The 493,790-nt window shown below is 40.1% G+C and overlaps 3 protein-coding genes and 1 pseudogene across 3 annotated transcripts; all 4 read left to right on the top strand.

Annotated features, from left to right (window-relative positions):
- Positions 1-23,372: 23,372 nt before the first annotated feature.
- LOC124596611 (piggyBac transposable element-derived protein 4-like) lies at positions 23,373-23,858 on the top strand. Its single transcript, XM_047135836.1, has one exon. It carries the CDS (start codon positions 23,373-23,375, stop codon positions 23,856-23,858), a length of 486 nt encoding a protein of 161 aa, XP_046991792.1.
- Positions 23,859-75,240: 51,382 nt separating this feature from the next.
- On the top strand, positions 75,241-206,657 carry LOC124596606 (ankyrin repeat domain-containing protein 7-like). Its single transcript, XM_047135825.1, has 6 exons — positions 75,241-75,274; positions 102,944-103,233; positions 163,281-163,334; positions 189,579-189,887; positions 206,215-206,316; positions 206,490-206,657. Exons 2-6 carry the CDS (start codon positions 102,985-102,987, stop codon positions 206,655-206,657), a joined length of 882 nt encoding a protein of 293 aa, XP_046991781.1. The 5' UTR covers positions 75,241-75,274; positions 102,944-102,984.
- A 2,441-nt stretch (positions 206,658-209,098) lies between these two features.
- Positions 209,099-437,823, top strand: LOC124596603 (putative ankyrin repeat protein RF_0381). Its single transcript, XM_047135813.1, has 13 exons — positions 209,099-209,190; positions 215,854-215,952; positions 216,031-216,123; positions 228,772-228,870; positions 276,682-276,774; positions 299,532-299,651; positions 308,294-308,389; positions 315,849-316,268; positions 344,366-344,671; positions 348,891-348,992; positions 366,335-366,451; positions 415,478-415,531; positions 437,635-437,823. The coding sequence occupies exons 1-13, from the start codon at positions 209,113-209,115 to the stop codon at positions 437,821-437,823; spliced, it is 1,866 nt and encodes a 621-aa protein (XP_046991769.1). The 5' UTR covers positions 209,099-209,112.
- Positions 380,392-380,512, top strand: LOC124555463 (annotated as a pseudogene).
- Positions 437,824-493,790: the final 55,967 nt, after the last annotated feature.

The following is a 493,790-nucleotide window of genomic DNA, read 5'->3' as shown; positions in this document are numbered from 1 at the left end:
AAAACATAAAGACATAGTTATACAAAATGTAAACACAGCATATAGCAATACAGTAAACTATAGGAAAATTTGCTAAATACTAATATCCTCTTCAGGCATCTCAAGGAATTCTTGAATATTATAAAATAGGTGATCTGATAGCCAGCTGTACCACTCAATTTTAAAAATTTTTAGATCCTTAGACCAAACATAGACTGGTAATTTGTTGAAAATTTTGATAGGGTTTTTCACAAACGTGGTTGATATTTTCTTCCCATTGGAGTTTGGAGTCAATGTAGATGCTGAAAAGTTTTCATGAATTATTTTCTACTTTATCTGACATTTTCATTAGGAGTAGTTGGGCTTTATTGGGATTACACAGGAGTTTATTAGTTGCAAACCAGTCCAAGGCGGTATCAAGAGTTTGTTTTTTAGTTCTGTTCAGATCTGAAATTCTCTGATGTATGGTAAGTGGTGTTTTATTGTCAGTGAGCTGGGTTATTAGGTAACTCATTGAGTGCTGTAATGAAGAATCAGGGACTGAGAAGACATCCTTGTGCAACACTTGTACTTATTTTCATTAAAGAGGAATTTACATTTCTTACTGAGACAAATTGTTTTATGTTGCCTAAATATGAACACATCACAGCTAATGTGCTCCCATGCACCGTATAAAACTCCAGCTTCCTTAGTAGCATGTCAACTCCTCCTCCATCTGTATTTTCTCTACAGAACTAGGCTGCCAATGTATAGACCTCTGTGTTTAATATATGGATTCCTGTATTTACAAGGTTGTTGGACATTATACATCAACTTACACTTAGCAATCTAGATTCTAGAAAGAGATAAAATGTTCCTGAACCCTGTATGTAAGTTCGCTAACATTCTGATACATAGATAAGTTTCTTTTGTGTGTAACACTTCATTTATCTGCACCTCCTTTAAAGCAGTCTGTCTGAATGAGGTGTTTAAGCTAAAGGAGTATTACCTCTCAAACCTGTAAGAATGGGAATTCTACTATTGGAGACAGTGCCCTCCACACATCTTCCTCCTCTCCACCTGCCTGCCTTATGTTTACAGCTATTAATTCAGCTAAACCCATCTAATATATCTATGTGCAGGCTGTGAAGTGTAAAAGCTCAAACCTGTAGACCTGTGAAGGCTTTTTCATTACATCGATAACAGTTGATCTCATTTTGCTAACAGTTTGGCTTTTGTAAGAGATACTCCACAGAGAGAGCTATGTTTAGCCTAACAGATGAAACTCTAGGTGAATTAAATCTCAGAAGGTATCCAGTGGGGATCTTTTGTGATCTTGCTTAAAGCTTTCAACTGTGTAGATCATAACACACTCCTAAAAAAGCTTCCACCCTATGGCATCAAAGACAAAGCTCTGATGTGGCTAGAATCTTATCTACACAACAGGAAGCAAAGATTTATCATAGAGGAGGCAGGTGTAACAGTAAACTCAGACTGCAGAAATGTAAAATACAGTCTCCCAGGCTTGATCCTTGGACCATTGATTTTCTTTTTCTGATCTACATTAATGATCTACCAGTTACAATCAATGACAGAGCAAAAATAGTCAGGTTTGTGGATGATACAAGCATTCTGATAAAGGCTTCCAACTCCATAATGCAGGATACAGCCCTGACAGTCAAAAACCAAGTATCCAAATGGTTCACAGCAAATAGCCTAACCGTAAATTTAGCAAAAACTAACATTATACAGTTTCAGTCAGTAAATGAAAAGACTTCAAGTTCCTGAAGGGGAGATTAACAACCAAAAAATTTATGAAACCACATATACAAAATTCCTGGGCCCCCAGATAGACAGCCAGCTGAGATGGAAAGAGTAAATTGATCAACTGGTTAAGAAATTGGCACAGTGTGTTTTGCCCTAAGAGACTTCTCTCGTTGAAGAGAAATATTGATTTTGTCGTATTTTGCGTATTTCTTATGATATTATCTCCTGCGGAAATGTTACAGGAGTTGAAAAAGTTTTCAAACTACAAAAATGAGCAGTGAAGTTAATATGTGAGATCTCTAACAGAACATCCTGCAGAGCTCTCTTTAAGACTCAGAATATTCACTGTTACAAATCAATACATATACTCACTGATGATGTTTGTAGCCAGCAACAGGAAATTATTCCAGAAAAATTGTGACATTCACAAGCATAACAACTGACAGAGAAAAATCTTCCACCAAGGCTCTGCACCTCTCACAGAAGTCTGTAGGGAAGTAACAACCAGGAATAAAAGTACACAACAAGCTTCCCATCAATATGAAAAAGGAAATTAATAAAATACAGGTATTCAAAAAGAAACTAAAAACATTCCTCAGATAACATACTTTTTATATGCTGAGAGACTTCCTGGAGTAATAAAGCATCTTTTTGAATAAAAATGGAGGAAACCACTTCAATTTAAAAAAAAAGAACCATTCTTAAAATAAAATTTTTACTTATGTCATGAAGACAAAACTGTGTATTCTTAACATAAATTATAATGATAAAATGTTAATTTATTTACATGATAGGTTAAAATATGTGCTACCATTTGTTCCACTCTATTAAGTATTTACCTGAACTTACTTATGCGATGATGATAAAAATTTTGTATTTTAATTTAAATCATAATGATAGAAAGTAAATTTATTTATTTGTGGCACTGGGATTCTATTTATTCTGCTATTTTAAGCATTATGCTCACATAATTTTGTATTGTTTTACTTGACTTGTCCTATATTATTAGTACGCCATTTGTATAACATGTAACCAACAGGACCAAATAAAAAACCAAATCAAATCAGATCAAATGTTGTTCACATATACTATCAAGATGACATCTGATAAAGAAGAACTCTAAGACTCTGAAACCATAGAAACAAATTTTTTTAGCAGAATCCTATGGCTCCTGTAATGATTCATGTTGAATGTTAGTTAACTTAAGTTTCTTCTGCCTGGTCCATTGATGAATGAATGCAAAATTTTCATGCTTAACAAAATTTATTCACATTAATTGACATTGGAACTGCACACTTGTCATGTAGACAAAACAAGGACAGACTTCACTGATCTCTTTGACTTCCAAAAGTAACGTCAAAACTGACTAACAACTCAACAACTAACTCGCAGCCTCGCTGCATCGACTTATATAGAATTTTAACATTAGCTTCCAAAATATTCCATTATTAAATTTGTACAATTTTAATGTTACAATTAGAATCTTCAAAATGTAAAGAAACTGATGTTACAGCCGAATATGGTATAAAATACAATATTTGAATAACAATCTTTTCTATTAATATCTTTAGTTTTCCACAAGAAAATCATTCTGAACTTTAATTACAATAATGCCTCTCATGTTATTTTAGTTATGTAACTAATTACAGTTTGGATTAGGTTCCCAACATTCGATAACATTATATATCTTGTGCTTTATCCGACTGCTTACGAGAAAGTTACAAATAAGGCCTCAAATTCTGCAACTGGAAAACTGTGAGATGTAAAAAATTGGAGAGTTAATTAGAAATGTAATTACAAAGGATGTTAATTACAGAGGAGGACATAAAAAGAGACAACAAATCAAAATACATCACTTAGTAATAACCTTTAAGCTGTTTCTTAAGGTAAAGATGTTCTTTGTGTTAACTCGTTACTCAATTGTAGTTATGGTAATTATAGGCACCGGCCATCTTAGCCAACACTTCCACAGCATTTTAATATTTTCTGCCAAATATTTATCCTTTCAATTTCTTTACTATACATTCAGTCCAGCATTTGTATGTAATTTTGTTAATGACGACATTCTCTTGATAATGATGACAATATACGTTCCTCCAAAAACATTTTACAAGTCTTCACAAAATATTCAGCTTTGTAGTATTTTGAGTCAAATGACACTTGTATGTGTAGCTCTATAACATCATAGGAAGCACCAAATCGTCCAACAATCACCCGGATGCATACAAAAACGGTGCTATCAGACATTTCCTGTGACTTTTAGGGAAGGCTGTTTCATTATGCTCTTAGAGTCAAATAAAGTGATGAAATCTGTAAGCATAGCATTGTCCAATATTTTGGATTTAAATTAAGATAGAACTGAACCGAACTTTAATTCCTTCTCCAAAATTTTCTTTGGTTCCCGTTACTACTTGTTCTATATACAGATTGCATTACATCATTGATAGCCTACAATATTGTCTCACTCCCTTCTTGGCTAGAGCTCCCCTTTCATGCCCTCTCTTTTAAATAGTGTCTAGTTACTGTACAAGTTGTATATAATCTCTTGCTTCATTTTAACCCTGCTACCTTCAGATTTCAAAGACTGTATTCCAGTCAAGACTGTCAAAACTTTTCTCAATATTACAAATGTAGGTTTGTCTTCCTTTAACTTATCTTCTAAGAGAAGTTATAGGGTCAGTATCACCCTTATTTGCCCTCATTTCTCCAGAAAGCAAATTGATCTTCTCTGAGGTCAGCTTCTATCAGTTTTCCATTCTTCTGTAAATAATTCATGTTAGTATTTTGCAAACTATGAATTATTATTATACACACCTGTCAGCTTCTGCTCCCTTTTGAGCTGGAATTATTGCATTTTTCTTGAAGTCTGAGAGTATTTTGCCTGTCTCAAATATCTTGTACATCAGGTGACATAGTTTTGTCGTGGCTGGCTCTCCCCAGGATATCAGTAGTCATGATGGAATGTTGTCTACCCCAGGAGCCTTGTTTTGACTTAGGTCTTTATGCTCTGTCAATTCTTCTTCCAGTGTGATATCTCCTGCCTCATCTTCATCTACTTCCTCTATAATGTTACCTTCAAGTTCAAGTTTGTTTCCCTTGTCTGGTCCTCCTATATATTTCTCCACCTTTCAGCTTTCTCTTCTTTGCAATGTACTGCTTACACTCTGGACTCTAGATATTCAAGCAGTTGATTCTCTTGTTTTACAGGCCTCTTTAATTTTGCTACAAGTAATATCTACCCTTCCCCTGATTATACAGTCTTCTATTGACATGCATTTGTCCTCTAGCCATTCCTGTTGGCCATTTTGTACTTCCTGTCAAACTCATTTTTAGATGTTTGTATTCCCTTTTGCCAGCTTCATTTGCTGCATTTTTATATTTCCTCCTTTCACAAATTAAATTCAGTTTCTGCTGTGATATCCAGTGATTTCTACTAGGCCTTGACTTTTTACCTATTTGGTCTTCTTCTACCTTCATTATTTCATCTCTCAAAGCTACCCATTTGTTTCTACTATTTCCTTTCTCCTGTTTCAGATACTTATTGTTGCCAAATTCTCTGTTTGGAACTCTCTGCAATATCCAGCTCTTTCAACTCATCCGGGTCCAATCTCCTTAATTTCCTACTTTTTTTTAAATTTCTTCCGTTTTAAGCTAGAGTTTATAAATTTTGGTCAGATTCAATGTCTGCATCTGGAAATGTTTAACACTTTAAAAGCTGCTTCCAAAATCCTTATCTTACCATTACATAATCAATCTGAAACCTTTGAGTGTCTCCAGGTCTCTTCAACATATACAACCTTCTTTCATTATCTCAAACAAGGGTTAGGGTTGATTAAATTATGCTCTGTGCAAAATTCTACAAGGTGGCTTTTTTTTCTCTTTCATTCCTTTCCACCTGTCCATATTCTCCTACTATTTTTCTTTCTCTTCCTTTTGCTACTATTAAATTCTAGTCTCCCATCACAATTAAATTTTCTTCTCAAAATTATCTTAATTATTTCTCTTATCTCATCATATGTTCTTCATTGACTTCACATCTATCTTAGCTATGATAATGAATTCACTATACTGCACAGTGTAGTGTACCCACATTCCGATTTTCATTCGTTATTAGACCTACTCCAGCAGTACTTCTACTTGATGTTTTATTTGTAACTTTGTACTTACCTGACCATAAGTCCTTTTCGCCCTACACCAAGTTTCACTAATTCCCACTATATCTCAGTTCAGCCTATCAATTTCCTTTTCTAAATTTTCTTATCTGCCTATTCCACACTCTGACTCATAAAATGTCAGTTGCTCCCCCCTCCCTGATGATGACATACTCCTGTGTAGTCCCCACACAGATATTTGACTAGTTATCTTCAGAATATGTTACTGGAGACATACCATCATGATTTAACCACACAGTAAATCTTCATGCTCTCAGGAAATGTAATGGCTGTAGTCACCGATTGCTTTCAGCTGTTTGTAGCACCAGCTCAGCAAGGCCAGATCAGTCAATCATCCAGAACGTCGCCATGTAATTACTAAACATGCTGCTGCCAATCTTCAGGGAGCATATGTATGTCTGTCCTTTCCACAGATTCCCCTCTATTGTGGTTGTACCTGCAACACATCTGTATTGTTGAGGCACACAAACCACACCACCTTGGCAAGATCCTTAGTTTATGGAGAGGCGGCTGCGGAGTTGCCCCTTATTTAATTTCAGTTCTTCTTAACTGAGTAAGAACGTTTCTATAGAAAATATACTTTACATTTTTCCTGGAGGAATTCATTCAAGATGATCCATAATTACTTTAGATAATGTGTTTTACAGCCCAAATCCCTGGTCTCCTACTTAATTTTTGATTTATAGTTCATGTTTTTTTTCATAGGTACAGGCAGTCACTGGTTCTTGTGATGCTGGTTTTGTTTATTGATGTTTCTTTGTATTTAACTATTCTAGTGTGTTACTCCATTTGAAGGTGTATTATGCCAATATGTCAAAGCATAGATATTTTAAATACCCAGAAAAAAGTATCATAAAGAATAGTAATAATATGTAAATACTTCTGGATTAAAGGAGATGACCAACCAAGAAAACCAGTGTCGAGTTGGTGTCAGAAACCCACAAAAATCAAGAAAACTTGTTACCTTTTGGAGTAATCCTTTTACAAGCTAGAGTAAAACATTCACACACACATATATACATGCGTGTGTGTGCTCCAATGCTCCTACATGGTGCTGGCTCGGCTCCAGCTTGAGTCCAGCATCACTTTATTCACCTGTGTTAATATCCTTCAGGCATGATCTCATTTTAGTAATAGTCTTCTACCCTAGAGTATCTAAATTTTGACAACATGAAGAAGAAATAGCTGAAACAATTGTACTTAGCTTTATGATGTTGAAGTTTTGATGATAATCTCCAAGGTTGCTTCTTCTTCTTGTGCAAGCTTATAAAAGTAGGTTCTGGTAGCAGGTTTATATTTGATGTTTGCTTGTAAATAAATACTTGTGGCCATGACGTTAATTTCAGATTTTGATACACTTTGGCAAATGAAAAGAACATTCAGTTATATTAATAGTCATGTAATAGTGTACAGAGCAATCCTTAACACACATCAGCTTCCTAGCATCCCTGACAATCAAGTACTTCATCTGCACTGATATGTCAATATTATGTGGAAGCATATGAGTGTATGTTACTTTTATTTGTTTTAAGTTTAATAAGAATCTATCTACTTCACTGAACATTACGTTTATTTCATATTGTGCAGCCACACAAAGACACACATTGTCAAAGACCTAGTTTCTTGTACTTGTCTCTCCAAAGACTCTAGAGCAGAATTGCTGCCAACTTTTGTCTGCCACTTAATTAAATACAAACACATATAACTGCATCACTTTCCCTTATTTAATTAAGAAAAAAAGGGAACACATCAACATGAAAGGCCCATCTTATGACATAAATCGAACAGTCTTGGTTTTGCCAGCGGCTTCGTCAGTATATCTTCTAACTGGTCCTCAGTTGAAATATGTTGAATGCCTAAGTCTCCTTCCAACACCTTTTCTCGGGTGAAGAAATACTTTATTTTTATATGCATAGTGCGATGATGGAACTTGGGGTTTTGTGCGAGTTTCACTGTTGCCTGATTGTCAATCATAAGGACTGGAACTTCACTCAGCTTTCTCATTCCTCTAAAAATTCTACACTGATAGCTTATCTCCTTCACAGCTTCTGTTGCAGCTACCAGCTCTGGTTCTGTTGTAGATGTTGCAGTCACTGTCTGTCTTTGGCTGAGCCAGGACATAGCTCCACCTGCATGTGTAATAAGTACAACAGATGTTGATCGTCCAGTTTTGTTGCACCCTACAAAGTCTGCATCACTGTAGCAATCTAATATGCCACTGCACAAATTTGGACGATAGATTATGCCTAGGTCATATGTACCTGCTACATACCGGAGTACTCACTTTAGTCGCACTACATCTTCTGTTGATGCTGTGTCAAGAGTTTGAGACAGGAAGCTCACACTATAAGCTAGGTCAGATCTCGTTCTAAGCATCAGGTACATTAGTGCTCCAACTGCTTGCCAATAGGGAAAGTTACACTTCTCTGCGTTCTTTCCTTCTACCTGTAAAGGAAATACGATGCTGGTTTCACAGTGATCTTAAATTCAGCCTTCAACAAATTTTCTGGCATCCAGCTGATCACTTGCCATAACTAACCCCTCGTCTACATAAAGAGCAACTAACAGTTTCTTGCCACCTTCTTCTCTGATATGTACACAAGGATCTGCATCACTTCCTTTGAAACCTGCTGACATGAGAAATGCTCCAGACCATTTACTCCAACATCTTGGGGCTTGCTTAAGTCCATACAAACTTCATCTTAATTTGCAAACTCCCTTTGTGCCATCATTATACCCTTCTGGCTGTTGCATGAATATTATTTCTTCTAGTTCTCCATACAAAAGGAAATTAAAATAATTTCTTAATGGCAACTCCTTCTACTCATTAGATGAATTTTTGGATATGGTAAGTGGGTAATTTAAAAATATTAAGTGTCATGTAATATTTTGAGTAATGTAATATCTTGTATAGACACTTTTTATTAACCTGACACGTTCCACATCATTACGAAGTGTCGTATTCATGATCTATGGAACAAGTACTAATCTAATCTAAACAAGAATGCTGTAGACACATCCAACTGTATTAGATGCATCTTTTCAGCTCAGCAACACTTAACATTGAATGAATTGTGCTCAACTTAGCTACTGGACTGAAGGTCTCACTGTAGTCTACACCGTAGCATTGATTAAATCCCTTGATGACAAGTCTTGCTTTATACTTCTCAATACTTCCATCAGGATTAATCTTTACACGAAAAACCTACTTATATGATATAACTCTTGCTCCTTTTGGTAGAATAGTCAGTTCCCATGTCTTATTCTCTTCAGCTCCATACTTTCCCTGATTGTTGTTGTTGTGGTCTTCAGTCCTGAGACTGGTTTGATGCAGCTCTCCATGCTACTCTATCCTGTGCAAGCTTCTTCATCTCCCAATACCTACTGCAGCCTACATCCTTCTGAATCTGCTTAGTGTATTCATCTCTTGGTCTCCCTCTACGATTTTTACCCTCCACACTGCCCTCCAATACTAAATTGGTGATCCCTCGATGTCTCAGAACATGTCCTACCAACCGATCCCTTCTGCTAGTCAAGTTGTGCCACAAGCTCCTCCCCAATTCTATTCAAAACCTCCTCATTAGTTATGTGATCTACCCATCCAATCTTCAGCACTCTTCTGTAGCACCACATTTCGAAAGCTTCTATTTTCTTCTTGTCTAAACTATTTATTGTCCACGTTTCACTTCCATACATGGCTACACTCCATACAAATACTTTCAGAAACGACTTCCTGACATTTAAATCTATACTCGATGTTAAAAAATTTTTCTTCTTCAGAAACGCTTTCCTTGCCATTGCCAGTCTACATTTCATATCCTCTCTACTTTGACCATCGTAAGTTATTTTACTCCCCAAATAGCAAAACTCCTTTACTACTTTAAGTGTTTCATTTCCTAATCTAATTCCCTCAGCATCACCCGACTTAATTCGACTACATTCCATTATCCTTGTTTTGCTTTTGTTGGTGTTCATCTTATACCTTCCTTTCAAGACACTGTCCATTCTGTTCAGCTGCTCTTCCAAGTCCTTTGCTGTCTCTGACAGAATTACAATGTCATCAGTGAACCTCAAAGTTTTTATTCCTTCTCCATGGATTTTAATACCTGCTCCAAACTTTTCTTTTGTTTCCTTTATTGCTTGCTCAATATACAGATTGAATAACATCGGGGAGAGGCTACAACCCTGTCTCACTCCCTTCCCAAGTACTGCTTCCCTTTCATACCACTCGACTCTTATAACTGCCATCTGCTTTCTGTACAAATGGTAAATAGCCTTTTGCTCGGTGTATTTTAACCCTGCCACCTTCAGAATTTGAAAGAGAGTATTCGAGTCAACATTGTCAAAAGCTGTCTCCAAGTCTACAAATGCTAGAAACGTAGGTTTGCCTTTCCTTAATCTTTCTTCTAAGATAAGTCGTAGGGTCAGTATTGCCTCACGTGTTCCAACATTTCTACAGAATCCAAACTGATCTTCCCCAAGGTCGGCTTCTACCAGTGTCTGCTTGTGTCTGTATGTGTGGATGGATATGTGCGTGTGTGCGAGTGTATACCTGTCCTTTCTTCCCCCTAAGGTAAGTCTTTCCGCTCCCGGGATTGGAATGACTCCTTACCCTCTCCCTTAAAACCCACTTCCTTTCGTCTTCCCCTCTCCTTCCCTCTTTCCTGATGAGGCAACAGTTTGTTGCGAAAGCTTGAATTTTGTGTGTATGTTTGTGTTTGATTGTGTGTCTATCGACCTGCCAGCGCTTTTGTTCGGTAAGTCACCTCATCTTTGTTTTTTTTATATATGATAGTTAGGTAATTTTCACAACTGTCAACACCTGCTTTCTTTGGGATTGTAATTATTATATTCTTGTTGAAGTCTGAGGGTATTTCGCCTGTCTGATACATCTTGCTCACCAGATGGTAGAGTTTTGTCAGGACTGGCTCTCCCAAGGCTGTCAGTAGTTCTGATGGAATGTTGTCTACTCTGGAGGCCTTGCTTCGACTCAGGTCTTTCAGTGCTCTGTCAAACTCTTTACGCAGTATCATATCTTCAATTTCATCTTCATCTACATCCTCTTCCATTTCCATAATGTACGTCGCCCTTGTATAGACCCTCTATATACTCCTTCCTCCTTTCTGCTTTCCCTTTTTTGCTTAGAACTGGGTTTCCATCAAAGCTTTTGATATTCATGCAAGTGGTTCTCCTTTCTCCAAACGTCTCTTTAATTTTCCTGTAAGCAGTATCTATCTTACCCCTAGTGAGATAACCCTCTACATCCTTACATTTGTCCTCTAGCCATCCCTGCTTAGCCGTTTTGCACTTCCTGTCGATCTCATTTTTGAGACGTTTGTATTCCTTTTTGCCTGCTTCATTTACTGCATTTTAATATTTTCTCCTTTCATCAATTTAATTCAGTATTTCTTCTGTTACCCAAGGGTTTCTACTGGCCCTCGTCTTTTTACCTATTTGATCATCTGCTGCCTTCACTATTTCATCCCTCAAAGCTACCCATTCTTCTTCTACTGTATTTCTTTCCCCGATTCCTGTCAATTGTTCCCTTATGCTCTCCCTGAAACTCTGTACAACCTCTGGTTCTTTCAGTTTATCCAGGTCCCGTCTCCTTAAATTCCCACCTTTTTGCAGTTTCTTCAGTTTTAATCTACAATTCATAACCAATATATTGTGGTCAGAGTCCACATCTACCCCTGGAAATGTGTAACAATTTAAAACCTGATTCCTAAATCTCTGTCTTACCATTATATAATCTATTTGATACCTTTTAGTATCTCCAGGGTTCCTCCATGTATACAACCTTCTTTCATGGTTCTCGAACCAAGTGTTAGCTATGATTAAGTTATGCTCTGCGCAAAATTCTACCAGGCAGCACCCTCTTTCATTTCTTAGCCCCAATACATATTCACCTACTATGTTTCCTTCTCTCCCTTTTCCTACTCTCGAATTCCAGTCACCCATGACTATTAAATTTTCGTCTCCCTTCACTACCTGAATAATTTCTTTTATCTCATCATACATTTCTTCAATTTCTTCGTCATCTGCAGAGCTAGTTGTCATATAAACTTGTACTACTGTAGTAGGTGTGGGCTTCGTGTCTATCTTGACCACAATAATGCGTTCACTATGCTGTTGGTAGTAGCTTACCCGTACTCCTATTTTTTTATTCATTATTAAACCTACTCCTGCATTACCCCTATTTGATTTTGTATTTATAACCCTGTATTCAACTGACCAAAAGTCTTGTTCCTCCTGCCACCGAACTTCACTAATTCCCACTATATCTAACTTTAACCTATCCATTTCCCTTTTTAAGTTTTTTAACCTACCTGCCCGATTAAGGGATCTGACATTCCACACTCCAATCCGTAGAACGCCAGTTTTCTTTCTTCTGATAACCACGTCCTCTTGAGTAGTCCCCGCCCGGAGATCCGAATGGGGGACTATTTTATCTCCGGAATATTTTACCCAAGAGGACGCCATCATCATTTAATCATACAGTAAAGCTGCATGCCCTCAGGAAAAATTACGGCTGTAGTTTCCCCTTGCTTTCAGCCATTCGCAGTACCAGAACAGCAAGGCCATTTTGGTTAGTGTTACAAGGCCAGATCAGTCAATCATCCAGACTGTTGCCCCAGCAACTACTGAAAAGGCCCCTCTTCAGGAACCACACATTTGTCTGGCCTCTCAACAGATACCCCACCGTTGTGGTTGCACCTACGGTATGGCTATCCATATTGTTGAGGCACGCAAGCCTCCCCACCAACGGCAAGGTCCATGGTTCATGGGGGGGAGTACTTTCTCTGATTACTTTGCTCAAAATCCTGCAATGGTAATTTGACTTGCTATTCACAACTTGCAGGCTTTTCATGGAAGATTACATCTCTGCTGAGAATGACTTTGTTTTCTTATTTCACCCAAATTCTGTAATGCTCATCTCCATCATACCCAACGAAATAAACCTTGACAGCTTTCTTATCCATTTTCAATCTTCTTTGAACTGGAATGTGGGCATAGCATGTAGAGCCTATTATACGTAAATGTTTTATTCTTGGTTTCTTCCAAACCACAGCTCAAATGGACTAATTCCTTCCACAGATGATTTCGCAGTTTGATTCAAAATGTACACTGCTGCTCCGACCAATTCTGCCCTACGGCTGCTGGGAAATTAGCTTCTTTATTTGAATACTTAAAGGTTCTTGCCATTTCAACTCCAGTTCGCATGTCCTGCTCACTTCCACCATTGTGTTGCGGTGTGTACGGTGCTATCAGCCCCTGAGTAACGCCTTCTGTTTGCAGTATGTCCTTAACTTCCTTACTGTCGAATTCTCCACCGCTGTCACTCAGCAGCTGTTTGACTGTATGACCCAGCATATTTGAATGTTGAAGAACATATTTCAATGCATCTTTAACTTTAGACTTTTGCCTTACAAGGAAGCAACACCGAAATTTTGTGTAGCTGTCTTTGAACACAACCATATATCTCTTCTTCTGAAAAGATTCATTGAAAGGTCCACTGACATCAGCTGACATTAGGTCACCTGGGCAGGTTGACTTCTCTCTGTGACCAAGTGGTAAGTGATGTGTTTTGCCATAAATGCATGGCTCACAAAGTGACTTCTCCAAGGGACCATTATGCCTAACTCCCTTTCTAACATTCCTCTGACATGGTGTTTATCCTGATGTCCCCATTTCTCATGATACAGCTGCAATAATTAAGTTTCTTCAATGGCATTTACTTCAGCGATTGCTTTGGGGGAATTTGGTTGAATGTCTACCAACACTCTCTTGTTGATGACTTAAATTCACTATTAGAATTCCGGTCCTGTGCAGCTAACACTGAAAACAAATTTCTAGATAATTGTGGAACATACCACACATCCAACAACATAGCATCTTGCCCATGTCAGAGATGATAACTGAATATTGTCTTTTCCCACTGCCATTAGAGTTTCTTCTCTGGCTGCCTTTACACCACATGGAGTGTCAAATTTTAGAAAGTCTGTAAAATACTGTGAACAGTTTGTTACATGACTTGTAGCTACATTATCAACCCATCACGATGCTGAATCTGCCTCAACTGTATAGGCCGCCTCTCCACAGACAGACATTAGCACAGCACTAGCAGCAGCACAACTTTCTTGACTTCTGTTTCGATTTTTATTTGGTCTTCCAGCAGAAATCCACTTTTTGCAGTCTTTTACCCAGTGGCCCTTACGCTTACAATAATTGCAAATGTCACCTTTTCTTGGGTCATTCTTGATGAACTTGCCTTTCCCATCTGGTTTTTGTTTACTTACATTCACCATTAATGCTTCCTTTGGTGTTTTGTCGATGTTTGGATTCTTCAAGAAATTCCTTTCAAACATACATAACTGCACTGTTAACTCATCACATGTTCTTTTTTCGTCCTGTGTTAACAACATCTAGCTTGATAGAAAAGTTTCAAATTCACTTGGCAGAATATGCAACGTTTTGCACACTAACATAAGGTCTGGTAAAACACTTTCGTTTTTAGCTTTGAGTCCACTGTTTAACTGATTCCACAAACTCTTCAATTTTGCTATGTTGGTAGCAACATTATCACCTGGTATCCAGCAGAAGGAGAAAAATTCTGTGCAGATTTTGAACAACTGATCCTTGGATGAAGCTTCAAACTGCTGCTTTAAGGCAGCCCACATATCGCTAGCTGTTTCCTTGTCCATTACCTTTTGATATACTTCATCACTGATGGCACTAGTTATCATACACTTTGCATAACTATTTGCCTTTCGATACAAATCGAACTGTTCCTTGTGTTTCTTTGCTTGTGCATCTGCTGTGCCGTCTTCCAGTGGCTTGGGCTTAACTAACCTCTTGTCAATAACATCCAACACACCTTCGTGGTAATCCAGCAAGTCTCTTATTTTTCATTTCCAAACTGGCCAGTCCATTTGTCCGTTAAGTGGTTTTATATTTTTTGGCATATTCATTTCTGCTGAATCTTTGCTTCAAAATACAATATATGACCGAAAGTTACTTACTGAAAACAAATCTTAAAACCTAAAACTCATATGTCGATGTTTCTGACCTCAAATCTCAACTGGCTGTACTCCACTCAAAATTCAGTTGACGACAATTTAACCTCAAATTCTGACTACTGTATTTTCTACTGGGCGTAAAAACTCTCGTTTATGGCGCTTACTTGCACTAACACAGTTCAGCAAAAGGTTTTACAACAACGGTTTTCACTCTCAAGCACACGTAATCGTATTTTGTTAACTTTTCGTCACTGTTTCGAGTCTTTAATTCAGTGAATGGTATGACGCCATTAATAAATATAGACCTTAATCAGAAGCATATAGCTAAGGTAGAATATTCCAAATTTTTAGGTATGTCCATTGATGAGAGATTAAATTGGAAGAAACACATTGATGATCTGCTGAAACGTTTGAGTTCAGCTACTCATGCAATAAGGGTCATTGCAAATTTTGGTGATAAACATCTTAGTAAATTAGCTTACTACGCCTATTTTCACTCATTGCTTTCATATGGCATCATATTTTGGGGTAATTCATCACTGAAGAATAAAGTATTTATTGCACAAAAGCGTGTAATCAGAATAATAGCTGGAGTCCACCCAAGATCATCCTGCAGACATTTATTTAAGGATCTAGGGATATTCACAGTAGCTTCTCAGTATATATACTCTCTTATGAAATTTGTTATTAACAACCAAACCCAATTCAAAAGTAATAGCAGTGTGCATAACTACAATACTAGGAGAAAGGACGATCTTCACTATTCAAGATTAAATCTAACTTTGGCACAGAAAGGGGTGAATTATACTGGCACTAAAGTCTTTGGTCACTTACCAAATAGTATCAAAAGTCTGACAGATAACCAACAAGTATTTAAGAAGAAATTAAAAGAATTTCTGAATGACAACTCCTTCTACTCCATAGAGGAATTTTTAGATATAAATTAAGAAAAAAAATAAAAAAAATAAAAAACAGAGAAAAACAAAAAAACACAAAAAAATAAAGTTGTTATATTAACTTAAGTATGTTGTTAAATTAACCTAATTATGTCATGTATTGGAAAATTCGACTCGTTCCACATCATTACGAAATATCGTATTCATGATCCATGGAACTAGTATTAATCTAATCTAATCTCACTTACGACACTTAAGCGAAACTTGGTCCATGGACGTCCATGGCGTCTGGTGTAGTAGGACTAATGAATCGCTCCATGAAAATTAATTACGTAGTGTCTATAAAGTGTGTATTATGTAGTGAAATAGTACGTAAAGGAATAAAAATTTGTTCTACATTGCAAAAATGGTACCACACAGAATGTTTTGGTGTTACTAACTTTAATAATCCAAGCTGTGAGTGCGGGGTAACAACGTGTAACGGCCGACAGACTGCAGCCAAAATGTTTGCCGATGGACAAGACGAAAGTGTATTATGTTCTCTACAGCGTGATGTGGAAATGTGCGAACAGTATACAAATCTACTTAAGAAAATGATGAGAAGCCTTCTTAGCAACTCGGATAGTATTAACGACGATAACAGTGTATATGTTACACCTAATCCAGTGCATCGTAAACAGTGTGAAAACATGCTTCACTCAGCAATAAACGTACGTATCAGTGCACCTGAGGCAGGTGTGAATACAGGTAAAACCACGTACGGGGAAGAATATGTTATGTCTAGTGCAGTGCGTCGTAAACATTGTAAAAATATGTTTCATACAGTTGTAAACACAGTGATAAATACGCAGAGTGAAATAACAACATGTAGGCCTACCGGTACTGTAAACCACACAAAGGAACATGCGCAAATTAATACAGTGTTACATGCGCAAATTTCTGAATCAAATGTGTGTATATATTCTGACAGCCACGGACGTGGTCTTGCTGAAATCTTACGTGATAATTATCGTGTAAATGCAACCGCCATTGTAAAACCGAGGGCACCCATGTCTGAAATCACAACGAACATAAAAGTCGGAAATCGCCCCAGCTCCACTCAGTGTACAATTATAATAGGTGGAGCTAATGATGTCTACAGGAATGAACTTTACAAATCCACTAACAATTTGAAAGAAATTTTGAGCTTTGCTAGAACACCTGTAATTGTCGTTGGTATTCCCCATAGACACGATCTTATGACTACTTCAATTGTAAATAAAGAAATTATTAAGGCTAACAGACAGTTCAAGAAGATATGCAAAGCATTTCAGAACTCACATTTCATTAGTGTAGATTCACTGGAGAGAGAACATTATACCCAACATGGCCTGCATTTAAACAACAGGGGAAAGATTGTATTAGGACAAAAAATCCGAGACTTCCTTTGTTCACTAGGCAGATGCAAGAAAAGTGAGCACATTATTCTTCCACCTCCAGTAACCCACTCTACAGCATCGTGTGTAGGACAACAATCACCATCTTCAACAGAAGCAGATCAACCTACACTGCTGGCAGCTTCAACAACAGTACCTACTAAGGAAAGTGAGCCCACTATTCTTCTGCCTCCAGTAGCCCAGTCTACAGCATCTTCTCCAGTACTACAATCACCATCTTCAGTAGAAGCAGATCAACTTACATCACTAACAGGTTCAACAACAGTACCAACTACCCGAGCAGAAGCAATGAAAACCACCCGCTCCTTAAGCAAAAGAAAAGTGTCACCACCAGGCCATCTCAAAGATTTTTTATTGGAGGCAGGCACCAATCAGCCAATGCGGTGAGCACTGCAACAGATGCCAATCATAAAAAATTAGTAGTTTTGTATCAAAATGTACAGGGTATAATTAGTAAGATTCCAGAATTAGAAGTACTATTGCTTGATGAACTAAAGGATGTTTCAGTTTTGTGTGTATGTGAACATTGGTTAAAAGAAAATCAAGCTTTTGCTGCCAGAATAACAGGATATGAAATGGTTAGTAGCTTCAGTAGAGAAACTTTTAAAGGGGGAGGAACATGCATTTATGTCAGACAAGGAATTGAATATAAAGAAATCAAGTTTAGTAAGATAAAAAACATAGAAAAAGTATTTGAATATTGCGTTTGCAAACTAACAGACCTTAAAATAATTATTGTGTGTGTATACCGTTCCCCATCAGGTAATTTTATGGAATTTTTGGACAGTGTTGAAAGTCTTTTTAGTGAGTTAAGACATTCTACAGAAAGCATTATTGTACTTGGAGATTTCAATGTCAACTTCAAAATCAACTGTTTAAATGTTACAAAATTGAGCAATGTCTTTTGTTCGCATAATTTAGCACCAACTATCTTTGAATACACTAGACATGGAAAGAACTCTGAAACAATAATAGACCAAATATTTCTTGACTTACATAAACTAGACAATGTTGTAGAAGTGATTGACACTGGATTCTCTGATCATAAAGCACTAAAACTTAGTATAAATAATGTACTCTGTAAAAACTCTAGGCCAAGTGAGAAACACATCCACAGGAGATGTATTAATGAGGACAACATTAGGATTTTTAATTCCTTGTTAATAAATACAAGTTGGGATCTAGATAAACATGATAGTATAGACATGAAGTTTGAGTCATTTCTAGCTGATTACAAACATAACTTTGAAATTGCTTTTCCCCTTAAGAAAATGAAAGTAAAAGGCAAAATTAACACATGGATAACACAGGGCATAAGAAAATCTGGAGAGCAACTCAGAATGTTAAGTAAATCAGCAAGGCAAAATCCTGCTTTGAAACAACGTGTTAAGTGTTATAGGAAATTATACAAGAAAGTAATCACTGCAGCAAAAAAGTTAAATAATGATTCATGTATCAGTAGAAATAATGGCAACAAAAAAATGAAATCAGTTTGGAAAGTGATCAATAGTAGCTTAGGAAGAAGCAAAGTAAGAAACAACATTGTTATTAAAACTGAGGACAAAACTATAAATGATCCATTACAAATTGCCAATATATTCAACTGCCATTTTACAAGTGTAGTTCAAAACCTCATACAAACCCAAAGTAGTACAGACATCAGTCATAACATCACATTGAATTCCGAAACTATGTTTTTGTATCCAGTAACAGTACATGAGGTAGAGAATGCCATCAGCAAACTAAAAAATAAATTATCCTGTGGCACCGATGGCATTCCAGACAAAATCATTAAACACAGCAGATATATTTCTCCTCTTCTTGTAGATATAATTAATGCATCTTTCAGTACTGGCACTTTCCCTAGAAAGCTGAAACAATCAATTATAAAACCATTATACAAAAATGGGGATCATTATGATGTAAAAAACTACAGGCCTTTATCAATGTTATCTTGTTTTTCAAAAATTATACAAAGAGTAATGTATGGAAGACTCTCTACTTTCCTAAAAAAAAGTGGAATATTGGTCGATGAACAAAATGGCTTTCGAAAGAATAGATCAACTGAAACAGCTATATACAACTTTCTAAAACTTGTCCTAAATTCCATTGATAATTATGAAGTAAATTGTGGGGTCTTTTTAGATTTATCAAAGGCTTTTGACGTTATTGATCATAAACTACTGCTCGAAAAACTTAGTTGCTATGGACTCCGTGGTAATGCTCATGCATGGTTTAAGTCATATTTATCTGGCAGATCCCAGAAAGTAGAAATAGTTCATGATGGAAAGTCATACTTTTCTGGTTATAAGGAAGTTAGTTATGGGGTGCCCCAAGGATCGGTGTTGGGACCCCTGTGGTTCTTGATCGTTATAAATGACTTGCCAAACTATTTAACACAAGCTGATTGTGTACTTTTTGCTGATGATACAAGTCTCTTTATTAAAGCTCAGAATGAGACTGACCTTAACAGCAAAATTGAAACAACGGCAGTTGAAGCAAGTAAATGGTTCAGGGACAACAGTTTATTTGTGAATGAGGGGAAAACATTATGGATGAATTACAGACATGTTTCAAATAATATGAAGCCCAATATAACTGTGAAGCTAGGCCAACAGAATATACTACAAACGCCAAATACAAAATTCTTAGGAATTTGGTTAGATGAGCATCTAAAATGGGACAAGCATATAGATGTGCTCAATAAAAAGTTAAGTAAATGTTGCTATGTATTTAGAATGCTCAAAAATTGCTGCAGTGATCAAACAGTATTGTGTACATATTATGCATTTATGCATAGTCTTTTGCGATATGGTGTCATATTTTGGGGCAATTCAAGTCAGGCAAAACGCTCCTTTATTATTCAAAAACGAGCGATAAGAATCATAAAAGGAGCTGCACCTAGAGATCCATGTAGGGAAATTTTCAAGGAATATAAAATCATGACTCTTCCATCCATTTACATCTATGAAAGTATATGCTTTCTGAAGTCTCACCCCCAGTTTTCTTCTTTAAACAGTGAGTTCCATGACTATACAACAAGACAGAGTAATGAATTTCACAGAGAAGTGCATAAGAAAGCCCAATACAACAAGAGTGCAATATACCACCCAAACATTCTCTATAGTGCTCTTCCCTTAAAAATAAAAAGGATTCAGCAGCTGAGCAGTTTTAAAAGTGAACTCAAAAGAATGTTAATCAGTAATAGTTTTTACAGTGTTAGTGAATATATGAATTCTTCAGAAAGATAGCGTGCCTTCACCTATCTTATAAGTTACTCATATACAAACTTGTGTTGTGGGGTAGACTCTTTTATGTACACACAAAAATTAATTAATCTGTCAATATAGAGTGTTATAATCATTGTTTCTTGTTGCTGTCCATTATACACAGAATATATGTAACTTATTTGTGTCCTATATTGTTACAAATTTATATCATGTAAGCTATAATTGTTTTGCCCATATATTTAATTCAGATTATTCACTGATAGTTTTTACATAATATGTTGTTATTCATATTTTTTCTGTATGTAACATATGACAAATCCCATATCATTGTACATGATAAAACGGGTGCTCAATGAACTAAACTAAACTAAACTAAACCTGTTACTTTTACTTGTTTTAGGTTTAAAAAGGATCTGTCTACTTCACTGAACATTAAGTTTATTTCACATTGTATAGCCACACAAAGACACACATCGTCAAAGACCGAGTTTCTAGCACAGAACAAGAAAAAAGAGAAGCGCAACTCCCGTGTTAACACTTTCAAGACGAGCGTCGTAGCTCCTACGTCGGCCGATTATCAGCGATGTTAACGACTCCCAGCGCATGGCTTTCATATTCACTTGCGTCTAGGGGGCGCCAGGGAATTGGCTTTGCTGATTGGCCACGTCGTGCCATGACGTCGTCTCCCACACCAGCCAATCCAGATACTTCTGAAACGCACTGTTCTTTAAACGAGGCCATTCGTCTGTCGATAGTCGATACATTGTGTGACTAACTCGTTCTAGTACTTCACTGCTGTGTGTTCTAGGCCTATGTTTATAATGGCAGATTCCAACACGTGTTTTGTGTGCGATAAAGCATTTCAGCTTCGGTAAAATTTATACGCGCACATCAGGAAAACGCATGATGTAGAGCCAAATACAGAAGGTAAGATTAAGTGCCCACAAGACGACTGCAGCTATTCCTTCAATACATTGGCTAATTTGAGAGCACATGTGGAGAAAAAGCACATGGTTAGAACTGTGGATGAAAAGATTGTATTCCAGTCAATGGACAGTAAGAAACACCGCATAATAATAAGTTTTTACTATTCGATAGTATAAATGTTTCTGGTAAAACTATAGAATTTCGTTCTTTGTGCACTTAGTAATCTGGTGCAATGTTTTACTGAAAAGTTTCTTTCAGTTCACATGAAAGGATTATTTGTATTAACGGCCTAGTCTTAGAAGACATTAAAGTCACAATCAGTGTAATCCACAATGGGTAATTAATCAACTTTATTTTTACTGTCCATAAATTGTGTAGAAACGGTTTTTTTTTTCGTTTCGCTAAACGCATGGAACCCAGATTGGAATCCAGTTTCGTGTGTAACATATTTCTCTTAGCGAAAGAAACAATTTAGACATACCGGGAGATAGTGAGCAAATTCTGAAGCTGTGGGAAGAAATTGATGTCACTTGTTAACTCTCACTCCAAGAAAGAAGGTCAACACTGTGCCAGCAATGAGAAGGTGTCAGTTCAACGAACATCTAAGAAACAGAACTTCAGTCCAAAAAATGTCTTTGCTAAATCAACTCTGGCTGAAAAGTCAAAAGTTGCTAATGCTTTGGTGCAACCTCGCAGTGAAGTGTTGTGTGTACATATTCGCTTTGATCACACATACTCTAAGAATTAAATTTATCTGTCCTACAGCTGAGTGTGCATGTTTGTGTATCATGGTTTATAAGCCTACTGGGGAAACTCGCCATGTAAAAAAATGAGTAACGCGTCATACTCGGTACCTCAGGGTGATGTGGAAATCCGAGTGTACTTAATAAAGAAAATGTCACTGTTTGTGTGTTTATTTTGACTCATTTATCCTGTTGCATATAGTTAACAAAATGTAACTGAAATATTTACTAAACTATAACATTAATTGGACTATGTACATAGTCATTTCAAAGTACTCTCTGGTTATCCTAGTACCAAGAAAAAATTATAGATGGCAGCATATGTTACTGTTGGTGGTGGTACATGAGTATATTTTGAGTCATTTGCTTTGCCGCGCTCACGCTCGACTTACAACAGGCGCGCGGCAGTTCGAAACTTTAGTTTGTTGTCGGCTGATAGCTTTGCGCTTTATATTCGTCATGGCCTTGCGAGATGAAGAAATAGAGTTTTTATTGAACAATAGTGGTTCAGAATTAGATGAAGAAATTGCAGATTTTGACATTAGTGATGGTAAGCCAGTTTTTGTCCGAATTTTCCGTAATTCTGTGGTTTGATTCCTGGTCAGAAAAATGATAATTTTTACGAATTTTCTTATAGATGAAAACGATCCCTCGGACGGTGAACCGTCAGGAAGTCCTGAAGATGAGGCTGTTGACATCGTTGTCACAACAAACACAACTGGTCATTGCAATTTACCATATTCTTCTGGCCAGTGGACAGATGACGATAGACTCACTCCCCAGCTTCCCGTTTTTTCTGAATCCTGTGGAATTCAAGATGGGATTTAGCAACATTCTTCAGTGTTTGATTGTTTCACATACTTTTTCGATGAAGAACTGGTGAGACTGATCAAACGAGAGACAAACCGCTACGCTAGAATGACAATAGGGGCACTAAGTGCTACAGGAAAACTGAAGCCTCGGTCAGTGCGGCGTAAGTGGACAACAGTGAAACTCAGAGAACTGTATAACTTTTTTGGTATTATTTTGCATATGTGCCTAGTCAAGAAACCAAAACTGTCTGACTACTGGTCAACAGATCCCGTGTTGCAGTCCTCATTAGCGTCAAAGTGTCTGCCAAGAGATAGATTTTTGTCAATTCTACGAATGTTACATCTCGTAAATAACGCAACATATATTCCTAAAAACCAGGTAGGTCACGACGTATTCATAAGGTAAGACCTATGTTCGACAGATGCGTCACCCAAATTGGAAAGGCTTACAAGCCAGGCGAAAATATTACTATAGATGAAGGAATTTGCCCTTTTCGTGGTAGACTAAGTTTTAGAGTGTGTATGAAAAATAAGCCTAATAAATATGGCGTAAAATATTTTATGCTATGTGAAAGTGGGTACGTCCTGAACTGTGAAATTTATTCTGGGAAACAGTCTAATGCCGATAACAACATTTTACACATTGTAGACAGATTGTGTCATTCTTTTCATAATAAAGGTCTTACATTATACATGGACCGATTTTACACCAGCCCTGATTTACTTGATTATTTGTGGGAGAAAAGAACTAAGGCAGTTGGTACAGTGCAGAAAAATAGAAAAGGACTACTAAGGGATCTTATTGGCCAGAAATGGAAAATAAATGAACTTTCGTTTTGCAGACGAGATCACTTACTGTTTGTAAAATGGAAGGAAAACAGGGACATTTTTCTTTAGAAAACAAAGCATAAAATGACGGCAACAAATGTCAGTGTAAAAACTAAATTTGGAATGGTGGAAAAAATGAATCCAGACTGTGTTTTGGACTACAATAGTAAAAAAGCTAATGGCGTGCTATCATTTTGAACGAAAACAAATAAAGTGGTGGAAAAAGTTTTCTTTCACATTTTCATGCTCATGACTATAAATTTATACGTTTTGTACAAAACGTCGCGAAATACAAGCAAACATCTGGTTGAATACATTACAGAGTTAGCAGAGAACTTGGTTCACAAAGCTGGCCTCTTAGACTCATTCACTTCTCAGAATAGTTCACAAATCAACAGACTAAGCGGAAGACATTTTCGAAAATTAATTCACCCACGAAATTGTCTAAGTGGCCTCAGAGAAGGTGCAAAGTATGCGCAGAAACAAGCAAGGCCAGATTTGGTAAGGTTTCAAGGAAAGACACGTGATATTATTGTGAAACCTGTGACGTAGGTCCGGCCGAAGTGGCCGTGCGGTTAAAGGCGCTGCAGTCTGGAACCGCAAGACCGCTACGGTCGCAGGTTCGAATCTTGCCTCGGGCATGGATGTTTGTGATGTCCTTAGGTTAGTTAGGTTTAACTAGTTCTAAGTTCTAGGGGACTAATGACCTCAGCAGTTGAGTCCCATAGTGCTCAGAGCCATTTGAACTTTTTTTGTGACGTAGGGCTTTGTTTTCCAAAATGTTTCGAAATATTTCATACAAAAGCCAATGTAACTGCGTGATTATTAATAAAATAAAAGTTTATATTTCAACAGTTATTCATTTAAACCTAACAACTTCAATCCTATGTCCCTTAGAGGTCTTAAAACCTAAAAAATTTTTTTTTTTCACTGTGAAAACAACATACTCTCAAATTAATATACAACCCTTGTCACTAACGTAAATGTTTATTTCTTTGCAGTACTCTGAAGAGAATGGACATAGTTTTTAAAATGAAAAAGAGCAATCTATTTTCTCTGGTATAGAATCTGCTGTAGAAAATTCAGAAAAACTGTGAAATCGCTCAGTACCAGCCGGTTGAGCGTCCACACTCGCGCCCAGTTGGTTGGTTGTTTTGGGGAAGGAGACCAGACAGCGAGGTCATCAGTCTCATCGGATTAGGGAAGTACGGGGAAGGAAGTCGGCTGTGCGCTTTGAAAGGAACCACTCTGGTATTTGCCTGGAGCGATTTAGAGAAATCACGAAAAACCTAAATCAGGATGGCTGGACGCAGGGTTGAACTGTCGTCCTCCCAAATGAGAGTCCAGTGTCTAACCATCGCGCTCAACCTCAAAGTGTTAAATGTGGGAAACACAGACCGACAGCAGCGCATCAAGTGGTATGGAGATGAACTAAAATATGAAAACATTGCGGGTTGCATCCCTCCCAAGTTTACTTACATTGTAGGTTTTTATTTTAATTCTATTACCATATTTTTCTGGGCGTGTTATTTAATTATTTTGGCTGGCATCATAATAAAATAATTGAAACACAGCTATAGCACACTATACTACAGCAGAGAGAAACTTATTCAGTAATATTTTCAGTCTATTTTTGACGTTTGCGCCTTACAGACAAGGAAACATGATAGGAGCAGCGACTGTCAGGCGCAAACGTCAAAAATATACTTTTAAATTTGACATGCTTATATTGTTATCTATCAACATGTAAGAGCTCCAGCATGTTTTATGGCTCATAAGAACTAGATGCAACACTTGAAACTGAGAGTAAGTCGAAACAAGCTTGTAGTGTAAATAATTAAACCAAAAGACAAATAACATTGTAGCAGCTAAACTGGACTACAAATATTACTGAATAATGTCACAATTGCCGGCCGTGGTGGTCTAGCGGTTCTAGGCGCTCAGTCAGGAACTGTGCGACTGCTACGGTCGCAGGTTCGAATCCTGCCTCGGGCATGGATGTGTGTGATGTCCTTAGGTTAGTTAGGTTTAAGTAGTTCTAAGTTCTAGGGGACTTATGACCACAGATGTTGAGTCCCATAGTGCTCAGAGCCATTTGAACCATTTTGTCACAATTTTTACGTCACAAAAGCTGCTGGATCAATGGAGAAAAAAAGCCTATTATTAAGAGAATAAGCAGCAGTTAAAGAGGTTCAATTAAGAAATATTTATCACAGTATTAATTAATGAAGAATTCTAAAATTTGTTACAACTATGTTTCAGGACTATAAGTTCTGAGTAACTGCCCAGCAAGCTTGCACTACTGACCATTAATTTCTTAAATAGGTTCCTACATCTTATAACTGTAAATGCGTCAACACAAAAAAGAAAACATCAATACTAAGTACCAAAAGCAGGAAAGATAGATAAAAACAGTGAAATGAAAACAAAACTTACTTTTTATTTCTCAAGCACACAAGAAAAATTTTCTCTTAACTGTTATATAGCTTTAAACTGTTTACTGAATTTGTATTTAACAATATCAAGTCTTTTATTAGTGATGGTGTGTTTCCAATCTTTCACATACTTGTAAATCAATAGAGGTACACATTGTCTTAAAACATACTGCTCAGAAAAATGGGCCTTGCAAAATGATATTTCCTCTGGAAACTTAATTAGTGAATAGAATGTAGTCTCCAATTGTTCCTGGTGTCCACATTTATCTAAGAATACCGGCCAAAGTGGCCGTGCGGTTAAAGGCGCTGCAGTCTGGAACCGCAAGACCGCTACGGTCGCAGGTTCGAATCCTGCCCCGGGCATGGATGTTTGTGATGTCTTTAGGTTAGTTAGGTTTAACTAGTTCTAAGTTCTAGGGGACTAATGACCTCAGCAGTTGAGTCCCATAGTGCTCAGAGCCATTTGAACCATTTTATCTAAGAATGCATACAACTGACTTTGAACATTTGCTACAAAGGACATTAAGCTGTCACTAGCATACAATAGTTTTGGGTTTAAAGCATCATATTCTTTGAAACTTGTAAATAAATGATGCTCTCTGGGTGTTGGTGAGAACAGAGTTGTTTTAGTCACTACAGTTGGTTTCAGGCGTTACACCCATCTTTCGTAGAATGTAACCAGCTACATATGCTAGTGCTTGTCTGTCATTTCTTACATTAGCCCCACCACTACCAGCAGCAGCTTCATTATCAGCAAGGGCACAATATAAAGCACTTTGATCTATAATGGAATGGTCTGTTGTGGAGTCAAGAAAGTTGCCATCACTAGCTTCCAAAAATTGCCTTAAATTGCTTAATGGCATGCATCTATCATCCTCACAATTATCTAGCGACTTTGTAGGTAAGGACATGTTATTGACTGTAACTTTTTTCAATGCTGCTTTGAACTGAAAGCAAGTTGGGTTGGTGTTTACAACACCATGTTGCCTTACACAACAAAATACATTCTCCACTGGATATTTATTGAAAGCCCTCATGCTTAAAAAATTAAAGCCATTTTTTTAATCTGTTACAAATGAACATCAGTGATCTTATTGTAACTCTTCAGGCTTTCCCGGCGATCTAATGACATCTTGGGTTGTCGGGTGTTCTGCCGGATATCAGCGTCGTACTTGCACGATATTTCGGTCACGTGGCTCGAGACCTTCATCAGGTGCGACCTGAGACTGCTCCTCGAGTGGACCTGGTCCAGTATTTATGCCTATGGCCTTCCCCCTCCACCAACGGCTGCAGGCGCTTCCTCTGTGGTCCGCGCCCATTCCCTGTGACCTGCTGGAGCGTTGCTGCTCCGTTTTCCGTCCGCTGATGTTCTAGGTGTTCCCTCTGCGGTCCGCGCCCACCAAACCCGCTCCTGGGGGTTTCATCTACGGTCTGGGGTACCAGGCGTTCCCCCTGCGGTCCGCGCCCGCTCACCACGACCTGTTGGAGCGTTGCCGCTCCGTTTTTCGTCTGCTGCGGCTCTGGATGTTCCCTCTGCGGTCCGCGCCCACCAGTCCCACTTCTGGGTGTTCCATCTTCGGTCTGGTGCTCCTGGCAGTCCGTCAGGGGCTCGTTTACCATCTCCATGTCTCTGGTTCTTCTGTTTGTGTAGTGTTGCAGCTGGCCCCGTTGCTCCTTTAACAATTCCAGAGCCGGATCCCAGGCTCTGCTTAGCTGGTACCCTGTGTCATGATTCATAAGATCGTCAGCCATTTTAATCTCAATCGATTCTCTTATAACACTGTCCCAAAATCTGGGGGTTTGTATTAGAATCTTGGTATCCTCATACTTCATGGCATGATCTAGTTCTAGACAGTGTTCAGCAATGGCTGACTTAGTCACCTGTCGTAATTTAGTGTGCCTCTGATGTTCTTTGCACCTGATCTCCACAGTTCTTGTCGTCTGGCCAATGTAGGACATGCCACATTGACAAGGTATATTGTAAATCCCTGGTTTTCGTAACCCCAGGTCGTCTTTGACACTCCCCAGCAGTCCCCCGATCTCGTTGGATGGACAGAAAACACACTTGATATTGTGTTTACGCAGGATCCTACTGATTCTGGCAGAAATAGAACCAGCATAGGGCAGATATGCCACCTTCCTTGCTTCATCTTCGTCTTCTTCAGGAACCTGTGGTATAGTGGCTGGTCGGAGTGCCCTCTCAATTTGTCTGTCCATGTATCCATTCTCAGAGAAAACTGTTTTGAGACGTTCTATCTCTATGGGTAGATTCTCTTGGTCTGATAGGGCACGTGCTCTGTGGACCAAAGTCTTCAGAACCCCATTCTTCTGTGCAGGGTGGTGACAACTGCTGGCCTGCAGATATAAATCAGTGTGTGTAGGTTTTCGGTACACACTGTGGCCAATTGATCCATCTGCTTTCCTCTGGACTAGTACATCCAGAAATGACAGCTGGCCATTCTTCTCCAGTTCCATGGTGAACTTGATATTAGGGTGGCATGAGTTAAGATGTTCAAGAAACTCATTGAGCCTGTCCATCCCATGTGGCCAGATCACGAAGGTGTCATCCACATACCTAAAGAAGCATGTGGGTTTAAATGTGGCTGTCTCCAATGCCCTCTCCTCAAAACTCTCCATAAACATTTTGGCAACCACAGGGGACAGTGGGCTGCCCATAGCTACACCTTCAGTTTGCTCGTAATATTGGTTTCTGTACAGGAAATACGTGGATGTCAGTGTATGACTGAACGGGTCCAACAGAGCACCATCAAATTTCTCTGCAATCAGTTCTAGTGAGTCCTTCAATGGGATCCTGGTGAACAGCGATACCACATCAAAACTAACCATGATGTCCGAATCTGTGATGTGCAGTTGCTTGAGGCGTTGCAGGAAATCTTCTGAGTTGCGGATGTGGTGAATACATTTCCCCACATATGGAGCCAGGAGACCTTTCAAGTACTTGGCTGTTGTGTACGTAGGTGCCCCAATGTTACTGACAATAGGACGTAGGGGCACACCCTCCTTGTGTATTCTAGGCAGACCATACAGTCTAGGTGGCACTGGCGCTTTTTCCCGTAGTTGTCTGATGATCTTATCGGGCATCCCTGTTTCCTTCAAGAGAGCACTAGTCTTCTTGGCCACCTTGTCCGTGGGGTCACACTCCAGAATTCTGTATGCAGGGTCCTCCAGAAGTTGGCGTACTTTCTCATCGTAATCCACTCGCTGCAAGAGATATGCGCCACAGGTTAGATGTTGTGGCCAGGGAGCTGTTACACATTCATCTGTACATGGCAGCCTCCTTAACAAGAGAAGATTGGGATTGGGTAGACCGTGCCTCCTGGTCTTTAGCTGAGTGTGCTAGAAGGAATGCCTCATCTTGCCAATCTGCAAAGTTTGACCGCATGACCAAGAAAGCACAGCAGATGGAAGAGACACGCACGGTGACGAATCTGAGTGGCATACACTTCGATGATACAACCTTAAAGGTACTCAGCAGGGGTCTCAACTTTGCTACGACCCCTAGAAACGTACCCATTTCAGGTTTCGTCAGTGCAGTGGAGCAAGTTGCAGCCACACTTCCACCTAATGTGGCAGAGGAAGTCCGCCGAGAGACCTGCAGGGCCCTCACCAAGGCCAGGCCGCCGAAATCGAACATCACAACCGAGGAGAGGCTTGCACTCAAGAAACTACGGGAAGACAACAGCATTGTGGTACTGCCAGCAGACAAAGGGAACTCCACTGTCATCTTGCAGCGAGTGGATTATGATGAGAAAGTACGCCAACTTCTGGAGGACCCTGCATACAGAATTCTGGAGTGTGACCCCACGGACAAGGTGGCCAAGAAGACTAGTGCTCTCTTGAAGGAAACAGGGATGCCCGATAAGATCATCAGACAACTACGGGAAAAAGCGCCAGTGCCACCTAGACTGTATGGTCTGCCTAGAATACACAAGGAAGGTGTGCCCCTACGTCCTATTGTCAGTAACATTGGGGCACCTACGTACACAACAGCCAAGTACTTGAAAGGTCTCCTGGCTCCATATGTGGGGAAATGTATTCACCACATCCGCAACTCAGAAGATTTCCTGCAACGCCTCAAGCAACTGCACATCACAGATTCGGACATCATGGTTAGTTTTGATGTGGTATCGCTGTTCACCAGGGTCCCATTGAAGGACTCACTAGAACTGATTGCAGAGAAATTTGATGGTGCTCTGTTGGACCCGTTCAGTCATACACTGACATCCACGTATTTCCTGTACAGAAACCAATATTACGAGCAAACTGAAGGTGTAGCTATGGGCAGCCCACTGTCCCCTGTGGTTGCCAAAATGTTTATGGAGAGTTTTGAGGAGAGGGCATTGGAGACAGCCACATTTAAACCCACATGCTTCTTTAGGTATGTGGATGACACCTTCGTGATCTGGCCACATGGGATGGACAGGCTCAATGAGTTTCTTGAACATCTTAACTCATGCCACCCTAATATCAAGTTCACCATGGAACTGGAGAAGAATGGCCAGCTGTCATTTCTGGATGTACTAGTCCAGAGGAAAGCAGATGGATCAATTGGCCATAGTGTGTACCGAAAACCTACACACACTGATTTATATCTGCAGGCCAGCAGTTGTCACCACCCTGCACAGAAGAATGGGGTTCTGAAGACTTTGGTCCACAGAGCACGTGCCCTATCAGACCAAGAGAATCTACCCATAGAGATAGAACGTCTCAAAACAGTTTTCTCTGAGAATGGATACATGGACAGACAAATTGAGAGGGCACTCCGACCAGCCACTATACCACAGGTTCCTGAAGAAGACGAAGATGAAGCAAGGAAGGTGGCATATCTGCCCTATGCTGGTTCTATTTCTGCCAGAATCAGTAGGATCCTGCGTAAACACAATATCAAGTGTGTTTTCTGTCCATCCAACGAGATCGGGGGACTGCTGGGGAGTGTCAAAGACGACCTGGGGTTACGAAAACCAGGGATTTACAATATACCTTGTCAATGTGGCATGTCCTACATTGGCCAGACGACAAGAACTGTGGAGATCAGGTGCAAAGGACATCAGAGGCACACCAGATTACGACAGGTGACTAAGTCAGCCATTGCTGAACACTGTCTAGAACTAGATTATGCCATGAAGTATGAGGATACCAAGATTCTAGCACAAACACCCAGATTTTGGGACAGTGTTATAAGAGAATCGATTGAGATTAAAATGGCTGACGATCTTATGAATCGTGACACAGGGTACCAGCTAAGCAGAGCCTGGGATCCGGCTCTGGAATTGTTAAAGGAGCAACGGGGCCAGCTGCAACACTACACAAACAGAAGAACCAGAGACATGGAGATGGTAAACGAGCCCCTGACGGACTGCCAGGAGCACCAGACCGAAGATGGAACACCCAGAAGTGGGACTGGTGGGCGCGGACCGCAGAGGGAACATCCAGAGCCGCAGCAGACGAAAAACGGAGCGGCAACGCTCCAACAGGTCGCGGTGAGCGGGCGCGGACCGCAGGGGGAACGCCTGGTACCCCAGACCATAGATGAAACCCCCAGGAGCGGGTTTGGTGGGCGCGGACCGCAGAGGGAACACCTAGAACCGCAGCGGACGGAAAACGGAGCAGCAACGCTCCAGCAGGTCACAGGGAATGGGCGCGGACCACAGAGGAAGCGCCTGCAGCCGTTGGTGGAGGGGGAAGGCCATAGGCATAAATACTGGACCAGGTCCACTCGAGGAGCAGTCTCAGGTCGCACCTGATGAAGGTCTCGAGCTACGTGACCGAAATATCGTGCAAGTACGGCGCTGATATCCGGCAGAACACCCGACAACCCAAGATGTGATCTTATTGTAGTTTGCCATCCACTTATGAGACTGAACATATTTGTGTTATCTCTCCCTGTGCCTAGCTCCAACACTTTCCAATTTCCCATTTCCTTTAAAAGACTGTACCACATTTCAATATGTGGGGACTCTGCAGAGGGGACACACTTATAAGACTTACCATCTTGTGGATAACAATAGGAACTGTTCAGTGAGTCAAATATACAATCCATCTTTTCAACAAATTCTGCAGTGTATATTGCCTCAGCAGGTAAGATATTAAATGCCCCATAAGTTTCAATAACTGCAGCAACTGTATGACTAAGCTGGGCTGCAGCTACCTTTGCTTTCTTTTTATTAAAAGAATCCTTTAATTCAAAATGATTCCTATGTAGTTTTACAATGTCTTAAACATCTTCTGCTGATCCAGAAGAAAAGCTATGTGAATATATTCAAAACTGGCCTCTTTTTTAAACACAAACTGTATTTTATTTCCTAGCAGAGCATTTGTAGTATTTGTAATAGATGTGGGACATCATAAATGACTGCAATAGGTTCATCTCTGACTACAAAATGAAATGGACTGGACTCAGCAGATTTCCCACAGCAGAGTTCCTTCAGTGCTCTCTGGTTGGTTGCACCCTGGTCACAAACTGTACAAACTACCTTTAGCCCTATTTCTTGCAATTGCCTTATGACATAGGTAATAAGACTTTTTAAAGTGATACTTGAAACTGAGTTGTGAGTGAAATATTAAGCAACAACGTACTTCCAGCTTTTATGTATGCCTCTAACCATGAAAACTAATGCATGATTTGCATGAACGTTTGACCTCCCTAAATGCCCTAAATCTTGAAACCCTGAAATTTCTTGTTCGCTTGCATTATAATACAACCCACTTTCTAAGGACATTTCATCAAACAACAAAGCACAATATTTGTCACTGTTGTTCATTACTTCAACTTCTGCTTTCATTACACTCATGACTGAAGTATTCAATCCTGGTTCAAAAGGTATAGAAGACAAGACATTTCATATACCTCACAGAAGGAAGATAAAACTGAACTGACAAATATTTGTATAGGCGGGGACTTCGATTGTATAAGGATAAAGCAAATACTTTGTCCTTGGGTGTCCATCGCCTTGCATTTGCTGATTGATAAACATTTCGTAATTGGCTGTTTATGAAATCTTTTGCAACAGAGTTTAAATTAGATTCTATGACAGAGAAAGTATTGCTGTCATATAAACCTTTAAGTGCTTCCTGTTCTGATTTTTCATGATGTAGCTTTGCTTCCAGTTTTGATAGCCATGTTAGAGTATTCCTATGAATCTTGTACATTATTGATTTTGTTGGAGTTTAGTCTGCTTTTGAAACCCCTATACCTAAAACCCCACTTTCCTCATTCCAAAATGTTTCAGATAAGAATGTGTACTCACTATCTGCAGATTCATTTTGAGGGGAGATAAAAAACTTAAGAGGTGCATCACTCATTGAATTACTCTGCTCAGCACAACTAGTGCTAGGTAATTCTCTAACACTGTTAACAACAGTGTCACCTGATTCACTACCGATTTTGGCAATTTCACATTGAACACCTGTCACATGTTTTGGAAACGCACCCCTGTTTAGCCTATGCCTACTTTTATTCATAAAATCTTCTTCGAAAAAATGATCTTCACAAACAAAATAAGAAGCACAGTTCACATTCGGTGACAGTTTACAAACACTCTTCCACTTTAGAAGCAACTCTTGAGGTTGTTTTGGAAACCTGTAGAAATGCTTGATGCAAATTTTCTCCGTTGAACCCATGTAATAGCCAGATGCACAGCCGGGGAACTTGTAGGAGTATTTCAACGTCAATATGTTGTGTTGAATATTCTGAAAAAAAACATAAACGTCTTCATTCAATAAAATTACTACAGACATATCAAAGTTATTTAAATAAACAAATGGAAACCACACTGCTTAATTCACAATAGAAGAGAGTACATTTCATTTATAAGCTACGAGAGTATTTAATGAAAAATTAAATGTCTTACCTTACAATTAATTGTGGACATTTTTCAGCAGGAAATTTCTTCAATTCCACAGTGAGCTTTATTAATTTAAAGTAAAAAATATGTTAACAATGAAGGTGAGTAGTATGCAAATATGAAACAAATACAAAGACAACTGTAACCGAGGACCACAGACTTCAGTGTGGAGCAAGACAATAGAATATTTCAAAACAACCACCATTGGAGTTTAGACAGCTCTCATTGGTCAATTCCAGCTTCGTTTGACCCCTAGCGCCTCTAGTGGTCTGGAATGGAACTAAATGGCTCGTTGCCTCTTCGCCCATATAGCTTTCACCCCCGTGGTTTCTAGTACTTGTCTTTCCAAAGACTCTAGAGCAGGAGTGCTGCCAACTTTTGTCTGCCACTTAATTAAATACAAACACATACAGCTGTAACAGTGTAGTCGTTCTCACATCACTCCATTTGTGAGTGACATAGGAAAGGGAATGACTATAAATGATACAAGCTACACTCCGCAATGCGCTCTTACGAAGGCTTGTAGATTCAATTTTGAAACAGAAACTTGCAGTGACACTATGGCGAACGCACCTGAGACCACTTTGATGCTCACAAGGCCATACAGTGTTAATAAAATGCATGGTTAGCACAACAAATAGCAAGGTCGAAAGATTCGGGTTGAAGGTAAACAACCATCAGGATGGAGATCAACAGAAACAAAGAGAGACAATTATCCAAAACAACAAAATAGGAAATCAACATAGACACTAATGTGCATACATACAGTAAATGTTTCGTCGAAGTCAGCTAATTTCATGTAAAAATCAGTTGGGCCTAACATAAAACATTCGAAGACAGAAGTTTTCGCAGACGTTTTTTCGTGAAACATTATTGTGAAAGCTGTAGGTAGACTTTTGCTGTGAATGAAATGAGGTGATAGATACGTGACGGTTTGGTACAACATCTACACGCAGTCAAGATTGAAGTGCACACTCCTAGCGTATCAGTGGAGATTAATAACGTGATTCAAATGGTTCAAATGGCTCTGAGCACTATGGGACTTAACCTCTTAGGTCATCAGTCCCCTAGAACTTAGAACTAGTTAAACCTAACTAACCTAAGGACATCACACACATCCATGCCCGAGGCAAGATTCGAACCTGCGACCGTAGCAGTCCCGCGGTTCCGGACTGCAGCGCCTAGAACCGCACGGCCACGACGGCCGGCTAATAACGTGTTGATATACCTTTTACATTTCACGAAGCGATGATTCAGCGTCTCAAAAGCCTTGGTAGGTTTCGGAAAGTATCAAACGTTCACGAAATCCTTGTCAGATTCTGGTCTGCCAATTATGACTTTCAATCATTCAGAGACAATGCGCAGTAACCTTGAAAAGTCGGATGATGGATATTAGTGAAATGTATTTCGCGGAGAGCAACAGATACTAGAACAGGAGGAAATTAATAGGTGTAGTTCTGACAGCAGGCAATACAATCTACGGTACTGAATTATCAAGTTACGGGTGTCCCCATTTCTGCCACAGACTCAAATCCGCCCCCACTAGAAAGTTGGAAGTGTGGCGTGTATTTCTGAGGAACACTGTAGTTAGCTACTTTGATCTGCTGGATACACATGTTTAAGTACGGTATAAGCATCTCATTTTCCAAGGATTCCTAAATGATTTCCGATGAATGCTACAGTGGCTCCTTCAACAAATCGCTTGTGTAAGAATTGTTTTGTTGATCAAGGTTGCGAACGCTCGCTTTAGTGAAGATCTGCTGTTACCTTTACACTGCACTCCATATGATAGTTTAGGACTATCGGCAAATCAAATGTGCTACAATAGATTCTTCTGGGTCACCAGAGTTAACTGGTACCACAGATATACAGACAAACTGCGGATGTAGAGCTGACATCCAGCAGTATCTGTGATGCATTCAAATCAGACAAATTTGATGGCTAAGGCATCAATGTGACTGCTTCTCATACCAGTGTAGCATGAGTTAAGCCTTATGCCACCATCAATTATAAGGGTGTTTGTGCATTAAAGTGTGTTATAACAGTTCTTTAGAGAAGTGTGGTCAGTGTTGCGCATTTGATAGCGTCTAGTGGTTGTTGTTGTTGTGGTACATTTGTTTCATCGATTAACAGTATGTACCATGACAAATTCTGTCAGGTAGTGGTAGCAGATTCAAACTAAAGATTCGAATTTGTTCCCAGATAGCTGTAGTAGTAATTGATTCACAACCACAGATTCTCAACTAGCTGTATGACGGCCACCACACGCCCTTTGATGTGTGGCAATATTATTCTTCAACTATCACTGATTCTCTTTGTAGGTATGATGGAAATCTGGCACCGATATAGACAAAACGTTATGCTCCGGCCATCCTTCCTATAAACAGAAAGCGATCTAAAGCCTAAGTTAGCATTACATTTTTAACCGATTTTTTAAGCGATTCTCCACATAAACTAGAAGTGTTTTACATTATACATCAGACATCTAACATTTCCAGTGGCTTTCTAAATGGTGACAGATAAAGACTCTGAAGATGTGAGAAAATTGTGAAACATATTGATAATTGATTGGCGGGGTAGTAGGACTTCTATCAGGAAGTTTAAGAGCTTTCCCAAGATTTCTAAATATTTTTTCTTGTGTATCCTAGTGGTATATTTCTCAAATTCCGTGCATATTTTTCTGTTTAAATGGTTTAATCTCGTGTTTGTAACCGTTAATGTAAATTCATTCAGTCAAAAGCACAGTAGTTCTTCTTCTTGAAGGTAAGTGTCGGTTTGTTTAGGAAGCCAGTCAGTCAGGCTATCGGCTGTCACCCATTCACTTCTCCACAGTGGTAAGTTAATCATTTAGCTTTTTTGGGTTTTCCTAGCAGTATATTTCTTAAATTTTATGCATGTTTTTCAAGTTAAGAGGTTTAATCTTGTGTTTTTAGTTTTCAGTGTAAATTCAGGCAGTCTGTGGTGCAGTTTCCATTTCCTCTGAACAGCAAGCAACACAACTCATTAATAAATCAGCGTCCATTGATGACACTTCAGGAGGGTAGCAAGTTACTATAATGGTTTCTGTCTGCTTTTATAGTTTACTTCTTTGGTTAATCTTGCTAGGATGGCTAGGGTATGTGCACGATGTGTCCAGATGCTGAAGGGGCCGGATGCAGTTCATGAACAGCTGAATGTGCTTTTGGCTATAGTTAGCTGTCTTGTTGCTTGTTTCGGTCGTGAGCCTCTGTTGCCAAGACACCTCCCAGTGTACCTGATGTGGTGGATCCACCCTCACAGCAGGGTGAGTATTGGGTGTTACGATTGTGTCAATTGAGATGGAGGGTCAGTGTGGAGGCTGGCAGTCTGGCCACGCCTATTTGCACTGTGAGTGAAAAGGTGTCCATTCCGTTCAAGCAAGCACATGTGGGCAGCAGGTTGCCAGTTATAGGGCGCTCCAATGTTAGGTGTGTTATGGAGCCACTTAGGAAGATAGCGACCAGGGCCAGAAAGAAAGCCAATGTACATTCAGTATGCCTGCTGCAGGCCTCATCCGGGATGTGGAGGGACCCTTGCTGTGGCTGTAGAGCGTGAAGGATGCAGTTGTCTGCAAGTTGTGGCTGACTTAGTCATCAACAAGACTGGTCGTGTGGTTTCTGAGGTCATACTCAGTTCATATAGGCGGCTGGTGGGGGAGGTAAAGACTGCAGGTCTTGTGCATGATGTGCAAGCAGAACTCAATATTTGTAGCAATGTTCCCAGAGTTGATTGGGCTCGTTTGGTTTGGAGCAGAGTGGGAAGTCTCAACCAAAGGATTTGGAGACTCTGTGACGGACATGGCTGAAGATTCTGGAAACGAATTATTGGGTGCAGACTTGTATGACTCCCGCTGTTGGGTCAGGGGTGCACTACACAAAGGAAGCAGTTACTGGGGAAGCAGAGTAGTTGTGGAGTGCAGATGGTCTTTTTTTAGACTATGTGGTAGTTTGTGGCAATCTGATGAACACCCATCAGTAGATACTCAGATAGTGAAATCAGACCATCTTCAGAAATAAAGACACTTTAAGTGTAAAAATTTTGAGATGCCATTGCAGCTCATATTAACTTGTTAGTAACATTGAAATATCTGGTAACTGGAGTCACTGTAATATATGTACACTCCTGGAAATGGTAAAAAGAACGCATTGACACCGGTGTGTCAGACCCACCATACTTGCTCCGGACACTGCGAGAGGGCTGTACAAGCAATGATCACACGCACGGCACAGCGGACACACCAGGAACCGCGGTGTTGGCCGTCGAATGGCGCTAGCTGCGCAGCATTTGTGCACCGCCGCCGTCAGTGTCAGCCAGTTTGCCGTGGCATACGGAGCTCCATCGCAGTCTTTAACACTGGTAGCATGGCGCGACAGCGTGGACGTGAACCATATGTGCAGTTGACGGACTTTGAGTGAGGGCGTATAGTGGGCATGCGGGAGGCCGGGTGGACGTACCGCCGAATTGCTCAACACGTGGGGCGTGAGGTCTCCACAGTACATCGATGTTGTCGCCAGTGGTCGGCGGAAGGTGCACGTGCCTGTCGACCTGGGACCGGACCACAGCGACGCACGGATGCACGCCAAGACCGTAGGATCCTACGCAGTGCCGTAGGGGACCGCACCGCCACTTCCCAGCAAATTAGGGACACTGTTGTTCCTGGGGTATCGGCGAGGACCATTCGCAACCGTCTCCATGAAGCTGGGCTACGGTCCCGCACACCGTTAGGCCGTCTTCCGCTCACGCCCCAACATCGTGCAGCCCGCCTCCAGTGGTGTCGCGACAGGCGTGAATGGAGGGACGAATGGAGACGTGTCGTCTTCAGCGATGAGAGTCGCTTCTGCCTTGGTGCCAATGATGGTCGTATGCGTGTTTGGCGCCGTGCAGGTGAGCGCCACAATCAGGACTGCATACGACCGAGGCACACAGGGCCAACACCCGGCATCATGGTGTGGGGAGCGATCTCCTACACTGGCCGTACACCACTGGTGATCGTCGAGGGGACACTGAATAGTGCACGGTACATCCAAACCGTCACCGAACCCATTGTTCTACCATTCCTAGACCGGCAAGGGAACTTGCTGTTCCAACAGGACAATGCACGTCCGCATGTATCCCGTGCCACCCAACGTGCTCTAGAAGGTGTACGTCAACTACCCTGGCCAGCAAGATCTCCGGATCTGTCCCCCATTGAGCATGTTTGGGACTGGATGAAGCGTCGTCTCATGCGGTCTGCACGTCCAGCACGAACGCTGGTCCAACTGAGGCGCCAGGTGGAAATGGCATGGCAAGCCGTTCCACAGGACTACATCCAGCATCTCTACGATCGTCTCCATGGGAGAATAGCAGCCTGCATTGCTGCGAAAGGTGGATATACACTGTACTAGTGCCGACATTGTGCATGCTCTGTTGCCTGTGTCTATGTGCCTGTGGTTCTGTCAGTGTGATCATGTGATGTATCTGACCCCAGGAATGTGTCAATAAAGTTTCCCCTTCCTGGGACAATGAATTCACGGTGTTCTTATTTCAATTTCCAGGAGTGTATTTCTTTTAAAAGAGCATTATTTATAAATTGTTATGTTATCTACAATACACTGAAGGTTCATCGGAAAGTAAGGTTTTTGTCTCAACAGTCCAACTTTGTTTCTTTTTTTTTTTTTTTTTTTCAGAGCTAGTCAAAGTTCTGATATGTCACAGATGCTGGAACTACACGTTTGTTTTACCGTTCTGGTATTAATTTTGTAACTAAACTACTGTGCAGAACAGTCATTACTCAATGGTAGTGTCAATATGAACACTGTTATATTTATTAGGGATAGAGTATCTTTAAATCCCTTAAGCCACAATTAAATTTCCATCTTACAGAAATTTTTAAACTGAAAAACTGAAGAAAAAGTTATCATTATTATACTGAAATAAAAAATACCATTACAGTATTGGCTGTTCTGGAATAATATGAACCTTAGCAAGTTCATACACTCAGTTTCAATACTTTTTAATCAATTTCGTAACTCCACACGACGTGTGTTGCTCTCTTACAAATAAGTTCTTGTAAAGAATTGCTGAATGCTAGAATGACACTCCTACCACACTATGTAAGAACATTTTGCCACTTTAGAGAATATTCATTTACTTAGCTGAAGACTGAGACCATTATTTTGGTATGATACTATCATTTCATGTACATAAACAAACAATTCTAGATCTGTGCTGTTGAACAGACCAGAGCAGAACGAGTGTAGGGATCTCCAGCGACAGTTGTTGGAGCTTGTAGGCGATGGGGCGGGACGCGACGCAAAAAAAAGTAAAACACCTTTCAACTTTCGTGACTTATGCGTAAGTTGGCATGACAGTGTGCAAGTAGGGTGTTTCCACATGTAAGCTGACTTATGCGAGTATGATAATGATGTCGTGTGACGAGGGCATCCCGTCAGGTAGACCACTCGCCCGGTACAAGTCTTTCGATTTGACGCCACTTCGGCGGCTTGCTCGTCAATGGGGATGAAATGATAATGATTAGGACAACACAACACCCAGTCCCTGAGTAGAGAAAATCCCCGACCCAGCCGGGAATCGAACCCGGGCCCTTAGGATTAACAGTCTGTCGCTCTGACCACTGCTACCGGGGGCGGACACTTATGCGAGTAGTGGTAGGGGGATGCACATGTAAGATTTCATCCATGTGGAAATGTAGGTTTTACGCATTCTACCTTACCTTCGACTCTCGAACGCTGGGAGAAAGCATATCAATTCACACTGAACTGCAGCATGTAGTTCATGGTCATCTAGATGTATGTAAACGTTCCCAAACCAACATGGCTTTTCTGCGTTCATTACTGTGTATCATACCAATCGAATATTCGTTCTGTTCCATATCTAATTACAGATAGGGGAAGGGGGAAAGATGACGAACTTAAAGCTGTAGATTCATTCCCACGATTTTAAAACCTGAAAATTAAAGGGACACTTATTTTAATCTTTTATGTTCAATAAAAAAATTTAAACATTGTTATCGCCTCTTGAATTGTGAAACACACATTATAAAAAAAGAGTAATTTTCATCCTCCACCTGGGTAAGATGACGAAGGGGAATAGAAAAGACGACAAATATAGAGGGACAGTCCATGATGATATGGGTATCTTTTCTAATGAAATAGTGCTAATAGCTTTTAAGGTATGTATTTTACAACGCATGTTTACTAGCCATCTTCTTCTTGTTTTGGTCCGCGCTATCACGCCTTAATAGTTGCCTAGCCTAAAATCTTAGCAACAACAGCACCGGTACATGTATTCCACTGTCAGAGGTATCGGAATGGTTTTCACATATAACTTTCGACTCTGTCATTTCTGGACCAGGGTCCCTTACCTCAAAGTGATGTATTTACCCTTCTCCACCATCACTGAAAGTTTGTAAGTTTACCAAGGAATCGCCCTGTAAAGCGATTGCATTAAAGGACAAAATTTTTATTTTAAAAATGTAGAGCCATAATTTGACTTACTAGGCTGTGGCTTGAGGTAGAAAAGTAAAAAATAAAACACGAACATATAGTAACAGATTGCTCATATTGAAACTAAATTATGAAATATTAGTCACAACAAAAAATTACTAGAAAATTTGCAAGTCGTTGCTTGCTTTAATCATAAATATATGTCTAAGTGAAGCTAAATGTTACTATCTTTACATAACGCAATATATTACCTTAGCAGTAACCTTCAAATCGTTTTCTACTCACATGCAGCTTCTAAGCGAATTAGTGAATTTACTCATGGCAATTTTGTTGCCTTTTACGTGTAATTGTTTTCAGAAGTCAAATTTATAATCAAATTAACTAATTTAATAATATTGAACCTTCAACTGCAGGTGTATCGATGTATCTCCATAATAAGAAAAAAGGAGTTAATAGAAGAGGGAGTATGAATGAGAACAATGACATATTTAAATTTACAAAATAGTGAAAAGTTTTATTAAGCATTTAGAAACTACAACTTTGTGCCAAAACAGCTGATAAATCTTACACAAAAATGACAAACACAAATCAGTTAAGGAATGGTGTTTGATAGTCAAAGCATACATTGGGGTGGAAGCTATACAAATTCTCCCTTGAATTATTCCCTTTTGCGGTGCAATCAGACTGTTTACGTGAATCCACCGTAGGGCCCAGCTCTATTAAAATAGAATCAATTACGACCGTCTATACCACAAACTATGGTTCACCTGAGAACAGGAAGCTATGAATAACATTTAACAACCCTACACCAGTGTAGCTGTACATTACTCTTTCACCTTGATTCAGGCAACAACAGAAAACAGCGCACTGTGGGTGAGGAGCGGTGTGCTCTGGCAGCTCTAATGTCCTGACATTTATACAATAATATGCAAACTAATTGGTCTGGCGTTCTGATTAGCAGAACGCGGGAAACTTCCCGATCAAAGGCCTGAAATCCTGCCAGATTTCAGTGTGGGGTGCACCCATTTGCTGGTCTGGTCAAACCAATTTGACTCACAAGCTCTACGGTAAGTGCAAGAATTGTCATGACGTCAGAGGGGCAACTCAAGATGAATAAGTTCACCCTCATGACACACGATATGTTCGAGATGATACCCAGTTCCACTGTTTGTACAGTTGGAAACTGCCACAGTCTCATAGTCCACCACAAGATACAGACCACAAGACTCACCCACTAAGGGAGACCTGAAGTTCTCCACCAGAGGAGGACCAGAAGACGAGCTACTCTGAATCCTCACAACCACTTTCCTCCAAGCCTCGGTACAGGAACCAGATTAGCAAAACAAAGCTGTCACCACATTGCACAAACCAACTGAACTATGCTCCGCTCATTGAATCTCCCCTTAGCCTGGTAGCCAATCCAGACACAGTATCCGGGTTCCCACACAGGGAAGCAAGCCTCTACTGCCACCGTATCTCTCTTGTATGAGAAAAGAAGGTTGTGAACCCAAGACCACCAGACTCAAAGCTGCAAGCCACAGAAGAAATAAAAGAAATCATAAACGACCTTCAAAATAATAAAGCACCTGGAGAGGATAATATAGTTGCTGAACTATGGTAGTACTCTAGTGACTAGCTTACAACCAGAATGGGCATCCATTACATAAAAAAGGGAAGTAAACAGACCCTAGCAATTATAGGGGAATCTCCCTCGTAACAGTGATCTATAAGGTCTTGTCTAAGGTGCTTTTAGAAAGAGCAGAAGAAATATTTGACAAACACCTAGAAGAGTATCAGGATGGATTTAGGAAGGGAAGGTCATGCGCAGATCAAATATTAAACTTAAAGAACATAATAGAAATGAGGCAAATCAGCAACTTAAAATATGTAATTACTTTTGTGGACTTTAAAGAAGCCTACGATTCAATTGACAGAAATACACTGCTTGATATCTTACAAGAATTGGGACTCGATATTAAAACAACAGGAATAATTAAAGCAACTTTGACAAATACGAAATAGAAAGTAAAATTTAGGGGAGAGCTCTCAAGATCGGTTGAAATGAAGTCAGGTGTCGAACAGGGAGATGGTTTGTCACCTCTGCTTTTCAATTGTGTGTTAGAGAAGGTAGTTCGAGAATGGAGTAAGACCATCAATACTAAAGGGATTCAACTAGGAAGGAATCCAAAGAAGATCACTGTCGACTGTTTAGCCTTAGCAGATGACATGGCATTGATTACAGATTCACTAGATAATGCCCAAGACCAAATAAGAGAACTGCAAAAACAAACAGCCAAAGTAGCACTACAAATATTCTTTGAAAAACAAAATTCATGACAAAAATTTGTGATGCTCCTCAAAATATTGCAGTTGACAACAATACCATACAAAAAACAGACTTCTTTAAATAACTACAGTAGGTGAGTGGATTACATACGATGCAAAAGAAAAGACAGCTATAGAAACAAGAGTGCACAAAATGGAAAGTGTGTTTCATATGACCAAAAACGTTTATAACAAAACGTCCTTGTCCTGCAATACGAAATTAAGACACTACCAAACAGTGGCCAGACCTGAAGCTCCGTATGCAGCAGAAACACTTAATCTAACAAGAAATGGAGATCTTGAGAAACTACAGAACTCGAAAGAAGAATTTTAAGGAAAATAGTGGAATCTAAAAGAAACGATAATGTTGAATACAAAATTTCCTGGCAGATTAAAACTGTGTGCCGGACCGAGACTCGAACTCGGGACCTTTGTCTTTTGCGGGCAAGTGCTCTACCATTAAAGCTCTGAGGACGGGTCGTGAGTTGTGCTTGGGTAGCTCATTTGATAGAGCACTTGCCCGTGAAAGGCAAAGGTCTCGAGCTCGAGTCTTAGTTCGGCACACAGTTTTAATCTGCCAGGAAGTTTCATATCAGTGCACACTCCACTGCAGAGTGAAAAATCTCATTGTGGATGCTGAATACAGGTTAAGACCAAAGAGAGGGGTATACTTAAAAACTGAAAAACTAACTGATGTAATGAGGAAGAGAAGACTACAGTTTTTTGGGAATATATTCAGAATGGAAAACAACAGACTAACCAAGTGGATATTCACTTTACTACAAATCCAAGCACAAATGGTTCATAGAGACTGAAGAGGACATGGAAAACACTGGAATTACAATAGACACAACAGAAAACAGAACACATTTCAGAAACGCAGTTCAAAAGGCAGAATTTCAGGAGAGAAAGAAAACATCTAGACGAAAGTGGACTCAAGAAGAAAGGGAACAACACTCTAAAATTGGAAACTAAAGAAATCTAATACAATGAAGAGTAGCCAAAGTTGATTCATCGTACCCTCCAAATGGGCTATTCGAAAGATGAAGTAGACTAGGGAAGTGTAAGCATGTCCATGGTTTGGCAAAGAACAGCTACCTAGATGGGACCACAACTGCCATTTATGGAGTGATCTAATCTTTCCAGGCCGACCATTTCCAGTTTCTGGAAGAAGGCTGTTAATCTTCCCAGTCAGTCATGCCCATGAAATATATGCTTTTGCCGCTCACTCAAAGAACCTGACGACTTCCTAGTATCAGAGGGAGTTACAGCCCTATCTCCAGTAGATGTTATGCCAGCCACTCTGAGTTTTATGACCTCCCCACAGTTTGCACAAAAGCTCAGTTTACAGCAGTCTGTCTTAAATGACTTTCTCCACTCACTTTCAGCCATCTGGCCATCTTCCATGAGGAACTAGCACCTGACCCAGGTAAAATGTTTTGTGAACCAAAGCGCTTCTGTCCAAGCCTAAGCAAAAGGAGGAGAGAACTTCGGCCAGAAGTCCCTCTGCAGGTAGGAACTACTGAATATTGTTTCCCAGAATCACTCACGCAGCTAGGTCGCTGCACTCAGCATTTATGACAAACGATTCATCTCGCTCCCTGTTCTTCATCGGTTCTGTTTGACCGCCTGGGTACAAGCTCTTTACAGGTTACACATGCAGTTACGAGAACATTCTGCTCGCAATTTTCTCATGTACAGAAAGTCTTTAACCGCAAATAGCAAATGTAGTATTGGGCAACACCGATGTCACAACATGAAATATGGATGTTAATCTGACTGACAATGTGGTTAAAGTGAGAGAGTGGCATGCCACGTTACACTGCCTCCTCGTTATCCAGTAATTTCTGCATGGGAAGTGTCACACTTCAAAGAAGAGGTTATGTGACATGGAGCAGTGGAAATTATGACACTTTAACTGGTCATCGAGAATGATATACTGGACCATGACATTTTTGCCAAACAAAAACATGATTGGTTTCCCTAAAAACAACATAGAATCATTAAACATTCTCTGTCTCATAGATTTTGTTGCACCTGTCCAACTAACTAACGAATGAAGTAACTAACATTAACAGTGATTCAATCCTCCATAAAGACAAATAACGTGACAAATTCTATCCAAGCATTCAGGAAACCTAATCATGTCAAGTGTGTGTTCTTGTGACATGTGTCCTGTGTTAAGGTTATTTCATAGTAAGAGGTCCTTCTGATCTTTTAGTACAACAGTGTAAATCGTGTTAGCACGAAGAAACAACATTTAAATGAGATGTGAAACATAGTGATACTTTACACAAATGACAAAGACAAAATAAAAACATGAGTCAGTTTCAAAAAGTGGTTTGAATATTAGTGTATCTGTTGTGTGTGATCTTTTGTCAATCTGAACTTGACATTGATCTTGTCAACCATTACACATCTGAAAATGGCATTGTACCTCATAACAAACGTAGAAGGAAAGAAAAGTGAAAAGTTACATTTAACCTGATGAAATAAATACAGCAAGGCACACAAAAATATTTGAAGTCTCCTACTGCTCCCTTCTCAAGGGTCTTTAGGGAGTCCAAAAATTAACTTTACATTATTCACATGAATAAACACAGAACTACACTCATGAGATGTGTAACAGGTTGAACATGGCAACTATGTGGGATGTACTGGTGCTAAGGGAGGGGTTACCCCTTTACTTAATACCATTAGTAGTGACAGTGGCGTCTGTTGCAGGGTGAGTCTCCTGTCTGTGGCAGCAACAGATAGGCATCTGGACTATTGACAGTGAAGAGATGGGGCAGCTGTTGAGAGACTGTTGCTCTTTTTGTGGACAGTCCTCCAGCAGTTGTCAGTGTTGTAGCAAGAGTCTGGAAACATCAATCGCTTGGTTCTAGTCCCGCCTTTCTTGTTGGCAGTGGCATTATATTCAGGTCTTGTCCATCAAGACTTTTGTGTAGAACAGCGGTCACCCTAGGTGCTCGTGTGATGTCAGGGGCAAGAGTCCGTTGCCTGCTGATGCTTTCAGCCACAGTACTGTGAATTCCTTTCCACCTCTGTTGGCACTTGTGAAAGGGACGAGCAGGACTCAATGTGCGCCTGTGAGCCACCCCAATGTCGTCACTTTGGCTGGTTGCCTACCCTGTCACCTCAGGGGTGGGGTGATGAGTCGCCTGTAACTGACAGATGTCGGTGTGCCATGTGGTGACGTCACATCAGCTGGGCGCCCACCTCAGGTGGCAGCGATACAGTGACATCATCCCGACAGCTGCTTGTGCCGTAGCTCGCCATCAGGCAAGGTCACACTACATCATGCCAACAGCGCCATGTTTTCCTCAATGAATTCATACAAAAATACTACATACATAGAAAATCATACGAAAAATATGACCTGTCGGTAGTTGAAATTTTACAGTATGATTAATGCAAAGAATTGACATACCTTACTGCATCCTTTTATTTAAACAATGCTACTACTAACGTTTCTTAAAAATGTTGCAATCCTTTTCAGAATTTTTTGATTTTAATAAACTTCAATAATTAATCACTTATCTAAAAAAATAAATTTATTATTTTCTAATGGTGGAACTGAGTTGCTGTAGAGTATGTCAGTGTTTTGTTGGTTTCCCAACACCACTCGGTCATCCCAATGGACTAAGCAAGCACAGCATCCACATTCATACTTCAAGCACTCTCACATTATGCAGCACTTAATTCTAATTATATCCTACCCATTACCAAGTCTAGCTACCTCTAACCCTTTCAACTAATCAGGACTTGAAGATTCTCCTTATGTCATCTTATTGGATGATGACGCTGATGCGGCTATCTGGCGTAGAATCTGGATTGAATATCGCTCACTGCCATATGTACACTCCTTACCACGCTGTCAGGATAGATCAGACTGTGACATGAACTCACCTTTCCCTCTGAAACTGACCTACAACTTTCAAAAATCGACGTACAGATATTATCAAATTAGAGTTGCTACAAAGACATAAAATACCAGTTTTTATAATTTGTAGTGCAAAAGGATTTGTGATTATCTTCCGTGTTTATCTGGTTCCATTCATTATTTCCTTCCTATTCATCTAAAACAGCACTACCGTGACTAGTACTCCATGTGGTTACGCCACTTGATACAAATACACGCTTTTGTAGTTAGCGATCTGCAACTGAAAAACCACAAGGCGAACATCATCGCACTACTGGTGATAACCCATCAGTAAGAACCACAGACGAAAAAGTACCACCAGCAGAAAATAACGCACCATAGGCGATTGTCCATAAGTGTGACCACACTCAAAAACCACCAACGAGAACACATCGCTCCACTGGTGATAGCGAAAAAAACATACTTGAACCGCAACGCGCCTCTGGCGTGGGCAACAGATATCCACCGCACAAGATACAACCCTCGGTATCGGTGGCCCGATCAAAATCACTCTAAAATCCACTAGCGGATCGCAAAATAACTTCTGTAGCACTACTACTGCCTCCTCGCTACGAATTGGGGAACAGGCCGTGCATTCGCCCCACTGGCAAAGTGCACAATATCAATGGAAGAAACCAATCCAGTACTACATCCCAAGATGAATTCTGAGAAGAATTTTGTCATCAATACTTGTACAAATATTTCTGATTCAAAAATGAAATTTTCAAGTTGTACCAACACATACCTTTGTTATGACACGACAAGCTATTAATATAGCAATGCTCAAATGTTAAATGGACCAGTTTTATCATAAACCCAAGAAGTTTCCACTAAGAAAGGGGCACGTTCCTGTCCACGAAATAATTTTTATGTGTGAAACGTCGAAGATACCAGCACGTCTCCAATTTGTGGTAAATTATCAAAGTGCAAATGCTGTAGAGACAACTGCAAACTCATTGATCAGATGCCACGGGAGAAAATCTTATCCGCAAATTACAATATTAGATCATCCAAAAAGCGTAAGTGCAAACAAATAAAGAACAATGCATTGAATGACTACCTAAATACACAGAAAAAAATGATTCTTAACACTAACTTAATGACCGGTATTAAGTGCGGCTTCGTTTTGGGCTGAGGCCGCAGTGGCCAACTGTCAGTTCCTACACGGACTACTGCTGCGGTTTATGTTTGAGGGGTTAGGTGGTCTGATTTCTACTACATTATTCTGGCGCTCACGCCGCGGACTTCGCCTGTAGTCCCTCCATTATTCCTTGTTTGCCCTGAGTTCCAGACCGGCTGCATGAATTGGTTAGAATCTTGCTTTCCCTCCTGTTGCTATTTCTGTTTTCTTGGAAGTTACCACAATATGTCCTCCGTCTGCATCTGTCATTCCACTGAAGCTCATTATTAAACACTTGGCCTTGATAATGGTTTCTTGTCGCCCTGTTTCCATAAGCGTTTTGCCTGTCATTATTTCCATCAGATGCACCTTGTGAATTTTGTTCATTATGTCTCCTTCGGTCCCTCGCGTTTTGTGCCTCCTTCACAATGTCTAACTCTCTTAAGATATTTCCACACGATTCCTTTTCCGTCGTGCGCAATCGCAGATGCACTCGTATGAAAGGGCATGCACAAAAATTGTCGAGTAAATTCATGTAGACATGGGCGATCTCATGTCCACACGTTGCCACATTGCACAATCACATTGCTGTGAATCCCTTTCTCTGCTTGGAAGCCGTTAGTGTGGCTCCAATTACTACCACAGGAAGTGCAAGTACATGAGAGTGTCTCCCATAGCGTAATACTGCTCCCATCAGCCTGGGTCCGTGGCGCGCTGAACATTTCGAGTCACCATTCACCCGATGACGGTGTTTGTGCAAACGACCGGCGACCTAGTGCAGCAAAAACAGGTGTATACGCATACAAGCAAACAAAATTGCCGGATTTTTCCCGGATTTTCCAGCTAAAAATACACTTTCTACCGGGCGAAAACACACTTTTTCCATAGGTGACAGTATATTTTCCCCCGGGACTGCAAAACTTATCAATCCTTTGAATAGTTATGGTTTTATACACGGGTGTAGAATTTCTCAGCTCTTTAGTAAACGAAACTTAGGGAAAAAGACACGTTTTGGAAATATCTTTGATGTGCAGCAAAATGCACGCTGCGTATTTTCGTATTACGAAAGTATACATTGGAATTCCACCAAACACAGCATGTTACTTTCCGAATCATTGAAATCGAAATTGTGATGCGCGTTTGTAAGCTAGTCGTAGCTCATGTCACGTGATCTCGCCAGCTGATGACAGCGTATATTTAGAGCATAGGACAAGTGATGTAGTCAGCTAACAGCAACATCACTGTTAAGTAGCACGAACACACAAACTGGGAAAGTCAATGGTTTAAATTAATATACATAGTGTTGTTACAAGAAAAGCAAAGCTTCCACTTATAAAACTGGTCTGTAAGGTTAATAAGCTGCAAGAGAAGCTAAGCTTTCGCATATAATGTTGATCTTTTTTGGGGGTATTACACTTCAAGGTATATCACACAAATGTGCCAGTAAAATTTTTAATAATGACATAAATATCTGATCTTCAGGGTTCGAAATTTTTCTGAATAGCTCGTCATCAAAGAGTTGATTTTTTTGATTTAAGAAATTCATGGTACGTTCTCGCACATAGTTCTACTTACGTAACAGGATATTTACTTTGTAAGTAATGCTTTTCAAACCACCATCCGTAATACTCTCCCACGACCTGTTAGAAATAGGTTCGTTTCAGCAGTTGCCAGAGAGCGCAAATAATAGGTGACACCGCGCCTGCGCAGCTACCTTGACGTAGGAAGCCCATGTGTACGTACTTGTAAAACGTTGAAAGATCATACAGTATGTTATAAAAGAAACAAGACATCAGAGGACACTGCAAGAGCAACGGAATTTCGTAAACCTTGCTAAAATGTGCACATTCATATGTCCAGATTCCCAATGAAGTAGATCTCGACCTGATATTAAGTTTTCAGTGTGGTTTTCAGGATGTAAATTTTCTTGGAGCACCAGTACTGTATTATATCATGTTTGTTTCTTTATTGTGGCATAATGGCATACATGCTACAAGATGAAAAAGTGCACTTGAAATGCAGCAAACAATTGAAACTAGCTAGTACTGTGGAATTAAACGTTTCGTTTCAAATACATTGACTGCCTCTGTGGAAAAGGTTAATAAAAGTCAAATTTCTTTAGCGAACAAACAAAAATAACTTCATTGTTCTGCAAGGCTGTTAATGTTTGACTGTCAGAAAGCTGGAAATAAAATAAAATCTGGAACTAACATATTTTAGCCTTCTGTAATTATGTGAATGTATTTTAATTCACTTGATAGCTCCCAGCCACAGATATCCATCTTGTTTTCATTTTAATTGAGAGTAAACGAAGGGGAAACAGCAAAATTACGAAATTTAATCACTGGTCTTGTGGAGACTACCCTCTAGGAACTCAGACTGCTCTGCACATCAGCCCCAGATCTACGATAATTGCGAACCAGTTCAATACTAAAAAAAAGGAATTTTCAAAAATATGTTCATCTTGTAGTCTGAAACATTAAACATACGCGTTCGAGAAAATGTAAGACATGTTATTTAGTCTTAAGTGTGTCAAAGTGCAGTGCTACGCCTCTTCATATATCATTCTTCTATAGCACATCACTGTATTTCGCTCTGTGGAATTGAAACGTTTATATTTTGTCATGGAGTCCATCAAACATACACAGGACAGTGGAAATTGAGATGTCCAGTGGTGCCTCTCCTGCTCCCAGTTGGCCCGTTTGACAGCCTGCCCCTCTTTTTTTTTTTTTTTTAAAAAAAAAAAGCTCTCGCAGTTAATAGCAAATGGGTTTATTTGTAATCGGGAGAAGCAAGAAAGTACACATTTCTTGAATCCTTAGCTCCCACCATTTTTTTCTCTCTAATCTTTCTATAGCTTTATATAGCAGGTTTTCCTTACTGCGAAAGAATCTATTACCTCATCAAAGTTTGTCAAACATTTTGCTACATGAAAAATCGAAATGTCGTCATCTAATACTGAAAAAGCTGTTAATACAAATAATATCCAAGACTGGTGTGCTTTTCGATCTGATTATGGTTATTTTGTCACTGTCTGCTAGATAAAGCAAAATAGGCCTTCCCAATATTGCAGCAATTTTGTAACAAATAAATGAGAATGTTTTGGCACAAATAGCCATTTTTATAACACGACAGAATATAATTCACGAAGTACCAATATCAAATGCCTATACGGCCTACTACAAGCAAAACGCCTTATGTTAGGAAATAGTTTCACAATTAATTCATACGCATCAGTTTCTCAAGCACGAAATCGAAAAGCAGTATTACGAAATTTTTATATAAATTTGTAATCGTCGTATTCTTCCATAATTTCTGTGATGTCCCCGTTTCTTCTCCTTCCTCGTTCTAACAACCTTTTCATCAAGAATTCTGTACCTATTCCTGCCATTGTCAAAATTTGTTCGTCGATTAGATTCACAAACCCTGCCAGAATCACAAGTTTAGTTATCCAGCGATTATTCTCCGGTTAGGCGTTGCTACACATTCGTACCAAACATTTTCCGTGTTACTTTCAGAATAGAACTTAAATGGCTGATGGCTGTGGACTGTACAACTGGTCCTCACTAGGGTAGCGATCTGACCAAAAATTTGTCAAAAATTTCATTTTCTTGGATACACCGAGAAGATAATACATAATCTTTCTCACCTGTTATTACTGTTAGTCGTTTATTTCCACTCTGGTAGTCTGCATCTATGAATTTCGCTAGTAGTTATAACAACGCTGAACATTTGCAAACCCAATCAAACACATAATCAGACAGTGATTGGCGTTCATCCGATCAGCTTTACTCTGCTCAGCTCGTATGGCCCCACCCCCTTTTGCATGTGGAAAGTTTGTGTCTAGATGCGACAAGGAGTTTCCTGACAGAGACATCACGTACACTATGCACACATTCAAAAATCAACTTATGATTCATTCAGAAATCAACTTAAAATGTGTTCAAAAACATACAGGGATGCGTTTCAAAATCATATGAATAATCGGTAGACCAACCTGCGCTGGGTGCTAGGCACTTTGTGAAACAAGTTTTTTTCCCCCACAAGAATACGAATTTGGCGCCCTCTTTTCCCGGCAGCATCTAGCTGCTTGCTGCGACTGGTTGCCATTTGTTGTTATGAAGCATTGCATAGTCTTCCTAAAGCCATAGACATATTTTGCTGTTGGAAGACGCTTGCTTGAGCACTGTGTGTCGTCGTATATTGCGCATTTCCTTTGTAATTTAATTAATTTCCTTTTTTTCTCTCATTTATGTTTTATTTTTGAAGTATTATTCTGCAGTACAGGGATACAGTAATATCCTTTGGTAGAGTACCAGTTCTTACGAGTCAAAATTACAAAAATGTAACTGAAAACTAAAACAGTGAAAAATTCCCGGAATTCTAAAAAATTCCTGGGTTTTTTCCCAGATCTCCTGGTTGTCCCAGTCGCATACACACTGAAAAATGTTTTTCACCCAAGGAGCCGATATGTTTCCACTGATCGACGGTCAGATCCTGATGATCCCGTGCCCTCAGCACTATGTCGTCGGATCAATGTGTGTATGCACAGGAGTGATCTGCTGTGGAGCTCCATGTTCAACTATGTATGATTAACGGTGTGCTCTGAAAGACTTGTGCACACACTACCACAGTGCTTTTTTGGAAGAGATGCCACACAGATCACCATCTATCCTACGTTACAGAGCAGACAAGCTTCTGACCCCCAGGTGCTGTGAAGAGTCGTGGACGTCCAACTAGTTAGCACCTAGTGGTAGTTTCACTGTCTACCGCTTTCCATAAATGCTAACGACAGTTGCACATACCAACTTTGCCGTGTTCAAGGTACTCGTTCACGGGCTCTACTTAATAATATTCTACCATTTGTGAAACTCGCTTATCTCAATGGATTTCCCCATTTGCAGCCCGTACCTTCGGTAGGGTGATACCCGATCTGTGACAGTTCCACTTACATACTTTTTTTTACCATGTCACGAGCCCGCAACGCCACCAGGTGGCATCCAATGTCGCGGTGGGCAGTGGTCATAATTTATTGGTTTATCAATGTATCTCTTACTTTAACAACGGCTGCATTCATTGTCTCTTTATCCCCTGCTCCCATGTCACATTTTCTGTTATGAGTGATGGACGGATGAATGTGAGAATGCAGTCGAGACCAGGAGGAAAGCATGGATGAAATGGTTGTTGTTGTTGTGGTCTTCAGTCCTGAGACTGGTGTGATGCAGCTCTCCATGCTACTCTGTCCTGTGCAAGTTTCTTCATCTCCCAGTACCTACTGCAACCTACATCCTTCTGAATCTGCTTAGTGTATTCATCTCTTGGTCTACCTCTACGATTTTTACCCTCCATGCTGCCCTCCAATGCTAAATTGGTGATCCCTTGATGCCTCAAAATATGTCCTACCAACCGATCCCTTCTTCTAGTCAAGTTGTGCCACAAACTTCTCTTCTCCCCAATCCTATTCAATACCTCCTCATTAGTTACGTGATCTACCCACCTTATCTTCAGCATTCTTCAGTAGCACCACATTTCGAAAGCTTCTATTCTCTTCTTGTCCAAACTAGTTATCGTCCATGTTTCACTTCCATACATGGCTACACTCCATACAAATACTTTCAAAAACGACTTCCTGACACTTAAATCTATACTCAATGTTAACAAATTTCTCTTCTTCAGAAACGCTTTCCTTGCCATTGCCAGTCTACATTTTATATCCTCTCTACTTCGACCATCATCAGTTATTTTACTCCCTAAATAGCAAAACTCCTTTACTACTTTAAGTGTCTCATTTCCTAACCTAATTCCCTCGGCATCACCCGATTTATTTTGACTACATTCCATTATCCTCGTTTTGCTTTTGTTGGTGTTCATCTTATATCCTCCTTTCAAGACACTGTCCATTCCGTTCAACTGCTCTTCCAAGTCCTTAGCTGTCTCTGACAGAATTACAGTGTCATCGGCGAACCTCAAGGTTTTTACTTCTTCTCCATGAATTTTAATACCTACTCCGAATTTTTCTTTTGTTTCCTTTACTGCTTGCTCAATATACAGATTGAATAACATCGGGGAGAGGCTACAACCCTGTCTCACTCCTTTCCCAACCACTGCTTCCCTTTCATGCCCCTCGACTCTTATAACTGCCAACTGATTTCTGTACAAATTGTAAATAGCCTTTTGCTCCCTGTATTTTATACCTGCCACCTTCAGAATTTGAAAGAGAGTATTCCAGATAACATTGTCAAAAGCTTTCTCTAAGTCTACAAATGCTAGAAACGTAGGTTTGCTTATTCTTAATCTTTCTTCTAAGATAAGTCGTAAGGTTAGTATTGCCTCACGTGTTCCAACATCCAAACTGATCTTCCCCGAGGTCCGCTTCTACCAGTTTTTCCATTCGTCTGCAAAGAATTCGCGTTAGCATTTGGCAGCTGTGACTTATTAAACTGATAGTTCGGTAATTTTCACATCTGTCAACACCTGATTTCTTTGGGATTGGAATTATTATATTCTTCTTGAAGTCTGAGGGTATTTCGCCCGTCTCATACATCTTGCTCACCAGATGGTAGAGTTTTGTCATGACTGGCTCTCCCAAGGCCATCAGTAGTTCTAATGGAATGTTGTCTACTCCCGGGGTCCTTGTTTCGACTCAGGTCTTTCAGTGCTCTGTCAAACTCTTCACGCAGTATCTTATCTCCCATTTCGTCTTCATCTACATCCTCTTCCATTTCCATAATATTGTCCTCAAGTACATCGCCCTTGTATAAACCCTCTATATACTTCTTCCACCTTTCTGCCTTCCCTTCTTTGCTTAGAACTGGGTTGCCATCTGAGCTCTTGATATTCATACAAGTGGTTCTCTTTTCTCCAAAGGTCTCTTTAATTTTCCTGTGAGACAAGCCTCTACATTTTTACATTTGTCCTCTAGCCATCCCTGCTTAGCCATTTTGCACTTCCTGTCGATCTCATTTTTGAGACATTTGTATTCCTTTTTGCCTGCTTCATTTACTGCACCTTTATATTTTCTCCTTTCATCAATTAAATTCAATATTTCTTCTGTTACCCAAGGATTTCTATTAGCCCTCGCCTTTTTACCTGCTTGATCGTCTGCTGCCTTGACTACTACATCTCTCAGAGCTACCCATTCTTCTTCTACTGTATTTCTTTCCCCCATTCCTGTCAATTGTTCCCTTATGCCCTCCCTAAAACTCTCTACAACCTCTGGTTCTTTCAGTTTATCCAGATCCCATCTCCTTAGATTTCCACGTTTTTGCAGTTTCTTCAGTTTCAATCTGCAGTTCATAACCAATAGATTGTAGTCAGAATCCATATCTGCCCCTGGAAATGTGTTACAATTTAATACCTGGTTCCTAATTCTCTGTCTTAGCATTATATAATCTATCTGGTACCTTTTAGTATCTCCAGGATTCTTCCAGGTATACAACCTTCTTTCATGATTCTTGAACCAAGTGTTAGCTATGATTAAGTTATGCTCTGTGCAAAATTCTACAAGGCGGCTTCCTCTTTCATTTCTTGCCCCCAATCCATATTCACCTACTATGTTTCCTTCTCTCCCTTTTCCTACTGACGAATTCCAGTCACCCATGACTATTAAATTTTCGTCTCCCTTCACTACCTGAATAATTTCTTTTATCTCGTCATACATTTCATCTATTTCTTCATCATCTGCAGAGCTAGTTGGCACATAAACTTGTACTACTGTAGTAGGCATGGGCTTTGTGTCTATCTTGGCCACAATAATGCGTTCACTATGCTGTTTGTAGTAGCTAACCCGCACTCCTATTTTTTTATTCATTATTAAACCTACTCCTGCATTACCCCTATTTGATTTTGTATTTATAACCCTGTACTCACCTGACCAAAAGTCTTGTTCCTCTTGCCACCAAACTTCACTAATTCCCACTATATCTAACTTTAACCTATCCATTTCCTTTTTTAAATTTTCTAACCTACCTGCCCGATTAAGGGATCTGACATTCCACGCTCCGATTCGTAGAACGCCAGTTTTCATTCTCCTGATAACGAAGTCCTCTTGAGTAGTCCCCGCCCGGAGATCCGAATGGGGGACTATTTTACCTCCGGAATATTTTACCCAAGAGGATGCCATCATCATTTAATCATACAGTAAAGCTGCATGCCATCGGGAAAAATTGCGGCTGTAGTTTCCCCTTGCTTTCAGCCGTTCGCAGTACCAGCACAGCAAGGCCGTTTTGGTTAATGGTACAATGCCAGATCAGTCAATCATCCAGACTGGTGCCCCTGCAACTACTGAAAAGGCTGCTGCCCCTCTTCAGGAACCACATGTTTGTCTGGCCTCTCAACAGATACCCCTCCGTTGTGGTTGCACCTATGGTACGGCCATCTGTATCGCTGAGGCACGCAAGCCTCCCCACCAACGGCAAGGTCCATGTTTCATGGGGGGGGGGGGGGATGAAATGGTAATCCTGTAAAAAGCAAGAAGACTGTCGAAATTCCAGAATGCGACAAAAATTGCTAGCAAAACGATCATAAATGCCAAGAGAAGTAGATGGAATGGGAAACTTGAAGAAGCAAACACAGTCTTCAAGAAACACAAATCACGCATCTTTTTCAGAGAAATGAAGAGCGGAATTAAAGGCTTCGAGGCAATAGAACCCTTTGTAATAGGGCAAGATAGCGCAATAAAAATTGGCGAGAAAGAGGTGTGCGAGGAAATGGCTAGGTATTTTAGGGATTTGCTGAACGCAGAAGCACAGACAGTGAAGTGGACACACTTATGCCCTAGGGACGAAAGCCAGGATAGTCTAGACAATGAACCCACCAGGGCAGAAGTAACAGAGGCAATTAAAACCCTCAAAAACAACAAAGCATCAGGCAATGATAGTATCTGCGCTGAAGAGATAAAGTGAGATGGGCCTGAAATAGAAAGAAGAATGTACAATATAATAATGGATATCTGGAGAAATAAGAAGATACCCATAGACTCTAAAGAAGCCTTTATAATACCACTACACAAGAAAGGGGACAAGGAGGTACTGAATAACCAGAGGGGCATCTCTCTCTTAAACGTAGGGTACAAGGTTTTGTCGAGAATCTTGCTGAACAGAGTTGAACAACTGGGGTCGACAATAGGAAAGTACCAGTGTGGCTTTAAAAAAGGGAGGAACTGTAAAGAACAGATATTTGGAATATTGAACACAGACACAGGAAAGGAAAAAAGACAATAGTGACGTTTGTAGACTTTCAAAAGGCCTACTATTCAGCTGACAGAAGTACTCTGCTTGATGTCTTAGAAGATAGAGAACTGAATGCTACAATACACGCAATAATAAAGGAAACGTTAAGCAACACTACTGCCAGGACCAGGCATCACAGTACGCTGTCAGACAGCTTCGGAATAAAAACGGGAGTCCGCCGAGGGGACGGACTGTCACCAATTTTATTTAATCTGGTTTTTGACGAAGTAGTGAGACAGTGGAAACAACTGAATAGCAACATCAAGATCAAAGGTGTGCAAATACGGTACAAGGTCAAACATAATGCAACAGTGGACTGCCTGCATTCGCAAATGCCATGGTACTATTAAATGAGACAGAAGAAGAGGCAAAGACAGCACTACAAAATCTAGCTGAAACTGCAGAAAATGCCGGACTGAAGATTGCATATAAGAAGACCAAGACACTGAAAACTGAGTCTGACTGGAAGATAGATGGCCAAGTGGTTGAGCAAGTCAACAGTTTTTGCTATTTGGGGAAAAAGATAACTGGTCGCATACAGAGCAACAGTAGCGCAATAGACAGGGCACAGCTTCTACAGAAGCTTTGGTATGCGGTGAAAACAACAAATGGCAAGAAAACTGTCACAGAATGCCAAATTTACACAGCAACTGTAAGAAATGCTGCTCAGTGTGCATCAGAAATGATCAAACTCGGCAAGAGAGCTTGTATACAGCTGGAGAAGGAGGAGCGGAAAGTTCTGAGAGACATATGGGGTACCAAAAGACATGGGGATATCTGCATACACAGAACACGACAGGAATAGTTTGAAAATATTTAACCCATATCGAGCGAGATATAGAGGAGGAGGTTACGATTTGTTGGGCACATCATGAGGATGCACGAGGAGAGATTGACTAAGAAGGTATGGAATGTAACATGTCATACGGAAAACAACTGGGTGAAGGAAGTCAGAGATGACTGGAAGGCTGTAGGAATAAAAGAAAGGAAGTGTCGGTGGATGGTCACAGGTGGCTGGACACGAAAATCAAAGTTGTCATAACAGAAGAAGAAACAAACAGAAGAAGCAAAAGAACGAAGAGGTATTGAGAAGAAAGAAGATGTACAAAACAAGCCACACGTGATCCTGAAGGGTCCTAACAAAGCAGAAGAAGAAGAAGAAACCTAAAACATTAATAGAGGAACAATAATAACTGCAACTAAAATTCAGTTTGAAAACCAATTCTTAAATAATAGCAAAAGATATCAAGAAAAAATGGCTACTACAAAATAATTCGGATAAGATGACGAACTAAAAAGCTTCTTGTCACCTTACACACCCTGCCATTCGTCGTCTTACCCCACCATTTTGGGTTTCAAATGTTAATTTTTACCCTAGTTTATCGTCAACAACCTACACCATACGTTGTTCTTTAAGTTACGAGTTGTATTTTGAGAATAGTTTATGGATGAGGAGAAACAGATTACCAAAGTTGAGAAATTGCTTATGTTGCGAAGTCCAAAAATTACAAACGCATGTAAACAAGACACACCTTAGTTGCTGCTGCCTGCAGAATGGTCTGTCCCAACATGCTTTTCAGCTAGGGTTGCCATAATCCAAGGACGAAAATCAAGGACAAAATTTGGTGATTATAAAGATGTGTTGAAACACGGACTGATATGTTGTGCAAGTGACCATTGGTTTGCATTTCTGCTGAATCTTCATAATTACTCTACAATGGTAATTATGAAGATGTGGTTGGAACTGGGAATCACACAATGACTTTTCACCTTTCTGCACATCAGCCAAATCTTCATAATTACCATAATTCAGACAGTAATTCTGTCATCAAAGAAGTTGTAATTAACAAGGAAAATTAATCCAAGCATTAATGGTGTCTATAAAGGAGTGGTCAACAATGAAGAAAATTAATTGCAATTGACGTTAAATAACTTTTTAATTAAAGCTCTGAACACAAATTATTACCATGTACACAATCATGCTGTTACAATCGATATATATCTTTCACTTTATGCTTTAAACCAGTCATATTTCTCTGAGCCCTGAACAGAAGAAAGAAACTCGCTCCGATTCTGAATCGGTCTATAAAAATCTGTGCGTTTTGTGTTTCTCATGTTATATTGGATTTGGAGCATTGCATTGACTGATGTTAAAGCTAGCCTATTTCTTTCTTCTGTTCATTGTGCATTCACTAGGGAAGACACTCTCACCACATCGACATTATGCCCTGGAATTGAGAAATAGCACTGCACAATAGCAAGCAGTTCTGAATACTGCTCTTTAGAAACAATCCTCAAAAAATTTAACCCGCTTTTTATGAGGCATCATCTCCAAATTCTGGTTATCTTCCTTTGTAAGAAAACATTTCAGTTTCACTATCTGGTCATCGACTTTGCAAGTTGAGTTTTCTTGCATCCACTTCAGTGTACATTCAACTCTTTCCCAATCAGGTAAAGCCTTCAACAGTATCCAGTCAAAATGTTCAGGTTCGGATAAAGGCTTGCTCCACTTTATCAGATAATCTGTAACTCTCTGATAAAATGCCATGACATCATCTTGAAATTTTGACTGCTGATACTGGGAGAGATCTGACATTAACTCTTTTACTTTCGTAGCCATGAATTTACATATCTTTCATTCCTCTAAAACATGCACGAAGTTTTTAAGTTCTAACCTAACCTCATTCACAGAGATGTCCTCTTTTTCAGTGTTGGCGATAGCCTTTTTAAATGGACTCATCTAAGAAAGCAGAAAGTGTAAATACATCTCTCCACAAGCATCAGAAAAAAGATTTGCACACTTATTGAGACACAGGAAGTATGATTTGAGAGCTTGAAACATGTATATGGATCTTTCAATTGCAGGAAATAAGCTCATCCACATAGTTTTGACATGCCTAAGTAAATGCTGCTACACAAACAGTATAAATTGAAAAGTGGTTATAGACCCTAATAATTATACATTGCATGTCCTGTGAAAGTATGTCAGAGCAGCCTACCCCAACTATGGACCCTGTTTAGTTTGTTTTCAAGTTTCTTGAATACACTGTTTTCCCCTTTCCTTTCAACACCTCCAAAGTTAGTGTTTGTATTTTCCCCAGCAAAAGCACAAACGTTGTCACTAAGTTTGAATTCTAAAATTATTTTATACACACACTCACTCTATTGGAGGTTTCATTGTCGCACTCATTTAAATGTAATAGATGCTTATGATTACTAGCATCTGTTAACTTTTGATAGACTATTTTTAACATTGTCTTTTATGAAAGGTGCTATAGCATTGTTAACAATTGCTTCAGTTTTAGTTTTTGCACTTGAGAACTGAACTGCTACCTTTGAATCACTAAAAATTTCACTAATGATTTTTGATGTACAAGATGAACAATTGTATGAATGGTGGTGTTTCACAGCATGAAACGCGAATGTTACTTCTGCTGCAGCAACCTTTTTAGATTGTCTGATTAGCACTAAAAAAAAAAAACTGGTCAACTGTTTGGAAGTTGAAGCAGAATTCACAGCTCTTCTGTCTTTCTTGGTCATTGAGAGCTCGTTTCCCTCGATTGGCGATTGAAATGTAGCAACTGTAATGAAATAATTTAGGATTAGTTGCCATTTAACGAAACGCACGTCAATTAACATGTTAAAATATGTACGGTATTGCATAAACATGCACAATCTATTGCGCTATGTTTAGAAATGTCACAACTACTAAATTTTTACAACTCAAAACACACGTTTTTGACAGTTTTTTCATTCTATGGTCACACTGAAAACTATCGCCAGAAAATAAAACTGCAGGAGACTTGGTTTTTAAACATGTACAGTTGAGTAATCTGATCTATTATAATACTCATTTGTATGCTTTCTACAAATGATAGGCATTGTTTACTGTTACGTACCTACAATGCATTATACTTACCCACACACATTGCAAATAGCCTCATGTTCGTTTTTTCCATGTTTAATATTTATTTATTTATTATCGTCCAAATGATCACATTTCTGATATAGGATTTGTCAGGATACATTTCAACAACTATATATAATCGTTACAAAAATATTTCTATGCTGAATTCATATGAATCTATCTTATGTTTAATACAATATACAATGAATAAGTGTTCTTATAACATAATTTCTTATGTTTTTGACAGACCTATTCCTTGATGTTGTGATTTCATTTGTCACATTTATGATATCATATATTTTTATACAGTTGATCAGAGCTATTCACTTATACTGTAGTGACATTTGTTAAGCATGTGGTTCTTAATCTTCTTATGTGCTTGATAGACATATTCATTGATGTAATTTCATTTGTCACATTAACTCAAACATATATTCTTATACAGTTTCGCAGAGATATTCACTTATGCTGTAATAACATTTGTCAAGCATGTGGCTCTTTATATTCTAGTACAGTTGTGCATAGAAATTCACTTACTCTGTAATAACATTTGTCAAGCATGTGATTCTTTATAACAGTCTTAAATTTATCCTCATTTTCCAGCTCTTTGATATGTTTTGGTAGTGCATTAAAAAGTTTGTTGGCTTGATTACATACATGTTTCTGACTTCGGGTACTTGTTACAGCTTGTAAGTGGAGACCTTTACATTGCCGTGTGTTGTAATTATGGTAGTCTGTATTGGTTTTCATTTTGTTCTGATTTATTTTGATCACCAACAGACATTTCAGAACGCATAATGATGGAATTGTTAAAATTTTCAATACTACTGATGTGTTTCAGGTGGACTCTGGGTCATTATCCGAATAGCGCGTTTTCGTAATTTGAAAATCTCATTTAGATGACAATTTGTTTTTCCCCAGAATACTATACCATAGGATGCAATGGACTAAAAAATCCAAAATATACTAATCTGGTACAGTCATTACTACATACTCTTCATATTATTCTAAGTACAAAACATGCTGAATTTAGTTTTACTGCTAAGCTCACCACATGGTCCTTCCAGTTTATCTTCTCATCAATGTGATACCCAGGACTTTTGCACACTGTACTCTTTCAAGTTGTTTGCCCTCCATGGTGGGATTTAGATAGTCATGTTCACTTATTTTTCCATATTACGCATAATTAGTTTTTTTTGCATTCAGTGTTAGCTTGTTTACACTAAACCTTTTTTGTATATCTTGTAGGACATGGTACACAGTACTGTGCAATGACTGCTTCATATCACTAACTATTAAACTAGTATCATCAGCAAATAACAGATTCTAGCTTTTCTCTCCGACACTTGAATATCATTAATGTAAATGAGGAATAGCAATAGGCCTAATACACTTCCATGGAGTACTCCTACTGTGACCTCCCTTGGATCTGATCTTAGTTTAATTTTTTTGTTAATATTTGGTGCTTTAATTTCAACCACCTGCATCCTCTTTTTCAGATACGACTCAGACCACTTTTATACTGGTCCTCTGATACCTATAGCTTCAAGCTTTTCCAAAAGTATGCTATGGTCAACAGTGTCAAAGGCTTTTGACAAATCTATACTTTTTCCCTCTTCCAATTTACTGATTATTTCTTTTGTGTATTCCAATACAGCTGTTTCGGTACTTCTCCCAGCCTGAAATCCATGCTGATTATTGTTTATCAGTTGTGGATATTAAGATAATGTATGACTCTATATTTCATTAGTATTTCTAAAACCTTAGAGAAAGTTGGGAGAAGTGAGACAGGTCTGTAGTTTCCTATTTTAGACTTATCACCCTTTTTCAACAGGGGAGCGACTTTAGAAACTTTCAATTTCTGTGGAAACATGACGTCAGCCATTGACAAGTTTGCTATGTGCACGAATGGTTTCACTATTTGATTTGCTTTTTTCCTTACTAGTATTATTGGCACCTCATCTACTCCAGCTGACATCTTGGACTTCAGGCTTTTAATCACTTTTAAAACTTCCTTTTCGTTTGTTGGGACTGCCATCATACTGCTGGCTGCCTTGAGTGCTGCCATCTTAATCTGCTTCCCAAAATTCCTGCTTAATGTCTGGGGTACATTTAAAAAGTAATTATTTATATAATTAGGCATGGTATATTTATCTAACATTTTATTCTCCTCATCTTTTAGAATAATTTCCTTATCTTTGATAGGTACTCTGGTTTCTTTTCTCGCAATTTCCCATGCAATTTTAGTTTTATTTCTGGACTGTTTTATTTCCGTATCATTAATTAGTATCTTTGCATTTGCAATTACTCTGGGGTATATTTTCCTATACCTTTTTACATATTCTATAAAATCAGTATCTGCACACTTCCTCAACTCTGAATTCAGTTTTTCATGTTTTCACATGATTTCTTGATGCCAATAGACATCCAAGAACTTGACTTTATGTGTCCAATAGTTCATCATATAAATCGATGCAAATACACTATATGCCTCATCTGTACTTGTTTGTTTTATAACATCTAACCAATTTTCATTTTCTAAGATACTTATAAACTGATGACAGCTGTCCACAGAGAAGTTTCTTTTAAACGTATTATTTACACATTTATCTTCCTTTGACCTTAAAGGGATTTCAATGGTGAGAGCATTGTGCTCAGACAATCATAAATCTACGTTTGTTACCTCTGTGTCAGTTATTGACATATTTGAGAAAATGTTAACTATGAGGCTATTGGAGGTGTTTGTTATTCTAGTTGAATTGTTTATGTGTGGTGACATGTTGAAACCCTTTAATATGTCCAAAAATTGCCTTTTCTGTTGACTTTCAACTAGAAGATTAATACTGAAATCACCACAAAGAATAATCACAGTTTCTTTTTTTGTAGAATGTATTTAGCAACAATTCTAATTTATCAAGAAAAACTTCTATGTTTCCATATGGTCTATGTTTCCATATGGTGACCTATACACTGTTATGACTTTTTCATCAGGCCATATAGCTGGACAGCACCTGCGCCAAAAAACTTTTCAATACTTAAGTTCCCTGCTGCACATCTCGTTTTAATTTCTAACTCTTGTCTAAGGTAAATATCGACTCCACCATCTTTTGCAATTTTCGTACTATAATGATTTGCCGGTTTAAATGGATTAATATGAATACTACTAATTTCATGGTCCTTACACTAGTGTTCAGTAATACACAAGACATCAGGTTGGGTGTTACTTACTGCTATTTTGAGTTCACAATATTTGTTCTTGAGGCACTGCACATTTAGAGTCATATTCTTTAGAACAGGGGAGTGAGCACCGATGGTATTTCTCCTTTTGTTTAACACTGTTAACTTGGAGTTTTCATTAAGGCCGGATACCAAAAATCCTGTTGTACCACAGGTTTCTTGTTTCTCTTGCTTTTCCTACTTGAAATGGATGATGCTGATTGATTGTGTATACTCGTTGTGGCAGCTGATGACATTTTAATATTAACTGTAGCAGATGTTGATGTTTTTAATGCTTCAGCAAATGTTGCTCTTGTTAAGGTTTTCATTTCGTCTGCTTCTGCCCTCATTTGGAGTAGTATTTTAGGGAACTTTTCTATTGATATACGGCTTATTTCTTCTAATATCTTTTCGCTCATCATCTTTTTTCCACAATAATTCCTATGCTGTCCATGCCTCATGAAATGATTTCTCTCTGAGCTGTTTGTAACCACAAAACCTATTTTTGGGAAGTGCCAGAATGCCTTCTCTGCCTTAAGCTTCCGAGCATTCTTCATCATTCTTTCGGACAGGCCGAACTGAGCTGCTGATTGTCTGACTGACCATCTTACAGGTGCCAAGGTTAAAATTTGCATCTGCTCTTTATGAATTGCGTTCTGCAACTTGGCTTTCAGTTCAGTCAGAAAATGTGCATAGTCGGCACAGTTTCCACATTCCTTACTTGACTAGCATCTTCAGTTTGTCGGTTTACTCCCATTGCATTTAGAATTCTGTTTTTAATCACATTTTGAATTTTCTTCTTCACATATTGGGACTTATCTCTGTAGCTTACTGTTCTCTTCAGGGGTGAAATACCGATAGACAATAAGCTACTATTTAATTCTTCTTTTGGTGTAAAGTCCTCATCAGAATGTAATGATGAGGCTGGTAAAGCTTCATCCAAGTGTTTATTTAAGGTAGTACTGCAAGCCGGAGAAATTTTCTGACCTGGCTTTATGTTATTAACAAGCTGCTTCTTCAAAATATCAGAATCCTTATTAGCTGTTTCAGCATCAAGAGTGTGAATTCCTGACTTAACATTATGATTCACTTTCCCAAAGGGATTGAAGCATTTTGTTTTTGTAACCTCTCATATTGTGTCAATAACAGGGCTTCATGGTGTAGGCAAACTTGAGAAGTATTGTCCAGCTTTGCTTCAGAGCGCCGGACCAACAACTCTTTTTCCTCATCACTAAAATCCGCAAACCATTTTAAAGTAGCTTTTTTGGCAAAGAAAGTGACATGACACTTTGTTCCACTATCTCCTTGCCCAATTGAGCAGAAACGTATGCTGTTCCCTTATGCATCAATCTCTAATCAGTAACTAAATAATGTATTTGGCCTGTAAGTGCAAATTATAATCTCCTTAAATTTCAGACAAATTGCTATTGAATGAAATTATACACAATGTATAATACTAATGAAAAAATCTAATAAGAGATATATGCTATAAAAGACACAATCAAAACAATTTTTCGTAAATTAGATTACAAACTTTGATGGTGTTACGAATCACTTAACAAGCCACATTCAGTCAAGAGAACCCAGTCACTATGCTGCAAACACACCACTGAAATACTGATCGTTCAAACATGGCTCACAATAATGAAACAATCTGAGTGTTAAAGTAATTGTTGCCATTATATTTTCTATAAACAGTAAATCTTGTAAATTTTCTCTGTGAAACTAGTGGTTAGGAATTTACCAAGGTAGTAGGCTACATTTAAGTGTGATTAAATACAAAATTAAAACTCTTAGGTGTTCAACCAACCAATTTCACTTGTTTTCCTACTAACTTTAAGACAAAAATTCACAGGTTATAACACCTAGGTATTAAAACCTCTGCAATACTGATTGGAAAATTTACATCACTTGATGCATGATTCAAGCAAACCGATTCTTTTTTGGAAAAATGTTTTATACAACTGAATCCAAAAATTAGGTCTTCATTTTCCACTTATAAATATTTAAAATTTTGAGAAGTACAAAAAATATGAAGCTATTATTCATTGAATTCTTTATGATCTCTCTCTCTCTCTTTTTTTTACAAATAAGAAGAGTTTTATGCAGATGAACACTTACGACAAAAGCAGAAGGGGTACTTCTCATAGTTTTCAAGTTTTTCTGACAGTCTCATTGCCTATTTACCAGATCTTTTTATTTCAATTATTCAAGGCACCAATAAACATTTATTAGGCATAATAAAAGGTTTCAGGTATAATTTGAGTGCCAGAAAAATGTGTTCAAACTTCCAGTGCGCCTCTTTGATGATGCTACTTTTTAGGGCCTTATATGCTTGCATTGCAAAACCAAATCCACTTTTCTCGATAGTTTAGAATATGCTCTTTCTAATGACCATAGTTTAGAAGAGCTTGGAGAAAACACATTTTTGAAAAATTTGACTAAAAATAACCATTTTTAGCACTTTTTGAAAAATCATCAACTTCACTCTAGATTTGTGAAATAATGGAAAGCAATAGGGAATGAAATTTTATATTCTAAGACGTTGTGTTGGTGAGTTATGGTGTGCAAAGTTTCATTTACATCCCACAATTACTTTTGGAGATATAAAAAACTAAATTTCGCATTTTTTTAAACAGCTATTTTTTCACCCAACTTTGCTTCAAATTACTGTAAAGAGCTCTAAAAGTTGTGTAAGATGGCCAAGTTTTGTTTCTTTAATGCAGATATTTACAGAGATATCTCAAAGTTGCTGAAAATTCAAGAATGCACTATTGGAAGCTGTGCTATGGTTTCAAACAAGTGACTATATCTCCGAAAGTATTGAATTTCTGAAACTGAAGCTGTACCAGTGTTCATTGAGAACATGTGTGAATGTTCATACAAAATTACATCAAAATCCATGATGGTCATGTGGGAACATTTCTCGATATTTGACCACTTTGCACGGAATGGCCCAGTAACACTTTCTTCTATGCAGTTATCATATCTTGACAAAGCTACCGTTAATAGATCATAGCATTCCATGCCACAGTCACATTTCGCGTCCCATTCTTCAGTTCCCGGGAAACACTTTGCATGAATCCATTTTTGCGACACTGCACATAACCTGATACTTTCGCGATGTAGTTTTTGCACTTTATGCAATTAATAATCCATATGTAGCCGTGTTCCGTGGAACTATTTATACACACTTTTGTAGGCGACGCCATCTTATCAAATACTTGGAAACACATCAATATATTCTTCTCGAAAACATACTTTCCGTGTCGACATTTTAAATTTCAAATTCTGTGCAATAACAACACCAGAAGTACACTTCGCACAGCTGAACGTTAACTTTACGTGACCAAAGAATACGGACACCGACAGTAGAGACGTTGTAAACCAACAGCGGAAAAGTGAAACAATCGCAAAGAATCGATTATTGCACTGCTTCCACAGTGTGTTCTGAAAATAGCTGAGCGATTCTGCAGTGACACGGAATATCAGCACAGGTTTCAACGGCTATCGTCAAGTTTGCAGGGGTTATGAAACACTTGATCGGTGGCCAGTGGCAAAACTTGCGTAAATTTTTTTTTACTTACTAGCCACTTTTTTCCCAGACATTTTCCTCTTCGTCCAGGAAACCCGTCTTCGAACATAAAATCGCGGACTGTCCGCGAAGTCCATGACATATGGCAACCCTACTTTCTGCGAACTTCGTTACTCATCGCCTGAGTCTGAGAAACTGCTTCGACAGGTGCTTCTATGAAAGTGTTGAAGAAATATCGCGTTCATCTTACCCGCTTCGTCACCATAGCTCCCCACATATCTCAGGCATAAATAACCAGTCGATTTGACTTATTTTCTAAAACGTATACACATACTATTTGGAGCAGTATTTCCCCACACTGGCTAAGAGGAGCTACAAATTTCTCTATGCTGAATAATTTTTTCATGGTTTTTATGGGCAATTCCTAACTTAAATTTTTCTTGCGTATATTACCAACTGGTATTCCTCGTGTTTAACAGCCAGCTTTTCAAGACTTGACTGGAAAGTTCGCTGCAATAGACTGCTGCTCACATCGAGCAATAAATGATGATGTAGGAACTTCAGAAAATAGATTACACATGTCCCATGCTAAGACCGTTGCACAACAATAATGGCGACACATTGTCAGAAGAAAGTTCATGTTCCCAGTTTCCTGCAGGGACAGTTGTGCTACGGTGCGGGTATTGGGTACCAGCTCCGTGACGAAACTTGCTAAATTCTATGGTACAAGTTGCAAAAACTTTGTTTTCTCGTTGTTTCATTCCTGAGGGATGCTGGCGGGCAACTAGAGTGTTTACGGACTGGGCCTGAATCTTACTCATGCATTCGGGCATTTTATCGCTAAAATAACGTGTAAACTAAGTGAGTATCTTATTATCAAAGATGGACATCTGGCGTTTTCAAAGAATTGAGATATATGTCATTTTTTACTACGAAATGTGGAATTGATGTATTTCCATGCTGCTTGGTGCATAATTAACTTTAATACTGCAGAAATCATTCTCTAATTAGATTAACCAGTTAAAATTAAAAATACAGACGTCCATATTTGAAAGAAAAAATATGTAGATGTCCACTTTTGATGTGAACATGCCTGCAGGTGTCTGTTTCTGATGCTCAGGAAATCGCTTCATAATGCTGTGAATCTTTTACAAGGGTATCTGCTGTGAAATTGTAGGAATTTGGGCATAATGAGAAAGAAATTAAGTTTTAAACCATACTATTTGAATGAATAAAATAAAACAAAATTACAATAATTGTAATAATCTTTCGAGTGTTACACACAAAATAAGATGTAGCTTTTAGTGATGTTTTACATGTTACCCTCATTTACAGGATTTTGAGTAGTAATGAAACGTGTTTTAATTGCAAGTTCTTACATTAAGAGGAACCTGCCACAGAAAGTTAAGATTTTAATTTATATTTAGAAATATAATTCTAAATAGACTCAAATCTGATCTCAAATAGCCATTAAAACGAGGTCATTGCCAAAATCGTTCTAATGTATTTCACATTCACATTGATCATCAGATAAATCTGAGTCATGGGATGGTCTCTGTAGCACATTTTTGTACCACTCAAGAGGGGTAAGATTCTTCCAGTTTTCTCCAGAATGTTTCACTAGCAACCTGTTAACATCTCGAAGTTTTTCATCCTTGATTGGTACACCTATTGGAATGTTCTGAGTGTTTATATCTTCTGGTTTGCTGTACAATTTACAGATAAATCTCTCTGTTCCCATGTGTGTGTTGTAAGCAAGTTCCCCTTTAACCACAACTTTGCATTACTTTGTTTTCCAGAAAATTATGCGCTTGCATGCTGACAGCTTGAAGTGGAGCTGACCTGCTGACTTCATATGATGCTTGGCTTGTTTTTTCCAATCTTGGGGTACCCAATCTAAGACAATCACCTTCAGAGTTCCATACATCCCAAAAACTTTGTGATATTCATGTTCATTGATGATGGTATATTTTTTCCTTATATCCCTTTCTATTGGGCCAAACACTCTATCTGAAGGTAGGAGTGAGTGGCCAATAACTGGGAAGCAATTTTCATTATGTTTGCTGGTGCACAGCTAGCCAGGAACTTGTTCAACATTGTTAACATATTGATGTTCTTGATTTCCCTGCCCACCCATCCGCCACCAGGCGAATTGTGATGTAGCCTGAGAGATCAACAGCTTTCTACTCACTGAAAACGATGGAAGCCACTTTATTCGACGATTTCTTGACTTCATCTTCTGTCCAGCTGTGTATTGACACATTAGCAGGATTTAGACAATCAGTTGACAATCCTTTAACAACTGAAAGGTTGTAGCAATAAAACTGTCTGGAGTAGTAGGCAATTTGGTCTGTTACCTTAGGTAGAACAAGGTTTTTTTGACAGTCAAAGCTCAAGAGAAAACAGCCTGTTGGTTTTATACGCAAGTACTGGAAAAACGCTTGTGCTTGTTTCTTGTGAAGCTCCAATTTCATTGTCAGTCCACCCTTCATAGTCTCATTTTGTTCCATTGAGATTTTATTTCCCAGCTCAATACACGTGCTACACTCATATAAACCTCTGTGCAGAAGACTTTTCTGAAAAATGATTGAGTAACTTTCTGTTGATCATCTCTTTCTGCACTGAACATTCTCCATAGTTTACTGATGTTGAGATCTGTTGGTAGATATGCACGGGATGATTTTTCTCTTGAATAATGCAATTCACAAGCAAATGAAGGCTTCAGCGCTTCTCTAAGTGGGCCAAATTTGATATCCTTGCGATTTCCACCTCGGGTTTTCACTGGGACATGGGAGTTACCTTTCTTGAAGTTTTTGGAGACCCCTATGATCCTGTGCTTCGTAATTGGTGTCAACACCTTGAGGAATGTTTCACAACAGACTTGCTGATTGTTACTGCATTGCCGGCCGAAGTGGCCGAGCGGTTCTAGGCACTTCAGTCTGGAACCGCGCGACCGCTATGGTCGCAGGTTCGAATCCTGCCTCGGGCATGGATGTGTGTGATGTCCTTATGTTAGTTAGGTTTAAGTAGTTCTAAGTTCTAGGGGACTGATGACCTAAGATGTTAAGTCCCATAGTGCTCAGAGCCATTTGTTACTGCATTGACTTCCAATACTGTATTTGAATGTAGTGGATTTTCCTTTAACCACATCTTTCTTCTTCTTCCTCTTAGGGTTGGGTATTTCAGCATGACGATATTTGAGAGTGAATGCATCTTGCTTACTCTTTTCAGGGATGGAGTACAATGTGTCGTGGATTTCCTTGATGTGAGACATCGTTAGTAATGCACACTGATAACCAATTCTGTGGTTACATGAAGGAAACTCAGGGAGGCCTTTAGCGGAATACCTGGGTACACAAAACAATGAGAACATTATAACAATTGTATATTGTCATATAAGAATAATAGACACTTTTAACAGCTCAATAAATTATACAAAAAGAGAGACAGGACCATATACAAAATATCAGTAAATATCTACGCTACTCCATTAATATACTGATTATAAGGTTATATTAATGCTACTGCATTTGAAAACACATTTACTTTGTTGCTTCATGTATTGCACTTAACTATTTGTTTTTATTGTATTTTAGTGCGTATTTTTAACATGTAATCTTTCTCCTCTCCCCTAGCCCGCTTTACCGAACGCACACAGATTTTATCATCAGAATAACGATTACGGATTTTCCCTTCTCTCAGTCAATAAAGTGATCTATTTCTACTTTTTATGGCCCAGATTCTCGGAAATTTGTAGCATAAGGCCAGTTAAAACTCTCATCAGATTTTTCCTTTATATCCTCACATTATTTATGACATCAAAATACACTCCAACAATTGGTAATTACAAGCAACACGCACAAAACTGGAATAGTGTAGATTACAAGCTATCCTAACTGTTGTCTCTTTTCAATGCTTCTTTTCCACTTCTCAGGTTGCCGAATTCTCTTCCTGGTTTTCCCTCCTGTGGCTGGTGAAACACTTTGTTCCATTTCACTCACTTAAAAGTTAAATATTGGCAGTAAAACTGTAAAAAATGCTTCAAAACATGAAGTACAGGTTAGCACGTCTTACTGTCTGTCACAGACTGTCGCCATGTCTGAGTTTGGCAGTCACATGATCATATACAGTATTACCACTGATTCAAATCGGCTTATTCATCAAATGTCCGTATTTGATACCAAGGCCTTGTGTAGGTGTCCACGTTTGAAGTGAACAGTGAACTTCAACGAGTAATTTATCACATTTACGTCCATTTTTGAAACAATTGGACTTCACCAATGAAAAGAGCGGAAAATTTCCAATCGGAATCGACTGCTAACTCAATTTCGACCAGGAGGTCAGATGTCCGGGTTTTTTCTGGCTGATGTGTATACTGGATCTCAAGCACGAATATTTGAACTTAATGGTAATGCACTCCAAACCATTCTCTCATTCTGTGCAACAATTAATCATGTTTGACTTTGTTTGGGGCCTTAGAAAGTTTATAATCAAAACTTCACCCCCGGTGTCAACTAGCTACGCCACAGCTGGAAAGGTACTACAAAGTTGAAGTATGCGGGTAACTACGAGTCTTGTGGGCAAAAAATTTAAATTGAACATCTATTCAGCGTGAAATCTGGCGATATATGGACCAAAATGCAACGTCGCGTCCATACATAGTGAAATTGTGATAACTATTTGACTGAGGCCGCACAAAGATGTGATGCTGATCGGGAAGCCCAGATTTTGCGCTATGAAATTTCTATCTTTACGGCAAGCTGCAAGGAAATCTGTGGAGAAAGACATTTTTTAACGATGAGGATGTTCACACAGCAGTTCTCGAATGAATGGCTCCATGACGAAGGAGCGGATTTCTTTCGTTAAGTTATTGAACGATTGGTAGAACGTTCCGTGCGTTGCTTACAGATATTCAGTGACTACGTTGAAAAATTGTGCCATGGATCTGTGTCACTATGACCTGTAGGGCAGCACTCGTTAAAAGTTACTTGGACTGCCATAATAATGTGCAACTTACTTTTTGCAGTCCGCTCCTACATATAGAAGGCTGAGTATGTTTGTGTATGTGTGTGTGTGTGTGTGTGAGAGAGAGAGAGTAGAAAGATATATATATATATCACTATTATTATACTTTTTACTTCGAAATATTCTTTGTTATACTACATTCATTAACCCTGAAACGTAGCATAAGTATAGAACAAATATTTGTCACAAATTTCTGAAGCAAGAACGAATAGCCAACAGATTTCAGTATCTTCAAGAAACGCGTTCTTCTGTTGCAAAAAGTTTTTCGGCTGCAGCTCGAAGCCACGTGGTCGGGAGAGGATGCCGTGGACTTGCATTTGGGAGTAGCGAGGTTCATTTCCTCGTCCGGACAATGTGATATAGTTTTTGATAAATCGCGTAAGACGAATGGAGGGATGGTTGTTACTTCAACAATGGCTTCAACACTGCGACATCTGGTTCCATCTCTCATTCGCTTCTAATGCTAATAAAGAGTATGCTTGAGCAGCTACTTCCCATTCCCGCAACAATCACAGGAATTATGACAACTACGTTAATTTTTATACAATAGAACTTTCTGCTTCATAGTATTTCCGGAAGTGTTGCACGTGATAGAGTTTTCACAATCAACGGGTATTCGTATCCAGTGCTTTCGGCGATGTATCTGAAGATAAGACAAGTCTGTATCGACGTACCGCGTGGATTACAGCAACGCTTGCAACACAAATTACAACACGTGAAGTAACGGAATAACTCCTACATAAAAACGATTCTCACGTTGTGAAGGTCTGTTTACTATTTCCTTCGCACACCGCTGGCGCTACAGGACAGACAACGACATCTGGTGAGTGCTGTGGCAGGTTTACGATGATTACTAGTTACTAGTTCTCCGACACTCCGACAGAAGTTCACTTTGCTAGCTGCCGAACTTGGGAGCATGTTGTACTGTATAAAATTGTCGAAAGCAGAACGAAAGTTTTTCGTTTTAAGGCAAACCTGAAACGTTTTAAGGCAAACCTGAAAATTTCGTAATGTTATGAAACTACGGTATATTAATTCATATGTACTATGTAATATCTATATTTGTGGGAATGATGGGTCTTGGGTCTTCAGCATAGAGCATAAAATATACGCTGTAGTCTTCAGTGACGAACACAACTGTTCTTTTCTTTTTAAAAGAATCCACGCATTACAAATAAACGAGAGGCCAAAGTGTTCACAGTTCCAGAATTAGTTCCATGTAATAAGTAAAATTACGCAATAACAAAAAGCCCTGAACTTTTCTGGAGGACCAAGCCAGTTTGCTTTTCCACGCCTTTGAACAACAAAGCCGTCAGAGAGAGAATAAGCTACATTAACAGATTGATCTCTTGCTTTTTAAAGAGCCATTCTGGCATTCGCATTTAGTGGGAGGTAAACCACAGAGAACCTGCGGCATATTCATTACTTAAGAAGCGTTGCCGGTAATGTACTCGTTATTTTTCTCATACCTTCGAGATCGACACGCAGCGAGAGTAATAGGGGAAGGAATAAGATCGAAAAACTATGCCGTCACACTTTGAGGAATTACAGAAATCTTGACGCTTCTGTTAGCGACAGCGTCAACGAAACGTTGAGTTCCTATAAAAAGAAAAGAGCTATTTTGGCTGTTATCCATTATTCCATGCAGTGAACTACGAATTCCAACCACCTTTGAAATTATTAGTGTACGTGTGCACTAAGAAAATCTTGTACACCACCAGCAACAATCTAAAATTTTCTGAACTGTTAGGTGGCTTCCTTCTTTAAATATTCTCCTCTTAATAAAAATCGTCTCTATTGCTGGGATATTCTTCATAACTACCTATCACTATATTATGTTCAAAATAACCTTAGATTTGACAGTAAATACCGGGATGCAGTTCTCATGGAAGGTACTGCACGCATTCAACCAATACTACATACAAACAGTGGGGAATGTTGAGGGGAGGGGGAGCAGCTATGGGACTGCAGCTATCCTCCTTCCTCCCCCCCCCCCCCAGAATTACAAATGTCTTTGCTTACTCCAGAGAATTTGGAGAAACCACAATGATACAAAATTTCTTAGTTCAACCCCCCCCCCCCCCCTCCCTACAAGATTTGACTGTAACAACGAGACCTCCAACTGTAGCTGCCAAGCCTTCACTGCAACTAAACTGTCACCTAACACATGCACAGTTTGCAGGGAGTTGTATGAGATCCATTCAGAGAAATGTTTGTCCCTAGTTTGACAAAAGGAAGTTAATGCTGGGGAATTTCCTCTGTTAACAAAGTAATATAAAGAATTATTGCATGCTTAGTTTGGTTTATTTTTGTTTGCAGGTAGATCATGTTTTACTTTAATATTAGACATGCTCAACTGCAAATTTTATACAGGATAAACAAAATTGCTTACAAATTTACCTTTTATAAGGAACAACGATTTTTTTAAAGTACTAATAGTGATAGTGGATAATCAGCAGTTACTAGATATTGTAGATGTAGCAAAAACACTGTTGAAACAAATTTTCTTACTAACACATAGTAATAACAGACACTAATAGTCTACGTTAATTTACCCATGAGATTGCAGGCTTAATGAAAAATAGATGAAGTTATGCATGTATAAAATTCTGCTGAAAACTACTAGGACATTTATATTCAATTGGAAAAACTATTTTTTTTATAATATTTGCACTAATACACAGCATCAGAAACATAGTTTCCCACTTGGTCTTTACGTTATCTTCTGTATTTTCAGCATGCACTTGGTCTTTCATTTTTCTCTCCTCAGTAAGTTGGTTTCCACATCAAGAAGAAATGTTTTACACCATTTCCAATTTTAAATTTATCTTTATTCTGTGAATTCACTTGCAAGTATTACTTCACCTTACAGCAACCCCTAGAGATAAGACGTGCCTTCAAAGTACTCATTTCCTTTATGCTATGTGACAGTCTGTCATAAAATACGCTTCTTGTATTTCTGGGGTCACTATCTTGTCATTTTCAACCTTTTGCTGCACATATGGAATTTTGTCTAGTTCTTGTGTCGTGGTTATGAAAACTGCAGGATTCCTATTGTGGTAGTTTCATTGTGCAATTGATGACATTCTTTTGAATGTTTGAAATTCTCTGTATATGTACTTCTGCTGCTCTTCCCCACAGCGCAATGTGTGTGGAAATAAGACCATAGGACATTTTAACTGAGATTTGTCTATCCACTATATACAATATTTGCTTCATTAATAATATATTTATACTTATCTATGAACAGATTTTATCAGTGTGGTTTCCACTGCCAGAGACTTGCCCACCTCTACTCCCAGAAACTTGTTACAGTTAACTTCTAGATGTGCATACCAAATGTCCAGAATAAAAAAATCCTGTGAGCTGACAGTTCCATACGTTACAAATTTTGTACATTTTGTTTTCTTCCTGTTGATGAACAGATTATTTTCTCTAAGCAATTTTTGTATTATCTGCATATTCTCACTAGCTCTCCTTTCCAAATTCATTTACCGCTGTTGGCAAGCCAGTTATATAGAAGATATAGAGCAGAAGTCCTAGTGCTTAAACCTGAGCTACTGTATATTTGTCCTACAGAAAATCAGAGCAGACATTTTTTCTCAGTGTTTCCAGATTAATGTTTTATTTCAACATACAGCTCTCTGTTTTCAACAAAGATTTTTACATAATATCCTTAGTTTATTCTCTTATGCCATAGCAGTCCTGTTTCTCTCATTAATCACGGTTTCTACTCCATATTATACAGAACAGTTGTGATAGTTAAGGGCCTATTGTTTCCTGGATCTCATCTGTCCTCTCCTTTAAATATTGGCACTACTTTGATCCTTTCCAAATATTTTAGGAACACTTTTTCTTTCATTTGCCAAATTTATCTAGAATGTTAGAAGCTGTGCAGGATATATATCACATTGTTTTACTGTTGCTATTGATATGTCATCCAAATCCTCTCTATTTTTATTTTTAGTTATTCAATTATTTTGATACATCCAGTTCATCTGTAAGGGATAGGTATATATTACATGCCACCCACTTGGGGTTTTCTGTGCTCATTGGTACTGCTATGTTTTGTTTTGGAAGTGGCTCAATTGTAACTTTATGATGCTGACTGAGCTACACTCTAAGAGAAAAAAGATGATGCATCACAGAGAAATTATCCAAATGGGACAGACATTGATAGATGTGATTTACATGTACAGACAGTCAAATGATTCTAGTTTCAGAAAAATTAGACGATTTATTCAAGAGAAGGAGCTTCACAAACTGAGCAAATCACTAATGTGTTGGTGCACCTCTGACCCTGATGCAGGCAGTTATTCAGTCTCTGGCCCATATGCAAGCACTGATTGACAGAGTTGTTGAATGTCCTCATGAGGGATATTGTGCCAAAGTCTGTCCAATTGATGTGTTAGATAATTAAAATTCTGAGCTGGTTGGAGAGCCCTGCCCACAGTGCTCCAAACATTCTAGCCAAGTAATAGAAACACTCGCTGTGTGCGGGTGGGCATTATCTTGCTGAAGTGTAAGTCCAGGACGGCTTGCCATGATGGGCAACAAAAAGGGGCATAGAATATTGTCAACATACCACTGTGATGTAAGGGTGCTGCAGATGATGACTAAAGGGGGCGTGGTATGAAAAAAAAAATGGCACCCCAGATCATCGCTTCTGGTTGTTGGGCCATATGGCAAACAACAGTCAAGTTGGTATCCCACCAGTGTCCACAGTGTCTCCAGACATGTCTTCAGCCTGTAATCTCATTGACTGGAGTAGTCCTTTGAATTGAGCTCCGATGACAGGAAAGGCATGTGAGGCGAACAGCAGTGGGACACCATACCGTCCAACAACCAGGAGTAATGGTCTGGCGTGCAGAACCTCTTTGGTTGTCATCTACGGCACCCTTGCAGCACAGTGGCACGTTGATGGCAGTCTGAGACATCCTGAGCTCACATTTCAGCAAGATAATGCCCACCTGTAGAAAGCGATAGTTCCTATTGCTTGGCTTCATGTTTGCCAAACCCTACCTTGGCCAACAAGGTCCCTAGATCTGTCACCAATCGAGAATGTTTGGAGCATTATGGGGAGATCTCCAAGCAGCTCAGGATTTTGGTGATCTAAGATGCCAGTTGGATGGAATTTGGCACACTGTCCCTCAGGATGTCATCCACCAACTCTGTTAATCAATGTAAAACTGAATAACTGCTTGCGTAAGGGCCAGAAGTGCAGAAACACATTATTTATTTGCTCAGTTTGTGGAGCCCCTTCTCTTGAATAAATTGTCCACTTTTTCTGAACTTGTAAATTATTATTATTATTATTTTTTGTAAGTGTATATCTCATCTACCAATTTTCACCCCATTTGGATAATTTCTTTGTAGTGTGTATGTATGATTTTTTTTGTCATAGAGCGTATCACACACCTGTTATGGAGCTGTCACTTCTTGTCCATTGCTTGTTAACATCATATTTGTATCTTTTAAAACATATGGCTCTTTTCTGTTCTCGATTTACATAATTCCAGACTGTTTTAGATAAGTTAGAAGGAGTTAGTATTTTTAGTTTTTGGTGGCTAGTCTTTGCTTCTCTTATAATCCTAGTTCATGCTTTCTTCTAGCACCTGTACACCTCATGATTTGCGTGTTCGTTACCTATCTGGTAAATGTCGTAAAGCACAATCAGTTCGTCTCTTGCTTTTCATTTTGATAGTCATAAATTTCTTGTTTGGTTTATCACCAGTAGTTCTGTGTACTTCCGGACAAGTTACATTTATGAGGCATCTTAATATGTCACAGAAAGTTTCCCAGGTGTGTCACAGAAAGTTTCCCAGCTCTTTTTTACACTGTCCTCTATAGAAGTGTCATCCCATTTTTATGGTTTTAGCAAAATTTTCAGCCTTTTCTGATGTAAACGAAAATTCTGATTGAAAATTCACAAGAAGGTATGTGTGAAAGAAGAGGAAGCTGGAAAGTAAGGGAAAACAATGTATGGGTAAGGGGATCATCATGATAGATTCAATTGCTGAGTTTCCGGTACATCATCATGTTTATGACTACTATTGCAAAAAGGACCATCCAATATTTAGCAAATAGGCTAACTAGGTAGAATAGGAAGCAGATTTGTTTCTAGGTAGTTGCACATTGATATTTACAGCTGTGCATAACCTGGATTTTCACTACGTTTCGGTGGTTGTAAGCTGTTGTTGGAAAGAGAAACTGTAGCTGAATGGGTATGCCAATTTGTGAAGCAGATGTGAATGTTTATGAAGGAGTGTGACTATGAAACGTGGGACAGTTCTAGCCATATTCTAAAGACGAAATGGACAGATGGCGCAACTAGAGGAACATGACAGTATTTTCTGTCAAGGCAAGCAGACTTATCTTTTGCAGTCAGAGACCTCACAAGTTTTCTCTAAAAGTGTCACACACAAGAGTCATACAGAGGTGAAGAACATGAGCGAGCTGTGTAGGTGGCAGCTGAATGAACTGAACCCACTGTTGCCGTGTAAACCATGTTAACAATAAGCATATGTTCATTTATGATGGTTGGTCACGGGTTGAAGACAGGAGAAAGAGGGGTAGGTGAAACTATGTACCTCTCCTGGTTAATTCTTAAATCATCTTTCTTGTTTGTTTTTACAATCAGTTTTTCACCACTCTCTGTGCCTGCATTCTTGCTGGAGGCCCATCTTGTTGGCTCTTGGAAAGATGCTGCTGTTCCTGCTTTTTAAATAAGAAAAGACAGGAGATTATCATGAACAATCACGATATGATTATTATGAGGTTCTTATACACATTAATACCAAATATATGAGCTCTGTCAATGATTATTGATGGTGCTCCTAACCATTCTGATGACAGGCCACCTCCCATGGTAAAGTGCTAGGGGAGGTGACTGATTTGCTTCAGATTCACAAGGTTGAACTATGTGACAATCTTAGAAAGGTGAAGCTTTTTGAATTAATACCTCTCCATAAACCATGGTTCTGCAGATAGATTCTATTAACTGGCAAAAACATATGTGCATTTGAAAGCTCCTCAGTTGAATTAAGAGAACAAAATATTGTCATTATATCAATGTACAGAATTCCAGGTGTAGCAGTAACAAATTTATTTTTACCAAAGTTAATGGGTCTTTTACAGAAAGTCAGTAGTGACAAAAAGAAAAGGGTTTTAATAGCCGCTGATTTCAATATAAATTTATCAAATGAAACCAGTGACTCAATACAGTTCATGGACCTAATCCAAAAATTTGGGTTCAAGGCAAACTTCATGGAATTCACAAGAAAAAATGACAATACAGAAACCTGTATTGATAATATTCTAACAAATTATAAATTCGATGATGCAAGGAAGCTATATGTAGATTTAGGATTTTCAGACCATTGTGCTTTGTTTACTGAAATGACTAATACAAATGAACAAAGTACTAGAAAAACTTGCAACAAAAGACATTTTACTGTTAAAAATGTAAAATTGTTCTTCTCTAAATTAGAAGAGATGGAGTGGCAAGTCGAGGATGAGATTCCAATCTCTGTACATTTCAACATATTTTTTGAAAAATTTTTTACTTTTATTTAGTGAAATATTTCCACTTAGAGTGTTCCAGACAAAAGTGTCTAATAAGCTAAATTGATTCACTGCTGGAATAAAAATATCCAGTGAAAATAAGACAACTGCACAAGAAACTAAAATATAACAAAGACTCTGTTTTCATTAACTATGTTAAACAGTATAAAAATATATTTAAAAGGGTAGTGAAAGCAGCAAAATAAATTGTTAACGTCTCTGCTCATGGAAACAAATGAAAGGCAGCATGGTCCATCATAAAATAAGATATGGGCATTAGAACTGACAGCAGAGATATTTCCAGAATTAAAGTGGGGAGTAAAATTGTAACAAACCTGAGTTAGATGTCAGAGTCATTCAAAATTTTTTTATAAATGCATCTAAATCAGATGTAAATGTACAAGCTTATGCAGAAAAAGTAAATTTAAGACACAAGGCAGAAGAATACTTTAACAAATTTGAGAAAACTTCAGTTAAAGATGTAGAGAAATCTATATTACAGCTAAAGAGCAAAAATTCTGATGGGTGGGATGGCATACCTACCAAAGTAATTAAAGCAGCTACCAGGACAATAGCTCACCCTCTTTGTTCAATAAGTAATAAATCACTTGAAGAATGCCACTTTCTGGATGTCCTAAAGTATGTGGAGGCAAAACCTTTGTTTCAAAAATGCTCAAGAGAAGGTATGGGGAACTACTGCCCAATCTTTGTTCTCCCGATTTTTTTCAAAAATGTTTGAAAAAGTGGTGGTAACACAAATTAAAAAATTTATTGAGAAATCAAACAGAATTTCAGATAATCAATATGGCTTCCAAAAGACAAGAGTACAATAGAGGCCATTAATGAGTTGGTGAAAAAAATCAGTTCCGCCTTAAACAAGTTGAGAAAAGTTGCAGGATTATTCTGTGACCTCACAAACACATTTGATTGTGTAAACCATCACTTGCTCCTGTATAAAATGGAAAGACACAGAAATGGGGGTTGTGTTTTAAAGTGGTTTAGGTCATACCCCACGAACAGAAAACAAAGGTTAGTTATATTGTCAAGTAAGGGAAATTCCTTACCTGAGTTGATTATTATTTCACAAGACATTCCACAAGGCTCAATTCTGGGGCCAATTTTGATTTTAATTTGTGTAAATGATGTATCCCTGAACATAAATTCACACTCAGTTTCATTTGCTGATGATACTTCTGCCCTTGTTGAAAGCAATGAATCCGAACAAATTCCTTCAGCTGTCACAAAACTATTAGACTGTTTGGAAAACTGGGTCCAACTAAATGAGCTAAAACTGTATATTGGGAAAACACATTTGCTACAGTTTAAAACTAAAAACTCTAAGGTAAAAGAATCCCACATTAGTCGTAGAAACCAAGAACTGAAAGAAGCAGACTGTGTTAAATTTTTAGCCCCGCATTTGGACCAAAATCTATCCTGCTCTTCACACATAAAGTATTTAGCAAGCAAATTTAACAGTCTGACATTTGAAATGAAGATTCTGTCATATTCAACTGGCAGGGAGATAAGAAAAATAGTTTACCACAGCTACTCTGAATCAGTTATAAAGTATGGCATTATTTTTTAGGGAGGCACAAGCAAAATGAATAGAATCTTAAAATTACAAAAATCAACCGTTAGAAATATGCCTAATACAAAACCATAATTGTCCTTTCTCCCACCATTAAGAAATTTAAAAATATTAAGTGCTCCATGTTTGTACATTTATAAACTGATTATTTTTGTATACAGTAACTCCAAGTTATTCATAGACAATAATTTTTATACATGAATACAGTACTAGGAGCAGTGGGAATTTCATGCTTCCTACTCATAGATTGAAGCTGTTTGTACTAACCGTAGAATACATGAGCGATGGAGGAACGAGGGCTGCGTAATGCTGGAATGTGAACAGAGAAGGGGTTGCACATGAAAAGATCTTGATAAGATTTTAAAGTGGTGCAAAGATTGGCAGCTTCTGTTAAGTATTCAGAGATATAAGACTGATATATCAAAATTGGCTTCTACAGCTCATACAAATACCCGAGTGTAATCATTTGTGGGGATATGAAATGACATTATTGTATGGCCTCAATAGCAAGTTAAGTAGATGGCAGACTTTCATTCACTGCAGGATACCAGCAAAATGCAGTCAGTCTACACACTGATGTTGTACACAAAACACTTACGCGTTTCATCCTAGAATATTGCTCCGGCATGTCAGGTTCATACCAGATAACACTGACAGATAATACTGATTGTACACAGTGAAGGACAACAAGAATACCACAGGTTTGTTTGTATCATGGAAGAGCAATCCAGAAATTCTGTAAAACTGGAACTAACATATGCTTGAAGGCAGTTGACAACTATCTCATGAAGACCTACTTACAAAGTTTCAAATACTAGTATGAAGTGAAGAATGTAGGAATGTACTGCAACCTTTTGTGTATATTGCCACTGTGGAGACTACAAAGGAAATGTCAGACCGATTACAGTGTGTACAGAAGAATTTAAACAATCATTCTTCCTGTGCTCCATACACAAACAGAAGTGGAAAATATATATAATTTGTGAATGTTTTCTTCATAATAGGATCTACAGAACACAATAAATTAATGGACAAATAAATAAATGATCAGCAGTGTTGATTGTGGTCAGATCATTGGACCCAGATGCATGAAGCACTCCCTCACCTAAGTTCTTCTTGCGCTTGAATTTCAGCAAGCCATTGTGATGAGTCTCTACTTTACCATAACTATCTAATTAAACACCCAGCTGCTGAGGTTTATAAAATATTAACCTTTTGGACAAAGTCTTTTACACACACACACACACACACACACACACACACACACACACACACACACACACCTCACATACACATGGCCAGTGTCTTCCAGCACTACAGTCCAATTATGACTGCATGTGATATGAGCAGCAATCTGCTGTGGTCAGTGGTGGTGGGTAAGGAGGAGTCATTGGGGGAGGAGGGGGGGGGGGGGTAGAGCAAGGTAGGGATTGGGGAAGATGCTGCAATACCTGTGCGAGCCTGCAGCAACATGGTGAGGACAGGATAGGGGCTGCTAAGTGAAGTGACAGGAGGCTGTTCTTGGGGAGGGAGGGAGGGGGAGGTAGAGAAGAGGGAGGGGGAGAGGAGAGAAGTAGAGAAAAGAGCAGAAGGAGTATTGGTGGAACAGAAGACATGTGTAGTGCTGAAGTGGAAGCAGGGAAGGGGATTAGTGAAGGGTGAGACCAGGGGTTAAGGGAATGAAGGATATGTTGTAGAGAGGGTTCCTGCTGTACAGTTCAGAAAATCAGGTGTTGGTAGGAAGAATCCAGTTGGTGCAGGCCATGAAGCAGTCTTTAAAGTGAAGCACCTTGTTTTGGGCAGCATTTTCAGTAACTGGATGGTCCAGCTGCCTCTTGATTACAATTTGGTAGTGGCCATTTATGCAGACAGACAGCGTACTATCTGTCATACCCAAGCTGAGAGAGTGCAGTAGTTGCAGCTTAGTTTGTATATCACACAGGGATAGGACATGCTTGTGGCAGGAATGGATAGGTGGTAGTTGGAGAATGTATGGGACAGGTTTTGCCTCTAGGTCTGTTGTAGGATATGAACCACGAGGCAAGGGGGTTGGGAGCAGTGTTGGAATGGGGGTTGATAAGGATACTGCATTGGTGAAGTTCTCCTTGGACAGACAGTGGGTGTTTTGGAGGTGGTGTGTGACTGGAGAGGCAAGGCACAGGAGATATGTTTTTGACAAGGTTGAGAAGGTATTTTGGTCTGTGAAGGCCTGGATGAGACCCTTGGGATATTTGGAGAGGGACTACTCATCATTATAGATGTGATGACCACAGGTGATGAGATTATATGGAAGGCACTCCTTGGTGTGGAATGGATGGCAGCTGTTGAAATGGAGGTTTTTTGGTGGTTGGTAGGTTTGAAATGGGTGGAGATACTGATGTAGCCCTCCTTGAGGTAGAGGTCAACATTGGGGAAGGTCGCTTGTTGGGTTGAGGAGGACCCGGCTTGGCAAATAGGGAAGAAGTTGTTGAGGTTCTGAAGGAATGTGGATAGTGTCTTCTCACTCTCATTCCAGATCATGTAGATTTCATCAGTGAACCTGAAACACATGAGGATTTTGGGAGTCTGGGTTGTTAGTAAGGGTTCCCCTAGAGGGCATGTGAATCAATTGGCCTAGAATGGTGCCATGTTGGTGCCCATTGCTGTAGCACAGCAGTTTATAAATAACACAGGTTTGTTTGAAGGTGATGCATGCAAGGGGACTTAGTATGTGGATGTGGACTTAGTTGGTCATGATGAGCATGAATTGTGTCCAGTTACCTCAAGGTTGGGTACATCATTTCCTTTCTTCACAACAAATCTACCCATCACCAATATTGCCCCCACTTCAATTGCTTCCACCCATTCTATAGCAAGAAGTCCCTTCCATACAGCCTAGCCACCTATGGTCATGGCATTTGTAGTGATGAGCAGTCTCTCTTCAAATATGCCAAGAGTCTCACTCAGCCTCCACAGACTGAAATTATGCTCTCAACTTTGTTTGGAAACAGTTAACCCACACCTTGTCTCTCCAGTCACCTACCGCCTCCAAATACCCGTTGTCCAGACACAAAAGAGCACTCCTTTCTTGATAAAGTACCACCAGGACTGCAGCAATGGAATCACATTGTCCACCAGGGTTTTCAGCTACCACTTGGCATTCCCTGCAATGCAGAATAGCCTTCCCACTATCCTCCCCACCCTCCCACAGTAGTATGCCTGCCTAACCCAATGCAATATCCTTGTTCATTCCTACTCCACCCTTTCTCCCACTCCCTTGCCTCATGGCTCATATTCCTGCAAGAGACCTAGATGAAAAATCTGGCCCTACACCCTCACACTACCACCTACTCCAGTCCCATCACAGACATCTCTTACCCAGCAGTGGCAGGGCTATCTGTGTAAGCAGCTATTTGATCTGCAGACTAAGCTGCAACCACTTGCCCTTTCTATGTGGGCATGATTACTAACAAGCTGTCTGCCCACTTGAATAGCCCCCACCAAACTCTGGTCAAGAAACAGCTGGACCACCCAGTTGCTGAACACTATGCCCAATATGGTGTGCTTCACTTTAATGACTGTTTCACAGACTATGCCACATGGATTCTTCCTACCAACACCTGGTTTTTAACTGCGGAAGTGGGAACTCCCCCTACATCATATCTTTTTTTCTCATAGCACTCCTGGCCTCAACCTTCACTAGTCCCTGCCCTCCTTCCCTGCTCCCACCCAGCATCACACACACCTTCCACACCACCAATGCTCTAGTCAGTCTTTTCTTTGTCTCCTGCTTCTCTCCCCCCCCCCCCCCCCCCCCCCCCCCCCAACAGTCATCACAGCCTTCTGTCAATGTCAATGTATCTAGCAGCCCTTTCATGTCCCCACCATGTCCCTGCATCCCCACACAGGCACCAGAGTATCTTCCCCCACCTCTACCCTGCTATCCCTTCACCTCCTTACCCCATGCCTCCTCCTTACTCCTACTGCCCTCCCTAGCAGATAGCTTTTCACATCAGACTTGTTTGTACGAGGATTCCAATGCTTGGAGAGTGTCATCATGTGTGTATGAGTTCTGCTTGTGTGAATGTGTGTGTGTTTTCTATTTTGGAAGAAGGACTTTGTGTGTAAGCTTTATATTTTTGCAGTCTTTTCCTTTGTATCTGTCTGCAATTCAACACTTCTGCCATGTGTTGAGAAGCGATCTACCCTTTACATAATGTTGTCATTCCGTTCAGGACTTTCTGTTGTTTGATGTTCAAGTTTATTTTTTTTTTTTTAATCCTCACAGTAATCTTAGCGCCTGGAAGAGAAGGTCATAGTGCAGCAGGAGTTGATAATTTATTTCTTAATCCAAATTTAATGAAGTAGATGTGATCCCCATAATAAATAGTTCTTTTGACCACAGTAGTCAAGCAGTAGCAATAAAATATGCATGTCAAACAGCTTTAACTGGGAAGGGAACAATTTAATTAGATAGAATAAAAAATGCTGGATCTTTTACTCTATCCAGAGTGAATTTACAGTATGAACAATGAGAAGATTTACCAGAACACAACAATAGAGCAGAAATTTATTTCCAAAAATATGTTTGCAACCTTATGGACCCAGTTTTTCCTTGCAACATATTTGAGACAATTACAATAGAAGCCAAGTGCTGCTTTAGAATTACATAAATTACTTATCCAGGACAATGGGAAGCACTTCAGAATGTATGATGTTTGATGATAGACATGTGTAAGTCTCCTAATAAATGGCCCAAACACATCCATATCATACACAGCCAGGAGAATAATAGAGAAGGTGTACAGCTGGTTCACTGCAAACTCAGATTAACACTTAATCTTATCGATACTCATATTACACAGTTTCATGCAACCAAAGACTAATTACAAACACCAGAAGTAGAGATCAATGGGCACATACAAGGTAAAACACCATGTATGAAATTCCTGGGCATTCAAGTGGATAATAAACTGAAGTGGCACCAGCGCATCACTAATGTAACAAAATTCTGCTAGCTTTGCACTTAAAAACATCTCTGATTTTGTTAATCAGCAAACAATATTGTTAGAATTTTGTAAATTCAACTTTATCCTATGCTATAACCTTTAGGGGCAGTGCAACTTAGGTCAATAAATATTTACTGGAGGGGATGTGCAGTAAGTATATTTTGTGAAGAAGGCAAACAAACACCCGAAGTGCAGTGTGAAGTGAAGAGTAGTGCTATGCATGCAAGTGATCACTCCATGCAGTAATTACCTTTGACATAGTCTCTCATTGATTTATGTTTGCTCTCTATTTTGCAATCGTTCTGTTGTTTGATTCTGTGTCTAAAAAAACTGTGAATGACTTAATAAGCCTGCAACAGTTGGTGACCCAACGTGATATTTGACTGTCACTGACACCTCACAGCATGCTGTGTCAAGCTAAGTAAGGAACATCCACATCAGCCTTATTGTGAATCTTTCACATTCTTGTCAACATCACTACATGATGTCAGATCCCCTACCAACTGCAGACATGCCTACAGATGCAGTAATCAAACAGGTGACAGTAAAACTGCCATCTTATTGGCAATAGAATCCTGTGTTTTGGCTTGTGCAGTTAGAAAGCCAATTTGTGTTAGCGCACATAACCACGGATGACACAAAGTTGCAGCACTCAAAAAGGTAGGGCTGTGGAGCTGGAAAACATTCTGACTAACCACCAAGCACTCATTGCTACACAACTATCAACAACAACCAGATTGCCACACCCTCACAATCTGAGATGAAGGGATTGGAGAAGCTACTCTGCACTGAAGAGCCACAGGATTGCACTCATCACAGCTACTGTGCCACCTGCACACCTGCATACATTAGTGGGAAATGCTATTAACAAAGACATCCTGCAGAAGATCTGTTTATTGAGGCTGCCACCTGACATGTGGAAGATGTCAGGTGGCACTGGCTATCTTGGTGTGCTTACACAATATGTGGATTGCGCAGCAGACAGCTATCCATCCTTGTGTGTTGCCATAGTTTTCCTATAGCCTTACGCAAATAACGCCCTCACCGCAATACAAGCACAGATTGTTAAGCTTCATGCACAAGTTTCTGCCTTAGGAATTAGAGTACCAATCACCAGTCCCATCAGCAACACACTCCAGGAAAGTGCAGCCAGGCACCCTTGTCAGCAAGAGCCTGCTGGTACCACTTACGTTTTGGTTCCAGGGTGTGGAAGTGCAATCCACTGTGCAAGTACTTAACAAGAAGTTAGTGATGGTGGCCACTCTCTCTCCAGATGGTAACCATCAACTCTTTGTAACTGAGCATAATACAAAGGTACACTTTCTGGTAGACTTGGGTGCTGACATGTCAGTTTATCCATTTGCAAAGCTGCAACTGTGATGACTGCCACTTTTTTGCTGCCATTGGTTCCACAATCTCAACATATGTTGAGTCAAGTTAATTTTTAACATAGACCTGTGATGCAAATTCAAGTGACAATTCTTCTTAGCAGACATAATGCACCTCATACTCAGAGCAACCTTCCTATTGTTCTATGGGCTCCTACCTACCTCTTTCACTGATGCCTCCTTGATACCACTACCAATCTGGTAAGCCAAGGGTGAGTATGTCACTTGGATGACACTGCAGTGTGGATGATAATCAGTGACTCTCTCTTAATAGAGATCTTAAAGCAGATCCTGGAGATCACACAGCAGACGCCCATGTTAGCACCTGTGTAGCACTCAACTGTACACTATGTATTAATCACACCAGACCACCATTTCATGTTTGATCATTCCACCTGACACTAGAGAAACTGAAGGTAGCAATGCAGGAATTCTCGTTTGTGCCCGCACAGGGAATATGGTGCCCTTTGAGCAGTAGTTGGGCATCTCCAGTGCATGTGGTAACAAGAAGAATAATGGGTGCTGCCCATGTGGAGATTACAGACAGCTCAAAGTCAGAACCATCCCTGACTGTTATCCTGTCTTAGTGGCCCCTTATCAGTTATTGGGCCCACACAGCAGACAAACAAGGGGGGGGGGGGGGGGGCTGCTGACCTCCCTTCAAGAGCTCAGATCGAAACATCGCCAGTGGATGTAAACAGTAACAGACTTTCCGCATGAACATGGAACTACTTGGTGAAAAGCCATGTGACAGAGATCCACCAATTGGAACTAATGTGACTAGTGTAGCACTCGGCCAAATTGGTGTTATAAACACGCCAGCAGAGTCAGAATGGCAGTGTGTACCAGCAGCTAGGACAGTTCCGGCAAATACAGGGTTATTACAAATGATTGAAGCGATTTCACAGCTCTACAATAACTTTATTATTTGAGATATTTTCACAATGCTTTGCACACAGATACAAAAACTCAAAAAGTTTTTTTAGGCATTCACAAATGTTCGATATGTGCCCCTTTAGTGATTCGGCAGACATCAAGCCGATAATCAAGTTCCTCCCACACTCGGCGCAGCATGTCCCCATCAATGAGTTCGAAAGCATCGTTGATGCGAGCTCACAGTTCTGGCACATTTCTTGGTAGAGGAGGTTTAAACACTGAATCTTTCACATAACCCCACAGAAAGAAATCACATGGGGTTAAGTAGGGAGAGCGTGGAGGCCATGACATGAATTGCTGATTGTGATCTCCACCACGACCGATCCATCGGTTTTCCAATCTCCTGTTTAAGAAATGCCGAACATCATGATGGAAGTGCGGTGGGGCACCATCCTGTTGAAAGATGAAGCCGGCGCAGTCGGTCTCCAGTTGTGGCTTGAGCCAATTTTCCAGCATGTCCAGATACACGTGTCCTGTAATGTTTTTTTCGCAGAAGAAAAAGGGGCCGTAAACTTTAAACCGTGAAATTGCACAAAACATGTTAACTTTTGTTGAATTGCGAATTTTTTGCACGAATGCATGAGGATTCTCTCCCGCCCAGATTCGCACATTGTGTCTGTTCATTTCACCATTAAGAAAAAATGTTGCTTCATCGCTGAAAACAAGTTTCGCACTGAATGCATCCTCTTCCATGAGCTGTTGCAACCACGCCGAAAATTCAAAGCGTTTGACTTTGTCATCAGGTGTCAGGGCTTGTAGCAATTGTAAACGGTAAGGCTTCTGCTTTAGCCTTTTCCGTAAGATTTTCCAAACCGTCGGCTGTGGTACGTTTAGCTCCCTGCTTGCTTTATTCGTCGACTTCCGTGGGCTACGCGTGAAACTTGCCCGCACGCGTTCAACCGTTTCTTCGCTCACTGCAGGCTGACCCATTGATTTCCCCTTACAGAGGCATCCAGAAGCTTTAAACTGCGCATACCATCGCCAAATGGAGTTAGCAGTTGATGGATCTTTGTTGAACTTCGTCCTGAAGTGTCGTTGCACTGTTATGACTGATTGATGTGAGTGCATTTCAAGCACGACATACGCTTTCTCGGCTCCTGTCGCCATTTTGTCTCACTGCGCTCTCGAACACTCTGGCGGCAGAAACCTGAAGTGCGGCTTCACCCGAACAAAACTTTGTGAGTTTTTCTACGTATCTGTAGTGTGTCGTGACCATATGTCAATGAATGGAGCTACAGTGAATTTATGAAATCGCTTCTATCATTTGTAATAGCCCTGTACCTACGCTGGCTCTAGCATAGTAGACACTTTCTGTAGCCTTCAGCAGAAAGCTGCATCTCTGTAATTGTGTAGAGTAGTGTTTTGGTTATTATTTTCTTTTCATTGTCTTGTACTCTTATCTGGTTTTGTCACCACAAGAATTGTTGTTCTTCTTGTTGTTCTTGCATTTGGAAATTAGTGCATGCCAAGAAGGCATTTTAGTTATAATAAGGTGTGTTCAGACTTGATCGTCAGCTCTTTCCTGCTGACCACAGGACACTACATATCCAATATTGCAGATGTAAGATGTTGCATTCAACGTCCATGCTAAGTGCATTCTGACTATCCTGGTTTTGCTATGTGGATTTTACGAAGTACTTGTGGAAACAGACAACATTGCTAAGAGTGCTGTCTGCACACCATTTGGATTGTTTGAATTCACTTGAATGCCTTTTGAGCTTTGGAATGCTGCCCAGATGTTTCAACAATTCATGATTGACATTACACATAACCTAGATTTTTTTTTTATGTGTATATCGACTATGTTTTCACTATCTCAGGCTCTAAGGCAGAGCACCTGTCACACTTGTGGCAAATTTTCACTCCTCTTCATGCACATAGTCTGCTTATCAACCCGTCAAAGTGCATTTTTGGAGCAGCAGAGGTTCAATTCCTAGGCTACACTATCAATCCTCAAGGCCACAGCAGAAAGGCAAAGCTATAGTTAATTTTGCCCATCCTAAGACAGTTAGAGAACTATGACAATTTCTTTACATCACCAGTTTCTGTCGTTGTTGGTTTACAACTATGTCCTACCCACTGCACCATTGAATGAATTCTTGCATGGCACACAGAGGCCAAAGGGCAAACTGCCATGGAATAATGAGGCCAAGCTGGCATTTATAATGTGAAGACTGCCATCACAGAAGCTACTCTATTAGCACACCCAGTTCCACAGGCATCTCTCAGCCTAATGGTTGATATATCTGCCACTGCTATCAGTGCTCTGCAACAGCAAGTAGGGGGACACTGGCAGTCCTTGTCCTTTCTCAATCAAAATTTATCACCATCACAGCATAATTGGGTCCACATATCATTGTGAACTGTACACAGCTTGTGCATCCGGTAAGGATATTTGCCATTATGTTAGAGGGATGGCAATTCATCCTTGTCACAGATCACAAGCCTCTGACATACACTTTCTGCCAGCGTCCAGAGAAAGCATCACAATATGAGCTGCACCATCTAGACAATATCAGGCAGTTTGCCAACCTCATAGTCCTTGTTGATGGAGACCTGACCTGAATGTGCCAGAAGACACTCTCTGTCAGATCAAAGTGATCACTGATGCAGTTGATTTTGAAGCTCTTGCTGCAGTGCAACAAGCACTCAGTGAGCCGCAAGACTTTTGGATACAACCATCAGGCCTACTGTTCCACCATTCTACAGTAACTTTGTCAAACATGCTGCTGTATTGTGACATTGCAATTACCATACCATGACCATTTGTGACTGTTGATTTTCGGCAGCAGGCAATCACCTCCTTACATGACCTGTAGCATCCTGGAGTATGGGGCACTATGAACATGGTGAAGTGAGCTTCTGTTTGGCCAAACATGCACAAAGAGTATAAGGAATATGTGCACCAATGTATGGCCTGTAAGTGGAAAAAGTTAGGCGACATGATAGGGTACCTCTTGGCACGTTCATTCTACTGAACTAAAGATTTAAACATGTGCATCTGGACATTGCTGGACTGCTCCCACCATCAGAAGGGTATACCTGCTGCCTTACAGCCATTGATCATTTCAAATGCTGGGTGGAGGTGTTGCCTATGGCTGAGATTACCAACAAAACCATCATGATCACATTCTTCTGGTGATGAACTGCCCATTTTGGTATACCACTAAAAGTTACAGCGGACCAAGGAAGACAATTCAAATCATATCTGTTCAAAGCACTCACCATTCTACTGGATATGAAGTGTATTGGAACCACAGCTTACCCCCTGGCACTGAATGACATAACTGAGTGAATGCACCAGAAATTGAAAGTGTCTCTTTGGTATCATGAATTGCAATGGTTGACAGAGAGATTGCCCATTGTCCTCATGGACCTCTGTGTGTCACTGAAAGAAGATCTGAAAGCCATGAGTGAGGGACTTGTATATGGACACCCTATAGAAGTGCCCAATGTGTTCTTCAAAACATGTCAAACAGTCACACTGAACTGTCAGACTTCGTACACATGCCATGTGCACAAATCCAGCAGATATGTCCCATTGCTCTGGAAGACAGCAGTCCTATGACCCCTTTGTTTCTGGTGAGCTGCTGAGATGTGATTTAGTTTTTTTATGGCATGACGCAGTGCACAAGCCACTGCGGCCATCTTGCAATGGACCGTATCATATACACATCAAAAAAAGTTTTGCATCACCTCGGTTCTGAGAGTTCTGGAACCTGTACAGAAAATTGGAATAGAGATCAACATAAACATCATTTTTGCCCTTTTTATTGCCCATGAAAACCACACATTGCATGTTGTACCACCATACAGCAAGACCTTCAGAGGTGGTGGTACAGATTGCTGTACACACGGGTACCTCTAATACCCAGTAGCACATCCTCTTGCATTGATGCATGCCTGTATTCATTGTGGCATACTGTCCACAAGTTCATCAAGGCACTGTTGGTCCAGATTGTCCCACTCCTCAACGACGATTCGGCATAGATCCCTCAGAGTGGTTGGTGGGTCACATCATCCATAAACAGCCCTTTTCAATCAATCCCATGCATGTTTGATAGGGTTCATGTCTGGATAACATGCTGGCCACTCTAGTCGAGCGATAACGTTATCCTGAAGGAAGTCATTCACGAGATGTGCGTGATGGGGGTGTGAATTGCCATCCATGAAGACAAATGCCTCGCCAATATGCTGCCGATATAGTTTCGTTATCAGTCAGAGGATGGCCTTCATGTATCGTGCAGCTGTTATTGTGCCTTCCATGATCACTAGTGGCATATTTCAGCCCCACATAATGCCATCCCAAAACAGTACGGAACCTCCACCTTGCTGCACTCACTGAACAGTGTGCCTAAGGCGTTCAGCCTGACTGGGTTGTCTCCAAACACGTCTCCGACAGTTGTCTGGTTGAAGGCATATGCGACACTCATTGGTGAAGAGAATCTGATCACAATGCTGAGCAGTCCATTCAGCATGTTGTTGGGCCCATCAGTACCATGCTGCATGGTGTCGTGGTTGCAAAGATGGACCTCGCCATGTATGTCGGGAGTGAAGTTGTGCATTATGCAGCCTATTGCACACAATTTGAGTCGTAACTCGCTGCCCTGTGGCTGCACGAAAAGCATTATTCATCATGGTAGCATTGCTGTCAGGATTTCCCCGAGCCATAATCCATAGGTAGCGGTCATCTCCTGCAGTAGTAGCCCTTGGGCAGCCTGAGCGAGGCATGTCGTTGACAGTTCCTGTCTCTCTGTATCTCCTCCATGTCTGAACAACATCACTTGGATTCACTCCAAGACACCTGGACACTTCCCTTGTTGAGAGGCTTTCCTGGCACAAAGTATCAATGCAGACACAATTGAACCGTGGTATTGAAAGTCTAAGCATGGTTGAGCTACAGACAATATGAACCGTGTACCTCTTTCCTGGTGGAATGACTGGAAACTGATCGGCTGCTGGACCCCCTCTGTCTAATAGGTGCTGCTCCTGCATGGTTGATTGAATCTTTCGGCGGGCTTAGTGACATCTCTGAACAGTCAAAGGGACTGTGTCTGTGATACAATATCCACAGTCAACATCTATCTTCAAGAGTTCTGGGAACCTGGGTGATGCAAAACTTTTTTTGATGGGTGTATTATCAGTAGGGAGAAAAATGTTTTCGAGGTCAACATGATGGGTACACCAACCACAATCACCATCAACAGGCTCAACCCAGCTTTCAGCACTCCCTACACTGGTAGAGAGTCATCCACAGTCACACCCACCATGGACTCTACAAACACACCAGCTGCTCTGCCGCTCACCATGGATAAGCTGCAGTGGATGTTGGAGGCTACCTTTGATGACTCAGCAACAGCCTGCACAAGACATGTTGTGAACTGATCCAGATGAAATGTGTGATTCAAAAGGAAATATTGTCGATATTAAAGGGTCAGAGGTGAAGTGCAATGTTAAGTGAAGTGTAATGTTACACACGCAAGTGATTACCTTTTCAGTGATTATCTTCGACACAATCTCTCTTTGATTTATGCTTGTTCTCATCTTATAATCATTCTGTTGTTTGAGTGTCCATCTAAAAAAAAACGTCAAATGAGCTATGGGATGGTTTCAATTGTTGCAATAAAGTGAATTTATTAACCCCACAACACATCTTACAGTAAGATCTTCAGCACTCTAGGGTTCTTACAGTTACTCTGACAATACTCTGTAATGGTATCTATGTCTACACTTTGCAACCACTATGGATTAGATTTGTAGTTAATGATAAGAGTGAATAAATTATGAACTGTGTAATTGAAAACCAAAATGCTAGACGGAAAAAAAAAAACTTCCATGTAGACCACACTTTACTGTGTAGGGTTAGAAAGGAATTTTATATTTTGTTGCTATAGTCTTTAATAGGTTACCAGCAGACATCAGGCAGGAAATTGTAAATCCCCGCTCCTAAAATTTATCAGATGATTTGGACTCAGGAAAATAAATGTCACATGACTTTAATGTTTACATTAAACATGCGTGTATTCTGCCAGTATACAAACATCTGATTACGTTCTTTGCAAACTTAGCTAAATGCTATGTTCCAAGTATAATATAAAAACAGCTGCTGAGTAAAGTCAGTTCAGCAGTGTCTTTTTTCAGTCTTGCTGTTTTTATCCTAATATGCATAGAAATGAAGAAAGTTATTTAGAGGTAGTTATAAGAGTTGGCAGTGCAAGTAGGTCAGTAGTGTTAATAATTTGTTGTTTGTATACTTTAAAGTTATGGTCTGCAGTGGTTGCTTCTGTCTGTTAATGTATAATTAGATTTCTTACTCATCCCTGAAGATTCTTAACATCACAGTGGTATTTACAGAACATAATTTGTGAATGAATGCATGAATGAATTTTCTTCCTTTTTTATTCAACATCTGAGCTCACATAGTTTTTATGGTGAAGTAACATGGTGCAAAGGTGGCAAAAATATGGGCGGGTATGGCCTTGGCATATGGATCAGTCTTCATTCCATTTCGACAACACTGGAAACTATGAACAACAATTCATTCTTTAACAGAAATGGCCATCCATTTGTACATATTTTGTTAACATTACCATTTATTGCAGCAATTTTTTGAGAGAAGGTATTTTCCTGAAACTGAATGTGGCTGTGGACCCAAGCTTGAAAAATGCAATTATTACAGCAATACTGATGGCAGCTTTACTGAAATTACAAATCTCTAGAATATGGCACATATTAATTCACATTTAGAGACAGAGCACAATCTTGCATTGGTCAAGATTGTGGAAGTGAATAAGCCATATATCATTTCAGAGTAAACTGGCTGGGATGATAGCAAAATCTTTAAGAGGGGGGGGGGGGGGGGGGGCACTGAAACTCATTGGACTACCTCTTTTTTAGGCTATGATCAGTCTCCAATGATTCAACATCGAATGAAATTAAGCTTAATTAGAAGCATAGACAGGAAGGTTCTAGAGATGTTAAAATATCACAAGATTCTCATAAAAGCACAGTGAAAAATAATGTTAGTACATTGCATTAGAAAATCAGGCGATTAAAAAAAGTAGATGAGCTTCTTATTTGCTTAGAAGATTTAGAAACTAAGGATGGAATGGATGTACTATGCCTGTCTAAAAAAATATAGTCACAGATGTGGAAAAGGTAAATGTATGTGGATATAGGCCTTCAACACATGTAACTAGAGACACTATGGAGAGAGGAGGAGTTGCCATATATGTTAAAATTTATCATAGTGTGAAAATTTAGAAACTAAACAAAATTGAGTAGGGCAACATAGAGAAGCATATGCATGTGATCTTGAACTAAATAATGGTACTTTTATAATTGTAGCTGTGTATAGGTCCCCCATTAGGAAATTTTCAGCTATTTTTGAAAAACTTGCATTTTTTGTTGTGATATCTGTCTGAGGGAGGGGAGCAAATTATTGTTTGTGGGGATTTAAATGGAGATTTTCTGAAAGATTCTGATGGAAACCTTGACCTTGAAGAATTACTTGGTTTTTTTCAATTTGACATCAATTTGGTTTTCCAACTCAGGCAGTACAGAAAAGCAACACACTGATAAATAATATTTTTATCGACAAAGATAAATGTAATCAAACAAAAACTTTTCCTGTTAAGATTAGTCTGTCTGATCATGATGCACAGCTAGTTACAGTATATGAAATAGTTCCATACAGCAATGTGAAGCAGTTCTTCAAAATAGTGCATTCAATTAATGATTTAACAACTGCAAATTTTAGAGAAAGCTTGCAACAGTTAGACTGGGATGAGGTTATAACACTGGCAATGCACCAATTTGCTATTGCAGCATGTAGATAATATCCAAGTTTGGTATTTGAGTACAGTATAATGTTACCCTCTGGGAGGATTTTTACAAATTTAACCGTGAAATGCCTAAAGGATTTTTGCTTATCAGACTTGAAATTAAAGTTACGTAAAAACACAGGAAGTATCAGATCCAATTTAGATAATGTTTTTAACTAATCAAATTTATTCAAATGAAAAGGAATATGGTCATCAGCCTAATTAGGCATAGAAATGCGAAACATTTCTTTGAAAAGAAAGTAAATAGTTTTGGTGGAAAAACACCACCTATACTCCTTTCTTACGAAAGTGTAATGAACTCTGTCACAAGCAGAAAAATGTTATAGTGGATAAAAGCAGTTATTGTGAGATATTCAAGTTGTCACAGAGACAAATGACACCTTAACACTCATCAACAGTAAATACTTTGCTAAACCTGAATTACTTCATCCTCGCAGCTATTGCAATTCATTACCAAACCAGAAATGGCCATGCACCTAGACTTATTTCATCAGATATTTTCTACACAGCACAAATTTAATTAAAATTCACTTGCATTAAGATTCACACATTCCTTAGTAAGCAATGTTGTAACTGTTTTAGTGAGCAAGGACACTCATAGTAGATTTACCTTCAGATTACCAGTAAGTAGGGGGCTCCCAATCTGATATTGCACTTTTAATCACACAATATGCACAAAACTCAACATAAACTTTAAAAGCACTTGCTATATTCATTAATCAAGTAACTTTATGCATTTTGAACAACTTACAATGTGGGAGGCCCTTAATCTTGACTGCTATTATAAAGCTGAGTGGACACACTTTCTGAAGCAAATTAAAATCAGTAAACTCTGGTAACACTTTTTCATAAATTTGACTCACCTTATATGCCTTTTCAACAGTTAATGCAGCAGATATTTTTAACATATATTGAATTTCAAATCTACCTTTGAAAACATTTACTTTAACTAACTGCAGCATAACTTGTTAACTGTTTGTCATCAGCACAGTCATTGATAGCCAGAATTTAAGCAAATAATCATTAAAACCACAAAAACTTTAAAACAAAGCAGTTCAATTACTAGGGAGGCTTTCATAAAAGCTACACTCACTTCCTCCCTCAACTTCAACAAAATGTGCAGTAATTTAAGGCAAATTTTTGCACTCAGTTTCAAGCAAAAGTAATCAAACACTTGTTTTTTATTATCAGTTCTCATACTCAGAGCACTTGGAAATCATTGTCCAAAAGGAGAGGATCCTAACAGGTATCATGATAGGAAACAATTCAAGGTAGGTACACGAATTTAACATGAGTTATCTTATATTTGCACATACTAAATGTGCTGATCCAACACTTTACAAAAGGTCTGACTTCTCCTCTCTGCTGAAGTGATTGCGCAAGGTTGGTGGTGAGTACATAACAACAGGTGGGCTTTCCATTGGAAGTGATATGCTCTGTTATTTTCTTCTTGATGATGATCATCAGCCTTTATGGTATTTTCCAGCATCAGAGCAATGTACTAGAGCCATTCATCCACCTGAGGCTTTTCCATAATATTTCCAAACACTGAAAGCCTCACTCAGCACCTTTACAATGCACCTTCCAATTACTAGCTGCCGACTGTACAGTTGCTAGTCTCCGACTGCATTGTTCCATCTTTTCCTTTGCACCAACCACATTTTGCGTCCACTAACTCACTTTCGTTTCAAAGGGGAAGCACACAAAGTTTTCATTTATACAGTTCAAAAGTCCTAAGTGTGAATCAGCATATACATAGTTGTATATTCATATCTTTTACAAAATCCTTTCATTTGCACATATTAGTAAATCAACAGAAAAATACATATAATCAAAGTCTTCTGCCTCCAAATGATGCAAAGTATTCTAAAGGTGAAGAGAAAACATAGTGCATATCTTTCTACATCTTTACAGCATATCAAAGATTACGTACCGAAGAAAACATACTTTATGTAAAGCATAATTAATCAGAAAAAATATTTAGGATCTTAACAATGGCATTACAAGGTGTATGGGGAAATTGATGCTAATTTAAAATTTAACATATTTTGTGATACCTTTGTGAGTACACCTGAAAACAGTTTCTCTAAGAAAAACATAATTATAAGAAACCATCTAAAAAACCATGGCTTAATAAAGGGATACAAATATAAATAGAAAATGGAAATGTATCTTATAGCTATAAAGAATAATGATCCAGAAACAGTCAAACACTAAAAAACTACTGCACTGTTTTAAGAAAAGTTATTAAAAAGTCCAGAAGTATGTGCATTATGTCTGAGATGAGCACCTCTGATAACAAAATTAAAACAATTTGGAATGTTGTTATAAGGGAAACAGGGCCACCGAGAGCACACAATGACTGTATTTCTGTCAAACTCAGTGAAAACTTTGTTAACAAAAAGCAGCAATAGAAAATAGTTTTAATAATCCTTTATTAAGTGCTGTAGAGAAACCAGGATCCAGCTATTCACTAGAAAATGCAAGACTGTGTATGGAAGAGGTAATACCTACGTTTGATAAAAGTTGAAATTCAACCCACTTCTCCTACTGAAATTAGGAAAATAATAAATTCACTCAGGGGTCACATGGAATTCCTAACAGAGTACTAAAAGCTTGTTCCCAACAGATAAGTAGGACTCTCAGCCATATATCTAGTAGCTCACTGAAAAAGGGCACTTTTCCAGATAGACTGAACATGCTATTGTTAAATCACTGCATAGAAAAGGGGATAGGTCCGACAGCTTTATCCAAAATTCTTGAGAAACTAAGGCTGTTCACTGGAAAATGCTATGTAAGCTTTCTCTTATCAAATATTAAATGCTCTGAGTAACTGAACATAACCCATTGGGATATTTTGTGATCTCCCAAAGGCTTCTGACTGTGTGATTCTTGAAATTCTTCTAGATAAACATAAGTATTGTGGTATGAGTGGAACAGTGCACATGTGGTTAATTCGTACTTAAAAGGAAGAATGCATTTGCCTAAAGCAATTTAGGGAAATCATGGAAAACCTATATCAGGATGGCCGGACATTGGTTTGAACCGCTGTCCCCCCAAGTTCAAGTCCAGTGTGCTAATTACTGTGCCACTTCACTTGCTCTTAATATGTATCAATTACTTTACACTTTATATTCATGAAGTTGCAAAGCTAGGTATTTTGCTGATGATACGAGTACTGTAATCACACACACAAAAACAAAAACAAAAAAAAATCAAGAATTAGCTGAGGAAATTGTAAATAATGTGTTTCAGAAAATTATTAAATGGTTCTCTGCAAATGGACTCTCACTAAATTTTGAGAAAACACAGTATATAAAGTTCTGTGCAGCCAGTGACATGACACCATTGATAAATAAAGAGCCTGAAAAGAAGTCTGTTGCTAAGGCAGAATATTCAAAATTTCTGGGTGTGTGCACTGATGAGAAATTGAATTGGAAGAAACACATTGATGATCTCCTAAAACGGTTTGGTTCAGCTACTTATTCTACTAGGGTTATTGCGAATTTTGATGATAAACATATCAGTAAATTAGCCTACTATGCCTGTTTTCATTCACTGCTTTCATATGGCATCACGTTTTGGAGTAATTCATCATTAAGAGAAAAAGTATTCATTGCACAAAAGTGTGTAGTCAGAATAATAGTTGCAGCCCACCCAAGATCACCTTGCAGACATTTATTTAAGGCACTAGGGATATTCACAATACCTTTGGAATACATATATTCACTTGCGAAATTTGTTATTAAAAACCACCCCAGTTCAAAAATAATAGCAAAGTGCATAGCTACAACACTAGAAGAAAGGATGATCTCACTATTCAGAAAGGGTTGAATTATGCTGGCACAAAAATCTTTGTACATTTAGCAAATAGCATTAGAAGTCTGACAGATAGCCAACCAGCATTTAAAAACAAATTGAATGTCAACTTCTTCTACTCAATAGATGACTTTTTAGATATGAAGTAAAAACTGAAAAATGATAATAATAATAAGTAGTAATAATGACAATGATAATAATTAAATCATGTAAAGAAAACATATGGTGTGTTAAACTCACACATCCCAAATCATTATGAAATGTCGTATTCGTGATCTATGGAACAAATATTAATGTAATGTAATGTAATGAGTAATCGTCATGCAGTTCTTATTAATCACTTTAGAGGAAACATAAATCTGCATTACTGGGTGGGGATTTGAACCCTACTCCTCCCTGATGTGCATCTAAAGTGTTAATTATTGCACCACCTCAATTTGTATTTGTTCTAACAGTGGTCAAATGTTTGTTCTGTAATATTATACTAGGTTAGCCTGAGTTAAAAAAGAAAATCTAACATGTAACAGAAACGTAAATAAATGCCCACCCATTTTTCTGGAATATGCAGTATCTTATAATATCTCATTCCAGATTGAATCCTCGAATTAAATTACCATGGTCTTATAATTTATGTGAATCTATTAACCAATTTATTCTGTTCATTAGTAATTTTCTATTATTGTAAAATATATTGCACAGAGAGACTAACTTATATTGCACAGAGAGACTAACTTAAAATATTATGTGAAAATCTTTTTAATAGTATCCTCCTATTTTCAGTTTATTGGTTGATTGCTACTATCCCTCTTGACATATTATGTTATGATTCAAACAGTCACCTTAGGTTTAATTCAATTAGAAATATTATTGGACAACTTAACAAAAATTTCGTCCAGAATCTTATAGTTTCTTTGTGCTATAGTTATTTTTTAGATAAATGTATCATGTGACCTGTACCTAATTCATAAGTACTTTTTGCATATAGGTTTTACAGTACCTGGAGCTGATCTCCAGGCTAGAAATTTAATGGGTGAGGCGGCACTGCACATTGATTCTCGCTCTCATTCCCTGGAAACTTTTAAGTTTCTGCAGCAGTCAAGTATTCCAACTGACTCTCAGGACCTCCAAGGAAAAACTGTTCTTCATCGTGCTGCTGAACGTGGGGATGCTGAAATGGTGAAATATCTACTAGATCAGAAATGTCTCCCTGTTGACTGCAGAGACAAGTATGGTCAAACTCCATTAATGTTAACAGCAGAATTTCCAAGAAGTGAGGTGTGTATGTTGATGATACTATTATTGCTGAAGATCACTTCTTATAGAGAATAAACAATATATATTAACAGCTGCTTTGTATTTGCTAACTTGTGGTACTAACTACAGCATGCTTCAGTGACTTTTTGTCGTTTCCATGGGCTGAGGCTTTAGATTTTCATATTAAGTTTCGGTGATGCAAGGTTCTGCATTTTTAACAAAATGTTTATTTCCCTGAAAAGTGAAGAAACAGCTAAGTAGGCCCACATTGTTCAATAATAAGTAAGTTGAAGTAATAACAATGACAATATATATTTACAACACATGTGCTAGAACTCGCTCATTGACACCACTGTTATACAAACTCATATTGCAGAAACTTGTGAGTTGATTAAGGTAACATGTATATACACACAGTTTTGCTATAATAATATGATTGTGAATTGCACCTGTAAAAAAGTTTATTACTCAAAACATTTAAAATATTGCTGGCTTGCGCAGTTACCATATTAAATGTATTGAAAACATTCATTGATTCACTATCCAATTTATAATAGCATACACTGCTTCTTATTTAAGCTATTCCTATATCTTTAAATCTTCCAGCAAATTTAGTCAGTGGGATTTGTTTAAATGATGGAAGAACTTAAGCAAATATTTGATGTGAAGGAGATATCATGGTGGTAAGGTAATGACCACGGTTCTCTCTTCTAATCATCAATACTTTTATTACACGACAAACATACAGGTTGAAGACTAGGTGGGAACTGAGGTCCCGGAAGTATACGAAACAAAGATCAACTTGAAGACATAATACGCATATGGTGTTCTGGCCTATCGATCTGTGGATCTGTGCCACAAACTCCCCCCTGCAGTATGGAGTACGCACCAAAAGGTAGGGGGAGTGGGAGGGTTGGCGAGAGTTTTAAGTGGCTTACAGTGAGTTCCTCCACATCTAACAGCACAGGCCGTGTTGGAGGAGAGTGTGGAGCAAATCATGGAACGCTGATGCTGAAGTCTTGAAGTGACGTCGGCAATCGTAGTCGTCGGCCGGTGCGGGAGTGCTGGTGTGGAAGGGTGTTGTCGGTAGGGAACCTAATGATCACCTTTCCACTTGGCCTAACATAAGCATGTAAGTTGTCACACATAGCACTTCGAGAGATTTTGAAACGATTCACTACACGTTGTGACACACCACCTAACGAGTCACACGAATCGTCACACGCAAGCAACACTAATGCGGTATCACCACTAACGATGACAGATAAACCACAAATGTCATTAGGATGAATGTGGGTGTTGTTGTTGTTGTTGTGGTCTTCAGTCCTGAGACTGGTTTGATGCAGCTCTCCATGCTACTCTATCCTGTGCAAGCTTTTTCATCTCCCAGTACCTACTGCAACCTACATCCTTCTGAATCTGCTTAGTGTATTCCTCTCTTGGTCTCCCCCTACGATTTTTACCCTCCACGCTGCCCTCCAATACTAAATTGGTGATCCCTTGATGCCTCAGAACATGTCGTACCAACCGATCCCTTCTTCTGGTCAAGTTGTGCCACAAACTCCTCTTCTCCCCAATCCTATTCAATACTTCCTCATTAGTTATGTGATCTACCCATCTAATCTTCAGCATTCTTCTGTAGCACCACATTTCGAAAGCTTCTATTCTCTTCTTGTCCAAACTATTTATTATCCATGTTTTACTTCCATACATGGCTACACTCCATACGAATACTTTCAGAAATGACTTCCTGACACTTAAATCAATACTGGATGTTAACAAATTTCTCTTCTTCAGAAACGCCTTCCTTGCCATTGCCAGCCTACATTTTATATCCTCTCTACTTCGACCATCATCAGTTATTTTGCTCCCCAAATAGCAAAACTCCTTTACTACTTTAAGTGCCTCATTTCCTAATCTAATTCCCTCAGCATCACCCGACTTAACTAGACTACATTCCATTATCCTTGTTTTGCTTTTGTTGATGTTCATCTTATATCCTCCTTTCAAGACACTGTCCATTCCATTCAACTGCTCTTCCAAGTCCTTTGCTGTCTCTGACAGAATTACAATGTCATCGGTGAACCTCAAAGTTTTTATTTCTTCTCCATGAATTTTAATACCTACTCCGAATTTTTCTTTTGTTTCCCTTACTGCTTGCTCAATATACAGATTGAACAACATCGGGGATAGGCTACAACCCTGTCTTACTTCCTTCCCAACCACTGCTTCCCTTTCATGTCCCTTGACTCTTATAACTGCCATCTGGTTTCTGTACAAATTGTAAATAGCTTTTCGCTCCCTGTATTTTACCCCTGCCACCTTTAGAATTTGAAAGAGAGTATTCCAGTCAACATTGTCAAAAGCTTTCTCTAAGTCTACAAATGCTAGAAACGTAGGTTTGCCTTTCCTTAATCTTTCTTCTAAGATAAGTTGTAAGGTCAGTATTGCCTCACGTGTTCCAGTGTTTCTACGGAATCCAAACTGATCTTCCCCGAGGTTGGCTTCTACTAGTTTTTCCATTCGTCCGTAAAGAATTCGTGTTAGTATTTTGCAGCTGTGACTTATTAAGCTGATAGTTCGGTAATTTTCACATCTGTCAACACCTGCTTTCTTTGGGATTGGAATTATTATATTCTTCTTGAAGTCTGAGGGTATTTCGCCTGTGTCATACATCTTGCTCACCAGATGGTAGAGTTTTGTCAGGACTGTGTCTCCCACGGCCATCAGTAGTTCCAATGGAATATTGTCTACTCTGGGGGCCTTGTTTCGACTCAGGTCTTTCAGTGCTCTGTCAAACTCTTCACGCAGTATCGTATCTCCCATTTCATCTTCATCTACATCCTCTTCCATTTCCATAATATTGTCCTCAAGTACATCGCCTTTGTATAGACCCTCTATATACTCCTTCCACCTTTCTGCTTTCCCTTCTTTGCTTAGAACTGGGTTTCCATCTGAGCTCTTGATATTCATACAAGTCGTTCTCTTATCTCCAAAGGTCTCTTTAATTTTACCGTAGGCGGTATCTATCTTACCCCTAGTGAGATAGGCCTCTACATCCTTACATTTGTCCTCTAGCCATTCCTGCTTAGCCATTTTGCACTTCCTGTCGATCTCATTTTTGAGACGTTTGTATTCCTTTTTGCCTGTTTCACTTACTGCATTTTTATATTTTCTCCTTTCATCAATTAAATTCAATATTTCTTCTGTTACCCAAGGATTTCTACGAGCCCTCGTCTTTTTACCTACTTGATCCTCTGCTGCCTTCACTACTTCATCCCTCAAAGCTACCCATTCTTCTTCTACTGTATTTATTTCCCCCATTCCTGTCAATTGCTCCCTTATGCTCTCCCTGAATCTCTGTACAACCTCTGGTTTAGTCAGTTTATCCAGGTCCCATCTCCTTAAATTCCCACTTTTTTGCAGTTTCTTCAGTTTTAATCTACAGGTCATAACCAATAGATTGTGGTCAGAGTCCACATCTGCCCCTGGAAACGTCTTACAATTTAAAACCTGGTTCCTAAATCTCTGTCTTACCATTATATAATCTATCTGATACCTTTTAGTATCTCCAGGGTTCTTCCATGTATACAACCTTCTTTCATGATTCTTAAACCAAGTATTAGTTATGATTATGTTGTGCTCTGTGCAAAATTCTACCAGGCGGTTTCCTCTTTCATTTCTGTCCCCCAATCCATATTCACCTACTATGTTTTCTTCTCTCCCTTTTCCTACACTCGAATTCCAGTCACCCATGACTATTAAATTTTCGTCTCCCTTCACAATCTGAATAATTTCTTTTATTTCATCATACATTTCTTCAATTTCTTCATCATCTGCAGAGCTAGTTGGCATATAAACTTGTACTACTGTAGTAGGTGTGGGCTTCGTATCTATCTTGGCCACAATAATGCGTTCACTATGCTGTTTGTAGTAGCTTACCCGCATTCCTATTTTCCTATTCATTATTAAACCTACTCCTGCATTACCCCTATTTGATTTTGTGTTTATAACCCTGTAGTCACCTGACCAGAAGTCTTGTTCCTCCTGCCACCGAACTTCACTAATTCCCACTATATCTAACTTCAACCTATCCATTTCCCTTTTTAAATTTTCTAACCTACCTGCCCGATTAAGGGATCTGACATTCCACACTCCGATCCGTAGAATGCCAGTTTTCTTTCTCCTGATAACGACATCCTCTTGAGTAGTCCCCGCCCGGAGATCCGAATGGGGGACTATTTTACCTCCGGAATATTTTACCCAAGAGGACGCCATCATCATGTAATCATACAGTAAAGCTGCATGCCCTCGGGAAAAATTACGGCTGTAGTTTCCCCTTGCTTTCAGCCATTCGCAGTACCAGCACAGCAAGGCCGTTTTGGTTATTGTTACAAGGCCAGATCAGTCAATCATCCAGACTGTTGCCCTTGCAACTACTGAAAAGGCTGCTGCCCCTCTTCAGGAACCATGCGTTTGTCTGGCCTCTCAACAGATACCCCTCCGTTGTGGTTGCACCTACGGTACGGCTATCTGTATCGCTGAGGCACGCAAGCCTCCCCACCAACGGCAAGGTCCATGGTTCATGGGGGGGGGGTAGAGAGGGGGGGTAGAGAGCTCATAAGTGGCGCGTGGTAATGGAGAGGTATGCTGAGCCGGTGGGATGGGGAAACCGTAGCACGGTGAGGGCGGTGTGCTGCGAGTAGATGGGTGATTGTCAGACGGTGAGGTCTGAGTTGGTATGGCAGGAACCTGCGGGCTACACCGGTTAGAAGAGCAGCATGGTGTGCTGTTGCATGAAGATGGAACTGTTATATTAGAGCCCTGGGAGCTGGGGCCTCTCCTATGGGAGCCTGGAGGCGGGAAACCCTGGAATGAGTGTGGGCTCGTTGATGGGGCCGGTGTAGGTGTGAGTTTACTTGAATCATGAGCAGATGAAGAAGGCCGAGGGTGGCATGTGAGTGTAGTCTCTTCAATGGTGGGTGAGTTAGGGGAAAATTCGACGTGAGCAGGTTTAACCCTGTTGAGGGAGACAGTAGTTACTGAGCCCTTAATTACGATGTCCATTGTGTTACTGGTTCGTTTGACAACTCTGTACGGGCTTGTGTAAGGGGGCTGTAATGGGGCTTTTACAGTGTCATCGTGAAGGAACACAAATTCGCAAGAGTCGAGCGCTTTGGGAACATATGTGTGCGGCAGAGTGTGGCTGGAAGGGGGCGGGGGTTGAAGCTTGTTCCAGTGTAACCTCACCCGTTCTACCAAGGACGGCAGTTCGGATGCTTTGGTGACTGGAGTAGGAGCAACAAGTTCACCTGGCAGTGTAAGGGACTGGCCGTAGATGAACTCGGCCACTTAGCCTTTAAGGTCTTCCTTGAAAGTGGTCTGCAAACCGAGTAAGACGAATGGCAGGGCTTCCGTCCAAAGAAGGCTATGGCAATGTAGGGCCGTCTTAAGCGTCCTATGCCAATGTTCCATGAGGCCGTTGCTTTGGGGGTGGTATGCCGTTGAATGAATTTTCTCGATGCTGCACAGCCTACATAGTTCAGAAAACAAGGCAGACTCAAATTCTCGGCCTTGGTTGGTCGTCAAGTAAACAGGGCAGCCAAAGCATGAAATCCAAGTGTCTATGAAAGATTGTGCCACTGATTTGGATGTAATATTGGGTAGCGGGGAAGCTTCCACCCAATGAGAGGTTCTGTCTATAATAGATAGCACGTGTCTGTAACCCGCGGAGGCGTGAGGGGGCCCACCAAGTCGATGTGAACATGCTGGAAGTGACTGGGAGGAGCGGTAAAGCTGCATAGTGGGGGTGATGTGTGCCACGAAACTTTATTTTGTTGGCATGGAATGCAGGCATGGGCCCAGGCTTGGCAGTCGCGATGCATGTCACGCCAGATGAAGTGCTCTGAAATAAGTCTGATAGAGGCTCTCAAACCTGGATGAGCTAGGTTGTGTAATTTGTCGAACACTTGTCTCTGTAGAGGTTTGGGTATGAAGGGACCCAGCGTACCAGTTGATTCGTCACATCAAACCTTGCCTATGACACCGGGAAAGGTGGATCGCACAGGTTTGAGTGACAGGCTGTGATTGGAAATAAGGTCCATAGTGTCCATGTCGGCAGACTGCAGCTGAGGCAAGTTAGAGAGGTCTATCAGAGTTGTGAGAGCACCAACATTAGACAAAAAATCTGTGACCACATTATCTGCACCCTTGATGTATCATATGTCAGAGGTAAATAGCAATATAAAGTCCAAATGACAGAAGCATCTAGGTGGAGGGTCAATCGGGGGGTTCTTTACAGCAGCAACCAAAGGTTTATGGTCGTTTAACATGTAGAAGTCCCTACCCTGAACCTCGGTGCGAAAGTGTTTCACAGCCTCGTAAACTGCCAAGAGCTCCCTGTCAAAGGCTGAGTACTATTTTTGAGCACCATTGTGCTTCTTAGAAAAGAACTGCAAAGGAGAGGTAGTATCTCCGATGGTTTGGCTGAGGACAGCACCTACTGCGGTATGACTGGCATCCGCGGTAATAAAAAATGTAGCGTCCGGATGCAAGTGGGCAACAGTCACTGCATTTGCTAGTAGATGCTTATGTTTGTCAAAAGCTTGTTCCATGGCAGGGGTCCAGGGGACCGGGCGAATACCAGTCGTATTTTTGCCAGCAAGATTGTCTGTTAGGGGAGCCTGAACCTCGGTTGCTGCAGGCAAGTGCTTCCTATAATAGTTAACTGTTCCTATGAACCTACGCAGCTCCTTAAACAAGTGAGGGCATGGCAAATCAAAAACAGGTTTGATTTTATCCTCGGGAGGAGTGAGGCCCTTAGCTGACACGATGTAGCCTAAGAATCTTACTGAAGTGTGGTGCAACTGGAGCTTCTTATTATTCGTTCAACACCGTCAGTGGTAGGAGTGTCTTTAACAATCTGCAAATGTTCCTTGTTCTTTTGCAAAGTAGGACTGAAAATAAGAATGTCGTCCAAGTAAACGAAACAAAAATCCAGATGAAACAACACCTTGTTTCGGAATCTCTGCCAAGTTTGTGCAGTGTTGTGGAGGCCAAAGGGCATGAACTGATACTGGAAAAGGCCGAAAGATGTTGTAACAGCTGTCTTTTCAGTATCCTCTGGTGCCATCGGAATTTGATTATAGGCCCTCCTACAGTCCACTACCGAGAAATATTTGGCGCCCGCAAGAGCATGGTTAAAATCCACGATGTTAGGAACCGGGTACTTGTCTATGATAGTATGAGAGTTCAACTTAGTATAGGCGCCAACCATATGCCAGGTGCCGTCATTTTTTGTGATGAAGTGGATAGGCGAGGCCTAACATCTGACAGATGGTTTGATGACGCTGGCTGTTAAGAGATCGTCTATTTGTTTGCAAGCCACTTTCATGAGTTCTGGCTTGAGACGGCGTGGTTCGCAAGAGATAGGCGGTCCGTCTTGCAAGTGAAGTTTGTGGGCAGTGCCGTCTGTAACCACGGAAAAGCACGACGCGGCACACAAGCTGACTGTCTGTGGTATAGTGTGCGCAGCCACTAGGCTGGGTTGCGGTGTGGACGGCGAAAGTTTGCATGAGTGCCAACTGTTGGGTGGCTGGGAGTGACAAACAAGTGAGCTACACAAAACAAAGTTGGTACACTGTTTATTAGTAATCGAAGGTGCCGCTGTCGAGCTTGGTGGCAGCAGCGGGCGCGAATGAACAGCTGATGGCAGTAAATCAAAAACATTAACCTGTGCCTGGGAAGTTAGCTGCCCAAGTGAGGAGGGGGATGAATGTGCGCTCAAATTAACAGAGTTAGAGCTGGCAGGAGTGCGGACACTGTAAGTTTATGTGGCACACGGTCACAAATGCACTCGGGCGCGAGAACACTGTAGTGGCACCAACTAACCTTGTGTGTTGCCGAGGCATCGTCTGCTGCAAGCTGTTGCCGTGCCGAAGATAACTTGTTACTTAAGTCATTGAGGTGACAGTGTAGCTCAAGTTGTTCCAAGCGCAGGCATGTAGACTCGACACACTCTGTGAGCCACTTATTGGTCCGTGACAAGAGCTCGGAGGAGGGGTTATTACACTTCCTAGCCAGGTGGACCTGTTTAGCAGTGCTATTGACACTTGACGAAGCACACGGGCTGTGTTCCTGCATAGGGTGGTAGTACACTGTATTCTTGACAAGGTCAGGCCACAGTTTGTGGTGTCGTAGAAAGTCGATGCCCAAAATGGGATTGTCGATGTCAGCCACCAGGAAGGATCACTTCAGGTGGCACTCGGGTGAGAGGGACACTGCATATGAAGTAGAACCTAAGCACGACAAACTAGATGAGTTTACAGCACATAGGACAGTTTTGTGTAGTCGGATCTTTTCGGTAGCAAGGCAAGATGGAAGTAGGGAAACATCTGCGCCCGTGTTGATGAGAAAGTTTGTGCCAGAGTTCAAGTCGCGGACATAGACTTGTCCATTCAAAGCATTAGTGTTGGACACAGAATGGAGCGTGGGACTGCACCTGTTGTTTACGTCGCAGGAGGTGGCGCCGCTGCCTACCTGCGGATGAAGTTTGGGTAGGAGCACAGCAGTTTACAATTGCGTGCTTGTTCCCCGAATTTTGCATGGAAGAAACAGTATTTATGGGTGGACGTCTGCTCCTGCAAGTGGTCAGACGGCAGCAGCCCAGAATCTTCCACCGAGTCAGATGTGCTGTTGTTGTGCGGATGTGAACATGCCGGTAGTGTGGCAAGCTTGACAGACTTAGGTTTAGTGGGGCGTCCACATTGGGGCCCCGGTTGTGGTTGGAAACTGGCATAGCTGTCGGACTGCTGTGCACAGCGTTCACGTAGTAGAGCGGATTAAGCTCGGTCGGCAGCGCGCAAGCTTCACTATTTGGTCTATCTTCGTAGGCGGAGATGGCCATTTGGACAGACAGAGGCAGCTTTCCCGTCCAAATCTTGGTGAGCGTGGCGTCTGGCATGTCGCATTCACCGATGAGAAGTTGAAGGCATTGCCAACGCTGGGACAGAGATCTGTCGCCGAGGCGTTCTTCATAGACAAGCCGTCGAATGTTTCGTCGAATGTTTTCTCTTCTTGTCTTGGAGACACGTTCCAGTATTGCTTGTTTAGCTGTAGTGTACTTCTCGTTCAGAGGAGGTGACTTAACCAGGTCATAAATTAAGTCTTCCTGGTCATGGAGGTGGTTCATGAGGCATGTGAAACGGGCGTTGTCATCAAGTGCACAGACACTGAAAGTTTACTCAACCAGGTTGAACCAGAATTCCGGGTGGGCAGGTTTGAATGCCGGAAGTTTCGGTATATTCGACGAACTGGTGGTCGAAGAATGTGGGCAGCCGCTCGTGGACGCAGGGGTAGGCAAGTCAAAGTTAACTCTGCATTGTGACGGCGGTAGAGAGGAAGCAGATGTGCCAGCTGTGTTCATAGTAGCTGGAGGGGAAGCGAAATCCGTTAGCAGGAAGGCCGGCATGGAGCGAAGCCTGACTGGTTGTTGCGGCGGAAGATCAAAGTGGTCACGGCAGTTGCTTGACTGGTTATTATGCAATTGGTCCTCTACATCTGCAGCGAAATTGTCCATCACAGAGTCACTGATGAGCTTGGTGGAACCTGACATGCTCAAATTACTGCACTGATGAACACTCGGAATAACAGGCTGGCGAATGTCATTCACATAGTGTGCAACCAGTGTGGAGTGATACACACGTGGAGCTTGCACATTCAAAAAGGCGCCCTGTTGTCGCACATTATGAAAACTATGCTCCCCACTATTTACAGTACTTGCGTTAAAGTTCGGTATCAGTGTGTAGTGGTTTCTTGTCTGCTGTGCGGCGAAAACTGAAGCAGTTCGGGGCTAACAAAGCCAGAGTCGGAGATCGCTGACGTCATGTTCAAAACCACTGCACCTGACGATGTCCCTGGGTTCTCGAGGCTATAGGACTGCGCAAATTCACGTCGGGCACCAACTACAGCTGGCGTGCTTGAATTTAGTTGCTGTTGCTGGTGAAAGCTGGGTGGTGGCGGCGTGTTGTAGAAGGCCATTGTGTAGCGGACAAAGGTCAACGAAGAACGCGGAAGCCGGCACGGTAGTCACTTTGTACTCGGTTCAACGGATTATTCGAACTTTGGAGTCACCACTGAAGGAGATATCAAGATGGGAAGGTAATGACCATGGTTCTCTCTTATAATCGTCAATACTTTTATTACACAACAATCGTACAGGTCGAAGACTAGGGGGGAACTGAGGTCCCGGAAGTATACAAAACAAAGATCAACTCGAAGACATAACACACATATGATGTTCTGGCCTATCGATCCGTGGATCGACGCCGACGCCACAGATGAATGTGAATGAATCATTTATATTGTGTATATTATATGAAACTAGTGTGGATTTTTGATGCCTTGTTTGATACATGCATCTATGTTTTCCATTGTGTTTGATTTGAAAGTCTTTGGTAGTTGGCTCTTCCTATGAAGGGAACATAGCTTGTATGTTGTTTTATAAATACACACACCAAAAAAAGTTTTGCATCACCTTGATTCTGAGAGTTCCAGAACCTGTACAGAAAATTGGAATTGAGATCAACATAAACATCATTTCCACGCTTTTTATTGCTCATGTAAACCACACATTGCATGTTCTACCACCATGTAGCAAGACCTTCAGAGGTTGTGGTCCAGATTGCTATACACACCGGTACCTCTAATACCCAGTAGCATGTCTTCTTCCATTGATGCATGCCTGTGTTCATCGTGGCATACTATCCACAAGTTCATCAAGGCGATGTTAGTCCAGATTGTCCCACTCCTCAATGGCAGTTCAGCATAGATCCTTTAGAGTGGTTGGTGGGTCACGTCATCAACAAACAGCCCTTTTCAATTCATCGCAGGCATGTTCAGTAGGGTTCATGTCTGGAGAACATGCTGGCCACTCTAGTCGAGCTATGTCATTATCCTGAAGGAAGTCATTCAAAAGATGTGCATGATGGGGGCATGAATTGTTGTCCATGAAAATGAATGCCTTGCCCATATGCTGCTGATATGGTTGCACTATAGGTCGGAGGATGGCTTTCGCATATGCTACAATGATTACAGCACCTTCCATGACCATCAGTGGTGTACATTGGCCTTACATAATGCCACCCCAAAAGAGCAGGGAACCTCCACCTTGCTGCACTCACTGGACAGTGTGTCTAAGGCATTCATTCTGACTGGGTTGCCTCCAAACATGTCTCCGACGATTCTCTGCTTGAAGGCATATGCGAAACTCATCAGTGAAGAGAACGTGATGCCAATCCTGAGCGGTCCATTTGGCATGTTGTTGGGCCCATCTGTAGCATGCTGCATGGTGTCATGGTTGCAGAGATGGCCCTCACCATGGACGCCAGCAGTGAAGTTGCGCATCATGCTGACTATTGTGCACATTTTGAGTCATAATGTGACTTCTTGTGGCTGCACAAAAAGCATTATTCAACATGGTGGCATTGCTGTCAGGGTTCCTCCAAACCATAATCCATAGGTAGTGATCATCCACTGCAGTAGTAGCCCTTGGGCAGCCTGAGTGAAGCATGTCATCAACAGTTTCTGTCTCTCTGTATCTCCTCCATGTCCGAACAACATCGCTTTGGTTCACTCTGAGACACCTGGACACTTCCCTTGTTGAGAGCCCTTCCTGGCATGAAGTAACAACGCAGACACAATCAAACTGTGGCATTGACTGTCTAGGCTTGATTGAACTACAGACAACATGAGCTGTATACCCCCTTCCTGGTGAAATAACTGGATCTGATTGGCTGTCGGACCCCCTCCATCTAATAGGCGCTGCTCATGCATGGCTGTTTACATCTTTGGGCGGGTTTAGTGACGTCTCTGAACAGTCAAAGGGACTGTGTCTGTGATGTAATATCCACAGTCGATGTCTATCTTCAGGAGTTCTGGGAACATGGGTGATGCAAAACTTTTTTGATGTGTGTATCTGCTTCTCCATATAGATTTTGTTTGAATATTTTCCCTGAAAATTGCCCTCCCAATGATGCAAGTGTTTTAAACTTGTTTTGTAACAACAGTAGTCATCATCTTATAAGGTGTTTCAAGGAAGGAGGGAACAGCGGGGAAAAGTTTTCATGTTCATTAAAATGGAAATAAAATATCTTATTTGTATAAAAAGAAAAAAATTCCTCGAGGAGACAGTACTTACCTTCCAGAAGCTAAATTATAATTACTATTGGTAAACACAAATAAAAGTAGAAAATTATTTTAAACAGTTTTTTTTCCTTCCAGAGAGAGGAAAGAGGGATAAGTTGGTCCCTCAGACACCAGTTTGGGAGGGACTTCCCTTTGTTGTATCAAAGGAAGACAAGGATGAAGAAGGAGGAGGCATCAGAGAGAGAAAGCAGTCAAAAATGTACACTGTACAATGAGATGTTCTCTGCCAACTCCAATCCAGAGATAACAGAAGTACAATATAGAGACTGGGAAACATGAAGATAAAACACATAAAATATTACAAAAGTAGAGCTGAGTAACTAAATAACGAAATACTGCAAAAACACTATAAATGTACATAATTATATACTAAACAAGTGCTACAAAGAAAACTGGGGAATACATTAATGAGACTGAGTACGAGTAGGTGGCAGAATGTAAGGATATGTTGGAGGAAAAATTTTTCAGTACTGGATTTCAGGGAAACTGGTACCAGGTAGGAGGTTCCCTTTCTCATGTCTAATCACTGTGCTCTTTGGTCTGTGCTACCCGAGGTGGTTCTTTGTAAATACTTTAGGAGTAAAAGAGACCATTCATAAAAAAGGCAGAAGCATTGAGTCATTGACAGGTGCACAAAAGAAAAGGAGAATACTTGCTAGCTTTCAGAGTAATCCTTTTTTGGGCTAGAAAACCAACAGGCACAGAAAACACAGAAACAAACACATTCCTGTGCCTGTACATGGCACTGGTTGGATGCACAATGACAGTGCTGCATTTTGGCAGGTGGACTAGATTGGTATGACGGATGTGTTTGGTGGGGCTTCCAGCCAGCACCATGTAGGGACATAGGGTGTGTGTGTGTTCCTACAAAATTGTATCAAGATGATTATTTGTTGATCTGTGTGCAGCATATGCATCCTTTTTTTTAATCATTTCTACATCCTGAGTGTTGCTGTTTAATTCCAACATTTTTACATCTTCCTCATTTCTTTATTAATCTCACTAACTGATCTCTTATTCATACCTATTTATGTTGTACGTTTTTCAATCCTAGTCCTTCTACTGCTTTTGTTGCACCTGTTTTAAGGTAATTTCATTAGTTCCCCACTCCTTCATGACTCATAGTTCATTTTGTTTTCATATGGTTTTCCATGGCAGTCTTGAGATTTTGGTCCATTTAACTTGTCTAGTTTCAGACGTTTCAACTACATACTTCTTAACTTTTGAATTCTATCTGGCATTTCACTGCTACTAGGTTATGGTTACTATCAGAATCATAACTGGATAATTCTTGCATTCACTGACTGTTTTCCTGAAACTAGTGTTTTAACAAAATTGAAGAAATGTATGATGAAATAAAAGAAATTATTCAGATAGTGAAGGGAGACGAAAATTTAATAGTCATGGGTGACTGGAATTCGAGTGTAGGAAAAGGGAGAGAAGGAAACGTAGTAGGTGAATATGGATTGGGGCTAAGAAATGAAAGAGGAAGCCGCCTGATAGAATTTTGCACAGAGCACAACTTAATCATAGCTAACACTTGGTTTAAGAATCATGATAGAAGGTTGTATACATGGAAGAACCCTGGAGATACTAAAAGGTATCAGATAGATTATATAATGGTAAGACAGAGATTTAGGAACCAGGTTTTAAATTGTAAGACGTTTCCAGGGGCAGATGTGGACTCTGACCACAATCTATTGGTTATGACCTGTAGATTAAAACTGAAGAAACTGCAAAAAGGTGGGAATTTAAGGAGATGGGACCTGGATAAACTGAAAGAACCAGAGGTTGTACAGAGTTTCAGGGAGAGCATAAGGGAACAATTGATAGGAATGGGGGAAAGAAATACAGTAGAAGAAGAATGGGTAGCTCTGAGGGATGAAGTAGTGAAGGCAGCAGACGATCAAGTAGGTAAAAAGAAAAGGGTTAGTAGAAATCCTTGGGTAACAGAAGAAATATTGAATTTAATTGATGAAAGGAGAAAATATAAAAATGCAGTAAATGAAGCAGGCAAAAAGGAATACAAACGTCTCAAAAATGAGATCGACAGGAAGTGCAAAATGGCTAAGCAGGGATGGCTAGAGGACAAATGTAAGGATGTAGAGGCTTACCTCACTAGGGGTAAGATAGATACTGCCTACAGGAAAATAAAAGAGACCTTTGGAGATAAGAGAACCACATGTATGAACATCAAGAGCTCAGATGGAAACCCAGTTCTAAGCAAAGAAGGGAAAGCAGAAAGGTGGAAGGAGTATATAGAGGGTCTATACAAGGGCGATGCACTTGAGGACAATATTATGGAAATGGAAGAGGATGTGGATGAAGATGAAATGGGAGATACGATACTGCGTGAAGAGTTTGACAGAGCACTGAAGGACCTGAGTCGAAACAAGGCCCCCGGAGTAGACAACATTCCATTGGAACTACTGACGGCCTTGGGAGAGCCAGTCCTGACAAAACTCTACCATCTGGTGAGCAAGATGTATGAAACAGGCGAAATACCCTCAGACTTCAAGAAGAATATAATAATTCCAATCCCAAAGAAAGCAGGTGTTGACAGATGTGAAAATTACCGAACAATCAGTTTAATAAGCCACAGCTGCAAAGTACTAACACGAATTCTTTACAGACGAATGGAGAAACTAGTAGAAGCCGACCTCGGGGAAGATCAGTTTGGATTCCGTAGAAATACTGGAACACGTGAGGCAATACTGACCTTACAACTTACCTTAGAAGAAAGATTAAGGAAAGGCAAACCTACGTTTCTAGCATTTGTAGACTAAGAGAAAGCTTTTGACAATGTTGACTGGAATACTCTCTTTCAAATTCTAAAGGTGGCAGGGGTAAAATACAGGGAGCGAAAGGCTATTTACAACTTGTACAGAAACCAGATGGCAGTTATAAGAGTTGAGGGACATGAAAGGGAAGCAGTGGTTGGGAAGGGAGTAAGACAGGGTTGTAGCCTCTCCCCGATGTTATTCAATCTCTATATTGAGCGAGCAGTAAAGGAAACAAAAGAAAAATTTGGAGTAGGTATTAAAATCCATGGAGAAGAAATAAAAACTTTGAGGTTCGCCGATGACATTGTAATTCTGGCAGAGACAGCATAGGACTTGGAAGAGCAGTTGAACGGAATGGATGGTGTCTTGAAGGGAGGATATAAGATGAACATCAACAAAAGCAAAACGAGGATAATGGATTGTAGTCGAATTAAGTCGGGTGATGCTGAGGGTATTAGATTAGGAAATGAGACACTTAAAGTAGTAAAGGAGTTTTGCTATTTGGGGAGCAAAATAACTGATGATGGACGAAGTAGAGAGGATATAAAATGTAGACTGGCAATGGCAAGGAAAGCGTTTCTGAAGAAGAGAAATTTGTTAACATCGAGTATAGATTTAAGTGTCAGGAAGTTATTTCTGAAAGTATTTGTATGGAGTGTAGCCATGTATGGAAGTGAAACATGGACGGTAAGTAGTTTGGACAAGAAGAGAATAGAAGCTTTTGAAATGTGGTGCTACAGAAGAATGCTGAAGATTAGATGGGTAGATCACATAACTAATGAGGAAGTATTGAATAGGATTGGGGAGAAGAGAAGTTTGTGGCACAAGTTGACCAGAAGAAGGGATCGGTTGGTAGGACATGTTCTGAGGCATCAAGGGATCACCAATTTAGTATTGGAGGGCAGCGTGGAGGGTAAAAATCATAGGGGGAGGCCAAGAGATGAATACACTAAGCAGATTCAGAAGGATGTAGGTTGCAGTAGGTACTGGGAGATGAAGAAGCTTGCACAGGATAGAGTAGCATGGAGAGCTGCATCAAACCAGTCTCAGGACTGAAGACCACAACAACAACAGTCTATTTCATATCTTCCATTATTACATTTCATAAGTCATGATGATTTCTTACACAGTGTGTTCTTGAAATGTGTATTGAGAATGATGGACATTTGTGCAGCACTTAATTCATTTAATCTTACTATTCTCTTATTTTACTCATAGAGGGCAAGTTTTCTGTTTGTTTTCTGTTTCCTTCTTTCAATAATGGCTGCAATCTTAGCTTCTGTTGTGACTAAATTTTCATCACCACTGAAATATTTTGTGAGCTCATTAATGCAGTAATAGGATTCTTCAGTTTCACTATCATCCAAATCTTTAGTATTCAAATATGCTTGTATATTTACAATGTCTGTTGGATACTCGTTCAATTTTACCATCAGTGCTCTGTCATTTTTCCGCAGATAATCCTTTAACCTACTCCTTCTTGTTGCTACTCCTTTCCAGAATGAATGTTTACTCTGCTGTGGAGTGTGAGTTGAGCTGAAACTTACTGATAGATTAAAAATGTGTGCTGTATCAGGATTCAAACCTGGAAGCTTTGCCTTTCTTGGGAAAATGGTTTACCAACTGAGCTATCCAGGGAAAATTCACAACTGTCCCCCATTCCCCCTCACAGGTTAACTTCCACCACTTCCTCTCTTCGATTTCCCAAAGTTCACAGATGTTCTCCTGTATACCTTGCAGAATTTGAACTACTGGAGGAGAGCTCATTGTGGAGAAATGGCTTGGGGGTTGGTAGAAGGATTTTAATTCTACTGTTGAATGTGTGTTGATTTGAAACTTACTGGCATATTAAAAAGTGTGCTGCTTTGTGAACAAACCCAGAACCTTTGCCTTTTGTGGGAAAACACTCTATCAACTGAGTTATTCAAACTGTATCATTATGTGACCCAGTAGGAACAATCCACTGATCTCCACTCCCAGAACTTCCTTTTTGTACCTATTTTGTGTCACTGGTTCATAAAATATCAGGCTTTATCCTTTTAATTTATACTTTAAGATTTTATAATTTCCTTTATTAACTTAGCATTCTAATATTTCGTGGGCTCATTCTAATAAGGTTTGTCTTTTCTGCCGGTGGTACCTAATGTGCAGTCCTCATTCAGAGATCCAAACAGGCAACTATTTTACCTCTAGGATATTTTATCCAGAGGAAACTGCAATAACATTGTTAGTTGTGACCTGCATATAATGGAGCAAGGTGAGCTGGTTGCCTCCTGTTGCCTCAGCCTAAAAAAGTACAAGGTGCTGATTGGAAAGGTAACTCCAAACCTCGGTGAGGGGAGAGAACACCATACGGGAACCATATGGAAACAAAAATTGGTAAGTCACTTGGAGCTAATGTTCAGTACTAAAAATCAAATGGGGCAAGGAATTTATGAAAGATTAGAAATAAAACTTCCAAAGAAATTGTACACTGTAGGTGGGATCATAAGACATCATCATCATCTTTTAAAGGCTATGCCTTGCCACTGAAATCATATTTGTTACTTTTCTGTTGAGTGTTTCAGTTCAGCACACAGTTTGAGTTTAAGTTCATCCATCACAGAATCTACATGATTCATCCACTGTCTTCCTTTTCCTTTCTTACCTAAAACCTTTGGTGGCCAAGAACGCATTGTGACATATCATGCCACCAGTGAATTTTGTTTTCCTCTTTTCTATGGTACTGATCCGTATCACTGTTGTATCTGTTTCCTTGAGGACTTCTCATCTCACTTTCTCTCTCTAGCTTATTTTCATCATCCTTCTCCAGTTCCGCATTTCCACTGTATTCAGGCTCTAAATACACTCTTTCATTAGAAACCATGTGGCACCGCAGTATTTCAAAACACTTTAGACAAATGATTTTATAAATTCTTTCACAGTCTTAATATTTATCTGCCTACTGGGATGAAGCCGTTTCTTGTTGCTGAAAGCTGTTTACTGAGGGCATTTCGCCTTTTGATTTACATGGTGCAACAATTGTCTTGACTGACAATGCTTCCTAAGTAGCACAACTGACTGCATTATTATATGTTTTCAGCATTTATTTGGATATTTATTTGTTTCTCTTGGATTTTTTGACAGTTATTACTTTGGTTTTTGAAGTGTTGACTTCCAGTTATACTTTCTTTAGTGCTGATAAAAAAAGTCACAGAATTTTGTTTTAGTTTGAAATATGGCATTCCGGCTAAGACACAAGTTGAAAATATGGTCACTATTTTTTATTTACTTAAATTTGCCATATTTCTTGACAGTACCTTTTCCGTTAGACGTTTGCAAGGCGATATTAGTCTTGGCTTCAGTTGTCTAAGTATGATTCCACAATGCATCTTTGTCGGCTGCAGAAAAGACGTGGTTCAACGTGTTTGCCTCATTTTGGTGTTTCAAATACCATTTCTTCAAATGTAGTTTCTTTTTTATAGTTAATACAAAAAAATAGTAACATAATTGAAAATTATTTATGACGGCGACCTTCACATTCTTCTTCCGTCAACACACACCAAGAGTTAACAGCCGACTGACTATAGTCAAAGACGACTCCAACGTCAAAGATATTTTACACAACACACAAGCTTCCACTTGTAATCAGTCTCTTTGCTATTCTTCGATACATTTACTAATAGTAATCAATATGCTTTCACTCTCAAAAGCAGAAGTAAATTAACATATAATAAGACAAATTATAATAAATTCTGACAAAAAATATAAGAAAACATTTACAATTCGGTATCGACAAATACGGTAAAAAAATAACATCTCCCAGATCCATTACAACTGCTCCCCAGGGCTTTTGTTGCTATGGACATATGCAACAAAATCCTGACCACACTCAGTGATGGATCTGTATTACACAATTAGTACATTAATGATGCAGTCTGATAACCTCTTCCAAATTTGGACTCTTTGAATCTGTGGACTTGTTACTGGCTGTTGTTGCAATGATACTTTCCCATCAATCCCATACACAAAAAATTCAAGTAAAGAAATTATTTGACATGACAAATATATATGGTATAAAACATACATGAGAAATATTCTAACATACAGCAAACAGACTGAAAATAATAGAGAGGTAAAACTCATTTCCTAGAATAAGATTTAAATTTTTTTTTTATATTACTGATAATTTCATTATGCTTACATATTGTACAGTAAAAATGATACTGGACATATATAGTGTAGTTTTTTTATATATTTGCCTTATATATATATATATATATATATATATATATATATATATATATATATATATATATATATATATATATATACTTTGATTAAAAAAAATTTTTTTTTGCTCATGGTTTTTTTTGTATTTTTTTTTTTGCTTATGATTTTCTTAATTTAGTACAGCTAAAGATACATCAGTATTATCTAAAATTTTTTTTGCAATTATTTATGTACACTTGCCTCTCTACTACAGTATTGCTACAAGTCACATTCTTGTGAAGAGTACTTTTGCTCCCTACAACATCAGTATAAACAGCAACAAATTGCTCATATATCATGAGGCTTTATCTACAATTGGTTTTGAAACTTATACCTTTGCATGCATGTCCTCACATGCATGCTTTCACTCACAGCGAAGACTTAGCTTCCAAAAATTAGAAAAATTCAGAAATGCTCACTATGGAGACCTTTTTTTTGTAAAAAAGTAAAAATATATCTTTCTCTCATTCTTTGTTACAACAGTGTTTTTTCATCAGTTTCAATTAACATGTGACTTCAAATTTTTAATTTATACATGCAAATATACATACTTGGTTGTACAGGTAGTTTTGTTCTAACAAACATATTCCAGTGGAGGACTTTTGTTTTAGATGATAATAGGTTATTTAAATTTTGAAATTATGATTTCTGTTTATATACTTTTACTCCACCATCTTTTTTCGAAACCACTACTAGAGGACTATTATATGCACTGATACTCCTTTCTATTATATTACATCCTTCCATCTTTTTCAGCTCTTTCTCAACAGCAGGTCTTTTTGATATTGCAATACTGTATGGTTTTATGAAAAATGGTTCATGAGGTTTTACCTGAAGCTCACACTGATAACCCTTTACCCTACTAGGTATGTCACTGAAAACATCACTGTATTCCCACAGCAGATTTTCTAACTGTTGTTTTTGCTCCCCAGATAAATTTTGTGTTTCTGAAATTTTCAAATTTACTAAATTCCCAAATTCAACTTCATCAGTATCAAATCTATGAGTTTCAATATTCTCCAATCTATTTTCTTTTAGTTAATTGATACTGTCAAAATTTCCATTACTCTGATCACTAAGTGTGTTCACAAAATATGTCTGAATGTATTCCCTTTCACTAGTTTCTATCAAAAGTTTTCTTCCAACCCAATCAAATGCTGTATTTACTTTTACTATCCAATTCATACCCAAAAGAAAATCTTCATTAAATTCCTGAATTACAAAACATCCATGTGTGAACAACTTGCGTTCAATTAAAAATGTCACTAAAGCCTGGCTTTTTACCAATTTACTGCTTCCCCTTCCAAGAATTTTTTCACGAATTTAATTTTCATATCATCTGGTGAGTGAGGTAAAAAACAATCCTTACAATACTGTATAAAATCAACGGGATGTAAGGGTCCATCTACCGAAAAGTGCTTCACTGGAATATTAGATACAAGATTGCATGTGTTGACATTGTGATTTTTGCTTTGAGATTCAATGTCAAAACTTTCAAGTTTTTTGCTAAGTTCTCTGACAGATTTTTTGTTTTCTAAATCATTGCACTCAACTTTTTTTTCTAAAGTAACCAAACGATTGTCAGTTTTTTGTTCTACATTTTTTACTAAAGCTTTTGTGTTCTCATCCAAATTTTTAATTTCCCCTTTTATCTCATTAAAATCAATTAAATTTCTTTCCCTATCTACCAGTAACTCATTTTTTACAGTATTAATTTCACCACTCAATTTAGCATCAATTTCATTTACTTTTGCTTCCACAGATTCAATTTTTTCCTCAACACTGCCAACTCTGTTCGAAAGATCACCCACTTGGGTATTGACTGCTTGGACTTGCAACAAAATGTTATCAATTTTTTCATCCCAGTAAGTCTTATTGTCATCAACTGATTGTTTAATTTCTTTAGTGAAATTTACAAGAAAACTTTTTAAATCAAATTGATCGGTTCTTTCTGTTTCATTTGACCTGTCCTGATGTTCCAAGTCTATTAAATTACTACTTTCTACTTTAGGCACAATACTCTCGAAAATCTCATAAGTCATTGTAAAGGACAAAAATTTATACACAACAATACAAAACAAGATAAAAATATTGTTTTAACAAAATACGAGGGTTTCGTGACTTATCTGGAACACTCTTCTACTGTTGCAAAATCACGTTTTCCATCCATGTGATTGTTGAACAAAATTCTTGAAGTATTTTCTTCTGTCGAAAATTATATTTTTTCCCGAAACATTTCTTCTCCAAAACTTTTACTTCCCGATGAACAAAAATACTGTAACACACATTCTGAAGAAACTGGTATTAACACACAAAAATTTTCTTCCTCGTAGCACTGTTGAAGATCTCGTGAACACAATATCCCGGCTACAGTCCCCAGTTGAAATATGGCATCCCGGCTAAGACAAAAGTTGAAAATATGGTCACTATTTTTTGTTTACTTAAATTTGCCATATTTCTTGACAGTACCTTTTCCGTTAGACGTTTGCAAGGCGATATTAGTCTTGGCTTCAGTTTTCTAAGTATGATTCCACAATGCATCTTTGTCGGCTGCAGAAAAGACGTGGTTCAACGTGTTTGCCTCATTTTGGTGTTTCAAATACCATTTCTTCAAACACAAAACACAAAAAAATAGTAACATAATTGAAAATTATTTATGACGGCGACCTTCACATTCTTCTTCCATCAACACACACCAAGAGTTAACAGCCGACTGACTATAGTCAAAGATGACTCCAACGTCGAAGATATTTTACACAACACACAAGCTTCCACTTGTAATCAGTCTCTTTGCTATTCTTCGATACATTTACTAATTGTAATCAATATGCTTTCACTCTCAAAAGCAGAAGTAAATTAACATATAATAAGACAAATTATAATAAATTCTGACAAAAAATATAAGAAAACATTTACAATTCGGTATCGACAAATACGGTAAAAAAATAACATCTCCCAGATCCATTACAAGTTCCATCTCCAAATCCACAGTTAATGCTGTGTCATCTGCAAACCTTTATGGTGGATGACTTGTCTGTTATTTGATAATGCTGATCTTTTGCTTAAATTTGCATATGGCCTTGACAGTGAACATATTGAGTAAATATGCAGGTAGTGTGCAACCTTGTCTCATTCCCTGCTAAGGAATGGTTAACACACACTTTATAAAAACATGTCTTTTCTAAAGAAGAGCAGATATGAAACAATAATGAGTAACAAGCAAACTCAGATGAGTACACTTTGGAGGGGGGGAAAGAAAAAAGAAAGAAAGAAAAGGAAGGAAATGCCTAGATGAAAGTGAGAAGAAGCTGCTGCTTCTGCTGCTGTTACTTATAATCAAGTGAATTGAGCCAGAAGCATTTACCGTTTGAGAGTGAACCCAAATGGCCGGAGTTGTAAGTTTGTTATCCATAGTGTTGGTTTTGTGTTATAAAACATGTCCAATCACTTGGTATTGTTAGTTTCTAACACAAAAAGTTTGTGAAAATTATGTTCTCCTTGATAGTTTCTAGCTCACCCCTTAATCTGTTAGCTACAGTAATAATAGTGAATACTGGTGTAAAAGGTGGGCAGACAAATAATGGAAACTGATTAATGATTGCTGCTTGAATAATTAAACAATTTAATTGCAAAGAATAACTGAAAGAAAGTGGAAGGTACCCATATCCTAGGTAAACTTTAACTGGTACTAATATCAACAAACCTTCGATGTCAATACATTTAAGATCACTATTCATCATTTAAGTTATGTACTTATTCACATTAATTCCATTGCGTGTAGTCCTGATTATAACGATTCAGGATTGCTCCTCTGCTGCTTGTGCAAATTCCTCATGTCTGCTCTGAGCCTCCTGATGCAGGTTACTCGGCACAGGCAAAATGAGGAACAGACAGGTGCGGTCGAAGTGAATGTATGAATAAAACTTTGCTTTCCTAATAACTTTTTCTAACACTTTTAATGCACACTGGAAATACATATTTTTATAATAGTAATAAAGAAATTTTGCAAAATTCACAAACTACTGATGTTGCACTCATTTGTTCAATAAATACATATTGGTATGAGCAAGAGCAGCTAGAATAGTCAAAGTTTATTATTTCTGCTTAACTTTGTGCCCATTGATGTTGAAATTGTTGTTTGGCCATTTTTCTAGTTGATAGATTCTCTGACCTCCTAAACATAGTTGGGAGGTAACTTGAAGTGATATTATGATGCATGTTACTTTCTTCACATCAACTCTGTAATAAATGTCAAATTTGTTTTAACACTAGGTCACACACAATGTAGCTTTACAACATTTTCAGTCCATGAACTAAATGAGCAATTATCAGAGACAGGCAACAACTTCTCCATCAGTGCATGACAAACTGACTCTTATTACTTGTTGACAATTACAAAAGTATAAGGAGTTTACTTACATAAATGTACCCATAAAGTTGATAAAAATCAATGTTTCTTAATCAGAGAGATAACAGTCAGTTCATAAGGAAATGCATTTTTTATCAGTTTAATCTTTTTGAATAATTATGGAGAGCAATGAGTATGATTATAATACTAAATTTGAATATTCATAACTTTAAGCTATAGTGTATTGACTACTTCAATACTTCACGGAAAAAAAGTGTGTTGAGCAGTTCCATTACAGTAGCCCACCCAGAATTTTGTAAGCAATCACATATGAACTATATTACGACACAAAAATAATGGAACTGCTGAAGGCTATTTTAGCAAATATGAGAGAGACAATTGACTTTTTTTAAAGCAGAAATGTGTGTAGTATGTATAGAGTTTAATGTGATTAATTATTATTTTAAACACAGTTACATAAAACAGACATTTGCCAGTAGCATAAGAAAATTAATTAGTTAAAACAGTTCTTGACATAAATACATTTAACATTGATGCTTGATGTAAAAAATGTTCTTTGTATTTGGCATACGTGCCTCATTGCATATATGTACGATTTATCATTGTTTCTGACAGCAGAGCACAACATGTACATAGTTTTCACTTTATAAAAAAATGGTATAAACACCAAACCTTTCTTCACTTCCCTTTTCTTTTCCATGTCCTTGATTTCCTCGTCTCATTACATGTAATGTATCAGTCCTTTTCACATGTCAGCGTGGTAGAATGTCCTTTACATGAGTGTGAACCCTTGTGACATCTCAGCTTAATAGAATTTCCTTTCAATGAATGTGAACTCTTCTCACATCTTGGCTTAAGAGAATGTCCATTACATCATTGTAATGTCAGCTGCAAAAAACATCATTAATTAGTTTCTGGTGACATTAGCAGCTATACGTAGGTTAATGGGAATAAGATTTAAGTGCCTGCCATTGACTTAATTTCAGGGAGAAACAGACTAACATGAACTTTTTCTCAGAGTAAGATATATTGGTAGAAATAATAGCTGAAAGTTGAAATTGAAGATAATATAAATATTTATACAAATCTTTATATGATTCAGCAATTGAAACAATTTAACCATGTTTAAAAAACAATATTAATATTTGAGATATAAAATTAATGTTGTCATCATCATATTACACAAAATTGTCCCTTAGGTTAATTTGTTGCATAAATTACCTTCTCAAAATGCTACATGATTCATTTTCAGATATTGTTAATAGTAAGTGTCTTATGGTCAGAGTTGTTTTAACTTTTAGATGTTATCAAATGATCAGCAACATTCTGATACTACAAATATTCCTTTGTATTCAATCCTTCTACTACTACTTCCATCATTTTTTTATTGCCCAAAGTTCCTCTTTCATTACAAGAATTATTCAGTGTTGTTTTAAGTTTTTGTAATTAGTTCCCTAACTCTGACATCAACTTTTTCATCAACATAATCAGTCTTTCCTTAACATTATTGGTATCTCTTAAATATATCACAAAGACTACTTTGATATACACTGAAGCACTGAAGAAACTGGTATAGGCATGCATATTCGATTACAAAAATATGTAAAAAGGCAGAACACAGTGCTGCAGTCGGCAATGCCTGTATAATGCAACAAGTGTCTGGTGCAGTTGTTAGATTGGCTACTGCTGCTACAAAGGCAGGTTATCAAGATTTAAGTGAGTCTGAATGTGGCGTTATAGTCAGCACATGAGTGATGGGACACAGCACATCCAAGGTAACGATAAAGTGGAGATTTTTCCATACGACCATTTCATGAGTGTACTGTGAATATCAGGAATCTGCTAAAACATCAAACTTCTGGCATCACTGCGGCCAAAAACAGATCCTGTGAGAATGGGACCAACGATGACTGAAGAGAATTGTTCAACACGACAGAAGTGCAACCATTCCGAAAATTGCTGCAGATTTCAATGGTGGTGCATCAACAAGTGTTAGCGCGAAAACCGTTCAATGAAACATCATCGATATTGGCTTTTGGAGCTGAAGGCCCACTCATGTCCCCTTGATGATGGCATGCCAAAGCTTCGCTGCTGACCTGGACCTGTCAACACTGACATTGGACTGTTGATGACTGGGAACATATTGCCTGGTCAGATGAGTCTCATTTCAAATTTTATCGAGCAGATGGATGTGTACGGGTATGGAGGCAACCTCATGAGTCCAGGGACCCTGCATGTCAGCCGGGGACTGTTCAAGCTGGTGGAGGCTCTGTAATGGTGTGGGGCATGTGCCGTTGGAGTGATATGGGACCTCTGAGATGTCCAGATAAGAATCTCACAGGTGACACTTATGGAAGCATCCTGTCTCATCACCTGCATTCAGTCTTGTCCATTGTGCATTCCAACAGACTTGGGCAGTTCCAGCAGGACACTGTGACACCCAATGTGAGTTCAAAGACTTCCACTGACCACCAAACTCCCCAGACATGAACATTGTTGAACATATCCGGGATGCCTTGCAATGTGCTGTTCAGAAGAAATCTCCATTCCCTTGTATTCTCACAGATTTATGGAGAGCCCTGAGGGATTCATGGTGTCAGTTCCCTTCAGCACTATTTCAGAGATTAATTGAGTCCATGACACATCATGTTGTGGTACTTCTGCTTTTTTTTTTTTTTTTTTTTTTTTTTTTTTTTTTTTTTTTTTTTTTTTTTTTTTTTTTTTTTGGGGGGGGGGGGGGGGGGATGCACAATATTAGACAGCTGTATATCATCTCAACATACTCTTAAACCAGTGAACATCATATAATACTTAATCTTCTCAATGTGTATTAATAGTTAAACTAGAATCAGCTTCAGTGCATACAGACTCCAACTATTACTGTCGTTCGTGTCTTCTGAAAATCGGTTTCCTTGCTTATATAACTCTTATTACATAACACCATTAGGACAATAATTTTAAAGTAGCTATCATACACTAAATTTCATCTCAAAAGCTTTAGTTTATAATGAGATTTTAGTTCTTCTACCGTAATAAAAGTGCTCACTATGTGTCGACAATGCACCAAGTCTGACTGACCCACCTTCAAGATGACAAAATAAGTTTCCTATAACAGCAAACATAAATGTTAGTATTCAGATATTTTTTAACTAATTAGTATCAAAAATATTTATCAAATGTATGTTGTTAAATGGTAAAAATTTTGATATCAGTCATAAAATATTAATTTAGCTTTCAAAGAGAAGATCATTTAAATGTGTGTGCCTGCCTGCGTAATTGACTGGTCAGCAAGGCTGAATGCCATGTGAAGGGCCTGATTTTGATTCTTGGCTGGGTCAGAGACTTTCTCCACCCGTAGACTGGGTGTTGTGTTGTCCTTGTCATTTCATAATCATTGATATGGAATGATCAAAGTGGTGTCGAATAAAGAGTCACACAATGGGTCCGAAGTCTCCAAAAGGAGACTCCCGGCCAAAATACACCATACATATGTTTCATTTCACTCTAAGTAATCACATAAGTTTACAGTGGATTGTTTACAGAAGAAACATCATTTGGGAGAGAGATAGTATGGGTAGAAAGAGATAACATTAATAGATTTAAAGATAGAGAAAGAAGATGTAGCTCAGAAAATAAGAAGGAAATATTGCTACAGCAGCTTGAGGCCCTGTGCTCTCCAAGCATATCAGATACAAATGAGCTGCACGTTGCTTTCATTGATCAAATATTAAACGCTCTGAATAACCAAACACCACCTATTGGGATATTTTGTGATCTCTCAAAGGCTTTTGACTGTGTCAAAGATGAAATTCTTCTAGATAAGCTTAAGTATTGTGGTATGAGTGGGACAGTGCATGAATGGTTTAATTCATATTTAACTGGAGGAATGCAGAAGTACATATAGCCTGCAAAAATCAGCAGAGGCCTGTACCTGGGGAGGTATCAAGAGTGGTGTCACACAGGGTTCAGTTTTCAGTCTCTTGTTGTTCTTAATATATATTAATGACTTGCCACTCTATATTCATGAAGATGTGAAGCTATTTCTTTTTGCTGGTGATACAAGTATTGTAATCACATCTGAAAAACAAGAATTAGCTGAGTAAATTGTAAATAATGTCTTTCAGAAAATTGCTGAGTTAGTCTCTGCAAGTAGACTGTCCCTAAATTTTGAGAAAAAACAGTATATACAATTCTGTACAGCAAACGGCGTAACACTATTGATAAGTATGGTCTTTAAACAGTAGTGTATTGTTAAGACAGAATTGTCAAAGTTTATGGGTGGGTGCATTGATGAGATATTGCACTGGAAGAAGCACATTTATGATCTGCCAAAATGGTTAGGTTCAGCTAGTTATGCCATCAGGGTTATTACAAATTTTGGTGATAAACATATCAGTAAATTAGCCTACTATACCTATTTTAATTCACTGCTTTTGTATGGCATCATGTTTTTGGGTAATTCACCATTAAGAGAAAAAGTATTCATTGCAAAAAAGCATGTGATCAGAATAGTAGCTGGAACCCACCTAAGATCACTTTGCAGATATTTATTTAAGGAACTCAGGTTGTTCACAGTACCTTTGGAATACATATCTTCACTTATGAAATTTGTTATTAATAACCCATTCCAGTACACAAATAATAGCAAAGTGCATAGCTACAACACTAGAAGAAAGGATGATCTTCACCTTTCTGGGTTAAATCTGACTTTGGCACAGAAAGGGTGGAATATGTTGCTACAAAAGTCTTCGGTCATTTACCAAATAGCATTAAAAGTCTGACAGATAGCCAACCAACATTCAAAAATAAGTTTAAAGAATTTTTGAATGACAACTAATTCTACTCACTAGATGAATTTTTAGATATGAAGTGATAACTGTAAAATAGTGATAATTATTATTATTATATTGTGAAATGAAAACTTATGTTAAACTGACACATTCCACATCACTATGAAATGTTGTATTCACAATCTATGGAACAAGTATTAATGTAATGTAATGTATATTCCTCTAGTGGGGTCATTTCTATCATAATACAAAGTTGACACATTGCAAACAAATTAATCAAAATAATAGTAATTGCATATATGTATATAAATCTGACAATTTGTAAATGCATCTTTCAATATTTGACAAATACAATAAAATATTCAATTCTTTTTCTAATGAAAAACCTTTTTCTTCCATCTCCAAATTCTTAATGATCCATCTCTATCTTTTTTCCTTTCTAAATAATCAGACTTGTCTTACCAAACAGGTGGTCTATGTATGTGTTAGCATACTTCACTCTGTTAAAGTTATTTTCCATGATTTCAGTATTTTTTACGATCCCATTACACATTTTTACTTTCATAATCATTTAATGCCATTAGTAATTTTCTCTATGTTCTCAGGTCCACAGTAAGTATGTATTAAACTTTGAGTTCATCCCTTGATGCAAACACTTACTTCATATTTACAACTGACAATAGTACAGCATAAATCAGAATATAGTTCCCTAACTTAAACTTCAACATTTTCCCTCAACATATATTTACTATCAACTTCCAATATATCATCATCTCAGCATCACTTTAATCACTTCATTTCTCAGAATACGTAGACATGTTCCAACAGCAATCTCCTCCACATTGCAAAATAAACAAAAATATTCTGACCATCCCACATGACATTATTCAAATTAGAATCATTCAGTATCTGTTCGTAGTGTTCCTCACTTCCATATTATGGCATAGTTTTCAAATTACACTTATACGGTCTAAAAATCAATCCTCTCTTTCTAAAACCAAAATTTTCCTCAAAAAGATGATTACTATGAGGTAACAAGTTATTTAACATAACTTCAGGTTAATTTAGTGCATGTTTAATGCAAAAGGGTCTCTGTTGATTCAGTTTTTCATAACAATTCAGTTCAGGTGCTGACTGTAAATAATAATTCATGTTCAACATCAAATTTTTTTAAAAATGTATCCATAATATGCGTATACAATTTAAAGAAACCAAACAGAAAAGAAATCCAAAAGACAGTAAATAATATTATTTTTCCCAAAGTATTTTCAACATAAATACTGTAATAATGCTCCAATATTCCTAGATTTCATCTACCATTATTCTTCTACTACACAAAACAAGGTACATGTTAATGCACATCTAATGAAAAGTTCTTCAGTACTGTTTCCCATCAAAAATAGTAAATTATGTATTCCATTTCAGAATCAAGTTACTGTTGTTTTGAATAATGGCGGAAGTTTATCTCACAACTCAGACAGAATAAAGAGACATACCACAACATAACTAATTACTTTATGCAAATTACTAAAAATCATAGTAAGTTTCATTTTGTAGTACTATTCATCCTACAACATACTTATCACAAACAATAAGCTTAATAAAGACAAAAAGCATCAGATAATTACTGTACAATATCAATTTTACCATCATGTAGGTTCAAATATTAAGCGCTCTTTGTATACCATTAGTTTATTCACAAAGTATAGCTCAATAGGTCAAGAAAAGATTCATTACCAAAAACATAAATAAAGTCTTTTGCTTTGTCTGTATGAGACAAACATTTTTTAAATAGCACTGTTGCTTCTCTGAAGCTTGACTGTTAGGGGGCTTTTAATCAACACAAACTGTGGCACTTTAATTGTGTGCTCTACTACTAACCTTTTGTAGATATTAATTCTTACACATTATGGTACATAACTTTTGGTAATAAATAGGATAGATTTACTGTTACAACTTACAGTTTTTCTAATTTGGGTCAGAATCAATTAAGTGCATATAAGATGGCGGGCACTGAGTGACGCGCGTTTCTTTGGCTCGCGAGTTTTTCCGCTCATTGAAGGTGTTACAGAGAAGTGCGGCAGTCCACAATGTGTGCATCCGACTAAACAAGTGTTACTTGCCGTGGTGTGTTGTTCTCCGTTGATTACCACAAGTGATAAGTGACAAGTGAGTGAAAAATGGGAAGAGCACGAGTAAGCGGCAGCAGGCGAGGCTACAGGGACGCAGGCAGCGCAGCGCCCGGTCTCTGGCGGCAGGTGAGGCCTCGCTTCCCAACATCGGGGAGCTCGTCCGGTCCCAGGTGAGTGCAGCCCTGCACAGTAAAGACATGCTAGACGTAATAGTGCAGTCCATCACGGACTCTGTGACGGCTGCGGTCATGGACAAACTGCAAGAGTCTGTCGGGTGCAACAGCACCGAAATCCAGTCTCTTAAAAAGTCCCTGGCCGCACAAGAGAAAAAAGCCGCCGACCTAGAAGCTAAACTGTCTGCGGCCACCGATGAAATTGAGCAGTATCAGCGAAGGAACAGCTTGCGCTTGTTCGGGGTAGCTGAAAACGATCGTGAAAACACCGACGACCTGGCCATTGGCCTCGTGCGTGAGAAACTTGGCGTGCAGATCGACGTGGCCGATATTGACAGAAGCCACCATGTTGGGCGCAGGATACCAAGTGCGATGAAACCCAGGCCCATAATAATTAAATTTGTGTCATACCGGAAAAGAGCTGAAGTGTTTGCTCAGAAAAGAAAACTCGCCAAGAGTGGGGTTACCCTGAGGGAAGATCTGACGCGCAAAAGACTAAAAGTTTTGAACACTGCGATCACACAGTTCGGCCTTCAAAATGTATGGACCCAGGATGGCAGGATCGTAGTCAAGACGGAAGGAGGGAGGAAAATGGTGACGAACATGACCGAACTGAAAGACTGAGCGAAATCTCGCGAGACACAAAGTCTCATATTGTACTCTGTCTAATATAAGTTAATTTTTATTCTTTCTTTTCATCTTTTTACGTAAATATTGCTTCGTTATTTCTATAAGTACCATAAGTACTCTATTTAAAATCAGTCAATTGTTTCACATAAATATTGCTTCTTTATTTGTCTACCATAAGTGCTCATGTATATTCATATTGTCAGTCAAACGGGAATTAACATTCTCCATTTACAGGAATCTCCTTAAAACCGCCTTTCTATATCTGTTATTTTCATCCTCGCCACTACCACTACTACTACTATTATCTTTTTCGTAACCACTACTGCCACTTTCCATCTTTCTTTTCGCTCCCTTCTCCGATACCTCCAGCTTGTCTTTCACCTTTAGCCCACAGACGCTTGAGTCAGTCACGACCTTGGACACACCTGTAAATATGTCTTCCCCCGCGAAATCCAGCTTTTGTCCCTCTTCCGGCCAGCAGGTAGACGGAGCGCGCTCGGTCCTACAGGCGGCCACAATAGGACGGACCGGTTCCGGCGGCAGGCTCTTTGTGGCCCACGTGAACGCTCAGTCGCTAACGGCTCACTTCGACGAGTTCTGTGACCTGTTCTGCCAATCGCTGTTCCATATTATCCTCGTCTCTGAAACTTGGTTGAAACCAAACATTTCTTCCAACGCTATCCGAATCACTGGTTACTCTCACCTAAGGGCAGATCGTGAAACACAATGCGGGGGTGGTGTGGGTGCCTATGTTCGCTCTGATCTGAGACCTACCATACTATGCACATCGGATGCAAAGGGCGAAGGAGAAGCAGAGTTCTTGTTTTTCGAAATAAATACATCAAATCAGAAACTGCTAATTGGAGTAATCTATAAACCTCCAAATGTAGGTGCTATGTCCTCCTTTCAGTCTGCCCTGTCCTCGCTCGTGACACTGTATGAACACATAATCATTATGGGCAACACAAACATCGACTTACAGTTAAAATCTCCCTCTGCAGAAAAACTAAGGAGACTGTTCCCCTCCAATGATATGAGTTTAACACCGCTGGACCCAACTCATCACACGCCACACAGCCATACACTCATAGATATAATAGCAACTAAGCGACCAGATAAAATAATTTGCGCCAATCAGACATCTGCTCCAGGACTCTCTGCTCATGACGTGATATTCTTAAATTACTCAGTACATACTACCAAAGAAAAATCTCACCTGGTAACCTACAGAAACCTAAAAAATGTTAACCATGACGCTCTTCAAAAGGATTGCTCAGACATCCCTTGGCATGATATAAGCAATGAACCGACTTTAGACGGAAAAATTCGGGAATTATGTCGCAAAATTATTGCACTGTATGATAAACATGCTCCTCAACGCACTGTCAAGGTAAAGAGAGCTCCCGCTCCGTGGCTCACCACTGCATTATGCCAGTTAATGAATAAAGGTGATGCTGCACATAGGGCCTTCAAGCGGAACCCAACTCCCGAGGCTTACGAAGCTTATAGGAAACTCCGAAGTAGAACCAAGCAAAGCGTGAGGAATGCCAAGATCAGACATGCCTGCTCTGTCATATGCGGCATATCAAACCCTGCTGCACTGTGGAGAAAGCTGCGCAGTTTCGGTATAGGGAAGCGAAGATCTGACGCTGTTTATCAAGCGTCTGCAGAAGAATTAAACGATTTCTTCTCAACAGCTGTAAACTGCCACGCAGCGACAAATTACCAGCCCCAAGATATCAATCTCTTGAGAGACAAGTTTTTCCTAAAACATGTCACTACCGGCACAGTACACAAGGCAATTATGAGAATCTCTTCTGAGGCAGTATGAAACGATGGAGTGAGCATTGGCACTCCAGTTATCACAGACATCTTCAACCTGTCTCTTGTCAGTAGTACATATCCTACTGAGTGGAAGCAAAGTTTAATTCAACCTATACCCAAGACTGACAACCCTAAGTCGCCAGGTGACTACAGGCCGATCAGCATACTACCTGCAATACCTAAAGCCCTAGAATACATCGTCCATGAATAGCTGACGGATTACCTCAAAACTCATTACATCCACGACAAATATCAGTCAGACTTTCGAAAGCACCATAGTACAGCAACTGCATTAATCAAAGTAACTGATGACATTAAACATGCTATGGACAGACGTGAAGCTACCATCCTAACACTGCCTGACTTTAGCAAGGCTTTTGATACAGTTGACTTTGATATATTACTAATTAAAATGAAGCAGCTGAATATCTCAAACAGTGCAATACACTGTTTCGACAGCTACCTCAGAAACAGAAGTCAACAAGTCATCTGTGGGTCGGAAAAGTCATCATGGAAAAACGTGCGCTCTGGAGTTCCCCAAGGCTCCGTCCTTGGTCCATTACTCTTCTCACTGTACATTAATGATATTTCTTTAGTGATTCACTCCTGCAACTACCATCTATATGCCGACGAGATCCAACTGTACATAAGTGCAAGCCCCAAGAACATTGCTGACTAAGTAGCGAGTATGAACGCAGATCTTTGCTCTGTTTCTCGATGGGCACAGAACCTAGGTCTGAAACTAAACCCCAAGAAATCCCAGGTCATACTTATATCTCATCCAAAGTTAATCAGTCGGTACTTTCGCGAAACAGTCCCTCAAATACTCCTCAATGGTACCCAACTACCATACCAAAAAACAGTAAAAGACCTTCGAATTATCTTGGATGAACACCTAAACTGGGAAGAACAAACAGTCACAGCTTGCCGGAAATCGCTCTCCTCCCTACATGCGATTCAAAAATTTAGAAAAATATTTCCAACCCATGTTAAACAAAAATTAGTCCAAATACTAGTCTTGCCTAATCTTTACTACTGTGATGTAGTTCAACACGGCACAAATAGTGAAAATTCCAGATGCCTCGAGCTAGTGATGAATGCTTGATTTAGATACGTATGAAATATACGGTTGTATGATCATATCAGTCCTTCATACTCCCAGCTAGGTTGGATACACCCACATAAGGCACGCGATCTCCACACGATGTGCTTACTTCATCGATTTCTTAGCCACTGGTGCCCCCAATACTTATCTTCTCACATTAAACACCTATCATCATTCCACAACCGCAATACCAGATCGGATACATCTAGCATATTGGCTGTACCTTTACATAACACAAAATCTTTCTCCGTGTCATTCTCCATCTCAGCCATACGACTATGGAACGCGCTCCCCTGTGATCTGCGTCTTATCCAGAACCACTCAACATTCAAGAGGGAACTCAAGACTTACATATTAGGGACGGTATAGCCACCATTGTTGTGCCCCTCTCATCTTTTTCTTTCTCCTCTCCATCATAGCTTCGAATTTTACCATTCTATTTCTCTTCCTCTAACCTATCTACCTCTTCTACATCTCTTTCACCCCACTCTATCGTTTTATGTCTCTGCTTGATGAGAATAACTTACAAGCTGCAAGAATATAACAAGAAAATTCCCGACTAGCAATAGGACTGACATTCATAAAAGAAAAATATGTTTACTTTCATATACATAGTCATTATTATTATTATTATTCTTGATTGTTATAATTATTTTTTGATTGTTATAATTATCATTGTACTACTTTTATAATCTCTATTTTTTCTTTAACATTAATACTGTATAACATGTTATATGTCCTTAATGTTCTGTAGAAACTGAAATTTGTTGAATCTGAGTATGCCTGGTTAGGTGTAAGAGAGGGCCTGAAGGCCCTAATCTTGCCAGGTAAAATAAATACATAAATAAATAAATAAATTAATTAACTTGCACAGTAATATTACTACAGTGTTGCTTGGAATTGTCCCTGCTTAATTTTTGACCAGACACTGAAATTTGTGTGTTTAAATTATAAATTTTCATGTATACCTGAGCATTGTAAATATTACTTTCACTACCAAAAGTTTGCAGACTGCATTTCAACAACAAAACTAATAACAAAACTGGTTTTGATTAATTGTCCACCAATTAAGCTGTCACAGACTGCAAAAATTTAATAGCCTTTCAGAAAAAGATGTGTTTTTGAAAATTTCACACATTTCTGCTGACACAGCTTGTTTCCTAGGTAGTCCAAACAGTCCTGAGATATTAATGTAAATGTAGGCTTCTGCAGCCGTTGTCACAGTCAATAAAATTCTTCTGGGTTCAAGGGCACATTGTCAACTATAAAATTCCAAAGTTTTGGTGACTGTTGCAAGACGCCTTCCTCAGGGTGTATTGATCTGAAATAGGCCATGAGGAAGGCATCTTGCAATAGTCGCCGAGACTTCAGAATTTTATAGTAGACAATGTGGCCTCAAATCCAGAAGAATTTTATTGACTCTGAGATATTAAGTTTGAAACCACTTCATTGCAAAGTTAAGATAATGTCATGCTGCAATGGGCATGGATTTTATTTCATCGTCAGTGCAATCAACTGCAATTAAACTCTTTTCTCTCTCTCTGATTATTAAGTTATCTTTCAAAACACAAAAAGAGTTATGTTCTTCATTATCATTTATTATTATATTCAAGTCATTTATTCAAGTCATAAACATTTTCTGCTTCATTTAATGAATTAGTTGCTTATTTAATCTCCACATCCTGTTGTTTAGGAAAGTTATCTATCTCGGCACCAGCATCAGCAAATGCTATATTTTCAGATGCTCATTACTATTGTTGTTGTTGTCCTCTTCAGTCTAGAGACTGGTTTGATGCAGCTCTCCATGCTATTCTATCCTGTGCAAGCTTCTTTATCTACCAGTAGCTACTGCAACCTACATCCTTCTGAATCTGTTTAGTGCATTCATCTCTTGGTCTCCCTCTACGATTTTTACCCTCTGCACTGCCCTCCAATAGTAAATTGGTGATCCCTTGATGCCTCAGAATATGTCCTATCAACCGATCCCTTCTTCTAGTCAAGTTGGGCCACAAATTTCTCTTCTCCCCAATTGTATTCAGTGCCTCCTCATTAGTTATGTGATCTACCCATCTAACCATCAACATTCTTCTATAGCACCACATTTTGAAAGCTTCTATTTTCCTTTTGTCTAAACTATTTATCATCCACATTTCACTTCCATACATGGCTACACTCCACATAAATACTTTCAGAAACAACTTCCTGACACTTAAATCTATACTCGGTGTTAATAAATTTCTCTTCTTCAGAAACACTTTCCTTGCCCTTGCCAGTCTATGTTTTATATCCTCTCTACTTCAACCATCATCAGTTATTTTGCTCCCCAAATAGCAAAACTCCTTTACTACTTCAAGTGTCTCATTTCCTAATCTAATTCCCTCAGCATCACCCGACTTAATTCGACTACATTCCACTATCCTCATTTTGCTTTTGTTGATGTTCATCTTATATCCTCCTTTCGAGACACTGTCCATTCCGTTCAACTGCTCTTCGAGGTCCTTTGCTGTCTCTGACAGAATTAAAATGTCATCGGTGAACCTCAAAGTTTTTATTTCTTCTCCATGGATTTTAACACCTACTCCGAATTTTTCTTTTGTTTCCTTTACTGCTTGCTCAATATACAGATTGAATAACACCGGGGAGAGGCTACAACCCTGTTTCACTCCCTTCCCTACCACTGCTTCCCTTTCATGTCCCTCGGCTCTTGTAACTGCCGTCTGGTTTCTGTACAAATTGTAAATAACCTTTCGCTCCCTGTATTTTACCCCTGCCACCTTCAGAATTTGAAAGAGAGTATTCCAGTCAACATTGTCAAAAGCTTCCTCTAAGTCTACAAATGCTAGGAACATAGGTGTGCCTTTTCTTAATCTATTTTCTAAGATAAGTCATAGGGTCAGTATTACCTCCCGTGTTCCAACATTTCTACGGAATCCAAACTGATTTTCCCCAAGGTCAGATTCTACCAGTTTTTCCATTCGTTTGTACAGAATTCGCATTAGTATTTTGCTGCTGTGACTTATTAAACTGATAGTTCGGTAATTTTCACATCTATCAACACCTGCTTTCCTTGGGATTGGAATTATTATATTCTTCTTGAAGTCTGAGGGCATTTCGTCTGACTCATACATCTTGCTCACCAGATGGTAGAGTTTTGTCAGGGCTGGCTCTCCCAAAGCTGTCAGTAGTTCTAATGGAATGCTGTCTACGTCCGGGGCCTTCTTTCGACTTGGGTCTTTCCGTGCTCTGTCAAACTCTTCACACAGTATCATATCTCCCATTTCATCTTCATCTACATCCTCTTCCATTTTAATAATATTGTCCTCAAGTAAATATGGACCCTCTATATACTCCTTCCCCCTTTCTGCTTTCCCTTCTTTGCTTAGAACTGGGTTTCCATCTGAGCTCTTGATATTCATGCGAATGGTTCTCTCTTCTCCAAAGGTCTCTTTAATTTTCCTGTAGGCAGTATCCATCATACCCTTAGTGATGTACGCCTCTACATCCTTAAATTTGTCCCCTAGCCATCCCTGCTTAGCCATTTTGCACTTACTGTCCATCTCATTTTTACGACATTTATATTTCTTTTGGTGTGCTTCATTTACTGCATTTTTCTATTTTCTTCTTTCATCAGTTAAATTCAGTATCTCTTCTGTTACCCAAGGTTTTCTATTAGCCCTTCTCTTTTTACCTACTTGATCCTCTGCTGCTTTCACTATTTCATCTCTCAAAGCTACCCCTTCTTCTTCTACTGTATTTCTTTCCCCCATACTTGTCAATCATTCCCTAATGCTCTCCCTGAAACTCTCTACAACCTCTGGTTCTGTCAGTTTATCCAGGTCCCATCTCCTTAAATTCACACCTTTTTGCAGTTTCTTTAGTTTTAATCTACAGTTCATAACCAACAGATTGTGGTCAGAGTCCACATCTGCCCCTGGAAATGTCTGACAATTTGAAACCTGATTCCTAAATCTCTGTCTGACCATTACATAATCTGTCTGAAACTTGTCAGTATCTCCAGGCTTCTTCCATGTATACAACCTTCTTTTACGATTCTTGAACCAAGTGTTAGCTATGATTATGTTATGCTCTGTGCAAAATTCTACCAGGCAGCTTCCTCTTTCATTCCTCACCCCCATTCCATATTCACCTACTATGTTTCCTTCTCTTCCTTTTCCTACTATCAAATTCCAGTCACCCATGACTATTAAATTTTCGTCTCCCTTCACCACCTGAATAATTTCTTTTATATCATCATACATTTCATCAATCTCTTCGTCATCTGTGGAGCTAATTGGCATATAAACTTGTACTACTGTAGTAGGCGTGGGATGCATGTCTATCTTGGCCACAATAATGCGTTCACTATACTGTTTGTAGTAGCTTACCCACATTCCTATTTTTTATTCATTATTAAACCTACTCCTGCATTACCCCTATTTGATTTTGTATTTATAACCCTGTATTCACCTGACCAGATGTCTTGTTCCTCCTGCCACCGAACTTCACTAATTCCCACTATATCTAACTTTAACCTATCTATTTCCCTTTTTAATATTTTGAACCTACCTGCCTGATTAAGTGATCTGACATTCATTACTATATTTTTCAGCAAATTTGGCTACCAAAAGCTTGAAGGATTTATTAGACTGTTGTTCCATAGTACCAGTAAACTTTCACAAAATTCTGCCATTAATTGTTCAAATGATTTTTCCTCCTCCTTAATTTTTATGTTTGAGTCCCATGTCTTTGTACTTCTTCACTATTTCCTACTAGTTCAGTAATGTGTATGACTTCAGAAACTCTCATTTTTGCTAATTATTCTTCACATGCACGCAAGGTAAAAAATTACAAAGAAACTGAAAATCACTACTTAACTACACATCTCCATCTGTCTTGCTGTTGTTGGTGAGGACAGTACCTTAATTGTCCGTCATAATTATCAACCTTTCTCTTGAAAAAAATTCTTTTTACTTCAGTTAACAAAATTTCATTTTCCTTAATTGCCTGCAACAGACGTATCATTTCAGTACATGTCTATGTTTATTTTTATGCCTGATATTAAGACCCCAATTTCTAACTTGCCCTTGCTCTGTTAACTGCAGTACTTATAGTAATAAATAAATTAGCAAGCTTCACAAACGACTTACGTTGCATGCACTTGCACAGTAAATACGTACTGGTATGAACAAATGCAGATAGAATAAATTGAAGTTTATGGTTTTTATTTAACTTTGGGCTTGTTGAAGTAGACAGTGCTGTTTAGCTGTTTGTGTAGGTTGTAGATTCTTCTTTCTGTGAAAGAATTTGAAAATATGTGTATTGAAATAACATTACGATGCAGGTTACTTTCTTCAAATCAACTCTGTAATAAATGTCAAACTTGTTTTAACACTATGTAACACGCAGTAGCTTTACAACTTATTCAGTTTACAGACTAAACATTCTAGCTCCACAGGCCAATCATGACAGATGACAACAACTTACACCATTACTATATAACAGATTGATTCCTGCTGCTTGTTGACAATTACAAAGACATATAAAGTTTACTTACAAAGATATACATGTAAAGTTGATATAATTGAAGTTTCGTAACCAAAGAGATACAGTCAATTAATATTTTGTACACAGAAACATTTTTTATCAATTTTATCTTTTTGAATAATTATGGAAGGTAATGAGCATAATTATAATAGTAAATTTAAATATTACAACTTGACAGTACCTATGCAAATAAAAAAAAAAGAGAGTACACTCTTTAAATTGACAGATAGCTCTCATGCATGCTCTCAGAGGTTTCTTTGCTTTCAGTTAGGTCAGTTTGTTTGTGTATGGCTACAGTATTTGATTCTAGGCTATTGTACTGGGGAGATTTTAAAGCTGAGACACCTGAATGGAGATGATATGTGCCCCACTGATTTTCAGTAATCCATATCTGGTATCTGCATGCTAATAATTGTCTGACACACTGAAAATGATCAGGTGTTTTACAAACAATTACTCCAGATTTAGCCCAATGGGCAATCAGCTCTTATGGAGTGTCAGTCAGTGTCTTGTACATCACATGCTTTGTATCCCATCACAAAAAGAAATCCATAGGAGTGGAATCCGGAGAAATGGTGGCCACAGCATAGGCCTATCCTCAGGACTCAACAACTGGGAAAAACATTGTCTAAATCAGTAATTTCCTCCACCAAGTGTGTTAGGCAGTTGATAAGGCCCAATCAGATGGTTGTGAATTATACCAGCCCACACATTTGTGGTAAATCTCTGTTGATGGTGGAAGATATAAGTGGCCTTACTATTTTTCAACTTGCAGACATAACCATTGTGACTGTTGACTATTCCTTTTCCTGTGAAGGCACCCTCACCAGTAAACAAAACACACATCTGGACATCAGGGATCTTTGCAGTTTGGTGCTGAAACCATTAGAGGAATTCTATGTACAAGAGAAATTCACCAGTTTATAGTTATGGTAGATTCTGATAATTGAATGGGTGTATGCACATCTCATGCAGGATATTCTACACATTGCTGTTGGGGTATTTACTTCCCTGGCTATGGTTTGTGTGCTAGGTGTTGGGGTTGTTGTCAATGTGCTGTGACACAGCTATCCCAAATTGAGCAGTTTGCACACTGCAAGGTCTACCAGTCTCTGCTCAGAATGGTCTAAGGCAGTCAAAAAAAGCCAAATGTCAACAGTATAATGATTGAAATTTCTTTTGAGAAACAATTTTTTAAAATTCAAACTATATAGATAGGTACACTGTTATTAACATACAAACTACAAAGCAGGCCTTTGATAAAAACATCCTCAACGTGATTGATGTTTGTTCACTGAGGTTCACCATTCCCAACTCTCCCATCTACTCTATTCTTTTATTCTTGTTTTGTCTATCTCCTTTCATTCATCCTCTCTATACATGATGTCCAAACCATCTCAACATACCTTTCCTAACACTTGGCACTAAATCTTCTTCCATGCCACAATGTTACCTAAAATTAACTTAATAAACTTTACTTAAGGTTTTAAGTCTTTGTTACAATATTGGTGCATTGTTTAAAATTTTATATCATAATAAACAATAAAAAGTGTTTTTCATCTGATTCTATGAGTCAGGAATAGTAGTTCAGGCGTTAAAAATCAATATATCTTACTTCTCTGGTCTTTCAAATGGCTACTTGTGCTGTTAAATATGTTGAAATTTGTTTTTCTCCAGTAATTCTATATCAGCACAAAGATGTTCAAATTTTGGGCTCCAGAATTCTTTGTTTTTAAATCCAGGAATTGCATTTCATAGTTGCCAGTGTCAGTCAGCATCAAAGGAAGAAAAATTTAATTCTGTTATGGTAACATTAAGAGCTTTTTTTTTATCAAATACTTATGTTACTTTTCATTTTCTGAAGTTATGAAACCATGTTGTTGTTGTCGTGGTCTTCAGTCCTGAGACTGGTTTGATGCAGCTCTCCATGCTAATCTATCCTGAGCAAGCTCCTTCATCTCCCAGTACCTACTGCAACCTACATCCTTCTGAATCTGCTTAGTGTATTCATCTCTTGGTCTCCCTCCATGGTTTTTACCCTCCACACTGCCCTCGAATGAGACTGGTTTGATGCAGCTCTCCATGCTAATCTATCCTGTGCAAGCTCCTTCATCTCCCAGTACCTACTGCAACCTACATCCTTCTGAATCTGCTTAGTGTATTCATCTCTTGGTCTCCCTCTACGATTTTTACCCTCTACACTGCCCTCCAATGCTAAATTTGTGATCCCTTGATGCCTCAGGACATGTCCTACCAACCAATCCCTTCTTCTAGTCAAGTTGTTTCACAAACTTCTCTTCTCCCCAATACTATTCAATACCTCCTCATTAGTTACGTGATCTACCCACCTAATCTTCAACATTCTTCTGTAGCACCACATTTCAAAAGCTTCTATTCTCTTCTTGTCCAAACTACTTATTGCCCATGTTTCACTTTCATACATGGCTACACTCCATACAAATACTTTCAGAAACGACTTCCTGACTCTTAAATCTATATTCGATGTTAACAAATTTCTCTTCTTCAGAAACACTTTCCTTGCCCTTGCCAGTCTGCATTTTATATCTTCTCTACTTCGACCATCATCAGTTATTTTGCTCCCCAAATAGCAAAACTCCTTTACTACTTCAAGTGTCTCATTTCCTAATCTAATTCCCTCAGCATCACCCGACTTAATTCGACTACATTCCACTATCCTCATTTTGCTTTTGTTGATGTTCATCTTATATCCTCCTTTCGAGACACTGTCCATTCCGTTCAACTGCTCTTCCAAGTCCATGTATGTATGAAACCACTGGGAGAAAATTTTCCCTTATATTTGAAACTGTTGTTCTGAAATACCAAATCTCAATATCAGAATTACATTGATGGCAATGTTTCAACAAACTTGGAAATTGCAGCAATGTTTTCTTTCAAAAGCTTGAGCAAAAAGAACTTATTTGTTTTCAGATGAGAAAATTGTGTTTTACTTTACCTGTAGTATACAATTAACCTGATTTAGATGAAATACAGTGTCTACAATGAAATAAAATTTTTGATTCCCCTTATTGTTTGTTAGTTCTGGATAATGAAGACACTTTTCAAGGAGAAATACTACAATGGGACCACAGAATTGTTCCATTCAAAAGCAGTCACCACATACATTAAGACATTAATTCACTGAGAGATGAGACGATCAATTACAGTTGCACAGAACACAGTTGGCCACTATAGGATCCACGACCACACCTACTCTTGCACATCCTCATCAAACAGAAACCGACGTTCACAAATGTCTTTCTTCAGGATGCCAAAGGTGTGAAACTCACATTGTGAAAGATTCAGTCTGCATGGAGGATGTTGCAGTGTTTCTTTACCATATTGCTGAAGCATAGCCTTCAGCTGATTGGCAGTGTGGGTGTGGGCATTATTGTGCAACAGGATGATTCTGTCCAGCAGAATTCTGACAATCTGAGGGCAAACAGCAATTTGATCAGAGGAAACATCCCACATCTCCCCCAGCAAAGAAATCCAAAGCTGATCTACAAGCTCCAGCAAGGTCATCCTGTTGCACAATAACACCTGCGCTGACGCTGCCCACCCTGTAAAGGCTACGCTTCAGCAATTTGCTTGGGAAGCATTGCAACATCCTTTGTACAACCCGAATCTTTGCCTGTGTGCTTTTTGCATCTGTGGCAACCTGAGGAAAGGCCTGCATGGACTTCGGTTTCAGTTGTATGAGGAAATGCAAGAGTGGGGTGATTGTCGATCCATCAGACGGCAACTGCATTCTGTGTAACAGGTACTGATTGTCTCGTCTCCCAGTATATAAATGTCTAACACATGTGGTGACTGCTTTTGAATGGAACCATTCCATTGTCCTACTGTGGTGGGTGTTCAGTTTTCATTTGATGCTCCTTATATCAATGAGGAATTAAAACATTTAAAATAATTCTCCTGATAACCAACCTACCTTATTATATAGGCAAAGACCTGCATACTCATTTTCCATTTTAACAATTTTTTTTAAATTTTCAATTATTAAGAGCTTTAGCTATAATGGGGCAGAAAACTAAATCTGTAATTTCATAACTTTAAAAATTTCTTCTGGAAATATCTGCACACAAAGTTGTTCTTTATGAATCATACGATGGTAAGTAAATATATAGTAATTAATTTTTTCTTTCAAAATTGTAACATACCTATTTCTTGAATTGATCATACTATTTGTCTCATCTGTGGAAACTGACAGCAAGACAGTTTCATAGACTGGAATACGATCTTTTTAAATGCACTCAATTACAGCATTTCCTGCTTCCTCTCCACATGTTTGACTTTTGAGTGACAATAACCCTCTAAGTTGTTCAACACCTGCAGGTGAAATAAACTGTACAAAAAGTGTAATTTGCACTGCATCATTTATGTCACAAGAGCTGTCAACTGGGTGAAGTGAAACCAATTTAAGATATTCAACTTGTTGGTTGATTATATTCAAAGACATTTTGACTGTTATATCTGTCACTGTTTTAGCAAACAATGGTAACTCTTTAACTTTCTTTAGAATATCTGATTTGTTCTTAAAATCCTCAAATTGCTCGGTTTTCTGTTTTAGAAATCTCTTGACTATCCTTAAAACTTGCAATATTAATACTGTTGGAAGACTGTAGTAATTAAATATTGGATGATTGTAGTAATTGAATACTGAAATCGATTTTTCAACTCTTCTGAAGTTCCTCACCAGCTCTTTTCCTTGCGTCACTAACAGGATATGTAGTACTAAGTGACACACTTTTGGTTGCAATCTGATGCACCAAATCTGATTTCTAGTTATGTGCAAGTTTTTCTTGACAAATAAGACAGGTGGGAAGGCCATTTAAGTTTTAAATTAACTCAGAAGTCTTGGTTCATTCTGCTTTAAATTCAAAGTTCTCATCTTCCAGTTTTGTTTACTTCTCTTTTGTAGCCATGTCTAGTAGGTCCCCTAAAAATGTTTCATTTTATAGTAAAAAAGCCACCAACACAAAATAATTAGAAATTGATGTCAAAAATACCTGTAGGATGCGCTGCTGGTTGGACAAATATAGGTAACTTCATGCTTCAAGTAGGTACATTCGTCACCTGAGCAGAATTTGGGGGAGGGGGGGTTGACTGTTAGCACTAATCAGTGCACAGTGAGACTCCTGACTGACTGACTGGTTCACTCAATTCATGTGTGAATCATGTGCACCTCTCCCACATACTAAGGCAAACTGAAATTTTGTGCACTCTAAATGTGCAGGACAGCAACAACTGGAGGGGAAAGTGATTCTGGTGGGGGAGCTTTGGAGAGGAGATAATTTGCTTCAGACAGAGGGGCTGAAATTTGCAGTCATGGGTATTCAGATTTTAAAATAGAATTCCAGTGTTTCAACATGGGCAATGAAGTTTCAGTGACGCAGTACATGCACGCGCGCACATGGTATTTTGCGGAAGAGCCACACTCTAGGGGTCAAAGAGCTGCATGTGGCTCATGAGCCATGGTTTTCCAACCACTTTTTCATAAAGGCAACCATCAACTATTTACATCTGCTATGATTTAGTAAACTCCTCTCTGGAAATCATTCTGCATACAGGTGCCATGCTGCTCAACTGTTGCATCATGCCTAGCCATAAATGAGATACTGTCAGCTACCTTAGTTAGAGTATAATCAGTTGTCAAGCACCTGTAAAGATCAGTAGATACTTTAAACTAAACACAACATAACATAAACAATAACAATGTAATTGTTTATCCTGAGATGTGGACTTTGCTAACAGTAATGAAAACTTACCTTTCCTAGCAGCAAAATGTAAGTGTGTTGCAAAATAGATTCCAAATGTTTTACTCTTGACTTTTTGATTTATTGCAATGTTTTCTTGCATGACCATATTGACAGATCAGGTTTGGAGTCCCCAAGAGAAGTCCATATATATTGTACTTCAATATAGACTCAGTCTTACAATAGTTACATAAAGCAGCAGACATAACTCTTTCTACAATATGGCTGACTCAGGACAGAATATCCACCACACTTGACCAAAGATATTAATACAGCAAAGAAGCATTGCAAAGCATTTACAAAGATTTAAATATAAGCTGTGACATGTAGTGCATGCAATAGAAAATAAGAATTTATGCGTTAATGTGAAATAATATTTGCATAACTTTCATAATTATGTTTTCATTTGTTTTTGCTAAAATTGAACATAAAAGTATCAGGATGACTAACTGTCCAGAGTTTTCATATTCTTGCATTCTGAGCATATAAAACCAAAATATCAAGCCCTCTTACAAAAACTGAGTATTGCACAAATTTGACGAAAAGTGGCATCACATTTTTCATAGGAAAAGATGATATTGAAAGATTCAGTTTACTCTCTTGAGTATATTTTGTAGAATTGTACAAGTTTGACAGTGTGCAACTCCATTATGAAAGATGTCCTTTATGACTTCATTTTCCTTTTGTCTGTGGAACCTCCATTACTTCATTACTGTTTATTGCATCTCCACAGACCATCTTTTATCTGCTGATATGATAATGGATTCTAACATTTTTACTCATAATTCTCTATTTCTCTTGTACCCTTGATTCCCTTTTTTATTTCTTCTTAACTCTTCAAATATCCTTTTCCTACTTCTGTTCTCTTTCTCCCTTATTTAGCCATAAACCTCTTTATTACATATTTGATTATTTCCCAGAAAATCCTTCTGTTCATCTTAATTTTAGCATTACATTTACATCTACATAGCCACTCTGCAAATCACACTTAAGTGCCTGGCAGGGCCTTCATCGAACCATCTTTTGATTTTTCGTGGCTTTTCCTGTCTGGTTTGAGTACATCAAAGAACAAGCAAATAATAATAATTAATGATAATAGTATGTGATCAGTTTATACAAACTTTGCATGCTTGACAATGGCTTTTTGCGTAAGGTCCATTCATTGTAAATTGACCGTGATTTTTCTGAAAATAACAGACTTCGTAATTTGAATAATTCCAAAGCTTTGGTTTGTACCGGACCTTGATATAATTTGTAAGAAGGAACCTTTAGCCTTGCCAAGATGTCGTTTAACTGGAACAATAGCTTGCAACATACATGAAACACAAGATTAATTAATATCAATGTAATCACAAAATATTATGCAAAACTAAACCATATAGACACTTACATTAATTCTGTTGCTGTGTGCAACTATGAGTGTGCCTAGTGAGACCGCATCTCCTAGAATGATGGCGGTGTGCAAATAATTATCTGCAGCAATGGCAGAAAGGCATCTGGTCAGGATGGCTTCCAGAACAAAAAAAGGTGCCATCTTCTCAGCAAGTCAACTGCACTGCATAATTACTCTGATGTTTCAGTAGTTGCATGCCACAATTGATACAACTGCTTATACTAATTAGTATCTTACGTAATTCTATTTTTATGTAAATGATCACTTAAATCTTTCTGTGAGAACTCTGATTCCCTTATTTTATTTTGATGATTGTTCCTCTCTATGTAGGTTGGCATCAACAAAATATTTTCGCATTTGAAGGAGAAAGTTGGTGGGTGCCGTTTCATAAGGAGAGGATGGACAAGTGTAGTGTTGGCAATCTCTTTAGTAGCTCTATTGCATTTTCTAAGTGTTCAGCCAATAAAATGCAGTCTTTGTTTAGCCTTCCGCACAACATTTACTATATGTTCTTCCCAATTTAAGTTGTTCATAAATGAAATTACTACGTTTTTAGTTGAATTTGTGGCCTTTAGATTTGATTGATTTATCATGTAACCAAAATTTAATGAATTCCTTTTAGCACTTGTGTGGATGACCTCACACTTTCCATTATTTAGTATCAATTGCAAATTTTTGCACCATACATATATCTTATCTAAATCTTTTTGCAATCAGTTTTGATCTTCTGATGACCTTACTAGACTATAAATGATAGTCATCATCTGCAGACAACCTAATATGGCTGCTCAGATTGTTTGCTAAATCGTTTATATAGAAATAAAGAACAGAGGGCCCATAACTCGACATTGAGGAATGCCAGAAATTGCTTCTAATATAACAATGAAAACAATCAATTTTTGACAAAATAATTTAATTGTATAGATAAAAAATCTACTTGACAAGCAGTGGCAGACCACTCACATAAAAGAAGGTTGTAATTAGGAAGCTTTCAGAGCTAGTGGCTCCTTCTTGAAGTAGAAGGATTGAAGGGGATGGAGGAGTGGTGAAGGAAAACCACTGCAAAGGTCTGGGAAAAAGGGGTAGATTTTGGGAAATTCACCAAGAACCCCAGGTCAGTGGAGACTTACCTCACTGGATGAGAAGGAAAGACTGACTGTTAGGGACTGCACTGGACGGGATTTGAAAACCTGAGAGCTGAAAGGTGGAAGGCAAGGTAATATGCAAGACAGAGATTACTGCTTAAACATCATGCATGAGTTAATAAGAGTGAAAAGCTAAAGGCATTGTATGCACAGAGGTGGGCATTGCAGAAGATAATTGTCTTACCCATCTATTTTTCACTTCCCCCTTCCCACCTTTGTTATGCACAATGCACTTAGCTTTTCACTCTTATTAAATCATGCATGATGTTTAAGCAGTAATCTCTGTCTTGCATATTACCCTACCTTCCATCTTTAAGCTCTCAGTTTTCAGATCTCGTCCGATGCAATCCCCAACAATCAGTCTTTCCTTCTCATCCTGTGCGGTGACTGGTAGTTCTGGGCGACTTTACCAAAATCTTCCCCTTTTCCTAGATCTCTCCAGTCCTTTTCCTTCACCCCTCTTCCTTCTCCTTCAACCCTTCTGCCTGAAGAAGGAGCCACTGGCTCAGAAAGCTTGCCTAATTACAACCTTCATTTAAGTGTGTTTTCTGCTGCTGCTTAGTGAGTAGATTTTTTATCCATACAGAAATCATTTCTGTTTTACTTGACGACATTCCATTAGTTACTACGAACTGTGACCTCTCTGACAGAAATTCATGAATCCAGTCACATATCTGAGGTGATATTTGATAAGCACACAATTTGATTATAAGCCACTTTTGAGGTGTGGTGTCAAAAGCTTCCTAGAAAACTAAAAATATGGAATCAATTTGAAATCCTTTGTCGATGGCCATCAAGACTTCATGTGAGAAAAGAGTTAATTGTGTTTCATAAGAACAGTGCTTTCTAAATCACAACAACTTTACTTAATATTTATTGCATCATCTGGAACCACAATGTTAAAAAAATTTCAGCCTCAAGAATCTAACCCTACAGGTGACGAACTGCAGCCAATTACAAAAAAATGAAGATAAGAAAAAAAGTTACTTATTTATTTGTCGAAGCATCATTTTAGTACCATTGACTGGGGCTACTTTGGGCCAGTTTTTCATGTTTTCACTTGCATACTGATTAATTAAAAAAAATATAATAACTGGATTTTCAATGTCAAAATTGAGTTTTAACCAATTAGCAAAGTATAAAGAAGTAACTGTATTAACTTTTTTGAAGAAATTATCTTTTTTTATTTTTATAGAAAAAAACCTTACATATTTAAATGCCTATAAAGAAAACAAATATTAGATTTGATGTGAAAAACATGAATGTTCTATAGACTTTTTTAATGCTGATTTCTTATACCAACTCAAAATCAGCCATCTCGGGAATATTAAAGTGTCCTTGTTTCATGAGCATGTCAGTCCACTCATAAACAAGAATATCCTTTTCTTCAGGCCACTTCCAGGACTTTTTAGTCTTGCTCATACAGTCTACTGTAGGGCCTAACTCCCCCATCAGGCAGTTTTGTTATCAAACCTAGATAGTGCTTTCCTTCCTACATGACAATAACAAAGTCACATTCTTTCAAGTTACTTTTGAAACACTCTAGGTCCAGTGCCGGTGGTGCTTCCTTGATAGGCTTGATGGTACGAAATTCTTCATAAAAATCTTCAGGTTCACTTTCAGTTAAAGAAAGGTGGGTGCCATTACCAGAACCACTGCAACCATGAAGACTGTAAGAACTAAAGTTATCTGATTCACTTGCTTGTTCTTGCTTTCTTTGATGGGCCCCTTTTTTCGGCTTAGGTGTCCATTTCATTTTCGCTCGACTCATCAAACAACTTTGAACAAAAACTTTTTCCAGTTGGAACATCCAACTTCTTATGTTTCTGAGTTGGCCTAGTACATTTTGTCATATCCTTCCTTTTTCTGCAAGATGTTGCATGAAACTTGCTCCAATTACACTTTTCATAGGGCTGTTTACCATGTTGATGCAAGCACCCCTGCACTTTAGTTCTGTCAAAAGGCATGATACCTGTTTTTTTAAATCCAGATATCATATTTACATACAAACAATCAACCAGCTGTTTTAGCAGTTTAGGAAACTGATCCTTGGGCAAGCCTGTCATTGTCTTTTTCTTTTCTTTTTTTTTTTTTTGTCCCCCCTCCCCCCGCCCCCTCCCCCCTATCACAAAGTCAATATCTTATGCCGCTCCTTTCCCAAAACACAACCTTGACACCAGGCAGCTTTTTCAACCAAGGAAGTAAGGAGGTCATAAACCAATCTTTGAATGTCCTCAAATCAAATGACCTACTTTTTTCTCTGTTGTACCTGCATCCCGCAGAACCACCTTTGGTCCATGTAGACCATAAGCACTTGGAAAATGGCTCTGAGCACTATGGGACCTAACTTCTGAGGCCATCAGTCCCCATAAGTGCTTGGACTTATACACATCATAGGGTGGTAACATCTCTCCACAGCCACTTCCACAAAACATTAAAGAAATACAAGGCTTTGTTGATTACATTTTCCGTTCAACATACTTCTGCCCTATTTTACAAATGATCTTGTTTGCTCCAGAGTCATCTTGCAGGTTCATCTCGTCATAATTCCATATATTCTCATCTGGAATGTTACTGAGAATAGTTTGTATACTGTCAAAATAAAAACATTGACTACCATTTCATCAATAGCAGTCCTTACTCATTTAATGTTGCTTGCTGTACACATCGTTAACTCAGGGTGACATTTTCTAAATGATGCTGCCCAATGGGGACCTGGAAAGTTGTTTTTAAAACTCTTTACTATACACCCTTTCTGCCAAGATAGTATTTTATGGAGTATCTTAAACCAAGAGCAGTGATAGGAAATCCAAATGTAGCTAACTTATCAATATGAGCCTCAAAGGCTTGTTCTTCCTCTTGATTGAAGACTGTAGGATGGCCATGTTTTTTTGCAGGTAGGCCTACCAATACCAGTAATGTATAGGTTTTAAGCTTATTTATTATTGTGCTTCTAGGTACATTGTAATACTGACTTGCACTTTGTTGTGTTCTTACTCCACTTTGTATGCCCTTCAAACAAGCTTCCAAGGTCTCAGCATTATAATCAGAGTACTTTCAGGAACCTGGCTTTCTCTTGTAGGTTCTCGTCATTCTGTGATCAGCAACCGGAACAAAAACAACCAAAATAATATTGCACAACAATAACGTAACAACAATGTTAGTAAAAATATTTTTGTTTTTAATTTGGAAGTAAAAATCGTATTTGTAAATTTATGGGGCTACTTTAGTCCAAATTAGGCCTGGTACAAAGTAGCCCTGAAAAACTAGTTTTTAGATGAAGTTTACAAAAAGTTAAACATGTACTGTTTAAAAAGGAATAAAGAAAAATGATTATCTCACATTGGTAACAGATTATGAAAGATGATATTTTGACACTTCCCTTATTTTTATCTTGTTACTGAATTCATCCACAACGAAAAGTTTGGAGGTAAACAGATCACACATCAAAACAAAGGTTTACAAAAACTCCAGTGTTGCCAGGGGTAAAAATTTTAAATTATCCAAAACTATTAAAATACCCTCAAGTAGGGTATAAAATATATTTTAAACCCAAAAATACCAATATATCTTGTTCTGTTTGTACAGCACAAAAATTTAAAACCTTTTTTTGATGTTGGACCAAAGTAAACCCACAAGGACCAAAGTAAACCCGGTCGATGGTACATTGTCTGTGCATGTGATATAGGACAGTGGTAAACCTAGTTTATTTACAGTACAGTGGTCATTTTGACTACATTGTTAACATACTCAAAATGCATAATAATGTAGTTGGTGTACTAAATTGCTTCTACATGTGATAATAGCAGTTATTAAGTGAGATGACATGATAAGAACAACATAAACTATATTATGAATTGACAGTTAGTAAAATGTGGTAAATGTGGTTTATTTATTATGATGTTCCCTAAATTCAGACAAAGAATAGAAGCAGTGGGCAAGCAAGAACTATTTTAACTTTATTTTAAATGCATTCAATGTTGGTATCCATTTTAGGTAAGAAGGCAAATGGTTATATAACATAGCTCCAGTATGATACACTCCTCTTTTGCATAAGTTCGTATTTACTGTGTTCATGTGTAGGTTCATCTTCTGCCTAGTTTCATATGTGTGTGTGTATATCATAGTTGCGACTGAAGAGACTTTCCTTTTTGAAGATGCTCCCTTTTGTGAAAATCAGTATTTTGTATATATATAAGCAAGGCAGTGGCAGTATTTTGAGTTTTAACAAGAGAATTCCTCTAAATCCTTGCATTTAGATTTTTTGTCACCCTGATAATTTTTTTCTGTATTTTAAAAGTTTTTGTAGAATTTGTGGAACTCCCCTGAAAAGTTATTTTGTACATAAGTAGCGACTGTACCCTAAAATGGTACATTGACAGCAGTAATGAGCAGCTTGTATTCTGGGTGAGGAACCTATCAGCATGTGCTAGTGAATTCAGTCTCTTATTTAAATTGTTTAGGTGCACCTCCCCCTTCAGATCTGCCTGAATATGAATGACTAGAAATTTTTTATGACTGACCTTCAACACATTCTTTCCCTATCCCCCCCGCCCCCTCCCGCCCCCTATGGTACACCCCATGATCCATGGACATTGCCGTTGGTGGGGAGACTTGTATGCTTCAGTGATGCAGATAGCCGTACTGTAGGTGCAACCACAAAGGAGGGGTATCCGTTAAGAGGCCAGACCAATGTGTGGTTGCTGAAGAGGGGCAGCAGCCTTTTCAGTACTTGCAGGGGCAACAGTCTGGATGATTGACTGATCTGACCTTGTAACACTAATCAAAATGGCCTTGCTGTGCTAGTACTGGGAATGGCTGAAAGCAAGGGGAAACTACAGGTGTAATTTTTCCCGTGGGCATGCAGCTTTACTGTATGGTTAAATGATGATGGCGTCCTCTTGGGTAAAATATTCCGGAAGTAAAATAGTCCCCCATTTGGATCTTCGGGTGGGAACTAGTCAGGAGGACGTCGTTATCAGGAGAAGGAAAACTGGCGTTCTATAGATTGGAGCATGGAATGTCTGATCCCTCAATTGGGTAGGTAGGTTAAAAAATTTAAAAAGGGAAATGGATAGGTTAAAGTTAGATATAGTGGGAATTATTGCAGTTTGGTGGCAGGAGGAACAATATCTCTGGTCAGGTGAATACAGGGTTACGAATACAAAATCAAATGGGGATAATGCAGGAGTAGGTTTAATAAAGAATAAAAGAATATGAGTGTGGGTAAGCTACTACAAACAGCATAGTGAATGCATTATTGTGTCCAAGATAGAAATGAAGCCCACACCTACCACAGTAGTACAAGTTTATATGCCAACTAGCTCCACAGATGACGAAGAGATTGATGAAATGTATGATGATATAAAAGAAATTATTCAGGTGGTGAAGGGAGATGAAAATTTAATAGTCATGGGTGACTAGAATTTGATAGTAGGACAAGGAAGAGAAGGAAATGTATTAGGTGAATATGGAATGGGGGTAAGAAATGAAAGAGGAAGCCACCTGGTAGAATTTTGCACAGAGCGTAAGTTAATCATAGCTAACACTTGGTTCAAGAATCATGAAAGAATGATGTGTACATGGAAGAGGCTTGAAGACACTGGAAGGTTTCAGATAGATTGTATAATGGTAAGACAGAGATTTAGGAACCAGGTTTTAAATTGTAAGACATTTCCAGGGGCAGATGTGGACTCTGACCACAATCTATTGGTTATGAACTGTAGATTAAAACTGAAGAAACTGCAAAAAGGTGTGAATTTAAGGAGATGGGGCCTGGATAAACTGACAGAACCAGAGGTTAGAGGTTGTAGAGAGTTTCAGGGAGAGCATAAGGGAACAATTGACAGGAATGGGGGAAAGAGATACAGTTGAAGAAGAATGGGTAGCTTTGCGCAATGAAACAGTGAAGGCAGCAGAGGATAAAGTAGGTAAAACGTCCTTGGGTAGCAGAACAAATATTAAATTTAATTGATGAGAGGAGAAAATGTAAATATGCAGTAAATGAAGCAGACAAAAAGCAATACATACAAATGTCTCAAAAATGAGATCAACAGGGAGTACAAAATGGCTAAGCAGGGATGGCTAGAGGACAAATGTAGAGGCTTATCTCACTAGGGTTAAGATGGGTACTGCCTACAGGAAAATTAAAGAGACCTTTGGAGAAGGGAGAACCATTCGCATGAATATCAAGAGCTCAGATGGAAACCCAGTTCTAAGCAAAGAAGGGAAAGCAGAAAGATGGAAGGAGTATATAGAGGGTCTATATTTATTGAGGACAATATTATGGAAATGGAAGAGGATGTAGATGAAGATGAAATGGGAGATATGATACTGCGTGAAGAGTTTGACAGAGCACTGAAAGACCGAAGTCGAAAAAGGCCCCGGGAGTAGACAGCATTCCATTAGAACTACTGAAAGCCTCAGGAAAGCAAGCCCTGACAAAACTCTACCATCTGGTGAGCAAGATGTATGAGACAGGCAAAATACTCTCAGACTTCAAGAAGAATATAATAATTCCAATCCCAAAGAAAGCAGGTGTTGACAGATGTGAAAATTACCGAACTATCAGTTTCATAAGTCGCAGCTGCAAAATACTAACACAAATTCTTTACAGATGAATGGAAAAACTGATAGAAGCTGCCCTCAGGGAAAATCAGTTTGGATTCCATAGAAATGTTGGAACACATGAGGCAATACTGACCCTACGACTTATCTTACAAGACAGGTTAAGGAAAGGCAAACCTACGTTTCTAGCATTTGTAGACATAGGGAAAGCTTTTGACAATGTTGACTGGAATACTCTCTTTCAAATTCTGAAGGTGGCAGGGGTAAAATACAGGGAGCGTAAGGCTATTGACAATTTGTACAGAAACCAGATGGCAGTTACAAAGGTCGAGAGACATGGTAGGGAAGCAGTGGTTGGGAAGGGAGTGAAACAGGGTTGTAGCCTATCCCTGATGTTATTCTATCTGTATATTGAGCAAGCAGTAAAGGAAATAAAAGAAAAATTGAGAGTAGGAATTTAAAATCCATGAAGAAGAAATAAAAACTTTGGGGTTCACTGATGACATTGTAATTCTGTCAAAGACAGCAAAGGACTTGGAAGAACAGTTGAAAATGGAAGGGACACTGTCTTGAAAGGAGGATATAAGATGAACATCAACAAAAGCAAAATGAGGATAATGGAATGTAGTTGAATTAAGACAGGTGATGCTGAGGGAATTAGATTAGGAAATGAGACACTTAAAGTAGTAAATGAGTTTTGCAATTTGGGGAGCAAAATAACTGATGATGGTCGAAGTAGAGAGGATGTAAAAAGTAGACACAATGTCAAGAAAACCGTTTCTGAAGAAGAGAAATTTGTTAACATCAAGTATAGAATTAAATGTCAGGAAGTTGTTTCTGAAAGTATGGAGTGTAGCCATGTATGGAAGTGACACATGGATGATAAATAGTTTGGACATGAAGATAATAGAAGCTTCCAAAATGTGGTGCTACAGAAGAATGCTGAAGTTTAGATGGGTAGATCACATAACTAATGGGGAGGTATTGCATAGAATTGTGGAGAAGAGAAATTTGTGGCACAACTTGACTAGAAGAAGGGATCGGTTGGTAGGACATGTTCTGAGGTATCAAGGGATCACCAATTTAGTAGTGGAGAGCACCATGGTGGGTAAAAATCACAGAGGGAGACCAAGAGATGAATATACTAAGCAGATTCAGAAGGATGTAGGTTGCAGTAGGTACTGGGAAATGAAGAAGCTTGCACAGGATAGAGTAGCATCGAGAGCTGCATCCAACCAGTCTCTGGACTGAAGACCACAATAACAACAACAACCTTTGACTCATCCTTTCTTTTGATAGTGAAAACAGGGTTTGCAGGATGGAGGTTGTATGTGGTGTGGAAGTTAACTGCCACAGTTTTTTCAGAATTTATGATAAGCCTATTGTTCCTGAACCAGTGCATTAAGGTATGCATAACTGATATTGCAGCCTCCTGCAGAGTTTCCTCATTCTGTCATTTAATTAGAATATTAGTGTCATCTTCAAAGAGTACAGTGGATTCATCACGTATTTCACTAGCCAAGTCATTTATATTCCACAGAAATAGGACCAGTTCCAGAACTGACTCTTGTGAGACTTCATACTTGATTTTCTCCTCATCACTGTAAAAACTAGGAATTTTTTGTGTTTCACTATCTTTGTGTTTTATTTCTTTAATCTGCTGATGATCACTGAGGTATGACTGGAGCCACCTTTCAGATTGTCCTCTAATTCCATTATTACTTATTTATGCAAGAGAATGCCATGATCAATAACATTGAAGGCTTTACTTAGATCCAGAAATATCCAAGATACATGTTGCTTATCATCCACTGCTTTTAATATTTCATTTAAGAAGGCAAGATTAGCTGTCCGAGTTGCTTTCCAGCTATGAACCCATGTTGGGAGTCACTTATCAACCTCTCTTTACTTAAGAAAACTTTTAATCTTCTAAGGAACACTTTTTCCATAATTTTTCTGAAGGCTGACAATACTGAAACTGGCCTACAATTAGCAATATCATTTTTTTGCACCTTTCTTATGCAAAGGTGTTACTTTTGCAGTTTTTAGATTATTTGGAAACACACCACTCTCAAAAGATGAATTTACTATGTCTATTAGTGGTTCCACAATAAATGTTGTGCTAAATTTGATAATAGCACCTGGTATCTCATCAACACACACTGAATATTTATTAGGTATTCTTTTAGCATTTTTGACAGCTCCTCAGGTGTTGCTGGATACATGAATAATGTGTTTGAATGAATTTTTTGATCTGAGTGACTGGCCGGCTGTTTTTCAAGGTGTGTATTTATTAACTGCTGTGCTGTATTAGAAAAGTAATTTTTGAAAACTTCTTACATGTCTCGAAGTTTTTGAAACGAATTATTCTTTATGAAGAGACTGAAAATTTATTGGTGATATGTGGGTCGGTAAGATTAACGAGCCATGCAGCTTTCAACACAGAACGACAACAGTGGATCCAGTCTTTATTATGAGACAATTGATGGAAAGATATTCAGAGCAGGGGAAAGATCTTGTGATGATATTTCTTGACTTTCAAGGGGACAGTACAAACTTCCCTCTCTGATCTGATTCATTTGATAGGGTGTGAAGGGATGACTAGGACTTTAACATATGTAAACATGAAGAAGCAACTTTCAATTGTTTTTGAGGAAATCAAGTTTGAAAATTATAGACATGCTTATGCTGTAAGCTTTGTTCATGGAATCCGCAGCGAAGTGAGTAGGCACTTCATATGGCGCGTCATACGGGCCAGGTCTCTGGATCAAATCTCACTGCTGGTAGTTCATATCCACATAATATACTAACAACAGATTTGTTATGACTGTGAAAAGTATTGATATCTAGTCATTCATCTACTATTTTCGTAATCTTTAATACGAAAAAAGAGAAAAAGTTTTACCTTTAGGAGATTGGAAATGAAAAAAGGGTATATGATAACTTACGACTAAATTAGTGTAGTCATTTTATTTGTATAATTGTATCTACATTTATGACATATATAATGAGTAACCTATGCAGCACTGCATGAATCAGGATGATAATGGTTGTAGGAATATGGTAAACAATAATTATGGTGACATACAGCAGATGGAGGAAACACCAAATTTTTGCATGTCCATGGTTTTATTCAGTATGTCTATTGCAAAACAAACTTGTTTTACATTGATAAACTGTTCTTGGATGTCACACATATTGAATTATTCATGCAGATGCAGATAACTCACCAAAAAAAGTAGTACCAGCAGCAAGATTCAATCCAGAAATCTCATACTTATGAAACTAAGCACTTACTCACTCATCTGTGGACACATTGTGTACGGGTGACCGTACAAAATATGTAAGTACACCTAAAATTTTCAAACTCTGTTTTCTCAAAAATGGCTGAGAGTTGTTGGGTCCTGGTCATGCCTTACATACCCTGTCAATACGAATCAAATCAGTGAGAGAAATTTTTTATGGTCTCCTTGTTAGTGAAGATATACCAATAGTTTTCCCAGAGAAAATGTGCAGGGAACTTCAGAAAGAAAGTGAGATGTAAAACATACTATAAAATATTAAAGGCAATGTATGACAAAAGCTTCAGCTGTGTCCGTATTCAAGTTGGAAGAACTGATTAGTTTAACAATGTTACAGGTTTGAGACCATAAAAAAGTGGTGTCACCATTATTATTTACAGTGGTTATGGATAAAATTGTGAAAGAGACATAAGAAACTCATGGAGAAAGGGAGATGGAGTTAGTGTTATTTGCTGATGATATTGTGTGGCAGGGAACCAACAGTAAGGACATACAAGAACAATTAGATATTTTAAATGAAAAAAATTGAGAAATATGGCATGAAATGCAGTGTGTAGAAAAGTAAGAGAGTGGTCAACATCTACATCTATGTTCTGCAAACCATGTGAAGTGCGTAGCAAAAGGTATCTTTCATTGTACCATTTATTAGGCTTTCTAACAGTTCCGTTCACATATGGAATGTGGTAACAATGATTGTCGAATGCCTCTGTGTGTGCTATAATTATTCTAGTCTTGTCCTCATGATCCCCATGTGAGTGATTTGTAGGGGACTGTAGTATATTCCTAGAGCCATCATGGAAGAATGATAATACAGAATGTGAGGTAGAAGGCAGAAATTAGTAAAAGGGTACAACAGAGAAATGCATTTTACCATGGTGTAAGGTGCTTAGCATGGGGAATGGAGGTGTCAGTGAAGTGCAGGATGTGCTGTACAAGACTTACTCTACATCTATATTGACATATGCATCAAAGATCTGGACAATAACAAGAAGACAAGTTCCTAAGAAGTATGAGTATGTTAGGGAAAATTAGGAAACACAGAGTGATGAATGAAGATGTTAGGAAGAAAAGTGGAATGAGAGAAATGAAAAGAATAGATTAAAATTGTTAGGATGTTTACAGAGAATGGGAGGTGGACGGGTATGAAAATAAATTATGGAGGCCTACCTTGAGGACAAGAGGAAGACCCACACAAGAGAGACCGACTTCATTAAGACCAGTTTAAGAAGAAGAAACTTGGACTCAAACAAAACAGTTATAGAAGATAGAATAAGAAAGGTGAAAAATTGGGGAAAGTAGAGAAGTATCATAAATGTCCCAAGCTGACCTGAAGCTGGATGATGGGGATAACTATCATCATTAGTAAGTGAAAGTAATTTTGTGATCTTACCCCAAATGCTCTGTTGTGAATTATTTTGTTTTCAGTTTTTAGCTTAAAAGTTCTTCCAAGCTTTTCTGCATAATCTATCCTCATTTCCCAATGCATTTCTTCCTCCATTTATCTGAAAGAATTGTCCACTTGTAATGCATGGAAATGGATCTTGTAAGCTGCAACTATTATTCAGTTATTATTTTCCCTCCATCCCTTCTCTTCTTGCTCTTGTCTTCTTCTTCATTTTCTTCTTTTCATTCTAAGAATTCATTCTCAAACTTAACAATTATCATGCACGTTAGCTAACACCCTTTCAAGATGGGTTTGCTCTGAGTGACTCTCTTTTTTGTCCTTGCTTGTCATGACTTTTTCTCTAATGCCTTTTTTCACGTAGATTACCAATTAATATTGAATCACACAAATAGCTCCTCCACTTCCCATCTTGCAACTGATTTGTTTCAATTCTAGATTTTGATACTGATCTGTACCTCCATCAAAACACTTTACAGTCTCATTCAGTCCTGTTTGAAATTATTCTACAGAAAAAATAAAGAGTAGTAACTTCCTGAAACATAATATTTGTTTTCTGCTTAATTTGTTTTAGTTTTATGTTGTTTTCTGTTTCACTTATCGGTTCAGTTATCAAGTAAAACTTGGTTATAATGTGAATTCTAGTATGTGTAATCTCACATTTCTTTTTATTCCAGCAAGATCCTGTAAAACATTGGGAATGGATTGACCATACAGATTATGTCAGTAAGGTTAGTATGAAAATATTAGAAACAGCAGTAAGTCATTTAGACATTACACAAATGATGTTAATAATGAAAAGTCTATTTCAAATATCTGTATAAATGTTTCTCAGTCAAGGGAGAGGAAAAATATAATGCATAGGGGCAGAGACAGGTGCCATTATCATTATCTGAAATTATAAATTAATTCTCATTTAGTTCTATAAAATAGAGTGGCCACATTTTAGAAAGAACAGTATGTCTTGTCGATCTGAAGATGGCGGGCAGTGACCAAAACTAGTAATTACTCCTTGAAACTGTCTGTGGTTGTGCAAGATGAGAAAAGTTCTCAGAAAATAAAGACGTATGTTTATTAGAGATGAAATTAACAACTTGGACAATAAAATCAAAACAATATGGAATATTTGTAGAAAGGAGACAGGAAAAGTAACTACTGGGGTAGATAGTATTACAATTAAAGAGAATGATGCCATTTTAACCAACAGTACACAAGTAGCTAGTATATTTAACAACCATTTCTTAAGTGTAGGTAAAAAAATTGGTGAGAATAGTTCAAAAGAAAAAGCCAAGCAGTACATGAAAGTGTCAATTTTGAGAAATCTTAAAATTCAAATGGCTCTAAGCACTATGGGACTTAACATCTAAGGTCATTAGTCCCCTAGACTTAGAACTACTTAAACCTGACTAACCTAAGGACATCACACACATCCATGTCCGAGGCAGGATTCGAACCTGTGACCATAGCAGCAGCGCGGTTCCAGACTGAAGCACCTAAAAACACTCGGCCACAGCGGCCGGCGAGAAATCTTAGTCAGATTAATTTTCACCTAACAACCTCTTGTGAAATAAGGAAAATCATTAAATCTTTGAAAAAGAAATGTTCTGTTTGAATGGATGACATCTCTAACAAGATATTAAAACAATGTGAAGCAGTTACAGCTGTTGCTCTGTCATGTATCTAATGGATCACTAACTCAAGGTATTTTCCCAGACAGTTTCAAATATGCCACTTTCAAGTCTCCCTGTAGAAAAGGGGACATCACAGATGTCAATAATTACTGGTCAGTATCCTTGCTTACAGCATTTTCAAAAATCATTGAGAAAGTAATGTACTCAAGAGTGGTTAGCCATCTCAACAGTAAAGGGATACTTAGTAAATCACAGTTTGGATTTCAAAAATGCTGTGCCACTGAGACAGCAATATGCAATTTCACTGCCCATATAATAGAGTCTTTAAATAGTAAAATGTCACCAATAGGAATTTTTTGTGACTTATCCAAAGCATTTGGTTGTATGAACCATGACATTATGTTACAGAAATTACAATTCTATGGTAGAAATGACACAGCATATGAGTAGTTGAAGTCATGTCTACAGAACAAGGAGCAAAAAGTTTCTTTATATGGTTTAAGTGATTTAACGAAGTTTTCCACTTCATCTAACTGGGGTGAAATTACATTAGGTGCTCCACAAGGTTTGATCATAGGTGCCCTTCTGTTCTTGATATAAGTGAATGACCTTCCTTATTATCTGAAACAAGAAGCTAAACTGATACTGTTTGCTTATGATACAACCATCATTATTAATCCAGTAAAGGAACTCGAATAGAAAATGAAACGAATAATGTCTTTGGAAAAGTTATTAATTGGTTTTCTGTGAATGGGCTTGCTCTGGAGTTTGAAAAAACACAGTACATCCAGTTTTCTACTGCAAGGAGTATATCAGTGGAAGTCAGTAGCCAGGGTAGAGCATACTAAGTTTTTGGGTGTATATATAGATGAGAGTCTCAATTGGGAAATTCATATTTTTGATCTCCTAAAGCGACTTGGTTCAACAACAATCTAGCCTACTTTGCATACTTTCACTCTCTGATGTCACAAAGAATAATATTTTGGGGTAACTCAACACTTAGGCAAAAAGTATTCACTGCTCAAAAGAAAATGTTTAGAATAATGTTTGGAGCTCATAGCTGTACACCTTGTAGGCATCTGTTTAAAAGATTAGGAATTCTTACAACAGTCCCATAGTACATTTACCCAGTAATGAAATTTGTTCTCAACAACATGGACCAGTTTAAAAATAGCAGTGACATTCATGATTATTATACCAGATGAAAGAAAGACCTACACTATTCTCTACTTAACCTATCTTTGGCACAGAAAGGTGTAAAATATGCTGCTGTAAAGCTTATCAATAAATTACCAGATGAAATAAAATGTCTGACAGACAATAGTAATAATTTCAAAAATAAATTGAAATCGTATCTCCTTGACAACTCCTTCTACAACACAGATGAATTCGTGAATAGGAATAAATAATTCCATAGGTATAATATATGCATTTTATGCCATGTAAGGGAATGTGGTAGGTAATAATAATAATAATAATAATAATAATAATAATAATAATAATAAAAGCTTTATTTATGTGTGCATCTATTATGCACTTCACATGTTCCACATCATATGAGACTGATTAGTGGAACAAGTAACTAGCTAACCAACAAGAAGAAATTGTTTTCAAAACAAGAGAAAATGGTTCAAATGGCTCTGAGCACTATGGGACTTAACTTCTGTGGTCATCAGTCCCCTAGAACTTAGAACTACTTAAACCTAACTAACCTAAGGGCATCACACACATCCATGCCCGAGGCAGAGTTCGAACCTGCGACCGTAGCAGTCCCGCGGTTCCGGACTGCGCGCTTAGAACCACTAGACCACCGTGGCCGGCCTCAAAACAAGAGACAGTACATGTTTGTCAGTAGAGCTCTAAACTTCGTTTCATTATGTAATGCTCCTATGGTCTCTGGAAGGGTGATTAAAACAGTTCACTGTGTTGTATGCCTTCCATGGAAATGTTTATGGCTTCGTGTGATGACGGTGCATTGTGAGTATAGTCTCTCCAAATTCCAGCTATACCTGGCAACAAAGACAGATGAAGTTTCATGAGCATGTGCTGTACTAAATTCTTCTGCTGAGGATGGTGATGGTATCAAGGAAATTTTGTGACAAGTAATTAAAAGCTTTTTTCATTCATTAGGAACCCACCATCATAGCCTGGGACAAATAGTGTCTGCAACACTTGGATTTGCTGTTCAGCAGTTTCTCTCTCACAGCTACATGTCATTGAGTCAGCAACACTGCACATCATTGTTCACACTTTGTAAAATCTGCTCTATTACTTACTTTGTACATTAATAGTATAAAGAGCTTAGATTGCTGCTCTCCGTATAGGCATAGCAGATGGGCACAACAACAAGACTGCTACACATCTGAGCTTTCAGCCAAAAGGCTCTCTTCAAAAGTAGAAATACACACACAGATTCACACAATTACAGCTCATACACACATGACCACTGTCTCTGATTGCTGAGGCTGAAATGCCTACAGCAACTGTGCCTGATGGAGAAGCAATATGTGCATGTGAGGGTAAGGAGGAAGGGGGGGGGGCAGAAGAGGAGGGAGAGATAGAAGGTTAGGGATGGGGGAAGGCATAGTGCTGCTTGTGGAAGTGTGCATAGACTTAATGGAGACAGGGTAGGGCTGATAGTGCAGTTGAGTGGTTTGAGGGGGGAGAAGGGGTGGGAGGTGGGGGAATGGAAAGGGAGAGAAGTTGAGGAGAAAAGACTTCTGGGTGCATTGGTGGAATAGGAGACTGTGTAATGGTGGCGTGGGAATGGGGAAGGAGATAGGTAGGTGAAGGACAGGGACTAGTGGAGGTTGAGGCCAAGGGGGGTTATGGGAATGTAGGAAATACTGCAAGGTGAATTTCCACCTGTGCGATTCACAAAAGCTGTATTGACTGGACGGATCCTGATGGCATATGCTGTAAAGCAGTTATCAAAACACATTGTGCTGTGCAGCATGTTCTCAATTGAATGATCCAGCTGTTTCTCTGTGACAGTTTGTCAGGGGCCATCCACATGGACAAACAGCTTATTGTTTGTTATGTCCACATAGAAAGCAGCACATTGGTTGCAGCTTGTTTTGGAGATTACATGACTACTTTTACAGGTAGACGTGTCTTTGATGGGATGAGAGATGCTTGTGGTTGGACTGGAAAAGGTAGTGTTGGGAGGATATATGGAACAGGTCTTGCATCTAGATCTGTTCCAGGGATGTGAGGCATGAGACAAGGATTTGGGAGTAGGGGTGGAATAGTGATGGATAAGGATGCTGTGTAGTTTTGGTAGGCAATAGACTACCACAGTGGGAGGGATGGGAAGGTTAGTGGATTGGTTATTCCTTGTTTCAGGGCATGGCAGGAGGTAGTTGAAACCCTGATGGAGAATATTATTCAGTCAGACAGGAATCAACATTGGCTTTGGGTTGCATGTGATTTGTGGGATTGGTGGCAAAAAAGTGTTTTTCCTGGTGCCTGCAGTGGTATTTCCCCCCCCCTACTAAGCTTACCAATCAGTCTCAACTCAAAAATGATGTTGAGCCCTGCCTGACACAATTCACTCCTCCATCCAACTGTGATCCATCGCCATAGCTCCAAAATTACCCCCTGTTGACATTCCAGAATTTATTAACAGCAAACCTTGCCTCACCATCATTCCTAAAATCTCTCTAACTAATGTTACATTTGCAGAAAGAACTGCAATCTACCCAACCCAGACCTTATATTCCTACCTGCTGATGAAGTATCCACCACTATGGTGGAGGGACTCTACTGGCTGTCAGATTCATCCAACTACAAACACAGCCACCCCATTCCAGAAGTCCAGTAGGATCTCCAGTCTCTCCTCGGATCCTTAGGCCTATCCTATAACTTCTCCCCTGAGTCTTTCTCTCTCCTCCTCACCACTACCACTGCCCACACTCTTATCCTCTACATGCTTCTTAAAGTACATAAACCCAACCATGCAGGACACTCCATTGTGGCTGGCTACTGTGCCCCCACTGAGAGAATCTCTACTCTCGTTGACCAACACCTTCATCTTATAGCCCATAAGTTCTTATATAAAAAACACCAACAATTTCTTCCACCGACTCTCCACAGTTCCTTTACCTCACAGCACCCAGCTTTTCACCTTGCTCTACATTAACTTCCATTATGGCCATGGCCTTGCTGCCATTAAACACTACATTTCCCAGTGCCTGACTGACTCCAAACCTACAACTTAACTTCCTTCATGGTCACTATGAGCAACAACATCTTCACCCTCAATTACTTTTCCTGTGAAGGCATTACCTATAAATAAATCTGTGGTACAGCAGTAGGCACAAGCATCCTATGCCAAACTATTTCTGGGGATCAAGAGGAATCCTTCCTGACCAACCTTGTTCAGAAACAGATCTCTCATGCCTTGTCTTCCTAGTCACCTAACACCTCCCACATGGTCACTGTATCACCACAAAGGAGTACTCCCCTTATGACTCAGTAGCATCCAAGACTGGAGTACTCTGTCAGGGTTTCAGTTACCTCTCGTGCCCTGAAATGAGAAATATCCTACCCACTACCCTTCTCAACCCTCCCACAGTGTATTCTGCCACCCACCAAACTTGCTCAGTAGCCTTGTCCATCCCAACACCAACTCTGCTTTTAACCCCATGCCTCATGGCTCACATCCCTGCAGCAGACCTAGATGCAAATCCCATCCCATACACCCTCCCACCACTACCTACTCCAGTTCGGTCACAAGCATCTCCTATCCCATCAAAAGCACTCACAGCCGGCCGAAGTGGCCGTGCGGTTAAAGGCGCTGCAGTCTGGAACCGCAAGACCGCTACGGTCGCAGGTTCGAATCCTGCCTCGGGCATGGATGTTTGTGATATCCTTAGGTTAGTTAGGTTTAACTAGTTCTAAGTTCTAGGGGACTAATGACCTCAGCAGTTGAGTCCCATAGTGCTCAGAGCCATTTGAACCAAAAGCACTCACATGATCTGCAAACTAAGCTGCAATCATTGTGCTGCTTGAGTCACAAGCATTTTCTGTCCAATATTAACTGGAAAATAGGCTGCAAGCACCGTGCTGCTTTCCATGTGGGCATGACGAGCAACAAGCTGTCTGTCCACATGAGTGTCCACCGACAAACTGTAACCAACAGACAGCTGGACCACCCAGTTGCTGAATGTGCAGCCCAACACAATATGCTTCACTTCAATGACTTCTTCACAACTTATGCTGTCTGGATTCTTCCAATCAACACCAGCTTTTCCATACTGCTCAGGAGGAAACACTCCCTGCATATATCCTATGTTCCTACAACCCCCTTAGCCTCAACTTTCAATATTCCCTGTCCTTCACCTACTATCCCTTCCGTGTACCCACTCCAGCACTACACAGCCTTATATTCTACCAATGCACCCACTAGTCTTCCATTCCTTTACTTCTCTCCTTTTCTGTTCCCCTTCCCCTTTCTCCTATCCGCAAACATTCCCAAATGCACTTAGCAACCCTACTGTACTCACACAAGCATCCCTAGACCTTCTCCCACCTCTACCCTGCTATCCTTCCCCGGCATCCTCTTCACACCCACCACCCACAGAGTGCTTCTCCCATCAGGTACAGCTGCAGTAAAGAGTTCGACCTCAGTGGCCAAAGACAATGGCCCTGAGTGTGTGAGTTGTGCATGTTTGAATGTGTGTTTGTTTTCTACTTTAGAAGAAGACCTTTTGGCCAAAAGGTATGGTAGTCATATTGTTGTGCTTGTCTGGGACTAAACATCTCTACTATATGATGAGTAGCAATCTGTCCTTTTCATAAAATTGTTATTTCTCCACCCTGGATTTTCCATTGTTTAGTCTGTACATTCATATACTACCCACCTGTGTATATCATAAATGGCTGCTGCTTGATATTTTGTTTGTCAAACTGGTGCACTGGGCAAGAATATACAGTACTGTAAAAGGAAGTTAGATTTCAGTTTGCATACTACGATAATGTACCTACCAATGTTTGCTCAGTGATTCAAATTAAAACATTCATTACGCATTTAAATGTTGCTTACACCATAAAATAATTTTCAAAGCTGTAATACTAAAACGACATTACATTTTTCTTTCCTGCAGTTTATATGTCTTTATTTTGTGAGACGCCAAGGACAGTAAGTAAATAAGTTGATGCACAGGTTACAATGGAAGAACACTTTTATTCGTAACAACAAAAATAAATAATTCACAGGTCTGATATTAAAGCAGAAAAGTAAAACCACTTCTGCTAAAATAGGAGATTTGTCACGATAGTCCAAACCGGTATCCAAGATGAGTGTTGGTCGATATCTGGTTGAGTTTCTGGTTGGTGATCTGGCCAGTGTCCTGGTTGGTGTCTGGCTCGGTCAGAAGCAGGTATGTAAATGTGTTGGTTGATGTTGTGGACCATACACAGCCAGTGTCCAGCTAAAGATTGCCACCAATAGAAAAGCTGCAGGAGCAGCCAGTATTGAGCCTGGAGGGAGACTGAATGCCTAGCTGTGATGATTTGCAGTGTCACAGACGGCTGCATGCTCTGCTGATGGGTGATGGTATAGGAATTTTTATATCATTGTCCTCTCATTTGTACACAGTGAGAAATGTTCCTGTTATAGTCTAGCATGTACACAGTGTAGTGTGTACAGCCAAAGTTGGGACTGCTGCATGTCTCTGGCTTCAGTAGAGGAGGCCTAAGGATATGGCAACCAATCAGACACAGATGTGTTCTGTGGTGGTATGTGGCCAGACTCTGCAGCAGTTCAGTGTTTATATATTCTTTATTTGTTTAGAGAAACTTTTCAAGTCCATCTCATAAGTTATGGCCAAACACTCATAAAAGTCTCATGAAAGATCATTTCACGTCATCCTGCAATTCATTATAGTCACTTACATATGTTCTTAAAAGTCTTTTACTCTCTGCAGTTATTTCAAAGATTCTGCCACTAACATTTAATGTCTGGGGATCTTAATAGTGCACTGGCATCCTGTATATTCATTATTCACTTCCACGGTAGAATGAAGAGGGACAATATTTTTTTTGGAATAGTTACATTTATTAGGGCAAAGTATGGTCTGACAGTGGTACATACAATACAGGTATTGATCAATATCGATGAGCTTCTTGTTGAAATCGTTACAAAGTGTACCATCTGGTGACCAGTTTTGTTTTATGTCGAGAAGTGACTGCAAGCTGTTCATTGAGATACTTGTGTAGTTTTAGGAAGTGATAGAAACGATAACACTTCAGTGCAGCAGGGCAAAGTGAAAAAAGGTTTTTTAAAAACATTGCTGCATGAGACTACATATGTCAGGGCAACCTGTGCCCATACAGTGTTCACTGTCTTCTTTATTGGCTCATTTGTGAATATCAATGTCACTGACCATAAGGTCTGTGGTCAATATGGATTGCCACTTTAAAAGTGTACTTGAAGTCAGTTGGATGCTTTAATCATGATCACATGTTGTCCATCAAACTCCACAACTTCAGTTTTCATCAGAAAACTGAAAGACCCAAATCATAGTTCAGTCTGTTGTAAATGATGACTAGATTTCCCTAGAGCAGGCTCAGAGACCCCCATTGTAGACATCTGGATGGGAGAGCCAACTTCTCTTTGCATCCTGAAAGAAGACGTCACTAAATTGGAGAAAGTTTGCCTCTTGTTGGATCTAGAAAGTCTGGCAATGAATTGTGGGTATTCTTATCTAAGCTTAGCTGTCAAAACCAAATATCTCCAAGGAAGAATAATGAGCCATTGCAGAACTGAGGAACAATACAAAATAGTTGTCATTCAAACAGACAAGGGACTACTGTACAGTTTTATACATGATGGACTTTGACATCTAGATACAAGAGTACTCCACTGGAACCTAATGGAGATCCTACAGATATGAGTAGCATTATGATAAATACATTGTTTCAAAAAATTGGAACAGATTTTGATGTGGCCCCGAGAGCGAGTTCCAACTGTGTCCCTAATACACTGTGTGATGAAAATTACGTGGACATCTATTAGTGGACAATAATGTGGGTTATATCCACCCTTTGTCTTCCTGGTCGCTTGAACTCTGGTTGGGACACTTTCACGAAGGTGTCTGAATATTTGTGGAGGTATGGGATCCATTCTTTAACATGAGCTGAAACCATGGTAGGTGGGCAGTGGGAACTGGAGCAAACTCGATGCTCTGACTCATCCCAAAGGTGTTCCATGGGTTCAAGTTGAGACTCTGGGCAGGCCAGTCTATTTTAAGAATGTTATTGTCCATAAACCATTGCTTCACAGGTGCTGTTTTATGACAGGGTACATTGTCAAGCTTTATAACAGTGTCCATCATATCCTAACTATTCCTCTACCGTACACTTTATACAGTGCTGTAAAATGTTTTCATAACCTTCTTCATTTAGCATTTGCTTTACCACAATAAAGGGACCAAACCCTAATTGAGAAAAATGTCCACATATTGTAACCTGACCTCCTCTGTAGCTCACTGTTGATACTACACATGGCAGCGGGTAACATTTTCCAGCCATTCACCAAACCCAAACACTACCATCAGATTGCCACACTATTTTGAATGACTCATCACAGCAAATCACTTGTTTCCAATCATCCACTATCCAGTGGCATCACTCTTTACGCCACCTTGTGAGTCACTAAGTACTGATTGCAGAAATGTGTGGGTTGTGAAGAGATGCTCAACAATTGTAGCCTACTATATTTTTTGTAACTCAATAAGCACAGTCATCATGCTAGGTGGCCTGCTGTTAGCACTTTGGAACACACAGTTTCTTACAATTGCCTTCTACTGTGCTTGACTGTCCTTGTCTGTCAGTACGTGAGATCTGCCAGGTCTTGATTTAGCTGTTGTTGTTCCTCAACAGTTCCACTTGTCATTGTACAACTAGAATAGAAATGAAGTCCTGAACAGAGAGTACAGCTATTTGTAAAACACTGAATATACCTAAATGTTGGTATTTATACCAACATTGAATGTTCCAGAATATACTAACACTACAAACAAAAATTGTGTCAAGAATGTTCCAGGAATGATAAATACTGAGTAATAAATAATAGCTGCGGGTCAGTGTGAAGCCTATAGTGTCTTGCTTTACTGTGTTCTACATGAATGTCATGATGGGAATTATTGTATCCCAGTTTCTCTGTCCACTATCAGTGTATAAGAGGCAGTCAAATGAAAATAAGACAGATGAAAAAAAGTAAGTAAAATGTTTATTGTTTCAAAAGTAATTACCATAACTGTTAATAATTTATCCCAATGTGAGACAAGACGGGCAGTGCCATCATGGAATTATGTTTGTTGTTGCCTCTTGAACCATGATTGTACCTAGGCATGCACCTTTTCATCCAAAGGAAATAGATGGCCATCAAATGTCTTCAGGGTTAAAAAAATATGGAAATCACATGGGGAGAGATTGGGCCTGTATGGAGGATGTGTAAGCCCTCACATTGAGAGCATCTCTGTCAATGTCTTATTAAGGTGTTCCATTAGGCCATTTGTCTGTGGATGTTAGGCTGTTGTCACCCCTGTTGGTAATGTTGCAATGTAAAATTACCTCTGACACTATTTTCAACTGGAAAACTTATCCACAATCAGAGATCATCACACAGGGTTTTCTGTGCTTCAAAATGATGTCTTCTGTACGATGAACTTTACAATTTCTGGAACTTAGGTGATCACCACAGCTTTAGCAACAACATAGTGCGTGAGGTAGCCAGTGCAGACTATTATCCATTGCTTCCTGTTTGTCAACTTCAGAGACCTCCATAAGAGGCGGATTCCAATTTGGTGGAATGCTGCCTCTGCATTTGAGATTAGTACCAGATGTTCCGGAGGTAACTGCAGCACATACTTTCACCATTGGCATTCTTTACATGGGCCCACATAGTGTTTAAAATATCAATAGAAATGTGGCCAGTGATACCTGCATCTGATTTAGTCTAGGGTTTGCAGAAAATTCAGGTGAGCAACATTTGGAGCATCATGGAAATACTTCAGAATAGACAGCAGTCCCCTTGGATCATAGTTCCTCTTACACACTATCTTCTTAATTAAGTAGTATTCAATTATTGGTATTCTCCTTTGGTTGGTTTCCCCTTTTTCAAGGATTCTATTGTTTTCAGCAGTGCTGGATCTTCCATTGGTTCAGCAGAAATGTCATTTAATGACTGAGCTTCATCCATGATGCTGTATTTCATCAAAGGGTTCCTTGAAATGTAATCAGCACTCTGTATTTGAATTTTCTTTTGTATACCACTGTGACATCTTACCTCTGAACAGGAGCACCGACTTGTAAAAATGTATTTGGGGGGGGGGAGGGGTCTTGCCCCAGGAAATTTTCTAAATTTCATTAAATTTTAGATGAAAAATAGTGAGTTTTAAAGTTTTTTAAGCATTTTAGAGTCATACAAGCAACATTAGAACCCAGAAAACTGAACTCTCAGTAACTCGGTACTCTGGGAAACTCTACAAGCCTGACACATTTTTTGGCTTTAGAAAAAAGAAACAAAGTATAAACACACATGGTATTTTCATAAAAAGCTAATTTAATGTACAGTAATAATCATGCTTATAGACTATTACAGAGCAGTGAATATATAGCTATGGAAAGACAGGAATTATATTTAAATAAATCCTAAACTATCATTAAAAGAATAAAACATAAAATATTGCTCTCGCATAGTAATAGCACTTTGATTAATAAGTGAAATAGCTAATTTAAGCTTACTTTGAATAAGGCTCAGAGTTCATTATATAAAAACAATATCTCAAAGTTAATGCTTTAATATGGTTAATAAAATTAATACAATATGCCTAATACTTTCAGTCAAAAAGTATGTATATAGCAGGTTTTAATTGGGTCTTACATCCTAAAAATATTTAAGTATTTGAAAATAACTAATACAGTACTAAACTGGTACTAATATTTTGAAACTGAATATATATATATATATATATATATATATATATATATATATATATATATATATATATATATATATATATAAAAAAAATTGGTGTTTTGCTCTTAAAGAGCACATTGGACTAAACTACATGGCCTGTTCCTTTTGCTGCCTTCCTTGCTGCCCAAACTTCCCTCATTCGCTCGCTGTGTTTCTGTTTCCGGTCCTCTGTCCATACTTTTTGTCGGCTTTGTGTCTTCGGCTTCATCTTGATTGCCTTTTTGGTTGCCCATATTTCTTTCATCTTCTGGCTGTGATCTTGCTTGCGTTCTTCGGTCCATTGTATGCCTGTTCGTTTGTCACATTGTATCTCATGTAATTTACTTTTCTTAATGATGTTTCTGAATTTTATTCTGTCGTTTATTGTGTCTGCTGTTATGTTGAGTTGGTTCAGGTCGTTTTCTACCTCTGCCACCCATTTGTTGTTTCTAGTGGTTACCCAGTCAAACATCTGTTTGGTCAGCCTGTGTGATGGCATTCTGTATAGGTGTCCATAGAATTGTAGTCTGCGTTTTCTAATCTTTTCTGTGATTGTCTCCGTATGTTTGTACAGTTCCTCTGTAGGTTTCTTGATCCATATTCCATTGTTGTTAGTTGCGCCAAATATTTTCCTAAGTATTTTCCGTTCTACTTTTTCTAATTGTCTGATACGTGTATGCCCTAGGATTAGTGTGGTCTCTGCTGCATATAGTGCCTCGGGGAGCACCACCATGTCGTAATGGTGTCATTTGGCTTTGTGTGAGATAGACTTCTTGTTGTAATGATTCCACACTGTTTTGTATGCCTTGTCCAGTTTAGTCTTTCTTTCTTCGTTTGAGTCTCTGTTATGTCCACTCATTTGTAGTGTTTCACCGAGGTATTTGAAGTTTGCCGTTTTGTAAATCGTGCCATACTTTGTGTTCAGAGATGAGAGTTTCTTTGTGCTCATAAACTGTGTCTTTTCGTAACAGATCTGTAGTCCAGTTTTGGAAGCGATTTCGTGCAGTTTTTCAATAGCATCTTTTGTTTCCTTTATACCTTTCGTGACAATCGCCAAATCGTCTGAAAAGCCAGGCATTTAATCTGTAGGTTTCCTAAGGTTATCTCCTCTTGTGATGTTTCCCATTCTTTTATGACCTTATCTAACACCAGATTGAAAAGGAGAGGTGAGAGGCCATCGCCTTGTCAGACACCTGTGCGAATTTCAAAGGGCTCTGATAGTTCCCCACAGAACTTTACTTTGGAGGTCGTGTTGGTTAAAGTTTGCTCTATGATAGCCCGTGTTCTGTTGTCTACTTTGTATTCTGCTAGAATTTTGAAGAGAGTTTTCCAGTCGATAGAGTCGAATGCCTTTTTGAAGCCAACAAAGGTAATGATCAGGTTCTGTTTGTGTTGTAAAATCATTTTCAGGTTCCAAATTTGTTCCGCACAAGACCGACCTTTACTGAAGCCTGCTTGGTATTCCCCAATCAAGTGGTCAATCTGGTATTCTAGTCTGTTCAGTAAAGCTTTAGAGAGGATCTTGTATGTGACCGGTAGTAGGGATATTCCTCTGTAGTTGTTTGGGTCAGTCTTGTCACCTTTTTTGTGTAGTGGGTGTATCAGGGCGGTTTTCCAGTCGTCAGGAATTTTCACGGTTTTCCAGATGTCTTCCAAGATCCTGTGAATGTCTTTGGTGAGTTCTGGGTCTTGTAACTTCCAGATTTCCGCAATGATGCCATCTTCTCCTGGTGCTCTACGATTCTTGAGTGACTTGATTATTTCTTTAACTTCTTCTATAGTTGGAGGTTCACTATCTGGATTGTATGTGCTCGTTTCTGTCATCATTTCTTCCATAGGGGAGTCCGTTTGAGCAGTTTTTCAAAGTACTTTGCCAGAATGTCACAATTGTTTTTGGTATTGGTTTCTAGGGTTCCATCCGGTCTTCTGAAGCACAAGTTGGGTGGTTGATATCCAGTCATATTTTCTCTGAACGTTCTGTAGAAGTTTCTTGTATTGTTCTTCATGAAGTCCGATTCGATCTCTGTCAGTCGCCGTTTGTCGTACTGTCGTTTTTCACTGCGAATGATTTTGCTTGATTACTTCTGTGTTTTCAAGAAGTTCATCCAATTCTCTTGGGATTTATGGCTACTAAATTTTTTCCATGCACTGATTCGTTGGTCAATAGCTTGGTCACATGTGTGGTTCCACCAGCGGTGTTTCCGTGTGTGTGGTGCTTTTGCTAGTTTCATGGCCTCTCGGATTCTTCGTGAAAGTTGTGTCCAGTCTGTCGTTTTCTCCATTTTAATTTTGTGTAATATTTGTGTCTGGTTTAAAGTAACGTATTCTGGATCTGGTCTAACAATTTTGTTCTTCTGGAGCTTTTTCTTGGGCAAAAGACGAATCCCGATCTGTAGTAGGTGGTGGTCTGAGTCAAAGTAGACTTTACGGGTGTCTATGTTCAAAATTTCTTTTTGTGAGTCTTTCTGGACTATTACGTGGTCGATTTGTAGTTCTTGCTTTCCGCTGGGGAATTTCCATGTGGTAAGTTTTCGTGTTGGTTTCTTGAATTTTGTTGACATAATGGCGAGGTTGTGGCTTTTACAAAAGTCTATCAGATGTTTTCCGTTTTTGTTGGTGTCCTTGTGTGGAGTATGTTTTCCTATGATATGTCGGTATATCTTTTCTTTTCCGAGTTTAGCGTTGAAGTCTCCCAGTATTATTTTGACTCTATGTGCAGGAATTTTTCTGATAGTTTCTTCCATTGTCGTCCAGAAGTCATCAATTTCATCTGGGTTTTTCCTGTTGTAGTCATTTGTCGGTGCATGTGCGTTGATTATTGTGTAGGATACGAAAGTGCTGGCAGGTCGATAGAAACACAAACAAACACATACATACACACAAAATTCTAGCTTTTGCAACCAATGGTTGCTTCGTCAGGAAAGAGGGAAGGAGAGGGAAAGACGAAAGGATGTGGGTTTTAAGGGAGAGGGTAAGGAGCCATTCCAATCCCGGGAGCGGAAAGACTTACCTTAGGCGGAAAAAAGGACGGGTATACACTCGCACACACACACATATCCATCCACGCATATACAGATACAAGCAGACATATTTAAAGTCAAGGAGTTTGGGCAGAGATGTCAGTCGAGGCGGAAGTGCAGAGGCAAAGATGTTGTTGAATGACAAGTGAGGTATGAGTGGCAGCAACTTGAAATTAGCGGAGATTGAGGCCTGGTGGGTAATGGGAAGAGAGGATATATTGAAGAGCAAGTTCCCATCTCCGGAGTTCGAATAGGTTGGTGTTGGTGGGAAGTATCCAGATAACCTGGATGGTGTAACACTGTGCCAAGATGTGCTGGCCGTGCACCAAGGCATGTTTAGCCACAGGGTGATCCTCATTACCAACAAACACTGTCTGCCTGTGTCCATTCATGCGAATGGACAGTTTGTTGCTGTTCATTCCCACATAGAATGCATCACAGTGTAGGCATGTCAGTTGGTAAATCACGTGGGTGCTTTCACACGTGGCTCTGCCTTTGATCGTGTACACCTTCCGGGTTACAGGACTGGAGTAGGTGGTGGTGGGAGGGTGCATGGGACAGGTTTTACACCAGGGGCGGTTACAAGGATAGGAGCCAGAGGGTAGGAAAGGTGGTTTGGGGATTTCATAGGGATGAACTAACAGGTTACGAAGGTTAGGTGGACGGCGGAAAGACACTCTTGGTGGAGTGGGGAGGATTTCATGAAGGATGGATCTCATTTCAGGGCAGGATTTGAGGAAGTCGTATCCCTGCTGGAGAGCCACATTCAGAGTCTGGTCCAGTCCCGGAAAGTATCCTGTCACAAGTGGGGCACTTTTGTGGCTCTTCTGTGGGAGGTTCTGGGTTTGAGGGGATGAGGAAGTGGCTCTGCTTATTTGCTTCTGTACCAGGTCGGGAGGGTAGTTGCGGGATAAGAAACCTGTTGTCAGGTTGTTGGTGTAATGGTTCAGGGATTCCGGACTGGAGCAGATTCGTTTGCCACGAAGACCTAGGGTGTAGGGAAGGGACCGTTTGATGTGGAATGGGTGGCAGCTGTCATAATGGAGGTACTGTTGTTTGTTGGTGGGTTTGATGTGGACAGACGTGTGAAGCTGGCCATTGGACAGATGGAGGTCAACGTCAAGGAAAGTGGCGTGGGATTTGGAGTAGGACCAGGTGAATCTGATGAAACCAAAGGAGTTGAGGTTGGAGAGGAAATTCTGGAGTTCTTCTTCACTGTGAGTCCAGATCATGAAGATGTCATCAATAAATCTGTACCAAACTTTGGGTTGTCAGGCCTAGGTAACCAAGAAGGCTTCCTCTAGGCGACCCATGAATAGGTTGGCATACGAGGGGGCCATCCTGGTACCCATGGCTGTTCGCTTTAATAGTTGGTATGTCTGGCCTTCAAAAGTGAAGAAGTTGTGGGTCAGGATGAAGCTGGCTAAGGTAATGAGGAAAGAGGTTTTAGGTCGGGTGGCAGGTGATCGGCGTGAAAGGAAATGCTCCATCGCAGCGAGGCCCTGGACGTTCGGAATATTTGCGTATAAGGAAGTGGCATCAATGGTTACAAGGATGGTTTCCGGGGGTAACAGATTGGGTAAGGATTCCAGGCGTTCGAGAAAGTGGTTGGTGTCTTTGATGAAGGATGGGAGACTGCATGTAATGGGTTGAAGGTGTTGATCTACGTAGGCAGAGATATGTTCTGTGGAAGGTTGGTAACCAGCTACACTGGGGCGGCCGGGATGATTGGGTTTGTGAATTTTAGGAAGAAGGTAGAAGGTAGGGGTGCGGGGTGTCGGTGGGGTCAGGAGGTTGATGGAGTCAGGTGAAAGGTTTTGCAGGGGGCCTAAGGTTCTGAGGATTCCTTGAAGCTCCGCCTGGCCATCGGGAATGGGATTACCTTGGCAAACTTTGTATGTGGTGTTGTCTGAAAGCTGACGCAGTCCCTCAGCCACGTACTCCCGACGATCAAGTACCACGGTCGTGGAACCCTTGTCCGCCGGAAGAATGACGATGGATCGATCAGCCTTCAGGTCACGGATGCCTGGGCTTCAGCAGTGGTGATGTTGGGAGTAGGATTAAGGTTTTTTAAGAAGGATTGAGATGCAAGGCTGGAAGTCAGAAATTCCTGGAAGGTTTGGAGAGGGTGATTTTGAGGAAGAGGAGGTGGGTCCCGCTGTGACGGAGGATGGAACTGTTCCAGGCAGGGTTCAATTTGGATAGTGTCCTGGGGAGTTGGATCATTGGGAGTAGGATTAGGATCATTTTTCTTTTTTCTTCTTCTATATATATATATATATATCATTATAATAGAAGGGTCTTTAAATATGTCTGCTTGTGTCTGTATGTGTGGATGGATATGTGCGTGTGTGCGAGTGTATACCTGTCCTTTTTTCCCCCTAAGGTAAGTCTTTCTGCTCCCGGGATTGGAATGACTCCTTACCCTCTCCCTTAAAACCCACTTCCTTTCGTCTTCCCCTCTCCTTCCCTCTTTCCTGATGAGGCAACAGTTTGTTGCGAAAGCTTGAATTTTGTGTGTATGTTTGTGTTTGTTTGTGTGTCTATCGACCTGCCAGCGCTTTCGTTCGGTAAGTCACCTCATCTTTGTTTTTATATATATATATATATATATATATATATATATATATATATATATATATATATAAAAAATAAAGATTTTTTAATATTGCTCTAAATGCCGTTATTAGGGCTAGAGTGTCTTTAGAAAGGTGCAAATGTTGACTATCTGACTGGATTAATGGATGTGAAGTTGATGACTGGTTGGATATTCAATTCATCAAAAACATCTCAGTGGGCATAAGAACAGCCAAGTTGTTCAATTGTTTCTGGCCCATTGTTGATCGGAGATATGACTTCAGATGTCTAAGGGTGTTAAATGAGCATTCTGCTATTGCTGTTGTGATTGGAACTGCTTGGAGAAGCTTAATGCACTTCACTACTTCACATAACATTTCTCCAACTGCAGGCTCTTGTGTAATGTACTTTCTTACATCAGGCATGTTTTTTAAGACCAGTTGTTTTTTTTATTAGTGATATCAGCTAACATATTCAAGTGTAAGCACAGTCTTTCAATGTGTAGGTCATTTTTGAAAAAGTCAGTTGATTTTTCCAAATTTGTTGTTCCTCTGTTTACTAAAACCAACTACTCTTGTTCAACTGCAAAGACTGTGTGAGTCCAGTTGAAGCAAACCGCTCAGTAATGCAAGATTGCACCGTTTCACAAACTTCAATGTAAATAGCTTTGTAGTATTCCTTTGGGGTTTTGAAAGTGCACGGTGAGCTGGCTTTGTTGTTTTCATTTAGTATACTTTTCATTTAGTATACTTCAATTCGGAGGAAATGAAGGATCATCCCTTGTGAAGGTTTTTCTTTTAAGTGTGATCCTCAAAGTGTTCGAAACTATCATGCCATCCATTCAATATACAAATCAAACCCTCATTTATTTTTCCCAGATCAGCAACACTTAGATGAGGGCATTGAATTGTTTCATTGACATTCTCTACTGGGTTCATTGCTTGGCAATAAAGACTTAAAAAGAAGTTAGTTTTGAATTGGAACATTGACTCAAGGTAGCCTGCACATTTGTAACCTGCTTCTGTTTTGTCCTCTGCAGAAAATGTTTCAAAAAACTCTAGCAGTTCTTTAAAGTTTTTTAATATTCTCAAGATACTAGAAGCTCACATAGTCCATTGAGCTGCGCAAAGGGGTCATAGACTAGTTTGGTCGTTGGCACTCTCACAGCGTATGCTTCTGAAAAGTCCCATCCTTTTGTTGGATTCCCTTACGGTGTTTATTAAGTCCTTGGCTAAAGCATTAATATCCCTCATAGACGTAAGATGGTGGAGACTGTCTACAACTGCCAAGTCTAAACTGTGAGCAGTGCAGTACACATAACGTGCGTTTGGTTGTATATCTAAAACTAACTTTTTTAGTCCTTTGAACTTACCTCTCATATTCGGGGCACCATCGTAGCACTGTCCTTTTAGGTTATCCATTGACAAATCAAGATGAGCAAAAACGTCTTTTAAAATACTAAACAGAATTTGTGATTCAGTGTTGGGGGTCTCGCATAAGCCAATAAAGTCTTTGTTGATCATCAAGGAATCATTAACAGTACGAATACAAAATAACACTTGTTCATGAATTGAAGAATCACTTGTTTCATCAATCATAATAGAGAAATATTCAGTCTTCTTGATTGAAGCCAATACTTCTCTCGACACAGACTTCCCTAGTAGATCAATGATATCGTTTTGAATATCTAGGACATCCACTTATACCCTGAATTCCCTAACCAGTCTTTAAACTCAGGTATGTCATTCTTTCGGAGTTCCTACAATTGAAAAAAATTTGAGTTGACATCTTTGTGCCCTGTAATTGCTAGTCCTTGTCGGCATAGAAATTGCACGATAGTAAAAATTGTCTCAAGAGCTAAACGGCCTTTCTTCACATCACTATCTAACTGTTCATTCAATTGGGAGGCCACACTTTGGTTAGTGATAGAATTTAGTTTCAGAACACCTTCTTTACACATAAACGTATTTTCATGAAGACGGAATTTTTCCAAAGCCTTTTTCCACTTAGAAAACCCTATGGAAGTAAATGCATCTTCTTTTTTTGAAGAAAATTGTAATAGATTTTTAGCATCTGCCTCTTTGCAGGTTTTCCAAAAAACTTTTTCTGTAGATGCTTCATATTCTAGCCATGTATATTTGATCAACCAAGACTTCTGAAATGATCTTCCCTTACTGGATTGTCCAGGTTTTGGCCATGAATGGTTCTTGCCTGAAGACGACAAAGCAATTGACAAAACAATAATTGTTGGAGGGTGACTTTCAGTATCATCAACTTCCAAGTGTGCCTTTTTGGTAACAGGTTTATCCATTGCAAACTTAATTCACAATACAGTAAGAGACTAACGTAAATGAATAAAATATTGTCATATAAAATAATCCACTAGACACTAAAGTCAGAACACAAAACACATCTGCAGCATGCACTGAACGAAACTATCCATGCTGAATGACTGCGAGACCAGGGTGGGCCTTATATAGCCAAGGCGTTGTAATGTCTCGAAGTGTCAAGGTGACGCAAGGCTGAGGGTCCCAGATGCATCTGCCCCAGTCCTTTTAATGTCGCTGCAGCCACAGCACTGGCCTGCCAGTGTCAGACTTTACCCAAAGGTTCATGCAGCGTGACAAATTCTAAGTGTGCCCGCAGTACCATAACACTGTTATGATTCACATCACTCGTTTTCAGTTAACTTGCTTACTACTATATGAATTATTTGTTTTCACACTCAGTACTGAATGTATTTTAAAAGGAAAATAAAAAATTTCAGCATAATTTTGCGATTTTACAAAGCATAATATAATGAATAATTTTCTTAAATTTATTGGGGGGAGGGGGGGGCTCTGCCCCCCCCCCCCCCCCCCAAACGAATTTTTGATGGGGCTTGGACCCCCTCAGGCCCCATGGAGTTGGCGCCTGTGCCCCTGAAGCCTCAGTGCCCGTCTCACAGTTGACTTCACAAATTATTCTGATTAGTCAGCCAACATAGAGAGTGGTGATCCATTACAGCAGTGAATGGTTTGCCAAATAAATACAGCTGGAAACTGTTGATGGCTCAAACAACTGCAATGCACTCTTTCTCAGCTGTAGAAGAATTCATCTCAGACTTGGAGAGTACTCCGAAAGCATAGGCTCATTCCTTCATTTGTGCTAGAAGTGCCCATATTCCAAAATGGCTGACATTGTGCTGAGGGTCTGTCTCAACACTCTCATCATTCAATGCTAAAGGCGAAAAATATGTTAGCACCTTCTTGTGGAAAAGGAAAGATCTTTCTTGTGCCTTGTTCCAGGAAAATTTGTTGGCTCCTTGCAGTAATTCTTGCAAGGGTGTGCCTTGATACAGAAATCCTTCTTGAATTGCTGGTAGGTAAAGCACATTCTGAGAAAATTTCTCTCGTTATGAATGCGAGAGTTGTAAAATCTGCAATGAATTGCAAAATCTGTAACTATTCTTATTTTCTCTAGATCAGGATTGACTCCATCACCATTTACTAGGTGTCTAAGATTTTTTATTTCCTGTGTGATGAAAAGCACTTTTTTGGATTCAGATGGGGACCTTCAGTGTAAACACATTTCGCCATGACTGTTAGGTGGCTTAAATGTTCTTCAAATGTCGTAAAGAAAATGACAGTATCATTCAGATAGCAAAGATACATTATCCATTTAACATGTTTAAAGTAGATTAGCCATCATAAGTTTGCAGCATTACACAGTCCAAATGGAATAATTTGAACTCATAGAGGTCATCAGGAGTTATGATGGCAGGCTTTTTCCAGTAAGCCTTGTCAGCCACTCAGCCTCATCAACCTATGTTTGCCAGTAGCTTTTTTGCATGTCTATAGGTGAGAAATAGTTTGCTTCTTTCATGCAGTCTAGGGTGTCATCAATGCACAGCAATGGGTAGGCATCGTTCTTCATGATTTTGTTCAGCCATTAGCAGTCAACACAGACATGCCATTGCCTCACAAGGCCACAGGAGAGTACGAAGAACTCTCCGAAGATTCCTTGATGTCATGTTGCAGCATCTTCTCCCCTGTCTCCTACATTAACCATTGTTCAGATGGCGACACTTTACATGAATGCAGGCTAATTGGCGGATGATCTCCAGTGGTGAAATGATGCCTTACCATGGACTGCTTGGTCTGTCTTTTCTGTCCCTCCGTGAGACCAGATCCTACTGGGAGCTGAGTAGTAGCTTCCTCCCATGGGTATTCTGTAGTAGCTGTGGGGCACAATTCTTCATCAGTGACACTAAACAGCCTTTCTTGAACTGGTTTTGCTGTTGTTACACACATTCCTTTAGGGATGAGTTGTGGCTGCTCATTACAATAATTGAGCCAAAGTTTTCCTTGACCACCTACAATGTTTATCATTGTTTCTGGCATGTAGATTTCTTTTGTGAGCCTGAGTAGCTTTTTGGAGTCGACAAAAGCTCATGATTTAACTCAAAACTGGAACACCTCTCATTGATGATGGTGGAATAACAATGTCTTGAATATAAAAAAAACTGTCCATAATATTTTTTACTATGTTGTAGTTGAGCTTACTCAAACTCATGTGTTAATGCGTGAGGAGATGACATTGATGCATGATCAGTAATTGATGATGATGCCTGCACCTTTCAGATGACATATGTGTGTCGAGAACTGAACAATGTAATCAATGTGCTGGAAATGTCTTGGTGGCCCCCATATGGTCCATGTAGATGATAAACGATTGTCCTCCAGCACCATCTTTAATGAGGCAGATTGCCTGATACGCTCCAAGGATTCATGATTGTAGACTGACCATTTGTGCTGTGAGGCAGTGAGCTTCCAAAAAAAGGAATCTGAAAAGTCGTTGCATGCCTATCACTTCTTATTGGAGGACAGTGTCAACTGAAAAGTCACTCACATCATGGTTGTTGATAATTGTGCATAGGAATCAGGTGTGCCAGAGTTTTCACCTGAGTAAGGTAATAATTTTTTTTTTTTTTTTTTTTTTTTTTAAAAAGAAAGGCTGTCTGCATATCAGTATTCCTCCATATCTTTCATCTGCCATTGGTGTTTTGGTATAGTAGGGTTCCATCAGAGAGGCCTGAAAGGTGGCTGCTTGCAGCAGGTGCCTAGGAAACAGCATAATTCATGGTAGTCTTGGGGAGGGGGTAGTTGACGGATGAGTTCCATTCATTGTGGCAGTGGGCAGATGCCAGAGGTGAAAACTGTATGACCCAGAAAAGTAACTGCAGTTTGTCATAGCTGACATTTTTGTCCTTGATAATGACACCTTTCAGAGAACGGACATTGAGAACTTGTACGAGATGAGGTTTGTAGGTGTAGTTTTTCTTGCAAGAAAATGAGAATGTCATCCAAATGTAACAGAAGGGCAGTTCAAAAAAGATGCTATCCAAGAATCATCACCATTATGGGCTGCATTTTTAGGCTGCACAGCATAAAGAAATATTCAAACAGGCAAAACAGTGTAATGACAGCCATCTTCTGAATATGCTCTGCATGCATGAGTATTTGGTAATAAGCCTGTTTACAGTCTAAGATACTAAAGACAAATGTGCCAGTGATATAGTGGGTAATGTCCTGTATGTTGAGTATTGGGTAACTGTCAATGATAATACATGCGTTAAGGAATCTATAATTGACATATAGGAGCATAGTATCATCATTTTGTGTGCTAGCTTCATGAGTGAAGCCCATGGGCTGTCTGAGGATCAAACTATTCCAGCTTCTAAAAGTTCCTTGACTGTTGTTTTTGCCATGCAAAGTTTATTAGATGGTGGCTGTTGTGGTCTGTGCTGAGCTGGGACCCTGGTATGGTAAGCATTTGATGCACTGTACCATTTGTGATTGCACATAGGGAGAAAGTCGCACATACAGGGGCTTTGAGAGGTTGCAGATGCAGAGTGGGTATGGGAGAAATGGACTGCACATGCACAAGAATAACGTTACTGGCTTTGTTGGTATGTGAAGGTAGTATAAGCAGTGGTGCTTGCTGCAAGGTGGGCAGAGGTGTGGCCAGGCTGTGTGATGCCTGCATAGTGCTGTCGTCATCGATGGCCGGAGTTTGTCGCAGGTTGTAAAGACAAAGACGTGTTGCAGCGAGCTCAATGGATGTCATTCTTATCTCCTGTTGAAACATGTTGTAGTCTGTCTGCAGGTGGAGTGATTCTAAGCATTCTTCAACATAACAAAATTGCTTTCGTGGAATTTGTTTAAGTGTGGTGACACAGTGGTGGAGATAGCAGTAATGTTTATCAGTATTGATACTGTGTCATTCATTGCTAGAGATGTTCAGGCATGTGCTGATACGGAGGGAGATCGTGTCTGATGACACCAGAGACTACATGACCAGTATCATATTAGATGCACATGCCTTTGGCTCAATCAGGTAGGAGCTTGTAATGACAGAAAATCTGCTCTGAGAATGGGTTCAGTAACTTCTGAAATTTGAAAATTCCTTTGAGGCCGTTTTGAATACAAGGTTCAAGGTGCATGTTTTGAAGCCATAAACGGTATTGGTCAAATTGTTCATTGCATGAAGTTGAATGGCTGTTGATCCATAGGCTGCGGTGTTGCCAGTCAGGAGTGCCACACTAATGTCTGAGCCAGAGTTGGTCAAATAGTATTGCTGTTGAATTAGGTTGAGGATGTAGAGTCTGTTGGTATTCCTTGTAGGCAGAGCTTGTGCTGAATCCTCAATGCACAAAATGAGGTGACTTGTGTGAGTGTCGCAGCTCAGTGCGCCTGTGCTTGCCATGTGAACCTTTTGGGTGGTCGCAGGACAGACAACAGTTAAGTACAGCATCACTGAATTGTGTGTGCAGTGCAGTACCCAGCAGAGCATCATTGCCAGCTGTTTGTTGTGTTGTCTCGACTGGATAGAGCTCACCGTTGTGGGCAGAGGCTGTGACATTGCAGTTGGCAGCCGTCTAGTGAAGTTGGATCAGCTCAGTGAGGGCAGAAAGTGGCATGCGGCAAGGCTGGTGCTGGTGGCTGTGCATGGTGGCATTGTTACTAGCTGAATTCATGCATGCCTGTGTTGCATAACAGCAAAAATTCTGTCTGCCATTCATTGCTGATTGTGGCAACTTGAACGTGGGGTAGGAGCTTTGCTACCTACAGCAGCCAGAATGTACAATCAGGCATTAAGTTCGAAGTTGCCACCATAACTGAGACAGCCTGTTGTTCATTAAATATTCATTGTATATTACATGTTGTAATTATTCTTCCAGTGTCCTGGAAAGATATTGTAGCAGTTTTGATTGTCCGGTTGAATATTTCTTTTTTTTTTGCCATTGGCACAAAGCTGATTTTGCTAATCATGTCATCGAGTTCTTACAGGTTGGTAGAAGAGTTAGGAATTTAGTTGTGTGTTCATGATGTTATAGTTGGCAAGGATATTGTCCACTTACGCAAACCATATGAAAGGCTGATCCGAAGGAAATTGTAGAAGCTTTGGTTGAAAACGCAATTATGAAAGGTTGAAATATTGGTTGGGTGTACCTGTTGCCATGGGGGCATGTGTGGCAGTAATGCAGTTGAATGTCCCATTGCCGCATCCAAGGCAATTGGTAGGACAAGCAAACCATGTGAATGCTTGGGCAGCTATGGCAGCACTGATTCAAAATTTGGCTCACATGGAATGCTAGAATCATTGGTGACAGGAGGTGCTTGTGAATATGAAAGATTGTGAGGTAATTGGTCGGTATGTGCCACATGTGAAGGGATGATGGTGGCAAGGTTGTACAATAAGAATATGGTAGGGCACCATTCAACATTGATGTTGTTTGTTGATTTGTTGCACAGGCGAGTGTCACCATCACTTTTTACTAGAACCATTTAATTAAACGGTTGGATGCAGAGCACTGGATGATGTAGCATTGCACACATGGATGAACATCGTGAATTGTGACACACAGTGGTTGCATGTTGGCTGCATTGCTGTTGTGCAATATCCAGTTGAGGACATATCTGCCACAATTTATGGTCATTGTGGGTCACCAATGCAGTCCCATACAATACAGGGAACAGTATGATAGGGACACAATAGTGTGTGATGGAGTAACAACACTTTATTTTCCCCAGTTGATGCACAGTGGCAAGACATGTCCATGTTACAACAAGGCATAGACCATAATGTCTCCCTGCAAGACAGGGTCAAAAACTATACACTGCGAAGTGGGCTCACTTATCACCTGTTATTTTGCATGGAGTTCCCACAAACTTCACAAACTGTTCTTCATCTCAGTCACAGCATAACTGACACATTTGGCATCAAGAAAGAGTAATATATACCATGCGTATTGTTCCAGGAGCATCCAAGTACCTAGGGCACTTCCATTTTCAAGTTTTACCATCATTTCAGTTTAATACATATATTTTAAGGTGTAAATTCTTTCCCATTGCTGTACATGATATGGCTGGTAGTATGAGCAACCCATATTATGAAAATGACAGTATTATAAAAGTAGTTTTACATCCAAATTCATGAATTCAATATTGTAAAAATGAAAATAAGTTCAAACACGGCCAAAAATCAGATGGTGTCATAGGTTTCTGAAGTTGAGAGACATTCCATCAGCTATGATTTATTACAAACTTTCAGACTAAACAAATGAAATGATATAAAATATCAACCTTTGCCCCCAGAATTTGTTCAGGCCAGAAAATGCTAATAAAAGTGAATCAGCATTCTGATTTTGGATTTTTGTAAATAGTCTGAATATTTCTCTTAAAATAATTTGTAAGATCATGTTGCATGATATCTAATGGTGCATTCTCACTTTTTCAGGCTCTCAAGCTTATTGTAGGTGCTGGGGCAGACCCTACAGCAAAAGATGTTGTTGGTAGAACAGCACTCCACAGAGCGCTTGGATGTAAGCAGAATTTCCAGTACCTTCAGAAAATACATCCCAATTTCAAGGATGGTCTTGATAAAAAGGGGCAACCAGCCATAATGAGAGCCATTTCTGCATTTCAACACCACTATGATATGCCCCAGGTGATAAAACTTATAGTGCAGGGAGGTGCAGATGTCAATTTACGTGACCGAGATGGAAAGACAGCTTTGTGCCTGGCAATAGAGAAAGGTGCTTTCTGGGTGAGACCATATTTTTAAAGCACCAGTTATCACTAATTATGTCATTTAGTAAGACATCCACAGGAAGAGATGAAAAGCTGTGACCGATCTCTAAAATGGAGCTTGTTTTGTTACTCTGATGTTGTCGATAGCATTTACCATAAATCATTATATAAATGTGATAAGTAAATACATGTTATAATAAAATAGGTATTTGTCAAGTAAAGTATGTGGAATTGTTGTTGTTGGTTCTTTTCTCACCCTTTTTGCCTGTTGTAAAAGTATACATTCTTCTCTTGCTTGTTTAAGCATTTTTGAGCTCCAGAATCTCCACAACTTTTATGAGTGTATGTCATAAGTTTGTCAATATACTGTTTTGGTCAACACAGTCTCCAATGCTCTGAGTCAAAATTTGTTCTTCTAAATGGAATTCACTAGTATATTTCGAGTCAAAACAAGGCCCTGGGAGTAGACAACATTCCATTAGAACTACTGATGACCTTGGGAGAGCCAGTCATGACAAAACTCTACCATCTGGTGAGCAAGATTTATGAGACAGGCGAAATACCCTCAGACTTCAAGAAGAATATAATAATTCCAATCCCAATGAAAGCAGGTGTTGCCAGATGTGAAATTACCAAACTATCAGTTTAATAAGTCACAGCTGCAAAATACTAACGTGAATTCTTTACGGATGAATGGAAAAACTGGTAGAAGCCAACCTCGGGGAAGATCAGTTTGGATTCCATAGAAATGTTGGAACATGTGACGCAATACTGACAGTATGACTTATCTTAGAAGAAAGATTAAGGAAAGGCAAACCTACGTTTCTAGCATATGTAGACTTAGAGAAAGCTTTTGACAATGTTGACTGGAATACTCTCTTTCAAATTCTAAAGGTGGCAGGGGTAAAATACAGGGAGCAAAAGACTATTTACAATTTGTACAGAAACCAGATGGCAGTTGTAAGAATCGAGGGGCATGAAAGGAAAGCAGTGGTTGTGAAGGGAGTGAGACAGGGTTGTAGCCTCTCCCCAATGTTATTCAATCTGTATATTTAGCAAGCAGTAAAAGAAACAAAAGAAAAATTCAGAGTAGGTATTAAAATCCATGGAGAAGAAATAAAAACTTTGAGGTTAACCGATGATGTTGTAATTCTATCAGAGACAGCAAAGGACTTGGAAGAGCAGTTGAATGGAATGGACAGTGTCTTGAAAGGAAGATAAAATGAACATCAACAAAACCAAAACGAGGATAATGGAATGTAGTCAAGTTAAGTCGGGTGATGCTGAGGGAATTAGATTAGGAAGTGAGACACTTAAAGCAGTAAATGAGTTTTGCTATTTGGGGAGCAAAATAACTGCTGATGGTTGAAGCAGAAAGGATGTAAAATGTAGACTGGCAATGGCAAGGAAAGCGTTTCTGAAGAAGAGAAATTTGTTAATATCGAGTATAGTTTTAAGTGTAAGTGTCAGGAAGTCATTTCTGACAGTATTTGTATGGAGTGTAGCCATGTATGGAAGTGAAACATGGACGATAGATAGTTCGGATAGGAAAAGAATAGAAGCTTTCAAAATGTGGTGCTACAGAAGAATGCTGAAGATTGGATGGGTAGATCACATAACTAATGAGGAGGTATTGAATAGAATTGGGGAGAAGAGGAGTTTGTGGCACAACTTGACAAGAAGAAGGGATCGGTTGGTAGAACATGTTCTGAGGCATCAAGGGATCACAAATTCAGCATTCGAGGGCAGTGTGGAGGGTAAAAATTGCAGAGGGAGACCAAGAGATGACTACACTAATTAGATTCAGAAGGATGTAGGTTCCAGTAAGTACTGGGAGATGAAGAAGCTTGCACAGGATAGAGTAGCATGGAGAGCTGCATCAAACCAGTCTCAGGACTGAATACCACAACAACAACAACAACAACAGTATATTTTGTAACATTGGTTAACTTTCTCATAACTCTTTTTCCACTTTTCACAAGTTTCCCCCATAATTCTCGTTTCTGCAAATGTAATTACAGATGTTCTGAATTACTTTCTCATATTTAATCCCTTTCAAATATACAATCCTGTACTCTTTGTCTTTCTCTTCCTCACCTTAGTTTCATATGCTCCTATTGGCACTAAGACAATGTATCTGCAATTAGATTTTCAGATCCCATTACATAATTTCATAGTAAGTAGTTCTAGGAACTTGGCTGATCTTGTTAATGTGCTGTGATACAATTTGCACTCCTTATGGCCTTGCAGTCTGAAGACACTATAGTTATATGCCTTGACAAGTAGTTTCTAAATTTAGTAGTGCCAAGTGTACAGCTAAGAGATCTTTCTTGGCTACAATGTAGATTCTTGCATGTTTTTGGAGTGTCCTACTCATAAAAGCAATTGTCTAGTATTTATCTTCCCCATTCCATAATCACTAGCGTCATATGATACACAAAAAGGTAAGGGTAACTCTGCCGTCTACAATATGTTGCAGTTACACAGAGCACATGTTATTGCATCAAAAGATTCCTGACATTCTTTGTCCCATGAACAAATTAAATTATTTTTATTTATCTATTTATTTATTTTTATAAATTATGCAGACATGGTGCATTTACACTCTGAAACTAAAGTACTTCCTATAATATCCACATATTCCAAATACTGATTTCAATTCTTTCTTATTTTTGGTCTCTGGAAACTGAGCACTGACTTTAACCGTATCAAAATCCAGAAGTTTACCTCTCTTGGCAACACAACATCCCAAAAAATTCAGGTCATAAATGACAAATTTACATTTTTCTGATTTTAATGTCATCCCTCCTGATCTCAATTTGTCAAGCACTCCTTTTAGTAACAAACAATGTTCATCACACTTCTGACTGCAAAGCAAAATGTCATCAACAGAAACTTAATTTAGAAGACAGTTCCTAACCTAAACATGATACAAAGCTCTGATAAATTTAGCTACAGAAACATTTAAACCAAATGGTAAATGCAATACTTGTAACATTTACCACTGTATAAAAACATTGTGTATTTCTGAGATTCTGGAGCAAGTGGAACCTGATGGAGGTCCAGACATTTTATCAATCTAATACACTGTAACTTATGTGATAACTCATATGCGTCCTGAGGATGGTCAATTTCTCAAATTTGTTCAGATGTCTGGAGTCTAAAACAAATCTAGCACCTCCAGCACATTTTGCCACTACTACTAGAAGGTTATTATAATTGTTGCTGTTTCTCTCAAATATACCATAAATTTCTATCTTTTGCAACTCATTTTCAGCAACTGTTCTTCTTGCTTTTGGTACATTATATGCTGTTATAAAAAATTGCTCGTAAGGTTTAAGTTGTAGTACACATTCAAAATTCTTTAAACTTCCTGCTGTATTGCTGAACACATCCCCATACTTCCATCACAAACCCTTTAACTCATTCTTTTGTTCATCATTCAGACCCACATTTTTCATTAACTCCTTTTCTTCATCTTCCAGTTTCTTGACTGTCCTCTACTAAATAACATTCCTCTCTCACAAATGACAAATTGTTCATGCTTTCACAAGCATCTTTCTTTCCCTTCTCTAGAATTTCATTTGGATTACGTTTTCTTTCTTGTTTGTGACATATAACTATTTTTCTCTTTCAGTTCAAGAACTGTACTAATCTGTCTCCAAAATAAAATCTTCTCTGTTTCTGGAAATATCCCACCTTACTTTGTATACAGCTACATCTATATTTACATCACTACTCTGCAATTCACATTCAAGTATCTGGCAGACGGTCAATCAACTAATTTTCAAACTATTTCTGTACTGTTCCATTCTCAAAGAGGACATAGGGAAAATACACTCTAAAATCTTTTTATGTGCACACTTATTTGCATTATTTTATTATGATGGTCATTTTCCTCTAATTGGTGGATCTCAACAAAATATTTTTGAATTTGGAGGAGAAGGTTGGAGATTGAAATTTCATGAAAAGATGTCACCACAACAAAAAAGTCTTCATTTTAATGACATCCACCACAGCTCTTGTATCACATCCTTGACACTCTCTCCCCTTCTTTGAATCTTTTTAATGTCTTCCGTCAATCCTATCTGGTAAGAATTACGTACCACAGAGAGATACTCTTGCAAAGAACAGACAAGCATAGAGTAGACAATCACTTTATTGTATTTTGTATTTTGTTATAGTTTATTGATCCAAGAAATCGCAATATTATACAATTTGTACAATGATATTGCATAGGTCATGTATAAATTTTTACAATGTAACTGGATAGATGAAAAATCTATTCACCAAATAGCAGCAGAAGAACATACATATAAAGATATTGAAAGGTATAAATATAAACTATGTTACATTATATTTTAAATAATTGATTATTTTTGTAGATACACATTTTTACAATTTTAATTTGTTATATGAAAGTCTGTTCATTATTACAAGAAGGTAACAGACATCACATAGTACTTTCACTTGGTAGGTGGGTTGTAAATTCTTTTAAGAATATGATGAAATCCAATGGAACACGGTGGAAGAAAAATAGGAATAAATACAGACCACTGCTTTACATACTTTAAGGAAGCATGTATATCCACCTGATCGAATGATGTCTCTGTGAAGTGACTGACCAGTACAGTCTCCTCTTTATACTGTTGATCATACAAATGTGCATTTCTTAATGGGTTGCTGTCATGTGTGCTTACTGATGATAGTTCATGCACAGCACATTTCACCACTGCTATCTCCAGTTGCAGGTCTTTGACCCGAGTACATATTTGCTCACATCACTGCAGGATGTCATGCTTTAACTCAATATTAATCTGCATCAAATCATTTTTCACTAAAACATGCGAGGCACTGTACTCACCCATCCTCCTTGACTCACACTTTGTGCAACAGGATATACTTCAGTGTTGAGCAATTCATTAATTTGTAGCTCTTGTGTCCTCAACCAGGACAAAAAGTCGTTCACAGATTCATTGCACTGTTCAATAAAATTACATCTGAGCTTATCCTCTAGCTCCACAACTAAATTCTAACATCAAATTGTGAGCTGTTGAACTAATGTTTCCATTGTGGTTTTCACCATTTTTAGTGAGCTCACATCACTTGATAATTGTTGTATCATGTCTGGTACAACTTTATACGTATCTTTTAATGCTGTAATTTCAGAACATATTGCCAAGAAATTGATGGAGATCTGATTGGAATGTTCTTTCACAACCTGACCAAGCACTGATTCGATTTGATCCAATTGTTCTTTTGAAACTTTATGAAAATTCTCTTCCACCCATGTCTGTAATTCATGTGCTGAATGGTCACTCTTCATCATAGCTTCTAACTTCAGATATAGCATTGTGAACGGATCTGCTATTGTAAATGTTTGCAGAACTGTTTTGATAGTGGGTGGATGTACTTGCACATCTGTCTCAATGGTGGACATGTCTTCATTTTCCATGGTTGACTCTCCCACATGGCCATTTTCAACATTTTCCTGATTTTGTATTTCATCTGCGTTATCCATATTTCGTACTCAGCCAGTTTTTGTCCTAATGCAGTTAGTAATTTTGAGAAATAATATTATTCACTTCACTTACATTTGCATACATATAAGTAATGTGGTTAGCAACGCCGAAATTCTTCCTGAACTATCAAGAAGAGGCATGCAACATTACTAGTCAAGACAACATTACATCAAAACTTTAACATAGCATGTTACTGTAGTGGCTATCGTAATGCCGCAATCCCTGAAAACCTAACAGTTACCATAATTAAAATTCTTAGAATTGCCAGTTTAAAAAATTAATGATTTAAATGATACATATACCATGCTGAACTGCAAGATCCATGACATCTGCTGGCAAGTGATAAAACAAGGACATACTTACTGTGTATTTTTGCTCTGATGGCCAGAGTAATTTAGTAGTAATGTAACATAATTTTCCATTTCTTTCAGTAAATGTAAATAAATATTCTTATAATAGAAGGAAACATTCCACGTGGGAAAAATTATATATAAAAACAAAGATGAGGTGACTTACCGAACGAAAGCGCTGGCAGGTCGATAGACACACAAACAAACACAAACATACACACAAAATTCAAGCTTTCGCAACAAACTGTTGCCTCATCAGGAAAGAGGGAAGGAGAGGGGAAGACGAAAGGAAGTGGGTTTTAAGGGAGAGGGTAAGGAGTCATTCCAATCCCGGGAGCGGAAAGACTTACCTTAGGGGGAAAAAAGGACAGGTATACAGTCGCACACACGCACATATCCATCCACACATACAGACACAAGCAGACATATTTAAAGACAAAGAGTTTGGGCAGAGATGTCAGTCGAGGCAGAAGTGTAGAGGCAAAGAAGTTGTTGAAAGACAGGTGAGGTATGAGTGGCGGCAACTTGAAATTAGCGGAGATTGAGGCCTGGCGGATGACGAGAAGAGAGGATATACTGAAGGGCAAGTTCCCATCTCCGGAGTTCGGATAGGTTGGTGTTGGTGGGAAGTATCCAGATAACCCGGACGGTGTAACACTGTGCCAAGATGTGCTGGCTGTGCACCAAGGCATGTTTAGCCACAGGGTGATCCTCATTACCAACAAACACTGTCTGCCTGTGTCCATTCATGCGAATGGACAGTTTGTTGCTGGTCATTCCCACATAGAATGCATCACAGTGTAGGCAGGTCAGTTGGTAAATCACGTGGGTGCTTTCACACGTGGCTCTGCCTTTGATCGTGTACACCTTCCGGGTTACAGGACTGGAGTAGGTGGTGGTGGGAGGGTGCATGGGACAGGTTTTGCATCGGGGGCGGTTACAAGGAAAGGAGCCAGAGGGTAGGAAAGGTGGTTTGGGGATTTCATAGGGATGAACTAACAGGTTACGAAGGTTAGGTGGACGGCGGAAAGACACTCTTGGCGGAGTGGGGAGGATTTCATGAAGGATGGATCTCATTTCAGGGCAGGATTTGAGGAAGTCGTATCCCTGCTGGAGAGCCACATTCAGAGTCTGGTCCAGTCCCGGAAAGTATCCTGTCACAAGTGGGGCACTTTTGTGGTTCTTCTGTGGGGGATTCTGGGTTTGAGGGGACGAGGAAGTGGCTCTGGTTATTTGCTTCTGTACCAGGTCAGGAGGGTAGTTGTGGGATGCGAAAGCTGTTTTCAGGTTGTTGGTGTAATGATTCAGGGATTCCGGACTGGAGCAGATTCGTTTGCCACGAAGACCTAGGCTGTAGGGAAGGGACCGTTTGATGTGGAGTGGGTGGCAGCTGTCATAATGGAGGTACTGTTGCTTGTTGGTGGGTTTGATGTGGACGGACGTGTGAAGTTGGCCATTGGACAGGTGGAGGTCAACGTCAAGGAAAGTGGCATGGGATTTTGAGTAGGACCAGGTGAATCTGATGGAACCAAAGGAGTTGAGGTTGGAGAGGAAATTCTGGAGTTCTTCTTCACTGTGAGTCCAGATCATGAAGATGTCATCAATAAATCTGTACCAAACTTTGGGTTGGCAGACTTGGGTAACCAAGAAGGCTTCCTCTAAGCGACCCATGAATAGGTTGGCGTACGAGGGGGCCATCCTGGTACCCATCTACATAGGCAGAGATACCTTCAACCCATTACATGCAGTCTCCCATCCTTCATCAAAGACACCAACCACTTCCTTGAACGCCTGGAATCCTTACCCAATCTGTTACCCCCGGAAACCATCCTTGTAACCATTGATACCACGTCCTTATACACAAATATTCCGCACGTCCAGGGCCTCGCTGCGATGGAGCATTTCCTTTCACGCCGATCACCTGCCACCCTACCTAAAACCTCTTTCCTCATTACCTTAGCCAGCTTCATCCTGACCCACAACTTCTTCACTTTTGAAGGCCAGACATACCAACAATTAAAGGGAACAGCCATGGGTACCAGGATGGCCCCCTCGTACGCCAACCTATTCATGGGTCGCTTAGAGGAAGCCTTCTTGGTTACCCAAGTCTGCCAACCCAAAGTTTGGTACAGATTTATTGATGACATCTTCATGATCTGGACTCACAGTGAAGAAGAACTCCAGAATTTCCTCTCCAACCTCAACTCCTTTGGTTCCATCAGATTCACCTGGTCCTACTCAAAATCCCATGCCACTTTCCTTGACGTTGACCTCCACCTGTCCAATGGCCAACTTCACACGTCCGCCCACATCAAACCCACCAACAAGCAACAGTACCTCCATTATGACAGCTGCCACCCATTCCACATCAAAAGGTCGCTTCCCTACAGCCTAGGTCTTCGTGGCAAACGAATCTGCTCCAGTCCGGAATCCCTGAACCATTACACCAACAACCTGACAACAGGTTTCTTATCCCGCAACTACCCTCCCGACCTGGTACAGAAGCAAATAACCAGAGCCACTTCCTCGTCCCCTCAAACCCAGAATCCCCCACAGAAGAACCACAAAAGTGCCCCACTTGTGACAGGATACTTTCCGGGACTGGACCAGACTCTGAATGTGGCTGTCCAGCAGGGATACGACTTCCTCAAATCCTGCCCTGAAATGAGATCCATCCTTCATGAAATCCTCGCCACTCCGCCAAGAGTGTCTTTCTGCCGTCCACCTAACCTTCGTAACCTGTTAGTTCATCCCTATGAAATCTACAAACCACCTTCCCTACCCTCTGGCTCCTTTCCTTGTAACCGCCCCCGATGCAAAACCTGTCCCATGCACCCTCCCACCACCACCTACTCCAGTCCTGTAACCCGGAAGGTGTACACGATCAAAGGCAGAGCCACGTGTGAAAGCACCCACGTGATTTACCAACTGACCTGCCTACACTGTGACGCATTCTATGTGGGAATGACCAGCAACAAACTGTCCATTCGCATGAATGGACACAGGCAGACAGTGTTTGTTGGTAATGAGGATCACCCTGTGGCTAAACATGCCTTGGTGCACAGCCAGCACATCTTGGCACAGTGTTACACCGTCCGGGTTATCTGGATACTTCCCACCAACACCAACCTATCCGAACTCCGGAGATGGGAACTTGCCCTTCAGTATATCCTCTCTTCTCGTCATCCGCCAGGCCTCAATCTCCGCTAATTTCAAGTTGCCGCCACTCATAACTCACCTGTCTTTCAACAACTTCTTTGCCTCTACACTTCTGCCTCGACTGACATCTCTGCCCAAACTCTTTGTCTTTAAATATGTCTGCTTGTGTCTGTATGTGTGGATGGATATGTGCGTGTGTGCGACTGTATACCTGTCCTTTTTTCCCCCTAAGGTAAGTCTTTCTGCTCCCGGGATTGGAATGACTCCTTACCCTCTCCCTTAAAACCCACTTCCTTTCGTCTTCCCCTCTCCTTCCCTCTTTCCTGATGAGGCAACAGTTTGTTGCGAAAGCTTGAATTTTGTGTGTATGTTTGTGTTTGTTTGTGTGTCTATCGACCTGCCAGCGCTTTCGTTCGGTAAGTCACCTCATCTTTGTTTTTATATATAAATAAATATTCTTGATTTTGTTCCTTCCTTCTCACTGTGGTTTATATCTTTTCATGGGAATAGGTAAAAGAGAGAGAAATATTTAATTTAAGAAATAATATGCTTTGCATGAATAAGAGTTACAAATGCAATGGTACTATGTGGTTAACAATTTAACACAGATCAGTATATGTATGCAGTCTTTTTGGACTACTCAGTCACTATTGTTTTAGATTTTTGTTCTATTGATGATTATACTTCTTCAACAAATCAGGCTCTGGTAGCTCTTGAGCATTGTCTTTGTTTGAAGTCTCATTGAGTGTAAAATACTACTGTGACTTCGATGTGAAAGATAGTAATGAATATTCAACCAAGCTTTGTGAAAATAGATCTGTTGGTCCAACACATTAGCAATAAAATATTTAAATGACATGACATGATAAACATTTAGTTGCTTTGCCTTCAAACAATTTGAGCACAATTTCCTGTTATATCCATCTCTAACGAATAAATTCATCAACCAGTTCAGTACTGTGATATCAAAGGGTTAGCTACCATAACCGGCAGACACCATTACTTGAGAATGAAAGAATTATTATTTCATAAAAGTGAAAAACACAGGATTTGGCAGCATTACCTCTTTCTACATTAACAGCAAAAACAGAAATAAGTTACAGGAGGAGGAAGTGTCTGCTTCCTTAAAAAATCAGTTGTTTCTTTATGAAAAATTAATGTAGCTTTTCCATAGACATCAGTTCTACCTTTCATGTACATAGTCTCTGAATTTTCATTAATACTTGTTAATTAAACATTTACATTATATACTAGGTGTAATTCACTCATGCTCATAAATTAAGGATAATCACAGAACGTGGTGCCACACAATGTGGCACTACTCAAAACTGGCACTAATAGTATAGGCACATAGGGAACACACATGGCCGGCCGGGATGGCTGAGTGGTTCTAGGTGCTACAGTCTGGAAACATGTGACCGCTACAGTTGCAGGTTCAAATCCTGCGTCAGGCATGGATGTGTGTGATGTCCTTAGGTTAGTTAGGTTTAAGTAGTTCTAAGTTCTAGCGAACTGATGACCTTAGAAGTTACATCCCGTAGTGCTCAGAGCCATTTGGAACACACATTACACAGATCTGTGAGTCCACGGTATTGGTGATAAGTTGAGAAAACCATCCCAAAGCACACATGCTACAAAACGCCACTGTCGCCTGCACATGTACCCCGACATCAATATGGGATATGATCACCATGCACACGTACACAGGCCGCACAACGGGTTGGCATACTCTAGGTCAAGTGGTCGAGCAGCTGCTGGGGTATAGTCTCCAATTCTTGCATCAGTGCCTGTCAGAGCCCTTGAAGTGTCTTAGGGGTTTGAAGACGTGCAGCGATACGTCGACCCAGAGCATCCCAGATGTGCTCAATGCGTTTTAGGTCTGGAGAACAGGCAGGCCACTCCATTCGCCTGATACCTTCTGTTTCAAGTTACTCCTCCACAATGGCAGCTCGGTGGGGCCATGCATTATCATCCATCAGGAGGAAGGTGGGACCCACTGCACCCCTGAAAAGGCAGACATACTGGTGCAAAATGATGTTCCGATACACCTGACCTGTTACAGTTCCTCAGTCATAGACATGCAGGGGTGTACGTGTACCAATCATAATCCCACCCCACACTGTCAAACCACAACCTCCATACAGGTCCCATTCAAGGACATTAAGGGGTTGGTATCTGGTTCCTGATTCACACCAGATGAAAACCCAGTGAGAATCACTGTACAGACTATACCTGGACTTGTCCGTGAACATAACCTGGGACCACTGTTCCAATGACCATTTTCTTGACACCAGACTTTACACGCTCTCCTGTGACCGGGGGCCAGTGGGATGCACCTTGCAGGTCTCCAGGTGAATAAGCGAATAAATCATGTCTGTTCAATCATCTGTAGACTGTGTGTCTGGAGACAACTAACTGTTCCAGTGGCTGCGGTAAGGTTCTGAGCAAGGCTACCTGCAGTTATCCATGGACATCTGTGGGCACTGATGGTGTGATATTGGTCTTCTTGTGGTGTTGTACACTGTGGACATCCTGTACTGTAGCGCCTGGACACATTTCCTGTCTGCTGGAATCGTTGCCATAATCTTGAGATCACACATTGTGGCACACGGAGGGCCCATGCTACGACATGCTGTGTTTGACCAGCCTCCAGTTGCCCTAGTATTCTACCCCTCATAACATGATCAATATGTGTTCTTTAAGCCATTTTCAACATACAGTCACTATTAGCATGTCTGAAAACGTCTGAACACTTACTTACTGCACCTTTCTCTGAGATGCACCAACACACCTCTGCGTATGTGGACTGCTGCCAGCACCACAGTGCGATGACTGCAGGATAAATGCACCGCATGGTCATATCCTGAGGTGATTTAAACCCACAAACTGCCCACCAGAGAATTATTTCACAATGTATCAGCATTATACTCAATTTATGAGCATGAGTGTATAACAATTGTTAATAGGTTGATAATTCTTCACCTTTTTCAGGTACATTGTAGATTCCTAATATTGAAATGTATTACTTTGGGTTTGACTGCATTACATTATTACAATGCCCCCCCCCCCCCCCTCCTGCAGAATTCCTCACTTAAATTTATAGTTAGGAAAGTGATTGTCTCAAGAATATAAATACACAGAGCAAGTAAAATATTTAATGCCTTGAAAATTGGTATGGTAACTGTGTGAAGTGTTACCTTTCCCATTATCTTTAAGGTTCTTTTCTGTATCAATAAAGTATTTGTGTTTGACTAGCTGCAGAAAGGTGTGTTACAAAATGTAACTGGATGCACTATAGCAAATTAAACTGATATGCAGTAATTAAGTCACAGCGATGATGGAGTACTCATAAGGCATAACAAAAGCCACACTTTCTTTAAGTAGGTTATCTTTGCCCAAAATCCATAGTACTGAGCTGTCTATCCACAGTCTAAGAAATTTTATTTCATGTACCTATTCTTTTACTTCATTATGAAGAGATATTGGCTCTGTGTGGCTTCCATTGTTCCATGAGGGCTGCTTTACTCTTGATGGGCAGTAGTTTAATGTTATATAGCAAGTACACTGCTGTCACTTATGTCACTTCTGATAAGCTCCAGTGAGGTGTTCTGGAAGAACAGATTTGTATCATCAGAAAACAAGACAGGAACTGTGGATGGTAAGTTTTTGGGTAGTTCATTGATGTATAGGAAAAAAGATGAGAGGCTCTAGGGCCCTGTCAGATAGTGCGTGTTACTAATGCTTCCTCTGAACAAATTTACCTTACTTCTTTTGTCGTGAGTTCAACCAGCTGCTTCCTGTTGGAGAGATATGAGCAGAACCACTCATGCAGACACCTTCTGGCTTATGTAACAGCAATGAGTGATCTACAAATGAAATGCTTTTATGAGATGTATAATGAACCAAGAGGAATAGTGTTTCTCATTATACAAACTTAAATTATAGTATGCAAAAGTGAAAGCCACTTCACTTATTGATTTGTTTCTCCTAAAGCCAAATGGATTTTCAGGTAATAAGTAGTTGCTTTCAAGAAATGTGATTGAATGTATGTAGATGACTTTTTCAAGTATTTTAGAGCAGCTTTATATGACGGTAATATGCAGATAATCGTTAATGTCATGGGCACTATCTTGGCCATCTTGAAAGCTTTAGGGGAAATGCCATCTATAGATGAAGTTGTTGATAATGTCACATAGTGATTCAGAAATTTAGAGGTCAACCGTTTTTATTATGAAGATGAATAATCCATCTGTGCCGAAAGCATAGAACTCTTTCATTAGCCTGATAATTTTCAGAACCTCATGTTTGGATACAGGTAAAAAAAAAATGATTTTGTGAATGCTGTGCCTTTTATACTCAATGTTTTAGAAGGGAATGGGCACCCAGATGATAGGCTGTTAGCAAAGCTCATGAATTGTAGAGTAATGTATTCCATATTTCTGTTGTATCTACAGCAGGATTACCACGATAGCATATGTATTCCTGTTGTGTCTGATTGGTACTCCTTTTCAGTGTTTCAATGTTCCACATGACCTTATATTGATTGGTGTATTCACTTATGTACTTGTTACTGTGCAGTTGAATAACCCTATAAATTACTTTTCTTAGGATTGTCTGTTACAGCTTAAAGCAGTTGTGGAAATTTGAAATGATAATTCTTTGCTCATATGGTACCCTCTTAGTATTACATGACATTCTTATGCCTTTTGTTACCCACCCATGTTTTAATCTTCCACTTTGGTATTTTAAACAATGGAAAATTCAGGATGAAATTGTGACAGTATTATGAAAAAGATACTTTGCTGCTTGCCTTATAGTGGGGATGTTGAGATGCAGACAGACACAACAAAAAAGACTGCTAAAGAAGTGAGCTATCAGCCAAAATGCCTTCCTCTAAATAGACAACACAAGCACACATTCACACAAGTGTGACTCACACACACATGATGACTGTCTGGCCGCACACACATGATGACTGTTTCTGGCTGCTGAGGCTGGAGTGCAGGCAACTGCGCTGCATATGATGGGAGAAGCTATCTGGAGCAGGGAAGGGGAGGAATAGCAGATTAGGAGCGGCAAATGGTAAAGTGTTGTTTGTGGGAGTATACAGGGATGTGGTGGAGACAGGGTGTGGCAGCTAGGTATGACCAGGAGGTTACACAAGGTGGTGTGGTAGGGCAGGAAGAAGAGAATAAAATAACTGTGAGTGTGATGGGGAAATAGAAAGCTGTGTAGTGCTGGAGTGGGAGGAGGGAACAGGAAAGGTAGGTGAAGGACAGTGACTAATGAAGGTTGAGGCCAGGGGGGTTACAAGAACATAGGATATATTGCAGGGAGAGTTCCCACCTGTGCAGTTCAGAAAATCTGGTGTTGATAGGAAGGATCCAGATGGTGCAGGCTGTGAAGCAGTCACTGAATTGATGAACATTGTGTTGGGCAGCATGCTCAGCAGCTGGGTGATCCAGCTGTCCTTGGCCACAGTTTGCCAGTGGTCACTCACATGAACAGACAGCTTTTTGGCCAAGGTGTCCATGTAGAATGCAGCACAGTGGTTGCTGCTTAGCTTGTTGGCCACATGAGAGGTTTCACAGGTAACCCTGCCTTCAATGGGATGGAAGATGCTTGCACTGGACTGGAGTAGGTGGTGGTGGGAGGGTAAGTGGGATAGACCTGCATGACCTTCATGCAAGACCTGTCCCATACATCCTCTGACCACATTTTGCAGAAGCCTCTCCAGGGACCTAAAGATTGTTACACTTGCAAGCCAATACATATCCTCACTGGCTGTGTTTGTGGTTAGTAAAACAAGAGAATTTAGGAACTGTAGAATTCACAAATACAACACTACAAGTAAAAACTAATGTCCAAGTATTCCATATAGACTATGCCTACATATACTGGATTCACAATGGAGTTTTATAATCTGGTGCAGCAGTCTATAACAGTTTGCCAAGATATGTCAGACTGAAACCTGAAAATCAACATAGTAGATGAATCAGTACATTTATTTTCCATTGACAGCAGAATAGACATTGCCTTTTATATGTAATTACACACATATAGAATTACAGATGTACTGTACTTAATTAAAAACATACAGTATTATAGATATGTAATCATACAATACACATTGAAAAACAGAGTATCAACATAAATTACAAGCCCCTCCTTGTACAATGTATCATTACATTTGGATTCAGTTATGTAAATTTTACTTTATTCTAATGTTAGTATTGTATGGGTTTTGCAAGCTTACAGACATGTAATAGCATTCTGTGTTAAGTTACTTAAAGTATTTTTTTAATATCAGACAAAATAAGCATCTGTATAGGTTAAAAGGAGGAGCACTGGCTTTTTTAATGTAACTGTTTTTGTCCTAATATACAAATGAACATGTTAAGTACTGTAAGTGTAATTCCTTAACTGTCAGTGTGAGTCAATTTACACTCATCATGTGAGGGTCACTCCAAAAGAAATGCAAAATATTTTTTTAAACATCCAATTTATTTTCCATGTCTTTGATATTTTTAACATTCTGGAACTAAGGGTTATATACTGGCATGGTAGAAGTAAGGAGCAGCACATTTGAGTTACTATTTAGCAGCCTTCACAGCATCTTTGAATCTTGTCCTGCTTCTCCTAGTCCCACTCAGGTTGCCAGTTCAGTCACTATTATGCATTTGTCAGCCAAAATTATATTGTGAACATGCTACACATTCTCAGGAATCTGTGCATTGCTTGGTCTGCTATCATGCAGGAGATCTTGAATATTCGCCAGATAATCTGCTTGTCAAGTGACTAATAGTACTGGAGTAAACAGTGTCATCAATGGAAAGTTGTGCAGTCTCTTGTGAATGTTTGTCACTGTCTTGTTTTTACAACACAAACAAACATAAAATGCAGCAACTACCTTAATGGAAAGCTATGATAACATGACTTGGAAAATATGTTGAATTAAATTTGAGTACAGGTGGGAAGAATTTTTCTATGACCTCTGTGAGTAGCAAGGATGCAGACCAAAATTTTAAGAATGTAGGAGAAGACAGATTGCTACTTACTGCATTCTGGCCCTAGCTGCTGGAGTTGGTAGTGATGTGTGCTTGCTTGTGTGTATGAATGTTGTGTGTTTCTCTTTTTCTGATAAAAGCAGTAAGCTTTTGCTTGTTAATGTATATACTGATTGTATCCACAGTCCTGCAGGCTGTCATTCATTATGGAATTTATGGAACTTTATATGTGAATGAACTAAAAAAGAAGACAAGTATTTTACTTAAACATTACTTATATCTTTTTAATGTTTATGATTTTTTAGGCATTGAAGGAACTAATAGAGGGTGGAGTCACTTTATCATCTTGCACAAAGGATGAGCTTACAGATATTCTCCACATGGCTGTGTGGTACCATCAAGATGAGGTAATTTGGTAGAAATAAGTGTTATAGATCATAAAGTTTAGTTCATAGTAAGAGTTAGAAATGTGTAGTAATTATATTTGGAACAACAGTGTCTGCTTTATAATGGATATAACATGAACAATTGGAAAAGGGCTGATTAGCCACATTTTGGTGAAGTCTGACACATTGTGAAGGCTGCACTGCATCCAAATATCAGTGTGTATAAAAGTGTGTATGGTATGTACATAATTTTGAAACAAGGAAGTACAGACGTTAGGGAACTAAGACTTTCAAAATACAGTCAACATAAATATATTGATGATGAAGTTAAAAGCTGTACTATGCCAACTAATGATGGGTGAAAAACGACATGTACCAAATCTTTGCATAAATAACAACAATGTAGGAAAAGATAGATAGCTGCTTTCCATAAAGAAGACACATCAAGTTGCTGACAGTCAAGATTAAAAGACACAAAGAGTGTCTTTTAATCGTGCCTGTCTGCAACTTCACGTGTTTTCTTTTCAGTAATGGGCATTTCCGTGTTAGGCCCTCTGTTGTTCTTGGTGTGCATAAACGATTTGCCAAACCATCTGACAGTTGCAGAAATGGTGATGTTCGCTGATGACACTAGCATTTTTATTAAAGGATACACTGAGGATGATCTACAGCAGAGTGTCTCTAGGACAAAAATGAGACAGTTAAATGGTTTAGTGATAATGCTTTGATTATAAATAAGTATAAAATGGTATTGATGAATTTCAGTAATATTAAAAGTAAAGCTAGAAGAAGAGTAAAAGCTGAGTTAGGGAACTATGTTATTGCACAAGCGCCATACACAAAATTCCTCGGTATATTGGTGGATGAGCACTTGAGATGGGAAAAGCATCTGGATGTTTTGAGTAAAAAATTAAGTACTTGCTGCTATGTGCTAAGAATGCTTCGGGAATGCTGCAACACTGAATCATTGCTGTGTGCCTATTATGCTTACATGAACAGTTTACTTAGTTATGATGTGATCTTCTGGGGAGATACAGGTAAAGCAAACAACCTTTCAACTTCAAAAAAGGGCTATTAGAATAATGGAAGGGATTCCCTGCAGAGTGTCATGCAGAGAAATATTTAAAGAATTTAAAATAGTGACTCTTCCTAGCTTATACATCTATGAATGTGTATGCTTTCTGAAAACTCACCAGGAATTTTCTACATTAAATAATGAGGTTCATAACCATGAAACAAGGAACAGGGATGATTTCCACACAGATACCCACAAAGGAGCACTCTACCAAAAAACTGAGGAACCGCAGTTGACGAAATCCCCAAGACTTTACTTATCAGTCATGGTTCAGCTTGTTTACTTTTTACACGACAGTCTAAATCTTCAGAAAGTATGAGCAACATGGATACCAAAAGAATTGTCAGTGCAGTATAAGGCACAAAGGATGGACATCTCTTGTAAACATTTGGTCCTTCATCACTGCGAGAGAGCTGGATTCTTAGAGAAAATCGTAACTGTAGATGAAATGTCGGTGCATCATCAGGGGTGCCAGAAGTTAAGAAATTTAAACATCGACCATCAGCTGGTGAGTTAATGCTAACACTGTTCTGGGACATGGAAGGTGTGGTAGCTGTTCATTTCATTCCAAGAGACAAAACAGTGAACAGTGAGAACTATTGTGATATATTGTGAACTGAACTGAAACCTGCATTCAGATCCAAACACTGCAGAAAACTGTGGAAAAGTGTCATCCTGCAGCAAGATAACATTTGGCCATATTTTGCAGGACAGATGACCAAAAGAATAAATGAGTTGGAATTTGTTTGCTGAAAAACATGCCATAAAGGCCAGACCTGGACCCAAGCAATTTCCATATGTTTAGACCATTGAAGGATGCACTCAGGGGATGAAGATTTGCAACTAATGCAGAAGTCATTGATACAGTGGTAAATTTATTACAGGTGCAACTAAAAAACTTTTTTTCCAATGGACTTTCCAATGGAATCAAAAAAACTTGTGAAATTATGAAAAAATTTGTTGAAGTACATTATGTAGACGTTATGTAGGAAAATAATTTATGTTTCAGTTTTCCATCATTAGACTAAATATTCCTTTTCTCAATAGTCCCTTTACTTTTTGACTTCCCCTTGCAGTACAGAGGGAAAGAAATCAATACAGTTTTCCTCATTAGCCAACTCCCCCATCATCTATCTGATTTATGTGTCATAGTAAACTTTCCAGGGAACAACATTATAAAATATTACAGAGGGATTGAAAGGACTATAGCACACTTTCCTGCTTTCCCCCTGAGTTTCCACTGTCTAACAGCATTTTAAAAAACATTTTGAACTGCAAGAAGAAGTTTATTCTTCAGCATGGGATTGCTATAATGTTTCACTGACTTTGATATTGGGCAAGTTTTTGACATTGTTTACTTTTCTTATTCTCTTTGACAAGTGCACTTTAGGCTGTAAGTTAGATTTGTTGTGTGTGTTATGCAAGCAATTTTTATGTATTTAAATGAATTTAATGCCAACAGTATAGGGAAAGACAGATTGCTATTTACTGTAAAGAAGACACATTAAACAGCAGACAGGCACACTTAAAAGATACTTACATAGAGCTTTCAGCCACAGCCTTCATCAATAAAAGAGAGACACATACCATTCACACACACAAGCAAGTACACCTCATGCACACATGACTGGCAATCCAAGCATCTCAGGCTGGGATGCAGTTATCACGTGATATGCAAGCAGTAATCTGGAGGGGACAGGGAAGGGGAAGGAATAGCAGTGTATGGGTGGGGAGAGAGATGAATGCGTCTGGTGGAGTGTGCAAGGAGTAGAATGCCAACGGACCTTTACCGCATTAACATTGTGGTACAGGTACTTGATGTAAGTATTGTTATTTTTTACATTGCTGACATATTTTTTCAGACATTTTAAATGTTGAATTAACATTGTGACATTTGACAGACATTACAGATGTGGAAAATAATTGATCCAGGGATGGTGGTCACTATAATGTTTGACTGACTTTGATATCAGTTTTTGAGACAAGTTTTTGATGTTGGGATTTAATTGTTTACTCTTGCCAACAAGTCTTCTGTAAGTTTGAAGTTAGATTAGCATGTTTGTTTTATAATACTGAATGCGGCTCATATTACAATGCTTGGATATCAGTGAGACAGGATGTGCTGGAACTAGCAAAACACTCAGTGAGTGAGTTCAGTCTCACTTATGCCTGCCTGCCTGCTTGTCTTGTCATACTTGACAACACTTTAGATGTGGAATATAATTAAACTGAGATTTTGTTGTGACTTGACCAGAAATCAAACTTTGCACATATGCAAGTGCTGCTTTATTTAATTTTTGGGTAAATGATTTGGGATATGGAGCAAAAAGTTCAGAGCATTTGGATACTCTCAAGTATCCTGTAAAGTACCTTGAAATACTGCAAGTTACACCATTTACATAGTTTTTCGTTGAATGTGACACAGAAAAATAAAGTAAAATATATATTTCAGAGCGTTTTGGTACTACTAAGCACAGCCAAAAATACTGCAAGTTATATCATTTGTGTAATTATTTGGATAATTTCTGTTGAACATTGATAAAAAAGAGGGCGAAAAAGAAGAAGAAGAACAAATAAATCTGATAAGTCCCCAATTTATGCAGCTCAGATGAAATGTAATTTTTTTTAATATGGTGCAGATACTTTTGAGCAAGATTGAGATGGATGCATTATGACTGGACTTTTTAAGGGTCTGTAAAGTACTAAGCAGTGGTTGGCTGCTTCATTTTAATGGAATGCTGTGAATGACTTGAGAAGGTGTGAGGGGGATATGGTGGGCATGCAGCAAGGGGAACTAAAAGTGGGAGGGAGAAATGAGGCAGGGCCAGTTCCACCATGTGTAGGTCGATTAGGGCAATAACCCGGGAAATGCTGAGACACCCTCCTCTCTAATGCCACATAAACTACTGACAAGAAACTATGTTCAATACATGTGAACTTTCTTGCTTACATGTGTGTGTATGTGCAGCTAATTATGATATGAAGGATATGAGATCAGAATCTGTTTCTTGATGTTCCTTAATGACTATCTTGCTCATAAAGCCTTGTGTTTCACAGTAAAAAATGATGTTCATATGTGCTGGATGTGATTATTTTCAATAATATAATTTGCACATTATTTCCACTTGTTTTTCATCAGCTCTTTTATTTTCTTCATTTTCCACTAATTAAACTTCCACAGGAGATAAACAGTAACCAGGTTTTTCAGACAATACCAATTGAATTTACAGGCCAGCAGCTCACACCATAATGTGTCAAACAACTGACTCCTCCATTACTTACAGACTCCATACTACTTGTTACATACAAGTCAACAACAAAAATACATGAAGATGCAGTTCAGTCTTTTACATCCCAAGAGTCTCGTACAATTAACTGCTTCTTGTCAACTTTTTTTCAGAATAAATCATACAAATAAGAAAAATGACTATAATTTTAAATTATAATTATGATTTAAAATTAAATTGGAAATGAATCTTGCATTATTCTTATACAGGGTATGTCAGTTCTATTAAAAAAAAAAAAAGAAAAAATAAATAAAAAAGGAGATTAATTTTGGTTTTTTAGATAGCAGAAATAATTTACCTTGGACTGTGTCATAAATTCAAGGTGAGTATCATATTTTATGATACAAGAGAGAGAAAAATGGGAGCACTGATCAGTTTCATTACAGTGTGACATCACATACATGAATAGAGTGGACCAGAATGCCTGTAGCAAACACTACAATGTTTGAGGATGAATATTTATGCATTTTTTAGCTCCTGGTACAATTTTCGTGGGTTCAACATTATAGCATGAACATACGACTTTATAACAAAATCTGGATTACTGTTTAATTTTAACTCATTGTGGAGCTGTCTCTTTTATTCCTGGTTTAATTCACTTACATTAACTGCTTACTTTCTTTTACGAAGCCCTGGGAGAAACAATCCATTGAATGCATTTAAGAAACAATTTAAGTGCTTGTCGTAGTTCCTGGTGTTTGAACTGCAGTGTTTTACAGGCCAGCTTACAACACTTAGTTTACTGCAGAAAAAAATCCACATTATTATGCTGAAATTCTTTTTTATATACGTTTTCTGGAGACTTTAATGTATCTGCTTGTGGCAGCTCAACAAACAAAACAGAATTATATGGAGTATGTAGGTCTACACAGTACTTTTTGGATTTTCAAATTCATAGATTGTAATAATATTGTTAATGCAGGTAACTAACCTACTGTTCTCTAGCACCTTCACAAAACTTTAATGTGAAACCTAATTTCTGAGTTAGGTCATGTTGTTTCATGGATTAACTGTTTTCAACTAAAACACTTAAATTGATGTCTGTTGTGATTACAAACTATTTCTTACTTTATTTGTGAAGTTTTTTCTAGGAAATATTAAAATTAAGCTAAGAACACCTTTGTTACAGCACTCCAGAAATTCTATAGATTGATATAATCACTGTCTTCAGATTACTTAAATCTGTAGGGCAACTCTTGAATACACTCTTTTCATTTAAATAATTAAAAATTTATCATACTTTATAACTTATCAAATAATCTAAAAGAAAGCAGGAGCCTCCATGAGATTTATTTCTTGTACAGCTTCTTCACTACACAGGCCATCTGGATACCCCCTTCCAGCACAAGTTTCTCAGAACTGTGCAGATGGGAATTGTCTCTCCAACACATCCTGTGCTATCTCTGTCCACCTGACCTATACCTTCACTAACCTGTACCCACTGCCTCACCTTGCCTTTTCCTTTCTCTCTTCTGTCCGCACCATTCCTTCTCCATCCAGATTATGGAATGAGTTCTCCTACCACATTTCCTCTCTGCCCAAACACCATGTGGACACTCTTCTTCCCCCACTCTCTCGTTTTTCTACCTCTCACCCTTCTCTATCTCCTCCCTTTCTCCCTCTTTACTTTCAACATGCTCGTGTACTCTCCCTTCCCCCTTTGCCCCCCCCCCTCTCAGTCCCACTCCCCACTCCCTCTTTCTACATCTCTTTTTGTTATGTTCTGTATACTCTTTTCATCTTGTTGTGCAGGCACAACATCATCTATTTAAAGATTTGACTCTTTCCCTCTACCCCCTCCTTGCATCTTATCTGACCCTGTCTTCACCTCTGTCAGCTCAGGCAACTGCTTTCAATAGTTGAGTATCAATAATTAGTCTTCCCCTGGCCTTGGGAGTATACATTTGGGGGGTGTCTGTGTGGTTGTGTGTGTGAATTTGTGTACTGTTTCTAGAGAAAGAGTTACTTCTCAAAAGACAGTGTGAATGCTGTTTTCTGTGTTATGTGTTACTGTGCTCTTTGCATCAATGTGCTATAGGTGAGTGGTTGCCTTTCCCTCATGTTACATTTTGCTGCATACAGAAAATTCCAATATTGTCAAAATTATATTTGGAGAGAGTGAAATTAGAATCAGTTTCCCATTTCAAATATCTCAGCAGCACAACTTCCAAAGACAACACTGTTAATCAGGAAATACTCAGCTGGACACAGAAAGCATCCAGTTTTTACATTCAAATCAGAAAACCTTCTATGTGACCATGAAAAACCACAAAAACAACCATATACCTCACTACTTTGTGCCAATTGCCATTATGGTTTAGAGACATACAACCTATGGAGAAAGACTTCATTGAACTCAAGTGACAGGAATGAGAATTGCATTAAAGTATGAACCAAACTACTAAGAGCAACAAAATCATAAATGAGGTGAATAGGAATGTAGCCAGCATCGAAGGCCCTCTTATTAGTTTAATAAAGGAACACAAACTGCATTGATGTGGGTTCTGTATGAGAATGGACAAGAAAAGGTGAGACATATAATATTTTGAAATAAATGTCCAACACAAAAGACTGTGCAGAAGGCTGAGAAAATGCGGGATAGACACAGTGCAATCACGCATGGACAAGAGGGAATTCCAGTGGAAAGATGTCCAGAAACAGAAGAGCTATAAAGACAGGATGAGATGGCAAGCACTTGTACACCACACTGCGGAAACTCCAGATGAGAAGTGATGATGATGATGGTGATAATGTGGGGGATATAAATTGCAGAGGTAGATTTAGGCTCAAATACAGTAAGCAGGCTCAGGTGGTTGTAGGCTGTAATAGTTATGCAGAAGTGAAGAGATTTTCATGGGATGGACTAGCATGGAGAGCTGCATCAAACCAGTCTTCAGAATTACAGCCTCAGAACATCAACATAAAGCTTTTTCCTGATATTATGCCAACAATAATGAGATACTCACTTGCATCCCTGTATTTTGTGTGTCAAGTTTCTTTGAGTTTCTAATGATGTTCTGTAGTGCCTAATTCATCTGTAGAAATAATTTTAAGGTTGTTCAGTTTAACATAATGATAACAAAGGTTTATCTTTCATATTTAACAAGCTCCTCACATTATGATGAGAAACTACAAATCTGTTACATTTGTTACCCTTTCTGATGCCAAGCTGCCATTTTTAGGCTCCTCTAGTGATTTTTGCAGCTATATCGTGAGTAGTTCAGTAGGTCTCCCTTTCAAAGACATGAACTCTAACACAAAAAGGCCACGGAAAATACTGGAAATCACAAGAATTTGACAAACAGTGCTCTGATTATAATGAATGCTTCTGGAAGACTGTGTTTGTTGTGCAGTGGTTGGTAATAGGAGCCTCTGAACCTGGAACCCAAAAGTCCTAATAATTATTGTGTCTAATGAGATAGACTTTTGATTTAATTGATAATGTATTAATGTCTGTATCTTTTGTCTGTTTCTGTGGGCAACTTTGTAATTTCCTTTGTCACTAGAATAATGGAATCTAGGTTGTGTAATAGGAAGGCATTGGAAATCTACATGAATATTATATTTACGTCTTTTATTGGGGTAATGCATTTCAAAGTTCATATGAAATGAGTACGGTTATTTACTGTGAGAGAAATTAATAAATAAATCTGCTGGCAGTTGCTGCACAAATGTTGACAGGAGTGTGTCACATAAATTCTGGAAAACCTGAATTTGACGAACCCTTAAGGATAGGTGGCAACTATCCCAAGAAACCCCGGATATGAAACATACCACTCCAATAGAGACAATAAAGACATGATTACACTAATTATCATGCATGTGAAGCCACTTAAGCACTCTTCTCACACTCTGTACAATAACAGTGATTTGTAGAATATGGTTGTAAATATGGAAAATTCCAGGTAAATGTAAAGTCTTCTCTAAAGTCTTCTGTTTACTGTTTTATGTGATATCCACATTGTTCAGATACATTAGTAGATTTAGATGCTCTGATATAGGAGATTATCTCATAATATGGCAAGTTAAGAACATTTGCAAGAAATTGTGCAACTTTTGTCTGGAGGTGAGGGCAGTGGCAGGTCATTCTTAGTGTCAAAACCTGGCTGAACTGAGTGTTTTGATCAACTTATCAATGTCTCAATTCTATTTTTTCTCTGCTTGTTATCATGGCACCAAACAGTTTCATGTGCTCAATTTTTTTAATGGACTATAAAAATTAAGGAAAGACTACTACCTCTGATGACTGTTAATTAATTTTGAAATAATTAAATGTACCTCTCCTTGCTTCCTGCATTCATATTTAGAACTATTGTTTCTGAAAATCTCACACTTACATTAATCCAACAAATACTGCACATACATGACACTTAATCCAAGCGAAACATTCATCTGTTGAGCTGAAAACCGAGCAAATGCCTTAATGTCTTGAGCAAATACAAGATACAAAGAAATTAAGGTTGCCACAGGTTTCCTAGACAGAATTAGATCTGAGACAAAAATTTTGTGGAGAAAGGAACAAAGATGGTTGCAGTGTGTGAGAATGAAAGAGTTATGGGCAATGGTCTGAAATAACATGATCCATAGATTTCTGGAACAAGAAATGGAATAAAAGTTCAATGAGCTGATCAAGCAAACTGTAATCAACATGAGGCCAAGTTCAGAGGAACAGTGTCACAGCCCTTCAAGATCAGAACTGGAACCAGGCAGCAAGATGGACTGCTCTGTATGCTCTTTAGTTGTGTTATTGATAAGGTGATCAGACAATGATTGTGAAAAATGAGAGGAGGGATAAATTTAGTATTTTAAAATAAATCTGTGGTTTGTCCTACAAACAACAAAATTTTCATAAAACAGGTACGGCTGTCAACATATGACTAGAGTATAATGCAAACCTTTGACAGTATTTTGTTTCTTGTATTTGGTAACTTAACACTGACATACAAGGGGAAACATATGTTAACACAGATTTTCAAGTGCATGTTATTTTTTAATAATGCATGTGATCCCATTATTTTGTTCATCATGTACTATGTATCTAACTTTACACTAAGAATTATTTCAATTTTAATTTTTGTTGTTTTTACAGTATTTTACATAAAAACTAAAAAGGAAGATCAGGTGTGAAATATATTTCTAAGTCACGTGTTTATGCTATTTCATTAATGTATACTTTATGTTCCCTCCTTTTTATAGTTAGTCACAAGATTGATTGCTGCTGGAGCAGATGTCAATAGCAAAGAAAGAGGGGAAGCTGAAAAGTCAACATTACAAGGGCACACAGCTCGATGTTTGGTATGCTCAGACACTTATAACTCATAATTAATTTTGTTGAGGTTAGTATTAAATGTTAATAGTGTAATTTCTTCACAGGAAAGCAGTGTATTGTCATATAGAGGAGAAGGTTGGATTGATACAGAATTTTCTGGCAATTCCCCACTGTTCAAATCTCTTGAGTCAGAGAAGGTAAAGTAATTCCTTTTTATTTATAGCAATAAATGAATGTTTACTCATTACCATGTCAGGCAAGCAAAAAAAGTAATTTAATTAGTTATATCTCCCAGTGGTCATTGACGTGATATATATATAAAAAAAAAGATGAATGAGTGTGTCAACTTCCATAATTCATTTTTGTGTATGGGAGCTGTCTATCATTATTCAATGAGTATCTTTAGCTGGGGTTATATGTGCCTGTAATTGAACCCAATTGACAATTTGTTGTTTTTTTCTAACTAGCCTCTCTCTCTCTCTCTCTCTCTCTCTCTCTCTCTCTCTCTCTCTCTCTCTCCCCCCCCCCCCCCCCCCCCTTTTTTTGTCCTACTAGGTCGAAAATTATGACTTAGTGAAATTATTTTGGGTAGCAAAATTCGCAAATATCTTCTGTGATTTTTGTTTGCTACATATTTTGTCATACCTTGTCAACAAATAAGAGTAAAAAGATTAGAATATTCATGAATTTAAGTTAAACCGATACATAAAGCACAACACAGCAAGACCAGAGTTTCCTTTACAACAATGAAATGGTGAAAAAGTTTTACAACTCTCCTTAGAGATCACTGTTGTTTTTTTATCACATACATTAACCTATGTGGTGGTTTTATAATCCTCATAACTAATATATCCTGTGGTACATTTTCCTTTTCAGCTCCAGTCTCATACACAATGGTGTTTTTATATTCTGCAGTCACTCTCTCCTTTAATTCCACTGTTGAATGAAACCAAGGTTGCTTTTCAACAACTTTTTTCATTAATAACCCTTTCCCTTAATGTTACTGGCATGTAGAAATAGCAAAAATTGGAATGAAACATTTCAAAGAAATCAATATAATTCACTACATTACCACAAAAGCCTTTCCAGTTAATTTCAAACTTCAGTAAATGTAATCACATTCTTCTCTCAACATACAAGTTGCAATTGTTTGCAGAATTTAGATCCTCTTTGCCATACTGATTCTTTACAAATGGTATATTTTGGATAAATTTCTGTTCCCATTGTTGATAACTCTCATGTTGCTGACAAACCAAATACCTCATTTCCATTTTCCTCAGACACAAATTCATGTTTCAAAACAAGAAAACAGCTTATCTCCTCATCAGCATCATCAGCAATCACAGAATCATCAAATTCTACATAATCAGTATATAAAGTAACTCAACTGAGTCACATTTTTGTCTCAATATCAGAGAAGGACTACACTGTAGTGTAGTTTCAGCTCTCTGAGACTGCAGATGTGCGTGCAAGTTGCGTTTGCGTGAGTGTGTATGTGCATGTGTGTATGTGTGTCTACTGCTGACAAAGGCTTAATGGCCGATAGCAATGAGTGTGTGACTCTTTTTATTGTGCCTATCGCGACTCAGCATCTCCGCTATATGGTGAGTAGCAACTTTTCTTCTCTGGTATTGTTACATTCCATTCTGGATTTCACATTTTTGTCTAATTTTTTTATTTTGGCCTGAACATTGTCAATACAAACTTTATCTCAGTTGTTGTCTGCTGTTAATTTTTCATTTTTGTCAGTTGCTGTGTACAGTTAATCTTTAATTTTTGTCTTATTGCTCAGTACTGTCGTTTACCTTATTAAAATTAGCTAATTCTACTCCAATATTAGTTTCTAATTTACTGGGTTTTGCATCATATTCTACAAATCTGCTGCTTCTTGCTTTAAATTTGGCTAATTGTTCAGTACATCATTAACTTCTTAATTACTTTTGAAAAACATTCTCCATTTTCCATTGTAGATTATTCAGCACCCCCCCCCCACTCCCCCCCCCACCCACCCCCCCACCACCACCCCCACCCTCTCCCCAGGATGAAATTCATGTACCACATCTGTCTGCACCTAGAGTCAATCACATAAAGGTTGGACAGTACACTGGCCTCCATTGTTAATTCACCAGTTGGATTCATTCCAGGGCGGGCAAGTGGATGTGATAAGTAATTGATTTATTCTTGCAAACAAATTAGTTAGTCCATTTTTATAAGTCTCTCACTTCCTTTAATGTTTGACGATTGTGTGTACTTCTTCCATGTCAAAATATATTCAACTCCCTTTACCTCTGCTTCTGATTTTGGTTCATTTTTTGTCATGATTGTTCACTCTTTACACATGAAAAAAAATTAGATAACAATAAATACAAACGCTGCAATATTAAAAATTTTATAATGCTTGTCTCAATACCAATTCACATGTCCTAGTTTGTTGTTGCTGCCATCAGTGTTAAGTTTCTAGTCCACTGTTAATTTCATAAAGTTTTCAGTACACAAGAATTCCTTCAGACATGATTTTCTGTTATTATTCCTATAACATTTCATTTAATATTTTATCAAAGCAGACACCCACTATTCTAATCTACCATTTATTGTATCAAGTCAAAAATTATGATTTAGTCAAGACATTTTAGATAACAAACCTCAAAGCCATTGTCTGTGATTTTTTTTGTTGCATACGAGGTGGAATCCATAATTTTCAGGATTGGTGCTGCCATCTGGAAAGTAGGTGTAGCAGATCTTCGCAGCACTAGGTGGTGAGAGCTGCATATCTGATGAGTCAGTGTGCGGAGTGGCATTCAGCTGGGAGGATGTGTTGCATGTCCACAGTGATTTCTGTAATATCTGGGGTGTGGCAATTTTACGATGGATCCACGAACAGAACAGTGCTTATGTATCACATTCTGTGCGAATCTGAGAAAAAGTGCTACGGAGACCCTTGCAATGATTCAACAATTGTTTGGGGGACAGAGCATGAGCTGTCCCAGTGGAAGAGCCTAGGCTCTCCAAGACCCAAAAAAGCAAGACAGGTGAAGAGCAAAGTGAAGAGCAAGATCATTGTTTTCTTTGCTACCAAGCAAATTGAGCACAAGGAATTCATCCCACCCAACCAAACAGTGAATTTCATATAATACTATGACGTTTTGTGATGGATCTGTGAAAATTGCTGGCGACTATGGTCCAAACTTTGGCATCAAGGGAACTGGCTGCTGCATCATAACAATACGCCCTGTCACATGTCCTTCTCACCAGGACCTTTTTGGCAAGAAACAACATGGTGGTTGTACCGCACCAACAGTAGTAGCCAGATTTGGCATCTTGTGACTTCACGCAATTCCCAAAGCTGAAACTCAAGTTGAAAGGCCGTCAGTTCGACACTCTAGAGAGGCTTCGAGAAGCATAAGTGGTGGTGATAATCACCCTCAAAGAACAGGACTTCCAGAAAACGTTTGACCAGTGGCAGAAGCACTGGGACTGGTGTGTACATGTTGATGGGAACTACTTTGAGGGTGATGGTGACCATCAGTCCAATGGTAAGGTTTTCAACAGATGATAACACCAGTCCCACAAATTTTGGGTAGCACCTCGTATTTTGTCTCATTTTGACAGCCAATAAGAGGCAAAGGTCAAAATAACCATGAATTTAGTGATTTTCTACTTATTTTCTGTTTGTTGTCCATTACATCTTGATGTTATTATTGGCAGTGTTTTTTGTCTGAAGGGGTGATATTCCTGCTTGCAAAATTGGTTCCGTGTTTTGTAAATATGTGTGTAAGCCAATAACAGAAATGATACAGACCTTAACTTGACATTCCACATTTTATTAACACTTACAATATTTTTCTTCTCAGACTTTATCCTGCCAGGCAGATTATGTTACAGATGTAATATTATAATACTATTCCAGTGGTTTCAACATTAACTTTTTTCATGAAAGAATTTTGTACAATTCGTTTTTAATTTTCCATTTTCAGTTATTACCAATATTAATACTACTGCTTCTACTACTACAACAACAACTACTAAAAATAATAGTAATAATAATAATAATAATAGTAACTATAAACATAATTTCCATTGTAACCAGTTACACACTTCAACACAAAATATTCTTAATGATTTGAAATAGTATCTTTTGAGTCAAAATAATGTATATATACATTTTGGGTTAATGTGTACATGAATGTCATGAAAATAATATCCTAGGTAAAAATATAGATGTGAAAAATATTATGAAAAGGTTAGATTGCTATTGCCTATATAGTGGAGATGTTGAGTCGCAGACAGGCATAACAAAGAGACTGCTAATGTGTGTGTTTGTCATTTAATTTTGATGAAGACCTTACTGGCTGCAAGCTATATTTATGACAGTCTTTTTGTTGTGCTTATCGTTCCTCAGCATCCCTGCTATATGGTGAGTAGCAACTTTCCTTTTTGCAGTACTGTTACATTCCAGACTGGTAAACAAGTGAGCTTTTGGCCAAAAGGCCTTCTTCTGAACTAGGCAACATACACAAGTTCAATCATACAAACACAACTTGCACACACCTGCCCAATGTCTCTTGCTGCCGAGGCCAGACTGTGAGCAACAGCACACAATGGGAGAAGCAGTTTGGGTGCTGAGGGTAAGGAGGAGGTGGGGATGGGGATGGGGGAATAGCAGGGAAGTGGTGGGGGATGGTAAAGTGCTGCTTGTGGGACCATACAGCTGGATGAGGAGGAGAGAGGCTAGAGCAGCTAGATATAGTCAAGAGATTAGATGGAGATTGGGGGTGAGGGTGCAGAAATGGACAGAAATAAAAAGACTGCAAGTCTGTGTAGTGCTGGTGTGGGAACAGACAAGAGGATAGGTGGGTGAATGGCAGTGACTATGAAGGCCGAGGTCAGGAGGGTTATGGGAACACAGGGTATTGCAATATATCCTACATTCCCAGAACCCTCCTGGAATGAGTCTTAGTTTGTCACTTTCGTTCACCTGCCTATCATCTTCCCTGTTCCCACTCCAGCACTACGCAGCCTTCTGTTCCACCAATGTAACCCACACTCTTTTTGTTTCTCTTCTTTTTTGCCCCCCCCCCCCCACCCTCCCTGCCCACCATCTAAACTCACAACTATAACTAGTTGCTCTACCCTCTCTCTACCTCATCTTTGCTTGCTCCCAGAAGCAGCACTTTACTATCCTCCACCCCTACCCTGCTATCCTCCCTCTCCCTCCCCAACCTTTTCCTTACCCCACCAACAAGATTGCTTCTCCCATCATGTGCTGTTGCTTGCTGTCTGCCTCAGCAGCCAGAGGCAGTTGTTGAGTATTGTTTGTGTGAATGTGTGTGTCTGTGTTGTCTAATACAGAAGAATGCCTTTCAGCCAAAAGGTTACTTAATTAGCAGTCTGTATTGTGAGTAACTATCTACACTTTTCATAATATTGTCATCATTCCAGCCTGGATTTTCCATTGCTTGAAGATGTGAAAAATGTTATTGTAAGAAATTTTACTGGAGTGTGTTGTTTACAGATGTAATGTATTGTGTTCTTCAATAAAGAATGAGAGTATATGAAAAGACTAGTTGCTACTCATCATACAGCAGAGATGGTGTGTCACAGATAGGAACAGCAAGAAGACTGTCAGAAAGTAAGCTTTTGGTCAACAGGCCTTCATTGGAAATAGACAAAATAACACGCATGCACACAGCACCCCCCCCCCCCCCCCCCACACACACACTAACACTGTAGGGACACCACCTCAAAAATCTTTCCATTCTGCTCACTTCCTACTCCTGCCTTGGACTACCACTATCCACCATCTCTACAGCAACCTTCGAACCTTCCCAAATCCCCTCATATCTGAAAAGCTCTGCCTCATGGACCTAGTACATTTACCCCATCTTCAAAAACTACCTCCCATAACTGTACAGAATTCAGAACCTAAACAGACCCAAAACACACTCATGAACATTTCCTCCAAAAGCCTTAGTCCCACAGAAGTATCAAACAATTCCAAAGATCTCGCCTTTTGTCCCACTCCCAGATTCAGTCATGCAGGACTTGTTAAAGACCTTCTCTCCTTCAACTGGTCTCTACAGTAGTCACACTTTTTTGCCACCTTGTGATGCATTCTGTACAGGCATGGCATGCTCCTTCAGTGGAAACTTTTTTTGCCACCCACTCTACCAATAAGACTCAACCAAAGACGAATGTTGAACCCTGCTGACTCATTTCACTACTCCATCACCCACACTCCCCGTGTTAACTTTCCAGAATTTCCTAACACCAAAACTTACCTCACCATCATTCTCCAAATCACTAAACGTGCAAACTAAGCTTACATCCACAGAAAGAACCACAATCCAGCACCTTAAAACTAATCCTAAACTTATAATCCCACCTGCTGGAAAAGGCTCCACACTCTCATTTTGAACTGTAAGGATTACCTGACAGAAGGACTCCACCAGCCGTCAGATTCATGTACCTACAAACCCTACCATGCTGACCCCATTCCAGAAATCCAGCTAGATCTCCTCCTCAAATCCCTAGGCCCATCCCAGAACCTCTCCCCACAGTACATCTCTCTCCTCACCCCTATCACTCCCTGTACTCCTATGTTCTACATGCTCCCTAAGATCTGTAAACCCAACTACCCAGGATGCCCCATTGTGGCCGATTACTGTGCCCCCACTGAGAGGATCCCTACTCTCGTAGACCAACACCTTCAGCCTATTACCCACAACCTACTCTCCTATATAAACATACCAACCATTTCCTCCATTGACTGCCCACAGTTCCTGTTTCTTTGCTACATGGTCCCCTGCTTGTCACTATGATGCCACCTCACTTTACACTAACACACCTAATGTCCATGGCCTTAACACCATTGAACACTACCTTTTGCAATGCCCGATGGTTTCTAAACCCACAACCTCCGTTCTGCTACCATGATCAACTATATCCACACCCACAATTACTTCCACTTTGTTAGCATCACCTACAAACAAATCTGGGGTATGGCTATGGGCACCCGCATGGCACCAGATGTGCCAACCTATTCATGTGCGATCTGGAGGAATTATCATGTCCAGACACAGAGTAGAGGCAAGTCTGCAATTTCCATCTGGTGAGGAGGTAATGCAGAAAGACAAATTTCCAGTGATGGCAGGTTAACGACTTGGATGAGTTCCAAACACTGTCACAAGGCATCTATGAGAGATGTAGATTTTGGGACTTGACAAGATGCTTGCAGCAGGAGACTCGTGGAATTCAGGGGTCTGGTTAACACTGTTTATTTGCGATCAGACTAACTGATACACTGAAGGCTAATTCTAAAGATTAGAAGAAGCAAGGGAGGCAACTGGCCTCACAGCAGAAGACAGTGTCTGAAGCCATGGGGGTGGGTGCTAACTGAAACAGCAAACACTAACAGCAACTAATTAAAAATTGAGAGTACCACTCCAAGTGAGGAAAACAGACATGTAAGAGCTTACCGAGGCTGGCCATGAGTGATATGGAGTCAGCGCCCCAGCAATCTGACTGTGAACTCCTGCTGAATAGAAAAACATTGGTTTTTAAAGAATCATGGTGTTGCGCCATTTCTACCACTCTATAGTCAACCCACCACTCCACTGGCACTCAACAAGCTTCAACCAATCAGGTGAGTCGTTCTGACCAACCATAATTAGTTCCTCCCCTACTCCTATTCAGTAGGTAGGGATGCTTCTGGATTTTACATCATTAAACTCCAAGTTTGGTATCAACAACATTCAGCTGAAAGCTAAACATCACTGCTGCTCCTATCATGACTAGCAACAACATTGTTTTATGTCACTTGGCCCCACACTCTATCCTTCTGTGGGTAAAGTTCTGTGGTAGCACTCTAATCTATGTAAAGCCACTGACGCTGCAGTTCTCAGGAGCAAGTATCAAGTTTGCTGCCTCTGCTAAGAATTGTTTCTTCATGGCCATCTTCTACAGTGAAGCCTTACAACAGCATCTAGGCAGTGGATGGAGTTCTCTGAAGTGAAAGTTCTCCCCTGGGACAGCTGCCCAGAGCGTCTGCAATTTGCATGGCTCTAGTGTTACTATTTATCTACGGTAACCTAAATGCTACCACTTTTGCCTCCTCTCTGCATTGTGCCTCTGATTTATTATCTTGGTGTGCCCATGATGGCTCCATATAGCTTTAAGTGTAACAATGTACATGTCATTATGTTCTCAACATATGACAGAATCCTTCCTAACCACCCAGAATCCCAAACCCCTCACTTTATTCAGATTCATTGGTGACATTTTTGTGATTTGGATCACGGTTGAGGACACCCTACCCACATTCCTCCAGAAACTCAGCACCTTCTCCCCCATTCGCTCCACCTGTTCCTACTTAACCCAACAAGTCACTTTCCTCAATGTTGATCTCCACGTCAAAGATTGCTACATCAGTACCTCTGTCCATATCAAACCTAACAAACACCAGCAATATCTCCACTTCCCTTCCATACAGCCTAGCCACCCATGGCTGTCACATCAGTAGTGACTAGCATTCCCTCTTGAAATACAACAAAAAGTCTCACTGAAGCACTCACACACCATAATTACCCTCCCATCCTTGGACAAAAACATATATCCCATGCCTTATCTCTCCAGACACCCACCACCTCCCAGAGTCCCATCATTTGGACACAGAGGAGCATTCCCCTCATGATTCAGTACCACCCAGTACTGGGACAACTGAATCACATTCTCTGCCAATGTTTCGACTACTTCTCAATGAGCTCTGAAATGAGGAAAGCCCTACCCAGTATCCCCTAATACAGTGGTATTCCTCTGCCCAACAAACCTACACAATATCCTTGTCCATCCCTACAAAACCCCTGTTCCCAAACTCTTGTGTCATGGTTCATATCCCTGTAATAGAGCTAGATGGGAAACCTGTCCCATACAACTTCTCACCACCACTTACTCCATTAGGGTCACAAGCATCACCTTTCCTATGAGAGGCAGGGCTACTTGTGAAATTAGTCATGTGTCCTACAAGCTAAGCTGCAGCCATTGTGCTGAATTCTACATGGGCATGACAACCAATAAACTGTATGTCTGCATGAGTGGCCACTGACACACTGTGGCCAAAAAACAGCTGGAAAATCCTGTTGCTCAGCATGTCTCCAATCACAGTGTTCTTCATTTCAATGACTGCTTCACAGCCTGTGCCACCTGGATCCTTCCCACAAACACCAACTTTTCTGAGTTGCACAGGTGGGAACCCTCCCTGCAATATATCGTGTATTCATGTAACCCTCATTAGTTGTTGTCTTACCTATCTAGCCACTTCCCTGTTCCTATTCCAGCACTACACAGCTCTCTATTCCATCAGTCCATCCACAGCCTTTTTACGCCTCTCTTTTCTTACTATCTCCCACTGAAACGTAACAGTTCATTGAAAGTCCTTTAAAACACTTATTTTTCAAGCCAATTTGAAATAAACAGGAATCACTGACGTAAAGAAAAGGTAGTGGTAAAGGTAAACCTATACTTATAAAATTGTTACAGTGAAACTGTTTACTAAATTATAATTGTATTGTAGTATATAAGTCCTGTAATTGGTAGGAATATTTAGGATTAACATAAATAGGTGAAATCTGGAACAAATTATCAAGTTCACTGGTCAAGGACATTTCTTTGAAACTGCAATGGATTTTTGTTAAAACAGTATCTAAATTAAAGTCTGTGGTGTTTAAATGAAAACCAACTGAGAGAATCAAAATAGATTGCAAAATTAAAAAGTAATTAGCGAAAATGTTATAAGTGGCATGTAAACAGAGGCAGTTCTTTAGATGTTTTGTCAATAATAAATAAAACACCTGTTTTGCCACATTCAATGGGAGAATTGGAAACATATATATTGGTAGGAACATTTTCCGAACCATGTATCTTTCGCATTATATAAAAATAGTAAAAGTATTGTTATTATGTAATATTTGAGTATTAACACATTCCTAAAATGTTAAATGCTTGAAAATCAATAAATGTATTTGCTCTATAAGAGCCAGTGCAACTGTTGAATATGTCTTTAATTTTGAGGCAACAGTTTTAATTATAATTTTATTAAAAAACACTTTATAACAATACCAAGGATTGTTCAGATTTATATATAAAGAGGCAGCCATGTTGGCATTAGATGGCAGTGTCTTATGAGGTGTTGTGCAAGAAGCATGTAATTGCTTAAGTAAAATATACATCAGTGTTGTAAGCATCTCAGTATTTTTGAGTTTTGTCAAAGTAACATAATAATTTTGTAGCAATATAGAATAAAAGTTCTGAAACATAATGTTTGTATTGGTCATTATTGGTGTAAAAATCAAATTACAGTGGACATGGAGGAACACAGTGCTTGTGGCTGCACCAGATAGAAAACGGATGATTACGTCCTACATAATTATAAGAATTTTTAATAATAATTTCACACCACCCCTCCCTCTATCTAACTGGACAGCACCTTTCCCTCTCTCCACCTTGTCCGTGTGCTCCCAAAATCCCAAAAGCAAAACTTGACTGCTCACCCCCCCCCCCCCCCCCCCTCGCGCCCCTATACTGTGCTATCCCTCCCCATCCCCACTCCAACCTCCTTCTAACCCCCAACAGTCGTTGCTCCTCTTATTATATGCAGCTGCTCGCAGTCTGGCCTCAGCGACCATAGACTGTGCCCATGTGTGTGTGTGTGTGTGTGTGTGTGTGTGTGTGTGTGTGTGTGTGTGTGTCACAGTCTTTTTGTTGTTCCCATCAGCGACTGTGCATCTCCGCTATGTGGTGAATAGCAGCTATCCTTTCACAATATTGTCGTATTCTATGCTGGATTTTCCGTTATTTGAATGAGAGTACATCATAGACCAGTTTAATTGCATGGTTCAAAAATCTGTAGGAGGAAATATAATACCTACCAAGTTCTGAATTCCTTCACTACATAATGGCTTTCTGCACCAAACTGGCTACTCAAAGTTCTTTTTTATATTTTGATGGGATTAGTGGAAATTGACGCCATTGTGTATGAAGTGCAATAAAGCTTTCCTAGTTAGACTTTTGTCAAGAGATGCACAGTGGCTGGAATGTTTTTACTGACAAGTTGACATTTTCATATTTTCATGTATTATGACTCATATGCAACTTTCAGATTCAAGGTAAATGCTTAATTTCTTGCAAAATTTATTGTCGATTAAAAAAAATGGAATTATAAAATGAACTTTCTCCTCTTTTTGCAAACTCATTACTTATAGAACATTAGATGATGACACGGAATTGCAAAACAATCCTTGGTGGTTGCAGATATGCATATTACTCTGAAGATCAACCTCAGCAGAGGTTACAGCCAATTCACTTGGTTGCAATTTTGCAAAGGCATGCATAAGCTATATTATAAGTTATTTTTAGGATAAGGCATGTTGCAGTTAAGAGAAAGCAAAATAAGCAATTTAATAAGGAACAAGGCCACTCAAAAATTTTCATAGATGAACTTGATTTCAGCTGCATAACAAAATTCTGTTTAGGAAGATGGGGCAAAATATTATCTACTATTAAAGACAATCTTTCTGGATGAGATTTGGAGAAATAACCTGTGAAAAAGTATCCACAGCTAATAATAATATTTGCTGAATTTATAGAAGTTCTAGAACAGCTGGTCACAAAAAGATTACCACAGAATACATAGACAACTAAGCATTGTATTGGTTGATGTCCCTCATGAAAATATATCCAGTTATGATGAGACAAATATGAGTGACGATCCAGGGAAGAAGAAAGTTATTATTTGCCATTAAAGTTATAAACATCTTGAATGAATAATTAATTTCACTAAAGCCAGTGTTAACGTCATGTTCTGTGGAAATGCAGCAGTTTTGTCAGTTACTGTATTTGTCAATTATAAGGTGTATATCTATGGCCCAACTAGACTGAAAATGAGACTCATGGGATGTGGTACAATAGGACAAGATATGGGTGGATTGATTCAGCAGCATATGGAGGTGGATTCTCATTTCATCCTCCACCAATTCTTAGAAATCTGACAGGTAAAATGGTTCTAATAGGCAACATTTAGTCATCATATATAGATCCGAATGTGAAGGAAATGCTGTTCTTTTTGTCTGTTTGCCAGAAAATTCATCTTGCCTTACACAAGCTCTCAGTACACCAATGTCAGACCTCTCAACATGAATGGAGGGAAATATTGAATAATTGCAAGCAATCTGGGAAGAGTAATCCCAGCTTTATCAACAGATCAGTTTCCCATGCTTCTTAAAAATGTGTTAGAAGAATTTAAACGAACCCACAAATTTTCAGACTGGATTCAAGAAAACATGGATTTTCCATTTGAATAGTGGGCCATATTTTAACTAAATTGTCAGGTCACAAAATGACTCTAGGCCTGAAAATTGGATGAGGTGGATTAGTAATGCAGGTGAAAGAGAACATCTTTCAAAAAAGAGGAGAATGAAGATTTCAGTAGCTGCTGGAAAATGTATGTATCAGAGATACCGGCAGCAGCAAGAAGAAGTTTCATTGAGAGAAAAAGAAAGCTTTTTTTTGTTTAAAAAAAAAAAAAAAAAAAAAAAAAAAAAAGAAATCCCTCTTGCATTCCTTCCTCTTTTATTTTGTATGTACTATTCCATGGAATACTACTGCTGCTACTAATTTGTTTTCTTATCATTTTCACTGAAATTTTTCAATGTGTCAAACATTACCAAATACAATGGAAACCTGGGGATAAGATGTGTTCTTTTCATTTGGTTTCTTTGTTAAGTAAAATTTGAGTCTTTTTATAATTCCTAATTAATGTGAATGATTAACTCTTCTTGTTTCTGATACAATAGATTGTCACTCATTTGATTGCTGCTGGTGCAGATGTGAATTTCAAGGATGACAACAGCTGTACACCACTGCTTGCAGCTATTCATAAGGAGCATTTGAAGGTATGTTTTGTTTCCCAAACAGGAAAGAATGTAAGTAATTAATAAAGTAACAGTAACTATGACATCACAATGACACAGTGCTCTGCCAGTTGTTCTCCATTAAGATATTTTGTAACATTTTGCAACGCTGCAAGTTTATGGATTGCAGCAACAAACTAAACTGTCTGCAAAACCTCAAAAAGCTCTTGACCATTTTACTTTAAATTCTTACACAGTACTTTGTCGTATTCTGTGCTGGATTTTCCGTTATTTGAATGAGAGTACATCATAGACCAGTTTAATTGCATGGTTCAAAAATCTGTAGGAGGAAATATAATACCTACCAAGTTCTGAATTCCTTCACTACATGATGGCTTTCTGCACCAAACTGGCTACTCAAAGTTCTTTTTTATATTTTGGTGGGATTAGTGGAAATTGACGCCATTGTGTATGAAGTGCAATAAAGCTTTCCTAGTTAGACTTTTGTCAAGAGATGCACAGTGGCTGGAGTGTTTTTACTGACAAGTTGACATTTTCATATTTTCATGTATTATGACTCATATGCAACTTTCAGATTCGAGGTACATGCTTAATTTCTTGCAAAATTTATTGTCAATTAAAAAAAAAATGGAATTTTAAAATGAACTTTCTCCTCTTTTTGCAAACTCATTACTTATAGAACATTAGATGATGACACGGAATTGCAAAACAATCCTTGGTGGTTGCAGATATGCATATTACTCTGAAGACCAACCTCAGCAGAGGTTACAGCCAATTCACTTGGTTGAAATTTTTCAAAGGCATGCATAAGCTATATTATAAGTTATTTTTAGGATAAGGCATTCTGCAGTTAACAGAAAGCAGAAGAAGCACCCACCTGGTGCTGCTTGTAAGGTATTCTCTTCTCTGGTGTTCCGTTGGACATCCGCGCCCGATTCAGTCATCATCTGTGGTCGTGGCAGCTCTCTGAGGCCCATCCCACTTTGGGCGATCTGTTCGCAGTCCGCTCCCGCCTGGTGCTGCTCCTGAGGTGTTGGCACTTCCCTGGTGCTCCAACAGTTGCCTGCGCCTCGTCCATCATCTGCACTAGTTGCAGCTGTCAGAGGCCCGTCCCACATCAGGAGTTGCGTTTGCGGTCTGTGCCCACCTGGCGCTGCTCCTGCTGTGTTACTACTTCTTGAGGAGTTTCTGGGTTCCTTTTGTTGGGCCCTGATAAGCTCCAGAGCTGGACTCCACACCAAGCTGAGCTGGTAACTGCTGTCTCGGTTTATGAGGTTGTCTGTGACCTTGATCTTGATGACCTCCTTTATGACACTGTCCCAAAATCTTGGCATCTGTGTCGCAGTTTTGGTGTTGTAGTCCATTGAGTGATCGAGCTTCAGACAGTGCTGCACTATGGCAGATTTGGTTGCCTGTCCAAGTCTGGTGTGCCTCTGGTGTTGTTTGCACCTGACGTCCACCGTCCTGGTTGTCTAGCCAATGTATGACTTTCCACACTGGCACGGGATGTTGTAAATGCCTGGTTTATGTAGCCCCAGGTCGTCCTTCACACTCCCTACCATTGTCCCAATTTTTGAGAGTGGACAGAAGATACTCTTTAAATTATACACTCCTGGAAATGGAAAAAAGAACACATTGGCACCGGTGTGTCAGACCCACCATACTTGCTCCGGACACTGCGAGAGGGCTGTACAAGCAATGATCACACGCACGGCACAGCGGACACACCAGGAACTGCGGTGTTGGCCGTCGAATGGCGCTAGCTGCGCAGCATTTGTGCGCCGCCGCCGTCAGTGTCAGCCAGTTTGCCGTGGCATACAGAGCTCCATCGCAGTCTTTAACACTGGTAGCATGCCGCGACAGCGTGGACGTGAACCGTATGTGCAATTGACGGACTTTGAGCGAGGGCGTATAGTGGGCATGCGGGAGGCCGGGTGGACGTACCGCCGAATTGCTCAACACGTGGGGCGTGAGGTCTCCACAGTAGATCGATGTTGTCGCCAATGGTCGGCGGAAGGTGCACGTGCCCGTCGACCTGGGACCGGACCGCAGTGACGCACGGATGCACGCCAAGACCGTAGGATCCTACGCAGTGCCGTAGGGGACCGCACCGCCACTTCCCAGCAAATTAGGGACACTGTTGCTCCTGGGGTATCGGCGAGGACCATTCGCAACCGTCTCCATGAAGCTGGGCTACGGTCCCGCACACCGTTAGGCCGTCTTCCCCTCACGCCCCAACATCGTGCAGCCCGCCTCCAGTGGTGTCGCGACAGGCGTGAATGGAGGGACGAATGGAGACGTGTCGTCTTCAGTGATCAGAGTCGCTTCTGCCTTGGTGCCAATGATGGTCGTATGCGTGTTTGGCGCTGTGCAGGTGAGCGCCACAATCAGGACTGTATACGACCGAGGCACACAGGGCCAACACCCGGCATCATGGTGTGGGGAGCGATCTCCTACACTGGCCGTACACCACTGGTGATCGTCGAGGGGACACTGAATAGTGCACGGTACATCCAAACCGTCATCGAACCCATCGTTCTACCATTCCTAGACCGGCAAGGGAACTTGCTGTTCCAACAGGACAATGCACGTCCGCATGTATCGCGTGCCACCCAACGTGCTCTAGAAGGTGTAAGTCAACTACCCTGGCCAGGAAGATCTCTGGATCTGTCCCCCATTGAGCATGTTTGGGACTGGATGATGCGTCGTCTCATGCGGTCTGCACATCCAGCACGAACGCTGGTCCAACTGAGGCGCCAGGTGGAAATGGCATGGCAAGCCGTTCCACAGGACTACATCCAGCATCTCTACGATCGTCTCTATGGGAGAATAGCAGCCTGCAGTGCTGCGAAAGGTGGATATACACTGTACTAGTGCCGACATTGTGCATGCTCTGTTGCCTGTGTCTATGTGCCTGTGGTTCTGTCAGTGTGATCATGTGATGTATCTGACCCCAGGAATGTGTCAATAAAGTTTCCCCTTCCTGGGACCACGAATTCACGGTGTTCTTATTTCAATTTCCAGGAGTGTATTTTGAAAGAATACTGCTGATCTTTGCAGAAATAGGTCCGGCATATGGCAGGTATGCCACCTTCTTCGCCTCCTCTGGCTTCTCTTCTGTACCCTGTGGTTGGCTGGTAGCATGAAGTGCCCTTTGAATGTCTGTGGAGGAGTATCCATTTCTGCTGAACACCAGCTGTAGATGTTCTATCTCTGGGCCAGACTTTCCGTATCCGACAGAGCCTGAGCCCTGTGAACTAATGTTTTCAAGACTCCATTCTTCTGTGCCGGGTGGTGGCAGCTACTGGCTTGAAGGTGTAAGTCAGTGTGGGTGGGCTTACAGTACACACTGTGCACAAGCATGCCATCTGCCTTCCTCTTGACCTGGACATCCAAGAATGGGAGTTGTCCATCCTCCTCTAGCTCCATAGTAAATTTTATACTTGGGTGGCATGAATTTAGAAAAGTGTCATCAACATACCTAAGAAAGCACTTGGGTTGGTAAGTGGCGGATGCAAGTGCCTCCTCTTCGTACCTTTCCATGAAAAGGTTGGCTACCACTGGTGATAAATGGCTACCCATTGCCACTCCTTCCATTTGCTCATAAACTTGACCCCCATTAAGAAAGTATGTTGAGGTCAGTACATGCCTGAATAGGTCGAGCAGGGCACCATTGAACTTCTCTCCAATGATATTGAGTGAATCGGTGAGTGGCACTCGTGTGAAGAGCGACACCACATTGAAACTGACCGTGATGTTAGAGTCCATGGTGTGTAGCTGCCTTAGCTACACACCGAGTTCCGAATGTGGTGTGCACATTTGCCCACATATGGTGCCGATATCTTCTTCAGGTATTGTGCAGTGAGGTGTGTCGCTGCGTCGATGTTACTGACAATAGGTCGAAGAGGGACCCCCTCCATGTGGACCTTGGGGAGTCCATAGAGTCTGTGTGGTACAGGTGCTTTGGGATGAAGCTTCTTGATGACCTGTTCAGGTCGACCTGTCTCCTTCAGCAACTTCCGGGTCTTCTTGTCCACCTTGTCAGTGGGGTCGCCATCTAGTGGTTTGTAAGCAGTGCCTTCCAGAAGTTGTTGCACCTTCCTATCATACTCCAACTTGTTTAAGATGGCTGTGGAGTTACCCTTATCAGCAGGCAGAACTACAATGTTGTCATCCTCCCGTAGCTGCCTGAGTGCCACCCTCTCCTCACTTGAGATGTTAGATTTGGGGGTCTTCGTCCTGGTGAGTGACCTGCAGGTCTCCCTGTGGATCTCTTCAGACACGTTGGAAGGTAGCTTGTTGATGACTTGCTCAACTGAACTGATGAAGGCTGCAACAGGTACGCTTCTGGGAGTCACTGCAAAATTGAGGCCCTTGCTGAGTGCTTTTGAGGTGGCCTCATCGAGCTGTTTGTTGCTCAGGTTGGCCACTGTCCATGTGCCCCATCCTGTTGTACCTTCTTGTTAAGGCGCTCAAACTTGGCCTGTTGATATGCTGTTGATTTCCTCATGGTGCATTCAGCCAAGGACCAGGAGGCACCATCAACCTGGTCCCAGTCTTCTCGGGTCAGGGTAGCTGCTACGTAAAGGTGGAGATACAGCAAATCCCTGGATGTGACATCTAGGCAGTGCATGTCACACACTCTTTCTCTTACCAGCACGAGGCTGGCTCGGTGTTTGATTCTGTTCACTGTTCTGGTGTTAACATGATGCTTGACCCTGGCAAAGACAGGAACTACATCCCCCTCTCAGCATCTCAGAAGGAAACTGAGGAACTCAGCATCCTCCCCTTCCTCTGTCGAAGCTTATCCAGCTTCTTGATATTAAGGTACATCTCCTCCCCCTAGAGGCTTCTGATGTAACTCTTCAGGCTTTCCTGGTGAGATCTTGACACGGGGAATAATCGGGCCCACTGCTGGATGTTTGTGTCGCTCTGGCACAATATTTCGGTTGGAGGATCTTGTCCAGTATTTATGTCCAGAGGGTGCTGGGTGATCTCTTTGCCATCTGCACCCGCCTGGCACAGCTTGTAAGGTGTTGTCTCTTCCCCGGTGCTACCTCGGACGTCCAAGCCAGCGTGGAGTCCAGCTCTGGAACTTATCAGGGCCCAACGAAAGGAACCAAGAAGCTCCTCAAGAGGTAGTAACATTGCAGGAGCAGCGCCAGACAGGCACGGACCGCGAATGCAACTCCCGACAGCTGCCACGACAACAGATGGTGGATGAGGCGGGTGCGGACGTCCGTGAGAGCACCAGGGAAGGGTAAAAACCTCAGGAGCAGCATCAGGCGGGCGTGGACCACGAATGTAATGCCCTACACAGAACGGGCCTCAGAAAGCTGCCACAGATGGCAACCAAGTCGGTGCGGACATCCAAGTGTGCACCGGGGAAGAGACAACACGTTACAAGCAGTGCCAGGCGGGCATGGATGGCAAAGAGAGCACCCAGCGCCCTCTGGGCTTAAATACTGGACAAAATCCTCCAATACGGCAGTCTCAGGTAGCACCTGAAGAAGGCAACGAGTTACGTAGCTGAAATATTGTGCCAGAGAGACACAAACATCCGGCAGTAGACCCGATTATTCCACATGTCAAGATCTCTCCGAGAAAGCCTGAAGAGTTACAAGAAAGAAAATGCTGTGCTGTGAAAATGTGCAGTTTCATTGTCTTTCTCCTTGTACTCTGTTTCTACCATGATAGCTTAAATTGAATGGGTAAATTGGTAGGGACCATTAGTATACAAGGTATGAGAGAGACCTCTCCAAGTGCTGAATCTGTGAGGTCCGTAAATTCAGTTACATTATTTCACATACTTTGATTCTGCAAATGGGGACCCTTAGAAAGTTTTGGATGGTTGAGATTGCTTAGTTACTAACCATAAAGATGACATGTTGAGTTTCAGAGAGGCTCAATGAAAAGACACCACACATTTGTTTTCAGCAAAGTTTTCTCCACAAAACAAAACACACACACATTCATTCACACAAGCAGGCACAGCTCATGCACACATGACCATCATCCTGAGCATCTGGGCCAGAGGTAGAAATGGCCGTCAAGCATATGAGTGAGGTGTGTTTGTTTGTGTGAATGAATGTGTGTGTGTTTCCTTTTCTGAAGAAGGCTTTGGCTGAAAGCTAATGTGTAAGTGTCATTTTGTTGTGCCTATCTACAACTCAGCGTGTCACCTTTACAGTGAATAGAAATCTATCACTTCCTTGTACTGTTGGTATTCCAACCTGGAGTTTTCATTGTCAGATTGGGTAATAATATTCTAATCAGAAGCTGGTAAGCTTTCCTAAAATACAGATTTCTGTTAAAACTGACTGCAAGGAAGAAAACAAAACAGTACATTGTTGTGCATTCAATTTTGTTCCTAAAATTATATATACAGAGAAACAAAATGTGTGGTAGAAACAATTTATACTATGGTTTACATTCCCTGCCATCATAGTTAAAACCAAACGTCAGAAACAAAAATTAAAGTGCACATTTTCATATCACAGTACAGCACAGCATTTCCTTTCTCATAGTTGTTTTTAAAAGAAATCCCATACATTGTTGTTTAAAAAAATGCATAGCCTTTGTCGACCCAAATATTTATTAGTGAAGTGAAGCTCTGTGTTCTGGCCCTGGTGGGTTAATTGGGGTTGATGAAATGTGGTCCTCTGCCAATTGCACCATTTGGATGTGGGGGCCATAGGGTCGGCACACTGCGACGTAACGTGCTCTTTCGCACATCGATGGTGGTTCTGCAACATAAATTGTCCACCTACCTTGATACTGCTACAGATCTGCACTTGGAACTCCTGAGTGCAGCTACTTAAGAGATCTCAGAATAGCAGTGTTGAAGAAACTGAGATTTCATAGCTACACGTCGGAGGCCGCTATAAGTACAAAAAGCTGAAAATAGTCTTGTGAACTCTAAAGAATAAATCGGAAATGGGTTTCTGTTCAAATTTCTACGTTCAAAGGTCCTTTTAAACTTGCATTAGGATTTTTTTTATTGCTATTAAGCAAGATCATCAGCTCACATGTGTTCAAATCATTTAAGTTCCTGTTCACAGTCCTTGTCGCACTTAAACAGCCAGAACTTTTCCTATCCAGTTCCAAAATCATTTATGAGAGTACCACAGTCAATAAACTGCTATTTACTTTTGCACTCAGCATTCAGTGGTTGTCTTTAAATAAAGTTTTTGCTTGCCATAAATATTTGGTAAAAAAAATTTACTTAGTATCGCCTCGCTTTTAGTTCAAAGTTCACACATGTGATTTTCTCCAGAACAAAATATCTATCAACTAACTCTTAAAATTTCACAAATAGTTAGTGGTAAACACCAGCTACCTTTATCACTGTACCGAAATGCGGAAGTCACAGTATCACTTCATTTTACACATAAGGCATTCGGACACTTTCAGCATGACCGGCTCCTCCTTCTTCTCTCTGCCTCTACAAGCCCCCTCTCTCATGCATTAGGTGGCAAACCATCTCACTTCTTATTGGCTGTACAGAATTACGGCCAATCAGAACTGACTTTCAGGATGCGGTTCATGCCAAAATCTAGCAAGAACCAACCATTGCTCATTGACATCATTAAATAAGCAACTCAAACTTTCTTGTTAAACAAATAAAATGAAATAAACCTTAAGCCTACTTTACATCTATATAGTTACGAATGTTCTGGCTGTCTCTTACATATTCAGACGTGCTTGGATATCCGTCATCCAGTAGTAGGGGAACCACTAGTGGATTCCTTCCTATGATACAAAACTGGAACACTTGCAAGTTCCTATAGAGAATTACAACTGAAAATTTAATATTGGTGAATGTCCCACATACACCCACACAAGTACTCTCTTTCACACTCACCCTAACACAAAACATAAATATTTACTTGAAATTCTTTAAGTTATTACTACAGCAAAATTATGAAAGGTTTTCTAAAATGAGAACTTTCCAAATTTGAATCTAAACACTGAAGGTGTTATCATATCTTTTCAAATAGTCACAGTTGGTGAACTATTAACATATATATATATATATATTACACGTTGATATCATATATATATATATATATATATATATATATATATATATATATATATTGATGTAGTTTTCCTTTACACAACAGAAGGTTATGTACCCGATATGAAGTTCCTCAGGCTATTTCTAGATCAGTTATTAATTTTTATAGTTCCAGAGAATGTAACTACTCTGTAAGCGCCTTTCCACTACATTCACACAATGCAGTCATGCTATATGGTCATGACGCATGTCTGCAGGACACAGATCGCCTGTTGCAGATCATATAAGATTCTGACTGCTTATACTGGAGCCCACATACATTCATACAAAAAAGCTTTAATAGACAAATTGGCAATTGTGCCCTAGCTGTGACGCCTCAACACTGCTCTCCTCGTTATTGTTAGCTTGAATGATTTGAGTATTTTGTAAAAATTTGAAGTAAATTGGTCAAGAACTTTTTGAGATCTATTTCATTCATATTCTATATAATTTATTGTAACAGCAATTGTATATCTTCAAAATGTGCAAAGTCACAATATGGAGTGTACCTTTGTGTCCTGACACAATTCCCAAAAAAAACCTTAAGAACAATCTGAATAGTGAAAACAGATATGGAAGTTGAATAAAGGTAGAAATGCATTGTCTTTCATGAGATGTAAATGAACTAGTCTGCCTCTTTGGTTTCTCGATTCTTGGAACAAATAAGGGCTAAAGTTTGATAAACCAGAAAGTTTGATGTATTTAGAGACTTACTGATAGCTTGAATTTGGCAAAGATAGTGAAGGAATCAACCATTCCAACATTATCTTCTCAGAAATGAGAAATTTGATAGTAATCCATCTGAATGAACAGTGCCTTTCAAATACTCTATCACAATTCTAAATAAATGGGAAAATTTAAAAGGAGCCAGTATCTTTTATAGATGCAGCAGAAGTTGCTGAAACCCCTGTATACCTGTTGAAAAGGTGTTAGAATATCCATGGTTTGAGGACTTTGAATGAAGGACTTATATTAGAAAGTGGCAGTATAAAATTAAGGAAAAGTGTTGTACATATTATTTTTAACCAAACTCCAATGTGCTTTTGAGGAACTTAAAGGCGAATGAAAAAAAAGTGTTTCTTGCTGCTGTTTTTGACACAGATGCAGCAAGTGAATAAAACACATCAACACAAGTTATTGATCTATCTAAAAACAAAGATGATGTGACTTACCAAACGAAAGCGCTGGCACGTCGATAGACACACAAACAAACACAAATATACACAAAAAATTCTAGCTTTCACAACCAACGGTTGCTTCGTCAGAAAAGAGGGAAGGAGAGGGAAAGATGAAAGGATGTGGGTTTTAAAGGAGAGGGTAAGGAGTCATTCTAATCCCGGGAGCGGAAAGACTTACGTTAGGGGGAAAAAAGGACGGGTATACACTCGCACACACACACATATCCATCCACACATATACAGACACAAGCAGACATATTAAAAGGCAAAGAGTTTGGGCAGAGATGTCAGTCGATGCGGAACTGCAGAGGCAACGATGTTGTTGAATGACAGGTGAGGTATGAGTGGCGGCAACTTCAAATTAGTGGAGATTGAGGCCTGGTGGATAACGGGAAGAGAGGATATACTGAAGAGCAAGTTCCCATCTCCGGAGTTCAGAAGGGTTGGTGTTGGTGGGAAGTATCCAGATAACCAGGACGGTGTAACACTGTGCCAAGATGTGCTGGCCGTGCACCAAGGCATGTTTAGCCACAGGGTGATCCTCATTACCAACAAACACTGTCTGCCTGTGTCCATTCATGTGAATGGATAGTTTGTTGCTGGTCATTCCCACATAGAATGTGTCACAGTGTAGGCAAGTCAGTTGGTAAATCACGTGGGTGCTTTCACACGTGGCTCTGCCTTTGATCGTGTACACCTTCCGGGTTACAGGACTGGAGAAGATGGTGGTGGGAGGGTTATGGGACAGGTTTTACACCGGGTGCGGTTACAAGGGTAGGAGCCAGAGGGTAGGGAAGAAGGTTTGGGGATTTCATAGGGATAAACTAAGAGGTTACGAAGGTTAGGTGGACGGCGGAAAGACACTCTTGGTGGAGTGGGGAGGATTTCATGAAGGATGGATCTCATTTCAGGGCAGGATTTGAGGAAGTCGTATCCCTGCTGGAGAGCCACATTCAGAATCTGATCCAGTCCCGGAAAGTATCCTGTCACAAATGGGGCACTTTTGTGGTTCTTCTGTGGGAGTTTCTGGGTTTGAGAGGATGAGGAAGTGGCTCTGGTTATTTGCTTCTGTACCAGGTCGGGAGGGTAGTTGCGGGATAAGAAACCTGTTGTCAGGTTGTTGGTGTATAGTTCAGGGATTCTGGACTGGAGCAGATTCATTTGCCACAAAGACCTAGGCTGTAGGGAAGGGACCGTTTGATGTGGAATGGGTGGCAGCTGTCATAATGGAGGTACTGTTGCTTGTTGGTGGGTTTGATGTGGACAGACGTATGGAGCTGGCCATTGGACAGGTGGAGGTCAACGTCAAGGAAAGTGGGATGGGATTTGTAGTAGGACCAGGTGAATCTGATGGAACCAAAGGAGTTGAGGTTGGAGAGGAAATTCTGGAGTTCTTCTTCACTGTGAGTCCAGATCATGAAGATGTCATCAATAAATGTGTACCAAACTTTGGGTTGTCAGGCCTGGGTAACCAAGAAGGCTTCCTCTAAGCGACCCATGAATAGCTTGGCGTACGAGGGGGCCATCCTGGTACCCATGGCTGTTCCCTTTAATTGTTGGTATGTCTGGCCTTCAAAAGTGAAGAAGTTGTGGGTCAGGATGAAGCTGGCTAAGGTAATGAGGAAAGAGGTTTTAGGTAGGGTGGCAGGTGATCGGCGTGAAAGGAAGTGCTCGATCGCAGCGAGGCCATGGACGTGCGGGATATTTGTGTATAAGGAAGTGGCATCAATGGTTACAAGGATGGTTTCCGGGGGTAACAGATTGGGTAAGGATTCCAGGTGTTCGAGAAAGTGGTTGGTGTCTTTGATGAAGGATGGGAGACTGCATATAATGGGTTGAAGGTGTTGATCTACATAGGCAGAGATACGTTCTGTGGGGGCTTGGTAACCAGCTACAATAGGGCGGCCGGGATGACTGGGTTTGTGAATTTTAGGAGGAAGGTAGAAGGTAGGGGTGCGGGGTGTCGGTGGGATCAGGAGGTTGACGGAGTCAGGTGAAAGGTTTTGTAGGGGGCCTAACCGTTGGTTGCGAAAGCTAGAATTTTGTGTGTATATTTGTGTTTGTTTGTGTGTCTATCGACGTGCCAGCGCTTTCGTTTGGTAAGTCACATCATCTTTGTTTTTAGATATATTTTTCCCACATGAAATGTTTCCCTCTATTATATTCATATCATTAATTTGAACCCAACAATTACGTTTGTTATTGTCACTGTTGCATTTCGAAATCTTTTCTGTCGTCTTATTTTCTCTTTCTGTTTTTGCCAGTTGTTTCACTTTGTATTCACCTTCTCCTTTTTACCATAATCTACTAGACAATTTTATCCCGCCTATATTTACTCAATAATACGTCACCCACTTCCAAACCATAACCAAAAAAATTTTTTTTCCGCTTTCAACACTACCGCTGCTATGAAATCCACCGTTTCTGGTTCACAAACAGTTCCTTTCACCTATTTAACAACCATTTTGGCTAGTTCTGATAACTTTCGCGTTATTTCCATTTCCGTTTGTCCCACATCACTGATAATTTTTAGACGCTTCCCACAGGTTTTAACGTCATTATTTCTGCGCCAGACAATTGTTAGCCTCATTTTTATAATCTGCCACCACAAAACCACTCCTTTTAATGCATTTACATGCAGTTTTTTCGAAATTTTCCCTAATTTCTCCATCCTTTAACGTGTTTTGGCGGCAACACAACCACCTAACCTTCGTGCACATCATTGTCTATCAACCCAAGTTCACCGCAGGATCAACATAGCCCAGCTTTAACCAACACTTTTTCGCCTTTTTTCACACCAGATCTCCGGTTACTTTCTAGTTCACTTTTATCTCTCCCCATATATTTTATTTTCATTTTCATTTCAGCCTCATGTTACACTTTCCCCCTTCTAATACCATGTCACCCTCACAACACCCCCACAACGACCCCATTAAGTTTTATTTACATTCCCTCCGCAAACATGCCTTCACCCTAGCCAGATTACGCTCGCATATTTTATTTTCTCAGGCTTATCTGACATTTGGCATTACCCCCAAAGGCCTCACACTTAAAGTTCCCATCTCTGGCTGCAACCCTTCTTTCCATCAGTCCCTATACCAGTTCCAAACTGAACAATCCATTGCCCTCACCCACCTAATCCTTCTCCTACACATCAACTCAGCCAATGAACACACCCGTCAACTCCTATCCTTAATAAAAGTCCTCAATCTTTCCTCTCCCACATCCACACAGGCTGTTCAGAGCATCCTCCTACAGGCCAACCGCAAATTAGAACAGCATGCCACCCTTCACCTCAAAAAACTATCCAATCTCCTGGTTTCCCACCTCCGGAAAGGCAACTCACTCTCCCTTCACAACCTTTCCAGCAAACCTCAACCTCCTCTCATTGCACACAAACCCAGTCTCTCCCATCTACTCAATCTCCCACTTCCAGCTCCACTCCCTCCAAAACCTCAAAATTCCAATCAACACAATGTGGAACCACAGCACCCTAATTCAGTAGTTAACCTTTCCTCCAAACCTCTCTCCGAATCCGAAACCTCTGTCCTATCCAAAGGCCTCACCTTCAGCCCCATTCCCAGATTCAACCAAACAGCCCTCGTCAAAGATTTACTGTCCTACACTCGTACTCTCTGCTAAAATATCACTTTGCCACGAAGAAAAATGATCCTAATCCTACTCCTAATGATCCAACTCCCCAAGACACTATCCAAATTGAACCCTGCCTGGAACAGTTCCGTCCTCCGACATAGCGGGACCCACCTCTTCTTCCTCAAAATCACCCTCTCCAAACTTTCCAGGAATTTCTCACTTCCAGTCTTGCCTCCCAATCCTTCTTAAAAAACCTTAATCCTACTCCCAACATCACCACTGCTGAAGCCCAGGCTATCCGTGATCTGAAGGCTGACCGATCCATCGTCATTCTTCCGGCGGACAAGGATTCCACGACCGTGGTACTTGATCATCGGGAGTATGTGGCTGAGGGACTGCGTCAGCTTTCAGACAACACCACATACAAAGTTTGCCAAGGTAATCCCATTCCTGATGTCCAGGCGGAGCTTCAAGGAATCCTTAGAACCTTAGGCCCCCTACAAAACCTTTCACCTGACTCCATCAACCTCCTGACCCCACCGACACCCCGCACCCCTACCTTCTACCTTCTTCCTAAAATTCACAAACCCAATCATCCTGGCCGCCCCATTGTAGCTGGTTACCAAGCCCCCACAGAACGTATCTCTGCCTACGTAGATCAACACCTTCAACTCATTACATGCAGTCTCCCATCCTTCATCAAAGACACCAACCACTTTCTTGAACGCCTGGAATCCTTACCCAATCTGTTACCCCCAGAAACTATCCTTGTAACCATTGATGCCACTTCCTTATACACAAATATCCCGCACGTCCAGGGCCTCGCTGCGATCGAGCACTTCCTTTCACGCCGATCACCTGCCACCCTACCTAAAACCTCTTTCCTCATTACCTTAGCCAGCTTCATCCTGACCCACAACTTCTTCACTTTTGAAGGCCAGACATACCAACAATTAAAGGGAACAGCCATGGGTACCAGGATGGCCCCCTCGTACGCCAAGCTATTCATGGGTCGCTTAGAGGAAGCCTTCTTGGTTACCCAGGCCTGACAACCCAAAGTTTGGTACACATTTATTGATGACATCTTCATGATCTGGACTCACAGTGAAGAAGAACTCCAGAATTTCCTCTCCAACCTCAACTCCTTTGGTTCCATCAGATTCACCTGGTCCTACTACAAATCCCATCCCACTTTCCTTGACGTTGACCTCCACCTGTCCAATGGCCAGCTCCATACGTCTGTCCACATCAAACCCACCAACAAGCAACAGTACCTCCATTATGACAGCTGCCACCCATTCCACATCAAATGGTCCCTTCCCTACAGCCTAGGTCTTTGTGGCAAATGAATCTGCTCCAGTCCAGAATCCCTGAACCATTACACCAACAACCTGACAACAGGTTTCTTATCCCGCAACTACCCTCCCGACCTGGTACAGAAGCAAATAACCAGAGCCACTTCCTCATCCTCTCAAACCCAGAAACTCTCACAGAAGAACCACAAAAGTGCCCCATTTGTGACAGGATACTTTCCGGGACTGGATCAGATTCTGAATGTGGCTCTCCAGCAGGGATACGACTTCCTCAAATCCTGCCCTGAAATGAGATCCATCCTTCATGAAATCCTCCCCACTCCACCAAGAGTGTCTTTCCGCCGTCCACCTAACCTTCATAACCTCTTAGTTCATCCCTATGAAATCCCCAAACCTTCTTCCCTACCCTCTGGCTCCTACCCTTGTAACCGCCCCCGGTGTAAAACCTGTCCCATAACCCTCCCACCACCATCTTCTCCAGTCCTGTAACCCGGAAGGTGTACACGATCAAAGGCAGAGCCACGTGTGAAAGCACCCACGTGATTTACCAACTGACTTGCCTACACTGTGACACATTCTATGTGGGAATGACCAGCAACAAACTATCCATTCACATGAATGGACACAGGCAGACAGTGTTTGTTGGTAATGAGGATCACCCTGTGGCTAAACATGCCTTGGTGCACGGCCAGCACATCTTGGCACAGTGTTACACCGTCCTGGTTATCTGGATACTTCCCACTAACACCAACCCTTCTGAACTCCGGAGATGCGGAGATGGGAACTTGCTCTTCAGTATATCCTCTCTTCCCGTTATCCACCAGGCCTCAATCTCCACTAATTTGAAGTTGCCGCCACTCATACCTCACCTGTCATTCAACAACATCGTTGCCTCTGCACTTCCGCATCGACTGACATCTCTGCTTAAACTCTTTGCCTTTTAATGTGTCTGCTTGTGTCTGTATATGTGTGGATGGATATGTGTGTGTGTGCGAGTGTATACCCGTCCTTTTTTCCCTCTAAGGTAAGTCTTTCCGCTCCCGGGATTGGAATGACTCCTTACCCTCTCCTTTAAAACCCACATCTTTTCGTCTTTCCCTCTCCTTCCCTCTTTCCTGACGAAGCAACCGTTGGTTGCGAAAGCTAGAATTTTTTGTGTATATTTGTGTTTGTTTGTGTGTCTATCGACGTACCAACGCTTTTATTTGGTAAGTCACATCATCTTTGTTTTTAGATATATTTTTCCCACGTGGAATGTTTCCCTCTATTATATTCAAGTTATTGATCTGATTCAAGAGTCTGGTTTCTGGCTAAAGTTGTTGATTTCACCAGAGCAAGTGGGAGGTCAGCAGTGTCGATGAACAACAACGAGGGTTCGAACTTTAATAGTGGCAACTATTTATTTACAGCTTGTACAAAATTGATATGTGTTTCATAGTTTTATTGATCTTCAAAGTAGTCAGCAGCATTGTGTATAACCCGTTGCCAGTGATGTGGAAGTTGTAGGATACTCTCAGCAGTGCCAGTTGTGTTGACAGTTTGAGCAGTGCGGTCTATTGCCTGATGACTCTGTAGCAGTTCTGAAGCGAATGCCGTGACGTGTTTCCTTCAATTTAGAAATCAAGTTGAACTCACGAGGGCTTAAGCCAGGGGAGTGCAGTATTTCGTATAGCACTTAGGAGCCCCATCAGTCAAACAAATCAGTAACAACTTGCACTGTATGTCCTTGAGCATTGTCGTGCAAAGTGATAGTCATGTCCTGCAGAAAGTGTCATCATTTCTGTCTTTAAGCTGGTTGTAGGTTGTGTCCCAAAAATGAACAGCATAGAGACAGAAGTGATTACTGGTTACCTTCCAGGAACTCCTTACCTTCACTTGGCCTCACCATCCTTCCCCAGGTCCCTCTGTGAGAACACTAACCTTCTGGCAGAAGAACGTACACCCCACACTACCTGACAACGGATCCTGACCAAATAATACAACCTGCAGGCAAATGCTTGCACATTGTCGTAATTAGTCACTGTGACTACCTGGCAGAAGGCCTCTGCCAGGTTTACACTGCATTCCAGTGATTCATATTAAATTTTTAACAATATCGTGACAACTTTACCACCAAGAAAGCTATATCTGGCTGAATCCTCTGTGAAAAGTAAAGGACTCTGCTTATAAACTCAAGATCTAGGAGATTTTTAACTTCATCATTACACTTCTCAGCAAAGAAATTTGGTTTCATTTCGATTGGGGTCTTGGCTCCTTTAGCATTTTGAAGTTTGAATCTGTCAAGTAGTTGGTTAATATATTCCCTCGGAAAAACACAAATTGTTCCATCTTTGCAGTTTTCAAATTTCACTCCTAGCATGTGTGAAATTATGTGCATGTTCTTGATTTCAAAGCAGTTTTCCAGAAGAATTTTCACCTTTTGGCTCATCTCTTCATTCTGTGCAAATATATGTATGTCATCTACATGTACTGACAGAATACCTTTCTCTTCCTTTGCACTAATAATTGTACCCACTTGGATCTATATCATTATGAATAAATCCCTGTGTTTTAGTGACTTAATTAAATGATCATTCCAACATATGCCACTGCGTTTCAGTCCATATATTGTCTTGTTTAACATGTAAACAAAACTTTCTTGATCCTTCTTAATGAAACCGTCTGCTTGGAGAATATATATATGTTCCTTTAATTTGCTATGCAGATCTACATTCTTCACATCATACTTATCAATATGCCAATTTTTCTCAACACTTGCTGCTATCAGTAGATGATTTGTATAAAAATTTGTATCAGGAGTTTAAATATCATTACAGTCTACACCCTGTACTTGACTGAATCCATTTTCAACTAAACAAGCTTTAAAAAATTTTTTCCAACCAGTTGTCTTCTTTTTAAATCCCTATCTGTTCTTTACTGGAATTACATGAGATGGTACCTCAACCAATTTTAAAGCATAATGATGCTTAAAGGAATTAATTTCTTCATTTATTACAACTATCCATTCTGCATTTTCATCAGAATTAACTGCTTCATCATGCAGTAATGGATCATCATTGTCCTTCCCTTGCACACTGTTTATTTCTGCTTCTCTGGTTTAAGCCTTCCCTTTGGAATGAAGTGTCATTGGATGACATATGCTGAAACTCACATTTTCTCTTGTTATGTTCTTTCTTTGACTGGATCAATTTTGTGCGCTTCAGCTCATTCCACGAGTTTCTGAGTACCTTCAGTTTCCCTCAGATTTTTCTCCTGGTCTGAGAAACAACAAAATTTCTGTTTAGTGTTAGAATTTTCTTTTACATTTCATATTCCCTTTTCAGTTCTTGAAAATGTTAATGCCCCTATGCACAGATAAATAAATTCTTTCTCTTTCTTATTTTCAGTTGAGTATCAGCCATTCCAAAATTCTTTGAATATACAAACCGTAGAGTCTATAACCTGTTTCATTTTGACATCCAGATCCTTTATCAATGGCCATAAAGAGAATTTCCTATAAGAATGCTGTTTTTTGCTCTTTTAGGTAATTTAGAATTATTTCTTTTTTTGGGTGTTCTGGTCCACTCTCCCTCATTAACCTATTTAAAAAATGTTCGAAAATTATTATTTATATGAACTGATCCAATCCATGCAACAACTGTGTATATGTTTGAGTCAGAAAATGTTCAGCTATGTTAACCATGAACCTAAGAGGGATTAGGACAGTTAATTCTCTTCTGTGATTTTACTAAAAAAATGTGCTCGATATTGCTTGTTTGTTGTGATAATTGTAGATTCTTCTCATTTTTGTTTTTGGCACATTAGTCTTAGTGGATAATTCCTTTCTGCAATGGCTGCAGAAAATATCTCCAGATTTTCTATCTGCATACATTAAGCAAACAATAAGTCATTGAAGGATTGTATATTGTATGTATGGAATATTCCGTTGGTTCTTGGAGGAACTTAGACACGTTAATAACTTGAATACAACATATTAATGTTTCACAATAATATTTATTAGTTTGTTATGAACTCGCTTTCAGGTTCCCAGATCATTGTCAGGTAACTTAATGTTGAACAGATAGTCCACACAACTTCAGCGAGAATTCCTAGCTGTACAAAGATATGTGACATTTTATGACTATATTGATCCAAAACAAAAGCATGTTGTAATACCTAAAGAGACACTGAACCAATAAATCTTACATTACAGTATATTCAAATATTAAAACTATGTGAGTGTATAAAACAGAAATGCTCTACAAGTCAGTAATGGCACAGGCTATTATGTCGTTTGGAGAAACTGATGAATGTGATGAACAGACCAAATAAAGGGAGGGGAAGAAAGACGTCTATGAGATGTAGGTGTGGAACAGTTACAACAAGTTTATTAGCTAATGTTGAGAGGAATAATAGCTGGCTGCTACTTTAATAAGGGTTAGTAGTGGAACTGTATTTGGTCATTAAGGATCAGGCCAGAATTTCTAGAAATGTTAATTGCCTGCCTTTAGTTCCTTTATGGAGAACACCACATTTCACATCACATGAATGACACTCATTCAGAGTGTGTTTAGCAAAGGCAGAATCTTTCTTTCTCAATCTCCAACTCCTTTCATACTCAGTCAGTCTAGTGCTCATGAACTAAAAACTGTAAATATAGATATGTTCAACACTAGTTGTAGGAAGCAAAATGTGTTGTACATATTAAAGAAAAGCTGTCATCTCAAGATGTGATTGCCACACAGGATGACAAGGGTAACAATGTAGTGTTACTTAATAAATAAGAATATATTGAAAAAGTGTTTACCTTCATCAACCCTGTAGAGTTACCTGTGTTATATAATGATCAAATGGTTCAAATGGCTCTGAGCACTATGGGACCTAACATCTGAGGTCATCAGTCCCCTAGAACTTAGAACTACTTAAACCTAACTAACCTAAGGACATCACACACATCCATTTCCAAGGCAGCATTCCAGAGTGAAGTGCCTAAATCCGCTCGACCACTGCGGCCAGCACCTAACGATCCCACAATGAAATATGTTGTGGAAGTGAAGAACCTTATTAAAACCTGCAAACCCATATTTACTGAGAGTGATGGCAAATACCTCACAAACATGAATCCAATAACACCCAGGTTATATGGGTTACCCAAACTTCACAAAGAAAGTGTTCCAGTAAGGCCTGTACTGTCTTCAGTTTCAGCACCTTGTCATAAATTAGCAAAAGAGTTAGATTCACTGAGTAAAGAAAAAGAAATTTCAACCAAGATTTGGAATACCCAGTTCACATGCATTAGTGAAAAACTAAAGGATGCAACCATTCCACCTAGTACAAAACTAGTCTCATTTGATGTTACCAGCCTGTTTCCTGTTGCAGAGGCAAGGGAAATTTTAACAGAATGGCTACATAAATGTGGAGAAAATCCAGTGGAGACAGAAGATACCAGGATGGCAACTGAAACATGCTTAAAACAGAAATATTTCCACTTCCAACAATCTATTTACACTCAGTCAGATGGGTTAGCAATGGGGTCCCCACTGAGTCCCTTATTAGCTAAAATGTTAGTGAATAATTTTGAGCAATCATGTTTAGATAAAGAGCCTCTAAGTTCTAAAATACAATATTGCACTAGGTATATAGACGATGTTCTGTGCTTGTGGACAGGTACCACCAGACAATAAAATAAATTTTTTCAGCATTTGAATTCACACCCAGTAAAACCAAGTTTACAGTGGAGTTGGGAGGAGACTCAATCAACTTTTTAGACCTCATCATTGACATCAGTAACCAACAGCATTTATTTAAGTTATATAGGAAAGTAACCTCAACAGACACAGTAATACCAGCCAGTTCCCAGCATCCCATAACACATAAACATGCAGCCTTCCACTCCATGGTGCAGCACCTACTATCTGTACCCCAAACCAAACCAGATTTTGAAAATGAGTTGAAAATAATTGAAGATCTAGCACTCAGTAAAGGTTTTAGTCCCATACTGATTGACAATATACTCAGCAAAAAGGATAGACAGAGAATAACAGCTCTCCTTTATCCACCTCAGATAGCACAAAACCACACTGATAGCAAGTGGGCCCCAATGCTATATGTGGGTAGAACTTCACAGGTTCTCACCAGGAAACTAAAGTCCAGGAAGTATACTCCAGCTTTTTACACTAGGAGTACTGTTGCCCACCTTCTGTTCTGTGGCAAAAACAATATTCCACCTTTAGAACAGAGTGGAATTTATAGAATTTCGTGCAATCTGAGTGGCAAATTGTATGTAGATCAATCAAATTGGGCTATAACCACTAGACTGACTGTGCATGAAAGGAGTTGGAGGCTGAGAAAGAAAGATTCCACCTTTGCTGAACATGCTCTGAATGAAAGTCATTGATATGGTGTGAAATGTGGTGTCCTCCATAAAGGAACTAAAGGGAGAAAACTAACCTTACTTGATTCTCTGGCCATTGGTAAACACCAATCAGAGAATATTGACCTTTTCCATAATGAACAAACACAGTTCCACTACTCACCTTTCTTAAAATAGCAGCCAGTTGTTATTCCTCTCACCATTAGCTAATGAGTTTGTTATAACTGCTCCACACCCACATCCTACAGACATCTTTTTTCCCCTCCCTTTATTTGGTCTGTTCATCACATTCACCAGTGATGGCTGGGGTTATAGCAGGAAATTTAAGGGAGGGAGGCACTGCCATGAATAGTAAAATACCAGTGGTTACAAGTGTTGGAGCAGCACCTTTTTTAGGATAGGTGAGACAGAAAGGTGTCAAGTTCTACAAGAGGTTAGGATTGAAACAAATCTTCAGTTTAGGAAAGAAATTAAACAGCACAATTTTAGCTCATTGGATCACCAATCACAGCTGTCAATTATAAATTGTCACCAATCACCAGAAATTTTGTCTCCACCAAGTTGTATCTCAGTCCTAGGTAAATGCATTGATGAATTAAAGTCACCCAACCCAGTTGACATAATCTGCCTCTCTGAACACCATGTGACCACTGGTATAGGAACTAGGCCTAAGCACAATGAGAAACCCAGACAGGAGAGTACTGCAAATGTTAGAATAAGGAAAGGTTCTCATAAAAGTATAATTAAAAATAATGTAAGTATATTTCATCAAAATACTGGGAGTTTAAAGAATAAAATAGATGAGCTTTTGGTTTGTTTAGAAGATTTAGAAGCTGAGGATGAAATAGATATACTATGCCTGTCTGAGCATCACATTGTTACTGATATGGATAAGGTAAATGTAAGTGGATATAAGCTCTCTGCGCATGTAATTAGAGAAAATATGGAGAAAGGAGGAGTTGCCATATATGTCAAAAGTTATCATTGTGCAAAAAGTATAGAAACAAAAAAGTTTTGTGTAGAGAAACATATAGAAGCATGTGCCTGTGAGCTTAAATTAAATAAAGGCACACTTATAATTGTAACTGTATATAGGTCCCCATCAGGAAATTTTCATCTATTTCTGAAAAATTTGGACTCCTTGTTGTGCTATCTGTCAGACAGGGGGAAGCAAATTATTATTTGTGGGGACTTCAATGTAGATTCTCTGAAAGAGGGTAATAGGAAAAATGACCTTGAAGTATTACTCGGTTCTTTCAATTTGACACCCGTTATTGATTTTCCTACTCGGGTGGTAAAGGATAGCAGCTCACTGATAGATAACTTCTTTATAGACCAAGATAAGTTTAACCAGATAAATGCTCAGCCTGTTGAGAATGGTCTTTCTGATAATGGTGCACAACTAGTTACAATATATGACATGGCTCCATTCAACAGCACTAAACAGTCCCCCAAAGTAGTACGTTCAGTCAACGATTTAACGATTGCAAATTTCAGGGAAAGCCTACAGCAGTTAGACTGGGATGAGGTGTACCATGAACCTGATGCCAATTTAAAATATAATTTATTTCATGACACTTTTGTAAATGCATTTGAAAACTGCTTCCCCAAGAAAATAGTTAAATATACTCATAAGAAACCATGTAACAAACCACTACTTACTAAGGGTATAAAAATATCTTGTAACCGGAAAAGGGATATGTATCTGACAGCAACTATCAAACATTATAAAAACTACTGTGCTATATTAAGAAACGTTATTTAAAAAAATCCAGAAGTATGTGTATCATGTCTGAAATCAGCAACTCTGATAATAAAATTAAAACAATTTGGAATATTATTAAAAAAGAAACAGGTCAACCAAGAGCACAGGAAGACAGTATTACCATCAAATTGAATGAAAACTTTATGAACAAAAAGTTAGAAGTTGAAAATATTTTTAATAATCATTTTCTAAATGTTATCGATACAGTAGGATCCAGGTGTTCATTAGAAGATGCTAGGCTGTTAATGGAAGAGGCCATACCTATGCAATTTGATAGAATTGAAATCTCACCCACTTCTCCCTCTGAAATTAGGAAAATAATAAACTTGCTTAAAAGCAAAAACTCACATGGAATTGATGGCATTTCCAGCAAAATACTAAAAGCTTGTTCTCAACAGATAAGTAAGATTCTCAGCCAGCTGTGTAATAGCTCTCTGGAACAGGGCATTTTCTCTGATAGACCAAAATATGCTATTGTTATACCTTTGCATAAAAAAGGGGATAGATCTGATGTCAACAATTACCGTCCAATTTCCCTTCTAACTGCTTTATCCAAAATTTTTGAGAAAGTAATGTATTCAAGAGTAGCTTCACATATCTGTAAAAATGAAGTACTAACAAAATGTCAGTTTGGTTTCCAGAAAGGTTTTTCAACAGAAAATGCCATATATGCTTTCACCAATCAAATTTTGAATGATCTGAATAACCGAACACCACCCATTGGGATTTTTTGTGATCTCTCAAAGGCTTTTGATTGTGTAAATCATGAAATTCTGCTAGACAAGCTCAAGTATTGTGGGATGAGTGGGACAGTGCACAAATGGTTTAATTCATATCTAACTGGAAGAGTGCAGAAAGTTGAAATAAGCAGTTCTCATAATATGCAAAGATCAGCACATTCCTCAAACTGGGGAACTATCAAGAATGGGGTTCCACAAGGGTCAGTCTTGGGCCCTTTGTTGTTCTTAATATATATTAATGACTTGCCATTCTGTATTCATGAAGAGGCAAAGTTAGTTCTCTTTGCTGATGATACAAGTATAGTAATCACACCTGACAAACAAGAATTAACTGATGAAATTGTCAATAATGTCTTTCAGAAAATTACTAAGTGGTTCCTTGTAAACGGACTCTCACTGAATTTTGATAAGACACAGTACATACAGTTCCGTACAGTAAATGGTATGACACCATTAATAAATATAGACCTTAATCAGAAGCATATAGCTAAAGTAGAATATTCAAAAATTTTAGGTGTGTCCATTGATGAGAGATTAAATTGGAAGAAACACATTGATGATCTGCTGAAACATTTGAGTGCAGCTACTTATGCAATAAGGGTCATTGCAAATTTTGGTGATAAACATCTTAGTAAATTAGCTTACTACACCTATTTTCACTCATTGCTTCCATATGGGATCATATTTCAGGGTAATTCATCACTGAGGAATAAAGTATTTATTGCACAAAAGCGTGTAATCAGAATAATAGCTGGAGTCCACCCAAGATCATCCTGCAGACATTTATTTAAGGATCTAGGGATATTCACAGTAGCTTCTCAGTATATATACTCTCTTATGAAATTTGTTATTAACAACCAAACTCAATTCAAAAGTAATAGCAGTGTGCATAATTACAATACTAGGAGAAAGGATGATCTTCACTATTCAAGATTAAATCTAACTTTGGCACAGAAAGGGGTGAATTATACTGCCACTAAAGTCTTTGGTCACTTACCAAATAGTATCAAAAATCTGACAGATAACCAACAAGTATTTAAGAAGAAATTAAAAGAATTTCTGAATGACAACTCCTTCTACTCCATAGAGGAATTTTTAGATATAAATTAAGAAAAAAAAGAAAAAAAAACAAACAAAAATTATAAAAAAAAATAAATAAATAAAAAGTTGTTATATTACCTTAATTATGTTGTTAAATTAACTTAATTATGCCATGTATTGGAAAATTTGACTCGTTCCACATCATTACGAAATATCGCATTCTTGATCCATGGAACTAGTATTAATCTAATCTAATCTGTCCATATCACATTATAGCCTGTGCCTTTACTCACTTGTAGAACATTTCTATTTTATACACTCACATAGTTTTAATATTTGAATATACTTTAATATAAGATTTATTGGTTCAGTGTCTCTTTGGGTATTACAACAAGCTTGTGTTTTGTATCAATATAGTCACAAAATGTCACATATCTTTGTACAGTTATGAATTCTTGCTGAAGTGGACTATCTGTTCAATGTTTAGTTGTCTGGCAATGGTCGAAGAAGCTGAAAGCTGGTTCATAACAAATTAATAAATATTATTATGGAATATTAATATCTTGTATTCAAGTTATTAATTGTATATTCTTTCCAAGACACATTTATTCCCATAATGCACATTTAACATAATACAGTCCTTACAACTCACCACTAAAACTGATGACTTACAACCAACAACTGCAACTCCCTCAGACCAAAATCTTGCTTATGCTGCTTTTTGACGAGAACAGATATATAACAATTTTAGTACAAAGACATGAGTATACAATCAACAGAATCAGTATACTGAAAGAGTTACACTTTGTTAATATTTCATTGAGAAAAACATAGATCTATTAATTTATCTTTTGGAATGATTATAGAGACAATAAGTATGATCATAATTTGAATTTTAAGTATAGGTTTTCTCAAACCTTTTGGGTTAAATGAAAGCAGTTGATAGAGCGTCCACAAATGGCTATGTTGAGATAGGGAACCAGTTGTCATCCAATAAATGCAAATTTATTGTGTTATGCACATACACAGCATACAGAGCATAACAACAACATAGTTCACAGTAATTTTTCAGAGTGACAACTGCCAGTATCAATGCATGTTTTGCAATGGAACATGCAATTCTGCTGCACTCTTGCAAATATCCCAGATGTCTGTTGTACACTGTAACGGGCAATGGGCGATAAACAGTGCACACCCCTGACCACCAAACAGACATTCTGTACATGCTTACCTCATAGCAAGTGTGTCATGTGACCACTGCATGTGTTACACTAACACGTTAATCTGTGCCGCATGCACACCACTATCTCTGGTGTCAGTTGTCCATTGCCTCAGACAGCTTGTGATGTGTCTGTTGTGAGGTGTGTTACCGTGTACAGTACATGGACAACATGTATACTCCTGAACAACATGTATACTCATTGTTGGATTGGAAGGGATCACTGAATCTCATACCCAAGGACTTTTTCCTCTGGGGTTACGTCAAGACATTGGTGTATGAAACCCTCTAGAAACACATAAAGATCTGCTTGCTATGGCCCAAGCTGCGTGTCTCCTGGTACAACAGACACTGGGGACCTTTAGAAAGTGGAGCAGAACTTCATGCACCGCTGCCATGCATGTATTAAGACTGGCAGTCATCACTTTAAACAGTTACTATGAGGTTCGTTGTTGCTAAGCTGTTTATGTCTGCAACACAATAAATATGCATTTCTGACCACTGGTTCCCTATCTCAATATAATTCATTGTGGACCCAGTATCATCTGTTTCAGTTTGACCGAAAAGGTTTGAGACACCCTGTATTCATGACTTCAGGTATAGAAATGATTGAAATACAGTGAAAATATAAAAATCATTATTTCTCATAAGATAATTAATCTTATGTTAATGTTGTCCTTCCTTTTTGTTTATAAAATGTGTAATCATTTTGGTTGTAACAGTTAAATGAATGGAGTACTACAGTTTCAATCTCATTGGATCGTGTTGTGAACTAATGTGTATCGGATTCTCCAGTATGGGGTGGGGAGAAAGGGATGAAGTGGTGCACTGACCAGTTCCATCACAGTATTTAATGTTAATTTATCGCCCTAGGCTTTCTACCCATCCACATTTCATAGGACTTTTTTAATTGTTGTGGCTGTTTGTAACATGTTTTCTTAGGTATGCTGCAGTGGACACCAGCTCAGCTCAAGAACATTTTGGTAAATTTCTTCCTAGCAACTGTGATCTTGCCATATCCATTAACATTCTGTTGTGGCATACAGCTACACCATTTTGCTGCAGTGTATAAGTCATAGTTATTTCATGCCAAATTCCTTGAGATTCCCAGCAGTCCAACCATTTGCACAAATAACATTCTAGGCCATTGTCAGTGCAGATTCTCTTCAAGTATTTACTGTTTTTTCTGTTTGAATATTTCTTTTCTTGAATTCTTCAAATAAATCATCCTTTTTTAAGATACACACAAATATCTATCTCTCTGCATCACCGACAACACTAGTAAAAAATCTCTTGGCTCCCTGTCCACCCCGATACCTGAGTGGTCAGCGTGACGGATTGCTGTCCTACAAGTTCGGATTCGATTCCTGGCTGGGTTGGAGATTTTCTCCGCTCTCTGCTCAGGAACTGGGTGTTGTGTTGTCTTCATCATCATTCAGGGTGTATATGACCCGGGAGATCTGGGAAAAACCCAGGAATTTTTTCATCTGGGAGAAAACCGGGAACAACCTGGGAAGTTTTTAGAATTCTAGAAATGTTTCATTGTTTTAGTTTTCAGTTAAATTTTTGTGATTTTGAGTGGTAAGAACCAATACTCTAACAAAGGATATTACTGTATCCCACTTCTGCAGAATAATACTGCAGCAACAAAACATGAACGAGAAAAAATAAATGAAATTTCAGGAAACATTCCTCACACACAAAGAAAGAAAATATGTTATGTGGACATGTGTCCGGAAACGCTTACTTTCCCTGTTAGAGCTCATTTTATTACTTCTCTTCAAATCACATTAATCATGGAATGCAAACACACAGCAACAGAACTTACCAGCGTGACTTCAAACACTTTGTTACAGGAAATGTTCAAAATGTCCTCTGTTAGCGAGGATACATGCATCCACCCTCCGTCGCATGGAATCCCTGATATGCTGATGCAGCCCTGAAGAATGGCGTATTGTATCACAACCATCCACAATAGGAGCACAAAGAGTCTCTACATTTGGTACCGGGGTTGCTTAGACAAGAGCTTTCAAATGCCCCCATAAATGAAAGTCAAGAGGGTTGAGGTCAGGAGAGCGTGGAGGCCATGGAATTGGTCCACCTCTACCAATCCATTGGTCACCGAATCTGCTGTTGAGAAGCGTACGAACACTTTGACTGAAATGTGCAGGAGCTCCATCGTGCATGAACCACATGTTGTGTCATAATTGTAAAGGCACATGTTCTAGCAGCACAGGTAGAGTATCAGGTATTAAATCATGATAACGTGCTCCATTGAGCATAGGTGGAAGATCAGGGGGCCCAATCAAGACATCACCAACAATGCCTGCCCAAACGTTCACAGAAAATCTGTGTTGATGACGTGATTGCACAATTGCGTGCGGATTCTCATCAGCCCACACATGTTGATTGTGAAAATTTACAATTTGATCACGTTGGAATGAAGCCTCATCCGTAAAGAGAACATTTGCACTGAAATGAGGGTTGACACATTGTTGGATGAACCATTCACAGAAGTGTACCCGTGGAGGCCAATCAGCTGCTGATAGTGCCTGCACACGCTGTACATTGTACGGAAACAACTGGTTCTCCTGTAGCACTCTCCATACAGTGACGTGGTCAATGTTACCTTGTACAGCAGCAACTTTTCTGACGCTGACATTAGGGTTATCGTCAACTGCACAAAGAATTGCCTCGTCCATTGCAGGTGTCCTCGTCGTTCTAGGTCTTTCCCAGTCACGAGTCATAGGCTGGAATGTTCCGTGCTCCCTAAGACGCCGGTCAATTGCTTTGAACGTCTTCCTGTCAGGACACCTTCATTCTGGAAATCTGCCTCGATACAAAATGTCCTGCACCATGGCTATTGCCCTGTGCTAATCCATACATCAAATGGGCATCTGCCAACTCCGCATTTGTAAACATTGCACTGACTGCAAAAGCACGTTCGTGATGAACACTAACCTGTTGATGCTACGTACTGATGTGCTTGATGTTAGTACTGTAGGGCAATGAGTCGCTTGTCAACACAAGCACCGAAGTCAACATTACCTTCCTTCAATTGGGCCAACTGGTGGTGAATTAAGGGAGTACAGTTCATACTGACGAAACTAAAATGAACTCTAACATGGAAATTAAGCATTTCCGGACATATGTCCACATAACATCTTTTCTTTATTTGTGTGTGAGGAATGTTTCCTGAAAGTTTGGCCATACCTTTTTGTAACACCCTGTATATCTATATTTTAAAAAACCGTGCTCATACAAGTGTCTGCCAACAGCAAAGTGTGACAAAGCATAACATCTTTTCTTTATTTGTGTGTGAGGAATGTTTCCTGAAAGTTTGGCCATACCTTTTTGTAACACCCTGTATATCTATATTTTAAAAAACCGTGCTCATACAAGTGTCTGCCAACAGCAAAGTGTGACAAAGGCTTTAGGAAGACTACACAGTCCTTCCTAACAACAGATTGCCTCTGATGAGTGTGACGTGACAGCTGTTTACATTAGATGTCACATTACAAGTTTACATTAGATGTTTAATGACTTGAGCAATAAACAATTAAAAGAAGAGTTCAGAAAGCATCAGAAATACTATGTAGACCTCCTAATTTTGTAAAAACAGAAATATTTTGAAAGTTTCATTCAAAACAAAAACAATATTTCCAAAACATCTTGGTCACTAGTAAATAGAGAAATAGGTAAATCTGGGAAACATTCAACTGAAAATCACTTAATGATAAACGGCACAATAGAAACTGATCAGAATAACATAGCAGATTTATTTAACAATTACTTTGCTTCTGTTGGCTCCAGCATAAACAATCAGCTTAAAAATCATAAATACAGATTCAGAGGAACACCAGTGTCAGGAAGTATATTTTTGACACCAACAAGTAAAGAAGAAATAATTAAAATAGTGAGTAGCCTAAAGAATTGCCATGCAGCAGGATATGATGATCTTACTCTGGACACTCTTTATAAATGTATACATAAAATTGCATCACCTTTATCAACAGTTATCAACTTTCATATTGGAGATGGTCTATTTCCAGATGAGTTGAAAATTGCTTGAGTTGTGCTTAATTTTAAAAAAGGAAACAGGAATCTAGTAGAAAACTTTTGACCCATTTCTGTTCTTCCAATAATATCCAAAATCCTTGAGAAAGTGATATACATAAGAATCTGGAACTTCCTGGTACGCAAAAAAAGTGATTTCTAAGGGGTAGTATGGGTTTTTCAAGGGGTCATCCACCATTACAGCAGCATCCAACTTAATCGAAGGTGTCACCCAAGCAGTAGATAATAAAGAACATATATGTGGCATCTTTCTAGACTTACAAAAAGCATTTGACTGTGTTGATACGACCATATTGTTGGACAGACTGCAGAACTATGGCATTCGAGGCACAGCCCATAATCTGATGAGGTCCTACTTGACAAATAGGAAGCAGTTTGTTTGTGTTAGCACTACAGAGGGAGCTTACAAGTCAAACACCACTGACATAAATTTTGGTATTTCACAGGGGTCAATATTAAGACCACTTCTTTTTATTATTTATGTTAATGATATTCAGTCCATAACAAACCATGCTACAGCTATCTTATATGCAGATGATACCACGTTAATATGCCGCAATCCAAGCTATTTCAGCTCGAAGTGGAATCCAGTACTGCAGCAGGTTTAATTCTGCAGTATTTAAATGAAAACAAACTAAAATTTAACACAAATAAATCTGTCTATATTGAATATGATCTTGGGAGGCAAAAACTCATGAAAACCAAATTTTAATGGATGGTGAATACCATAAAAAACAATACTCGACCAAATTTCTTGGCCTGACACTTGATGCAGAGTTAAATTGGTCTGATCGTGTAAATGAAATTTGCAAAAAGCTATGTACTATCATGTATGTCCTAAGAAAACTGACACCTTTTTGTAACATCACCACTCTGAGGCAAATATATTTTCCACTATTTGAATCCCATCTAAGCTATGGGATAGAGCTATGGGGATCCAGCAGTAAAGGTAATATGAAAAGTGTACGCATCTTACAAAAGAAGACACTTAGAAATGTTCCAGAAATTTGTTTAAAGAATTTAAAATATTAACTGTTCATAATTTGTATGTACTGAAAATAACAATTCTGGCAGTAAACAGTAACAAAACACTTAATAAAGAAATACATGGTCACAACATTAGAGGTAGAGAGAGACCCCACATCATCTCTCCTAGAACAACACTTTATGAGAAAAGCCCTCGCTAAGCAGGCATAAAACTACTGAATTGCTTCCATCCTAATACCTCCAAATTGCCCATTACAAAACTATAAAAGAAATTAAAATTATGGCTTCTAAAGAATCCTGTATATTCAATAGATGAGTTTCTAGATTTAGTACACTCGTATGATATTTGAATCTCAGATCTGAATACTGTGTCACAAGCTGAAGATTCCTTAATCTAAGTATTGCAATAATAAATTGTTATTATGTATAGTCCATATATGTAACATTGTTCTCTCAACTAAATTTAGAAAAAGTTGTGTAGATAAGAGTGCCAGGCAATAATATGTAACTCTAGTAAGTAAGGCTCTGACTTATCCAGAAGACTGGGGGGAAAAAACCACCTTTTTTTGTAATCAGTTGATGTTGGATCAAAATAAATAAATAAATAGATTCGTTTGAGCAGTTGCGGTTGGGTTCTTGCACATGCGCAGTTGAGTCGCGTATGAGTGGTACTAGAATGTGGTAATACCTTCTCCCACTTCTGGCTGCAGATGTGTGGCTGGACGCCACTGTTTTATATTGCCCTGGTTCGGAAATATCATAGAACCGGGGCTGAGTGTAGTAGGGGCTGAGTTGTAGTGGGAAGGTGTGTAGTCTCCATGTTACCTGTGTTTACGTTTAGTGATTTTGCTGTTTCCTCTTCATTTATTGCTCTTACATTACATGAAAACAAAACGGATTTCTGTGGCCAGGAACTATCAAATGAATTAAAATACATTTGCAGCTTCTCTTGCATTACTGCTATAATATGTAATTAGTTTCAGGTTTTATTTCCACCTTTCTGACAGTCCAGCGTTAATCGTGTTGCAGGACAATGGAGTTATTTTTGTCGGTTTGCTAAAGAGATTTGGCTTTTATTAATCTTTTGCACCGAGGCAGTCAATTTATTTGAAACGAAGTGTTTAATTTCACACTGTTGGCTAGTTTCAACTGTTCGCTGTATTTAAAGTGCACTTTTTCCACCTTCTAGATCGTATCGCGTTATGCCATAGTAAAGAACCAAACATGAGGTAATACACTACTGGCACCCAAGAAAATTTACATCCGAATCTGGACATACGAATGTGCACATTAAGCTGAATTGTGCATTTTAGTATGGTTCATGAAATTGCGATGCTCTTGAAGTATCCTCTGATGTCGTGTTTCTTTTATGATATAATGCAAGATCTTTTAATGTTTTACACGTACGAGCATGTGGGCTTCCTGTGTCATCGTAGCTGCGCAAGCGCAGTGACGACTGTTATCTGGTGCTCTCTGGCAACTGCTGAAGAGAACCAGTTTCTAACAGGTCACAGGAAAATACTGCGAATGGTGGTTTGAAAAGCGTTACTTTCAAAGTAAATTTCCTTTTTGCAAGATGAACTATGTGTGAGAATGTACAATGAATTCCTTAAATCACAGAGTGTTTGACTCTCATTTAAAAATCAACTCTTTGAGGATATCCCTCGAGAAGAATTTCAAGCGCAGAAGATGAGACATTTACGTTGTTATTAAAAATTTTACTGGCACATTTGTGTGATGTATCTTAAAGTGTAACACACGCTAAAAAGATCAACATTATATGTGGAAGCTTAGCTTCTCTTGCAGCTTATTAATCTTAGAGACCAATATTATATGTGAAAGCTACATAGCAACACTATGTATATTAATATAAACCATTAACTTTTCTTATTTGTGTGCTCATGCTACTTAAGATTGATCTTGCTATTGGCTGGCTACATCACGTATCCTATGCTGTCATCAGCTGGAGAGATCACATGACATGAGCTATGATTGGCTTACAAAAGCGCATAGCATTCTCTATTTCAATGCTTCAGAAAGTAACATGTGGTGTTTAGTGGAATTCGAATTTATACCTTCATAACTTGAAAATATGCAGTGTACTTGTTGCTTCATATCAAAGATCTTTCCAAAATGTGTTTCTTTTCCCCCTGAGTTTCATTTTCTAAAGTGCTGGGAAATTCTATGTCAGTGTATAAAACTATAAACATTCATAGGATTGATAAGTTTTACAGTTCCGAGGAAATGTATAATGTCACTTAATATGTAAAAAGTGTATTTTCACCTGGAAAAAAGTGTATTTTCAACCGGGAAATCCAGGAAAAATCCGGGAATCTTTTTTCCTTGTCCATGTACACACCCTGTCATTTCATCCCCATTCAGCGCGCAAATTGGCCAATGTTAGATCGAATGTAATAAGACCTGCAACAAGGCAGCTGAACCTGCCGCGCAACAGGGCCTCCCAGCCAATGATGCCAAACGCTCATTTCCATTTTTTTTTTATTGGCTCCCAAAGTTGGAAGATCAATAGGAATCATAAGATTACTATGAACAAATTCTAAAGTGGTTTGTTCCGTAGAATCTTGTAATATAGTTTGTAATATCTCTTTATATTCGATGAATTATTCTGATACAATTCTACCCTTGAATGACGTTTACAAATTTTCTATCTTCATACTCGCAGAATCCATGCGAAAAGTAGCTCATACAATACCTATGCCATGAGCTCATAAGTATTCTTTGTAGTACTCTCTCTGGTGGTTGTTAGAAAAAAAAAAAGGAGAGCTTCTGAGATTGTCTTCGTGCCGATTAGCCTGTGCTTGGTTTGGAAGAACTGTAATCTGATTATTGAGATTTATTACAGAAGATAACTGATATGAACTGTACGATTAAATGGAAATATATATAGATGGCTCCTTCAAGTAAATGGTGTGTATTTTAAATTTGAGAATTAATGATATTTATCGATATATTGCGTAGTTGTTAATCAGAAGGGACTTCCGAAAGACTGGATACGAACCTGCACTTAATAATCCAAGAGCTCCATTGCTTCTTCGGAAGGTTAAACTTCATCAAAGCCAAATATCCGCTTGATCTGAGGTTTCCCGACTGATTATACAACGCTCCCAAAAGTACGAGGCATTTTATTTGTACAGATTAGCAGACTGCCGCAAAGCACGAGCCTGCAGAGAAGAAGAATCATCGCCTGATTTCATTCTAACAAGTAAAATTTCAGAATCATTTTGAGTGACTGAGCTATGACTGTATTTCCTATCATGAATGATTGATTGCTCGAACGAATTGAGAGCTACATAATCACGTAGATATGAGGAAAAATTACAGTGGCGACCGTGACAGGACTCTCTTGGATTGTTATATAATATATGTATTTTTTTATTTCATGAAAATCAACGAGAACGAGAGGTAACTAATCTGAAGAGAGATTCGGTGCCCATAGTAAAAGATTGCTGATACCAAGAAACGATTTCAACTATTGGACAACACCGAGACTACAGAACAAGGCCAGAGAAATCTAATTTTTTTTTATCCTGTAGTTAAAATAGTTTGAAATCAATTTAGAAAGAACTTTTTTCCAGATAGTAATTAGATTGTAGAACTGTATATTGTGTGATTTTCGTATCTGAACATTGAACTTTATACCATCTGTGAAGTAATTTGAAAGTTAAGTGTGTCTACGACAGTAAATTTGAAACTGTATTTAGTGACTGGAACCTGATATTGACAGTTATTTAATGGTATTGACTAGAGCGGCATTTAAAATGTCATTGAATCAGCAACGAGACGTGCAACAGCCTTCAGCTGTTTGCACAGAGGCCACGGATAGTAATTCTGAGACTGTTGTGGCTAGCGGTAGCAATATAAATAATCCCGCTGGTTCAGAAAACATTCATACAACAGCTGATCAGACTGTTGTTGACACATTAGTTGTTATTATGCAACAGTTGTCTCTATTAGCCGAAGGCCAAGCGGAGGTGAAACGAGACTTATCCGTTATACAAAATGAATTCAAAAATCAACTAGCCGAAAATCAAACAGAATTACAAAATCAGTTAAGAGCAACCTTTACCGAATTAGATCAGAGATTAAATACCCAGACACAGGAAATAAAGGAACAGGCAGAAAGGACCGAACAGAATCTTATTGCTCGAATTGAGCAGGTCCGCCGACAATGCCAAGAAAACAATAGTAAATTAAAAGCGGAACTAACCGAATATGTATCCGTCAAAATTGACACGATACAAAAACAAGTAGAACTGTTTCCTCAAGTAATACAAGCTCAAGAGGACATACAGTGTTCCGTATCTATGATACCAGAAATAACAGAATCCCAAGATAATTTAAAGAAGCAATTTGACGAAGTGAAGGAAAAACAGGAGACAGTGGAACATAGAATGAATGTACTTGCGGGAAAGTTTTCAGAAATGACATTAGAGCGGCAAAATTCTCCTTCGGAAACCATAGAAGAAACTGTGAAAGTAGCTTTACAGTCAATTTCGGAGAGTTCCGAGGAGAATTTTTTCAACAAAGGGTTAAAGGAAGTTCGTGAACAACTTGGCGAAGATTTCTCGCGTTGGAAGGAAAATATCGAAAGATCACTAAATCTCTCGCAGGAGGATTTAGAAACACTGAGAAGTAGGAAACAAAACTCTCAATCTGTGCGTGACATTCCGTCCACGTCAAGATCCGATGTAGACAGAACTGGAACATCACAAGTAAGATTCGATATAATGGATAGCCACAGGGAAAAGTACGAACAGGATGATTTTTGGAATCGTAGTAGCGTTGAGGAGAAGATGATTAAACAGAGACAATTTCAAATCTTTAACCCTGACAAAAAGAAAGTTCATCCTGTAGTCTTTATTCGAAGTTTCAGTGGTCTATTTCCACGATCTTGGACAGAATGCCAAAAGATTAGTTTTGTATCTGGATATATACAAGGAACAGGAGCATTGTGGACATCCGAACAAACATCTTCTTGTAAATGTTACAAAGAATTTGAGCAGGCTTTTCTAGCAAAATATTGGTCTGCTGGAGTACAAGAAAGACTTAGGCAGGAAGTATTATATCCTGAGCCTTTCTCGTTTTCTAGAGGATCTCTAAAGAGATATTTTGAGAAATACATTAATAAATCTTTGTATTGGGATGTACCGATTCCTTTGCCGGATATACTTAGAATACTCAAGTCCAGACTACCCACCAGTATAAGGAATCAGCTGATGTATATAAATGATAAGGATATAGACTCATTTATGACTACGCTTGATCATATTGATATAATTGAGGAGGACAATAAAAGGGCAAGAGAAATGTCATATCAAAGAAGAGTAACAGAAGCGAATCCGAGCTGCAACTCGAATGGGAATGGCAGTAATGGTAGCAGTAACAATAATCATAACAAACTACACTCTCCGAGGAGACTTAGAAATGGACAAAATGCAAATAATAATTATTACCATAATGGAAACTTTAGTAATGGTGCAGCGAGGGGCTATTTTAGGAACAATAGGAATTTTAATCGATATGATCCAATGTATGGCAACACAGGACAGTTCTACCAACACCAGCAAAACAACAACAATAATTACACGAATCAAGTAAGACAATATAGACCGAATTCACCACAACAACCGATAATCACTGAAGTAGCTGAAGAGACAAATTCCAATCGGACCAACAGTCAGTCAAACTAAACGTGACCGCATCGTGCCCCGGAGGAGCGGTCAGGGGATCTGTTAGGGGCGAAACAGTAAAATTACAAATGTTAAGATATAATGATGGTGAGCTGTTGACTGAAGAGTTAACAAAGGATTTAATAACGTGTCATAATGACAGATCGAGTGTTCCGGTATCGGAAGTATGTGTTGAAATAGAGGAAGTTCCAACGAATGTGATATTGGACACCGCCGCTTCCGCCAATGTCATCTCAGGCGCTCTTTTTCGGAGAATTATTAGGAAGAAGAAGGTACCAATTTTGCCAGTACAGAACTGCAAAATCATTGGAGCTGTTAGAGCACGCTCTCCCAATGTCAAAATACAAACACAATTAGAGATGAAAATGGGAAATGTAGCAATAAAATGCACGTTCCTTGTAGTGGAGAAGTTATTAGTGGACTGTATTCTTGGTATTGGGAGTACGCAGGAGTACGATTGTCAGATAGATTTTTTGGAAGGAATAGTTAAATTTAGATTAAATGGAGAAGAGATAGCACTGGATTTAAATAGAAAGGAAACGGTGCATGAGAAATATTGTCGCGGTGCCATAATTCAATTAATTGACACTACAAACGGTCGTTGGACGGAGCTTTCAAAGGATTTGATACAACAGGAGGACTTTAACCAAACAACAATGATAAAAGCTAGTGAATCAAATCAGCTTACTGGAGAACAAAGGCAGCAGCTTCATCATTTGTTAGAGGCATATGAAGAGATTTTTGATGAGAAACCAGGAATTATTAAAGGGTATATTTGTCACCTACAAGTGAAGCCACATCAGACTTACTGTTACACGCACTACCCGATCCCCTGGCATTTAAAACAATCTGTTCAAAGGGAGATAAATAGAATGTTAGAATGGAACTTGATTGAGCCATCAACTAGTCCATATTGTTTTCCGCTCTTAGTCGTTCCAAAACCTGGAGGCAACGAACGAAAAGTATGAAGACCAGAATTTAAAATGGGAAGAAAAGATTCGACTTGCACTTGTCAATTTAACTAAAAAGGCAATACAACGGAAATTGAAATATGAAAAACGGATTCACCGGATTCAGACGTTTCATCTTGGAGAAAAGGTTTTATTGAGGCGACACATCCATTCCTCGAAACTGATGAAGAACATAAAGAAATGGAATCTTATTTATACCGGACCATATGTTATTGTAAATATACCCAATCCTGGATCATACTTGTTGGCATATCCCGAATCGAAAAGGATAAAGGGATTATTCCCGCATAATGATATTAAGAAATTTAGTGAAGGATTGTAGATCTGTGATACCAAATATGGAGAAGAATTTAGTGTGGAATTTGACTATGAGTCGAATGTGTATATAAATATCAAGAAGTTTATGTTGTCTAGAGGTTAAGAGACAGTGAGATTACTCTTGTGGTAGGTTAAGAGACTCTTGTGGTAGGTTAAGAGACAGTGAGATTACTCCTGTGATAGGTTAAGAGACAGTGAGATTACTCCTGTGATAGGTTAAGAGACAGTGAGATTACTCCTGCGATAGTTTAGCACAAAATTTTTAAGATAGGTAGAAGAATTTGTTAATTACTAGTGTTTGTAAGTGTGGACTATGAGCAGAAGCCACAGTGATATATAATGAAAGTGCATCTACATTTCCTCAAGACACGGCACTTATGTGAGAATTGCGTGTGAAACTTGAACAGTGTGGGATATGTAGGTAAATACGCTGTGTGTATGATGTGCGCTGTTCGCGCAAGAAAACAAATGAACTGTGAAATGAAGCAACAGTCGATAATGTCACTGTTGCAAACAATTGAAGAAACTCTCTGGTTGCGCGAGAAAAAATTATTATAATTTTTAGATTTTTTAATTATGCCTTCTTTACCAGGAGAATTAATTTAAGAATTTTAACTAACATTTTAAGAATGGCAGTTTGTGTGTTTCATGTTATGGACATAATTGTTGAAATATATTTCCATAAATGTTCATGAGAGGATGAAGAAGATTCTGCGATTGGATGATTTGTTAAATGAACATACGTCATCATTAATGATATTTATTTGCAAGTGGATCTATAAATCAATTAATTATAAGAATAATGAAAATTTTTCAAATTATTCCTTTTGTGGAATCAGTGTCATATACCTATGTTTAAAATTTTTCATCAGGTGTAAACTTAAATTTTATCCTTAATTTCGTAATTGAAAGCAAACCTCGGACAGATTCAGTGCTCTACTTCCACCTGCACTATAACAAAACGAAGATTTGATTAAAAATTTTTTTTGAGAGGAATACATTCGATATGATCTACAACAAAATTTAAATGCCCACAGTCTATTTGGCAATGTTGTGGACAATCAACAGTTGTAATGCAAAACAACTTTGGTATTGAGGACTATTAAAAAAAAAAAAAAAAAAAAAATCGCGATTGTCAGGACTGATGGATGTTCCAGTCTAGTACAGATGGAAGAATGTAGGGATCCACTCCGATTTTGAGTTCAACGATGAAATATGGACTTCGTTGCCTTAATCCACTCTCTTCCAGGGATTTATTCAGTCAGAACCTTTTCTTATTCCACTTTAAACCTGTTTCATGTTCACGTACCTGACCATCTGTTCCTGAGATCATCTTCCTGTTTCTACGGCACGTTACCAGCTTCTATCCTGTACCATAAGCCATCGCCTGTCCTCCGTGCCGCGTCCACCAAACGCTGTACGTCGCCTACCCGGTGTCCGTACCCAGTGTTCCTGTTCCATCGACTTCACAGCGAGATCGCCGGCTACATCGTCGAAAGAAGAATTTTGAAAAAATTTTTTTGAGCAATATTGTAAAATTTTTTTTTTGGCTATGAGGCACTTTTCCTTCGATCTAATCTATATAGCTTCTATATATTTCAAAATTACTGGATTTAGGCTTTCCTATCCTCTTTAATACCTGAGCTGGGGTCTATTCTTCCAGGTTTTCCAGGGTTTCCCTGTGAAGGCCAGTTCCCAAATGGGTAGACCTTTTTTCGTAATTGCAACAATCTACATCTTCCCTGGTTATGTACTCGGGATGCGGGTATACCCCGGTACATGTAAAAGCTACAGCTTAGGTATTCCCGTAACTTATTGTCTTAACATGTTACCCATACTCTCTACAGTAAAATTCTACTAATTCAAAATATTCCTCTTTTGAATAAACAACCCAACAAATTTTTTCTGTTAGCTCGCAAAGTGTATTATCATTAACTTTGCTCGCTGCGAGGGGCAATTGTAATATCTCTTTATATTCGATGAATTATTCTGATACAATTCTACCCTTGAATGACGTTTACAAATTTTCTATCTTCATACTCGCAGAATCCATGCGAAAAGTAGCTCATACAATACCTATGCCATGAGCTCATAAGTATTCTTTGTAGTACTCTCTCTGGTGGTTGTTAGGAAAAAAAAAAGGAGAGCTTCTGAGATTGTCTTCGTGCCGATTAGCCTGTGCTTGGTTTGGAAGAACTGTAATCTGATTATTGAGATTTATTACAGAAGATAACTGATATGAACTGTACGATTAAATGGAAATATATATAGATGGCTCCTTCAAGTAAATGGTGTGTATTTTAAATTTGAGAATTAATGATATTTATCGATATATTGCGTAGTTGTTAATCAGAAGGGACTTCCGAAAGACTGGATACGAACCTGCACTTAATAATCCAAGAGCTCCATTGCTTCTTCGGAAGGTTAAACTTCATCAAAGCCAAATATCCGCTTGATCTGAGGTTTCCCGACTGATTATACAACGCTCCCAAAATTACGAGGCATTTTATTTGTACAGATTAGCAGACTGCCGCAAAGCACGAGCCTGCAGAGAAGAAGAATCATCGCCTGATTTCATTCTAACAAGTAAAATTTCAGAATCATTTTGAGTGACTGAGCTATGACTGTATTTCCTATCATGAATGATTGATTGCTCGAACGAATTGAGAGCTACATAATCACGTAGATATGAGGAAAAATTACTTTTCAGAAAATCATCAAGTAGTTTTATTTCACCTTTTACACATCTAATCCCAGGACTGCTTCCTTTTCTGTTTTATTGATTGTACTCTTACTGACATGCATCGTTTGATGACATCGTAAGTATAATGATGTTGTGTTAATTTCTTTATTTCTCAACATGTATTAGGCTGTGGCCAAATTTTCATGTTTAAATAACAGTGTCCTTAACTGTACCTTTCCCCTTGGCTTATGTTTTTCTGCCATTAGCAAGTTATGAACTTCGCTAAAATACTTTTACAAACAACTGAAAAATAAATTTTATTTAGGACCATGTGGTGAGATGCCCTACAGTCAACTATCCAGTTATCACTGTGACTATGCCACAGGAAGCACTCATACTAACAGCACCTTGTTCCTTTTGCTCTTATTTAAATTTTTTCTTTCTAGGACAATTTATGGATATGTGACCAACTTTGTGACAATTGTGAATAACAAAAGTATCTTTTTGTGTTGACTCTTTGTTTGTTTGTTCCTGTCCTTTGACACTTTGTTCTGTAGGTGTTGTTTTTTTTGGTACCTTTGATTACCTGTATTAGCTTTCAAGAACTTTAGAGAATGTTTATCTTCATTATATTTATAACATCTAGCATCTTCAGCAAGCAGACACCTTTTAATTGTAGCACACTTACACAAAGCTGCAATTACTCAATCCCTTCTTGAACTACTGATGTTTATGCATTTGCACAATAAATACATATTGATATGAACAAATGCAGGCAGAATAATCAAAGTTTATTATTTCTTCTTAAATTTATGCTCATTTATGTTGAAATTGTTATTTGGCTGTTTGTCTGGATGGTAGATTCTCCTTCCTGTGATATATAGTTAGGTTATAACTTGACAATATCTACATTGAAATAATATTATGATGGAGGTTACCTACTTCACATCAACTTTTTAATGAACATTCAATTCGTTTTAACATTAGGTAACACACACTGTAGCTTTATAATATTTTCAGTTCATAGACTAAACATTCTAGCTCCAGAGAGCAACCACACCAGACAGAATGAAAGCAGCTTAAAGCATCACTGCAACTATTTGTTGACTACATCTACATCTACATTGATACTCCGCAAGCCACCCAACGGTGTGTGGCGGAGGGCACTTTACGTGCCACTGTCATTACCTCCCTTTCCTGTTCCAGTCGCGTATGGTTCGCGGGAAGAACGACTGTCTGAAAGCCTCCGTGCGCGCTCTAATCTCTCTAATTTTACATTCGTGATCTCCTCGGGAAGTATAAGTAGGGGGAAGCAATATATTCGATACCTCATCCAGAAACGCACCCTCTCGAAACCTGGCGAGCAAGCTACACCGCGATGCAGAGCGCCTCTCTTGCAGAGTCTGCCACTTGAGTTTGTTAAACATCTCCGTAACGCTATCACGGTTACCAAATAACCCAGTGACGAAACGCGCCGCTCTTCTTTGGATCTTCTCTATCTCCTCCGTCAACCCGACCTGGTACGGATCCCACACTGATGAGCAATACTCAAGTATAGGTCGAACGAGTGTTTTGTAAGCCACCTCCTTTGTTGATGGACTACATTTTCTAAGCACTCTCCCAATGAATCTCAACCTGGTACCCGCCTTACCAACAATTAGTTTTATATGATCATTCCACTTCAAATCGTTCCGTACGCATACTCCCAGATATTTTACAGAAGTAACTGCTACCAGTGTTTGTTCCGCTATCATATAATCATACAATAAAGGATCCTTCTTTCTATGTATTCGCAATACATTACATTTGTCTATGTTAAGGGTCAGTTGCCACTCCCTGCACCAAGTGCCTATCCGCTGCAGATCTTCCTGCATTTCGCTACAATTTTCTAATGCAGCAACTTCTCTGTATACTACAGCATCATCCGCGAAAAGCCGCATGGAACTTCCGACACTATCTACTAAGTCATTTATATATATTGTGAAAAGCAATGGTCCCATAACACTCCCCTGTGGCACGCCAGAGGTTACTTTAACGTCTGTAGACGTCTCTCCATTGATAACAACATGCTGTGTTCTGTTTGCTAAAAACTCTTCAATCCAGCCACACAGCTGGTCTGATATTCCGTAGGCTCTTACTTTGTTTATCAGGCGACAGTGCGGAACTGTATCGAACGCCTTCCGGAAGTCAAGAAAAATAGCATCTACCTGGGAGCCTGTATCTAATATTTTCTGGGTCTCATGAACAAATAAGGCGAGTTGGGTCTCACACGATCGCTGTTTCCGGAATCCATGTTGATTCCTACATAGTAGATTCTGGGTTTCCAGAAATGACATGATACGCGAGCAAAAAACATGTTCTAAAATTCTACAAGAGATCGACGTAAGAGATATAGGTCTATAGTTTTGCGCATCAAAAACTATGAAGATATACAAAGTTTACATACAATGACATATATGTAAAGTTGATATAATCCATTTTTGTAACCAAAGAGATACAGCCAATTAATATATACATTTCATAGATAATAACCCCCCCATAAACCATGTACCTTGCTGTAGGTGGGCAGGCTTGTGTGCCTCAGCAATTAAGATAGCGTTACTGTAGGTGCAACTAAAATGGAGGGGTATTTATTGAGAGGCTAGACAAATGTGTGGCTCCTGAAGAGAGGCAACAACCTTTTCAATAGCTACAGGGGCAACAGTCTGGATGATGGACTGATCTGGCCTTGTAACAGCAACCAAAATGGCCTTGCTGTGCTGGTATTGCGAACGGCTGAAAACAAGTTGAAACTACTGCCATAATTTTTCCCAAGGACATGCAGCTTTACTATATGGGTAAATGATGATGGAATCCTCTTGGGTAAAATATCCCAGAGGTAAAATAGTCACCCATTGGACCTCCAGGCAGGGACTACTCAGGAGGACGTCATTATCAGCAGAAACAAAACTGGTGTTCTACGGTTCGGAATGTCAAAATCAGCTCCCTTAATCGGGCATGTGGGTTAGAAAATTTTAAAAGGGAAATGTGTAGGTTAAAGTTAGACACAGTGGGAATCAGTAAAGTTCGGTGGCAGGAGGAACAAGACTTGTGGTCAGGTGAATACAGGGATATAAATATAAAATCAAATAAGGGTAATGCAGGAGTACGTTTAATAATGAATAAAAAGATAGGAACATGCATAAGCTACTATGCACAGCATAGTAAATGCATTATTGTAGCCAAGATAGACACAAAGCCCACACCTGCCACAGTAGTACAAGTTTATTTGCCAACTAGCTCCACAGATGATGAAGAGACTGATGTGAAAAAGAAATTATTCAGATAGTTAAGTGAGATGAAAATTTAATAGTCATGGGGGACTGGAATTCAATAGTAGTAAAAGGTAGAGAAGAGAAAGTAGTAGGTAAATATGGACTGAGGGTAAGGAATGAAAGAGGAAACCCCTTGGTAGAATTTTGCACAGAGCGTAACTTGATCATAGCTAACACTTGATTCAAGAATAATGAAAGAAGGTTGTAAACTTGGAAGAGGCCTGGAGACACTGGAAAGCTTCAGATAGATTATATAATGGTAAGACAGGTTTCAAACTTTAAGACATTTCCAGGGACAGATGTGGACTCCCAACTACAATTTATTGGTTATGAACTGTAGACTAAAACTGAAGAAACTGCAAAAAGGTAGGATTTTAAGGAAATGGACCTGGATGAATTGAAAGAACCAGAGGCTGAAGAGAGTTTCAAAGAGAGCATTAGGGAACAATTGACAAGAACAGAGGAAAGAAATACAGTAGAAGAAGAATGGGTAGCTTTGAGAGATGCAATAGTGAAGGCAGCAGAGGGTCAAGTAGGTAAAAAGATGAGAGCTAGTAGAAACCCATGGGTAACAGAAGAGATATTGAATTTAACTGATGAAAGGAGAAAATATAAAAATGCAGTAAATGAAGTAGGCAAAAAGAAATACAAACAGGAAGTTAAGGAAAGGCAAACCTACATTTCTAGCATTTGTGGACTTAGAGAAAGCATTTGACAATGTTGACTGGAATACTCTGTTTCAAATTATGAAGGTGGCAGGGGTAAAATACAGGGAGTAAAAAGCCATTTACAATTTGTACAGAAACCAGATGGCAGTTATAAGAGTCGAGGGGCATGAAAGGGAAGCAGCGGTTGGGAAGGGAGTGAGACAGGGTTGTAGCCAATCTCCGATGTTATTCAAGCTGTATATTGAGCAAGCAGTAAAAGACCAAAAGAAAAATTTGGAATAGGAATGAAAGTCCAGGGAGAAGAAATAAAAACTTTGAGGTTTGGCAATTTCTGCAATTTTTGCAGCTGAACGTAATGGACAGTATCTCGAAAGGAGCATATAAGATGAATATCATCAAAAGCAAAACAAGGACAATGGGATGTAGTGGAATAAAATCAGATAATGCTGAGGGAATTACATTAGGAAATGAGACACTTACAGAAGTAAATGGTTCTGCTATTTGGGAAGCAAAATAACTGATGATGGTTGAATTAGAGAGGACATAAAATGTAGACAGGCCATGGCAAGGAAAGCATTTCTGAAGAAGAGAAATTTGCTAACATCAAATATAGATTTAAGTGTCAGGAAGTCTTTTCTGAAAGTATTTGTATGGAGACTACTCTATGTATGGAAATGAAATATGGATGATGACTAGTTTAGACAAGAAGAGATTAGAAGGTTTTGAATTGCTGAAGATTAAATGGGTTGATCACATGACTAATGAGGAGGTACTGAATAGATTTGAAGAGAAGAGGAATTTTTGGCACAATACGACTAGAAGAAGGTATCAGTTTTTAGGATACATTCTGAGGACATCAAGGGATCACCAGTTTAGTACTGGAGGGATGTGTGGAGAGTAAAAATCATAGAGGGAGACCAAGAGACGAAAACAGTAAGCATATTCAGACGGATGTAGTTTTCAGTAGATATTCAGAGATGATGAGGCTTGCTCAGTATAGAGTAGCAAGGAGAGCTGCATCAAACCAGTCTCTGGACTGAAGAGCACAACAACAACAACAACAGATAAAAGCATTTCTCTGTCAGTTTTAACATTTGAATGATTATGTACAGCAATAAGTATGATTATAATAATGAATTTTAATATTCTTAACTTTAAATTATAGTGCATTGGCTACGTTGATACTTATTGAAAATAAAAAGTGTTCAGCAATTCTGTTACGAGCTCCATCTTCAGTTTTGTAAGCAATGTTCACTAGATATGCTACAGTTTTGTTTATCAGTCCTAGATAGTTTCCCATAGGTTCAGGATTATTCAGTTTTAGTGAATATAATTTCCATCTCAGTTATGTAGTGCGAAATATGCTGTCCTTTGGGGAATACTGTTTTCTAAGGTCTTCCTGTAGTGTTTTTGGATTTGTCAAATATTAGTATATGCTATTACTGTTCATTACAATTGGAGAGTAAAATTTTTGTTTGTGCCTTACCTTGACATAATATACTGATACATGTCTCTTTATCAGCAAATGATGCATCTTTGCCAGCTTCCATCATGAGACGCTCGATTACAGTCCACAAATCAGAATCTGTTAAAATCATTTTCATTTGGTTTGAAAGGAAGTATAATTCACTCAGTTTAGTTTCTCAGTTCTGTGTCTGTTCTCCATCATATCTGTAAATTTAATTGTCTTACTGTTGTTAAGAGAACATGTTTTCTTTTCTATGAGATTCATGAACACAGCTCAGTGTCAGTTAATGTTTTCCAAATGCGTTGCACCAAAATTATACAGTAGGTATTGGCAAATGTTTTACCTTAGAGATTGCTTTAGTGTCATTTAAATAATTATGTATGTTGTGTTATATGTTTTCACTATTCCTGCTTGTATCATAATGTCAAAAATACACTTTTTTTTCTTGGTAGAACATTGTGTATATGTTAGCTTTTATTCCATTGTAGGTAAGCAGTGTGTGTTAGAATTTATTGTTTCTTAATTTTGTAATTAAATTAATATTTCCTGTCGATATCCATTGCTTCAGTTTCCTTATAATTAGTGAGTTATTATAATTTTTAATTGGTAGAGTATTTATCTTTTTTTACTTGCAAATTACTGACTAAATGCTTAAATTTTATCAATCTTTCATTTTTTGATCATTAATAATATGCTCATTTTTATAGACTATAATTGCTTTTTACATTTTCTTGTGTTGTCATTTAATTGAAGGATTAATGTTTTGTCATAAGAAATCAATATTTTTGGCTGAAGATATTAATGCACATTATAAAATTCCAGAGTTGTATTTCATTTCTGGAGATGTGTAGGGCTAAAATAAGTATTGCACAAGATATTTATGATTTCCTTCTTTGGAAACAAAATGATACAAAACACACACACACATACACACACACACACACACACACACACACACAGACATACATACATAAACACATACATATTGCCCTAGCTGACTACGTCATTTGGTGCTGCAGCCGAATTGTTGGAGGTTAGGGTTTTGTTGGATGGAGAAGGTAAGTGTAGAAAGGTGGCAGCACTGTGGAGGGAACAGTGGAAGAAAGAGGAGCTAATGGCCGGAATGCAAAGACTGCAAGGGATGTGATAGAAATGTGGCACTGCTGATCTAGCTCACTCTGGCACTACATGAGTGAATCATATGATGAAGTGGAGGACTGGTTAGTGAGGAGGTAGGGGAGGGAGATACAGAACTTGGAAGACAGGGATTGTAGAAAGAAAGGTGTCAGTGTAGATTAATAGGGTGAAATGGGAACCATGGGGACAGACATGGAGTTGGTTGTGGGACGGGCTAGTCAAGACTGGGACAGGAGTATTACAGGTTCAAAGGAATGTTTCAAAGGTAATCCCATCTATGTAATGTGGAGAAGCTGGTATATGGGAGAGGTTGGGAGTGAGGACCAAAGATCCAGATGGTGTGCACTGTGAAATAGCTGTGGATACTGAGCATGTTATACTCAGCAGCACACTCTGCCACTGAATGGTGAACTTTGCTTTTGGCACAATCTGCTCGTATCCATTCTTTCAATTAGATGGCTGGTTGGTGGTGATGCCTTTTTATAAAGCTGCTCAAAAGCTACAGCAGAGTTCATAAATGTTGTGACTGTTTTCACAGGTAGCGCTGCCTCTGATAGTGTAAGATACACCTGTGTCAAAATTGGAATAGGATTTGCTGGACGGTGAACAGGACAAATCTTTTTCTTAGATGTTCCACAGGGATGTAACCCATGAGGATATTTTAGAGATTGGTTGGGTAGCAGAATACAACTTTGGGTGGCAGGGGATGGAGAGAATATTATAGGAATGATGATCATTTCCATACATGGTGCTAAATGGTTGGTATTCTGGTGCAGGATTTGGTTAAGATGTTTAGATGAGTGAATCTGTGGTGAAAAGGGGGGGGGGGGTGCTCCTTTATAGCTGGTTCATGGAGAGTGATTTTAAGATTAAGGGGATGTATGGATGTACCCCTCTGCCCACTCCATGCTGTCAGTTAGCTCCAAGTAGGAACATTGTCTGAGAGCTCAACTATGTTTTGAGTCTTGTTCATACAGCAGCTGGCAGTTCAGCACTTCAGATCTACACTGAGTAACTATCTTTACTCTTTAAATTAGTTGTATTCCATCCAAGAATCATATCAATATTTAAAATACGCATCCAGTTTTGTTAAATATGGTTCATGAACATCAGTAATTATCAATTATAGCACAGTTTGTTCCACATCCATAAATTTAGGTGTATCTCTTGTTTAAATCTATCACTTATGTACAAGAATGCTTTATCCTGAGTGATCTGTCAAAGTATCCATTTGTAGTCACTGGACCTTTTGCTGAAGGCTGGTGCTGATCGAAATGCAGTGGATAACTGTGGTGTGACAGCTCTCCACTTGGCCGCCAGCTGTCGAAAGGTAAATTCAGTTAATCATACATTTTTGTCTTTCAAAGCAGTATGGTACTATTGTTCTTATACAATGTATATAACAATTATTGATACAGTAACTGAACTGATGTCAGAATGTTTTGTAATAAAAAAAGGACTACTTTTTCTATAGCTAAATTAGAACTTGAATTTTCTGTTTAGCTGTTTCTCTACTGAACTTGTTCTAGTCTCTGTTGACACCATCAACTTCTTACTCAGTTTATTCCTATTGTCTCCATTCCCCTCTGTACTTACTGGCCACCTTTTCCACAGAGTTGTGAATGAATTAATCTCATGTATGGAAGTATTGGAACTCTTGACTTTTGGATCCACGTATTTTATATATCATAGTTCATTATTAATGTGAATTAATAGAGGGAAACATTCCACATGGGAAAAATATATCTAAAAACAAAGATGATGTGACTTACCAAATGAAAGCGCTGGCACATCGATAGACACACAAACAAACACAAACATACACACAAAATTCAAGCTTTCGCAACAAACTGTTGCCTCATCAAGAAAGAGGGAAGGAGAGGGAAAGATGAAAGGATATGGGTTTTAAGGGAGAGGGTGAGGATTCATTCCAATCCCGGGAGCGGAAAGACTTACCTTAGGGGGAAAAAAGGACGGGTATGTGTATGTGTATGTGTGTATGTGTGTGTGTGTGTGTGTGTGCGAGTGTATACCCGTCCTTTTTTCCCCCTAAGGTAATTTTTGTTAAATTGACCAAATTGTTGTTTTGGCTCATTGAGATGGGATCTGAACTGTTCAGAAAATTTATCAAGTGTATTCACAGTCTGCTTTGACTGCTGTTCTGTAACTGATTTTAATGTGGCATTGATTTGCTCATCATGACCTTTAGCCTGTTCTATCAGGTTTTCAGGAAACGCTTTCAAAGTGCTATCAATTCATTCTGCCTGGTTCTCAGAAAAAGTTTTTAAAGTATTGTCAGTTTATTGAAATTGCTGGTTCAGATGCTTACACACATCAGATAAAGATATTTTCATGCATTTGCCAAACTTTACCATTACCTGTAATTAGTGTACAATTCTTCAGATACTTCACACACAGTTATTTAACACTGATATTTTACCAAATTTCAACTTATAAAAATGGCTTTTATCATGAGAAATTATTCTGCTTTAGTTGCTATGTTCATGAAAAAAATTGCAATCACCATTCACCGCATTGTTCACACATTGTATTTCAGAACTTAAACCAGTTATGCAACACTTTTATCCACTATTAAAATGAAATTAGGATCATTTATCCTCACTTTCTGAAATGCAGTGCATGAAATACGAAATTCCAAAAGCAATCACCTTACTTTTTACAGCCATGTCTAGTCAGTTCCAGGAAACTCATCAGTCATCAATTAAAGTGCAACCTTCTATTAGTCCTCCAGATTGGTTGTACATGTACAAGAAAATACACAAAAATTACAAAATTGTAGAATTTAGCAGAGATGCTGAGTCACAGATAAGCACGACAAGAAGACTGTCACAAACTGAGCTTTTGGCCAACAAGGCTGTGATGTTCGCCTGCTTTATTTCTTTGTTCATTGTCCTCAGTGTTGACATACTGTGTTGCTATACTGGCTGAAAATCAGGGGGTGGAAGTTCAACACTGACTACTATAAATGATGTAGCCGACAAGTGCACAGTTGCGTTACATAGTTCTTTACTTTCACTGTTCAAGAACCTCCTCCCAATATTACACAGTTATAAGGCCAGTTAACTATTGGCAAATTTTGATAAGCCTCATTAATAGTTTGCAGGCATATTTCAGCATACTGCTACAACAGTTTACCATTGAACAACTATGAGCAGTAAAACTTTACCACACAGTTCACAGTCTTTCAGATAAATTGAACAAACACAGTCATTGTTTTAACACAAGGCCTATTTGTGTTACACTTTCACAGTTAAGTTGATGCATTGTTGTTGTTCTAACCAATACAGGTTTATTGTCTGAAAATTTGACCATGGACCAAAGATTGGGCCCCTATATATCATCACAATAACAGGCACTGAAACTACACACTGTTCAATGTTTAATTTACAGAAATTTCAATTAAAACATACCCCATCCAATTAACTGAATACATCAAAAATTTCCATCTTTTTAACAGTTTCTCCTACCTCGAGGGTTATGCTGAATTATTTGTTTAAATCATGAAATTAACAGATGTAGTCATGCAAACAATACTTTTGACAAAACTGGTAATTACTTTGGAATAAATTGAGGGCTGACTTTGCTAACATGTTTTCAAATAGAGCCAAATAAATACTTAAAGAATGCTAGTGTTTTGTCTTCCAAATGTTAATAATTAGTACAGAATTTATACTTGTTTATAACTCAATGATAGAATTTGAGTTATGAAACAATTACTGATTTCACCCTATAACAAAAGATACAAACTAGGAATAGTCCAAATAAATTAGAAAATCAGTTACATATATAAATAAAAGCACAAAATTAGATCTGGTGTTATATTCTTTAAAACTGAGGGCCAACCTTTCTCTTTTATGAAAATGGAGATTATACCCATGTATGGTAACAGTAACTATTCAAGAATAAAAAAAATGAATTTTAGGGAGTCAGATGGCAAACCAAGAGAGGAAGTAAAAAGACCCCAGCTTGCTTCATCACATCACCCCCCTCATTGGATTTACCAGATAGATATTGCAAATAGCTACTGGGCAATTCAGTGACTACAAGTGACCCCAGAAGATGGGTTAAAAATCTGTGCACAAAAAATATTACATAAGAAATCATTTCAAAACTGCAGTACTTATGTTTTTTCAGATTTATACTTACATGAACTGGCCATATGAAAATCCTCATACAAAATATTTATACACAGTGTAGTGTACGGTGGCACAAAATATCCGCAAGTTATACTTAATAAAAATTTAGGCATCTTCATCATAAGTGATGTCCTTTTAGGGTTTACAAAGATTACATTCAAAGATACATATCACTATATACAAGTCCTGTCTTGCTTAAAAAAATAAATCCTCATGAATTGCAAAAAGTTAAATTACACTGCACATTGTAGTTCATTTTTAGACAGAAAATTTCACTTGTTCAATGTTTAATATTTTTCACAAGCACTTTCACACTTTTAATGAGCTTTTACACATTTTCTCACCAAGTTGTCCACACCTTTAACAGGTCAAAATTGGCAGTTAGTAAGAAAATGCACTGCTATCAGTTCCCTTGGAGGCGGTTCTCCTCCACCACAGAACAGGAAAAAATGAGACAAATTACCCTACTATAGTACACTTACTTTTACTTCTAACTAAGTCAAAGAAAAATGTTTCACACTAAAAATGATAGTCATTACTTTATAAATAGATGCATTACACAGTTCTCATAACATCACAATAATTGTCACTAAAATTGACTATAGTACAAAAGGTGTGGACTAGAAGAAATTTTAAAATCAAGTGCACATTACACTACAAAACATGACTCTAGGTCATAACTCTGTCTGAAACTGGTTCAACTAGAAAGACTTTTGCTTCTTTCCCACTTGCAAAATAGCAAAAACTCAAGATTGTCAGTAGAATAATTTACTAATCATTACATTATGAAAAAAGAATATTGTCACCATCACATAACTTAATTACTAGTCAACTCAAAATTAAGGGGATGGAAGTTGTACCAAATTATTGCCTTACTTCTCCTCTCAACTTGAGTAGTACTCTCATTCAACAAGAAAATTAAATCATCACAAAATGTTACCAAATAGATGACCTGTCAGAAATACTCACATCAGTCTAGCAAGGCAGTTATCATTTAATCAGCAAAATAGAAGTTTTCAGATAATCAATAGGTCGAATGATGCAGCATTATATGACTTGTACCTCACAAAAATATTGCTTTTTCTGTTAAGCTCTCATTCCTAGCTGCAGTGTCATGAATTGCACAATATACACAGTACCCAACGTCGCCTAGTTCAAAAGTTAGATCATTAATCCAGTTATACCACATTTGTTTGTATACAGTCATCTTTTGCATTAATCATGTCTGTCAGCTCCATTGTTTTACTTTCCTTTCTTACCTTATTAACTACTGGAGTGCATTCTCAAAAAAATATCCCTATTGTAGAGACAGGCTCCCTAACCATTAAGACCCTAAAATTGTTCATTATTTTATTATTTCATTATTGTTTCATTATCTAATAAATTTACACTTGCTCTCCTTATCCAAAGCAAAATTGATTCTACTGAAAAACACTCCACAGTCATAGATCCTTATGCTAAGGTGAACTTAACTCTCATTAGCGATCAGACAAAATTATCTGTTGGGAAAACTAGTATTTCACTGTACCCCATCAAATTGCTTAAGATTCTAGCCTGAAGCACTTTATACATATAAATCTTGCTTATTCTTTCTACACGCATTACTCCAGGCAACTATGTTAAATGTTGTAATTCGGTAATGTTATAAAAGGCTATACCATGACACAGATAGATTGTTATCTCCATATACTGATTGCACAGAATACAAACACTTCTATTATACCATAATTAATATTAAGATCTAGTATCCAAGATGGTTTTTGCTGCATATTGCCTGTGCTGCTGCACCAAATTCTAGTAATTTCACACATGATCTGATTACTTCAGGTATTAATTATAGTTTTTAGGTAACCTGCTGAAACTCCTGAGCTAGCAGGCCAGAGTGGGTTAGGTTGTGGAAAGGGGCCAAAATGGGGTTGCTGTCAGTTGCACTCAACATACAAACTTTATTTGTCCGCAAACAATATTACACAAGGATGCAAAATACTCAAAGTTGTAATGGATCTCCTTTGATTAACTTTAGATCGGCTGAAGGCCACACTCAAAATCCCAGACCCAAGGCCTAAGTAAGAAACTGACATAGAAGGTTCTTCTGGAGGTGTCACCCAAAAATAATTTCTAAATTTTCAATTTAAACGGGCTGAAGGCCTTAGCACTTTAATTTTAATGGAACTCCGCTAGAGGCCGTATATTAAGCAATGAGAAGTGTTTCAATCCAACGGCAGAAGGCCTTATCTTAAAACAATTGAAGCAAATTCGGCTGAAGGCCCCATACAAACCATCACAATCACGTGCCTTAAGGGCAAGACAAGAACATTAATTTAAGAGGTATGAAAACTGAGCTGAAGGCCACACATCAACACAGTAATTTAATGGCTTAAGCCCTCAAAAGATTTGATCTAAAGTTCATCTGAAGGCCCCCATAAGAACAACAATGTCATACCTTAAGGGCAAGTCAAGAACATTAACGCAGGATATATATAAACTCGGCTGAACCCCATACATCAGCCATATAACTAAAACTCAGACAGGGAAGTTACTATGTAACACACATTGAACGGTGCTCAGAAGTTCCCAGGATTGGCCTGGAATTGTAACACTAACACCCATTTAGGCAAGACAGGCAGCCTGACCAACAATCTCTTAATTGGAAGGCAACTCAACCAACCGACAGCTGACCGACCAATCAACCAAATCAGTTCTGCTCCACGCAACCAGCAAAACAACAACAAGATTTCAATACGATGACATACAGTGAATAAACGTAAACTGTTGAGGCTCAATAGTAAGTTAGATGAGGACTCAACTTTCATGACCAAGATTGGCGAGCAACGAACTTTGTAGCACTCACAGCAGCACCTCACAATCCAACCGCGCATGCACGCCACCAGCGGCTCCAGTCTGACTCCACTCGACAGGGAGGGGGGTTGCTTGGTGCTCCACGCCAACCGACTGACTGGGCTGCTGGTCCATCCATGACTGCTGCTCTGTCACTATTGCACTGCTGGGGCGTCTCCCACTCACTGACTTTCTTCGGACGGACGACATCCTGGTGACACTGGCTCAGACCCAACCATGCAGAGGGAACACAACCGACATCTCTGCACAAGAAGGAAGCGACCCAAATACACATTGTCGATGAGTCCACTGACTGAATGACCAACCAATGGTCGTCCCACTGGTACTGGCTGTGCGGACCTCACTGGGGCGCCGTGCCTGATTTCATTGGTGCTGCAACCAATCTGCTCGTCCTTCTCCAACTGAACTGACTTCCTTCGGAAGGACAACAACCCAGAGACACTGGCTCATACCCAGCCCTGCAGAAGGAACACAATCGATATCTCTGCACAGGAAGGAACCGACCAAAATACACATTGTCGATGAGGCGACCGACCGAATGACCAACCAATGGTCATCTCCACTGGTACTGGCTGTGTGGACCTCACTGGGGCTCTGTCCCCGACTGCACTGCAACTGTGTCCCGACTGCCATGCTGGTCCTTCATCCACTGAACTGACTACCTTCGGACCGACGACATCCTGGAGACACTGGCTCAGACCCAACCATGCAGAGGGAACACAACCAACGCCTCTGCACGGGATGGAACCAACCCAAATGCACGTTGTCAATGAAATGACCAAACGAACAACCAACTTACCTCTTTGATGAAATTCTTTAACTATGGTACCAATTTACTTTCTTCCATCTTCTTCTGATTCCATTACTTATAACTAACGACATAATATACACACAGATAACACTAGAGAAACCTTTTGTAAAATATTTCTGTACTGAAGTATCTTTCTGTAAAAAAATCACATGAAAGATAGGATAAGAGAAGAGAGTGACTGTCTCATGGAACATGAAGAATGAGACAGATAGCTGGGGTAAGCATTATCACCACATAATGAAACCAACGAAGAATACTGAACCAACTACTTGCTTTTAGGTCTTATTTCTGGTTCAGTGCACATTATAGAAAGTTCCTCCTCTCCTTGTATGGGATAAACATTGCCACCCACACCATCATTCAACATCTCACTAGAATTAGAAATTGCACTGCTCTTACTACTATCACTTACATTGCCCTTACCTGTGATTACAGCACATTTATATACAAGTGGTTCTTCATCACTACCTGCTCTAGTGTGAGCCAAAACTGGAGCATTATCTAGTTTAAACAGTGTGATCCAGAATTAATATCATCTCTTCCATTTCTTTTACTTGAATTCCTCCATTACCATTTCCATGCCCATTCTGCTGTAATTAATCTTGTTCATCATTTTTACCTGAAATTATCTCCCTGATTCATTATGGTCATCAAAATTCCTCCAATGATCTTCCACCGAGGACGTCACCCTCTCCACTTTATCAGCATAATTCAAGAAATCACTAATATTACCAATAGGGGCAGGTACAAGCAATTCACTAACTTTCTGAGGCAACTTAGTTTCTAAACCCATAATTATTGATTCACTACCTTGCACTTTGTCCATATATTTCAGTTTGTTTATCCAAGGCTGGCAGAAACCTTTCACAATACCCTTCTTAGAGCCAAATCTCTCTCCTCCCCAAAATTCACTCAAAATTCTCTGCTGCTTCTCTTTGGACCAATATTGTTCTAGAAATGCCTTCTCAAAGCTTTGCCATGCAGTACAGCTATCAACTACCTGAGCTGCCCATCCATAAGCATCCCCTTTCAAAAAACCTCTCACAAATGATATTGTCTCTTTGTCATTCCATGTTTCAGGCAAATCATTAAATTCCCTAATGAAATCCAGTGGATGAACTTCCTCATATGGTTCAAAAATATTAAATTTCTTATAACTAACAAATGAAGGACTTTTTAGTACACTACATACTCTATGCTTTAGATTTTGTACCTCTTCCATCTTTTTTCCTATTTTAGATAATTTTGAATCTACATTGTTATTTACTTTTACCAGTTTTTCCTCTACCACTACTGCACACACGATTTCTACCTCTGTTTCAAAATCATTTTCAATTTGATTGATTTGGTTCTCAAATTTACACATTCCACATCATTACAAAGTATCGTATTCATGATCTATGGAACAAGTACTAATCTAATCTAACATAATCTTAACCCTATTTTCAGTACAAAATTTCCTGGCTGCTTTGACTTCATCTTTACACTGTTTTTCAAAAGCCTCCACTCTCCTACTATAGTCATCACAAAGTTTTATTTCTCTATTATACACATTTATTATTCATAAATGTTAATTTCTCATTAGTATTCTGCTCTACTTTCTTTATATTCTGATCGCAATTTTTAACTGGCACCTGAACCTTCTTACTTGATTCTGAGAGATTAGAGCTGACTACCTTAATCTCCTTTTTAATTTCTTTCTTCAGTTCATCCTTTAAGCTAACCACGTCAGTTCTAATGCTGTCAGTTTTCTTTTCCACCCTGCTAATGTCTTTTTTCATACTACTAATCTCTTCTTTCGTACACATACTACTCATAATTTGCCTTAATATCACTTCCAGTTTTCCATCTGTCATAAACTGTTGCACTTGCTGTCTTTCGCTGCTAGCTTCCTCCCCCTTAAACGATTTCATCCATTTTGATCCCATCACCACACAATATAGATGACGTTTTTATCATTCCACCTACAATAGGACTTTCATCCCCATCATTGAAAGTTACATTCATGTCTGATTTATAGCCACTATTGTTTACAGAACCAGTTCCACTTAGGTCTTTCTGTTCATTTAAAAACTTAACCTCTACAGCTTTGTTCTCAGTTGCACTGTCTTGTTCTTTAAGGCCACTCATTATGTATCACTTAATATAAAATGGCTTTTGCTATGAAGTTGTCTTATTCTTATTCACTTTTCCTCTTCTTCTTCTTCTTCTTCTTCTGCTGCTGCTGCTGCTGTGGTTGTCATCTTGACTCGTTGTCTGCACAGCTGCTGCAGGTACAAGTTGTAACTTTCTTGGGGAGACATCTTGTTTATCCCAGTTGTTTGTGCTGATTGGCTGCTTCTGTACTCAGTGGCTGCTTCCATAGAACCCGCTCACTGATTGGCTGCTGTCCTACTGTGGCCTTGAACCCCAAGTGCTGATTGGCTGTTGTATCTCCTTCAAATCATTGCACTGTACACTGCCCTTGGGTTCACAGGTTCAAAGTTCATGAGTCCTAGTTTATTGTGCCCACAAACAATATTCCTCAACAACAAGGGCACCATATGTGACGTTTGCCTGCTACATTTCTTTGTTGATGGTCCTCGGTGTCGACATACTGCATTGTGATACTGGCTGAAAAATGGGGTGGAGGGGAGGGGGGTGTTCAACACGGACTACTATAAATGATGTAGCTGACAGGTGCACAGTTGCAATTCATAGTTCTTTACTTTCACTGTTTACAACCCCCCCCCCCCCCCCCCCCCTCCCAATATTACATAGCTATATGGCCAGTTAAGTATTGACAAATTTTGGTAAGCCTCATTAATAGTTTGCAGGCATACGTCAGCATACTGCTACAATAGTTTACCATTGAACATCAAGTAAAACCCAACCACACAGTCCACAGTCTTTCAAATAAATTGAACTGACACCATCGTTGTTTTAACACAAGGCCTATTTTGGTTACACTTTCACAGTTAAGTTGATGCATTGTTGTTGTTCTAACCAATACAGGTTTCTTGTCTGAAAATCAACCATGGACTGACTGTCTCGGGACCAAAAATTGGGCCCTTATATATCATCACAATAATAGGCAGTGAAACTACACATTGTTCAATGTTTAATTTACAGAAATTACAATTAAAATGTACCTCATTCAATTATCTGAATACATAACAAAATTTCCGTCTTTTTAAGAGTTTCTCCTACCACAAGGGTTATGCTGAATTATTTGTTTAATCATGAAATTAACAGATATAGTTATGCAGACAATACTTTTGACAAAACTGGTAATTACTTTGGAATAAATCAAGGGCTAACTTTGCTAACATGTTTTCAAATCAAGCCAAATTAATGCTTAAAGAATGCCAGTGTTTTGTCTTCCAAATGTTTCTAATTAGTACAGAATTTATATTTGTTTATAACTCAACAATAGAATTTGAGTTACGCAACAATTACTGATTTCGCCCTATAGCAAAAGATACTAACTAGGACTAGTCAAAATAGATTAGAAAATCAATTACATACATAAAACTAAGCACAAAATTATATCTGGTGCTATATTCTTTAAAAGTGAGGGGCAACCTTTACCTTTTATGAACATGCAGATTATACTCTCGTATGTTAACATTAATTAGTCAAGAATAAAAAAAATGAATTTTAAGGAGTCGGATGGCAAAACAAGAGAGGAATTAAAAAGATCCCAGCCTGCTTCATCACAAGGCCATTGTCGAAAATAGACAACACACACACACACACACACACACACACACAGAGACACACACACACACACACACACACACGGCGACAGTCTTTGGTAGCTGAAATGAGACTGTGAGCAACAGTGCACAATTGGAGAGGCAACTGTGTAGGAGTAATGAAGAAGATGGGCCACAGAGGGGGAGGGATAGAACGGTAAGAGGGGGGTGCAGTCGGGAGGTTAGATTAGGGTGGGTGGTGGGGGGAGGGGTGGGGAGAGCAAAGTAAAAAGACTGAGTGCATTGGTGTAATAGAGAACCTTGTAGTGCTACAAGGGGAACAGGGAAGGGTTTAGATGGGTAAGGACAATGAAGACTGAGGCCAGGAGCGTTATGGGAATGTAGGATATAATTCAGGGAGAGTTATCACCTGTGCAATTCAGAAAAGCTAAGTAGAATATTTTACATTTTGTTGAGATTTAAATAATCAATTAATTTTGGATAATTTTTTATAGTGAAAGTAGATAAATAAGCATGATATAAAAATTATGGGTCCACAAACATCAAACTAAACCAATGGATTCACATTGAGAAAAAATGCATTATCAATATTAGAAAATATTAAAAGGGCAACAGATGTATCATGTTGTATGATTCATTACAGCTGTATTCCCATCTACTATACTCCAGACTCACTCATGTGTAGTCATCTCATAGCATTCACCAGCAAAAGACCCCCAAAAATCCTCTCCATGCTCTCAGTGAGCCACATGACCAGCTGCTCTAGTCATAGTCCATATACAACCAACCACATTTCATTACAAACAGTCATTTATGCTTAACATTTTAAATATATCCACCAAAAATCATTTTGCATAAATACTTAAATATTCTTTCACTCCATTCATAATGTGTGTAAAATTCTTTTTCTTAATTTTTTTGAGATAATTACATCACCAGTTTTGGCACACACTATTCAAGACCCTTTCTTTATTTACTCCTGTCATTTCCACACTGTATTACTCAAATGATATATTTTATAATACTAGTTTCCAACTTTTCATACAAGAAACATGTAATCAGATAATATCATAACCACCAATGCAGAATTCTGTTTCTCAGCAGATTATTTGTGTTGGCACATAGCATTAATATTTATGTTTTTTTGTTAAAACAAACTTAGTTTACGCTGATGTTGATGTATGTATTATTTTTCAAGTCTCGTACATTCACAGTTGTGATTTTAATAGCATTGACAATATATTGCACTGGTGCTTATACTCGTATTTCCAAATCAGTTTCCTCTTGTCAGAAAATTCTTGGCAAAATTCCACACAGTACACATGTTCAACAGGTGACAGGGTGCTGTAGCTGTGACATTTATGTTATTATGCGACACTGTCACTTGTTATCGTACAAAGTGTGTAGATGACCGTGAGGGTCTCTCATTCTGTCCTTAGGCCTTAGGAGCACATGTAACAAATTGCTCTGTCCTATTGGGGTATTTATGAGGTGGAATCCAAAGTTTTTGGGACTGGTGCTGCCATCTGGAAAGTAGGAGTAGTAGAACTTGCACCAACAGGTGGCGAGAGCTGCATATCCGATGAGTCGCCATGCCGAGTGGCATTCAGCTGGGAGGATGTGTTGTGCGTCCACAGTAATTTCTGTAATACTCTGTGTTTGGTGTGTGGCAATTTTATGATGGATTTGCGAACAGAACAGTGCATGTGTATCAAATTCTGCGGAAATCTTGGGAAAAGTGCTATGGAGACCCTTGCAATGATTCAACAAGTGTTTGGAGGACAGAGCATGATCCAGAGACAAAGCAACAATTGTCCCAGTGGAAGAGCCCATGCTCTCCAAGATCCAGAAAAGTGAGACAGGTGAAGAGCAAAGTGAAGAGCATGATCATCATTTTCTCTGATACCTGGGGAATTGTGCACAAAGAATTCATTCCACCCAACCAAACAGTGAATTCCATGTACTACTGTGACGTTTTGCAATGGCTCCATGAAAACGTGCAGCGACGACAGCCTGAACTTTGGCGTCAACGGAACTGGCAGCTGCATCACGGCATTGCACCCTGTCACACATCCTTGCTTACCAGGAACTTTTTGGCAAAAAACAACATGGTGGTTGTACCCCACTCACCGTACTCACCAAATTTGACACTTTGTGACTTCGCGTTATTCCCAAAACTGAAACTCAAGTCGAAAGGCTGTCGGTTCGACATTCTAGAGAGGATTCAAGAAGCATTGCTGGTGGTGATAAACACCCTCAAAGAACAGGACTTCCAGAAAACATTTGACCAGTGGCAGAAGCACTGGGACTGGTGTGTACATGTGGGTTGGGAACTACTTTGTAAGGTTTTCAACAGATGGCAGCATCAGTCCTGAAAATTTTGGATTGCACCTCGTATGCTGATAATCTAAAACATTATGACCACTGATCACCGCAATCATGGATGCTGCCTGGTGGTGTTGTGAGCATGTGATGCCATAACAAAAGTATATAAATGGATCAGACATGGGCAGGGGATCACCCTAGTGAAGATATAGGTTGCAAATTGGAAAATCCATGGAGATAAGTGACTTTCACAAAGGGCAGATTATTGTTACAAAGTGCCTGTGAATGAGTATCTCAAAAACAGTGAAGCTGGTCAAATGTTAATGTGCTACTGTCCTGAGCATCTATGGAAAGACAGAGAAGGACAGTGAAGATATCACTAGGCACTGACTGATTGGTTACCCATGACTCTTCACAGAATATGGGGTTCGGAGACATGTAAAGTAGGGTAGGTAGTGATCTGAGGCATCTCTGCCAAATGAGCACAATGCTGATGCACACAAATGTGTTTTGGAGCACACCCACACAAAAGTGTTTTGGAGCACACCCCTATGTGTTCACGTGTTGTGACACAATTACATCAGTTATGATTGCAGTGGGCACAGTAAAATCAGGATTTGACTGTAGATTAGTGGAAATGTGTTGGCTCTTTGGGTGAATCACATCTTTGCTACACTAGGTCAATGGTTGTCTCCACAAATGCCATCATTGAGTTGAACAATGGCTTGAAATGAGCAATGCACCACAGAAGCAGACTGATGGGAGGAGTATTATGCTATGGGAGACATTCTGCTCCACTTACATGGGACTATGATAGTAATCGAAGAAATGCTGACAGCTGTGAACCACCTGCATCCCTCCATGCTTGACAGCTTGCCCGATGGCGAAACCGTCTTTCAGCAGTATAACTGTTCACGTCTTGGAGCCAGAACCATGATACAGTGGTTTGAGGAGCTTTATAATGAACTCATGTTGATGCCTCAAAGACAAAATCCGCTTGATGGAAATCCTGTGGAACCCACCTGGGTTCCTATCAGGTGCCATCACTGCATACACAAATCAGCGGCCCATTATTTATGCAAATTGCATGAGCTGCGTGTAGATATCTAAAGCCTCATACATCCACAAACCTACCAACAGACTGTCAGATCCCTGATACACAGAAGCAGTGATATATTTCATTCCAAAGATGGGCAAACAATCTATTAAGCAGGAGGTCTTAATGTTTTGGCTCATCAGCATATGGGACAGTACTGTACCTATACCATAGAGGGATCTATCTGTTCCTACTACCAGAGGCAGGCAAGGGGTGCTTGCTGTCAAGTGTGGTACCTGCTTGTGGTAATCTTTCAAAACCTGAAAGCTTGCCGACATCAAGGTGATCATTCAAAACATACACCTTGGAGTCAAAGCTGATTTATTGGCTGAGAGATTTTAGCTACATTTGCAGCGAAGTGGTCATAATAGTTGACCTTACACAGAATTCTTATAGATATTTTACTTTCATGGGTGGCTGCGTGCAGTCTGATCACTGTGAAATAATTTTCCATTCGTCCGAGTACATTACGCCGGATTTTGTGAACCCCAAGTATGTGAATGATGGTTACCTGAAAGAAAGCTTGTACAGGTTGCATTTGAGTCCTTTTGTCACCAGACTCTGCAAAAAGAGTTTGAGGTTGTGAAGGTGGCCCTGTGGAGTCTCACCTGAACCAAGATATCTTCATGACGTGCAGCACAGCTTGGAATGCCTTGAAGTAATTCGTCCATAAAATTTGTAACCAAGATCTCATTTTGGTAAGCAACACACATCATAATACCATGTAGTAATTGATGTACAAAATGCTGGAAAATGGTAGGGGCTGGTGAGATTCCAAAAGGTAACTGGTTGTAATAGTAGAGGTCATACGGTATCTTGAGCATGAGGGAAGGCAGGTGATGCTGTGTCTCAGGGAATTTGAAAATATTCTTATGCAAGCTCAATTTTACTACATAAGGTGGCACAGTCTAATTTTGCAAAGAGTCCTTCTCTGGTTAGTAAGAGGCAAGTTTCCGTTTCAGCTTGTACATTTATCATCTCATGAAATGGAATGAACTTCTAAGGATTGGAGTAATGAAGGTAAATTGTTGACTTCAATTTATTGGGAGTGAAAGAACACTTGTACAACCCATTCTTGACTGCTTGAGATTCTGGGATCTCCACTAGGTCAGCTCAATTTAAGACATCGAAGCATCTTAGAAGCATGCTGCTAGATTTACTACCAGTAGATTCAGTTAACATGCCAATCTTATGGAGATGTTTTGTGAACTTGAATGGGAGTCCCTGGAAGGAAGATGATGTTCTTTTTGTGAAACACTTTTGATAAAGATTAAAGAACAGGTATTTGCATCAGACTGCAAAATTACTACTGCCGCCATTGTACATTTCATGTAGGGCCTGCAAAGACAAGACGAGAGAAATTGGGGCTTGTTCCTAGCCATATGAACACTTGTTTTTCTCTTCCTCCATTTGTGGGTGGAATAGGGAAGGAAATGACTAGTAGTGGTACATGATACCCTCTGGCATACAACATATGGTGGCTTGTGGAGTATGTATATGAAAGTCATCACTAAGCCTCATTGTACCAATGGGCTCAGATACTGTTACCATTGTAAAGGCCCACTGACAATGTGGTATAGCCAGTAACATATTTTCATGAGTGAGTCTGTCTAGTTCTATTTTGAGGGCATCCTTTAGAGCCAGTGGCACCAGATGAAATTTGAAGAAACACAGGGCAGCCATGGTCTTAAGGGTGATTTGAGGTACAAAATCAGTTGTATGCCCTAAACCAGGTGTGAACATTTGAACATATCTAACTCACAAGGCCTTTATGGTGGTGCAATGTCCTTCTATGACATGACATGACAAACAGATAACAGACACGAGGTGGTTTGTTTTGGTTTCGCATGGCAGCTTTTCTGTGTGCCACAGTACCGCTACAGGCCTGTAAGCAGCTCTGGTTTTTATCAGAAGGCTGGGTAGGCATGGAACCTGTGAAAGACTGCTGCAGGTTGCACACCTGGGGCTGTCAAACTTGCTGAGGTCTGAATGTGACATCATGCAGGCTGTTGTGCTCTGCACAATGGGTAATCAGGATTGTACACACCTGCACATGTACAACATAAACCACAAAACTTACAACAGAGTTTGATACGCAAACTTCAAGAGCTCAGCAAGACATTTCTTGTGATAGATGGACTGACTGTGTGCATTAGATTTCCTGTGCACATTAGTGTATCTAATTAGTTATTGAACTAAGAAAGAATTTGTAATGAACTCTATCTTTAATAGCAGTCTTATTAAATGAGCTATAGCAAAGTACAACATATCATATGAGGGCCCTCATGGAGACAAATCAGAGCTATTTACATATTTATATGTACTTAATTAGCCAATGAGAGGTGACTGAGTCAAATGTTTAATTAAAGTCAGCATAGGTAATTGTGCAGGACAGCTACACAGTCAGCATGGCAGTGTATGGTGGATAAAGTAAGCACACATCATAAACAACATCTACATTATAAGTTTTCTGTGTTTAATTGCCAATTTTAATTAATTAGAATTTTCCATAGTTTTGCTCATAATGTGCTATTAAATATAAATAAATTTGGATAGCAGCAATGTAAAAAAGCGGGTGATTTGCTACAGGACCTATGTGCCATTTATGTATATATTGTAAATGTTTGATGCACAGTTAACAAAAACTGAACATTGTTGTCATGATACAAAATGTGTAATCACTTTAATTAAGATCATTGGTGTACAACTTAACCAAAAATGTATTGTAATATATTATTTTAGTCAGCATTTTAGTGGGCATTTCTGACACCTGTAGCTGTAATAAGCATGTATAAATCAGAAGCTGTATTTTGGACTGGTGAAATCTCCTACTAGCTGATTGACATAAATTTGTGGAATTTATCGAGTTCATTAATATAATAAAGAAAAAGCAGTGGCCCTAATATTAAACCTTGTGGAACACCTAATTGAGTGTTTTTCCGGCCAGAGAGAAATTTCTTGCCATTGATGTTAATAAGTACTCTTTGTTTTCTGTTTGCCAAGTATTATGACATCCAGCTAAGAGATTTGCCTTGAAAACCATAGCGTGCCAATTTTTGGAGAAGCAGGTCATGATTTGCTGTGTCGAAGGCTTTGGACAGGTCACAAAAGATGCCTGACACACACATTCTATCATCAAGACATCTGCTGACTTTTGTGACTAATTCATTTATTGCATGGATTGTGCTGCGGCCTTTTCTGAAACCATATTGATTGTCTAAGATAATGCTGTTAGATGAATTGTGATTTTCGATCTGATCACATGCAGATCTTTCAAATATTTTTGAGAAAATTGGTAACAGTGAGATTGGCCTATAGTTGCCCAATTCATATTGTTTGCCTTTTTTATGTATGGGCTGAACTTCTGCATATTTTAATCGATCTGGGAAACATCCCTCAGGGTTGTCTAGCTTGTGGGGAAAGTGAGGGCTCTGCCAGAGGTGGTGTGCCCACATAACTCATTGCCGCAAGAAAAATCTGGCTATGTAGGGTGTTTCATAGGTTTGAGTTACTCACATTACTTCCAACAGAAAAATGATCCAATTTCCTCACTGCATGGTTCCTTGCTTTTGAGTTGGGAGTAAGACACATTATTATGTCCCTGATTGGAGAGTCACCTAGATCTGCACGCACATACATTCAAAAGTGGAATTCCAACTTAATTCATGTAGTTCAGTGACTCAGTCTGCATAAGACTGATTGAGGACCTGCTTTCATTTACGAAATTCAAACCTGGCAGCAATAACATGTTTCTTCATCAAAAAATGTTTTTTTCTAATAAAGAAAATAATCTACACAGCTCAAGTTCTCACAGATTCTTAGTTTCTGTATCAGGTGATGCAGCTTGAGATTAGCACCTGAGAAGAACATGGCCTTTTATCTCCCTGTGGTGGAATTTGGCAAGCTGTAAAATACAACTGCAATTGTTGGTGGCTATGCATTCCACACTTCACATTGTGGAAAAGCCATAAACACAGGTAGCATGGAAGGCATACCTGTTGCATTTGCTAACACTTATGCTGTCAGTAATATTGCTGCCATTAGCTCTTGATAACTCCACATAGTTTGTATTAGTACCTGTTGTAGCTCTTCCATGGCTGAAGACCCACACTCATGCCTAGTCACAAAATGTTCAAAGTCCAATTTGCTTGTGTCAAAAATCACTTTTGTGAAGACAATCTACCCACAAAACTAACAGGGACTTGCTCTGGTTTATACAATAAATTGTTATCCATTACAGAATGTTCCCCAAAGCAGTGCTATCTTTAAGTAAGAAGTTTGCAGAGTGTCAGAGTCAAACAAGTTACTAGTAAAGCCAGTAGAGTCTGAAAAAGATTAAACATCTGTAAACCAAGTCCTGAGTGAGAACCAAACTATTAAATTTACTGGCATGCAATTCCATTGTAAAAACACTGCTATAGGATCACATCTGTCTAAGACTGACCTTGGGCTGGCTCATATACAGGATTTTGGAAGGTGTGGCCACATCAGATGGCACTCACGCTGGCAAGCACCATCTGGCTAGTGGTGCCACAGCTGTTAACAGTAATTTTGCATCAGCTATTCAATTTCCATAGTGAGGTCAGGTGGCACACTATATTTCTGCAGCATCTGGACATATAATAGTAATTTATGCCGTTCAGAAACACTGTGAAGTGTTTGGTGCAAAGAAGAAATTAGCTAAATCAGGAGTCACCAAACGTGATGATCTTACATCTGAAAGTATGAAAGTATTGGACAGTGCAATCTCTCAGTTCAGGTTGCAGAATGTGTGGACCAGGGGTGGCAGGGTAATCATAAAGACAGCTGTGGAAAAGCACTCAGTGAGCAATGACATAGAATTTATAAGCCACGCTGAAACCTAGGTAAACACCAGGTAGTTTGTGCAATCGAGGCGGATTTTTCATAATTATTTCGGTACTTACGATTGCTGTTATGCTGCAATGCTGAAAGTTCTTAAGCTGTGAGAGCCCAAAACGATATTTTTAAAGAAACATTTTATTTTGTAGTACTTTCTTTGGAAATAGTTTCATATTTGCAACACCCGTATAGTCATTATTTCACTATTACTTCATATTCTCACAGAGTTTTGATTCAGCTGATTCATTTACTGCCAAATTATAATTTTATTCATTAGCAACATAAACTTAAATATTCGGTTTCTCGACTGCTCTTACTGTTTCCTTTTACATTATCACTTTATTCCTGTTTTAGTATAATCTGTTGCTTTAACAGTTTCCTTGTACATTATTATTTTCAGCATAATCACTCTTTTATTACAATTTTCTCATACTACCATACACTGCTAATCTTGTTGCCATGTTCTATTGATCTCCAGAAAATTTAAGCAGATTCAACCTTCACGCTTTGTTTCAGACAAGCTTCCCTGACCTTCGAACTTCCTCTTCCTTCGACCTCTTTCTCCCATTTACAACCTGCCTGTTTACAGTTCCCTACGCCCCACCCCCATGCATTCTGCAAGGTGCTGAGCTATGACTGACTCTGGGACAGCCATTCTCTTTACGCGCTGGTTCATAGTGGAAACAACCCATGATAGCTCTACACTACAGCTTGTTCACACTAAAGTGTGGCCAACCTGATGGAGCTGCACTGCATGTTTCAGGAACTCATCTTTCATGTTGTACTCCTTTCAGAGACATGGCTGAATCTGAATATCCATTCCAGTTCCATGAGTCTCAGTGGTTAAATTTTTCTGAGACATGACAGATGTAACAGATGATGGGGTTGAGTGGCAAGTACAAGCTTGCTCCCCAAGACCATGCTCAAATCTAAAAATGAGGCCAATCAGCCCAAATACATGTCATTGAAATTAAATTGCTCAACAGACAGTGTCTCATATGTGTAGTACACAATATGTCTAAAGCTGAACAGCTCCCAAGCTTTGACTCTGCACTATCAAGTGCTGCACCTTCATATGAACATGTAATTGTAACTGGAAATATTAACATAAATCTTCTAAACAACTGCTCTAAACATCTTACATTCCCGCTCAAACCTTACTCTGATTCCACTTGAGCCTACTCACCATGCAGCAAACACTCATCTGTTGATTGCTGTATTCACAACCAAATCTCTGGCTACTATAATTTGCATTGATCAGATTTCTGCACCTAGTTTGTCTGCTCATGTTGTAATATTCATGACATACTCATTGCAATGGTCAAATAACAAACCACAAGTTGTGACTTTTAGGGATTTTAAGCTCATGAATATGTCTGAGCTTACAGCTGACGCTTATGATATTTCTTTGCATACAACAGCAGGAAATAACTTTGATAGAAATAATGTATATCTACATTCAATAAGAGACTCAGTAATTTATTTGATAAACACGCTCCTCTAAAATTAGTAAGAGTAATGAGAAAACCAGCACCATGGCTTACAGACCAGCTCAAACACCTTGTGAATATCAGAGACACAGCACAGGATATGGCACAAATGGCACCTGATGTCTGATAATCATCTCACCTACAAGTAACTACACAACCGAGATCGTCAATCTGTGAGGAATGCAGTGCTCAGGTATGTTCACTCTCGAACTGAGGACTTCCACTAACCTGCAGTTCCATGGGAAAATCTGCAAGGTCTAAGAATAAGTAAAGCCAAATCTGCAACTGTTGAAGATCTAAATGAGTATTGCACCATGCTAATATCTTTACTTGACCATCACACAAGGGTGCAAACTGTTAATTCCCTTAAAGTATAAGTAGTTGGTAGAAATGAAAACTTTTCTGTAGCTGGTAACCCCTAACACAGTCAGGAAGTCAATTGCACAAAATCGTTTGTGAGCTGCAGGACATGATAATGTTACAGTGCAAATGGTGAATTTTCTCTGTGATCTCCTACTGCCTAAAATTAGTCATTTTTAACCTTCAGTGCAGATGCACATTTCATTTGAGCTCCCGTGGGAATCTAAAAAATTAACGAGCATGGAGGACATGGACAGTAAATGCAGATAGGTGGCATTGGGTAGGGAGGTGAGTCACCCAGGGAGCATATGAAGATAGTCTGATCATCTGTGATAAACACTGTGTCTGGATGGCATAGTGGTTAATGCAACTGCCTAGTAAGCCCAGCAAGTCGGTCTGGCACACATTTTCATTCATTGCCACTGATTCAATGCAAAACCCTGATGCAGCTGATATAGTCAGTTCCTTCCCTTTCCTTCCCCTCCTCATTCAATTACATAATTGCTAATTATTTAACATCAAATAAGCTTTTAGATGAATACCAGTGTGGTTTCCAGCAAAATCACTTCATGACAACTGCTCTTATCGAAGTGACTGATGAACTGAAGTGGGCTATGGACAAACAACAGGTGACTACTATGTGTTTTTTGGATTTCAGCAAAGCTTTTGAAGCTGTTGACTTGGACATTCTACCTGCTATCTCGAAAGTCAAAATTTTTCTGCAGGTGATGTACAGAAGGTTCTAATCATACATTACATCTCTCCAATAGTGTGTAATGATTGGAACAAAAAGATTGCAATGGAAGGATGTAGTATCAGGGGTCCACACAGAACAGAAAGATCAGTATTGAGGCCATTAATTTTCTCATTATAATATATTATGTTAATGATGTGTCAACTATTCTCTTCCACTGCAAATATCACCTGTAAGCTGACGACCTTCAGTTATATCTAAGTGCAAGTCCAACAAATCTGTGCACAGCTATCCAATGTGTAAATTGTGATTTACTTGCCCCATCAGAATGTGTGAAGAATGTAGGTTTGAAACTTAAACCATGTAAAATGTAAGCAATCTTAGTCACTCACAGGAGACTTATTACCCCTCAGATCAGAGAATCTCTTCCACCATTAATCCTAAATAGCACAGAAATAACATTTTCTTCTTCTTGGGGATAATTCTGGACCATCACTTATACCAGTCTGAACACACGACTGCAGTCTGTAAGAAGGTGTCAGTGTTACATCCCTCATTACAGAAATATAAAGAAAGCATTTCCTTTTGAGCTTATAAAGAAACGACTATTCCCAATACTTGACTATGGTGATGCTATTCTCTAAGGACTATTGTATGAAAGCTCATGCAGTCTGGAACTGGTAATGAATGCTTGTATACAGTACATTTGTGATGTGTGCTTTTTCAGCCATATCACTCTACTAACAGTTATCATGGCTGAACGCCAATAAGTATAGAAAGTATTATACTCTGTGTTTTCTGAATCATTGCACTCCCTCTATAGTCTTCAACTCTTACACTACTATCTGAACAGCATAGCAGAAATACATATTCTCAACAAAGTAAAATCCTCTCTGTATCATCACATAACACTGACATGTTCTCTAAATCATTTTCTGTGCCATGAACACAGCTTTGGAACAAGCTTCATCAACATATAAAAGAAATTAAATTCCTTCTTAACTTCAAAAGACAGCTAATTGTCCACCTTCAGTCACAATAGATGTCTATCTGATAGTCTACATAGCTCACCCTTGTCAGTCTGCTCCCCGACAACTTTTCCCTACCCCTTGTCAGCAGAGCTCTCTGTTTATATCCTTTCCTTCCCTAACAGCCACTGTCACGATCATTTCACTCTTCTTCTCTTTCTTTATCCCCTCCACTTCTGGTAGCAGTAAACATGGCTTCAAATATGCTAAACTAATCTGTATCATTCTAAATCCCATTTACTGTTACTACTACTATTATTATTATTATTATTATTATTATTATTATTAATATGATATATTTCAGTTATTATGATTATGGTTATTAATATTATTATTGCTATTTAAGTGTTTTTTTTTATTTTTGGTATGTGTTGTTCCGGGTGTCAAATGCAGGAGAGTGCCTTAAGGCCCTAATCTGGCCAGGCTAAATAAGCAATAAATAAATATAATAATCCGTGATAACTGGTATTTGAATCTAAGGTGGTAAAAAAGAAAAGTAATGTTGAACATACTACTATTTGTAAAGTTCATTACCACTACTGGATTGTTACTGTTGTAGGCATTGCTGTTTATGGATTGATATTCCATTTATTGACTCATTCCACAAGAGAGAGAGAGAGACAGACAGACAGAGAGAGAGAGAGAGAGAGAGAAATTCATTATCACTCAAGACCCAAGAAAATTGATTATATTTATTGTTTCATTGCAGGTACCACCTCAAGTCATAGCATTTGCTAAAGAACAGATTGAACAGGGTATGAGACTAGACATCATGGATCATCAGGGCAGGACACCTCTTCATTATGCTGCACTGACTGGAAATCGCGGAGTACAGTATTTTAATTTTTGACTAATGTATTCTTTCATTGGCTTGAGCATAGAGTATAACGTAGTTTAAAGAACTTAATGTTTAATTATGCAGGCATTTTAATATTTAGATACATTAAATATATAATGCAATTACTGAACATAATTTGAAATGATGATGGGAAACTGGAGAACACAAATATTTGTTACTGGTATTCTGAATTTTTTATTGGCTGTACTGCATGATAAAAGATTTTGCATTACAGTACACCCATTTGCTTGGTGGAATCTGTTGTAATAGATGTGGCTGCATAAAATGTATGTAATGGGTTCATCTTGCCACAATGAATGCATTGGTCAGTGTGTTACCTCTCGAACAGCATTTTTGTTGTGTAGAACACAGAGCATTTACCCAAGAATGTATAATATGAAAGGAAAGGGGAGGATGGATTTAGTGAGCTAAAACAGAATGATCCTTAATGTATATCACAATTTTGTGCTTGCATACTTTCTATGAAACGCGATTAAATAAAGGTAGAAAGAATATATGTTTATGGAAATTGCCATACCTTTTTACAGAATACAATAACCTTGTCATCTGGAGGACTATGAAAGGTGATACCACTGCTACATAAAGATTTTGTTGTGTCACATCAGTGATATTTAATTTAGGATTGTGTATTTACAATTTTAATTAGCATCAAGTGTAAGGGAAATCAGTATCATCCATAGACAGGTCATATTTTCTGGGTTCTGTCTTTACTAGTACATAGGCAATACTGAATGAAATTAATCACAAAACATAAACCACTACAACTTCCAAATATCCATTTGTAATGCTCAGAAATTCGAGGGCAAAGTTAATTAAAAACCAGAAGATAACAAATTATAAAGTTCTTTATAATGATGGCGAAGCAACTGGAAACTATACATTATCACTTAGTAACATCAACCTACATCCCTGCCGGTAGTGCTATGTTATAATATGAAACTGTCTGATGATATGTCACCAAGACACTGAAATATGTTAGGTTAGACTGAACTTACTACAGTTCAAGTTTCTGATACTGTTATCTTAATCTCACATCCTGTGGATCTGATTTACTTAGTGGCACAGAACAACAGTGGTCATAGCCCACTGTTGCCCACACCAAAATTGGGTTGATGGTACAGTCTCTATCTGTGTCATTCTAGTAAAGTCAGCCAGTGCCCTTAAAGAGTGATCACACACAGTTTCTGAGAAATTAATGGTCCCAAATATTCTGTGTCATTTGGAGTCTAGTGCTTCACACTGGATAGTCTTGACTTGGGGGCTTCTTGCTCTATGCCCACTATATATGCAGGTGTTTCCTGAAATTCTCGTAGTCAGTCATTAGTCTTGAGTTTAATCTGCTTCCTATTCAACCTCATGATTGCATAAATTCTATTAAACTGTGGTTCTGACATATTAGCCTGACTTGTTTTTGTGTGGGATTTTAGTCCAATATTCTATGTGCTGCCTCCTGGTCCAGCTACAAAATTTTAGTTTTAACAGAAACTTAGTGCAGGTTAAGACAGTTCCTAGTCCAACAAATGGAGTCATTGCTTCTGCCCTGGCCAGCCTATCAATTTGTTCATTACCACTAATTCCTGAGTGATAAGAAACACACAGTGAATTTACCCTGTTGCTTTCCCCTGGCCTCACAAGCGATTCATGGCATTCTGCAACAACTCTGCCTGAAATACTATGGCCAGTTTCGTTAAGAGAGATTGTGCTCTTTATTCTAGGCTGCAATCCAACACCCTAGCCCCAGCACCTCCACCTGTATTCAGTCTTACTGTAAACTAGACTTTGTCTCCAGAATGGTAGTATTGTTCATTCTTCTGCTGCTCCTTACTTCGAATTGTTACACTGAAAGGTTTATTGAAGCTCCTGGAAGCTGTTTTATAGTCAGCTGTCATTTTCCCAGCCATTCCTTCATTTACTACATTGATTATATTAGTGCAGGATGCTGTATATCCTAAAGGTTTCCCATTTTTAGACTTTATACCCCTGATATTGCCTCCCCTACAACCCAAAGATGTAATGGGGGCATGTCTAGCATGGTCTCCATCCAAGTTGTCTGTATGCTCCTAATACCAATTATTATGACTGTAGAATCGCAGGTTCTTCGTTGACTTTCAAGGACAGTGTAGTCGATGGAGACTACAGAAGAGTGGCCTCTCACAAGGAAGCACAAGGAAGTGTTTTGGCTCAAATTCTGTTTAATATATACCTGAACAACCAACCTATAGCCCCAAACACCAGGAGCCTCTTATATGCTGATAACCTCACTCTAGCCACCCAGAGCACAGATTTTGAATCAGTGGAGAACAACCTCACAAATGCCCTTGAAGATCTATCCAGATACCACAACACAAACCAGCTTAAACCAAACACTTCAAAGGCCCAAGTGTGTGCTTTTCATTTGAGAAACAAGGAAGCCACTCGCAAGTTGAAAATAGTATGGTCAGTGGTCGAACAGGAACACTGCGAGACTCCAAAATACCTAAGAGTGACACTTGAAAGATCTCTCACATTAAAAAGCACTGTATGAAATGCAAGTCAAAAGTTTCCACCAGGAACAACCTCATACGGAAACTGGCCGGATCACAGTGGGGTAGTCAACCTGAAACATTCTGAACATCTGCAATGACACTATGCTATTCTGCTGCAGAGTATGCCTGTCCTGTTTGGTATAATTCAACTCATGCCAAACAGGTGGATGTAGCTCTCAATGAAACCTGCAGAATTGTAACAGGTTGCTTGAAATCCACTCCAGTCGAATTGCTTTACCACCTCACAGGAAGAGCACCACCACCTGTTCAAAGAGAGATGGCTGCGAACAAGGAAAGAAAGGCAGTGGAACAGGAAATTGCCCATCATCTGTATGGGCATGAACCGCATCTGCAACAACTGAAATCAAGGCAATGTTTCCTTAGGACTTCAAAGGAACTTAGAACCACTGCTGAAAAAGCTAGGTTACAACTTTGGAGGACTACGACCTACCTTCCCTCTGGTTGGAAAAGAGTTGTTGAAGCTTTAACTCCAGGCCATGATGAGGAACGGACAACTTGGAAGTCCCTGAATAGACTGAGATCTGCAGTTGGAAGATCAAAAGTTAACTTGGCAAGATGGGGATACACTGATCCAAATGATATTCGGTGTGACTGTGAAGAAGAACAGACAGTTCGGCACATGCTTCGCTGTCCACTGCACCCAGTCTCCTGTACAGAAGATGACCTTCAACAAGCAACAGAAAATGCACTGGAAGTGGCCAAGTTTTGGTCAAAAGTAATTTAATCGTAACTGTGTAAAATGTATGTACATGTACCTGTATGTTTCTGACACGAGAATAATAATAATAATAATGGCTGGATTGGCTCTGCACCTTCCCAAACTCCTTAGCACCCTTATTCTGTTCTCCTTTATTCCACTATATTGTAGCCCCATGAATTATTGTTGGTCTTATTAAGATGCATTTATCCAATACGTGCTCCTGGGACTTAGACCTCAGTTTTTTTGACAGGTCCTTTTAATGAACATGAGAGCATCTTTTGCCTTAGAACTTATTTTGTTTACGTGAGGTTACATGTTGGTTTCACATCGAGGGTTACTCCCCTCTACTGTTATAATTTCATCAAAGAACTTGAGACGTCAGTACTTGTCCCGTCTATACTTCCTTGTGAATGATACTACACCAGTTTTGCACAATGTTCAAAGCACATTGTGACACCATTCTAATGATACTTGCAAATTTGCAAAGTATTACTATGACTAAATCAAATGAATATTCTTGGTAAAAGCAACCTCTAGTACATAATGCTTTCATGAATTCATTCACCATCAGCTTGCACAGCAGTAGCAACAAAACCCCTGCTACGGTCAAGCTCTGGTGGTGTTGATCACCATTTTCTCATTCATCATGGTGTCTCCTGCATTTTATCAGCTCAGTAGTGTCTTAATCCACCTGCATTTAGTGCCTTGCTCTTCTGCAGCTCTAACCATGAATTTGAAAGTTGTATTGCCAAAATGGCACCTCAATATTCAGGAAGCTGCAGACAGCAATTTTCTTAAAGTGTAGAGTTTTTCTCACCTCACAAGAAGTTGGTGAAGTGCTATTTCAAATGATTTGTCCAATTGGTTTTCATGCAACAGTTAACCCTCTTTCTCAAATGAACACATTAACAAGTTTTTCTAATGTCTTTAAAAGAAAGGAGGACAGGCTGATTAGTCTCATATCCTTACTCTTGCTATGATCACTTCTCCCTGGCTTCAGAATAAAATCAACCTTCACAGTCTTCCAAGCATTAGTCCACCCCATTAGCTGAATGGTCTGCACGTTGGAATGCCATGCACGGGGGCCCTGGTTTGATTCCCAGCTGGGGTGGGAGATTTTCTACCCTCAGGGACTGGGTGTTGTGCTATCCTCATTATCATTTCATCCTCATTGTCAATGCACAAGTTGCCCAATGTGGTGTTGCAGTCAATAAGACTTGCACTTCGGCGGCCGAACTTCCTTCTTGGGACCTCCCACCCACTGAAGACATATGATCATCTCCATTTTTTTCCAAGCATTAGAAATAACTCCTGCTGCTAGACTGACTATAAACAGTCTATATAGGATTCTGATTAACACCTCTCCTGCTTGGTGCAATAGAGCCAGAAAAATTCCATCTGAGCCTGGTGACTTGAATAGCTGAAATATTGACACTGCCCACTGGATTTTCTTGGAGTTATTACATTCTCTGACAGGTTCTCAGTTCTCCTGATGGTTATTTGTAAACCAGTACTTGACAGGCACTGAATCTTGGTCTGTGTCATACATCAGCATGCAGTGAGGGAAGTAAGTCTGGAGGAGCACATGCAGCATCTCATGTACGACCTTGTATACCCACCATCCTACTTACTTAGTGTGCCTGCAGGATTTGTTGGGATTCTTGTGAGGATTTTGTGAAGTCTGTCCCTGATAGCTGTATTTTCCACCACCTCACAGAATATGCTCCAGAATGATAGTTTCACTTCCTTGATAGTAAGTTTGTGTTTGGCAAGTGCCTCCCAATATTTTACCCATTGTCCTTACTTCTTGCAGAGTTGAATACTCTTTTTATCTGCTTCGTTTGCATTTTCAGATTATTGTCCCACCTAGATATATGCTGGAGGGTGCATTTTTTTGGTAATTGGGTAATTTTTTAAGTATGAAATCATGATGGCATACGTCATGTCATCTTCCGTTTCCTCTAAATCTACGAGATTTCTTATTGAAGTTTTGACTTAAGATGAACATGAGTTTACATGTTTCCTATGTGAGTTCCACTCTGTTGTTAATGGGTCCCTATAGGCCAAGGTATGCTCAACACCCATTTCAACCCCAAAATTATCTGATGAGGATGGCCCCATCACCACATGACACTGTTTGACACAACTACCCATAAAGAAGGACCCAAAAGTTATGTGAGTTACTTCTTCCCTTCTTCTGTTCCTGAAGATGGTTTCCCTGCCCTTATTCAAGGTCTCTAAATAGCTCTCCAATAGATATTCAAGTAGTTGTTCACTTCTGCAGTTGGTTTTTCTGCTTGCCCACATCAGGCTGTGGGCATTGGCATCACAACCAATCAGCAGTTGTGTATCAGCTGCAAACAGCAGTCTACCAGACACTTCCTGGGAAGAAGGAGCATATGCTAACAAGGGAGATAAGCTGAGGCCAATACAAGTTCGCATGTGCTCCTTTCCTCATGCAGTTTCATCCTGATGGTCACTAAGTTCCAGGAACAGAAGGTCACCATTGGCGTGTATGAAATGCCATTCTTGACATAAATGTATTACTTTTTATAAAGCATAAATCAACTAACCTCCAGTTCCACCAAGGCCATTCCCAGTTTTTATTAGTAGGAATCCTGAATCAGGGCCACAGCCACCTCCTCTCTGCACAGGAGGCAACTCAAGGCAGAATTTGTTCCCTTACTGTGTTGAGGGTTTACCTGCAACACTTTCGACCACCAGCTTGGTGACACTGTCACTTCTACTGCCCTTAATTACACTGACAGTAGTCTGTGAGAGCCCTAAATAAACTCTTAGGCTCTTCTCTTGCATTAAGGCAGAATTTGTTCCCTTACTGTGTTGAGGGTTTATCTGCAACACTTTCGCCCACCAGCTTGGTGACACTGTCACTTCTACTGCCCTTAATTACACTGACAGTAGTCTGTGAGAGCCATAAATAAACTCTTAGGCTCTGCTCTTGCACTGCCCTCAGATTTCCTCACTGACCTCCACTGCAAAGGTTTTGGCTGTTAGATGCAAATCTCCAGTCAATTACCACTCAGTCTTCTGTGGAGACTTTCTGATTCTGCTACCCAAAGTTTCTCAAAATCTTTGGAGGAACAGCCTTAAGAAATTTTGATAGCCAAACTGACATCTTCATGGTCTTGAAGAGTTCCATCGCTATCTTGACCAGCACGTTTGCCTCCTCCTGCGGAGATGTATTGGGCACCATATTCTTGGGCCAATTTTCTTACTCCCAGTCCCTCATAGATGAAGATTAGGGGCACAGGTGTACCACTAGGATGGTGGAGACGTTGTGTGTGAAAGATGGTGTTGGTGATGAATGATGGCATAAGCCTGATGCGCCATATGTAATTGAACCTCCAGTAGGTCAGCGACGTGAGACAGGAGATGAAGCTGCAGATCTAAAGGCATTTTGACCATCCACAACATCCGAAGACGGCGTCAGGCAATGCATGGTCATTGATTAGAGCACGCAGACACTGCCAAAGTTGTCAAGGGGTGCGGTCATCAAAATGCTCCTTGTGTATAATGTGATGGGCAGCCTCCACCAGAGGGCGGGAAGGGCACTCGATGAGCAGTGATTTGGCCATTGAATATTTGTGTGAGGCAGGTGGTGAACGGAGCAAGTCACTGATGAGATCTGTATGTGCGTGAGGATGGCTCACCAGGCAGACGAAACAGGCGCTGTCATCAGAAATGCCATGGATGTCCAGGAGGTGGGTCCTCTATGCCGAACCAAATTTTTGGGTTGTCTTTTTGCAATGTAAGTAGCTTAGGGAACCTACCCGATAACACACATTGAGTCTGCACCAGCAACTGGAGATTGGTGTGGATGGAGCAGGAGACCTCTCAGGCTGAAAGTGTGGTAGAGGTGAACGGTGTGTTGCCTAAGGTCTGGGTGGGGCAGCGGCTGCATGCAGCACATAATACGGAGGTGGCGGGGGGCATATGAGTTGGCAAGGTGTGTCCAGTTGGCAAACCTGATGAAGAACGCGGCTTGGTTGCAACGGCCAGTGCCGTTGCAACAGCGGGCAAAGTGGGTGGTCATGGTGGAGTTACGGGGCAGCAGACCTGGGAGCCTGCGTGGGCTGGACAGCCACTGCCATTATGAAAGCTAGTGAAAGGTGGTCATAGTGGAACCATGGTGCAATGGTCGTGGAAACTGGCACGGTCAAGGCGACTGGCTTCACCGAAAAGACGTGTTTGGTGGGTGCTGCGACACTATGTAAATGAGAATGTGTACCCTGTGCATTGTAATGTTCGATTCACCATCCTGGAAATTTGCTGATGTGCCAAGCCATCCCAAAGGTGACGATGTACATGAAGGATAGACCTCATTGTATTTAACTGGAACATCCTCCATGTTGTAGTTAGGCAGCAGGCACTGTCCATGTTGTGGCTGTTGTTGTGCTGCCACACTAGGCGTTGGCCATGTTGAACCGGGTAAGGTTAAGTGGCCGCCAGCATGGCTCAGCGTATATAGCTGTACACTTTTAACCAAGTTTGAAGGAGGTTCACTTGTCCGTTCATGGTCTCAATTGGCAGAGTTAATGGGGCCTGTTACACTTGCACTGATAGTCACAGGTAGACACGTTGTGGCATAAACAATGCAGTCTGGCACATGATGTGAGTGAATGATGAAAACAAGCACAAGTAATGCTGGATGAATCATCAATGGTATCGGGGTCACCACTATGGTTATTACGGGAGATTAGTTAAAAAGATAACTGACTTCACTATGAAATATACACTTATTGAACACTCGTACATACGATGATTTATGGCTCTTACACATATTAGGAGCAGAAAGTTCATGCCAGACTCTCTAGTCCAAAGAAAAAGGTTCCCAAAGATAGGGTGCTCTGCGCCAGAGACATCACAAGCTTTGATCAGCAGGGGTAGCAGTGGCTATGTAATGATGGTCATGCTAATGGGGCATCCAAATGGCAGCTGCATGAATGAAGATGACGGCTGACAGCTAGTGGAACCAGCAACTTTTGGGAACTGCTGATCTCGAAGTGAGTTATCACATTAGTGAATATGACCCTACATTTGTGATATGTTTGAAGATTTATTGCCATTTTAAGTAATTTTTTGAGGTGACTACAAGATTCCTGTTTCCAAGAATTGAACACTTTGGTTAGAAACAATGCACCCTGAAGTGCCCCCAATTTGCAGCAGGTCCTCTGGTGATATATCACAAGTCATGGGTTATCCATTATAGAATATGTTACAGAGATTTTGATGTAATATATTATTTTTTAAGAACAGTTTACGAAGTTGATACTAGTTACATGAAGTTGATGTACTTAATCAAAATGTTTCCTTGTGGTTCAAATACCTGTGTGATTGTTTGACAGGTTATGAAACTCCTCATCAGTTTGGGAGCCAATGTAAATGCTGTAGATGTCTCTGGTAAGACTCCCATTGCCATGCCAGCCATACATTCACTTAAGGTCTGTTTATCTCATTTCTACATATGTAGTCCATAATTATTTCAGTATTTTTACCAAGTTAACTTTTGATTATTTTATTCATCCCTATCCCTCTCACCCAGTCACCCAGTTCATTTAGACACAGCCTTTACCTGTAAATGTGCTCTATCACCTGTCATTCACTGAGAGTGATCTTGCATTGTATTCCCTGTAATGTTTAGTTTTGACTATGAGTCTGATAAGCATTCTGATTTGTTCTGTGTTAAAAAAATCCCATCTTTGAATCCTACTTCACAGCATCAGAATTGGGAAACTAGCTGCAAGTGGACATGTATTTTGATTCTTGTGATACAGTGTTAATTTGCAGTGCTGCTTTCATGAAAATATAATATCTGGCTATTTGTATGTTGCGTCCCTTGTAGGAGTATTAATTTTTATCCAGTCTGAAAATTGTCAGATGTTGTTCACTGCTAGGCAGCACTGTCTGAAATGATGAATTACGTAGACTTGTCACTAGCTGCTACAAATTGCCACAACTTGCAAGGTAGACACTGAGTCAGAGACAGGCACAATGAAAAGGCTACTAAACATTTAAACATTTAGCCAAAATGCCTTCTTTGTAAATAGGAAGCACACACACACACACACACACACACACACACACATACACACGCGCACACACACACACACACACACACACACACACACACACACACACACACACACACATATGGCCATTGTCTCTGGCTACTGTGGTCTGACTGTGAACTGGAACTGCATCTGATGTGAGCTGCAATCCAGGGTGGATAGTGGGGGACAGGAAGAGGTATGGAGTATGGAGAAGGCAGGCTGGCAGGGTAGAGGCGGGGGAAAAGATTGTGCTGCCTGAGAGAATGAGAGCATGTAGGAAGATTGTGGGGAGAGGATGGGGCAATGCGGCTACTAGGTGCAGAGGTGCAGATGCACACTCTGCTTGGTGAGGGGGTGGGTGAGGATCAAGGAAGGGACAGGGGAGAGGAAACAAGCAGAGAAGGTGAGAAGACCAGGAGGTACACTGGCTGAATGAAGGTATATATAGTGCTGGAGTGGGAACAAGGAAGGGGATAGGTAGATGGAGGACTGAGACTAGCAAAGGTTGAGGATAGAGGTTTGTGTGAATGAAAGATATGCTAAAAGGAGAGTGGCCAACTGTGCAGTTCAGAAGAGGTAGTGATGCTAGGAAAGACCCAGGTGTTGCAGGCTGTGGAGCTGTTATTGAAGTCAAGCACATCATTCTGGGCAACATTTTCAGTGACTGGGTGGTCCAGTTGTTACTGGGTCACAGTCTGGCAGTTGCCATTCATGTGGACAAACAACCTGTTAGGTGTCATGCCCACATAGAATAGAGCACAATGGTTGCAGCTTAGTTTGTGTATCATATGGCTTCTTTCACATATAGCATGGCCTTTGATGGATAGGAGATGCTTGAGACAGGGCTTGAGTAGGTGGTGATTGGAGGATGTGTGGGGCAGCTCTTGGAGTGGAGATGGAAAAGGATATTGCATAGATTTGGTGCATGGCGGAATTCCAATGTGGGAGTGGTAGTGAGGATAGTGGTTAGGATATTTCTCATTTCAAGGAATGACAAGAGGTAGCTGGAAACCTAACGGACAATATAATTCAGTTGCTCCAATCCTGGGTGGTTCTGAGTCACAAGAGAAGAGCTCCTTTGTGGCTGGACAGTGTGTATGTAGGAGGCAGTAGGGGCCTGGAACAACAGAGTGTGGGAGATTTGTTTCTAAAAAAGGTCTTGAGAATAATTTTGGTCTGTGAAAACCTCAGTGGGATTCTTTGCATATTTGGAGAGGGACTGCTTGTCACTACAGATGCACTGACCACTCATGCCTATGCTTTTTGGAAAAGACCATTCAAAGATAAGGGAAATTAGAGCTCGTACTGAGGTGTTCAGACAGTCGTTTTTCCCTTGCACGATCCGCAAGTGGAACAGTGGCGGGAGGGGGGGGGGGGGAATATGACTTTGGCACGAATTGTGCTCTCCGCCACACACCACTTGGTGGCTAGTGGAGTATGTTTGTAGATGTAGATGTAGATTTCTTGGTTTGGAATGGGTGTCAGATGTCGAAGTGCAGGTATTGTTGGTGGTGTTGGTAGTTTTGATGTGAACGATTGTATAATGTAGCTACTGTTGAGGTGGAGGTCAACATCAAGGAAGGTGGCTTGTTGGGTTGAGGAAGACCAGGTGAAGAAACTGGAAAAGAAGACGTTGCAGTTCTGGAGGAATTTGAATAGGATTCTCTCACCCTCAGTACAGATCACAAAGATACCATCAGTGAATCTGAACCAGGTGAGTGGTTTATGATTCTGGATGGTTAGAAAGGATTCAACTAGATGGCTCATGAACAGGTTTGGATAGGATGGTGCCATGCAGGTGGCCATTGCTGTACCATGTATCTGTTTGTAGATGATGCCTTCACAGGACAGGTAATTGAGGGTAAGGTTATAGTTGATTAAGATGACCAGGAAAGATCTTGTAGGTTGGTAGACAGTTGGGCACTGTGAAAGGTAGTGTTTAATAGCAGCAGTGCCATGTGCATAGCATAGAGGTAAGGTGACATCAACAGTGGTGAGCAGAGAGTGGTATGGTAAAGGAACAGGAACTGTGGAGAGTCAACAGAGGTAGATAGGGAGGTAGATACCAGGTAATAAGCTGAAGGTGTTGGTTCATGAGAGCAGAGTGGGGTACAGTAACCAACCCCAGTGGGGTGTCCTGGGTGATTGGGCTTATGGACTTAAAGAAGCATATAGGTGGTAGGAATATGGGAGTGGTAGGGTTGAGCAGGGAAGGAGACAGATGGGGGAGGGTTTGGAATGGGCCCAAGGATTTGAGGTGGGTCTGGAGATCATTCTGGATTTATGGAATATGATCACAGTGACAGGGCATGTAGATGAATGTATCTGACAGCTGACCAAGACCCTCTGCAAAATAATTCCTGCAGTTCATAACAAGAGTGATGGAAACCTTGTTGGCAAGTAGGATTATAAGGTCAGGATTAGTTTTTAGATAAGCGATTGTGCCTCTTTCTGCAGATGTAAGGTTTGTTTCCATGTTGAGGGATTTTGGGAATGATAATGAGGCAAACTTTATGGTTAGGAATTTCTGGAAAGTTAACAGGGGGTGATCTTTGGGCAGTTGGGGGTGAATCACAGTAGGATGGAGGAGTGAACTGAGTCAGATAGGGTTCAATGTTGGTTTTGGGTTGAGTCTGATTGATGGGGTTTGTGGTGAAAAAGTGTTTCCACTGTATGTACTGGAAGATGGAGAGAAGGGGTTTAGCAAGTGCAGTGTGGTTAGATTTAGGAGTGGGCAAAAGGTAAGGCCTATGGAAAGGTTTGATACTTCCGTTGGCGGAAGCTTTAGGAAGACAGGTTCATGACAGTGTTTTGGTTCTGTTTGGGTCCTAGATTCTATGTGGTGGTTAGAGAGAGTTTCGGAGGTTGAGGTAACTGTATTAAGTCTGCAAGGCATGGTTTGACGGCTGTGAGAGGGTGTGGGGAGAGGCTTGGAGGCTCTTGTATAGGTGGTGAATAGCAGTTGTCTGAGGTGGCTGTAGGAGATGAACAGGTTGTAAAGATTTTTGAGGTGGCATTGTGCATGCTGCTAAGTTTCAATCTGGAAGTTGAAACTGGGGTGCTGGAATTTTGGATTTCAGAGCAGCAGAATTTTTCAGATGGAGAGGAGCTACTGGGAAGGGGTTTAGGTCTGATTTATATGGTTTCGTAGGACTGAATTGGCGAGAGCTATGTTCTGATGGAATTTGAACAGATAGAGGTCATTGTGGAAGCAGTAGTTGCAACTGGAGACACATAATCTGATGGTTAGGCCATCTGCGGGGGATTCCACGAGGTAGGCACTAATGCAGGAACAGTGTGTGGGACTCGGTTCTGGCTAAGGACCAACACCTTCAGCCTGTCACCCATTAAAGACCCTATATGAAAGTCACCAAAAATTTCCTCCACAGTTACTGTTCCTTATCACCTGGTATCCTTCTTTTCATGGTTGATACCACCCACCACACTACCATCCCCAGTGGGCTTGCTGCTATTGAACAGTAACTTTTCCAAAGCTCAACTGGGTACAAGCCGACAACTTCCTTCCTTGTCATCATGTCCAATTATATCCTCACCCATAATTCATTCTTCTTTGAAGGCATCACCAACAAACAAACCATGCTACAGCAATTGGCACATTATATGCCAATCTGTTCAAGGACCACCTAGAGGAACTCTTCCTAACCACCCAGAATCCCAAACCCCTCACTTGATTCAGATTCATTGATGATGACTTCATGATCTGGACTGAGGGTGAACACCACCTTTCCCATTCACTTCACCTGGTCCTCCTCAACACAATAAGCCATCTTCCTCAATGTTGACCTCAATCTTGATGATGGCTACATAAGTACCACTATCCATATCAAATGTATCTACCTCTAACAACAGCTCCACTTTAGCAACTGCCACCCATTTCTTATGATGAAGTCCCTTTCATACAGCCTAGACACCATGATCGTCTTATCTGGTCCCTCTCCAAATATGCCAAGGGTCCCACTACGATTTTCACAGATCAAAATTATCCTCAAAACATTGTTCAGAAACAAATCCCCTGTGCTTTGTCTCTCCAGTCCCCTACCACCACCTACATACCCACCGTCTAGCCACAAAACAGCACTGCTCACATGACTCAGTACCACCCAGGACTGGAGCAACTGAATCACATTGTCCGCCAGGGTTTTGACTACCTATTGTCATGCCCTGAAATGAGAAATATGCTAACTACTATCCTTTCCACCGCTGCCACAGTGGTATTCCTCCAACCACTGAACTGCACAATATCCTTGTCCATCCCTACTCCAAGACCTGTCCCATACATCCCCTGACTGCCATCTGCTCCAGTCCTGTCACTGTCATATCCTATCCTGTCAAAGGCTGGGACACCCATGAATGCAACCACATGATCTACAAACTAAGCAACAGCAGCTGTGCTGCTTTCTATTTGGGCATGACACCTAACAAGCTGTCTCTCAGCAAGAATGGCCATTGGCAGACTGTGGCCCAGAGACAGCTGGACCACCCAGTTGCTGAACATGGTGCACAAGAGGGTGTCTTCACTTCAGTGACTGATTCACAGCGTGCAACACCTGGATCCTTCCTGCCAATACCACCCTTTCCGAATTGGGCTTGTGGGAACTCTCCCTTCAGCATATCCTTCATTCTTACAACCCCCCCCCTCCCCCCCTCAACCTTTGCAAGTCACAGTCCTCCACCTATACATCCCTTGCCCTGCTCCAGCTCCTGCAATATACTTGCCTTCATTCTGCAAGTGCACCTACTAGTCTGTTCCCCTTCTCTACCTTTCTCCTCTCATCTCTCGCCTTCCCCAATCCCCAGCACAACCTCGCAACTCTGCACCTAACAGCCCTATCCTATCCTCTATTCCTCTCCACCCCCCAAGCCTCCAGCTTACCTCCAACACCTATCCCAGATTGCTGCTTAGATGTAGTTCCTGTCCACAGTCGGCCACAACACCCAGATACTATGGCTGTGTGCGTAAGAGATGTGCTTGTGTGTGTTCTTACTATTTCTGAAAAAGGCCTTTTGATTTAAAGGTTATAAATGTTTAGTATAGCTGCCGTCATGGAAATAGGCACCTCAAGGTCATCTAATGACTTTACAGCATCATCAGTTAGTGATAATTTCATATGCTAGTAAAAGTTCTGAAAAAAGATACATCTTTATGTTTAGTTTATAATATGATAGAGAACTTTTCAAAAGAAAATTCTTGCCAGCTGCTATGAAGAAAAATAAAAACTAATGTTACAAGAAATTTTGAAGAAAATAATCCTTGACCTCAACATGTTGAAAATACAGAACCACTAACACACTTAGACGGAAAAAAAATTATGAACATGCTAAAAGTTTATAGACATGTATAATACATGTTTTGTCATGAATCCATAAAAGTATTCCAAGATAAAAAATAAAATACTGTAAAGGTATGAAACTGTTTTACCTATATTACAAAAAATGGTGTTGCTGATGAATTTATGTCATCTTGGACCTTTAGAAACTTCTAATGTGAAAATTGTTAAGAAAACTATAAAATTAATTTTGCTAACATCTGAAACATCATTATTGTATTGTGTGACCCATGAATGCATTTTATTTATGAGAAATTCCACGAGCGACAGTGTGGAAGTACTTGTGTGCCACTGCCAGTATTTTTGTTTCAATGGCTCATGCCAATACAACTGATAATATTCCCTACATCCTGAAAATATTTTATTTGCATCTCTTACTGACATTTTGTCACTTCACCATCACTTAAATTGTCAATATATGCTATATAAAAGGAACTGTAGGTACTTGCAGGCCATTATTTCCATTGAAGTCCACCAAAATACATTTGTCCATATGGTTTTGTGTAATCCAGGTTTTATCAAAGTTTATGACAATAAATGCTTTGTACACAAAACTTTATTCTTCCTATTACAATGTCTCTGTGTTCCATTAAAAATTTTCATTTATCATTACCCTTCCTAAACCCAAAATCAAATGAGTAGGGGAGATAAGCAAGAGAGATCTTTAAGCAAGAATAGTTAAGTTTTTCATGGTGATCTCCCTGTATTTTTCTAGCCATCAGATACTCTCTTCCACCATAGTATTGAAGTACAGTTGTACGCACTAATTTCTTGTCAAAACCATCAAATTCCATAGATTTCCATTTTCATTTATATGGAGAATCAAAATATGTGCTCCCATCTACAGATTCTGCTGATCTTACTGCACTGTTAATGTGGAATACAGTCAATTTAGAACTAACAAGGTTTTGTTGTTTTTCTTGTCATTTTATGAATTTGTGTTGAATTTAAATTTATTGTGGCTTCTTGACTGTCAGCCAGATCAGTAAAAAATGTCAGTACATTTGATAAACATCTTAGATTGTTTTTAAATGTCTTTTCACCCTTTATGCACACCAAGTGGAGTATCACTACATGTGGGCCCTTACAATGCATTTCGCTGACTACCAATCACATGTCAATGCAATATTCCACAGAAGACTGAAACTACACGAGAACACACAATATCGCACAGAAACACTGAAAATTCAGCTGGTGATCTTCTGTTAACAGTGAATCTGTGGCAACAAAGCTATGAGGTGGGCAATTCACTATGGATTGCAGGTAGCAGGTGTGATGACCTCGAGGTGTCTAATTTTGTGATGGTCACTCTGGCCCTTACAGTGTGCTTGTCTGCGATTCGATGACTCCTCTATGTGATGATTAGCATTCTAGCCTTGTTGTTGCTCCATCCTGGACTGACCATTGTTTGAAACTCCCACATCTCTCAGATGTATTGTGTGTAATTGTTGTTTTATTGTAGACTCTTATGTATGAAATTATTGTGGTATTTTTCTCTACAGGTGAAACAGTTACTGATTAATGTTGGAGCTGACTTAACAGCAAGAGATAAACATGGCAAGACAGCCTTACATACATCATTTGAGATTGATAATATTGAAATCACTAAGTTTCTCATGAAGAAGCATAAACAAGAGATTGGTTGTGATAGTAATGGTAATAATATCCTGCATTGTGCAGTCAGAGCTCGAAGGAATGCACTTGACAAAGTGAAGTATATACTGAATAAAAAACTTACTACAATTGAAGAAAAGAATGAAAACGGAGAGACAGCTCTAATGTGTGCTGTACAGTTGCCTCCATTTCACACAGAAAAACAGACTCTTGTTCAAATACTATTGACATCAGGTGCTAGCCCCAATGCTAAAGACTCGCAAGGGAAGACTCCTCTCCATATTGCAGCTGCAGAGGGAGATGCAAAGGTATGGCTGAGTCTCAGAGAGGCATTTGAAAATATGTTAGTGTTAGGAATAAGTTTGTTTAAAATCCTACAAATAAGTAAAGCTACCTGTTGCCTGTTAGAAAATCCCACATATTTTACAAGTGATAGCGAAATTTAGATTTTTACTTTGATGGTACAGATATGAAGGAGAAACTAAAACGGTGATGCAGTTATGAAAAGCATTGTGTGATGCTAAACAGACATTTATTGTTCATTACAAACTTAAATCCAGTATCCGTTGGGTCTAAGTGTTGATTTCTGAGAATTTTATTAAAAGTGTTAACATTAGTGATAGCAAGGGTAACTTTTAAGCACAGATTTTTATTTACATATAAACAGTATAAATCATAAATATCATGATGCAGGCAATAGTAGAGGACAATGAGGTATTTTCATATAGGACGAGCCTATTAAAGATAACCATATAACAAGAAATAAGGCATTCAGAAAACAATTATGGTACAGTTTTCAAAAGCAAAAGTTTCTTTGAGGTTAGAGTCCCATAACAATAATATCAGTTGTGTGAGTAGTCAGCAACATGTAAAAAAATGCTATAAATAAATTCAGTGTTATTATACCTTATTCAATCAAAACAATCTCTTTGTCTGTTTGCATGCATTTTCATATCAGCCCAAGAATGTAAGAAGCCTGAAGGTATATATGTTGAATTACTGTAGTTGTCAAAGAACATTTGAAAAGTACAGCAAGAGGACAGGAGATTAGTGTTGAATGTCCCATCAACAATGAAGTCATTAGAGACAGAGTACAAACTTGTACTAGGGAAGGATGAAGAATGGAAACAGACATGTCCTTTCAAAGGAACCCTCGTGGCATTTGCCTTAAGGGATGTAGGGAAGTGACGGAACCTCCTGAATGTGAGAGTCCAGTTTGCTTACCGCTGCACTACCCTGCTCAGTATGAAAAGTATAGAAACTGAAAATACACTCCTGGAAATTGAAATAAGAACACCGTGAATTCATTGTCCCAGGAAGGGGAAACTTTATTGACACATTCCTGGGGTCAGATACATCACATGATCACACTGACAGAACCACAGGCACATAGACACAGGCAACAGAGCATGCACAATGTCGGCACTAGTACAGTGTATATCCACCTTTCGCAGCAATGCAGGCTGCTATTCTCCCATGGAGACGATCGTAGAGATGCTGGATGTAGTCCTGTGGAACGGCTTGCCATGCCATTTCCACCTGGCGCCTCAGTAGGACCAGCGTTCGTGCTGGACGTGCAGACCGTGTGAGACGACGCTTCATCCAGTCCCAAACATGCTCAATGGGGGACAGATCCAGAGATCTTGCTGGCCAGGGTAGTTGACTTACACCTTCTAGAGCACATTGGTGGCACGGGATACATGCGGACGTGCATTGTCCTGTTGGAACAGCAAGTTCCCTTGCCGGTCTAGGAATGGTAGAACGATGGGTTCGATGACGGTTTGGATGTACCGTGCACTATTCAGTGTCCCCTCGACGATCACCAGTGGTGTACGGCCAGTGTAGGAGATCGCTCCCCACGCCATGATGCCGGGTGTTGGCCCTGTGTGCCTCGGTCGTATGCAGTCCTGATTGTGGCGCTCACCTGCACGGCGCCAAACACGCATACGACCATCATTGGCACCAAGGCAGAAGCGACTCTCATCGCTGAAGATGACACGTCTCCATTCGTCCCTCCATTCACGCCTGTCGCGACACCACTGGAGGCGGGCTGCACGATGTTGGGGCATGAGCGGAAGACGGCCTAACGGTGTGCAGGACCGTAGCCCAGCTTCATGGAGACGGTTGCGAATGGTCCTCGCCGATACCCCAGGAGCAACAGTGTCCCTAATTTGCTGGGAAGTGGCGGTGCGGTCCCCTACGGCACTGCGTAGGATCCTACGGTCTTGGCGTGCATCCGTGCGTCGCTGCGGTCCGGTCCCAGGTCGACGGGCACGTGCACCTTCCGCCGACCACTGGCGACAACATCGATGTACTGTGGAGACCTCACGCCCCACGTGTTGAGCAATTCTGCGGTACGTCCACCCGGCCTCCCGCATGCCCACTCTACGCCCTTGCTCAAAGTCCGTCAACTGCACATACGGTTCACGTCCACGCTGTCGCGGCATGCTACCAGTGTTAAAGACTGCGATGGAGCTCCGTATGCCACGGCAAACTGGCTGACACTGACGACGGCGGTGCACAAATGCTGCGCAGCTAGCGCCATTCGACGGCCAACACCGCGGTTCCTGGTGTGTCCGCTGTGCCGTGCGTGTGATCATTGCTTGTACAGCCCTCTCGCAGTGTCCGGAGCAAGTATGGTGGGTCTGACACACCGGTGTCAATGTGTTCTTTTTTCCATTTCCAGGAGTGTATATGTATTTTTTTAGAACTAACAGAATGTAAAATCACATTTATTAAGTTGTAAAATCTGTACAAATTGTAGAACTAGTGCAGTCAAGTGCAAAGGAATTGTACTTCAAAAACATAAAAAGCAATACCTGTAAATTTTTATTACAATATAAATGTTGTAATTCAACTCACTGGTCACATTTTGGAGAGCTGTCTTACCTTAGGGCAGGCATGGGAATCCTGTGGTGACCTGTGGGCCTGATTCACATAATGACTTAAGCTCTCAGGCCACATAATCATGTCATGCAACAGCAGTACTCATAGCATATAAATTGAAAATCATAGCATCTGTGTTGTTGATGTTTATGGGGTAATGCACTGATATGAATGGTGCCCCTTTCTCAACATGCCACACCAACAGAGTATGCCTTGAAATACATTTTCGAGAGTACATTTATTTTTTGTTCAAAATATGTTCAACCCATCCTCAGATGTTTACATTCATTTACAGAATTTGAACATTGTTTACTTATGATGATTTACAATAGCTGTCTTAAAAAATTTAATTGCAAAATTCTGTAATGCTCTTTGTAAAGAAAATGTTCACAACACTTGAATAAATGTAAACATCTAAAGTCGGGATGCCAGACCTCTCGAAATGTCATCTTGGAAGACTAAAAAACCTATAAAGGCAACTGGTTGCAGCTAATTCACTATAAATTACCTTCAGATTGCACAAATATAGTGTTAAAGTATGACTACAATGGTCAAGTACTATTTACTAATGTTAACATGAGAAAGGATAATAAAACAAAATATAGCAATGTCATAAGCAATCCCAGTCGACAGACAATTAGGAGTAACATTACAATTTTTGGACACAGGCAGGTCACCTGAGTGTTTGAAATTTAGTGTGTTAATATCCACAAACATTATTAGCAAGCATTTCTTAAATATTTCTCCAAAAATATCTTTGATGACTGGTCGCATAGTCATTGTTTCTGTAACACTAAATAAATTAATAAATGATTTCTTTGTTCATTTTTAAAAAAGGATAGAAGTCTAAATTGCCTGAACTTAGTGTATATTGATTATATTGCAGAGAAGCCAAACTGGAAAAATGCAGGAGACAGAGTGGTGAATTGTCAAATAGATAATACTTGCTCTCACACGTTCCACAAGTATTGGTAAAAGTGAAAATATTTTGGTCAGCATCAATGTTATTCAACATTATTTCTAGCATTGACAATACCTGCCCACAGACAGTCATTATATTGACATATTGTCAATAATATTGAATTTGTAGTGTGCCTTAACTTCTGTGTGACATTTTCTACCATTGAAAATGATAGCCATGAATCACATGTACTTAGTACTGTACAACATGGCAAAAACTGCTCAAGCTCATGACAGCAGAGCTCACTAAAACTTTAGCAGACAATGTGGCTAATAAGAAAGCATTGTTGAAAATTTTCGAAATTGTGCCCCAGGTGGGGTACAATGTAAGCACCTTGCTCTCTCTCCCAGCAGTTTCTTCTGGAGCCTGGATTAAAACCAGTCACAGGCTGGATCCAGCCCATGGGCCCCCAATTGCCCACCAGTGCCTTAGGGTATCCATGAATAGATAAGCTAGTTGAGGGGTTGGACAACAATATGGAAACATCAAAAACACAACACATTACCATGCCTAATATGGTGCAGGAAACCCAATGGCATCCAAAACGACATTCAGTCTTTACGGAATGGATAAATACAGGTCCTGCATGGTTTTCACGGGAATCTTATGCCATTCTTCCTGCATAATAGTGGCAAATTCAGGTAACAATGATGGAGGTGGATAGCAATCATGCACAATTCTCCCCAAAGTAGACCACAAAAGCTCAATGATATTGAGATACGGTGATTGTGGTGGCTAGAGGAGATCTGACAATTTATTCTCATGCTCACAAAGCCACTCCTGGATGACACAAGCTTTATGAACAGTGGCTCTGTTGTCTTGGAACACAACATCACCATTGGGAAGCGAATACTGTGCCATGGAATGGACATGATCTGCCAGATCTTCAACAGTAATGTGACCTTGCATAGTAACCATGGAGCCCATAGGATACCATGGAATGGCTGCCCAAATTGTTTCACTCTTAGGATGTAAACTCAGTTGGAAACAATATGAAACAAGACTCATATGACCAAATTACTTTCTTTTGTTGCTCCACAATCTAGTTTTTATGGCTTTGCCACTATGCTTTGTTGTTATCAGCATTTGCATCTCTGATGAGTAGTTTTGGGATTCCAGCTTGCCCTGCAATTCCCTACTTATGGGTCTCACTCATATTGTTTCGGTGATGACAGGATTTGCAAGTTTGACATTCAGTTCTGCTTTTGACTTTTGCAGCTGTTGTCCTCTTATTTTTTGTCACAATCATCTTCAGTGACCATCTATCACGATCACTCAGTGCACACTTTCATCTGTATTGTGACTTACTGGACAACGTTTTTCCACTTTTCCTGTATGTGTTAAAACTTTGATATGGTGCCTTTTGAAACACCAAATACTTTGGCTCCATTGGTCATGGAAGCACCCACCATATGAACACCAATATTTTTTTTCTTTTGAATTCACTTAGCTCTGACATAAAACCCTCACAACTACAGAGACCACTGTTCTGACTATGATTGAAACTTGCAGTTTATTGAGGACATAGCCAGAACAGAGTTTCACCTTCCTGCTACAATACAAGGAACCCTGGTAATTACAGGAACTTGACCAATGTTGTTACCTATGCAAGACCTAACCTTCCTGAACAGTATCTTCGATCCCATGTTGCTACAAACAATGGATGAATTAATGCTGCAGAGAAAGGACAAATTTTGGTAGATCAAATGGTACAGCATGTACAGCTATATGAAGAGAAACATAGATGGAATATCATTATGATCAGCGAATCAGCCACTAGTGTTACCAGTGTACTAGCATTTATTTTGGCAGTTTACTTTTGTCTAAGACAAGAAATCACTCATGCAAAAGAAGCAACTATTCATGAGATTCCTAGGGAATGGATTTGTACTAGCAAGTAAGATATTCTGGAGGACATAATGTACAAAGAATCAAACTAGGAAGATAATGTAAAACTAGGGTAAGATTTCTGTTGAATTAAAGGAAACAAAGGCCACATAGTCATTGGCACCTTCTTTCTTTGGTATATGCTGAAAGAGTGAGGCCCAATGACTATCGTACTGTCCAACAGTCCCATCTTGCAATAACTCCTTTATGACCATCTTAGCTGCACAGTCTCTCCGAAGCTAGCCTGCGCACCTTGTGTCGGACTGATAGACCCAACATTGTGTTTATCTTATGAACTGTACCACTGCTGACAGCACACTGTTTGAACTGCACACAAGATTAGGGAAGATGGGAAAACACACACAGCAAGTGCACAGACACTGGAAGAGCAATGCACTTGATTAACCTGTACAGGTGATGGTGGATCTGTTGCTGGTTGCTCTGGTGACATGTGAGTATCTGCTGCCATCTGCTCTATGTGCTTTGACTCATTCATGATGGTAAAAACGAAATAATGAGTTTCTTCCAGAGCAAGCTGTTTCAAGCATATATGCACAGCACTTGGCTTGTCTGCTGATGTGTCATGTATAGAGTGGTTCTCTTCATATAGGCAAAATGTTCCCTTCTGTATATTGGAGTATTGCTGGGTAGTTTGTTGTAATTCCAAAGCTGATGAGAGGCTGTTTTCTTGTACCTGTTGTCAGCATTTGAATGTGTCAACAAAATTGACAATTTTTGAGTTGAGGATGGTAGTCATTGATTGGATGAGTGTGCCGCATGAAAATAATGTGTAAGGAGATTGTCTCACATATGAAGATGTTAGGCAAGTTGAAAATGGTGAATTGATCTGGAACGCCTATTGCAGATCATTCTTTCCTTATGGGTAGTTGCAGAATGCCATGCAATTGCAAGCTTTATCACCAAAATGTCCATGGAACCAGCAGCAGAGGTGTGGTCACGTATTTTTGTCAGCACATAGGGTCATCCTCGGTGACGTCCACGCAGTCATCCTCGGTGACGCCCGCGCACACTTGGGATTGTTTGGCTGCTTGTTGCTGCATGTCATCGCTGGTACCATGGAGAGTGCATGGCTGGTCATTGTTGCCAGCTGAACTGATGCTATGTTGATGTTGTAATTCTGTGAGAAGTCTCTCTGGTACAATTGATCTTCTATCCACTGATTTATGCTCATTTGAGGTAGTTGCTAATTGTAGCTTAGAGGGTAATTTCACAACCCACAGTGTCTAAAAAGGGTGATCTGGCATAAGTACCATATAAATTAAATGGAAGAACCATCTCCTGAGTTGAGAATGTGTTTTTGTGTCCTAATTCACATCATAGGTAACTTGACATAGTTGCTGTTTCGGTGCTCAAGCAAGAAGCTGAACAAGTGCCATCTTCTCCACACTGTATTTTTTGATAGCCAGGGATGACAATGTAACATCACTGTTGAGGTCTGCATGTTCACTGAGTGACATGGTAAGGTTACGTACTTCAGAAATGTCGTAACTGACTGGAAAATACACTCAGTGATAGCAAACCACATGTCAGGTTGTTCGGGCGAAAAAATAATGAATGAAGATGCACAGTGCTGTTGTGAAAATTATGTGGTTAATGTAGCACTAAATTTGGCCAGAGAATGACAACAGACAAACTCTAATGTGAAGGCTACAGCACAGAGCTCAAAGCTCTGCAACGTGGAAGGTACCACATGTTTTAACAACATAATCTCTATCTATCCATAGTGATTTGCTGAGGAGTGTCTTGTTTGATGTTAGAAGAATGGTAACCATCTGGGAAGCTGCACATGTTAATGTAACTACTTCTGGGATGGGGAGGTATGCTGACCCTGGATCAAATCTGCCCAGCAGATTAACAATGAGGGGTTGGTGAGGACCCCCCCCCCCCCCCCCCCATGTCATTTTTAGGCAGTTTCCCACTGGTGAATACTGGTCTGGTTCCTATGTTCTGACTCAGATATAGCTATGCAAAACATTTAGAACACTTTCTCACACTTACACACAGTAGGTAATGTATATGCAGACAGAGTGGGTACGCTGATTATGTTCTGAGCTGCGAATAGGAGACTGATGACCTTTGCTCTTTGGTCTCCTTAAGCACTAACTCATCATCAGAAGAAGAATGGTATTTGTAAGTCATGACACACTGGAAGATAGTAACTGATACACATTGTTCTGCTGCATAGAGGTCATTGTTGATACTACTGGCACTGCAAACGAAAGTGTCATTTTCACATTTAGCTGAAGGCCAGGGTTGTCGCTGGTGCTGTGGAGCACTGAACTCAATACAGTGAAGTCACTGTCTTGCAGTTGCGTACCTTCAGCTCTAAGGTTTTGTGAGGCTCCATTATTGTAGCAAGCGATCTTAATTGATGAATGTGAAATAGTTCGTAGCTGATAGCATCATTTTTTGCTGTGTTAGCACTGTAGAGCAGATGTAGGTTAGTACGCTCCAGATGGAATAATGGATGGCACAGATACCAATGACCTACACTTTATTGCAAGATGGAGACATATCTGAATACAGGTGTACTTAACTGTGGTGTCACCGCCAGACACCACACTTGCTAGGTGGTAGCCTTTTAAATCGGCCGCGGTCCGCTAGTATACGACGGACCCGCATGTCGCCACTATCAATGATAGCAGACCGAGCGCCACCACACGGCAAGTCTAGAGAGACTTACTAGCACTCGCCCCAGTTGTACAGCCGACTTTGCTAGACATGGTTCACTGAGAATTACGCTCTCATTTGCCGAGACGATAGTACTTTTCTTTATAGCATTCATTACGTATCCTGTTTCAGACCTCACGCCAGCCTGCGTGAGTTTAAGCGCGTGCCTTTCGGTTACCCGTCACTGTGGACTGGCTGTCTTGTCAGTCCACTACATTAACAGTAGTCAGTAATGAACTCAGCTAGAGATTGTTGCTCTGCCAGAGCTGTAGCACTGGCCAAAGAGTTCCCTCACTGGATCATGCGGCTGCTACTACATCATCCCATAACCAATGTGCAAAACACTATCTATCCTACAGTTTTATGCGGAAAGAAATTAGGAAGTAAATTTTATGGCAGTTAGTGATTACTCTGGATAGTAATGAGGTGACCACTGCAGCCTGAGCCTTGAGTCTATGATTGTGGTGAGTTCTCACACAATGGGAATATGAAAAGTGAGCCTGAACAATCAAAATTCCTGTCTGTCCAGACAGATGGTAAGCTGTATGGATATCCCATGTTCAGAATATAGTTAAAACATTACATGTTGCTATATTTACCATTAGAACAGCATTTGCAATAAGTGGTAGTCCAACACAAAAATTAGCTTACTTTGTTTTGTTTGGATTCACCTAAGAAACATGGAATTATATTCTGGCATACTGCTTCCTATTCACAAAGAGTATTTTTTACTCAGAAATGGGCAGTTTGAATAATATATGGTGTAAGTTCATGAACCTGTTGTTGGCCCCTGTCCAGGAGTTTGGAATTCTGGCATTGGCCTCTCTCTCTATATGTATTTTCTTTAATGTCATTTGTTGCTAACAATTACAATTAGCAGCTTTCACTTAGATAATACTTGGCAGATATCCAGTCTGCATTTGGATTGCACCTCTTTGACTTGTGCAGAAAGGTGTATGGTATTTTGCTGCACCCATTTCCCAAAAGCTACCACAAGACTTAAAAAAAATCATAGCAGTAATGCTGAAACTTTCAACTCTGAGTTTAGGAATTTCCTTATGGCTAAATCCTTCTATTTTGTCAGGGACTTCCTGAAAAAAATTTTAGCGAATTTTTGTGTTAAATTATTGATATGCTGCTATGTATTCAGCAGCTTGTCATCTGTATACAGTAAGTGTAAATTTTATGTTATTTTTTATTAACTTTTCTGATGTAATTTCAAGTCCTGGGTTGTTCTGTTAATATGCAGATTGGCTCCTCAATTTGTTCCTCTGGAACTTGATGCACGAATAAAAATAAATAAATAAAATAACGAAAAAAAGAAGACAAATGAGCACATGGATCACATTCAGAAGTAGTCAAAAATTTATGTCATTGTGACCATTTGAAATAAATGATTCTAATTCCATCATAAGCTGCACTGGGAAGTATCTTTTTTCACTTCTTGATTATGACTAGGTTCAGAGACCTGTGTACATTACAATGAAATGAACACCCTTAGCTGCTTACAGGCGTTGACATACATCAACGGGGACAGATGAAAATGTGTGCCCCGACCGGGACTCGAACCCGGGATCTCCTGCTTACATGGCTGACGCCCTATCCATCTGAGCCACTGAGGACACAGAGGATAGCATGACTGCAGGGATTTATCTCTGGCACGCCTCCTGCAAAACCCACATTCTCAACGTATTGTCCCGCACTACATTTGTAGTGCCCCCACCCATTATACTCATTACTTGTGGCGCATTGCCGATTCCCGTAAAGAGTTCGGGCACTGTTTGTGCATTCACACAGAAGAATATGGTCAAGTGGCTGGTGAGCCTTAACTGTATATATACTAAGATGGCATCTGTTCTTTCGGACACCTTAGTATATACCTGTGTCCATTTTCAAACTATCTGTATTGTGTGACAAATACAAGCGATAGCCTGTGTACAAAAACTGCCCATGCAGTGATGATCGAAGTGGCATTGCAGCCAACTCAACAACAGTAGATAGACCACATAGAACAGACATCAGAGAACCTAGTCTCCATCAAGAAATAAAGAAGGACACTTCTCAGCGAAACTTATGATGGAGTTACAACCATTTATTTCAATTATAAAACAAGTTGCTGACCTATTTTTCATCTGCAGTATGCTGCAAGTTTTTAAATGTGACAGTTTACTGTTTGGTGAGTAGCTGATGGAAAGGTAGCTGATTGCTGAGAGATAATACACACACACACACACACACACACACACACACACACACACACACACACAATTTCTTTTTCTCTGTTGTTTCAGCAGATACCTGTAAGTTCTTTTTTGCAATATGAAGCTGGAGTCAGCCCAAACAAATACTGCTCATCAAGTCTTTCATGCAATGCCCAGTGCCAACAGAAAATGTCAATTTGTTTTACACTACAAGCAAAATGATTTTTAAACCACAGTTTTATGTGCTAACTTGATTAAGCAGTCCCAAATTAGTGTAGTGAAATATTTGTTTTATTGATACATATTAGCAGGGACAGTAAAACAGGAAGAGTAACCAGTATTACAGCAGTGACAGCACTGCCCTGTCCCATGTTGAGTGCTTTTACCACACAGCAATGATGCTCAGTAACTGCTGCTACAAATATTGCACTAGACTGCACTGGGACTGTTAATTGATTGAGCACATAAAATTCCAAGTTAAAAATCATTTTGCCCATGATGGAAAACAAACCAATGCTTTCTGTTTGCACTGGGCATTGCATGAAAGACTTGATGAGCAACATTTGTTTGGGCTGACTCCAACTAGATGCTGCGAAAACTAAATTACAGATATCTGCCCAAAACACCAGAGAAAATGTGTCTGATGATCCGTAGAAGGGGCACCCTGTGTGTGTGTGTGTGTGTGTGTGTGTGTGTGTGTGTGTGTGTGTGTGTGCGTGCGTGCGTGCGTGCGTGCGTGTGTGTGTCTACATATAGCATGGCTAAAAATGTGTATTACATGAAATAAATATAAGGCTAGTCATAAAGTTTTGAAATTTCTCATGACTAGAGTTAGGAAGGAGTGATCTGTATTTGTTTTGAAGAAACTTTTTATAACCAAGACCCCATTCAGTGCTATCTATTCCTGGTGACCAGTTTAAAGAGTTAAGACTGTCATCTTCAGACATTCAAAAAACTTGTTGTTATATGCCCTGTTCCATTATGACTGTATATGCTACATACTATTGGCTATGATACAAACATGGCATGTGTGATACAGTCATAATGGAACAGGTCATATAACAGAAAGTTTTTTGAAGATCAGAAGACGACAATCTCAACTGTTGACACTGGTCATCAGAAATAAATAGTATTCAATGTTATCTTTGTTATTAAAAGTTTCTTGATACAGTTTTGATTATTTCATCTAAGAAATGAAGTCCCATAATTATTTTTTGTTTATTTGAAAGCATAGGTTCACAGACCTGGTCACATTGACACCACTGTGCCACAGTATCATAGCACATCAGAAGAGGAGCCAAAACAAAATGTAACAGCACATTGATAAAGTGTGATGGGCTGCACCACTCTTTGCTCCTCTAGTGGTGAGCTGTGGTACTGTGGTGCAGAGATTTCAATGCCAAGTAACCTGACATTCTGCACAAGCGATTCTGAGAGTGCGTGTAAGAGATTCTGCCTATTCCAGCATCTTCATCACCAAGTGTCAAGTTTGACTGTATGTATAGTACCAAGACTGAGGACATGTATTCAAAAACAAACACGATATTAATTACATTAAATTACTTTTTTGAAGTGATAATTAAAACCTGATGACTGGTTCTTTTAGATGAGTTTAAGAAGTGATTAATTATATTGGAACTATCATTTCACAATAATTTAATCTGTTACAACCAGGACTGATATCCTTTTCTGAAACATGCAACATTCTAAATGTTTAAAAATAAAATGATGATGGGATTTTGAATGGAACCCTGAACAGTTGTTTTGAGCTGATAGTTATGTTCTTAGTGACATATGTAGTGCTAGACTACCATATGGAATGTTTTCCACCATGTAAAGTATGCCATTACTAGCCCTCTTTATAGGAAAGGTTACAGGAATACTGTAAATGATTTTCTACCTGTTGTAATATTCCGTACATCATCGCCCTCAGTGGCTGGAATTGATTGATTATTATTTTTATTATTATTACCATTTTAGAAGAATTTTCATATTTGTAACTGAAAGTTAGGTTCAATCAGTGAGTCATGTGGACAATTTTTATCCAGAAAAACTGTGGTCCTTTACTTTCTCTGATGAAAGAAATGATAAAAATTTGAATGTAAGATTTCATTCTCTGTCACTGAGTGAAGTAGACGTATTTGTAGTTATGAAGCATATCCTACTGGTCAAATAAATACAAACTGTTGAATTCAAAAAAGGCATCTGTCTTTAATTGTTCACTATTACTTCATTCCAGTTTACAAGTGAGTGGATTCATCAGCCTAGTATGAACAATGATGCATGTTTTTGGAGGAATTCATTTCCAATAAGAATATGTTACACAGTTTCCAATATAAGCAAGAGTATAACATACTCAAGAGTTACATCATATTGTCTCCAGAAAGATTGCTCACCTGAGAACTTACCAAATAGTGCATGTGATGTATTAAAAAATATCACAGTTTGGTTATTTTGTGGTTTGTCCAAAGCATTTAATCATACAGGACATGATACCTGCACAGAACAGATCACATTTTTTGGAACTGATGGTGTTGCAAACCACTGATTTATAACACTGATAGCAGAAAAACAAGCAAAAAATGGTTTGCTACATAGGGGAAGGAGTAGAAGAAGGGGTTGTGGGAGAAAGATTAATTGAGTTCTGCAATAAATTTCAGGTAGTAATAGTGAATGTTCTGTTCAAGAATCATAAGAGGAGGAGGTATACATGGAAAATGTCAGGAGATACAGGAAGATTTCAGTTTGATTACATCATGGTCAGGCAGAGATTCCAAAATCAGATGTTGGATTCTAAGGTGTACCCAGGAGCAGATATAGACTCAAATCACAATTTAGTAGCGATGAAGAGTAGGCTGAAGTTTAAGAGATTAGTCAGGAAGAATCAGTGTGCAAAGAAGTGAATATGGAAGTACTAAGGAATGAAGAGGTATGCTTCAAGTTCTCTGAGGCTGTAGATACGGCAATTAGGAATAGCTCAGTAGGCAGTTCAGTTGAAGAGGAGTGGGTAACTCTAAACAGGGTGATCTCAGAAGCTGGAAAGAAAACAGTTAGTACAAAGATGGTGAATGCAAAGAAAGCATAGGTAACAAAAGAAATACTTCAGTTGATCGATGAAAGAAGGAAGTACAAAAATGTTCAAGGAAACTATGGAATACAGAAATACAAGTCACTTAGGAATGAAACAAACAGAAAGTGCAGGGAAGCTAAGGTGAAATGGTTGCATGAAAAATGTGAAGAAATCGAAATGAAATGACTGACAGAAAGACTGACTCAGCATATAGGAAAGACAAAACAGCCTTCCCTGAAACTAAAAGCAAGGGTGGTTACAATAAGAGTGTGACTGAAATTCCAATGTTAAATGCAGAGGAGAGAGTGGACAGGTAGAAAGAATACATTAAAGACCTCTGTGAGAGGGAGGACTTGTCTGATGACGCGACAGAAGAAGAAACGAGTCGATACCGAAGAGACAGGGGATCCAGTATTAGAATCAGAATTTGAAAGACCTCTGGAAGACCTAAAGTCAAATAAGGCAGAAGGGATAGATAACATTCCATCAGAATTCCTAAAATCATTGGGAGAAGTGCAACAACGTAGAATGTAGAATGTAGAATGTATTAGTCTGGCAATATACCATCTGTCTTTTGGAAAAATATCATCCACACATTTTCAAAGATTGCAAGAGCTGACAATTTGAAGAATTATCACACAATCAGCTTAACAGCTCATATTTCCAAGTTGCTGACAATAATAATGTAGAAGTATTGAAAAGAGAATTGTGGATGTGTCTGATGATGATCAGTTTGGTGTTATCAAAGGAAAAGTCACCAGAGAGGCAGTTATGACATGCAGTTGATAATGGAAGGAAGACTAAAGAAAAATCAAGACATTTTTGTAGAATTTGTCAGCCTAGAAAAAGCATTTGGCAATGTAAAATGGTGCGAGATGTTCGAAATTCTGAGAAAAACAGGGGTAAGCTATAGGGAAAGACAGGTACTGTGCAATATGAACAAGAACCAAGAGGGAGTAATAAAAGTGAAGACCAAGTATGAACTGCTCAGATTAAAACAGGTGTAAGTAAGGGATGTAGTCATTTACCTCTACTGTTCAATCTGTACATCACAGAAGCAATGATGAAAGTATAAGAGAGGTCCAAGAGTGGAGTTAAAATTCATAGTGAAAGGATTTCAATGATAAGATTCACTGAAGACATTGCTATCCTTAGTGAAAGTGAAGAAGAATTACAGGATCTGCTGAGTGGAAAGAACAATCTAACAAGTACAAATATGGACTGATAGTAAATCAAAGAAAGATGAACGTAACGTGAAGTAGCAGAAATGAGAACAGTGAGAAACTAAACATCAGGATTGGTGATAATGAAGTAGATGAAGTTAAGGAATTCTGCTATGTAGGCAGCAAAATAACCCATGCCACATGGCGCAAGGAGTCATAAAAAGCAGTCTAGAACTGGCAAAAAGGGCATTCCTGACTAAGAGAATTCTACTAGCATCAAATGTAGACCAAAATATGACAAAGAAGTTTCTGAGAATGTACATTTGGAGCACAGCATTGTGTGGTAGTGAAATATGGACTGTGAAAAAACTGGAGAAGAAGAGACTCGAAGCATTTGAGATGTGGTGCTACAGAAGAATGTTGGAAATTAGGTAGAAAGATAAGATAAGGAATGAGCAGGTTCTCTGCAGAATTGGAGAGGAAAGCAATATACAGAAAACATTGACAAGGAGAAGGGAGAGGATAGTAGAATGTCAGTTAAGACATCAGGGAATAACTTGCATGGTACTAGAGGGAGCGGTAATGGGTAAAAATTGTAGAGGAAGACAGAGATTGTAATGCATCCATCAAATAATTGAGGGTGTAGGCTGCAAGTGCTACTCCGTGATGAAGAGGTTGGCACAGGAGAGAAACTCGTGGGTGGTCACATCTAACCAGTCAGAAGATTGGTGGGATAAAAAAGACCATAGGTCAAGCAATGCAACTCAAGAGAACAGATTCTGGCTAAGAAGAAATTTCCAATGGAGATCCACAGGCTCCACTCCTGTTTGTTGTGCACTAAAGAGCCAAAGAAGCTGGTACACCTGTGTGATATCAATTAGTGCCCCCACGAGCACGCAGAAGTGCCGCATGTGGCATGGACTTGTCTAATGCCTGAAGTAGTGCTGGAGGGAATTGACATCTTGAATGCTGCAGGACTGTCCAAAAACCCGTAATAATACAGGAGGGGGGCGGGGGGCGGGGGGGGGGGGGGGGCTGGTGGAGATCTATTCTGAACAGGATGTTGCAAGACATCCCGGATATGCTCTATAATTTCATATCTGGGGAGTTTGGTGGCCAGCAGAAGTGCTTAAACTCAGAGGAGTGTTCCTGGAGCCACTCTGTAGCAATGCTGGATGTGTGGGGTGTCGCATTGTCCTGCTGGAATTGCCGAAGTCCAGCAGAATGCACAATGGACGTGAATGGATGCAGGTGATCAGACAGGATGCTTACATATGTGTCACCTGTCAGAGTCACATCTAGACATACTAGCAGTCCCATATCAATCCAACTGCAAATGCCCCATACCATTACAGAGCCTCCACCAGCTTGAACAATCCCCTGCTGACATGCAGGGTTCATGGATCCATGAGGTTGTCTCCATACATGTACACATTCATCCGCTCGATGCAGTTTGAAATGAGACTCGTCTGATGAGGCAATGTGTTTCCAGTCATCATGTCAGAGAATTGATGTTTTACTAGATTCCTGATATTCACAGTACACTCATGAAATGGTTGTATGGGAAAAATCTCCACTTCATTACTACCTTGGAGATACTATCCCATTGCTCGCACCGACTATAGCACCAAGCTCAAATACACGTAAATCTTGGTAACGTGGCTTTGTAGCAGCAGTAACCAATCTAACAATTGTGCTAGACTCTTGTCTTATATAGGTGTTGCCAACTGCAGTGCTGTATTCTGCCTGTTTATATATCTCTGTATTTGAATATGCATGCCTATACCAGTGTAGAAGTGAATGACTATCCACTTAACACCTCAGAGTCCAGCCAGTTAGGAAATTTTGGACCTAGATCAGCCATTCATGCCATTCTTTGAAGTATTACTGGCACATATGTGTTGGATACATATCAAAGGGTAATATGTACTAAAATAATCAATAAAATAATGATACTGTAACAGAAAGTAAAATAATTCTTAACAAAAGAAAAAGGGAAAAAAACCTGGTGTGACGTAAGTTATTGAGCTATTAGATATGTAATTCACTTTTGTATGGAAACATCTGAAGTATTCTGGCTTGCAGAGAGGATGTGTCCAAACAAGGCAATACGATGTGTTTCTTTCCTGCTTGTTTTGCCAGTAGATTGTCTTCTCCAACCAAATCTTGGAAACTTGTGTTGCATGCTTAAACATGAGATTTGTATGTAAGATGGATGAGATTCAGACAAGAGAAAAATATGAAAGGATAAAAAGGAACTGAATTGTAATTACAGCAGCACAACCCATAGTAACAGTATTAGTGATGAAAAATTGTAGCAGACTGCAGTTTACCTGAATATGAATCTTCCATTCTGATATTTCTCTCTCCAAACCAGAATCATCAAATTCTTCCTCTGAGTTTCCAAAAGTTCTTGCTGACTTAACAGATATGAAATATTTGTAGCATAATTACAGATAACTGTAAAAGTTAATGAGTGCATGCGCAAAACTAATGACCATGCGACCACACATTTTCTCAACCAGTCGTGACAGCAGGCATTATGTTCACTACTGTTTCTTTCGAAAAAATTCTAGAAATTGACAACAGAAAGCGGCCTCTGTCAAGGGACAAGAAACAAGAGTCCAATTTTTGTGTGATAGGTGGCTTGTGGATTGAGAAAATTGCTACCTGATTGTGTTCAATAGAATGTTGTGGCCTGAGTTGTGCTTGGACTTGGTCACCAAAACATTCATGTCTATCAAGTGGAGCTGTCACTTTTTTGAAATTGATGTTTGTGTTACAATCAACAATTTCAGTGAGAAAACAATAGAAGAAATTGTTAGTAATTCTAAAGTAACTTAAGGGGCTTAACATTAGGATGGGAAGAGATTAGACACATGAGTAAACATGTATTCAATATCTTGCCTAGTATATTAATTATTTATGAGGGATGCAATGAAATATACATATAGATAACAATTTAATCTGTACATACTATCAATTAGCAAACCAGCCATTGTTTCGAAATTGATAATTATTTGTTGGAATTGGATATAAGTCCTGACCTCATTGTTTCCCTTCTCTCTGTCGATCTCCCCATCCTCCCTTTCTCTCTGCCATTCTCCTCCTCCTCCATCCCCCTCTCCCCACCCATCAGCTCATCCCTCCTCTCCCTGTCCATCACCTCCTCCTCCCCCTCCCTATCACTCCATCTTCTCCTCCCCCACCCCCTCTCTCTATCCATTTACTCCTCCCTCTCTCTATGCTCATCTCTTCTTCTCCTTCTCTCTGACCTTGAGGCATGTTTATTTTTGTTACCCACCCAGACCGCTTCCAGGATAGGGAGGCATGACAGCCCCAGATTGACTCTGCCCAGTGGACTGATGATGAGGGACTGGTGTGTCAGTGTACATGGACATGGTTTTCAGGCAGTTTCCCACATCCCAGTAGGTGAATATCAGGCTGGTTCCCCTGATCCACCTCAAAGAAATGCTATGCAAACATTTAGAACACACTTGCTCACACTTGCAACCAGAAGTTAGCCTATACACAAACAGACTGGGTGCACCATTGCTGTCCTAGGAGGTGAATAGGAGACTGATGACCTTCACTGTTTGGTCTTATTACGCATTTACTCAACCTCAGCATCAGCTTGTTTATTGTTATTGCAAACCAAACCTTGACTAGGAACTGAAGCCACTTAAAATAAGTGGGTAAATTGGTTAGGATCATTGGTATATGGGACATGCGAGAGACTACTCCACTGCTGCATCTGTGAAGATAGTAGCTTCAGTGACAGTATCTTGCATAGTTTTAATCTGTGAATGGGTGTAACTAGAAGCCAGTAATACAACTGTCCAGTTGTTCAACTGTAACAAAAAAAGAAGACATACGGGAGAAACAATTTGTCTGATGGTTTCAGTGCTTGCTATCATAGTTAAAACTGATAGTGAGGAAGAAAACTAAACCACAGATTTTCACAACGTAGCACACCATTTTCTTTGCCACATCCAGTTTTAGCAGAAAACCTGTATATTTTTCTTTAAAAAGTACATGGCATTTGTCCATCTCAATGTTTATTAGTGTACCGTGTAAAAATTGGAAGTAAATCAGTCAAGAACATTTTGAGATTTCTGTTAACAACATTTTCCACTTAGATATTGTATAATATACTTATATATTGTGTGTGTTAAAAAACTGTATCCTATGTCCATCTGAATGCTTTATTAGAGTATTACATAAAAATCTTAAGTAAATCGATGAAGAACTTTTCAAGATTTTTAGCAGCAATGTTCCCCTATTTTATATTATAAATGTGGGAAAAACAGTTCCAGCTTTCATGAAGAACTACTTATTAATCTCCTACTTATAAATTTTAATCCTGAACTGTCAAAAGGGAACAAAGGAACTTAACCAATTAACTCATATTTTTTTCGTGAACATTGTTTCACCATGAACACAAAAATCTACTGTTCAACATTCAGCTTCTCTGGCATATCATCAGTCTCATCAGCATGGAAACCAATAAATCCCCCATTCAAATCCCACATTCGGTCATCCTGACAATCATCTGGCTTAGATGATGAGTAGTCACCTGGCAAGGGTTGCATAAATTCACCAAATGTTGTTGTAGTCCTGGGACTGTTGCAGTTATCACCTTCTTGGTATACACCATGGGTATAATTTATTTTAACTTTTGTAACTTGATAGGTCTCTAGATTCTTCAACCAGTTTGTGTTCATTTTATTGTCACCAATTTAATACTTGGAGGCTTTCTTCCAATGCTGGTTGAAGCTAGCACAGTTTGTTTCTTGCATCTTGTTGATTTGTAGCTTAGCCTCTTCTTTGAGTTTCCTGCATTTCTTTTCAAATTAATAAATAATTTCTTCTTCTAATAATTTTGTGATGTGAAGATTAGTCTTTATGTACATCTCAACCCTTAACAAAAGTTCAAATGGTGTTTACCCAACTCTTCTGTGGTACATTGAATTCATGGTACATTGAATTGATGGTATCCCCTTATACCATTCATTAGGGCTACCAGTATTAAGCTTAGCAATGATTTTAGCCAAAGTAGAATTGATTCTATCAACCTGTCCATTGGCTCTAGGAAGTGCTGTTGTTATTAAAATGTGCCCTGTTCCTTCTGTAATTCAAAACTCCTTGAATTCTTGATTAGTAAAGCAAATCCCTCTATTGGTAATTATTTGGACTGGATTCCCAAAATTAGTTTTCTGTAATTTTGTCATACTAATTGCTTCTGTCGATTGTGTAGTTTTTACACGATGTAGCCATGTAAACATGGTTAACACATCAGTAGTAATTAGAATGATGTTGTATCCATTGTGTGTTGATTGAAGTGGTCCAGTATGATCCATGTGATAAGTATATAATGGCTCACTTTCCCTGAATAATGGATGAAGGAAATCTTCATTCTTTCCTGATTTATTATTCACAGTTAAACATTTTACAAAAATGGAGACCACACTTTTCACATTTTCTGTCAAATCTGGTATACAACAATCTTGTTTTATTTCCTTTTCAGTTTGCTTAACTGCATAATGACCTTTCTCATGCACAAGCTTGGTGATTTCACACTGCATAGTCTGTGAAACCACTAAAGTCTCTCATTTGTCATAGAACTTTAAAAAAATTTCTGGCTCTCATTAAATAGTTTTCATAAGGCGGTTCTTCAAGAATGCTTGTGTTTGGTGATAAATCATTATTGTTTTCTTGAGTTTTCTTGATTCTAGCTATTAAGCCACATGTGAAACCAAACAGTACATTCACACAATGACTAAAGGCACCTACTAGTTTCATCCTAGAACCAGATTGGCATTCTATGGTGTAGGAATACTCCTCCAAGACTAAAGCCCCTCTTGCTATTCTTGGCAACAAGTCATTTTTATCCACAGTCTTTTGGAATGCAGCATAGTCCGTTACAATTTTGAAACATGTTCCTAGTAAATACATCTGGAATTTCTGTAAGGCATTAACAGTAACTAAAACTATAAGCTCATAATGGCTGTAATTTTCCTCTTGAGGTGTTGTTTTTTTACTCACATAAGAGACTGGAAGGAAATTGTCATCATGTGGAGATTTTTGTAATAAAATGGTTATAAAAATCTTCTTTCATTCGTGTGTAGTTCAGTTCCAAGGTTTGTATTGTAGTTTTTCAAAACTGGATCCAACGAAAGAATATTTTCGAGCATCTTGAATTCTTGCCTCTGCTCTTCTTCAAACTTACATTCTCGATTACTCCTGGTTAAAACACTCATAATTTTGGCAATTGCAGAGTAATTTGAGATAAACTTCCCAAAGTATCCTGTTTAACCTAGAAAACTTTGTGTTGCTGCAGTAGATTTCATTTCTGGGAAGTTTTGAACAGCTATTGTTTTTTCAGAAGGAGATGTGATTAGTCCTCGTTGTATAACATACCCAAGAAACTCAACAGCTCTCCTCAAGAACTGACATTTTGCGAAATTAATTTCCAAGTCATATTCTGCTGCAGTTTTTAACACTAAACTAAGCTGTTGAACTGATTCATTATTGCTCTTTATTGGTGTTATAATATTTTCCATCTAAATAAAAATGATGTTCTTTTGAGCCAGTTCCCTAAAAACAGTGTTTGTAAATTACTGGAACTTTGCAGATGAGTTTGATAATCCAAATGGAATTTCCCTGAAATGGAAGTGCTCTGAGTGTCACTAACGAGGTGTATTTTCAGCTTTCCTCATAAAAAAATAAAATAAAAAAATAAAAATAAAACAAATAAAAAAATAAATAACAAAAGCGTTTAAAAATAAATAACAATAATAGTAATAATAATTATTCTTGAGGTCTCATGTGAAAAAGATGCAGGCATCTACAGTTTATGTAAAAGGTCTTCTATAAGGAGTGATGGGTAATGATCTGTCATTGTGATCTTCTTTAATTTTCTGCGGTCTATAGAACATAATATTCTCCATTTTTCTTTTTTGACACTAAAACATAGCTAGCATATTCAGATGAACTTGGTTCTATTATTCCTTCATCAAGCCACATCTGGGCTTGATTGTCAACAATATCTTTCTCTCCTGGTGGCAATCTCCTGGGGCTACTAAATATCGGTTTCTGTTCTCACACTACAGTCTATATCTCAATATTAGTGGACTTTGTCTTAGCTTGGCTGTAGTTGGTCACTAAATCTTTGATGTGTTCCTTTGTTTCACCACTCACAGACCTCCCAATATATAATTCTGGTTTGTTTGCTATGTGGATAAACATAAAATGAGCTTCCCCTTCTGACTTAATAATAATAACTCCACCCTTGTTTATTAAAACTTCAATTTGGTCTAGAAGATTGTTCCCCAACTACCATTAATCAATTTATAGTGTCTCTAGAAGCCACATAAATTTCTGTTTCAATTTTCACATCATCTATCTCAACAATGCCTGTAAAATGCGCTTGTGGAGAGATGAAGTTTTTCCCAACTTCTGCCAAGACTACATCTGTTTATTGCAATTTTGAAACATTTATAACCTCATAAACATCCTGTCTTGATGGACTGTGCTGACTGCCACAGTCATCCAACACCTTCATCTCTTTGGACATTTTTAAATTTAAAGTTGTTAATACTCTTCTTAACAATGCTTACGTCCAATTTCACCTTTTGGTTATTCTTCTCCTTCATGGATTCATAAGAAATATGGCCAAAGTCACTGCAACTGAAGCATCTCTTTCCCTTGCCCTTGTGGTTGCAATCACTTAACCTGTGACCGCTAGCACCACAAGTGAAACACTTTTTGTTTGGGTCCCAAGCTGCACTTTTAGTATTTCTGTTACTTGGATCCTTGCCATCTTTCTTAATGGAGTTTAAACTTTCATTGATTAACTTTTTGTTACCAGCAATTCTTTTCAGCAGTGACTTCACAGCTCTTTCATAATCCCTTTTTTCCCTTAAACACTTTCACACTTCCAGTGCCATAAAGTAGTAGTTTTAAGCCTGAGTCATATCCTAGCTCATCAATCACATATTGAAATAGTGAGTCATTATCAGTATCAGCACAGCTGGCAATTTCCTTCACAATGAGAAAATATTCTCGAAGAGACTCTTCCCATTCCTTCTTTCATCAAGACAACAGTTGGTGGATCTCCACGGCACTTGTTTTTATGTTAAATTCTTCCTGCAAAGCTTTCTTCAGTGCAGTTCATGATGTAAGAACCTTATTACACAGAATAAAAAGCTTAGCCAAACCTTCGAGTAATTTTTTTCTTTTTTGTGAAAACAAGAATTTGCAATGTCATGAATGCCAGAGAAAATTTACATTGAACTTGTAACTGTGGCGAGAACCATGTTTCACTTTTATCACCTGTTTCTAAATCAGAAACTTTTGTCATCATCTTTTCAAGTAAACTCAGTCTTCTATCACTACCCATCTGCATCCTTTTATCATCATCAGTATCATCACCATCATCTTCACATTGTACATCGTCTTTAATTTTCACTGCAAGTCCGTGAATGTTGGGTAAATAATAGCAAATCTCAGTAGTAATTTCATATTTCTGTCCCACTGCCTACCGTATTTACTCGAATCTAAGCTGCACTCGAATCTAAGCCGCACCTGAAAAATGCGACTCGAAATCAAGGAAAAAAAATTTCCCGAATCTAAGCCGCACTTGAAATTTGAGACTCGAAATTCAAAGGGAGAGAAAAGTTTTAGACCGCACCTGCAAATCGAAACAAAGTTGGTCCATTGAGACAGAATTGAGGTTGAATGGATGAAGATACAGCTACAGCAGTTTGGTTTGAGTCATAAGCTTAGCAGTGAAGCTTTGCCAGGTAGCCATTGCTATGAGTCAGGTGCTCTGTCCGTATTTATAAGGGTACCCTTCCTTTTTCATGTGCTTTGTCTGGTTTGAATCGATTGCTTATTTTGCTTTGATCTGATAAGTGTCGTTCTCTTTCTTATAGGTATTTATGTCACTCTACGCTGAAAATGCATTATTGTACTGTTTCATGCATTGTTTGTTGCATTCAGATAATGAGTGTTTACGACCTGTCGCCGTTCACGGCGTAGCGAGCTTTTGTGTGCGCTACGGCAGCTTACAATAAAAAAAGAGAGGAATTGTCTCTTATGCAAAAGAATGGCAAGAGACTGCTATTTGTTGTTACTTACACTCCTGCTTTCTTTGATAATGATCAACAAAAACCAAATAATAGACTTTGTATGATAGAAGATGTTCTGGACGAGAGTTCAGCGAAAATTTTTCTCCGTTTGAAAATCTTTGCAGACGCCCCTTTAGTACAGTGCATTCTGCACAGAAATTAGATTTTTAGATTTATCTTAGATTTAAAAATCTAGTCAGTTGCTGTGCTTCATTTCTGACTGTATCACTATTCAGCATAAGAATAATACGAATATAAATATGACATGATATGTATATTCTTCCGCGTTTACTGTTGTCCCACTCTAGTTTCGTAGTTTATTAGGCAGACAGGATTTAAATGAGATAGCAGGAAACACAAAAGAATACATGGCAAATGTTTACATTCTTCTACCTTTTAATTTATTTACTGACGCAGAGGTTTTGGCGCCCATATTTATCTTTGTGGCTGGAAAGCATGCCTGTATAGAGCTACATATATTCGATGGCAGAAGTTAGTTGTGGCAGCACCTACCAACATTTTCCAGAACTTCCGCTTACTTTGCACTCGATTCTAAGCTGCAGGCAGTTTTCGGATTACAAAAACGGGAAAAAAGTGCGGCTTAGATTCGAGTAAATACGGTATACACAATATACACTATGTGATCAAACGTATCCAGACACCTGGCTGAAAAGGACTTTCAAGTTTGTGGTGCCCTCCATGGGTAATGCTAGAATTCAGTATGGTGTTGGCCTACCCTCAACCTTGATGACAGCTTCCACTTTTGCAGGCATACGTTAAATCCAGTGCTGGAAGATTTCTTGGGGAATGGCAGCCCATTCTTTACGGAGTGTTGCACTGAAGAGAGGTAGCGATGTTAGTCGGTGAGACCTGGCAGGTCAGGACTCTGTGCAGGCCAGTCCATTATAGGGATGTTATTGTCATGTAACCACTCCACCACAGGCCATGCATTATGAACAGGTGCTCGATCATGTTGACAGATGCAGTCTCCATCCCTGAATTGCTCTTCAACAGTGAGAAGCAAGAAGGTGCTTAAAACATCAATGTAGGCCTGTGCTGTGATAGTGCCATGCAAAACAACAAGGGGTGCAAGCCCCCTCCATGAAAAACATGACCACACTATAACACTACCACCTCTGAATTTTGGCGTTGACACTACACACGCTGCCAGATGGCATTCACTGGGCATTCGCCATACCCACAGATCACCACATTGCGTACTGTGATTTGTCACTCCTCACAACATTTTTCCAGTGTTCAATCATCCAATGTTTATGCCCCTTACACCAAGTGAGGCATCATTTGGCATTTACTAGTGTGATGTGTGGCTTATGAGCAGCCTCTCAACCATGAAATCCAAGTTTCCTCACCTCCTGCCTAACTGTCATAGTACTTATTGTGGATCCTGATGCAGTTTGGAATTCCTATGTGATGGTCTGGACAGATGTCTGCCTATTACACATTACAACCCTCTTCAACTGTTGGTGGTCTCTGTCAGTCAATAGAGGAGTTTGGCCTGTACACTTTTGTGCTGTATGTGCCCCTTATGTTTCTACTTCACTATCTCTTCAGAAACAGTGGACCTAGGGATCTTTAGGAAATCTCACATACAGACTTATGACACAAGTGACACCCAATCACTTGACCGTGTTCAAAGTGCTCATTATGCTCTCTCATGATGTCTAATGACTTTTTTAGATCTCTGTTATGAAGTACCTGGCAGTAGTTGGTAGCACAATGCACCTAACATGAGAAATGAATGTTTTTGGAGGTGTCCAGATACTTTTGATCATATGATGTATTTCAGATTGCTTCTAACTCTGCTTCTGAAAAATACTTCAATGAATGGCTTCTTAGCTTCAAGTTCATGACACGCTAGTATCGACTGAAATGTAAAGCCAGAAAATTCTCTCAAGCATTTCTGATTTCTTATATCATCTGGAACCGTTCTGAAAATTAACCTATGTAGAGATTTAATGGTATTAACCAGTGCAGAGGCTATATTTCCATTCACTTTTGAAATTTCACCTTATGTTACCATTTCTATGTTATGTATTTATTTATTATTTTTTTTGGTCAGCTATTTCTGCTTTTATCACAGTTAAAATTTTTCCTTGTATTGCTCTGCTACTGCTCATCATTTTTAAGTGTGAATCCTTGTCTTAGATCCAGAATCAACACAATTACATGTAACTACATTATTGCAGGCAAAATGGCGCTCAGAGAAGTCCTCAAAAATGTCGTAGGTAGGTGGCAAAACTGCATCATCACTTGTTCAGTTGACTCCTTAAAGCCCCCAAATTTGTAGGAAAAATGTATCTGATTTTCATGGAGAACCACTTATTTATCTCCTGCTTACAAACTTTAAAACGGAACTGTCAAAAACAAGCAAAAGAACTTAACCAACAAATGCATTTCTTTTCAGTGAACATTAATTCTCTAGGAACACATGATGTTTATTAGAGTACTGTGTAAAAGTTTGAAGTTAACTGGTCAAGAACTTTTCAAGGTTTCTATGAACAATATTTGCCCTTTATATATTATATAATATATATATTTATGTACCACATATTTAAGAAATGTAGGCTATGTTTGTCTGAACATTTATTAGATAATTGTATAAAAATTTGAAGTAAATTGGTCAAGAACTTTTTGAGATTTTCGGAAATGAAGTTAAACAACATCTTGGCTTAATATGTTAGTATAGAAGTACAGATTAAAGTCCTCCACCATGTATTTCTGTCTGTATGTAATGGCTAGCCCCAGTAACTAATGCACAGATTTTGAAATTGTTTTCACTAATAGACATATTGATGGTTTGTGTATAAATGTTCAAATGTGTGTGAATTTCTAAGGGACCAAACTGCTAAGGTCATCGTTCCCTAGACTTACACACTACTTAAACTAACTTATGCTAAAGACAGCACATGTACCCATGCCCGAGGGAGGACTCCAACCTCCGGCGGGAGGGGCCACGCAATTAGTAACATGGTGCCTCTAACCACACCGCCACTCCGCGCTGTGTTTGTATATACTGTAGCCAAACAGATTATTAATTAAAGTCATCCACCATGTTTCTCTGTCTGTTTGTGAAGGATAATTTCATGAACTAATGGAGTCTCGATATGACTTCTAGTAATAGACAGAGCATTTCTTGAGGAAGGTTTGTGTATACCACTACATATTATGGACACTTTGTCTGGCTGTAGATATTTACAGCTACCAAAGTGAGGCCATGGCAGGCTGCTGGTATTATAATAATTAGTTCCTTTATGTCATTTTATTATATTGCCCAATAATTGGGATCACTTTTTTTCCTTCTTTCCACATTCAGATGATTGGTGGAATATGACGTGTGTAGTGGAATATAAAAATAATAATGCTTGTTCATAAGGAAATTACCTGTGTACTAAATGTTACTGATGTGCAGGTATGTCCTAAAAGCGAGTTAGGACCTCTCACTTGTTAAATCTTCCTACTAAGAAAATTAATTTTTTAAGATGTTGTTTGTATCTGTTTGGAACTTACACAACTTTCTGTGTAGAGGTTGCTGGACTATCAAATTGACAAAGCGTAGTAAAGATAAGCAGCAGTTGGAAGTGAAGGAAATAGTTTTCGGAGAAGAGTCACCAGACCCTGACATTGTCTCTCTCCATCTCTGTATCCTTCACTGTCCCTCTGCACTTTTGTCTTGGCATTGCTTTCAGCAGCCCCATACTCTGCCCCCTACCTTGTTATTTGCCCCACTTCCACATGCAACTGCACGTTCTGTACTGACATGATGTTTCGATTCTCTTTTTGTGTTCCTCCCTCTTCCCACTTCATACCACTTCTATTTCGCCATCAGCCATTCAACACATGCAAAATTACTACCTGCACAGGCCAGGCTGCAGCATTTTGAGACAGTTAGTGTGTGTGTGTGTGTGTGTGTGTGTGTGTGTGTGTGTGTGTGTGTGTGTGTGTGTGTCATAGCTGTGAAAAAGGGCTTTGATATACGAGATCTCTCATCCTTTCCATGTGTTGCTAATCACCTTTCCTATTTCTGCTCATATACATGTTATACTACTTCCTGGGTTTCCCATTGATGTAACCTTTTTTCCCTACAAGTTGATTGAACATGGTCATATGCTCGATCTATGTTACCTGTAATTAAGTAATATAACATGATTGGCTTATTCCTTACACTTTATATTTTATTGTCATTTGTTTTTTTCCCACATAAATATGAAATAGAATTACAATTTGTGCATTTGGGACTTGCTTGTAAGATGTTTGTAGCAGAAGAAGAATTTTATTGATTGAGATTTGCTATTACAGAACAACATGATCTCTTCACATTAATTCTAACAGTGACAAGGCTAATTTTTCATAACACTCACCACATTATAAACATTTCAAAGGAATTTTTTTTTCAGACAGTGGATGCTCTGATTGCTGCTGGAGCAGATGTAACAGAGAGGGATTTAAATGGTCGGATGCCTCTGCACTGGGCAGCTCAGTCCCACCGTGCTGAGGCCGTGAAATTACTGCTGAATGAGAGAAATGAGCAACATGAAATGGGGATCAATCAACAGGACAATGGTGGGCAGACCCCATTGATGCTTGCTGTCAAAGAAAAACAGTCTGTAAAGTTATTGCTAAAAGAAGGTGCCAATGTTAATATGCAGGATCATGCTGGAAGTACAGCGCTCCAAGCAGCAATTGAGTGCAAAAATTTTGATGTTAGTAATTATGTCACTTTTTTTCCATACGAGCTTCCTTACTTTAAAGTCACTGTGCAACACAACACATTGTTTTCTCGTTATGGATACACTGAATCATTTAATCTTGCATCCTTGTTTATAGAAATTTTTTGTGATGCTCATTATTACATGGATGTCAATTTGTTCAGTATTTGAGTAAATATTAGTGAGCATATTTGTAGACAGAATATTTCATTTTGAATAATTCAAATAAGGATTTATGAAAGTGGGATATATTTTGCTGATAGCATAATATTTGACAAGAACAGTTCATCTAAATCTCAGTGACTTACATAGAATCTGGAAGTTAGATACTGAATTTATTTGTCTGAATTTAATATTATTATTTTCAGTATTAAATGAGAGCCTGTATCATTGTAATTACATGGGAGTTAACACACTTGAAAAAATATTTACCTAACATTTGAAACATAGGAGTTCCAGAATATTACAGTTAGGGAGAGAGAGAATGAGAGAAAGATGACCTACTCACCAATGGTCTTAACAGCAATAACCAAAGCAAGAAATAGCTAACAAGACAAAAGAATAGCACAGATTTTTTTTTTTTTGAGTCACCAGTCTCCTGACTGGTTTGATTGTTGAAAGAAAATGTCTATGCCAACCTTGAACCAGGAAGATGTTTAGAGTACCGGTATCCATTATTCCCATTCACCAGCATAGCATATTTCAAGACTTGCGCTAATAAAATTCAAGCATTTGTGTGTGAAGATCAGTGGTTGGAATAGTCCTCAGTAGCTTTAACAGCTTGTGTGCTTAAACTAACTTTTGTGAATTTCATCTTATAATTAGTTTTGTAGATTTATTGGTATTAGTTAGCAGTTTTAAAGTTGTCTATTTTTTAGTTTATTGTGTTACTCTGCCTCTTGTTTACAACTTGCAGTGCTGCTTCATTGTGAATAACAGTTTTTACAGTTTCTAACTCACAATTCAACAAGAACTGATATTTTGATCAGACAGAATGGACATATTATAAGCGAGACAGAACAGTTCAAGTTCCTAGGCGTTCGGATAGATAATAAGCTGTTGTGGAAAGCCCGTGTTCAGGATCTTGTTCAGAAACTAAATGCTGCTTTATTTACCCTTGGAACAGTATCTGAAATAAGTGACATTTCAACATGAAAAGTAGTCTACTTCGCATATCTTCATATGCTTATGTCATATGATATTAACTACTATCGTGTTATAATTTCATGTATTGACTCGTTCTATGACCATGGAGACTTCTCCTTAATTTGGTCACTGCATAATGTTTTTGAGCTTTTACAAATATTCTTGAACATTTACAAATAATATTTTGGGTATACTAGAATACTCTTGAATGATCTAACATACAAACTGGAAATCACACATATTACATTGATCCACAATCTGGTGAAATCACCTTAACTGATGGGTTGAGCAACAGAGTAAAAACAGAGGAACAACTCACTGAAAAAATGTATCTGCTTATAGAGCAAAACTACCTAAATGAAGAACAGTTGTGTGAACAAATAATTAGAGTGAGAAACATACTCATGCATACTGAAATTCTGTAATTAAAGAGGATGTAGAAATATGAATGTGTGAGAAGAACTTCATCCGTGATAGCTGATATAATCTTAGCATGGAAGTGAGCTCTTGGAGTGGAGAAGACATCACAATGTTCACGCTACTACAGGAGTGGGGCATCACCAGCACAGGTGTTGACACCGTCTTCAACAGCATTACGCAATTACCAACCAATTGGAAGCCATCTAATGGCTACATAAGGCCACCACAGCAGCAGTTTTGATAGTCAGTTGCTTCTGATGAAGACAATGGAGGTAATCATCAAAAGCTTAAGCCTTTAACTTGAACTAACACAGGAAGAAGTCCAAGAAAGATTTGTACAACAGTGCCATCACAATAGGCTTTGTTCTCAAAAATTATGTCTTTCAACAATTAAATTATTAAGTACAAGATATGATACTAGGGGAAGAAAAGTATTTAAATCCACTGAACCAAGGTGAAAGCTTAACTTCTCAAAAGAATTTCTAATATCACTCAATGTTCTCAATAGGCCCTCACAAAAACAATTCTAAACAGCATCACAGAAGTGGAAATACTAACTGGAATACAAAAATAATTATTCATACCACAATTACACTTGTTTAAACTAACTTACCATTCAGCTTTAAAAGACTCTGATTTCTGGACAGATTACTGAACAGAATGATTATCAGTGTAGTGGAGTGAATGTAAAAGACTTGTGTTTTTTAAACATACACTGTTCACATGTGGGAGAGCTACAAAACTGTTCACCTTGAATTTTTCTCTTGAAAAATAGATTAATATAAAAGAGACAAGATATCTTGGTGATCACCACAATGTGATGGAGACCATGTTAAACTTTCATATCTCCACAACTATAGTAACTACTGCCGCACAACTACTGTGGTGAGGTGAAGAAGCCGAAAGCTAAATATCTGGCACCTTTCAAATTTTTATATACTAGTTTCTATGATGATTCAAGCCTAAATAATTAATTAAAAGGTGCTTACGCTGCATTCTCAGTACCTTAGCCAATAATTTAAGAGTTTGGTTTAAGTAAATATTTTCATAAATGCAATCCACATCATTCCCAGATCTCATCTACAACTTCAAATAACTACAATAAATGGTATTTTGAAAATCATTTATTGTCTGGCACAATCACAAAACTTTCAGTTTGAAATTACTATTTGTGGTTGTCACCAGCAGTATTTAGATCAGAAGCTTCACATGCACTGCTATAGAAATCACATTGTTATCTATGTACATTTGACCACAGGAGGCTTCAAACTTAATTAAGCCAATGCTTTTTGTCTTTGTGTCTCCATGTTGAGAAGTAGCACAGGCTGGATGCTTAAAAACTGATAGGAGAGTAGTGGAACAGGCTGACAGCTGGTTCACAGCTTACATGTATCGCTGAATCTTATAAAGACTCATGTTTGTCAAGTGCAAAAACATTAAAATGAGCTCCATTTATGAACTTCCTATCCTATCAGGATGGAAAATAAACTGAGGTGTCCCCAGCATATGAGTAAGTTAATCAAAGGCTCAGGTTTGCCTCTTTTGTGCTTAAAAATTTCTTTCATTCCAGCTGACTGGATTGCTAGTATATTTTGCAAACTTGTGCTCAACAGTGCAATGTAGCATAGGTATATGGGATGTTGCTGAGGTGAAAAAAGTATTTGTTCATCACAATTATGTACATTTGACATCATGTGCACTTGACACACAAACACACTTTGGAAAAATTTTCCAGGTCCTTGGAAATCTTACACTCAAGTGCGAATTCATTTTTTTCCTATTAGTATTTGTGGTTAATAATAAGAGTATAATTAGGATGAATTGTGGAATTCACAACCACAGTAATTCGATTGTGCACCCTCATGTAAAGTTCAGAGAGGAGTTTCACAATCAAGTGCAATAGTCTGTGACAGGTTGCTAGTAGACACCAGGGAAAAAATTGAAAATCATCAACTATTCAAAAACAAAGCAAAAGAATGCTTTATTAGCCACTCCTCCTTTTCCTGCAATTTATCAGAATATTGAAACACAGGATTGTAAGTCCTGCTTTACTGTAACGCTTTTATTAAAATGATCTTAGCTTTGCCAGTATATAGGCAGCTGATAGTGTTTTGTATGAAGTTACATAAATGCTATGTTTAAAGTATGAGAGAAAAATAGCAACTGTGCAGTTTAAGAGGAGGAGCAGTAGCTGTTTATGTCTGAATATACATACACTAAAATACATAAGATAAGCTACAAATAATTCCCGACTTTTCAGTTTGAGTAGATTATCACTAATCATAATTTGTTGTTAATACACTTTGCAGAAGTAACGTGAGTAGTTACTTCTACATGGTACTGTATAACTGTTATTGCTCCACATCCATGAAGGGAAACTTTTATGGTGGGATCTGTGAAATACAATGTGTACATGAATGAATGATACCTGGGTTTGTTACACATTCCTTCATGACGGGCTGCAGGCACAGAAATGTACATTCTAATTAATCATACAGAAACCCTAGCAAAAATCAGCTATATAATGTACACGGTGGTTTTATATCAGAAGCAACAATTTGTTATTCTTTAAAAACTAATATGTAATCAGCCCATACAATTCTTATGATGCAAAGGAATAAAAATGTAACTTGGCTCTCTGATGCAGGCAATGAAGCTACTGCTGGTTGCAGGAGCAGATTTCTTACCTGCTCAGAGGGAGTATCATGTTAGAGCAATCCATTTGGCTGTTGCAGCAGGGGATACTAAGGTATGCTAATACAAATTATATATATGTATCTTGTGTTACCGTAGAGCTGCTTTTTGAAACAAGGAAGTACAGTCCTGCAACCATGATTCCACATGCCTATGTTTCCTTTTCATTGTTTTCATATGATATCTGTTTTGTGAAGCTTTCATAATATGTCAGATGTTAAATTCATATTCTGTGAAATTGTAAAGTCCATGATAGAAACTGTAATAAAAAAATGAGGATTGGCAGCTGGTATCTTTTGCCTGACTGATGTAATGGTGTTTGACTTACAGCTAGTTTTCCAGGTTAAATACACAAACAACCACACGCGTGCATGTGCACACACACCTACACACACACACACACACACACACACACACACACACACACACACACACACACAAATGCACCCATTGACAGCTGAAAAAGACACTAAATTTTAGTAGCTCACAAGCTGATTGATATGGTTTGAGGGAAAAGGAGAGTGTGAAAAGCGAGCAGAGGTAAGATATGCAAAGTAAGAATGAGATGGATAGATAATGGGAATCAGGGGGCAGCTGACTCTCAGCAGGATCCATATACCCTGCTGCCAACATCTGGAGCCCTGAATCATGCCTGTGTTTACCAAAGTCAGGTCTGTGACTGAAGCAGAAATTACTTCTTGAATGACCCCTTTAATGGCCCAAGCTGTGACAGAATAACAGAAGCTATGGTAGTGGTTGGTCTGCAGAAGGATGTGATGGGTGAGTGTAGAAGGCAGGTCTTTCAACTCAAACATCCTTGAGGGACTGACTTGCAGGAAGCTGGAGTAGAATCAGAGGTAGCTTATTTGTAATTCCATTGTTTTCTGGAATACCAAAAAACCTGTGACTGTGTGAATCAGTCCCAGACTAGTGGTGCTCTTGTAACCATGCCTGAGAAACCTTGGCTGCATCCTTTGATTACCTCTTTCTGTTTTTTGAGATGAGAGATATCCTCCGTTAAATATTATCCTCATACTTAAAGTGGTTTTATGTCAACCTACTAAACATCGTCAGCCATCCATGCAACACTTCTGCCCTCAATCATGCATCCCACAGGTGGACAACGAAGGTTTTCCTATACACCCTCCCACCAACTACTGTGATTCAGTCACTAGCATATTCTATTATATCAGAGGAAAGGCTACATGTGAAAGCAACCAGCTGTGCTACAATAACTATCCAGTTTTTTAAGTACATGTTACAACCAATCTTCTGCCTACCCACAAGTCTGGCCTCTTGTAGATAGTGGCTGTTGCAAACTTGACCACTTGGTTGCTTAATATGCTGCACACCACAATGGCATTGACTTTCTAAACTGTGTTTGTACTTGAACCATTTGGGTCCCCTCCACCCAGCACCAGTACCTTCTGGGCTATGCAGGTACGAAGTGACTAATATTGTGGCAAACCTTCTGACCTATATCTCTCATTGTCCCTTTTTCCACCCTGTACTCTTACTCTTTCATCTCATTATTTTATATCCCATTCCTTCTGTGTCTAGACTTTTATCCCTTTTCTCTTTCTCGCTTTTTCTCCTGTCCCCTCTCCCACTCCCCCATTCCCCTCCTACACACACACACACACACACACACACACACACTTACTGATGTGCACACATCACCCAATTTCTCCCTCTCCCTCTCTTTTAATGATGGTTGTCTTGTTCAGTTGTCACTTTAGACTGTCACTGAGAGTGCCCTTCTCGCCTTCCCTGTCTGGTCAAGCTATTTTCTCTCCTCACAACACTGAACCTACCTGGTCAACCACTCATAAACATTTAGTAACCATGTGGCTTCATTAATGTAGATCTGTGTTTGTGTGTATGTACTTAAACTGGTAAAAGAACTGTACATCAAATGCTAGTGAAATAAGCTACATCTACATCTACATCCCTACCCCCATGAACCACGGACCTTGCCGTTGGTGGGGAGGCTTGCGTGCCTCAGTGATACAGATGGCCGTACCGTAGGTGCAACCACAACGGAGGGGTATCTGTTGAGAGGCCAGACAAACATGTGGTTCCTGAAGAGGGGCAGCAGCCTTTTCAGTAGTGCAGGGGCAACAGTCTGGATGATTGACTGATCTCTGGCCTTGCAACACTAACCAAAATGGCCTTGCTGTGCTGGTACTGCGAACGGCTGAAAGCAAGGGGAAACTATAGCCGTAATTTTTCCCGAGGGCATGCAGCTTTACTGTATGGTTAAATGATGATGGCGTCCTCTTGGGTAAAATATTCCGGAGGTAAAATAGTCCCCCATTTGGATCTCCGGGTGAGGACTACTCAAGAGGACGTCGTTATCAGGAGAAAGAAAACTGGCATTCTACGGATCGGAGCGTGGAATATCAGATCCCTTAATCGGGCAGGTAGGTTAGAAAATTTAAAAAGGGAAACGGATAGGTTAAAATTAGATATAGTGGGAATTAGTGAAGTTCAGTGGCAGGAGGAACAAGACTTTTGGTGAGGTTAATACAGGATTATAAATACAAAATCAAATAGGGGTAATGCAGGAGTAGGTTTAATAATGAATTAAAAAAAATAGGAGTGCGGGTAAGCTACTACCAACAGCATAGTGAATGCATTATTGTGGCCAAGATAGACACGAAGCCCATGCCTACTACAGTAGTAGAAGTTTATATGCCAACTACCTCTGCAGATGATGAAGAAATTGATGAAATGTATGATGAGATAAAAGAAATTGTTCAGGTAGTGAAGGGAGATGAAAATTTAATAGTCATGGGTGCCTGGAATTCGAGAGTAGGAAAAGGGAGAGAAGGAAACGTAGTGGGTGAATATGGATTGCGGGGGGGGGGGAGGGGGGTGGGGGGGAGAAATGAAAGATGAAGCCGTCTGGTAGAATTTTGCACAGAGCATAACTTAATCATAGCTAACACTTGGTTCAAGAATCATAAAAGAAGGTTGTATACATGGAAGAATCCTGGAGATACTAGAAGGTTTCAGATAGATTATATAATGGTAAGACAGAGATTTAGGAACCAGGTTTTAAATTGTAAGACATTTCCAGGGGCAGATGTGGACTCTGACCACAATACATTGGTTATGAACTGTAGATTAAAACTGAAGAAACTGCAAAAAGATGGGAATTTAAGGAGATAGGACCTGGATAAACTGACTAAACCAGAGGTTGTCCAGAGTTTCAGGGAGAGCATAAAGGAACAATTGACAGGAATGGGGGAAAGAAGAAGAATGGGTAGCTCTGAGGGATGAAGTAGTGAAGGCAGCAGAGGATCAAGTAGGTAAAAAGATGAGGGCTAGTAGAAATCCTTGGGTAACAGAAGAAATATTGAATTTAATTGATGAAAGGAGAAAATATAAAAACGCAGTAAATGAAGCAGGCAAAAGGGAATACAAACGTCTCAAAAATGAGATTGACAGGAAGTGCAAAATGGCTAAGCAGGGATGGCTAGAGGACAAATGTAAGGATGTAGAGGCTTATCTCACTAGGGGTAAGATAGATACTGCCTACAGGAAAATTAAAGAGATCTTTGGAGAAAAGAGAACCACTTGTATGAATATCAAGAGCTCAGGTGGAAACCCAGTTCTAAGCAAAGAAGGGAAAGCAGAAAGGTGGAAGGAGTATATATAGGGTCTATACAAGGGCGATGTACTTGAGGACAATATTATGGAAATGGAAGAGGATGTAGATGAAGATGAAATGGGAGATACTATACTGCGTGAAGAGCACTGAAAGACCTGAGTCGAAACAAGGCCCCGGGAGTAGACAACATTCCATTGGAACTACTGATGGCCTTGGGAGGGCCAGTCCTGACAAAACTCCACCATCTGGTGAGCAAGATGTATGAGACAGGTGAAATACCCTCAGACTTCAAGAAGAATATAATAATTCCAATCCCAAAGAAAGCAGGTGTTGACAGATGTGAAAATTACTGAACTATCAGTTTAATAAGTCACAGCTGTAAAATACTAACGCGAATTCTTTACAGACGAATGGAAAAACTAGTAGAAGCCGACCTCGGGGAAGATCATTTTGGATTCCGTAGAAATGTTGGAACACATGAGGCAATCTGACCCTACGACTTATCTTAGAAAATAGATAAAGGAAAGGCAAACCTACATTTCTAGCATTTGTGGACTTAGAGAAAGCTTTTGACAGTGTTGACTGGAATACTCTCTTTCAAATTCTAAAGGTGGCAGGGGTAAAATACAGGGAGCGAAAGGCTATTTACAATTTGTACAGAAACCAGATGGCAGTTATTAGAGTCAAGGGGCATGAAAGGGAAGCAGCAGTAGGGAAGGGAGTGAGACAGGGTTGTAGCCTGTCCCCGATGTTATTCAATCTGTATATTGAGCAAGCAGTAAAGGAAACAAAAGAAAAATTCAGAGTAGGTATTAAAGTCCATGGAGAAGAAATAAAAAACGTTGAGGTTCGCCAATGAAATTGTAATTCTGTCAGAGACAGCAAAGGACTTGGAAGAGCAGTTGAACGGAATGGCCAGTGTCTTGAATGGAGGGTATAAAATGAACATGAACAAAAGCAAAACGAGGATAATGGAATGTAGTCGAATTAAGTTGGGTGATGCAGAGGGAATTAGATTAGGAAATGAGACACTTAAAGTAGTAAAGGAGTTTTGCTATTTGGGGAGCAAAATAACTGATGATGGTCACAGTAGAGAGGATATAAAATGTAGACTGGCAATGGCAAGGAAAGCATTTCTGAAGAAGAGAAATTTGTTAACATCGAGTATAGATTTAAGTGCCAGCAAGTCGTTTGTGAAAGTATTTGTATGGAGTGTAGCCATGTATGGAAGTGAAACATGGATGATAAATAGTTTGGACAAGAAGAGAATAGAAGCGTTCGCTATGTGGTGCTACAGAAGAATGCTGAAGATTAGATGTGTAGATCACATAACTAATGAATTGAATAACAAATTGAATAGAATTGGGGAGAAGAGGAGTTTGTGGCACAACTTGACAAGAAGAAGGGACTGGTTGGTAGGACATGTTCTGAGCCATCAAAGGATCACAAATTTAGCATTGAAGGGCAGCATGGAGGGTAAAAATTGTAGAGGGAGACCAAGAGATGAATACACTAAGCAGATTCAGAAGGATGTAGGTTGCAGTAAGTACTGGGAGATGAAGAAGTTTGCACAGGATAGAGTAGCATGGAGAGCTGCATCAAACCAGTCTCAGGACTGAAGACAACAACAACAACAACATCTACATCTACATCCATACTCCGCAAGCCACCTGACGGTGTGTGGCAGAGGGTACCTTGAGTACCTCTATTGGTTCTCCCTTCTATTCCAGTCTCGTATTGTTCATGGAAAGAAGGATTGTCGGTATGCCTCTGTGTGGGCTCTAATCTCTCTGATTTTATCCTCATGGTCTCTTCTCAAGTTATATGTAGGAGGGAGCAATATACTGCTTGACTCCTCGGTGAAGGTATGTTCTCGAAACTTCAACAAAAGCCCGTACCGAGCTACTGAGACTCTCTCCTGCAGAGTCTTCCACTGGAGTTTATCTATCATCTCCGTAATGCTTTTGCGATTACTAAATGATCCTGTAACCAAGTGCGCTGCTCTCTGTTGGATCTTCTCTATCTCTTCTATCAACCCTATCTGGTACGAATCCCACACTGCTGAGCAGTATTCAAGCAGTGGGCAAACAAGCATACTGTAATCTACTTCCTTTGTTTTTGGATTGTGTTTCCTTAGGATTCTTCCAATGAATCTCAGTCTGGCATCTGCTTTACTGACGATCAACTTTATATGATCATTCCATTTTAAATCACTCCTAATGCATACTCCCAGATAATTTATGGAATTAACTGCTTCCAGTTGCTGACCTGCTATATTGTAGCTAAATGATAAGGGATCTTTCTTTCTATGTATTTGTAGCACATTACACATGTCTACATTGAGATTCAATTGCCATTCCCTGCACCATGCATCAATTCATTGCAGATCCTTCTGCATTTCAGTACAATTTTCCATTGTTACAACCTCTCGATATACCACAGCATCATCCTCAAAAAGCCTCAGTGAACTTCCGATGTCATCCACAAGGTCATTTATGTATAATGTGAATAGCAACGGTCCTACGACACTCCCCTGCGGCATGCCTGAAATCACTCTTACTTCGGAAGACTTCTCTCCATTGAGAATGACATGCTGCGTTCTGTTATCTAGGAACTCTTCAATCCAATCACACAATTGGTCTGATAGTCCATATGCTCTTACTTTGTTCATTAAACAACTGTGGGGAACTGTATCGAATGCCTTGCAGAAGTCAAGAAACATGGCATCTACCTGGGAACCCGAGTCTATGGCCCTCTGAGTCTCGTGGACGAATAGACCGAGCTGGGTTTCACACGTTCGTCTTTTTCGAAACCCATTCTGATTCCTACAGAGTAGATTTCTAGTCTCCTGAAAAGTCATTATGCTTGAACATAATACATGTTCCAAAATTCTACAACTGATAGACGTTAGAGATATAGGTCTATAGTTCTGCACATCTGTTCGATGTCCCTTCTTGAAAATTGGGATGACCTGTGCCCTTTTCCAATGCTTTGGAACATTACGCTCTTCTAGAGACCTATGGTACACCACTGCAAGAAGGGGGCCAAGTTCCTTCACGTAATCCGTGTAAAATCGTACTGGTATCCCATCAGGTCCAGTGGCCTTTCCTCTTTTGAGCGATTTTAATTGTTTCTCTATCCCTCTGTCGTCTATTTCGATATCTAGCATTTTGCCATCTGTGCGACAATCTAGAGAAGGAACTACAGTGCAGTCTTCCTCTGTGAAACAGCTTTTGGAAAAGACATTTAGTATTTCGGCCTTCAGTCTGTCATCCTCTGTTTCAGTACCATTTTGGTCACAGAGTGTCTGGACATTTTGTTTTGATCCACCTACCGCTTTGACATAAGACCAAAATTTCTTAGGATTTTCTGCCAAGTCAGTACATAGAACTTCACTTTCGAATTCATTGAACGCCTCTCGCATAGCCCTCCTCACACTACATTTCGCTATGCGTAATTTTAGTTTGTCTGTAAGGCTTTGGCTATGTTTATGTTTGCTGTGAAGTTCCCTTTGCTTCCGCAGCAGTTTTCTAACTCCGTTGTTGTACCACGGTGGCTCTTTTCCATCTCTTACAATGTTGCTTGGCACATACTCATCTAACACATATTGTATGATGGTTTTGAACTTTGTCCACTGATCCTCAACACTATCTGTACTTGAGACAAAACTTTTGTGTTGAGCCATCAGGTACTCTGAAATCTGCTTTTTGTCTCTTTTGCTAAACAGAAAAATCTTCCTACCTTTTTTAATATTTCTATTTACGGCTGAAATCATCGATGCAGTAACCGCTTTATGATCTCTGATTCCCTGTTTTGCGTTAACTGTTTCAAATAGTTCGGGTCTGTTTGTTACCAGAAGGTCTAATATGTTATCGCCATGAGTCGGTTCTCTGTTTAACGGCTCAAGGTAGTTTTCAGATAAAGCACTTTAAAAAATTTCACTGGATTTTTTATCCCTGCACCCGTTATGAATGTTTGAGTCTCCCAGTCTATATCCGGCAAATTAAAATCTCCACCCAGAACTATAACATGGTGGGGAAATCTACTCAAAATATTTTCCAAATTATCCTTCAGGTGCTCAGCCACAACAGCTGCTGAGCCAGGGGGCCTATAGAGACATCCAATTACCATGTCTGATCCTGCTTTAACCGTGACCTTCACCCAAATTATTTCACATTTTGGATCTCCGTCAATTCCCTTCGATACTATTGCACTTATTATCGCTATAAACACGCCTCCCCCTTCACTATCCAGCCTGTCTCTGTGGCATACATTCCAATCTGCGTTTAGAATTTCATTACTGTTTACATCTGGTTTCAGCCAACTTTCTGTCCCTTGTACTATGTGGGCATTGTGACCGTTCATTAATGAGAGCAGTTCTGGGACCTTTCTATAGACGCTCCTGCAGTTTATTATTAGCAGATTAATATCGTTATTCCCTGTTGCATTTTGCCTACTCCTACCTTGCTGCATGAGAGTGGTTTGCTGACCACACGCCCCTCCTATCCGCGTCCTCAACTGAGGATGACACAGCGGTCGGATGGTCCCGATGGGCCACTTGTGGCCTGAAGACGGAGTGCTACTTTGCTGCGTCTCAGGAGGCGTCTTGTCGGGCCTAGGGAGAGAATTCTCTAACCTAAAAAAGCCACATGTGCACTCCACACATACTCCGCTACCCTTTTAGCCGCTTCCTGTGTGTAGTGCACGCCTGACCTATTCAGGGGGACCCTACATTTCTCCATTCAATAGCGGAGGTCGAGAAATTTGCACCCTAGATCTCTGCAGAATCGTCTGAGCCTCTGGTTTAAGCCTTCCACTTGGCTCCAAACCAGAGGAGCGCGATCGGTTCTGGGAACGATACTACAAATAGTTAGCTCAGATTCTACCCCGCGAGCGAGGCTTTCCACCTTCAGCATCTCCACCAACTGCCTGTATGAACTGAGGATGACCTCTGAACCCAGATGGCAGGAGTCATCGGTGCTGACATGAGCAACAATTTGCAGTCGGGTGTGCCCAGTGCTCTCTATCGCCGCCGGCAGGGCCTCCTCCACATCTTGGATGATACCCCCCGGCAAGCAGACAGACTGAACATTGGCCTTCTTCCCTGACCTTTCCGCTATTTCCCTAAGGGGCTCCATCACCTGCCTAACGGAGCTCCCAATCACTAATAAACCCCTCCCCCTACACTATTATGAGTTTATGTGTGCCATGCATTAATTAAATATGGATGACTGATTGCTTATTCTTATGTTGTATTCATATTGGGTCTCCAGCCAGAACATCTCATCATCTGGACACAATATGTCGGTAGTCCACCTGGCCACCATCTTCAGGGGAGTAGGCCATCACACTATCTCAACAGAAGTGAAATGAAACACGCCGCAGTGGCTCCTTTATACATCGACCATGGGTCCACCACACATGCACAAAAATTGCTGCCCTCTAGCAACAGGCACAATAGTGCACCAGTGGTTAAAGCTCGTGAAAATGATAAATCAATATCAAACACTATTGACAGTTTTTGAAGACTGAGACAATGAGCATTGTTTCTTAATGTCAAACAGAACAGTGTTCTGACTCTTACTTAAAGGATACTCCTTACCTTTGTTTATAATAATGTCAGATAGTCAGATTTCAGTGGCTTCTTTCACTACACAGTCCCAGTGCTGCGACACAGGGGCAACCACTTGTGTCTCATCGTTCAACATTTTATGTCCTTCCATAAGACAATGTTCCACCACTGCAGATTTTTCTGGCTGAAATAAATGTGTGTAGTGATGATGCTCCATCCAATGATCCTGGAGCATACGAATTGTTTGTCTAATATGGACTTTCCCGCAATGGTAGGGAATCTTGTGGACTCCGGGCTTTCTCAAACCTAATCATCCTTGACTGAGCCTAACAGGGCTCTGGTCTTAGCTGGTAGACAGAATAAACTTTTAATATTAAATTTCTTTAAAACTCTATGTATTTTTGAAGATATACTCCCCACAAAAAAAGGTAGGGGGTCCATTATCGCCCATAGTCACCAGTTTGTTTACAGAAGATTTTGATGACATGGTGCTGAGGATCTCATTCTTAAAACCAACTTGCTTCTGGAGATACATCAATGATACATTTGTAGTATGGCCACATGTGAGGGATTCTCTGCATTGTTTCTTAGATCATTTTAATAGCCTGCATCCCAATATTAAGTCCACAATGGAAGTTGAAAAGGATGGAACGCTTCCATTTTTAGATGTCTTGGCCTATGGGAGGAATGATGGGACATCAGGACATAGTGTTTATCATAAGCCCGTGTATATGGACTAATATCTTCATGCATCAAGTTTTCATCCACCGTACTAATGCAGCGGGATCCTATGTACATTGGTAAAAAGAACTTACACCATCTCAGATGAAGATAGTTTGACACAAGAACTGGACTGTCTAAAAGCTGTGATCAAGCAGAATGGTTACACTGACAATCAGATCCATCATGCTCTAAGATTTTACCTTTGCAGGAACCAATGGAAGATACAAGCAAATTGGTGGCTTTCCTACCTTTTGTGGAGAGCATATGTTGAAAAATAGGTAGAATTTTAAAGAAATTTAATGTTAAAAGTGTATTCCATCCGCTAGCTAAGACCAGAGCCCTGTTAGGCTCAGTCAAGGCTGATTTCGGTTTCACAAAGCCCAGAGTCTACAAGATTCCCTGCCATTGCAGGAAAGTCTATATTGGACAAACAATTTGTACAGTTCAGGATGGTTGCGTGGAGCATCATCACCATACGTGCTTATTTCAGCCAAAAAAATCTGCAGTGGTGGAACATTGTCTTACAGAAGGACATAAAATATTGTACTATGAGACACAAGTGGTTGCCCCTGCATCACGGTATAGTAACTGTGTAGTGAAAGAAGCGATTGAAATATGGCTATCTGACAATGTTATAAACAGAGATAAGGGGTATCCTTTAAGTAAGAGTTGGAACCCTGTTCTGTTTGACATTAAGAAACAATGGTCCTTGTCTTGGTCTTCAAAAACTGTCAGTAGTGTTTGATATTAATTTATCATTCCAGTGAGCTTTCACCACAGGTGTGCTGTTGTGTTTGTTGCTAGAGCGCAGGTATTTTTGTGCATGCGTGATGGACCCACGGTCAGTGTATGAAGGAGCTGCTGTGGCATGTTTGATTTCTGTTCCAGTGAGATGGTGTGATGGCCTACTCACCTGAAGATGGGGCCAAGTGGACCACTGAAATATTGTGTCCCGATGACGAGATGTTCCAGCTGGAGATCCAAAATGAATTCAAAGAATTATTACACTGGAAAAATTCATGGAGCCACATGCTTATTCTTATGTTTATTTTTATACTCTATATTTGCATCTATATTACACAAGCCACCTTATGATATGTGGTTGGGGGGGGGGGGGGGGGGGGGAGGGGGTACTTTTTATACCACTTTCACTTTCCCTATTTCTTTGTTCCAATCACAGATGGTGTGTGGGAAGACTGATTGCTGGTAAGCCTCTGTGTGGACTCGAATCTCTGTAATTGTTTACCAACTTTCAGTTCCTAATTTTCTAAACCATCCCCCTCAGCATCACATTCCCTAATTCAATCGCACATCTTTATTCTTGTTTTATTTATGTCTCTTTTTATAACCTCCTTTCAAGACAACTACTCATTCAATTCAATTCACCTTATATTTGCCATTTCTGACAAAATTCTTGTTACATCAGCAAACAGTGAAGTTTTTATTTCATCTCCCATAATATGTATTCATTTTTTCAAATTTCTCTTTTGTCTTCTTTACTGCATTGTGAATTCAACTAACTGCTAACTGAATAACAAAACTGTCTCACTCCTTTCTCAATTAATGCCGACCTTCCAGGTCATGTGAGTTGATGTGACCTATTGACACCACACAGAGCACCTCCCCCCCCCCCCCCCCCCCGTTCCCACCCGCCACACGCAGTACGAAGTACGGCCTGTGAGGCCTGAGGGGAGGTCGTGTGGGCGTCGGTGTCGAAGTGAGTAGTGCGAGGTGGCAGGCGCACAACTGGAAGTTCCATCTCAGTCAGGGTGGCGTACAAAGGCGCGGTGATGGGATGCAGGTCCACATCATAATCAGACAGCCAGCAGGGTTGGATGATGCATCGGCCGGCCTGGGAGTAGAGGTGTGGGGAGGGGTGCAGCATGCGAGCATGCCTGCCCCTAATGCAGATCGAGCTGTCTAAGAGATGAAAGCACGAACTCTTGATGGATTGCACACTTGGGGGAGGGACAGGCTATGCACTATCTTGACATCTAGTTCCTTGTTGAGTGTCGAGTCTGCAATGTCTGTAAGGAGCACGAGCACACTGTTGTCGAAAACGACAATCGGCACGTTGTTGATGCGATTAGGTGGTACATTGCAGCACAAATTGAAAGTCGGGGGCAAGTATCTCCAGTAGATGAAACGTCATCAAAACCTGTGCATGGGGTTGATGATGACAAGCTTGGGAAACCCATGAACTGCGGTGACGAATCATCAGAAGGAGAAGGCCCTACCATGGGATGAGCTAACTCATTATCGGGCTGGTAGGCGGGTGTAGCCGTGCATGTCTAAAGTGGGTGCACATTCTACTAATAAAGTCTGGGGAGGTGGGGAAATCCTCGGGTGGTTGAGGCAGGATAACTTCCCCAGGTAAAACCTGGTTCTCCCTGAAAACGAATTTGGAGATGGTTCCATGTAAGTCAGGTGTAAAGGTCGAATGGAGACCGAATAACACCCAAGGAAGTGCCTCAAACCAGAGGCAATCATGGCACTTGAGTGCTGTTTTAAGGCTGCAGTGTCATCGTTCCACTAAACGGTTGCCTTGCGGGTGGTAGGCTGTCTGCAAACTTTTTTAATACCGCAAAGCTTACATAGAATCGTGAAAAGTGCAGACTGGACTTGTCGACCCTGGTCGGTGGGGATGGTAGATGGGCAACTGAACCTAGCGTTCCACGATGAGACGAATCCCTTGGCAACGGTTTCTGCTGTGATGTTGGGTAAAGGAACAGCTTCCACCCAATGAGACGTAGTCAATTTTGAAGAGTGTATATCTGTGGGCCTCTGACAGTGGCAGAGGGTCGATAAGGTCGATATGTACATGACAAAAACGTCCTTGCAGAATGTCAAACTTGCCAAGGGGGGGAGAGGTGTGGCATCCGATTTTGTTGCATTGGCAGGAAATGCAGCTGCGTGCCCAGGTTTGACAGCCCTGCTTAACATTTTTCCAAACAAAATGCTCGGTGACGAAGCATGTATTGGTGCAGATGCCAGGGTGGGCGATATTATGTAAGGTGTCGAAGTCTTGTCAGTGGGAGGGAGCAATGGCCACAGAGTGCAGGTAGATGAGTCACACCACACTTCATCCGAGACGCCAGGGAACTTGGCTTTGGTAAACACAAGCAATGTCGGAGGATACGTGAGGAGAGCTTGAGATTTCTCATCAGAGGCCGGGAGAGTGGTGAGGTCAGATAAATCGATGATGTATGACACAGTATTGATCCGCGAAAAGAAATCAGCGGGGATGTTTTCTGTGCCTTTGATGTAGCGTGCGTCCGTAGTAAATTGAGAGACCAGGCCGAAGTGTTGGAAACGCCAAGGGGGTGGGTCCTCAGGAGGGTTGTAGAAGGCATCTGCCAGTGGTTTATGGTCAGTGAGGATGAAGAAAGAATGGTTCTCAATGTCAGGGTGAAAGTGTTTGACGGCTTTATAAACTGCCAGAAGTTCTCTATCAAAAGGGGAATATTTCTTCTGTGCTGTAGACAGTTTTGTGGAGAAGAAATGAAGGGGTGAAACTGGGCCACACACAACTTAATGGGGTTGAGGCATCTCACCTTGTGCCTAATAGGAGGGCCGGCAGTAGTAATTATCTTGTGTGTCATTCCATCAGTGACGGAAGAGACTGAGAACTGCACACGAGGCTGAGTAATGTCCTGACATGAAGTTTTGGGACGAGTGGGGCGCAATGAGACATAGCTGTTAGCACGAGTGGGAAAAGGCAGCGTGAAAGTCACATGCCTATAACGTGAGTGCGGTGTGTGCTTGTTTGGAGAGGTCGGCTGCGCGTAGCAAGGAGCGAATCGGGGCACGCAGCGACTGTCTGTTGTTAGCTTTGCGTTGGGTAACTGGTGTGGGTGAGAGAGGTATTGGCGTCATGCGGGGAACAGCGATGGCTGCTGAATCACATGGTTGGTGCATGAGAGAGGGGGAATGTTTACCAACATGCGGGGCAGCTGCTTGCATGGTGGGCATGCTCACATTGCGCACCAACTGTCATTAGAAGAACTGTTTGAAACACACCGCACTGCACGTAGCGGGCATGTTGCAGGTGCAGAGATCACTGAAAGCAAATCATCACATGCAATGAATGTTTTTGAACTAACCTGATGAGTGTCCATGCTGGTGTCTGCTGATAAAGGTCAATCAGGTGAAGGAACTGTGTATTGCAGTTGCAGCAGCAAGGTACGAGCTGCGGTGAGCTCGTCGAAAGTGTGAGCAGTGCATTGTTTCAACTCATCGTTTTGCCGAAGGAGTTGTGCCACTGTGTCATACTGTGACAGTAAATTAGTGACACAGGTCACAATTTTGTCTGCGTGGGTGGAGCACTCGTGAACCAAATCACATGTCGTGACAGAAATGGAATGATGAGCATAAATGCCTGAGCAAGGTATCTGAGTGTCAGAAGGGTGGTGTAGCACTGAACCTTTGACTATGTTCGGGGAGAGTTAGTAATGGGACAAGAAATCTATACCGGGAATTGGTTTGTGAATGTCAGTGATGTAAAAAGTCAATGGGAAATGTAGAGAAGGAGATAAGATGCACCATAACTTCAGCAGAGCCGACAGTTTGTAATGGTGCTTCGTTGGCAGTGCGTAGAAGCAACTTCGTTGGTGAAAAAACAGGAGGAGCCAACAATGTAGGTATGATGGACGCGTCAGCACCTGTATCGACTAGGAAAACAAGTTGGGACGAAATGCCAGTCAAACATAAACGACCGCTCAGCCAAGAGGACGAGTGGACGGAGTGCAATGTTTGAGTATGCTTGTGAAGTTCCCCACAGGACTTGACGTCTTTTAGATCCTGAGGTCAGCGTTTGGATGCTGGCAAGGTAATCTGCAGTTCTTGGCCTCATCCCCGAAAATCTTGTGGCACCAACAGTATGGATTAGCCGGATGTGGAGGTGACGGTGATTGTGACAGTGGAGAAGGTTTCTCCTCGTTGTCTGTTCCAGAATGTAAACCGAGACGTATGGTGCATGTGCAATTCTTGAGTGCTTGGAAAGAGGAGAGAGCAAACGAGTGTTGGCCGGTGGTGTAGATGATGTGGAGGTGGAACGAGCCCTGCCTCTGCCTGCAGATGGCCGGTAAACAGGCGGTGTAGTGCCAACCAGTGGTGAGAGGTGTGCTGGTTGCTTTTGCCACAGTAGTGCAAACAGCTGATTTGTGATGCGAAGGCGAGAGCCTATAGACTCGAAGGAGTGTGGTAGCAGGTGTATATGCAGGTCGATAGGTAACTTGGCAGACCATACCACGCACAGGGTAACGTCCAGCATCATGTGTTCACTCACAAGTAGCCGAAGGCAGCGCCAGAATTGTGACAGGGTGTGGTCCCCCAGGTATTCCTTGTACAGAATCTTGATTATTAATTCCTGTGGCGAGTGGGCAAGTCGGTCCAATATTGTCTTCTTGGCAAACTTGTATTTTGGCGGCGGCAGTGGCGAAAGGAGGAGGTCACAAATTGAGTGGTCATGGAGATGCATGACGGGACATAGAAATTTAGTTTTCATCGGTAACCTGATGTAACTCAAAAAAGTGCTCCACAAGTGCAAACCATGAAACGAGGTTGTCCTCTTATAAAGGAGGTAACTTCGGCAGACAGCCGGGGGGAGGGGGGGGGGGCTGTTGTCCCCTGTCCCATGGTATGATAGGCTGTCCTGTAACCCGCCACTACTGGCGTGGGCATGTTACTAGCAAACATGTCCCGAACAATGGCCGGTTGCAATGTTGCTGATGAGTCACATAATCATGACGCGGCAGGCATAAGTACGATGCAGCAGGCACGGTCGGTACCTTGGGAATGAACAGATGAGCAGTGTGTGAGGTAAGCCCGTAAACTGGACCGGAGGTTAAAGGCACAGTACATAAATTGTCCAACCTCGGAAATGACATGGAATGCCTGCGTGGCAGGCGCAGATGGTACTGCGGAAGGAGCAAGCGGCTGTATGGTCAGAATCGGGGCCCTTGTGAGTGAAGGTGGGGGGGGGGGGGGGGGGGCGTAGGGGGGGGGGGGGAGTTTGCTACATGATATGTCAACAGTGAGAGTTTTCTGTGCACATCGGAAATGTAACCTGTGTGGTAGGATCATAAGTCACTGGTGAAACCTGCTGGCGGTCACATTGTCATGGTACATCGTTCCTGGATGGCGAAGCTGTGTTGGGTGTGCTCGAACCCACATGGTCAAGAAACTGGACGAGAGATCTGGTGGTTGAGTCAGGCGAACTTGATGTATAAAAATGTCCGTTATTAAATTATGAGGAAGGCATAACTGGCGTAGCTTGACAGCAGTTGACCGTGTGCGTTTTGCACGAACAGCGGCGTTGCACACGGCACTACTGTATCCAACTTTGTGGCGTGTAGAGGATCAAAGCATGTGTGCAAATTTGGGTCCCTTTGAACACTACATGAGTGATCGAATGTTACACAATTCTGGAAATCATCCACATCACCTTTCACATGGTGGTGTGTACAGTCCAGTGGCACAAAACCTGAGTCCATTGTTTGAGGTAATGGCGTAACACTCGGCCATTGTAGAGCAGCAAAGTATGAGGTAACTTTGTTGGAGATTGCGAATCACTGTCCATTAGCAGTGAAACAACCATTGGCAGGGGATTGGAGAGGCCTGGTAGTAGTACCTGAGCCTCCAAATCCTCATATAAAACGTTGGGTGAGGCAGTCATGGCATCAAACATAAAACCTGTTGATTCCACACAGCCAGAGCAGAAGTCGCAGAAGATGTGGAAACTTCGGGGTCACCAATATGGGAAATGGGAATACGTATAACTGTATACGCAACAAACTGTTCCCATAAATGTTTATACTTACATACATTTCAGCACAAATGAATTTCAAAGACACTATCTAGTTCAATATTGTCAAAAGCTTTTTTCTAAAATTACAAATGCTATGAGTCTGAGTTTGCCTTTCTTCAACCTTTGTTTCAATTTCAATAAAAGGAATAGGGTTGTTGGTTCCTGCATTTCTCCACAATCTGCATTTAAACATTCAGGCAGTTTTTTTCTGGTAAAGGTTAGGTTGGTGTTAAGTGGTGAGTAATAATGTTTGAGAAGATACTCTACAGGTCACACAAAAACTTAATTTACAATGTAAATGATGTCTTGTATTATTTTACTAAGACCGCATTTTTCTCATTATTTTGGGATATCTTACAAACCCAAAACAGCACATAAACATTTACCAAGTTAAAGAAATAGGAAGAGGTTTTACATTCTGTCAGTGCTAGGGTCATTAAAAACTTTGAATAGCCCCAGTATGTGCTCTTGTTGTATCAATTACAGGAAAAATTTTTGAAATGAATCTACAGGCAATAAATCAACAACTAGAAACAAAATATGCTGATAAACATTGATTAGAAGTTAACTGTGATATTTCAATATTCTTAACAATACTACATGTACAAATTTGTAACTAGATGAACCTATTGTTTCTAGAATTAATTTTTTTCATACTTTGTGTTACACTGTAAACAGATACTGGAGCACCTGATTTCAATGGGAATGGACCTTTTAGACTGCTGGTGGGACCCTGAACACAAGACAACTCTGCTACATGTTGCAGCTGAAACCAGTGTGGAAATGTTGAAGCAGGTATTGAATGTGGGAAAAAGTGTAGACACCTTTGATAATGAAGGGTACTCTGCCTTTCATCGTGCAGTTCTGTCTGGAAATTGTGCGATCATCAAATATTTTTTAGAAGAGATACAAACTCCTGTGGATGAAAGAGATGCAAAGGGGAGGACATCCCTCATTCTAGTGGCTGCAAGTGACAATTGGCACCTAATGAACTCATCAGTTCCAGACATTTTGCTTCATGCAGGTGCTGATGCTAGTGCACAAGACAATGAAAATATAACTGCTTATGATCTGGCACTTCAGAGCAGGAATCAAAAATATGCAGATCTTTTAGAAATGGCACAACATCTTTGTTAATTTCACTGAACAGTGTAAAGCTGGTGGTGCATAATTGCATCTACGTAATGTTTATGTGACTTCTTAACAAGTGGCTAATGGCTTCATATTGACAGGGTACTTAGAGACTTGTTACACAGTACAAAGCGCACATTTCAAGTTTACAAGATATCAAAAATGAAGTCTTCAGTCTAATATAATTGATTTCTATTGTCTATAAATGGTATAAATTAATAGTATGGGAGCCAAAACCAACCATTTTCTCCAGATGCACCTTTGTTCATTGGACACTACCAGTAATCCAAATGAAGCCAAGATTTTTCTTTTCTATTAAAACTAATACAATGGATTAAAATCATCCAAAATCATAAATTTGGTATTTGCACCATGCCCTTGTACTGCTGGCCGGGGTGGCCGAGCGGTTCTAGGTGCTACAGTCTGGAACCGTGCAACTGCTACGGTCGCAGGTTCGAATCCTGCCTCAGGCATGGATGTGTGTGATGTCCTTAGATTAGTTAGGTTTAAGTAGTTCTAAGTTCTAGGGGACTGATGACCTCAGAAGTTAAGTCCCATAGTGCTTAGAGCCATTTTGAACCCTTGTACCCAGAGAATTAACATATCATCAGATCTATGCTTGATTCCTCTGTGTGTGATTAAAATATTTCTCTAAGTCATAACGTTTTATAAACAAACTCATCTTATGGAGGCACTCCTTCCAAATTCATAAAAGTCTGAGTAGTCTACATCTACGTCTCTGTGAGTACTCTGCCAATCACAATAAAGTGCCTGCTGGAGGGTTCAATGAACTACCTTCAAGCTGTCTCTCTACTTTTACAGTTTTGAACGGCACACAGGAAAAATGAGCACTTAAATTTTTTTGTGCAAGCCCTGATTTCTCTTATTTTATTGTGATGAACATTTCTCCTTATGTAGGTGGGTGCCAACAGAATGTTTTCACAATTGGAGAAGAAAACTGGTGATTGAAATTTCATGAGAAGATCCCGTCGCAAAGAAAAACACCTATGTTTTAATGATTTTCACTCCAATTCACATATCATGTCTGTGGCACTATCTCCCCTACTTCACGAAAATACAAAATGAGCTGCCCTTCTTCATACTTTTTCAATGTCACCCATCAGTCCCATCTGATGCAGACCCCACACTGCACAGCAATACTCCAGAATATGGTGGACAAGTATGGTGTAAGCAGTCTCTTTAGTAGACCTGTTGCACCTTCTAAGTGTTCTGCCAATAAATCGCAGTCTTTGGTTGGCTCTACGCACAACATTACCTACGTGATCGTTCCAATTTAGGGTGGTTGTAATTGTAATCCCTAAGTATTTAGTTGAATTTACAGCATTTAGATTTGTGTGCCTTATCGCGTAATCGAAATTTTGCGGATTTCTTTTAGTGCTCATGTGAATAACTTCACATTTTTCTTTATTCAGTGTCAATTGCCGCTTTTTGCACCATACAGATAGTTATTTAGTTAGTTGGTTGTGTTCCATTGATCAGTCTCACAGTACGGTAGAAGTTATGATGTGGAACATGTCAAGTGCACAAGAAATGCACATATGAAACAAATTTTTTTAATATATATGTATATATTACAATACAGAGTTAAAGATTAATATTTCTATTATTTACCCCATTCCCTTAAATGGCACAAAATGCATATACTATATTTATAGATTTATTTATTTCTATTCAAGAATCCATCTATGGTATAGAAGGAGTTGTCAAGGAGATATGATTTCAATTTATTTTTGAAGCTATTACTGCTGCCTATCAGACACCTTATTTCATCTCGTAATTTGTCGAACATTTTTATAGCAGCATATTTTACCCCTTTCTGTGCCAAAGATAGGTTGAGCAAAGGATAGTGTAAGTCTTCCTTTTGGGGGACCGGCAGATATTATTTCTGTTTTACTTGATGACTTTCTGTCTATTGCTACAAACTGTGACCTTTCTGACAGGAAAACATGAATCCAGTCACACAACTGAGGCTATATTCGATAGGCATACAGTTTGGTTAGAAGACGCTTGTGAGGAATGGTGTCAAAAGCCTTCTGGAAATCTAAAAATATGGAATCAATTTAACAGCCCTTGTCAACAGCACTCATTACTTCATGGGTAAAAAGAGCCAGTTGTGTTTCACAAGAATGATATTTTCTGAATCCGTGCTCACTATGTGTCAATAAATCATTTTCTTCAAGGTACTTCATAATGTTTGAATACAGTATATGTTCCAAAACCCTACTGCAAATTGATGTAAGTGATATTGGTCTGTAATTTAATGGCTTACTCCTACCTCCCTTTTTGGGTATTGGTGTGGCTTGAGCAATTTTACAGTCTTTAGGTAAGGATCTTTCTGTTAGTGATCAGTTGTATATAATTGCTAAATATGGAGCTATTGTATCAGCTTACTCTGAGAGGAACATGACTAGTATACAATCTGGACTGGAAGCCTTGCTTTTATTAAGTGATTTAAGCTGCTTTGTGACACTGAGGATATCTATTTCTACATTTCTCATCTTGGCAGTTGTTCTTGATTGGAAGTCAAGAATATTTGCTTTGTCTTCTTTGGTGAAGGAGTTTTGGAAAATCATGTTTAATAACTCTGCTTTAGTGGCACTGTTATCAATGACTTCACTGTTGTTATCATGCAGTGAAGGTAATGATTTCATCTTTCCACTGCCGGCCGCGGTGGTCTCGCGGTTCTAGGCGCGCAGTCCGGAACCGTGCGACTGCTACGGTCGCAGGTTCGAATCCTGCCTCGGGCATGGATGTGTGTGTTGTCCTTAGGTTAGTTAGGTTTAAGTAGTTCTAAGTTCTAGGGGACTGATGACCACAGCTGTTAAGTCCCATAGTGCTCAGAGCCATTTGAACCATTTTCATCTTTCCACTGGTGTGCTTTATGTATGACCTGAATCTCTTTGGGTATTCTGCCAGATTTTGAGACAGGGTTTCATTGTGGAAATTATTGAAAGCATTTCGTATTGAAATATGCACTATATTTCGAACTTCTGCAAAACTTTGTCAGTCTTGGGGATTTTGCGTTCTTTTAAATTTGGCATGCTTTTTTCTGCTTCTGCAACAGTGAACTGACCTGTTTTGTGTACCATGGGGGATCAGTACCATCACTTATTAATTTATGTGGTATATATCTCTCAATTGCTGTTGACACTATCTCTTTGAAATCATTTGACAACTTTTCTACGCTTACATGATCAGATTGGAAGGAGTGCAGACTGTCTCTTAAAAAGGCATTAAGAGCATTTTTATCAACTTTTTAAAATAGATATACTTTGTGTTTTTTTTATGGTTGTAGAAGTTATGGTATTCAGTAGTCTATTTATCATAATAAATAACAGTAATGCTAACCTAGCTGTGATCATTGATAATGTCAGTCATATCCAGTGAGACAAGCTCATTCTTCAAGCAATCACTTACATTTTGTAACTGGACCTGGCATATTACAGCTACATCTAACATCATAAATTAACTTATAAATAATTAGACACCACCTGCATTTGTGATAAATTGCCTTGAGCGACATTGCAGAAGGAAAAAAATGGTGTAGACATACTTTTCTGAGACAGTGCTATCCACAGATCACAAGATACTTCAGCACCAATTGAGTGCATTTTGAATGGAGTTCTGGAGTAATATTCTTTCAAAATCTGATGAAATCTCAATGTGATCTTTATCCCAATGCATTACAATTTTTATAACATGGGAACAAGTATTTGGTTGACATTTATTTCCAAAACATTCTTCTTACATGAATCTTTTTAAAAAGTATTAAAATATCCAGTCTATCATTTGCTTCCTTTTGTCTCTTAGGTGGCTTAACAGTGACTCATATTTTGACAAGAGTATTTGAAATTGTCCCCGTGGTGATCTACATCCTATAACAGTTATAAATAACATTTCCGGTAGCTGCAGTTCACAAGCACAGACTTACAATTCTTGATCTAAGTAGAAATTACTGCCATCTTTAGATCTGAACTTGATTTAATTTTTTACATACATGATAATCAAAAATCAAAAATTTGTATTCACCATCAATCACTTTACAATGAAACAGGCTTTGTCATTATAACATAGTACAGGATGTAGTAATACATGTGGGGATATAATAATACAATAAGCTAGTATCAATTAACTATAGTATACATATTAAGCACTGCAGTAATAAAATACACAATAGGAAAATTACTAAAAGCTAGTGTCAATAAGTTATAGTATACTATGGAATGGTACAAAACCCGTGCAATAATAACTGGTTACAGCATACAAGATATAATTATACAAAATATAAGTACATACAGGGTGTACAACTTTACTTCCACAATTTTTTCCCCAACATTTGAGGCTTTAACGAAAGAAATTGGTTACATGTGTATCAGCCAAAGTATTTTCCATCACTGGCCACTACTTTCTCCCATATTTCAGGCAATGTACGAATCCCACATGAAGAAATTGTTCATCTTTTGAAGCGATCCACAATTCAATCCAATTTGTGACTCCTCATGAGATCGGAAGTGTTGGTCACCCAGGCCATGCACCACTGATCTAAACATGTGATAGTCAGAGGGAGCACAATGTCTGGAGAACACTGCAGGTGGGGTAGGACTTCTCATTTTAATGAGCGTTGTCGTGCTGCAAAATCACTTTATTGTGCCTCTCGCTGTATTGCAGCTGTTTGCCTCTTAATGCTCTGCTGAAATCCATTACTTGCATTCGATAATGAGCACCTGTGATTGTCTCACTTGGTTTTAACACCTCATAGTACGTGACACTGAGCCGGTCACACCAAATGCAGAGCATGATCTTGGAGCCGTGAATATTTGGTTTGGCCGTCAACGTGGAAGCATGGCTGGGATATCCCCATGATTTTTCGTGTTTAGAGTTATCATAATGAATCCATTTTTCGTCCCTGGTCACAATGCTATGCAGAAATCCCTTCCGTTTTTGCCTCTGAAGCAACTGTTGAAAAACACATGAACGCCGTTCAACGTCTCTTGGTTTCAGCTAACATGGGACCCAAGTTCTTCTTTCTGAATCATGCCCATAGCCTTGAGATGTTTTGAAATGGCTTGCTGTGTCACTTCCACTAATCATGCCAATACTTCTTGAGTTTGATGCGAGTCTTCACTCAGCAATGTCTCCAATTCTGCATCTTCAAAAAATTCTCTCCTCCACCACTATGCCGGTCTATGACATTAAAATCACTGTTCTTGAAGCGTTGAAACCACTCACAACATGTTCTTGCGCTAACAGCATCCTTACCATATGTACCTGAGATCATTCGATGAGGCTCAGCCCCTGTTTTCTCCAGGCTGAAACAAAACAGTAACACCTCCCGCAAATGACAAAAATTGGGTTAGTAAACTGACATTTTCAATCAAGAACAACTTTACGATGCAGACACAAATCGACTAATGTTTGAATGATGTTATGTTGACTGAGGTCAAAGCTAACTGCCTGACATCTGTGATCTGTTTCTTTTGACTGCTACGTACCGATGTCGCCACCTATCGGCAAACATCGGAAACAAAGTTGTACACCTTGTAGTTATACAAAACATAAACGCAGCACATAGCAATACAATAAACTATAGGAAAATTTGCTAAATACTAATATCCTCTTCAGGCATCTCAAGGAATTCTTGAATGTTTTAAAATGGGTGATCTGATAGCCAGCTGTACCACTTAATTTTAAAAAATTTTAGATCCTTAGACCAAAACTGGTAATTTGTTGAAAATTTTGACTGGGTTGACTTTGTGAGAATTTGCAGTTCTTGTTAACTGGTGCCTTGGTATACCTAATTAGCTTTAACTCTAGTGTTGTGTTCATGAGGCCCCCCCCCCCCCCCCCCCCATTCCTGTTGGCCATTTTTTACTTCCAGTCAATTCAATTTCATTTTTAGATGTTTGTATTCCCTTTTGCCAGCTTGTTTCCCCTGTATTTTTCTATATGTTTCTCCACCTTTCAGCTTTCTCTTCTTTGCAAAGTACTGCTTACACTCTGGACTCTTGATATTGAAGCAGTAGATTCTCTCTTTTCTACAGGCCTCTTTAATTTTCCTACAAGTGATATCTATCCTTCCCCCAATTATACAGTGTTCTATTGACATGCATTTGTCCTCTAGCCATTCCTGTTGGCCATTTTGTACTTCCAGTCAAACTCATTTTTAGATGTTTGTAATCCCTTTTGCCAGCTTCATTTCCTGCATTTTTCTATTTCCTCCTTTCATGAATTAAATTCAATTTCTGCTGTGATATCCAAGGATTTCTACTAGGCCTTGACTTTTTACCTATTTGGTCTTCTTCTACTCTCATTATGCCATCTCTCAAAGCTACCCATTTGTATTCTACTGATTTCCTTTCTCCTGTTTCAGAAACTTATTGTTGCCAATTCTCTATTTGAAACTCTCAGCAACGTCTAGCTCTTTCAACTCATCCTGGTCCAATCTCCTTAATTTTTTATTTTTTTTGCAATTTCTTGAGTTTTAAGCTACTGTTTATAAATTATGGTCAGATTCCATGTCTGCTTCTGGAAGTGTTTTCCAATTTAAGATCGCTTCCAAAATTCTTATCTTACCATTATATAATCAATCTGAAACCTTCGAGTGTCTCCAGGTTTCTTCAACATATACAACTTTCTTTCATTATTCTCAAACAAGTGTTAGGGCTGATTAAATTATGCTATGTGCAAAATTCTACCAGGTGGCTTTTTTCTTTCTTTCATTCCTTTCCACCTGTCCATATTCTCCTACTAAATTTCTTTCTCTTTCTTTTGCTACTATTAAATTCTGGTCTCCCATCACAATTTAATTTTCTTCTCAAAATTATCTGAATTGTTTCTCTTATCTCATCATATTCTCTTCAGTCTTCATCAACTGCAGAGATGGTTGGGTTATAACTTTTACTACTGTGGTGGGTATTGACTTCATGTCTATCTTGGCTATAATAATGCATTCACTATGCTGTACCCACATTCTGATTTTCATTCATTATTAGACCAACTCCAGCATTACCCCTATTTGATTTTTTTATTTGTAATTTTGTACTTACCTGGCGAGAAGTCCTATTCACCCTACACCAAATTTCACAAATTCCCCCAATATGACAACTCAGCCTACCAATTTCCTTTTCTAAATTTTCTTATCTGCATATGCTGTTAAGACATATAACATTCCACACTCTGACCCATAGAACATCAGTTTCCCCCTCCCCTTGTGATGACATCCTCCTGAGTAGTCCCCATCCAGATATTTGACTATTTTATCATTAGAATATGATACTGAATACTTACCATGTGATTTAACCACACAGTAAAGCTTTATGCTCTCAGGAAACGTAATGGCTGTAGTCACCCCTTGCTTTCAGCTGTTTGTAATACCAGCACAGCAAGGCCAGATCAGTCAATCATCCAGACTGTTTCCATGAAACTACTGAACAGGCTGCTGCCACTCTTCAGGAAGCATATGTTTGTATGTCCTTTCCACAGATACCCCTCTATTGTGGTTGTACCTACAGTACGTCTATCTGTATTGTTGAAGCGTGCAAATCATACCACCTTGGCAAGATCCTTGGTTCATGGAGAGGAGGTTGCAGGGTTGCCCGTTATTTAATTTCAGTTCTTTTTAACCGAGTAAGAACTTTTCTGTAGAAAATATGCTTTACGTATTTCGTGGAGGAATTCATTCAAGATGATCCATAATTACTTTAGATAATGTGTTGTACTGCCTAAGTTCCTGGTCACCTACTTCATTTTTGGTTTGTAGCTCATGTTTTTTTCCTAGGTACAAGCAGTCACTGGTTCCTGTGATGCTAGATTTTGAAAATTGATTGAGTTGTTCTTTGTCACATCTTTGGTGGAAACACCTCCTGTGTGTAAATTGCACACAATAAATAGTTGTGTGAACTATAGATGCCGAGTTCTCATTGCAGTATAATGCAACATTAGGGTTACTTGAAGTCATCTGCTTCCAGGCCATTGAGGGTGGTTTCAGATTTGTTATAATTTTGCAACTTCGACTGAAGCTGATCGAAATGAGTGCTTTGAGAGAAGAATGAATGTGGCTGTTTTTATTACATGAAATAAGAAGAAACTTCTCACCGTCAGAGAAGTTCAAGATGTATATATTCTCTGTGCTTACTTGGCACTACTGTTATTGGAGAGATCGGATGGCAGATTTAGTGTGTGAAGATATTTTTTTTTTTTCGTGCTCTGCTGCGCCCCTGAATCTTCTCTTAACAGTTATCCTTCTTCTCGTGCTAAACTCGTCGAAGGTGCACCAGGCTTAATTAATTTACAAGCCGAGAAATGAGGTCCGGAACGCAACAGTTAGCATCGCCCATCAGCGAAGAACAGAGGCTCCAGTTAAGCTTGAGGCATTATATAGTCTGATGTCAAACGTGAGCACGCAATTATCTGATTTAAAGATCAGTCACAACACAACAAACACAAAACTGTCGAATCTAGAAATCAGCCACAACCTGACAAACACAAAATCGTCAAGCATGGAAATTAGGTTCCAACAGCAGTTTTCAAATGTAAACACGCACTTTTAAAATATGCACAAACATTTCGATCAACGCTTAAATAAACTCACCAATGAAATCGATCAAAAGATCGAAGACAAAGTCATCAAAACCGTCAATAGTGTATGCAATGTATTGGCAAATGACTTAGAAAAGAAATTGTCAGATCTTACAAACAGGAACAGGAACTGTCAGAAATCGTAGAAACACACAATCAAACACAAACGGTACAAAAAGATATACATGAAAACGTAGAGGCTATTCAATTAAATTTAACCAGAGTACAGTCGGTATGTGAAAAAAATCCCTGATCAAGTTAATAAAGTTAACGAAGAAGTTGGTCTTCTAAAACAGGAGACTCGGCGTATTAACATGGTCATTACCAAAATAAATGAAACTTTAGAAACCGGTAATGTAAATGGATCAATAACTGACCGGGAAACAAAACTTTTTGAAAAATTAGGTAATGAAATCAAGGTAGCCGAGGGCAGAATAGGTAAGGAAATTGCGGGTAGGCTGAATGTTTCAAATGATTTGGCTTTGTCAAGCAACAGGCTATTCGGATTCGCTAAAAGCGGTGCCGCAACATGCAGTAGGCGTGCCACCTTGCATCTCGACGATTCTAGTCGATGATAGCCTGTTAAAACATAGACAGTTTCCAGTTTTCTCCACAGAATCCAGAAAAACTCATCCAGTCGTATTCGTAAGAGCACTTAAAAATGCCTTACCAAGATACTGGACTGAGGCACAGAAGATTAGATATATAGTAAGCTTCACACAAGGCGATGCACTTTTGTGTGCTACAGACATAGCTGAACAGTACGTCACCTAAGAACAATTTGAACGGGCGTTCTTGGAGAAATATTTGTCTATTGGGGTCCAAGAAAGACTGCGACGTGAGGTATTCAACCCACAACTATTCAACCTAAAAAATTGCGGGTTGAGAAAATATTTCGAAAAGTATTTGAATAAGACGCGCTATTGGAACAATCCAATACCGCACGTAGATGTTCTCAAAATTCTGAAAAACAGACTACCCGTGAACTTAACGCGAAAAATTTGTAACCATACCGGAGAACGACCTTGAATACTTTCTTTCCGGGCTTGACTCAATTGATCTAATATATGAAGAAGAGCCGAGCACAAGTAATCGGAATGAACACTCCGGAACCAATCAAAACAACGGTAACGGAAATCATTTTACTGGCAGTGGACAAAACCAACACATTCGGCATCCGTATGCGACAAGGCCAAATAATGGAAACCGGAATTACGGAAATCGGAGGAATTCGGCGCCACAGAGACGCGAAGACTGAAGATATAATACAGATTACGTTCCACGCCGGTATGGAAATGATAGAAATCACGTGAATGATTGGTCAGGCCCGCGTGATGACAGGCCGGACACCAATGAAAATTACAATAGTTACAGTAATAGGAATGACCGACCAAGGAGAAATAGCGACGGCCGGCCGCAAGAAAATGTCCACGCAGCGGTCCAGAAACTAATCGCCGACGGAATAACCACTCGGTACTCTTGATAGAGGTAACGGACAGTAATGAAGCAACGCCGTTGTACCCCCGGTAAACAACAATCGGTCGCAATGAGCCCCCACCGGCCAACCGATTTGACAACGGCGGGGCGGGGGGGGGGGGGGGGGGGGGGGCACAAACAAGCACACATTACATCTTAAACAGTTATTTTTAAGATATGATCAGGATGCTACCGTAGAAGACGACCTATGTGAAGAAGAGGTGAAAGCGCCAAACAAGGTAAGTGAGGCGTGCAGGCTATAATAACAGCAAAGATAGAAACTGTAATTACCAACGTAATTTTAGATACAGGCGCTTCTACGAATATTATTTCTAACAGTTTATTTAAAGAAGTTTCGAAAGCATTCAAAGTACCATTGTTGCCAACGAAAAATTGTAAAATCTTGACAGCTGTAGATAACAAGTCAAAAAGTATTAAGTGGAAGACGCAAATACCTGTTACCATTAGCGATGTCATGATAAACTGTATATTCTTAATCGTTGACAAGTTAATCGTCAATCAAACAAGCACACATGACATCTTAAACAGTTATTTTTAAGATATGATCAGGATGCTACCGTAGAAAAAGACCTATGTGAAGAAGAGGTGAAGGCGCCAAACAAGGTAAGTGAGGCGTGCAGGCTGTAATAATAGCAAAGATAAGAACTGTAATTACCAACGTAATTTTAGATACAGGCGCATCTACGAATATTATTTCTAACAGTTTATTTAAAGAAGTTTCGAAAGCATTAAAAGTACCAGTGTTGCCAACGGATAATTGTAAAATCTTGACAGCTGTAGGTAACAAGTCAAAAAGTATTAAGTGGCAGACGCAAATACCTGTTACCATTAGCGATGTCATGATAAACTGTATATTCTTAATCGTTGACAAGTTAATCGTCAATTGAATTTTATGTATGGATGTTTTCCGGCAGTATAAAGTAAACATCAACATAGGCAGTGGACTTGGCTATTTCTGAGTGGGCAGTCGCAGTGTGAAGGTCAATCTTGTAAAGTCAACAATAGAGCATAATGGCCAATTACAGAAACAAGCTGAAGTAAAATTAGTTTACCCACAAGTGTTATTGATAGATATTCCTTTCCCCAAACAATTAGACATGGAAATAATTAACGAACGGGCCACCCACGAGAAGGTACGAAAATTTATTTGTCTTTCAGAAACTCAACAAAATGAGCTAGCAGAGCTTATTTATGAATACTTAGACATTTTTAGAAAACAGCCGACAATAACCAAAAATTATGAATACAAAATGGAAGTCTACCCCCATAAAACGTACTGCCATAAATTTTTAGAAAACAGCCGACAATAACCAAAAATTATGAATACAAAATGGAAGTCTACCCCCATAAAACGTACTGCCATAAATCATACGCGATACCATGGGCAAAGAAGGAAGTGGTTCGCAAAGAAACAGATAGAATGGTTCTGTGGAAGGTGATAGCACCTTCGCATTCACCCTACTGCAGTCCCATCCTAGCTGTCAGCAAACCTGACGTCTCAGTTAGATTAGTACTTGATGCGCGGGAAATTAATAAGATCATCGTACCAATACGCATTAGGCTGGAAAACTTAGATGAGCAATTGCTTTAAATTTCATGGAGTGAAGTATTTAACATCTGTTGACATGAAAGCTTCGTATTGGCAAATAGCCCCACATAGTGATAGCAGAAAATATACTGCGTTCATTCATGCTGGCAGAAGCTATCAGTCCTAAGTACTGCCATTTGGACTCAATGTGAGTGCTGGGGTGTTTATAGAGGCTTTAGACAGAGTATTAGGTCCAGAACTGATTAGCAAAGTGACGTTGTATGTAGACGATCTCTTGATAGCCACGGAGACCTGGCAAGAGCATGTAGAATTGGTACACAAGGTGTTCCAAAAGTTCCGAGAATATGATGTCACAGCAAAGTTTAAGAAGTCCGAATTTGGAAGAGATCGAATAAAATTTTTAGGCCACACTATTTCACCAGGCGGAATTTTACCAGATCCAAAAAAGCTTAATGCCAAAAATATTTCCCCGTACCACAAACATGTAAACAATTGAAAGTTTTTCTGGGGGTAACGTCATTTTTTTTTTAAATTCGTGCCCAAACAGGTACTGAATAGTGATTCCCTAATCAACCTTTTAAGGAAAAACCATACATGGTTGTGGACAGAAAAATGTGAGGAAGATTTCGTAAAAATCAAACAGGCACTCATAAATGCACCGATTTTGAAGCATCCCAACATGAACTATAATTTTTGTTTGAGCACGGACGCCTCATGTCAGGGATTAGGCTCTTGTCTGTTCCAATTAGTAAATGATAATGGAGAACGAAGTAAACATAATTAGTTTTGCCAGTAGAACGTTAACGGAATGTGAAAGAACCCATTCGGCAACTCAACTTGAAGCGTTAGTGTGGGCTTTCCGCAAGTTCCAATACTATCTCTGGGGAAGGCATACACGAGTGTTTTATGACCATCAAGCATTATCGTTTTTACTCATATGTAAATTGCTGCACAAGCGGATTGCACGTTGGTGTTTATTCCTCCAGGAATTTGATTTCAAGATAGTTTATATCAAGGGTGAACAGAATGTAATTGCCGATGCATTATCGCGCTTGCCACAAGCCTTGAGCGAGTTCTATGAATTGATCGAGCAGACGTCCGATTTTAGAGTTTTTGTGATGCATGATGGCACATTTCAACCATATTACAGAAAGATGTGTAAAGACATCAACAAATTACAAAAGGAAGGCAATAGTTGGAGACAAGTTATACAAAAACTGTAGGCAGATGACAATAGTACATTGAAACAATATGACACATTGTCAAACGATGTTCTTTTCTACGGGCGCAATCCACACTCCAACACCTGGTGTGTATGCGTCCCGGAAGAAAACATAGACAATTTGATAAGACACACACATAGAGTATGGGGACACTATGGGGTATCAAAATGACAGCGAAAATATCAACGTATTGCTACTTCCCGAATCTCAGACACGGGATTGAACAAATAACAAAAAAGTGTACAATATGTCAGTAGGTTAAACATCTTAATAGATCTTGTTTGAACGTATTACACCCCACCATTCCAACTAGACCAAGACAACTAGTTTCCGTGGATGCACCAGAACCATATCCAAGAGCTAGGGGAGGAGTTAGATACATGATCGCATTTTATGATGTCTTCACAAAGTATGCTATAAAAGCAATACTGTCGGGATCAATAATCAAACGCATGGTGGAAGATTACATACCACTAGTGGGAAAACCGATAATTATATTAACTGGTAATGCAACAAACTTCACTAGTAATAAATGGAAAACATTTCTCGAATATCAAAACATAAAACACATATTGGTATCCAAATTTCACCCAGAATCGAGCCCGATTGCAAGAAATTTTAAAGAATTTAACCGCTTTATAAGAACTTATATACCAAATAAACAGACAAAATGGGTAGAATACATAGCCCCATTTCACCATATTGTAAATAATTTAATTAATACTTCTACAGACTTTGGCAACGGCCTTGCCGCAGTGGATACACTGGTTCCCGTCAGATCACTACCGAAGTTAAGCGCTGTCGGGCGTGGCCGGCACTTGGATGGGTGACCATACGGGCCTCCATGTGCTGTTGCCATTTTTCGGGGTGCACTCAGCCTCGTGATGCCAATTGAGGAGCTACTCGACCGAATAGTAGCGGCTCCGGTTAAAGAAAACCACCATAACGACCGGGAGAGCGGTGTGCTGGCCACACGCCCCTCCTATCCGCATCCTTAGCTGAGGATGATACGGCGGTCGGATGGTCCCGATGGGCCACTTGTGGCCGAAGACGGAGTGCTCTACAGGCTTTACACCTACAGAGTTAATGTTTCAAGGCACAGAACTTGACGAATGGGCTAAACCTTTACCTAAATTAGCCACAAAAGAAATGACACTAGACGAAAAGGTACGTCAAGCATTACTACAGATGTAAGAACAAGCAGAAATAAGGAGAAAACAGTTCAACAAAAAGATAAGAAAGGTTACAGAATTTAACATGGGGCAGGAAGTACTATTACGTACCCACCCAAAATCCTCTAAAATTAAGGCATTAAAGAAAAAGTGGCAGTTGTATGATGGCCCTTTCATTATAATAGACAAACCTCACCCAGGAAGTTATCTGTTAGGTAACGCACGAACAGGCAAGGTGAAAGGGTTATACCCCCACAAGGATATAAAGGAATTTTTCCATTAAAGGTTATATGTTATTTTAACAAAATTGAAATTATACAACCTTGGATCACATAGTAAAATTGCTGTCATTAACATAAGAAACTTGCGAACACGAAAAAAAAAAAAAATTCTAAGTCCGGTGTTCGTAGTTTAAAAAGTATATTGAAAAAGACAGTCAGTTGGTGAAAAACATGCATTAAACCAGAAAACATAACTGAAGTTTCGATTAAACATCGAAACTAGTAACCAACTGGGGGCATATGCCAGCTTTAAAACGCATAGTTAACCACACCTAATGAAACGTGTTACTGTGAGTCTTAACACTATAAAATAAACCACACGGTACTTTTGTAGTCTAACTCTGTTATTTAAGAGCGAGGAACAATGACAAATTAGTGCGAAAGTCAGAGTTTGTTCGCTTGAGACGAGCAACAAACCACGCGTCAAAGTCGCAATCCAACGCTCAGCTGATGAGCATGAGATAGCTGCATGGCAAGACGAGGGCATTGGCCGCGCTGTAGGCAGCGAGAGGGGCAGAAATCTTCCCCCCTCCCCTGATCGATCAGCTGAGTGTATACAAAGCGCGAAAGCGCATGAACGGCCGAGTCCATACGACACGTGACCCATATTACGCTCTGTTGGCTATCACGAGTAATATTCACCAACAATGCGGAGTTTCCCTCGCGCCTGCAGTCCAGTCGTGGTACATAAGCGCGAATGCGCGGAACGTTTAAAAGTTTTGAGACTACGCTCACTATGAGACACAGTGACGAAAGTCATTCAATAACAAGAAAGAAAAGGGTACACAAGTCTTGTAAATAGTAGCTTAGAAAATTTAATTATAAGCTGGTTCTTCGTAGTATTAAGTGAACATACAAGTACATACTGGTCATGGACGGTATTGTAATATGATATTATACTGTGGCAGAACTGCCAGAAAATATTAATATCTTTGCTTTTTTGTACTTCGTTTTACTTACTTACTTACACTCCGCCACTCCCGTCCGCTGTGCTATCAAATCTGTTACATCCACAACACAAGAGTGAGAAAATTCCTAAATTACCAAGATTCACGATGGACAATCCGCATACGTGATTTATTTTGGCAGAGACTATATTAACCGCCCTAAACATTGATTCAGACAGTGCTAAATTTACTGCGCTTATTAATGCCCTAGACGACCACGCTGAGTGGGTACAGGACTTTGTGCTGTCGGCGGCCCCCGCAAATCGTTACGCACTGGCAAAACAACAGATCTGCGAATGTCTAGCTAAGACTATGCAAGAGACTGTTTTATACATACTGCAAGATGTACATCTCAAAGACTCGACCCCTTCACAACTGTGGTGACGTATCAGAGTAGTCTTCGACAGCAAAACTATGCCAGATTAAGCTTTACTTTCTTTCTGGGTTGCAAAGCTGCCGCAAGCTATCCAACTGCAGCTCCTATCACATGATCAGGAACCTCTACAAGCGAAATTATGGCTGGCCGACGCCGCATATAAGATAATCAACAGAAGAAAGTTATCTACGTGTCCCCCCCTCGATATTACGCCTCTCCCGCGTGGCAGAGGCCGATCTTTCCAAAACAACAGACAGAGTAGTCTGGCTGAGCACCAGATTCCACACCGTCCTTCACCATCCCATACCACAGCTGCAAGTGACGTCCTACACCCGGTAGCAACGCAGGATCAGCAAGTTTATACTCTCTGCTGGTATCACTCCGTTTACGGTAATACAGCCAGTGCAATGCGCCCAAACACGCACGTCAAGTCGCCTAACAGATCACAGGCTAGTACTTCCGAATTATTCTCTCGGACGTTAGTATATCCAGGATGTAGCTTCTCAGAAATGGTTTTTAGTGGACACTGGTGCCGATGTGAGCGTCATTCCACGTTCAATGGTCACTTCTACAATCACGCATTCGCCTCACCAAATCAGAGCAGCCAACAATTCCTCATTAAGGGTTTATGGTGTAACGCAATTTCGCATTTACTTCGATGATACACATCATTGCTGAGATGGTTTACAGAGAAAACCTCGCACTTCCGGCGGATTTTCTTGATGATCCTCCTCTACTTCCCGAGGATCAACTTCCCGAGTTGGTACGACAGGTTCGACAGCATATCACCAAGTTACGTTTCCTCGATCGCATGCTATCCCTCCGGTTTTCATTCACTCACACCTCAGTTCTTGTAGCTATGTGATGCTTAGAGAAGACGCTGTGCGTCCACCCCCTTGGTCCACCCTACACTGGCCCATACCGGGTCTTGTCACACTCTGAAAATACTTACACGATCCTCTTTAAGAACAAATCATCTGTCGTGTCCATTGAGCGCTTGAAACCGGCATGAATCCTTAACGATACCGACATACACGATAATGAATTTGTTTTGCAGGAAACTTCAGAGGCCTGTCCTCTCCCTTCTCCACAAGCTAATCAAACACTCTCTGCAAGTCAAGGCCCCCCTCTTCTATACTTCACGCCTCCGAGTGCCAGCAGTAATGAACTACTGTTTCAAGTGAACTTGAGTGACTATGATGTGGACTCTATAAAAATACAACTTGTGGACACTTTTCTTTTTTTATTTTAAATTCAAAACAATTCTCTGCCATCTGACCAGAAAGACATTAAGCTATTACAGTGCTTGAATGTGGCTCCTGGTACTTCACAAAATGACATTTCAGCCTATGTAGACTCCAATAATGTTTTATTTATAAGAGTAAGCCCCCCTTCTCCTTCATCTTCCCCGAATCCTCCTAACCCTATTGCTATCAACCGTGCTAGCTGCACTGTACGGCCACCTCTCAGACTTCAAGACTACATCATGCCTTAAATGTTTACCTTTCCTTTATCACTTACTCCTTATCACTCCTCCTATGCGCTCCTCGGGGGGGGGGGGGGGTGCTCTGTGGCAGAACTGCCAGAAAATATTAATATCTTTGCTTTTTTGTACTTCATTTTACTTACTTTGGTTGTTGACTAGTTGGTGCGAGACATTCGTCATGACTGTTACCGTTACTGTCGAAAACTATTTCTTTGTTTTGATTTATCTTGTGCCAATAAAAATATTACATAGTGAAAGTAAATGGTGTTTCCTGTGTTATAACACTCGCCATAATACTAAGTAAAATCTTATGAGGTAAGACTAGTTTGTACGGAAGGAGAAAGAAAATAGCACAATAGAAAAAAAATAATGCAGATATATAACTGGAAGGAAGGCTATGTACAAGAGAACAACACACAATTACATATAGGGAAAAGCTAGCAGCAAAGAAATAACGCATACATTCACATTACACAGTAGCGAGCGATTTTCAGAATAAACAACAAGATAAACGAGTGAATTTTTGTGACTAAAGATACGAATGACAGAAGCTTTAAAATAGGAAAATAATAAACAGATCTATGCAACATGAGTAATGAACGTGAATCGCCCTCAAAACAAATGCCTAGGCTTTATAGAGAGAGAAACATACTAACGTTAGGAAACACCTAAAGCACTCAGCAAACACAACTTTGTAGAATATATAAGCTATACACGAGGGTACATGTACGAAAGCGAAAGCTAAAGTGTAAAGGAGGAAAATATGGAACTATTGCTCATTAACGGACCGTAAGGCAGTTATGTATGTAAGAAGAAATATTGAGTTGTAAGTATTATTAGTATGAGGGAACGATGCTCAGCACACCCTGAATTATTTTGGAATATTGAGGGAATGGTGCAAGGTACCGGAAAAGAGCCCCACCAGCAAAGTGTATGTTATAGTGGTAGATATTTTTTTGTATGTATAAATGTATGTATGAATATGTGAAAGGCGAAAGAAGCACAGTACATGTACAGAAACTAAACAACATAGAAATGTATAATGTAAATTAAACTCTAAGACGACCTCGTATAAACATGTATACCTAACGTCAAGAAACAACTTAATTAAAACCGTAACACTCCACGAGTTTACGAGATAAATACGATAAACGGTGCAACATTAGCGATGCTTCACTCATTAATGCAGAAGGAAGTTATGAATTACTTTACACACTTGAAACATGAAATGATAAATCATGTCAAAATTATATCTTTCATACATATCATGATTTACAGTCACAAAAAATGAAAATGAAATCGCCGCTATACGAGAAACAGGTAAGTAGTGTGATCGACGACCTGTAAGCAAGAGGAATCATCTATAAAATAAATTATGAACAAAAACGTCATACAGAATTTTATGCTGCACTGAAGCTATGAAAGTCGGATTATTCGTGTACATAGATTTTCATGAGAACCGTTGCATTAAAATGTTTGTAATTTTTTCTCTCATGATAACACAAGACGCCTGTAAGCGCACTTCAATTGAAGATGATAGACGCACACAAGGGCGTGCCGCTATTATGAAACACTGTACATAGTAATAGTAGTTACACCCTGAACTTCAAGATTTTATGTTTATATGTCCATGTTAATGTAGGAAGTTTTATTATGGTTAATGATTTACAAGCACACCAGAGCGTGCTTAAGCACAAAACACAGTAGATATTAGAGTTATGCTGCATATAAATGATTATTTCGTGCATTTTCAGATTTTATGCGTAAAAACCGTAGAATACACGTAGTCGTTGCCCATTAGCCTAAGGGCCTAAGTAGAAGGTAGAAAATTCCCTTCCCAAGCTTCAGTGGAGCGGCTACAGGTGTATTCTCTGCACGCTGATGCATGCCGTTGCGTATGAAGAATACGTAACGTCAGGTAAACTTTAACTTACGCTCAAGTTCAAGAATGAAAACAAAGGACCTGTTCCTTCTAACTGATTAACGGAAAAAAAGTGTGTGTGTCAGTAAAATCCAAGACGAAGAAGCCACTATGAGTAGTCAAAAAAATTTTCAATTTTCGTCGATAGTTTTTTTCCTGTAATTAATGTAAAAATGTATTGTATGTGTTATATGTTATTCCATTGTGTGTGATGTATTTTGTATTTCATGCCAAGTCCCGTGATTTACAAACTTGTGAATACTTATGTGCATTGACCAGAAGTATTGAGAGGAATGAATCTCTGTACAATACGTAAAAGGGGTTAATGCGAAGAAAAAAGTGTAGTGAAAAAGAAAGTTCCCATCGCAATACTCGCGGTTAAAGTGGTGTATGTAGAAATTAAAATTGTGCAAAGTAGTGCTACTTTGCAAGTTTCAGCGAGCCTAAACAAGTGACATCGAAAATTGAAGCTTGTATCGTCAAACGACCGTGGCGACACAATAAGACAAGACAATTCCAAACAAGTTTGACATGGTACGCTTCTTACCTGGAGCTGCATCGACGGGATCGTCCTCCGCCTCGCACATAGTGTGGTGTGTTCTTCGGGGCACATATTCCAATGTACCTCGTCGTATCTCGTCTAAGTACTGGAAGGAACTACAAAAAGCACACGCATACTGAGGTTCGGAAGTCTAGACGGTATACGCACGCTGGTGTGTATTTACTGCACTGGTGCGCGCATTCAACCAACGTCGCCCACTAACGGACGACTAAACAATCAGGTGCGCGTATCGCTCGCCCATATTCAACACTGGGGCCAGCGAACAAAACTCGTCGCCCCAGAATAAATACAGAAAGCAATACAAGGACTTAATTTTCACCTCTGATGAGGAAGGAAACATTTGTAAATAACGTTGTAGTCATTGTATAATTTATTGCACAAACTTTACTACATGGTGTCGTTTTCTCAGTACAAATCAAAAATTTGTATATTAGGATTAAGGTTTGTAAATATTAGCATAAGTATGCCAAAAACCTGACACACACTCAGTAATACCAAGAATTCACAGTGCCATGAAAACGAGACAGTAAAAATGAAGTTTGTGAATAAAAGACCCCCCAAATCTATCAATTGCAAGGTTGATTACTGTATCATGTCAATCAAATAAAATTTTCTAGTGGTAGTATACAGTAGGGGGGCAGTTGTAATGAACACATTCCGACGCAGAGACATAGAACATCTTCAAGGCTGCACCAAAGATGAAATTGAGAGCGATGTAGAATAAAGTCCCTGTAATGTTCATATTTGATTCTCTTTTGTTTCATACTCCAAGAAGGAGTTAAGAGACACTTTCGATTGTTACCTCGTAGGGGATGGACGTAATTTTTGGTGTGTGCGAAAAAGCAGCCATCTTGTTAGTATTTATGGTTTGTGCGATGAGCAGAGCAAATCTTATTGTATTGTGAATAAAAAATAGTGAGGAGTATCTAAGTCTTATGAGAATTATTTAAAGCGACGTAGCGGTGTATTCCTTGGTTTACACCGTCTTCATGAAGTAAACCGTTGCTGACTTAGGAAGATACACACGGTCAACAAAGAGAAGAACATCGATGGCGACTAATGAATTAATATTGTGGCGCAAGGACTAATTCTACGTCTTAGGTGAGAACTCTGATTATATTAATAATGACATAGAATTCAAAAATGTAATTAATCGGAATTGTAAATTATATTACAAGCAAATTTCATGCAGCACTTCAAAAGTTCTAAAGTTAATGTTCCATATCCATAATTTTTCCTTTTTTCAAAATAATCAATAAATTTAATTTATTTATTTATTTCGCCACACCAGTGACGAGTAGAGAGCCATCTAACTAATGGAACAGTGCTGTTGCAATGTGATCGGATTTCAAGATAATTAGCAGGTGTGACTTGGCTAGGGGTATACATCACCATATCGAATATGGGGAGTAAACGATGCTCTGACGAATGAGAGGCTCAGAGGTGACTGCTTTTAGTTGTTATGAGCAAACGTATTACTCCCTCCCACATACGTCCGGCGATCGAAGAGTGGATGATTCACATGAATATGGAGGGTAAGCGACACTCTGACAAAAGAGAGGCTTATAGGTGATATCTTTACCGATTCTTCTAATCGTTGTGAGCAGACATATTACTCCTTCCCACATACAAGGTGCATCAAAAAAATGTATACACACTTCAAAGCATCATAGAAAATTTATTTCCCGTTCTACAATATTAAATATCTGGAAATGGAAAGCTTAAAGTCTAATTGGAAAAATAAATGTACTCTGAAAATGTGATTAATGTTCAAACTGGTGGCCTTCAGCATCAATACATTTCTGAGTACGAGTCACCACTGATTCTGAACATCGTACCAAAGTGTCCAATGAGATTTCTGCACACATCGCCTGAATCTCATTCCAAAGTGTGTCCAGGTTACGTGGTTTACGTTTGTACACCTCATCTTTTACTGTGCACCATAAGAAGAAATCCAACGGCGTGAGGTCTGGAGAGCATGCAGGAAACTCGATTGGTCCCCTGCGTCCTATCCACTGGCCTGGCACATTGTGATCCAGGTATGCTTGTATGCCCCTATGATAGTGCGGCGAGGTGCCATCTTGTTGGAAATAAAACTCATCATTACTGTATAATGCACGAATGGCAGGGAATATGGAGTCCGCAAGCATTGTTAGGTACGTTTCACCAATAACAGTACCTTCAAAGCGGAAAGGCCCAATGAGTCCCCTTGCAGACAAACCACACCACACATTTATACCAGGCAAATTCACAGCCTTTTCAACTGTAATGTGAGGATTATCTTCAGCCCAGTACACGCAATTGTGCCTATTGATAGTTCCATTGAGTTTGAACTGGGATTCATCCGACCAAATTATGGTACCCATAAATCCCAGTTCACGTCTCACCATCTCCTGAACCCATTCAGAAAATTCGTTGTCACTTAGCTGTTGCACCAGCCTTGGAATGTACACACGACACTTGCCTTTCTTCAGAATGCATAGCACACTACTAGCTTGCCCTGAAGATTTTTGAGGCAAATGCTGAAACAGTTCCAACACCATAGTTGTGGAATCATCACTTGTAGCTGTACGAGGTCGCCCTGATCGACCTTTATGCACATCACACACTGTTCCATGAATTTCGAATTTCTCTCGTAGACATGTAATTGTTAACCTTGAAGGTGGTTCTGTTCTATACTCACTTCTCCACTGTCTTCGAATCGCAGTTACATTCTCAAACTTCCAGTACCACTTAATTATCTGCTTCCGCACTTCAAAGCTCAAACGCACGTCCGCCATGTTGCCGTTACTTCCTTGCCACTGATGCCACCTTTCTCACAGATATTTAACCTTGTAGAACGAGAAATAAATTGTCTATGACAGTTCAAAGTGTGTATACATTTTTTGACGCATCCTGTACATCTTGTGAAGTGACTGCAATGAGAAAATTAACGGCTATAACTCAACTGATCGACGAACTGAACAAGTAACTATAGAAATGTTAGCGGAAAGATGGTAATATGTCTATAAACGCTGAAGCGCCAAAGAAACTGGTATAGGAATGAGTATTCAAACGCAGATATATGTAAACAGGCAGAATAGGGCGCTGCGGTCGGCAACGCCTATATAATACAACAAGTGTCTGGCGCAGTTGTTAGATCGCTTACTGCTGCTACAATTGCAGGTTATCAAGATTTAAATGAGTTTGAACGTGGTGCTATAGTCGACGGACGAGCGATGAGACAAAGCGTATCAGAGGTAGCGATGATGTGGGGATTTTCCCATATGACCTTTCCATGTATGTACCATGAATATAAGGAATCCGGTAAAACATCAGGTCTCCGACATCGCTGCAGTCGGAAAAATATCCTGCAAGAATGGGACCAATGACGATTGAAGAGAATCGTTCAATGTAACAGAAGTGCAGCCCTTCCACAAATTGGTGCAGCTTTCAATATTGGGCCATCATCAAGTATCAGGCTGCAAACCATTCAATGAAACAAGTTGATGACTGGGAACATGTTGCCTGTTTTGGCGAGTCTCATTACAAATTGTACAGATATAGAGACAACTTCATGAATCCATGGACCCTGCATATCAGCAGGGGATTGTTCAAGCTAGTGGAGGCTGTGTAATGGTGTGGGGTGTGTGCAGTTGGAAAGATACACCTGATATGTCTATATACTACTCTGACAGGTGACATGTAAGTAGGCATCCTGTCTGATCGCCTACATCCATTCATGTCCATTGTGCATTCCGACAGACTTAGGCAATTCAAGCATGACAATGCGACACCCCACACGTTCAGAATTACTACAGAGTGGCTCCAGGAAAACTCCTGAGTTTAAACACTTCCGCTGGCCACCGAACTCCGCACACATGAACATCGTTGAGCATACCTGGGTATCTTGCTGCAGCGTGCTGTTCAGAAGAGATCTCCACCCCTTTGTACTCTTACGGATTTCTGGACAGCCCTGCAGGATTGATGGTGTCAGTTCTCTCCAGCAGTACTTCAGACATTAGTCGAGTCCATGCCTCGTCATACTGCAGCACTTCTGCATGCTCGCGGGGCCTGTACGATATTAGGCAGGTGTAACAGTTTCTTTGGCTTTCAGAGTGAATACCTTGGGAATGAGATAAATATGAATTGCAGGGCAGCTACGACGATATGATTACAGAAAAAAAAGTGTGATGTGCTATTTTTATCATTGTGATAACTCTCTACCTACTCAGTGACAGGAGGGGGACCAGACAGCCTTCTAACAATTGGAACAGTGCTGTCAAAAGTGATGGGATTCCGAGAGAATTAGCAGGGGTCTGTGACTTGGCGGGGGACATCTCTTACCAATTAAAAACAGGTGGAGTCAAGTGCTATCTATATCAAAGACTGGATGATTCGTGAGAATTTGGAGGGTAAGCAATACTCTGACAAAAGGGGACTAGAGAGGCGAGCTCTATAACACTTCATCTCTGTTAATCGAGAAACATATTAGAGCCTCTCACATACATGTCGTGAGGTGATTGCAATGAGAAAATTACACTCTAATTCGAAGGTTTTCACTAAGTGACAATCAGCAGCAGAAGTTCCATCTTTTGTTTTCTCGATAAACGAGAGACAACATTCTTCCGTGAGTTTTGTGTGCCTATAAGTGGCTGGACTGACATCTTAACATGTAGACTAAATTTATATCTACATCTATATGCATATTTCGGAAGTCATTGTACAGTCCACGGTAGAGGGTATCCTGTACCACTATCAGTCATTTCCTTTCCTCTTTCACTCGTGAAAAGACTATCTATATTGCCAGTAGTGGAACAAGGGCGGCGTCACCCACTCTCCATTGTTGCCAGATGTATCCAAGATGGCAGCAATGACGTCATCAAAGATGACAGCGTATAGAAAAATGGTTCAAATGGCTCTAAGCACTATGGGACTTAACATCTGATGTCAACAGTCCCCTAGACTTAGAACTACTTAAACCTAACTAACCTAATGACATCACACACATCCATGCCCGAGGCAGGATTCGAACCTGCCACCATAGCAGCAGCGCCATTCCGGACTGAAGCGCCTAGAACCGCTCAGCCACAGCGACCGGCACAGCGTATAGACTTGGCAACAGTGCATGATATCCAAAATGGTGGTCATGACGTCATTCAAGATAGTGGATTTTGGAGGGAAGATAGGTCAACTGAGCAACCTCCACTATCCCAAACCTCCCTCCCCTGCCCCAGAAAAATGGCAGGAAGTTCAAATTCCAACACTAAAATCATCGGTTTCTTGTTCTTCTTAACCATCTGCTATTGCATCACGACACTTTCAAATCTGTTACTATACATCGATAAGGAGTACTAACCTCCTCGACATAGGTGCATCTCAAGAAATCTTGTGCATTTAGACGAGCTATGACTGAGCAAGCTCCATTCATTCATGGTACGTGGAATGCAGTGGCCTATTTCTGGTTGGATGCAGATTAAATCGGTATCGGTGCTGCAGGGGGGGGATTGGTCAAAGACAGTGCAAGAGGATCTTTCACCATGTAATTTCACCCCAAGACAGCGAGAATGCTCTGTGACTTCCATCAGCATAAATTATGCACTATGCTTTGGGTGTTAGAAATATGTAGAGTGTTGTCTGATATACTTTCATTATGTATGTGTTTGAGAATTAACAATTAATGGACTTACTGCAGAGTCATCTTAGTCCAGTGAAACTGTCAGAAAAAAAGCCTATACCTTGCAAAAGGTGGGGTAGAAGATTTTATTTTTTTGACTCGTTCATATTGTTGGAAAGATTAGAAAACCAAATTTTGCCAACAAAATTTCTATTGGGAAAACTTTCTGCAGTCAAAAAACTTCGAAAATTTCGGACTTTTTTCAGTTTTTTCAAAATATCTCAGTTTCATTTGCTCCTATCGCTTTGACGTGTATTTTCTTTTTTAAAGAGCACAAAATTCTCTACAAATTTGATTCTTACCATTTTTTTCTACTCCCAGTATCTAAGGAGCTACAGTGCGCCAAAAAATATCAATTTTTCAAGCTTCGAGCAAAGTGGCAAATTACCTAATTTTTGAACACTGTTATTTCAGTTTCTATTTGTGTAGTATAAACTTATTACTCATCATGTTATTCATTGGAATTTACCATCTCACTTTGCTGCAGGGCCAGGACAAACAGCATCATATTCAGTAACTACGAACACATTCACATCAGATTGCGTGTTGTTTATTTATCTTACAATATGTAATACGATTGCATGCAGGTGCCATACATTTTCTACAGTTGATTGACGTTAGTGATCAGTTACAAGAAAAAGTATGTAGGCATTGTTCTTTAGCGGACAAAAGCGTATTTATTCTTTGGAGGGCGGAAGGCGATTATCTCTGGTGATCGTTCACAGCGCGCTGACAGCTACTAGCACACAACAATAAGAGTCCTACAGTTTGGAGTCGCTTCCATTCAGTATATGTTGTGGTGGTGAAAATGATTGCTCCTTACCAATGTCCCTATTCCCAGAAAAAGGCATGTGAAAAGGAACAAAATCTTCATTCTACAGTGCCTTCGTTCCAGTGGAAGATGTGAAGTCAGGTAGACCGAGTAAATTCTTTGTCATTGATGGAGGGTACCTTATCCACAAAGTGACTTGGACTCGAAATGTTTGCTTCAAGTCAATAGCCCAAAGCTATGTTTCTTACCTGCAACGTCATTTTGGATCTCAATTTGCTATTGTATTTTATGGGTATCCATGTGAGAGAGTCAAATGTAGCACAAAGAGTGCTGAGAGGATTCGTAGGTCCAAAAAACATTCTTCGGTTGACGTTGTGGTTGAATCAGAGATGGTGAACCAAGTCCCTCAGGACAAGTTCTTGTCCAACGAACGAAACAAGATGCGTTTGATCACACTTCTTAAAAAGGAATTTCTGGAGCGTAGCATTGAAGTGCACCAGGCACAAGAATATGCTGACATTATGATTGTAACATCTGCCATTTCAAGAACCAAAGATTTTGGAAGTGTTGTCATCGTAGGAGAAGATGTAGACCTGCATGTGCTCATGACCGGTTTGGGGCAAGGCATTGAAAACTTATTTTTCTTAAAGCCAGGAAGAGGAAAGGCAGAAGACAAGTGGTTTTCCACTGCATCTTACAAGTTTGACAGTGAGTATATTCTGTTCACTCATGCCTTTAGCGGATGTGATACAACATCCGCATTTTTTGGTCAAGGAAAAAGTAAGTGCTGCAATATTGTTGCGAAAATGAACACCTAACCTCAGCGCTTTGCACATTCAATAAACCACATGCTACCCGTGAAGAAATAATAACAGCAACAAAACAGGTTACTATCGCATTGTATAGTGGAGGTGTCAGGAGTTCCCACACGCTAGACCATTTGCGGCACTAGCTATTCGCCAAGTCTGACACAAAAAGCAAAAGTGAATCTTGCACGGTTGCCACCTACGCTAGATGCTGCACAACATCATTCGTTGCGGACTTACCAACAAGTCCAAAGTTGGACAGGAAACTTGAAACCTCCTGAGAAATGAGGCTGGAATCACAGTGACCACGGTCCAATACCTGTTATAATGAGCCAAGATGCAGCACCTGAAGCACTTCTTCACGTTGTTTCATGCTCATGCAAGCTGAACTGTGACGGAGCGTGTTCTTCAATTTGCAAGAAATGTATTGGGGTCAACTGTGAAAACATGCCAAAATTTTTATATGAAGACAGTAAAGAAGATGTTATGGAGGATGTTGAGGAAACCGCTGACGAAATCAACGAACTTGCTGAGGCTGACTCCCTGTTTAAAGAAGAGGTCAATCTGGGATCAACTCTAGGTACAGACCCTGAATCCGTAACTCAAGGTATTTCTGGTGACACTGAGGAACCTGGCCCATCAAAACGTTGGAAGTGATGCTCATATCTGTCTCAAGTGCGCTAATTTGCGATATTACAAGTATTACACACCCAGAACCGTCAACATTTTTTACTAACTGACAATGCATTTTAATTGTAATAAAGATACTTATTTTTAATATCAACTGTGTGGCTCTTTTATACACAAGAATAATTACCTACCTAATTACGTTGCCTATTGCAGCTAATAATAGTTAAGTTTCCCGAGAAAATTTATTTTGTATGTGTGTGTGTCTCTTAATGATGTATTTTTATATTTATAGTTTTACAAATACCAGGGCTGAGGTGGCCCATAGTGAACTTCAGGTAATGATGTGAGAATAACAATACTTGGGTGGCTAGCAATCCTCATGTTGCATACAGAGAAATTGAATACTTGAAAGTGAGGTGGTAAATTCCAACATATAACATGATGTATCATGTATTTATACTACACAAACAGATACTGAAAAAATAGTGTTCAAAAATAAGGTATCTTGCCACTATGCTCAAAATTTGAAAAATTTGTATTTTTTGAGGCGCTGTAGCGCCTTAGATATTGGGAGTAGAAAAAAATGGCAACAATAAAATTTGTAGAGAATTTTGTGCTCTTTAAAAAAGAAAATAGGCGTTAAAGTGATAGGAGCAAATGAAACTGAGATATTTTGAAAAAACGGAAAAAAGGTCGAAATTTTCGAAGTTTTTTGACTGCAGAAAGTTTTCCCAAGCGAAATTTTGTTGGCAAAACTCGGTTTTCTAATATTTCCAACGACATGAACGAGTTGAAAAAATAAACTCTTCTACCCCACCTTTTGCAAGGTATTTCTGCAGTTTGACTGGACTATCTATCTACATTCGCAATGATACACACAAAGTGGAGAAGGTGTGCTTTAGCTATGATACTGAAATTGGGGAACATGCTCTCACATCAGTGGTTGGTGTTGAAATTAGTGTAAAATTGCTAAAATTGTTTGCACTATCAAATGTGATGCTTATAACCAGAATACATCGATGTTGTCTTTTCCATCCTATCCATCCATTGGTACGCTGTTGGTTAGCACATAATGAATGACTGACATCGCTCGTTTGAGTTGGAGAACTAGTTTTGGCGGCTGGGCTATACCTTCTGGGGAGGATAGCACCAAACCAGTGTTTGTGTACATGACTGCAATATGAAAAATCAGTCGAAACGGAATGTAGAGTCATCAGCTATTCTGTCACGATGACATATGAGTTTAAATGTGGAGTCTTTGAATCACCTTCGGACTGTAGTTTGGAAACTCTACACAATGCAGCAAACTCTTCCAGTTTCCTTATGTTGAAAATGTCTTTTATTTAAAAATCGTCCTGTGTGTGGCATGTTATGGTAGCAGCCATAACAACATGATTTACACCGTGCAATGTATAGTTTCCTGTGAGAGGCCGTGGATCAGAATGTCTTAATGTCAGTTTAGTATCTGACACAGGTCTCTAAGTCATGGCAGAAAAACGAAAATCTTGGCAGTGTACAAAAGCGTGTTAGAAAACAGTGTTTCAAACAACTAAACAGGACGACAGGGAGCGTCTCTTGTGACTTACAGTATAATCTGTGGGATACAATCATTCTCCTAGAGTGTAGGTGATGAAACTTTAAAGCGTCCTCTGCAGTGGATCAATACGTGTATATTTAATAGAATCGTCCCACACAGGCAGCAGCAGCAGTTTGAGGTGTAAATTCAGTGAGGGACGAAGTGTTACATTAGGAATGCTAGGATGGATTCGCGCTGTGCTATTCTGGGGAGCATTGCAAAATCTCTCTCTGCACTGCAGCTATGCCTCATCACCTGAGCAACGGTGCCTAGGTGAGTTCTGTATCGGATGAAGTTAGTGGAGCTTCTATAATTCTAAATTTTTTTCTGTTGATGGGGTAGAGAATAACGATGATAGCATGTTGGGCCGATAGATTTGAATGGACGTGGATCTGTAGTGCCTGTGAGTAGTTTGGGAACGCACCACAATGTGCGCATTTCCACCAAATGGTCAAAAGACTATCCTGTCGGGCTAACTCAGGTCGCTCTCTTTCTATACAAGTTGCAGGAGGTAGTGGATATGACTTTCTTCGACTTCTGCTCAGTTCCGACTTAAATTTCAATGATAACATGCGTGAAGCGGTAGAAATGGCTGTAGTTGTAAGATGCTTAGGGACTGTCTAAAACCAGGTTCGAATTTTACTGTAGCAGACAGGTTCGAGAAAGATGACTAGTTTCGAGATATGAGAGTCCAAAGTATGATCCACTTGTGGCTGTGATCCAACGCAGGTATGTGGTTGAATGGGAGGACTTGATTCCAAATCATAGACATCATTTCTAGCGTTCAGCATAGAACTATCGATCTGAAATGCTGGTGTCCATTTCTTACAACCTCAATCAGCACACCATCTACTACTGTTTGTGACCCTTCTCAATCAGTCATCACCTATAACTCAGTGGATATATCGCAGAACCTCTGACATGGTATCGAGATACACTCCTGGAAATGGAAAAAAGAACACATTGACACCGGTGTGTCAGACCCACCATACTTGCTCCGGACACTGCGAGAGGGCTGTACAAGCAATGATCACACGCACGGCACAGCGGACACACCAGGAACCGCGGTGTTGCCCGTCGAATGGCGCTAGCTGCGCAGCATTTGTGCACCGCCGCCGTCAGTGTCAGCCAGTTTGCCGTGGCATACGGAGCTCCATCGCAGTCTTTAACACTGGTAGCATGCCGCGACAGCGTGGACGTGAACCGTATGTGCAGTTGACGGACTTTGAGCGAGGGCGTATAGTGGGCATGCGGGAGGCCGGGTGGACGTACCGCCGAATTGCTCAACACGTGGGGCGTGAGGTCTCCACAGTACATCGATGTTGTCGCCAGTGGTCGGCGGAAGGTGCACGTGCCCGTCGACCTGGGACCGGACCGCAGCGACGCACGGATGCACGCCAAGACCGTAGGATCCTACGCAGTGCCGTAGGGGACCGCACCGCCACTTCCCAGCAAATTAGGGACACTGTTGCTCCTGGGGTATCGGCGAGGACCATTCGCAACCGTCTCCATGAAGCTGGGCTACGGTCCCGCACACCGTTAGGCCGTCTTCCGCTCACGCCCCAACATCGTGCAGCCCGCCTCCAGTGGTGTCGCGACAGGCGTGAATGGAGGGACGAATGGAGACGTGTCGTCTTCAGCGATGAGAGTCGCTTCTGCCTTGGTGCCAATGATGGTCGTATGCGTGTTTGGCGCCGTGCAGGTGAGCGCCACAATCAGGACTGCATACGACCGAGGCACACAGGGCCAACACCCGGCATCATGGTGTGGGGAGCGATCTCCTACACTGGCCGTACACCACTGGTGATCGTCGAGGGGACACTGAATAGTGCACGGTACATCCAAACCGTCATCGAACCCATCGTTCTACCATTCCTAGACCGGCAAGGGAACTTGCTGTTCCAACAGGACAATGCACGTCCGCATGTATCCCGTGCCACCCAACGTGCTCTAGAAGGTGTAAGTCAACTACCCTGGCCAGCAAGATCTCCGGATCTGTCCCCCATTGAGCATGTTTGGGACTGGATGAAGCGTCGTCTCACGCGGTCTGCACGTCCAGCACGAACGCTGGTCCAACTGAGGCGCCAGGTGGAAATGGCATGGCAAGCCGTTCCACAGGACTACATCCAGCATCTCTACGATCGTCTCCATGGGAGAATAGCAGCCTGCATTGCTGCGAAAGGTGGATATACACTGTACTAGTGCCGACATTGTGCATGCTCTGTTGCCTGTGTCTATGTGCCTGTGGTTCTGTCAGTGTGATCATGTGATGTATCTGACCCCAGGAATGTGTCAATAAAGTTTCCCCTTCCTGGGACAATGAATTCACGGTGTTCTTATTTCAATTTCCAGGAGTGTAGAATACGTAACAAATACTATAGAAATATCTAGCAGCATGAGGAAGTTGCAAATACCAGTTACATACCGCATTCCTTAGACGAATCACTTTCAAAATTCAACATTTTTATCACGAGGATGCATTGTGGGTTAGGTGCAACTGGGCTGCTGGTATGATAATATTCACTCCTACGATCACCATCTCGGTATTTGTCTGGACAAAAAACCACCTCATTCGGAGGTAATGCCATGCCTAGATTTATAAAGCCAGTATAGCTTTTAACATGGATACATTTGTGCACCTGTAGAACCAAGACCGCTTGTGGCAGTAACACACAGTAGTTGTTGTGATCGGGTTTTTTAACATATGAGACGATTACGGCTCTTTGTCTGAGACACAGTGGTATCATCACAAGAAAAATTTATGAGACATGTCCACCCATCGCTGATTTTCTCTCAGTATTATTTTGTGTGGTATACAATCAGTTATCGATGAAGTATTATACTTAGTAGTAGTAGTAGTAGTAGTAGTAGTAGTAGGGGTGCGTGATAGGTTCACCTTGAGCATCAGGCTTATAAAGTATGTGTTTGTGTTCTCACATGTGCAAAGGAGGTGACTGTGGAATACTGTGAAAGTAGAGGGAAGAGTATGTCAAGTCGTAGTGATATTTCTATTTCCAGAGCCACGGCCATCAGCAGGGTATATTTCCGATATTTAGCTCATTTTCGAATGTCGTTCAACTGAGACTGCAATCATAACATTTAACTCTAAGTACAATGGTAAAACATATATGTGATCGGTTTTCTAGAATGATTCTGTCTATGTGTGACCTGTGGTGGCAGTGATTCACGTTTCCAGCCAACGACAGGAGCCGTCCGAATGCGAAGGTCTGTTGGAATGCAGGAATGTAGCTGAGTTAACTGCGTCGTCCTCTAGACGGCAGGATAGTGAACTAATATTTAGTATGTGTTGGATAGCTTTCGTGATTGAGCGGAAATTTGAGAAGATTCAATAAGAACGTGTGTTTGTGCTGGGCCGCCCATGTAAATTGTTTGATTCATTGCTTCTGCACTTTTCGTGCCTTTATTTAGTTGAGGGACGCCAGGAACAGTAAACTTTTGACATGCAGTCGGCAGAGGTGAGAGAGTGATGGGTCGCACGGACTCTCAACTGGCAAAGGCTCACGGCGGCATCTTCGCTCCCGTCCGGTCGTTTCAGCAATGGCGCCTGGGTGAACACGTATTTCGAGAGGAATTTCTCAGGTACCAAACATGAATGGGATGTCTCCGCCTCATTCTTGTGGGCGCCTGTGTGTGATTTGACATCTGATGGCCGCGTCACTTCATGGGACTGTCAGTATCCTCATGTGCGGTCTAGTGGACATGGGGTCCAGGCGGTGTCTGCGTACATTGTTTGCGTGTCTGTTGCATTATTTTGCGAGTGGATCTGTGGGCTGTCCTATGCATTATTTGGACAGTTTACGAGTTGATTTAGTGTCTGCACATCCGTGTACTGCATTATTTAGGAGGAGTTTGCATGTCTGTACTGAATTTTTTTCGGTAAGTTAGGAGTTGTTTGCGTGTCTGCAGAGCGTTATTTAGGAGTAGTTTACAGATCTGTGGGCTGTGTGGCGTGACCCCAAACGTGTCAGAGCGTGTGTTTTGTATCAGTTGGATAAATATACTCCATCCCTAAATAAATTGTTCCAAAATAAATAAAGTACACTCCTTCCTTACTCTCTCCAGCTGCCCAGTGCAGGGTGAGTCATTTTCGAGCCATTTTCCCCCTCCAGACAGCCTTCTTGGATTATGTCACAGGATGGATGATGGCACACTCTGGTGGCTCTAATGTGTACTAGGTCCATACCTTGTGGCGACCACACTGTCTGCAAAATAAAGACTTATGTCCAGGACAGGCAGAGTGCTTTTCCCGCCATTTCCTATGTACTAAACCAGTTGAACTGCCGCCATCTTGGATAATGGTACCTGCATCATGGTGGCCATCTTTGATTACATCATGGATGAGAGCGCCCTCTGGTGGTGGTACTGTGTACTAGGTCAGTTGGGCCCTATACCTTAGATTAGATTAGATTTTCGTTCCATAGATCCATGTTGAGGAGATCCTCGTGGATGTGGAACATGCCACTTTTTTTTTTTTTTTTAAGCTAAAGTAACAATACTAATAGTATGAATATATACATTACATCATTTGTTTCTATTAAAAAATTCGTCAATGAAGTAGAAGGAGTTGGCCACTAGTAAGTCTTTCAGGCTCCTTTTAAACTGATCTTTATTTGTAACTAAATTTTTTATGTTTGCTGGCAAATTATTGAAGATGAGTGTTCCTGAGTAGTGGACCCCTTTTTGAACTAAAGTAAATGCTTTTAAGTTCTTGTGCAGATCATTTTTGTTCCTGGTATTGTGTGTATGAACAGAGCTGTTTGTTGGAAAAAGAGATATATTATTTAGGACAAATTTCATTAAGGAGTAAATATACTGAGAGGCAGTAGTTAGTATACCCAGTTCTTTGAAGAGGTTTCTACAAGATGTCCGTGAGTTTACTCCACAAATAATACGTATTACACGCTTTTGGACTCTGAAAACTTTTGTTTGACTTGAAGAGTTACCCCAAAACATTATACCATATGACATTATGGAACAAAAGTAGGCAAAGTATGCAAGCTTTTTCACTTTTTTGTCGCCTATGTCTGCTAACACTCGAATTGCAAATACAGATTTGTTAAGGCATTTCTGCAGTTCTGTGATGTGCTCCTCCCAACTGAATTTATTATCAAGTTGTAATCCCAGGAATTTAAGACTGTCAACCTCTTCTATCTGCTCTTCTTGGTACTTTATGCATATGCTGGATGGTAACCTCACACAGGTACTGAATTGCATATCGTGAGTCTTTTAGAAGTTTAATGTCAGTGAGTTGGCTTTAAACCATTTATTAATATCCATGAAAATATCATTAGCAGATCTTTCTAGAACTACACTCGACATACTATTTATTGTTATACTTGTGTCATCTGCAAACAAAACGAACTCTGCTTCTGGCAGTGTAACTGATGGAAGATCATTAATGTACACAAGAAAAAGCAATGGCCCTATGATGGATACTTGTGGGACACCACATGTAATTTCTTCCCATTCTGATGATGACTGATGACTTAATTCACTAGTCCCTTGCACTGACACCCTTTGTTTCCTGTTAGTGAGGTATGACTTGAACCATTTTGCAGCACTGCCAGTGACACCATAGAATTCTAATTTATTTAAAAGGATGTTGTGGTTTACACAATCGAATGCCTTTGACAAATCACAGAAAATACCTGCTTCTTGTAACTTGTTATTTAATGAATTAAGTACATTTTCACTGTAGGTGTAAATAGCCTTTTCGATATCAGAACCCTTCAGAAATCCAAACTGTGTTCTTGATAATATGTTATTTGTGGTCAGATGATTGAGAAGCTGCCTGTACATTACTTTTTCTAAAATTTTTGAGAATGCTGGCAAAAGTAAAATCAGTCTGTAGTTTGATGGCATCTCTTTATCCCCTTTCTTGAATAGAGGCTTAACATCTGCATATTTCAGCCAGTCAGGAAATGTCCCAGTTATAATTGACTGGTTACACAAGTAACTTAGAATTGTACTAAAGTCACAAGAACATGCGTTAAATAACATTGTTGATATTTCATCGTAACCACTAGAATGCTTTGTTTTTAAAGACTTTATTGTGGAAGTTATTTCTTTTGGTGAAGTGATTGACATATTCATGTACCTGAAGCTGTTTGTAAAGGCTAGTTTCAGATATTCAAGGGCATTATTTACTGATCCTGACAATCCCATTCTATCAGTAACGGATATAAAGTACTTGTTAAACAGATTTGCCATACTATGCCCATCGGTTACTAATATGTCATCTACCCTTAGTGCTATTTGCTCCTGTTCCTTTCTGGTTCTTCCAGTCTCCTCTTTCACTATATCCCATACTGTCTTTATTTTGTTCCCTGACATTAGTCCGGACATCAGTCCGGAACCACGCTGCTGCTACGGTCGCAGGTTCATCCTGCCTCGGGCATGGATGTGTGTGATGTCCTTAGGTTAGTTAGGTTTAAGTAGTTCTAAGTTCTAGGGGACTGATGACCTCAGCTGTTAAGTCCCATAGCTAAGCACTAGAGCCATTTGAACCATTTGAACCTGGCGCGCGTGCGCCCAAGATTTCATGGCCGACCGGTCCCTGAATGCTGTTGTACCCTCATCTCATGTCATCAGTCATGCAGTAATGCTTCCGCATGTCTGAGTTGTGCACGATTGTCGTCTGGCTCAGTACGTTCTGCGTTACTTGCCACTGACTGCACGTGTTCCGCTGAGCACCGTACCCTGTTAAGGGGTGCCTCCTGCCATACCTTGGTCTTGTGCCGTGGATGTGGCTACGGACTGAGTTGCAAAATTTTGTCTTTGACATTCCTGATGACCAACAAGCTCACAACAACGTGCAGTTGCTTCTGGCTGAATTTCTTCTCACGAGGGACGCGTTCTCACATTTGTCTCATCTCATCCACCAGCTCATTCTGCTAAGTAGTGGAACGTGTTTGCTCGTCTTTCCTTTCTTCCTCTGTCTTTTCCACTATTCTCTGTTCCTGTTTTTAAGAGCAGAAATAGCCTTCTTGATTGCGCTCACTTCGACCTTTGCCAGCGCTGTCTGATCTCACGCCATTTTTTCGCGCATCTCGTGCCACTAATCTGGCTGTCCTAGCTTCACACTAGGACTCTACCATAGCTTCTCGCACCTCGTCTGACGTTTTCCTAATGTCTTCAGCCAGTGCTTTTACACTCTGTAACTACATTCCTGACCTCATTTATGTTTCCGACAAACTCATCAGCCCTCCTTTGAATTTCTTTAATTTCTTTCATGACTTCATCCTGTCTCTTTTCCTCCTTGTCTTACCTCTTCTGAATTTCCCTAATTTCGTTAATGAGGATTGCCTCCCATGCAGCGGGCCCGGGTTCGATTCCCGGCCAGGTTGGAGATTTTCTCTGCTCGTCAACTAGGTGTTCTGTTGTCCTCATCATCATTTCATCCTCATCACTGGCACGCAAGTCGCCCTGTGTGGCGTCGACTGAAATAACAGCTGCACTCGGCGGCCGGACGTCCCCGAATGGGGCTCCCGGCCAGCAATGGTTCAAATGACTCTAAGCACTATAGGACTTAACATCTGAGGTCATCAGTCCCCTAGACTTAGAACTACGTAAGCCTAACTAACCTAAGGACATCACACACATCCATGCCGAAGGCAGGATTCGAACCTACGACAGTAGCAGCAGCGCGGTTCCAGACTGAAGCGCCTAGAACCGCTCGGCCACAGCAGCCGGCGGCCAACAATGCCATATGCACTCACTTCATTAATGAGGATCTCCTGTCTTTGTTTGGTCTTCTTCCTGCCGTTGTCTCTTTTCTGCCTCTTGCATAAACTGGATGATCGATACTAATTGCGTACTTCAAGTAACATACCCTGGATTAGATGCAAGCGACTCAAATGCTCTATGACGCCTTGCCCACGGTATCGGACTGTTACTTTCCTTGACTGTACCTCTTCCCATTTTTACAGATCCTGCGTGACCCGACACCTCGCCATCGTTGTCGCTTTCATTTCCTGAGTGAACTAAATCCTCATTATCGGAGTATTCTGCATTTGACATTTGTGCCTCGTTTGCAGAGTGATTTAAATGAGCTTCTTCCGCCTTCATATCTTGTTCTGCTTCAATGACTGGCTCGTGTTCCATTTTGGACGACATTAGTGCGCAGCTTTTCTCATTCTACAAAAAGAGCTTTGCTTCTCGTAAGCATTCAAATCGATTGCTAATTCCGTAAGTTTCCGGTTGTAACGCATCACGCGCCACAACTCTACTCTGATCTTCTTTTAAATAATGCACACATTTATGCCGAAGCCCATGAAACAAAATCTTCTCTAAGATATCGTACACATCCCCATAATCAAATTTCTTCCGCAAAGCTTGCACAACGTTGTCAGCAACGATGCAACATCAGACAACAAGTGACACAGAAAACACTGACAAGACACAATGAGAAACAAAACAAAACAAAAAAAATAAATGACACAAACAATACGTACAATGAAATAAAATGACTACAGCATACTACAAAATGCTGAGATACAACATATAGTGCCAAACCCGAGTCTAAATGCTCTCAGCGCACCATAGTCTCACTTCGAAAAAAAAAAAAAGAAAAAGATGCTCCTGTTCTGCAAGATAACGCACTATCTCCCAAAAGCACCATACTCAAGATCCTGGCCAAGTGACGCAAATTGCAAGCTGTCGCTTGCTCTAATCATAAATATTTTTCTGAGTGCAGCTAAATGTTATTATCTTTACATAACGAAAACTATTACCTCGGAATAACTTTCAAATCATGTGCAGCTCACATGAGTCTTATAAGTGAATCAGTGAATTTACTCAAATTTACTAATTTAATAATCTTGAACCTTCAACTGCTGGTGTTCCATTGTGCCTCCACAATAAAATAAAAACAGTGAATAGTAAAGGGAGTATGAATGAGAACAGTGGCGAATTTTAGTTTACAAAATAATGACAAGTTTTATTAAACGTTTAGTAACTACAGCTTTCTGCAGAACCAGCCATAAATATTACACAAAAATGACAAACACAAATCAGTTAAGAAATGGTGTTTGATAGACAAACCATACAATGGGCTGGAAGCTGTACAAATTCTCCCCTGAATTAATCCCTTTTACAATGCATCTAACTTTGTTTACGTGAATGCACTGTAGGGCCCAACTCTATTCATATAGAATCAACCAAGATCATCTGTACCATAAAATACGGTTCACCTCAGAACAGGGAGCTGTGAATATCATTTAACAACCCTACACCAATGTAGCAGTACTTTACCCTTTCACCTTGATTCAGGCAGCAACAGAAAACAGCACACTGTGGGTGAGGAGCGGTGTGCTGCGGCAGCTGTAATGTCCTGACATGTCCATGATAACAAGCAAACTCAGTGGTCTGGCGTTCTGATTATCAGAACGCGGGAAACTTCCCTATCAGAGGCCTGAAATCCCGGCAGATTTCAGTGCGACGTGCACCCGTTTGCTGGTCTGGTCAAACCAATTTAACTCACAGGCACTACGGTGAGTCCTAGAATTGTCAGACATTAGAGGGCCAACTCAAGATGAATAAGTTCACCCTCATGGCACACGATATGTCCGAGATGATATCCAGTTCCACTGTTGGTACCGTTGGAAACTGCATAGGCTCATAGTCAACCACAAGATACAGACCACAAGACTCACCCACTAAGGGAAGACCTGAAATTCTCCACCAGGGGAGGACCAGAAGACGAACTCATCTGAATCCTCACAACCACTTTCCACCAAGCCTCGGCATGCGAGCTGAATTAGGAAAACGAAACCGCCCCCACATTCCACAAACCAATCGAACTATACTCTGCTCATGGAATCTCACCTCTTGACTGTTCTGTTGTCCTGGTAGCCAATCCAGACATTGAACTGGGATTCTGACAATGAGGAGCCAATTAGCACCTCAAATCGCTGTTGTACGAAAAAAGATTTTTTTACACTGGGGAAGCATTGCTCTCACAGTAAGCATGGCCATGTCTTAGCAAAAAGAACTACCTAGATGGGACCACAACCCTTGCTTATGGAGTGACCTTTACAGGCCTGCCATTTCCAATTTTTGAAAGAAGGCTGTTAAGCTTCCCAGGCAGTCATGCCCATGAAATATATGTTTCTGTCGCTCACTAAAAGAACCTGACGACTTCCGAGCGTCAATGGGGGAGGGGGATGGCTTACAGTCCTGCATCCACTATACAGGGTGTTACAAAAAGGTACGACTAAACTTTCAGGAAACATTCCTCACACACAAAGAAAGAAAATATGTTATGTGGACATGTGTCCAGAAACGCTTACTTTCCATGTTAGAGCTCAGTTTATTACTTCTCTTCAAATCACATTAATCATGGAATGGAAACACACAGCAACAGAACATACCAGCGTGACTTCAAACACTTTGTTACAGGAAATGTTCAAAATGTCCTCCGTTAGCGAGGATACATGCATCCACCCTCCATCGCATGGAATCCCTGATGCGCTGATGCAGCCCTGGAGAATGGCGTATTGTATCACAGCCGTCCACAATACGAGCATGAAGAGTCTCTATATTTGGTACCGGGGTTGCGTAGACAAGAGCTTTCAAATGCCCCCATAAATGAAAGTCAAGAGGGTTGAGGCCAGGAGAGCGTGGAGGCCGTGGAATTGGATCATCTCTACCAATCCATCGGTCACCGAATATGTTGTTGAGAAGCGTACGAACACTTCGACTGAAATGTGCAGGAGCTCCATCGTGCACGAACCACATGTTGTGTCGTACTTGTAAAGGCACATGTTCTAGCAGCACAGGTAGAGTATCCTGTATGAAATCATGATAACATGCTCCACTGAGCGTGGGTGAAAGAACATGGGGCCCAATCAAGACATCACCAACGATGCCTGCCCAAACGTTCACAGAAAATTTTTGTTGATGACGTGATTGCACAATTGCGTGCGGATTCTCGCCAGCCCACACATGTTGGTTGTGAAAATTTACAATCTGATCACGTTTAAATGAAGCCTCATCCGTAAAGAGAACATTTGCACTGAAATGAGGATTGACACATTGTTGGATGAACCATTCGCAGAAGTGTACCCGTGGAGGCCAATCAGCTGCTGATAATGCCTGCACACGCTGTACATGGTACGGAAACAACTGGTTCTGCAGTAGCACTCTCCATACAGTGACGTGGTCAACGTTACCTTGTACAGCAGCAACTTCTCTGACGCTGACATTAGGGTTATCGTCAACTGCACAAAGAATTGCCTCGTCCATTGCAGGTGTCCTCGTCGTTCTAGGTCTTCCCCAGTCGCGAGTCATAGGCTGGAATGGTCCGTGCTCCCTGAGACGCCGATCAATTGCTTCGAACGTCTTCCTATCAGGACACCTTCGTTCTGGAAATCTGTCTCGATACAAACGTACTGTGCCACGGCTATTGCCCTGTGCTAATCCATACATCAAATGGGCATCTGGCAACTCCGCATTTGTAAACATTGCACTGACTGCAAAACCACGTTATGAACACTACGTACTGATGTGCTTGATGCTAGTACTGTAGAACAATGAGTCGCATGTCAACACAAGCACTGAAGTCAACATTACCGTCCTTCAATTGGGGCAACTGGCGGTGAATCGAGGAAGTACAGTAGATGCTGACGAAACTAAAATGAGGTCTAACATGGAAATTAAGCGTTTCCGGACACTTGTCCACATATCATCTTTTCTTTATTTGTGTGTGAGGAATGTTTCCTGAATGTTCGGCCGTACCTTTTTGTAACACCTTGTATACGCACACCAGCCAGCCACTCTGTCTGTATCTTCCCAGTTTCTAACATGAGAGTTTTATGACCTTCCCACCATTTGCACAAAAGGTCAGTTTACAGCAGTCTCTCTTAAATGGCTTCCTCCACCCACTTTCAGCCATCTGGTCGTCTTCCACGATGGACCGTTGCCTGGCTCAGGTAAAAATGCTTGTGAGCCCGTTTTTCTGTGTTCCGTGTCAGGATTAACAAATAATAAAAGTAATTTTGCTGTGAACTGCTTTGTGAATCAACTACTATGTTTTTGAATTCAAAATTATGACACAATATTCACATTTCAAATTTGGGTATTTTCTATTTGTGATAGAACAGACAAAACTAGGAAGCATTTAAGTCTCTCTGTGTCCTAAGTTTCCAGCTGAAATATAAAGTGCCAAAAGGTAATTTCATTAATAATTTAACATAATTGTACATTTTTTAATTTTTGTTTTTTTGATTTGTTATTGAAATTAACATGGCTATTTCTATTATGTTAACACTCAAAAGATTGTTTGACTGACTGACTGGTTCACTCAATTCATGCGTGAATCATGTGCACCTCTCCCACATGCTAAGGGCCAACTGAAATTTTGTGCACTCTGAATGTGCAGAATGGAAAAACCTGCGGGGGAGGGGGGGGGGGCAAGTGATGCTGGTGGGGGTGCCTTGGAGAGGAGACAAATTGCTTCAGACAGAGGCAGGTGAAATTTACAGTCATAAGTATGCAGATTTTAAAATACAATTCCAGTGTTTCAACATTGGCAACGAAGTTTCAGTGACGCAGTACATGCACGCCCACACATGGTATTTTGCAGAAGAGCCACACTCTAGGGGTCAAAGAGCTGCATGTGTCTCATGAGCCATGGTTTTCCAACCACTGTTTCATAAAGGCAACCATCATCTATTTAAATCTGGCATTATTTAGTAAACTCCTCTCTAGAAATCATTCTGCATACAGGTGCCATGCTGCTCAACTGCTGCATCATGCCTAGCCGTAAATGAGATACTGTTAGGTAACTTATTTATTGTGTAATCAGTTATCAAACACCTGTAAAGATCAGTAGAAACTTTAAACTAAACACAACATAACATAAACAATAACAATGTAATTGTTTATCCAGGGATGTGGACTTTGCTAACGGTAATGTAAACTTACCTTCCTAGCAGTAAAATGTAAGCATGTTGTAAAATAGATTCCAAATTTTTACTCTTGACTTTTTGATTTATTACAGTGTTTTCTTGCATGACCACATTGACAGATCAGTTTTGGAGTCCTAAAGAGAAGTCCATATATACTGCACTTCAATATAGACTCAGTCTTACAATAGTTACATAAAGCAGCAGACATAACTCTTTCTGCAATATGGCTGACTCAGAACAGAATATCCACAGCACTAGACCAAAGATATTAATACAGCAAAGAAGCATTTCAAAGCATTTACAAAGATTTAAATAAAAGCTGTGACATGTATTGCATGCAATAGAAAATAGGGATCTATGTGTCACTGTGAAATAATATTTGCATAACTTTCATCATTATGTTTTTATTTGTTTTTGCTAAAATTGAACATAAAAGTATCAGGATGACTACCTATCCAGAGTTTTCATATTCTTGCATTCTGAGCATATAAAATAAAAATAGCAAGCCCTCTTACAAAAACTGAGTATTGCACAAATTTGACCAAAAGTTGCATCATATTATTCATAGGAAAAGATGATACTGAAAGATTCAGTTTACTCTCTTGAGTATATTTTGTAGAATTGTACAAGTTCAACAGTATGCAACACCATTATGAAACATGTCCTTTGTGACTCCATTTTTCTTTTGCCTGTGGAACCTCCATTACTTCATTACTGTTTATTTCATCTCCACAGACCAGTTCTGTCTTTTATCTGTTGATATGATCAAGGCTTCTAACATTTTAACTCATAATTCCCTATTCCTCTTGTACCCTTTATTCCCTTTTTTACTTCTTCTTAATTCTTCAAATATCCTTTTCCTACTTCTGTTCTCTTTCTCCCTTATTTTGGCTTAAACTTCCTTTCTCATCTCTTTACTGCATCTTTTGTTACTTTCCAGAACATCCTTCTGTTCATCTTAATTTTGGTATTACATTTACATCTACATCTACATAGCCACTCTGCAAATCACACTTGAGTGCCTGGCAGGTCCTTCATCACACCACCTTTTGATTTTTCGTGGCTTGTACTGTCTGGTTTGAGAATATTGAAGAACCAGCAAATAATAATAATTAATGATAATAGTATGTGGTCAGTTTATACAAACTTTGCATGCTTGACAATGGATTTTTGCATAAGGTCCGTTCATTGTAAATCGACCGTGATTTTTCTGAAAATAACGGACTTCATAATTTGAATAATTCCAAAGCTTTGGTTCATACTGGACCTTGATGTAATTTGTAACACAGGACCTTTAGCCTTGCCAAGATGCTGTTTAACTGGAACAAAAGCTTCCAACATAAATGAAACACAAGATTAATTAATATCAATGTAGTCACAAAATATTGTACTGAACTAAGCCATATAGACACCTACATTAATTCTGTTGCTGTGTGCAACTATGAGTATGCCTAGTGAGACTGCATCTCCTAGAATGATGGTGGTGTGCCAAATAATTATCTGCAGCTATGGCAGAAAGACGTCCGATCAGGATGGCTTCCAGAACAAAAAAGGTGCTGTCTTCTCGGCAAGTCAACTGAACTGCATCATAATTATTCTAATGTTTCAGTGGTTGCATGCCACAATCAACACAACTGCTTATACTAATTAATATCTTATGTAATTCTATATTTATATTCTGAACTTATATCTATGTGTTTGCTATATATCCATGCCCATCCTGCAAATGTGCCTTTAAAACTTTCATGATAATTCTCTATCATTCCACTCTCAAACAACCCATGAAAAAAATGAACACTTATATCTTTCTGGGAGAACTCTGTGTTCCTTATTTTATTATGATGATTGTTTCTCCCTGTGTAGGTCAGCATCAACAAAGTATTTTCGCATTTGGAGGAGAAAGTTGGTGATTGCAGTTTCATAAGGAGAGGCTGGACAAGTGTAGTGTAGGCAGTCTGTCTAGTAGCTCTGTTGCATTTTCTAAGTGTTCAACCAATAAAATGCAGTCTTTGTTTTACCTTCCCCACAGCATTTACTATATGTTATTCCTAATTTAAGTTGTTCATAATTGAAATTAGTAAGTTTTTAGTTGGATTTGTGGCCTTTAGATTTGATTGATTTATCATGTAACCAAAATTTAATAGATTCCTTTTAGCACTTGTGTGGATGACCTCACACTTTTCATTCTTTAGTATCAATTGCAAATTTTTGCACCATACATGTACCTTATCTAAATCTTTTTGCAATTAGTTTTGATCTTCTGATGACTTTACTAGATTATAAATGACAGTCATCATCTGCAAACAACCTAATATGGCTGCTCAGATTGTTTCATAAATTGTTTATATGGATAATGAAGAACAGAGGGCCTCTAACACTACCTTGGGGAATGCCAGAAATCACTTGTAATATAGCAATGAAAAAAATCATTTTTTGACAAAATAATGTAATTGGATGGATAAAAATCTACTCAACTAGGAGTGGCAGACCACATACATAAAAGAAGGTTTAGTTACGAAGCTGTCAGAGCCAGTGGCTGCTTCTCCAGGCAGAAGGATTGAAGGGGAAGGAGGAGCGGTGAAGGAAAAGCACTGGAGAGGTCTGGGAAAAGGGGTAGATTTTGGGAAATTCACCAAGAACCCTGGGTCAGGGGAGACTGGATGAGAAGGAAAGACTGACTGTTAGAGACTGCACTGGACAAGTTTTGAAAACCTGAGAGCTTGAAGTTGGAAGGCAGGGTTATATGCAAGACAGAGAATACTGTTTAAACATCATGCATGAGTTAATAAGAGTAAAAAGCTAAGTGCATTGTATGTTCAGAGGTGCGAGGGTTCAGTAAAAAAATTTTCACTGCCCCCTTCCCACCCCTGTTATGCACAATGCACTTAGCTTTTCACTCTTATTAACTCATGCATGATGTTTCTGCCCCCTTCCCACCCCTGTTATGCACAATGCACTTAGCTTTTCACTCTTATTAACTCATGCATGATGTTTAAGTAGTACTGTCTTGTATATTACCCTATCGTCCATCTTTAAAATTTCAGTTTTCAAATCTCGTCTGATGCAGTCCCCAACAATCATCATTCCTTCTCATCCTGTGCGGTAAGCCTCCCCTGACTTGTAGTTCTGGGAGACCAAAATCTTCCCCTTTTCCCAGACCTCTCTAGTCCTTTTCCTTCACCTCTCTTCCTTCTCCTTCAACCCTTCTGCCTGAAGAAGGAGCCACTGGCTCTGAAAGCTTGCCTAATTACAACCTTCATTTATGTGTGTTTTCTGCTGCTGCTTAGTGTGTAGATTTTTTATCCATCCAGAGATCATATCTGTTTTACTTGATGACATTCCATCAGTTACTATGGACTGTGACCTCTCTGACAGAAATTCATGAATCCAGTCACATATCTGAGGCGATACTTGATTTGCACGCAATTTGATTATAAGCCACTTGTGAGGTGTGGTGTCAAATGCTTCCTAGAAAACTAAAAATATGGAATCAATTTGAAATCCTTTATTGATAGCCACCAAAACTTCACGTGAGAAAAAAGTTAATTTTGTTTCATAAGAACAACGCTTTCTAAATCGCAACAACTTTGCTTAATATTTATCGTGTCATTTGTTACCCACAAAGTTAAAAAAAATTCAGCCTCAAGAATCTAACCTTAGAGGTGATGAACTGCAACCAACAACAAGAAAATGAAAATAAGGAAAAAAGTTATTTATTTATTTGTCCATGCATCATTTTAGTACTTTGGGCCAGTTTTTCATGTTTTCACTTGCATATTAATTAATAAAAGTATAATAAATGGATTATCAATGAGTTTTAACCAATTAGCAAAATATAAAGAAGTAATTGTATCAACTTTTTTTGAAGAAATTATCTTTTTTTATTTTTATTTTTTATTTTTATTTTTAATGTAACTCCTGCTTGGGGCTACTTTGGACCACTCACTTATTTTAATACAAATTGAATACAAATCACATGTTGGACTATTTTGACCCCTTACACAATGATCAGGTAATGAAATGACTATACAAAGTAGCAAAAAAAATTATTTACTTATTGAAATGCCTATAGGGAAAACAAAATTTTAGATTTGATGTGAAAAATATGGAAAACCAGTATTTTTGTTCTACAGACTTTTTTAATGCTAATTTCTTATACCAACTCAAAATGAGCCATACCAGGAATATTAAAGTGTCCTTGTTTCATGAGCATTTCAGTCCACTGATAAACAAGAATATCCTTTTCTTCAGGCCACTTCCAGAACTTTTTGGCCTTGCCCATACAGTCCACTGTAGGGCCTAATTCCGCCCCCCCCCCCCCCCCCCCCTCCCTGCCAAATCAGGCAGTTTTGTTAGTGAACCTGGATAGTGCTTTCCCTAATGCATGACAATAACAAAGTCACCTTCTTTCAACTTATCAAGTTACTTTTGAATGGTTCTAGGTCCGGTCCGGTGGTGCTTCCTTGATAGACCTGATGGTACCAAATTCTTCATCGAAATCTTCACACACACTTATTTACAATGAACACAAATCAGTTGGTTCTACTGAGAAATTCATCAATGGAGTAGAAGGAGTTGGCCACCAACAAATCCTTAAGCTTCTCTTAAACTGAATCTCATTGGTTGTTAAGCTTTTTATGGGTGCTAGCAAGTTATTGAAAATGTGTGTTGCTGAATAATACACATGTTTTTGTACAAGAGTACATCTGTGGACACGTTGCTTACTAGTGATCATATAAAATATGTAAGTACACCTAAAATTTTCAAACTTGGTTTTCTCAAAAATTGAGAGTTGTGTCCTCTTATTCACACATGTTTAATCCTGGTCATGCCTTACACACCCTGTCAATACGAATCAGATCTGTGAGAGGAACTTCATATGGTCTCCTTGTTAGTGAAGATATATCAATAGTTTTCCCAGAGAAAATGTGCAGGGAACTTCAGAAAGAATGTGAGATGGAAAACATACTATAAAATATTAAAGGCAATGTATGACAAAAGCTTCAGCTGTGTCCATATTCAAGTTGGAAGAACTGACTAGTTTAACAATGTTACAGGTTTGAGACCATAAAAAAGTGGTGTCACCATTATTATTTCAGTGGTGATGGATAAAATTGTGAAAGAGACATAATAAACTCATGGAGAAAGGGAGATGGAGTTAGTGTTATTTGCTGATGATATTGTGTGGTAGGGAACCAACAGTAAGGACATACAAGAACAATTAGATATTTTAAATGAAAAAAATTGAGAAATATGGCATGAAATGCAGTGTGTAGAAAAGTAAGAGTGTGGTCTACATCTACATCCATGTTCTGCTAACCATGTGAAGTGTATGGCAGAAGGTACATCCCATTGTACCATTTATTAGACTTTCTAACTATTCCACTCACATATGGAATGTGGTAACAATGATTGTTGAATGCCTCCGTGTGTGCTTTAATTATTCTAGTCTTGTCCTCATGATCTCTGTGTGAGTGATTTTTAGGGGATTGTAGTATATTCCTAGAGTCATCATGGAAGAGTGATAATACGATGTGTTAGGATGAAGGCAGAAATTAGTAAAAGAGTACAACAGAGAAATGCAATTTACCATGGTGTAAGGTGCTTAGTCTGGGGAATGGAGGTGACAGTGAAGTGCAGGGAAGTGGCGTACAAGACTTACTTTACATCTGTATTGACATATGCATCAAAGAGCTGGACAATGACAAGAAGAGAAATTCCTAAGAAGTATGAGTATGATAGGAAAAATTAGGAAACACAGAGTGAGGAAAGAAGATGTTAGGAAGAAAATTGGAATGAAAGAAATGAAAAGAATAGATTAAAATTGTTAGGATGTTTACAGAGAATGGAAGGTAGACGAATATGAAAATAAATTATGAAGGCCTACATTGAGGACAAGAAGAAGACCCACACAAGGGAGACTGACTTCATCAAGACCAGTTTAAGAAGAAGAAACTTGGACTCAAACAAACAGTTACAGAAGATAGAAGAAGAATGGTGAAAAATTGGGGAAAGTAGAGAAGTATAATAAACTTCCCATGCTGACCTGATACTGGATAAAGGGGATAACTATCATCAATAATAAGTGAAAGTTATTTTGGGACCTTACCCTAAATGCTCTGTTGTGACTTATTTTGTTTTCAGGTTTCAGCTTAAAAGTTCTTCCAAGCTTTTCTGCCTACTCTGTCCTCATTTCCTAATGCTTTTCCTCCTCCTCTTATCTGAAATAATTGTCTGCTTGTAATGTATGGAAATGGGTCTTGTAAGCTGCAACCATTATTCAGTTATTATTTTCCCTCCATCCCTTCTCCTCTTGCCCTTGTCTTCTTCTTATTGTTATTCTTTTCATTCTAAGCATTCTTTCTCTAACATCTTTTTTCACATAGATTACCAATTAATATTGAATCACACAAATAACTGCTATAGCTCCTCCACTTCCCACCTTGAAACTGATTTGTTTCAATTCTAGATCTTGATACTGATCTGTACCTCCATTAAAATGCTTTACAGTCTCATTCAGACCTGTTTGAAATTATTCTACAGAAAAAAATAAAGAGTAGTAACTTCCTGAAATATAATATTTGTTTTCTGTTTAATATGTTTTGGTTTTATGGTGTTTTCTGTTGCACTTATCACTTCAGTTATCATATAAAACTTGATTATAATGTGAAATCTAGAGTGTGTAATCTCACATTTCTTTTTATTCCAGCAAGATCCTGTGAGACATGGGGAATGGATTGACCATACAGATTATGTCAATAAGGTTAGTATGAAACTATTAGAAACAGGAGTTACTCATTTAGACGTTATACATATGATGATTATAATGAGAAGTCTATTTCAAATATCTCTATAAAAGTTTCTCAATCAAGGGAGAGGAGAAAAATTTTGCATAGGGGCAGAGACAGGTGCCATTATCATTATCAGAAATAATAAATTAATTCTCATTTAGTTCTATAAAATAGAGTGGCCACATTTTAGAAAGAACAGCATGTCTAGTTGATCTGAAGATGGCTGGCAATGGCCAAAACTAGTAATTATTCCTTGAAACTGTCTGTGGTCGTTCAAGATGAGAAAAGTTGTCAGAAAATCAAGAAGTATGTTTACTAGAGGTGGAATTAACAACTCAGGCAATAAAATCAAATCAATATGGAATGTTTTTAGAAGGGAGACAGGAAACGTAACCACTGGGGTAGGTAGTATTACAGAGTGATACCATCTTAACCAACAGGACACAAGTAGCTAATGTATTTAACAACCATTTCTTAAGTGTAGGTGAAAAAATTGGTAAGAATAGTTCAAAAGAAAAAGCAAGAAGTACATGGAAGAGTCAGTTTTGAGAAATCTTAATCAGCTTAATTTTCACCTAACAATTTCACGTGAAATAAGGAAAATCATTAAATCTTTGAAAAAGAAATGTTCTTTTTGAATAGATGACATTTCTATCAAGATATTAAAACAATGTGAAGCAGTTACAGCTGGTGTTCTGTCACATATCTAATGCATCACTGACTCAAGGTATTTTCCCAGAAAGTTAAAAATATGCCACTGTCAAGCCTCCCTGCAGAAAAGGGGACATCACAGATGTCAATAATTGTCGGTCAGTATCCTTGCTTACAGCACTTTCAAAAATCATTGAGAAAATAATGTACTCATGAGTGGTTAGTCATCTCAACAGTAATGGGATACTTAGTAAATCACAGTTTGGATTTCAATAATACTGTGCTACTGAAACAGCAATATGCAATTTCACTGCCCACATAATAGAGTCTTTAAATAGTAAAATGACCAATAGGAATTTTCTGTGACTTTTCCAAAGCATTTGACTGTGTGAACCATGACATTATGTTACCGAAATATCAATTCTATAGTATAAATGGAACAGCATATGAGTAATTGAAGTCATGTCTACAGAACATAAAGCAAAAAGTTTCTTTATATGGTTTAAGTGATTTAAGGAAGTTTCCCACTTCATCTAACTGGGGTGAAATTACATTAGGTGCTCCACAGGGTTCGATTGTGGGTCCCCTTCTATTCTTGATATATGTGAATGACCTTCCTTCTCATCTGAAACAAGAAGCTAAACTGACACTGTTTGCTGATGATACAACTGTCATTATTAATCCAGTAAAGAAACTCCAATAGAAAATGAAACAAATAATGTCTTTGGAAAAGTTTGAGGTGGATGCTTGGGTGAGATACACCAAACAACACCTTATAATCAGGAGTTCACTTATTCACCTCTTTACATGAGTAAGGCTTACAAAGAACTGGATGGCAGAACTACACAAAGATAATGTTTAGCTTAGTCCAAAGATGATGCTAAGATCGATACCGGTGTCGATCTCATTGGCACCACACCCCCTCTGCAGTGCGGAGTACTTCTGAGAGGCCGGGGGGGGGGGGGGGGATGACTAAGGCGTTGGCAGGGGTGGTCTGCGGGAGCCGGACCATGGTCAGCTCGACAGCATCGTCAGGGAGCTGTGTGGGTAGATGTCGTGAAGGAAGGTCTGGCCACCGAACCTGGAAGTTGTTGAAGCACGCCGAGCATTGTACTGGGCGTGCTGGTCGTGTGGCGGCAGGTAGGCCGGCAGTTTGCGGGACTAACGGAGCGACAACGACGATATCTCCGGTGGATGTGGTGAACACACGCAGCATGTCCAGGTCGACGTCGGGCGAGAGGGTAACACATTTCACCAGGTGGCAGGGAATGGCAGAGGTCGTGTCATGAGCACCAGATGAAGGGAAACACAAGACGAATAGTGTGTCATCACATAATATTATAGAGATGTCGTGGATTATGTTCGGGGGGGACAGGCACAAACACCTCGAGCAAGGGCATGTTAAAGATGGGGGGGGGGGGTGAGAAACCTCGACAGGGCGAGGCAGGCGATGGGGGAGAGGTCGAAGGGACCAGAGAAGGGCTCGGTAGTGAGTGTGTGATCGTAGGGAAGCTCAAAGTGGGTAGCATGTGATCACTTGACGGAGTGCATGAGACCGGAGTAGAGGGTGATGTCAGAGAAGAGCTTGGCGATTGAAGCTGGAAGTCACACGACTGAGTGGTTAAGTCCGATGTGGAGGGAGTGGTTGAACGTTATGAGCCATGACAGTGAGTGGCGTGGTCGTGGCCTGGAGGGGTATAGAAGTGGGCTCAACATGAGCAGGCTTAAGTCTGCTGAGAGAGACTGTAACAGTTGCATCTTTTATCTGGATGTCATAGGTGTTGGCTGAGCACTGGAGAACTCGGTATGGACCGGTATATGGGGATTGGAGGGGAGCATGGACAGTGTCATCACAGAGCATGAAGTACTCGCAATTGTTCAGAGATTTTGGGATGTGAACCTTAGGGCGGGAATGGATGGCGGGTGGAGGGATGTGGAGGTTGACGAAATGGCATCTGACGCGGTCCACGAAGGAAGGTAAGTCAGACTGAGGGAGAGAAGCAGTAGGGCTCACAAGTTCGCCAGGGAGAACAATGTTCTGCCCGTCTACGATCTCGGCAATTGTGCCTTTAAGGTCTTCTTTATAGATCACATGAATGCTGAGTAGCACAAGGGGAAGGGCCTCCATCCAAAGAGAGTCGTGGCATTGAAGAGCCGCCTTGAAAGTGCGGTGCCAGCGCTCAACTACCCTGTTACTTTGCGGGTTATATGCTGTGGTATGGATGCGCTGGATGCCGCAAATGTTACAGATCTCATTGAACAGGGCCAACTCAAATTGTCTGCCCTGGTCAGTCGTGATGATAACTGGACATGCGAAACGCGATACCTATGACTCGACAAATGCTCAAGCAACAGTTTCTGCCGTGATATTGGGGAGGGGGCAGCCTCGATCCAGCGAGTTGTTCGGTCGATAGAAGAGAGAATGAAACGAAAGCCATTAGAGGGGGGGAGAGGGCCGACAATGTCAATGTGAATATGCTGGAAAGGCCCAGGAGGGATCTAAAACGCGCCAAAGGGGGGGGGGGGTGAAGTGTGCTTGTGTACTTTGTACTTTGCAGTGTTGGCATGCGACGCAGGAGCATGCCCATTGCTGACAGTCCGTATTGACATTTCTCCACACAAAGCACTCTGTCATGAGGCGGGCAGACGCACGAACACCGGGGTGGGCTAAATTATGCAGTGCGTTGAAGACAGCTCGAAAGAGCATGGTTGGGATGAGGGGGTGTAACGTGCCTGTACTGTCATCGTACCAGATCTCAACAGAAATGCCAGGGAAGGTGGTGCGGATGAAGTGTAGTGAAGAGGTACAGTCTGAAATTAGGTTTTATGTGTCCTAGTCAGCGGGTTGGAGGTTAGGCAGTTCAGAGAGGTCTAACAGCGAATGAACGGCGTCTACTCATGAAAGGAAATCAGCAACTATATTGCAGGCACCCTTTCTGTGTCTGACATTGGTGGTGAACTGAGATATAAAGTCCATGTATCTGAAACGGCGAGGAGGCGTGTCAACTGGCGGGTTTGATATGGCCGCAGCCAGGGGCTTGTGGTCTGTTAAAACATAGAAAGGGCATCCCTCAACATAGGTCTTAAAATGTTTTATCGCTTCATAGACCACGAGCAACTCCCTGCCAAACCCGGAATATTTCCGTTGTGCATTGGTCAGCTTGCACGAGAAGAACTGCAGAGGCGAAGTTGGGCGTCGACTGTCTGGCTATGGACAGCACCGATGGCAGTATTGCTCACATCTGTGGTGATGAAAAGCTGTGCATTGGGATGAGGATGCGCGATGGTGCAGGCCTTGGCAAGAAGATTTTTGAGGCCAGTGGAAGAGTCAGTCATACAAGGGGTCCATGGAACAGGCCAAGATACAGAAGTGTTGGTGCCTGCCAAGGCGTCCGTCAGTGGAGCCTGAATCTCCACAGACCACAGTAGATGACGGCCATAATAATTAACCATCCACAGAATGCTGTTGGCAGAGACCCGAAAACCAAGAAAAGTGACAGTGGGTTGATGCTGCTGCAATTTGTCCTTGTTGGTCTCAATGTCTGCTGCCGCGAGAGTGTCCATAACAGTTTTCACATGTCGAATGTTGTCCTCGATGGAGGAGCTAAACACAAGAATGTCATCAAGATATGCAAAGCAGAATTTTACTTCTAATTGCACTTCGTTGATGAAGCGTTGCCATGTCTGGGTTGCGTTTTTCAGACTGAAGGGCATTAATTGAAACTGAAATAACCCGATTGCTGTCTTCTTGATGTCTTCAGGAGCCATGGGGAACTGGTGGTAGGCCCGTTTGCAATCAATGACAGAGAACGTGGACGCACCTGCGAGGGAACCGGTGAAGTCGGCAATGTTGGGTAGGTGTCCATGATTGTTCGTGCGTTTAGTCGACGGTAGTCTCCACACATGCACCAGGACCCGTCTTTCTTGGGTGTCATATGAATGGGCATAGACCAGCTGCTGGCAGAGGGTCTGTTGACGCTGGAGCTTAGAAGTTCAGAAATCTGCTTTTTAAGGTCGGAGAGGCGCTCGGGACAAATTCGACGTGGTTTACTGGAGATCGGGGGGCCTGGCGTGAGGCGAATCTTGTGAACCATGCCATTGGTAACAACGGAAATGTTGCCGGCGGCATGGGAGGCGGTTTGTTTACAATGTGTGGCGGGTGGGGCAGGCGAGGTGAGGTCGTGGTGTTCGGAGCCACTCGGCGGATCCGATGGGAGCCGAGGCGGCAAAGTGTCCTAGGAGTCAACATGACAAGATGTCCGCCAGCCCAAAGCAGTGGCACCGTGGTTGGGTGAGCTCAGTAGAGCTTGTGGGCCGTTAGTGAGTCCATTGTCCTAGAGCGCGACCTGTGGCAGCACGGTTGCGGGCGAAGAGTTAGGTGCGAGTGCACTGTTTGTGTTGTCAGTGGCGGTCACATGGCGGTGCGCAGGAGCTGAAGTTGCATAGTTTGAGGTGCTACCCGCGAGGGGAGGGGCAGGAGCTGTCAGTTCAGGAACACGTGACGCTCGTTAAGCATGCTCACTTGTGTTCGGCCGAGTGTCAAATGCTGCTGTGTTAGGGGGGGGTGTGGTCCTGTGGAAATGTCAGTACACGTTATGGTAGACTTGATAGCACAGTTGCGAAGGGTAGTGGGAGGTAAGCACATGGCGGCTTGATTGCTGGAACTACAAACACACTTACTGGCCTTGCTTTGGCCTTGCTGCAGTGTCTGTTATTCCTTTGCTGCGTCGGATAGCTGGAGGCTGGATCCAAGTTTCATGGAGCCAGAGGGAGAGCTCGAAGTTTTCCTTGCATCATAGGCGAGTGATGTTTTCAAGCTCGACAAGGCATTTGTGCGTTGTACACGGTGTTTCACACTAGGTCCGGTGAAAGGTTTGTGGTGTTGCAAGAAGTCAATGCCTAGTATAGATTCCTCAATATTGCACACTAAAAAAGCCCACTTGAGTTTGCAGTTTGCGGAGAGTGACATGACATGGGAGGTTGAACCTGAGCATTGTAGTTTAGTAGAATTCACAGCTTGCAGTGAAGTATGATGAGGGTGGATGTTCGACGACACTAAGGACGTAGGCATCAGCGAAACATCGGCACCTGTGTCCACTAAGAAATAGTGTCCTGACGAAATATCTTTAATATAAAGTGGTCCGTAATTATCCAATTGTTCCCGGACAGAATGGAGCACTGGGAGGTGCCTGTCATGTTGTGTGCAGGAGGCGGCACCCGGACCTACCTGCGGTTGGCGTTTGGGAAGCAGCAGGGTGGTCTGCATTTCCGTGCCGCCTCACCAAACCATGTTTGGAAGTAACAGTATGGGTAGTGTGGTTGCATTTCCTGTGGAAAGTTCGTTGCCAGAGGCAGTATTTTAAGCTTGGTGGCCACAGCCGGTTTGGTTGCAGGAGGGGACGTGACCGAGGGCAGAGCCGGTGACGTCCCAGTTGCTTGTTTACTGCATCCCAGAGCAAGCGGAGCAGTCAGTATAGTGCAGGCCCAGCCGCGTCCAGCCGTGGGATAGGGAGCCTGAACCTGAGCTTGCCAGGTAGGCAGTGGCTGGCGAAATAGAGCAGTGAAGCATCATATAGTTTGTCAGCAATTGTCATTTGTTGCTCGACAGGTTCGGGAGACCTCTGAGCCAGAGCAAAAGCGGATGTGAGGAGGTAGTTTATCTGACCAGATGGCAAGGAGAGCTGTGTCAGAGAGTAGATCGTCGCTGACTAGGGCCCGTAGCCGTCTCCATAGTTGTGAAAGTTTGTCGTTGCCTAGTTGCTCGTCGTGGAGCACTTGCCGTATTGCTGTCTCAGTTGAACGTGCAAGCCATCGTAGAATTGTCTTTTTGGCTAGAGGGTACCGGGTAGCAGAGTCTGGGGCGTCGACCAGGTCAGACATTCAAGTCCTCCTGGTCGTGCAGGTGGGTGATAAGGCACAGAAATCTGGTTGATTCGTCGAATTTGAAATGGTCGAACACTTCATCCATAATTTTGAACCAGGTTGTTGCCCTGTTGGGACTGAATGGCGGCAGCATCGGTAAGCATTGTAGAATGTTCGGGAGAACAGATTGAGTTGAATTCTTTGGTGCACTGCCTGAAACGAGCTGTTGTTGCTGCAGTATCCAGGAGAGTGTGTCTCCAGGGAATGTGGCAACGACAGCTGTTCGGGTGGCAGCGTGAATGTGACGCGTTGTGGTTGAGTGCGATCCGTCACGACGCAGAAGGCTGACGTGGGTGAGACACTGTAATGTGTCAGTTGCAGTTGCAGAAGTTCGACTGGAGCCGGCATGTGGGCGACAGGTGAGAAAAAGTTCAAAGTTTGAAAATGCATGCTGGTCCACGGAAAACTCGACGTGCGATCAGAGTCGGAGCCACCTGTGTTGCAGGGAGGCTGTGGAGCTGTGGGCTGTCCAGAAGCACAGTGAGGAAAATGATGTCAAACATCCGGCGGAATGTCTGAATGTTCACTATTCATAGTCACTTCACTCAAAATGGTGTTCGGATAAGGTGAATGTCATGGCTAAAAACACTGAGGCGTAGCAGTAGGACGGACATGGAGGACAGGCACAGATAACAACCCATTGTTCCTGTTGCAGGCCGAGGTATTGAAGCAGGAAGGCATGTGCTGATGCTGAACCGAGGCAGGCGCAGGCGTGGTCAGATGCTGAGGAGGTGGACCTGTGAACAAAGCAGTTCTGGCCACGTGGCAGGAATCTGCGTGGTACTGCACGGATTGCGGTGTGGCAAACCGTTGTCCTGTTGGTGGTAGGTTATCCAACGAAGCATTTGCATAAATCTGCATTGATCCCACACTGCACGGAGATCCATAAGAGGTAGCTGCACCGTCGATGTGGGAGGGCACATGTGGCGGGAACAAAGGCATCTGATAGCTGGAGTCATGCACACTCGTAACCTCATTTATTGTTGCAGGCACGAAAACATCCTGCGAAATCAGCATAATCGACAGGTGAGAGGCATTGTGTTGCAGTCCTGGCATGTGTACATCGCCCGCAACATGATGTATGTTGATCATAAAATCCAGCATTAGGTGTTGGGCCGAAGCCATTGTTCGAATGTTGTGTTGATGTAATACACACGAAAATAACCAACGTGGCGGCTGCGGACACAGTAAAACGGCGAAAACGGAAGACGTTACAACTCGGGGTCACCAGTGAGGTGGATGCTTGGGAGAGATACACCAAACAACACCTTATAATCAGGAGTTCATTTATTCACCTCTTTACACAAGTAAGGCTTACAAAGAACTGGATGGCAGAACTAAACAATGATAATGTTTTGCTTAGTCCAAAGATGATACTAAGATCAATACTGGTGTCAATCTCATCAGCGCCACAAGTTATTAATTGGTTTTCAGGAAATAGGCTCGCTCTGAAGTTTGAAAAAACATTGTACATCCAGTTTTCCACTGAAAGGAACACATCAACAGAAGTCAGTAGCCAGGTTAGTGCATACTAAGTTTTTGGGTGTGTATATAGATGAGATTTTTCAATTGGGAAATTCATATTTTGGATCTGCTAAAGTGACAATTTTTGCAATCAGAATAATTGCTAATTTTGAGGCTATAGAAATTAGTAATCTAACCTACTTTGCATACTTTCACTTTCTGATGTCATACAGAATAATATTTTGGGGTAACTCAACACTTAGGCAAAAAGTATTCAGTGCTCAAAAGAAAATGTTTAGAATAATGTTTGGAGCTCATAGCTGCACACATTGTAGGCATATGTTTAAAAGGTTAGATATTCTTGCAACAGCCCCATTGTACATTTACTCAATAATGAAATTAGTTCTCAACAACATAGACCAGTTTAAAAATAGCAGTGACATTCATGATTATTATACCAGAAGAAAGAAAGACCTACACTATTCTCTACTTAACCTACCATTGGCACAGAAAGGTGTAAAATATGCTGCTGTAAATAAATTACCAGATGAAATAAAATGTCTGACAGACAAAAGCAATAATTTAAAAAATAAATTGAAATCATATCTCCTTGACAACTCCTTCTTTACCACAGATGAATTCCTGAATAGGAATAAATAATTCCATAGGTATAATATATGCATTTTATGTCATTTTAGGGAATGGGGTAGGTAATAATAATATTAATAATAATAATAATAATAATAAAAGCTTGATTCATGTGCGCATGTATTATGCACTTGACATGTTCCACATCATATGAGACTAATCAATGGAACACATAACTAACTAACTAACAAGAAAAAATTGTTTTCAAAACAAGAGACTGTACATGTTTGTCAGTAGAGCTCTAAACTTGGTTTCATTATGTGATGCTCCTATGATCTCTGGAAGGGTGATTAAAACAGTTCACTGTGTTGTATGCCTTCCATGGAAATGTTTATGACTTCATGTGGTGATGCTGCATTGTGAGTATAGTCTCTGCAAATTCCAGCTATACCTGGTGACAAAGACAGATGCAGTTTCATGAGCTTGTGCTGTACTAAATTCTTCTGCTGAGGATGGTGATGGTATTAAGGAAATTTTGTGACAATTAAATAAAAACTTTTTTCATTCATTAGGAGCCCACCATCATAGCCTGGGATAAATAGTATCTGAAACACTTGGATTTGCTGTTCAGCAGCCTCTCTCTCACCGCTACTTGTCGTTGAGTCAGCCAAAACTGCACCTCATTGTTCACACTTTGTAAAATCTGCTCTAATACTTAATTTGTACATTAATATTATAAAGAGGTTAGATTGCTGCTCTCTGTATAGATGTAGCAGATGGGCACAACAACAAGACTGCCATACATTTGAGCTTTCAGCCAAAAGGCTTTCTTCTAAAGTAGAAACACACACACAGATTCACAAAATTACAGCTTATACATACATGACCACTGTTTCTGGTTGCTGAGGCTGCATGTGAGGGTAAGGATGAAGGTGGGGCAGGGGGGGGGGGGGGCAGAAGAAGAGGGAGGGATAGCAAGGTAGGGATGGGGGAAGGCGTAGTGCTGCTTGTGGAAGTGTGCAGGGACTTGGTGGAGACACAGTAGGGCAGATAGTGCAGTTGGGAGGTTTGAGGGGGGAGAAGGGGTGGGAGATGGGGGAATGGAAAGGGAGAGAAGTTGAGGGGAAAATACTTACAGGGAAGGAGATAGGAAGGTGAAGGACAGGGACTAGTGAAGGTTGAGGCCATCGGGGTTATGGGAATGTAGGAAATACTGCAGGGTGAATTTCCACCTGTGCTATTCACAAAAGCTGTGTTGGTTGGAAGGACTCTGATGGCATATGCTGTAAAGCAGTTATTGAAATGAAACACATTGTGCTGTGTAGCATGTTCAGCAACTGGATGGTCCAGCTCTTTCTCTGTGACAGTTTGTCAGTGGCCATCCATGTTGACAGACAGCTTATTGTTTGTTATGTTCACATAGAGAGCAGCTCATTGGTTGCAGCTTGTTTTGTAGATTACATGACTACTTTTACAGGTAGACCCGTCTTTGATGGGGTGGGAGATGCTTGTGATTGGACTGGAAAAAGTAGGATATATGTAACAGGTCTTGCATCTAGGTCTGTTTCAGGGATGCGAGGCATGAGACAAGGATTTGGGAGTAGGGGTGGAATAGTGATGGATAAGGATGATGTGTAGTTTTGGTAGGCAATGGGCTACCACAGTGGGAGGCATGGGAAGGTTAGTGAATTGGTTATTCCTCATTTCAGGGCATGACGAGAGGTAGTTGAAACCCTTATGGAGAATTTGATTCAGTCAGGCAGGATTCAACATTGACTTTGGGTTGCATGTGATTTGTGAGGTTGGTGGCAAAAAAGTGTTTTTCCTGGTGTCTGCAATGGTAATACTTTTTTTTGCTACCAACCTTATCAATCAGTCTCAACTCAAAACTGATGTTAAGCCCTGCCTGACACAATTCACACCTCCATCCAACCACAATCCATCCCCATTGTTCCCAAATTACCCCCAGTAGACATTCCAGAATTTATTAACAGCAAACCTTGCCTCTCCATCATTCCTAAAATCTCTCAAACTAACATTGCATCTGCACAAAGAACGGAAATCTACCCAATCGAGACCTTATAATCCTACCTGCGGATGAAGTGTCCACTATGGTGGAAGGACTCTACTGGCTGTCAGATTCATCCATCTGCAAACACAGCCACATTGACTCCATTCCAGAACTCCAGTAGGATCTCGAGTCTCTCCTCAGATCCTTAGGCCTATCCTGGGACTTCTCCCCTGAGTCCTGAGTCTCTCTCTCTCCTCCTCACCACTACCACTGCCTACACTCTTATCCTCTACATGCTTCTTAAAGTCCATAAACCCAACCATGCAGGACACTGCATTGTGGCTGGCTACTGTGCCTCCACGGAGAGAATCTCCACTTGTGGACCAACACCTTCACCTAATGGCCCATAAGTTCTTATATAAAAAACATCAACAATTTATTTCACCAATTCTCCACAGTTTCTTTGCCACACAGCACCCAGCTTTTCACTATTGATGCCAACTTGCTTTACATTAACATCCATAATGTCCATGGCCTTGCTACCATTAAGCACTACCTTTCCCAGTGCCTGACTGACTCCAAACCTACAATTCCCTTCATCATCACTATGAGCAACTACATCTTCACCCTCAATTATGTTTCCTTCAAAGGCATTACCTACAAATAAATCTGTGGTGCAGCAGTAGGCACTTATAAGGCACCATTCTATGCCAAAGTATTTCTAGGGTCAAGAGGAATCCTTCCTGACCGACCTTTCCCTCCCAACCTTGTTCAGAAACAGATCTCTCATGCCTTGTCTTCCAAGTCACCTAACACCTCCCACATGGTCACTGCCTCACCACAAAGGAGTAATCCCCTTATGACTCAGTAGCACCCAAGACTGGAGTAAATGAATCACGTTCTCCGACAGGGTTTCAGTTACCTCTTGTTGTGCCCTGAAATGAGAAAAATCCTACCCACTACCCTTCACAACCCTCCCACAGTGTATTCTATCACCCACAAAACCTACTCAGTATCCTTGTCCATCCCTATTCCAACCCTGCTTTCAACCCCTTGCCTCATGGCTGATATCCCTGCAGCAGTCCTACATGCAAATCCTGTCCCATACACCCTCCCACCACCACCTGCTCCAGTTTGGTCACAAGCATCTCCTATCCCATCAGAAGCACTCATATGATATTCAAACTAAGCTCCAATCATTGTGCTGCTTCAGTCACAAGCATTTTCTATCCCATATTAACTGCAAACTAGGCTGCAACCACCGTGCTGCTTTCCATGTGGGCATGACGAGCAACAAGCTGTCTGTCCACATGAATGTCCACTGACAAACTGTAACCAACAGACAGCTGGACCACCCAGTTGCTGAATGTGTAGCCCAACATATTATGCTTCACTTCAATGACTTCTTCACAGCTTATGCTGTCTGGATCCTTCCAACCAACACCAGCTTTTCTATACTGCTCAGGTGGAAACTCTCCCTGCAATATATCTTACGTTCCTACAATTCTCTTAGCCTCAACTTTCAATATTCCCTGTCCTTCACCTACTATCCCTTCCCTGCACCCCCTCCAGCAGTACACAGCCTTCTGTTCTACCAATGCACCTACTAGTCTTTTCCATTCCTTTACTTCTCTCCTTTTCTGTTCCCCTTCCCTTTTCCTCCATCCTCAAACATTTCTGAATGCACTTACCAACCCTACTGTGCTCCCACAAGCAGCACTAGACCTTCCCCCACTTCTACCCTGCTATCCTTCCCCAGCATCCTCCTCACACCCACCACCCACAGAGTGCTTCTCCCATCAGGTACAGCTGCAATATACAGTTCGACCTCAGTGGCCAAAGACAATTGTCCTGAGTGTGTGACCTGTGCATGTGTGAATGTGTGTGTGTTTTCTACTTTAGAAGAAGACCCTTTGGCCAAAAGGTATGGCAGTCATATTATTGTGCTTGTCTGGGAATCAGCATCTCTACTATGTGATGAGTAGCAATCTGTGCTTTTCATAATATTGTTATTTTTCCACCCTGGATTTTCCATTGTTTAGTTTGAACATTCATATACTACCCACGTGTGTATATAAGCTTATAAATGGCTACTGATTGGTATTTTGTTTGTCAAACTCGTGCACTCAGCAAGAACGTACAGTACTGTAAAAGGAATTCAGATTTCAGTTTGCATACTACTATAATGTACCAGTGTTTGCTCAGAGATGCAAACTAAAACATTCATTACACATTTAAATATTGCTTGCACCGTAAAATAATTTTCACAGTTATAATACTAAAACATCATTACATTTTTCTTTCCTGCAGTTTTTATGTCTTTATTTTGTAGAATGCCGAGGACAGTAAATAAATACGTTGGTGCACAGGTTACAGTGAAAGAACACTTTTATTCATAACAACAAAAATAAATAATTCACAGGTCTGATATTAAAGCAGAAAAGTTAAACCACTTCTGCTAAAATACTAGATTTGTCATGATAGTCCAAACTGGTCTCCTAGATGAGTGTTGGTCGATGTCTGGTTGAGGTTCTGGTTGGTGATATCGCTGGTGTCCTGGTTGGTGTCTGGCTCGGTCAGAAGCAGTTACATAAATGTGTTGGTTGGTGTTGTGGACCATACATGGCCAGTGTCCAGATACATACTGCCACCAATAGAGGTGCTGCAGGAGCAGCCAGTATTGAGCCTGTGCTGTGATGATTTGCAGTGTCACGGACGGCTGCATGCATTGCTGACGGATGATGATACAGGAATTTTTATATTGTTATCCTCTCATGTGTACACAGTGGGAGATGTTCCTATTACAGTCTAGCATGTACACAGTGTAGTGTGTACAGCCAAAGTTGGGGCTGCTCCATGTCTGTGACTTCAGTAGAGGAGGTCTAGGGATATGGCAACCAATCAGACACAGATGTGTTCTGTGGTGGTATGTGGCCAAGTGAGTGGCCAGACACTACAGCAGTTCAGTGTTTATATTTTGTTTTTATTTGTTTAAAGAAAATTTTCAAGTCCATCTCATAAGTTATGGCCAAAGACTCTGAAAGATCATTTCACATCATCCTGCAATACATTATAGTCACTTACATATGTTCTTAAAAGTCTTTTACTCTCTGAACTTATTTCAAAGATTCTGCCTTAAAATTTAATATCTGGGGATCTTAATTGTGCCTTGGCATCCTGTATATTCATTATTCACTTCCAAGGTAAAATCAAGAGGAATAATATTTTTATGGAATAGTTACATTTATTAGCGCAAAGTATGGTCTGGCAGTGGTGCATACAATACAGGTATTGATCAATATTGATGAGCTTCTTGTAATATGCATTTTCTCTGTTTCAAAATTGTATCTTCCAATTAATGACTATCTAGTTGCAAATTTGTTTGTAAGCCTACACTGAAGATAATGTTTGATAAGCTGTAAAATCCATACTATATTTCTTGTACATAGAACTTATAGGGTGCCTACAGATGTTATCTGCAGAAATATTGTGTGGACTGTTTGAACAGATTAAGTGGTAAGACCTGTATCTCCCTAACATTGTGAAGGTCAACTAAAAATCCTTAATGAATCTATTGATACCATATCCTAGTGTTATAAGGGGCACAGGTGTGTGTGTGTGTGTGTGTGTGTGTGTGTGTGTGTGTGTGTGTGTGTGTGTGTGTGTGTGTGTGTGTACATATTTTACATCTTATAAAAGGGTTACACTGAAAGCTAGCAAGTTTTCTTTCTTTTTGTGTGTGTCTGTTGACAACTCTGTGCTTCTACTTCTTTTAGTAAGTGGTCTTCTTTAATGCAAAAGTGTTTATATTCTACCAGAACTTTCCTAAAACAGTAATAACGTTTAAAATATTTCACTGGTACTTAGTCACAGTACTCAATTTTAGAGCAAAATGTTGGAGATTATAGTAGACAAAAAAAACTATTAACTATAGTAAATGGAAGGAAATATGTAAAAATAACTATTCAAACCATAAACACCAGTAAACTAACAAATGAATCAAAACCAAACAAAGAGAGTACTGTGATCCATCCCTGAATTTTATTAAAAAAGCTTTACCAAATAAATTCATCTTTATTTATTCCAAACAGTCCACTATTATTATACTGACTTTTATGTTGTTCAGTTCTGAGATCAAATTTTTACTAGTACTATATTTTAAGTCTTTCTAGGCATCTGTTATATTGTCATGTTGTAACTGCACTGAAGTCCAAATCAGAAGACAGGGCCATCAGTGAATTATAATTTTGGACCGAATGCGCATTTATTATGAATGCCTTTGTACAACCAGAACAGAACTGGCTTCCTGAAAGAGAGTATAGCTATTTATATAAGCAGTGAATATTCCAGAATGCTGCTATTTATACAGACATTGAATATTCTCTAATATACCAATATTAGAAACAGAACATGTTTCAGTAACCTTCCAGAAATGATAAATACCAAATTACAAATAATTCAGAATTGTCAAGACCCTCATGATCACTTGTGACAAATTGCCTGTTGGCTTCTGTTTCAGGTTCTTCAGCTGATGTTTGTTTGATGACTTTTCTGATGTTTCACCAGAATGAGTGGCTTCCATTGTCAAAGCTTCACCCTCAATTTATTGAGAAGCTGAAGAAACTAAAACTTGGACAAAACGACATCCTGTGGTTTTTTTTTTTTTTTTTTTTTTTTTTACCGAAATGCCACTCAATGATTCTGCAAGATATATCAGTTCCATATTCCAGAAAGACATCACCAAGCTCTTTTCACGAACTGTTTTGTTTGGAATGGCAACTTCTATGAACGGCTGGCACCCTGGGTAGTCCTAACTACTAAGGCGTGGTACAGATACATTGTTGATACCTTCATTTGTGGAGCTGTGGTGATGAACAGCTCCAGGATTTCCTAAGACACCTGAACAGTCTCCATGTCAACATGGAGATAGAAAAGGGGCAACAGCTACCTTTACTAGATGTACTGGTCGTGAGGGATGGTGAAAATCTGGAACACAGCCTCTATCAAAAACTGACACACAGAGACCAGTACCTGCACAAACTGTCAAAAGCACCACCTGATACAGAAAAGAGGTATGATTAATGTGCTCACAACACAAGCAAGATGAAAATGTAAGCCACATCACCTCAGAGGTGAGATGCAACACCTAGAAAGCATTCTAAGGGGCAACAGGTCCTCCAACAGCTACAAAAGAAGTGTCACAGAATCAAGCACTTGGTGAAGTAACACATCAGAAAAAGAAATGTCAGTTATGGCCTTTCTGCCATACATTCCCAGAGTGATGGATAGACCTGACTGTATATTGTGCAGACATTACAAACCAACAATAAAGATCAAAGAGTGTCTCAGATCACCAAAGAAAAAAATGGACCCACTTGCAATGTTGGGAATATACAGCATTCCATGCACATGTGGAAAAGTCTATATTAGAATGACTGGATGATGAATCAACACCAGGATCACTAAACTCAAATAATATGGCACACTGGGACAGATGGAGAAATTGGTAGCGGCAGAGCATTTGCTGTGTGACAGTGACCACATTGTAAAATTTGCTGATGCAGAAGTTCTTGCTATAGAGAAGAGCTATCATACCTGCTTGTCTGGGGAAGGTATAGAAATACACAAACATGACTACAGCTTCAACAATAACTGAAAAAGCTTCAGGGTGAATGGATCTCAGATTCCCATCCTGCACCGAACAATGATTGCAGGTAGCGAGGGGAGAACCACAGTGGTAATGACCACAGACAAACCTATGGATGTCAGTGTACCAGGTACAAGTCCAGTCCACTACCATCAGTGGAGAATTAAGCTTTGAAAGTGCCAGATACTAATGATAGTGAAACATTAGAAAAATCATAAATCAAACACCAACTGAAGATCTTGAGACAGAAGCCAACTGGCAATTTGTTTGCAAATAACTGCTGGTTGTCAATTTTGAACTGACAACTTGCAATTTGCCAGCCATTGACACTAACCACTATGCCACAGTACACATTTCACTCCTCATGGTTTTGCTTCCTCTCCTGGAAAAACAACTACGCTTGATTTCAGAAGTTGTCATTGGAGGTGGCTACCGTTTCCTAAGTCTGGAGCTTGTCAATGGTTCTTTGTATGGCATCAGTGGCCATGTTGTTGCTTCCTCTTCACTATGTTGAGCATCATAGGTAGACCCTCCAGTTGAAACTTCATGATCATTAAGTGGGTCTTCAGTTTCCTTGAACCTCCCATCATCAATCTGTGCCTCAGGACTGCTGTAGGGTCATTTGGCCAATGTCTCTGCACTTTTGTCTCCTCATAATCCTTGACTCCATATGTGACATGTGATAAGTGGCAAAGGATGCAATACAACCCAAATTAACACTTTCATAACATTTCTGACAGTCCTGCTTTCCTCACAGGTATAAAAATCCATATCAAGTCTCCTGGGCTGTATTTCACTGGCTGGTGTTTGTGTTTCATCACTTTCAGTCTTTCTCCAGGGCATCCCTGGTCTGTACATGAGTAATTGCCTTTGTTCTTCAGTCTTGGTAATGTAGTGCTTCATGTTGTCATCCTGAGTACTGCCTAACTGAAATGGAAACAATTTATCCATTGTCATTTTGGCCTCACTGCCAGGAAACAGATAAAATGGCATGAAACATGCAGTGTATTGCTTCACTGTATTGTAACTGAATGTCATGACAGGCAATATTGTATCCTGTCTCTCTGCTCAATATCAATATGCATCTAGAGAATATCTGCCAACATCTTATTAAAGCATTCACTGAGATAATTCACCGTGTATGTAGGCAACTGCCACCCTGTACATGATGTAACAACTTGAAATTGGTCTTGACTGGAAAGGTTTTCCTTACTCAGAGCTCTTGTCACGGGCTGCTCTGTTCTTCAAAATGATGCCTTCTACAAGGAGCTTTGCAATTTCCAGAGCTACAGCAGTTGACACAGTTTTGGTGATGACAAATGAGGTAGTCAGTGCTGACAGTTATCTACTGATTCCTGTTTTTTGACTTCAGGAAATTCCTCAAGCAGTCAATTTCAGTTTGGTGGGATGACACTGCTGCAGATGGGGTGGTACCAGACGCCCTGGATTCAACCGCAGGACATGCTTCCATCATTTTCATTCTTTTCAGTGGCTCCTGTGTCTAAAAGATCAGCAGAAACCTGGTCAGTGACACCTGTACCTGATCCAGTCAAGAATCTTCACAAATCCCAGGTGACCAGATGTTGGAGCATCATGGAAGTACTTCTACACCTACACCTACACCTCCACTTACATCTATATACACTGTACAGTACATGGCAGAGGGTACCACATACTGCTACTAGGCATTTTCATTCCTATTCCACACACAAATAGAGCGAGGGAAAAATGACTGCCTATAAGCCTCAATGTTGTTGTTGTGGTCTTCATTTCAGGGACTGGTTTGATGCAGCTCTCCATCCTACCCTATCCTGTGCAAGTGTCTTCCTCTTCAAGTTCCTGCTGCAACATACACCCTTCTGAATCTTCTTAGTGTATTCATCTCTTGGTCTCTCTCTACGGTTTTTACCCTCCACACTGCCCTCCATTACTAAATCGGTGATCCCTTGATATCTCAAAACATGTCCTACCATCTGATCCCTCCTAGTCAAGTTGTGCCACAAATTCCTCTTCTCCCCAATTCTATTCAGTACCTCCTCATTAATTACATGCTCTATCCATCCAATCTTCAGCATTCTTCTGTAGCACCAAATTTTGAAAGCCTCTATTCTCTTCTTGTCTAAACTATTTATCATCCATGTTTCACTTCCAAACATGTCTTCACTCCATACAAATACTTTCCGGAAAGATTTCCTGACACTTAAGTCTAAACTCAATGTTAAAAAATTTATCTTCTTCAGAAATGCTTTCCTTGCCACTGCCAGTCTACATTTTATATCTTCTCTACTTCGACCATCATCAGTTATTTTACTCCCAAAATTGCAAAACTCCTTTACTACTTTAAGTGTCACATTTCCTAATGTAATTCCCTCAGCATTACCTGATTTAATTCGACTACATTCCATTATCCTCATTTTGCTTTTGTTGATATTCATCTTATATCCTCCTTTCAAGACACTGTCCATTCCGTTCAACTGCTATTCCAGGTCCTTTGCTGTCTCTAACAGAATTACAATGTCATCTGCAAACCTCAAAGTTTTTATTTCTTCTCCATGGATTTTAATACCTACTCCGAACTTTTCTTTTGTTTCCTTTACTGCTTGCTCAATATACAGATTGAATAGCATTGGAGAGAGGCTACAACCCTGTCTCACTTTCTTCCCAACCACTGCTTCCCTTCCATGTCTCTCGACTCTTATAACTGCCATTTGCTTTCTGTACAAATTGTAAATAGCTTTTCATTCGCTGTATTTGATCCCTGCCACCTTCAGAATGTGAAAGAGAGTATTCCAATCAACATTGTCAAAAGCTTTCTGTATGTCTACAAATGCTAGAAACATAGGTTTGCTTTTCCTTAATCTGTCTTCTAAAGTATGTTGTAGGGTCAGTATTGCCTCACATGTTCCAACATTTCTATGGAACACAAACTTATCTTCCCCAAGGTCAGTTTCTACCAGTTTTTCCATTCATCTGTATAGAATTGGTGTTAGTATTTTGCAACCATGACTTATTAAACTGGTAGTTTGGTAATTTTCACATCTGTCAACACCTGCTTTCTTTGGGATTGGAATTATTATATTCTTCTTGAAGTCTGAAGGTATCTTGCCTGTCACATACATCTTGCTCACCAGGTGGTAGAGTTTTGTCAGGACTGGCTCTCCCACAGCTATCAGTAGTTCTAATGGAATGTTGTCTACTCCTGGGGCCTTGTTTCAACTCAGGTCTTTCAGTGCTGTGTCAAACTCATCATGCAGTTATCATATCTCCCATTTCATTTTCATCTACATCCTTTTCCATTTCCATAATATTGCCCTCAAGTACATAGCCCTTGTATAGACCCTGTATATCCTCCTTCCACCTTTCTACTTTCCCTTCTTTGCTTAGAACTGGTTTTCCATCTGAGCTCTTGATATTCATACAAGTGGTTCTCTTTTCTCCAAAGGTCCCTTTAATTTTCCTGTAGGCAATATCTATCTTACCTCTAGAGATATATGCTTCTACATTCTTACATTTGTCCTCTAGCCATCCATGCCTGGCCATTTTGCACTCCCAGTCAGTCTCGTATTTGAGATGTTTGTATTCCTTTTTGCCTGCTTCATTTACTGCATTTTTATATTTTCTCCTTTCATGAATTAAATTCAGTATCTTTTCTGTTATCCAAGGATTTCTACTAGCCTTCTTCTCTTTATCTACATGATCCTCTGCATCCTTCACTATTTCATCTCTTAAAGCTACCCATTCTTCTTCTACTGTATCTCTTTCCCTTGTTCTTGTCAATTGTTCCCTAATGCTCTCTCTGAAACTCTCTACAACCTCTGGTTGTTTCAGTTTATCCAGGTCCCATCTCCTTAAATTCCTACATTTTTGCAGTTTCTTCAGTTTTAGTCTACAGTTCATAACCAAAAAATTATGGTCAGAGTCCACATCTGCCCCTCGACATGTCATACAACTTAAAACCTGATTCCTAAATCTCTGTCTTGCCATTGTATTATGTACCTGAAACCTTCCAGTGTCTTCAGTCTCTTCCATGTATACAACCTGCTTTCATGATTCTTAAATCAAGTGTTGGCTATGATTCAGTTACACTCTGTGCAAAATTCTACCAGGCAGCTTCCTCTTTCATTCCTTACTCCCATTCCATATTCACCTACTACTTTTCCTTATCTTATTTTTTCTACTATCGAATTCCAGCCCCCACCCCCATGATTATTAAATTTTGGTCTCCTCTCACTATCTGAACGATTTATTTTATCTCATCATACATTTCTTCAATCTCTTCGTCACCTGTGGAGCTAGTTGGCATATAAACTTGTACTACTGTAGTAGGTGTGGGCTTCATGTCTATCTCGGCTACAACAATGCGTTCACTATGCTGTTTGTAGTAGGTTATTCATGCTCCTATTTTTTATTCATTATTAAACCTCCATATAAGCCATAAATTCTCTTACCTTATCTTCAATGTCCTTGCATGAAATGTATTTTGGTGGCAGTACAGTCGACCTGCAGTTGGCCTCAAATGCCAGTTCTCTAAATTTCCACCGCAGTGCATTGCAGAAAGACAGTTGTCTTCCCTCCAGTCATTACCATTTGAGCTTATGAAGCATTTTTGTAGTACTTGCATGCTGGTCAAGCCCACTGGTGATAAATCTAGCAGCATGCCCCTGATCTGCTTCAATACCTTCTTTTAATCCGACCTGGGAAGGATCCCAAATACTCAATCAGTACTCAAGAATGTGTTGCACTAGCATTGTAGCACTGTCTATGGATAAGCTCCTTTTTCTCAAAATTCTCCCCACAATATAAAGTGAAGCATTCGACTTCCAACCTATCAACCTGATGTGCTGTTTCCATTTCATATCATTTTGAAATGTTACACATAGATATTTAATCGCTGACACTGTGTCAGGATGTGACTTTGTGAGGATAGCTGGCTGTAGATGAGATGGGATAATGAGCAACCATTTCTGTGTCAATGGATCATAGTTCTGCTTATAGAATGCTTTGTTTTTTAAATGGAATTATTATTTGCTTGGTTACTCTTTCTTCAGGGCCTGTATGGTTTTCAGCAGTGCTGGTTATTCCCTCTGTTCAGCAGTGATGTATTTAATCCAGCAATGTCTGAGATTTCATCCAGCTGCTGCATTCTGCCGAAGGATTCCCTAAAAGGCAGTTGATATCATTATGTTTGTGTCCACTTTTGTATTTCACTGTGACCTCAAATGTCTGAAGACCAGGGCTTATCTTGCCAGTTGACCAGATGGATATCTCTGGTTAGTTGGCTATCACAACAGTGAATGGCTACCAAGTGAATACATACCATAGAATGGGGTGAAAAGGGACACTAGCATGAGTAGGTACAAAATTCAGTAAAATTGCTTTCATGTGTAAAATGTAGGATTTTTATAATTTTTAACACAGACACATTTAGTGGCTGATTAGACTCAATTAGTAGTCACACTGCTGGTGTCATTTTCTGGCTTTTTTTACTTTCTATTGGCCACCTAGTACATAGTCATTGGTGTAGCTAGAAACTTGTATTGCAATAAAAGGTAAATGTTAATTTCATACCCTTACTTTTATCTTTACTTTTAAAGTATGATAAGACATTTTATTTCTACAATGTTTCATTCACTATATCCTCATTATTTATTCTAATAAATTGAAAGTCATGTTTATTGTAATTTCTGTTATTAGTCAGGGTAAAAAAGGACAATTAAATGCCTGACCTTATTTATTATTCACCTTATATTACTTAATATAAAACCAGTACTAATTTGAAATAGAATTTATAGGTTAGATGGACTCTGGACGGGGAAAATGACTGGATTGTGGTGAACTTTAGTGAATGTTGTGCTACTTCATCTAAAAAGGTCTCTCACAAATGGTTCATAGGCATCGTGACAGATGTAACAAATGAGAAATACAATGGAGCATCATTCGTCAAATTCACTGAAATCAAAATCAACTCAGAATCAACTTAAGTGGTCAGAGGCAAAAGACCACGGTCTAATTGAGAGACATTGAGTTGTAGAATGGTCTACTTCATCCATAACTCCTTCAAGGAGTTCTAATGAAGTTCAATGTTAATCTCCATTAATGACAGTGAGCAATATATTTGTGTACTTACTTCATCTTTCCTGAATTTTAGTGATTAACTTTTTCCAGTTTCCTGTTGATTTTGCAAAATGTAGTTTAATTCATTGTCATAAGGTACTGTTAACTTCAAAATAAATTTTACACTGCTTGATGTATTTACAAATTATTTTAAAATCTTCTCTGGCATCCCTTTTCATCCTCCTATGTGATGTGATGGGACAGTGTATAAAATAATATGATAAGCTATATCATGTCCCAGTTCACCCCACCCCACTCTATTTTTAAAAATTGTGGTGTGTTGCTTGAACTAAAAATTATACAGCTACATAAATAAGTGGCCGATGGTGATGGGCATTATATGCATGGAACATCAGGTCAAATTTTGTTCCATATATGTGATTATTATTGTGTTGTCAATAAAAGTGTCCTTTTTCATCCCATTCTGTAATACTTATCTAAGGATTGGCATTTTACGGCAGGATTTACCTATGAAACCATCAATAAAACTTGAGGAGAGGTTGAGCATTCTACACTGTTTAATAAAGTCAATAGCCATGCTTGCCTTAGCTCTTTTCAGAATAACATCTAAGTATCTACTCGCTGCATCTGACACCTCGACTGGACGAATTTAAGAACCTTCAACATCACAGCGCGTCAGCAATTGTTGGTTAATATACTAAAAAACCTGCCTCGATTGCGAAAAAAGCACCTAGTGTTAAGTGTTAACCCAGGTTTCGGTGTAGATAACTACACCTTCTTCACAACAACAATAAAACCGCAAGTGCCTAGGAAGACCTTTGTCAATGGTTAAAAGAACACCATAGCTATACATTTATAAACGAAAAAGAAAAGGAAAACACAAACAGTACGCATGTACAAAGTCAAAACCACTACGTAACTTAATGGTCCACGCTCCACCTCACACCGGCCTATGTTTGATGGGCCATGACCCGCCATAAACTGCAGCTACAAATGGTCACTCACAAGCCTGACCCGCTATCTATGCACATGCACAAGACAAGGGAAGTTACTTGAATGCGCATGCATTTTATCAGAAATTTTTATGGACTACGTAGAGTCTGATTTTTTTGCCAGTGACAGAGAGATTCTTAGAAAAATAAAATTTTACAAAAGTTATGTTGACGACATTCTATTAATCATTGATGGTTCTCAAAATGATGTCGACCATATTTTTTCGATTTTTAATGAGCTTCACCACAATATCAGTTTAACAATTGAGCGAGAATCCGATACTAGGTCCTTAAATTTTTTGGACCTCACTTTAACTGTGGTTGACAACCGCATTGAATTTAATATTTTTCGGAAAAAACACGTTTTCCGACAATATTATACCTACAGACTCGGCCCATTTGTACGCCCATAAGATGGCCTCTTTTCATTCTAATATTCATCGAGTTACAGCTATCCCTCTTGCACCAGATGCGGTAGAAACTGAACTGTTCACGCTTGAGAATATTGCTATAAATAATGGCTATAGGCCTCAGTTGGTAAGACATACGTATAGCAAGAAAATAAATAAAAATAATATTACGTCTTCCATCTTAGGGGATGAGTTAGATGACAAACAGGTGGCAACGATATCTATCCCTTATACAGGCAATATAAGTTACAAATTGGGGCGTTTACTCAGAGCCCATAATTTCAGAGTAGCCTATTCTACTAATAATAGTTTACATAGGAATTTAATTCACTCCTTGCAGAGTAAGAGAGATAAACTTTCCCAATCAGGAGTATATAAAATTACATGCGGGGATTGTCCAAAATTTTACATCGGGCAAACGGAGCGAGCTCTGGGTCTCAGGTATAAAGAGCATATTCCTACTAGAAGCAGTGACGGTACTAAGGGCTCTACTTATGCGGAACACCTTGTGCAAACGGCTCATGCGCCGAGACCTCCAATTAGTATCGAGTTACTTCATGCCGAGGTTAAGGGCTTAAAACTGGATGTTTCGGAAGAAATGCAGATCTTTAAGCATCTGCAACATGTTAAAGACAATATCCTTAATGACCAACTCCTACTACGAAACAGAAATTTTTTTGAAGGTTTCGCGCCTTTACTTTGTTCTTCATACTTGTAAATCTGATGACCTGGGGATTATCACATGCACGCGCTGATTGGCGAGCGCAGTTGGTCAAGCTGTTCATCTTCTTTCTTTTTATCCTCATTTTCCTTTTATGATGAAGGTGATTTTAGCCCGTTAAACACCTCACGTTTTATCCCTATATTCTTTATTACCACGACGTCTTTAGATTACCTCACCTCAGCCCCCCCCCCCCCCCAGGCTAACTACTGGCTTTAGGTATAGTTCTTAAGAGTTCCTCCTGTTGTCATAGGTAGCTTCATATACAAGTTTCTTTACTAGCATAAGCGACCTTGTGTGGTTATCTTTAGGTTTCATCTCCTATTTAGATCGTCTCTTGTTCTATCCATTTCATTATTTGATACACGTTGATCCACGGTTGGGAATATGTGGGCTATTTAGACCCGACCCATGTATAAACTTTTTTGTATTCGTATGCGCATGCGCATTCAAGTAACTTCCCTTGTCTTGCGCTTGTGCATAGATAGCGGGTCAGGCTTGTAAGTGCGCGACCGTTTGTAACTGCAGTTTATAGCGGGTCATGGCCCATCGAACATAGGCTGGTGCGAGGTGGAGCGTACACCATTAAGTTAAGTGGTGGTTTTGACTTTGTACATATGTACTGTTTGTGTTTTCCTTTTTTTCGTTTATAAATGGAAATGAGCGTTTGGCGTCATTGGCCGTGAGGCCCCTCGCGGGGCAGGTCCGGCCGCCATAGCGCAGGTCTTATTACATTCGGCGCCACATTGGGCGACCTGCACGCCGGATGGGGATGAAATGATGATGAACACAACACAACACCCAGTCCCTGAGCGGAGAAAATCTCCGACCCAGCCGGGAATCGAACCCGGGCCCAGAGGACGGCAATCCGTCACGCTGACCACTCAGCTACTGGGGCGGACGTTTATAAATGTATAGCTATGGTGCTCTTTTAATCATTGACAAAGGTCTTTTTAGGCACTTGTGGGTTTCAGTGTTGTTCTGAAGAAGTTGTAGTTATCTACGCTGAATCCGGGGATAACACTTAACACTAGGTGCTTTTTTCGCAATCGAGGCGGGTTTTTAGTTTTTTAATATATTAACCAACGATTGCTGACGCGCTGCGATGTCGAAGGTTCTTACGCACAAAGTTTTCTGCCTCGCCGTTCGACTGGGGGTGGGGTCAGGTGGCGAATGCCATTAGCAGCACAGAACGCTTCAAACTCGGAAAACACAAATTGGGGGCCATTGTCGGAGACAATGACTTCAGGAAGGCCCTCAATGCAAAAAACAGACGTAAAAGCCCGAACAGTACTGGCAGATGTAGTAGAAGTCATAGGCACAACAAAAGGAAAGTTGCTGTACGCATCAATAACTATCAATCTACGGGTGCCCCAGAAAGGACCCGCAAAATCAATATGATCGCACTGCCAAGGCGCTATAGGAGTCGGACATGCAAAGAAGCGCTGGCGGCGAGCACTTGATGCTCCGAGCACGAGAGACAATTAGTAAGCAAATTCTCAATTTGTTTATCAGTACCGACTCAGGTGCAGTTACGACGCGCTAATTGCTTCGTCCACACTATACCCCAATGACCAGCATGCAGCAATCGGAGGATTTCCGACTGCAACGAACAACGTACAACCACACGAGACTGACCATTGTCAGTTCGTAACAAGATAACACTGTGGTGTACAGAGAAGTTGTGACGCTGCGCAAAGTAACGCCGTACAAGGGAATCACTAACCTGGGTAGCAGATGGAGGCCATTGAGTACGAATATATTGCAAAAGAATCCGCAAAGAAGCATCGGAGGCTGTCGCGGAAGCAATGCGACGAAAATCCACCAGAATACCATCAGCTAATTCCTAATCTTGCGAATCAATAAACATGCAGGACAGTTCGGAAGAATCAAACACATCGTCAGGACCAATAGGCAGAGGAGACAAAGCATCAGCATTTCGTAATTGTAGTTAGACAAAAACAAAGACCAACGTTGCAACTTTTGTGCAGTACGGGCCGGAACTGGTTTTGACGGGTGGAACAACGACGTCAAAGGCTTATGGTCGGTGAACAAATAGAACTTGCGACCGTACAAAAAATCATGAACCTTTGTCACTCCATATACAATAGCTAAAACTTCTTCCTCGACTTGAGAATTGTTTTGCTGGGCAGAATTGAGCAACTTAGACGCAAAAGCATCGGGCGATCGACAGAATTAATGCGGTGCGAGAGAACCCCTCCAATGCCGTGGGAAGATGCATCGACAGCCAAAACAACTGGTTTGGAGGGATCGAAAAGAATCAGACAGCGTTCACGCAACAAAGCAGATTTGAGCTTGTGGCAAGCAGCGTCACATTCTGAAGACCAAACAAAAGGAACATTCTTACGCCAAAGACGATGCAAAGGCGCTCCAATCTGCGCTGCATTTGGTATAAACCAATATAATATGCAATTTTGCCCAACACAGACCCAAGCTCTTTCAAGTTCCTGGGTGCTGGCAAGTCTCTAATCGCACTGAGATGTGACGGCGAGGGGTGGATACCCTGTCCGTTAATCATATGTCCTAAATACTGAATCTCAGTTTGAAAAAATTTGCACTTGTCTCTTTTACTCTTTAGTCTTGCCTGCAAAAGTACAGTAAATAAGGCACGCAAATTCTGCAAATGTTCGTCAGGGGTGCGACCTGATACAACTTTGTCGTCCAGATAATTTGAGCAACCAGGGACAGTGACACACAACTGCTGCAAGTAAGACTGAAAAACAGCAGGAGCTGAAGCACAACCGAACGGAAGGCGGCGAAGCTTGAACAATCCAAGGTAGGTGTTGATCACAAAATAGCGCTGTGACTGTTCGTCGAACGGAATCTGAAAGTATGCCTCCCGCAAGACAATCGTGGAAAAGAATTTTCCTGCACCAAGCTTATCAAAAATTCTTCAGGATGCAGTAAGGGAAACGTAGCTACCACTGTCTGGGGATTTGCTGTAGACTTAAAGTCAGCACAAGTATGGAGACGACCGTTTGGTTTCTTCACACACACTATAGGCGACGCCCATGGCGAAGCAGGAACAGGTTCAATGACACCACTGTCTTGCAAAAGCTTAAGTGCAACAGCTACGGCGTCGCGCATTGCATGCGGTACCGGGTGTGCGCACCTGAAACAGGCATGTCGTTGTCTTTAACTACAACATGCACTGCAAAATCCGTGGCACAACCAAGGCCATCAGGGAAGAGTCCAGCAAAATCATTGCACAGTGCAGCAACACTGTCTGCGTGGTCACTAGCGTTGATGCAAAGTACATTGTCCTGAAACTTCCTGGCAGATTAAAACTGTGTGCCCGACCGAGACTCGAACTCGGGACCTCTGCCTTTCGCGGGCAAGTGCTCTACCAACTGAGCTACCGAAGCACGACTCGCGCCCGGTACTCACAGCTTTACTTCTGCCAGTACCTCGTCTCCTACCTTTCGCAGGAGAGCTTCTGTAAAGTTTGGAAGCTAGGAGACGAGGTACTGGCAGAAGTAAAGCTGTGAGTACCGGGCGCGAGTCGTGCTTCGGTAGCCCAGTTGGTAGAGCACTTGCCCGCGAAAGGCAGAGGTCCCGAGTTCGAGTCTCGGTCGGGCGCACAGTTTTAATCTGCCAGGAAGTTTCATATCAGCGCACACTCCGCTGCAGAGTGAAAATCTCATTCTACATTGTCCTGAATTGCGAGGCCAAAAAGTTCAAATGCGCCCATGCCAAAAATGTTTGTAGCATCACTAGAGTGGAGCACATGGAAAGACACTGTACGTGTCGTTGCGCCATAATAGCTTGCAGACTACACACGCCAAGCACTGAGATTTCCTGTCCAGTAAATGCAGTCAGTGTGGAATGTGAACGATGAAGCGGGGGCGAACCAAGCAAGGCATACGTCGATCTGTTCAGTAAAGAAACGGACGCACCAGTGTTCAGCTGCATGTGAGCAGAACATTCACAAATGTTCAAAACCACAAAATGTTTCCTCGCATTGCGGTGAATGCGAGAGGAATTGTCTGGTAAAACTTGATTCACAAGACGAGCTGTTGATGCACGTGAAGCAGAAGGCTTTGAATAAATGGCATTAACGTCCATGGGCTGACGTTAATCATGATCACGGCGGTTGCCGTTGCGGTGACGCCCAAGCGAGTCACGCGAATGGGAGACAAGTTGGGAATGAGAGTTTCTCTTACTACACACAGCTTGCACATGTCCTTTCTTATTACAAAAATAACACAGTGCTTGACGGGATGGGCAACTGTCCCGTGGGTGGGCATGAAAGCAGTTCGGACATGATTTCAGTTTATGACAAGGGAACCTCCCCATCGCACCCCCCTCAGATTTAGTTATAAGTTGGCACAGTGGATAGGCCTTGAGAAACTGAACACAGATCAATCGAGAAAACAGGAAGAAGTTGTGTGGAACTGTGAAAAAAATGAACAAAATGTACCAACTGAGTAGTCCATGCGTAAGATATGCATCATCATGGATAAATTGAGCTCAGGAGTGCCGTGGTCCCATGGATAGCGTGAGCAGCTGCGGAGCGAGAGGTCCTTGGTTCAAGTCCTCCCTCGAGTGAAAAGTGTACTTTCTTTATTTTCGCAAAGTTTTGATCTGTCCGTCCGTTCATTGACGTCTCTGTTCACTGTAATAAGTTTAGTGTCTGTGTTTTGCGACCGCACCCCAAAACCGTGCGATTAGTAGACGAAAGGATGTGCCTCTCCAATGGGAACCGAAAACATTTGATCGCAAGGTCATAGGTCAACCGATTCCTCTACAGGAAAACACGTCTGATATATTCTATATGACACTGGTGACGGCATGTGCGTCACATGACAGGAATATGTTGTCGACCCACCTAACTTGTACACTTGGCGAATTGGTGGAAAGATTCTTCTACCTTGCTAGATTTAGGTTTTCTTGTGGATGTGATAATCACTCCCAAAAAAGTGATGAAAACATAAGAGTTTGTCACATTAACTGCAACAAATGAATGCAACAGTTTCACAGTCGCACAGTTTTCCGTTTTAACGTTTTCAAATTTTTCTGTGTGTAGACCGTTAAATCCTGCTTATATCCAAGCAAATCTGAACATGTCCTGGAATTTTGGAGAGCGAAGTTGATAATGTGTGAGTGCCTGAAATTTGATAATTGGTTGAAAATAAAAAATTAAACTTCTCACCCGAGGGAAGATCTGAACCAAGGACCTTTCGTTCCGCATCTGCTCACGCTAACCACGGGACCACGGCGCTCCTAAGCGCTCACCGTCCTTGATGGTGCCTATGTTGCGCATGGACTACTCAGTTTGTATATTTTGCTTATTTTTTTCATAGTTTCACACAACTTCTTCCTGTTTTCTCGATTGATCTGTGTTCAGTTTTTCAAGGCCCATCCACTGTGCCAACTTATAACTAAATCTGAGGGGGGTGCGATGGGGACGTTCCCTTGTGAGTAGGTGCCAGGTGTGAAACTTGTTTGCATGCGCGCAAGTGGCGCGGCGTGGCTGGCTGTGCTCGGGCACAATAGCATCTCTAATCATTATATCCGCATATGAGCGTCCACATGAGCAATAAAAGTCACAACCAGAAGTTAGTCCCTGACGGTCCGCTAACCATGATTTATTGGACTGAGTAGGGCCACGCTGGAGACGAAAGAATTTGTAGCATGCAGCTACCACATTTACACTGTCACGGCAGTGGGAGTTCAAAGCATCAATCACTTCGTCGCAAGTTTTAGTTTTTGGGCGGGTGGTGGGAAACAGTTTTACAAGCACACGGTATAACACAACAGCTGCGTTGGCAATGAAAAAGGCAAGCCACTCTGTACCTGGTATGTTGTAAGCTGCGAAGTGTGACGCGAGCTGGGCGATGTATTCTGGCCAGCGTTCATCGTCAGGATTGAAGGCACGAAATGGCGGCGCTGGAGGCGTCGTCAGCGTCAGTACAGGCGGTGGCGTCGGAGGCGCCGAAGTAGCTGCAGTTTGTAGTGTGACCAGTCCATTTATGGCGGCAAGCAGCTGCGGCATTTGCCGAGTCTGAAAATGTACGAGATCGGACAGTGAAGCCTGTTCTTGTGGCGAAGCCATGGTTTACACAAAAGAAAACCTTATAGCAGTTTGGGGAAGCAGTCATACACTCACACAGTCACACAAGGGCATCACAAAAAAGCTAAAGCAGTACCGAGCAAGAAACATAGATAAGAGGAGAAAAAATGATTCCATCCTCGTCGACAGCTTTTGCATCCCGCCTGGAAGGTGGCGCGTGGATCTGCTCCTGTAAACTGAAGGGCCTGGAGTGTGAGAAGTTTAGATTAGATGAGTACTTGTTCCATAGACCATGAATACGACACTTCGTAACGATGTGGAACGTGTCAGATTAACAAAAGGTGTCTATACAAGATATTACATTACACAAAATATTACATGACACTTAATATTAATAATTTTTTGTGGGGGTTGGGGAAATTACCAAGTTACTATATCCAAAAATTCATCTAATGAGTAGAAGGAGTTGCCATTAAGAAATTCTTTCAATTTCCTTTTAAATGCTATCTGTCAGACTTTTGATGCTATTAGCTAAGTGACCAAAGACTTTTGTGGCAGCATAATTTACCCCCTTCTCAGCAACAGTTAGATTTAACCTTGAGTAGTGAAGATCATCCTTTCTCCTAGTGTTGTAGTCATGTACACTGCTGTTACTTTTGAATTCGTTGGGATTGTTAATAACAAATTTCATATGTGAATATATATATTGTGAGGCTACAGTGAAGATCTCTAGCTCTTTAAATAAGTGTCTGCAGGATGATCTTGGATGAGCTCCAGCAATTATTCTGATTATACGCTTTTGTGCAATGAATACTCTTTTACTCAATGATGAGTTACCCCAGAATATGATGCCATACGAAAGCACAGACTGAAAATAGGCGTGGTAAGTTAATTTACTCGGATGTATATCGCCAAAATTTGCAATGACCCTAATAGCATAAGTAGCTGAACTCAAACGTTTCAGCAGATCCTCAGTGTGCTTTTTCCAGTTTAACCCCTCATTAATGCATACACCTAGAAATTTTGAATATTCTACCTTAGCTACCGATTTCTGATCGAAGTCTATATTTATTAATGGTGTCATTCCATTTACTGTGTGGAACTGTATATACTGTGTTTTGTCAAAGTTTAATGAGAGCCCATTTGCAGAGAACCATTTAATGACTTTCTGAAAAACATCATTTACAATTTCACCGGTTAATTCTTGTCTGTTGGGTGTGATAGCTACACTTGTCTCATCGGCAAAAAGCACCAGCTTTGCGTCTTCGTGAATATAGAATCGCAAGTCATTAATATATATTAAGAACAGCAGAGGACCCAAGACCGAACCTTGCGGCACCCCATTCTTGATTGTTCCCCAGTTTGACAAATCATCAGTTTTTTGCATATTATGTGAACTACTTATTTCAACTTTCTGCACTCTTCCAGTTAGGTATGATTTAAACCATTTGAGCACTGTCCCGTTTATTCCACAGTACTTGAGCTTATCTAGAAGTATCCCATGATTTACACAGTCAAAAGCCTTTGATAGAGCACAAAAAATCCCAATGGGTGACTTCCGGTTACTCAGAGCATTTAATATTTCATTAGTGGAAGTATATATAGCATTTTCTGTTGAAAAACCCTTCTGGAAACCAAACTGACATTTTGTTAAAATTTTATTTTTACGAAGGTGTGAAGCTACTCTACAACACATTACTTTTTCAAGAATTTTGGATGAGGCAGTCAGAAGAGAGATTGGGTGGTAGTTGCTGACATCACACGTATCCCCTTTTTTATGCAGTGGTTTAACAATGGCATACAGTGAGTAGGAGCAGGAAAAGATGAAATGCTTCGGTACTGCGGGTAAATTTAAATCATCTTTACTATAGGAAGAATATGACTACATAGTTTTGCACTGAGGAGCACGTAGGTGTGAAGCTGAACGTATCAAAGCTCACAAAAGTTACACAGGCAAACTCTGTAGTGGCTCGCCCACTATGAAATAGAAACAATGTTGCTTGGTCGTCTGCTCGGCATCAAATGGGTAGAATCTGGAGCGGCGCTCGTAGAGCTGCACAGCGCCGGCTAGAGGGCGCTGTCGTCGGTGTCGGTGTCGTAGTGCCAACCTAGCAGATCGCACCTATGTTGTGGCATCGTAGCTATAAATACCGCAGAAACTTTGACGGAACGTCTCATCAAAGAAGAGTCCCAGTTGAACATGAGTGATGAAGAAATTGGTGCATTTGCAGTGATGTCCATCAACAGACAAAAGGAAAAAGCAAGATATCCTGATAAAACCAAAAGTTCACAAGAACGAAAAACAAGATCAGATGTCGAGTGTTTTTACTGCAAGAAGTGTGGTCATATAGCTCGCGAGTGCCGTAAGAAAAAGCGAGAGACAGAGAAACGTAAGAGTGGAGAAAATAAATCCGGGTGTGCATTTATTGTGTCATCAGATAACATGTGTCGTGTTGTCAGAAAGTCAAGAGAGACAAATGCTAAGTGGTTTGAACATGATCAGTCAGATGTACGGCTGTTGGACAGTGGTGCATCGCTTCATATGACTTTTCGATGGGAATGGTTTTCAAAGCTCTGTCCAGTGACTGGGGAGCATGTGTTACTGGGTAATGACAATGTCCAAATGTGTGTGAAATGTTATGGAACTTAACTGCTAAGGTCATCAGTCCCTAAGCTTACACACTACTTAACCCAAATTATCCTAATGACAAACACACATACCCATGCCCGAGGGAGGACTCGAACCTCCGCCGAGACCAGCCGAGTAATGATAAAGAATGCCAAGTCGCCAGTGTTGGTACTATTATTGTCAGCAAAGAAGTTAGCGGCAAATGGAGTGAGAAATGTGTCGAAAATATTTTGTTATCAAGTATCAAAAACAACTTGTTTAGTGTCGGGAGGATGCATGTCGAAGAAAATCACTGCAGCTTTCAAAGATTAAGTTGTACTGATACGTGACGGAGAGATTGCAGATGAAGACGTGAAGGAAAAGAACAATTTTTACCGGATGTGTTTCATGACAACCAGACTCTAGCGACAGCGAAACATGGGAAGGTACGTAGTTCACAGAAGTTACCACACCCAGATGAAGGCGTTGCGAGTATTAACTTTGAAGACGAAATTTTTGTTTGACGGGCAGAAAGATCTGTGTTTGTTACTGTTTTCGTCGAGGTGGTAGTCAGCAATAAGCTTCGTGCTGTTGTGATTCCTAAGAGACGAAAAGCGGAACGCAAAATCAGTTCTAACATATTCCACATCTCTGAGGATCTCCTCACTAAGCTTCTACGGAACTGACAGTATATCTAATCTCATATTTGCATCAGATAATTCTGACTGTTCAATTCGACTCGTGAGTCATGTCCTCAACATGTTTATGTATTTAGAGTCTCGTATCTCTTCTCTTATCGGCCTCTTGGAGTGTTTCATCCTCTGGACTTTGAAAACTACTTTTGGACACAGCTGTCAAGTGTAATATATGGCTACGAAGTCTTTCGCGACGTATTTCTTGAGTAAAAATTTCTCGGTGTACATGCCGCGTCAAATCAGGATAAATCTCCAAGCTTTCGACCACTACCTCCATGGTCGTCGTCAGGGCTAAAACTGACTGTCGTGAACTAGCGAGGTTCCCACTTTTATATGCAAAGGGCGGCTTCTTATTGGCTGGAATACGTCAGCGATATGGCGCGTAGCGAAGTGGTGCCCTCTGCTTCCATAGATGTAGTTGCTATCCCGCGTTGCTTGCAGCGCCATCCCTGAATCAGGAGGTAAAGTGCGAGAAGTTTTTCTCTGCGATTTTTCTTTATCCAGTGCACTCTTCCAAGTGTTGCTAAGTGCATAGCCGTTGTCTCTATTAAAGTTATTATTGCTAAGTCTAATTTCGACTGATTCCCGGATAACAGAGTCCCAATAATTCGATGTGTGGGCTATTACTCTGGTTTCTTCAAATAAAATCTTATGCTTGTTAAGCAGGCTATGTTCAGCCACCGCTGATTTTTCCAAATACCTGTATTTCAGGTGGCGTTGGTGCTCGATGCAGCGGTCGGCAACGGTTCTTACAGACTGTCCCACGTAATTCTTGCCGCATTCGCAAGGAATAGTATAAATTCCCGGCACTCTTAAGCCGAGACTATCTTTGACTGGTCTCAACATTTCCTTAATTTTCCTAGGTGGTCGGAAAACTGGTTTTATTCCTTGCCTCTTCAGGACTCTGGCTATCTTGCTCATTGTAGCACCGCAAAAAGGAAGCCGCGCTATGTGTTGGTCCTCTTCTTGTATGTGCCCGGCATCGTGTCTTACTTTCTTGGACAATACTGATTTAATTTCACCGGCAGAATAACCATTCCTCTTGAAAACAGTCGTCAAATGGTTAATCTCGGGACCGAGGTGGTCCTTGTCGGAAATAGTCCTGGCTCTGTGTACTAAAGTATTCAGCATAGCTCTCTTCTGAGACGGATGATGGAAGCTATGGCTATGCAGATATAAGTCTGTATGGGTTGGCTTCCTGCACACAGAATGGCCCAGTCGTCCATCCGGGTTTCGCTCTACCAACACATCTATAAAAGGTAACTTCCCTTCCTTCTCTACCTCCAATGTAAATTTTATGTTTGGATGTACACCATTCAGATGTTCGACGAACTGCTGCAGCGTGTCGCTGCCATGTGGCCAGATTAAAAAAGTATCGTCGACGTATCTGTAGAAGCATGATGGGCGGAGGTGAGCACTGCTCAGGGCTCGTTCTTCGAAGTCCTCCATGAAAAAATTCGCTATTGCTGGTGACAGCGGCGAACCCATGGCTGTTCCATCCGTCATTTCATAATAATTTCCACTGTATAAAAAATAAGTGGTCGTCAAGGTATGCCGGTACAACTTCAAAATTTCTGAGGAGAAATGAGCAGCCAACAGTTGTAATGTGTCATCCACAGGTACTTTGGTGAACAGAGAAACCACATCGAGGCTGACCATGATATCACTTGGGCCTATCTTCATCTGTTTTATGATATCAACAAACATTTTTGAATTTTTAATATGATGTGGGCGTGACCAACTATAGGCGCCAACAATTTAGTTAAGTGCTTTGCAAGCTTGTACGTAGGAGAGCCAATAGCGCTAACAATCGGTCTCAACGGGACGTTCTCCTTATGAACCTTTGGCAAACCGTACAGTCTTGGTAGCCTAGGTGCTCTCGGCCGTAAGTTCTTCACGAGTTCGTCGGAGAGGCCAGAGTTTTTTAGTAGCTCCCTTGTCTTCCTGCTGAGCGCCGATGTGGGATCCCGTCTGAGAACCCGGTATGTGCTGTCCTCCAGTAATAATCCAACTTTCTTATGGTAATCTGTAGCATTGAGGATTACCGCGGCATTCCCCTTGTCAGCAGGTAAAACAACTAGATCTTCATCCTTCTGCAACAATTTCAGTCCTTGTCTCTCCTCTCTGCTGATGTTTGACTTAGGCGGCTTGGATGTCGCTAAAATCCGGCTAGTAGCAAGCCTTACGTCATCCGCTGCTTCTTGAGGAAGATGACGAACTGCTTGTTCCACTCCACTAATGACCTCAACCACCGGTAACTTACGTGGAGCTGGGGCAAAGTTCAATCCTTTACTGAGAGCCGAGATGGTAGCTTCATCAAGTTCCTTGTCAGAGAAGTTGATAACAGTGCAGTGAATGCCGTTGGACCCAGTAGTTCCTTGATCACGGTTAAGCCGCTCAAATTTATCGGCCTGTTTCGCCGTAGTCCTGCTTAAATTGGCTCGTTGGTGTGCCGCCAAAGTCATATCCACCCATTCCCAGTCCAATGGTGAGAGGACTTCGGCCAGAAATAAATGGCAACTAAACAACAGGCGAGCGTTCATGTCTAGTTCATACCTGGTATGACGTATCCTTTCCTTCACAATAGCATGGCTGGTCTTTCGTAAAATTCTGTTTACTGCAGCCCTTCTGATGTGGTGTTTGACGACTGCAAACTTCGGTACTACCTCCTTGTCACGACAGCGTTGTAAAAAAGCCAGATTGCTCAGTAACTGAAACTGTTTCAGGCGCAGCTTCTCCAGGTGACGAACGCTGCGCGCTATGTCTTCCCCGTAGAGGAAACTAATATGGCTACAAAGTCTTTCGCGACATATTTCTTGAGTAAAAATTTCTCGGTGTACATGCCGCGTCAAATCAGGATAAATCTCCAAGCTTTCGACCACTACCTCCATGGTCGTCGTCAGGGCTAAAACTGACTGTCGTGAACTAGCGAGGTTCCCACTTTTATATGCAAAGGGCGGCTTCTTTTTGGCTGGAATACGTCAGCGATATGGCGCGTAGCTAAGTGGTGCCCTCTACTTCCATAGATGTAGTTGCTATCCCGCGTTGCTTGCAGCGCCATCCCTGAATCAGGAGGTAAAGTGCGAGAAGTTTTTCTCTGCGATTTTTCTTTATCCAGTGCACTCTTCCAAGTGTTGCTAAGTGCATAGCCGTTGTCTCTATTAAAGTTATTATTGCTAAGTCTAATTTCGATTGCTTCCCGGATCACAGAGTCCCAATAATTCGATGTGTGGGCTATCACTCGGGTTTCTTCAAATAAAATCTTATGCTTGTTAAGCAGGCTATGTTCAGCCACCGCTGATTTTTCCAAATACCTGTATTTCAGGTGGCGTTGGTGCTCGATGCGGCGGTCGGCAACGGTTCTTACAGACTGTCCCACGTAATTCTTGCCGCATTCGCAAGGAATAGTATAAATTCCCGGCACTCTTAAGCCGAGACTATCTTTGACTAGTCTCAACATTTCCTTAATTTTCCTAGGTGGTCGGAAAACTGGTTTTATTCCTTGCCTCTTCAGGACTCTGGCTATCTTGCTCGTTGTAGCACCGCAAAAAGGAAGCCGCGCTATGTGTTGGTCCTCTTCTTGTATGTGGCCGGCATCGTGTCTTAAGTCTCGGCTTAAGAGTGCCGGGAATTTATACTATTCCTTGCGAATGCGGCAAGAATTACGTGGGCCAGTCTGTAAGAACCGTTGCCGACCGCTGCATCGAGCACCAACGCCACCTGAAATACAGGTATTTGGAAAAATCAGCGGTGGCTGAACATAGCCTGCTTAACAAGCATAAGATTTTATTTGAAGAAACCAGAGTATAGCCCACACATCGAATTATTGGGACTCTGTGATCCGGGAAGCAGTCGAAATTAGACTTAGCGATAGTAACTTTAATAGAGACAACGGCTATGCACTTAGCAACACTTGGAAGAGTGCACTGGATAAAGAAAAATCGCAGAGAAAAACTTCTCGCACTTTACCTCCTGATTCAGGGATGGCACTGCAAGCAACGCGGGATAGCAACTACATCTATGGAAGTAGAGGGCACCACTTCGCTACGCGCCATATCGCTGACGTATTCCAGCCAATAAGAAGCCGCCCTTTGCATATAAAAGTGGGAACCTCGCTAGTTCACGACAGTCAGTTTTAGCCCTGACGACGACCATGGAGGTAGTGGTCGAAAGCTTGGAGATTTATCCTGATTTGACGCGGCATGTACACCGAGAAATTTTTACTCAAGTGTAATATATCTCACTACCGGTACTTAAAGAACTTATCGGAATATCAGTGTGATTCAGGTGCTGAACTTCAGTTAACTGTTTTGAACACATAATTAAGTAAAGTGTACGTGGCTACAGCATTGCGTCTCTATGCGAAGTTAATACTGGTGCCAGTCGAATAACAAACATTATAAGATTTGTTTGCATTCAGAAATACCCTTCCCTGAACACAGAGTAAGTGTCAACAAATAGAGGAACGATCAATGAGCTATTTATCTTTTGTCCTGCAGTTGATCGGGTTTGCTTTCCAGAAACGCTTTCAAGTCCTCTGAGTAGCCTATACGAAATTAGCAATATGCAGGGAGGTTTTATGTTTACAAAGTACTATGGTGCAACTCTGCTTGTAACTGGGTGACAATTGACTGTTCGCGCTTATTAGTGTGTGTGTGTTTCTAACTCACAAATTACTCATGTAAAAAAAGTATAATTGACGTAAATGACATGAATCTCATTACTACTACCTTGTAGCTTCATTGGAAAACATTTCACAGCTATAACTGAACAAACAGTTCACGGAACAACCCGGTCAACGAAGGAAAATAAAGGAAAAGAAGCCGGGTAGTCGCAAATTTTTCACAGTGCTAAGAGTAACTGTTCTGAACAACTTACTAAAAATCCGGGTGTGTGAGCGTTAGGATGTGGGGACGTTTAATGGTAATTTTTTTGGATTTCTACTGAATAACACAAAAAACCGCAGCTTGTAGCGAAAATGTTTTCCTCCACAAAATTAAACTACATTAAGTTTTCACCAATAAAATTCATATTCATTTTTTGTCTAGGAGTAAGAATTTCCACGTTGCAAGGGATGGAAAAGTCGCCGATAGTTTTTTGTGGTATAAAATTTAATATTCATTGGCAACTGAAATTAGAACTAACAGGAAATCTAGACCGAGGTGAGAAAAGTTCTGGGATACATCCTAATATCGTGTCGGATCTCCATGTGCCGAGCCTAGAGCAGCATCTCGACGTAGCATGCATGGACCCAACAAGTCACTGGAAATCCTTTACAGAAATACTGAGCCATAGTGCCTCTACAGCTGCTACAATTGTGAAAGTGTTGCATGCACTGACCTCTCGATTATGTCCCATAATTGATAGATGAGATTCATGGCGTGCGATCTGGATGACCAAATCATTTGCTCGAACTGTCCAGAATTTTCTTCAAACCAGTCGTGAACAGTTGTGGCCCCGTGATAAGTCCATCATAGTTTGGGAACATGAAATAAACGAATGGCTGCAAATGGTATCCAAATAGCCAAACATAATCATTTCTAGTTAATTATCGGTTCGGTTGGACCAGAGAACCAAATCCATTCCCTGTAAACTTGGGTCTGTGGCTTCGTGGCATCTGCGCCACACTCGAACCCTACACCCTACCATCAGCTCTTCCCAACTGAAATTGGGACTCATCTGACCAGGCTACGGTTTTCCAGTTGTATAGGGTCGAACAGACAGAGTCATGAGCCCAGGAAGGATGGTGCAAATGATGTTCTGCAGTTAGAAAAGGCACTCGCATTGGTTGCCTGCTGCCATAACCAATTAGCCAAATGTCGCCACACTGTCCTAATGAATACATTCGTTGTACGTCCTACACTGATTTCTGCGATTATTTCACACAGAGTTGTTTGTCTGTTAGCACTGATGATGATGATGTTTGGTTTGTGGGGCGCTCAACTGCGTGGTTATCAGTGCCTGTACAAATTCTCAAACTTTGCTCAGTCCATTCTCGCCACTTTCATGAATGGTGATGAAATGATGAGGACAACACAAACACCCAGTCATCTTGAGGCAGATGGGACCCCGGATGGATGACCCTGCTGGGAATTGAACCCATGCTCAGGAAGCAAGAACGCGACTGTGAGACCACGAGCTGCAGACTGTTAGCATTGACAATGCTATGCAAACGCTGCTGTCTCGGACGTTAAGTGAAGGCCGTCAGGCACTGCACTGCCTTCTCCAGGGGACACCACCTTGATGAATCACTGTCCATGTGGGGGGAGAGGCTCCCAGATAGGCCTTAGCTAATGGACCAGACTAAGAACATCCCACAACATCCTATCTTCCTTATCCATTATGAGTCCTTACCCAATTCCCTTCCCCAACCCAAGGTATGATGCAATCCATGCTGGGAGTGTGTGTGGCACATGAGAAGATGTGTCGCAAACGGAGCCTCAGGGATACCAGGCAATCTCCCTGAGTAAGTAGCCTTACACTGTGTGGGGTTTCCATGGTGTGGACCATGTAGATCCACAGATCTCGTGGGACCACGATGGACACGACTGATGAAAATAATTTAAAACAAACTGGGGGGGGGGGGGGCAAACCGAGACCTTAGACAACCGAACACCGAGTCAGGACCGATGGAATGCACCCCCATTACTAAATCAGGGTCTAGGCCTGAGGAAGAAGTGGGAACTGTAACTGAGAAGTTGGACCAGATCAAGATTAAAGCCTTGTCTGGGGTCCAGAGGGGGAAACTTGTCAGGGAACAGAAACAAAAGGAAGGAAAAGAATGGCTTCTCAAACAAAAGCGGAGGGAATTAAAAGGGCTTGAGCCCAAGACCACCAAGAAAAAACTGTCTCAGGTTGAAGGGGATACACAGCCCCCTTCAACGTCAAAGACAGGTAACAAGAGAATAAGGGAGGAACCTAAGACTCCCTCCTCTCAGGATAAGCAGGTCCAGAAAAAGTCGAGGCAAGAAATAGGGAATCAAACCTATAGTACTGCAGTCTCAGATTTTACGATGGCGGTTATCCAAGAAGGCTATCCACTGGTAAGCATCACCTCGTAGCAGGAGGAGCTCATGCAGATGGCCCTCTTTGAAAAGTTTGGGGGTGGGGGGGATGCTGGTCCAGGACACAAATTCAGGGGGTCTTTCTAGATCGCGGTGCCTTCATTTTTGTCTGTGAGGAGGTGCATACCATGGAATGGCTCAAGGATAAGGTGCCCCCATAATATCCCCATGGGAGGAAGCGAAGCTGCTGGTCAAGATGACACCTGAGCTTCTTAAGACCGCAGAGGTATCAATATGGGTACCAAAGATCCTTCAGGATGTCTCTCCAAAGACACCGTTCGAGAAAATAGACGGTCCAGAACCCTAAAGTCTCGACAAAGGATTGGAGAGTAATCAACCAGATGGCTGTAGCGGAAGAACACATCCTGTTGTTGGAGAGAAAGCCCTGAAGGCGATGCGAGAGCAAGGCCTGAAATTGTTTTTAGGGTTCTCGCAGGTCACCGTTGGGGTAATCAAGGACTTCAAAAGCAATTATGATAGCAAGATGGAGAATTGAGGTGCTGCAGATTAACCTGTTGCCCTGAACCATCACGTGGGGTGATAGGAAGTGGACGTGGCCCTGATACTAGAACCCTACTGATATAAAGGGGGTGTATCAGGCATCAGTGGAACTGGAGAAAAGTTGATTTATGCTAGAAATCTAAGAATCTCTAGAACATGCATTTATGTGAGAAATGTAATTTCTTTCATGCCAAAGATGGACTTCTGTTCCAGGGACCTGGTGACCATCAGGATGCAGCAATGTGAGGAAGGTATCACGAGTTAAATTGTTTTGGCCTCAGCATACCTTCCTTACAAAGACATCTCTCCTCCTCCTTTGGAAGTGAGAAGACTGACGGAAGCTTTCCATCAGCAAGGTGACCAACTGTGGGTTGAATGCGATGCCAGTGCCCACAACATAGTGTGGATCAGCAAGGACACCAACAGTAGAGGTGAGTACCATCTTGAACTTCTCTTGTCTAACAACTTGGAGGACCTGAATAGGGGTGACGAACCTACATTCAGGAACAGCAGAAGGGAAGAAGTAATTGATGTAGCCTTTGGTTCCATGATGATGGGCAGCTACGTCAAACAGTGGCATGTGGCGTTAGAGCCATCCTCATTGGACGACATGTATATTAAATTCAAGGTTGAAATGGGAATCAGACAGACCACAGCCTATAGGAATCCCACAAAAACCGAGTGTCAGACGTACAAGAGGAACCTTGACTTAAGCTTATCACCTCGATAAGGAGTCCAGTAGAGTTTGAGGAAGTAGCAGAGGCCGGAGTGACCTCATACCAGGACAGCTGCTCAGTCACCAAGAAGTGCACAAATAGGAATGTGCTTTAGTGGAACAACAACTAGGAAATGCAAAGAAGACAGGTAAGAAGTGCACAAATAGGAGTGTGCTTTAGTGGAACAACAACTTGCAAATGTAAAGAAGACAGGTAAGAAGATTCTTTAACCATGTGAGACGTAAAGGACAATGGGCAAAATATCGTGAGGCTCTTGTCAACTACAACCTTGCAATTAGACAAGCAAAGGAGGCATCCTGTAAGGCCTTCTGTGAGGAAGTGGGGGGGCACAGCTGCTCAAGAGAGACTTCTCAAAATGCTCACTAGAGTACTAACTAATCCAGAAGGTACGTTGAGGAAGGAGGATGGGGAATATACAAAAACAGCACGTGAGATGCTGGAATTGCTCCTCAAAATTCACTTCCATCAATATGCTCTGGTGGATAACATGGACCAGAATGCTATCCCTGAGAGACAACGGTTCTCAGGCATTCGAAGAGAGGACTGGGAATTGGCCAAGGAATGTGTCGACTTTAGTAAAATTCAGTGGGTGGTGGGAACATTCCAACTGTTCAAGTCACCTGGCCCAGATGGAATCTTTCCAGCTCTCCTGTAACAAGCAGAAGAGAATCTTATAAGGGTCCTATGCAGATTATTCAGGGTTAGCCTAGCAGCAGGAATCATTCCCAATGCCTGGAGGGCAGTAAAGGTTGTCTTTATGCCAAATTCAAGGATATGAGACCAATCAGTCTGTCCTCCTTCATTCTTATAACATTGGAAAATCTAGTTAATGTACATGTTGGGGAGAGGAGGCTAACTAGGGCTCCTCTACATTCAAACCAACGTGCATATCAACCAGGTAAATCATGTGAGACAGCTCTCCACTAACTCATTGGGAAGGTGGAAAAGGCACTTCACTTTCAGGAAATAGTCCTCTGCATCTTCTTGAACATCAAGGAGGCCTTTAGTAACACAACCTTAGATTCCATGGTTATGGCAGCAGAGATGCATGACCACTGTATGTAGGTGGACTAGGACCATGCTTGAGTGGAAGGAAGGTAGAGGCCACCATGATGAATGAAAGATGGTAATTAACACCACTAGAGGTTGTCCACAAGGAGTAGTTTTATCCCATTTACTGTGGAATCTAGTGGTGAACGAACTTGTTGAGGAATTAAATTCCAGAAAATGCTGTTTGCACAGATACACAAATGACCTTGTCGTAGTGATACTTGGCAAATTTACTGACACAGTCAGGAATATGGCACAAGGTGCGCTGGGCATTGTGCAAGATTGATGCAGGAAACAGGATCTAAGGGTTAATCCTAAGAAGACTGTTGTGATATCATTCACGAAGAAGCACATCCAATCTTAAGTTGGAATCTAAAGCTTTTCAATGAAACTCTATCTGTGAAGGGGGTAGTGAAATATCTAGGGGTAACCTTAGATGAGAAACTAATATGGATCCTTCACATTAAGAGCATCTGCTCCAAGGTGAAAGGTACTGTAGTGAGTACCACAAGAGCTTGTGGCAAAAACTGGGGCCCAAGCTCCAGATGTATGCACTGGATATACACCACAGTGGTTAGACCTAGGGTCTTCTATGGGACCATAGTGTGGAGGAAGAAGGTGGAACAGCAGTTTGCAGCTAAGGAGCTTGCGAGATGCAGAGACTGGCCTGCTTAACCATAACAGGCAGAATTAGCAACTCACCAACTGCTGGGATGGAACCATGCTGGACATGCCTCCATTAGACCTTCGGGTCAAGATGGAGGCAGCAGCTGGTGACACAGACTCAAAACTGGTAAAAGCTGGATCTCATTGGGATATCCAGAATGACTCACTAAAAGCGTGAGTGAGGTAAATATAGGAATGGTTGGGGAAATGCTCGCTGGCTATATAATAACTCCCAACTGCTTCAACAAGCCTTACAATATAGCAATTGGAAGCAGGGAACACTGGGAAAAACAGTTTGACACTGTACAAGGGACATTGTCTGGTTCACTGATGGCTCGAAATCAGACCAAGACACTGGGGCCGAGGTGTATGGGGTTTGGCCAAGACTGAACGGCATCATCTCTCTAGGAAAACTGCCCTTGGTATTCCAAACCGAAATCACTACAATCAGGGCGTGTGTGGTGGAGAACGTGCGTAGGTGCTTCAAGGACTGTAACATCTACATCTATTCAAACAGCCACACAGCCCTGAAATCATTGGCAGCTCCTGCAACAATATCTAATATTGTTGCAGAATGTCACAGGGTTCTGGTGGAGCTAGTGGGAAGCAATATGATAAACCTAGTGTGAGTTCCTGGCCACTCAGGGATCAGTGGCAATGAACAAGCCTACAGATTGGCCAGGATGGGGGCAAAGACTACATTCATTGGACTGGAACCTGTCCTGGTAATCAAGAAGGCTACGTAAGCCGACAGATTGGCCAGGATGGGGGCAAAGGTTCCATTGATTGGACCAGAACCTGTCTTGACAGTCACCAAGCCTGCGATCGGACTAGAAATACGGAACTGGCTCAGAAGACAGCATGTAGAATAGTGTACCAAGGTCTATAAACAAAAACATGGCAAGCCGTGTTTTAAAAGAAGTTCTGTAATTCTGGGCTTGAAAGGAAAGAAATTAATCTCATGGTTGGACTGATGACTGGCCATGGACATTTGAAAAAAAAACACCCACATACAATGGGTATAACGGAAGAAGACTCTAAATGTAGGATCTGTGATGAGAGTGAAGAAACTGCATCCACCTACTCTTCAAATGCAGTGCATTGGAGGCAAGAGACACAGAATTTTCGGGACAACTAGACCTGAAGAAATTGTGTCTAACAAAGAACTGATAAGGGAACTCCTTGCACTGTTTAAGGGCATTGGTTGGCTTTAATAGATATACAGGGAGCGATACCGCACAATAAACTCGGTTTCGGTGCAGGCAGCGGTGGATTAGACTAAAGGTGTTTTAGCTTCCCTGCTAAAATCATATAAAATCAAATCACTGCATTGTTCGTGGTGATATGTAATGCCTGAAATATGGTATTCTCGGCACCCTCTTGCCACTGTAGATCTCGGAATATTGAGCTCCCTAACGATTTCCGAAATGGAATGTCCCACGCATCTACTTCCAACTGCCATTCCGCGTCCTAAATCTGTTTATTCCCATTGTGCGGCCATAATCATGTCAGAAACCTTTTCACATGAATCACCTAAATACAAATGACAGCTCCGCCAGTGCACTGGCCTTTTATACCTTGGGTATCCCATACTACCGGCATCTATACGGGGTATTACAAAAAGATACGGCCAAACTTTCAGGAAACATTCCTCACACACAAAGAAAGAAAATATGTTATGTGGACATGTGTCCGGAAACGCTTACTTTCCATGTTAGAGCTCATTTTATTACTTCCCTTCAAATCACATTAATCATGGAATGGAAATACACAGTAACAGAACGTACCAGTGTGACCTCAAACACTTTGTTACAGGAAATGTTCAAACTGTCCTCCGTTAGCGGGGATACATGCATCCACCCTCCGTCGCACGGAATCCCTGATGCGCTGATGCAGCCCTGGAGAATGGCGTATTGTATCACAGCCGTCCACAATACGAGCACGAAGAGTCTCTACATTTGGTACCGGGGTTGCGTAGACAAGAGCTTTCAAATACCCCCATAAATGAAAGTCAAGAGGGTTGAGGTCAGGAAAGCGTGGAGGCCATGGAATTGGTCCGCCTCTACCAATCCATCGGTCACCGAATATGTTCTTGAGAAGTGTACGAACACTTCGACTGAAATGTGCAGGAGCTCCATCGTGCATGAACCACATGTTGTGTCGTACTTGTAAACGCACATGTTCTAGCAGCACAGGTAGAGTATCCCGTACGAAATCATGATAACGTGCTCCATTGAGTGTAGGTGGAAGAACATGGGGCCCAATCAACACATAACCAACAATGCCTGCCCAAACGTTCACAGAAAATCTGTGTTGATGACGTGATTGCACAATTGCGTGCAGATTCTCGTCAGCCCACAAATGTTGATTGTGAAAATTTACAATTTGATCACGTTTAAATGAAGCCTCATCCGTAAAGAGAACATTTGCACTGAAATGAGGATTGACACATTGTTGGATGAACCATTCGCAGAAGTGTACCCGTGGAGGCCAATCAGCTGCTGATAATGCCTGCACACGCTGTACATGGTACGGAAACAACTGGTTCTCCCGTAGCACTCTCCATACAGTGACGTGGTGAACGTTACCTTGTACAGCAGCAACTTCTCTGACGCTGACGTTAGGGTTATCGTCAACTGCACGAAGAATTGCCTCGTCCATTGCAGGTGTCCTCGTCGTTCTAGGTCTTCCCCAGTCGCGAGTCATAGGCTAGAATGTTCCGTGCTCCCTAAGACGCCGATCAATTGCTTCGAGTCCGCAGCTCGTGGTCGTGCGGTAGCGTTCTCGCTTCCCGCGCCCGGGTTCGATTCCCGGCGGGGTCAGGGATTTTTTCTGCCTCGTGATGACTGGGTGTTGTGTGATGTCCTTAGGTTAGTTAGGTTTAAGTAGTTCTAAGTTCTAGAGGACTGATGACCATGGATGTTAAGTCCCATAGTGCTCAGAGCCATTTGAACCAATCGCTTCGAACGTCTTCCTGTCGGGACACCTTCGTTCTGGATATCTGTCTCGATACAAACGTACTGCGCCACGGCTATTGCCCCTGGCTAATCCATACATCAAATGGGCATCTGCCAACTCCGCATTTGTAAACATTGCACTGACTGCAAAACCACGTTCATGATGAACACTAACCTGTTGATGCTACGTACTGATGTGCTTGATGCTAGTACTGTAGAGCAATGAGTCGCATGTCAACACAAGCACCGAAGTCAACATTACCTTCCTTCAATTGGGCCAACTGGCGGTGAATCGAGGAAGTACAGTACATACTGACGAAACTAAAATGAGCTCTAACATGGAAATTAAGCGTTTCAGGACACATGTTCACATAACATCTTTTCTTTATTTGTGTGTGAGGAATGTTTCCTGAAAGTTTGGCGGTACCTTTTTGTAACACCCTGTATATACAGACATGTCGCTATCCCATAACTGCTATCATCTCAGTGTACATTACTTATTGCAAAATAACATCTTATCTTCGATGTATACATTTAAAAAACAGCAGTGGTTTCATCGTCGTCATCATCTTGCATATCGAGTATCGGTGAACTATTCCACACAGATCACAGCACAGGCCACTCGCCATGGACCATGGATTCTCGGCTTTTCGGCATCCACATCGTCCCACACACCCAGTAGAATATCGGGAAAAGACGTTGTTCAGTAAAGAATCTTCAGGTGCTACTGGTTCTTTGGTTGTCACTGGGTTGAATGATCCACTCTCTATTCGGTACCATCTCCACTCGGTCGGTGTTGGAATCTATAAGAGCCATTGTTGTATTTGTAAGTAAGTAAACAAACGCCTGTAAATAAGAAAAAATGACCTTGTAAAAGGTATTATATAAAAACAGAAAGTGATTTAAATTAATCTGTAAATATACATTAAAAGTGTGCTGGCACGCAGCTCCTGTGGTTGGTTGCCTCATTGATGCTTTTAAGAATGCTGCATCCAGGGTTTATTCAGATCTTTATGACATTCAGTCACTTCGCACATTTCTACGAACACCTTCTTACCAGCCAATGCGACTTTCCCTGCTGATGTCGAGGGGTTAGTGAAGATGACGGTCGTTGGATATTGTCTTCATTTATTTCGGTATCTTAATGAATAGCTTAACCATTCCTCTTTGGTTTTCGTTGTAAATGGCGGAGATTGCGACATGTCCGCTAGTTTCACCAAAAGGAGTTCTTTGGAGTTTGTTTATTGAAAACAGTTTGGTTTCAACCCTAGCCCTACCAGGCTTCGTAAAGTACAGGATGCGTCGAAAAAATGTATGCACACTTTGAACTGTCATAGCCAATTTATTTCCCGTTCTGCAAGGTTATATATATATGTGAGAAAGTAATGTTATGTTTCTTCAACAGGTTGCAGCAGTGGCAAGGAAGTAACTGCATCATGACGGACGTGCGTTTGAGCTTTGAAGCGCGGATTAGATGAGTACTTGTTCCATAGATCATGAATACGACACTTCGTAATGATGTGGAACGTGTCAGGTTAATAAACGGTGTCTATACAAGATGTTACATTAGACAAAATATTACATGACACTCATTTTTTTTCTTTATTTGAGGTTGGGAAATTACCCACTTACTATATCCAAAAAATCATCTAATGAGTAGAAGGAGTTGCCATTAAGAAATTCTTTTAATTTCCTTTTGAATGCTATATGGCTATCTGTCAGACTTTTGATGCTATTAGGTAAGTGACCAAAGACTTTTGGCAACAAAATTTACCCCCTTCTGAGCCAAAGTTAGATTTAACCTTGAGTAGTGAATTTCATCCTTTCTCCTAGTGTTGTAGCCATGTACACTGCTATTACTTTTGAATTTGTTTGGATTGTTAATAACAAATTTCATAAGTGAATATATATATTCTGAGGCTACAGTGAAGATTTCTAGCTCTTTAAATAAGTGTCTGCGGGATGATCTTGGATGAACTCCAGCAATTATTCTGATTACACGCTTTTGTGCAATGAACACTCTTTTACTCAATGATGAGTTACCCCAGAATATGATGCCATACGAAAGCAGAGAATGAAAATATGTGTGGTAAGCTAATTTACTCAGATGTATATCGCCAAAATTTGCAGTGACCCTAATAGCATAAGTAGCTGAACTCAAACGTTTCAGCAGATCCTCAGTGTGTTTTTTCCAGTTCAACCCCTCATCAATGCATACACCTAGAAATTTTGAATATTCTACCTTAGCTACCGATTTCTGATGGAAGTCTATATTTACTAATGGTGTCATTCCATTTACTGTGTGGAACTGTATATACTGTGTTTTGTCAAAGTTTAATGAGAGCCCATTTGCAGAGAACCGCTTAATGATTTTCTGAAAAACATCGTTTGCTGGCCTCGGTGGTCTAGCGGTTCTAGGCTCTCAGTCCAGAACCGCGGGACTGCTACGGTCGCAGGTTTGAATCCTGCCTCGGGTATGGACGTGTGTGATGTCCTTAGGTTAGTTAGGTTTAAGTAGTTCTAAGTTCTAGGGGACTGATGACCACAGATGTTAAGTCCCAAAGTGCTCAGAGCCATTTGAACCAAAAACATCGTTTACAATTTCACCAGTTAATTCTTGTCTGTCGGGTGTGATAGCTATACTTGTATCACCGGCAGAAAGTACCAGCTTTGCATTTTCGTGAATATAGAATGGCAAGTCATTAACATATCTATTAAGAACAGCAGAGGACCCAAGACCAAACCTTGCGGCACCCCATTCTTGATTGTTCCCCAGTTTGAGAAATCACCAGTTTTTTGCATATTATGTGAACTGTTTATTTCAACTTTCTGCACTCTTCCAGTTAGGTATGATTTAAACCATTTGAGCACTGTCTCATTCATACCACAATACTTGAGCTTATCTAGAAGTATTCTATGATTTACACAATCAAAAGCCTTTGATAGATCACAAGAAAATCCCAACAGGTGGCTTCCGGTTACTCAGAGCATTTAATATTTCCTTAATGAAAGTATATATAGCATTTTCCGTTGAAAAACCCTTCTGGAAACCAAACTGACATTTTGTTAAAACTTTATTTTTACAAAGGTGTGAAGCTACTCTACAATACATTACTTTTTGAAGAATTAAGTGGTACTGGAAGTTTGAGAATGTAGCTGCGGTTCGCAGACAGTGGAGAAGTGAGTATGGTAGAGAACCACCTTCAAGGTTAACAATTACACATCTACGTGACAAATTCGAAATTCATGGAACAGTGTGTGATGTGCAAAAAGGTCGATCAGGGCGACCTCGTACAGCTACAAGTGATGATTCCAAACTGCGGTCTTGGAACTGTTTCAGTGTTTGCCTCAAAAATCTTCAATGCAAGTGGCACGTGAGAATAATGTAAGTGCTAGTAGTGTGCTACGCATTCTGAAGAAAGGCAAGTTTCGTGTGTACTTGCCAAGGCTGGTGCAACAGCTAAGTGACGACGATCCAGCTCAAAGGTTAGAATTTTGTGAATGGGTTCAGGAGATGGTGAGACGTGAACCGGGATTTATGGGTAGCATAATTTGGTCGGATGAAGCCCAATTCAAACTCAATGGAACTGTCAATAGGCACAATTGTGTATACTGGGCTGAAGGTAATTCTCACATTACAGTTGAAAAGGCAGTGAATTTGACTGGTGTAAATGTGTGGTGTGGTTTGTCTGCAAGGGGCTAATTGGGCCTTTCCGCTTTGAAGGCACATTTACTGGAGAAGCGTACCTAACGTGCTTGCTGACTCCATATTCCCTGCCATTCGTGCATTATACGTTAATGATGAGTTTTGTTTCCAACAAGATGGCACACCGCCGCACTATCATAGGGACGTACGAACATACCTCGATCACAATGTACCAGGCCAGTGGATAGGACGCAGGGAACCAATCGAGTTTCCTGCACGCTCTCCAGACCTCACGCCGCTGGGTTTCTTCTTACAGACCACAGTATAAGATGAGGTGTACAAGCGTAAACCACATAACCTGGACACACTGTGGAATGAGATTCAGGCGGTGTACGCAGAAATCTCATTGGACACTTTGGTACAATGTACAGAATCAGTGGTGACTCGTACTCAGAAATGTATTGATGCTGAAGGCCACCAGTTTGAACATTAATCACATTTGCAAAGTACATTTATTTTTCCAATTGGACTTCAAACTTTCCATTTCCAGAAATTTAACATTGTAGAACGGGAAATAAATTTTCTATGACGCTTCAACGTCTGTATACATTTTTTTGACGCACCCTGTATATATTAGTGCTTGGTCATGGAAAAGCAATGAGTAAAACAATCAAGTCGTCATATTACTCTACAATAATAATTAATCTTGCTCTGTTATTGTGAGAGAGGGTTTCAGGACAGCTTTCTCTAACAGATGTAACACTATAGGACGGTCGGCATCGCCAGTGGTAACTACTGTTTCTGTTCTCCTTGCTGTCATTTTGTCACTTAGTTATTCTATAAACTTGGTTTCATTCTTTTCGTTTACAATAAAATGCTCCTATTGAACTGTGACTGTCACGCTTTCATTAAAATTAATGTCAAAGGTAGAGCAGGCGGCACTTGTGGTGGTGGGAAGAGTGGTCTCTCCCAGAAAAATGCCACAACTGTCGCACGGTATCACTAACAAACAATTTTACCTTTAGCAACGCAAGGTGCTGTGCGGAGATTTGCGTAGATTCTGTTCGTATACAATGTGTTAATAGTATCTAATATCTGTATTCTGTGTTGTGTTAACGCATTTTGTGGAAAATAAACGCTTGTCAGGCATGCCTCTGCCAACACATTTTTTGGCAAATAAACCCTCGCCGACTTACCTGACACGTTTGCCCAAAGCGTCGCCAGTGATTCATAAGGCGCGCTAAAAGCTGTCGGCATAACTGTGGAACACCCTGCAGTTGCTTCTTGTGACGCAGTAAGGTGGAAAAAGAGAGGGTTCGTTTGCTCTCTATCCGCTTTGCAGATGCGCAAATGAGGGATATGTTTGCCGGCATCCCGGCAACCTGACTTCCCTCTCGCTCTTCCACACCGTTCACCACGCCCCCTATCCACATACTACCACTTATCACAGCCTCAGAACACAGTCTATTGCTTAGTGCGGCTCTACTTCACTTAGATGTGGTACAGGTGTTTAATATTTGACTTTAACACACTTTATTTAAGAATAAACATTAATTTTATATCATTAGAATACTATTTTTAAAAATCTGCGATTTTTCCCGCCTCCAATGCGGAAACTATTAGTTCTGGAGAAAAAATAAGTAGTACATTTGTTGCAGCAACTTCATTGTAGTTTAATTTTGTACTGGGAAACATTTTCGCTAGATTTCAAATGGTTCAAATGGCTCTAGGCACTATGGGATTTAACATCTGAGGTCATCAGTCCCCTAGACTTAGAACTACTTAAACCTAACTAATCTAAGGACATCACACACATCTAAGCCTGAGGCAGGATTCGAACCTGCGACTGTTGCAGCAGCGCGGTTCCGGACCGAAGCGCCTAGAGCCGCTCGGTCACAGCGGCCAGCGCTAGATTTCGTGGGTTCCGAGTTATTCTAGAAAAATATAAAAAAGTGATCTTTAAACGTCTCCCCACCCCATCCCACCTCACCCACCGCTCACACCCTACCTGTAAGATTTTTAGTATGTTGTTCAGGCCACTTCCTCCTAACACTGTCCAAAAATTTGCGTCTAAGTATCTTCTCCCTAATCGACCTGTTTTCGTCTTTGTTGACTGGACTAATAGTCAACGAAGAAAGAAGAGAACTATAATCTCGCTTCCAGTTGTGCCTTCATTGCCAATCGACATTTAAAAGTACACCACCCGCTTACGCCCCTGTCCAGCAACTTTTTTCAACCATTACAAAATACCGGGTGATTAGGGTGACCAGACGTCCGGATTAATCCGGACATGTCCTCCTTTTTAGCTCTTTGTCCGGGGTCCGGGAGGATTTTTACAGTGTCCGGCTTTTCCACAAAGTTGAGTGTAATTCAGTTAAATTTACAGTTCGTCCCGTTCTATTGCTCTTTTCTTAAATACTTTAATTATTGGCACAGTCTTCGTGATAAACATGCACGAAGGCGGTGTTAGTAGGTGGCACCAGGATCGTCGATGTTATCGTTGATCGACCTATAAGCGAATGCAGATAACGATTATTTAAAATTTTCGTTTCGTATCTTCGCTTTGTATTGGCTTGGATTCCTGTAGTGCAAGTGTGATTTGTGAGTGTAATTTTTAACCGAGTGAGTTACGTAAAGTATTTGGCTATGCCTAAGCGAAAGTGTACATTTTTTAATGTCCTTTTCTGCAAATCTCGGCTTTCAAGAAAGAGAGAAATGAATTTGAAGCGGAATGTGAGATATGTGGAGCTGGAACGTATGTCTCAGTGGCCAATAAAGGTAAGAAATAACTCGTCAGATTAACTGTCATGGTTTTATTTCATCCACAATTTAGGACTTACCTTGTAGTAAAAAAATGGGCAAAGATTTTTTTGTGACAGTAAGTCAGTTGACTGTCACTCAGAGTTGCTGAATACTTTTTCAGTATTTCAGGGCATAATGCAAATTCCGAAATAATATTTTCTCTAATTACCACATTGTGGACTGATGAGAGGAATAGATTAAACCTTGAATCAATGAAAGGTCTGTTGATGGTCCAATATAATTTAAAAGAATTTTCGTGTATATCATCTTACAATTATCTGTTAAATAAGCCTACACTTCTGCAAAAATTGGTTACTCGGAGAAGTATCAATAATTGTTAAGGAATGTATGTATGTTATGTCTATAAATAATAAACTCATTTATTAAAATTGAACGTATGTTTGATGGGGAATACTGCAAAAATGGCTCTGGAGAACTATGGGAATTGACTTCTAAGGTCATTAGTTCCTTAGAACTTAGAACTACTTAAACCTAACTAACCTAAGGACATCACACACATCCATGCTCGAGGCAGGATTCGAACCTGCGACCGTAGCGGTCACGTGGTTCCAGACTGTAGCGCCTAGAACCGCACGGCCACTCCAGCCGGTGGGAATACTGCAGATGAAGATACCACCCGTCAACTTTGGCCAAGTCACATGAAAGTAGCCAATCAGGAGTGGCGCTCAGGCAGCCATCTTTGCTAAGTCTTAAAACTACGCGTAAATATAAAAACAATTGATGCCTCACTGTCACTACAATCAATGTTTTTAATTTAAAATAAAAAATATTGCTATGGGAATCACCACCCGACCACCAGTAACAATTAAGTACTAGTTTTTCCGGTAATTCCCGGCAGTCACATGACTTGTCCAAAGCTGACAGGTGGTATGCTCATCTGCTGTTGACCGGTTTGATGTGTCCTCTTTTTTCTTCCTTTGTCCTCCTTTTTGAAGCTGTTTGTCCTCCTTTTTAAACAATTGCATCTGGTCACCCTACGGGTGATCAAAAAGTCAGTATAAATTTGAAAACTGAATAAATCACGGAATAATGTAGATAGAGAGGTACAAATTGACACACATGCTTGGAATGACATGGGGTTTTATTAGAACCAAAAAAATACGGAAGTTCGAAAAATGTCCGACTGATGGCGCCTCATCTGATCAGAATAGCAATAATTAGCATAACAAAGTAAGACAAAGCAAAGATGATGTTCTTTACAGGAAACGCTCAATATGTCCACCATCATTCCTCAACAAAAGTTGTAGTCGAGGAATAATGTTGTGAACAGCACTGTAAAGCATGTCCGCAATTATGGCGAGGCATTGGCGTCGGATGTTGTCTTTTAGCATCCCTAGAGATGTCGGTCGATCACGATATACTTGCGACTTTAGGTAACCCCAAAGCCAATAATCGCACGGACTGAGGTCTGGGGACCTGGGAGGCCAAGCATGATGAAAGTGGCCGCTGAGCATACGATCATCACCAAACGACGCGCGCAAGAGATCTTTCGCGCGTCTAGCAATATGGGGTGGAGCGCGATCCTGCATAACCATCGTACGTTCCAGCACGTGTTTATCAGCCAGGCTGGGGATGATGCGATTCTGTAACATATCGGCGTACCTCTCGCCCGTCGCGGTAGCAGTTAACAAAACCAGAATCACGCATTTCCTCGAAGAAATAAGGCCCGATAGCGGTTTTTTTTTTTGTTTTAATAAAACCCCATGTCAGTCCAAGCATGTATGTCAATTTTTACCTTTCTATCTACATTATTCCGTGGTTTATTAAGTTTTCAAATTTATACTGACTTTTTGATCACCCGGTACTTCCCATCACGTATTACTACAAGTACAGCAGTAGTAGAAACTTTAACAGTGTATCAAAGAGATGGCGTTGATGGCAATTCTGTATACGTTGGTACATGTAACTCAAGTGTTATTTGATATGCAGCATACTGTAGTTTCTACAGCTTTTTACACTTAGTCATAGTGAGTGTTTCCGATTTCCGTCGGAAAATAGGAAAACTGTGCTGTCATACAATTCTTAATTTTGGTCAGTTCTTGCAATTAAAAATAATCATCATCGTTAGTCAACATATTTTCGAGGTTCTACTTCTCATCTGTCAACAGGTAGTAAAACGATGGCTGAATTCAAACGTGCAGTATCCCACCAGGACAGGATTCCAAAACTGAAACCACAAAACAAAACATCTAGAACGTATTGCAGAGTTCTAGAGCGTGTTCTAAGTTCGAATATAATAAATTTCCTTGAGGCAGAAAAGCTCCTGTCTACAAATCAGCGCATATTTGCAAAGCATAGCTTGTACGAAACACAGTTTGCACTTTTCCCATGTGATATCCAGCGAACGATGGACAAAGGGAGACAGGCAGATTCCGCATTCCTTGATTTCTGGAAAGCGTTGGACATAGTGTCACACTGCGAACTGTTAAAACGAATATCCGAGTATACGGAGACGGTTCTCAGACATGAGTGGGTCGAGAGCTTTTTATGTAATAGAAATCAGTACGTTATCTTGGACGGCGAGTGTTCGTGAGAGGCCAAATGTTATTGGGGGTGTCCCAGATAGGTGTGATAGAACGCTCTTATCCACTATATACTCGTATGTCGCAGTAGAAGTGGACGCGACCCAGTGATAAAATGCTTAAAGTCAGAGTACCATAATATAACATACAGAGATGTACAGATTTATCTCGGTATGTGAGCCTTGTTAAAAAAAACAAAAAGGGCATCTACATCGGTGTAGCATTGTGTTCAGATATGAATCGCGGTTCAGTCCTTCACCAGACGATCATCGCCGACGAGTATCTTCTGCCTACATACACATGATTACTCTGCAAATCTCACTCAAGTGCGTGGAAGAGGGTTCGTCGAACAACCATCGTAATAATTCTCTGTTATTACATTCTCGAATAGCGCGCGGAAAAAAAATGAACACCTACATCTTTCCGTGCGAGCTCTGATTTCCCTTAGTTTATTATGATGATCGTTTCTCCCTATGTAAGTCGGCGTCAACAAAATATTTTAGTATTCGGAGGAGAAGGCAGCCGCTGTGGCCGAACGCTTCTAGGCGCTTCAGTCCAGAACCGCGCTGCTGCTAGGTCACAGGTTCGAATCCTGCCTCTGGCATGGATGTGTGTGATGTCTTTAGGTTAGTTAGGCATAAGTAGTTCTAAGTCTAGGGGGCTGATGACCTCAGATGTTAAGTTCAAAAATGGCTCTGAGCACTATGGGACTTAACATCTATGGTCATGAGTCCCCTAGAACTTAGAACTACTTAAACCTAATTAACCTAAGGACATCACACAACACCCAGTCATCACGAGGCAGAGAAGAATCCCTGACCGCGCCGGGAATCGAACCCGGGAACCCGGGCGCGGGAAGCGAGAACGCTACCGCACGACCACGAGCTGCGGACAGATGTTAAGTACCATTGTGCTTAGAGCCATTTGAACCATTCGGAGGAGAAACTTAGTGATTGCAATTTCGTGAGAAGATCCCTCCGAAACAAGGAACGCCTTTGTTTTAATGTGACGACCACAAATCTGTATCATGTCAGTGACATTCTCTCCCGTATTTCTTGATAACTCAAAACGTTCTGTCATTCTCTGATCTTTCTCGAGATAGCCCGTTAATCCTATGTGGTAAGCATCTCACACTGCGCAGCAGTACTCCAAAAGGGGAGGACAAGCGTAGCGTAGGGAGATCTGTTGCATCTTCTAAGGGTTTCGCCAACAGATCGCAGTCTTTGGTTCGCCTTCCCAACAACATTTTCTATGAATTCTTTCCAATTTGTGTTGGTCGTAATTGTAACTCCTAACTATGTAGTTCAATTTACGGCGTTTAGATTTGATTGATTTATCGTTCAACCGGCGTTTAAAGGATTCCTTTTAGCACTCATGGGGATGACCTCACACTTTTCATTATTTAAATTTTCGCACCATACAGATATTTTATCTAAACGTTTTTGCAGTTGGTTTTGATCTTTGGATGACTTTACTAGACGATAAAAGACAGCATCATTTGCAAACAACCTAAGACGGCTGCTCAGAATGTCTCGTAAATCTTGTATACAGATAAGGAACAGCAGAAGGCCTATAACACTATCTTGGGAAACGCCAGAAATCGCTTCTGTTTTGCTCGATAACTTTCCGTCAATTACTATGAACAATGAGCTGTCTGACAGCAAATCACGAATGAAGTCGCATAACAGATATTCCACAAGCGCGGAATTTGATTACAAGCCGCTTGTGAAGTACAGTGTCATAAGCCTTCTGGAATTCTAGAAATACAGAATCAATTTGTAATGCTTTGTTCACAGCACTCAACACTTCGTGTGAATAAAGAGTTGTATTGTACAAGAGCGTTTTTTTTTAAATCCGTGTTGACTATGTGTCAATAGACTGTTCTCTTCTAGGTACTTCATAATGTTTGAATGCAGTATATATTTCAAAATTCTGCTGCATATTGACATTAATGATGTGGACCTGTAATTAAGTGGGTTATTCCTACTGCCTTTCTTGAATACCGTTGTGACCTGTGCAACTTTCTAGTCTTTGGGTACGGATCATTCTTCGAGCGAGTGTTTGTACGTTATTGTTAACTATGGAGCTCTGAAAGGAATCTAATTGGTATACAACATGGAGCGGAAGATATGCTTTATTAAGTGGTTTGAGTTGCTTCACTACTCCGAGGATATCTACTTCTAAGTTAACCGTGTTGGCAGCTGCTCTTGATTCGAATTCTGGGATATTTACTTCGTCTTCTCTGGTGAACGATTTACGGAAGCTGTGTTTAGTAACTCTGATTTAGCAGCGCTGTCATCGATAGAGTTTCCATTGCCATCGCGCAGGGAAGGCATTGATAGTGTCTTGCCGCTAGCATACTTTACATACGATCAGAATCTCTTTGGATTTTCTTCCAGATTTCCAGACAAAGTTTCGTTGTGGTAACTATTATAAGCATCTCGCACCGAAGCTCACGCTAAATTTCGACGTCTGTAAAAGATCGCCATTCTGGGGGAATTCCGTTCGTTTAAAACTGATATGCTTTTTTCGTTGTTTCTGCGACAGTGTTCTGACCTGTCTGCGTATCGTGGGGGATCATTTCCGTCGTTTTTTAGTTTATTTGGTATAAATCTCTCAATTTCTGTCGCTATTACTTCTTCAAATTCAAGCAAGATCTGGTCTACACTTACATTGTTAATCTGGAAAGAAGGAAACTATCTCTCAGGAAGGCGTCAAGCGAATTTTTACTTGCTTTTTTTAAAAGATATATAGGAAAAAGGAATATTAGCGAAGCCAATGCTGTTCGAAGAGTTTAATTCCATAAATTATCTCATAGACTTCCAGTCGCAACAAGATGGAGACTATAAATCCGTATTGGTTTATCAGGACCATCTCACATTCGTTGTTCTCAGGCCACTAAAGTCCAAAACAGCTGAGGAGACATGCGATGACACTATTGACATTTTTACATTGTTAGGCGCTCCCTAGTTTTGCGGTCAATGTTCGATCGTTAGTTAACAAAATAATGAGAAGGGGAATAATCCTCCTCCGAAATACTAATGAAAGAATTTTGTAGGTAGTGCCTCATTTTACGATTTTTTAAATAATCTTGAAGTTTTCAAACGCCAGTTTGAACCCACAGTAATCTAAGTGAGCAACGCAATGTAGCCAATCAGTATTACGGGCAATTAATTATTTTACAGAATAATCGGATTTTCTCTTCACACTATAAAATTATTTAAGCGGACTTGTGTGATTTTGCATCAGAGTATACTTCCATAGTGTAGGTATAGCATGTTCGTAATTCATGAATTACTGAATAATAAGATTAATTTCGTTATGCGTTTGCCTTTTATTATGACCACTAGTGAATTAACGTAAGTAGCCTATAACCCCCGACATGCACGCATGATTTCGGTCCGGCCGTTGTGGCCGAGCGGTTCTAGGCGCCTCAGTCCCGAACCGCGCTGCTGCTACAGTCGCAGGTTCGAATCTAGCCTCGGGCATGGATGGGTTGCTGCCATTAGGTTAGTTAGGTTTAAGTAGTTCTAAGTCTACGGGACTGATGATCTCAGATGTTAAGTCCCATAGTGCTCAGAGCCATTTTAACCATTTGAACCATGATTTTGGAAACGCACCGATATGAAAACCAGATATGTTATATCTTAATGAAGATCATTGTTTAAGCGAGAGTTGTTTATATTAGTAGTACCGACAGGTTCCTTGGAAATGCAGCCTCTTGTCGTGTTAGGCTTCATTAAGCTAATCAAGCGGAATGTTTTAACTGATTCTAGACCTACCTCTTGGGATGGACTCTGGAGGTGATGTTGCTAGCATCTTCCCTTGTGAAATGAACCGAGGACAGTACAATATGGAATTTAGTTACAAGGAAACATGTGCATCTAGATCATACTGATGAATCATTAACTTCAACAACTATTTGTATTAAGGGTACTGCTTCTGAATTAACAACAGAGAACCCAAGCTAAAAAATCCAGAGAACTGAAGAATCTGTCGAAGTTCCAGGTACGTCTTCCGCTCTTGATTCAGCTTTTGATGTATCTGGTGTTGCTGCTTGCATAAAACACAGACCAGTGGATCGTGAATTTGTTAGGTGGTTATAATTTCTCGCCATACAAGCACTCATCTACGTGCTTTGCGTGATCTACAACCACAATTAGGTATCAATTGATAGGTAGTACATCGTATGTATGAATATTTCAGGAAGACTGATATTATCAAGTACACCTTGTAAATAACTGTTAACGCTTTTGCATGAAAGGTGATGGAGTGTGTTTATTATCAAAACGGCGTAATGAATGATTGGCTATACTAGTAGAGGTTGGAACGCCAGTGAAGATGAAACATCAGGCAGAACTCAAGCCCTGGGTGGAAAAAGCCCACACAGGTGTGTTGGTCCTGCCTGACACAGGAAATGCCGAGACGAACTGTCTGGACACGTGGGCGCGGAAACACATACAGCGGTGGCTGGCCAGTATTGTAGCTAGGTCGGAAGGATAACCAGAAACTCTGCGAATCTTGGACGTAGCTGAGAGGAATGAGGAAGCGTCACCTCGTAAATCACGCAGGCTGCGTTATTTCCAAGGATTTTTACTCAGAAGCGTACCATTGAGTGAGTATAGGTATTTCCTCGCAAACTTTCCACACTAGAAGACAAAAGACTAAAATATGGTTAGTCGTCGTTCAGAAGAATCTGTAGAAAGAGAGAAATTCTGTGGTTTCGTGAAGATGATTCGCCTTCTGCAGTTACGAGAGAGGGGAGCCGAGTCTTGCTGGGAAGCCAGCAGTGGAGAGGAAGAGGTCTTCCGTTTTTGAACGCCCATGTGTGACGGTCGCTCAGTATCAGCTTTGTTGCTACAGGACGACTTGCTGTCTTTGCTCTCAGGAGAGTCAGAACGGTTAGGCACTGTACTGTTGCGAACTTATACGATTCTGGACTCGCCTCCAGGTTGGAAGTCGTCGTTGAGTACGCAGTGTTCAGTGATTGAGAGCACTTCTGCCTATACTTACGTTGAGATGTTGTTTGAACTCTGTCCTTGTGGCTGGGAATTCGCGTTTCTCATCTATTGAACACAGAGAGGAGAAGACAGTATTGGAGTACATTAATCAGAGGACCGCCTTCTGATTCCTAGTGTTTGAAAGAGTTTTATTTTGAGGCTGGAGTTCTTACATCATCGCAGACGTGTACGAGAACCATCACTCCGACAAACCGGACGCAGTAAATACTGCGGCTTATTAGGGCTATAAAGGTGGGATCATGCTAGTTTATTTGCACTGAGGTTCCACACCACCGTAGATCAGGTTTGAAAGTAGTGTCTTCTAGTGTTTGGTACGTAGATGATGTTAGTCATTTCGCTTTATTTACGTTAGATCGTGTGGCCATAAAAAGGGGCAGAGTTGGGCAACTGATCAGCAATTTTTAGTCAGGAATTATAGGCAATTGTAATATAAAGTGTTGTTTTTTAATCTACAATAAATGTACAATGAGAAACAACGTTTATCATTTAGTAGTATTAGTTGCCATAATCATTCATTTATGTTGAGGTTGTAATTTATATGTTAAAGAGCATAAAGAGATCCTAAGATCTGCTTCAGGGGGTACTCAGACAGGGCCAAATCATCATTTTAGCATTCATTATTTTCCGTTACGCACATGCATTTTACACCCGCTGGAGTAGCAACATGGATATGGCTTACCCTACCAGGATCCTACTTAGAGTCTTGTGGTAGTAGTCATAAAGTGGTTTGAAACCTCGGAAATTTTCAAAATTTTTTCCCCATTTAATGTTTAGGTACTATTGATAGTGATCACCAGCTTGTGTGTACAGTTTGCAGTGTAAAGTCACGTGATAACATTAAAAAATAATATTTGTCTATTTTATTGTATTTCTTTTCAGAGGCGTTGCGCTTCAGCCTGCTGCCTGCAATTTATGATTTATGTTATCTCATTTGTCAGTGTATTTTTTTTTTATTGTAACGACACTGCTCATTCACGATGTTGCCATTTGTTTGCTTCTTTGTTGTAGATATTTTATCTTACGTGCTTGTTGCATAATAAATATGGGTAGTGTAAATTGTGTGTATTATTAAGAGAGAACTGTTATCAGGGACCAGTCCATGATAACTAGGGCGAAAGCGGGCTTAATAGCACAACAGATTACTGGTTATAACAATATAGAAATGGCAGATATGCGGGGTAGTCAAGAGACCTACGTGATGAGAAAGAGTTAGCTGTGTTAGCAGCACAAGGAACCGGTCAAGAGAATACTGATCCAAGGGAATGGTTTGAGGATGATAGACACAGTAAAGCCCGTGGTGGGCAATCTGATAGTGAAGATGAGGAACACCAACACACTGACGCAATCTTAAAGATACAGGAATATAATGTAGGGAGTCTAAGTGAACGCTGAACAACTAACATTTGTAGTAGATCATCAGTGACATCGTCACGAGGTACCATGTCAGGGGCACGGGGTGATGACTTCCTTGAATACCAAGAAGTGGAAAGGGAAAAGGGGAGAAGATCACCTAAGAATAGAGGAAGAGAAAATCACAATAGGAGTGAAGATTTAGATAACACAGGTGTGTCAGACAAACTTGCATACCTAGATGAAATGGGGAGTAATATTCAGGTCAACAAAGAAATGGGAAATAAAATTCAATACGTCAGCGCTGAATTGGGAGAGCAAATAAAAAAAGGGGAATGATGAAATACGCAATGAAATGGGAAGTACAATTCAAAACCTTAGTGTCGAGATTCAGTCGATAAAACATGAAACGAAGGAAGTGAAAAATGAGGTAGTGATGTTCCGAACAAAACTACGAGGGTCACTCCAAACGAAATGCACACTATTTTTGTAAAAATACAGTTTCCATTCTACATATGTGAAAGTTTTACAGTGTGTAGATACACCCTTCCCGCTTGTTTTCAAACTTAGTTCAATCTGTTCCCGTGAGTGGCGCCGTCATAGCATGTCTTCAAGATGGCTGCTACACTTGACGTTCGTCAGAAGCAACGTGCTGTCATAGAATTCCTGTGCTGTGAAAACGAGACACTGGGAAACATCCGCAAGAGGTTGAAAAAGGTGTATGGAGATGCTGCTGTCGATCGCAGTACAGTTAGTCGGTGGGCAAGCAGGTTACGTGATGAAAGTGGGCACGGCAATATTGAGGATTGTCCTCAAAGCAGCAGGCCTCGTACTGCACACACTCCAGACAATGTGTAGAGAGTTAACGAATTGGTGACTGCTGACAGATGCATCACAGTGAACTAATTGTCATGCTACGTTGGGATAGTGGAAGGAAGTGTTTGCAGAATATTGAAAGTGTTGACATTAAAGAAGGTTTGTGCCAAGTGGGTTCCCAGGATGTAGACGGTGGCTCACAAAGAAACAAGAAAAACGGTATACAGCGAACCTTTGGAACAGTACGAGAATGGTGGTGATGAATTTCTTGGAAGAATTGTGACATGTGATGAAACATGGCTCCATCATTTTTCACCAGAGATGAAGAGGCAATCAATGGAGTGGCATCACGCAAATTCACCCAAGAAAAAAAAAAAAAAAATAATTCAAAACCACAACTTCTGCTGGAAAAGTTATCGCTACAGTGTTTTTCGATTCCGAAGGACTCTCGCTTGTCGCCATCATGCCAAGTGGACCCACCATAAATTCTGATTCATATGTGACGACACTGAAGAAACTTCAAGCTCGACTGAGTCGTGTTCAACCACATCAGCAAAGGCAGGATGTTTTGCTGTTGCACGACAATGCACGGCCACATGTCAGTCAAAAAACCATGGAAGCGATCACAAAACTCGGATGGACAACACTGAAACACCCGCCTAACAGTCCTGACCTGGCTCCATGTGACTATCATCTCTTTGGAAAACTGAAAGACTCTCTTCGTGGAACAAGGTTTGAAGATGATGACTCCCTCGTGCACGCTGCCAAACAGTGGCTTCAACAGGTTGGTCCAGAATTTTACCATGCGGGTATACAGGTGCTGGTTCCAAGATGGCATAAGGCAGTTGAGAGGGACGGAAATTATATGGAGAAATGAAAATATTGTTCCTAAAGGATGTATCTACACACTGTACAACTTTTAAACATGTGGAATAAAAGATGGATTTTTTTTAAAAAAATAATGTGCATTTCTTTTGGAGTGACCCTCGTAGAACGAGAGATTGCGGAGGTCAGAAGAACCGCGAACGAAGCGCTATTACAAGCGAGGAGGGCAAAGCGGATTTTCTTGAAACATTATAGAAGACGGAAAACACGACAAAGATAGGTAGAGGTGCATTAACGAAGTTGCAGAGGTGGGTGAAACAAGTAGAAATAACGCAGCTGCAAAAGACAGAAATTGCGCCAAGTAAGGCATTGACCGCAGAGCTCCCCCAGTTTAAACAAAACATAGAAAGCGAAATTAAGCAATTATCTCAGGATGTCAGGTCGCAAACTAGTCAAAAATCACATCTCAGAAAATAGATAGTAGGCGATTTGGAAACAACAGAAACCGAAAGAGCCAGTTCAAACTCAGCACGATCATGTTCAAAAACGGTTCAAATGGCTCTGAGCACTATGGGACTTAACATCTGTGGTCATCAGTCCCCTAGAACTTAGAACTACTTAAACCTAACTAACCTAAGGACATCACACACATCCATGACCGAGGCAGGATTCGAACCTGCGACCGTAGCAGTCCCGCGTTTCCGGACTGAGCGCCTAGAACCGCTAGACCACCGCGGCCGGCGCACGATCATGTCCAAGCCCATACGATATTAGATTATGCTCGAATGTAAGAGTTGCTCGTCAACTACAGACTGAAAGCCTATCTGCAGAGCAACGAAATATCGCTAGAGATACGGCCCCCGCGTCTATACAGGGCACGACTGGGTCGCGAATTGAGAATACGGAGAACGGCAATGAGATATTTCATATGTATCATTGTTACCCGATAATGCGCACCATGGGACATTTTTCCAGTGATGAAAACGTAACAGGGACTAGAAGAGACGATGCCCAAAGTAACGGTAAATCGGAAGCGTTAGCACCAAGTGAGAATGTGACAGGCTGAGCGGGAAGAAATTCTAAAGAAATTTTCGATTTTAAGCATTTTATCAGTGTACGAAAATTCCAGATTTAAGTGTCAGGAAGTCTTTTCTGAAAGTATTTGTATGGAGTGTAGTCATGTATGGAACTGAAACGAGGACGATAAATAGTTTAGACAAGAAGAGAATATAAGCTTTCGAAATGTGGTGATTTGTGGCACAACTTGACTAGAAGAGGGGATCGGTTGGTAGGACATATTCTGAGGCACCGAGGGTTCACCAGTTTAGTATTGGAGGGCAGCAGGGAGGGTCAAAATCGTAGAGGGAGATCAAGAGGTGAAATACACTAAACAGATTCAGAAGAATGTAGGTTGCAATAGGAACTGGGAGATGAAGAAGCTTGCACAGGATAGAGTAGCATGGAGAGCTGCATCAAACCAATCTCTGGACTGAAGACCACAACAACAACAACGAAAATTCCAGCATTACAAAGACGAGGCCAATGTTTTTCACCCAAAAGCTTTCATTGGACAATTTGATTTATCATTAACTCCTCACTGTCCTCTGATGTACAAAATGGACTTCGTATGTTCACATATCGAGGGAACATCGGCCGAGTGCATGCGGAACATTGCTAAACGTACACGTCATATGGAGAGTTTTGTGACGCATTTTTAAACAAATACTGGTCCAAGAAGACACAGGACAGGATCAAACAGGAAATAATGATGATCAGAGACTTGGAGAGTTTAGGGTTCCGTAGTCCAGTGAGGTCTTTCGAAAACTTGACCAAGAAAAATCAATGTTTGGACGACCCATGCACACCGGCTGAGATCATAAGATCGTGTTACACGAAGTTGCCAATTTCCTGCCAGCAAATGCTCGTCGGTTGATGTGGAAGTGATGTAGAAGGATTCAAAGGTATCCTAAGAGAGTTGGAGTTTGCTTGCAAAGAGCATCAGGCGCGAGAAAAACGTAGGCAGAGCGACGTGCCAAGTGAAAGAAGGGAGAAGAACGGAGGGAAAGATAGAGGCCATAATTGGCAAAACAATGTAAATCGGCGTCCTCACCAAAACATGGACCACAGATATCGTAGTGGGAACAATGTACAGTGGAAGAACTATGGCAGGGAACTTAGGCAACAAAATGAATGCAAATGGGAGCCAAAAAGTAATGGTGCATCATGGGGCAACAACAGAGAAACTCGTTAACGGTCTGACCAAGGGTTGGGTGGAATGAATAACAACAGGAATCGGGAACGATCAATTGAAATTAGACCACCTAATTCTGGCATAGTACGGCAAAATGGCATAGAATAGGTAGGAAGAATTAAAGTGATCTTGTATGGCGAAAGTAAAGTATATTATAGATAGTTAGCAATTGAGTTAAGTTGTTGCAATGAAGGGATACGTAGATTTATCAACATTTTCTGTGCTATAATCATGTCAAAAGAGGTATTGCAGTACATAAAAGGGCAGGATGTTGAGGGTGAGAAAATTTGGGTATATTTCTTTGTGTAGACTATAACTATGTGCACAGTAAGCTGAGCGTACAATTTTAGAAGGTGTTTAGAGTTTAAGATGTGCTACCTGTCCATGAGGGAATAAAGTAAAAATGAGGAACATGTGGTAGTGCAAAATTTTGTAAAGATGTGTGAATAGGTTAGTTTGTTACCCAATTGATGTGAAACGTATTTACAGAGAATGTCAGCATTTTGAAAAAGAAATTTTAGAACTACTTCATGAAATGAGTGTCTATTTTCCATGTTTAGCAATGGGATCACAACTGAGTAACTCGCTAGTAGTGGTTTCCAGTGACATGCAGGTGTGTCGTCCAAGTATGATTGGTCTCCATTAAGACAAACGACAGTTCAATAGGTGGGCTGCTCCAGGTGGCTATGCGAGAGCACACTGTTATTTGTATCAGGAAATGTTGTATTTATGCTGGTAATAGATACGGAATAATTGTGTACAGGGTGACCAGCTCTGCAGAATACCATATGAGCGCACCGAAATATTGTCTGAGTGTTATAGCGACATGAAATGACAGTGTAGTAAGGGGATATAGACACGTAAAATTTAATAAAGGAAAAAAAGAATGCTGTACGTTCAAAGCACATGACATATTGGTTAACACATAAGGGCATGGCAGCCATGTTGATAAGCAATGATTTTATATCATTTACTAAAATCTTTACTTTTCCAGGTACCACTAGTACAAATAAAATGTAACTTTATTAACATGAGAAGAAGAGAACACCAGATAAAGGTAATAGCAGCAGCTCCGGAAAAAGTGCACAGTGACAGAGAAGGTATTACTGAGTAAAACCATGAGAAAAGGTACGTGAAGTATGATTAAAGAAAGAATCAGTAATTTTGTGCTAAGCTTGCTATGTGATTTATGATTGTCCACAGGAAGTAAGCTGAAGCATGAAATAAAGAAGAGGCCCACCTAATCATTCATTTGTGTATGTTTGTGTGTGCAGATGTGCACTTCATTGTTCACAGATATTCACGACGACATCCACGACGAAACCAAGAGCCATGAGATCGAACAATCTTGTGATACCCAACGACAGTAGTACTTGGAATAGGATTGTAGTTAGACTAGTATCAACATTCTACTGGCCAGTAGTTTAACAAATAGTTTAACAAGTAGTATTTGCAACTATTAAGATTGGGATTTGGTGAGGATTATAATGCTATTGTTGTATGAACAACTAAGGAACATGTATTTTTCATAGGTATACAGGTGCCTACAGGTATTTAATAATTAAAAACGATGAAGGTTGAGAGATGCTCTTTTATAATTAACATTTACTTGTACATGAGATTTTGATCAAAATAATAACAGTAAATAAGTGAGCATCTTGGCTGATTGTACAAATAGAACAATAATAAATGTAAAGATAAATGACCTAACACGTAAATGCATCTTAAAATTTTATATTTCATAACAGAGAAATGTCAATGACTTTGAGTTATGTATTGTATAGTATTTGTATAAATCAGAAACTGATTGTGGATAACAGTGGGCACAGGATGCACAAAAAGCTTTGTGATACACACTGGAAGCAACAACGTGATGTTTGGAGGGAATGGAGCGGAAGCAAGGGACACCATCGGCCATGTTGCGGACATGGGCAAAACAGCTGGCCTATTCATACGGCTACCAGAAGTCCTTGGGTGGCAGACAATGGCTAGCAGACAACAAGTGGGCATCTTCGGCAACTCTGCTGGGTCGGGGCAAGATGAGTGTTTAAATAGCACTAATGACTTGTCTCCACTGTTGTACTACACGATAGAGATGAGATAAAATAATTGCACACGTAATACAGTCAGTTAAGCCTACAGCGCAACTGCTAATAGCTGTACGGAACTGTGAACTATATTTGCTTTTCTTCTGTGGTCCTCTGCCAGACAGAGGCTGATAAACATTATAATCTGCAGCAGTCAGTCACTTGGCACTGAATTCTGAGGAATCTGAGTCAGACACAACGACTCAAGTTCCATGTATAGTGTCACCAAACAGATATACTACATGTCCACAATTACCAATATCCTTATCGAAAACACAATATTTAAATCAAGAGAAAGACGTGACATGGAGAACAGTAGAGTAGGAATACAAACATAGTAAAAGAAGAAACACGAAGAACTGAAGATTAGATACAATTACACTTCTCTTAGCCAACGCAGAAGAATTTTAGGTGACCTATAAAGATCCTACCTGACTGTACCTCCTTCATACTGTGTGAAAATTCTACAAAAACTTGGCTGTTTCAAAACATACACCCACTTAGCTTGCTGTTTATTCTGAGGATCCTTCCACATCATCAAATCTGGAGAGACTGGTAACCTGACAGTATCAACTATGGGCTGAGGGTCCAAAGACTGTATTACAAGCCACTATGACCGATCTCAAACAATCTTCGCTTCCTAGACTTTATAAAAACTGTAGCTTTCATCCCTGTACACAAATGAAGATGAAAGTGTTGTGAAATCCGAATCAGTGTGTGACTCTTGATAGAAAAGGTGCATAAGTTAGTGAACACTGAACAGTTACACCCACAAACTAACAGTTTCCAATATTTATCAGTTTTTAAACATCTTGTACTTATTTTTCAGGGTAGTCTTAGCAAAATTTTGTATATTCATTCATGTAAAATTATTGTACATTATTCTCTTTGATAATGATGCTATGTCTTTCACTGCTTTTATATATTTGTGTATTTCCAGAATTTTATTTGTGTATTTATGTAAAAAGAGTGTTTGCCATTTTCCCCCCATGAACCATGGACCTTGCCGTTGGTGGGGAGGCTTGCGTGCCACAGCGATACAGATGGCCGTACCGTAGGTGCAACCACAATGGAGGGCTATCTGTTGAGAGGCCAGACAAACGTGTGAATCCTTTTCAGTAGTTGCAGGGGCAACAGTCTGGATGATTGACTAATCTGGCCTTGTAACACTAACCGAAACGGCATTACTGTGCTGGTACTGCAAACGGCTGAAAGCAAGGGGAAACTACAGCCATAATTTTTCTCGAGGGCATGCAGCTTTACTGTATGGTTAAATGATGATGGCGTCCTCTTGGGTAAAATATTCCGGAGGTAAAATAGTCCCCCATTCAGATCTCCGGGTGGGGACTACTCAGGAGGACTTCGTTATAAGGAGAAAGAAAACTGGCGTTCTACGGATCGGAGCCTTGAATGTCAGATCCCATAATCGGGGATATAGGTTAGAAAATTTAAAAAGGGAAACGGATAGGTTAAAGTTAGATATAGTGGGAATTTGTGAAGTTCGGTGGCAGGAGGAACAAGACTTTTGGTGAGGTGAATACAGGGATATAAATACAAAATCAAATAGGGGTAATGCAGGAGTAGGTTTAATAATGAATAAAAAAAGTAGGAGTGCGGGTAAGCTATTACAAACATCATAGTGAACGCATTATTGTGGCCAAGATAGATACAAAGCCCATGCATACTACAGTAGTACAAGTTTATATGCCAACTAGCTCTCCAGATGATGAAGAAATTGAGGAAATGTGTGATGAGATAAAAGAAATTATTCAGGTAGTGAAGGGATACGAAAATTTAATAGTCATGGGTGACTGGAATTCGAAAGTAGGAAAAGGGAGAGAAGTGAACATAGTAGGTGAATATGGGTTGGGGGTAAGAAATGGAAGAGGAAGCCGTCTGGTAGAATTTTGCACAGAGCGTAACTTAATCATAGCTAACACTTGGTTCAAGAATCATAAAAGAAGGTTGTATACTTGGAAGAATCCTGGAGATACTAGAACGTATCAGAATGATTATATAATGGTAAGACAGGGGTTTAGGAACCAGATTTTAAATTGTAAGACATTTCCAAGGGCAGATGTGGACTCTGACCACAATCTATTGGTTACGAACTGTAGATTAAAACTGAAGGAACTGCAGAAAGGTGGGAATTCAAGGAGATGGGACCTGGATAAAGTGACTAAACCAGAGGTTGTACAGAGTTTCAGGGAGAGCATAAGGGAACAATTGACAGGAATGGGGGAAAGAAATACAGCAGAAGAAGAATGGGTAGCTTTGAGGGATGAAGTAGTGAAGGTAGCAGAGGATCAAGTAGGTAAAAAGATTAGGGCTAATAGAAATCCTTGGGTAACAGAAGAAATATTGAATTTAAATGATGAAAGGAGAAAACATAAAAATGCAGTAAATGAAGCAGGCAAAAAGGAATACAAATGTCTCAAAAACGAGATCGACAGGAAGTGCAAAATGGCTAAGTAGGGATGGCTAGAGGACAAATGTAAGGATGTAGAGGCTTATCTCACTAAGGGTATGATAGATACTCTCTACAGGAAAATTAAAGAGACCTTTGGAGAAAAGAGAGCCACTTGTATGAATATCAAGAGCTCAGATGAAAACCCAGTTCTAAGCAAAGAAGGGAAAGCAGAAAGGTGGAAGGAGTACATAGAGGGTCTATACAAGGGCGATGTACTTGAGGGCAATGTTATGGAAATGGAAAAGGACGTAGATGAAGATGAAATGGGAGATATGATAACTGCGTGAAGAGTTTGACAGAGCACTGAAAGACCTGAGTCGAAACAAGGCCCCGGGAGTAGACAACATTCCATTAGAACTACTGAAGGCCTTGGGGGAGCCAGTCGTGACAAAACTCTACCATCTGGTGAGCAAGATGTATGAGACAGGCGAAATACCCTCAGACTTTAAGAAGAATATAATAATTCCAATCCCAAAGAAAGCAGGTGTCGACAGATGTGAAAATTACCTAACTATCAGTTTAATAAGTCACAGCTGCATAATACTAACGCGAATTCTTTACAGACGAATGGAAATACTGGTAGAGGCCGACCTCAGGGAAGATCAGTTTGAATTCCGTAGAAATGTTGGAACACGTGGGGCAATACTGACCTTACGACTTATCTTAGAAGAAAGATTAAGGAAAGGGAAACCTACGGTCCTAGCATTTGTAGAGTTAGAGAAAGCTTAGCTTTTGACAATGTTGACTGGAATACTCTCTTTCAAATTCTAAAGGTGGCAGGAGTAAAATACAGGGAGCGAAAGGTTATTTACAATTTGTACAGAAACCAGATGGCAGTTATAAGAGTCGAGGGACATGAAAGGGAAGCAGTGGTTGGGAAGGTAGTGAGACAGGGTTGTAGTGTGTCCCCGATGTTATTCAATCTCTATATTGAGGAAGCAGTAAAGGAAACAATAGAAAAATTCGGAGTAGGTATTAAAATCCATGGAGAAGAAATAAAAACTTTGAGGTTCGCCAATGACATTGTAATTCTCTTAGAGACAGCAAAGGACTTTGAAGAGCAGTTGAACGGAATGGACAGTGTCTTGAAAGGATGATATAAGATGAACATCAACGAAAGCAAAACGAGGACAATGGAATGTAGTCAAATAAAGTCGGGTGATGCTGAGGGAATTAGATTAGGAAATGAGAGGCTTAAAGTAGAACATGAGTTTTGCTATTTGGGGAGAAAAATAACTGATGATGGTCGAAGTAGAGAGGATATAAAATGTAGACTGGCAATGGCAAGGAAAGCGTTTCTGAAGAAGAGAAATTTGTTAACATCGAGTATAGATTTCAGTGTCAGGAAGTCGTTTCTTAAAGTATTTGTACGGAGTGTAGCCATGTATGGAAGTGAAACATGGACGATAAACAGTTTGGACAAGAAGAGAATAGAAGGTTTCGAAATGTGGTGCTACAGAAGAATGCTGATGATCAGATGGGTAGATCACATAACTGATGAGGAGGTATTGAATATAATTGAGGAGAAGAGGAGTTTGTGGCACAACTTGATAAGAAGAAGGGACCAGTTGGTAGGAGATGTTCTGAGGCAGCAAGGGATCACCAATTTAGTATTAGAGGGCAGCGTGGAGGGTAAAAATCGTAGGGAGACCAAGAGATGAATACACTAAGCAGGTTCAGATGGACGTAGGCTGCAGTAGGTACTGGGAGATGAAGAAGCTTGCACAGGATAGAGTAGCATGGAGAGCTGCATCAAACCAGTCTCAGAACTGAAGACCACAACAACAACATTTTCTTTGTTAATGATGCTAAGGGTTTTTATGTTTTTATGTATTACATTTTATACACTGTGAAAAAGACCATTAGTTAAAACTGGTGGTCAAACCGAATTCTTATTACAAATATTAGGTTTCACAGTAAATGTAAATGCAGTATGTCACATAACGGTTTAGAACATTAGATTTTTGAAATGTTTTTAGGGAAACACTAGACTTGGACAATCAGTTTGTGAAATGATGTTTTTTAAATGTAAGCCAAGAGCATAAATATGACCAAGTAAAAATTATGCATGATGTTTCACAGAATTTTATATAATTGTATAATGACCTATAGATAACCCCTAGGATAACTGACATAACTGCTTGTTTTGCATATTTATAAATGAAGAACATGTACTTTATTGGACCACCACTTTGGAAAGATTAGGATACTTTACTTCAATATTTCTTGCCTCAGCCTATGTCTTAGTGATGGATGAATGACAGAGAGCATGGGGCTTAAGTCTTTTAAGATGGGAACTGCCATTTTTGAAAGAGCATAAAATTTTGTAATGTTGGTTAAATTTCTTTTGATATTGTATATTCCAATTGTCACGATTTGGAAATAGGTTGGCCGGTAATGTAGCGAGGCCGGGAGGCTAACTGGAAACTCTGAAAATCTCGGAAGCAGACAGATTATAATAAACGTGTAATAAGTAAATGTATGGCAGTAAGCCCATGAATGAACTCAGAATGACTGTAGAACAACATATCATGATTCAAGTGTTCCTCTGCCCTCGTATTCTTATTAGTTCGCTTGTACAGACAATTGATGGTTATTTTATTTTGTACTGGATGAGATAATACTATAAGAATTACCCCATCCTAGTACAAAACAGTTTGTTAGATGGGGGTATTGTAAGGTGGCTATAATTTCACACCTTACAAGCACTCATGTACATACTTTGCCATGATCTACAACCAAAATTAGGGAGCATTTGATATGTTGTACATCGTATATATGAATATTTAAAGAAGACTGACATTGTCACGTACGCCTTGTAAACAATTGTTAACGCTTTTGTATGAAATGTAACAGAGTGTCTTTATTACCAAAACGGCGTAATGAATGATTGTCTATACTAGTAGAGATTGGAATGCCAGTGGAGATGAAACGAGAGGCAGAACTCAAGCCCTGGGTGGAAAAAGCCCGCACAGTTGTGGTGGTCTTGCCTGACACAGGAAATGCCGAGACGGACAGTTCGGACACCTATCGCGGAAACACATACAGCGGCAGCTGATCGGTAATATAGCTAGGCCGGAAGGCTAAATGGAAACTCTGAAAATCTTGGGTGCAGCTGGAAGGAACGTGGAAGCATCACTTTGGAAATCACGCAGGGTGGGTTATTTTCAAGGATTTTTACTCAGAAGCATACCATTTTATGAGTATAGGTATTTCGGAAGAATCTGTAGAGAGGGAGAGTATTCCATGGTTTCGTGAAGATGATTCGCCTTCTTCAGTTACGAGGGAGGGGAGCCGAGTCTTGCTGGGAAGCCAGCAGTGGAGAGGAAGAGGTCTTCCGTTTTTGAACGCCCATGTGTGACGGTCGCTCAGTATCAGCTTTGTTGCTACAGGACGACTTGCTGTCTTTGCTCTCAGGAGAGTCAGAACGGTTAGGCACTGTACTGTTGCGAACTTATACGATTCTGGACTCGCCTCCAGGTTGGAAGTCGTCGTTGAGTACGCAGTGTTCAGTGATTGAGAGCACTTCTGCCTATACTTACGTTGAGATGTTATTTGAACTCTGTCCTTGTGGCTGGGAATTCGCGTTTCTCATCTATAGAACACAGAGAGGAGAAGACAGTATTGGAGTATATTAATCAGAGGACCGCCTTCTGATGTCCTAGTGTTTGTAGGGAGTTTTATTTTGAGGCTGGAGTTCTTACATCATTGCAGACGTGTACGAGAACCATCACTCCGACAAACCGGACGCAGTAAATACTGCGGCTTATTAGGGCTATAAAGCTGGGATCATGCTAGTTCATTTGAACTGAGGTTCCTCATCACCGTAAATCAGCTTTGAAAGTAGTGTCTTCTACTGTCACTTCGCGATATTTATGTTAGATCCCGTGGCCATAAAAAGGGATAGAGTTGGACAATCGATGAGCAATTTTTAGTCAGGAAATATAGACAATTGCAATATAAAGTGTTGTTTTTTAATCTACAATAAATTTACAATGAGAAACAACGTTTATCATTTAGTAGTATTAGTTGCCTTAATCATTCATTTATGTTGAGGTTGTAATTTATATGTTAAAGAGCATTAAGACAACCTAAGGTCTGCTTCAGGGGTAGTCAGGCAAGGCCAAATCACCATTTTAGCATTCAATATTTTCCGTTGCTCACATGCATTTTAAACCCGCTTGGAGTAGGATCTTGGAAATTGACGACGAAGCTTGTTACCGAAACTTGGAGAACATCTACAGATTTTGCTTTTCTTATCACGGAGCCTAAAAAAAAGTTCCGTTTCCAGCATCAGTGGCTAAAAGACTATGCTTAATTGGTGCGCTCATTAAATCTAAATGGGGCCCTGTATAAGTATTGTGCTGTGTTTGGTAAAGGATAACCTGGACAAGGTAGTCACCAGAACCTCAGTGTGCTTGTACGCAGGGTATTTACAAAATGGAAAGATGCACGTTAAGTGTTTAGGAAACAAGAACAAAGGTCTTAAACTTAAAATGAATGTTTTGTTATGAGACAATTTTGTTGCCAACTTTACTCACAGCTGGGTAGACGTCATCACTCAGATGAAGTCCACACTTAAAATAAAAATACATTAGAGCAGATAAAGACTTGTGGCCACACTGAAACCGTCCTGCTGTTGGCAAGACAGGAAATACCATGTCTGGAGACAAATTTTTCAGGATGTATACAGCTGGATAGCACTGAACCACACGGGATTGACAGCAATTCAGAGCGATACAGAGAATGCGTGTGAAGTGTGGGGACGTTACTCTCAGAAAGCACGTAAAAGCCACACCGTTAAATGCACTTTACGTATGTTCGAGTACCCAGAAGGAAATAATATCCATTTATGGATCTTTAAGTCACGAAAGATTAATCAGTAAAATAAATATGTCACAGTATTTTTTTATATATTTTGGCAGATGAAATCGGGGACAGATGTATCAGGGACAGAGCAAACGTCGTGTCTATGCTATACTGAAAGATCATTTGAAGTCAACAGCTATGTTTTTAGGGAAGATTTATTAGATTTTGTTCCAGTCCCGTGGCCTAACAGTTCGAGGGTTAGCGACAGTGACCATGGACAAACTTGATAGCTATGAACTTGACACATCGTATTTGTATGAGTGGGGCTATGATAGGGCGTATGTGTCTACTTCCAGGAGCGCAAGCAGTAATTTATGAGAGGTTTCCTCAAGCTAAATAAGTGCACTACAGTGCTCACAGTCTTAATCTGGCTCTGTCTTATGCTTTTTCTGTTCAACCAGTTCGAAACTGCATAGGTACAGTGTCCTCAGTCATAAATGTCGTTAAGTGTGCCTTACAAAGTAGAAATATTCTAAAAGAGAAAGTTTGCGGAGTTTTGTGATGAGCGTATGAGAAGGGTTGAAAGACTCGATTCACTAATAATACAGGGCTATTACAAATGATTGAAGCGATTTCATAAATTCACTGTAGCTCCATTCATTGACATATGGTCACGACACACTACAGATACGTAGAAAAACTCATAAAGTTTTGTTCGGCTGAAGCCGCACTTCAGGTTTCTACCGCCAGAGCGCTCGAGAGCGCAGTGAGACAAAATGGCGACAGGAGCCGAGAAAGCGTATGTCGTGCTTGAAATGCACTCACATCAGTCAGTCATAACAGTGCAACGACACTTCAGGACGAAGTTCAACAAAGATCCACCAACTGCTAACTCCATTCGGCGATGGTATGCGCAGTTTAAAGCTTGTGGATGCCTCTGTAAGGGGAAATCAACGGGTCGGCCTGCAGTGAGCGAAGAAACGGTTGAACGCGTGCGGGCAAGTTTCACGCGTAGCCCGCGGAAGTCGACGAATAAAGCAAGCAGGGAGCTAAACGTACCACAGCCGACGGTTTGGAAAATCTTACGGAAAAGGCTAAAGCAGAAGCCTTACCGTTTACAATTGCTACAAGCCCTGACACCCGATGACAAAGTCAAACGCTTTGAATTTTCGGCGCGGTTGCAACGGCTCATGGAAGAGGATGCGTTCAGTGCGAAACTTGTTTTCTGTGATGAAGCAACATTTTTTCTTAATGGTGAACTGAACAGACACAATGTGCGATTCTGGGCGGTAGATAATCCTCACGCATTCATGCAGGAAATTCGCAATTCACCAAAAGTTAACGTGTTTTGTGCAATCTCACAGTTTAAAGTTTACGACCCCTTTTTCTTCTGCGAAAAAAACGTTACAGGACACGTACATCTGGACATGCTGGAAAATTGGCTCATGCCACAACTGGAGACCGACTGCGCCGACTTCATCTTTCAACAGGATGGTGCTCCACCGCACTTCCATCATGATGTTCGGCATTTCTTAAACAGGAGATTGGAAAACCGATGGATCGGTCGTGGTGGAGATCATGATCAGCAATTCATGTCATGGCCTCCACGCTCTCCCGACTTAACCCCATGCGATTTCTTTCTGTGGGGTTATGTGAAAGATTCAGTGTTTAAACCTCCTCTACCAAGAAACGTGCCAGAACTGCGAGCTCACATCAATGATGCTTTCGAGCCCATTGATGGGGACATGCTGCGCCGAGTGTGGGAGGAACTTGATTATCGGCTTGATGTCTGCCGAATCACTAAAGGGGCACATATCGAACATTTGTGAATGCCTAAAAAAACTTTTTGAGTTTTTGTATGTGTGTGCAAAGCATTGTGAAAATATCTCAAATAATAAAGTTATTGTAGATCTATGAAATCGCTTCAATCATTTGTAATAACCCTGTACTTACATTCCAATCTTGTACACTCTGGAAGTGCTGAAAGTGAACCAGAATCTAGATGCACCGGCTAAGACCAGCCAGGTTTTTTGTGTGTTAGACAAGAGTGAATTGCTGGTCTCACTTTTTGTTCGAAATGTTCACTATAACTTTGCTTATAACTACAGCACTTTGAAAACTGGACTTGATTCCCTCACAGGCAACTAAATACATACAACATGTTTGTGACGTCTTGAGTCACATATAAGAAACAGCAGATTCCAAATTCAAAAGACTGTTGTCTGAAATAAAGGTTGTAGCAGAAGAAATCAGAATCGAACTACTACTCCCTCGTATTACTTCACAACAAAGACACGGATCAAAAATGGGATTACCTTGTGAAGCCACTACTGCAGAGGTTTATTTCACATGAAATATACACATTCCATTATTAGACGACATAACAGTGCAGCTTAGCCAAAGATTTGTGAATAATAAATCACCGAATTGGGCATTAACATCAGTTTTGCCAAAACAGAGCACTGAGGAACATGTTTTCTGACATATAATCCATTGCTACAGGTTTTCGCACACTACATGTTCATGAAAGTGGGTTAAAGTCAGAAATGTAATTGCGAAACTACAAATGGAATAAAATACCAAAGGCCAATCGACCTGAAGGTGCTCTCGGAGCTTTAGCTCACTGCAATGAATATTTTTTACCTAATATAAATCGTACCCTGAAATTTTTTGCTACTATTACAGTATCCATAGCAACAACTGAGAGAATATTCTCAACATTAAAAAGACGGAACAACTATTTGTGCAACAGCACTGGAAATAGTGCTGTCTGGTCTAGCACTGCTGTCTGTTTGTAAGAGCCTCACCATTCAACTGT

The sequence above is a fragment of the Schistocerca americana genome, chromosome 1, assembly GCF_021461395.2.
Source record: "Schistocerca americana isolate TAMUIC-IGC-003095 chromosome 1, iqSchAmer2.1, whole genome shotgun sequence".
In the NCBI taxonomy this organism is placed as follows: Eukaryota; Metazoa; Arthropoda; class Insecta; order Orthoptera; family Acrididae; genus Schistocerca; species Schistocerca americana.
This window is presented reverse-complemented; position numbering and strand designations above follow the sequence as displayed.

What these genes read in the sequence shown, in the direction of transcription:
- LOC124596611 (XM_047135836.1), top strand. Translation starts at nt 23,373, where the DNA reads ATGTTCGACAGATGCGTCACCCAAATTGGAAAGGCTTACAAGCCAGGC.
- LOC124596606 (XM_047135825.1), top strand. Translation starts at nt 102,985, where the DNA reads ATGGGTGAGGCGGCACTGCACATTGATTCTCGCTCTCATTCCCTGGAA. An exon ending in ATACAGATTATGTCAGTAAG is followed by an intron (nt 163,335 to 189,578) that starts GTTAGTATGAAA and finishes TCACTTTTTCAG; the next exon opens with GCTCTCAAGCTTATTGTAGG. An exon ending in TAGAGAAAGGTGCTTTCTGG is followed by an intron (nt 189,888 to 206,214) that starts GTGAGACCATAT and finishes ATGATTTTTTAG; the next exon opens with GCATTGAAGGAACTAATAGA.
- LOC124596603 (XM_047135813.1), top strand. Translation starts at nt 209,113, where the DNA reads ATGCGTCTGGTGGAGTGTGCAAGGAGTAGAATGCCAACGGACCTTTAC. An exon ending in TTGCAGCAGGGGATACTAAG is followed by an intron (nt 348,993 to 366,334) that starts GTATGCTAATAC and finishes CACTGTAAACAG; the next exon opens with ATACTGGAGCACCTGATTTC. An exon ending in GTGTGGAAATGTTGAAGCAG is followed by an intron (nt 366,452 to 415,477) that starts GTATTGAATGTG and finishes TTTTTATTCCAG; the next exon opens with CAAGATCCTGTGAGACATGG.